The sequence below is a fragment of the Sciurus carolinensis genome, chromosome 1 (assembly GCF_902686445.1).
Source record: "Sciurus carolinensis chromosome 1, mSciCar1.2, whole genome shotgun sequence".
Taxonomy (NCBI): Eukaryota; Metazoa; Chordata; class Mammalia; order Rodentia; family Sciuridae; genus Sciurus; species Sciurus carolinensis.
In genome coordinates, this window is record NC_062213.1 from 103,644,672 (window position 1) to 104,217,397 (window position 572,726).

Sequence of the window (572,726 nt, forward strand, 5' to 3'; positions counted from 1 at the left end):
TGTGAAAGAAAATTCTCCAGATAGTATAATTTTGTTTTAGTCACTGACATATGGGAAAATTTATGTAGTAAAGTATATGCTTATAAAGTTTCAACTTATATTTAGTGGGGGAAACAATTTATTATACCAAAAAAGAATGAATGTATGACAGATGGTAATGCTTTTTTTTCTACTTTTGGCAAGGTCTCTTTTAGGTTGAGTGGCTTTTGCTTCTTAAAACTATGAACATTGTCATTCACACCTATTTTCTGAAATTAAACAGACCAATTCTATGATGAAATCCCCTATAAATTTGGTTACTATATAATGTCTTCCCACTTTTAAATCATAAATTATCTAGAGTACCATTTTCCCTAGAATAATGAAAAGACCAAAACTGGGCAAAATGGTATTCTGTAATAAAACCTTTATTTTATATTCCTTAAATCAATTTTGAAAAACCTTCTAAATTTAAACTTATTCTGGTAGGACTTTATAAAGGAAACCATAAAAGATTATACTAGAAGTACATTCTTCCATCCTGAAATCTTTATTTTGGATTTTTGAAATGTTCAATTCATTTAAGTCACTGGCAAAATTATATTATATATATATATATATATATATATATGTCACATATATATATACACTGCATATTTGTATATGCAATGGACTTTGTCAGTTCACCTACTGAGAAATTGGCAAAAATTTTCCTAAGTGTATGTGACATAAGAAGACTAGTTGTATTGCTTTAATATGCAAACCAGTTGTTTAAAGTGAGAAATCTATTTACTGGATAAAGAAGTGAAGGTATGTATTTTTTATATAAACAGGTAGAAGACAAGGCAAAGGGTGGGATTGAGATTGGATAGGTAATACTAGATGTAATTTCCCAAGGTGCAGGGATGGGGGACAGGGTGGAGATGACTTCTGTGCCAAGCAATCATTTAGAAATCCAAGGCTTTCAATTGTCACCCCAATATATGGGCAGGTAGAAGAAGAGCATGAAATATGTGAGGGAGATGTTTTTAAGGCCACACCTGCATACTGTGATACATAATATTATTTATTTCCCATTGGTCAGAACTCAGTCACATGTTCAGATGTAACAATAAAGAAGACAGAAAAATGCTTTCTAATTCTTTCAGTTAGGGGGTGTTTTTAATTAAAAAAAAAAAAAAACAGGACAGATTTGCCCACAATAAATATCACAAACATTTTATTGCTACCAAAGTCAGGGTTAGATAGCTATCACTTGTAAGAAATAGCCGGTGACATTTTCTCTGCAATTTTAAAACAACATTTAATTTCACTTTTGTGTCCTTATTCCATTTTTTTCTCCTTTGTTTCTCTTTCTTATCTGCAACGTATTTTATTAATCATCTGCAAGTGATTTGGCTTGACTGATTGCATAGAGTGAGTTTTATTTTGAAGTGTGCATTCATATTCAAGAAGAAAGAAAATTAGTAATGTAGCATGACATACATAAACATCTAGTTACATTTTTTATAAAACACACTTTAAATGCCAACAATTTTTTTTTACTGCCTTTCTAATAAAAACACAGGTCTTTTTTCCCCAAGCAGTTTAAAACCATGGGAAGAATTATCAAAGTTTATAATGACAAAATCAATAATTTGAAGTGCTTTGGAACAAGATTCACCTTTATTTTAATCCATAATTCAAAAGCAATCACCTTATAACACTAAGAAAATGTCTGTGCAGAACAAAATACTGGTGAAAACACTATGAATATGAATGAGTGGCGGCCTCAGTATTTGGTACTGACACCCCCAAGGAGATCCTTTTCTAGAAGGTGACTCTGGCATCACCATGCTCAGTCACTTTATTCTCATGGTGAGAAGAGAGGGTTTCCGGTGTGAGCTGTGGCTAGGCTGCATGGATTCATTTCCTCCCAAAAGATAAATTATATATCTTGCACAAGAAAGGAAAACTTGTATTTTTTGGTAGAATTTTTTATTGCAAAAGACTATTTCTGGAAACTGTGCTTTTCTTCAGAATCTATATGAAAAAAATTTTAGGAGAAGGGAAAAAACCTCCCTCCATTGGTTCAAATTATGAACAATAACTTAAAAGATGAACATCATTAAGAGTGCCCATCAAATGAAGTATGATAGTAGTGATTGGATATCAATAATGTGTTATCCAGCTTTCCATCACTATGATAAAATACCTCAGATAATCAGCTTATAAGGAGGAGAGATATTTTTTGGCTCATGATGTCAAAAGTTTCAGTCCACTGCCACTTGGCCCCATTTTATTTGGGACTGTGGTGAGGCAGTACATGACAGTGAGGAGAACATAGCACAGCAAATCTGCTTACTTCATGGCAGCCAGGAAGCAAAAAAAGAAATTGTAAGGGGCCAGACCCTAATTGCCCAGTGATACTTTGTCCCCAGTAACCTAACTGCCTTTCATTAGGCCCCACCTCTTAAAATGTTCCATCATGTCCCAAAAGAACTGTTAACTGGAGGGCAGGGGTGGGGGCTTTGCAGGCATTCAAGACCAAACTATATCAACTATCCATCCTCCCCACCCCAGTCCTCACAATTCCTTCCTCAAAGAAAGCAATTTGGGTCAGAACATCTTTCCCCTGTAGAAGGTCACTCACCTGGCAGGTTGTATTAAATAAAATGAAGCAGCAGGTAACCAGCATCATACCTGGCCCACTGCAATAGTAGAGGCATCTTACCTCTAGGCATAGGGTGGGACCTGAGTGGACAGTTAAGTGCTGGTCAGTACTGCATTTTATATGGACTAAAGAGATAGTAAAACAATTTTGGTTGAGCTCTTTCTGTGGGTGTTCTCAAGTTTGTCCCATTGAAAAAAGAAGTACATTCAGTCTCAAAAATGGGGCATCACTCATTTCACCTGGCCTAACACAGTGGTAGTAGAGAGGTTAAGCACCCTGGATTTGGGACTCAGAAAATCCTGGATTCTAATCCTGGCACCATCACCCATCCTCTCAGGGACTTGGGATAGGGTTGTTGTGAAGAGGGGAAAAAAATTGCAAATGTGAAAGTCGTCAAAATCAAAATAAAATCCTTTATGCCAACTCTAAGAAAAAAAAAAGTGAATAAAGCCAGAGAAAGTAATGAAAAAAGAATTCTTTCTCATGATCACCTGATAGTCACTATCACAAAAGAGAGTCAGAGCCACCAGCTCACAGAAAGGCCTCTATAACCCTATACAGAAAGTATTTCCATAAGGATATCTACTGAGCAATTGTCTGTTCAAATGCAGTTTCATGCCACTCTTATTAATCATTGTGGCCAAAGATTATTGTTTCAAAATATCTGATGTAATTCTCCTCATTTTTGCCTATATAAACTTCCCTTGCCTCTCTTTTGAAATGACCAAGGTTCACTATGGTATATATATTCTCATTATGATGTTGTGCTAATTTCCATTGCAATGTTCCACATTCCCAAATAAATAAAATTTCATAATTCTTTGGAGAATTTCTCTCACAGTTTTATTTAGGATGACACACATAACCAGCGAGAATCATTAGTTGTTAATACTATCATTATCACTTGGGGGACTCTGCCTATCCAGGATACTTCAAGTATCCATGAATGTTGGATGCAAGAAAAAGAAAAGCTTCTATTGTTAATGGAAGTTTCAAGGAACTAGAGCTGTTTAGGGAGAGAAACTGATATAGGAAAGCATTAATCCATCTACAACTAGATGAACAAACGAAGAGCGACTGGATATATTTAGTGAGGCCCCGGGAGGCAGAACTAAGATCTGAGCGGAGGGTGGCAATCAGGGGAAAATAAATTTGGCTTCATACAAAGAAGCAGTTGGGGCAGATTAGAGTGGTTGAAGAAAGGCACAGGCTGCCTCCTGAGAGGGTCATTACCTCCTTTTGGGTACCACAGGCATAGGAAAAATATTGGTGGAGGAGTCTCGTGGGAATTTTAGGAATTATGAATTTCCAGACAATGTCTCGGACCAGAGAGGGCTCCCAGAAGGAGCAGAAGGTCGAAGCCAGGAAAGATTAAATAGCCTGACCAGCCCGAGTCCAGCCTCCTCCAGTCCTCCACTGCGCAAAATCCTCAGTCTCACCCTGGCCCCCGCGGGAGTCCCGCGCTCAAACTGAAGCGCGCGTTAACTATGTTGCCATGGCGACGGAAGCGGTTGACCCGAGGATCAGGACAGGTTTGGGGGAGGGAAGACAAATTTGTTCAGGAAAGGGGCGTGGCCTCGGTTACTAGGGCAACGGGACGCTTAGGCAGGGCCTGAGCCCAGTTTCGAGTCCAATGCTCCTCCAGGCCTTTGCATGGCACCCAAGAAAGAAAAAGGCGGGACTGCGAACACTGGTTCTAAGCTATGGGAACCCTCGCTCATAGCTGCACAATTCAACCAGGTGAGTCTTGAGCCCTAATTTAAGTTCTCTCTGTCCGCAGCAAAGCCGGAAGCCGGGTCAGATCCCTCGCAGGCACCAGGTTCGCCCTCCCTTCCAGATCCACCGCTACCCTCCCAGAGAAAACTCGGTGGTACTTGGAACCGCTCCCCCGGGGCGTTTTCGCTCACTAAATGATAAACAAGTAAATATCAGGAGAAGGAAGTGAATTCCTGCCAGGCCAGTCAGTGCGATTTCAAAGGGTGGTGACAGGTGCCTGCCAGGGAGGAGAGGAGGACACCTCAGGACCCTTTTCAATGTCATAGTCCAGAAGGCACTCCACAATTGTGCTGGAGTTGCTTTCAGGAACTATTTGCTTCCTCTTGATAGGAATCTTGTCAAATCATCTCTAGTCTAGCCCATAGTAGGACCTAAATAAATGTTGAGTGAAAACAGACATGGAAAGCAGAGGACAGCAATATATGTAAAGTAAACCACCTTCAAATAGAAAAGGATGACTTTCTTATGCAATGCCCTGATATCACTATATCAAAGTTTCCATATATTTTGAAAGGGGAGGAGACCAGAACAACAAGGTTCTTTATCCACAGGTTGCCACAAAGGCACTGGGCAATATTCAACCCATCTGCCACATGACTTTGAATTGCATGGGATCCCAGAACTGAATGGATCCCCACCACTTTCACCCCTACCCACATTCAGCCCCTGGGGAACACAAGCTCTTGTCACTTGCAGCTGGAAATACACTTAAATAGCTCTGTTGTTTCTAAGTCCCAGTAAACATCTGGGAAGAGAAACTTTTCTGGAAATTTCAGCCTACCATTGTGAACTACTTTTTAAAATGGAAAAAAAAAGTCTTTTTTCCATTTTACATGTGTTTATATGGTGCACTGGAGAGTTTGTTGTTTAAGGGGAAAAAATGGGTCAAAAGTCTTGTGTTACCCTCATGAGAAAGTTTTACCTGTTTATCCTTCCAATTGTTTTTCTCTATGAACAGTAATTCTGTCTGCTATGGGAATTAGTCCTGATGAATTTCATGAATATAGTCATGATGCTATGATGCAGATATGACATCATGGAATTTGGGGTCATTTCTATGACTTTAGGAATAAAAGATGTCAACTCAGTAATCCCCAGTTACATTCTCAAATTCTCAAAGATGTTTTTGAAAGCACTTTGTAAAAGCACCCTCTCTTTTGCTTTTATAAGTCAGAACTAGCCAAAATAATTTTTCTCCATTTTCTTTGAGATTATGTAGGCCAAGTTGGGCTTGGAGTGAACATTTCTGCTTGAATTATAAACTGCTGAACAACGGACTTTGATGGAGGTGCTGACACTGCATTAGCTTTAGTGTTGCAAATATGAAGCTATAATTTTCCTAGTTGAATGGAAAACCTAAAGGCACTATTTTTTCTTATGACTTGAAAACCTGAAATAATATTCAGTTTTCTTGATCCTATTCAAACAATATAATTTCAATAAATCTTGTGTACTAATAGAAACAATTTGAACTCAAAGTAATACATGGTTTTAACTACAAAGAGTGAATTCACTTTTCTTCATTGGTTGGAATACATGTTTTCTAATTCCAAGAGGAAAGAAATTGCTCTTTACCTCCTCCCATAATTTTTTGTCTGCTTGGTTTTGTATCTGATTCAGAAAGAAAATACCCAAATAAACCAACAGTCCAGTGTTCAGTGTAGACTCTGAATTGGGGTTAAAGATGACTGTGGGTGCATGAATTCTTTATTCATAATGTTTAGCAAAGTGCTCTGCACATAGTGTGTGCTCAAAATGTTACTGTTTTAGAAAGAAAAGAAATTATGTCCAGGAGGTATTACTCTTGAACAGGTATGTGTGGCTGTGTTTGCTAGGGTGTGTGTTGTGAATTTGTGTGTGTACCTCCAGCCTTCCATAAGCCAGGGCTTTTTATTAGAATTAGCTCATTGGTGAATTCAACATGCTCTGCTACACTAGATTTATAGAAAATAAACAAGTTCACAATGTCATTATAGTGAATTCACCTTGCATCACTATTTGGACTTCCCTTTAAGACCAGAATAATTGTCAAATTTTTAGTATGTTTTAGTTGTTTCTTTTAAAAAAAATAAATAAATGTTTTTTAGTTGTAGATAGACACAATACCTTTATTTATTTACTTTTATGTGGTGCCAAGGATTAAACCCAGTGCTTCACACATGCTAGGTGAGTGCTCTACTACTGAGCCATGATCCCAGTCCATGTTTTTAGTTGTTTCTAAAGTATAAAATGATAGCAAATAATACAAGGCAATCTACTAGTGAACATTCAATGATTAGATAGAGACTAGAAGTTAGGAAGATGAATATGAACTTGAATAAAATCTTCAGTTGGGCTCTAAAATGCAGGTAGACTTTTAACAGATTTTAACAGGTAGAATAAAGGGGGACAGTTATTTTAGGTAAAGAAATAAATGTGTGCCTTAAATAAATTTTGCTGCTATCACTCTGGCCTATACATTTTTCAATCAATTCTGATTTATTTCTTTCAAACTTATCATGCGGTAGGTGATACTGGGCAAAGAAGCTTTGTTCATGAGCAATTTAAAAAAAAATTTCTGGAATTTTTTGACAATATAGTCATTCCTTTTAGGAGCTTACAAATGGTACAGATGCTGTCTTTGAATAATGTCACATGGCTTCAAAGTGACTGGGGCTGTGTGTTTCAATTGGAATTTTGTGCTATAATCAAAACTTCTGTGTCAGCACAAAGAAAATAAGAAACCTCAATATCAGTATAGAGAATATCCACAAATGAGATACCAATCATTCTTCTTTTTCTTTCAGAGACAAGTATTTTTGTCACCAAATGTATTTTTCAGAATACCAAGATTCCCTAGAAGTTTTCTTGAATTGGTTTAGGTATCTCGCCAGTAGAGTTTGTTTGGGGCTTCCGTTAATTGTAATCATTTAATTCTTTCATATTTTCAGATTATCTGAGGGTAGTATTTCTATTCATTTGTTCCTAATTTAAGATATGTATAGCAAAACTACAGTCTTGCTTGTGAGACTATTGATGTGACCATTAGTCCATTCCCTTACTCTGACCCAACAGGATAACATTAAAAGCACAGAAAAAAATTTTTCGTGGCAACCCATACATGATACACACCTGAATCCAGCCAGACTCACTGCCCAATATTCATTGATTTCACTTTGTAATGATGATTTCAGGTCCCTGGTATCCAGCTTATGTCACTAGACACCTTTATTGTCATCTGCCCAATGTTTATCAATATTTTATTCTTGATGAAGCCTTCAATAGAAATAACTCTACTTTTTTTTTTTCTTTTTTGGTACCAGGGGTTGAACTCAGGGGCACTCAACTACTGAGCCACATCCCCACCCCTATTTTGTATTTTATTTAGAGACAGGGTCTCACTGAGTTGCTTAGCCCCTTGCTGTTGCTGAGGCTGACTTTGAACTTGTGATCCTCCTGCCTCAGCCTCCCAAGCTGCTGGGATTAAAGGCATGCACCCCCACACCTGGCTACTACATATTTTTAAGTATTTAAAATATCTACTGCAACATATTGAAATCTTTACTGTTAGATAGTTCTTACACCCATTTTTAGTTTCATTTTCAATGTATGTTTTCCCCTTTCTAAATAAGGAGTAATAATTGCATATGTAAACTTCTAGAGACTGAAAAACACAAAGTGCTATGATTCATAATAGCACTGTGATCACTAGTATTCATTAAGAGATGGAGACTCTCAGGATGTCTAGACTTACCTGACCCTTTTAGGAAACAAGATTTAAGAGTTTCAAGATCTGGTGCAAAGACATATAATGATTTGGCACATCAGGATTCAGAACATAGATATTCTCACTAGTTCATACTTTCTCCTTAATAGAACTATAAACTGTGGTAATCATAGCATCTTATGTAGACCCTTCCATTTAAAATGAAATTTTACATATTTAATCTCTTATGTCAACTCCACAACAATGCTATGAAGTAGTATTATTAGAGTAGAATGAGTTAAGAAATGTCTATTGAAAGTTATTTGATTAAATATTTAAAACTGAGATCACAATATTGCTTAATACCAATAAATAAATATAAAAAGAATACTCAGTTTATCTGAAACATCAAACATTAGTCTTAATAAATCCCTTATCCTCTGACTTTCACATTCAGAGGGAAGAAAGGCTGTTACACTTGTAATCCAACTCAGACTTCTGATATCATCTAAGCATGACAAACAGAAATATTTGATTTTATAACTGATATCCTGTGAGATAGAAAATTCTTCATTGGGAAAAGTTATTTTCCTCTTTGCAAAAAGAAAACTGTAGAAAAACTGCTCCTTCTGCAGCCTTGAAGTATGCCACAGTCTCTAGTTGCACCAGCAAAAGCTTGACTCATCAACGTCTCAGGCTACCTTCCTCTCAGCATTCGCACTTCCATACATCATTCTGTCTCTAAGTCCTCTTGATTTTTCCTCAACATTTTCTCACACTGTCTCTTGCTCTCTGATCTCATGCCCCTTACTTCTACTCACCTTAAAATTACCTATTTCTGTTTGTCAAACCACTTTCATCTTTATTTTTTTATAATACCCAATGCTTGGATATCTCTTTATTCAAAGTCAATTCTTTATGAATTTGTTTAGAGTTTCTGTTTCTCTGTCATGAGTATTGAAGAGGCATGTGCTTGGCAATGAAATAAAAAATAACCAATGAGATCACATCGAACTATAAATTTTCTGCATAGTAAAGAAAACAACTAACAGAGTGAAGAAACAACCCACAGAGAGGGAAAAATATTTGCAAATCATACAATGAATAAGTGAATAATATCCCAAATAAATGAACTACTTAGACTACTCAATAACAAGAAGACAAATAACTCTATTAAAAATTGGACAAAGACCTGAAAGACATTCCTCAAAATAATACCTGAAAATGCTCAGTACCTATATAAAAAAGCACAGAATTTCTAATTATCAGAAAAATACATATTCAAACCACAATGAGAAGTCACCTTATCCCTGTTAGATAGACCATTATCAAAAAGGCCAAAAATAACTCATGTTAGGGAGAACGTGTAGATGAGAATATCCGCATGGTGTTAATGGCATTATAAATTAATACAAGCATCATGGAAAAGAGTATGAAGATTATGAAGATCCCTAAAAAGAAAAAAAAAAGCCCAAAATAGAATTTACCATATGATTCAACTATTCCATTCTGAATATATGTTCAAAGGATTTGAAATCAGTATGTCAAAGAGATGTCTGTGCTTCAGTGTTTACTGTATAGGAATATGCCACAGTGAATCCCCCCATCTTGTACATACACAAGAAATCAATGAAGAAAAAATTTAAAAAAAACTATGGGTAAATGGTAGAAAGATCCATAGAGGGAACAGGGGAGGAAAGGAGGAAGGGGAAGGAGAGGTACTAGGGTCTGAATCAGAACAAGATATACTCCATGCTTTTATAACTATGTCAAAATGGATTCTACTGTCACATATAACTAAAAAGAACCAACAAATAGTAAATTTCCACTTCCATTTTTTAAACTTTTCTTCCCTAAACATTCCTCATACCATGTTAATTCCCAGCTCAAAAACTACCAGTGACCATCTATAACCACTTTCAACAAAGTCTAATCAACCTGTACTCTTTATCCCTCCCTAATCCATCTCCAGCTCCATCTAGTCATCAAACTGAATTGCTACAAACAAGGCAGCCCCCTCGCTGCTGTACAGACCCATAAAGAAGGCAGTGAACTGCTGGAGAAAGCCCATCTCGGAGTCAAACAAATACAAGCATTTCCTCCTGATTCTCAGCTGCAGAATATGTGACCTAGAGCAATGTCTTGCCCTCTCTGATCCAGGCTCTCCTTTTGTCAGATGGAAATAATAATATTTACCTCAAAGGCTTGCTGTGAATATAAAATAATACTTAATTCATTTCCTAAATACCTTGATAGTAAATGGCATTTATCATGCCTTCAGTAAATAAGTTCCCTGCCTCCCTCTTGCTTTCACTCATTGGTCCACTTCCTGGACATGAACTTGACCTTTGTGCACCTTGTCTTGTCTATTTGTCGTGACCTTTATAAACCATGTCTTAGAGTAAGCTTTCCTAACAACTCTAACCCAAATTTAACCCTTACCTTGGCTTTAGGTTCTATTACATAATTTAATACTTAGTTACAGATGCCTTGAATTATTTGCTATCATTTCATGTTTTATAGAACACAGACAGAACACAGATGCCCATCTTAGACTCCTTATATGTGCCCCACGATATCTAACATGATTTCAGGTACAGGGTTTGCATGTATTACATTAATTCACTGATTTATTTTGAAATATGGAGAACCCTGTATAATGGAAACTAGAACCATTATTAAGATGAAAACGTAGTTTCTAAGATAAGAGGAGCAGACAGAAAGTATTTATATGAAAGGCATCACAGCAGATATGTAATATTGTGAGTGTGCCCTGAAAAGAACTATGCAGTGATTCCATTTCACTTCCCAGAAGCATTTTAACTGCCAATCAGGAGGCATTCAAGTTAAAGTTCTTCAACATTAAGTTTGCAGTTTCTCCTTTAGTTGAGGAATAATATTTTTCTCTTATTAAAGGTAGCTTAGTGACAATAGCTGAGTTGTGCACACTTGGAAAATAGTAATAAAGGCTCCTAAAGTCTTGAGCAAAGCTTATAATTCTTGCAAAGATTTGGAAAGTGGATATGGGTTCAAGATAGGTATTGCTGAAATATTAATATCCCAGACCTCTTAAATAAAGTTATAAAATATATAGATACCAGGATGATAATAAACCGAGTCTAACTAGGTTTTGAGGGGAAAATGTTCATTCGAATTGAAGTGCTTGAATCCATTTTAAGTGTAGTTTATCAAAGAGGGAAATGCATTTTATTGGATAGAACCCTTGAGCAATTTTTGAGAGGCAGTGAAGGGTTTCTCAGCTTTTTTGATCTTAAACAGTAAGCTATTTCTCATGTAAATGTGTATTTAAGACTTACTGGAAATACTCATAATATGAGCTGAAGACTGATGTCTGGCAGCAAGCATATTTCTGAAATTGGGTTGGTTTTTATTACTATATTTTCTGAAATATGCTTTCATTGATATTTACAAAACAAATTGCCAGTTCACACAAAGGTTGTTTTAATAAAAGCCAATGCAAACAACTGAGTTGCTAGGAAGAATGTTAAGAGGGAAATGGACTTTTCATAACCTCACATTATAATTTCTCTTTTTGGACAAAAATGTATTATTTGAATGAGTTTGGAACTGAAGGGAATTAGTATGTCAAAATATCCACCTAGATGTTATATGTGATCATTTTTATTGCAAGTGAAAAATATTAAATATAAGTAAAATGTAAGTGTTGCCAATATGAGTTTGGCAACATCCTAGGAAAATGTTAGTTAAGAAATGGTGAATGTTGACCATGGTTCAGCTCTGGCCATAGAAACCATCGTTGGCTCCCAGTTCCCACAGGATAAAATCCAAGGTGTTCTACCCAGCTTTCACAGCCCTGCTTCATGTGGCCCAGGCATCTTTTATCTCCCTCTACTCGAGGTGAATGGTCTCTTTGGTATCCCCAGGTACATATAGACTATACTCATATAATTTTTTGGCCTGATGAGCTCTCCCTGAGTTCATTCAACCCTTCTCATTAAAAATCTCTCCTATATGTTTCAGAAAGCAGCTCAAACCACACAACCACTCTGGTCCTCACTGATTTTCCTCGTCTCACTAAACTACCTCAGTGATTGTTACCATCATTGTTACCTACTTTTAGATGTTGTCCAACAATTTCAGCATCCTCTCCTGTATCTGCATCACTACGGCACTACAAATGCCTGGAGGTTGACAAAGTTAATCATTTCAAGTTTCCTCCTTCCTGACTACAGTGAGCCTGTAGTGGGCCTCACCAATACCTACTGGATTAAATCCACTGGTTATGTTACTGTCTAAGCTTCCTGGCCTGTTCTCATTTTTGATCTCTGGTATCAGTCTCAACCCATTGGTCATGGTAACAAGTTGAAGATTGAACTCCAAACCTTAGTTACTGTATCTATAAAACAGGGATGGTAGTCATCTCTCCCTTGGATATTAAAAATATTGTTGAGAGGTCCAGCACATAGTATCTGAAACTTCATACTGTCAAATCTAGACTGGATGTCCTCTATGATCTTGCTTTTCATCAAGTCTTCACCTTATTGAACTGTATTACCATTCACCAAGACAGTTAGTGGGGCCCAAAATCTTGCATGCATTGTCTTTTCCGTCCTATCCATGGCCCATAATCATTTCAGTAAGTCCTGTTGATTCTATCTCTGAAATGTATCTAAAATCTACCCTCTTGGTACCACGCCTACTGCTACACCCTAATCCAGATCACAATCATTTCTTGCCTGAGCTACAAAATAGCTCAGGAGATGCAAAAGTTCATTTCTTACTCTCATTCCTGCTGTCTTGGAGTCTAGTATCCACACAGCAGTGACAGTGGTTCTTTTAATATTAAGACCGAATGAAATTCAAATGCTCCACCATGGCCTAAAAGATTCCATGTTCCAGGCCTCTGCCAACTACTCTGACCTCACCCAGTACCACCTATGAATCACCCTCTCAGCTATACTGGTCTTTTGTTGCTGATGCTCAAATCCATCAGAAATCATGTTGTCACATTAGAGTTCTTGCTCTTGCAGAGCCTCTGCATGGAAAAAACCCTTCCTAAGACAGTCATGTGATTCACTTCCATCGTCCTTTCATTGTCCTGTTCAAATGTCAGTTCACTCTTTGAACTGTGGTACACACTCTATCCACATTCCCTGACTTGGTTCCTCACTTCTATTTTATAGTTATCTCATTATACTCTGTCTCCCATGTAAATACAAGCTCCATGAGAGCCAGGATTTATCTTGCTCACTAACATACTGCAAGCACCTAAAAGTGTCTCTGGCACGTGGAAGAACTCAGATACATTAGTCAAATAAAGGAACAATAGATGTTCAATAGGAGGAGCTCATAGTAGTTGTAGTTGTAGCAGTATATTTACAAAAGTGTTCTGAAAATCAAAATGTATGAAAGGATGTGGAACCACTATTTCATCCAATATATATATTTATAATTATTACAATTCATGTGTGTGTGCTACACATACCCTTTAAACTCAACATACTCAAAACTGAGTTAGTCTCCCTCACAAACCTCCTCCTTTATGCTCTTGAATGAGGGTACTGTCCTGTTCAATGAAGTTAGAAATCATCCTTGAAGCTCCCCTTCTAATATAAAATTATCAGCAATTCCTATTGCTTCTTCTGTTTCTGTACCTTCCTTTCCACCTTTCATAATTTCTAACTAGTACCATAACAATAGCTTTCTAGCCCAGCACGATGGTGCACTCCTGCAATGCCAGTGATTTAGGAGGTTGAGGTAGGAGAATGGCTCAGCAACTTGGCAAAGCCCCAAGTAACTTAACAAGAGTGTGTCTCAAAATAAAAAATAAAAAAGGTTGGGGATGTGACTCTGTGGTTAAGCATAGCTGGGTTCAAGTCTCAGTACCCAAAAAGGAAAAAAAAACAAACAAACTTTCAAACCTCTCCCCTTGCCTGCCTTCATCCAGCAATAAATATTTAAAATATTTTAATAACTGTCAGAATTGTGTCAATTAATATATGAATTAAAAATTTTAATTGCCTTGTATTCTCTGTGTATCTTCTTAAAATGCTTGCCATCTAAGTTCTAATATAGAACATTTATTGAATTTTTCTAATGATTTCAAAATCATCTGTTGATTTTTCATAAACATTGGTACAGTCTTTTGGTTAGAATGACTTCTCTTCCTAAACAATGCCTTTATCTGAGTATGATATGACATGATATCATCTCTAGGCTCTTCCCATCATTTTTGTTTTAAATGGATAGTCATTGTTTAAGGTAATTTGTTGTACTGTGAACATAGAGATTTCTCCTGGTACCACCAGTATTGCTCACCATACTGAAAATTCTTCCAGTTTTGACAAACATTTAGTAATTATGTTAAAAATTGTCTAACCCTCATAATACTGACATTTTATAAATGTTATTTCTTTTATTATCTTTATTATCAGTTAAATCACAAAACTGCCATATTTAATTAACTGAAGTTTTATAAGTTAATTTTATAATTCTTTATCAAATATAATTTTGTAATTTATAAATTTATAATATACAACTTACACTTAATTTTATGAGTTTGTGACCACCCTACATTCACTTTGTTACAAAACATAATGTGATTAAAATTGGGGACTGAATAAATTGAAAGAGGTTAATTCACCATATATTTTAATTTTTGTCATCAAATAATAAGTCCATTTATTAGACAATCAAATAGTGTTTCTCTTAGAATTAATACTTTGTCTCGTTTTGAATAGAACCTATTATTTGTTTTTATATATCCTCTGCTTCTCTTTCACAGTTTGCTTGATTAATTTTATATGGGCAACAAATTTACTTTTCTTTCTTGTAAAACTAAGCAAACTATTGACATTTCTGTTAGAAGATTTTATTAAGACTAAATCCCTGAAAGGATTTCAATTTCTGAATGCTTAGCAACACTCACTTTACAATTTGTTAAAAGGAGTACCCCGGGCTCACCATGATTTCTACTCAGTGTTTATAGTCACAGTTCTACAGAATGCCCATCAGGGTCCTAAAAATTTTCTAATGTTCAATGTCCATCTCTCTTCAGATATATTATAATTATCTCTGGTGTTTATTTGACATATGGTATTAAACAGAAAAATATTATCGAAAAATATTTATATAGGGTTTCTGTATTTACATCTTTCATTTTGCCACCCAGATATGTGGACTACAGTGAGTTAAAACAAAAACAAAATCTGGAACTTTTTCTAAAATTAAGAGCTTTCTCCTTGTGTCCACATTGGCACTGTTGTCATGTAAATATTTCTCATGGATATAATTTTTCTTGGCCATCAATGATATAGGTTGAAATATCATATAAATGCTAGTCTGTCTAAACTCTACCAGATCAAAAAAAATCATTTTGTTATCTTCAGCATCTTGAATTTTGTATATTAGGCATAATTAAAATACATTTATGGGAAATATTTAAGTTTCATCAGTGGTGATTAAAATTTCACTGCTTTGATTCCGTTTTTCAAAAAAGTTGCTTTCTTATTTCAGAAGATAAATGTTTGCCAAAATCAAGGTTATATAAATCTACATTGCCCTGATACAGCCATTTGGATATTACTTCTTGAAGTTTTCCTAAATGTTTCATGTCTGCTAATGCTTACTTATGTTTAATTGCATGACTGATCATGTTGAAAGCTGTGGTAATATGCTTAAAATGTTTTTCACTTTATTGACACACTTTGATGAGTAATTTCAAATACTTTAATAAATAAAACTGATTTTTTATATTCTTTAAACTTTCCTTTGTTGATGATTGCAAAATTTATTTATTAGAAACATGCCACTTGGATTTTTTTAAAAATTGTTTTGCCTATTCAACTTTAAAAACACAAATTTTGAGCTTCCATTTCCATTCAACATTTACATCACTAGCAATAATAAATTAATTAAATTTTGTTAAGTTAATCTTATTGAGTTTTATGTCATTTTTATTAGAAATACAAATTATTTATGTTGTAATGACTTTTGCACAATATCAGAACATGCCTTGGATTATGATTTTTTATTTTTGATGATCCCTTGAAGGTTCAGAATACTTACATGTTTTTGACACTTAAGAAATAATATATTGAGATTTGGAATTTCTTTACTGTTGATTTTTCATTTTTAATATTTTAATTTATATTTGTGTATACTAAGAAGCTCACACACAAGAATTGGATTGCCCTATAATTAAAATAAAAATAAAAAATAAACATGGCAGAAGCAATACATTGACAATGAGGATTAACTGGAGACACTTCAGAAGCTAAGAGTTCACAGAAAAGGATGTGGCATAGTCAAGACTCAGATTTTATACCAGGAGGACAGTTGTTGATCATAGCAACATCCTATAATTTTAATCAGTTTGTCCTAATGAGAATGTGTTAGATTTTACATTCTTTATTTTACCACTTACCACAATTACTTCTATGCCGTGACCAGCTTGGTACAATCTGAGTGTACTCAGACACTATCTGTATGACATTCTCTCCTCTCCATGTGCCCTCTACATGGCCACCTGGGTTGTCTTTCTGTAAAACTAATATGATCATGTCACTACCTGTTCAGTCTCAAGTCTTACTGTTATTTAGTTTACACTTCACAATTCTCCTAGTGCCATCCCTGCCTCCTCACCCCGGCCCTATCTAGACAGTCAATCTCACTGCACAACAGCACAATTCAAGTCTGCTAGCAATGCTGTGCTTTCAGACACAGAGGATATCAAGCTTGGCATACCCTTAATTCCCTGACACCATTTGTTGGTCTTATTATCATTCTTAAAGTTACAGATCAAATGTACCATGAGACTGTCTTTGACTGTCCTTTTCCCATCCTCAATTTGTCACACTGCCATGGTATTTACAGAGACCCCAGTGATGGTAATTACCATGATTATTAGAGTTATTGATAGGTCTGCCCTCTCACTTGAATATAAACTTTTCATGGACAAGAGGAGAATAGTATGCTCTTTGGGTACACTGTCTGGAACGTAGAGCCTGGAATATGTTCAGTCAACCTTAATTGGAGGAATGACAAAACAAATGTAGTACTGCTCCAAGTTATTTGTACCCAAATAACTCCCTTTAAACAATGTTCTTTCTACTATCCATCATTTCTTATTTTTCATTGAGGTAAAACAATCAATAATAATATTAAATGTCCATTTGAAAATATATATTGGTATATGTATGCATACCTATAATACACCACCCAGATGAATATATAGGACACGTCACACAGAACTTAAATAAGATATAGAACCTACCATAGGTTTCCTGTATCTTTTCCATTCAACACCTGCCCTCCTGAGAATTAGCACTATTCTGACTTCTAGCACTATCAATTATTTTATTTGTTCTTAAACTTCATGTAAACAAACTAGTACAAAATGTACTCATTTTGCTCAACACAATTCCTATGAAATTTGTACATGTTGTTGCATGTATAAGTAGTGTGTTCTTTTTGTGGCCCTATAGCATTCCATTGTATGAATATAACATAATTTTTATGCATGTTCCTAAAGATCGATACTTGGATCATCCTCAGTTTAAGATATTACACACAATGCTATAAAATTCTTATAAAAGTGTTTTGGATATATGCTTGGGCATATAATAAAGACTAGAAATGGTAGGCCACAGAACAACCATAGGATATAGTATAACTTTAGTAGCTACTGCCTTAGAATTTTCCAAAAGAGTTGCATCAACTTGTTCTTATTAGTAATGTATGTGCATATGAGTCATTTGTCAGTTTTTTTAATTCCACTTCTTTTTATTGCACTATTTCCCCTCTTTATCCTAAATTTGTTTTAGTTGATCTCCAATTAAAGTTCCTCCTTCCCCATGGCAAAATTTAATTGCTATTCCGTGAATCTTTCTGGCCATTTAATCCCATCTTAGACTTATGCCTAAAACTGAGCACAACTTCCCCAGTGCAAATACACTCTATTTTTTATAGGTGGGTAATGTTTTCTATTTTGTTCCCACTGTTTCCTAGCTGTAATGAGCAAAGGCCTTTCCATAGAATTGCGTCACATTGAACTCACAGTCATGGGGAAGCATTACATACAGATACATTTCCTATAATTGATAATAAAAGCCCCTAAACTTAGGACTAGGGTTTGGAATATGTTTTTCTCAATGTGTTCACCTGTCCTCCACACTGATCCTTATCTGACAGATCTACTTTCTGAAAAGCTTTAGGACAGCCCCTGGCCTTGCTAACCTGTCCCCTTGGACTTGGGGCATCATCAACACTTTGCTAACCCAGGCAGGTCAAGGTGCAGAAGAAGAAAGCACTTTGGCTTGTGAATCAGGGTTGTCTTTTGCTATCTGTCACTTTCACCAACTCTTCTTGTCATATATTTATTTTCCATCTGCGAAATGAAATAACTAGACAAAATGACAGCAAAAAATCTCCCATCCCTGTCCCCTGTACTTTTAAATTTTACTACATAGTTCATTTTCATATCTTGTTTAGAAGTAGCTAAGAAGTCCCATCCAAGGATGGTCCCAGAGTTTCTCATTCTTATCACTTCTCCATACAGAAAAGGGCATTTTTACTCTTCCCTTTGTCTTTATGTTAGATCTCTACCTGTGATAAACCTTTCCTTACATCTCTGGTGACTCAATATTTTTGGCACATAAACTTGTGAAATGCTTTCTAAATGTTTAAATAAATTCTATTTCCTGACTTTCCCTTATCTTCAACTCTCACGATAATTTTTCTTTGTGTTTTTCTTATTCATTTTCTGTTAAATGTAATTATAATGTGTACCCGTGGGAGGCACAGACAATATAACAATTTCTCAGGCAGCGTATATTGAACAGAAATGGGAAGGAAATCTCCCAAATTCTTGTCTAAATTAGTTGAAGTTAGTAATATTGACTTCAACCTCCTCTGTCTTCACAATTAAATATTTAGGATGCTGAGCAAGGATAAAGACAATTGCATTATTTATATGTGTTACTGTCATTGTAAAGACAAAGCATAAAAATGTCCTTTGCTTAACTTGTCATGCATATCTTATGAATTTGCCACCAGCTTGATAAAATGTTTATGGGATAAAATGGTTTACTCAGCCATTTTTCAGACCTTTCAAAGGCAACAACTATGAATGTGTTACGTTATTCGTTGTGATGATGACACTTTTGCCCAGAAGGGTATATTCTTTAAATTTAAATACATGTTTTGAGGAAACTTTTGGCTTAGTCCCTTTTATGCTCAATAATTAAGAACAATCATATCTAGAGACCAAATATTTTGGCCTTGTGAAGCAAGGTGCCATGAAGTCCAAATGGGAACTGAACTGCTTGTTGATCCCTCATGAGTACCATCTGCAGAGCAGTTGAGGAAACCAGCTCATCTTCCATGGCACATACCATGCAGAGTTGCTTTCACCTCATAGGGATGGTTCCACTGAACATTTGTGTTTCACTTCTTTGGGAACATCTTTTCCTTTGCTTGATCTATGTTTTGGCAACATCACCAGTCCTTCTCTTATTTTTTTAGAAGGCTGTGTCTCAGTCAAAACAAGGATGTTGAAAGTTTCCTCTATATTTTGAATTTTTAGCTACCAGGAAAGGTCTTTAAAATCTCCTGAATTAATGTACTTAAGTGAAAGTTTTCACCCAAATGAACAAGCAACTAGAAACCAATTGTGTTTGACATAGTGAGCAATTGTATTTGACATAATGTTTTAAATTAATCCGGTAGGAAAGATTGTTTGTTCATTTGACTTGGACTGGAAAAAATGGGAGTTTGACATGGTTTCATCAAGTAATTAAATTCAATTGAAAAACATTATTTCCTTCCATGTTAAACTAATGTCCTATGTACTTCTTGGAGTATACAGGGAAAAAAAGGACTGGGTCAGTGGGAAGAAAAAAAAAAAATTCCTGCCATCCAGGACCTTACAATACAAGAATACAGACACCAGTGGTTCTAAAAGTGTGATCCTTGGACCAGAAGCATCCAGCATCACTTGGAAACTTTTAAGAAATGCAAATTCTCAGGCCTTATCCTAGAAACTGAGGGTGAAATGCAGTGATTTTTGCTTTAACAAGCATGCACTCTAAAATTGCAGGCATATGTTAACATAGAGACCACAGTGTAAATGCCTTATTACTGACCATGAATTCCACTGGCAGCCAATGGACACTATTGGGTTGGGATAGTCTGGGAAATAGTTATAGATAAAGCAGGAAGTCCACCTGAAGGAGGAAATGAAAGGACCATCTAAGCAAAGCAAGAGGGTGAGAAAATACATTACATGTTTGCGATACCACAATCCACAATTAACTAGACATTCATTAGATGTTTTATACACAGTCATGGTTAATTATCGTAAGCACTTTCAAAATAGGATTCATGTTTATATGAGGAAAATAGAGGCTTAAGAATTTAAAGAAAGCCATTTTCCTGATAGCTGTGAGAGTTTAGAAAACTAATGGAAATATGGTGTTAAAATGTTAGGAGGAGAACATATAAAGTTTTAAATTTCAGTCTCTGGAGTTTGGAATCTATCTTATCCTATTAGAATCTAAGAGGCAGAAAATTTAAATGCTTTCTAAAAAAAAAAAGAATGAAGGGATAAATGTTTTAGAAAAATTAGTAGGTGGGAGGTAAAGAAGTCAGAAGCTTGTATAGTACCTGAAGAAACTATTTTCGATAGTCCTAAGTGAGGAGATTTATAAGGTAAAGTGGGAGAATAGTCATGAGATTAAAAAGGAAGGGACATTGAATCTGTATAGAACTTTAGGTAGTATAGCCATTTTGACGATATTAATTCTGCCTATCCAGGAACATGGGAGATCTTTCCATCTTCCAAGGTTTTCTTGAATTTCTTTCTTTAGTGTTCTGTAGTTCTCATTGTAGAGGTCTTTCACCTCTTTTGTGAGATTGATTCCCAAGTATTTTATTTTTTTCGATGCTATTGTGAATGGGGTAGTTTTCCTAATTTCTCTTTCTGAAGATTCATCACTTATGTATAAAAATGCATTGGATTTATGAGCATTGATCTTGTAACCTGCTACTTTACTGAATTCACTTATGAGTTCTAAAAGTTTTCTGGTGGAATTTCCAGGTTCCTCTAAATATATAATCATGTCATCAGCGAACAGGGATAGTTTGAGTTCTTCTTTTCCTATTCGTATCCCTTTATGTACCTCGCAGAAATAGAGCAAGTAATTATGAAATTCATCTGGAAGAATAAAAAACCTAGAATAGCTAAAGCAATCCTCAGTAGCAAGAGCGAAGCAGGGGGTATTGCAATACCAGATCTTCAACTCTACTACAAAGCAATAGTAACAAAAACGGCATGGTATTGGTACCAAAATAGACAGGTAGATCAATGGTACAGAATAGAGGACATGGACACAAACCCAAATAAATACAATTTTCTCATACTAGACAAAGGTTCCAAAAATATGCAATGGAGAAAAGATAGCCTCTTCAACAAATGGTGCTGGGAAAACTGGAAAACTATATGCAATAGAATGAAACTAAACCCCTATCTCTCACCCTACACAAAACTCAACTCAAAATGGATCAAGGACCTCGGAATCAGACCAGAGACCCTGCATCTTATAGAAGAAAAAGTAGGTCCAAATCTTCAACTTGTTGGCTCAGGATCAGATTTCCTTAACAGGACTCCCATAGCACAAGAAATAAAAGCAAGAATAAACAACTGGGATAGATTCAAACTAAAAAGCTTTCTCTCAGCAAAGGAAACTATCAGAAATGTGAAGAGAGAGCCTACAGAGTGGGAGAATATCTTTGCCAACCATACCTCAGATAGAGCGCTAATTTCCAGAATCTATAAAGAACTCAAAAAACTCTACACGAAGAATACAAATAATCCAATCAACAAATGGGCTAAGGAAATGAACAGACACTTCACAGAAGAAGATGTACAAGTAATCACCAGATATATGAAAAAATGTTCAACATCCCTAGTAATAAGGGAAATGCAAATCAAAACTACCCTAAGATTTCATCTCACCCCAATTAGAATGGCGATTATCAAGAATACAAGCAACAATAGGTTTTGGCGAGGATGTGGTGAAAAAGGAACACTCATACATTGCTGGTGGGGTTGCAAATTAGTGCAACCACTCTGGAAAGCAGTGTGGAGATTCCTCAGAAAGCTTGGAATGGAAACACCATTTGACCCAGCTATCCCACTCCTTGGCCTATACCCAAAGGACTTAAAATCAGCATACTACAGAGATACAGCCACATCAATGTTCATTGCTGCTCAATTCACCATAGCCAGATTGTGGAACCAACCTAGATGCCCTTCAGTTGATGAATGGATAAAGAAACTGTGGCATATTTATACAATGGAATATTACTCCGCAATGAAGAATGATAAAATTATGGCATTTGTAGGCAAATGGTCGAAATTGGAGAATATCATGCTAAGTGAGATAAGCCAATCTCAAAAAACTAAAGGACGAATGATCTCGCTGATAAGCGGATGAGGACATATAATGGGGGGTGGGACGGGCTAGCATTAGGTTTAGGGTTAGGTTTAGAGTTAGGCTAAGGAGAGCAGTAAGAATGAAGGAAAGAAGGACTGTGTAGAGGGAAAAGAGGGGTGGGAGGGGTGGGAGGGGTGGGGGGGAGGGGAAAAATATAATAAACATCATTACCCTATGTAAACGTAAAAAAAATAAATAAATAAATAAATAAATAAATAAAAAAAGGAAGGGACAGTTTCAAAAAACTCTGAGAAAACAACTGTGATTTTATACCCAAGAGGAGAATGGGAGAGGATTTGAAGTTGTGATAACTAAGAGAAATGGAACATTTCAGAAACTGATGAAGTTAATAGCCATTATTTTTACTGTTAATGATAAGGGAGGTTTTGTTTGTTTCATTATGTTTTTAAAGTGTGGAGAGAAATGAAGTTTCTAAACTAAATGAGTTTAGTTTTGGAAATGCTGAGTTTGAGATGATGGTAGAACATCAAAGTAGAAATGTTAAACAGAAGGTCAAAAATGTGTATTTCATCTCAGAGACTGAGGCTGAAAACACAGATGTGAGAACTGTCAGAGGAGAGAGCTGGTGGACCTCATGGGAATAGCTAAAGTATCCCATAAGGAGTGTGTGCCAAGAGAAGAAGGTTGAGAAGAGAATTTATTGAGATACCTAAAAGGTCCTTGTTGGTGGAACAGAAGAAAAGAAAGTGCCTAATGGTCAGCAAAGGAGCAGTCAGAGGAGTAAAAGACAGAATGAGAACAGGATGGTGTCGTGGAAGTCAGGTCAGGGAGAAGTTAATGAAGCAGGCTTTTCGGTCTCCTACCTGTGGAACACCTAGAAAGAACAGGGAAGATGACTGTATCTGGTAATGAGAGTATCATCAGATCTCAAAGGACATAACTTCATAGGGTGTTTGGGGGTTGCTGGTGGTGAGAGAAAGAGTGGAAGTAAGACTATGGGCTTTAAGGACCTTGTGATTTATCTAGATTGAGAGCTTCAGGTACAGGTCCCCTATTTGGTGGGGTTTGACTATGAAGAGAAGATCCAAAGGAAAATGGTTAGTAGGGAGACGAGGATTAGGTGAAAATGGCTCAGTAGATATGTGTAAAATAGGATAGCTAGGAAAGAGGAAGGGAAATATGGAGAGGGAGAAATGGAAGAACAGAAGGAATAAAGTCACAGAGGAAAGATTATATGCCCTAGTACAATACAGGAGGGTTCAGCATATCTTCCTCCTCTTAAGAAAAAGAAGCAAGTTCTTAAGACTGATGAAGAGTGCATTGAGACGAGAATGTGAAAAGGGTAGGCAACCTTGGCACCAAAGCCTTGCTCTGCTCTGGAGGCAGGTGAAATCATGGCCACTGTGTAGACAGAAGGTGGACAAGCAGGGACATGGTCAAAGAGCTTCCTCCACTAACTCCTCAGGTAGTGACTGCCCATGAGGCTTCTCCTGACATGCAAAGAGAGAGGGGGTCTAGGAAGTTGCTTAACACCCTGCATTAAAGCTGTTTGCACATCTGTCTCCCCTACAAGATTGTGGGTCTTGCAAGAGCACAGACTTTTTTCCAGTACTTTTTTTAAATGCAAAAAAGCCACAAAGAATAATATAACAAGAAAGTGTGTACCCTCACAAAAAAAAAAAAACTTTCCTAGTTTTTGAAATGAACACTAAGAATAAAAAAGAGGAACACTTGGTTCTCATCTCCCTTCTCTGTTCTATTGCTTACTCTTCCTTCCCAGAAGCAAGAACTAACAGGAATTTAATACATATCCTTTCGGCCTATGTATTTATCTATGTGCATGAATACTGTATGATTTCACTAATAATTAATATTTTCTATGAGGGTCTCTGTCACACATGTTGCCCTGGAAATGGAGGCTATGAAGATGACTGAAAGCATAAATAGCTCCATATCATACCTCTGAAATTTTTATTTAACATAATGTTTTGAGGTCTATTCAAGTTGAGATATACACATTTAGTTTGTTTTGCTTCATTGCTGTTTGGTTATTCATCCTTCATTTCAAGGACCACAGATGCAACATAGCTGCCCACACAGTATTAATTATTAGTGAAAACATCAGAGTTAACAATATAATAAAAATGAACACTATGTACATTGCTTTCTAGATATAAAGTGCTTTTACATACAACATAGTTTCAGCCTTCTTTGTCTATTCCCCCCTGCCTCAGGCTGATGCTATGTAAAGGTAGTGATCATGCCTTTTCATTGTCTGTAACTCCTCAGTATTAGTTGAATGAATGAATGACTCTCTGCCTTAAGTATCATTATTTTACCAAGGTCCAGGTTGTGAGTACTTAAAAGTTTTTCCAAGACCATGTGGTTGGAATCAGAACTAGCAATCAAGTTTTCTGATACTAAATCCAGTGCTCTTTTCATTTCACCATTGAAAGAGCTATTGTAAGAACCCTATTAGGAAATCTATAGGAGAGGAATAATTATCATGAGTTACTACCCCTATGTATACAATAAATAGACTCCGTGTACCTGTGTAATTGGAGAAAATTAAGAACCATAACCAGATCTGGGGCTTGAAATTTATCATAATCATGAACTGGTTCTATTTTGTCACATGGCCCTTAAATGAGGCTTGCGTTGTACAGGCAATATGAGTTACGAGGGTTGCAGGGTTACATGAGGGGGGAATGAGCAGGAAGTAGTTTCACTCCATAGAACTGCTCTTGCCAAGGTCACAGGAGTGCTTCTAACCACCTCTGACTACCTGCACCTCTCCTCCTCTGGTTTCAGCCACACCTTTCCTCCCTACTCTCCTTCACCTCTCCTTTTCTGCCTCCTAGGAAGTCTTCTTTGAATAGGTGACAGTTGAGTGGCACTCTGAATAAAGTCACAGAATTCTAGCCAGAAAGTTCCCTGCTTCAGATGCCCACCCCATCATCCCACACCAAACTCCTTTCCAACAGTCCAGTTCACCAAGGCTGTCTCATCTTAATGAGTACCATTGACCCTCCACCGGTCTATTTGGGGTCTCACCTCACTTTTCTCATTCAGAGACAGGTCTGCCTCTTATTTTCTTTGAACAATTCCTGGGTTCTGAGCAGTTGGTGAAGTAAGGGTCACTGCACAGCATGGCCCCTGGAGAGCAGCACATGCTTACTCCGTTGATAAAAGTCAACCAGGACAGTGGATGAGGAGAAGCAAAGCAAGATTTGCCTACTTTCAAACTCCTGTTATGTTTAGGTTGTTATTTTAAATGCATTTAAGCAGACTAATAAATAACCTGTTGAGCTGAACCACTACTATTTTTGTTGAATTAAGACAGGTGACAGGTTCCCTGACACTCTTCCTGTCCAAGATACATTCTCATGGTTTTCCGGCACACCCCTAGGGAATTGTTGGAGAGATCCCATCATTCCCAACTACCATAAGACAAACTCATCTTTCTAGAAGACCTGGCACTGCCCCTGGATCATCTTTGTATGGCCCTTTTTTTCCCCACACCATAATTTGGAGACCATATTTTTAAATCTAAAAATCAGAACATGCAGTAGGGTGCAGTGGTGCACGCCTGTAATCCCAACAGTTCGGGAGGCTGAGACAGGAGAATCTCCAGTTCAAAGTCAGCCTCAGCAACAGCAAGGCACTAAGCAACTCAGTGAGATCCTGACTCTAAATAAAATACAAAACAGGGCTGGGGATGTAGCTCCGTGGTCATGTGCGTCTGAGTTCAATTCCCTCCAAAAAAAAAAAAAATAAAATAAATCAAAACATGTAGTCAGGCAAAGGATCTTTGTTCTATTTCCAGGTTTTAGAGAAACCTGGTTGTTTTATTTCCTTTGGGTAGACCTAGTGTCAAGGCAAAACAAATTCACAGAATATACCATAATGTTCAGAGGATAAATCACATTTACATTAGACGAAGAAAGGTGGGAAAACAAAAGGATATGGTAGGGTAAGTAATAAGCTAATACTGAATCTTGGAAATCCATCTTAATTTTTAATGTGAAAGATAGTGACTCACATTAAAGGAACTTGAGGAAAGTCAAAGAAGGTTTCAAATCTGAAAAAGAAGTTGATGAAAGGTTATAGCTTTTAATATACGATGATGAAAAGAGATCTCCTTTCTTTGGGGAGAGTCCCTGATTCCAATTTTACATTTGTGGAGCAATTAGCAGGACTCCTCTTGGCTTTCCTTGGTCTCCTCTCTTAGAAGAATGTCTCTGATATGTAATATTTGTTTGAAAACCCAAAGAAGCTTGTTTCCTTTTGAGGTCTGCCTTACTTTTTATGTTCTGAAGTTCATTTTGGACCTCAGATTTTGCTCCAAGCAATAAAACTGGTTGGATCATACTAACATAATGGAGCTGTAATTTTAGCCAACTGTTGGGGGTGGAGAGATAGTTAAGGTGTGTAGTGGTTTCTGTGGTTTCTCTGTGGAGTAGAATTCCCTGCAAAGCTTTTCCATGTGGTGTTTTAATAGCTGTCTTAAAACTCTCTGATGCATGGAGCAAAACTGAATTAGGCTCATGTGCTAGATTGGTGGGATGGGCCAAGGACTCTCTGAAAAATGAAAGAAAAATAACCAAACAGCCTAAGCCAGAGGCTATACTGTCCAAAGAAGATCCGAGGGACTTATCCAAATTCAAAATTACAGAAGCAATCACCTCCTTTAACCTACTTTTGCAGAACTTTATATGGGAAATTAGAATACTTCCCTTGCATATATCAACATTTTACTTTTGTGTGGTACTTTGCAATTGACAAAATGATCCTAGGTATATTTGTTCATTAAGGTCCACAAAAATCTTCTGAAAATTGTATTATTAGATCTTTTTTTTAATGAGAAAACAGAGTCACAAAGATAAGTACAAGTCATTTGGCTAAGACATTACAAGGCAGAATTTGACACCACTTCAGAGATCTACATCTTTACACCATATCATCAATAATTTTAATTAGTAATCACTTTAATATTTATGAAGACAAATAAAACCAGCCAGAGAGTGTATGCATACGTAGTAAAGCTGTTTCTAGACTACTGGGTTCTCATGTTGGAATATCAGACACAGTGTTGTCTAAACATCAAAGGAGTGAGATCTTTCTCTAATGCAAATGCTCCATGATTCAGAGGCATGATTCCTTCCAAAGTATCAAGAGTGGATGATAAAATGCCACATACTCAGTTGACCTTCCCATATTAAGCATGTGTAAAAATTCTCTTTAGTGTGTGGTTTTGGCTGCTAAATTCAAGAAACATTTATTGAATACTACTATATTCCAGGCAGATGGATGAAGTAGGAAGTTGTCTAGATGGTCTGATTCTAGGAGAACCTTTTCCACCAACCCAGTCCATGGCCAGAAATGCCACCATTAGCCCAACATACCTTGACTGGTCCCGGAGTTGCTAGGATTCTTTTTTGAAAATGCAGATAGCCTGAAGAGAAAGAATATTTTAAAATGGCTCTACACACTAAAGCCTGGGGATTATATTTACTTATATAATTAGCAAATCAACTATTAAGACCTTGAGCTGAATAGATGGTACTGCAGGTAAATTTTATTCTACCCAGAAGAAGGTGATGGTGGATTCTGGAAAGTTTTGTAAGGAGCTCTGGAGAACCAGACTGGAGGCACAGGCGAGGGAGCCTGTCTTATTTGTAGACAGGGGTGTACCAAGACTCTCTATCAAAAATACACTTCATATCCTTTTCCTGAGTTCTTATTTTAAGAACTAGCCCTGTGTGACATCTGTGCTTTCAGTCTAGATCCACAGAATTAACCAGATTAATATTTATAATTCAAATAGTAAACAATAGATCCATTTTTGCACGTTATGCCCATAAGCAGATCCACATCTTCACTGAAAATTAGTCTGTGGTGGTTCTCCTCCCCTAGTACTTTGTATGGTTGCCCCAGAGCTTACATCTCCTTAACCAGTGTAGAAATATGCACCTTAGTGCCTTCTCATCTGACTCAGATTGCTATTTTGTTTTGTTATTACAGCTGGTGTTGTGGTTGTTATGAACAGTTTTCATGGATAGGTTAATGTCTCTGATAGACTTGCATGGGATACAAAATAACTGAAAGTTGTCTCCTGCCACACACTCACATTCTTCCCCATAGCTAAAAAAAAAAAAAAAAAATGCATACCTTGGGAATTTAAATATTGTGTTCATGATTTTGTCCTCTCTTCCAAGGACATAAAATATTTTAGGAACATGTCAGCTAACAACTTTATTATCATCAAATAAAATTATCTTACAAATTGAGAGTCATTCAAATTAGTATTTGCTTTTTTTCATGGCACAATTGTTGATATTCTGTTTGATTTTTTTTCTTGCTAAGTTCTTCACACTTGAAGCAGCATGTATGGAATAACCGTGTTTGTTCTAATGACCAATAAGAGCAGAACCCGACCCCTGACACTGCTGCCAAATAATACCCATAATGTCAGCTCCGATTACTGCTAGATGCTGTGCGCAGAAGGACTTCCTGTAAACTTTTTCATCCAATCTTCAAAACAATCCCAAGAGGTATAAATTGTCATTATCTTCAATTATGCATGAGGCACAGAGGACTCTCAATTGGTCCACTGAGATTCGAATCCAGGCAATCTGCTCTCCGGGTCCAGGCTCCTAATCACCATGCCACAAGGTCCTCTCCTCCTTTAAAGGGCCACAGAAGTGTGCAAGAACCTTGTCACCCACAGGTAGGGGCTGCCTGGAGACCTTCCGTAGCACATGGCCTCTGTGTGCAGATACCTGAACGGGAATGTAGAGGAATGGTTTAGAGGAAAGGAGAGCTCTGGAGTGGATCACCCCTGTTCCTCTCAGAGTAGCCCTTCCATACTCATCTCGTCACCTGCTTTTCATAGAGCCCATCTGGAAGGATAATGCTTAAGCCTGAGTTATCACTGAAGCAACATCAGCAGACCTTAACCAACAATTCACACAGCACCCTGATGCAGTGTGTATTGGGTGGGTTGTGTGTGCAGTAGGGGGAGAGATCCTCTTCTGCCCTCCTCAGTAGCTCCTCGCAGACAGCCCTGCTTTTTTTCAATCAAAAGCATCTCCAAGTCGATCTTAAACCGGCAGCTCTCCCTGGGCTGGTGCTGGTAAAGGTTTAAGAACCTATTTTCCAGGTAAATGCTCTGATTTGTAGTTTTTGCCATCCCTTTAATTTAACTACCCACCTATGTATGGCAGGCCACAGAACAGAGTTAGGAGGAGCTGTGGGCATTTGGCGCCAGCACAGCTTGGATGGAGTCAGAAGACCGGGGAGGCCTGGGCGGTTGGCGGTAGCAGAACTACAGCCCTTTCCCAGATTCTGCACCTAGACAACTCATATTATATGCTGCTTCCTTCTTTGTCGCTTCTCTCACCCACCACACCCTGATATTCTTTCACTGTGAATTAAGCTCTTAAGAATTCCCAAGGCACCTTGAAAGAGAAAGGAATCACAGAGCTTGCCGCCTGTTGGTAGTAGGGAAGGGAAGAGGAGCAGTCAGTCATCAAGGATCATTTTGCTGGGAGATGGGAGAAAGCAGGAAAAGGGAAAGAGAAGGGAGGAGTGGTTCTGTAGTGTGTAGTGGTTGGTAATGAGTCTTGGACTTTCCCCCTCCTATCTGGAGGAGCTGCTCCCTCCCCTCTCATCTGGTTGCTTGTCTGAGTCACTCCTGGGGAAATTTGTCTTCCAGGGGAATGGCTCCAGTGCCCAGTCCCCCAAATCCTTGTTATTAACCCTGGTGTGAATCATGTTAGATCAGATACAATGTGTTCTCCTCCTAAGGAACTTCAGGGCTCTGAACTGTATACCCTCACAGCTTCCTGACAGGCTCCATTCCAGTGCTTTATGATTCTGAAGGTCAACATCCTCAGTGTCCAAGTGTACTCTGTGGCCTTAAAATACCAATCAGCAGAACTTTATGTATAGAGTCCTACTCTACTTCCTGTTCACTACTGTGCACCACAAGGTGCAAAAGTACATAAAACATAATTTTTGACCTAAAGAGTTTGCAATCTAGTTGAAAAACATAACAGTCACGTGGACCAATTCCTAAATAAGGATTACTTACTTAAACAGTAAGATAATGATACATCAAACTAATTTTTATGATCAATTCTGAGGAGTACATCATTAGAGAAGAGCCTATAGTAAGTATTTATTTAGTGGAGAGTTAGGTAAGCGAGATCCTGATTGTTTATACCAGTCTTGTCTAGTACATGACAACAAGTGCCCATTATTTAGCCTACATATTCAACTCAGCTTACAGTTAGAATCCCTTTTTAACAAATACAATTGTAGCAGTCAGTTCTATGTAATAAAAATATTTCTTCTGCTGGCCAAAAGCCCACACTAACACTCCTTTGCTGATGGAGATCCAAGACTCCTTTTGAAGGAAAAATCCAGTATGAGAAAGACATTCACAAATCCCTATCCATTTGGCAATAAATCTACTTAACAAAAAGGTTATCCTTGCAGTTGAGTATTATTGATATGAAGGACAGGTTTGCATATCTGTACAGTGTCAAATAGCTTTTAATAAACCTAACTTTTAAAATGTTACCCTGATTTTACTCAAGGATTTTATACACCCTCTCCTAATACAGGTGCTCATCAGACTCTAATCAGCCCTGGGTGGAGGCCTGTGGAAATCTCTCTCTGTCACCAAGTTCTCCTGAGCTAGCAAAGGCAGCAGAAGGGAGCTTGCTCTTCCTGGCATTGTCTTTCTCTATATCAGATTATTTGTACTAACAGAAGGAAGCAATCACATTCCCATTGTCCAAAAGCTACATTTTTACTTGTTTTTGAAAGGGTTTCTATAATTATATTAGAATCTGGAATGTCTAATTAAAATTTGGAGAATTTGCATTATATGAAAGAAAAATAGTTCAAAATCTCCCCAGTGTCTCTGGGACGGGAGACTTGTGTGAGCTGGTCAGGTTCTCTGCATTTACAGAATACTTTCTTGCCTTAGGAGACTACTATGTAAGTGTTTGGGTTAAGACGCCCTCCTGCCAGGCTTCAAATTAGGTGAGACTGGTAAAGTAAATAAAAGGTAATGGATTGTGTCCATACATGACTTCATTTCATCCTTTGAATGACTTTATCAATAACTACTAGGGGCAAGACTCAGCAATAATCATGTGGAATATATGCCTCCAGGTAATAGAGAACTGATTTTATTTCCTAAGGTGTTTGAAGTGTGCCAGACTAAAACCCTCTTCCTTCACCATGGAATAAACTCAGTGCAATTTTTCTCAAGTGATTAATGTGTTCTTTCTGTCAGTGCATGCACATTGCACACAAACTTCTTCAACTTGTCTTACACAAATTCACCTATAGGTAGGAGCACTGCTGTACTCACACATGTGTTTAATGGGATTGCACACATGATACGTTCATTTCTCTTCCCAATAGTCAGCACTTATTTTCTCTATACTAAATTATCTTCCTTCCCTGTGAACTTAAATTTAAGGACTCTGTTCAACTGCATATGGGGATGCTGTTGGTGGAGGGGTATTTTTAATAGTATTTTACTGAATCTAATTTGTATCTGTTTTTTTTTTCCCCCCAACCAATTTCCTATTTCTACAACTGCTGCCAGTTGGTAGGAACTTGTAACCTACCATCACCTAGGATAACAAGAGAAAGATTCAAAAATCATATTTGTAGAGCATAATTATTCAGCTATTCTTCCCAATTTGACACAGGAAATGACTTGTTCTTCATTCTTCCACCATGATGCATTTCCTTGCATCTGGCTGCCCCCTGCTGTGGCATGCAGCGTGTGCATCTTTCTCTCCAGGCATTCTTGATTTGATTATTACTGTCTGAGTGGTCCAGCTCATGCTTACCTGGGTTCTGATGATGTGATTAGAATTAAATCACAACTCTGACAAACTCTTACATGAGTCCTATTTTGCCTATTAGATTCAATTTCTGAAGCAGGTGCTTTGTGGGCAAGAGGGTATAGATGGGAAATTGAGCCCCAACTGGACTCTCTTAGAGAGATGTGGCCTGGATCCCTAGGGGCATCTCATAGAGAGCTGTGAATAATTCTGGACATATTCTAGTGGAGGTACACAGTTTTAAGGTGACCTTGGGGATCCTACAAGTTTCATTATAGCACCATGAACTGGAGGAACAATCTCATATTAAGATGCACTTTGGGGCAAAGAAGCAAAATCACTAGGCTTTAAGAGAGAGAACCTTAGGAAATTTCTTTAACTTCTGAACTTTTATAAAACTATCATTTTTTAATCATTTTAAAGGCTCTCTATACACTAACATGTAATATAAATCTTCATCTATCAGTAACATGGGATAGATAGTAATATGGTGAAGTAGTCTGTCAGTTCCGAGTTAAGGATTATAGAAGGCCATTCTGAGCCCAAGGGCTTGCTCCCAAAACTTCACTGAAATGATCACAAAACTGCAAGCCACGTATCCTCCACGAGGTTCTGCCAAAATGACTTTGAACAAGTTGTTTTACTTTGTCAGACCTCTGTTTTTCTGTCTATAAAGTATCAGTGTCCCTATTCCATGCGTTACTTAGAGATTCAGTGAAATAATCTATGCCCGGCACATGGCAGATTCACAATAATCGTTTGTTCCTTCCTCCTCCTCTCTGCTTTTTTTTTTTTTTTTTAATGGTCAACACCTGCCTTTGCTGCCAGATATTTGCAGATAGGTAGTGATGGACTGCAATGTCCTCTTTCTGAATTGTCTCCAAAAGAGCTGACAGGCGGCCTCTTCTTGTCACCATTCACTTTCAAATATTGGCAAGGAAACTTGCAGTGGGGACTGGGATGGGGGCATAGAGGTAGTCATTAAAATCTTCAGTGTTGGAAAGTAAAACTGCCAAGAACATTATAAGGCATTGCCTTCCCAGGACGCATGTGTATTTTACTGTGAGAAACCCAGAGGTTTTTCTCCATCAGTGATAACTAGAGAAGCAGATTTGGGGAGGGAGCAGACAAGAGGCAAGAAAATCATGCAATGCGGGAAAGGGCATTTGTGATGATAGATTTTTTTTTTCCTAAATAATGTGTTATAAATAGCATACTTACTTTCTAGAACCAGAAAATTTTAAAAACAGCTACTCAGTCATCCTATGGCAAATTAACAGACAAAAAGAATGTTCTGAACTCAATAAACTCAGAGTCAAAACACCTCCTTGCACGCACACATGCATACATAGCCATGCTTTGTAAGAGAAATAAACATTTTATGCTTCTACATGTGGTTATGTTTTGGTGATAGCATTGAAAACTAGGTGGGTCTTGTTAGGTAGTAAGTTTCCATGGAAAAAATAAGAAGCATTTAAGGACAATGCTATTTGGTGTTAAGAAAGAATTTGCATTAGATCTTTCCTCCCACCTATACCCTAGTTCTGTCATCAACCTGATTATGAACTGGACAGAAACCAGAGGGAACCACACAAAATTAGGCATTTTACTAAATTTGTGTGACCTCTTCAGATCTTCTTAAACATTGTTTTGGCGTCTACCAAGAGTAGGTTTTACTCTGTTTAAGTCAGATCTCTAGAGGGGAGCTAGAGGAAAACTTAGACACTGCCCTCATCCAAACCTTTCATTTTTTTAATGGGGAAGCTAAGGCCCCAAGCGACCACATGGCTAGAGCGCCCTGCCTATTGTTATCTCTTTTTGGAAGTCTGTGTCATGTACACATGTTCCATCTCCCCTTAAGATCGCAGGTGTTCAAAAGCATGACAGGCCTCCCTTTTCCTGCACCACACAGTGGTTAATTCATTGAATTCTGCTCTTAATCTCCCAGGCAATTGCTTCCCAGCAGAAATTAAAATTATAACAAGCAGAAAGAAAGAGATCACTGAATGAGATCATTGTCTTTCGTACCTTTTTTTTCTTTAAATTATTTGACACAAAATTTCACATCCAAGTATAATATTTTAGCCTTTTTCCTAGAGTTGGAAAGAACCCTTTTGTGAATTAGCAATAATATTCTTGGGTTACATTAGGAGGAAAAGATGTGCTCCACTTCTCATCTGGCAACTCATTAACTATTACCCAAAATTTAACCATTGTTTTTTGAGCTCCTTCTATATTCCTAACACTCTTTAGAATCCTAAGATGTGCCAGGTTACATCTTAATATTTATCTGTGACAAAGGGATGAACTATTGCTTTCCAATACCACATTAATCTAGGCAGTATGATAGCAAAAACATCATTTTTTGAAAAAATGTTCTTTAAATGATACAAAAAATACAAATAAAAAGTTTCTCCAGAAAACGGGTTTCAAATCAAGTTATTTGAAATTTGGCCCAATACTGCCCCCTTGTGACTTCTTCAGTCGAAGACCCACATATACCTCAATGTCAACCCTTGTCTTTTAAGGTAAGATTTATAGAAAAAAATACCCTGTTTTACAGCAAAAGCCTTTAACACAAAATCACTCAGTCAGGAACATTTAGCATCTAATTCCATCTGATTTTGTAACAGAACGACTGGAAGGCGTCCATCGCCTTTGTGGTTGGGAACCAGATCGAGGATGATCTTCTCCTTGGCGCCCTCAACCTGGCTGTGCAAGTCCCTCAGCGTAGACTCTTCAGCATAGCTTCCTGGCATGACATCCTCCAGCAGGTACTCTATCTTCCCTTCCTAGTGCAACACCCCTCAAAGGCTTTTTACTTGAAATAATGGACTAAAATCATAAAATTAATGAAGTGATCACATGCTTGCACTGTTTTTTAAATTTTTGTGGATCACTTTAAATAAACATATAGTTAGAATAAATTCGAAATGTTTGATCAGGAAATAGCAATTTTCATTCATTAAGGTCAGTCACACAACATTCATTCATTTGGCAAAGATTTCTGAGGCCATTTCAGGCAACATGTCTGTGAAGAATTATTTAATAAATGTTAAATAACAACAAAAGACTAGACTAAATAAGGTTCCTAGAAAGTACATAACTCACTGGCAAATGAAGTTGGCAGAGAATGTAGCTGTCAGAGGTCAGAGGGGGATGACAACAGAGATCTGTCAGGTGGCACTTGCCCAAACAATTACTAACAGCTTACCTGGGTAGCTGCAAATGTCCCAGGTAATCAAGAGACCCTCCTTCTTAGTAGGTTCCCCAACTGCTTAAGTCACCCTGAGGTTTGAAAGTTGTTGCGTGTATCTAAGTATTCTTTAAGTCTTTCTTTTTCTTTTAAAATAAATTTAACTCTCTTGCAGATCCATGAAATAAATGAACTTGTTGGAACCATACCATCTAAAAAGGGAAAAAAGCCAGCTGTATCCAGTAATCTTCCATTATTTTATGAGGTAGGTGAAAGTGTTTTTCAAAGAGATTTTTCAAAATTTTTAGAAAATGAGAACTGAAGTAATGATATGATAGCAACCCTTTTTTTTTCATTTATTTTGTTTTTTGAAAGTCAACTCGTGTTCCTAATTGAAGATGTCCATTCCTGATAGTCACACAGACAAAACAATCTGCCTCCTTTTAAGCAAAATCCTTTTTTAGGAACAAAATTGCCCTAGAGTGTTTATGCCATCACTGCATCAAACTAAAAACTATAAATTAGAAACTGTTATATACAAAAGTGTTGGGTCACAGTTTTTCAGGATGATTGCTGAGTAGGTGATGGTATCAAAGGGAGTCATTATTAGTACAATTCTAAGTATTGGCTTCACAAAAAAAGCAAGTTTCCTGAATAAGACAGAGCCACCGCTGGAGCACTTCCCATCAGTGTGTGCACATTTTACATCCAATTTTAATCAATGTGAACATTTTCAGACTGAAATCCCATCCATTTCTAGCAGCTACTCAATACAAAAGTCTGGCTTGTGCACAGGGCTCAGAATTCATGTTCAGTACGAGATTTTTCTCTCACCCTGCCTTGTTGACATGCATCTTGCAGTTTACAAGAAACTATAAAAATACAGTGATTAATTGGAATATCACAATTCGTCAGGCACTGTTTTATGGTTCTGTGGACCTAAAACAAAGACTTTTTGGATCTTTCTGAGACCAATTTGTTTGCACTTCATTTTGTTGATGACTAATAAAGTTTTTATGTACCTCAGCTCTGGGATGATCCTATAATAAGCTCTTTGGTATTGCTTGAGCACTATTTGAGTTTATCCAAGTGTCACTGTATTTATTCACAATTGACAGTACTGTGAATTTCATGGCATTAACTCTTGCTAAAGTTCTCTCATTCCCATAGGAAACGCTCTCTGCAGTAGGGATCAAATAGCATGCCTTCTATCTTTTGTTATGATGTTCTGAATACATGTGCTTCAGTTGAAACCTTGTGTGATACCTGGGTTTAAAATATCAGGATTTTTCTTCTGAAGTGGCCATAGACATTCATATCCAATTCTCGGGCCTGGGACCAATTAGCCTCCCAAAGAATTCTTTCTTCTTCAAAGATGCTCAGTGAAAAGTCAGAGATGATAACAGGCCAGTTTTGATGTTTAATGTGGATGGGCATTTTGACTTGGATGTGGGATAACACAATGCTACAAATCCAGAGTTAACTTAGGGAGCCATTCCTCCCCAATATGTGCGGGGACTCTTGGTTGCATATTCTGCACTCAGGGGAGGTCCCTCTCACATCTGGCTCTCCCACACTCTTCCAGTGGAACATTTGGGCAATAAGCTTCCCACACCGACTCACATGCCCTTCTCTGAATGGTTCCAGAAGGAAAGGGAAGGGAGGGTGAAGCACCACAGAGATTGGACCTTGGGTGTACCAGACATTTATGAACATCAATTGCCATAGAAAAAGTGATAAAGAACATAAAATAAATGCAGGCTTCTGCTCAGCACCGTCCAAGGACAGGCTACGCAGATAGGGAAGAGGGTACATTCCCAGTCTCAGTCCCTCCACACTGAGGATCTTTCCAGGAACTCTGTCACCTGGTACCTCACCCCAGGTGAACTGAAAAGTCACTGGTGATGCTCATAAAGCACCAGAGTTGTAATGAGGGGTGGCCATGCAAGAGCCCCAGAAGCCAAAATCTTTTGGAACTTCTGGGCTTTCAAGCCATAGACAGCCTGCTCATGAGCCTAGTTCTGCCTAAAGCCTTGCATGCCTGTGTCCAGCTGGGATACCTGCCACAGGTAGACTCCTCAGAAACCTATTTAGGATGCCTTGCTCCTAAAGGAGACTCTTCAATGGGGGGAGAATACACTAATACAATGGCTTGATACGTGGGAAATTCATGGAGTCCTGTTTCCTTTTAGACCTCCATTTTTGTGGGGAGGAATTCAAAACATCATAAAGGTAATGCACTTCAATGCTTATATTTACTTCTGCTTGTAAGACACTCTCATTGGCCTTAAATCAGAGCCTAGTTGTTCTTACTTTAAACACAATTAACCAGTTTGGCTTCCAGGCTTCCTAGCCTGTGGTTGATTAGGACCTGCCAATTAAAGTGAGATTTCACTACAGTTTGGTTTGTCCATGAGTAGTAAAATACTGTCAGAACCATATTACACATTTCCAATGAGGACTCGAAATGTCTGGACTAGCAAAGACCACATTCCTGAGTGATTTGCTCAAGGTTTCATTTGGATGGTTTGGTGTTGTGTACACACAGCCTCATTTGAAATTGTGTAATTTCCCCTGAAACTTTAGAATTTCATCTAGCCATGATATTGTATATATGAGAGAGTCTTTATTTATAAACCGTCATTCTTTGAAAACCTGCTCAGATTTGTGCTAATGGAATTCCACAGAGACATCCCTACAGCTCATTTATTCATTCACCTTCTCATTTTGAAGACCATGTTTTTCTCTAGCAGGAACTATTCCAAGGACTCAGGTAGGAATGGGAAGAGAATATTCCAGCTATTACTTTATTGTTATTATTCAGTAACATGGACAAGGATGATCCCACATGCTGGCATTTAAGCACTCTTTCCAACAAGCCGTTCCCACCAAGGATGTGAATACATGTAAAAATGGATGTACAGATACTGCCTGAATTATATATTGGCCAATTTTACCAACTAGCAAGCACATTCTTTCCCAAGCACTGTCTATCCAATGGAGAGAGAGGAAAGAACATGAATATCACAAAGAATATAAACTTGAGAAGCTATATGTACATAATCAAGGCACTTAGTAGGTATCCAATAAATATTTGTTGAATGAGTGAATAATGTAATGCTGAAAATAGTGAAGTCTGTGAGGGACAGGTGAAGTGTTATGGGAAATTAAAGAAAGAGTGGGAGGCATAAAGAGGAAAGTAGAATCCAGAGAAGTTTTTTGGAGAAGATGGCACTGGGGGAAAAAGACTGACCCAACAGTCCAACATGTTGGCTCAGGAACTGACTTCCTTAACAAGACTCCTGACGTGCAAGAAGTAAAATTAAAAAGCAATAAATGAGATGGCCTCAGACTAAAAAACTTCTTCACAGCAAAGGAAACAGGTCCATAAAGAAAGAGCCTACAGAATGAGAGAAAATCTTTGCTGCCTGGACTTCAGATAGGGTATTAATATTCAGGATACACAAAGAATTCAAAAAACAACACCAAAAAAAAAAAAAAAGAACTTAATCAATAAGTGGGCAAAGAAACAGAACAGGCACTTCACAGAACATGAAATATGAAGAGTCAACAAATGTATGAAAAAAATGTTCAACATCTCTAGTAATTAGAGAAATGCAAATTAAAACTACACTGGGATTTCATCTTACTCCAGTCAGAATGGCAATTATTAAGAATACAAATAACAATAAATGTGGTCAAGGATGTGGGGGAAAGGTACACTCATACATTGATGATCAGGGACTGCAAATTGGTGCAACCATTCTGGAAAGCAGTATGGAGATTCCTCAAAAAACTAGGGAGCTGGGGATATAGCTCAATTGATAGAGGTGCTTGCCTTGCATGCTCAAGGCCCTGGGTTCAACCCCTAGCACATTAAGAAAAAAAAAAAAAAGCAAGGAATGGAACCACCATTTGACCCAGCTATCTCACTCTTCAGTTTATACCCAAAGGACTTAAAAGCAGCATACTACAGGGATGCAGCCACATCAATATTTATAGCAGCTCAATTCATAATAGCTAAACTGTGGAACCAACCTAGGTGCCCTTCAACAGATGAATAGATAAAGAAAATGTGGTATACATACACAATGGAATATTACTCAGTCATAAAGAAGAATGAAATTATGGCATTTACCCATAAACGGTTGAAACTGGAGAATATTATGCATATACGATTGCATGGCCCATGTAATTCTACATCACGTACAACCAGAAGAATGAGAAGTTATACTCCATATATATGTATGTCAAAATACATTTCACTATCATGTATAACTAATAAGAACAAATAAAAAATAAAATTGGGATAAAAGAATGACTTTTATAACATTTTCTGGTAAATTGACAGATCTGGAGACTCTCATGCTATGAGAAATAAACCAATCCCCCAAAACCAAAGGTCAAATGTTTTCTCTGATATACAGAAGCATACCCACATAAGAGGGAAGGGTGGATAATAGAATCTCAGTGGATTAGATAAAGGGGAATGAAGGGAAGTGGAGAGATAGGAATATGAAAGGTAGTAGAAAGAATCTGACATAGATTTCCCATGCACGTATATGAATATACCACAGAGAATGTCACCATTGTATACATTCACAAGACAGGGGTTGTAATTAGAATAAGATATAGTCCATGCTTGTATGATTACATCAAAATGGACTCTACTGTCATATATAACTAAAAAGAACCAATTAATAAAAAGATAGAGGCCTGATAATTCTGATCTTTTATCCCAATTAATCTGCATCACAATTCTGAAAGGAAAAATGAATGTCCCCATTTTACACATAGGAGAATGAAGGTATGGAGAAGGTGGGAAGTCTGCTGAATAGAAAATTTAAATTAGAAATTGAAAATATTTGGATTTAACCATGGTTAGACACATAGTCTCAAGTTTTTCCACTTTACCATAAACTGGGTTCTCTTTCATCTGTCTTGAAACTCTTTGCCTTGACAGCCACATGTAGGAAGGGGATGCTAAAAAAAGGGAGCAGACCAAGTAAAGCCAAAGGAATGGTAGAAGGAAGACAGGATGAGTATATACAGAACTTGTAGTTCCATGGTACAATATGCACTAAATAGGTAAGATAAGTCCAGCACATGTTTTAATTATAACTTTAAAACCCTAAAGTGGCAAATCTATAAGAAAATGTTTCAAACACTGGAAAAACTGCATACTTTAAATTTATGACTGATCTTATCTTTACTTGCTAAATATGCACAAATATTTTTCTGTGTATATACTTTATGACCCACATGGAGAAACTGACCTGCTCATCTATAGATACACTGAGTCTAGATCATAATTAAAAAGGACAATTTTAACTGTCATTCAAAACCAATTGAACTGTCATGATGAGAGAGGTCTATGTGCACCATAAATCCAAAGTTTCTCCCCCATGAGACTAAATCTGATACACGGTACATGAACACTATAAGATAGGTGTGCAAATTTCAGACTTGATGTTGTGACTTTGATAAATTAGAAAGAAAAGGTTACCAGTGGGGCAGTTGTTTGTTTCTCCAACAAATCTGAAATAAAAGCCACCAGTCCTAAGTGTTTGGAGTCCCACTTCATGTCCCTTCTCATGGCGGTGATCACCATTCCTCCCTAACTGGATATGAGCTTCCATCCACACGAAGGCTGAGGTTTATGTGCCTGTCACTGACTTACTTAGAAAAGACAAATTAAGTCCCTGAATAAACAAAAAGTTAAAAAAAATATTGAAAACAAAATTGTCCATAAAGAATATAGAGTTTTATGCCCTAGTTCATGGCTAACTTTTTTCAAAACAACCAATTTTCAAGTTTCTATTGTATTAAAGGACTTGGACAATCATAAAGATTATGTGACTTGGGACATTTTTGCAATTGCAAATGATTATTAATTTTCCTATTTATTTATATCAGTATAAAATAGGAATTTATATCTCAACAAATATGTCCACTGGGAGATCATTAAATATGGAAAGATTTTTCCGTTATTACATTTAAAAATGATAGACCAAATGCTGCTTAAAAAGATGCAGAATATAAATGTGATCTCTTCCAATCTAATTCATTTCATCACATTTTTAAGACGCTTTGCTAGTGCACTGGATTAGTATGCCCAGATGTTTCAGTTCCATTTTTTGCTTCCTGTTTCCTGGATGTGTAGATATATTTTTCAAGTCTTTCCCAGCATGTATTTATAATAATTCATAAGTAAGAACACAGATTTAATTGTAATCTAGTTTGATGCTCTTTTCCAGATTCCTGATGTGAAACTCATTTCTTATATAGTGCCTCAAATTAACAGTCTATTCAATAAAATCATAAGCCTTTATTTTGGGGGGTGGCCCTTGTCAAAATGAAAAATGGAAAACTCATGCTTCAGAGATAGGAACAAATAATATGTGAAAACATTTAAGAGGTTTGAAGTTATTAAAATGGCAGATCTACTGGGAATAGAAAGAGCAGTATGTCATGGAAGAAACGAAGGAGCAGGGAGGCAGGAAGCATTCCCTGGCCTTTTCAATCCTGCGTTTTAAAACAAAACAAAAAAATTCTGGAAGAATTGGAAAGGAGCCAACCTAATGCCGTTATTTCATAGAGCTTAGGGACACACCAGGAAATTACAGGCCAGTTAGTTTAACTTCACTTGTAGGGAAAGTATTAAAAACTGCTGCAGGAGATCAAGTAAAAGGATGCTTAGAAAAGCACAGCTTGATTAAGGCAAGCCTGGCCAACGTGGTTTTCGGAAAGGGAAGGTCATGTCTTAGGAACTTGTTGAAATTCTTTGAAGCTATTATGGCCAGTATGGTCTTCAAAGCACACAGCCAAGTCCAGAACCTGTGTATCTTTTCCGTTGCACATCAGTCCTTCAGGGATGCCTGCAGAATGTGGCCCGCATCAGGGCTTCAGCACTCCAGGTTTGGAAACCACTATCAAAATAGCAGAAAATAACCTCTGATGGAACATTTTTAAAGCTGGAACCAATTAATACAACCTGATATTTATAAATGTAAAATAATGAGACTTGGAACAAAATTTAGGAATATTGGGCTGTAACAAAGAAGTACTACTTTGGGACTATAAAAACAATCTAGGAGTTATTTTGCCAGAATCTGGACTGTGGAGGTCTTTCTCACCCAAAGAAGGGAAGACGAGGAGAAATAGCAGAGCTAGAAACTGTTACAGAGTAAAAGGTTATGAAGAGTTGCAACTTAATTAATTCTGTCAAGTAGGGGAAAGAGCAGTCGAGTGTGTTAACAACCTGAGCCTCCATATTCTGGAGGAGGCCAGAGCAGCCCAGCAGAGAAAGCCAAGTCCAGGCTAGTCAGAGAGGGCAGAAGATCAGGACTCCATTGCTTTAGGAATGGGTTCCCAGGGTGCAAATATGTGTGCTTCTCGGATGGGTAATCTGAAGTTCTATTTTCAAAGAAAAGCACAACAGAAGCAAAGGCTTTGGGGAGAGGGCAGTCTCAACCATGCCCTAGGGTATAAACTGCTGATGGAGCTCACTGTGGCAAATAGCCTGCTGCCCAGGGGCAGGGAGGTATGGAATCCTATGCTAGGAGCCTGGGATTAAGCAGTGACCCTTAAAGACTGGGTCATTGACTGGAAGGTTTGGGCAGTGGGTAAGGCGGGAATCTAGGAAAGAATTCCAGACATGGGTTCAATGGTGAACCAGCCACAAGAATAAAGCAAGATTCATTCCATGAGGCCCAACCACCATACCACAGCTTCTCCTCCAGGTCTTTGCCTAATGTTCTACCCTCTGCACCCACCAGATCAGAGGGACTCTGGGGAAGGAGTTAGGAGTTCTTCATTTTATTCTTGTAGTCAAGATTGTCAATAATCCTTATTTATATATAGTGATGATAATAGTTACCATCTATTGAACAAAATCTTATGTGCTGGATGCTTTATGTACATCAGCTCCCCTAACCTTGTCTCAGCCAGATAGGAGATAACTTATAAATGATGGAACTAGAACTCAGGCAGGGTAAGTAACTTGTGGACTCAGAGTCTCTATTCCTTCTACTTGCATCACACACAAGTTTGAAAATAAATAGTTTAAATTCCGGAAGTGTTTGTCATGGTTTAGCATGTCTTAAATACAAGTTACTGCTAATTAAGTAGAATTAAGCTTTAAATCTCTTTTTAATTCTAGGATATGTTTATTACTTTCCTCTTTGTAAAGTCAAGATAAATTGCAATTCTACCTTATAAAGCGGTAGCAATGATTAAATGAGATAGTAAATATAAAATTCTTAGTACCTGGCATAGAGTCAGTGCCCATTAAAGTTAGCTATTATTTGCACTTTTTAAAAAATTTCTCTTCTCAGTCACAGTGACTACTGGAGTTTTGTACTTTAGAGAGAATGAAAACACTAGAAACAAATTTTTAAAACTTTTATTATGGTGAAAAATGCATGACATAAAATTTCCCATCTTAACCATGTCCAAGTGTACAATTCACTCATGTTAAATACATTCATTTTGTTGCAAAACCAATCTCCACAACATTTTCATCTTGCAAAACAGAAATTCTATATTCAGTAAATCGTAACCACCCCCCCATATCCTCCAGTCCCAGTCCCTGATGACCCCCATTTAATTCCACTTTCTTTTCCTATGAGTCCATAACTCTAGATACTCCATGTAAGTGGAATCACACAGAATCGTCTTCTTATTACTGATTATTTCACTTAGCATTGCGTCATCAAGGCTCATCTACGTTGCAGCCTGTGACAGAATTCCCTTCCTTTTTTGAAGAACTTTCCATCGTATCTACATTTTGTTTATCCATTCGTCCACTGATGAAAATTCAGATTTCTACCTCTTTGCTGTGAATAGGATGTGCAGATTATGAGCAGGTTTTCACTAAGTAGAGTACAATGAGTGAAAGATAAATTAGCATTAATTAACTTGGTAAGGGGAAAAGAAGTGTGAAGGCGTGGTCAGAGGGTATTTGCACTGTCCTGTTACACTAGTCTTCATGGACCTGATGGAGAATAATACACACTCTTCTGTGTTATGTCACAGAGGTGTAAATATGATTGAACGCCTTAAGGAATAAGCAGCAATTTTAACCCTTGAGAATTGCATAATTGCTTTCTTCTTAAATTTTTTTCATTGCTGGGGAGCAAACCCAGGGCCTAGAACATGCTGGACAGGTTCTCTACCAATAAGCTGCATCCTCAGCCCTCCCATTAAATCTTCACATGAATATCATCTCCATTGTGTAAACAGAGAAATGGAAACCCAGGAAATGTAATTGATTTGTTCACTGTCACCAGTGAAATCTGCATCAGTTCCCCTAATAGCCCAGGGCTTGCTCTATACCTAGTAGAGGCAGGTCTCGTTCATTAAAAAGTTCTTGCCCATTCAATTTATTCCCCACAGGTAATTTTAGGTGCTTTTGAATAAAAATTTTATTTCATTAAATATATATTTATTGCAACATGCATCAAAAATAAAATTAGACTGACTTGTAACTTCCCTAATTCTGTAGCGTGGAGTAGAGATACGTTATTTTTTAAGATTTGTTTTAAAGTCAACTGAGACAAAAATAATAGGTTCAGAGTATAGGTGGTATAGAGCTCTAGCTAAATGATCAAATGACAAAGACAAAGGTTTTAAAAATGTTTCATTTTCATGCATCCACAAATATCTGAAGATCTCGTAAATACCAAAGACATGGTTGGATTTATTCCTATTTTATATGAATAAAACGTATAATTCTAAGTCCTTCCAGAGTTTCCATTTGAATGGAGGAGGCAGGCATCAATAGAAATTGAACAAACAAAATAATGTGCCCAGTTATAAATTGTGGTAATTGCTTTAAATCAAAGAGAATCACAGAGGAAAATATTGTAGACTGATGAGTATTTACAAATTGTCTTAGTCCATTTAGTGTTTTTCTAACAAAATACCTGAGGCTGGATATATTTTAAAAAGTAAAGAGGTTTGTTTGACCCTTGATTCTGGTGACTGAAACGTCCAAACAGCATGACTCTGGCATTTTCCGGTGAGGACCTCCTGGCTGCACAGCAGCATAGGAAAGAAGCAGAAAGGGAACCAGCCATGTGCAGAAGGAGCATGTGTGACCAAGGAAGCAAGAAAGAGTCAGAGGTACTAGGTTCTCTCCTAACAACCTACTTTTGAAGGACTTCCCTCAAGAACAAAGAAGTCGCTCCTCTGGGAAAAAACTTAATCCCTCTTAAGGACCTAACCAGCTCCCATTAGGACCTACCTCTTGAAGGTTCCACTGCCTCTTGTCATTGCCACACTGGGAGCCAGCTTTCAGTACATGAACCTCTGGGGGACAAGCCAAATCCAAGCCATAACTGAGATGAGCTGAAAGAAAAAAAGATCCAACGGGAAAGAATGTGGGGGAACTATCCAGGCCCGGGGAGCATGCTGTGCACATCTCTGAAGCAGGAGTGGAAAGATGGCAGTTGGTCAGAGGAACGAAAAGTCTGCTGTGCCTGTGACATTAAGAGAAGAGACTGTGTGTGGGGGTGCCCAGAGAGGGGGCAGAGGCCAGATCCACAGGGAGGTCCTCCTTAGGAAGGAGTTTGCAGTTGTACTTCATAGGAAATAGGATGCCATCAAGGGTTTCAGAAGGGAGAGCGGCACGACCTGTTTCTCTTTCACTCTGGTGGCTGCGTGAAGATAAATTGGGAAGGAGGCAGGCGGATACGTGGGGATACCAGTGAGGAGGCCTCTGGGGTACAGATTCAGGAACCGTTCTGGAGGAAGAATAGGCAGAATGGTGGGTGCTAATGGAGATGCCAGGGGTGCGGGAGAAGGAACTAGGGGTGACTCCCGTGGCTCTGCCTTGAGGAACGGAATGAAACTATCTCCTGATCCAGAGGAAACCAAAGCAAGACTAAAAGTGGAGGGACTTTGGAAGTGCAGTTTGGAATAGGTTAAATCTGGTATGTCTGAGAGATATTGAAGAGAAGATGTCACAAGTCATATTTTTAGTATCTTTGTAAGCCTAACACTGTGCCAGGATACACAGTAAGTATTGTAAAACGTTTTGTTGTCAAAAAGAATTAACATACTAATAAAATAATGAAAATTACTGTTAATGACTGCAGAGTAAATGATGGACCATTTCCACAATGCTAATTCAGTAGTACATTCCTAGGTACTGGTGGTTGTGGTCCTTTTATTATTTTCCTTTTATTGGTTACATATTTTAGACAATAGCTCTTAACTCTCGGTGATAACCCAGTGGTTTGCAGACATTTACTTGATTTCCACTGTGTGTGCACATTTGTGGCTTCTGATGTAATTTTTCTTTTTTGGCTTTAAATATACGGTTTTTGTTTGTTTGTTTGTTTTTTGCAATGCTGGGGGTTGAACCCAGGGCCTTGTGCTTATGAGGCAAACACTCTACAAAGTGAGCTATATTCCCAGTCCCTAAATATATGTTTAAAAAAAAAAAAAAAAAAAAGTCTGAACAAAACTGTCCTAGAATCCTGTAACTATTTTGTATTATCTTCCTTTTGCATTTCCCTCTCCCAGTCTCTCAGCTAACCCTGGATATAGCAGATATCCTCCAGCTCATTTATTGAATTTCTATTCTATGGCAGAAGTGGGCACAAGATTGAATTAGAAGAGGTCTCTGTCCTCAAGAACTCATAATCCCTACTTTTGTAAACAATGTATTTGTTTTCCATTATTTCATGACATTTTAACTCCTTAGAGGAAGTCTGAGGTAAGAGCTCCATATTTAAGCCCTGGTCGTAACTGAGTCTGTTCTCTATTGAGCTTTGTGGCTGACCTCATTATTGTTCACAACTTTCAGCCAAAGGGGTAATGGCCCCCAGACAGGGTATATTGGGAAGAGGAAGGAGGGGCAGAACACTTACCAAAACAGTCAAAGATGCAGCAAAGATACAGAAGGCCTTGCCTTCCGAGAGAGAGAAAGCTTAGCTAGAATTAAAGTATGGTAACAATTTTCAAGCTTCTACTTGTTTCTGGTGTGGCCTCTCTTCCTGAAATTCTGACTCTGTCCTCAATCTTTGGTTGCAAGGAAATTAAGAATGTGAATATAAGCTGGGAGAACCAGATAGAGATTCACTTGTATTCATTGGGTGAAAAGCTATGGTGACTATTAGAGGCACTTATTACTAACTCGAAGCAGTGACTTTCACATAGATATTAATAGATGCACATACATTCATTCTTCTATTTCACCAATATGATTGACCTTAAAAACATCCTCAAACTTTGTTAAGTAGCATGATAATGTAAGTGACCTAAAATATGATTTCTATATTGCTTCGAGAAATACACAAAAAATGTGATCACGGATTAAGTAGTGTGAAATCTAGGAAACCAGTCCTAGAAAAATTCTTACCCAGAAAAACTGAAGTTTCTCCACAACCTCCTCCTTTAAAGTTCATAATTCAACTTCATGCTTATTTGGATTACAGTGCTCACACTGTTTGAATCTATAGAGCTCTGAGGGTGAGCTAGGCCAATAAGGTGCACTGCAGAGCACACTGCTGCTCCAGACTCCCGGGTATCAGGCTTGCTTTCATCCTGATTTAGCCTTTATCCGGAATTCATACGAAAGAGTCAACATCTACATGGACATACACTTTCACATCAGGAAATATTTAAATAGATCATCTGATCTATCAGAAATTCCTAATCATTTTGGCTGTTCCCAAGTCTTATTATTATCCTTTGATTTCTCCCCGGAAATGCAGTGAAGCAGAGCGAGTGCAATAACACATGACAGCCATAGGCCACCCTTTGTGAGGAATTAGTCTTATGTGCCTGCTCAGAGATTCATTTTAGGATACCACTGAGAGGCAAAGAAAGAAAAGGATAGGTTCTATCTGGATTTAATGCAAGGGGCTAATATATTACTTTTTGTAACTAATAAAATTTCAAGGACTGACAGCAAATTTCTGATTTGCTTTTCTTCTAGTAAAATGTCTGCTTTGAATTATGTAGAAAGAATTCTTCTTCCTGCCAACTTGTTTCAATTTCCCATGCAAAATCATCCACAGAACATCATCAGGGGTTTCCTATAGAGGTTCATTTCAGGATTCTCCAATCACTGGAGGATTACACACACACACACACACACACACACACACACACACACACTTTTCCCCTTTTTTGGAGCAAGCAAAGGAAAATGTGTTGGTGAGGTTTGTATGTGGTGCTTTCCCCTTCTGGAGAAAGAGACAAGTATTAGTCATCAAAAGGGGAGAGTCTTTCAGTCTCACCCTGGGCCAGCGTCCTGTTTTATGAATGCAGGCCCGCCCTGTGTGTAGGTGGAGCAGGGAATTGCCGTGTGATGTGATTTAAGAGGTGCTGGAAGTTCTGCCTGTCCAAAAATAGCCCCCACACCCGCCTGTTGAATTCAGGCACAATGTCCATAAAACCCTGGTTTAAATGAAATAAAACTGCATTTTCAGAGTGTTAGCCTATTATATCCGTTGTCCTTTCAGCATGCATTTATTTATCAGAGATAAAAGCTGAATCCTGTACATGTGTAGAGGGACAGTGGGGTGGAGGGGTAGAGAGGCTTAGGGCAAGGATGCAAGTCACCAGAAGCAATCTCTGCACAACTGTGAGCAAGTTTGTTAAAACCAAATTTGTTCCATTCAGTCAGTGTGTCAGTCTTTTCTGAATCAATATTTTTTGAAACATGGTATTTTCTTCATTTTTTTTTTTTTAGACTACAAAATAGTTTCACATACAAGGTGAGATCTTGATCCCAACAGCAACCTTGTGAAGCAGACCTAAATGTTGCTGTTCTCATGAAGCAACATCCAAGAGATTTTACTGTGCCAAAGCTAAGTGGGCGGGTGGGGGGATGTCAAGAGTAGGAGGCTGAGCTGGAGTTACCAGAAAACTGTGGCTCATCCGCTTGAGGAACTGAGGCAGATGTGTTCAGCTGTGGAGTGAAGCAGATCTGCCTTGACACAGAAATCCCAGAGTCACTTCATAATGCTCTAATAAGGCCCCACCCCTACTTTTGTCTTTTCTCAAAATACACCTAGGTCCTGCAGGCTTCTAGAGAATATCCTAAATTAATTTCTGGCAGTTCACATTTTTCTTTTTGCTTTAGTGTTGCATTTTATAAGTTTATGCAAAGTGGTCAGTATTCTAAATAAGGGATTCTTTGTGCATATCTTGCATAGTTTTTTTTTTTTTTTTCCCACAATCTACTGCCTGTAGCTAACAATGGCAGAGATTGGTCACTTTGACTCTAAATCCATAGCTCTCTATCACTTCAAACTCTTCAAGACACAATTCCTGCAAAAGAAGTTTGAAAAAGAACTTCAACCTCCTTAAAATTGTTCATCTAAACAAAATAGCAAACTTCAGGGAGTTTTCTCTTGCAGTATTATTGATCAAGAAATGTCTTAAAATTCCTAAAGGCAAAATGCTAAATGCAGACTTCTTTATGCACATATTTGTCCCCAGGAATGTAGGTGAGATTTTACTAGTCATTCACATGATTCTCCACAGAAAAAAAAAAAAAAAAAGAAAGAAAAGAAAAGAGAAGAAAAAAGAAGAAAGAAAGAAAGAAAAAACTTAAAAACTTACTTTTTGAATATTCACTACTTTGCAAAAACTTTCAAAATACAACAATAAACCAAATTGGATAGAGAAAAGAAAAATATGAAGTGGCAGAAATTACTTTCAGATATTCTCCAGAAGCACATGGGACCTAGGGGTATCTAAGAAATGATGATGAAAAGCAGGGGTGGAGCCTGGTCAGGGCATCATGAAGTGACTGCGAACCCTGGGATTTCTGTGTCAAGGCAGATCTGCTTCGCTCCACAGCTGAACACATGGTCCTCCATTCCTCAAGCCAATGAGCCACAGTTTTCTTGTAATTCCAGCTCAGTCCCACTTCAGCTTCAGCATAGTAAACACTTCCCATGACACCAGTCATTTGCTAAAATTAGTGAACTGGCAGCGCTTGCTTTCTCAGATGTTCAGCAAGCCTGGTTTGGGATGGGAGGGTTGGCTGGATGTCAGCTCCCACCTGCCCATCACAGGGTGCCCTTTTACAAGGCACGGCATTGCTGAAGATCTGATTTGTGTGCTAATTATTTTATTCAGCACATATTTTATTGGCCGTTTACCATGTGTCAATCACAAAGTTAATTCCAGCCTTCAACCTGCTTTCAGTCTAATGAAAAACAGAGAGATGGAAAGGAGCAGTTATATTACCAGAGGATAACAAAGAAGTTTTGAAAGGTGTAACGGTTGCACAGAGCAATGCCTAGATCTTTCTAAAGTTTCGAGGGAAAGATTTTTTGGTTTTTATTTTGTTTTTGTTTTTAAAAAAGAAAGCTTGAAAGCTGAGTGGGAAATTTATGAAGTAAGGAAGGAGGAGAGGAATTATAGGCAAAGGATTGAACCCAGGCAAAGTCAAGCAAACATAACAAGGCATGGAAAGACCAAGAAATTCCCTAGGCACATATCCCTGGTGAATAAGGAGGGAAAGTGGAGAGAGTAGCCAGGAAAAAGACTTGGCGGGTAGGTCAAGTCAAGGTCATAAAGGGTCCTGCTGTGCCCTACTAAGAATGTTCATTTTATCCTTTAGGCCTGGGGAGCACTGAGGGAGCCTGAGAGGGGAGGAGTGTGATAAGTGGAATTAGAGTGCAGGAAGAATTACATGGAGGTGGAAGGGGTGGTGTTGATCAAAGCAGCTAAATGCTGCATAGCATATAAGTTGTAAATAGAATCCATTAACTGTTGTATTATAATAACAATGTATGTTAACTTGGAAAATTTAGAGAAAGCCCAGCCTGGGTAGTAAGCAGGTACTTAAGAAGCATCTGGGATATCCCACCACTCAGAGTTATGTACCGCTTTTGACAAAATAGAAATTCTGTACGTTTTACATCATCTCCTTTCCACACATCATGATGCCAGCATTTTTCTAAATACATATTCAGTGTATATATAATGGAAAGCACGTTTCTATTCAATAATATATTTAACCACTCCCCCTTTTGCTAAATTTAGCTGTTTACCAATAGTTATGACCCTAATTGTTTCCTTATGAAAAATTTCATGAAACGGAATTACTGCTTCAAAGTATATAAATCTTTTTAAAACTCTTGACATACATTGTCAAAATTCGTTGGAGGCATTCTGTGCCAATCCACATTCTTTCTAACAGTTCCAATTTACCCACACCCTCTTTGACTTTGTATCTTTAATCATAGTCAACCTGATAAGCAAAAATTGTAAGGTTGGACATTTAATCATATTTTTATTGGCCATGTTCTGTGAGTATGGGATTGATTAAAACGAAATGATTACATAATTTTGTTTTCAGACCCTGCAATATGGGAGGGACTCTCTACTGTCAGAATTCAGGATGGGAAATGCTTGCCTCAAGTAATTTCAAAACATCCTTCAGGTGCCGTGAGGGATAACGGCAGCAGGACCAGCCATCGTCCAGGGCTGCAGGGTACAGGTGCAGAACTGCTAAGTGAAGCTCCACAGCAGGAGGGGCTTCAGGGACATGTAAACAGGCTCCGTGACAGGGAGATCAGGGACAGCAGTCTGGGACCTGGGAGTCAGGGAAAGGTGCTACTTGCAGGAGGATCTTCTGCGTGAGCCCCTCCCTTTTCTCACTTCCTCCGGCCTATGGTCCCACAGCAGCAGGACTCAAAATCACCTGGGGGCGCTGTTTAAAAGTGCTGAATCCAGACTCCCCAGTACCATTGATAGAGATCAGGGGAGTCTTTAGTAGAGTCCAAGAACACATCTTCCATCTTCCAAACAAGCACGCAGGTTTTGCTGTCCTTGTTTGCTTTGTTTTGCTTTTTACAAATGCTGTGTAAATGTTCTTTTTTGATATACATGACAGTAGTGTGTATTTTGACATATTATACATACATAGAGAATAACTTATTCTAGGATCCCATTCTTGTGGTTGTACATGACGTGGAGTTACGCTGGTTCTGTATTCACTTATGAGCATAGGACAGTTATCCCTGACTCATTCTGCTGTCTTTCCTATTCCCATTCTCCCTTCCTTCCCTTCATTCCTCAGTGAACTTCTATTCTTCCCTGCCCCCACCCCTTTATTGTGTGTTAGCATCCACATATCAGAGAGAACATTAGGCCTTTGATTTTTTGGGGATGGACTTGTTTCACTTAAGTCTGCAGTTCCATCCATTTACTGGCAAATGCCATAATTTAATTCTTCTTTATGGCTGAACCAGGTTCTTTTCAGCCTGACCTCAGAGAGACACAGTCTTGCAGTGTCCATATACTGCTCACCAGGCCAGTAAAAGGATCACTCCTTCCAGTAGTTCTCCTATACTCTGTGTCCCCTCGCTCCCCACCTGGAAGTGGTCCAACAGTTTTCCTGCTGGTCAAGGTTGATGGCACGGCGTGCCTGCTTACCCATCTCTGTTTTATAAACTCTGGACCAAAATGCTGAAAATGCATCCCTCTAGTGCTAGGAACGAACTACAGCCAAAGCTGGAGAGCAGGGTCCAGACTGTAAGCTCTGAAGTACACACTTCAGGGTTTTGAGATTTGTCATGGGCTACAGGTACATCTATTAGAGCCTGGGTTTTGTTTGTTTGTTGTTGTTTTATGTCTTGACTGTGTATGAGTGGTCACTAAAGATAAGTAAGATGCTGAAGCTCACAAAAAGATCTTCATATATCCAATCTATCACTCACCTGAGTCTCTAAATGACTTTCAAGATAAAACCTAAACTCTTTTAACTTGTTGTTCAAGCCCCAAGTGGTCTCACCGATGGTTGTTCCCCTTCAGCATCAACTTCACCCCACCCCACACCCATACCTGCACCCCAACCACTTTCTAGTTTCCAAAATATATACTCTGGCCTCAGCCCTTCTGCCCAGGACTCTGCTCTCTTCTCTTTCCTCTTCTCCCCTCACCTCACACCACCTAGCTTCAGTCAGAGACAATTCCACTGGCCCTTGGACCTCACCTGAAGAGTGACTTCCACAGGTAAACATTACTGACACACCTGGTGTGAATGAGGCGCCTCCCATGGCCCCAGCACCCTCACTGGGCACACAGTCTGCTGTCATGCCTGTCCTGGGAATCTTGTAGTCCTCCCTCACTCAATGGAGAGCTCACTGTGCACAGGGCCTACTTGTTTGCCTCTGAATCTCCAGTATTGGGGATGCAATGGGTGCTCTGTAAAGGTCTCATTAATGAATGAAAAAGCAGATCCTTAAAATATGAGCCAAGTTAATCCATAACCAACAAAGTTTCCATCTTAATAGTTAGATGGTAAAAGGGAACCAGACCAGGATCGTAACATCACCAGGCTTTCACAACAGGATAGTTCACCTACAGAACAAGTCTCTGTGTAAGGGAGGGCACCTCAGGAGTGCACCCTCTAGAGGGCCCTAGTTAACTCAGACTTGATCCAGACCAGCTAGAAAATCCAAATGTAGCCAAATCACAACAGGAGGGGATCCAAGGACTGGAAGCATGGCACAGTAGTGGAATGCTTGCCTGGCATGTATGAGGCCCTGGGTTCAATTCCCAGTTCTGCAAACACAAAAGAAAAAGTTCACGAGGAGTTCCAAGTAGTAAAATTCCCAATTAAGCAGTATGAAACATGGCACATAATGGTCATCTTACTTAATTTATTCCATGATTATTTACTAAGCACCTACTATGTTTTTTAATTATTTATTTTTTAATTTCTTACAGACTGCATTTTGATTCATTGTACACAGATGGGGTTCATTATTTCATTTCTATGGTTGTACATGATGTAGATTCATACCATTTGTGTAATCGTACATGTACATAGGGTAATGATGTCTGTCTCATTCCACCATCTTTCATACCCCTCTCCCTTTCATTTCCTTCTTCATAATCTAAAGTTCCTCCATTCTTCTCTCACTCCCCACACCCCCGCCCCCATTATGTATCATTTTCCACTTATCAGGGAAAACATCCAGTCTTTGGTTTTTTGGGATTGGCTTGTTTCACTTAGCATGATATTCTCCAATTCCATCCATTTATTTGCAAATGCCATAATATTATTATTCTTTATGGCTGAATAATATTCCTCTGTGTATATATACCACAGTTTCTTTATCCATTCATCTGTTGAAGGGCATCTAGGTTGGTTCCAAAATCTAGCTATTGTGAACTGAGCTGTTATAAACATTGATGTGGTTATGTTACTGTAGTATGCTGATTCTAAGTCCTTTGGTTATAAACCGAGGAGTGGGAAAACTGAGTCAAAAGTAGTTGCAAATTTTGCAACCTACTATGTTTTAAGTTTTGAATTCAGATCAATGAAAAGTGATAGATAAAAGCTAAAGTCCTAGAGGGAATTATTTTTTAATTATGGAAAGGAAATAATAAAAATTATAATATATTATGTTAGATGGTAACAAGGTTATGGAGAAAAGGAGAACAAGGGTGGGAAGCAAGAAGAGGGTCACTGATTTAAGTAGAGTCACCTACAAAGGCAAAACTGAGATATTTGTATCACACTCTGAAGGAGGAAAAGAGGAAATAACATATGCAAAGGTCCTGAGGCCTACTCATGAACCAGAAGGAAGTGTATCTGGAAAGCAGTGATAGGAAAGGAAAGCAACTGGAGATGTAGTCAGACCGGGTAGGAACTGATCTGACTCCACAGAAAGGACTTGGACAGAAACCTCAACCAGGCAGCAGGAATGGAGGGTTCAAAATTTGAACCTAAGGAACTGAAAGCCTAAGGAATTGTCTAAACTGATGTCCTGTCTCATAGCTCATTGGGGTTCCAGTCTAGGAAAGGAGCTCACTGAGGAAAATATTAGTCAATTTTAGAAGTTAAAAAAAGAGAGGCAGACATCAATCATAGTGGTTAGATGAGCAGACTTTAGAATCATGGTGCTGCATTTAAAGATCATTTAACACGTGTCTCTGGGCACATGCCTTAATCCCTGACCCCAATGAAATAATGTATTTAGCAGAGTGCCTAGCAAAGAGCATGCACCAAATAATGCACATCACACTAGAATGTTTATTACCAACCTAGATCCTGACCCGCTAGAGGGGACATTGACACCTTTGTTGCTTTTAATAGGATTGGCTCAGAAACTGGGGTGAACATGAGGCTCTGGGGAGGCCACCAGTAGACAGTTGGAAGAACTGGGGAGAGCAGAGCAAGGTAACGGAGTCAGACTAATGACATCCCATCACTGTAGATCTGATGGCCTGGAGATGGCTTACCTTGAACTTACTGCCCTAGAGTGACCCTCATCCTCAGTGCCAGGGACTTCCCAGTTTTAGCACTGAAAGTACCAAGTCCTGGGAAACCTCTCAGTTGACCACACCCCCAGTGTTGATATGTAAATGACCTTTGCCAAGGTGAACTCCAGGGTAATTAGGAATTCCTAGAATGCTTATTAAAATGTCACATTCCTAGGCCCTCACCTCCAAGGATTGAACTGGGGGTTTGGGGGATAGATCCCAGGTAATCCATATCTTTCAGAAGGCCCCAGAGATTCTGGGGTGGGTGGTCCACAGGGCACACTGCAGAATCACCGTCCTATGAGAAATCACCGCTTCCATGTGTTCATACAGGGCTTCCCCACTAGGCAGCCAGGAGACATATCCTGCATGTACCCTGTAGCTAATGAATGAGTCAAAGAGATTAAGGGAGGACAAGGAAACTCAAAGAACAAGCCCTCCTTATAGACAAGCCCTCCTCCTAGGCAGTGACCACGGCCTAGAAGGCTGCCATGTGCAATCAAGTGGAGAACACTGAGACTCTGGTAATTGTGGAGGAACTGAGTACCTAGGAATATGTCAAATAAGACTGACACACTGCATATCTGCTTTACCTAGCAGGATTAGCAGAAATCCCACCCCCAGGGTGTCCTCTGCAAAGGACAGTTTGGTGACTCTAAAAATAATCATTATGACAAGGCGAAATAGATGCCAGTAATCGAGAGTAAGCAAAAGGACTCAGGTAAAACTGACAACATAGATTATCTAATCTATTATTATTATGAGAGACCACAGAAGAAACCAGGAATAAAGCAGTGCTTCTCAAACCTACAGTCACCTGAGGGCTTGTTTAAGTCAGCTGGGCCCACCCTCAGCGTTTGGGATTCAGCAGTTCTAGGCTGGAGCCCAAGAATTTGTATTTCTAACAAGTTCCCAGGTGATGCTGACATTGCTGGTCTGGGAATCACTGTTCAATATTTTTAAATGTCTATTAATTTGAAGGCAATAAATTTCTCCACATCCATATCCACTTGCTCACCTTGCTTCCAAGTTGACAACAACAACAGAAATCAAAACTGGCTTATATAATAAGAGAATGTACTGGCTTATCCAACTGGAAGTCCAGCAGGCCTCTGAGGCAGGGGCTCCAACCCCACTTGCCTGCAGTGCCCTTGACCCTCTCTTTATCTGCAAGTTGACTTCAACCCTCTGATGGAGGAAAGGTGGCTGCAGCAACGCCATTCTTCAGGACTCTTCCCCAAGCTCTGCCAGGATCAAGGAAGCCAGATCTAGCAGCCCTGAAAGCCAGTCTTCACACCCCACTGGCTGAACAAGGTCACATGCACAAACCGTTCTACCCATTCAGTTGTTTCTGCAGAATCATGTGTCTCTGGGTGGCAGGAGGACAAAAGGCTGGAGAAAAGTGAGATTCTTCTAGGCAGAAAGAGGGCAAGATGGATGAGCAGCCAGCAACCTCCAATGTGGAGTGGGGCATAGTCTCCAAACCAAATGGCGAATGACTCCTGTAGCTTGCCAGTGTTGGAGACAGGAAGTTCAGAAACCAACCATACACAGACGTCTCAGTAGCAGCATCGGTCAGTCAGTGACTAGCAGGGTCTCAGTCACCGGTCCCAAACTGAAGGCAGGGTTTTAACAAAATGATTTGGGTTTAAGGAGAAGAAGGCTAGAAAGTGGAGGTGGCTGTCAGCCTGGGTAGTTTCCAAGATAAAGGATGAAAGTCAGAAGGAGCTATCAGAACTGAGGGTCCTAAAGAAAGGTCTCAAGAAAAAAGAAGCCATTCAGCTATTTGAAGTTTAAGCACTGGCTGGGTGCAGCGAAGGCAGCACACCTGTAATCCCAGCAGCTCTGGAGACTGAAGCAGGAGGAGCTCAAGCCTCAGCAACTTAGTGAGGCCCTAAGCAAGTTACCAAGACCCAGCCTCAAAAAAATTTAAGAGGGGCTGAAACTGAAGCACTAGATATGGGCAAACAAGTCAAAGTGGTAAGAGTATGTAAATACAAAAACGTGAGCTAAAAAGCCCGAATCCTTGCAACTAAATCAGAGATTGGGTGTGGAGACTGGGGAGGGAATGGGCCACAAGACAGGAGTGCAGTAGTTTCCAGCCACAGGGTAAAGAAGCCTATTGTGAGGCTACAGAATATGGTGATTAGGAACAGAACTCTGGGAAAAAAAAAAAAAATCACACCTCCACTAATTATTATCTGTGTGCTCACCAGGCCTTGGTTTTCTTACCTAATGAAATGGAGTGACCAGATCGCCCACCTCAGAGGGCAGGGGAGGGTTCAATGAGTTAGAATTAGTCAAGTGCGTTCAACAGTGTCTGTCCTACGCATGGTGTGTGCTGTGTAATCATTTGGGTTAGTCCGAGAATCCACGAGTACTTGCCATCTACCCTGAGAGCTTTGTAACTGTAGCTGTGAACATTTGAAAACACTTGCCTCGAGCCTGGCAATAAATAACACACAAATAATTCCGTTAGGAGAGAAATCTAAATTCCTCAGGGAACAGGAAAAAGTGATAGGTTGTTCAGAAAGGGGATGGTCACTACAACGGAAAGACGAAAATGACTTCAGAGGGGTGGAAACATTTGGGGATTAAAGAAAAGATGACAATCTTAAAAAAAAAAAAAAAAGCCAAAATAATGTAATAGATTCATGCATTGATAATTCACACCAAAAGAAAGTTCTTAACTTTGTACAGCATTCTCCCACATTTCATCACATCAGTTTTGTGTGCCTCTAAACATTTTGCAGGTATACAAAACCTAACACACTCCTTAATAAGCAGCCAGTTTTGCTTTCTTAGAGTGAGCCTAACAAACGCCTCTGAAGCAGGCTTGTGCTTTTTGACATGCACTACACATACTAGATGTTCAAAACACATCCCCCTTGGGAGAGTCATTACACTTCAAATTATACATGTCTGTTAAAGCAGAGATCTGTTCTACCTTCCCTGTATTTGTTATTGCTGCTTCTGAAACTTCCTTACAGCCCCAAAGAGGTCTTAATCCCTGTCAAATGTTATTATGTTACCAACTTTTATGTAGTCTTGAAAGGGGTTGTTTATTTAGTTTCAGTGACTCCTTGTTACTGCCAAATATTATTTCATTTCAGCACAGATGTAAGGGGTCCAATGACTGGAATTATTTTACAGCCCTGACATTGTGGAGAGATGGATACCAGTTTAATTATGGACAGCTGAAAATGATCTAGAAGTCACCTGCTATGGATATTTATCATCATTACGAACTTCTCACCAAGCTGTGGTTCGAACACTTTCATAATGTTCCATTCACGTTAGACAGACATGATCTATAGGAACCTGTATCTTCTGTCATCTTTAAATTTATGTATAGACAGTTTAATATTGCTTGATTATTTTCTTTTCCTCTTCTTAGAGTGAGAAAATATGTTTCAGTCATTCATGTTCTTTTTTTTCTGTTTTTCCCCATTGCCTTCTCTCTGCTGCCTTTATCCTCCCAGCTGTTTTTCCAATTATGCCTCATTGGAAATTATTCATTACTTAAAGAATGTGAATTGGATAGACTAGACACATAAAGGATCAAGTAATTCAATGACTAAAATATAGATGGCACTTAATAAATGCAGAAGGAATGAAGGAGGGAAGAGAGCAGAGGGACCCAGAAAGGAGGTGATGGAATTGCAGAACAGTCTTCATAGAATTCCTGTTTCACTTTGTAGAAGAAATTAAGAATCGCATGATTTCTATTCTTCACATCCTCTGCATAATACACTGGTCTGTAACAAAATATATTCTTGCACCCTCTCTTTTTATCTCTACCCTTCTCCAAATGGATCTTGATTTGTCTGTGGTTAGACAAAGCATGAATGAATGTATCAGCCCGGCTCCTATCAGCTGATAATAAAGTAAGGTTGCTGGCTCATCTGCAAAACTGATCCAGGCTTCAGTGCTATAAGTTTTAGGTTAGAGAGAAGAGCTACCTAAGAGCTACCTCCTACTGTAAGTTCTAAACTACCATATCTAATACTTATTGCTCAAAATAATTTCATCAGCACTGGTCCCTCTTATTCTATAATAAGTATAAAATCTCAAAACACAGCTTACCCCCTGGTAGAAACTTCAGGGGAATGACATTTTCTCCTCTCCAGACCTGGACTATAAGGTCTTCAAGAACTCCAATTCTGTCCCCCATGTCTGCAGTGTTAAGAGCTAATTTGAGTTAGGGGTCACTGTGCATATCATTCACCATGCTTAGTCTTCATATACTCTCATTTAATTCTCAATATATGCTAGTGAAATTATCAATGTTCACATTCTCTTCCTGTAGATCTTTCTGCTTTCAATAGGGGACAGTTTCACCCCACAGGAAACCTTTGGCAATGTCTGGAGATGCTTTTAGTTGTTCCTGCCGAGTAGAAGCCACGAATGCACTAACAATGCTCCTAGAATTACAAACAAAAAAAGCACCTGACTCAAAATGTCAATAGTGGCCCTATTGAGAAGATTTACTGTAGATTTAAAAAAAAAAGCTGAAGTTTAAAGTATTAAATATTTTGTCCAAGGCTGCCCTGCAATGTTCAGGAAGATAGGAAAGCACATGCAGCCTATACTCTTGCATCAAGTTGCACACAAACATCTAATGGCCTTAGCAACTAGCCCATCATCCCTTGTACCAAAGGAACTAAAATCCCCAATGGGAATCTTTTTCTGTAAGGACATCTCCCATGAAGTATTCCCTTTTCAACAATTTGCAGATCACCTTTTTCATCAAATGTGTAGATTCAGACCCACAGAAAGTAAACTTTCACTCTGAACACTGACAAATTTATACACACACATACACCCACACACGCGCGCGCACACACACGGGAGGGCAATATTTAATCTGATTTTTAATTGTCATTAGCAGATATAACAAATATAAGACAAAAGCAAAATGCATAAGCAAATCATCATGCTACCTAAACAATGAACTTTGAAGATAGGACAAAGACACAGTTGACAATGATGAATAAACTATGCATATTTAATCTAATGAATGATAAACATTGTACCTTATGTTCTACAGATAGATAGAAGCGGCACTTTATTTTAAAGTACTAATGGAAAAAAATCTTAGTTTTCTTCTCTTTTTATTAATTCTTTGACAAACACAAATATCAGGTTTTGACAGTATTTTTAGAGTTAGAGTATCTTTTAATAATTTTAATTATACCCAAAGGCAACTTTGCACACAAACACATATACTTTATGCACACATAAAGACCTGGCATATAATGGCAACTCCAGGCAGTGAAACCAAGGCACCCAAGCACCACAAAAACCAAAACTATGTTCACTTCACAGTCAGACTCTGGTACTGTTGAGTTATGTACTAGAGAGAAGAGCTACCTCCTACTCTAAGTTCTAAACTACCAGAATTATTACAATAATTATTGTTTAAAAAAATTTCATCAGTCAGTGGTTCCTCTTTTCCATAATAAGGATAAAATCTCAAAATATAGCTAACCCACTGGTAGGAACTTCATTCAAAGTGTGTTACCAAATTAAGTTTTTACTACTTTACTGGCAAGAGGGATTTAGAAAACAAATGACATCAGGTAGCTAGAAGAGGGCAGGGTGTGCAGAGATTAAATAAATAAATAAAAGAGAAGAAAAATTTCATTCTTCTATTTTTGTCCCATACTTCCTTTAATTATCTTTATTCAAGGTTAGATTTCTTGAGTGACCAGAAGCAATGATCCTAGCCTGGAAGCCATTGATTTTCACTGCCTCTCACTTTGAGCACTGTGTGAATCTGAGCGCACTGTGTTATTAAACGTGTGCAAGCATCTCCTGCAGTGATAAAATTTGCCAAGAATGGTGCTGATGAGCTGGCTTTACTTTCAGTTTGAGGGTAAAATAAAAGGACAAATTAATGGGATGATTACATAAACCTTATTTTAAATAAAATAATATTTTTTAACTTTTCACTGTCATATAGACTCTGCCCTAACCAAAACAGCAACTACTAGCTTTAGGTAACTATTTACATTTAAATTTTATCAATTAAAAAATGAAAACATATTCAGCTCCTCAGTCTAACTAGCAATATTTAACTACTCAATGGACACCTGTGGTCAGTGGCTACCATATTGTACAGTACAAATAAAGAACATTTCCGTCCTCATTGAAAAATCTATCAGCACCAGTACAGACAAAGATGTGAAGCTAGAGAGTGCCCAATGTTTTAAGGGACTGGGGAAACAGATCCTTTCATATAATGTTGATGGGTACAAAACAGCTACCAACAAAAATATGTGTGCACCTAATAGGAAAGAAAATAGCCTATATATCAACAAGGAACTAGTTAAATAAATGACCAAACACCCACACAAGAGAAGACTCTGCTGTCTACTAAAGAATAACTACTTAAGCAAAACATGCCAGCAGAAAGCTGTGCTGATTATGTTTTTATGTAAAATCACAAGCCACAAATCATTTTACAATATAAATATCATCATCCCATTTGTATAAAACATAAAAAGGATACACATATACATGCTTATGAATGTGTGGGGAATTGTGGAAGGGTGCACAAGAACTGGTTAATAGTGATGAATGATCTCTAGGAAGAGGGATGGTGGAAAGGGTTGGGGGAACACTTTCTTTTCACTGTACACCTTTCTGTACTGCTAAGGCATCTTACTGTGATGAAAAGCGATAGCACTCTTCTTGTACTAAATCGATCATATATTAAGGAGATGAACTACCTAAAAGAATGTGATTAAAAAAAGAAAACAGAGGTCAGATTTTCTCTGTGTCAAAACTGTTTTGTTGGGCCCTGTGCTAGTCTGGACTGAATCAGCTCCAGATTATGGATTCTGCTCCTGTTTGCTGAGGTCTTTATGTATCCAAGCCAATCCAAAGTCATGTATAACCCAAAGAAAATGGGTTAAATATGGAGTCAGACTTCTGGAATTATTAGTTACTTCAACTAAGAGAAAAAGAATACTTACAAAACAAATATCTTCACACAATAAGCATGTCTTTCTTCCCCAGCTACACTCCTTGAGACTTAATTTTTTCCTATAGCCATCTTTCCCAGAACAGAACACCTTTGGTTGTTAGGCTCAGAACCTCCCCAGTCCTGGCAGGCCCTTCCGCCTGGTGACCTGACCTGAGGAGGTCCAGGGACTCTCAGGCTTTACCTGGCAAGTTTTCACCATTTTAATGAGTCCCATATGCCCATAAGACTAGTGGGGGTTTTGTTTTTGTTTTTGTTTTTTGGTTTCTTACTCATGCCAGGAACACTTACTGGATATTTAAGCCCAATGAGTATCCAGGCTTTAACCCACCTACGATAGTTTTTCTGCCTAATTTGGGAAACAGATTTTTGTCCAGTTACTCCCCACCCACTGCCAGCACACTGGTGCCATTTTCTCTCATGTTCTTCTTCCCCAAATACCTATAGCCTTTGTAAGCTTGCTGCACGAATATGCATGCTTGTGCACTCACACAGGCCCTTTGACTAAAAACACTTGACAAACAAACTTTACAAAGCTGGCAGATTTAAGGTTTCATTTTATTTTTTTCTTTTTGTTAATACAAGTAGGTTCAGGGAGGAAGGTTCTTCTGGAATGTTTTGTGAGAAGGTACATTTCTTCTTAAATTTTGTGCCTTCTTTGATTTTTAATTCCCTTAAAGACATCCTTTGTGAAGGTCCCCTGAGAATTTGTTTTTCACCTGAGACCAAACTACTGACTATTGACCAGGTGGAATTATGAATTATGGGGTGTGAGATGAAAACATTTTCAATGGAAATTAATTTGAAAACCTCTTTCTTTGTCTGCCTCTCCTGAATATGATCCATACACCATGAACATTTTCAGTCTCAGATTTTTGTTCAGTCCAGAATTTCATTTTTGTTAGTTATCTCAAGGACTCATTGTAGCATCAAAAGTGGTATTTGTGGGAGTCGAGTCTCACTGGAGCAGCCCTGGGGAGGACAAGTCTGCCCCAGCCTCCGCCACTGCTAATGGTATGGCATGCAGGTTGTACCTTTCTGGACCAGTTGGCCTCCATGCGGCACCCTGGCTGTCTGGGAGGAAGAGTCTTCCCAGGGCCCCCCTCTGTGCTGCCTAACCCTGCCACTATACTCCCTCTGTGTCCACATGACAGGACAACACAGGTACCCACAGTGCCAGTGACATTCTCCATAGCCTATCTCCCCAGATCATGGCAGGACATCACTGTTACTTGAGACCCAGCGCTGAACAGACATATTTTTTTGTCCAGTTTTAGACAAGCAAGAAATACTTTCTCTGGCCTGCAAAATACCTTCTGTGGGAGGTTTTTGGTGTTGTACTTTGAATACATTTTAACTCAGTGAGATGATGTGCATAGACTCCTGGACACAAGGGAATGGAAAGCATCTCCAAAGACATCCCATCCATCACCATGACTCCAGGCAACCTTCACCCAAGTTCCTATTCCCCAAGCACAGGTGAATATCCTGTTTTCACAGATCATCAGGAGAAAAGACTCCACAACTGCTCTTGGATACCCCACTCCAGTGTTGACTTCCCTTCAACACTGTCATTAATTTTGTGGTACAGGGAATCACTCCATGCTAGGCTGCCATGAGCTTTCAAAACTCAAACTTGAATATTTGGGAACAGATGTCACAAAGCAGCCTGATTGTCAGCATATTGTTTAGCTGGTATTGAAAAATTCTATTTCAAACCAAATACTGACATCTTCTCTTGGGGTGGACCTAGCCACAGAGCCTTTATTTTACAGTAAGTGCTTGACATGTGGTCCCCTTAGGATTCCCTTCCATCTTGGATCTGGTCGTCATTAAATGGGGGGGGGGGGGGTTTCTGCAGGTGTCCTGTTAGTTCTCCTCCTCCCAGAAATCACAGATATCACGTCCCTTTTCCTAAATCCTGTTAGCAGGCACAGGAGTGCCATGAAAGCAAAGCACTGTGCTTCCTGGAGGGTGCTTGCTTAAACACACACAAAGCTTTCAGATGCTTGGTTTGTTCCTTTGGTTTTTAGCAAAGGCAGTTTTAAAGGAATCCGTTCCCTTGCTTTCCTATTCTTCAGCGCAATTTGGGAAACCCCTTCATGGTCTCTAAGAGGTCCAGTTACATTTTGGCACATGATAATCCACAGGGCCTTCTGCAGTTAGAAACGAAATACGCACCTCCCTCTTTCCGCTGTTTCCCTTGGCAAAGGGGAAAGTCAGAGGAACTGGACCAGTCATGAAAGCCCTGACCAAGAACCAGAGGAAACCTCAGACAAGACACCATCCGAAAGATGCAGTGCACGCGGTCATTGTCTGAGACTGCGGGCCTGAAATTGACACCATATGCGCCCTGAGGAGTGATTGCTGGGGGGTGGGCGGACCATGTCAGAACATTTTAGTAACACCTAATTCATCCCAAAGTTATAAATAAATATGATGCTCGCTTAAAAACAAAAGCTGGAAAATGCTCTAACTAGATTACTCCTGTGACAGTCCTTCAGGCAGAGGTGAACTTTATTAGGGAGACAACATGAATAAAGAGAAACACGTAACAACTTTTATGGTATATTTTACGTGATTTTATTTTTTTTGCAGTAAATAAAGTGGTTATAGGGCTCCAAGGAAAAGGGCCCAGATGTTAGAGAGTTGTGTGAAATTTAGGGGAAACAAGCTGTAAAAAACACAGTCATAAAACAGGCTGTCAGTGGCACACATCTGGACAATACAGCTGTATGTTCCTAGTGGCTGTCGTCACCCACGGAAAACTCAATAACCTTGTTTCACCCCAATTAGGCTGCATACCAACAGGATCAACATTAAGTTTCAAGCGGGGAGCAGCATTCGCCCGGCGCCTCTGTGTCAAGCAGCTTTTATCTTACATTTGAATTTGGTCACCAAGAAATAAAAGGCTGCTAACATAGTCATTTCCACTTTTATAAAACCCTGTTTAATTTATAATGTCCTAATAAGTCAAAGTCTGACAGTGTGGACTACTGGCTATGCCAAACAACAAAAGACTTTCTGTACCATGAAAGTGACCTGTCAGTCATCCCCAAATGGAACCTACCTGTCTTTTTCTGACCTCCTTTGAAAGTCTGAGTCTAACACCATTGTGGGAAGCATTCTACGTTATTGGAAAAAAGAAGCTGATATTCAGACAGTCCAATCTATTTAAAGTAAAGGATAAAGGCCCCTCTCGAATGGCATTTTTCTTTTTCTTTCTCTCTCTCTCTCTGTTGGGGCGGGGGGAGTTAGCAATGAGGCGTCTTTGCAGCAAGGCAAATATTACAAAACAGAAAATAACCTTTTATCTTTTAGTTAACAGACTGAGACAAGGGTTATAAAATGTCACTTTTCCTAAAAATTGTATTTCTTCGTAGGTGTTAGTGGCAGCGAAAACAATTATGGATAGTGGAGAGAAATTAACCCTACCACTGATCGGAAAACTCTTGAAATTCCAACTTCTCCAGATTAAATTAAAGGACCAACAGAGACGGGAAAATGACAAGAAGGTACTGTGTGGCATGGGGGGCAGGCAGTGAATGAAACTGAGCCAGGTTTTTCCAGGAGCACTTCCTCTCTTCTTAAGCCACCATTAAGTGTTACCAGGCAAATTCAGCTGTCACCTCTACTTCTTAGGGGAAAGGCTATCCACAGATCTATTAGAGGAATTATGCTGAATCCATTAAAAATAAATCCCCCTACATACGAAAATAACAGTATTAAGGACAAATGCTAAAGATTGTTTTTGTGGTAGTATATATAATTGCAGCAAGGAAGGAATCCAGGAAAGTGGGAGTTAGGAGAAGAAATGTATAAAAGGGAAAATAAGCTGTCAAGTCACAATCTAACCATTTACATTATTTTATATGACATCTATTGAATATCCTATTGAGTATCATAAAATAATTTGAATAGTTAATTCTGACTTGAGGAATGCGTATTAAAATAATAGGCACATCTGCACTTTTATAGTAAAGTGACAGTTTCAGTAGCAATCTGTCAATCCTATTTTCATATCAAACATCTGATAATTTATTCATATGTGGTTTTTTTATTTAATTTGCCTATAGAAGTCAGTGCATTTTTAAAAATTCACATTTGCATCTGAAAAAATTTGTTAAGATACTCTTAGCAAAGTGATGCCAGGTTCAAATCCATTTGCAATGATTATTTCTCAAAATAAAAATGCTTTTCTTAATTTTCCAAATGGTGCTGAAATATTTTTGGAAAGTCAAATTTTCTGTATATACATGTGTTTCTGTGTGTGTGTGTTTGTGTGTGTGTGTGTGCACATATGTATAGAAAATGAATTTTCATGTCATTTCTTTGTGATCTTGTGTGGAAGATGTAAAATCAAGTAATGGAAAAAGAAAAAGTGAATACACCCCAATAATATCTTCTTCGCCTTTGCAAGACTCCCTCTCATTTAGGTTTCCTATTTGAATTGGGCTCTTGACAGGATAATTATGGACAGCAATAATAGTAATAATACCACTTTGTGCTTACAATGTAGGGATTTTAAGTTTTTCAAAGATATTCCCCATATAGCATCCATTAAGTAGCACATACTGTCCCCAGGAAAGTTTTGCTCATATGAATACAGTGAGTGTTATAGTTTTCCATCTATTGAAGCTCTTTCCATCATGGACAGAAGATATGTACCTTAAGAAATAGGAAAGTTAAGTCTTGGCAGTAGAAAAATTGGAAAATTTGAAACTAGTACAGTAACATCTCGTCTTGCCTATTTAAATTCCAAAGTCATATGGAAATCTGAATTATAAAAAAAAAAAAAGTAGGTTGCAAGTCTTGTGAAAATTCCTGCATTTTCTAAGTGTTTTGTACTTTCCCACAGTACCTATAAATAGCATGCCAAAAAGTGTCAATTTACTTGTTTGCCACCAATTTTAAGTCAATAATTGTTTTTTATAGAGTAGTTTACTGATTTCAGCTAACAAAATTTAAGTAAAAATAAACAATATCCTGGTAGCTCAGGAAATTTTTTAAACTATGAAATGATATAATAATATTCTTGTACTATTATTTTGCTCAGCAAGTCTTTGAATTGAGAGCTATAATAATACTGTTATGAGATTCTAATATAGGGAAATAATCTTAATTCATTCATTGAAAATATGAAAGTCACAAGGAACTGGGATTTGAACTTCAAATACTGAAGGAAAAATATTTGACACAGTAAGAGAACTCTGAGCAATTAAGAGCCAGCAATAATATAATCTAATTTAATATCTTCGTTAACTTGGGTTCCCAAAGCACCAGCCCCCAAATCTTTGAGTTAAAACCATATGAGTAGGTGCTAAATAAATTGATGAAAACTGATTGGAATAGAATACTCTCCAGAAAGTACTCTTGGTAAAGGCGAGATGAAAGGACTTGTTTGCAAAATGATGTAATCTATGTTCATTTCAACAACTCTGCCCAAGAGGTCAGTTGGAACAATTGAGGTTAATGCTTGTCAGCCCAGAGTTTGGCAGAAAGAAAAATAAAGTATGTAAAACTGATACCATGCTATGCATTAGAAAGTGAATAAAGAAAGGAAAAAGAAAAGATTTTACTCAACCTCTTCCTCTTTCTTGAGCCTAGGACAAGATTCTATGATTCCTCCAAGGGGAGTGACTGAAGCTTCAGCTTTTGAACTGCAACATGAAGGCCATGTAGATGTTTTCTTTCAAATGCTAATCACACTATATTGCTTACTACTTTTGCACAAGCAGAGACTGTTTTCTATCTTCTGGGTTTAATTTTTGGAATTGAGTTTTTAAGAATGAATGCTTTAAAAATACCAATAATAGCAATTATAGAAACTATTAGGGTGAAGGCAAGGACAAAAATATCTAATATAGTTAGGTTCCTATTCTTTTTCCCCAGAAGAACAAATATAATACCTTCCATATATTTGGTCCTGTTTTAATTGATAAAAACTTTACTTAAAAATAAATGGCAAATAACAGTTTCAATTGCCAAATACAGTGAAGTTATTTTAGACTCCAGTAAGTTTAATAACTTAGAACACTTTAGTCTGGTGTGGGCTTAGCATTGCTTCTGCTTTCTGCTTTGTGAGAAAGCTTGCTGGCTAATTAATATTATAAAAAATACAAGGAAAGAGACATTTTAGAACAGTTTTAAAGCCATTAGCTTGGGAATTTGGGGGACACAAATACCAGCCTCTAATAGGAAATAAGTTGAATCTATTTGAAAACATTTACCTATTTGAAAACACCTGATCACTTACTTCCAAATATGCTTACCATGTTCTATAATTTTATTTTAGCATTTCAGAATTTCTGAATCTGCCTCTTACAAAATAATCCTAAATTAGAGTTTTTTTGTTTCTTAAAATTTTAATGAGTGTTTTGCTTAGAAATGAAAAACTCAAATTAGTTAGATTTCATTATTTCTTTAAATTTTAATAAGAGACGGTTTGCTTAGGAATTAATTTTCCTTACATCATTATCTCGACATTCTCAATTCATTAATTCAGCATTTTTTGAAACATTTAGAGTAACAATGTGTAGTGGGCACATGTACTCTCAGAATGTTCATTATGATCTTGAAGTAAATTGCTTAGTTTCTGTTCTGAACCACATTTAATTTAGTTATTGAATTTTTATTTTCATTCATATTTTTGTTTCTTTTTAACTCCAACTTTCACGTTACATTTCAATTATGAACATTTATTTAAAACCAAAAGACATTGAGAATTCAATTAAAGAAAATGATCATTAAAAATAGAAGAAAAATGAATGTAACACCAAAAAATTAATCATTTAAATAATTGACCAAACTAGTTTTATGTGCCTCTGAGTTGAGTTCAAAATGTTTGCATAGGTTTTACAAAAAAATCCAAATAGACTGTGTTTTAATTTATAAATTCAAATAGCCCATATTTTCTTGAAAATTTTTAGAAAGCACATCTTTTATATGAAAGAATAGCTCTTTCTCTTTATAGCTTGTATGCTTTGTACAAGTTTTCTCATGTCCTTATTCACAAAAATTGAAGAGGAAGAGGATATAAAGAGTTATGGACAGAGTATTTGGTAAATTTCTCTTAAAACAATTCAAAATTAAAAGTACCTAAGTTTGATAATACAACATAACAAAGCCACAAACAACCCAGAGCCTCCTCCAACAGAGGAAGGCAGAGAAATGAGAGTAGCTCTCACAGAGGTTTTCCAGCTTACTCCAGTCAAACCCGAAATACTGGATATCGGCCAACGCAATGCCATATTTTGCGTGTGTTTTGTTTGAAAAGAAAGGCCATAGGGACATACCAGGAAATTACAGGCTGGTTAGTTTTGATTCAGTTGTGGTTAAAATTTTCAGAAACTATTTTAAGAAATCAAACAGAGGAAGAACAGGAACTCAGTTTAGAGGAACCCGCGTGGTTTCAGGAAAGGAATAACTTGCCTCACTAACTGGATGGAATTCTTGGGGGCTGGACTACCAAAATGCAGATACTACCAACATGAATGTTGTATCTAAGGAGTTTTAAAACCCAATTGCTCAGGGGGAAATAATAAATGACTCCCTGGCTAGCCTATCTATAAAACAGAGTAGTACTCTCCTGATTTTGATTTTCATTAATGAAAACATTTCATGGACTTTTAGGAAAATTTAAAGAAACACATATTTTAAATAGAGTAGTATTTTTAAGTAGTCACAGTAGCTAATAACAATAGTTAGCTACTGTTATTGATTGGCACTGTATTAAGCTTTTGACACATGTTATATCATTTAATCCTTTAATTAATTTTATGAGAATTACTCCCAACCTGCAGATGGTGAAACCAAGGGTGTGAAAAGTGTAGTAATTTCCCAAGACCAAACTACTACTCCCAGTGATAGAATTGGGGTTCAAATCCAAAATTGTCAGGCTCCAAACTTAACTAACGTGCATACCTCTCCCAAGTGTGTCTCAATAATGATGAAATGGATCTCTGCGCTCACAAACAGTTGAGTGAAACCCAAGAGATGTTTCCCCATAGGACAGATGGCTTTGCCCAGTGACTTACCAACAAACATCTGGTCCCACTAATTACATTATACACAATATCCTGAGGTAAAACATGGAGATAGCAGTCAAGGAAAAGGAACAAACTCACCAAAGATGAAGGTCACTGAGCTAACCAACCACCAATTCCCAAGGCAATCCTGTCTTAATTTCCCATTCACCCTTCTTGCCCAGAAATGATCCAGCCTCTGGAGGAACCATTTAGAAGGAAACTTCCCAAGATTATTTCAGATGCCCTCATGTTTTCTCCCTGCCCTTCTGGATTGTGAGATGGACAGCACTGGGTGGCTGACCTCTCAGAGTCACATAGGATCCCGTGGGAGGTAGATATCAGATAGATATCAGACACCCTCACCACCACCACCCACAGACAGGGCTGTTTTGATTCTTTAAATTAGAAACTGCACCCTGAAGATGGCAGTGAAGAGCCTCAGAACATTCTGTAGGGTTCTAAAGATTGTATTATTTCGTCACAGAAAGTCAATACCTTTCTAAGTTTATATGTACAATACCATAACATCTCTCTGGAGAAACAAATTCTTAAACTTCATGCATTATGTTTCCTATTCAGTGGAGGTATGGGACAGAAAATGAGGGGATAAGGGGATGGGGCAAAATAACAGAATAAAAAGAAAACATGGAAAAGAAGAAACATAACATTCACAATGTCATAACCCTCTTATAATTAGTGTTGACATTTTGGTATGCTTCTTTCTATGGACCTGTTTCTTTACATAGTTGTAATAATTATAAAAATATTTTTAATCCAGTTTTTTACAGTTGAAACGTGTCACAATTTTTACTCATTCACATAGTATCTACACCTATCACCATTTGTTGTGTGGTGTTCCATTGATTGCCATACTTTTCTCAATCATTCCTCTGTTGTTGAACATTTAAGTTATTTACATATTTTTAGAATAAACAATCACCTCTGTAGTATATAATTCTCCATATTGTCAATAATTTCCTTAGTATAGACTTTTAGAAGTGGATTAATTAGACCCCCACAATGTTCCCATTACCTTGTATTTCCCAAGTAGGTTCTATGACCATTTAAATCCAGTCCTCTATTATATTAAAAAAAAAAAGAATGACACCCTGAGTAAATGAACTTGGAAATTGTTGTATTTTATATATAATCTTGGAGATTTAACTGCACAGTAGCTGATTAAAATTGGAAAATTTTGTGAAAATAAATCTGTTTAATATTGCTTAAACTGTCTTTCAAACTTATTTAATCCCATCCATATTCTCTCAGACCATCTTTTGGAATCCCATCATCTGGAACCTGAATAATAGGTTGTTTATGAGAGACAATGCTATCTTGAAAGAGAACTGTAGGAGCACTCAGGACCCAGTCTATCGTGGAATTAGTTGCAACTTTCATGAATATGTCTTCTTATCCATATTCTTAATAATATTTTTGTAAGGATCTTATTATAGATCACATATAAAACAGTTATGCATAATACTTAAATTCATTAATAACTATAAGAATAAAATGAAGTATAGCTCTTTATCATCAGTTCCACTGACTTTTATCTTTATCTACCTATTCATAGTGAGGAATGGGAGACTTAATCTCTATTAGTTATATTTGAATTTTGACATCAAGAAGTCATTTAGAAATAAAATGTGATCTGAAATATTTTTAAGTACCAAGTAGCTGGATTGCTTTATTATAGAAGAGAATTATTTTTCTACTTTGGTTTGGGATTATAACTTGGGATTAAAGATTCTAGGAAGATGTCATTTGAGGCTCAACTAAGTATATGAAATGCTAACCCTATTTTTAGTTATTGCTAATACCAGACGACCGCAATTGCTTTGTAGCTTGACTGGTGTGCCTACCCAAAGCCTGCTCACAGTAGGAGGCATCCAGATGCTTTCTGAACATGTTGCATTTAAAAGAAAATGTATTCTGTAATGAACCTGACCTTCCTTTCATATGCTGGGGAACATGTGTTCCCCAAACATGGTGGAGAGAAAGACATTTGGGGATACTCCCTTCCCACACTTTTGTCTTGAATTGCCAAGAGTTTCTTCTGAGATTTTTAAGTTGTGAGCAGATGACCATAGGATGGGAGAATGTATCCCATGTTCTTCAGAAGCAAGAAAGACCAGAGAAAGAGTTTGTATAAACAAATTTTAGTCTATGATTTAGGGATCAGCTTTGCTGAACACTTGCCTAATCTGGTTCTGATCCTCCGTACCCTCCAATCCCAAGACATGAACACAGACTTGGGAGGGGTTTACCCAGGATGAGAGAGAAAGGGAAGGAAAACAGGTGATGTTCCTGTGACTGGGGCTTGGTAGAAAAGGATGTCTCACCTTTGAACCAAAGTAGAATTATAGGGGTCAGTCTATCACTGCCCAGAGCCAGAGGGGCCAAGACTGGGTTAGTTCAAGTGTGGAGGGTAAGAGAAATGAGGAACAGAATGAATATAGAAGAGCAAATAGAACACCACTGAGGTTATCCCAGAGAGGACAGAAAGGACCAGGTGGGGCAAGGAACACATTCAGAAATCTACTACCACATCTCTGCCTGAACCTGAAGTCAGGAAAACCCAGGTGCTTCTGTCTGCTTCTGTACAACTTCTGTGCACCAGAGAATTCTTTCTTTTTACCTGGGAAATTCTTTACATAGAAAGACTTCTTGAAATGTCACCAATTGAAAACTCATCATTGTAAATAGGAAATGCAGGATAGTAAGTTGGGTAGAAAGGGCAAGCAGTTATGTAAAAATTATGCATAAAATGAATTTGAAAGAATGCATCAAATATCTTCTTCACTCATCTTTCTAGGTGGAAGAATTTTGATTTGTGTAAATTATATTTTTTCTAATTTTAATAAGGTTATTTTTATAACAAAAAAAGACATTTAAAGAAGCAAATTAAGATTTATAAGGGCTCACTTTAAAAATACTTTTGTGGGCTCAGGGAAATTGATTGTGATCATTTCAGTGTTAATGGAAATTAGTTTAAAGATACTTTTCTTCAATCTTCCAAGTTTGACCTGTTAAGGATTACAAAGTTTGAAAAAAAGGAAGAAGAAGAGGGCAGTGAACAAGAAAAGTAGCTGAGGTACGGAATGTACGCAGAGCAGAGGGAGGGCAGACTAGCAGGAAAGAGAAATTGGGAGAGTATATCAGAGGCTGAGAGAGACCAAGAAAGTCATAGAACAAGATGAGTTAAGGGTCTGGAGTCAAATGAGCTAGTATCTCTACCAGAGCCGTGATGTTAGGACAGACTGTGTGTTTTAATTTATATAATGGAAATAAAATCAAACATCTTATAGACAATGTCTGAAAGCCCCTCTCATAGAGCATCACTAGACTTTGCTGCTTCAATTTACCAATTCCTTTGAAGTCTTGATTATGGTCAGTTTTCTTCTTCCTAGAATCCCAAGAAAGTTCAGGAGACAAAGGACCCAGGGAGCTCCTTAACTAACAGAACTCCATCAACAAACCCAAACACCTTTTTAAAAACTCCCACCATATTTAGCAAATATCTGTGAAGTGATGAAATACAAGAATTATTGCATAAAATGAATTCATCTTTATTCTTCTGGGTAAACTTTAGAATAATTTAACCTAAAGTAGTTTTTCTCAGAGCAAAAGATGACCCTGAGTTTTGACTTAAAACTGAAGTTGTAAAAATTTCTGGTGAATTTTGATGGCAATATCAGGACTTCTCTGTGGCAAGACCAGCGAACTCCCAGGGAGCTGCACAAGACATCTTAGTGTATGTGCTCTGATCCCAAGCCTCACCACTAGAGTACCCGGCAGGAATCTCACCAGCGCCCACAGGCTAATCCAACTCAGAGGCTCTGGTTCATGCTCTATGGACCTATTCAAAAGAGTAGGAATGACACAGTCAGACTGGCTTAGTTTTGCCACTTCTGAACTTTTAGATTCAACTATTACTTGCCTGCACTAAGCCTGAGTTTCCTCCCCTATAAAATAAGGATAATGCTCTACTCATTTTGACTGTTGTGAAGACTTAAGATGCAATATCTGTAATATAGGAAGAACTCAGTAAACAGCAATGCAATGATACTGCTGATAATGATGACCATGACAGCCATGAATAGCTCTTTGCTAATATACTGCTGTAAATACTTTGGCCAGTTTTAGAGGACATAACTTAGTCTTAATTGTCAGTTTTTTTCCCTCTAGACAAGTTGTACATAGGAAGTCAAGCTCAGAGACTTATGTCAAAAACCTTGATTTAAACTAGAGGCTATAACTTAATCCTTTATAGCACTAACATCCCAATGCAGCCAAACACAGGGTACCACCCAGGTTTCCCAAACCCTCCCATCAGTCTATCAGGACAACCTCTGCCTTGGACAATTTTGAATGATCACTGCCATTCTCTTCCTCTCTGACTCTTCTTTTCTAGTGTTTTTTGTTTTTGTTTTTGTTTTTAATTGCGGTCAGAGCTCTTCTTACTGGCCTCTTAGTTCTCCAAGAGTCATTGCCTTCACTCCACCCAGGCCATTTACTCTCATGGGCATACTATGAGACTTGTCATCACCAAAGTCTTGAAATCTCTCATTCTCCAACCTCGGAAATTTCCTCTCCTCTCCTGTTACTTGTGACCCAATATCTGCCCCACAAAATTTCTTCAACCACATCATAACTTCTCATCCATGGATCCCACCAGATCTGTCCGTCATCACCCCTGCTATTTGTTCAGCTTAGGCTCCTTGGTTCAGATTAGTATAACAATTCCTTACAAATTTCTAGTTCCCTTGCGCTTCTCAATTTCTATCATGATCATTTTACAAAACTTCTCCCAGGATGAACTCAACGATCCATGATTTTCATGTCTGTACTCAAGAAGCTAGAGGTAACTGCAGGTATTCACGTCACTCAACAAACTGGTTTCACCATAAATTAGCAAACTCAAAATTTCTAGGAGGGTCTCAACACTGGCAGAGTTCTGCTACATTTCTTTAATACACTTGCAACCTACTCTCTGAGATGACTCTTACACTACCTTCTTTTTCAAACCTCCTACCTTTTATTCTGCCTCATCCCCAGTTGCTGACTTCACCTTGTGGTTTCATTTGAAAAATCGAAACATTCTCTCAACACCATCAAAACCTCTCCCTTTCTGGCATCCACACCCAGCCAGCCACCCTCTCCTTGCTGCTCTTTTTAAACTAGAAAAGTGTCTCTTCTTCTATCAATGTCTAGTTATTTACACATTCTCTTGGTTTCCAGTTCATCTGCCCACCTCAAGAATTTTCATTTTCCCCAGACCTTCAATGTCTCTCTACTGGATCATTCCATCACCTTGCAAACATAATATGCTCTGTTTACACACACACATGATATACACACCTTGACCTCAAAACCTCTTTCGTTCACTCCTGTACTGGGTGACACAGAGCCTGCTTCCCTCCATGAGATAACTTCTCAAAACTGTTGTGCCCTGTGGTCTCCCTATTGTTCCTACCTCCATTTTTACTACCTTCACACTCCACCATGACTACACACTCCACAATGTTATCCACAATTACTACCACTTATCTTTTTGCCCTTCTTGGTCCCGTGATTCTCTGGCTTCACACTATATATTCCTTTCCTACCTTTTAGCTACTGCTCTATTTCTTCTGCTGGCATTTCCTCCTATACCAAATTTGTAAGTGTTGAAGCTCCCAGTAAGATGCCAGGTTCAGTTCTCATATTTCTTAAGAACACTGGTGATTCATCTCTTCCCATGCAGTTAACTTCTATCTATATGCTGCCCACTCCTGAATTTGCAACTCCAGTCAAATATCTCTTCTGCGAAGAGAAGGTGTATACTCCGTTTCCTCCTTCACATCAAAGGGGTACCTCCTATGTAACTGGATCACTCTTAATAGTCTTCCCACTTTAAGTTAAAACCATTCCTTGCCTAATCTTCTCTATCTCTGTAAGTAGCACTATCAACCACCCAGTTGCTCAAACTAAAATCCAGGGCATTATCTCTAATGTGCCATCTTACTCATCTAATCTTTCAACCCCTACATTTTCAACATGCAAAATGTTTCTCAAATTATCCTCCACCATGTTAGTGCCTTTCTGTCACTATAAGATCCACAGTGAACTTCTATTCATTTTCCAGAAATGATGGAACCCTTTCCTAGCCTGTACCTGCTCCTAGCCTGTACCTGCTCCTAGCCAAAGCTGTGAATGATCTCCACAGCCTCCTGAGATGCCTCTTCCTGGTACTGAGGATCAGGTACTGGGAACAGTGGAGTTGTGCCACCAGAGGATCCAAGGTATTAGGCACACACAAGAGACTCCATGGTACCATCAACATCACTTCTGGGGCCAAAGATGAACCAGGTGCTCTGGAACCCTCACTGCCAGAAACAACCTTGATAGGAGATCTTCTCCTCTCTCTTCCATGTCACATTCTATTAGCTGGTTGTCAAAGCATCACGTGTTCTGCTCTCCTCATCTCATGTCTTAGAGTTTTTCAAACTTAGTTTTCATGACCTTAGAGAAAATAGATATCAGAGTCCAAGATATTGGTACAATAATTTTAATTATTTTTATTTTCAGTTTAGTTGAATGTGGAAAAATAATAATACAAACATATTCTGAATAGCCATCTTATTATCTGGTGTTGCCTCATTATGTTAATGAACATAAATGATTTATATTCATAAACTTGTACATTGGAAGCATAATTATATTGTTAAATACTGCACAAAGATTTTGGCAATTGTTTGAAAAGGGGAAAAAATGGTGGGAATATTGGGTCTTCACATGGTACATGATCTAAGCACCTGAGCACACCCCAGAAAACCAACTGATGTTTTGTGCAGATCTCATCCTTGAACGTATCAAAAAGCAACCATTAGGGCTGGGGTTGTGGCTCAGTGGTAGAATGCTTGCCTGGGATGTGTGAGGCGCTGGGTTGAATCCTCAGCACCACATAAAAATAAAAATTAACAAAATAAAGGTATTGTATACATCTACAACTAAAAAAAATTTTTTAAAAAGCATGTTTGAATAGGATTATAATAAAAACAATGTTAATGCTAGATTCCCAGAAGAACCTTTCAGTCTTTTAAAATGGTCAATACATTACTTAAACTCTAAAAAGCATTATCAAGGAGGTTTCAGAAAAGAAATAACTACTCTTCTACTCTTTCTGTTTTCTGTTTTATTTTAAGTTTTTATTTTGTTTGTATTTTATAACCAACCTCAATTCTCTCTGAAACTCAGGCAGAAAGTCCCCAGGTTTGGGCTAAAAGATGAGCCTAAATTCCTCACACCACAATGGTACTCTGAACCATTCTCCTGCTCTGCCTCCAAACATCTGAAATGACTTCTTAGTCCACAGTCTCCTCTCCAGTAGGATGAATTCTCTCACTCCAGGCTCTTTATGTGAGCAAATTCCTGGAACCCACCCCTCCAGTCCTCATGCATAGACGTGCCTTATCACAACCTTGATTCTTATCAAGCTGGAATCCCTACTATCCTGGCTTGAAGAATGAATAAAAGGAAAAAAAAAAAAAAAAAAAAAAAAAGAACAAGTAAATAAATGATGAAATGAAATAAAGGATTAATTTACCTGTCCGTAGAAAAGTCATTGCCTGCTCACTGTATGATTTGGAGTTAAAAAAAAAAAAAAAAGTATTCTCTCTTTTCAGGTAGTAGAAGACAAAGTTAAGATAGAAAAAGATAAAGGGAAAGCAAAATCTCCCAAGGAGAAGAAAGTCCAAAATGCCAAGGTTCCTAAAGGAAAGGGCAAGGATCAGCCGGAGGTCAACATGACAGTGAAAAAGACCACGGAGCTGAAGCGGAGGGGAGAAGAAGATGAAACCAGCCGCTTCATCGGTCAGTAAGGCACTGCTTCTGTTGGTTGCCTCTTGACTCTTGTTTCACCACGTATGACGCTGAGGAATCAGTAGGATAATTATGCTCAGTCTTTCCCAGCTTTTTCATTCTTGATAAAACCATAAATCACTTATCTTCCATGACACTCTCAGAGGGAAATATTTCTATTTGCGATTCATTTGTGTTTTTAGCAATTATTTATTTAGCATGAGTCTCACTAGGCACATTTGCGTAGTGCAGATGAAAGATGAAATAGTGAGCTGATTGTGCCACCAAGGAGCTGATGATGCTCTTGTTGGGAACATAAAGGAAAGTAAAACAAAGAGAAAAGTGAATGTTGTCAAGAGTGAAACACAGTGGAAATGAAATCAGGCCACTTAATTTGAACTTGCTGACTCCAGTTTCTCCCATTATAATTTGTCCTAATTAGAGCATCTAGAATTTTCTTTCATCTTAAATTATTAGCATAAAAATGATTTACCCTAGGCAGTTAGTAATTCTTTGCTGCCTCCCCTTGAACCCAAATGGAGCTACTTGTTATTATCTGCATTTTATTTATTTATTTACTTATTTGAATTAATAGACTTTATTTTTGAACAGTTTTAAGTCTGCATCCTACTTAAATGAGGTAGCAGTGAACTTTCATATCCATTATCGATAGATTTATCTCACATGGCTCTGTTCTACATACACTAGACCAAGAAGCAATGATATGGATTCCATGGGAGAAATCAGTACTGATTTGTTGAGTGACAGAAGACAAATCATTTACATAAAAATGGGAAATTGTGCATCTGTTATACTATTCATAAACTGATCTTAATGGGCACTTGTAAAAAGTGATGTTTTTATGTGCCAGGCATTATCAGTATTAAAGTACGATGATTATAATCATCCCCCAGAATATCACATTCTCAGACAAGCTCACTTGTTAATGTGAATAAAATATTATAGCCAGGACAAAATAGAGAAAATATGCATTTTTTTAAACTTAATGTGATAAATATATAGTTGCTAGTCAACCAATCCTCAGGATTCACAATCACTGACATAAGTGCGTATAGTACTTTGGTAAAAAGCAAGTCCATATTCAATATTTCCCTCTCCTGTAAACACCTCTACCTATAAAATACCACAAAACTGCAGCTACTTGTAATTCAGGAGTAAAGCCAGATGTTGCTCAAAAGAGATTAGAACCAAAAAAAAAAAAAGTTACAGGCTAAACTCTGACAAAATCCAAGCACACGTTTTCCATGACCACAGGCCTCACGTATGTTTGTCCTCCTATTACACCTATGTCTCATTTGCAAAAGTGATTTAATATTTTGTAAAATGGCCACAATCTTCTTACTGGAAAGGCAGTAATGAAAAACAGTCAACACTACTGCATTCCAGCCAACGGGACCGTTTTTTGGCAAGTGGGAAGGATTATGAATGCATGCATAATGTATATAGCCATTGAACTGGCTGAGCACAACCTGTTCTCTTTTACAATGATGGCTGCTCTTCTTTATGGTATTTTGAACAGATGATGAGCCAGATGATGGTGCCCAACATTACATTATTGTTGTTGGCTTCAACAATCCTCAGCTATTAGCCATTATGACTGAGCTTGGCATTCCCATAACCAGCGTGATTAAAATATCTTCAGAGAATTATGAACCTCTGCAGACACACCTGGCAGCAGTTAGCCAGCATCAGGAAGTTTTTCTTCAGCCAGAAGGTATGCAGTCTGCTACACAACTTACTGAGTCCTTCAGCATTACCCGCTGTCCTTAAAGTACAAATGCAATCTGCTGTCCAAAACATAGTCCTATAATACATACATTATTAAATCTTTTCAAGACTTTGATTTGCTATTGATTCTGCCTGTATCAGCCAAGAGTCGTAAATTTTGCAAATTAAAATCATACCCTGTGTTTATAACCCTTTGTAGCCAAAAAAAAAAAAAAAAAATAGACTGCAAGTCTGCAAGTCGGAAGACTTGGTTATGCAACTACAGTTCTCAGGAACTTTTGATCTGTAACTTTCACCCAAAGCTTTGGCTGGGTGGATCACTGTTGATAATCAGTTCTTGCAAAAACCACAAGTCACCAAATGGCCCAAGTGAGGTCACATCTTTAGATTCTTGCCCTACTCTGCTACTGGCTTACTGCAATAAGTCAGAGGGGGCACTTTACCATTCTGACCTTAGAATACAAACTTATGGAATAAGTCCCAACCACATTGCCATTCAGTCATTTTGACCCTTTGGGTCTTCTACTCAGGGAATTGTGCTAAACCACCTCTGTGGGAAAGAAACAGAAAGATACTGTGTACTTTAGAATGGAGATTCAGTATTAAATCTGTGTTTCCAGAAGTCTCAATTCTTTATGCCGTATGTGTTGCTTTCATTGCTGTTTATTAATAATATTTCCACAAAGCTTTGTAACTTACATAGCCACATCCCAATTTCTGTAACACTACATTTTTTTCAATTGCTTTTCAAAGTTAGAAATCACTACTCCCTATTATAATAATAACAACTACCATTTACTGGGCCCAGGTCTTAGGACTAAACTCAGAACTAAGGACTTTATTAAGTACATTGATTTGTGTACTTCCTCAACAACCTGAGGAAGTATATTTTATTATTTCCATGTTACCAAAAAGGACTCTCAGACTATAGGCAGTTATTAAGTAAAATAATTGAGATTCAAACCCAGGTTACTCCTGACTGTCTCAAAGGCTAGTTAGATTAAATAATTTCTGAGTGAAGCTGGTGAAAAAATGCTGCATAAGTGCCATATTCTTTCTATAAAGATATTTAATGTACAAAAATAAATTAATATAAAAATAGACTTTATAATAGAATAATGGGATCTTAGTGGTAGAAACTAATATTCACTAACAGATGTAATAAGTATAAATGTTTCAGACAAATTTTCATGTGTAACTTTATGGAAATCTGTCATTATGTTCCAGAATACAAATGCCCAAAGAAGAGGCTGCAGCTGTTTTAATGTGACCAAAAGTTAAATGAAGCATAAATCACTCATCCAGTTTGTTTAGCCATGTGAGAAAGAGTAGTGAATCAACTATGTTTTTAAACAGTTACATAGCAGACACAAATATGGTCAAAAACTGATTTGGCAGAAAAACATGTCTATATAGATGCAATCTAAGAGTAATAAGAATATTAAGCATATTTAGCTTCTAAAATGTGTGTCCTTTTCATAATCTTTCTGGGCCTCAATTGTAAAATTGAGGTGAATAAGCTCATATTTCATATCCATCTCAAAAGTAAAATCTTCTGATTTCATAATTATATTATCTGGTTTCCAAAACTTCCCCAAATTACATTTTAATTCTTTTTCCTGATATAGTACATATATCTTGCAATGCCCATGACTCACTTTTCCAGTTAAAGTGGGAATAAATTCAATAGTCTTGTTTTATAGTAAATCACGTTGCTGTCATTAGATATAGAAGCTGAAAAATTGAAGAAAGAGAACACCATAAAAGAACTCGAAATTTTTTGGAAGTACTTGGAACCAATCCTGAATAACGAGAAACCGGAAACAAATCTCTTTGATGTTGCCCGACTCGAATACACAGTCAAAGAAGCCAATTTTCCTTCTGACTGGTCAGACAACAAGATGATGGTTAGTACATGTGTTAGTGAGTGTGCGTGGTTTTAGGATGTGACACTGGTCCATTTACCCATTCATGTGTTCTGCTGATATTTACTGAGTACCTATGAGACACTCTGTGATAGGCTCTTTTATGTTCAGGACAAGGATAACACTGAATGCCCAGTGACAGTTATAATCTGAATCTGTAGCTTTCAGTGTATAAATTAATGATAAAAAGAATAAGGTGTAGCATGTGAAAATAAATATTGGTGGTTTTTTTATTTATAGGTGTGTGGCTTTGTTTCATATCTCAATAATATTCTATGTAGTAATTAAAATGTTAATATATATTGATTGTGAAAATAGTAAATTGTATAGTTTATTGTATTACATCTCTCATGTATCAGAGATATATCAGTTTAAATGTTGTATTTTCTAAATCCTTGCTTTTATTGCCAAAATTGTATTTTTAGCATATTGACCAATACACTCTTTCGTAATAGGATGACTTGACCCTGGCCCAAAATTAACAGGCCAAATTTTCTGAGAGCATTTATTGTCCCCTGCTCTTGAGGAGCTTGCAGAGAGGCAAGACTAAAACCATAAAACAGAGAACAGTGATCCAGGAGTTGTACATCTAGGTGCTAAGTTATATGAAACACACTCTAGTTTCCTGTTAACTCAGAAAAGGAAGAAATGAGTTGCTTGGAAATGTATTGAATGCCAAAAACATGGGAGGGTTTTTTTTTTTTTTTCCTTTCCTTAGAAAGGTCAAGTAACTATTTTTCAAGGATGTTATGGAAGGTATTCAGGCATCCCTCCATTATTAAAACAAAGACAGAAGCAAAAATCTTTTCCTGTCTCTTTCTACTTGACACCCTGTCCCAACAAACAGGCTGTATATTTTAGCATCAAAGGTGCTAAACTGAATCAGAGTCTTAGGGAGGGACTACATGCAGCCAGTGCTCTGAAAGGAACTGGGCAAAGTGGGTGGAGATAGTAGATGCGTGTCTACTACAGTGACTGACAAAAGGGAAAAAAAAGCTAACTATCTAGGAGAGGAGTGAGATCAAAGCCTGTCACAGATAATAGGCTGGGGGATAGGTGCTTCTGACTCTTAACAGTCATCCTTCATCATCCTTCAGTCTTGAGTAAGTAGCCCTGGTTAACCATGTTTGACTCATAAAGACTCTCGACACACAGCAGTATATGTCACCATGCAGAAACAGAACACTTGAGTCATTTGTCAACAGCCAGAGTAAATGTTAACCTTGGGCTATAGGTGGAAAATGAAACTGAATGTAGAAAGCTGTAGCTGGCAACACAGAGAGTTTTAGCAAAACCGTTTACTCTTGACTTTGCCTTTGCCTCTTTCTACCCCTTCATCTATGAGAGTCTTCCTGCCTTCCCTATGATTCTCTGTTACCTAAGGTTGAGCTCAGAAAAGGACCTACTGTCATTTGCCCTGCCAAGGACTGAGTAGTCAATGCTAAGTCAGCCTCCAGTCAAGCACCTTTTGTTCCTGCACTAGGGAGAACTCTCTTCTGGTTATCTGCTTTACTACCCAGGCACAGACTGGGAAAAGCTGAAATGTACTGGACTCAAATTAGAGTGCATTCCACTGGGACATAGATATGAACACTGTGGCATGTAAACGCAACTTCGAAAGGTCCAGCACCATTCCTGACATCCTGCTTCCTACTCCTGGTGTCCAACAATTTCCTGTTCATTAAGAAGTTTAATCATTTAATTTTAAAGAACGTGTATTTTACTTTTTACCAAATATAGGGAAGAGTTTAAAAGACAATTAAAATTTAGAAAAACATATTTTTACATTGGAAAGATATTATCAGCTTAGTTGAAATACTAATTATGACAAAACATTCCTGACTTCAGATCTAGCAGTTTATATCCAATGTGTACATTTGGGACACATCAGTGACATTGACATCGCTAGAGAGCCAGTTAGGGCTATGCTGTCCAGCTGGTCACACTCATCTCCTATAAGTCAATTTGCAAGTAAATATTGAGCATTATATTCATGCCAGTGCTTTGGTGTGAGTTCAACTGCACTAATGTTTTACAGCCAAGGAGTGCTTCAACCAGGTATGGTTTGTAAGTAAAGAACCACTATCTAGGATGATGGGAAAGGAAGAGTCTTGAAAAAGACTCAGAAATAAAGTTGAACTTTAGAAGGCCATTGGATTTAGTATTGAAGATAAAAGTTCATTTTAAACTTTGGATCACATGATAAACATAAAAATAATAAATCGACTTCTAGTAGAAGCAGACCAAATACATGGCATTGCACCCTCAGATCTACCTGTAAGTTGATAACGGCCTCATAGTCAATGTAGGAGCCAGCCAAGGAGTCCTCCTTCCTCTCTGGATGGAGGAAAGTATTTGCAACCTTGGCTGCAAACAAGCAAGCTGTATTTCTGCTCAGCCAAGGTAACGAAAGTTTTACATCAAATAAATGCCCATCAAGATGTGCTAACTGCTCATGTACAACATCTGCAACATCTCAAGTTAAACCCCAGTTGCTGAAATAATTTGCTGGCCTTTAGCATATCATTTGATGCTTGATTTTAAAATGAACTAACTAGGTTAAGCTAAGGGATCACTGGGCAGATGCTTTACAATATTTCCTGGAAATACAAATGAAATTTGTATAGGTAAGGAACACCAGGTTGAAGCTTAACCAGGAAACATCTCAATCTTAGCATGAACACATGAATCCAGATGAATGGGTGTGCTATGATGGGCAGAGCCGTGCACTTCACTGGGCTTCTGCCAGACTATGATTCACTGTCTCCACAGGAAGCTCTCACTCGGCCTTACCTCTTCAATTTAGAATAGGTCGAGCCTATTGATTCCTTCTTCACTTCCCAGCAGACAGACACAACAATCACGGTGTTTCCCTACTCCTGGAAACGAAAGTTCAAGTAATAAAGACACCTGACCTATAACTTGCTTGTGGACTCATAAAACTTGTGGGCATTGTAGAAGCAATATTCTACTGGAAATTTTAGTGTTTTTCCCTAAAGGTAGCACAGGTTAAAGGAAAGGAGAGAAGCAGGGAGGAAAGGAAAAATATTGTTTGCACACACACTGTAGCATCCTGGATAGATGATACACAAAGCTGAGCAAGCGATTCCATTGTGCTCCCTGCACAGCCAGGCAAGAAATCATCTATCACTTGTCTTTGGCTAAGGATATCAAAATTACCTAACACGTTCAAGGAACTGAGATACAAAAATATATCAGTCACACTGTAGAAACTACTGACTGGATTTTTTTTTTTTTAATTTAGTAGAAGCATTAATTAGCCTCTTCCCATTTTAAGCATCATAAGGCCCTCTAAAGGGACAGCCTACATTGTGGTGAACAACATACGAAAGAAGAGTTCAGGGATGCAGATTTGGTCACCAGAGCTGGAATCCAGTGTGGCTCAAGGATTCAAGGATTTTCTTTTCCATAAAAAGTTGATAGGCTTAGTTGGTAAGGGAGACACAATCATGCACCTGTTTATAATAGTATGAAACTAACAACCAATTGTCATTAATTGTCTCACCTGTAGCTGGAATTGGGCACCGAAATTTTTGAAAATATTGCCTGCCTGATGTATGACAGCCTGGATTGGAAGAGGCAGCACCAGCACTACTTGGAAAGCATGAAGCTTATTAATGTCCCACAAGCAGTTAGTGAGAAAACTTTGCTAGAAACCATGCCGATTTCTGAGGTAGGCATGGCTGGAAAATCTTTTGTAAAGCACCTGAAGGAAAAATGACATAAATACTTGTATCGAGGTAATACTGCTGGCTAGAATTTAACATGTGAGGGTGGGAACAAGGAAAAGACCGCTAGGCACAGCGTTGAAGGACTGAGTGGTGGGGGGTCTTTGACACTGGCAAAGATAAGGATGGAACCCACTTGTCAACACATGGAGTAATGAACAACATGTAGAGCAAGAGGGGATATTGAAAAAGTAATCACAACACTTATTTAGTGCCTACTGTGTGCTATCACTGAAAGGGTGCTGCATCTGTTTCCTACCACTCTTGACACTTGACATGGTTCTGTTGGAATAGAGGACTCAACACTTGACATGATCCTGTTGAAAGATCATCCTCCCTCTTGGGGGACATAGGCATGGCATGTCTCCACATGTAGTTGCTTTTCAATATTAATAATCAATATATCATTAGAAACATTGGAAAAACATTGGGAAGGTTTTACTGTATTGTGACACAAAATAGTACACAATAAAAATTTAGTAGCATTACATAGATAAAATATATGAAAATAAACAATTGTAGCTAAGCTCAAGTTAAAAGGAGCCTGTGATTACTTTAATATAATCATTTCTAAATACAGATGGATAAAGAAGCATTCCTCTGAGCTTGGATGTGGTGTTTAGCCTTTGTTGCTTTCCTAGTTTTAATCATTGATTCTGGAGAAACTTTACATAATAAAAATATTTGGGTTAGTCAGAAATATAATTTGTGTTTTTCCTACATTTAGTCTAATTCTTTGAGAATCAAAATAAGATTGTAGTCTGCCATTAAATGAAATAGATTAGACTGAATATTAACTATAAGTTGATTTCTTTGCCCTTTGTTAATAATAGTAAAAGCTTTTCACTGTTAAACACTAGATTTCATGGTGGGGGTGGTTTCTCAGAAAATCTAGTGACGTGTTTGTTCTGGAGGTTGAAGGTTGGCAGATCATGGTGCCTTCGGTTTGGCTGGGGGATGGGGTTGTTTTGGTCTGGCTGGGAAATAAGGTTGTTTTGGTCTGGGCTGTCACACAGAGGGAATGTGTACTTTGAGAAGAAGCATAGATTGTACTTTTGAAGGTTTTTCTTCTTTTAAACTAATCATAAAATGATATAATCACTACTAAAGAAAAAATGTATAAAACAGGCTGGCAGAAAAATAAAGATAGAGATTCAGCCTCAGAACACTTGGTGTCTCTGTGTGCTGTTTCTCCACTGTGCAGCCGCCTCCCATCCATCTAGGACCCCCGACCGCTGCTAGGGCTGGACCCCAGCAAAAGGGGTTGGCAATACAACAGACTCACTCCCTGTTCTGACTGACGTCAGCTTTCATAGAGTCAAGGCCACATCAGTTTCAACGTGGCATGATGAACACCACGAGCTGTCAACTCCAACCACAGCAGAAGCAATGAGAAATGGCATCTCACCTGGTGTGAGGAGGAGAAGCGGGCAGAGGAGGGTTGGTAATGTGGTAAAGGCTGAGCAAAGTGTTGGGTAATGGAAAGGGACACATGATATTCTCAAGAAAGAGACAAAGATATGAAGTCAGAGGAATGAAGTAAAATATCAGGAGCCCAGACCATCAGAAGTTCAGTATTTCCAGGGAGACCTGTGCAACTGGGAGACCATCAATATGGACTGAAGCTGGAAAAGTGTGAGGGAGATGAGGGAAGTTCGTTAGTGCTGAGTTAACAAGTTTGGTTGGGTTTTATCCTGAAGGAAGTGGAGAAGCTCTGAAGGACTGGAAGGGAGAGGATGGCGTGACTCCAAGCATCCAGGGAAGAAAATAGTTTGGACTCTCAGTTCATCATCAGATATCACCTTCCCTGACACTGCCCAGGAGGCTGTTAGGAATACTGACTAGGATCCACATCCACTCACTAGCCTCTTTCCTTCTTTGGACAAGTCGTTTTCTTTCCATCCTAATGTTAGCAGATGATTTTTTGTTGTGGATGTAATTATAAGATCTCAGAATCCTCTTGATATCATAGCAGCATCTGATGAAAGCTCCTCTCAGCTGGATATCTCAGTTGTTTCCTTTTAAATTATTCTTCATGTAGACTCCACAGCCTGTTGCTTCTACCCCTGGAAAGAAGAAAGCACCAAGTGAAGAACCACCAGCTCCACCCCCAGGCATGTATGAAATCCGTGGCTGGAGGATTAGCATCACAAGGGGGCACTTTAAAGAGTAATGACTATCCCTGATACTGTCTCCAGCTCCCCTTTCACCTACTGTTCCTATGTTATTAGTATATGGTCATTGTTTGAATTTATGCATGAAATTTTCATGGAAGAAACGGAAAGCACATTTTAATTGGGCAATGTTTTGTATATTTTACAGTGACTTTCATCACTACAACTGAAGTAGACATGAGATATTACAATGATTTGCTGAATTCGATTCCTGAGGAATTCATTTCTGTACCCCTCATACTACACTGTATCCTAGAACAGGTGAGTGGACTCCGAGGCTTTTCCCAGAGGGTAACCTTGAGTAAGTCACTTCATCTCTCTTTATTTCCATTTTAAACACTGTTTTAAAATTATATTCATAACACCTGAGTGTATTCTCAGTTACAAAGATCAGAATAGTTCAGATAAAACCAAAGTTGGCTTTCAACAGCAGCTTTAATCTTTATTTCTTTTGCTATGCTCTGGAAAGTTCATTTAATATTCCCTAAAGTTTTGACAGAGCATATCCTTAAAACTCTCTTTGGCTAGTATTGTTTCAGTGGAAGAGGAAGAGGACAAGGACAGGTGGTGTGGATAGTGGTCTTCAACTACCTTTAAATTTTATTTTGTATCTATAGCTTTGATTAGATTTTCTACTCTTGATGTCAATATGTTAATTTACTTTGGGTTTTTGATATGGTACAAAGTTCTATATATCATTTGCTAACATGTGTTTTTAGCTCCCTGTGTATACCAATGTGATGTTAGTGGTGTGACTGAGTGAATTGCCTGATGGAAAGCCTGATGGGGAAAGGGACACAATGATGTCATCAAGAAAGGGGCAAAGATGCGGAAGTCAAAGAGACCTATTATGGCATTAGCCAGGACCACGAGGAAATTCAGTGTTCCCAGGCTGCCTGTGCAAAGTGAAGACCAGCCACACCAACAGCATAACATCTGATGATGTTCCCTTCTCGTAACTGATGTTGTCATTTATTTGCACCTTCTATTTCCTTGACCTTGGTTGCTCTATGGTTTGGATGTGAGGTGTCCCACAAAACCTCCTGTGTTAATGCAGAAACATTCAGCGGTGAAATGATTAGATCACAAGAGCTGTGAGTCAATCAGTCCATCCAGTTTGAAGGGACAGATGGGTGGTAGCTTTCCCCAGGGGGTGTACCCTGGAGGGGTTCCTTTTCCCTGTGGCCCCTCACCATGCCCTCTCTCTACTACCTGGTCACCATCAGCCGTCCTCCATGACGCCCTTCCGTCATGATGTTCTGCCTCAGCTTGGGCCCAGGGAAGTGGAGTTGGCCCATCGTGAACTAAAACTCCAAAACTGTGAGCTGAAATAAACTTTTCCTCCTCTAAGTTGTTTTTGTAGGATATTTTGGTCACCATAACAAAAAGCTGACTAATATAGTTGCTAATCATTGTTATCTATTGTATTGGTCTTTTCAAAGAAAGAGTACTTTGTTTCATTGATAACTATTTTTTACTTTTTATTAATTCTTTCCTTTATATTCATTATTTTCTTCTCCTTTTCTGGACTTATTTTGTATTTTGTTTTAATTAAAATCTTCATTCATTTTCAGTCTCTTTTGCTTTACTTAAGGCTTATGTTTCCTCTTAAGCAGTTCTTTGCATCCTGATGTTTTCAATGTAGTCAGTTCTTAATCTTTTATGTACTTATTTTTACCAATGAATAATTTTATATTTATACTTTATTGCTTTTTTATTTTATTGCTTTACGATCTGTGAATATGATCTACAAGTTAACAAAGTTAAAATTTTTCTCTGTGACTTGATGTACATGGTCAAGTCTCATGACTGTTGTATGTATATTTGAAAACAATTGTTATTCATAGTAAGCACATAGGCATAGCACTTATAGCCACCAAGCACTGCTCTGCATGCTTTCAATATATGAAGTCATTTAATTTTAAAAACAATACTATGATGCAAGAACTATTTTTACCACCCATTTTACAGGTCAGAAAATAGAAGCATAAGAAGGTTAAGTGGCTTGTTCGAGTAGTAAGTGGCTGAAATGACTTTTGAAGCTAGTCAACGTACATGGAAAAGTATTTTGATGTCATTGCTCCATTTTCTTCTTCTTTTGAATTTGCTGATGAGAAGCCTGTTGCATGTTCAAAAATCAATCTTTCTTTCTTTTCTTTCTTTTGTCTTTATTTCTCTTGCAGCTATTAAGTTTTTCTCTTTATATTTGATAACAAAAGATTTATGTCTGGATGTATTAGTTCATTTTCTGTGTCCACAACAAAATCCTTGAGGTTGGATAACTTTTTTAAAAAAAGAGATTTATTTAGCTCACAGTTTTTGGAGGCTGAAAGTCCAAGACCAGCCAGCCATCCCCAAGGACTTGATCACTGTTGAGGGCTTCTCATCACGGCAGATGGTATCATGCTACACATGTGTGAGAGGGAGAGATCACATGGTAAGAGGGGAAGTCAAGAAAGAGAGAGGGGACTCAGGTTCCCAGGAGAACTACCTCTTAATCCCTTCCAAGGTCCATTATGCCCAGGGACCTCCCAATAGGCTCCACCACCTGGAGAACCAAGCTTGTAACACATACACCTTTGGATAAACCACATTCAAACTAACAAAAACTATGGTTTTGTTTGTTTTATCATCATTTGACACGATCTAAAGGAATCATAAATTGTTTTCTAATCACATTCTAAGAGAAACTGAATTCCTTACAGTATCCCATAAATGTCTTAAAAATAAGTTTCTGCATTGTGGCTGCTTCTCATCTCCTGTCTCTCTCTCTCTCTTTCTCTCTCTCTCTCTCTCTCTCTCTCTCTCTCTCTCTCTCCTTCTCTGACACAGAAACACATGTAAGCCACATGCCCACACATGCACACATACACATACATTCAGGTGCACACACACACAATTTTTCATCAACATAGGGCCTTTTGGGTTTTCCTCAGATATGTTACTCAATTTTACTTTAACCTTTTACCCCAACTTCTCTGCCTGGTGGAAATGGCCCTGGAGCCCCTGATTTAAAGAATGTCCACAACACACAGAGAGCACTCTCTATCACATTATTTTGTTTTATTTAAACTATTCTTTTAAAAATCTATTTATTAGCCCTGTTTCTTGCCTTTTTCCTCCTAGCAGAAGGCAAGCTCCTTGCACGCAGGAGCCTAATGTGCTCTCACTCATTGCTGTGTGCCCTGCACACATTAACCATGCCTAATCTCTAGCAGGCACTGAATACACATTGCTGAATTAATGAGTGGTCACTAAAAATGAACCTTCTCTTGTATCTTCAAATGTTATTTCTTCTATTTACCCTAATTATTATTGGATGGATGTTGGAATATCAGAATTATTCTCATTGAATTTTCTTTCAATTTATCCTTTTGGGAATTCTACCTTAACTTCCTACTTATTTCCTATCTTAATTTCCAAACTGCTATTGAAGTTTTGTTTAGTAATAAGGTTTCTAACTTATAAATTTTCTAACTTTTTTTTTCAGTCTTTCATTTTTGTTCTTATTTCATGAATGTAGCACATTTTTTCCTCTCTCAATACAAAGAATGTTTATTTTAGTCTTTTCAGGCTTTGTCACTGTTGTTACCTGTACTATACAGATTTCTATTTATTGACTACTTCAGTTTTCTAATCAATCACACTAATATTTGCCTTTATCACCCCATAAGGTTTTTGTAAGACTATAGTTTTATTATGTCAATAAGTTTATAAAAGCTCAAAAGTCTGAAGAGCTTATAGTATCATTGTTTCATTTATCATAGTCATTCTTGTTTTATTCAACATCTACTATGTTCCAGATAAAGAGGACAGTAAATGAGCCCAGTGACTGACACATGGAAGGCTCCCAGTAGATATTTGTAGGGATCCCAGTAGATCCCTTAGTAAGAGGATGAAAAAGTTGAAGTATAGGAGTGAGGAGATTGGCATTTTACAGGATGGGACATTAAGAATTTAACATTTTGGAAGCAGAACAATTTTGATTAGTCTTTTGAGACTGCAAAAGGTCCACAAGATAGGTGAAAGACAGAAATTGGAAATAGTGACTCTTGAAAGTAAGATGTTTATAATTAGTAAAAAATACGGAGCCTGGCGCAATGGCACATGCCGGTAATCTCAGGGATTAGGGAGGCTAAGGCAGAAGGATCATAAGTTCAAGGTCAGCTTCAGCTACTAAGCAAGGCCCTAAGCAATTTAGTGATACCCTGTCTAAAAACAAAACAAAACAAAACAAAAACAAAAACAAAAAAATCTGGGGATGTGGCTCAGTGGCCCCTGGGTTCAATCCCTGGTACTTAAATAAATAAACAAATAAATAAAATAGAATATTGAGACTATTTTGTTATCCTAGAATAAGCTAACAAAACTCAATAGGGAGTTACCTTGACTCCTACAATACATTTGGAAATGTCTGGAGATTTGCTGTCACAATGGAGTGCTACTTGCATCAGAGAGGTAGAGGCCAGCCATGCAGCTGCACATTGTATAGGGCACAGGACAGCCACCATAATGATTATCTAGTTCAAGGCTAAGTGAGAAACCCTGTAGAGGGGTGTAAAATCATGAGAATTATTTTAAGATAAAAGTGGTGGGGCTATACATTAGGTGCCCATCTTGGGTATCTTTCAACCTCTTACCTGTTTGCCATGTAAAATTGAACAAGGCATCTAATCTGCCTAGACCTCACTCTCCCCACATAAAGGAGACTATTATCTCATTTTCTTATAGTTTTCTATTGAAGAAAGAATGAAGACTTGGCCTGAACCCCAGTTCCTCTATTCAATACCCCTGGACTTGGACCAGTCATCTAACTTCACGCTCCCTAATTTTCTTCTCTATAAAATAGAAAATAATATCTAATCGAGATTGCTGTGAGGGTCAAGTGAGTTAATGGATATGAAGATGCCCTGCACAGTATGTGGTAGGCACTCAATAATTACTAAATCCAAAGTTGCTTGAGTACTCTTTTCATGTGCTTTAACAAAAAAATAATATTTTTGTTATTTTTGATTCCTACTGAAGTTAGTGTTTACCATTTGTTTTGTGTTACCTATTTTAATGCAAGCATTAAAATTCTATCAACTTTAATTCATGGACCGTAAACATTTTTCCTTTTACCGTGTTAATCTCTGACACTTTCCTAATACTTCAGTGCGAGGAACAGCCCTCTTCTTATTCAGAGCAATGGAAATTCACCAGCATCAGTGAAGAGCTGACCATTCAGCCATTTCCTCCCCACTGTTCTTTTCTACAGGTTGAGGCAACAGAAAAGGATCTTGTCCCTCCCAGTCTGGTGAGTCCGCCCCCCAGAGCGGATGGGTTAGACAACCGGATCGCAGCTCACATCGTGTCCATGCTACCCTCTCTGTGCCTCTCGGAGAGAGAGAAAAAGGTCAGGTGGCATGAGATAGCCCACGAGTTTTCATGTGTTGAGAAAGTATAAAGTTTCTCCTTAAATCAGTATTATTTCAATTTAAATAGAACCTCCATGAAATATTCTTATCTGAAGAAGAAACAGAAAACAAAGAAGTGCCCAAAGGCCCTCTCCTATTGAACTATCACGACGCGTACGCCCATCGGAAGTATGCACTGAAGGTAAGAATCCGGTGGCCCACAGGGTGATTGATGGGACAAAGTGCATCTGAAATTCACCAGCTGAGGGGATCCAAATTAGATAACTTCACCAAAGCTACCTAAAGTGTGAGGTGAATCTCGGAAAAGAGAGTTGGCTAAGGGAGAAATCATCAAAGAAAGCTTAATACAATTAGCAGTTTAACTAATCATGACTACCACCAAATTCACATTAAAACCTTTTAGTTATTTTATTTAAATATCTGCTAGTATGAAAAATGAGTGGAAACCAGAAAAGGCTCTCAGAAGGGAGAGATGAATACATGTGAGGCTTGGGCAGTTTGTCACTGCAAATGAAGATCAGTCATTTCTGTGCACCAGGAACTCCTGGCAAAGTGAGAACTAGTTTTTGTGACCTTCAGCAAAATACCAAGTTTGTCTTCCTCAATTACCACTGATTTCCCTTGCTCCCAAATAACAAGAGTGGAGGTATCATGTTTAGCCTTCTCCATATGCATAAGGCACTTGATGGCTCATATTAATGCCTTCTGTCATGTTTTTTTTTTTTGTCAGGACCAAAAGGGTTTTGACCCAGTTCAAATTGAGCAGGAGATGCAATCCAAGTTGCCACTGTGGGAATTCCTTCAGTTCCCTCTGCCTCCACCCTGGAACAGCACTAAACGTCTAGCTACCATCCATGAACTTATGCACTTCTGTACAAGTGGTGAGTACATTGCTTTGTCTTAACTTAAATTCATCTTAATTAATGGTCCTATGTGCCTCTACAAATTACAACCTTATTTGCAAAATGCATTTTGATCATTTAAAGACCTTTCAGAGGCTAAGATGAATTTGTTGATGAACTACGATATTTTTACTTTGAATATCATCAATAGCAATGGTAAGGCAGCCCATGATGAAAAACATTCTACAATTTGATGCACGAGGTTTTCTTCCCACTCTGTTCCCTTAACCAGAATAATTCACTTCTTTCCTTCCTCTTCGCCCACTCCTGTCCCACATCTCTCTTTGACATCAATGGAGATGATGTGGTAATCCCATCCTACTTAAGTAACCATTCATATGTTTTTGAAGTTTTTAAAATAAACAAAAACCTCCCATCACAATATGTCACATTCCTTTCCTAGTACAATACCATCCTTCCCTTCACTGTCTTACCTCGGCTGCCCTTTATCATCATTGCTAAGCACACAAAGATTACAGTGCACTGTAGTTATTGGGAAGTGGGCAGGGCAAGCCTGACCATGCAACTTTGCCCCAGTACAGAGATCCCCATCTTTGAATTTTCATTTTATATTCTCTGGTTGCAGCCACCCACAATTAACGAAAAATTTCCAGATGAGTTTTGGTATTCAATGGAAACTTGAAGTTTATAAGTTAATTTCATCAGGAAACTCCTTGTATCTAGTCTGATCAATAGATCAGAAATAGATCATACATAACATTAGACTATATATGTGTGTGTATAGCATTAGATTATATATAAATTATATAAATTTAGATTATATATATACTAAGATAAATAGCAAGAGCAGTGTATTCCAGTGCCAAAGGTAACCACTGAATGATCCCATATAGTAGATTAGAAAATTTACAGTAAAATGATAACCTTGTCCTAACATGAAGACATGAAGAGCAAAGAGGAAGACACAGCAATTAGGTCGCCATCTCTTAAGTGGAAACTATGCCCCCCCTTTTGACTGATAATGTTAAAATCTGCTTCATCATTTATCTATTCACTTAATCACATGACTAGCTGGCCACATGTTAGGAGCATAGTATTCCATCAGAAACTGGCTGCTTCTTCACTAGTTGAAAGGTTAGATGGTGATTGGTGTCAGATGGGGAGAACAGAGAAAGTAGGAGAGGGTCTTCCGACTGGAAATCTCTCTCTCCTCAGTGTGATGCATACAATTTTCTTGTGCATCTCCCCCCACCTAAGATTTTTTTTTTTTTGCCTCCATATCCTCAAAATAAAATCTGAACTGTCTACCACTTACTTTTTCTATTGGTTCTTTTTAGGGATATGTAACACTGGGATTCACTTTGACATAATTATAAAAGCATGAAATATAATTTTCTCTAATCCAGTCCCCAGTACGTCCCCCTCTCCCTCACCTTCTCCCTCCCCTGCTCCCTTCCCTCTACTTTACCAATCTTTCTATTTACTTATAGTATTTTATTTTTAATTAGTGCCTGTGGATATACATAATGGTGAGTTTCACTGTGGTATTTGACTTCATCACCTGTCAAGTTTTTGTTGGGCTACTCCACTCCACGTACATCCACCTGACTGAGCTTCCTTGAACCTGTCATTCACACTCCTGCCTCACCATCTCTGCACTTTTCAATTTCCCCACCTCAATCCCAGGTGCCCATTTGGCTCTTCCACTTCTTTCACATTTTTGCTTAATTGTTCAGAGAATGTATGTCTGACTATCTTATGTAAAATAGAAGACCCACCCTATTTTTCATCTCTGATATATTGTATGTTTATCTATTTCCAATCACTATAATGGATATTCCATAAAAACAGGAACCTCATTGCTTTACTCATCAGCTTTTATTCATTACTGACACCTAGTAGGTGCTCAAAGAATATTTATGAAATAATGAATGAGAAAATTCTCCTTTATTCAGTAACTCTTTTGACTCTTCCTTGTCTCTCTTTGAACTGCCCATCCACCCCGAGTATACTGTATTTTTCAAAAGGACCCCTGATACTGTCTTCATCTCTGTTGGGGAGAAAATGAAAGCAACCTTTGAAACACTTATCTACCACAATAATGAATTTTTTCTTACTGAATTCTGTCCATTGTTAATTCCTTTCTCTCACCCCTCTGTCTTGAACTTGTAAAGTATGAGAACCAAATCTTATTCTTCTTTGAATCTTAGGTATCTGTGGCAAAGCTCCCTGGTATACAATAACCAGTTGAGTAAATGGATGAACACATGCCATAAAGGAATAAATGAAAGCTGATAATCTTTGAAGTGCAATTATGGAAAGTAGCTGTTCATGTGGGTGGGAGGAGGCCCTCCCTGAATCTAAAAGAAAAAGAAACCCGATTTGACTATAGTAGCCTATATTAGACACGAGTGAATAATTTCTCTGGCTTAAATTACAACAGCATCAAAGGGTACTTTTGCCCCCAAAATGAGTTGTAAACCCATTTGACCAATATGGTACCCTGAAGAGTCCACCTAAAAAAGCAGTTTGGTAGTATTACCTTGATCAATTATACCTTGACTGTTCAGTTTTCTTATCACTAGGCACTTTTGATATTTGCTGCAGAGTTGTGGAGCCCATTTTTAAGGTAGGTCAGTGCCCCTCAGGGCATGACTCCCTTGTCAGACCAGTATATATTTTTGTCTCTCTGCCAGTACTGTACCATGTGCTACAAAGGGCACTTCTAGAAGCATGGGCCCTTGCTTTCTTACAGAAACCTTGAGCTGGAGTGAAGTAGAACGAGCCTTCAAGGTGTTTACTTTTGAGAGCCTGATGCTCTCTGAGGTTGACGAAGCAGGGAAACTGAAGTCTTCTGGGATGGTGTGTGGGACAGATGTTGAGAAGTTCAACATACCATGGGACAACCCTGCCAGATTTGCTAAGCAGATAAGGCAGCAATATATCCTAAAAATGAATGCCCAGGAAACCCAACAGAAAACAGGTACGTTGCCTGGGAGGAATGAAAAGCATTCTTGCGATCTATGAGTGACAGTTTTTTTCTAGTGTTGTATCTAACAAATGCTCTTCACACTGGCTAGTTACTGATATCAAAGATGAAACGATACATGTGGATCAGAATTGGTCAACATCTGTGCAAGGTGATGAGAGCAGTGGAGATCTTTCATACCGTAATAAGCATTCTAACTCCAATATGATGAAGTCCTCAGACCCTGATAATAGAGAGCTGTCAGAGCAGCCCCAACCAGAGCCTTTGGGTAAGTAAAAACGTGTGTGCAGACACTCTCATAAAATACAAAAATAAAAAAAGAAGTTTCATTATATATTGTTTAAATTTAAATGCCTGTTCATTTCAATTGGCAAACTACTTAAGGTCTAAGTTACTAGGTTACTTACTACTGACTGTTATTATTCAGTAAGTCCTTCTTGTTCAACCTTTGCTTTTTGAAATATTTTAATGCCTCTTGGCCTTCTCTTCCTTTGGTAAATTCAGTGCAATGGACATAACAGAAATTTTCATAATTGCATAATTGAAATTTTCATCATTGGTGTTTCACCGGAATACTGATTGCATGCTAATTGTTTTAATTATCAGTAATAATATCTGAAATGATTAGTAGACAATTTAGTATAGAATTTAATGCTCCATGCGTATCATCTCCATTCCTCTTCCCCTTTTTGCTCAGGTCATTACTTTTATTCTGGAGCACAGCATTATGAATAGTGCATACTGAGAGGTCTAGAAGGATAGAAGGATATCAGGCTAAATTTGTACTGAGTTACCTTACATTCAGCTGTCAGATTAACCTACCTAAAATGAAGCTCTTATTTCCCTGCTTATAACCTTCAATGTCTCTTTACTACCTGCAAAATAAAACTCAAATCTTTGGCCTGATCTACATGTATCTCCAACAATACTAAATTGCTTTCCCCCAAACCCCTTTCCACCATTTCCCTTTCGTTCACTCATTCATTCTGTGCTCTTGCCAGACCTAACTAGGCTCTACTTTCCCTACAAAGTCTGCTCTTTCCAGTCTCTGGGCCTCTTCACCTACCAAGAGTTTTATTTTTTTCATTATGATTAGGTTTCGAAGTGTCGTTACTGGGTATGCCCATGTGGAAATGCTTCTCTTGACTATTCCCATGCTCATACTTCATATGCACGTCCTTTACAGCTTTGCTTGTCAGTTCTTACTTCTTGTTACAGTTACTCATATACCTCCACTAAGACCTCCATAATACCACAGCTTCTTAGAGGTCATAAGTATGTTTTTTTAATTAACCGTATACTGGATCATAAAGAAAATCTCAATTCAATTTCACAGGACACAAACCACATAGCATATGTTCTCATATTATAGTGAAATTATGGAGGACATCGATTACAAAAAGACACCAAATTCACCAAATGTCTCAAAACTAAGAAACACACTTATATGTAACACCTAGGTCAAGAAAAAGTTACAGTAGAAATTAGGAAATATTTCAAACTAAATGATAATGAAAATGCTGAGTAGCACTTTAGCTGCTTATAAAATGCAGCTAAAGTGAGAAAACTCCAAAAGACATTTACAACATTAAACAAATAAATTTTTAAAAGAAGTCTAAAGACCAGCTATCTAAACGTCAAACTCAAATTAGATAAGGATAAATGAAATAAACCCAAATAAAGCAGAAGGAATAAAACAATAAAAATAAGAGTAAATCAATGAAATAGAAAACATAGATAAAATAAGGAAGAACAAAAAGCACAAAGTCTGGTGTTTTGAAAAGACAAATAAAATTGATAATTATTTTATACAAAGCTAATCACAAAAAAGGCACAAATAACCATAGCAGTAATAAAGTCATATTAGAAATAAAAATCATATCAGAAATAAAGAAATGGACTTCCCTCAGATCCTATAGAAATTTAAAAGATATAAAGAGGATATAAACAACTTTATTCCACTAAATTTGAAAATAAAATAGGAAAATTACTGGAAATGTACAACTTACCAACACTGACTCAAGAAGAAATAGAAAACCTGAGTGGTCTTAGAATCAATTAAATGAATGACTTAATTGTTTGAAAGTCATCCCAAATAGGACACACCAAAACCCAAATGATCTCATTGGCAAGTGATTCCAAATGCTCAAAAAGAAACAATTCTAATCTTAATGAAAATTATTCCAGAAAACAAAAAAATTACTATCTTTCCCTAGTCATTTTATAAAGTTAGCATAAACTCTGTAATAAAATTCACAAGGATAGTGCAACAAATGAAATTATAGAACAAACTCATTCATGAACACAGATGCAAAAATCCAAAATAAAATATAGGAAAATTGACCCAGCAATATGCTCAATAATAATAATATCTCACAAACAAGTTATATTTATGACAGGAATAAAAAGAAAATATGTGCATTGAAAAATCTATGTAATTTATCAGGTAACACATTAGCACAAAAAAATGACATAATTAGTTCCATAGATGCAGAAAATGTCCATAGCAATTTATGGGTGGGGGGAAACTTAGGAAACTAGCAATAAAAATAAAATTCCTCAGTATTACAAGGGTTATTTTTCAAATGATGACAATAAACATTATATATCCAGATGAAAAGTTGAATGACTACCCTTTGCGATCAGGAGGATTCCAACATAAACACTTGGAAACTGCATTAGAACTCCTCACCCACTCAGTGAGGCGAGAAAAGGAAATACGAGTGTCAGGTTTGAAGAAGAAAAAACAAAACAGTCATTATTTATAAATACCGTGCATGAACTCCTTCATGCTCAAAACGCTAGAAAAAATAGGGATAATGGGAACATTCCTTAACATTGTAAAGGCCATCTATGCTAAGCCCATGGCTAATATCATTCTAAATGGTGAAAAACTGAAAGCATTCCCACTAAAAACTGGAACAAGGCAGGGATGCTCTCCTTCACCACTTCTATTCAATATCATCCTTGAAACTCTAGCCAGAGCAATTAGACAGACCAAAGAAATTAAAGGGATACGAATAGGAAAAGAAGAACTCAAACAATCCCTATTTGCTGATGATATGATTATATACTTAGAGGAACCAGGAAATTCCATCAGAAAACTTTTAGAACTCATAAGTGAATTTAGGATAGTAGCGGGATATAAGATAAATGCACATAAATCTAATGCATTTTTATACATAAGTGATGAATCTTTGGAAAGAATAATTAGGAAAACTATCCCATTCACAATAGCCTCGAAAAAAATAAAATACTTGGGAATCAATCTCACAAAAGAGGTGAAAGCCTCTACAATGAGAACTACAAAACACTAAAGAAAGAAATTAAAGAAAACCTTAGAAGATGGAAAGATCTCCCATGTTCTTGGATAGGCAGAATTAATATTGTCAAAATGGCCATACTACCTAAAGTGCTATACAAATTCAAAAGCAATTCCAATTAAAATCCCAATGATGTACCTTACAGAAATAGAGCAAGCAATCATGAAATTCATCTGGAAGAATAAGAAACCCAGAATAACTAAAGCAATCCTTAGCAGAAAGAGTGAAGCAGGGGGTATCGCAATACCAGATCTTCAACTCTACTACAAAGCAATAGTAACAAAAACGGCATGGTATTGGTACCAAAATAGAAAGGTAGATCAATGGTACAGAATAGAGGACACAGACACAGACCCAAATAAATACAATTTTCTCATACTAGACAAAGGGGCCAAAAATATGCAATGGAGAAAAGATAGCCTCTTCAACAAATAGTGCTGGGAGAATTGGAAATCCATATGCAACAGAATGAAACTAAACCCATATCTCTCACCATGCACGAAACTAAACTCAAAATGGATTAAGGACCTCAGAATCAGACCAGAGACCCTGCAGATTATAGAAGAAAAAGTAGGTCCAGATCTTCAACATGTCGGCTTAGGACCAGACTTCCTCAACAGGACTCCCATAGCACAAGAAATAAAAGCAAGAATCAATAACTGGGATAGATTCAAACTAAAAAGCTTTCTCTCAGCAAAGGAAACTATCAGCAATGTGAAGAAAGAGCCTACAGAGTGGGAGAAAATCTTTGCCAATCATACTTCAGATAGAACACTAATCTCCAGAATCCATAAAGAACTCAAAAAACTCTACACCAAGAATGCAAATAATCCAATCGACAAATGGGTTAAGGAAATGAACAGACACTTCACAGAAGATCTACAAGCAATCAACAAACATATGAAAAAATGTTCAACATCTCTAGTAATAAGAGAAATGAAAATCAAAACCACCCTAAGATTCCATCTCACCCCAATTAGAATGGCAATTATCAAGAATACAAGCAACAATAGGTGTTGGCGAGGATGTGGGGAGAAAGGTACACTCGTACATTGCTGGTGGGACTGCAAATTAGTGCAGCCACTCTGGAAAGCAGTGTGGAGACTCCTTAGAAAACTTGGAATGGACCCACCATTTGACCCAGCTATCCCACTCCTTGGCCTATACTCAAAGAACCTAAAATCAGCATACTACAGAGATACAGCCACATCAATGTTCATAGCTGCTCAATTCACAATAGCCAGATTGTGGAACCAACCTAGATGCCCTTCAGTTGATGAATGGATAAAGAAACTGTGGTATATATACACAATGGAATATTACTCAGCCATAAAGAATGATAAAATTATGGCATTTTTAGGCAAATGGATGAAATTGGAGAATATCATGCTAAGTGAGATAAGCCAATCTCAAAAAACCAAAGGACGAATGATCTCGCTGATAAGTGGATGATGACACATAATGGGGGGTGGGAGGGGTTAGTGTTAGTGTTAGGCAGGGAGGCAAGAATGGAGGAAGGAAGGACTGTATAGAGGGAAAAGAGGGGTGGGAGGGGTGAGGGGAAGGGAAAAATAACAGAATGAATCAAACAACATTAACCTATGTAAATTTATGATTACACAAATGGTATGCCTTTATTCCATGTACAAACAGAGAAACAACATGTATCCCATTTGTTTACAATAAAAATTAAAAAAAAAATACTGTGCATGAGGAAGACACAAAACAATCTGCAAAAAAAAAAAAAATAGAATCATTGTGGAAACTTATTAAGGAGGTGTTGGCTGTTAAAAAAATACACATCACATGTCTGAGGTGCTGTGACTTTTCTTTGTTAAGTACCCATTATATCAAATGTTTATATCTCATCCAATTTACATTTTATAATTTTAAAGAACATTTAAAAAAATAAGCGTTAAGTGCCACAAGAGAATGGGCATTAACTCAGTATTGACTAATGATCATCTTCCCGTTCTCATTTATCTCAATGAAAATACAAGAGGAAGTAATCAGTGGGCTAGAATTAGGGAAAAGTTGCCTGCCTATTGGTAGAGCAGACAAGCAAGGGAGACAGAAGGGGAAGATAACACTGATGTAATGATTATCCTCTGTATTCACCCACTATACTCTTTTACATTCATTATTTAATATTCTATATAAACATCAAACCTGTGAGCAAGATTCTGTTATCTCAGTTCTGTAGATGAGAAAATCAAGACTGAGAAGAGGTCAAGTAACTTGTTCAGCCCTGTACAAGTAGGACGTGAGGACAGGCAGGTTGCTTAACAGTGCTTCCACCATGCCGTCTTACAGTTTCCTTGGTTCCAGAAACTTCCTGTGATACACCTAATAGTTTGGCTACGTTTGTAGTCAATTCTTCATGCTGGTTTCTTATCAGGATTTCATTGCTTTTTTTTTCTTGTTCCTCTTCCATTTCAATAAATTCCCTATTTGTCTGTTATAATTTTGCTTACCTTACCTATTAACCTACTTCACACAAAAAATGTAAAAATAAAAATAAAAAGTTAAGCCCAAATAAATGAACCCGAGTCGTTATGGCATTAATACATCCTGTGGGAATACAAACATGACAGAGAAGAAGTCAGTCACTTGAGTTAATATGGAATCAGAATAAACCAGGAGAGTAGTAAAGCCTGAGGGTTTTTGTTGTTGTTGTTGTTTCTTCCTTTGTTTTGTTTTTCTTGAAAGTAGCTGGTATAGAGTTTTCCTCAGGCAACTTTTGCCACCTGGTGGTCAAACCACATAAGCTGGTGTTCTGGATCCTGGTGAAAAGTAGATGATTATAGTAACTTCCTAAATTCTCAGGGTTGAAGATACCTTGGTGGACAATGTATTCTAGAGTCTGAGAAAATTTGAGGGCAGACCCCACAACTGTAAGGCCTTCTACATGGTGAATGTTGCCCTGCTCCCAGGAGCCATGAGAAGAGGATGGCTGGGCCTTGGTGCACTGTGGCTGTCCTGTGTGGGGGATATTGTTGCTGATCTTACATTGTCCCCGAGCTCTGAATCACACTTCAAAAGCAAGCACTTTAATTCTCTTTAAACAATGCAGAAACCATTCATGTATTTCCTGCACGACCATCTTAGCATCAAATACACTTATGCGTCTGTTCCTGGCCATAAAGAGCTGAATATTTGTGCTTTTCTTAACCAAACCCTGGATTTCCATCTGAGACTGTTTTTTGAACTTGACAGGGTCTATTGGATATTTATGAAAAACCTGAGAGTTGATAACCGTGAGGCTATAGGTTTAGATGTGCCCTTTATGCTTGTTGGGTGTTTTTTTAATAAAGTAACTGCTTTGCAGAGGGATCTTGTTATCTCTAAAGTAAAACAGATTAGGAAAGCTGTTTTTCAAAGGGATGAGAAAGCATCCACTTCCAGATGTGTCAAAAACTACTGAATCACACTGTCAAAGGATTATGCGGTTGAAGGCAGAAATCAGGCAGAAAGAAAAAAATGATTTTTACTCTACTATTAAATAAAGAGTTCAGATTAGTTTTAGAATGTTCTTTTCTTTGACAAAATAAATGATGCATAATTTTTAGAACATATTTTCTAAACTGGAGATTTTTTTTCTACTGGATCCTTAGACACAAGAGGGAATATCAAATCTCCTGGAAATTTGGCAGACCACATAATAGAAATAATTTTTATTCAACAGATTTCATATCAATTGCTTCAAGGACACAAGGGACATCATGGTCTATTTAGAGTTTTGGTTGGCCTGAATTTTGTCTTGAATGGATATATTTATGTAAATACTCAGGTAAATTGGCTTTATAGTTTTCCTCTAAATCAAAATGCGACATTCATGCTGTCACCTTCACCAGTCCAAAGCAAGATGAAACTAGTAGCAAAAAATGCAAATAACCAGGCTCCTGAAAGAAGGAAAAGCATTGACCTGTCCTTGGTGGACATGATTAATTACTCCCTCTGGGAGCCCAAATATACAACAAAAAGATATATATGATTATGCCAAAGTAAACCTTCATTATAGGTTTTCTTCTCTTTGTATGGCTCAACATTCATTTCTAGTTTTAATACATGATGTAGATTGCCCTCATTCAATCAAAAGAAAAAATTACTGAGTCCCTACCAGGCTCTGAGTACACACGGTGCAATGAGGAACTCAAGATAAAGTTCCTATTCTCCAGGAAACTACATTCAAAGCAGAGAGAAAGACCAAAAACAAATAAATAATATCAAGTACTGATAAATGGTACAGTCAATGATAAAGCGGAGTAAAAGTTAGAAGGCTCTTGAGAAGGTGACAAGAGTTTGAAACAGGTGGATATCAAAGAACTAAAGATGGTAGACAGAGGGAGACAAGGGCAAAATCCTCAAGACACAGCAAGCTGGCCAGTCTGCAGTGCAAGGAGCAAGAGAGAGTGAAGAAGATGCATTTGGAGAGTTAGACTACAGCATTTATGTACAACTTTGTAGGACTTCGTTTCAGAAGGGTGACAAGAAGTCAGGTTGACTCAGTTGTTCAGCAGCATCGAAGTGTGTTCCTACAAGATCCACTTTGCCACACATACTCTATATCTTTGGTTAAATTTGGAAAAAGCAACAGTATAGACTTTTTCCATTTCTCTATTGGAGACTCACAATCACAATGGCAATTACAAGTTCTGAGACATTCACAGTAAAGATGTCTGTTTATCTATGTTAAACTTATTTTTCATGGAACACGTCTGTTCTGGTGATGTAGAAATCAACAGCATGAATCTATTCCCTTCCAGTTCATTCAGATGGCTGTTTCACAGCCAAGGATGATATTACAATTCCAATCATGTAAGTACACTCTTTAGTCACAAGAAGAGCTAATGTCTATGACTCATATTAGTCCATGGGGTGGGTGCTATGGAGTCCATCTACCCATTCATGTAACTAAACTCCATCTATAAATCTGAAGATGCTCATTAAATAGTTTTCAAATTAATAAATGGTGAATGGAAGACCAGTTCTGTAAAATAGAACTTTCCAATAGGAAGTGCATTTATCCACCTACCAAGTTCTCCTGTCCATACATCCCTTGCCTTTGCCCCAGTCTGTCCAGCCCACAGAAATTTCATAAAGCTTTGTGATGATCACCAGCACAAGACACATGATGTGTACTGCGCAGTCAATTTAGTTTAATCAATAAATATTCGCAGTTTATATAGGTGAAGGTTTGTTGTTTGAAATGATTGATAGATAGCCTCAAATCAGAGTATCCAAAATGATTTAGTATACATCAGATAAAAAAAAAAAAAAAAAAAAAAACAGGGTTCCTTTCCAAGAGTTCAGTATAAGTCTTCCAGGTAGGCATGGATTTAGAATTATTGACACAAACACTTTTTAGAGGCACGAAACATGCCTTTCAGGAATTACCTTTTCAGCACAGAAACATAGATCATATGGGCAACAAAAAAGCACATCACTGACCAAAGGCAAGAACAAAGTCGGAACACAACTGGATGATGGTGTCTTTGATTTACAGAGCAGACCACGAACAATGAGATCAAAGATGAAGCGGTCACAAAGGCTGATTCTCTTGAAAAGGTAAGGAATTATTTTTCCTAACAGTGTAGATGACAAGTTAGATGATCTGAGAAAACTGTGACCCAGATTGAGAAACATTTGAAAAAGAAAAGGGGAGAGAGAGAGAGAGAGAGAGGAGAGAGACTTAAAAGGAAAATACTGATGCTAGAGAAGGGTTGTTCAGACATCCTCAGACCAGCTGCAACTGGAGAGAAAGGAGTTAATTTTGCTAGCCCGCTTAAGCGAAGCTTCCCAGCTCCTTGCTCCTCTCCAGACAGTGTGGCTTGGCAACCTCACAAACACCTGCTGACCATACAGCCATGTAGCACTAACGTTGTCTTGAAGTGAGTTCAGAAAACCTGCCTGTAATTGCTAACAGGACTCAGAAGAGTATAACCTAACAATAAAAATATTTAGATTATGTTGCCCATAAAAAAAAAAAAAGCCAAAGGCATACTCTTTCTGGCAGCAACTCTTCTAAAATGTTGCCATATGGATTTATACATATGCAGATTTCCCCAATTAGATGGAGTGCATGCTGGTTAGTTGACAGAGTCCAAGGAGGCTCCGCTTGGACTTAAACAAATTATAGCTGAAATTGTGTTCCTATAATTTTTTAGAAACCCAAGAAGATGATGGTGGAAGCAGATTTAGAGGACATAAAGAAAACGCAGCAGCGCAGTCTAATGGACTGGAGTTTTACTGAACATTTTAAACCGAAAGTACTGCTTCAGGTATTTATGGGCTGTGATTCTCCAGGAGATGGTCAGATAGGTCTGGAGATCTGTGCTGTGATTTAGAACAGTTCACTTCTGGGTCACTCAGATCTAGTTCAGATCAATATTCTCATTAACTTTAGCTATAAAATGAGTTTATTCCCAGATTGAGCTATGCATTCCCAGGAAGTCTCCAAACTAGCTTAAAATACACTTTTCCAAAGGGATGTTTAATAACATCTTTTAAGAAAAAAAGAAAACATGCAAGACTGCTGCAGTTGTTTTCTAGAAAAAAGAATAAGGTTTTACTGGGAAACAGCCCCATTTTCCCCATGTTACTGTGCATTCTGTTTACTTTTCATTACATTTCACAGTATTTTCTGCTTTGATTAATAGATCAGTAGAACCTATGATAGCTAACATTTACTGAACACTTATCATGTGCTGGATAATGACTAGTACACATTATTTAGCTCATTTATTCTTTTCACAATAGCCATATGACATAGACACTACTTAAATACTAGAAACCGAGGCACTTTGACCAGTAGCAACTTTTGCCTAAAGTCACAGGGCTGAATAATGAGAAATAGGATATAAACCCAGGAAATCTGGCCCCAAAACTTGTGCTTTTAACCACGATGCAAAATAAGAAGTAATCTTAAAACCAACTCTTTTTATTGTTTTTATATTTTAGACAAAACCTTGTACTTTTGGGTTCATCTGTTTAATTTGTATTTTATTTTTTATCAAAGCTTTACATCCACACATCAAATCCAGAAAGTTCTACAGATTCTTATGAAAAAGAGCAACTTCCTACCCTCCCCAGCAAACTTCAAATCCCACAGTTAAAAATCTTTGGTGCATTTACCCATTTCTTTTGATACTTTGTTAGTGCTAAAAAATGGTTTTACTAATTTTAGTTTTAATTTTGGGCCATCATTAAGTGACTCCCATTTGAGAGCAAGTTCTGTCTACCCCATTCAGCACACACACATACACACACACACACACACATACAGACACCTACACTCATTCTAGCACTTCTTCATTTGCTGACTGTTATCTGTATCATAATTTTTGGTTAAATGAATATTTTATATTTCTGCTACTTCAGTTATGTGAATACTGTTCACAATGAAACTGCATTAATCTATGTTAGTATTTCCCTTTATTTTCCTGGAGTTAATAATTACCTTTTTTCCCAAATGTTTAATTTACTGTGCATTTATCATTAATTCAACCTTAAATTCTCTACTGTGGAGTAAATATCTTAATATATTCAAGCATAACAGATGTTCTATCAATTTTATTGTCTTGGCAATATCTCACCTATACACTCTAAACTTGCTAGAGAGTGATGACCCCATGATCACCCTGATCACACCCATTGCCTCTTTTTCCAGTTAGATACTCTTGTGTCCTTCCTCTCATCTTGTCTTCTCTCTTGCATTACTCTCGTTTTTGGTAGAGAATTATCTTTTCCATTAGCTTCCTTAGTTAAGATACATAGCAGACAAAATTTTGAGGCATTGAATATTTGAAAACATCTTAATTCTACCCTTACAGTGACTGACAGTTTGGCTTTATATAAAATGCAGAGTTGAAAAGAATTTCCCCTTCATGCCCATCCAGGAATGCAAAAAGAAAAAAAAAAAATGCACCAGAAGCAGAAGACTTTTCTTTTAAAATTTTAAAGGCATTCCTCAATAGTCTTGCAGCTTCCCAGATTGGTCAAAAGAGAAACAGAATGAAGTTCTCCATCTTCCCAATCAGTTGTTGGACTGAATTTTTTCTTCTCTCTGGAGGGTTATAAGGTCTTGTCTTTGTTCCAGTGTTCTGGGTTTCCTGCTGATTTGTCGTGGTGTGGTTCTATGAATTATTCTAGAGAACCAAGTGAAACCTAGAAACTCCTGGGTGATCATTCTAGGGACATTCTTTGACAATCCCCTACTTGCATTTTCTCTATTCTCTCTTCCCAGAACTCCTATTATTCTGGTATTGAACCTCCTGGACTGAGCTCCCAATTCCTTTATCTTTTCTTTCCTTGTTTCCAACATTTCTTTTTTGTCTTTTGGTTCTAGAGATATTGGTAAGCTTCCATCCATTCCTTACATTGAGCCTTCCATTTCTGACATCATAATATTAAGTGCCCAAAGATCTCTACATAATTCAAAATTACCTTCTAATAGGATAATTTTCACATTCCTGATTCGGTATCTTCTCTTATCTCTATATAATAGTCCTTGAAGTTGCTCTCTTCCTGAATTATGTCTTTTTTATTCCACGTTCCTTTTCTTCTTCCTTCCTTCCTCCTCTTGTTGTTGGAGTGGGCCAGGTTTTCATTTTCTTTGTCTCCATTTGTCATGTTAGGGGTAATATTTAATGTTTTCCTCAGTGCTCATATCAATAATTAAACATTAAAAATATAACAAAAGTACATATAAGTACTCTATGAGGGATGTCAATGACTGGGCTTCTTTGTTGGGTTATTTGGCTATGGTTTCCTTGGAAAATCCATCAGTGTTGTTATATCAGGTCTATTCTCTTGGGATGTCTAGATTCTCTATGAAAAATAAGCTAATTTACCCAAAAGATGTAAAAACTGCCTGTCAGGGTTTTGAGAGATGAGTGGTAAGAGAAGAAAATTAGGCTTCCTACCTTCAGTATTCTAGACCTGCATTAACTCATTAGTAGTTTTTGTATTGATTATATGTTGAGATGATAATTTTTTATATATTGAGATAAATAAAGCATACCATTAACATTAATTCTACCAGTTTCTCTCCCTTTTTTAAAATGTAACAAATATAAAATTTAGAATTACACATGTAGCTCATATTTGTGGCTTACCCTGTGTTGCTATTAGACAAAACTGATTTAGACTTTTCCACAATTCCCTTCTTTTCTGGAATGTGCTTCCCCTTCATTAGTGTCTAGGGTCCCCTGATCTTAGAACCCACAGGTTTACCTTCTCTTGATAAGCATCCTCCCTTCTGCTGGAGGTGGAGATGGACAGCAGCATGGCTCTCTAAATTGTCAAGGGGACCTGTGGGGCCTTGTCACTTCTTAAAAAGCTTTTAGATTAGTCTTTCCGTTTTCACTACTTTCATCTGATTGACATCTTCTCCTTCTACTGAACTACCCTCCTGGCTGTCAATCAGCTTCCACCCTTGCCCTCCTCCAACCTGTTCCCTATACATCGAATATTTCATCATTTTCATCTGAACTCCAGAATGATCCACAAAAATCTTAATCAAATTTAAGAGGAAATTTTTATCTGTTTTGTTCATCTTTGCTTTGCCAAAACACAGTGCCTGGCACAAAATACTGATTAATGAGACCAACAATATTAGTGCAGAACAGAGGGCAAAAGTCAATTAGTGAAAAGGAGAAGATATGAACTCTTTTCAAACATTGACGATTGTAGCTCTGAGAAACTCAGTGCTGTATTTCCTAACCACCAAAGCAAATATGAAAACACCAAGTTTGCAGGGCTTTTATTTAACAGACCTAAGGATATATGTTCATTATAAACAAACACATTTATTTTCTGGTTTTTATAGTCTTAAAGGAATTTGCCTTTCGTAAAAAGTTGGTAAGTAATGGATAGTACTCTACAGAGCAGATTGTTTTTAGTTGCAAATATATTCACCACATGTATGTTTCTCATACTGACTCTCAGGGAACAGATGTTTAAGTGCCACTCCATGAAGGCACTAAATATAGGGGACTAAATTGGGGATGGAAATGTATTATTCTGGTTATGCTACCACTATAGAAATGAAAGCAAAAGCAAAACAGCTAGCTCGTAACATACAATTCCATGCCTTCAGATCATCCAAATGGTAGAGAACCAAAAGCTGCCTACATTAGATTGATATTGAAAACAAAAACAAAAGCCTATAGCTGTTCAATTCATCTCTCTGTGAACAATTTCCTTATTGTTGATTGGCAGGACAAGCAGCTACCCACTGTGTCCCTCTGATGGTAGCTGCCATTGCATTTCATGCTGAATGTGATATATTTTAGGAAAGGCCAGAGTTGGAGGGCAAGTGGAAACAACATGTGTCAGAAAGTCCACTCACCTCACTTCACCTATAATACAGCACCATACAATGTAGAGTACTCTTTGGAGTGTGAAATGAGGAAGGAACTGAAAGACCGGTGTGAACCTTGGCACAAAAATTTACAAATTATGTGTTCTTGGACAAGTCCTCTGTTCTCTCTCAGCTTCCAATTTATGCTGAAAAATGAGAGCTCTAATATTTCAAGAAGGGGAAAAAAAAATAACCTTAGCTACTGTCTTAGTCTGCCATGGCAACATATCATAGATTGAATGACTAGAGACCCTTGGGTCTCATACAGATGCCAGCATGGTTGGGTTCTGGTGGGGACTCACTTCCTGGCTTGCAGATGGCCCCTTCTCACTGAGTTTTCATATGGCAAGGTCCAGGGGGTTCTCTAGTTCCTCTTTTATAAGGGCTCTTATCCCATCATGAGATCCCCACCCTCATGATACCATTGAAACCTAATCACTTCCCAAAAGCCCCCACCTCCAAATGCCATCATACTAAGGCTTAGAGTTTCAACATATAAATTTGGAGCAGGGTGCTCACAACTTAGCTCATAGCACTTATTTATCTGGAGTTTCTTATGATGATAAAATAAGATGATCCAAATGAAGACAAAGAAAATAATTATCATCTACCAATCTTAATGAAAAACACTTTTAGCAAATGTCTCTACCCGGAGCCTACTATTTATTTTGTTTTGTTTTGTTTTGTTTTACAAGAGTTGTTGAAATCCTTCACAAAATATATATCTTTTATGTTCTCACTTTCTAGAAGGTAGGAAAGAATCCTCTGGGCATCCCAATTTGACTGAAAATATGGCAATTAGGGGAGGAAGAAAGTGAGGAAAGACCTGCTTTTGTGGGCGAAACTCCTCTTGAGAAAAAGATTGGACAATGCAATTATTTTGCTTTGCAGGTTCTTCAAGAAGCCCATCAGCAGTATCGGTGTATTGATTCCTATTACCACACCCAGGACAACTCTTTACTTTTAGTTTTTCATAATCCAATGAACGCTCAGCGTCTGCACTATGAAGAGTGGCACATCGCTCTGCACTCTAATGTTGGATTCAGGTAACCAATTGAGACCATTCAGTTAATTATATAGTTAGTCCAGTTGAGTTAGCTTGTTAGCTATTTAGTTACTCAGATCATAGTTCCTTTATAGGTGGTTCAACTCAGTGAAAACATTAATGTAGTGCCACAGTCTCAATTTAGCCCCCTAAACTGAATATCTCCCTCGCATCACTGCTGTGATAGGTGTACAGTCTGTACCACTCAAGAAGACAAGCACCATTCTTTACATCATAGTCTGGTGGGGATGCTACCAAATTACACTGGGTTCCCTTAGGCTCCAATAAGACTGCCTGTGACAGATTTCATGCAGTGACTACAAACATGACTTTCTGCTTGCTGTTCTGGGTAACTCCTATTCTTCTGAGAAAGATTCAAAAACCAAGCAACTGAGAATCCACCAAAGCAGGCAATTGGTTTTCCAGCAAATGGCAGTCAAGGATTCAGTGAATCATTTTTAAATTCCCAGTTCTTATTTATTTCTTTGTTTTCTTAAAACCCTGCTTTCTCTCCTCATTAATAACAAAGGCATTTTATTATTTTTTCAATACTGGTTAATGTATACTCATATTCACTATTTGAACAGCCCTATTTTTATACCTAAGAGATACAAAAAATATATAAAATATATAAAAGAGGCCTACAAAACAAGTGACCAAACAGGTTGTGTACACATATTTTAAAGTCATAAAATGATTTATTAAATTAAGAAATGCAGTAACTCTGTCAGTATAATAACTGGAACTACTAATTTGTTTTACTTTTTTTTGGTTTTTATTGCTGATCATTATGCTTTTCATTTCTTTTTCTGGTCTGACTTAATAACTATAACCTCCAATGTAATTACCAGAGAGCATTCTTGTTCCAGATATTAAAGTGAGTGTTTTGACTATTCAAAAATTAAAGATATATGTAATATTTCTTATCAGGTTAAAAACTCTTCCTAATTTTCTGAGTTCTTAATTATACTTGATAGTTAATTAATATCAAATAAATGATATTTCTGCACCAACATAGGTATTCATATTTTTTAATCTGTAAAATGGCTAAATTTCATTAAGAAATATTCTAATGTTGAATAAACTTGCCTTCCTGTGTTAAACCAAATCTGCCTATTATTTTATCTTTTTTATAAATTATTCAATTTGTTTTGCTAATACATGATTCCAGATATTTGCATCTATGTTCATGGACAAGATTCAGCTGTGTTTTTCTTCTCTAAATGTTCTTATGTAGTTTTAGTACTGAGATTATAGAATACTAATAAATTAACTGTGGCATGGTATCCCTTTTTTTCTACTTTTTTTATTTTCTGAAAGAGTTTGTGGAAGATTAAGACATATTTTCCTTTGGTGTTTGGTACAACTTGCAGATAAAATCACCTCAGCCTAGGGAGATGTTTAATTACTAATCCAAAGCTGAAGGCACCAAGATAGGAGTTACTAAGGTTTGCAGAAACATCACAATCAACAGATGGTTAACCTTGGTAATTACCTGTCAATAAGTGCTTTAATTGTAAATGGATTGAATTTTTCAATTAAAAGATGTAAAGTATAAAGTGGATGAATGGATGGATAATAAAATAAGATCCAACCATATTCTGCCTGCAAGAGACTCACTTTGACCTACCACACACATAGGCTGATAGTAAAATGATGGAAATAAATATTCTATTAAAGTGACAGCTAAAAGAGAGAAGAGGTGTCTGTACTTTTATCAGACAAAATACAGTTTAAGTCAAGAACTTTCACAAGAGACAAAGAAGGATACTGTGTAATTATAAAGATATCAATTCATCAAGAGAATATAGCATGAGAAAACTGTATTTATGTGGGTTTGTCTCTGTGCCCTCTATTCTGTACCATTGATCTACCTGTCTATTTTGGTGCCAATACCATGCCATTTTTGTTACTATTGTTCTGTGGTATAGTTGAAGGTCTGGTATTGTGATACCCCCATGCTTCACTCTTTCTTCTCAGGATTGCTTTAGCTATTCTGGGTCTCTTATTCTTTTCTCATACTAGACAAAGTTACCAAAAACATAAAATGGAGAAAAGAAAACCTCTTCAACAAATGGTGCTGGGAAAACTGGAAATCCATATGCAACAAAATGAAACTAAACCCCTATCTCTCTCCCTGCACAAAACTCAACTCGAAATGAATCAAGGACATCAGAATCAGACAAGAGATCCTGCACCTTATAAAAGAAAAAGTAGGTCCAACTCTTCATCATGTCAACTTAGGACCAGACTTCCTTAACATGACTCCCAAAGCACAAGAAATAAAAGCAGGAATCAATAGTTGGGATGGATTCAAACTAAAAAGCTTTTTCTCAGCAAAGGAAACCATCAACAATCTGAAGAGAGAGCCTACAGAGTGGGAGAAAATCTTTGCCACTCATACTTCAGATAGAGTACTAATCTCCAAAATCTATAAAGAACTCAAAAAACTGTATACCAAGAATACAAATAACCCAATCAATAAATGGGATAAGGAAATGAGCAAACACTTCACAGAAGATCTACAAGCAATCAACAGATATATGAAAAAATGTTCAACATCTCTAGTAATAAGAGAAATGCAAATCAAAACTACCCTAAGATTCCATCTCACCCCAATCAGAATGACAATTATGAAGAATACAAGCAACACTAGGTGTTGGCAAGGATGTGGGGGAAAAGATACACTCATACATTGCTGGTGGAGTTGCAAACTAATGCAGCCACTCTGGAAAGCAGTGTGAAGATTCCTTAGAAAACTTGGAATGCAACCACCATTTGACCCAGCTACCCCACTCCTTGGACTATACCCATGAGACTTAAAATCAGGACACTACAGCAATGCAGCCACATCAATGTTCACAGCTGCTCAATTCGCAATAGCTAGATTGTGGAACCAACCTAGATACCCTTCAATTGATGAATGGATAAAGAAACTGTGGTATATATACATAATGGAATATTGCTCAGTCATAAAGAAGAATAAAAGTATGGCATTTGCAGGTAAATGGATGCAGTTGGAGAATGTCATGCTCAGTGAGATAAGCCAATCCCAGAAAACCAAAGGCCTAATGATCTCGCTGATAAGCGGATGATGATACATAACGGGGTCTGGGAGGGAGGCAAGAATGGAGGAAGGATGGATTGTATAAAGGAAAAAGAGGGTTGGGAAGTGGGTAGGGAGAAGGAAAAATAACAGAATGAGACAAACATTATTACCGTATATACAGGTATGGTTACACAAATGGTGCAACTCTACTTTGTGTACAACCAGAGAAACAACAGTTGTACACCATTTGTGTATAATTAATCTAAATAAATAAATAAATAGAATATAGCAATTTTAAGTTGTTAATTGTTATATTAGGGCTCACAGATATTAATAGAACTGAAAAAGAACATTTTCTAGTAATAGGAGACTTCACCTTCAACAATGAATAGATCATCTAGCAGAAAATTAATAGAGAAACAACAATATTGAACAACACTATAGACCAAATGAACCCAATAGATATACAAAGAACATTCCATCTTATGGCGACAGAATACATGCTTTTTCTCAGGTATACATGGAACATTTTCCAGCATAGATCATATGTTAGACCACAAAAGAAGTCTTAACAAATTCAAGATTAAAATCATATTGAACATCTTTTTCAATCACCATGATATGAAACTAAAACTCAATAATTAAGAGGGAATTTACACTATATGTAAATTAAGACACTTCTGAACAACCAAAGAGTCAAAGAAGAAATTTAATAGCATAACACAAACAAAAATGGGAACACAACCTACCAAAGAAGAAAAAGAAAACTCTCCAATAAGATCCTAGCTTTATGCCTTAAGAAACAAGAAAGAACAAAAGTCCAAAAGTAGAAAAGGAAGGGAATGATAAAAATTAAAGTATAAAGAAATGAAATAGAAACTAGAAAACAGTAGAAAAAGTCAATGAAATTGATTTTTTTAAATGACGAAATTGGTAAACTTTTTGTTAGATAAGAAAAAACAATATTCAAATACATTATAAATGAAAGAGAAGACATTAAAACTGACACAACGGAAATACAAAAGGTTATAAGAGAATACTGTTAAAAGTTATGTGCTAGCTAGGCACTGTGGCACTTGCTTATAATGCCATCAGCATGGAAGGCTGAGGCAGGAGGATCGAGAGTTCAAAGCCAACCTCAGGAAAAGCAAGGTACTAACAACTCAGTGGGACGTTGTCTCTAAATAAAATATAACATAGGGCTGGGGATGTGGCTCAGTGGTCATAAGTGGCCCTGAGTTCAATCCCTGGTACCCGCCCCCCACAAAATTATGTGCCAACAAATTAAATAACCTAAAAGTAATGAATAAATTCCTATAAATCTAAAACCCATCAAGATTGAGTCATGAAGGAATAGAAAATCTGAACAGATTAGTAACAAATAAGGAGATCAAATCAATAATCAGAAACCTTCCAACAAATAAAGACCAGGACCCATGGCTTCTTTGGTGAATTCTACCAAACATGTCATGAATTAACACCAATCCTTCTCAAACTCTCAAAAAAAAAAAAAAAAAAAAAAAAAAGGAGGGAATAAGGAATATTTTCAAACTCATTTTACAAAGCCAACCTTACCTGATCCTCAAACCAGACAATGACACTACAAGAAAAAAAAAATGATAAGCCATTATTCATGGTGAATATAGATGCAAAAATCCTCAATAAAATTCTAGCCATCCAAAATAAGGCAACAATGCATTAAAAGGATCACTCACCATGATCAAGTGAGATTCATCCTAGGGTAGCAAGAATGGTTCAAAAGACACAAATCAATAAATATGATAAACTATATGACACAATGAAGGATAAAAACCATATGATCATTTTAATAAATGTAGAAAAGCCATATGACAAAATTTAGTATCCTTTCATGATAAGCACTGTCAAAAAATTAGATATATAAGAAACCTACATCTGTATAATAAAGGCCATACATAACAAACCCACGGCTGACATCATATTCAATGGTGAAGAATCAAAAACTTTTCCTTTAAGATCAGGAATAAGACAAGGATGCCCACTCTCAGTACATCTATTCAACATAGTACTGGAAGTCTTAGCCAGAGCAAGTAGGCAAAAGAAAGAAACAAAAGGCACCCAATCAGAGAAAAGGGAGTCAATTTTTTCTGTTTACAAATGACATAATCTTATATGTAGAAAGCCCTAAAGACTCCACCAAAAAACTGTCAGAACACATAATGAATTCAATACATTGCATGATACAAAATCAACATGCAAATACTAAAATCAGTTGTTTTTATACACTGGCGAAAAGCATCCAAAAATGAATATAAGAAAACAAACCTATTTCCAACGGCATCAACAAGAATAAAATAAATAAATTTAATCAAGATCTATCCAATGAAAGCTATAAAACATTGATAGAAGAAATTAAAGAAGATGTGTACAAATGGAAAAGTATTCTATGATCACGAACTAAAATAATAATATTGCTAAAATGCCCATACTACCCAAAAAGATCTACAGATGCATTTCAATTCCTATCCAAATTACAATGTCATTTTTCACAAAAATAGAAAAGCAATCCTGAAATTTGTGTGGAATCAAAATAAATCCCAAATAGTTAAAGAAATTTTGAGAAAGAAGAACAAAGTTAGAGGTATCACATCTCACAATTTCAAAATATCCTACAAATCTATAGCAATTAGTACAGTATGATTCTAGAGTATAGAAAGACATATAGACCAGTAGAACAGAATAAAGAGCACCCAAGATCCATATATATATATATATATATGGATCCATATATATATATATAGTCAACCGAACTTTGATAAGGGTGTCAAGAACATAAAATGGTGAAAAGACAATCTCTTCCAAAAACTGATGTTGAGAATCTGAATATTCATCTACAAAAGAACAAAATTGAACTCCTCATTTTAAGGGACTCACCACAATAACATGTTAAGTATGTAAGACAATGCATTTACTAAAATAGCTGAATTTAGTCATTCCATAAGGTACACAATTTCAAAACAATGTCATATGTGATAAATATACATAATTTTGTCAGTTAAAAAAAATAAATTTAAAAAAGTAAATAAGCCTATAATCCCAGCTGGTCAGGAGGCTGAGGAAGAAAGATCACAAGTTTGAAGCCAGCCTCGGCAACTTAGTAAGGCTCTAAGCAACTTAGCAAGATCCTGTTTCAAAACAAACAAACAAACAAAAAAAAACATAAAATGGGTTGAGGATGTGCCTCAGTGGTTGAGCACCCTTGGGTTCAATCCTTGGTACCAAAACAATTAAAATTAAAAAGTAAATGAGATTTCCATCTTACACCATATATAAGAATCAACTCAAATGGATTAAAGACTTAAACAACTCCTTGACATTGGTACATTGGATTTGAGACCAGAAACACAGACAACAAAATCAAAAAGTAGACAAGTGTGCACTTTTTTTTTTTTTTTTTTGGCACGGTGCTGGGGATTGAACCCAGGGCCTTGTGCTTGCAAGGCAAGCACTCTACCAACTGAGCTATATCCCCAGCCCCAAGTGTGCATTTTTAAATTAACAAAATCTAAATGTCTTCACCTTCCATCTGAATAGTATAAGCACTATAGAATGCTTTAATTTCATATACAGTATCTTCATTCCAAATTTTATATTATTGTAGTCTAGGACCTCAGAGGTTTTTTTGTTTTGTTTTTACAATCAATGTTTGTGTAAATTAACACATTTAACATTTTATTTCCCCTTCTTCCTTAAGTAAGGACTTTTAAAATTCCTACAGTAAAGATTTTTGATGATGAGGGACTTTAGAACATCAGCCATGGCCCCCTTCTCCCTCCAGGTAGAAGGCTGTATTATTACCTTTAAATAAAACCTGTTTAATATGCTTGCCGTGGCGTGCTTCTCTATGTTCAAATTTCAACATTAGAGGGAGCAGAACTCGTCACCGGTAAACGGCAGTATCACCACCAGGACCCACATCCAGTGCCTGAGCCCAATGTGGCATTTCCATAACGTGGTTTCAAGATGGCAAACTAGGGGGCAGCTGCATTTCACATTGCTCCAGGACGCAAGATTCAAAAGAGGAGATAGTGAGAGACTTGGGACCAACTCAAAGCCACTGGGTGAGTCTCTCCCATTGGGGAGGTGTCCCGGATGGGGCGGTAGCCCCGGAACACAGGGAACTTTGTGAAGTAGAGTTGCTCGGCGAGACACCCCTCCCCCCACAGAAGCAGTAAACGCTGACAACTGGGATCATCGTAGAGGAGGCGGCTCAGCACAACGCTTGGACTCGGAGCAACCACTGTGGCTCCAGGCGGCTGCCTGAGGAGGAGCTGCGTGGCGAGCTGTTTGGACTCAGAACGACCGCTTCTGAACACCGGGGGGTTGCCAGGAGGAAGAGGAGAAGCGCGGCGGGTCGCTTGGTCTAGGAGTGACTGCATCAGAGCCACAGGCGGTTGCCAGAGGAGGAGCTGCGTGGCAAGCTGTTTGAACTCAGAACGACCGCTCCAGAACACCAGTGGCCTGCCTGCAGGAGGAGCGCGGTGGGTCGCTTGGTCTAGGAGTGACTGCATCAGAGCTATGGGCGGTTGCCAGAGGAGGAGGCAAGTGGTGAGTTGATTGGACTAAAAGCGACCGCTCCTGAACACCGGTGGCCTGCCTGGAAGAGGAGCACGGTGGGTCACTTGGTCTCGGAGTCACCGCTCCTGAACACCCAGGGGGCTACCCCGAGGAGGAGGAGGAGGAACAGGGCGGGTCACTTGGACTTGGAGTGACTGCCTAGGGCTACGGGCGGTTGGCGGGAGGAGGAGACACGAAGTGAATTGCTTGGGCTCCTAGTGACTGCATCGGAAACCCGGCCGCTGTCCAGAGGAAGAGGTGTGTGGCGGGTCTCTGGGTATCGGAACTATTGTACGGGGCTCCAGGTGGCGGCTGAGAGGAGGGGCCGCATAGCCAGGCGATTAGGTGCAGAGCAGGGTCCCAGGAGCTAGGTGGCTTCTTGCTGGAAGAGCCGCACAGAGACACGCCTAGGGGCGGAGTGAAGTTTCCAGGACTGCGGGCAGATTCTCTGGGAGAGGCAGCCTAAGGAGACTCGCCTGCGAAGGGTGAGGCTCCCAGGCCCAGGAAGTAGGTCCAGGTCCCTGGGAACGTTGCAGAGGAAGACAGCCCAGCCCAGGCGGTAGTTGTAGATTGAGGGGATCCTCTAGGAGGGGAACTGATCAGCAAGACATCCCCACCGAGTGAGTCTTCCCTGCCGGGTGAGGTTTTCCCACAGGGACGGTAAAACCAGAGACACAGGCACAAACAGTACTTGCCTCAGCCCGCAGCCTAGTTCCCCGTTGGATGACCATTGGTCAACAAGTGGAGGCACCTCTGCCCACTAGCAGGGAATATACGCCACCTGAGGGTCACCACCCCTAGAGAGGTAGCTTCTTCGTGGAGCTCCGCATTATCAACTTCCTCCAAGACTTCAGGCTACTGAAGGATAAGAGGGGATATACTAGCAATCTTCAGGGACATTATAAGTCGATAGAGGAAATCTGCAATATCTTAATGACCCACTGATTCCTGAACAATATGAGAAAACAAGGGAAGAAAATGCCCCAAACAAATCTAGATGTTACATCAATAAAATCCAACAACAGCATGGCAAAAGAAATAACAGAAAGGGAGTTCAGAATGTACATAATAAAAATGATTAGGGAAGCAAACGACGAGATGAAAGAGCAAATGCAGGCATTGAATGATGAGATGAAAGAGCAAATGCAAGCATTGAATGATGAGATGAAAGAGCAAATGCAGGCATTGAATGATAGCACCAATCGACAGTTAAAAGAGTAAATACAGGAAGCAAAAGATCATTTCAATAAAGAGTTAGAGATATTGAAAAAAAACCAAACAGAAATCCTTGAAATGAAGGAAACAATAAACCAAATTAAGAACTCCATAGAAAGCATAACCAATAGGATAGAACACCTGGAAGACAGAACTTCAGATATTGAAGACAAAATATTTAACCTCGAAAGCCAAGTTGAACAAACAGAGAAGATGGTAAGAAATCATGAACAGAATCTGCAAGAACTATGGGATATCATGAAAAGGCCAAATTTGAGAATTATTGGGATTGAGGAAGGCTTAGAGAAACAAACCAAAGGAATGAACAATCTATTCAATGAAATAATTTCAGAAAATTTCCCAAATCTGAAGAATGAAATGGAAAATCAAGTCCAAGAGGCTTATAGGACTCCAAATACACAAAATTACAACAGACCCACACCAAGGCACATTATAATGAAAATACCTAACATACAAAATAAAGACAGAATTTTAAAGGTTGTGAGAGAAAAGAACCAAATTACATTCAGGGGGAAACCAATAAGAATATCAGCAGATTTTTCAATCCAGACCCGAAAAGCTAGAAGGGCCTGGAACAACATTTTTCAAGCTCTAAAAGAAAATGGATGCCAACCAAGAATCTTATACCCAGCAAAACTTACCTTCAAATTTGACGATGAAATAAAATCCTTCCATGATAAACAAAAGCTAAAAGAATTTACAAAAAGAAAGCCAGCATTACAGAACATTCTCAGCAAAATATTTCATGAGGAAGAGATAAAAAACAAAGAAGCATATCAGCAAAGGGAGGAATTACCCTAAAGGAACTGTCAAATAAAGGAGGAACCAAGATGTGTCAAAAAATAAATAAATAAATAAATAAAATTTTAAATATGAACCAAATGACCGGGAATACAAATCATATCTCAATAATAACCCTGAATGTTAATGGCCTGAATTCATCAATCAAAAGACATAGACTGGCAGATTGGATTAAAAAGAAAGATCCAACAATATGTTGCCTGCAAGAGACTCACCTCATAGAAAGAGATACCCATAGACTAAAGGTGAAAGGATGGGGAAAAACATACCATGCACATGGACTCAGCAAAAAAGCTGGAGTATCCATCCTCATTTCAGATAATGTGGACTTCAAGCCAATGTTAGTCAGAAGGGATAAAGAAGGACATTTCATACTGCTTTAGGGAAGCATAAATCAGCAAGATATAACAATCATAAACATCTACGCCCCAAACAGTGGCTCATCCATGTATGTGAAACAAATCCTTCTCAATTTTAGAAACCAAATAGACCATAACACAATAATACTAGGTGATTTTAACACGCCTCTCTCACCCCTGGACAGATCTTCCAAACAAAAATTGAACAAAGAAACCATAGATCTCAATAACACAATCAATAATTTAGACTTAACAGACATTTATAGAATATACCATCCAACCAAGAGCGAATACACTTTCTTCTCAGCAGCACATGGATCCTTCTCTAAAATAGACCATATACTATGCCACAAAGCTAATGTCAGCAAATACAAGAAGATAGAGACACTACCTTGTATTCTATCAGATAATAATGGATTGAAGTTAGAAATAAATGAAAGAGCAAAAAACAGAAACTACTCCAACACCTGGAGATTAAACAATATGCTATTATATGATAAATGGATAACAGAAGATATTAGGAAGGAAATTAAAAAATTCTTAGAGGTAAACGAGAACAAAGAAACATCATATCAAAATCTCTGGGACACTATGAAAGCAGTACTTAGAGGAAGATTTATTTCATGGAACGCATTTAATAAAAGAAGTAAAACTCAAAAAATAAATGACCTAACACTACAGCTCAAAGCCCTAGAAAAAGAAGAACAGACCAACACCAAAAGTAGTAGAAGACAGGAAATAGTTAAACTCAGAGCTGAAATCAACAAAATTGAAACAAAAGAAACAATACAAAAAATTGACAAAATAAATAGTTGGTTCTTCGAAAAAATAAACAAAATTGATAAACCTTTAGCCACACTAACAAAGAGAAGACGAGAGAAAACCCAAATCACTAAAATTCGGAATGAACAAGGAAATATCACAACAGACACCAGTGAAATACAAAACATAATTAGAAGCTATTTTGAAAATCTATACTCCAACAAAATAGAAAATTTCGAAGACAACAGGTTTCTAGAGACATATGAATTGCCTAAACTGAACAAGGAGGACATACACAATTTAAATAGACCAATTTCAAGTAATGAAATAGAAGAAGTCATCAATAGCCTACCAACAAAGAAAAGTCCAGGACCAGATGGGTTCTCAGCCGAGTTCTACAAAACCTTTAAAGAAGAGCTCATTCCAATACTTCTCAAAGTATTCCATAAAATAGAAGAGGAGGGAACCCTCCCAAACTCATTCTATGAAGCCAATATTACCCTGATATCTAAACCAGACAGAGACATATCGAGGAAAGAAAATTTCAGACCAATATCCTTAATGAACATTGATGCAAAAATTCTCAACAAAATTTTAGCAAATCGCATACAAAAACATATTAAAAAGATAGTGCACCATGATCAAGTGGGTTTCATCCCAGGGATGCAAGGTTGGTTCAACATCAGGAAATCAATAAATGTCATTCACCATATCAATAGACTTAAAGTCAAGAATCACATGATTATTTCGATAGATGCAGAAAAAGCATTTGATAAAACACAGCACCCCTTCATGCTCAAAACACTAGAAAAAATAGGGATAGTGGGAACATTCCTTAACATTGTAAAGGCCATCTACACTAAGCCCATGGCTAACATCATTCTAAATGGTGAAAAACTGAAAGCATTCCCTCTAAAACTGGAACAAGGCAGGGATGCCTTCTTTCACCACTTCTATTCAATATCGTCCTTGAAACTCTAGCCAGAGCAATTAGACAGACCAAAGAAATTAAAGGGATACGAATAGGAAAAGAAGAACTCAAACTATCCCTATTTGCTGATGATATGATTGTATACTTAGAGGAACCAGGAAATTCCACCAGAAAACTTTTAGATCTCATAAGTGAATTGAGTAAAGTAGTGGGATATAAGATCAATGCACATAAATCTAAGGCATTTTTATACATAAGCGATGAATCTTCAGAAAGAGAAATTAGGAAAACTACCCCATTCACAATAGCTTCGAAAAAAATAAAATACTTGGGAATCAATCTCACAAAAGAGGTGAAAGACCTCTACAATGAGAACTACAGAACACTAAAGAAAGAAATTAAAGAAAGCCTTAGAAAATGGAAAGATCTCCCATGTTCTTGGATAGGCAGAACTAATATTGTCAAAATGGTCATACTACCAAAAGTGCTATACAGATTCAATGCAATTCCAATTAAAATCCCAATGATGTACCTTACGGAAATAGAGCAAGCAATCATGAAATTCATCTGGAAGAATAAAAAACCCAGAATAGCTAAAGCAATCCTTGGCAGAAAGAGTGAAGCAGGGGGTATCGCAATACCAGATCTTCAACTCTACTACAAAGCAATAGTAACAAAAACAGCATGGTATTGGTACCAAAATAGAAAGGTGGATCAATGGTACAGAATAGAGGACACGGACACAAACCCAAATAAATACAATTTTCTCATACTAGACAAAGGGGCCAAAAATATGCAATGGAGAAAAGATAGCCTCTTCAACAAATAGTGCTGGGAGAATTGGAAATCCATATGCAACAGAATGAAACTAAACCCATTTCTCTCACCATGCATGAAACTAAACTCAGAATGGATTAAGGATCTCGGAATCAGACCAGAGACCTTGCATCTTATAGTAGAAAAAGTAGGTCCAGAGCTTCAACATGTCGGCTTAGGACCAGACTTCCTCAACAGGACTCCCATAGCACAAGAAATAAAAGCAAGAATTAATAACTGGGATAGATTCAAACTAAAAAGCTTTCTCTCAGCAAAGGAAACTATCAGCAATGTGAAGAAAGAGCCTACAGAGTGGAGAAAATCTTTGCCAATCATACTTCAGATAGAGTGCTAATCTCCAGAATCTATAAAGAACTCAAAAAACTCTACACCAAGAATGCAAATAATCCAATTGACAAATGGGCTAAGGAAATGAATAGACACTTCACAGAAGAAGATCTACAAGCAATCAACAAACATATGGAAAAATGTTCAACATCTGTAGTAATAAGAGAAATGCAAATCAAAACCACCCTAAGATTCCATCTCACCCCAATTTGAATGGCGATTATCAAGAATACAAGCAACAACAGGTGTTGGAGAGGATGTGGGGAGAAAGGTACACTCTTACATTGCTGGTGGGGCTGCAAATTAGTGCAGCCACTCTGGAAAGCAGTGTGGAGACTCCTTAGAAAACTTGGAATGGAACCACCATTTGACCCAGCTATCCCACTCCTTGGCCTATACCCAAAGGACTTAAAATCAGCATATTACAGAGATACAGCCACATCAATGTTCATAGCTGCTCAGTTCACAATAGCCAGATTGTGGAACCAATACTAGATGTCCTTCAATTGATGAATGGATAAAGAAACTGTGGTATATATACACAATGGAATATTACTCAGCCATAAAGAATGATAAAATTATGGCATTTGCAGGCAAATGGATGAAACTGGAGAATATCATGCTAAGTGAGATAAGCCAATCTCAGAAAACCAATGGACAAATGATATCGCTAATAAGTGGATGATGACACATAATGGGGGGTGGGAGGGGTTAGTGTTAGGGTTAGAGTTAGTGTTAGGCAGCGCGGCAAGAACGGAGGAAGGAAGGACTGTATAGAGGGAAAAGAGGGGTGGGAGGGGTGGGGGGGGAAGGGGAAAAAAATAACAGAATGAATCAAACAACATTACCCTATGTAAATTTATGATTACACAAATGGTATGCCTTTACGCCATGTACAAACAGAGAAACAACATGTATCCCATTTGTTTACAATAATAAAAAAAAATTTTAAAAAAAAAGATTTTTGATGATAAAATTAAGAGTTTTCCTTAACAAAAATGTCTGCATTTTAATCTGTTTATGAAAGATAATTTTGTTCAGTATATGGTTCTTGTTTAACAAGTGAAATTCTTCTCCTAGCATGTTGAAGAAAACTATCCCAAAGCTTTCTGAATGCCTTTGAGGCTGTTAAGAGATAAATTTCTCATCATTCTATATAAGAAATGTTAAAAGAATGTTTTGTAAAATCAGAAACAAGGCAGGGATGACCACTGTCTACTATTCTAAACAATTCATGAAAGTCTCAATCAGTACAACAAACTAATGAAAGTAATTCCAAAGCATAAGAATTGAAAAGGAAGAGATGATTTAAAGTCAGTTTTGACAGTTGAAATGATTATTTAACCAGGAAAACCCCAGAGACACACAGAAAAATTATGAAACAGTGAGAGAAATTATCTTGAAAACACAAGAACTTGTTAGAAAATGTTATGTTTGTAAAAGGAAAAGATACAATTGACAACAGAAACAAAAATTAGAGTACCCAGAAAAGTCAAACCCCTAGAGTTTAAATTTTTTTCCATATTTTTATTGGTACATTATTGGTTCATAATGGTGGCATTTGTTGTTATGTGTTCCCACATGCACACAATATAACAATACAATTTGGCCAATATTACTTCCCATCACCTCTTGGTTCCCTGTCCTCCTCCCACCCCCTGGTCCCTTTCCTCTACTAACCTCCCTTTGATTTTCCTGAGATTTCCCCTGCCCCCCGGGCCCACACCATCACCTTTCTTTTCCTTTTTGCTCTCTAGCTTCCCCATATGACAGAAAATATAGGACACTTAGTTTATTTCACTTAACATAATGTTCTCAAGTTTCACATTTTCCTGCAAATGACATAATTTCATTTTTTATAGCTAAATGAAACTCCATCATGTGTGTGTGTGTGTGTGTGTGTGTGTGTGTGTGTGTGTGTGTAGCTCATTTTTTTATTCATTTGTTGATGGATATCTAGGCTGGCTCCATAGTTTGGCTATTGTGAATTGTGCTGCTATAGATATGGTTATGCATGTATCACTGTAGTATGTCTATAATTCTTTAGGATAAATACTGAGGAGTGGTATAATTGGGTCATATGGTGTTTCCATGCCTAGTATTTTGAGAAACCTTCCCTACTGGATTCCATAGTGGTTGTACTAATTTACACTTCCACCAACAGTGTAAAAGGGTTCCCTTTTCTCCACATACTCTCCAGCATTTATTATTGTTTGAATTCTTGATGCCTGCCATTCTGACTAGTGTTAGATGAAATCTCAGTACAGTTTTGATTTGCATTTCCTTGGGATTCAAATTTGCATGTATATACTTTCCCACTCCTTTTCCCACTCCTCACATCACAAATACAAATTTTAACTACATCCTGCTTGTATTATCACAAATTAAGTAAGAAAATTACCTGTGTTTTATAGTTTATTAAAGTAAATTACTTACATCTATAACATGTTCATTTTTCAGTAATCTATTTTATAGGATCTATGTCATAATTTATCTCTCAGTGTTTTTCATATATTCTCAAATATAACTTAGAGTTATATCAGTGTTGTGGTGGCCTCATAGCATAAATTGGTAATAATTTATGGTTTTTCACAAACTTTATGTGTGTGTGTGTGTGTGTGTGTGTAAGAATGGGTACAGATTCACAAGCAGACTCTCACAACACAATAGTCCTTAATCTAATCCTGTGTTTACTTAGCTTTATAAAAGAATATGGAGCAGGAGGTAGAGCAGAACCAGCATCTCATCTCCCCAGCAGGTTAGCAGCACCCTGCACTGGTGGTGTATAGATGAGTGACAAGGTACTGTCTGGTCCCATCCATGGAGACAAGCTGCAGCCTCAGTTTCCCATCAAGACTTGCATGCTAGCCATCTCTCAGTTGCCTTACTGAGGTGCCAGTCCACAGATCTGGAGTTTCACAGAACAAAAGGCAGTCAAGACATTCCAAATTTGTCCTTCACTCCATAGTTTTTTAAAAAAAGAAAAACAATATTGTCAGAAGTTGGACTACAAGATCATTTTCCAAGACACGGTTGCCAACTCTTCACAAGATAAACCTAGATATGTTGCTAATCTTTTATTCGCACACATAATAGTTTATATAGTATAGCATATTATCTGTTCTGAAAAGGACGGTAACATTTCACGTGGAAAACCACTTAGAGCTAGTGACTGGCTCCTTAGGCCCAACAACCCAGTCAAAGGAGAGAGGTGGTGGTGTAAAGGGATTTCCTAAAACCTTTCAGTTCTTCTAAAGATAATCTTCAGGTTTTCTAATTCTTCAATTGATTGGGTAATTTCTGTTTTTCTTGGGAATTATGCATAGCATCTATTGTTTCCAGTCTATTAGAATAAAGTTAAACATTATTCTTATGATAAATACCCATTTCTAAAGGGATGTACTAGTATCTTTCTTTAAAATTATGGATTTATCTATTGTCCTTTGTTTTGGTTCTACATGCCATACAGAGAGAGAGAGAGAGAGAGAGAGAGAGAGAGAGAGAGAACTTATTTTTGAATCTGTGTTTTTAGAGTATCTTTCTTAACTGATTGTGACTCTTAGCAACATGATAAAATGTCCCTCTGTTTTCTCCTTAATGTTTCTCACTTTGCATTTAACCATGTTTGATGTTAATTTTGTTGGGCAGTCTCTCATTATGTAAGAATTTGCTGGTATAAGTTTCCGAGTCCTTTTCCATGTCAGTTAGGACTTGCATTTCATGATATGAAGGGAAAATTGACTCTAGTACTTAAAATAATAAAGGGATTATTTTTCTCCTGTAGGAAGAAATCTGTGCTTAGGCAGTGCCTCAGAGATGGTAGATAGCTGCTCACAAAAGTCACCAGAGACCCAGGCTTCTGTTTTCCTAGTCAGTCATCTGCCCCCTTGCATTTTTCTGCATCATTTTTTTTCTGTGTGTACATCTCTTTCAAAGAGCACCTTGGATTGTTAATCACCCTGAAAGCCTGTGTTTTGAAGGATTTCAATAATAATTAATATGAATGTTTAAAGAATTTCATCCATTCACTTTCACAGTTATTGATAATGTTTGCTTTTTCTTATCATTTAATCTTAAAAAGTTTTTATCTTAGAAACATTAGAATTTTTTTTTTCCATAATGGGGATTGAACCCAGTGGCATTCAACCACTGAACCATATCCCCAGTCCTTTTTTGTATTTTATTTAGAGAGAGTCTCTCTGAGTTGCTTAGGGCCTCACTAAGTTGCCAAGACTGTTTTGAGCTCTCAATCCTCCTGCCTCAGCCTCCCAAACCACTGGGATTATAGAAGTGGGCCCAGCTAGATTGAATTTTCTTTGGTCATTAGTGTTGCTTTTAAAAGTCATGCATTCTATTTATATTATATTGTTCTAGTAGTCATATCTACTTTTTCAAAATACATATTTAAAAGCTTTATAACATATCTGGAGTTAATGAGTGTATCATTTCATAAAAGTATTAAAATTTTTAACATACAGTACTGTTCACCTCCAACAAACTCCCTTTCTCCCATTTTGAAATTGTCTAGAAACTTTGTTTCCAATTGCAAAAGTTCTGAATTACAAATAAATAACATAGTTATTTACATTTCATTGTAAATTGCACTGCTTTATTTTTTGGCTCTTTTACTTACATCCAGTATTTTCTTTCTCTTGTTTCTTTCAATGCAACTATAATATATTTGTGAGGAATTCACTCAGAAAGTATCTTTAGGTAGTAAACTTCCTGAAGCACAGCATGCTTATTCTTCATTTTGTTCTCTTCTTTCAATACTAGTTTTGCTATATTTATAAGCCTATGTTTCCTCTTTATAGATCACTTGCAAGAATTCTGATTTTTATTTATAATATTTAAGATTCTGAGCAGAAAAAAGACATGATCTGACTTAAGAATTAAAAGTGTCCCTCCATTTGCTAGCTTGAGAATAAATTTCAAGGGCCCAGTTCAGGAACTGGGAGACTAGCTGGAGGCTGTTGGAGCAATCCTAAATACAGGCAATAGTAGACTAGACCAGGACAATTGCAAAGAAGGTGGAATGTGATCAGATTTTAAATATATTAAAAATAAATATTTCCAAAGATTATTTTAAAAATAATTTTAATTTCCTAAACAGATTGGAAAAGGAATATAAGAAAATAAAAAGCTTTAGGGATAACTATAGGGTATTTGACCTACTCACCTAGAAGTATAGACTTTCCATCAGACAAAATACCAAAGAACTTTGATGCAGTGATTTGGAGTTCAATATCAGGAGTTCATTTGGGGACATGTTGAGTTTCAGAAATGTATTAACTTCCAAGTGAAGACGTCAAGTACCCACAATTGGTAGTCTACAATGTTTAATTTACTCCTTTCAAAAGGAGCAAGATTTAAAGAAAATTGTGAAGTGACCTGAATGTATGATCCGTCTAGCTTTGTATTTTCAGAACTTTAGATGTCACTAAAGTTAATAGTTAATCTTTATTGTCAAACCTAACACTTTCAACTTATTTCCTCAGAAACAACTCTCTTTGGACATTTATATGTTATAAGTTTATGTAATATTTAATTTAAAAATGAGCATACTAATCAATACAAATAGTATGAATGGATTTGGGAACAAAAATGACTGACACTTGGTATGCAATAACTTGCTGATGGGAACATAAACAAATGGCTTAGGGTTACTTCCAAGGTCAGGACTTGAGCATTTTAGTTAACCCAGTGAGCTGATCAACTGGTGGTCAATTAAAAATTTCCAATGTGCTATTGAATTTTTCTAAAAAAGAATTATACTATATTACTCTCCAATCAATAGTTTTGAGAGTGTCTGTTTCTCCAAACTGTCATCAACTCTTGGTGTTATCGAGCTCTTCAATCCTTGAGTGAAAACACTTCATTTTTCAATTTAAATGTCTTTGTGAATGAAGTTGGGCATTTTTCATCTGCTCCCTGGCTATTTGTATTTGACCACTGTGAAGAAAATATATCTAGAGTATGTCCCATGTGTTTGTTACTTGGTCAGTTAAGCATCAGTTCATTTTTGAAAAGTTCATTTAAATTGTCAGTATCAGAGGGGTGGGTGGGGTGGGGGGAAGGGGAAAAATAACAGAATGAATCAAACAACATTACCCTATGTAAATTTATGATTACACAAATGGTATGCCTTTATGCCATGTACAAACAGAGAAACAACATGTATCCCATTTGTTTACAATAAAAATAAATAAATAAAATAAAAAATAAATTGTCAACATCTCAAATATTTATTGACTTTCATAATAACTCACTTGCAATCTGCTCTTCTTTGCCTTGTTTAGGAATTACTTGGAACTTGTTGCAAAATCCATTCAAGATTGGATCACAAAAGAAGAAGTTATATATCAGGAACTTAAAATGGCTGAGGAAATCAATAAGAGCAAGGCTGAAGTAGAATTGGTACCTTCTACTTCAAAGCTGTCTTCTAGCAAAGTTTTTACCTTCAAAAAATCTAAAAGTAAGGAACTAGTTCATTTTATACCTAGAATAAACTCCAAAGTCTTTCTTCTATGTCTTAATTTAATCAAAACTAAATATTTCAAGATTAAAAAGAGTTGCCCTCAAAATTCCTATGACTCTTCACTATCTTTAACAAATAGAATAGCTGCATTCCAGGCATGATTAGATACTGGAATATCTGTCTCTGAATGAGATGATAGAATATTTATATTCATTCCATTTCCTGTCAAATGTGGAAGATTATACTTTTTTAATCAAATCCTTTGTGCAGATCAAATGTTATATGTTAGGAAAATGCCAAATGTCTTTATTGGTAAGAACTGTGGGTTAAACTATCTGAGATCTGTTGACAATATATGAAGCAAATTCACAATCAGGGGGTCTCTATTAGAATAATCATGGATTCCAACAGTGAGATTACATCACGACACTCCTTCTAACATAAGAATCTCAAGACTACCCAGAGTAGAAATCCAGCAATAGAAGGAAAGGGGATTCTTAGAGACCTGTGGCAAGGACTTGACAGGATCTTGGATCGATATTGTTTTCGTTAGTGTTAATTTCCATGGTGAGTTGAGATGAGGGTGACAGGGGAGTGCAGTACAATTTCAGAAAGACAATAAATGAAAGAAGTGAAACCATAGGGCAGTGCATCTGAAAAATGAAGATATTTTGTTGAGTTTGTGCAAAAATGGACTTCCTACATTATGTATGATAGCCAAAGTCAAGAAATGATTTCTCACAAAGAAGCAAAACTACATAATTTTCAAAAAAGTTGTAACCTCTTTTTAAAACTTTTTATTTGTTCTTTTTAGATATACATGAGAGTAAAGTTATTTTAACATATTATATATACATGGAGTAAAATTATGCTAGTTAGGATCCCATTCTTGTGGTTGTACATGATGTGAAGTTACACTGGTCATGTATTCATATATGAACATAGGACAGTTATGCCTAATTCATTCTACTGTCTTTCCTATTCCCATTCTTCCTCCCTTCCCTTCATTCCCCTTTCTTTGATCCAGTGGACTTCTCTTCTTCCCTCCTCCTCCTTTACTGTGCATTAGCACCCACATATCAGAGAGAACCTTCAACTTTTGGGTTTTGGGGATTGGTTTATTTCACTCAGCATGATAGTCTCCAGTTTCAACCATTTACCAGCAAATGCCATAATTTCATTCTTCTTTATGGTTCAGTAATATTCCATTGTGTATACATACCACATTTTCTTTATCCATTCATCTGTTGAAGGGCACCTTGGTTGGTTCCATAGTTCAGCTATTGTGAATTGAGCTGCTATAAACATTGATGTGGTTGTGTCACTGTAATATGAGGATTTTAAGCCCTTTGGGTATAAACCGAGAAGTGGAATAACTGGGTCAAATGGTGGTTCCATTCCAAGTTTTCTAAGGAATTTTCGTACTGATTTCCTGAGTGGTTGCACTAATTTATATTACCACCAGCAAAGTAAGAGTGTACCTTTCCCCCACATCCTTGTCAACATTTCCTGTTACTTGTATTCTTGACAATTGCCATTCTGACTGGAGTGAGATGGAATCTCAGTGTAGTTTTAATTTGTATTTTTCTAATTGCTAGAGATATTGAACATTTTTCCAAACATTTTTTGACCATTCATATTTCTTCTTCCGTCAGGTGCCTGTTCACTTCCTTTGTCCATTTATTGATGAGGTTATTTGATTTTTTGGTGTTAAGTCTTTTGAGTTCTTTGTATATCCTGGAGATTAGTGCTCTATCTGAGGTGCAGGTGGCAAAGATTTTCTCCCATTCTGGAGGCTCTCTCTTCAAGTTCTTGATTATTTCCTTTTCTGAGAAGAAGCTTTTAGTTTGATACCATCCCATTTATTGATTCTTGATTTTACTGCTTATGCTTTAGGAGTCTTGTTGAGGAAGTCAGTTCCTAAGCAGACATGATGGAGAGTTGATCTATATTTCTTCTAGTAGACACAGGGTCTCTGGTCTAATGCCTACATCTTGATCCACTTTGAGTTCAGGATGAGAGATAGGAGTTCAATTTCATTCTATTATATATGAATTTCCAGTTTTCCCAGCACCATTTGTTGAAGAGAATAACTTTTCTCCAATGTATGTTTATGGCACCTTTGTCTAGTATGATATAATTGTATTTATACAGGTATGTCTCTGTGTCTTCTATTCTGTACATTGGTCTTCATGTCTGTTTCCATGTAATACCATGCAATTTTTATTACTATAGTTCTGAATTATAATTTAATATCTGGTATTGTGGTGCCTCCTGTATCACTTTTCTTACTAAAGATTCCTTTAGCTGTCCTGAGTCTCTTATTTTTCCAATTGAATTTCATGACTGTTTTTTCTATTTCTATGAAGAACATCATTGAAATGTTAATAGGAATTGCATTACCTCTGCATAGTGCTTTTGGAAGTATGACCATTTTGGCAATATTACTTCTGCCTATCCAAGAACATGGAAAATATTTCCATCTTCTAAACTCTTTTCCAGTTTCTTTCTTTAGTGTTCTGTAGTTTTCATTGTAGAGGTCTTTCATCTGTTTTGTTAGATTGATTTCCAAGTATTTTATTTTTTTGAAGCTATTGTGAATGGGATAGTTTTCCTGGTTTCTCTTTCAGCTTATTCATTGGTGTATAGGAATGCAATTGATTTATGGGTGTTAATTTTATATCCAGCTACTTTGCCAAATTCATTTATGAGTTCTAGAAGATTTCTGGTGGAGTTTTTTGGGTCTTCTAAATATAAAATCATGTTGTTGGCAAATAGGGATAATTTGAGCTCTCCTTTTCCTATTTGTATCCCTTTGAGTTCTTTCTTTTTTCTAATTGCTCTGGCTATGGTTTCAACTACTATGTTGAATAGAAGTGGTGAAAAAGAAAATCCCTGTCTTGTTCTAATTTTTAGAGGAAAAGCTTTCAATTTTTCTCCATTTAGAATGATGTTGGTCTTGGATTTAACATATGTAACTTTTACAATATTGAGGTATGTTCCTACTCTCTCTAGTTTTTCTAGTGTTTTGAGCATGAACGAATGCTAAATTTTGTCAAATGCTTTTTCTGCATTTGTTGAGTTAGTCATGTGATTCTTGTCTTTAAGTCTATTGATGTGATGAATTACGTTTATTGATTTCCAAATGCTAAACTAACCTATTGCAACCTCTTTTAACCCCAACACCCAAGTGTTTCTGTACCACTTCAGATGGCCTCCCTAAAGATGTCAAGAAAAAATATAGAGATGAATGAATGGGATATTGAACTTAACAAAAAGCATTTGAGATCCCCTCCAACCCAGAGACTTGTCTTCTATGATTATTTAAGGGATTTGTTAATAAATTTACTTTTTCTCTTAATACAGGCAAAGTACTCAGCAAAGCAGAGACACCAGATCAAGAAAAGGAAAAAGAGAAAGAAAAGGAAAAAGAAAAAGAAAAAGAAAAAGAAAAAGAAAAAGAAAAAGAAAAAGAGAAGGAAAAGATTCCTTTCATTTTAGAAGGTTCCCTCAAGGTAATCCAAAGGAAAGATAAGCAACACTAATTAATCACCAATCCAAAATGATCTGTGTTGGAGAGTTAGTGTGGAGTCATACAAAATCATCTCTGTAGCTAAACCCTCAAGAATAACTGAAACTGGAGAGAAAGGATTGTCTCTCCACCGCTGTCTCCTCCAACAGATGATGAGCATTTAAGAGAATCTGTGTCACATTTATTTTTATGTAACCACAATCCAGGGCAGTGCCTTGATCGTAGTTGGTAGACTCTTTATTTTTGTTGAAGGTGTTTGTTTTGGTTTTTGTATTTTGAATTTTGAATTTTTGATTATATAACTAATCTATGCTATGCTTTTGCAATAATTCAAAATTACCTCCACTTTTATCATAAGCCCCTGAGATAAGAAAGTTTTTCTGTGTTCTATGCTCTGCAAGCACATTTGCACAAATATACAGAGGATTTTTGTTTGTTAGGTTTGGTTTGGTTTGGGCTCTGTCCTTCTGGAGCTGTGGTGTGTTACCCTCCTGAAATGGGAATGTCATTCACTGACCCAGAAGATCCCCAAGACCTGTGGTTTAGGGCTTTTTATGGAAGTTTTTGCAGAGACATGTTTGGGTAGCCCTAGGATGGCTACCAACGTGGCTTCACTGAATGCTAAGTTCAATGCAGTAACACACCATGTACAGTAGAGTGTTTCCATGATACAAACACCACTGACATAAGTAACCTCTAAAGCATAGATAATAGTGAAATAAAATACATATATATGAAGAGATGAGTTTTGAGTATTTATGGCCTTTGCTTTTAAGTTAATTGTGCATTTCTATAATTTACTTTTTTATGGTGACTATGGTGAACAACTGGCTCACGAAATTCCTAAAAATGTAAGAGCAAAGACTTTCAAGTCAATATGAGCCAGGTTTAGCACAACATTGTTATTTCCTGCTTTTGATTCAATGACCTTTCTGAATGTTGGGCTGAATGTCGTTCATCTATTCTGAAGCACCTCAGTCACTATCAGACTGCCCCCTGCAAAGCTCTACTCCATTTCCAGAGGACTGGCAGACTCAGCTTGCCATCTTTTATACTTCCTTTCTTCCTTTCTTCCTTTTGATTCTTCCTGTTATTAATTTAAGCATATTAAAAATGTATTTTATAGTCTCTTATAATTCCACTGTGTCATCCTTGTGGACACACTTTCACAGTCTGTTTCTTCAGAGTCGTCATACTCAGAGTGGCTTATTTCCTTATGTTTTGTGATTTTATTTGTGAGCTCATATCAACATTTTAAACATAAAGTGTTATAGCAGCCTGCCCTTTGGCCACAAATCTGTGAGGACAGGCTTGAGGTTAGGAGTTCTCTGAGAAGACTCCCACCTCACCCCTGCTTAACTCAGGGGCCAAGGAAGCAGGCCAAAATTCTCACAGTCTTCTTCTATGAAGAGAGATAATTTTTCTAGTTCACCCAATGAAGGTGATGTTTCTTTAAAATACCAGCTTTATCCTGAGATCTCTGATCTGATCTTCCTTGTGTTGTCTCTAGTCTCCAAGATCCATTAAAACCCAAATTTTAGTTGGTTCAGGATAGAAAACTGGTCTTCAGTGATCCCCTCCCTCACTGGATTACTGCTTTCTCATGTCATTCACTTCTCTGCCAGGCTCGTTATGCCTTACAATGCTTTTCTAAATTGTTGTATTAGTTGTTTTTAAAATATTATGTGCCAGGAGAACATCTAGACTGCCCTGTTGCTGATGAACCCTCTTTAGGATCTAAATGGATGATTTGGTCTAGTGGAAAAGAACAGGAGCAAGGAAGACCAGCTAAGAGGCTACTGCAACAGTCCAGGCTAAAGATAATAGAAACCCGAACTAAGGAAATTATGACAAAGGATGAGAGAACAAGTTGAAGTGAAAAGAGATCTCTGAGGAGAATTGACAGGATTTAGTATGCAGAAGTTGAGTGAAAATGGAAAATAGAGTCAAGGATAACTTCAAGGTTTCTAGCTCGATGGTTTGATTTGTCAGAGCCATGACTTACAAAGTTCATGTTAACTTCTCCAAACTGAACCTTAATGTAACCCATATTTAATTTGTCTCAAAAATCCTGTTACATTTTTACAATTTTATTTTCAGGCATGGAAAGAAGAACAAGATCGATTAGCAGAAGAGGAACGCTTAAGGGAAGAAAAGAAAGCCGAAAAGAAGACTAAAGAAGTTGGTAAAAAGAAAGGCAAGGGAAAAGTAGAGAAAGAAGAAAGTACTAAGTCTCTGAAGAAAAAATTATCTGTTCTTCTCAAGGACAAAATTAAAGAAGAACAAACAAATGGCACAGAAGAACCAGAGGAGCCACTCCAGCAGCCAGAACCTGAGAGAGTTTACCCGGTAAAAACAATTTTCTCTATCTCCTTCTTTTTTTTTTTCTTGCAGTCCTGGGGATTGAACCCAGGCACTCTATAACTGAACTACGTACACCCCCAGATCTTTATTTATTTATTTATTTATTTTTATTTATTTTTTTTTTTTCAATTTTGAGACAAGATCTCACTAAGTTGCCTAGGATGGCCTTGAACTTGGAATCCTCCTGCCTTAGCCTCTGGAGTAGCTGGGATTATAGGCAGGCACCACTAGTAAAATCAATTCTCTACAAAGCCTGTTTGGACTAATTCCAATTGTTTTAGGGAAACAAGGTTTCTTTTAGATCTATGAGCTTAAGCTTGTATTTCACCTACATCTAGAACCTTCTTAGCAGCAGTCATCAAGTCACCCTAAGGCCAGTTTTTCTTGAGTATCATGAAACTAGATTAAGAAGGGCAGTAAAGACGGAGGTCTGACACAAAGTGTTCCTCTAGGTACAAACAAGTAAGCAACTAGGATGGGGCGACATAAAGGCTGGCTTTGTCTCAGATAATAGGACCTGCTGAGTACCTTTGGTCACCTCTCAGCAGGCACCCATATTTCTGGTTTATACACATTTAAAAAAAATTTTTTTTCAGTTGTCAATGGACCTTTATTTTATTTACTTATATGTGGTGCTGAGAATTGAACTCAGTGCCTTACACATGCTAGGCAAGCGCTCTACCAGTGAGCTACAACACCAGCCCCATTATATGCTTTTATAAAACCTTCTCTTTGTTCCTTTGAGTGGCTATTTATTCAGAAAACCTGGTGAGAAAGAAATGTAAAGAAATTTAACAGCCTCTGTCCTTTGTAGCTGTTACTCTAAACCAATTATTCTCAGATTTCAGCTTGTATCAGAATCACCTGGAGCTTTAGTAGCAACATTTAGTAAAAAGAGGTCTTATACATCCGACCTCCTAGAGTGTTAAATGTTAATAATTCTCAGCATATCAATCCACTTTAAACAGAAAATTAACCAGGGATGGAGGATTAGATATCTTCTCTTACTGCATTGGCAACAATAAAGTGTTGACTAGAACTAGGCTATGATGATGCTCCAGTGGACACAGTTTAAAACCATGGGCCTCTTTCAATTCGTCTGTCATTATGACACCATGCAAGTTTCTAAAGATAATATGGACCCTGGCCTCTGAGTCAGCAAAGCGACAAACATGTCATTTTGCAGATATTAAGCTTATGGCAAGTGTAGCTGTCTAACACGGATAAAGATGTGTCATCAGTCAATTGCAGTTCTACACTGAAACCATGATGTTTTTCTTTTCTAGTTTCAAGGATACAATATGGGAGATATACCTGTCCAGATATCAGGGACAAATTACTATCTATATCCTTCTGATGGAGGGCAGATTGAAGTAGAAAAGACAACATTTGAAAAAGGTACATTTTGAAGGCAGATGGTTAATGACTTTGAGAGATGTTAATTCATTTCATACAATCATAGGACCTTGCACCCCTGAGTGCGATGGGAGGAAGTGTCGACGTGTCTGCTGTAGTTCATAAGTGTACCACATTCCACATTGTCAGATGTTACATTCTTCTATCATCATTGATTCTGCAGGGCATAGGCCAGCCAAGAATTCGGCTCAGATACATTGATATGGTCATTCCTGGTTGTTAGAATATTAAAATACTTCCACATGAATAATATATTAAGGTAATAAACAAATATATAATTAATAATATTAATTATAGCACACTTTTGTCTCAAGTACATATTGTGAATTCACAGCATTTTTCTGGTCTGGGTTCTGGATCACAGAGCTTGGGAGTCTGGGGCTGATGCATTAGCTCCTATTAAAATTTGCATATTCATACTATGTATATAAATACCAGGTGGTTCATAGTAAATACAATATGTTCATCCTAATCCTACAAATTTTGAGAGATGGCTCAATCAAAGTTGAAAAGAAAGGCTGGATTACAAAAGAAAAAAACAGAGAGGTGAAGAGAAATTAATCAGAACACCAAAAGAGAGAAGGGGTGTTTGGGAGGATTCTTATAACTACTGTAACAACAACAACCACAACTCTAACTATCATAACTTTTGTAAATTATAATACAATTTCATGTGAATTACCTCATTTGATGAATCATAAAGTCAATTTTAGGCATGCATGGCTTCAGCCGATTTAGTGTTTCTTCTGTAATTTGGCTTGAGGAGTGACTAGAAAGCCTGCAGATATCCCTTTGAGCCCTCTCTCTCCTTTAGGCATCTACTTACAGTGATGTTCCGGGTGTTTCCACTCCCTGGCTTAACTCTGCTGCATTACATGAACCTCTTGTCGAGAAGTTCCGTGTAGCATCCTAAACCAGCCCAGCTTCTGTCCCTTTTGTCTTCCTTAGGCCCAACTTTTATCAAAGTGAAAGTGAAAAAGGACAAGCACAGTTTTATAATTCATTTAAAAGACCCTAAGGAAATTGTGAAAAAGCTAAAGCAAGAAGAGGATTATTCTTTAGAAGAAGAGAAAGAAGAAAAAGAGGAGGAACGAAATTTTGAAACAAGTAAGCAGTGGTATCTTTGTAACCATGCAGGTTCACACTTAAGACTGTCTGACCAAAACACACGGCATTTCCAGATAATATCTAAAGCATTTTGCCATTCTGTTTATATATGTTTTCCCCTGATGTAATGTGTATATACGTTATATACACAGCCTGTCTACACTGGGCTTCTTACTAGGTTCCCTTGCCTTAGGGAAGCCAGCCCCTGATCCTGGTCTCCTGCAGCATCTACCCAGGCTGGCTACCTTATCCACTCCGTCCTTAATTTTTGTTTGTGCACTTGCATCAAATGCAATCTGTTAGACTCAGGTCCTCATTAATTGACCTCTATTGAAGTTACCTTCTCTCCCAAGATTCACTGCAAACAATGGGGTTTCTTCCTATACTATATCAGTCAGTTCTCTCTGTACTACCAAATTTCCTAAAAGTCAAGGACAAGGGAAAAAGCAAATTTAGTCATGAGAGTCATTGTGTACTTGGAATGAGAGGTATGGGTGGATGTCCACTTATTAAACACCACGGAACTCCCTGGTTGCTCCTTTTAACTTCTCCAGGCTGTCCCACCTGGGGAAATCAATCACTTCTTGTCCAAAGCAGTGTGGGTCTTACCTGAACAAGGAGATGTATTAATTATTTAAATGTTTTCAAGTCCAGTTAGTGATGGAATCAATAACTAAGTCTTGCTTTTAAGTTTTGTTAAAGTGTCATTTTCCAAACCCAAGATAAAAACACAATGTTTGGTAAGTATGAACGTGCCCAAGAATTTAGCACAGAATTTTTAAAATTATTTTCCTTTCTTTTAACTGATATAAAATATATTGATTACTATTAAATTTTTTTAGGTCTAGAGATATTTAAAGAAGATGAGAGTTATGTATAATTCTGCCACCCCAGTGATAGCCACTGTTCTAAATGCATTTCTCTTATTTTATCATCATGAGCATTTTCCAATTCACTGAATATCCTTTGAAAACAAGATTTTTCAATGATTTAAAGAATCATTGGTACACAAATATAACTTATTTAATCATTTTCATATTTTTACATATTCAGGTGATTTCTTCTAAAATAAATAAATATATTTGTATATGCATTCATATAAGTTTAATCATTTTTGCATAGTTAAATCATATCCAACTTTTAGTTCTAATACTAAACATTCCATTCTGAGATTATCTTTCTTCATTTCAGTTTTAATTTTTTCTGGAGTCTTTGGCCCATATCTGACTCACAATCTGTTTTTGTGTGGTCAATGAACTAAGAATAGTTTCTACGTTTTTATGTGTTATTACAAAAATGAACTTATAGAATCAGGCGTGGTGGCACATGCCTATAATCCCAGCATTTTAGGAGGCTGAGGCAGGAGGCTCTTAAGCTCAAAACCAACCTCAGCAATTTAGAGAGACCCTAAGAAATTCAGTGACACCCTGTCTCAAAATAAGATATAAAAAGGGTTGGGGATGTGACTCAGTGGTTGAGAGTTCCTGGGTTCAATCTCCAGTACCCACCCCCGCCAAAAAAGAACATACCAAAAAAGCAAAGAATATGTGATAAAGACTCTGTGTGGCCCACAAAACCTAAAATATTTCCTGCCTGACCACTTTCATGAAAAGTGTGTTGTCCTCTGATCTAAATGAAACTGCCCAACAGGGAGGAAGATGAGGGAATGAAGAATAGTGGCAATTGTCCACCACTGCTTGCTTGTTTCTTTTCCATTTTATAAAAGTTCCCGTTCTGGTTTAGCTATTGTTTGGTTTTATTAAGTCTCTTCCTCAGAAGGGACACATGAGTAGCCCTTCTCGCTGCTTCTCTCTCCCGAGGCATCCCCAGTGATGTCTTGGATGCTGCAGGTCCCTTGCATCGTCATCCTTTTCCCCTTATGATTCTGGGTTGCTCCTGTACTGTCTTGTAACTTCTGGATTAGAACTTGATGAGCCCTTGTAATCTGAGAATCAAGCTCCTGCTTCAGGCCAGGGCACAGTTCTCTGGTTTTTAATTTAATTGCTCTCTCCTTCCTTTGCTCCTGTTTTCCTTTTGTAATGCATGATTTGCAAAAATTTATCCTCCACAATGTTTATGTCTTCTTCATGACTTCCCTCTGTTTAAATGCTTGTTCTGGGCTCTGAGATACTCTTTTTTTCTTAATTTTTCAAGAAACTCAGTTGAATCTCAAAAATGACCATCCTTCCCTTCCACTCATCTACCAAACACTGAATGGTTTGATTGGGGCAGTATGTTTTAAATTCCAGAACGTGCTTTTAAAAATTCAAATGTTTACTTCTTCCATAATTTATGTTTTACTGAGTTTGTGTCTGTTTCTTTATTCTTTCTTTCTTTCTTTTTTTTTTTTTTTTTTTTTTTTTGGATGACAAATATTCCTCTCTCCCTCAGTTCTCTTAAATGGTTTGTTTTAAAGCACATGACCTCAGGTTTCTATCAATACATCTTTTTAATACTACATGAAGATGCCTATTTCCCTGTACCCTGATTGACACTAAGCATAATCTTTTAAAAATATACTTTATTTTTAAAGAACAGTTTTTGATCCATAGCAATATTGAGTAGAAATTGCAGAAATTTCCCTGGATAATCTATCAGAGCCATAAAATTCTTATGGCTATGCCATTAACCAGTTTACATTCTCTTTTCATTTCAACCTGAAGTCCTTACAATGAGCGTCTCCTGTTCTTGTCCTCATAACCCTCTTTCCTCTGACATCCTCAGTACATGGTAGGGGCTAACCCAACTATTTTCAAGTTGACTGTGGTAGAATAGTTAAGACCTCTATCCCCAGTCTTCCCACTGTGTTCTGCATACATTTCTTTGAATAAAATGAAAATGTCCTTTACTTTATTTTGCCTTTTAGACGTATCATGGAAAGAGAATAAAGCTGTCAGCAAGTTTGGATCTTTTACTGCCACCTTAGAAAATGGAATCTGCCTCTCCATAAGTTACTATGGATCAAGCGGAATGGCACCAGGTGAAATAAACACAAGAGAAGGGATGTGTGTCCCATGGCCAGGGATCCCTTCCCAGCCTCCGTCTACACATTTGTCAATAAACCTGCTCTGATTTAATGCCCCCTCATAGTTTTTCCTGCAAGGTAGAGATATAGGTGTATGTGTTTGTGTGCATTACATATGTATGTATATGGGTGTGTGTAAGTATATGTGTACACATATAATCTTTTATCTACAGCAAATAATAATGTTTGGGCTTTTAAATACCATTTATCAGTTGTATAATCTTTTATATAGTCGTGAATAATCATGTAAGATCATTTGTATACACACATACGCACACACACACACACACATACACATATTCCAATTATCTTTGTTAACTAGCCAATGCAAATACTTCTATTAGTTGGTGCCAGAGAAAGCATGATTTCCCAAGGAATCCTCTTGGTTTCTACAGAATAATATTTTTATGAAACCTGTGCTGTGGAACTGTTCAGTGTGTTTCAGGACATCAGTCTTAAAGGAGTCATTCATTGGACATCTTGAAGAATTTCTCTACCCCATTTTTAATAAACAAATTCTCCAACTGGAAACTATTTCCTTTCAAACCACAAAATGGCATGTCATTTTACAAGAACCAATTAGGAAATCTGTGGGTTTTCATGCATTTTAAAGGGATCTAACCACAACATATTTTTTAAAAAGCATTACAGAATTAGAAGTTAATCCCTATTCTATGTAGCCTTAAAACTATGTGTTAGGACAGACAGTCATCCACCTGACTGTGTAGTTCCTTTTCTGCAGGATCAACATTCACAGGGATCATTATAATCTTGTTTCTTGATAGAGTTTGAAATGTCTCTAGTACCATGGTCAAGAGATGTCTAAAAGCAGCTAGGAAAATGGATCTGGAACTGAGCATGAAGGTCATGCCTTAAGATATAAATCCTGGAGTCAATAGCATGTAGATGGCACTTGGAACCCCAGGAGTGAATAAAATCATAAATATCTAATATATACAATGAAAGCTCTCATCCCTGGCTGTGTAGCACAATCACATGTAGTGTTTCACAAATAGAACTGCTTGGGCCTAATTTTCTGATTGTGGTTAGTAGGTCAAGGTGGGTTCTTAGCATCTTTTTAAAAAATTTCATAAGTAATTAATTATTATGAGCCTCCAGAGTTGAAAACATAAACATCCTAGGACCTGAAAACATTTAAGGGAGTAACAAAAAAGAAGAGTTAGTAAAGAAGAGTGAGAAAAAATTGAGAAGAGAAGTGCAAGATCCAGGGAATGGTGTCCTGGAACCTAGATGAAAATGGAATTCAAGATGAAAGGGATGCTCTGGAGCTCCCCACATGATTCTTCCTCTCATCGGTTTTCAATTCAGAATTTCAACAATCTCTAAAAACACAGAAGAAATAGATCTTCTGTAAGAAAACTTCATTTATCATCTCAGTCAGAAATAATCTATTCCTTTTCTGGATTCCCTTGTTTGTACCTTTTATTCTATTCCTATTTAATATGTCCTTATATTCTGCAATTTGAGTTCAGATCTGTTACGGTTTGGATCTAGTAATGTCCCCCAGACATCCTTATGTTAGGCAACGCAACAATGTTCAGAGGTGAAATGATTAGATTATGAGAGCTGCAACCTCATTGTTGTACTTGATGGATTGATAATTTAAATGAACTACTTGGTGGTAACCATAGGCAGGTGGGGCAATGATGTCAGCCAACCATGGACTCAGACCTCTGAAATCATGAGCCCCAAATGAACTTTTCCTCTTTATAGTTTTTATTCTCAGGTATTTGGTCACAGTGATGAAAATCTGACTAACAAGAACTTAGATTTGACTCCATACTTTTAAATATTTTTTCTATATATTGCATTTCTCAAATAAGCAAAGGGAAGTAAAGTGCTGTATCATTAAAGAGCTTACAATGTCTATTTGGAAGCAAGAGTATATGAAATAATGACTCAAGCATACTAAAGCATTAAATCTAATTTTCTAACTACAATCCTGATTTTTAAATCAATATTACCCCCATGAAATATATACAACTGAGGAAGCTTACTAAGGTAAAAAATCATTGCCAACTTGTGTAAATATTTTAGATGTGTTATTTAACAAGTATATCAAATGTTTAATTTCCTTGTTTTTTTTTGTTTGTTTGTTTTTTTGTTTTTTTCCGCCTTTCCTGTTTACAGAAGAAAAGGATCCCAATTTGAGTACAATGTTGAATATCCCTTCAGCACTCACTACAACAGTGATTCCTGTTATAGTAACTGTTCCTCAGGGCAAAACAAAAGGGAAACCGAAAAACAAAGAAAAAGTCAGAGACTCCATTAAGGAGGAAGAGCACCCAAAAGAAGAAGAGAAAAAGGTAAATGAATCTTGGCACAGATTCCCAAATTGTTTCAGCCTCAATGTTAACTTTTTTTAGACCCTTACTTATGTCTGTCGTGTTAGCATAGTGCGTTATGGTTTACATATGAGGTGTCCCCCAAAAACTCATGTGTGAGACAATGCAAGAATTTCCAGAAATGAACTGATAAATCCACCTAATCAGTGGATTAACTGGGTAGTAACTGTTGGTAGGTTACATGTGGTTGAAGGAGATGGGCATGCCTTTGGGGTTTATATTTTTCTCTGGTGAGCAGAGTGCTCTCTCTCACTCTCTCTCTGCTTCCTCATTGTCGTGTCCTGAGCTGCTTTCCTCTGCCATGTCCTTAAGCCATGATGTTCTATCTCACCTTGGGCCCCAAACTGCAGGGTAAGCCATCTATGGACCAAGACCTTTGAAACCATGAGCCAAAATAAACTCTTTTTGCTTTACATTGTTCTTGTCGTGTCTTTTGGTCTCAGCGATGAAATAGATGACGGAAACATAGCATATACACTTTCTACTGCACACACGCATTATCATTCCTTGTAGTTTCAACTAGAAGAATTTGCCACAAAAGTTGGATTCCCACTTCAGGAGACATTCTCAGACAAAAACTGTCTCAGATTCTTAATTCTGAGCTCTGAACAACTAACTCAGTCTTTTCCTCACTGTGGTCTTCGCTTTTGTTGCATAAATTCCCACTGTTTCCTACGTTTATTACTTTATTTAGTTCTTTTGAGATAAATAACAATCGGAAGACAAAGGTCTGTAAGTAGGCAACAGAAACAATTCCATTTGTTAGACTTGGACTTAGACACTGGTGTGCTAAGAATTCAGCCAGACTAAGGGATAGCCGGTTGCTGTTAAAGAGTAGTCCACCCTCTACGGCAACCCTTCTTCATAGGACACACACACACACACACACACACACACACACACATACACACAGGCTTTAATTTTAAACATTTCCCTAATAGAACGCAGATCAAAATTCTCTCAAAAGAAAGTTTTAAAAGAGGGACAAGAAAATCACCACTAAATTTTGCTTCTTAATATTTACTACTAAAAATACAAAGTACAAATACTCAACTTATTAGAAGGAAAAAAGTGTGAAAAAATGCTCAAGAACCTAGATGTCACAGTCTGACCCTTTAAAAATTGTAAGGTTTAAATTAAATGTTCATTTGTCTGTGCATCATATTTATACAGCTATACCAAATGAGTTTTCTCATGCCAGAAGAGTTGATCCTTGTTAAATAAAGATCTCAAATTTTGAACAGAATAATCCTAGATAATTCATGTAAAATGAATTAAGTCCAAAGAAACTTGATAGCAAACATATCAGTTCACCCATTATTTTTAAAAATTGATGATAATGGAAGGGTAAGGGAAGATTATTACTGATTTTGTGTACATTGATAAATTTGACATAGGAGGTCTGAGTATTTCCATTCATTCCATAGAATTTCATAAACCTTTTCCTCTTAATTTTGCTTTGAGTTTTTAATTCATTTTTAGCTAATTATGTATATTTTTTCCTTTATTAGAAACAAAGAAAAGACAGAAAAACCTAAATGATCTACAATGGAAAACTCTTAAGAATAAATGAGCCCAGCAATTGAAGAGTATTTAGAGAACTAACCAAAAAGCTGAAATGATTATCATTAGGAGTTGTACATTTAACCAAGCAAGCATTCTGACATAACTTCCCAAGAATTAAATGAAATTTTGAAGTACACACACCCAAACTCTCATTAACTTATAAATCACTCTTTATTTTTATTTTTTTTCCTTTTCGTGCTTTTACTTGCTACAGAAGCAGTGCATGCTAATTATAGAAAAATAAGGTCAAATACTATATTAGCATAATAAATCTAGCACCCTAATTATAAAAATTATACTAAAAAATGAAGAAGGGATGATGGTTTCCTGCATACTCCACCTGTCTTAGTCTTTTTGAGCTGCTATTATAAAATATCTTATACTGAATGATTTACAAATAATAGAAATTTATTGCTTGAGGTCTAGAGGCCAGCAAGTCCAAGATCAAAGTGGGACAGGCTTGGCATCCTGTAGATGGCACCTCCTATGTGTCCTCACTTGACTGAAAGGGTAAGGAGCGCTCTGCTGGGACTCTATAAGGACACTAATCCCAGTCATGAAGGCAGAGCCCTGACGACTTCATTTCCCAAAAGACCTGTCTCCATAGTGGGCCTGCACTTTGGGTATTATATTCCAACATAAGAATTTGGGGGGGCACCAGCATTCAGACGATAGCATTGCCCTCACCTTGCACATCCAAATGAAGGCATTATTCAAGGCCTATTTCAAGCCCCAGTTCCTCCATGAATCCTGTGTTAGCTTTTCATCACTTTCACAAAATACCTGGGAAAAACTGACTTAAAGGAGGAAAGATTTACTTTGGCTCACAGTTCCAGAGTTTTCAGTCCATAGTTGACCACTGTTTTGGGTCTGATATGAGGCAGAACATCAGGGGAAAAGGTCCTGGAATGAGAAAGCTTCGCAGCTCATGGCAGCCCTGATGCAGAGGAGAGGAGGTCAGAGACAAGATACATCCTTCCAGGGTATGCCCGCAGTGACCTACTTCCTTCAACTGGGCCTCACCTCCTCCAGATTTCACTCCCTCCCAATAGTTCATGCAATTATGAACCCATCAATAGATCAATCAATTGATGAGATCAGAGTCCTGTGATCCAATCACTCCTCAAAAACCCCATATCTGAACATTGCTGTATGGGGGTATCAAGCCTTCAACATATGAACTTTTCAGAGACTTTTCAGACTCAAATCATAATAGATCTTTTCCCAATTATTTCTATTAACTTTAATATCTCCCTTTCCTGAGGAAAGATATGCCAGCTATTTGGCACTACCATGCTATTGTCTCAGTTGTCTATGTGCCATTCTATGAGAAGAATAGAAACTTCCCCACAGCAACGATTCAGTATCCTTTCAGGACCTATTGCAAGGTCTACTCAGCTGTTCACAAGTTATATCATAAGCACTCACCAAGACCTTTCTTAATCAAAATAAATAATAGCTCGTTCAGAGAATGACAAGCAATGATTCACATGCAAAATTAATTGCAGGAAGAAGTAGAACCAGAACCTGCAGTACAAGAGACTCCTTATGTTCCCATCTTCCAAAACCTAAATGTGTCTTGTCCCAGTGGCCTTCTGTTGACCTTCATTGGGCAAGAGACAAAAGGTGAGTGCCAGCTGGGGTGGGGCAGGCAGGCAGGGAGCAAGCATCTCTATAGAAAACAGATCTGCATTGAAAACTATGTATTTTCCTACTACTTTCTGTTGTTAGTGAACAATAGGCTATTTTCAAATAATGAAAATAGTAATGATGACCATTTTCAAGCACTAACAGTAGCTGAGTTCTGTCTGAGTATTTAATATATATGGAAAAATACAAATATTATGATCTAGGTACTGATAACTCTATTTTACAAAATAAAGACATTGAGGATTTAGGAGGATCAGTAACTTGCCCAGGGTTGCCCAATTTCTAGGTGGCAAATCCAGTGCTCCTAACAACTCCTATGTGGCCTTGGCTTTCAGTCTCTCCAGAGGGCCATAGGTACAGCACTTTATGGTTGACCAAAACAAAGGACAGTGAGCACTAAGTAAATTGAGATGAGTGCACATTAAATGAATGAAGAAAACCAGGCTTGATTCCTAAGTATCAGCATAAAATTAATATATTTTGTTATTTCTATACATGGTTTCTAATCTATTCAGATGAGCAACTAAGTACAAATAGGATTTCTTGAATTAACCTGCTGGAATGACACACTGGCAGTTGACTTTCAGTATAATTTAAATGGAGAACCACTGTTATAGAAGTAGGAGACTCATTAAAGTCCACCAAACTAGGACTTGAGTTCCAAAGCTGACCCTGGCACGAACTCACTATATGACTATTTAAAACACTTACTGTCTCTGGACCATGTTTCCTCATCTGATAAATGTTAGATTATATTAATGCATATTTATTTTATTCACAACCACACATTCTCTTTAAATTTAATTTCCTTTGGTATGACACATTTGCAAAGTGTTTCTGTCAAAGAAAAACATCATACTTATTTTTAAATAATGTTTTATTGTTTCACCAGCCAAAAGAAAATTTAGTTAAATGTTGTAGTTAATTTAGTTCGTCTTAGTTTTGCTTTTCGTTAGGCCTTCTGAATAACAGACCATGGACCCCTGATCTATTTCTAAGAATCCCTAGTGGTGCAGATTTTCCAAGATGGGACCCATTGGGCTCAATGGTTACCAAGTTCTTCCACAATCTGTGATGCAGCAAGTGTACTGGAAGGGATGTTGTTTTCAAGTTCAAGAGTGGGTTTCTTTGCTGGATCCTGTTATCAAACCCAGCTTTATACTTGCCACATCTGTCTCATTTTACTTTTATTATTTACCCTGTTGTACTCAGCCTCATGTCAAGACAAAAAATGTGGATAGTAACTCTGCCTGGAACATGCCATCCTTTAAAAACCTTCTGTGTATCATAAATGTCCTATTGCAAGTCTGAACATATCTGTAACATAAATACCAAAGTAGTAATACCTTCAAGGTCAGTCTTGGACATCAGAAGAAGAGCCTAGGTTTGAGTTCTTTCCTGGGTGATTTTGGAATTCAATGAGAAACCATTTCCAAAGTAAGACAGGGTGTTCAATGTTATTAAGGTTTTTGTGGGTTTGTTGTTGTTGTTGTTGGTCTTGTTCTTGTTGTGTTGTGGTAGTGATGGTTGTTTCTACAGTATAAGAAAATGATTCAGCCAAGCACCTTGGTGCATGTCTGTGATCCCAGCAGCTCTGGAGGCTGAGGGAGGAGGATCCCAAGTTGAAAGCCAGCCTCAGCAACTCAGCAAGGCCCTAAGCAAATTAGTGAGACCCTCTCTCAAAATAAAAAATAAAAAAGGCTTGGAATGTGACTCAGTGGTTCAATGCCCCTGGGTTCAATCCCTCATGAAAAAAAAAAAAAAAAAAGATTCAAATCCCAGTTCTGCCACTTACCAGCTATGTGATCTTAGAGAATTTACAACCTCTCCAAGATTCTATTTCTGTATTCAAAAACTCTGAGAAATGAAAGTGTCTAAGGGGTTGCTGATGTGGACTGAATAAGACACAAATATAGGGCATCTGGCATATGTAAATATCAATATTTTTATTTTATCACTATTACTACTTCTGTGATTTGAGGGGTGTCATGAAGGGCCCTCTTTGTGAAATATTCCCCCACTGATAGAGTCTTTAAAATGTCATCACTACATATTATTTCCTTTGGTTAAGACTTTTAGGCAGCAATAAACCATACTATAAACTAAGAGGAAATAATTAAATTAGCAAAAACTGAGTAGGTACACCCTGCCAGAATTTCTCCATGATAGTACCAGGGATTAAACCCAGGGGTGGTTAACCACTAATTCACATCCCCAGCCCTTTTTATATTTTATGTTGAGATAGGGTCTCACTAAACTGCTTAGCTCCTTGCTAAGTTGCTGAGGCTGGCTTTGAACTCACAATCCTCCTGCCTCAGCCTCCCAAGTCATTGGGATTACAGGTATGTGCCACTGTGACCCACTAGTACTTTTTTTTTTTTGGTGCTGGGGATTGAACCCAGGGCCTTGTGCATGCTAGGCAATACTCTACCAACTGAGCTGTATCCCCAGTCCAGTACTTTCTTTTTGAAGAAGCAAATTAGGCACTTTCCTCCTTGTTAGCCAACAGCAAAACACTGAGAGAAATCTGGGTCTGGTTAGCGATGAGGGAACATTGAAAGATGATGGGTGACTTGGGAAGTACATGAGTGAGGGACTTCCCTGGGCTTCTGGGCAACCAGGCAACACCATGGTAGCATTGTGTACCCAAGTATTTACTTGAAGTAGAAAGAAAGGCACCAACAGAGGGAAGTAAAACTCTACTTCCTTCAAAATTTTGCCCTGAGATGTTTCAGGCTTCCTTATGGAGAATGACTTATTCACAGAGAAGGTACCTGTCACATATTTACAGATGACTTTATTCACTACATTTAAGTTCAACAAGGTCATTGAGCATTGAGGAACCAGTTCTCCGGGCCATCTGACATGGAATGGAAACTGCCCTATTATTCAGATGCACACAAAAGAATGAAAACAGTTAAGCAAAAAAATAACTCTTAGCTTCCCAGTATTGCCCAGTTCACAGAATAGCTTTAATCTTTTTTCTTTTTCTTAAGGTCAACATGTTGTAACTGATGAGCCCACCTGGAACATCATGATCCGTCAGAGTTACCCAGAGAGATTGAAGCACTATGAGTTCTACAGGACAGTGATGCCACCTGTGGAGCAGGAAGCATCAAGAGTTATCACCAGTCAAGGCACCATTGTTAAGTATATGTTGGATGGATCCACACAGGTAAAAGAATATATTGTATAAACTATTCTCCCCTGCTGCAAAATCAAAGACAGATGGACTATGAGTAAGGAAAAGTACTGCAGCAGGGAAGAGAACAAATAGAATAGAAAGACACCTTAAAACAACAAATAAAGAGCACAATAGTTCAAGGAAAAAAACACCATCTATACAAACAACATACAAATAAACTTGCCATTTCTATGCATGATCTAAGATTGGAGACTGAACACAGTGTGTACCTCCTCTCCCTCTCAAGTCACCTGAAAGTAATAGAAAAACACTTCTAGATAACAAATTCATGGAAGTATTGAAGAACAACAAAATGTATCACCAATAGATTAGAATATTTGGAAAAATCCCTAGAAAATACAAGTCAGGTCAGATCAGACTGATGGAGAAATGAGAACCAACATGCCCAAGAGAAAACTGTAAAAAATCAAAATGAGAGTTCTAATACATTTTTCACCTCTGGATTCAGAAAATCAGGGCAGTTCTAAATGTTACTTACTACTGTCTGGAAGTTGGGAACCAGAAACCATGAAACCAATAGGGATTTCCAACAAGAATGGAGACCATACACCTAGGAATCATCAACCTGCATGGAAACCAACCTCATGAAAATAAAGCATAAATTTTAATACATTTTAAAAAATCACCCCAAAATGAGAATAAATACTTAACAACAAAAAATTAAGTAATATAGGCAAAGACTTGAGAGGTTAATAATTTCTCAACAAAATAGTGATTTTAAAAAACTTATGGGAAAAAGCAAGAGTGCTTATAAATGTAAAATAATTGTGGAAGATAAAGGAGTAAGGGGTAGATTATCAGGGAGATTAAATAAAGTTGTAGAAAAGGGATATACGTAGTAGAATTTCTAGAAGAAGAAAATAGAATGAAGGGGGGATATAATTAAAAAATAACCTAAGAAATTTTCCAACTCTTAAAAAAATATTTCAGATTACATAGATCAATCAAGTGCCAATCAGGACTAACACTAGTTTATTTCTATAAGATCATGTAAATATGTCATCATACAATTTTAAGACTGCTCAGAAAGAAAATCTTCAAAACCTCCCAAAGGGAACCAGTTACCTATAAAAAATAAGAACTGGGTACACATTTGATTTCCTTGTCATATTCACTGGGAGACTGTACATACTGATACTGACAGATGTATCTGCAGTACCCTAAAGATACCATACATAGTAAGTAGATAATAGTAGAAACTATACATGTAAGTATATGTAATCTTTAAATGTACTCATTTGAAAATTTAAGATGCATAGGAAAAGAGTGAACAATGGAAAAAAAAACTAAATCAACAAAAGATGGAAAGTGAAAAAAAAGCAGAAAGTCAATGGAAAATAGAAAATTATATTATCGTGCTGGTTATTAAGTTATTCTGTTTGAGCTCCAAATCTTCCCTTCTGTAACATACTTTGTGATGCCGAGTCTGGAGGCCTGCCATCAACCTTTCTTCTTTGGATTATTTTGAACCTATTTCAGTTGGATACAGAATGTTTATTGCTAACTAACTTTTTCCTTGCTTCTGAGAATGCTAAGCACTCTTGTTCTCCTTTCAGATCCTCTTTGCTGATGGCACCGTGAGCAGTAGTCCTGATTCAGGTCGCGTCTATCCTTCTCCTGAAATGCTCACCAGCCTTCATAGTGGAGATTTGAGGGAATCAGTTTCTCAACAAAAGTCAGAAATGACTCCATTTGAGACTGCCATCCCAAAGAAAGGTGACAATAGAAGCCTGTCAATTGATACTGATTTTAATATAATCTTTAGGTGTTTAATCAATGTTCAACATCATTATCATAATAATTCTTACCTTTGCTATGAATATATTCAGATACATGCAAACACAGATAATTTTTTATTGCAATAGTGGAATTATGTATAGTTTCCTGAACTGCTCTTTTCCCTTAGTAATAAAAAATGAACTTTTCCTATGCTATTATATATTCCTACACAACATTAGCTGTACCACCTGGGTTGCTACTTTAGGGTTTACTGAGCAGTTCAAGGGTGTCAAGATTCTGAATTGGGCTAGGGAGATAGTTCAGTTGGTAAAGTGCTTGCCTTGCAAGCACAAGCCCTGGGTTCGATCCCCAGCATAGCAAAAAAAAAAAAAAAAAAAAAAAAATTCTTTCTGAATAGGCGTATCTGGAGTGCCGTAGGCCTTTTCCTCATCGTTGCAAGATGGCACAGCAGTCCTAGGCATAAAGTCCTCATGGGACAACTTCCAGGGAGAAGGAAAAGAGAGTGAGTACATGCACTCTCCTCGAGTATCTCTTTTCATTACAGAGGAAATACTTACAGAGGAAAATATTTCCAGATCCCCTGATGCCCAGTTGACCTCCTCTTGCATTTCATTGACTAGATCTGGCTGCAGAAGGAGGCTGAGAAAACAAGTGTCTTAAAATTTTTGGCCCTGTTCTCAGGAGAAGAGCATGACTAATAAGGGAAAAGAAGGTTGATAACTGTTGAGTAAGCAACCAAGTCTGCCATAATTGAAATGACAAGATAGCTGTCCTGACAAGTATTTCTCATGCCTGCCCCTACCACGGGCACAGTATGGAAATATCTACTTCCTCAAACTCTTGCAGTGCTAGATGGTATCACCATTTTAACCTTACTCAACTTGACTAGTAATTAATGCGTTTAATTATCATGCTCATCTGCATTTATTTGATTACTGGTAAGATTAAACATTTAGAGATGTGTGGTGGTTTCAGCCATGTCCAGAGTGGATGAGGGAAGGGTTAACTGCCGGAGGACAGTGGTGCCAGCAATAAATCAATTAATTACTAATAATTTTTTCTAATCAATAAACTCACAAGAGCTGATACTCTTTTCAATTGGAAGGGTGTGTGGTGGATTGGGCCATATCAGATCTGGCCTCCAACAAGATGGAGAACCCCACCTTCACCTTTATTTATAGTCATACAGGTAAAGGGGCCCAGACAGGAGGGGCTTCTTCTGTGAGGAAAAGGATGGGGTGGAGTTAGGGAAGTCATTTGCTCAGGGAACTAGCATATCCCATACAGGGCCACTTACTCCCCGATGGTCTGGAACAGTTTCCCGTGACTGCCAATTCCTGGGAATCAGACCTCTGTATCCCATGGCTCATGCAAGCCAGATTTTGCTAGGCATGGATGGTTCCCCAAAGAGATGCTTGCTGGCTTTTCAATTTTTTTGTGAACTTTCACAAAATAAAATTTATTTTAATTATTTTAATTAAATATTTTAATTATTTTTTATTTTATTTAAAGTATTTTAATTATTTTTTAGTTCTAATTATTACCTAATTTCTGTTCCAGCTTTTCCTTTGACTCTCAAATTATTTAAACTTCTTCCTACATTTCCAAATCTATGATGTGTTTCTAGTTTGCTTTTATAATTGATTTTAAACTAATTGTTTGAAAGGTGTTGAAATGTGATTTGTAACCTCATATAGTCAAGGTTTTAAAAAATTCTGTGCTTGAAAATAACAAGTATCTTACAGTTATTTTGTATAGTGTTCTCTTTATATTTATTAGATAAAACTTGTTAGTTGTGTTGTGAAGATCTGTATCTGAGTTCAGTTAACTTTTCTATAAAGAACAAGCTACTAAATATTTTAGACTTTGTGAGCTATATGGTCTCTGTCACAATTACTTAACTTTACTATTGGAGCATAAACGTAGCCATGGATAATAATAATTAAATAAGCCATGGCTCAGTTGTGTCCCAATAAAAGTATGAACACTAAAACTTGAAGTTCATATAATTTTCATGTGTCATAAAATGTTATTCTTTCAATTTTCTTTCAGCTATTTAGAAATTTATTTAAAAATAATTACCTCACAAACACAAAACAGTCATCGGGCCAAATTTTCCTAAAACTTCACATATTTTAAAATTTACTATATCAATTTATTCAGCAAAAGTATGTTTAAATTTCCTGAAAGGGTAGAATAATCTCTTCTATGCTGTGCTCCTTATAATTTAATCTTTATTTCTTTACTTGAAAAATAAAATTGTCTTTCTTAATGACTGTCAGGTTTTCTTTCATGTATTTTGAAGATATGATTTTGGATACTTACAACTTTAGAATTGCTATAAATTCTTGATAAATTTAATCTTTCATCATTTTACAGTGTTTTTTATCCTAGGACTTTTTCTTCCTCCTAAAGTCTACTGTGCTTAGATTATCATAGTGTTGTGGGATTCTCAAACAGAGAGACAGGGCACGTTCAGCAGGAACAGCATTTTATTGGTGCTGACATTGGCCTAAAAGATTCAGCATCCAAAGACTTACTGTGGAGCACAGCAGGGACTTATCATGTATATCTCTTCTTAATTCCTCTTAGTTCCTCTTGCTAGCTCTTTGTCTCCCATATAAGGTAATACACATTCTGATTGGGCTTTCTAATTCTATAGTATAGAGTTGTTGACTTATGTTACTGATGGCCTTGTTATCTCTCCTTTGTTCTGAGAGACAAAGGAATAGTTATTGCAAGATAGCACAGCAACTCCAGGCCCCACCAGCTATTATTTAATACTTTACCAACATAACTTTTTCCACACTTACATTTTACTTTCTGTGGCTTATGTTTAAATTATGTTTCTGTGGCTTATGTTTAAATGTGTCTCTTATGAGCAACATGTAGATAGCTATTTTAAAAAAATTAAATTGGAACTTCTTTGTTTTTAGAGATTTTAACCCATTTATCATATAACTCATATTTTCTGAAACATCTTTATATTGTTCTCATTCTTGAAAGAAAATCCACTGTGCGTAAAATTCTAAATAATAGGTGTTTTCCCCCATTATACACAATCTTCCACATTCCTTGCTTCTGATGTTGCTGTCAAAGAACTATCAGTCTAATTGCTGTTGCTTTTAAAAATAATCTGCCTTTGAAATATTGTGCTTTTATTACAATTTCAGTATGATCTGGCTATGTGTGGATTTCTATTCATTTTTGGGGGGCAGTGCATTGGGCTTCTTGAATCTGTAGATTAGTGTCTTTCATTAATTTCTGCAAATTTCTCAATAATTATCTCTTCAAATATTGTTTCGATCAATTCTTTCTCCTCTGTTTCTGTAATTTCCATGAAATATATGTTAAAAGCCTTTTAACATCTTTCATGATTCCTATTGCTTTGGCTCCCTCAGCTTCGTTCTGAATAATTGTTCTGGATCTCTTTCAGCTCTCTTCGAAACCATGTTTTATCTCCTATTAAACATGCATGTTAATTTTTTAAAACTTCAGTTATCACATTTTTTGACATGACTTCTCTTTGTTTTGCTTTCTAATCTACCTTCTCTTTACTCATTCCTTCTGGCCCCTTTTACTCCTGGAACTATATTGTGAACACAGTTTGTTTTATGTCTGTTAATGCTGTGGGTCTGATTTTACTTCCTATTGTTTATTCTGGCTCTCATTTGAGCGTTTCATTGTGTCTTTAGTACTTTTTGACCATGAAGTGGCCATTTCTTCTCATTCATTGCTTTGATTCTTAACTCTTGGGGCTGTCATACAGGTGCATTTCTTTAGAAAGGATTTTAGTTTTGTAAAGGATTTTTAGCAGGTGGTAAGGGTCCCAATAGTCTTGGATCACATTAAGTTTAATTTAAGGGATTTCTGACCATGTCATCCAAGCAGTGTGAATTTTTACTCAAAACCTGTGTAAGGATCTGCTTATAGTTACACACCTCAAACTTGTTTGCCTCCTTTGCTGGGTTTTGAAGAACGAGGCAACACCAACTGTCCATCCACCAGAGAAGTTCCGCTTTATTCAGAAAATACACGCACTTTTATAGAGTGGAGAGAAGTCTCATAGGCCACGGTATGGACCGGGCGGTAGGTGATTGGGCAAGCTTTGTTGCTACGGGATTGAGGCAGGGCAGAGGAGAGTGATTGGGTGCAGGCCGTGCTGGCGAGAAACTGACACTCCAGAAGAGAAGAAGGATATGCACCATATTGCCGAGGTGTGGTCTCAAGGGGGGTGGGGGGGGCTTTTGCAGCTGCTTGTGGGAGGTTAGGCCTTATATTCCTCCTTTTTTCCTCTATATATCGGAATGGGGTTGTTGTTCTTCCTCTGGCTACTTCCTGCTGGAGTGGGTCATCATGGGGAAGGTAGAGGCAAGAAGGGAGGGTTGAGGAGTAGGCCACTTATTAGTCCCCATAACAGAAGGCCAAATGCAGTCACTTCACTGGGAGGGAAGTCCATGAAAGTCCCTTGGAACCACAAAATTTGCAGCTGGTCATCCTATTGGGAGAGGGAGTTGCTGGGGGTGACCATCCAGGCATCCGCGGCAAGGGTTTCCAGGAATAGCTGCCACTAGTGACAGAAGGGGTTGGTCATCTTAACAGTTGGTGAGATGTTCTTGCGAGGAGTTGGTTGGGTCCTTGGTGGCTAGAAGCTGGTGATTCCTAAGAGCTGGTTCAAGGTTTGATTAGAGATTTTTCCCACCTGGGTTTGAATGACTTTCACGATACAAGGTAGGAAGAGACAGGCCACTAAGATGACAGCTAAGGGGCCTAGAATGGGCCACATCCAAGTGAGGAGGGGTTTTTGGATAAAGGCAGAGGGAGGATTAGAACTTGTGTGTGTCTATAGGCTAGAAGCGGGCGTGCAAGAGAAGCACAGAGAAAACAGTTCCCAGGGGAGAAGGAAGGAAGGGAACGATTGAGAACAGCGAGAGTAGAACCTGCACCCAAGTGTAAATGGGTGACCCAGGGGAGTTGGCGGAGGAGTGGGAGGGTGGTTCTAGGGCAGAGGAGAGCTGTTCCTCTTTGTGTTGGATATTGACAGAAACCAGGAAAAGAGTTCCGTGTACGGGGACGTATTCCCGAGAAATGGAGAAGAAGCCCCAGGGTTTGGGGGACCATCCATAGTAGAAAGCGTACCTACGAGGGGAAGCCCACTTGGGATTCCAGGGATCATGGATGTGAAGAAAGAGGTTATCTGAATTTCAGGTGTGCCCCCTTAGGAGGCTACTGGTGGAGTTTTGGTCATGGGTAGCGCATAAGTAGGAGAGAAATAGCTTTTCTGCACACCAACAGGTTAATTGGGAGGAGGTAAGGGAAAGGGGAATGTCAATGGCTGAGGAACACCCTGTCAGGGGGCAGTCCTTTGTGGCGGCAAGATGAGTGATACTGATTTGCCTGTCCATGTAGGTTTCACGCACTTTAAATCTCCAGACAAAGGATGGTTTTTGAGAACCCTCTGGGTAGAGAGGGAGTTGAAGTAGAAGGAGGCTTAAGAGGGGAGTCATTCTTCCTGAATGGGGGAGACAGGGTTGGGGAGCAGGAGAGATGGAGCTTAAGAGGGTTGGAGGGGTGAGGGGTGCACTGAAAAGAGTGGTGTATTGGTTCTGCTTTACGGTTGTCTTTTTGATGGACTTTGCAGTGATTGACCCCTAATGAATGGGGCAGTTGAGATGCTTCTAGGAGTTTGGTGATTAGTGCTGAATTTGTGATTTTATTCCCTTTGGTGTTAAGTAAGCCTCTTTCTTTCCATATGGCTGCATGGGACAGGAGAATGTGAAAGACATACTTAGAGTCTGTGTACAGGTTGAGTTTCTTCCTTCGGCGAAGGTGCAAGCTCGGATGGCAGCAATGAGCTCTGCCTGATGATTAGTAGTACCTGCTGGTAATGATTGGGCCTCTATGACTGAGTCGAGGGAGACTACCGCATAACCGGCATAATGGGTGTGGTCTTCCCTGAATGAAGACCCATCTGTAAACCATGTGAAGTCAGCGTGTAGGAGGGGGCCCTCGGAAATGGAGGAGTGACAGTGTATAAAGTTCTGGAGGATCTCCAAGCAATTATGGAGAGGTATGTTGGGAGGGTACGGTATTGGGAGTAGAGTGGCAGGGTTTAGGGGCAGGCATGGGAGAAAGGAGATGGTGGGATTCTCCAGGAAGGAAGATAGGAGGGCTAGGAGTCTGGATGGCAGAAGGGACTAGTGAGCTTTATAGGAGAGCAGATCCTCGAGGTGATGGGGTGAAAGGATGGTGAGAGGTGCCCCAAAAGTTAATTTGTAGGCTTCCTTTTGTAATAGGTGCCCAGCTGCTAGGGCTCATAGGCAAGGGGCCCATCCTCGTACAGTGGGATCTATTTGTTTGGAAAGGTAGGCCACAGGGGCAAAGGAAGGGCCATAGATCTGTCCTAGGACCCCCAAGGCTTGATCACTATTCTCGTGGATGTAGAGGGAAAAAGGTCTGGTAAGGTCCGGAAGATGAAGTGCGGGGGCTTCAACTAGAGCTTGTCTAAGTTTGAGGAAGGGCGGCAAGGTGTGTAGGATAGAGGTTCTTCAGGGTCCCCTTTCGCTAGGTCATAGAGGGGTCGAGCCAACAGGGAGAAGTTTGGAATCCAGGCCCTGAAGTACATACCCGGCCAGTCCCAGGAATGAGAGGATCTTGGCTTTGGTTTTGGGATGGGGAGGGTGGTGAGGAGCTGTTTCCTGTCAAGAGTAATTTCCTTTCTCTGTGGGGAGAGCTGGAAACCTAGGTAAGTCACGATTGAGAGGGAGATTTGGGCCTTGGAAGGGGAAAGGCAGTAACCCCTCTCAGCTAAAAAGTTGAGGAGTGAAGCAGTGTCGTGTTGCCACCCGCAGCAACAATCCCGAGGGAATTTATCAGAGGTGGACTGGGAATGAACTACTTCTATTTCTGAGCTGCTTCCTTGCTTACTTGCTTGTTCACTAGTATATAGAGGAAGAGAAGCTTTACTTAGAGGAAGAGAGGCTTTGAGAGGAAGAGAGACTTTGCTAAGAGGAAGAGAGGCTTTGCTTAATTTTAGAGGTGCTACGCTTTCAGAGAGGCTACGCTTATCAAAGGTCTACTGCTTCTTAAAGTTGGGTCGCTTCTTGGAGGTGCAGGGTGTGGCGTACGGCGTAGGGCCTGCGTCCTGCAGCCTGCGTCCTGCAACCTGCCACCCCCGCCCAGGTGAAGAGAATGTCTTATATACCTAAGGCAGCCAATCAGCTTAGGATTAGCACAATTGAAGCATGCCCCACGGTACCAATCAAGAAAGAATGAGGAACATCTGTTGACCACTAGCACAAAGGAGACATTAACTAATTAGGCAAAAGGTCATAAGAGATCACGCCGTATTAACACTAATTATGTGCCACCTCTTGGCTCAACGCCAGCCGCCATCTTAGAGCTGCTTAAACATGTCTCTGCAGTGTCAATTTGGGATTGTTCCCAGGATGGACTACAGAGTAGGAGGTCATCCACCTACTGCAGGAGGACAGATTGTGGATGGGATGCATGGAAGGTTTTGAGATAAAGTGTACAGGTTAGGGACTAGGGGATGTATGGGAACAACAGCAGCGTTGATTAGGCGGAGGTATGATCCATTGCCCTTTTTTAATAGGGGGACATTGGGCATTGGAGGGGCTACTAGTGTCCCATACTGTAGTATTTATGGGGTAGGTCAAAGTGGGGAGGGAATTTTCTGGGATGGGACCCCTGGTTTCAGAAAGGAGGGCTAAAAGGAAGGGGGTTATGGGGAAGGATGAAAATGGTATGGTGACCTTTAATAGGGAGAGGATATCCCTTCCCATGAGAGGGACAGGGCATTGAGGCATAACTAAGAAAGAGTGGGAGAAAGAAAAATTACTACCTTGAATGGAGCAAGTTAGGAGGAGGGTTTTGCGGGGGAGAATTTGTTTCCCTCCTACCCTGACTATAGGAGAGGTGCTAAGTGTGGTAAGGCCCCGGAATTCCCTCAAGACCAAGAAAGTGGCCCCAGTATCTAGGAGGAAGGAGGTGGGGGCGCCATCCACAATAATAATGACCCTGGGTTCTCTTCTCGTTATGGACATGGTGGGGGAGAACCCAAGGCCTCGTCGATCCTCATTGGCTAACCCTACCATAGATGGTTGCCGTGTTCTGGGTGCTTGGGGGCCACTTGACCATCCGCCCCTTCGGGCGAAAGGGCAATCGGAACCCCAATGCCCCCTCTTTCGGCATTCTGGGCAAGGTGTGGTGGGTTGCCTGGGAGAGGGACAGGCTTTTGACCAATGTCCTTCTTTGCCACACTTAAAGCATGCCCCAGGTGCAGGCTTGGGGTTGGGTGTGGCAGGAGAATGCCTGGGGGTAGGTTTTATGATCTGAGCCAGCATTTGGAAATTGGCTTGATCAGCTCTTTGCTTCCAGCGCTCCTTTTCCTCTTCCCAGTTATGAAAAACCTTGAAGACCACTGATAAGATCTCGGTCTGAGGGGTAACTGGGCCCTGATCCAATTTTTTAAATTTAATGTCAGGGTAGGATTGGGCCAAAAATACATCATAAGGACATGTCGACCATCATCCAAGGTGGGGTCTAGGTTGGTGTATTGTTGGAGGGCCTGGATAAGCCTGTTTAGGAATTCCGATAGGGTTTCATCCTTCTTCTGGATAATTTCCTGAACTTTTTGGAAATTGACGACCTTACGGGCAGCCTTTTTAAGACCCATAACCAGGCAAGAGGTCCCTGGCTTGGATTCCTTGGGTGGTGTTATAATCCCAATGTGGGACTGCATGTGGGCCAGGTGGGTGGTTGGGGTCGGTGCAGTGTGTGTCATTGGCATGGGTTTGAGCGGCATCCCAGACTCAGCGACGTTCTTCAGGTAGGAGGTGTTGGCCAGGAGCATGAAAATGTCATGGTGTGTTAGGCTATAAGCCTGGTGGACCCATTGAAACTCCCTGATGTAGGTGGTGGGATCTGTACTGAAGGAACCCAGTTTCCTCTCTAATTGTGTCAGGTCTGCCAGGGAAAATGGCACAAGGACCCAGACCACACCCTCGGCACCAGCCACTTCACAGAGAGGGGCATTAGTGAGGGGGGTAGGGGGAGGCCCTCAGGAGTGTGTGAAGGGAGGGCTAAAAGGGTCAGAGGTGGGAGGAAGTGGGGGTGTAAAGGAAGTTGGGGAAGATACTGGGATAGTGGGAGGGAGCAGCAGGAGGAAGCGCGGGGGCAGAAGGTGGAGGCCTATAAGGGCGGGGGGTGTCATCAGCAGGGTAGGGTCGAAGGCTGTCTCTGAGACCTGGGGGAGGTGAGGGAGGTTTGCAGGCTAAAAGGACCTGAGACGGAGTGCAGGTGGAGCAGAGCGAGGGATGTTGGGCTAGAAGACGGAAAGCTTGGGTGTAGGGAATCTCCTTCCATTTTTCCTGGCGCTGGCATTAATTGGAGAGGTCTCAAAGAATGTTGGGATCTAGTGTACCCTTGGGGGGGCCATACACTCTGATTGTCTAGAGGATAGTGAAGCCAATCCTGGGTGCAAAATTCAATGAGAAGTTTTGGTTTGATATCTGGCTTGAGGGACAGGGTGCTAAGGTTTTTTAGGAGACATTGAAGGAGGGGGTCCTCCAGGGGGGAGGAAGAAGACGTCCCCATTGCCGAAAAGGAGAGGAGGAGAGACAGGAGAGACAGGGAAGGGAGCGAAAGGGGAAAGAGAGAGAGAAGGAAAAAGAAAGGTGATAGAGGAATATCCTTCGGCCGGTAAGGAGAGAAGACATCCTAAAGGGCGTCCCGATACGTCTCAATCAATCCCGGATGGGTTAGAAAACGAACCGGGAGAAGAGGAGGGTGTGGATCGTCACCCAGGCCCTCACTCTTCGGGGTGGGGCAAAGGCCCGGAGCCTGAAGGAACCTGGCACCAGGGTTTCTGGAGATCCTGCAGTCTGGAAAGAACAGCAAAGAGGAATGGTGGAAAGAAGGGGTGGCACAAGGGAAGGTCAATTTCCGAGAGTATTTAAGAGTGAAACTGGGTGACGGGAGTATGAGTCCTGATTGAGTCGTGTGTTAAGATTGGCAGTGTCTAAGTGAAATGCCGATTTTGGAGTGTTGTGGCCGAGGAGGAGCCTGGGAGTCCACTGTGGCCCTGAAGGCCTAGGCAGGATGTGACCTCCCTTCCCGTTGGGACATTGCAGGACGATCACGGTCAAGAGTCCCACGATAGCCCAAATGAGAGTGGCTCCTCCGCCCCGGGGGGACTTACTGAAAGGATGAGCCGGTGGTGAGTGAAGAGAGCCAGCACTGGGAAAGATGGACGAGGGCGGAGCAACAGTAGTGTCGCAAAGAAGAGAGACAGAGCCAGAGAGGCACCCATCTCTCCCGGGTTTCGGCACCACTGAAAGAATGAGGCGACACCAACTGTCCGTCCACTGGAGAAGTTCCGCTTTATTCAGAGAATATGCACACTTTTATAGAGCGGAGAGAAGTCTCATAGGCCAGGGTATGGGACAGGGCTGTAGGTGATTGGGCAAACTTTGTCGCTAGGGGATTGAGGCAGGACGGTGGAGAGTGATTGGGTGTGGGGCCGTGCCCCGGGGAAACGGACACTCCGGAAGAGAAGCAGGATATGTACCGTATTGCCGAGGTGTGGTTCCAAGGGGGGTGCGGTAGGGCTTTTGCAGCTGCTTGTGGGGGGTTAGGCCTTATAGGTTTGAACACAGGCAACTTTTCTGGCAGCCCTCTGGAGGAGGAGCAGGCCTGGAGGAGGAGCAGGCTTGAGTTTATTTCTGGTGATAACTAACACAATCAAAGTGTAGGCATTTAGGTCTTAGAGTTTTGGAGGCATCTCATATTGAACTCACCCCACTCTACATTGAGTAGGCTCCCTTCCAATCCTCCCCAAGTCCTATAACACTAAGAAAGCAAATACTCAAGGTCAACCAGTTTAACAGACTCACAGGACGAAAGGCCACTTCAGTGCTGTTTTCACCTTTCTGAGGTCTCACTTTCGTTAGGTCGGAATTTTGGCGACTATGTGAGGGAGAGCAGAGCAACTGAGGCAAAGGGCAGCACACCACACAGCAACCAAAGGGGCAGGAAAACTCCACTGACCCCTTACCTTCACCTATCATTCAGTAGGACCCCTGCCCATTCCGGCCTATAAAGACCCTGGGCAGCCAGAGGTAGGGGGGCCATGTGCGGATTTTCTCCAGCTCCCTACCCTGACCTGTACCCTGGGGGACTAGGAATTTCCCCTGAGAGCCAAATTCCAATAAAGTTTGCTTTGGCCGCTTTCTGTCCGATTTTATTTGGCCACTAGCTGTTCCCCTGACCTTACAACTTTTACTCAGACCTTGGCATGTGTTGACCTTACTGTAGTTACCAGCTCATGAACACTTTGGATTAAAAGATGTTTTCTGGTGTTTATTCATTTTCAGCGGGATTCTTGTTTTCAAGTCTCCAATGGTGCTGAAAATGGAATCCCAGCCATGCCTGTTTCTTTCCTCTTGCTTTTGGTCTGATCTTTTGTTGTGGGAAACAGACTGGTCAGAAGCAGCAGGCCCAGAGGAAAACAAAACTCCGAATTCTGAGTACCCATCCAGTGTCTCACATCATTTGTAGGCTATCAAGTGTCGTACATTTTCTAGTCTATCTGATATATGGTTGTGCACGGGTTTTCTAGTGGGAAGCATGTTTACAGAAGCAGTGTGATAAGGGATGAGCTGGCTCTTTTTAGAAGGCCTTCAGTAAATCTCTAGTCTGGGGGCCCCTAGCCTCCACAGGTGCGTTTACACTTCAAAGGGAAGTAGTCAGACTCTCTGGGGAAGCTATTTACAATCCAAAGGTAAAGACGGTGGTCAATCAGTCTTCCTGGAGGAAGGCTGAGAGAGGGGAGGGGAACTGATCCCTTCCCCAGGCATTGGTTTCTTACCATAACATTTCTATTATTTCATTTCACAACCAGATCTGGTTTTGCCATCACTCTTTGACCACACTTTATTGATTTCTAGTCTTAGTAATGGAAGATTGGTTGATGAAGATTCCAGAATCTGCATGCAGTGCTCAACTCTTTCTCTCACCACTCACATCCATCCTGTCCCTTTGATACCACCATTTACCGGTGATGAGTTCTGCTCCTTCTAATGTTGAAGATTGAACACTAGAGAAGCACGCCAAGGCAAGCATAAGCATATTAAGCAGGTTTAATTTAAAGGTAATAATAGAGATGTCTCCCGGCAGGAAGAAGGGGGCCATGACTGATGTTCTAAAGTCCCAAGAAGTGAGCGCGCACCCTACATCTTTTATAGGCTAAAGTCTCTTTTGTTCTCCAGTTCTCTCTCCCCTTATCTCTCCTTCCTGTCGTGACTAGGCCTGGTTTTGCATTAAGTGAGAAGTCATGGGCAGGGAGAGCCAAGGTGATTCAGGCAGACAAGGGCCCAGGGGGCATTAATTAGCAGTTCCTTGCTTGCAGTCCTTGATAAAGAAAGGTAAATTTGGTAATCAACGAGCTCTGGAGATCCTTGACATTCCATTCTCCCAGGGGCAGTCTCCAACTTCCAGAGGCAGATGGCTTCATGGCTTCATTTCCTGGATTTAACCCGATCCCCTATATCTACACTAACTACCTGTCCTTAATTCTGGCTTCACCTTCATATCCAAATTTATCCCCCAATCAATATTAGTATCAAAATCGTACTTGTTTATCTCTATAACTGTCTTTTATTCTCTACTTGTTTAAAAGCTCTTAACTGTTCTTCCTGCTTTCATTAACTAATTCTCCAAATTCCTTCCAAAAGTATCTAACTAACCTTTTAACCACATCACTATCCCTCTTGAAATTTTTTAATTACTAAATATCACCTAAAGGAAAAATTCTGAGATCTTTAGCATGGTGCAAAGGTGCACTTCACCAAGTCAGTACCCTCCTCTCCAATCCCTCTCCTCAACCACAATCTGCTTGAAGTTTATCCTCTCCTAGTAGCTGGTCTGTTAGTAGTTGTCTGAGCATACCATGCTACTCCCTAACCCATTCCCTTGTCTTATCCCTTATGCTGGAATCACTTTTCTGTAGCTCACCTCTTTTGATAAAAATATAAATAAATAAATAATAGAACCAGGCAGAAGACGAAGAAATGGGAGGCAATAGAAGAAAAGCTAATACCTAAAGTATCTGCTACTGTTTCGGAAGGATCTTCCATACCCATTCTGAAAATGACAACATTTTTAATTGACAATAATGTTCTAAAAGTATAAATAGGTCAGTTAAATCTAAGAGCAACGGAAGAGAATGTGTCTGTTTTCTTTGGTTTCCCCCATTTATTCAATCCTAATTAGATTGAGATTCATGCTCTGATACACATTTCCTGGTCTGAACCTGGAGAATCTTTTGGAACTACCAATCCTTTACTGTCTTTTTTTTTTTTTTTTAATTTATTTTTATTGTAAACAAATGGGATACATGTTGTTTGTGTTTGTACACAGAGAAACAGCACACCATTTGCATATTCATACATTTACATAGAGTAATGATGTTTGATTCATTCTGTTATTTTTTCCTTCCCCCACCCCTCCCACCCCTCTTTTCCCTCTATACAGTCCCTCCTTCCTACATTCTTGCCCCTCTCCCACCCCCCATTATGTGTCATAATCTGCTTATCAGTGAGATCATTCGTCTTTTGGATTTTTGAGATTGGCTTATCTCACTTAGCATGATATTCTCCAATGTCATCCATTTGCCTGCAAATGCCATAATTTTATTATTCTTTATAGCTGAGTAATATTCCATTGTATATATATATATATATACAACATTTTCTTTATCCATTCATCAATTGAAGGACATCTAGGTTGGTTCCACAGTCTGGCTATTGTGAATTGAGCAGCTATGAACATTGATGAGGCTGTATCTCTGTAGTATGCTGATTTTTAGTCCTTTGGGTATAGGCCAAGGAGTGGGATAGCTGGGTCAAATGGTAGGTCCATTCCAAGTTTTCTAAGGAATCTCCACACTGATTTCCACAGTGGCTGCACTAATTTGCAGCCCCACCAGCAATGTATGAGTGTACCTTTCTCCCCACATCCTCTCCAACACCTATTGTTGCTTGTATTCTTGATAATCGCCATTCTAATTGGGATAAGATGGAATCTTAGTGTAGTTTGGATTTGCATTTCTCTTATTACTAAAGATGGTGAACATTTTTCATATGTTTGTTGATTGCTTGTAGATTTTCTTCTGTGAAGTGTCTGTTCATATCCTTAGCCCATTTCTTGATTGGATTATTTGTATTTTTGGTGTAGAGTTTTTTGAGTTCTTTATATATTCTGGAAATTAGTGCTCTATCTGAAGTATGAGTGGCAAAGATATTCTCCCACTCTGTAGGCTCTCTCTTCGCATTACTGATAGTTTCCTTTGCTGAGAGAAAGCTATTTAGTTTGAATCTATCCCAGTTATTGATTCTTGCTCTTATTTCTTGTGCTATGGGAGTCATGTTAAGGAAGTCTGATCCTAAGTCAACAAGGTGAAGATTTGGACCTACTTTTTCATCTATAAGATGCAGGGTCTCTGGTCTGATTTCAAGGTCCTTGATCCATTGTAAGCTGATTTTTGTGCAGAGTGAGCGATAGGGGTATAGTTTCATTCTGTTACATATGGATTTCCAGTTTTCCCAGCACCATTTGTTGAAGAGGCTATCTTTTCTCCATTGCATATTTTTGGTCCCTTTGTCTAGTATGAGAAAATTGTATTTATTTGGGTTTGTGTCCATGTCCTCTATTCTGTACCTTTGATCTACCTGTCTATTTTGGTGCCAATACCACGCCGTTTTTGTTACTATTGCTTTGTAGTATAACTGAAGTTCTGGTATTGCGATATCCCCATTTCATTCTTCCTGCTAAGGATTGCTTTAGCTATTGTGGGTTTCTTATTCTTCCAGATGAATTTCATGATTGCTTGCTCTATTTCTGTAAGGTACATCATTGGGATTTTAATTGGAATTGCATTGAATCTGTATAGCACTTTAGGTAGTATGGCCATTTTGACAATATTAATTCTGCCTATCCAAGAACATGGGAGATCTTTCCATCTTCTAAGGTCTTCCTTAATTTCTTTCTTCAATGTTTTGTAGTTTTCATTGTAGAGATCTTTTACCTCTTTGGTTAGATTGATTCCCAAGTTTTTTTTTTTTTTTTTTGAGGCTATTGCAAATGGGGTTGTTTTCCTCATTTCCCTTTCAGCTGTTTCATCACTTGCGTATAAAAATGCTTTAGATTTATGCGTGTTGATTTTATAGCCTACTATTTTGCTGAATTCATTGATGAGGTCTAGAAGTTTTCTGGAGGAGGTTTTTGCATCCTCTAAATATAGAATCATGTCATCCGCAAATAGTTACAGCTTAAGTTCCTCTTTTCCTATTAGTATCCCTTTAATTTCTTTGGTCTGCCTAATTGCTCTGGCTAGAGTTTCGAGGACGATGTTGAATAGAAGTGGTGAAAGAGGACATCCCTGTCTTGTTCCTGTTTTTAAAGGGAATGGTTTCAGTTTTTCTCCATTAAGAATGATGTTGACCCATGGGCTTAGCATAAATAGCCTTTACAATGTTCAGGTATGTTCCTACTACCCCTATTTTTTCTAGTGTTTTGAGCATGAAGGGGCATTGTATTTTGTCGAACGCTTTTTCTGCATCACTTGAAATAACCATATGATTCTTATTCTTAAGTCTATTGACATGATGGATTACATTTATTGATTTACGAATGTTGAACCATCCTTGCAAATCCAGGGATGAACCCCATTTGATCGTGGTGCACGATTTTCTTAATATGTTTTTGGATATGGTTTGCCAATATTTTGTTAAGGATCTTTGCATCTATATTCATCAAGGATATTAGTCTAAAATTTTCTTTCCTTGATATGTCTTTTCCTGGTTTGGGTATGAGGGTGATATTAACTTCATAGAATGAGTTCGGTAGGGTACCCTCCTTTTCTATTTCCTGGAATACTTTGAGAAGTATTGGAATGAGTTCTTCTTTGAAGGTCTTGTAGAACTCGGCTGAGAATCCGTCTGGTCCTGGGCTTTTCTTGGATGGTATATTTTGAATGGCTTCTTCTATTTCATTGCTTGATATTGATCTGTTTAAATTGTGTATGTCCTCCTGGTTCAGTTTGGGAGGAGCATATGTCTCTAGAAATTTGTCAATGTCTTCGGTAGTTTCTATTTTGTTGGAATACAGATTTTCAAAATAGCTTCTCATTATGTTCTGTATCTCAGTGAAGTCTGTTGTGATATTTCCTTTTGCATCATGTATTTTAGTAATTTGAGTCTTCTCTCTCCTCTTTGTTAGTGTGGCTAAGAGTTTGTCTATTTTGTTTACTTTCTCAAAGAACCAACTTTTTGTTTTGTCAATTTTTTGAATAGTTTCTTTTGTTTCAATTTCATTGATTTCAGCTCTGATTTTAATTATTTCCTGTCTTCTACTACTTTTGCTGTTATTCTGTTCTTCTTTTTCTAGGGCTTTGAGCTGTAATGTTAGGTCATTTAGTTGTTGACTTTTCATTCTTTCCTGGAATGCGCTCCATGCAATGAATTTTCCTCTTAGTACTGCTTTCATAGTGTCCCAGAGATTTTGATATGTTGTATCATCGTCCTCATTGAACTCTAGGAATTTTTTAATGTCCTCCCTGATGTTTTTTGTTATCCATGTTTCATTCAATAGCATATTATTTAGTCTCCAGGTGTTGGAGTAATTTCTCTTTTTTATTTTGTCATTGATTTCTACTCTCAGTCCATTATGATCTGATAGAACACAAGGCAGTATCTCTATTTTTTTGCATTTCCTAAGGGTTGCTTTGTGGCATAACATATGGTCTATTTTCAAGAAGGTTCCATGTGCTGCTGAGAAGAAAGTGAATCTGCTCATTGATGGATGGAATATTCTATATATGTCCATTAAGTCTAGGTTATTGATTGTGTTATTGAGTTCTACGGTTTCTTTGGTTGGATTTTTTTTGGAAGATCTATCTTGTGGTGACAGCAGTGCATTGAAGTCACCCATAATTATTGTGTTGTGGTCTATGTGATTCCTGAAATTGAGAAGGATTTGTTTGATGTACAGGGATGCACCATTGTTTGGGGCATAAGTATTTACTATCATTATGTCTTCCTGATTTATGGTTCCCTTAAGCAGTATGAAATGTCCTTCTTTATCCCTTCTGACTAACTTTGGCTTGAAGTCCACTTTATCTGATATAAGGATGGAAACCCCCACTTTTTTACTGTGTCCATGCGCGTGGTAAGTTTTTTCCCATCCTTTCACCTTTAGTCTGTGGATGTCTTCTTCTATGAGATGAGTCTCTTGTAGACAGTATATTGTTGGGTCTTTCTTTTTAATCCATTCTGCCAGTCTATGTCTCTTGATTGATGAGTTTAGGCCATTAATGTTCAGGATTATTATTGAGATATGATTTGTATTCCCAGTCATTTGACTTAATTTTGGTTTTTAAGTTGGCTTGGTTTCTCCTTTGAGTGTTTTTTCTTTAAGGTAGTTCCTCCCTTTGCTGACCTCCATTGTTGTTTTTCATTTCCTCCTCATGGAATATTTTGTTGAGAACATTCTGTCGTGCAGGCTTTCTATTTGTAGATTCTTTTAACTTTTGTTTATCATGGAAGGATTTTATTTCATCTTCAAATCTCAAGGTTAGTTTTGCTGGGTATAGGATTCTTGGTTGGCAACCATGTTCTTTCAGAGCTTGAAATATGTTGTTCCAGGCCCTTCTAGCTTTTAGAGTCTGGGTTGAAAAGTCGGCTGCTATCCATATTGGTCTCCCCCTATATGTAATCTGATGCTTTTCTCTCGCGGCCTTCAAAATCCTAACTTTATTTTGAATGTTAGGCATTTTCATTATACTGTGCCTTGGTGTGGATCTGTTGTGATTCTGTGTATTTGGTGTTCTGTAAACCTCTTGTATTTGATTTTACATTTCATTCTTCAGGTTTGGGAAATTTTCTGATATTTCATTGAATAGGTTGTTCATTCCTTTAGTTTGTATCTCTGTGCCTTCCTCAATCCCAATAATTCTTAAATTTGGTCTTTTCATGATGTCCCATAGTTCTTGGAGATTCTGTTCATGATTTCTTACCATCATCTCTGTTTGGGCACCTTTATTTTCAAGATTAAATATTTTGTCTTCATTGTCTGAGGTTCTTTCTTCCAAGTGGTCTAGTCTTTTGGTGATGCTTTCCATTGAGTTTTTTATTTGGTTTATTGTCTCCTTCATTTCAAGGATTTTCATTTGGTTTTTTTTGAGAATCTCTATCTCTTTGTTGAAATGATCTTTTGCTTCCTGCAGGTGCTCTTTCAGCTTATTGGTATTATCATTCATTGCCTGCATTTGCTCTCTTATCTCATCCTTTGCTTCGCGAATCATCTTAATCATGTATAATCTGAAGCCCTTTTCTGACATTTCTTCTAACATACTGTCATTGGATTCTATTAATATAGAATCTAGATTTGTTTGGATCATTTTCTTCCCTTGTTTTTTCATGTTGTTCATGCATCTTCCCCTCTAGCAGTGTATATCTGGAGTATTGCAGATTCCCCCCTATAGGCTTATAGTGGCCCTATAGGTTTCCAAAACTCTTTCTTTAATGGGAGATCAATATTAGCAGTGCCCAAATCAGACACTATGCAATCCTAGACCAAATAGCCCCTATGAGGACAATAACAAAATTGTCATAGTAAACAAAATGAGTTCAAATATTATCTTCAGTAAAACAAACAGGTTTGCAATAAGGTCTGCAGTTTCTAATGGAGGACAAAGAGGATGCAGAGGGATGTAGAATGTGGCTGTTAATGGGATAAGAAAAGAATATACAGAAGTTCTAGAAAATAGAAAGGGTGAGAGTGTAATCAAAAGAAATCGGATGTTAGCATGCAAAAAAGGGAGAAAGAGACTCTGATGGAACAGGTAAACAAAAGGAAAAGGAAGCAAGAAAAGTAAAGAAATAAAAACTTAAATTTTTTAAAAAGGAGAAAAAAGAAAATCTACAGTATAACAGTCATATACTAATGAAACCTCCCAGTGTTCAGTAGCCTGATGCATGAGAGGTACCTGACAATGAGCTTCAAGCCTCCAGCAGGTGTCGCAGGATGGGATTTGCCCCATCCAAAGATGGGAGCTATGGCTTCCAGGATTATCCATGGTGGCTGCTCTGGCTTCGAAATGTGTTGGCAAATGGGGAGCTGCAGCTCAGGGGTGGACGTGGTCAGCTGGAGGTCCTGGAGACGGGATGCGGTTGGTCCGGCAGGGGTCCTGGAGGTCCGGTGTGTTCGGTGAGGTTGTGGGATCCTGGAGGCTGGGTGCAATTAGTCGGTCTGGGGTCCCGGTGATAGAGCGCAATCAGTTGGTCTGGGGGTCCTGGCGGCAGGGAGCAGTCAGTCGATGTGAGGACCCCAGAGGCAGGTCGGGCTGAGGAATCCTGGAGATGGGGCTCAGTCAGTCAGGCCAGGGGTCCTATGGGGCCTGGCTGTTGTCTCAAAATGGCGGCAGCCATGTGTAATCAAACCTGCAGGTACTATAACAGTGAACTTCCAGGCAACAGCAGGCAGCTGGTGCTCCACTGGTGGTCGGCGATCAGTTTGCTGACTGTTGTCGGAGGATCTGGAGTTGAACCTCGTGCGTTGGGTGATGGATAGGTGTAAGGCAGGCGATGGACAGGCGAGAGGCAGGCAAATGGTGGATGATAGATGCCTGACAGTGAGCAATCTGCACTCAAAAAAGGCATCGATATGGTGGCAGACTGCAGGTCATCACAGCAGACAAATGGGGTAAACAGCAGGGGATCGATAAGCAGCAAAAACTGCCTCACCGAGAAACAGATATCCTCTGCTTGAAACCAGAGTTCTGTAGCGACAAGGAATGCAGCCTTCCTCTAGTCCACCATCTTGGATCTCCCCCGTTTACTCTCTTTGTATGCAATTTATTTCTAGTTGTGAGTTTACATCGTCTTTGAGGCTTGATAACATACTTTAAAATCTCACCTGTAAATTACTCATTGTTATTCACAGAAATGAAGAAAATCTGCCCTGAGAGAGAGATTGAGATATGGATCTCGTGAACATTCTTATCTATGTCTTTGTGAATATATGTGCGTGTTTCTGTTGGGCATATATCTAGGAATTGAGCTGTCACATCATGGGAGTTCACTTGGTACTGGGCATCTTTTCATTCTGGTGTGTTTAGTGGTGTGTTTGAATTGGCTCACAAGAGCCAGTTTGTGTTTTAGGAATTTATTAACCATTATTAATTAAGTTACATAAAGTTAAGTAAATTACATTAAAACAAAGGTAATAAGCATTTGAAGTGCATTGCCTTCCTATTATATTTGACTATCATCTTATACCAACTGTATCTGAATAGTAGAAACATCATGTAATGATGTTCCACTGTGTACTTCTTCAGCAGCAACACACAGGTAACATGAAATGGCCACAGAGGAGGATTCACACATAGAAAATGGAAAATTTTTCTAGTCAGGGCTCAACTTTACTGCTTTGTTGATTTAAGGCTATAGCCTTAAGAAAGTGATGGAGAAAATATTAATAAAGGTGTCATGTTCATAGTTACGTTGGCACAGAAAATTGTCAAAGCATGGTTGAATTGCACCCTTAGATATGGATATACGATATGGATCAACAAAAGCATTCTGTAAGAATCAATGCTCTATGTGGAATTTTCAATATAGAGTATGTGTGTGTGTGTATATACATATATATATATATATATATTTTTTTTTTTTTTTAAAGAGATATTGATCTCAGAGTTCCATGAGGATGCCTTCCATTCTGTCTTTCTGTTCCCAGTGGATGTCAGCTGGGAGGATGGAAATGGGGGAATGAGTCAGATGTTCGTCAGTGTAGTATTTAAACTGTACCATCTTCCCTAATGAGAGGCCTAGGGTCCACCTGGCTGTTTGTTCCCCAGAACCAGGTTTAAAGAAAGATGTTTGCTGCATGTGATTAATAAAATGACAAAGTGAGGGGAATCAGAAGTCAACAACTGGTACAGACTATAGTTCGATGTCAAAAGAAGAAATCTTAACATTTGACCCACATGCAAGAGAAAAAGTCAACTTTAAAATCCAGAGTACAGAACCCCAAATCTGGGACCCAGGAAGGTATATGCAAAATATAAAAGTGTACAGAAATTAACCAAATAGCTTTTATGTAGCAGACAGCAAGCTGTGGATATTTCAGGGAAGGTGATAGGGATCCAGCCAAGGCTCATTTGCCAAAATTAAGATATTCATAACCTGATATTTTTCCCTATTGAGAAATAACATAACTGGTGAAGACCACTTAGCATTGTGTATGCCTTGGTATCTGAGGTAGTTTATATGGTTTCAAAACTTATAATGTAAATAAATGATGTTATTCTTTATTTTACTTTAATTTCCACAGGAAAAGGTCACAAATATCAATCATCAATGGCACATAAGAGTGAAACCCATGAACCTCAACCAGAAGTAGTTCATACAGTAACTCCTGTGGAGGTTCACATAGGCACCTGGTTTACAACCACACCTGAAGGAAATCGGATTGGCACCAAAGGCTTAGAAAGAATAGCAGACTTGGCCCCATTTTTATCCTTTCAGGCCACAGATCCTATCAATGGAACGGTATGGCAAACTACTGGTTATTGCAAAATTTCTAAACCATTAGAGCCCTGAAACAATATGCCGAAGAGTGTCTGGCAAATAATAAATTTTAAATAAATAGTTTTTAGTAGTACATAGGTGGATGGATGAATGGATGAATGAATCTATCTTCTCAACTCTAAACACATTATATGGTATATTAGACAAACATTGTATCACGGAATGCTAACTTTGTATGTGTGATTGGTACAACCAGATCAGAACAAAATGCCAATTTTTGAAGTGAAAGGTAAGTCATGGATTTTCTATACCACTTTAAGATCTATACAATTAATGATGTCATGTGTTTCCTAAAGTTAAACATGCTTGTATGTATATCTTATCTTCTTGAAACGAGAAGCTATATGCCCTATTCTTACTTTGTGTCTATCACAGTGAGTGATAGAAATTTGTTCATGATCCTTCACTTCAAAGATATATTTAAGGATGTGACACACTCACATTGAATAACTCAAGAATTCAACACCAAAGAGCAATCATACAAAAGATTTTATTTGTATCATAAGAATAAGTGACTAATGAGTTGTATGAAAATCACAACTCTTGAATTAAACAGCACCTTCCATGTGCCAGGCTTTTCTTTCAGGGGTTCTATGTACATTGTCCCATTCAGTCCTCACACCCAAGTACATTAGCACACAGATGAAGAAACTGAACCTCAGCAAGTTATGTAATGTGGTGAAGAGTGTACATCCAGCAAGAGCTGGGGCCAGATTAGGGCTAGTTGTTGGTGATTAAGAACTGGGTTCCTTCCATTCTTTAGCTATTTCCCTAATACTTCAGGTGGAGCACAGCAGCATCTTCTGAATCTAAGCAAAATGAAGAATTTCCTAGATGCCTTATCTCTAGTAACCACATTCTGCTGGTGAAAGCAAAACAACTGCTTGCTATTGAGATGAATTAAATTATCTAACCTAGCACTTTTCCCATTCTTCTTCAGTTTGCTTCTGAAATAATTGCATATTCTCTTCCATTGCTATTTTTTTTTGTTGTTGTTGTTTGTTTGTTTTTTGGTAAGACTCAAAGCACTTTCTCAGGAAAGTGGTTTTCAATGGTTTTATTTATTCAGGCTGCTGTAACAAAGCAACCTAGCCTGGGTGGCTTCTAACAACAGAATTTTGTTTCTGGCAGTTCCAGAAGGATAGAAGTTTGAGGTAGGGTGTGTGCCAGTATAGCCTGGCTTGGTAAACACCCTCTTCTAGGTTGCAGACAGCAGAGTTCTCTAGTTGTGGAAAGAAAATGCATATGCTCTCTGGGATCCATTTTATAAGGGTATTAATCTCATTTATGAGGGCTAGGCCCTCATGACCTCATCATCTTCCAAAGGTCCTGCCTTCTAATACGGTCAATGTGGGGCTTTGGATTTCAGCATATAAATTGGGGTCAGGGGACCCAAACATTCAGTTCATAACAGCTCATCAGTGATTTAGCTGCCATAGGCAAGAATCCAATTGTTCTTTCAAACTGAAGGATTTCTAGGACTAGCTGAATTTTTTCTAAGATTCCTATTCTAGTCTATATATTAAAAACTCTGCAGTCATGTTTTGCCCTCCTACAGATGAGGGCCAAAACCCTCCCAACTTGATCCCTAGCCTCCCAGTCTCTTCCCACTCCTTGGCGGGATACTTTGTCAAGCATACAACTCTGCACCAACACACCAAGACTGAGCTCAGCATTGTTTCCTTAGAAGAAGCTGGACCAGGTCAGAACCCTCACTACAGAAAACGGTGGCCCTTTGACCTTCTAATGCGTTCCCTTTAGTCACTTCCTCAATGACTATCCTACTGGGCTGTAACTCCTAGAGAATAGAGAATTAAACTTTAGTCTTGTCCTTATAGTACCCAGCACCATCATAGTACAGGACACATGATCAGCAATCAGTAAATTTGTGTTCGTTTGGACTGCACAGGAATAGATCTGGAAGATAATGGACTGACTCCTTTTCTTCCTGTCAGAGATGATTCTGCTGTTTTCCTTCTCAGACCTTCTCTCCATTTTCCAAAGTAATCCTGTCTACCTGAACACAAGGAACACAGCACAGGTTAAGACTGACAAACTAACAGAACAGAATAGACTTTAATCTCTGATTGCTTTAGGGAAGGATATAAGACAGGAAATAAAGCATGATCAGTGCAGCATCCTCATCCAGCTGGGAAGCCCAACAACTACTTGATTGAACCCCTCAAATCCACACAGGGCATGCACAACAGCCTCAGATAGGAGTGCATGGATGTGTACATCAACTTGACACAGAAAAGCTGCAGCCTCTATCTCCTAACCAATCTCCATGTACTGCTCTGATGACATTAGGCCCAGCATCTGCAAGCCAACTTGTAATTCACCCATCCAGTATAGTCTTGCAGTGCAGGAATTCCCAGGATAAAAAGCAGTCACAATACACCAGATTTAACTTTGTAGTTTCCTAGGAAAGAAGACTGGTGGGCATTTTCCCAGACAGACCTGGGTCAACACAGTCCTGATGCTAACGTGTTATTTATAAATATGCTTTGGCATTGGGAAGTTTCTTAAGCCTAAATTTGTTCATCTGCAAACTGGGAGTAACTGCCTGCCTCAGGAATTGTTGCAAATTGTAGATCAGATAGATAAGCTAGAACCTTCACTTGAAAATAAATAAGCAGGATTTTGATGGTACTATCTTTGTATTCAGTGGAGCATAACAATATCTGCACTGGGAATTAACCACTTGACCCAGTGATTTTGCCCTGCCTTTACATGTTCAGGTTATGACAACTCGAGAAGACAAAGTGGTCATTGTACAAAGGAAAGATGGTACTCGAATCGTCGACCATGCTGATGGTACCAGAATCACAACCTTTTATCAAGTTTATGAAGATCACATTATTTCTCCAGAAGATCAAGAAACAAGTAAGTTTTATTTTTCAAGTTCTATTTTTATAACTCAGCATTAGATAGACACAATCCTTAAAGATTATTGAACATACTTCTAAGAAAAAAAAATTTTTTTATAAATTAGACCAATCAAAGAACACTCATGCAATCCATATAAGGACCTATTAAAACCTTGTGTTGTATTGCCATTATTATTATTATTACTATTTTGCTGTTTGTCTTGGTTTCCTAATTTAATTTTTAACTGACAAAAATCACATCTCTTTGCCACGTGCAACATGATGTGTTGAAAATGTATATACTGTAAAATGGCTCATTCTCATTACCATATGCCTTACCTCAACACATACTTTTTTGTAGTGAGAACTTAGTCGATTGTCTTAGCAATTTACTAGACATAGTATATTATTATTTACTACACTCACCATATGGTACAATAAATCTTGTGAATTTAGTCCTCCTATCTAACTGAAATTTTGTGTCCTTTGACCAACATCTCCCCAAACTGTGACCACCCCCATAACCCTTAAGAGCCACCATTCTACTCTCCACTTGTGTGAGTTTAACTTTTTTTGAGTCTATATATAAGTAAGATCATGCAGTAATTTTCTTTGTGTTCCTGGCTTATTTACTTAACATAATATACTCCATTTTCACTCATGTTGCTGCACATGACAGGATTTCTTTCCTTTTTAAGGCTGAATGACATCCTATTGTGTATCTTTACCATATTTTCTTCACCTGTTCATCCATGATGGACACTTAGATTGTTTCCAGATCTTGGCTGCTGTGATAATGGCTGCAACGAAGATGGGAATGCATGACTACCTTTTATTACGCTCTTCATACTCAACAGAGACAGGAGTGATAACAGCTCTAGTTAGCGTATGGATAGTCTTTCTCATTATACCACTGAAGGTCCACATTGGTGTCAACTGAAAGCAAATAATCATGACTCACTCATCCTGGATATTAGCCCTCGGATCTGTTTCCTTTGATCCTGAAGTCATCTATTTTGCATAAACAGGTGACCTCGGGTTGGTCTTCCTTCAAGTCTGAGCATATCTTATTGTCAGCAAGGTAGTGTAAGAAGAAAGGAAGCTGCAGTTGCTAATTAACTGGAACCTGCTCAAAGAATCAAAGAGCCTATCACTCTTCTATCCTGAATTTAAAGAGTATTTTTAAATGAAAGTTTTTCCCTGATTCCCTTTTACTAAATGCCAGAGCTGCTTTTTTTTAAATTGTATATATTTAAGGTGTATAACATGATGCTTTGATATCTTTATATATAGTGAAATGATTACTATAGTCAAGCAAATTAGCATGTCCATTACCTCACATAATTATTGTGTGTGTATTAAGAACACTTAAAATCTACTTTCTTAGAATATTTCATACAATACAAAAAGTACCAATTATAGTTCTCATGCTATATGTTAGATCTCTAGACATTCATCCTGTATATGTGTAAGTTAGCAGCTTTGACCCACATCTCCCCACTCCTGCTCTGTAAAATCATTTATTTAATATGATGTATTAATTTTGTTTGTATGTATATGTAGAAAGAGGTACTCTTCTATATTCTACAAAGAAACAAGTGCAGGAGTGCTACTTTCAACACTGATTATCACATTGAAATACTGTAAAAACATAAATGTCCTTCAATGACAGAAAAATAAAATATGGTGTGTTCATACAAAAAGAACACCGTATAATGGTTATAAGAAATCTCCCGCTCTCTCCCTCTTCCCACCCCGCCCCCCACACACACACTTATCAAGAATGCTCAAGGCTCCAACACACTGTTAAAAGAAAAAAGCAGATATGGAATGGTAGGTAGAATTATGTAATCATATAATTATTTGAAGTAATGTACATAATCATATAACTCCATAGAGTAACATTTAATTTTTTTAAATTTAAAGGAAAAAATATTAATTATTGGTTTTTATATTTATATTATAAAAATTGATTGTAAGAAGTAGTTAAATCCAGGCACAAGAGAAACTTCAACTTTATAATTTTTCTCATATACATATTATAAATATTGAAACAAATATGGCAAAATAGTAGTAAGAAGTGTAAATTTTGAGTGGTAAATACCAGAGGGGTTAATTTAAATGTTACGCTTTTCAGTTTTTCAAATTGAAAAACTTTCAAAATAAAAAGAATGAGAATAACTGGCGTGAAAATTTGTTCTGGAAGAATTATTCTGAATCGACAGAATAGGCCACACTCCAACCCTGTGGAATCTGCTTTCCACGGGAATCCAGACAGCCAGGAGACAGCAGCGAGATTCACAGGACAGGGTCTGTTTTCCAGTGTCTGCCTCATCTCAGATCTGCTTACCACGCCTTTGCTCATAGGTGAGGATCCCCAGACCATCACCAGACAGGTGAAGTGTATGCGGATAGAAAACACACACTATGCCACTGTTATCACCAACTGCGAGGACAGCAGCTGCTGCGCCACCTTTGGGGATGGAACATCTGTTATTGCAAAGCCACAGGGAACGTACCAGGTAGGTCTAGTTGGAAATGAGGATTGCCCAAGGTAAGTGTCCATTCTGCTAAGAAAACCCACTCCCCCAGGGCAGTGAACATTTCTGCAGTGCAAACTGTTCTTGTTTTTTCTTTTCTTTTTTTCTCCTGAACTTAGAATATGCTTCTCGGACTTTAATTTATTCATGTTCCTTTTGCAATCTATTCCAGAAAAATATTGCCCTGCTTGTTTTATAAAGGTTCAGTAACTTCAGATTAGGTTATAAACCAAAATACATTTGCTAAGTATCCCTTATGTGCTAGTTCTGTGGATGTTAGAAGCATTAGGATGATCTGGCCCCTACCTATCTGCTGAGCTTCCCCTCCAGTCATCTCCAACTTCTTTTTTCTTTTTCTTTTGAACCCAAGCACCCTTAACCACTGATCCACATCCCCAGGCCTTTAAAAAAAACTTTTTCATTTTGAGACAATGTCTCACTAGGTCAGCCTCACTAAATTGCTGAGGCTGGCTTTGAACCTGCAAAGTTCCTGCCTCAGACTCCCAAGCCACTGGAATTAGAGGCATATGCTACTGCACTCAGCTTCAAGTCTCATTCTTAGCTCTTTGTCCCCACCTCCAGTCCATCCCTACTCTGAGGGCATATTGTCTGTGCTGTCCTGGGCAAACTCTTTGCCTTACTGAAGCAAAGCTTTGTTCTTGGAAGGTCAAGGAGGAGCATCTCCCATCTCCTCCATTTTCCTCTTAAACACAACTACCTGGTGTCAGCCTACAGTCTCTTTAGTCTTGAAAGGATTTGCCTTCCCCATTTTACTAGCTAGAGATGGACTGTGGAGCTGAGACATCACATACCACCTCACAAGGTACTGAGAACTCAAAGTCAGAACATGATAGACAAAGATCTCATTGGCAAACATTTGTTACTGAAGCCAGTTTACCCCTTTTGACAATAATGTCATCCTCCATTCAGCATAGAATATCACAGGATAAGGGAAGTGCTGAAAGTGAGAGATGAGAGAAAACAGGTATTTACATTAAATGTTCATGTCCTTGGATTAGGCAATGGTTTCTTTGGTGCCATTTGTAAGGGATCCCATGGAAACCACGCCTGACACGGAAAATCACATAAGGGAGTTTATTAAGCAAACAGAGTGTCTCCCTGCAGGATAAGAGAGAAAATGAGAGGAAAAGAAAGGGAACGAGAAAGGGCATGCGTAAGAAAGTGAGGAGGATAGAGAAAGTGAGTAGGAAACAGAGAAAGATGAGGAAAGATGGCGGGATAACTACAGTAAAGCAATTGAATCCCGCGGGGCTAACAGGGGACCAGTATCGGAGAAGGATACTTACAAGCTGACTGATGAACCAATAGCTAGCTAGGATGTTCACAGATTGACAAGTGGTTGGGAGGTGGGGAAAATGGCTGCACCGGAAAGGTCAGGGGGAGCAGCTTTGTACATCACACCATTCCAAAAGTTTAAAATGAAAACAATTTTTAAATATTGTGAATAAAAATAAAAATTAATTTGCCTCAAAGGACACCAAGAAAGCAGAAGCTAAACTACAGAAGGCACTATTTGCATATCATATATATGAAAATGGTTACCTAATGCACAGGATAAATAAAGAACCACAACTCAACAATAAAATGACCAACAATCCAATTGTAAAGTGAGCAAAGGATTTTAATTCCTCCAAGAAAAAGACAACTGGCAAATAAACCACAAAAACATGCTTAACATCATTAGTCACTTAGGGAAGTGCAAACCAAACCACAATCAGATGCTACTTTATACTCACTGGAATAACTAATCAAAATAAGAGAGAATCACAAGTGTGAGCGAGGACATGGGAAAACTGGAATCCTCACACATTCCTGGTGGGGATTATCCTAATGCAGTTGCTTTGGGAAACAGCTTGACAATTCCTCAAAAAGTAAACGTAGATGTCACATGACTCAGCAGTTGCATCCCTAGATATATATCCAAGAGAAATTGAAACACACATCCACACAAAAACATATACACGGATGATTATAGCAGAACTTCAAAATGATTTTTTTAAAAATTGAGAGTGTAGCAATTCATGAGTGGTAGATTAAATGTGAGATAGTCATAAAATGAAATATTATTCACCTATAAAATGGAATGGATTATTGATATATACTGCAACATGGATGAATCCTGAAAATATGATGCTAAGTGATAGAAGTCCGACTGGAAAGGCCACATAGTGCATGCTTCCATTTATATGAAAAGTCTAGAACAGGTAAATCCTGAGGATTAGTGGTTGCCAGAGCTTAGAGCCATGAATGATGCAGAGCGACTGCTAAGGGGATCAGGACCCTTCGAAGGTGATAAAAATGTTCTGGAATTAGGGATGATTGTACAATATTGGAATATACTAAAAATTACTGAATTATATTCTTTTAAAGTGTATAATTCTTTATTTGACAATTTTTATTATTAATACATTAATTTACAAATTATTGGGTTTCACTATGACATTCCCGCACATACACATATCATACATTGGTCATGTCTATCCTCCCTTCTCCTCTCCCTTCCCCCTCCCCCATCTCTTTCCCATTCCCTAAAGTCCTAAATGGTAAATCTATAATATGTGAATTATGTTTCAGAAAAAAATATATCTGAACAAGAAGTCATTACATAAAATCTATTACTTAAGGACTCTGTCAGTCACCAGAGGTATGAGGACCAATAAGAGCTTCTAACATTTATCCCATGGCTTTTGGCCCTTTTGGAGATGCCTTTTATTCCAAAACCCAATAGATCCCACAGGTTTTGTTTACCCCAGGTAAAATGCATTAAATATAGAAAAAAAAAGGGGGGGCGCAGAGCAATTACTTAGAAGAGATATTAAAATGGATAAGTAAAATGTGAGAACACAGAATAACTATATTTTAATTATTCATTTTGTCTCCTTATCAAGTTCTTCCTAAGCCGTAAGTCCTCTCTTGGGTTATGTTTTCTTCCTGGTAATGTAATTTGTGACTAGGACCTACTGGCATTTTTTTTTTCCTAACATGATTTTATAAGACCTCAAATTGACAAGAAATTGAGAGTCCTCTCTGCCTTGCCTTTTTCCTTCCAGGTGCTACCTGCAAACACAGGCTGCCTTTACATTGATAGGGATTGTTCAGCTACGTACTGCCACGAATCAAGTGGTAACATCTACCATTTCCCAAAGCGTGAGCACCTGAGAGCCAGTAGGTACATCATGAAGCACACATCGGAGATTATCTGTGAGGTCCTGGATCCTGAGGGAAACAACTTTCAGGTGAAGTACATCTTCAGTATGGAGACAGTTGCCTGTGGCTGTGCTTTGAAGACATTTCACCATAGTCAGTGGCTATGTAGATTTTACTTCCATCATCTTGGGCTTAGTTAGCCACTTTCTGCCAATGCTTTGGGCAAGCAGTCATGAATGTCATTATTTTTTCCTTGATTTTTCAAGTGTACTTTGATGGGGATGGCAAACCCAACAACTGGAGCAATAGAAATATTAAAGCCCAATAGATAAGTAGAACAGAAAGAAAGGAATATCGGTAGACATTTAAAAATAATTCCACCACATGAAATTATGTCATTTACAGGTAAATGAATAGAACTGGAAAGCATGATACTAAGTAAAATGAGCCAGACTCAGAAAGGAGGCGAGAGTGGAATGTTTTCTCTCATAGGCAGAAGCTAGAGAGGGAGAAGGAGAAAAAAGCAATATCAAAGGGAGGGATCTCATGAAAATAGAAGACCAATAGAATAGAGAGGAAGGGGATCAAAAGGGAAGAATGAGGGGAGGGCATGGGGGAAGTACTGGGGAAGGAAATCTGCCAAATTATGCTCTGTATATGTACAAATATACCACAGTGAATTCTCTGTGTGTGTGTGTGTGTGTGTGTGTGTGTGTGTGTGTGTAATATGCTAGTTATATATAATAATAGAAGGAAGATCAGTAGGGTAGAGCAAGCAGATCAGATGAGGGTGGAGGGGAAGGAAAGGGCAGGTAGCAGGGAATGAGATTGATCAAATTATATTATGTGTATGTATGAAAATGGAATAATGAATCCCACTGTCATTGTAATGCACCACTAATAAGCAAACAAACAGAAACATAACGCCACCACAAAGAACAACACAAGAATGGTCTGTACCCAGGTGAAAGTGAGAGTAAACACAAGGCTGCAGGCAAACGCATGTGATGAGGCAGAATCCATGGAGAACTGTCTGGAAAGACCAAGAATGGGGAGGCAGAGAGTCTGGATAGATGCTCAGCTATTCTGTGGCAACACTCTGTCTCCCATTTCTGTCTGTGGACACAGAGACTGTCCCCTCACCTCTGGTCCAGTCACTGAAAGTCATGGCCACTGATCTGTAGGTCCTATCACCTAATTATGTGCAGAGACATGTTTAAGCAGCCCTAAGATGGCGGCTGGCATTGGGCCAAGAGGTGGCACATAATTAGTGTTAACACGGCGTGATCTCTTATGACCTTTTGCCTGATTAATGTCTCCTCTGCGCTAGTGGTCAACAGATGTTCCTCATTCTTTCTTGATTGGTACCGTGGCGCATGCTCCAACCGTGCTACTTAATCCTAAATTGATTGGCTGCCTTAGGGTATATAAGACATTCTCTTCACCTGGGAGGAGATCGCAGAATACGGAACTAAGAACACACCTCTAGGTCGCAGGTTACAGATCGCAGAACGCAGGACTAAGACCGCACCTGTAGGAAGCACCTCTGATAAGCAGCACCTCTGATAGGACGTAAGACACACCTCTAAGAAGAAGCAGCAGACCTCTAAGAAGAAGAAGCAGAACTCTAAGAAATAGCTTCTCTGAAAGCGTAGCACCTCTAAAACTAAGCAAAGTCTCTCTTCCTCTAAGCAAAGCCTCTCTTCCTCTAAGCAAAGCCTCTCTTCCTCTAAGCAAAACCTCTTTTCCTCTATAAACTAGTGAACAAGCAAGTAAGAAAGAAAGCAGCCCAGAAAAAGATAATAGAAGTAGTTCATTCCCAGTCCACCTCCAATAAATTCCCGTGGGATTGTTGCTGCGGGTGGCAACAATTATGGTTTGTTGGGGTTTTGTTTTTCACATTTTAGATTGTTTAAAAAAAAAAAAAAAAAGGATATTGTATCCATGTAAAAATGACAGATTCAAGTTCAGTGTTACTGCACGAAGAACCACTGGAGCACAGCCACACTTTTGTTTACTAATTTGTGTTTGGCTGTTTGCTCAGTAATGGAAGAGTTGATCAAGGACTTAGGCATTAGGCAGAGTCCCTGCACCTACCAGAAGAAAAAGTAGGCCCAACTCTTCATTATGTCAACTTAGGAAATGACTTTCTTAACAAGACTCCTAGAGTGCAAGAAGTAAAATCAAGGGTCAATACATGGGATGTATCAAATTAAAAAGCTTCTGTACAGCCTAGGAAACAAGAGTGTGAAGAAGAGAGAAAACGGGAGAAAATCTTTGCCACCTGCTCCTCAGGGCATTAATATCCGGGATGTACAAAGAACTCAAAAAACTTAACACCAAAATAAATAAATAAATAAATAAATAAATAAATAAATAAATGACTCAAACAATAAATGGACGAAGGAACTGAACAGACACTTCAAAGAAGAAATACAATTGGTCAACAAATATATGAAAAAATGTTCCACATCTCTAGGAATTAGAGAAATGCAAATTAAAACTATATTGAGATTTCATCTCACTCCCATCAGAATGGCAATTATCAAGAATACAAGCAACAATAAATGCTGGTGAGGATGTGGGGAAAAAGGCACACTCATACATTGCTGGTGGGACTGTGAATTGGTGCAACCACTATGGAAAGCAGTATGGAGATTCCTCAGAAAACTTAGAATGGATCCACCATTTTACCCAGTTATCCCACTTCTTGGTTTATACCCAAGGAAATTACAATCAGCATAGTACAGTGATGCAGCCACATCAATGTTTATAGCAGCTCAATTCACAATAGCTAAACTGTGGGACCAATCTAGGTGCCCTTCAACAGATGAATGAATAAAGAAAATGTGGTATATATACATGATGGAATATTACTCAGTCTTAAAGAAGAATGAAATTATGGCACTTGCTGGTAAATGGATGGAGCTAGAGAATATCATGCTAAGCCAGTCCCAAAAAAATCAAAGACCAAATGTTTTCTCTGATATGCAGAGGCTAACTTCACAATAATGAGGTAGGGGATTAGGGAAGAATAGATGTACTTTAGATTAGAAAAAGGGGAATGAAGGGAAAGGAAGAGGAATGGGAATAGGAAAGATAGTAGAATGAATCATACATTACTATCCTATGTCCTTATATGATTACACAACCATGGCTACATCATGTATAGCCAGAAGAAAGAGAAGTTATATTCTATACTCTGTATTTTGACTCTATATGTCAAAATACATTCCATTATCTTGTATAACAATTAGAACAAATAAAAAATAATGGAATATTTGAGTAGTTGCAACAAAGAACATAAGGCTTATAAATCCTGAAGTATTTACTTCTGGTCCTCAACCAAAAAGTTCACCAACCCCTATTCTAAGCATTTCTTCACTTTTCTTTTCTTCCTTTCTTCCTTTCTTCCTTTCTTCCTTCCTTCCTTCCTTTCTTTCTTTCTTTCTATCTTTTCTTTCTTTCTTCTTTCTTTTCTTTTTTCTTTTCTCTCCCTCCCTCCCTCCCTCCCCCTCTCTCCCTTTCTCCCTCTCCCCAACCCCCTCTCTATCTCTTTCTTTCCTTCAACTTCTTACCCTGCTGTGAAGTTTCCTCCATGGGCTAGTGGGTATGAAATTATTTTTTTAATTTGGACTCATACCACAGAATCGCTAACTTTGTTTTTGTATGCAGACAAGCTCTGATTCAGCTTATTTTTTCTTTCCTAGATAACAGCCTGAGTTCACATTGACAAATTCCCATTGGCGGGAAAAAAATTGAGGTGGAAGCATTACGCCCCAGCCCTTTCTGATTCAAGTCTCTGGCTTGCCCAGGCCAAGCATGTCTCTTAGCATTGACTCTCCTCCTGGACCTCCCCTTCAGTGATCTGTGAGCCTGAACCACGCTCCTAACGGGCAGTCATGGCTCCAAGGCTGTTTCTCACGTGGACAGTGAACCTGCAGCCTGTGCCTCTTCCCTTGTGCCCTCATTCCTCAGGCAGTGGCCTCTTCACTATTTCAACACAACCCTCACACAACCTTTCGTGTTTTTAAAATTCTCTATTCTTTAAACAAAGCCTCGTTGGATGAGATTTTCCAGCCCTCCCAAACCTATTAACTTTCGTCTAAATACATTCCAATTTGTTTTCACATTCTAAGTGTGGTTTTTAAGAACTGTACTGTTTGCATTTTCATTTTTATTAATACAATCAATACTTAAATGAACATTTTCCAAATGAATATACCTGATTTTCTGAGTATACCAAAAGATCACCTTCTGTCTCAGATTGGATCAGCGGAAATATGAGCATTAGGGCTTGTTATTTTTTATGTTGGTTGCTTATATGCTTTGTGTCTTAGGTCATGGCTGACGGTAGCGTGTCAACTTTGTTACCTGGAAAAAAATCAGAAGATGATTTCAATGTAGAAACCGAGGGCTATGATAGTTTATCATCCATTCACCTTGAAAAGAATTATCTGCAAATCTACGGTGAACATGTTCCGAGGTAGAAAGCTAATCCTAACAGTTAAACGACTTTTATTCTCAATTTCAAGCTGAAGAAGTCTTTAACTGAATATTTCATGATTACATTTTTATCTCTTTAAACAGATTTTTTGTTATCTACGCTGATGGATCAGGAATGGAACTTCTCCGTGACAGTGACATCGAAGAATACTTGTCCTCGGCCTACGGAGAAGCAACTACTGTAGTTCTGCAGGAGCCAGTGCAGGAGCAGCCAGGTAGAGAAGCTGCACATCTGGAGTACCCTTCTGCTCTCACCCTCTCACTCTCCCTCCATCCCAGGCCAACCTCTCCCCGGTTTCCCCTTTGCTCCCTTTCTACTGCACTTTCCACCTGGCCAGGTGAACTATTTATATAGCTTTTTGAAATAAAAGAAAATGTGTTTTATGTGTGAGTTAGAATGCCAGTGTGACATATATGAGTCATATAAGCCATCCTCATTAGGAATTTATATCATTTTCATCAAGTTCAACAAATTGATATAAGACTGGAGATTAGAGACACATATCACTTTGCTGTCTGGATTTACATGTTTCTTTTTACTTTTAGTCCAATCCACCAATGGGATGTATTTTGCATGCAATTGTGGGTGTGCCTTTGTCTCTGCATACTTAGAGCCTTTAGTGTATTGATACACGTGAATAATGTAATATGCTTTGCTTATTGTGACTACGGATAGTTAGGGGTCTCTAACTGGTTATGCAGTACATGTGTGGAACTAATGAGAATAAGAATTTGTCTCAGATGTCTCTGTTAGTCATTCGTTTAACTAGCATCACTTGGCAACCAGTCAGGTGCCAAATACCACATGTGTGCTAGGAATACAATGGTGAGCTACAGATCCTGTTTCCACAGAGCTTATAGTTTAATGGGAGAGATGGGCATTAGTCACACAGTAATACAAATAATGTAAGTATACATTGGGCTGAGGTTTAGGAAGGAAAGGAATATTGGTGTATGTCAGGATCTAGTGGAGAAAACTGATGCAGTGTAGAAATCTTCCCTGAAGACCCTTGAGCCAAGAGCTAGTGGATAAGAAGGGTTACTTCAGGCAGGAAGGAGAAGATTTTTAGAAAAAAGAACACAAAGAAAGAATCATGACACATCGTAGAACAGGGGGAGTGAAAAGGCCAATGTGGCTGGAGGACAGAGAAGGAGAGTGGTGCAAGTTGAGACAGGACAAAAAAATACAACCCTATTATTTCAGGAGCAGTGGAAAGTCAAAGAAGAGTTTTAATCATGGATGAACATAGCCAGTCATGCTGACTGCAGGGGAGGGTCACTTACGGTGCACATGGGTAGAAAGGCTAGTTTTTCCTATAGTGCAGAACAGAATGGTTGTGAGGCACATGACCAGGGTCTGTGGAGAGGGCAGAAGTGGATGGACTCAAGGAAGCTTGTTGGTAGAACTGGCAGGAATTGGTTATGTTGATCAAGAGACAGTGAGGTGTCAGCGAATACTTCTGGTGCTCTAAACCAGTTTCTAGGTGTTATAGTGCCTAGCAGCCTCCTCCTCATCTTACTAGATTGTCAGGTCCTTAAGCATAATCACTGTGCCTCACTAAAATTTTTGTGTAGCAGGCAGTTCAAAATGTGTTGAGCCAGGTGCAGTTGACATGCCTGCAATCTCAGCGGCTTGGGAAGCTGAAGCAGGAGGATTGCAAGTTCAAGGTCAGCCTCAGCAACTTAGTGAGGTCCTAAACAAATTAGTGAGAACTTGTCTCAAAAGTAAAAACAAAAAGGACTGGGGATGTGGTTCAGTGGTTAAGCACCCCTGAGTTAAATCCCTAGTACCAAAAAAAAGAAGTGTTTGTTGGATTCAGTTAATGCCTGTTGAATTGTTGAATTTATCAGAACAATTTTGATGGAGAAATAATCTTCCAATGACTTTCTTTGAACCAGGTGCGCTAAGTATCACAGTCATTCGTCCTTTCCACGAAGCTTCACTGTGGCTAATAAAAAAGGAATTAAATACAATCGTTCCTCCGAATCTCCAGTCAAGGTCGTGGGAGACATTCCCCTCAGTCGAGGTATTCATGTTCGGCACAAGTCACTTTATTTGCATATCCATCTATCAATGGACCAGAATCTCAGGTCTTCTTCCACTTTCACACACATTTTCATCCTTCAGTAAATTTTAATATCTTCAAGCGTTTTATATTTGAAGATTTTTTTACATGTGTGGATGTGGCAATCGAATTTTAAAGAAATATATCTGCCTAGCTAATTTCAGTTTTATTTCTTTTATCCTACATTGCGGTCTTGAGCATCTTCCTACAATATCAAGATAGCCTTTCTGAATAACCCATGTTACACCTCGCCTATCTTGCAATTACTGGTATTGTGCCATTCCCTCCTGTCACTCTGTCACTTCTTGTTAGTTTTAACACAGAATTCCAGATCTTCCACACTTCCCATTTCCACCTTCATATTTGGTGGAATTTGAGACAAATCACACCAGACCTCAGTTTCCTTTTCTGAAAATGAAAATTTCACACCAAAACAGCCCACAAAGGCTATATCCAAGTTGAAAGCACTATATAATGATAAAGAATACACCTTATCTGGATTTAAAGAAGTTTATTCTCTTCCTCTGAAACTTTTTACCCTAAGAACCTCTAGTTCCTGAGTGGTCTCCATGGGACAGGCCCTTTAAAATGAAACACAACAGGCTCACTTGAGGACTTAGGACAGTAAAGCGCACCACTCCTGGAGAGCAGTTACAGGGATGACATAGAGATGAGTTTAAGGTAGACATTTCTTCTCAAACAGTCCTGAGCAGATTCAAGGCATGCCTAATCTGGAGCAAGCTCAAAAATGGTCTGTATCCCTGGCCCAATTTCACTCTCAATCCTTCTAGTACAAAATGAACACAGAACCAGAAAGTCAAAGATTCCAAATGTCTTAGGTTACCTGAGCATATTAAGGAAATCACATGCATCCGTTATGAACTAGGCCACTGTTGTATTCCCATGTACAGCATTGCTCAGGACTCTCTGAATGCTACCCAGTGGGACCCCATGCAACAGGATGTTTAAATAGCCAGATTTGGGGAAATACACATAAAGAGGAAGGCTTGCCCTGTTCTATTATCAGTTTCTTTTTTATTTGTAGGACTATTTGAAGACAAAGAATTTTTTTTTTCACTTTTATATTTCTAACCAATGGTTCCTGGTGTAATATCTAGATAATTACTCAGTTTAAAAAAAAAAAAAACTATTGTTGGGCTGGGGTTTTAGCTCAGTGGTACGGCGCTTGCCTAGCACATGGGAGGCACTGGGTTTGATCCTTGCCACCACATAAAAATAAATAAATAAAATAAAGATATTGTGTCCATCTACAACTAATATATATATATATATATATATATATATTTTTTTTACGAACTATTGTTAAAATATTCTGATCGCTTTGGTATATCTTTTGTTTTGCTTTGTTAACAGAAAAAAACTCCAGGACCTCCCTTTGGCACTCGTATTTGGAAGGGCCTTTGCATTGGGTCTAAACAATTAAGGAGTGCCCCAGCCCCTATACTCAAGGTCCCGAAGGTGCTACAGACCCGCCAGTTCATCCAGCACGAGGTTATAAAGGATGAGGTGAAACGGCGGCTGCAGATTTCCCTTAAGGTAATATAATCCAGGTAATTCAACCCAAGAAGAATCAGTAACAAGGTAATCATCCCCCTTGGCTTCCTGAGGAACCTGAAATTACCTAATTCTACCAATATTTATTTAGTGCAACAGAATGTCAATCTTCCAAGTAGAAGTTTAAGAGGCAGAAAATAATGATTCCCATAAGGTTGAGGAATCATTAAGAGGCCCCAAAGACATTGAGAAGATAAGGAACTTTATATGTGATTGTTTATATATAGAGTCCTCCTTTCTTTCTATACAGAAAACTAGTCTAGGAACATCTGGAAAAAAAGAACCACATGTTAATCTGGTACATGTCCATGGACAAAAAGGATTGCCGCTTTAAAAGTGGTCTAAGAATTTGTAAATATATAATTAATAGTATGATCATATCCATAACATCTCACTTTATAGCTTACCTCCCTCAGAACAGAGATCATATGTGTTTTGTTTATGGCTATATGCCCAGCACCAGCAATGGAGGAGAGGATCATTATTTGCAGAAATGGATGAAATATTCATGGAAAAAGTAAATGATACTTCTCTTGGAAGCAAAGGCATAAACAAAGCAACTTACATTTATAGATAGAATCATAAAGACTATACCTGAAAATTCACCCATTTGCTTGAGGACACTGAATCACAGATAGAAACAGGACATTTCTGAGCTCGCCATGCAGTTCTATCCTATCCTTAAAGTTTTTCTCATGGTCTTTGTAGGTCTTTGCTTATTAAACTAAGAAAAAAGCCTTTCAGATTGCTTGACTAGGAACTGCTTGTTAAGAACTGCTAACTTACCTACTCTTAATCTTTTTATAATATTTCAAGTTGGTGTTGACTATGTTGGTATCTCTTTCTACTTTATTCCTTTTGTTTATCTATTTATTTTATTCTACTGATTTAGGATTATATAAACCATATTCTAAAGAAAGAAGATGAGCTTCATGAAATGACGGTCAAGGATTCCAGAACTGAGGAGGAAAGGGGCAATGCTGCAGATCTCCTCAAACTAGTTATGGTGAGAAAATGTTTTATAAACCAATGTTTGCATTATTATTTCAGTATTGTATGCTTCCAGACAAACATCATAAGGAATTGCTGTATACTGTCTCTACCACTTCTGTGAAGCATTTGCTTCCTTCTTGTAATTCCTTATTTCTGTGGAAATCTGATTCTTTATCTATTGAGTTTTCCAAATACATTTTAGGCTCTTCCTTTGATCAGCATTTCTGAAGACCCTTAAGTAAAAGATGTATAGACTTTTGAAGAAGTTAGTATTAATTGAAAGATTGAGTGAAGTAATAAATGAAATGTGAAGAATTAAGAAAAAATAATTTAATTTAAAATGATTTCCATTTTCATAAATTTGTTTAAGTAAAAGGAATGAACAAAAAGTCAAATTTTATATTGGCCTTAAAAACCGAACTTATTTTGTAACTATTAAGTCGATCTGAGCATAAAAATAATGCTTATAAACAGATTTTGTATTTAATACAATCATCATCAAGTAATTCTGTCTTCATTTCAGTCTTTCCCTAAAATGGAGGAAACTACAAAAAGTCATGCTGATGAAGGTAAATTGGTATTTAATATTTTTCTGTGATATGCTTATACATTTCAAATGAATAACCTTAAATAGAGTTATTAGTTATTCTTTCATCTGACAGCACAGTCTCACGTACATACACCTCTGTTCCCATGATTGGCCATGTTGTGTTATAATGTTTTGGTGTGTTATGTTCTATTCTGCTTGAATTAAGAGCTCTTTGAAAATTATGATTGCTTCTAGCTCATCTGTGATTTTCACCCACTGAATGAAACACATTGATATTTGACTTTTATGTTAACCACAACTATTTAGAACATAACTAAGATATTACAGGAAGGAAACAATCAACAACCACCACTCATTCTCATACTCATGCACAGAAGTTTTGAACAATTACCAAAACCTTGTACTACTCTATACATGAACAGTTTACTCTTAGAAGATCTTCTCATTCAAAGTGTATTACACAAACTCCAACAAATTTGGTTAGTTTGTGTGTGGAGCAAGGTGTTCTACACTTCACTTGGTTGAGCTTAGCATCAGAGTCTCTATTCTTTGAACTTGTAGCGTCCCACTAGAATATCAGCACCTCACTCACTGAGACACAATATTCTCACTGCTTGAATCCCAAGCCTTGGAGCAACTGAAAATGCAGTTTTCCCCTAATCCTCCAACAAATTTGGTTGTATGGTTTCAGAGTTCACAGCAAACAAGCAGTAGAGAAGTACGTGGACTTTGTTCTCTTTTGGTTTGGCTTGGTTGTTTTTAGTCACGTAAACTGGCAGACATGGACTCATTCAACCCACAGACATGTTTTATGTATCTTCCACAGTGTTGGCTTATATGCTTGTTTTTTTAAATATTCTTTGTTGTTGATGGACTTTTGTTTCATTCATTTATTTAAACGTGGTGCTGAGAAATGAACCTAGTGCTTCACATCTGCTAGGTAAGCACTCTACCACTGAGCTATAACCCCAGCTATACATATATTTTTAAAGGTATTCTTGTTAATCTAGATTTTTCTCTTTGAAGCATCATATTATCACAGTTACATTTGGTTGAAGGTGATTATCAGCTGTCCCTTCAGAATGACCATCACAAAAGAACCCATCATTCCCTAATACTCCATATCCTTACATTTTATCATCATTCTTTGACTGGATGGTCCTGTAGTGGAGTTGCCAGATTTAGTGAATACAAATACAACAGATGTAATTAAAACTAAATTTTAGAAATGCAACAGTTAATTTTTAGTATAAGAATGTCCCTAATATAGCATGGGACAAACTTACACTAAATTTTTTTTTTCATTTATCTGAAATTCAAATTTAATGAGGTGCCCTATACTTTATCTGATAGACTTACCCTCTGGAATTCAAACTTGTGACCTTTGGCTCAATTGAACAGGCAAAATAGAAAGAAAAACACAAATCACCCAATAGTGAGGGACAAACTAAACATATTTCTTGAACTGATCCAGCAGGCAAACAGTCTCCTGGGTACTTGGGGTATTTCCTAAAAGCTAGTATATGCGGTGGCTCCACTAAAAATGAGTTTTATGATAAAATAAATTTGGATAATGTTGCGTATTATCTTAGTTTCTTGGAATGTCACAGTGTACATTACCTAATTACCTATAAAACATATTATACTTGCATAAATCAGTGTTTCCTAAGCTTATAGAATTATGGAGCTGGCAATTTTTTTTTTATTCTCCTGTTGACATCCCCCCAAGACCATCTTCTGTGAATAAACTCGAACAATCACTACCCAAATTACCAGACAACCATTGTATTATATTGGGATCTATATTTAGATGCAGGGAGTAGTTCCATGTTTAGAAAAATGGTTCAGTATGATGGTTAATTTGTTTTAAGATTTGCCATTTTAGACATGAGCAAGTTCAGTTGAGTGGAAAATGGATTCCCTAATAATGTCAGATAAATGAGGTATCATTGCATTTAACATTTTGACAAGACGAATGAGTGTTCGCTTCACCAAAGTAGTCTGGTTTACTGTTGTATCACAGTTTGGTCATGGAAATTTTGTAAACACTTGATAGATTAAATGTAGTCTCTTAAAAACATCTCAAATTAGTAATTGGTTGTTGATCATGTGTTGTGCTATGGAGAAGTAGGATAAACATTAAACGCATGTATTTTTAAAGTTGCAGCCCATCTAACCGATTTATTCACGCAATCTTTGGCTTCTACTATAAAAAGTCCACCAGAAACATTTGGTAAAGACTTATATGGAAAGAAATGGAGGTAAGCTAATCCAATGATATTTTCTAATTAGTATTAGGCATATAATGATTGAAGAAATGGAAAGACAAAGGTCACATCTATGGGTGACCATGTCGCCACCCACGGTGTTAACGACTCTTCACGTAGTGCTGATTCTTCTTTTACTGTTTGTAAGCTATGTAAGGCCCTTTCATCATACTTTTTATCTTTTCCATTTCACATAGGAACACAGAATCAGAAAAACGCTGGAAAGAAAAAATAACGCAAAAGAGGTAATTTCTACTCCGTGGTGTAGACAAACACATGAAAAGGCCAGAGTCATAGACTCCTAGAGTTGGAGAGGTGACAAGGTCTTCCTGGCCAGGTCTCCAGCTGTTACTTGACTCTCTTTCTACAATTTCCAATTTCTGCCAAGGTGGCATTCAGCTTCTATGTGGTCTCTGTTTTGAGGAAGCCCACTTGGCCATTTGGAATAACCTTTCCCTCTCCTGAGCTAGAAAGCTCTCAAGGCACTCTGCATTCAGCAATTCTAATACCCTTGTAAATATTCTGGGATTCCATGCCAAACATGGTCATCAGCATTCAAGGGTCCCTGTCATTTACCCAAGGAATGTGCTGTAAGCATTATAGGGTCTGACTTCCTTTCAATTCCAACTTAAGATTTCAACTCCAAATCTCTTGCCATAAGGGATAGAGACCAGATATATTTGTTCCATGTATGGTAGGATATGTGGTAGTATTGTACACACTTGCAAGGTTTCTCTTCAGAATGACTCCTAAGATGAATGTGCTTCTTCATTAAGATGTCAGTGTGTTAGGGAAGTGACAAGATTTTAGATCTGGTTCACACCCATTGATGAGGTTAAGCCAGAAAGAATACATGTGTATCGTAGAGAGAAACTATCTTTTGCTTTACCTGTCCTAGGTCCATGGCTGAGGTCTGTATAATAAAAGACAGATTTATCAGATAAAAACATGCAAAATTTCAGTTTTATATGACATGGGAAGTTCATAAACAAATGAAGATCCCAAAGAAAATGTTAACCTAAGTATTTGCATGCTAGGTTTGATTAAGAAGAATGGAGAACCCTGGGGAAATATGGTAGGATCAACAGCATTGACTAATGGGAACAAATTGGGAGAAACTCAGGCCTGTTCACCACCTGTGTCCCTGTCTTCAGAGATAGGATGTTCCTTGCCTGTGGGTACAGGGAGTCTGATGGTCTGCTTTAGAGAAAGGTCAGAAAATCCTTCCCAGGTTTTATGACCTGGGAACCATATTGAAGAGATTAGGAAAGAGATTGGAGATCAGGGGACAGTGTGAGATGGAAACTTCCTTTTTATTATGTACTATTTGTACACCGTTTGAATTACATACATAATCGTGTATTTTCTAATATCTTTAAATTCTGAAACATTTTAACAATTTCAAATAATTTGCCTGTAGTGGCAAGCCAGTGAAAGCAAATACACAATTAAAGATGTGTCACAGAAAGAAAAAGTGTTGGCAACATGGAAATAATTGGGTGTGGTAAGGAGAAAGTTTCAAGGAAATGGAAGGTGGTCAACAAATATCAGATGCTGTAGAAGAACAAAAAATGCAAACTCAAAAGGAACTTAGGTTTGTCAATGTGGAGGTTTACTCCTTCTTTTGTGAGCCTAGCTGGCCTATAGATTAATGAATGGATCTTGTGAGGCCAGAGAGCTATGCCATTTTTAATGGTAAAATAAAGTTCTTCAAATAAGATGATATGTCAATCATACCTGCCTGGTATTTCTGGGCATGCCATCTTGTATAAGAGCATAGGCTTTAGTGTCAGCATATCTGGAGTCAGTTACAGTTTGATTACATACAGACTGTATGATGTTGGATGGTCTGTGTCACTTCAGTAAAATTTACTCAGGAATTCAGTTTGCTTATCTGTAAAATATGAGCATGGATAGACTGCCAAATATCTAAAGTTACTTTCAGCTCTCACACTGGGTGACTGACAGCCAGCTAGTACATGCAGTTGTCAGGATCATGGGCTTAGAGACAAGCAACCCAGTTTTAATTCAGATGCCACCCTTTCTTTTTTATATGGTTTGGAATAGGTAACTTTTCCTTGATTTTCTGAACTATAAAATGGGGATAATAAGTTTGCTCAGTGATCTTTACATCTCATCAGCCTTCCCAAAGTATTGCCTCTCCTCTAGAGGGGTTCTGGGATTGAGAAGTCAACAAGTAGAATTATCCTGATTGCTTTTATTTAACTTTGTAACTGCTGACCACATTATTCCAAAACTATCCCTCAGGTTTTGTTTCGTTTTTTTTTTTATTATCACTGCTAAAATTATGAGAACCAGCAAACTCTAGCTATCATTTAAATTTCAGAGAATCCCAAAAAAGTTCAACCATCACTGGACTAAATGGTTTTTAGTCATTTGAGATCAACTGTAAAATCAAACTAACATCTGGTATCATTATTCCCTATCTTATATGAGAGTTTGAATTCCAAAACAGGAAGTGTGACTAACTGCAAAAGTAGAAAATGAACCAAAACAAGCTGACCAAAAAAATGTCCAATGAGCTAATTCTTATCAGTTTTCCTGTCAGTGATTGCACTGATTTTCTGTAGAATTTAGAGCTAAAAGTGCAAGTAAATAAAATGTTAAGATTTTTTTTTTTTTCCTTCATTACGGAAACATCAACCAGGAAAGAAGCTGAGCAAACACAAAAATATTTAATGGAAATGAGGAACAAAATAATTCCACCTTATTTCAAATCGGAATTAAGCCAGTCCTATCAGTCTCAGGTAACTGAATGTAATTAATAACAACTGCATTAGAGTCTTTATAAAAGTTGATATATTGCCTATGCTAATATGTAAACTACCTTTCCTTTTGTCTCATTACATACCACATCAACCTAATTAACCTGTGCCCTTCAAATCCACATTCTCACAAGAACATGATAGGAACGATTAATTTCAGGTCTTCTTCCAATGTTGACATGCTCTACCAACATATTACCGTTACTCCCTGCCCTGTATTCTGACCATAAATTACTTTTTCCCATCATAATTTAAGCTCTTTTAGAGGTTGAGTCTCCCTACCAATGATCATCCTATGATCTATCCATTTTGAAATGTCTTTTGTTTTCATTAAAATTTTCTTACACATCAACTGCTAAGATGGCACTAAAATACTGTGAAATCTTGGAAGCCCCAAAGGCAGAATGCCCTCCTCTTCTATATGCGCTCGCACCTGAGTCTCAGACCCAACCTTCCTCTCCCTGCCCAGGAGTTCACTGAAACCTAACGCAGAGTGAATATTTTCACATATTCAGGACACCCAGCATTTCCCAAAAATTCCAGGTGCTGTTGGTAACAAGAGACTGTCTGAGAAGAAATTATAGAAAATTATGACCAATTAACCAAAGCTAGAATTCAGTTAATCAGTCTCTTGAAGAACTTTTAGTCTGTAAATTTTATTTTCAGGGCCTTAAAAATATGCTTTCAACATTATTCACTGGATTAACATATTTGTGTCAGTTGCTTTCAGCATATTTGAGTTTATTAATAAGTCTTTTGGTTTTTCCTTGAAGTATAATTATCTGGACAGCCTTTCTAAAAAACTGCCCAATTGTACAAAGAAAGATGAAGATACAAGCAAAACAGCTGTTCAAGATACATCTGATCATCATTTAGGTAATATGTTAGTATAGTTCTTATTCATATTAAACTACACTTAATAATACCTCTTGGAATGTAATTAGCTTATACCACTTTTTGTCTTAGTCATAATGATACAACCTACTAGAACTTGCATATTACAGATTTGGCTGAGTTACATGAGGAAACCAAAATGTAAATAAAAATTGAGTCATATGAGGAAACCAAGATGTAAAAAAAATTTAGTTTTCATTCTCTGTATTTCAAATCTCTCAGAAAGTATTTAGAAGACTTAGCTAATTTTTAAAAAAAGGGAATAATGAAAATTGTTGAGGATCAGGGCATTCACATGGTCTCAAAACAGCCACCTGCATATACTAATTACAGGGAGCAAAATATGCTAATTACAATGAAGCTGTGGCATTTTTCACTTTAACTAAGTAAGCTAATTTCTACCAATAGGAAGACAACTTAGCATTAGGTGCTTTCTCATGTAATGTGATATAAAGTGCATATAGAATTCATGTCGAAAATCCTTAATCTGAATTTAATCAAAAGGAAAAAAATCAGATAAATGTCTACCAGAATGTAGATATTCTATAAGACAACTGACCTACTCTCTTTTAAAAAAGTCATCATCATTAATATAAATAAATAAGTAAATAAATAAAAATAGAGCAATTATTCTAGCTTAATAAAAGCAACATGAAACACATGAACTTTGATAACAATGGAATATTACTCAGCCATAAAGAATGATAAAATTATGGCATTTGCAGGCAAATGGATGAAACTGGAGAATATCATGCTAAGTGAGATAAGCCAATCTCAAAAAACCAAAGGAAGAATGATATCGCTAATAAGTGAATGAGGACACATAACGGGGGGGTGGGAAGAGTTAGTGTTAGGGTTAGAGTTAGGTTTAGGGAGGGGGGCAAGAATGGAGGAAGGAAGGACTGTATAGAGGGAAAAGAGGGGTGGAAGGGGTGGGGGGAAGGGAAAAAATAACAGAATGAATCAAACATTGCCCTATGTAAATTTATGATTACACAAATGGTATGCCTTTACGCCATGTACAAATAGAGAAACAACATGTATCCCATTTGTGTACAATAATAAAAATAAATAAATAAATAAATAAATAAATAAATAAAAACTACAACAATTAAAATAAATAAATAAATAAATAAAAGCAACATGAAACACATGAACTTTGATTGGATCTTGGATTGTAAAAAAAAATAGCTGTCAAAGGTGTTTTAGAGAAACTGCACAAGTTTGACTAGGAGATTTTAGATTAGAGGCCATCATGAAATTACGGTTGACTTCTTAGGTATAATGGTGGTGTGGATATGTAGGAGAATGTCCATTTTTTTAGTCAGCTTTTTCACTGCTGTGATTAAATGATCTGACCAGCACAATTATAGAAGAGGAAAGATTTATTTGAGAGCTCATGGTTTCAGAGATCTTAGTCCATAGAAGACTGCCTCCATTCCTCGGAGTTCCAGGTGAGGCAGAATAGCATGGTGGAAGAGGGTAGTGGAGGGAAGCAACTTAAATCATTAGGAAGTGGCAAGAGAGACTCCACTCTCCAGATACCAAATATATATCCCATAACCATTCCCCAGTTCCCACCTCCTCCAGCCATACCCTACCACTTCAATTAATCCCATCAGGGATTAATTCACTGATTGGGTTAAGACTTACAACCCCATCATTTCTCCTCTGAACTTTCCTGCATTGTCTCACATGTGAGCTTTTGGGGGATACCTCATATCCAAACCATACACCCATCTTCTCAGGAGATGAAATGAAATTTAATGCTTCTCTTTGATAAACTCAAGTATTTAAAATACCCAGATAATAGAGGAATTTATACTATATAATACAAAACCAAATGTTTTGCACAAAGGAAACACCTAGTTGCAGAGTTTTCAAATCCAAGATTAAGACAGAAACAATGACCTTTAAATGTGACAGGGAGAAATTAGGGGTGGCAAGTTGGTGGTCCTTGTGTTACCAGTCAGACCAGCTGCACTCCAGGCAGACAACAGTGATGATCACAGCCCGCCGCCCTTCAAAGGAGGAGAGGCTGCAGAAGGCGGCTCAGCCCAGTGGGCCAGGCAGCCATGACCCTGCAGCCAGGGTCGACACACACACAAGTTAAAGAGCAAACGTTTGCCTCTCCTGTCCTAGGTATATTTCTTTAAAATTTATTTCATATGACACATACTTCTTAGAGATGTATATTTTAATACAGAACTATATTTTCAGAGTAATGAGTGGATTTAAGATCAGAAGTCTATTTTTGAAAAGTACATCTCAGTTACTTAATGGTGATTACCAGGTAAAAGTGGAGACAGATTACTTGGCCTCTTCATAATACAACGAGGTGACAACCCTATTTGGTTATAATGCCCACAAAGATCTAGCCAGCGCCTAGAGAGTGTGAACTCAGTAGATACCATCCTGTTTGATAGTGGCAAATATTGAATCACATTGCAAAGAATCTTTGCCTCTTAATGGCTTTCATATTTAGTCTTTCTCAAAAGAGTAGGGCATAGAGCCTGTTCATTGTAAAACAGGTTGTTTGATGTTTGTTCATATAAGCATCAATAACCATCATATCATTGCCCAAAATAACACTTCATAACATTCGTTTGTGTTTTTTTAGATTCCAAGCCGCCTACAGCCTCAGAAAAGGAATCCCCAAATATGCAAAAATCAAAGACTTTTGAGGATACTGGGAAGTCAATAAGCCAGAACCAAACTGAAAATTTAACAAAATCTACTGAAGGTCATTTGTATTATCTCATTGTTTCTCAAAACTGAACATTATAATCTTTTGGAGTATTGCAGATGGCACTAGGGGATGGGGGTATGATTGTCAGTTACAGGAAAAATTCCAGAGGGTCATAGATCCTGGAGCTATGAAGATTTGTTAGGCTTCTTAGCACATCAGAATATCTCAAAAATATTTTGAGAATGATTACAAGTCCCAGATCAAAAGGGAAGAAATTTACAAATGCTTTTTTTTTTAATTTGTTATTTTATTTCCTCATTTTATTTTATCTCTCATGGTTCTGGCAGCTTGTTTGATTCATTAAGGACCAAACACCTGATAGTGTTATGGGAATGTTATGGGGTGCAACTTCAGAACAAGACCGATCACCACTGAGAAGTCCAAATTTGAGAGTCTTTATTAAGCTGGCCAACTGGCTGTCTTACACAATGCCCCAAAAAATGGCTATTGGGAGAACAGCCCCGACCACAGGGTTGTGGGGTTCTTATACCAAAAATCACATTAATCATAAGTATCTGTTGCTAAGATTCGAAATTATACATTAACATCATGAGATCATCGATAGAGGGGGAAGTGTGTCAAAATGACCCTTACCTAGGTACAAACTAAAGAATGGTTGTTAACATCCACACAATTACTGTTCACATGGTACATTGTTTAGGAGCAATAGGAATCAAAAGAGAGCAATTCTTTTACTACATAGGAGTTACCATTGTATATTATTAAACATGTCACACCACATAACTGATGATGGGCATAGAGGCGGGGTGTTCCCATGGGAGAAGCTTATTTCCTACATAACATGGAGTCTCAGAGCAAAACGGAGTCTGTTTAGTCATTTCCCTTAGAGTCTGGCCTATAACATTCTCATGGAGTCAGATCTGTCAGCCCATCACAATAGTTTTTCTTGAGTAGTCAATTATCTAATGGTTGGACATAAGTTTACTTATTATTTCAATTTTTGGCGGGGAGGGAGATGCTTTTCAGGTGCTAGAAGAGAAACATAAGATGTGGTCTCTTAAACAGCATGTAATCTTATTGTAGAGCACAAATTGAAATACAGAACAGTAGAAAATATTGTCTAGTTACAATGGAGTCACACTACACTGATTTCACTGGGGTTAATTTTACTAAATATCACTGCTCAAAAGAGGGCAAGAGAAAGAGAGAGTAGTTTAAGTTTTGTAGATAGTTTTGCCAACACTTGATTTCTGTGGATGTTCTTTCTGAATGTGAGAATCTGCAGATGGGTCTCAGTTATCTTTTATAAATAAAGTGTTTTTGCCAAACTTAGGAGTGAATTAAGATAGTGACCTTATATAAGACTTTTGCTTTTCTGGCTTTGGACTTCTGTAAGTTTTACTTTTTCAGTGGATAATTGTCAATGCCTTCTGTGCATTGTTCTAGGCATAAAAATATAACATTCAGATGTCAAAGTTTTATGGAGCTTATGCACTGTCAGATAAGTTCATATTATAATATGAAGTTCATATTATGATATCATTGCAGAATATAACAGTATACTGTTCGGAGGTTGACTTGGGGAGAGGAGCAAAATTCCACTAGGGGATTGGAAGGCCTCTATGTGAAGAGTCATTTGACCACAAGCAAGAACATGCAAAAGCGAGGGGAGAGGAATATTGTAGGGAACAGCAAGTATGAAGACCACAAGGGGAAGGAGAATAAATGAGCAAAGGAGGAAGTTGAAGAATGTGAAGTCAGAGAAATGAGATCATGTAATGCTGTATAGGGGCTTTTCAGTTGTATTCTAAGCATGGTTTTATCCAAATGCCACTAGAAAATTTTGAGCAAGGGAGTAATGTGACTAATATTAAAGACCATTCTGATATTTGTGAGGATAAGTCTATGGCAAGGAAAGGAAAGAGTGGGAAAAATAGAAGCGGAAGGAAAGCAACAGAAGTCTTACACGTGAGAGTTGCTGAAGATCTGGACTAAGTGGGTTCAGGTGCAGACAGTAGGTATCGAATTAATTGGAAACATATCATGAGGGTGGACCCAATAGGATTTCTGGTCAATTGATGTGGGTATAAGAAAAAGGAACTCAGAAATCAATGCTGATTCCTAAGTTAAATTGTGTAACCAATAAAGAGGCTGTGTTAGTCAAAATATCTGACAGAAACAAATTAAAAGGAAAGATTTATTTTGGCTCATGGTCTCAGAGATTTCAATCCTTGATCAGCTGGCTCTATTTTGGGGGTCCTGAGTTAAGGCAGAACATCATGGTAGAGAGACATGGTGGAGAAAAGGTGCTCATGTCATGAAACCTGGGAAGCAGAGAGAGAGGAAGAGAAAGGGGCTGGGAATAAGAAATACTTTTCCAGGGCACACCCCCAGTGACCTACTTCCTTCAACCAGGTTTCCACTGCCTCCCAGTAGTTCACTCTGCTGTCAATGGATTAATCCACTGATGAGATATTCATGATCCTATCACTTCCTAAAAACCCAACTCGTGAACTTTGCTGTTTTGAGGACCAAGAATTCATCACACGGATCAATTTGGAGAACAATTCATATCCAAGTCATAAAAGAAACCAAGAGATAATTTTTAAATATTATGCATACTAGGGCACAATGATAACTTGATAGCAAAAGAGAAGCTAATGATGCAGGAAAAGGGTATACCTAATTATGTGGGACAGCAAAATCCTAAGGAAGGTGAGAGAACATGGATGAAACCCTGAGGGGCAGAGATCACCTTGGATATAAATAGGGTCACTTCATCCTTAGTGACAGGAGATAAGAGAGAGACAATAGAGATGTTTTCAGGTGGATTAGTAGGTTTGGTATTGAGAAAATGAAAGAGTTCCTGTTTGATTGTAAAGGAGTGGATGTAATGATAGTATGAAAACAAAATAAGAAAGACCGAGTAAGGTGACTCTTCATTCATTCTATATTATTACATTACCTTTCATGTGCAAGGAAGAGAAAAAAGTACCAAAGAATGTCATATCATCACTAAAAAAATGTGCAGATTTTGTAGAATTTTGAATTTCAGATTTTTGGATTACAGATATCAAATCTGTATTATATTAAAAGAAAAAGATATGAGTGCATTCAAAAGCTTGAAGGCAGCAGTGAACAGGAAATCAACCTAAATAGATGGGAGACTTGTTTTATGTTTGGTAATAGTATAAGATAACATTTGGAAAAAATAATAAAATCAGTTAGAGGAGGTTTGAATTTGCAAAATAAAATGCGTTCATCAGTATTGGCTATGATAATACTTCACCAAAAGTTCCCCAAATCCTCAAGTGACTAAAAACAGCCAGACTGTGGGCCTGTGGGCCACTGAGGCAGCTCTGCTCCAGGCTGCAGGCAGGATGTGCTGAGGGCAGCTCCCTGGCTCCTAGACTCCATTGTGCTATCTCTTCCCAACATGTTCTGTGTTATGACGTTGAAAACTTGAGCCAATCATGGTAGGAAGTCAGCAAATGCTATAAGGAAGCAAGTTGTACAAACCAAGGCAGATGTTTCCCCTGAGAAATGGTTGTTAAACACTTAGCACATCACTGGCTGCAGGTGAAGTTCAGCTACATTCCAAGGGTGCCCCACTGAAGGAGCCGCCAACATCTGGAAAAGCTGTCCTCACAGCAGAGGGTCAAAGTTTAGAGCGGTGAGGGGAAATGTGTGCTGCCCCTCACAGCTTCTGTTCAGAACTGGCACACTGCCATTCACTCACTCATTTGTTGGTCAAAGCAAAAAGTCCTGCGGCCAAGTTCAAAGTTAATGGGGCAGAGAAATATACTCCACCTATGGGGAAGCCTTGCTCAAAGAGAAGTGAATTATTGTGCATGAGTAATACAATATGCCTTAGCATGGTAACAGAAACCCTACAGCTTCATCATTTGGGTCATGCCCTGCATGAGTATTCAGATGATATGCACAACTCTCAAGACCATGCCAGTTGTTCAAATATTAACAACTGTATTGGCTGATGACCAGCCACCACTGCTCCAGTCCCTCAAATGTCCACTCCCACATCTTTCCAGTCACTGGTGAAACCCTGAGTAGGCTCAGTGGATAAAAATCAATCCATTTTATGGGAGGCAGCATGATATAGAGCAGGGCTACAATAGGGGCCCTACCTGAATTCAAATCCTGCCTCTTAAATAACGGCTATGCAATGCTGGGCATACTATTTAACTCTCTCTCTCTCTCTCCCTCTCTCTCTCTCTCTCTCTCACACACACACACACACACACATTCCCTTTTCTGCATTGGGGAAATAATGATATACACATGGGTATATTCATGAAAGGGTTGCAAGGATTACATTGGTTCATATATGTAAATGCTTAGAACAGTGTTTGACACTTAATGAACTCCAGATCCACATCTACTATTAATAACAATAGTGTGAGTAAACAATTGGATTGTTAAAATGCATTCACACAAAAAAATATGAAACATATTTGGTACTGAGCAAATATGCTAAGGATACATCAAACCATTCGAATGGTTGCCTGTGTAGAGAATGGTGACCAAAGGGTATGAAGACATTAAAATATTGACCACTGAGTTCTATCCCCAGCAATTCTGCTTCTGTTTTGGTTGGGAACAGGGCCTGTCTAGCCTGAGGCCCAGGAATCTATTTTTCCAGAAGCAACTCAGGAGATGATGGTGCACAGATGAATTTGGGGCCAGCTGAGATTCACAATCCAGCCCTGACGTATATTTATCATGTCTTGGACAAGTAATTTAATCCTCTGACCTTCAGTTGCCCTCATCTTTAAAAAAGAGATACTGCTATTATATTAATAAGAACTTTTCCATTTTTAAAAATTTGTATTTTTATTTTAGTTGTTGATGGACCTTTATTTTATTCATTTATTTATATGCAGTGCTCAGAATCAAATCCATTGCCTCACACATGCTAGGCCAGCGCTCTACCACTGAGCCACAACCCCAGCCGGAGCATTTCCATTTTTAAGTGAATTTAAATTTACTTAATCAAAGGGTGCTGGTAGTGGATTTATCGGTGCTCAAATTCAAACAACAGAAAAATAGCTCTGTTGCCAGGACCAGGTATGTTTGGACCTGGGCTCTTGACATTCCATGAATATATGTCGTAGTGCCTGTTTCTCTCCACTTCTTCCCTGCTTCCTTCTAGCCCCATCCTTATGCGTCTCCATTTGGTTTTATTCTCCCCAGCAGAGGACAGGCCATTCCTATGTGGCAGGGATCTAGAGGCTCTAGGTTCCAATACTTCTGATCCATGACCCAGTAGGGAAGATGGGGTTAGTGATGATCTAAAACACAATCTTTATCTCAACTTCCTGAATAGCTGAAGCAAATCTAAACAGCTGCAGCTGTGTGCATTATCTACTTTAACTCACTCCTTGTAACTGAGGAAAAGAACAAGTTACCAAATGTAGAGATCTGAGGATTTAATTCCGGGCCTTAATTTATCTGTAATTATTACACCGCTTTCTAGAACTGTAAGCACTGTAGTAGTATCTAAGAAATTCTCAAGACTTCGCACTCACTGGTTTTAAGAAATCTTTTTTATGTTCTTATTTATGTCAAATGTCTTAGAAATGCCCATGTGGCATGACTTAAACTTCTTCTCTAACAGAATTAGAATCTTGTGCACCTGTGAAAATCCCAACCCAATCATTGCTGCAGGATGCTGCAGGACAAGCAAGAAAAGAAAAAGTGAAGTTACCTCATTATTTGCTGAGTTCCAAGCCCAAATCTCAACCTCTTGCGAAGGTAAAACAGACAAGAGAACAAATTTCTCAGAACCAATCAGCTTTTTATGTAATTCGGATTGATTAAAGTTATTAGTTTCAGCTACTGTGTCCTGCTATTTACCACATCCACCACCTCACGGTGAGAATCATTAGTTATAGACATAACCTAAGGCAGTGTTTTGCTGGATCTGGCTCATGCATTCTAATAAGACAAGTTATAAAAACCAGTTGTTAAACTACTGGTAGCTGAAATCAGTTGTACTGGGAATACTCTCCTTGGGTCACCCAGTTCAGTGCACCCTACTGGTTAAAGAGATTATTAGCTACCCTTCTTGTGACTCAGGATAAAATTCGAATGACCTAGATGAGTACAAGGCATGGCCCATTTGCTTCTTTACTTCACGGTCCCTCAAATTTACTTTAGCCACATGGGTTTCTCTTGGTTTCTTAGAAGCACCAACCTCCTTCCCTATTTAGAGCTTGTAAGATTAATTTTCCACCCAGCTCTGATAGTTGTCCTTAAACTTACTAATCAAGTTTTTTTTTTTTTAATTTGTTTTAGTTGTAGATGGACACAATTCCTCCTTTTTTTAAAATTTATTTTTATGTGGTGCTGAGGACGAACCCAGCGCCTCACACATCCTAGGCAAGTGCTCTACCACTGAGCTACAACTCCAGCTCATTAATCAAGTTTTAACAATTTTCATTTCTTTATTTTCATGGCACACCATGGTCATTGCCACCACAGAATATATTGTAATGTATATAACTGATACATGATAGGAGTCTCTCAAAATTTAATGTGCATACGAATTACCCAGGACTCTTATTCAAGATACAGATCCCGACTCACTAGATCTTAATGTGGAGCCTGAGATTCTGCAATTATGAGAAACTTTCAGGAGATGTCATGCTGTTGATTAGGGAACTAAAAAGGCCATGGACCAGTGGTTCTCTGCGTGATTACCTGAACAGCACATTAGCAACACCTGAGAATGTATACAAATGCAAACTCTTTATCTCACTCCAGACACACAGAATGAGAAGAAACTCTGGGAGTGGGGTCAACAATTTTTCTTAATGAGTCTACCAGGAGATTGAGAGGAGTTGACATTTGTTAGTCATGGCACAGAGGAAAGAGCACAGACTTTAGAATCATACAAACCCAGGTTTAAAGTGTCACCACTTAACACTTGAGCAAATTATCTTTCAGTTCTATGACCTTAACCTTAAAACAAAACCTAAAATAACTATTCTTACAAGGATGTTATAAAGATTGGAGGAGACTCCATAAATCTTTATTTCTTCCCCCAGCCAAGCAGTAATTTTCCTCTGGTGGCAAGGATAAGAAAAATCTTGGAAACACCAGAGAGAGTCATTTTATTAATTTTTTCCTTACTACAAAGGTTCAAGAGCCTGTTGGAGGAAAAGTGAATACATCTTCTATTGCATCTGCTGCCATTAATAATGTAAAGTCATCCCCCTTTGGGTTCCATCTTCTCCCATCATCAGTGAAGTTTGGAGTGCTTAAAGAAGGACACACTTATGCAACCACTGTAAAGCTCAAGAACATTGGTGTGGACTTATGCAGGTGAGGCCAAGGTACCAAGTGCCTGCTCAGGTTCCCGGACCCTGAACCATGACTTGTCTGTCTTCCTACATAAGTGAACATTGATTGAACTGTAACTGTGCCTTGAATCTTGAATCTTCATGTATTCATTCAATCATTTACTAATTTATACATCCATCCATCCATCCATCCATCCATCCATCCATCCATTCATTCTTCAACAAATCAGTGTTCACCAAGCCCCAACTACATGGTAGGAACTTTCTTGCCCACTATTAATCTTTATTCATACTTAGAAGAAACTAATCCTGATTTACCCTAGCAAAAAATATGAGACGTTATATAATAAGTGTTTTAATAACTACTATGCAAAGCTTGAAATCATGTTTCTCAAATTAATATGCTAGTTAACGTTTGTTTGCACTTGATATGAAAAAAAGTATATATTTAAGTAATAAAATATTATGGGACACAAATAAATAGTGAAAAACACAGTTACTACAATGAAGCAAATTAACATATCCATTATCTCACATAGTTACCTTTTTTGTTGTGGGAAGAGTAACTAAAATCTATTCACTTAGTATGAATCCTATACACAGTATGATTTATGATTTTATTACCCATAACCCTCCTGCTGTACATTAGATCTCTAGATTTATTAATCCCACATATCTGCCCCTTTGTATCCCCTGCCTACATCCCCCCAATCCCTTACTTCGGTACTTGTGAACCTGTTTTAGTTTCTATCATTGTACATTTGTATCTTTTCTTTTCCAGATTCTACATATAAGTGAGATGACGTACTGTCTTTCTTTCTGTCTGACTTATTTCACTTGGCATAATGTCCTCTGGTTCATCTTTGTTGTGGCAAATAGCAAGATCTCATTCTTTCCCTAGGGCTGAATAATATTCCATTGTATGTATATACCACAGTTTCTTTAATCATTTATCTGTCAGTGGACACTTGGATTGTTTTTATATCTTGGCTACTGTAAATAATGCTACAGTGAATGTGGAAGTATTCATTCCCATGTTTATGAGGTGGTGATTTCATTTGCTTTGGGTGTATGTCCAGAAGAGGGATTATTGGGTCATACAGTAGCTTTAGTTTTAATTTCCTTAGTAGCATCCATACTGTTCACAATGGTTATATTAATCTGCATTCCCACCAGTGGTATAAGATTTTCCTTTTCTCCACATACTCACCAACATTTGTTATCTTTCAACTTTTTGATAATAGCCATCCTAACAGGAGTGAGGTAGTATCTCATAATGGCTTTGATTTGCATTTCTTGGATGATTAATGATAATGAACATTTTTCAATGTAATGGTTGGCCACTATTGAGTTGTATGAGCTATTAATTTGGGGCAATCTATTGGAATCCATTTCCAACACCACTTTATTTTCTTGATCGTTTCATTTGCTGTGCAGAAGCTTTTTAGTGTGATGTAGCTCCATTTATTTTCCATCTTGTACCCTGAGCTTTTGATGTGATATCTTAAAAAATTAAATAAATAATTGTGAAGGTCAATGTTCAGTGCTTTTTCCTTATGTTCTCTTCTAGGAGTTTCATAGTTTCAGATCATATATTTGTCTTTCATTCATTCAGAATTGACTTCTGTATATAGTGCCATATAAGAGTCCAATTTCATTCTCTTACATGTATAAATCCAGTTTTCCCATCTCTGTTTATTGAAGAGATCATTCCCCATTGTGTCTTCTTGGTACTTATGTCAAAAATTTGTTACAGTATTTATTTGTATTTGTTTATGGGATCTCTATTCTGTTCTACTGGTCTATGTGTCTGCTTTTATGCCAGTACCATACTTAAATTTTGATTACTATAGCTCTGTAATTTAATTTAAAATCAGAACATGTGGTGCCTCTAATTTTATTTTTCTTTCTTAGAATTGTGTTGGTTGTTCAGGGTCTTTTGTGATACCACACAAATTTTTGTAGTTTTTTTTTTTTTTTTTTTTCCTATTTCTATAAAAATGCCTTTGGAACTTTGATAGAGATTGTGCTGAATCTCTACATTGGTTTGGGTGGTATAACAATTCATTAATGTGAGTTCTTCCAAACTATAAGCACAGGACTTCTTTCCATATATTTTTGTTTCTTTAGTTTCTTTCATCATGTTTACAGTTTTCAGTTTTCCAATATGTCCTTGGTTAAATTTATTCCTAGTTTTGTTTTTTGATGTTATCATAAGTGGGACCGTTTTCATAATTTATTTTTTAGTTAGGTTGTTATTTATGTATAAAAATATTGATTTTTGTATCCCAAAATTTTACTGAATTCATTTATTAGTTGTAGCTTTTTATGGAATCTTTGGTGATTTTTTTACATATAGGATGATGTCATTTGTAATCAGAGAAAATTTTACTTCTTTCTGATTTGGATGCCTTTTATTTCTTCTTGTCTGATTGCTATTGCTAGTATCCTTTGTACTATGTTGAATAAAAATGATTAGTGGGCATTCTTGCCTTGTACTATATCTCCGTGGTAGTTTTCCCCTGGTGATTATAATATTAACTATGGATTTTGCATAAGCATCCTTTATTAGGTTCAGAACTTTTCATCTATACCTAATTATTCAGTTTTTAATTAAGAGAGCACTTTAGACTCTGTCATATGCTTTATCTGTGTCAACTGAGATGATAAATTTGTATCTTCCATTATTTTAATATGAATGTATTTTATTGATTTGTGTAATTGAACTTGCATGCCAGGGATAAATCACACTTGGTCATGATGTGCAATATTTTTAAAATACTATTGGATTAAATTTATTAACATTAGTAAAAGATTAGTAATTTTTGCATCAATGTTCATCAGAGAAACTGGCCTTTAGTTTTCTTTTCTTGTGATATCTTTTTCTGGCTTAAGATCAAAGAATGCTTACTTCACAAAATATGTTTGGAGACAATCTTTCTAGCTGTATTTTTCAAGAGTTTAAAAAGTATTGCTGTTAATTCTTTGAATGTTTGGTAGGATTCAGCTGAGAAGTCAGCTACCTCCTGGGCTCTTCCTTTGTGGGAAGTTTTGTGTATTTATTCAATTGCTTTATTTGTTATTGGTCTGCTCAGGATATCTAGTTCTTGCTAACTCCATTTTAATGATTATATTTTCTAGGAATTTATCCAATTCCTATAAGTTGTCCAACTATTGGCACATAATTGTTTTTAATGGTCCCTCATGAACCTCTCTATTGATACCACCATTTACCAGTGACCGAGTTCTGCTCCTTCTAATGTTGAAGATTGAACACTAGAGAAGCACGCCAAGGCAAGCATATTAAGCAGGTTTTATTTAAAGGTAATAATACAGACTTCTCCTGGCAGGAAGAAGGGGGCCATGGCTGATGTTCTAAAGTCCCAAGAAGTGAGCGCACCCTACATCTTTTATAGGTTAAAGTCTCTTTTGTTCTCCAGTTCTCTCCCCCTTATCTCTCCTTCCTGCCTACATGACTAGTCCTGGTTTTGCATTAAGTGAGAAGCCATGGGCAGGGGGAGGGCCAAGGTGATTCAGGCAGGCAAGGGCCCAGGGGGCATTAATTAGCAGCTCCTTGCTTGCAGTCCTTGATAGAGGCAGGTAAATTTGGTAATCAATGGGCTCTGGAGATCCTTGACATTCCATTCTCCCAGGGGCAGTCTCCAACTTCCAGAGGCAGATGGTTTCATGGCTTCATTTCCTCGATTTGACCTGATCCCCTATTTCTATACTAACTACCTGTCCTTAATTCTGGCTTCACTATTTCTGAGGTGTCTGTTATAATTGCTTTGCTTTTTTAAAAATTGGACTTTTTTCCTTTTTATTCTTTGACTAGCTGAAAGTGTTTCAATTTTGCTAATTGTTTTTAAAAAAAACCTCAGTTTTATTCCATTTTTTTAATTCTCTAGTTGATTTATTTCTGTTCTGATGTTTATCTATTTCCTTCTTTTTGCTAATTTGGGGTCTAGTTGTTTTTTTTCTAGTTCCTTGAATTGTAATCTTGGGCCATTTATTTGGAATCCTTCTTTTTTAATGTAAGCATTTATTGTGATAAAGATCCTTCTTAGAACTTTTTTCACTGTACTTCATAGGTTGTGCTTACATTCTCATTTGTCTCAAGATGTTTTCTAATCTCTTTTATGATCTTTTTTCTTTGGCTTGTTTGTTCAGGAGCAAATTGTTTAATTTCAACATACTTGTGAATTTTTAAAGATTCCTCCTGTTATTGATTTATAGTTTTATACCATTATGATCTGAAGTGATACTGATGTTATTTCAAACTTAGATTTGTTAAGATTTGTTTTGTGGCCTAATGTATGGTCTAGCCTGGAGAGCGTTCCTTGTGTGCAGGAGAAAAATTTGTATTTAGATGTTGTTGATAGAAGGTTCAGTAAACATCTGTTTAGGTCTCTTTGGTGAAAAGTTGAATTCAAGTCCAGTATTTCCTTATTAATTTTCTTTCTGCTTGATCTATTCATTGTAGAAAGTAGAGTATTGAATTACCCTCATATTGTATGGCATTTATTTCTCCCTTCATGTTTACTATTATTTTCTTTATGTATTCAGGTGTTCCAATGTTAGGTACATATGTATTTATAATGGTTATGTCTTGTTGATGAATTAAGCCTTTTATTATTAAATAATGACCTTCTTTTGTCTCTTGTGACAATTTTTGACCTGAAGTCTCTTTTACCAAATATAAATGTAGCATCTTCTGCTTTTTTTTTTTTTTTTTTTGTGGTACTAGGGATTAAGCTCAGAGCACTTTGCCACTGAACTACATTCCCAGCCCTTTTTATTTCTGAGACAGGTTCTCCCTGAACCTGTCTTGCTGAACTTGAACTTGTTTTCTTTCTGTCTAGCTGCTTCCTGGGCTGCTGGGATTACAGGCAAGTACCACTGCATCCAGCTTTTGTTTACCATTTGCAAGGAATGCCTTTTTCCATTCTTCCACTTTTAGCCTATGTGTGTCAGTAAAGCTTAAGTGGGTCTCTTGTTTGTGTAGGGCAGCATTTAGCTATTTTTTTTCTCCTTTTAATCCAGTCATTCTGTATCTTTTGATTGAAAATTTAATCCATTTACATTCAAGGTTATTACTGTTGGCTAACAATTTACAGCTATCTTATTATTATTTGTTTTCTAGTAGTTTTGTAGCTTTGTTCCTTCTTGCTCTCTTGCAAGATGACTAAATTTCTGAAATGTTAAGCTTTTATTTCTTTCCTTCCATCATTTGTGTACCTGCTGTAGTTTTTTGTTATTGTTGTTTTGTTTTGTGGTTATCACGAGGCTTGCATGAAACATCTTACAGTTATAATCTATTTTAAGTTGATAACAACTTCATTTCTGTCATATACAAAAACTCTGGACTTTTACCTTCTTTCCACGTGTTTTTGAAATTACATTTCGCATTTTTATCTTGTATATTTATTAACAAAACATTGTAGTTTTATTTTTTACTACTTTAACTTTTAACCTTCATATCAAAGATATGTACAGTTTACATATCACCATTATAATATCAGAGTATTCTAGATTTAACTATATATTTGCCTTTCAGTAATTTTTATAGTCATAAATGTATTCATGATAGTAATTTTCATTCTTCTGTGTCTGCTTGAAGAACTTCCTTAAGCATTCTTGTAAGGCAGGTCTAGTGGTAATGAATTCCCTCAAATTTTGCTTGCATATGAAATACCTTATTTCTCTATTACTTCTAAAGGACATCTTTGCTGGGAACAGTATTCTTGGCTGGTAGATTTTTCCTTTCAGCACTTTGAATATATCACTCTATTCTTTCTTGGCATACAGGATTTCTTCTGAGAAACCTGCCAATACTCTAATGGGGATTCCCTTATATTTAACTCGATGATTTTATCTTCCTGCCTTTAAAATTCTCTGTCTTCAACTTTGAAAAAATGTTGTTAATTATGTTATTTCTGCATAATTGAAGCAAAAAGAAAAAAAAAAAGCCCAAATCATTAGGGGCATTTTAGTTATGAAGATCTGACTTAGAATTAATAACAATAACCTAACTCACAGCTTGTACACACAGCTGAAAACATACTCTACCTGGCACTTGATAACAAGAAAAAGCCAGTTTTTCATATTTCCAGGTCAAAATCAGTGGAATCTGAGAACTTGAAGAAATCTTAGAGATAATTATTCAGGAAGAAACTGAGTAACTTGTTTTAAGTTCTTGGAGCTAGAGAAAGCTGGACCTCAGATCTCCTGAGCACCAGGTCATTGCTGTCTCTACCTCCACCAACATGGAGGTACTCCACTTTATCAACACAAGTGTGGTCACCAGTTTCATGAGGGATTTCACTTCTTTTCACTGCACCAGTATACCATGTATTTTTGCCAAGATCACTCCTAGTTGCAAAATGTCCTCTATTTTGAGTTAAGCATAAAGTGTACCGGGGAGTGTTCTTTTAAATAAAAGTTGAATAAACATTTCAATTGCAGAGTTGTTATAATGGAAAACTCTTTAAGAATGTTTGTGATTCTAGATTCAGGATTGGAGATCAAATGGAGGAGCACAAAGGAACTATCCAATTTGAAAGATCGCTGTCACCTTTTAGTTGAAGCAAATCCCCAATTTTAGGAATAATGTTTGCTTTCTAGGAAACAACCTGATGAGGGACTCAGGTCACCAGTTCAGACATTATTGCGTTCTGTTGTTTATTAGGTTGTTGCCAACAAAGTGGAGTTGGGGGGTAAAATGAAGTTAACTTCAAACGAATAAAATTCATCTCTCCCCAATACAGAATTCTAGTTAGTTTTAGAGATTTAATTCCACAGCTAGTTAAATTCAGCCATGGTGCAGTAGACAGCAAGGTGGATGGCAGAAGTGGGGCTGGGGTCAGTGTGGAGGTAGGATCTCCTTGGCATTTTAATTTACTCCAGGTCTTTAACCCTCATGCAGAACCCACAAACCACAGGAAGGGAAAGAGATCAATAAGCACCATGTGTGAGCACAGAGCTTTCCAAGTTCTTCAACATTTTCTGAGCCCTTTCTCTTTCTCCTCTCCCTGAACATGCAAACCCTATTCCAAGACAGAGTAAGACTGGCTCCCATGCTCCACTGCTTTCCAAAAGAGCCTTTATTCTTCAGCTTAATGATCTGGCTGCCAGCATTTGCACTCATGCTGGCGGCTACGCTGAAATGCACACACCAGCCAAACACTCACAACACTCTGCCCAGGCCCATGCTGCTCATCAGCTACAATAACAAAAGGTGGAAACTCAGGTTGGAGTCCATTGAATGTTGATGAAAACTGCTGGAAAGGCAGTTGTGAAATGGACCTCAAATTCTCCCAACTGAATATTATGGTTGTTTTTCTAATGCTATGGACCCCTGGCTCCTGTGTAACGAATATTAACACCTCCCTGATTTTATAACATCCGAGTTAATTGCTCACGTTTTTCATTATGGCATAAACTTATTTCCATCTTTCTTCCTGGTAGGTTTAGAGTGAAGCAGCCTCCACCCAGTACTGGACTGAAAGTGACTTACAAACCTGGGCCTGTAAGTCTTATTACGTGTTATCTGTTGTATGCGCGTGCACGCACATGTGGATGTCTATATTTCCAGTGAAGTGAGTTTTTAAATCATTCTGCCCATTCAGTTTAAACCAGGTATAAGTTTAATTTTTCTAGTATTATCAGCAAAGATTCCCAGTATTGGTAAAATATGTGGCATGATATCATTTGTTTCCTCTAAGCACCATGGGAAAGATCCTATGTGTAAACAGAGTTAAACTTCTAGTTATGGAAACATTTCTGAAGCTCCCCTCACTTGCTCAAGGAGTATGGTTATGTACAGTTATGTATGAAGACTAATTTCAAAGTTAAAATTAAATTCTTCTGCAAAGTGAAAAATCATTCAGAAAAACCAATACTTATTCTATTCTTTATATTTTATTAAATCTGGTTTGCTCTCTTGATATTTGCCAGAGAATATTATTAAACGCCATACTAAGAAATATCATATGTATTCATCAGCAGATTCATTTCTCCAAAGTTCTCTGAGAATACAAATTTATTAATAGTCTGTTCTGACTTTTGATACATTTCCCAAAATGGGATGTTTAGTGACAAAAAGTATATTAATTATATATCCTCACTTATTTAAATTATAATTTCAGAAATCTGGTACATTGTAAACAAAAGTTTATCTCAAAATATAATAAAATCACACCTGTAAGTCTTGGCCAGTGTATCATCTAGCTACTTTAACATCCCTCTCTCCTCACTGAGCAAACAGTTCCACCCATATGACACTAATAGTGTTTGGGTGCAGAGGATGTTAAAAATGAGGCACATACAAAAAAAAAAAAAAAAAAAAAAATGGCACACATCTGTAATCCCAGTGGCTTGAGAAGCTGAGGCAGGAGGATTGCAAGTTCAAAGCCAGCCTCAGCAATTTAGCAAGGTCCTAAACAACTCAGTAAGACCCTGTTTCTAACATAACATAACATAACATAACATAACATAACATAAATAAAATAAAATAAAATAAAATAAAATAAAATAAATAAAAAGGAGCTGGGGAATGTGGCTCAGTGGTTAAGCACTCCTGAATTCAATCCCTGGTACCAAGTAGATAGATAGATAGATAGATAGATAGATAGATAGATAGATAGATAGATAGATAAATAGATTACAGAGTCAGGCACATGGCAGGTACTCAAGATGTGTATGAATTAAGTGATAAAATGAAGTAGGAAATCTGGCAGAGAAAGGATCCATTCGTTACAGATGGAACTATATACATAGCCTCAGAAGAGCAGTTAGCAGGGTACCTGGGACTTTAACAAGTATGCAGTGCTCCCTGGATCTGCATCTCTTAAAGCAGCAGAATTGTTATTCCCTCACATAGATGGGTCAGTGTGGAACAGTGCAAAGTCCATTGGCTTCTAACTTGACAATAACAAGAAGCAGATAGATACTAGTAGTTAATGCTCTAAGCCTTTTCCTCATCTGTCAACGAGGGAGTTTAAACCAGTCTTAGCCTACTTCTAGCTCTGTTATCTCATGATCTACAGAAAAACAGCAGTACCTAGGATGAAACTCCAAACAACAATACATACTGAGACTAAATCCATAATTCATGAGTACCTCTATAAAATAATTAATCACTGTATTATGCTAAGATTTCAGAATCTTCACAACATAAAGCAAAACAAAAATCAAAGCAAACCCTTCTTTCACTGTTCTGGGAAGTTAGTAAATCTCATTTTAATCTAAAGTAGGGATTATGCCAAAAGTTGAAATGACTGTTGGATCAACCTTTATAAAATATAAAACCCAGGGTGTATTCTTTGAAGCTCACTTTATACTGTTAAGATTTTTTTTCTTTTCTAGTTTTTTTTTTTTTTTTTTTTTCATTTCTTTTTGACAGTAGGTTTTGGCTCTGGCAAAAAATATAATCTACAGACTTCACCATATGTAAATCTAACCACTGTTCAGCTTGGTTAGTCGCCAACATTAAATGAATATGCTCGAAGCCTGGGTAAACCTATGTGATGGCAATATTCCAGCTCTCCTCATGCTGAATTTCGTCATTACCCAGCCCTGTTTTGATTGTTGGGCTTGGAGAACTGAGGGTCTGATTCTCAGAAACAGAGCTGTTGGATTCCCTCCAGTATGCATACATGCACACTGTTGAAAAAACTGAAACATTTTTCAATTTTATTATTTATAAAACTGTATTGAAAAAAATCCATTTGTATCTAATTGCTTTCCATGTGGTAGTTTCTGATTTATTTACTTTTTTCCAGATAACTGTTCCCAAGTCTGCTTTTTAACTCACCTCCTGGAGAGGCAGCTTAGAAACATAAACAGCTCTTTCTTTCCTGGCTAGTATTCTTTTCAACGACTAAGGCAAGAAGCCCATGCCTTGCTGTGTTTCTTCTTCATTATATATTGGGTTTCTTTTCTGTTAGTACAAGCCTCTTTCATGTAGTTTTCAAACCTAACTACTTTGGCATTTAAACTAATTCTGTCTCCCTCTACTGGCTTTGTCACTTTACACATTTTGCATTAGGAACACTACAACCAAGGTGCTGGGTAGGAATGTTAGGGAATTCACCCAGTTTCGTAGATTCATTTTAACATTATATTTACATTTATCTTAAATTAATCTCTACCCACAAGGATGACAATAGAAATTCTCAACTAATATTCAAGAAATAGTACAATTAGGGTATTGCAGAATTTTGCCTTTAGGGTCACTCTAATACCCTGCCATAGTTTCCTTATGATTTTTCCCAAAATTTGCCCCCTTCAAAGATTTATGCTGAGTTCCATTTACTCAAATCTACCAAATTAATCTATAAAATAATTTTGCTAAATGCTTATAATACTATAATTTATTAATGCCAAATTTAGAAATAAGAAAACTAAAAATTAGACAGTTTAAGTAACTCGCCTAAATTAAGTAAAAAGCAGGATTTGAACTCATACTGTGTCTAAAGAGCTACATTTGTCTTATAGGTGGCAGCTGGTTTGCAGACAGAGCTGAAGGTAGAGCTATTTGCCATGGCTGTTGGAGAGGATGGTACCAAGGGATCAGCAAAGATCTCTCACAATATTGAGATTATGACTGAGCATGATGTTCTGTTCTTACCTGTGGAAGCAAATATCCTTTAAAGATCAATCTGGGTAATCACATATAGTGTAGAAATTACACAGCAGTGAGGAAAATGTGGAAGTGAAAATACACCTCCATATTTTCATCAGTTCTACATATAAAATTATAAGTGTTAAATTTCTTAGGACAAAGACTGTGTCTTCATTCACTTTTTGAAGTGTGCAGCCAAATCTAAAAGACACCTGATATATGGTATATTAGCAGTAACTACAAGTTGAATAGGTATCAATGTTATTGACTATAAATGGAATATCAGACAATCAAAATGAATCTTTTACCTAAAACAACATAATCTCACGGGGCAGGGGTAGAAGATATAAAAGTGGGATTTTTGCTGAATCATACAGGCATTCCTTCATATTGGTGTCTCTAGCCATATAAATATTACACAGGTATCTAATACTCATTATTTGCAGAGCACCATATATTTTATCTTAGTCATAAGTGGAAAATTGAACCCTATCTTTAAAACAATTATATAATACAGTAGCAGGAATAAAGTCTTTTTACTTTTTTAAACTATTTTTTTACTTCTCCAGTGACATGAATCATATACTACAAAATCAATCATAGGCAAGCTCCAGGTGTTTGGGAGGGTTAGCAGAAATTAAATTTGTAAGCACTTTAGAAGTATTAGAAATATAGTGGGAAGGTGGGTTTGAGTCAAGTTATGGAGATCTTGAACCCTTGGCCTAGACTTCATTATTTAAGCAACAGTGAACCACTGAAGATGTCTGGCCAGGAGGTAATACCATCAGTATATCTCTACAAAAACGAAACTAGTATCGTGCAGGATATGCTGGAGAACTGGCCATGTAAAAGAACCACTGCAGGTCTACTTCACCAGGGCAACTCTAAGGACAAGAAGAACTAAAGAGTGGCGACAGTAGGTGTGAACAGATGTAAAGGTGGGAAAGAAATTGCAAAATCTAAAGTGCAAATGAATCATTTATGGAAGAAAATGATGAGTTCAGCAGCAAGGTTTGGGGCTTAGGAAGTGAATCACTGATATTCAGGACTAAATTTTAGTTGAGAAGCCAGAGACAGAATGATTTTGAGCATCCTCTCCAGAGGTAATGGTTGAATGTATGAAAAGGAGCAGAAATTTGGGGTCTGTTTAGGGAGCACAAGGAGAAAGGAGCAAGTAGAAATAGAACAAGTAATCAGAAAGCCAAGAATATTTTAGAAGTCATAGAATTTCAAGGAAAAGATGGACACAGATGACAAATGCGACAGAGATGCCATAGAGAATTCAGATTAAAATAAAATTTAGTTGGAAACAAAACTAAATCACAGAAGATAGAAAATGAGTCTTAAGAAACATCAGGCATGGATAACTTTACAAGAAAATGTATCAAAGGAAAGAACAAGAGAATATGGTGCCTCAAGGACACCATAAAATAAAATAAATAAAAAATAAATAAAATAAATAAAACTAAATAAAAAAGGAGGTGTTTTCAGTTCAGTGTAGACCTAAGTACGTTTGTAGGCTGAAGAGAATGGATCAGAAGAGAATCATTAAAAATATGAGTGAGCAGAATTACTTGAAACTGCAATATCCCTAACAGGGCAGGATAATCAAGAATGGACCCAAAGGGTTAGTTTTGGCAAAAGAGAGGATCAAGATGGCTAAGGATCCAGACATTCTGAGGTGAACAAAGAAAGTTAAGGGAACTTGTGTCAGATGAGTTTGATTTCAATAGCAATTGAGATGAGTTCATTTGCTCCTTATTCTTTCAAAAATAAATGGTTTTAATGTGCCAGTCACTTTTTTAAGTATTAGGGATACAGCAACAAAGAGGGGCAGAAATCCTTGCCTTTACGTAACTTACACCTCACTCTGAGGACAGATAATATACAAAATAAGTAAAATATGGACTATGATACCAATAAAGACAGTGAAGAAAAATATAAAGTAGGATGTAGAAAAATGTTTAGAGAGTATTAAGAGGTTTACAATTAAAACAGGGTGGTTTTCCTTTTCTTTTTAGCAGTGATGGTAAGGCTCTTCCATTGTATAGAAAGAAAATAATCAAAGAACTGGTCTTTCATTCTGGGAATTAAATCAAGGGCTCATACCCTCTCCCCATAGGTTATTAAATACCTGAACTGCTGTTGCTGATGATAGCAAGAAAATCATTTTGCATTTATACTAGTATTCCTTGCTTAGAGAGTAGAAACCACTTGTCAATTAGGCACAGACAGATGGAAAACAAGGGGGTTTTCTTAGATCTTTTGTCTACTTCCAAAAGTCAATGATAGTTCATAGCCCATTTCCCAAGACCTAGCCCTCTTTCCACCAAATGAAGCATGAAATCTGGATGCTGATGTTGTATGGAGCATGGTTATACTGATAGCATCTTACAGAAAGGTCAGTCACAGTTCAGAGAGAAGTGTACATAGGGGAGAACAGAAGTTACTCTAAGATATTGGTATTTGTCCTTTAACCTCTAACTACATTATACAGAAGAGTACCTAAAATTGAGCTGATATTGCTAGAAATGAGACTCTTATGATTAACAAATGTTATTTATGTTTGTAGATACAAAAAAATTTAGTCATGAAAATTATAGTCCTTAATGAGTATTTTACCAGTTTTAACAAGTAACTATTATGATAATCGACCAGAAGATTTTCCCCAGGGAAAAGAAAATCCCATGGTCCAGAGGACTTCTACAATTCCTTCCTCTACACTTGGTGTCTTCATGTCTCGAAAAGTTTCTCCATATTAGGTCCAGTAAGTAGTAAGTAGGAATTTGATTGTCAAACATTCAAATTCAAGGCCTTAAACCTCAAGTTGTTCCCCTCTTCTTATAGTTACAAACCAAGAAACCACTTAACCTGATTGAATGAAAATATTTGCTTTTCATAACTATAATTGTTACCCTTTTATATATTATCGAATCCAATCTTCAACAAGATAGATTTTCTTTTTCTATTTTATGAGGAAACAGGCCAGATAATATTAAGTGGAAGTAAAAATCTAACATTTTATGTGACTCTAAAGTTCATTCTTTTAAGTACCATCTTCATTGTACAGATAAATTGGTCATACCCTCCAAAAAGCAGTAGCACAAACACCAAAGCACCCTTTTTTGGAACTGAGAATTCACAATTAAGCCAATAATTTTCAAACTTTTTAGGCTTAGGATTCCTTTTATATTCTTAAAAACTGTTGAGGATCCCAAAGAGTTCTTTTTGTACGTGGGTATAATCTATCAATATTTACTAAACTAAAATTAAAATTGGAAAAATTTATAATTAGAAAAAATAATAAACCAATATCTTAAATTATATACTTTTAATGAAAAATGACTGCTCCAAAACAAAGATTAAATGAGTGGAATTGTTTTACAATTTTGCAAATCTCTTTAATATCCGGCTTAAGAGAACATAGTATATTCTCACATCTGCATTGTATTCAGACTCTTACCATATCGCATATTATACAGCCTCTGGAAAACTCTACCTCATGTCTTTGAATGAGAGAACAAAGCAATAACATCTTATACTAGCTTCCTAGGGCTGCCACAATGAAGTATCATGAATGAGGTAACTTAGAAGAATGGGTACTTGTTCTCTTAACATGGACGTGTCCAGAGGTTCAAAATCAAAGTGTTAGCATGGTTGGTTCCTTCTGTAGGCTCTGAGAGAGAATCTGTTCTATGCCTCTCTCATAGTTCTTGGTGTTTGCCAGCCAACCTAGGCTTGTGGTTTCGTCACTCCATTCTCTTCCTATCTTTGCATGGTGATCTTTTGTATTTCTCTGTCGCTCTCTCTCTCCTTACAAAGATGCACTCATTGGGTTTAGGGGCTCCCTTAACCCAGAATGACTGCACATTTACTTGATTACATTTGTTAAGATTTTTATTTACAAATAGAGTCACATATGCAGGTTCTATTAGACATGAATTTTGGAAGGGCAAACCCAGTAGTCTGTCCTTTGTTTCCTCAAAATTCATTCAAAATATATTCTCCTGTCCCAAAAGTCTTAACCCATTTCTAAAGATCTCATTTAAATATCAACTCAAAAGGTTTCAGACATAATAATCTAAAAGCATTTAAATCAACTATGGGTGAGAATTTGGGTATGACCCATCCTAGCTGCTCCATCTATGGTCCAGTAACACTAGAAAACAAAAGTTTCCAGCTTCCAAAATACAATGGTGCAGGACAAGTGTAAGAGACATCCCCATCCCATGAGAAAATGGAAAGAATTTAAGGGTCAATGGTACAAAGCAAGCTTACAATCCAGTAGGGAAAATTCCACTGGGTTTCAAGGACAGAAATCTATGGCACCATCTGCCCTCTGTGCCAATGGAAGCTCCACCAACCCCATTCTTCAGGACTCTCCTCTAAGACACTGCATTAGATCTGCCTTCTTGGCCCTTGGCAGCAGTCCTACACTATGGGCAGTCTGCTTCCTGCTTATAGAATTCAAGAAGCCTTTCTTCACTTTGTTCCATCTGTCTCTTTAAGTACTGTTATATCAGTTTCTGCTGATATAACATACTCCAAGCCCAGCAGTCTTCAGTGGTTATCAAGGGGATCTGCACATTAAGATATCACAGTTCTCCACAGACTCTTCCTGAATGATCTCTATTCCTAGTTTCTATTCCTGGATTCCGCTGAGATGATTGATTGGATTCATGGTCAAATGCCTATTCTCTACAGCAGGTCTGTGATTTCTCCAGAACATACCTTTGCATTTTTTGCAATATGGATAGGGACAGGCTATGAATTTTCCAAATAATCATATTCTGACTTTTCTGCTGAACAGTTGCTCTCTTTCTTCTTACACAAGAGGCAAGAAATCAGGTCACACCTTCCATATTTTGCTTGTGAATTTCAGCTAAATACCCAAATTCATTTGTAAGTTCTACTTTCTATCCAACAGCAGAATACCGAATTCGGCTAAGTTTTCTGTCACTTTCTATTAAGGATCACCTTTCCTCCAGTGTTTTTGGTCGAGGTCTCATCAGAAGCACCTATGATGTTCATAGTTCTACCAACATTGTTCATAACAACATGAATTCAAGATGATTGCTTTCCCTACGTCCTCACCACTTCCTTTAGAGATCACACCAGAATTGCCCTTGGTGTCTATATCTCTACCAAAGGCTCTTTATAGCAATCCAGACTTTTTGTACCATGTGGCTCAAAATTCTTCTATCCCCTACTCATGAACAAACTCATCACTTCTCCATTTTTAGGTATTTGTTACAGCTGCACTCCACCCTCCTGACAGCAAAATCTGCATTTTCCTGGGGCTACAGTAACAAGCTACCATAAACTGGGTTGTTAAAAACAACAAATACTTATTCTCTTGTAGGTCAGGCCAGAGGTCAGAAACAAGGCTTTGGCAGGGTTGGTTCCTTCTAGAGGTTCTGAGGGAGAATTTATTCCAAGCCTCTCCTAGCTTCTGATAGTAGTCAGCAATCCTTAATGCTCCTTGGCTTCTGACCTCATCATTCCAACCCCAAACTCTTCCATATCACATGGTCTCCTACCTCTATACCTTCACATGGCATTCTTACAAGGAAAGTCACTGACTTAAAGGGCCCATTTTCTCTAATCCATTATGACCTTCCTCTTAACCAATTACATTTGTAAGGACTCTATATCCCAAAAGGTCACATTCATAGGACTGAGGTGGACACAAATTTCCAGAGGACATTAATCAACCCAGTACACAGTTTAATATTGTTGTCTTGGCCTACCCTGTGGGAACCAAAGTATTAAGGCATGGTTGATTTCAATTCTGGTCCAGACTTTCAGAAGTTAGCGGAAAAGATAAGCAATAAAGTTAGCATCTCTAGTTGGACAATTCTCACTACTGTTGAAAAACTTTCAAATAAAAAAGATTCAAAAGTTCTACTGGTAGTAACTTCTAAGTAATTTCATGAATCCATCTAAAGGAAGAAATGTCTTATTATTGCCTTGACACCACTTCAAGTATATTATCACAGTTAATGTGATTAAAAAGATGTAATGACTACAGTGACATATTTTGTTTCCTTTAAGTAGCTCTCAATAACTCTGAGAGTAGGTACAATCTTCCCCCACTTCATAAAATAACAATCTCAAACCTAACAAGGTTAGGTTGTTTACTCTACAGAAGCTATGTTAGTTATCTGTTACTATGTAACAAATTATCCAAAACTTAATGGCTTAAAACAAGAACCACTTATATCACACAGCTTCTGTGGGTGAGGGATTCAGATCCTCCTCATCATGTCCTTTGGCTCCACTGGGGTCAATCTGCCATCAAGCTTACTCAAGTAGTTACAGCCTTGCAGGCTCTTAAAACTGAGGGCTTCATTTCCTCACTGGATATTGTTTGGTGACACCCCTCAGTTCCTTGCATGTAGCTCTCTTCCTAAAGCGTTTCAACTCATAACACATAAACAAGCAAGAAGACCCTAAGAGTGTGGGTAATGCAGAATTCAGTGTTTTGTAATCTAATCTTGGGTGAGATATCCCTCATATTTGTTGTATTTGGTTCATTAGAAACCCATCACTAGGCCTAACGCATACCCAAGGGCAAGGGATTACATAAGGGCAACTACTGCCAGGCTCTATACAAGGGTTGGGAACAGTGACTATTAGATCATATGCACTATGTTCTAAAAACACATCAGGGCTACTTAGATCCCTAAAACCTCAAAAATAAAGGACTTAGAATATATAGTGATATATTCTTAAGAAACTTAGTTCCATTTCAAATTTATATCTTAAATTGTGAAGAAAGGGTGTGGGTTGTGGACAATGCATGTATGTAGCCTAGGTGGCTTCTTCTTAGCCTCTGCCCACAACCTCCCTTCTCTTCTTTCCTCTGGGTGGTCTAGCCTGGAAAGGCTGTGATGAGCAGGCTCATCAATTATAGCTGATGGATAGAGAGACTGGAGTCCAGGGATAGACACCATTGCCTTACCAGGCATAATCCTAGATTCTCTATTAGAGATTTCTTTGGGATGAGACGTGACTGATGAGACTTGACACCAAGAAACAATTTAATACCAAATACACAAAGCACCTCACTTCTACCCAAGGAACCTTAAAATTGTTAAGCATATCCTCTCTAAATAAATGGAGAAAGAGATGTAATAGGTATTTTCTTTTTAAAATAAGCTTGATTATTATATTTCTAATAAACTATTGTAAGGATCCTATACTATAGGTTTTTCTTTAGGGCATTTTGAGTTTCTTATGTTATTTACTACATCATTTTCAAAAGATATTACTGATTAAATAGTCTTGGGAATTAAGGATTACATATAGTCAATGGGTGGCTGAGCCAATAAGTGCTGCTTAATGACTAGGAAATCTGTTTGGCCTAAAAGTAACTTTTTAAGGCATCTGCTGACCTCAAGTCTTAAGGGTTTTTATGGGTTTTGAGTACCCTGACCAAAGTTATAACTTAGCTACTTATTGTACTCATCATTCTATTTCAGGTTCCATTTCTTTTTGATTAGGATAACAATTATCAGATAGAGGTACCTTTAAAAATCTGAATATAGCTATAACAAGGAATCTGAATTAGTAATATAAAAACTTCCCCCAAAGAAAAGCCCAGGTAGAGGTATTTCTGTCAATCTCTACCTAGAATATTCCCACCTCCCCAAATCTCTACCGTGTATGTCCATGCACATAAACACAGAGTATCAATCACTCAGGAGCCTAGCAAGGCATCTTAGCTTGACTACTCTTTAATTAGAAATGACTATTTTATTCAGAAAAGTATAAAGAGCAATTAAGATCTTAAATATAGATATAACAACCTGTAAGAAGTTACATTTAAGGAGACTTTCTAAATAATTTTCATGGTCCTTTTCAGCTCCACAAGTCCATGACACTGCATAAAGGGCAAATGAAAATCAATTATGCACCTGATAGTCTTAAAAGGAGGTAAAACCTAGTATGAAGGTAGCAAAACATACAACAAATTATCTGCCATAAAAAAGTATTTTAAAAAAACCTTTTGAAATGTTAATTCTAACACCAGTGAAGTAAATATTTAATTTAAAAAAATTCTTTGCTCCCTGCTAGAATATATAAAGGGGACAATTCCTATGGGGCTTAATCTTCTGAGAGCACAACAAAGATTTTTAAATTAATCATGCTTTCAAGTTCAACAAGTGAAGCCAGACCATAGACTCATGTTGGAATTCCCTTAGGCAAAGCTGGGAACAGCATCCCAAGACCTTCTGTAACATAATCTTCTCTTATTTGGTATTTTTAAGATGATGGCAATGCTACTACTGCTTGGTTTAGAAGTTCTTTTAAAGAAACAGTAGAAAATACATCAAATTTCAGTTTTAAGTCAATGTTAAAATTAGCTTCTCCCTCTTTTTCCTCTTCCTTTTCTTCTCTTCCAAGTGGCTGGTAGCCTCAGCAAAAAACATAACTTCACTTTTTGCCTCACATTCCCTCTTGAGATAATCAAGACCTGCCATATTGAAGCCGATAAGATCCTGGGGAGGAACACAAGAAAGATTAAACAAACTTTCTGACACTTCAGTTCAATCTAGCAGCATATGTGAGCCAGGGGTTTAGGTGTTGTTTACACAGCCTTTAGGTGTTGTTATATGTCCTTCCTTTGCTGAGGAGATTTTGGGAATTTTCATTTGTTTCCTTTTAAAAGTCTACTCCTACCAGTACCAACAAAAACTTTACCTCAAATAAAGATTTATATCTGCTTGGTACTGCTAAAGACAAGGCACAACATACTCTACTACCTCTAAGTCACTTATATGATGGGATTTGTCTGGTTCCTATAATTCTACACAAAAACACTTACCTGTACTTGTCTGACTTTTGAAATAGTTGTTTCCTTTAATTTTTCTATCACTGGCACAAGCATTTGGTTGCTAGTGATCTGTCCAAAGTGAATTCTAATAGGAAAACCAAAAAGAGTCATGTTGTAAAGTTCTGGTTCTAGCTTTAAGAAATAGTAAACTAATACAATATCAAAGCAACAACAAAATACAGATTCATTTCACCAAATGGGAGTACAGAAATGCTTCTAGCAAAAAAAGCTAAAAAAGTTTCTTGCCCAGACAATTCACTTCAATTTGATAATAATTTTAAAAATACTGTACTAAACTTTACCACATGTATTTGCAAGCTATTTCTTTTCCCAGCATTCTACCAAATGGCCACAGATTTTGATGGTAGTATGATATGGAAAGTTCAGAGAATGTGCCTTCTGAGAAATGTTAACATTACTAATAAAGCCAGAGCAAAAAGGAAAGTCATTCATCAGACAGTCAAACTCTGATACAGAGAACCAAGATACCCTTGATAGTCCTGCTCCAACTACCTGTCAGGCAGTGCTCTGAGAAGCTTTAAGTATTTAGTGTTTCTCATTAAACCAGTTAACTCTGATTCAATAGTATATAGGCCATAGCAATAAAAGATTATTAAATATGAATTTGTCTTCACAACTTGCCCCAAATTACAATAATATGAACATTAACACTGTTTTCTCTTGCTCCTAACTTGAATATGAGGAATAGAAGGTTAAATATCAAGAAAACAAGCCAATTCACCAAATACCAGACTAGTCAATTCACTAGCTATATCTGTTTAACTACCTGATATTGCCTGACCAGTTTTTGTCTTCATAATGGTTATTTTTTTGAGGTGGAGATGGGGGTTCCAGGGATTACTCAGGGGCACTTGACAACTGAAGCACATACCTAGCCCTATTTTGTATTTTATTTAGAGAAGACAGAGTCTCACTGAGTTTCTTATGCTTAGTGCCTCACTTTTGCTGAGGATGAACTTGCCATCCACCTGTCTCAGCCTCCTGAAACACTGGGATTACAGGCATGTGCCACCGTGCCCCACCCATAACACTTATTTTAAGGAATATTCAATTCCTATTTCCTATTCTCATTCTCTGCTATAACTGCCTGAGAGTGAGGGTTGGATAATGGAAAAGTAGAATAAATAACATAATATATAAAATATATTCTTCTCAATTATATATTAGCAGATAATTCTTCCTATTTAAGAATATAGTCTAATGAACAAATGAACATATATTTTGTAGGTTCAAAGTTTCCCTCCAAATATGCTCCTACATTTTTTTCATATGTATAGAATGGATATATAAATTGACTATTCCTTAAAATGTTGTTATGAGAAAAAAACAAAACCAGTTAGCTTAAACTAAATGGTTTAAAAGAAACAACAAATAAAACATGTTGGCTATTCAGTAACTGACACTAAAGCCACTAGTATCTTAAGACTGAACTCTGAAGACCTATCACTGATTAAGCTTTCCTGAGCAATGTCTTAACACTATATATTATCTGACAAAGTGGGTCACCACTATCCCTTTAAAGGCAAGAATGATTTCAAGGGTCAGAAATATGCTATGTTAGATGACACTGAATTTTTGTAAGTCTCTGAAACAGAAACATAAGATTTTAATTGCAAAGTGTCGACAGTGTCAATTAATGGAATTGTTTGGCTGAGGAGACTTGGTACTCTCTGGAAAAAGATATTACCTGAGGAGAAAGAAGAGGCACCTACATAAAAGTTCAACATCAGAGCCCATCTGGATGAATTCACTGAAGAGCTTAAGAATGTCTGGAACATAAGAGAAAGGCAGTACAAGCAAGGACTCTTCCAATTCACTGAAGGAGAAAAAATAAATATTAAAGATGTCACAATTCTTAACATGGTCAATTTTAAAATCTTTTCCTTAACTATTTTTCTACTGCTTTTATACTTGAATTGACCTTACCCATCCTAAACTTAATTAAATGTTAATCTATATTCTGGATTATTCTCTCTTCACTGTTTTGATTTTCATATTTAATATTTTAATCTAGTTGGAATGCATATTGGAAAATGGCATGGTAGGAAAATCTGATGGTTTCCTTCTTCTAGATAAATGTCCCCAAAGACTTCTGTTGAATATTCTATCTTTGATACTTCTTTTTACCATATATTGAGTTCTTCTATGTGTGTGTTCTAGGGCTTTTCAGTCTACAATGATGATTGATTAATTCTGACACCAATCCCGCATTATTTTAATTTTGCTAGTTTTATAGCTTTTTAATCTCAGAGACAGATTTGCTCCCTCTAGAACTAGCTCTAGTATCACATCATCAATTTTAATTATAAATCTCAAGAATATTTCAATTGGGATAAAAAAATCTACTAATTAAAGAAAACCAAAGTCTTCAAAACACAGAATCTTCTCATCTTGGACTATTTTGCCTCCATTAATCAATAATCTTTTATGTTTCTCTAGTAAAGTTTAATCATTATCTTTAGATGGTCCTATTAATGTTTTATAAGGCTTACATGTAGATATTATGATTTGTTATGAAAATAACCTTCAGTGGGTCAAACTTAAAAGAGAAATCCCAGAAAACATTATTCTAAAAATTTTTTTTGTTACGACAAAAACTAATAACAACAACAAAAAAGCAATAAAAAATTCACAGGAAAAAAATAAATAATGGTCAATAAACATGATGAAATATTACTTTGTTAATAATAAAAATAAATGAATATATTACAATACCAGTTTTTCTTCTCAAACTGGTAAAACTTTTAAAAGCTTGGTAAAAACCAGCTCAAGGACTCTGGAAAGTAATTTGGCAACATAAACCTGTAAAAAGTTCATGCCCATTTATCAGTTATTAGGCTGCTAGAACTCTTAGGAAAAATATTCCATAAGGATGACAAAGATTTATGTAGAAAGACCTAAATTATATAGAAAGTATTACTGAAAACAACGAAGTATGAAAAACAAACAAAACAACAAACGAAAACAAACATAGCAATTATTTGTACAAAGAAATATTTTGATCTAATGTGTTTTGGAAAAATATTAAAAACATGAACAAATGTTCAGGGAATATGTGAAAAAGATCATGATATGAAACCGAATACAGTATTGATTCTAATTGTGTTTGCAGACAGAAAATAAACCCAAGAAAACATACAACAAAAAATGTCCATAGTTGGTACTTCGGGTTGAATTATTTATTATTTCACTACCTATAACATAAACTACTACCACTCATTTGTTCTTAAAAGCATCTCCCTTCATACTTTAGGAGAAGCCTCCTAGCTCTCACATTTCAAAAAGATTATAATGAATTATTTAATCTTATAAGGAAAATAATCATCAAGTATAATTACTATTTCATGTTCAGATAAGCATTCAATAAATGGTGTTACCTGACAATCATTAATAACTGTGCCCTAGGACTCACCTTGACTTGATCCCTTTAAAAATCTCTAATACATAAAACGAAGGCTATAAAGGAAGGGATAACACACCATTAGTGATATACTTTGTTGGGTTTCTACTAAAGTACAATAATTTCTATTTCCTGAAAACAACAACAATAACAAAATACAGAACCCTCTCTCTCACTTCTATAATGGCAAGACTCGCATGGACTTACACTAAGTTGGATTTGGGTTCACAATTAAGCTGTATTCCTTACCAACCACATTATCATAAGTATGTCAGGTCAGTTTCTTTATCTATAAAACAAGGTACTCTGACTCACAAGATTACTGTGATGAATGAAACATGCAGGTGAAATACAAAGTAATTGTGATTGCTGGATAAGCATATATTTTCACATTACCCTCCCCCTCTCTCTTCCTTTATCTAATTTATATCAACTTTTCCTCCAAAGATTTATTTCAAAGTTCATTTAAATGAACATAATCTTTTGAGGGTTTTGGATGTGGAGATCCATAGCACAAGAAAATAGAAGAGTGTCAGTCCAGTACAACTGAAAAGGTTGTCTTCAGAAGTCACGCTAAAGTGGTACTTTTGAAATACAAAATACCCAAGAGGATGCCAACATTCAAAAAAGATTTTTAAAGACTAACGATTTCCTATCTCATCCATTCTCAAATTATAATGCCTTCACAATTCCACTCCTGTCTCTGAAAGCAATGTTTGAATAATCAAGGGGAAAATGTTAAACATTCTACTCACTGAAATATTGCCATAAGCCATCAGGATGGGGTTGATGGGAAGAGGAACCTATGAAGATATTATTAAATCAAGTCATTAGTTAAGATGAGACTTTGATGGTACTTGTCATATACAGAGTAATAATAATAGTATTTCACAATTTCAAACAAAAAAACTGAAAGAGTATAAAAGAATTATTAGGTGTTTTGGTTTCTGAAGTACTTTTAATTGAGTTTAGGAAATACATTTCATCTAAAAGTCTGAAATGGTTACCATGCTTCCCAAACAAACATAGGAACTCAATGTTTCTGCTCAATATGCTAATCACATCAGTCTATAATTTCCTATTCTCTCCTTTTGATTAAGACTAAGTTTCCTTCCTCCAATAGTTCCTCCATTTCTTCTAATATTGAATTCAAAAAGATCTTATTCCATTTATCTTATATCTTAATCTGAGTTAATAAATCCTGAAATGATGATGGTTTCCTTTTCAGTAATACTATTTATAATATTTCCCAGTGCATAACTTAATGGACTATCTTACCTCTTTCCCTGCAGCTTTACAAATGGCTTGGTGTTCTTTCATTTTTGCAGTTTCTTCTCGGTATAGCTCAATGGCCTCCATGATCCTTTCAGCCTACACAGATGATGACAAAGGAAAGAAACCATCACAATACACTCCATCATCCCAGGACAGTGAAACTAGAAAGCCTGACTAATAAAGATGTGCCAACAGAGTGCCAAATAGCACTTGAAAGATGTCTTTAGTTTTCTTTTTTCTTTAATGTATAAAAAAGAGACAAAGTGTCAGGGATGCAAGTGAGATCATATCTGGACACCTTGCATAGGGCAGTTCCCAGGAACACTACATTCAGAAGATTTCCTTGCTAGAACTCAGGTACCGCTGCAGGACTACCCTTATCCTTGGTTATTAGGAAGAAAACAGATATACTCTCCATCTTAAATTTCACCAACTTTCTGTCACAAAAGGGCTATAATGTGGTTGATACAAAATAAGACTTGTGCTAAAAAGTTGAGATACTATTAAAAAACAAGATACTACATTCTAGATCAACTTACTGCTTTGACTGTTTCAATAGTTTTCTTTCCAGTAAAATAACTGTCACCTTGAGTCTCTCCTGGAACCTGCCAGAAAAAGATATATCACTGACAGAAGTTAAAGAAAGGGTCAATACCCAGCTATCCCACTCCTTGGCCTATACCCAAAGGACTTAAAATCAGCATACTACAGAGATACAGCCACATCAATGTTCATTGCTGCTCAATTCACAATAGCCAGATTGTGGAACCAACCTACATGTCCTTCAATTGATGAATGGATAAAGAAACTGTGGCATATATATACAATGGAATATTACTCTGCCATAAAGAATGATCAAATTATGGCATTTGCAGGCAAATGGATGAAATTGGAGAGTATCATGCTAAGTGAGATAAGCCAATCTCAAAAAACCAAAGGACGAATGATCTCGCTGATAAGCGGATGATGACACATAATGGGGGGTGGGAGGGGTTAGTGTTAGGGTTAGGTTTAGGGTTAGGGTTAGGGATAAGGAGGGTGGCAAGAATGAAGGAAGGAAGGACTGTATAGAGGGAAAAGGGGTTGGGGAGGGAAAAAATAACAGAATGAATCAAACAACATTACCCTATGTAAATTTATGATTACACAAATGGTATGCCTTTACTCCATGTACAAACAGAGAAACAACATGTATCCCATTTGTTTACAATTAAAAAAATTTTTAAAAAAGGGTCAATAAAAACAATATAGACATTATTTTATGAAAATGAGAGCACAGTTATCAGCTATCACAATTATTTAGTGTCAATCCCTATGCTCAGTATTATATATGCATCATTATTTAATATCCTGAAAATGGTCTTTTCTTTTTCTTTCTCTTTTTGTTCTAAAGAATTCTCTAAAGCTTCACTTAATGACTTGTCTCATGAAATTGGGACATACAATTGAATAAAAAGCACTACACACATACTTTTTCAAATCGGCTGGTGATGACTGTGGCATCTATCCCCAATTCTAATTCCATTAGAAATTCTTAAAATTATCAAAAATTTCAGGGTCTTGAAAGATTTACTCACTGCTGGTTGATCTTCCTTGGCCACACTCTCCTCATATTCTGCTTCCCTTTGCTGCCATGAGATAGATACAAGTTAATTTGACAGGAAAAAAATATGGTGTCTACATAAAGAGAAATGAAGCAGGCAGAAGTTGCTTCTTTTGAAATGTAATTCCCCTATGACATCTTTGTGCCTGGTTTCTCAAATGGATGGCAATGATCTTAGAAACAAGGTTCTTGAATGACATGTGACTGCACTAGAGAGAAAACTTTAACTGGGACAGCCTGTTACCCACCAGCATATCTGAACCAAGTCTAAAGTTCTTACCATCTCCCTTTCTTCTTCAAGAATAAGAGGTTCCCTTGTTCTCTCCCAAAGTCTCAGAGATTTGTCATGGGATGATGATACAATATAGTCTCCACTGGGGCTGACTGTTAAGCACCATATTTCCTGGTGGTGTCCCTGGAGAAAGAAAACCAGAAGAACTCAAGTAAGAATAACTCATCATAGACCACTACGTGCTTATACTAGTGGGTGATGTAAACATATGAAAAGTAGTTCTTAAGTACTGAGCAAACAGTACTGGTAAGAGTTACCTCCAGAGTTTGTATGTGTTCAAATTTGTCTGCGTCCCACTGCTTAATCTTATGATCTTTCCCAGCAGTAAAAAAGAGGTGGGACTTAGGTACAAACTGCAGGTACATCACACTGAAAAGGGAGAAAAGTATTTAAGTGTCTTAAGAAGGCATTATGTATGAGTCCTACATACATAAATGGCATTTGATCAGCTAGTTTTAAAATGTCTGACAACATTAAACTTCTAATTTATCATTGTCAAGAACACTAAATAACAGACACAGATGATCTAGGGAAATGATACAGCTGACTCAAAGGGAGGCCTTTGAGAAGACTATGCCTACCTGTCATCGTGTGCAAAGAGAGACTTGTGGCAGTCCCCAAAGTCCAAACCCCAGATTTTCACATTTCTATCAGCAGACCCAGTTGCTATTAGTGCTCCATCCTATAAGAAAGAGAAATGAAACATTACTTAGTATTTGAATTTTGTAAATTAGATAATAAAAGCTAACCAGAACATTTAACTCATTTCTTCCAAAAACATTAAAATAAAGCCAAAAAACTAATTTCTTCTCTACCAAAAGTACCTAATTATTTTCACCTACAGAGATACTTAAAAAGCTTGTAGGTGAAAGCATGAAGTCTGTAGCTTCAATATTTTTGTACTGCCCCAAAGCAGTGTTGTGTTTTGATATAGGATTACCAATTTACTTTGTTAAACAGGAAAAAGAATCTCTAATTTCTGCAATGGGATTTGGGAGAAGAATAAAGGGGACAGAGGAGAAAAGAGATTGGAAAATAATCCACTAAAATGTTTATGACCTAGCCTTGAATCCCATAATCCTCTGTCATTATTTGCTCTCATCTTTCCTTTCTCAGGGCTCAGTACAAGTGGCTCTGTACTGAATACAAATCAGACACATAGAATTCTTTTCTTTCACATAGAATAGACCCTTTTTAAAAATAAATATTCCTACTCCTAATCATAACCAGGTACTAGAAAAATGGGATTGTGGCCACAACACTAATGTACACAGAAAGCAAAATACTATAATATCCAAGTAGAAAGCCAAGTTCCTTCCGCTTCACAAAAATTACCCTACAAAACAAAGGAGGATGGCTTTTTGATGTTTCATTTTCAGGGTACTCTACCAACTACAGAAATTTAGATAACCAGCTAACTTGTTACTGAGACACAACTTAAGCTTTACTTACATAAGAAATGTCCATGCATATAACAGGTAGTTTGTGTCCATACAACGAAAGAAAAAACTAAACACGGAAGAAAAAGAACATAAATAATTTATATCTGTCTATAAAACATAGGTATATTTTATTACATGTGGGTCTAAAATATAAATTTCAAATAATATATTAAATGAATTTCTGGACTGCTTTACATAAATCCTCAGAGACAAGCCACTAAAGACAGTTTGTTACGATTACTTGAGTCCATCAGAGACCCTATATGCACTTGCCAAGAGTATAACAACTCAGTGAAGGCAAGGAGACACCCAGAAATGTACTGTCTCAGATTTTAGCACAGAGATTTTCTCTGAATCACTTAGCTGAAAAGACACTGGGATACTTGTTTCACAAAACTATGTCCCAATTCTGGTCTAACAATGCTCTGGGCATAGGGTCCAATAATAAATAAATGATCCTAATGTATAGCCAAGTGTGCAAGTATTGGCTATGACACCCAGAAATACACTTATGGTAGAATTTTCTATCTGCAAGATTTCCTGAATATACGCACCATATATAACTTGATTTACATGAAATTTATGAATCACAGAACTCTTTTGAAACTCTCCCCCAGTTCACTTACAATATTTTGATTCACAAGTTTTTAGAAATATACTATTGCTCAGTGTGGTCAAAATTACCTTTTTAGAGTCTCAAGACAAATTTTCAATGTCAGAATAAGAAAGAAAATATGCCCAGGTATAACCACTGTACCTTTAATGTGTCAACATAGAAAATTTTCACAGTGCAGTCCAGCAAAGACACAGCCAACAACTTTTGGTTGGGAGAGTAACGGACACACAGAACATCTTCATCTAGTTGTAATGTTCGGGTCTGCTTCACAGAAAGTCTAGCACCACAAAAAAGCATCAAGAAAAAAAATATATGAGTATGTCACAAAAAATTCCCATTTTTAAAGTGCAGCACAGATATATGTCAAAAGGTCATTCAATGGTTCCCCATTTTTCACACCAAAAAAATGAACACAAAAAATGTCCACTTACCTCTTTTGGGTGCTATTTTCATCTTTCACCAACTCAAAATCCCAGAACTTGACAGATTTATCTGCACCACCTGTTGCAAAGCCTCTCTGGAAATCAAATGACATTTCAATTGCAAACTATTTTAGCATAGAAACTGCAAAGAAGTCACATCAAAATAATTTAAAAGACTTTTTATTTAAGAACATAGGATAAGAATTTATAAAAATGTGATTCTCCCAAACCCTTTCCACTGCCTTTTTGGGGCTGCTGCTTATTTGAGAATTCCTAGCATAGACCAACACAGACAAAGGTGATAACTAATAAAAAGTCCTAATTACATTTTTGTTTGCATTGGGAAGAAAAATCCTTAATGAACATTGTAGGAATTTTTGCCTACATAAGAGGACAAGAATCAAAAGAATTTGCTATAAAGTAGTAAAACTAGTTTGACAAATATATATAGAATGGCTAATCTAACATACTTCACTAAAAGTATTCACCCAAGAAAGGTATAAATTTATCCCTGCAATGCATCTGTTTAAAACATGTTTGAAATGGTTTTCCAAGATCAAGAAAATCAGACCCATTAAAGCATAAAGTTGGTGTAAAGTATATAGAACAAGGGATCAGATCACTGAAGCTCAGTTGTGTATTGTGCTGGCTCATAGATTTATAACCCGAGAAGCAATATTTTCATGATCCTTCACTTAGTTGTATCAAAAAAGTCCATCATTTATGGAAAAGAGAACATTATAATTGCAAGGTTTTGTTAATACTTTAAATTCACAGCTGTTTTGTTTTTATCTCAAATGATATCTGTCACCACTCTAAACTCTAGATTTAGTTTTTTACAAAAAAGATATGTACTTTCAATGGATGAAGGTTTGCACCATTGAGAATACTTTGGCTGAATAGGCCAAAATCTCTTAAGGTGTTGTCAAAAAAACCATCTCAAAATCTTTAGGGCAACCAGCACCATTACTAGAATAAATATACAGGTCTCCAGGGTAATTCCAACTTTTATTGACTCATAAAGGTTTAGGCTTATAAATTTTCTGAAAACACTAAACTTAAATAGCCAAAGTATTTCTACTAAGAGGGGAAGAGAAAAGGCTACTCTACCCTCTGCATTGTGTTACTCAAGAAAACATTTCCTCTCAAGCATTAAAAACCAATGGTGTGAAGAATTATAAGGATAAACACTTGATGCCACATTGCTGATGATCAATTCTGAACCAGAATTCATTTCATAATGACAACTATTAACAGTACCAGATATATGAGATGGCATCATATAAGAAGTCTGAAAATCAGGCACATGAAACGAGTTTTCTTTGAAGAAAACCCAAGAGAACAGCAGTTAAACTTAATATAAAAATTGGGAAATGCAGCCATAGAGCAGAAATCCACAGCTTTAAAATCTAGTTTAATTACCTGATCTGGGGAGAGAGACATGGACCACAAAGCTCCATCATGGGCATCTATTGTCTCCAATAGATTTCCTGAGGCCAAGTCATAAAGCTGCAGTTTCCCTGTCTGGAAAGACAAAACGAACATAGTTCTAATGAGCACATCTACAACCCATGATCCATGCCTTTATAATTTAGAAAAGATTTCACAACCAAGCAGCAACAATGTGATCACATGCCTAAGAAAATGGATCCCATGCTCCATATTTCCTATCTGAATAAATGCTTTCAAATACCCTACTGACATGTCCAATTAACCTTGGCAGGGATTACCATGCTGCACAATGATGCACAGTACAACCCTGTAGTAATGAATTCCTGTCATTGTCATTGGTGCCACAGTCTCCAAAGGGAAATATCATGGCCACAGGCAAATCAGAATAAACATAATAACAAATGAAAATCTAAAAACCTTTAAAGTTTAATCAATCCTTTAAGTGGACTTCTTTATACAGTAACTAGCTTTAACCAATTTTTCTCCACCTAGTTTTAATTTCCTTTTCCACAATAAATTGACAATGACAAATAGAGATCTACCTATAATGCTAGGAAGGGCATTATATGTGAGAATGAAAGAAAAAGTTATAAGGGCATCCCATGATTCCTGCTTAGAGGTCTGTATATGCCACCATCACAGAGCCAACATGTAACACAGTCACAAAGGCGAAACCCAGCTATGTGATAAGCTTCTGCACAACGTGGTGGTAAAGGTAAACAAAAGACTTAATTCCCTCGTCTGCCTCTTCCTAATTCTATGGCCACTGGAGAATTCATCTCCATGAACCTGTTTCTATCATCTGTAAAATGGAGATTATATCTGCAGTGTCTCCAAAATGTTTTGAGGATGAGAACCACAGGGACTAGTTCTGGGACTGCACATTACTCATATAGGCATTCCTCAAATCAATTCACAAAATGATTTTTCAATGGCAAATATTAGGTCAACATTTGTTGAAAGAATGAATGAAAAATAAGAGGAATTTTTTTTTTTTTTTTTGCGGTGCTGGGGATTGAACCCAGGGCCTTGTGCACGCAAGGCAAGCACTCTACCAACTGAGCTATCTCCCCAGCCCAGAGGAAATTTTTAATTCATATGTTAATGCTGTTTTTCTGAGATTGAGTCTAAAATCTTTCCAACATGTCACTTTTTGCAAGAATGTCCATTATAATATACATAATTTTTCTAATAAAATTCATGAAAATGAGGCACAGGTTTTAAGAGACTAATGATGACAAATACTTAGAAAGACCTTCAAAACATCCCACTTACATTATTCCACTTTATTCTCACCACTACTACTACCAACACTACTGCTACTTCTGCTACCAGCTCTATCATTTACTAGTTATTTGCTGTGGGTCAGTCTCTGTGCTAAGTAATACTTCATTCCTGTGAAGTGTGTTGTTGATATTGCTGTACCTGAGAAAAGCAAGCTAACAGAGTTAAAGTATCTTGCTCCAAGGTTACATAGCTAATAAATGACAAAGCCAGGATTTAAATGCCAATGTCATCCTCCTGTTATATAGATAAAGGACTAGTCTAAGTTGTGAGACTTGCTTCAAATTACCCATTTTGTATACAAAGACTCTGAATCCGAATCCATGTCTACTTATGCTCAAGCTGATTGGCATCTAAGAATGAGGACTTTAGGGCAGTTCGGTTTTATTTTATTGCCTTTATCTGTCAAAAATGATAGTAGATATTTAATAAATTTTATCATTAATCTTAATACATCTTATCAATTAAAATTATTATTATTATTGTATGTTCATGAAAAGAGACATGAAAGAATGATCACCAAATGTTAATGACAGCCATCTCAGGATCATGATTTCAATTTTTTTGTCCACAATTTGCCATATGGTTTGATTTTTTTTGATAAATTAGGAAAATAAAGAGATTTTTAAAAAGCCAAAAAAGAGAAAAATCCTTCCATATTACATAGCTCTATTATATTTCCCATTTACTAAAAAAAGTCAGATTTCTCAAACAACTTTAAGATATTGTATAGAAAAGTCCCTAGAAATTCAAAGAAAAGTCCCAGGTTACCTTTGTTCCTATGACCACCTGCCTATCACCAGGTACAAAGAATGAGCAAAGTGCATATTCACAGGTCATGGTGCGAATACACTGCAGTGTAGACCTATGAAAGAAGGAATAAAGAACTCTTTGTAAGGTAACCTACCCCCATAGCTCAAATGTCATGTCAGTGTGTACATTCTGACATACTTAGCTGCACAGAAATCAACATGAGAGAAGACAAGTCTTAATAAATCTTGGCTCAAATCCAGTTATACTCAAGGAAGAATATGTTACACAGCACCAAATTTTTGCTTTCTTTGCAGGGCCCTCTTAATCCTAAGGAACAGAGATCACAGAAAAGCAGGGTAGGGAAAAGTATCTGTTGGGCTCCCAGGGCCTGTTCTATCATCAACAGGAAACAGGTAAGCACGAGTAATACAAGTTCAATTAGCATCATGACAATTTACTACAAGTAAAGTTCATTTTATAGAACCATGTCCATCTATCCAGTCATATGCCACATTATGATCAACAACAGACTGCACATGAGACAATCCTGTAGGATTAACAGAAAAAAATTCCTATTGCCTAGTGATACTGTAACTGTTGCAACATTGTAGTGTAATGCATTAGTCATGTTTGTGTTGATGCTGAGATATGAAAACCTACTGTGTTGCCAGTCATATGAAAGTATAGCACATACAATTATATCCAGTATGTGATACTTGATAACAATTAATGGCTATGGTGATTTTTTATTTACTACACCACACTTTGTTATTACTTTAGACCATACTTCTGTTACCAAAAATAAAAAAAAAAAAATGTTTACTGAAAACATTAGGCCATGTTACATTGGAACCACATAGACTTGTATAAGTAACTCGAGAATGTTTACACAATGAAAAAAATCACCTAATAATGCTTTTTCAGAATGCGTCCTTTTGGTTAAGTGATGCATAGCTGTATAAATCAAATGCTTCACCACATTCAATAGGCATTTACTAAATGCCCAAAATGAACCAAACATAAAAAGGCAACTTTTTATAGTCTAAGCTCCACAAGTCTACAGTCAAAATATACTGAACATACATTTTGAGAGAAATGTATACAGTGCCTTAAGAAACTAATAATCAACTATCAAGAGCACAAAAAAATAATTCAAAGGAAAAGGAATTCTACTGAATAAAGATATAGGAAAGATATTTCACAAACCTGTTCCATATCTTAATAGAATCAGCTGCTGCAGAAAGTACAGCAATATTGTCTGAGCTAAATGACAAAGTCCGCACGTCACTGCGATGACCCCCAATGGTGATTCTGCTTGTCCTGATGGGCTGAGGAGTAGGCAAAGATGCATTCAGTGAATATAATTCCACTAGATTGTTTTGTAGCAGGAAGACAGCCTTCAACTCCCCTTGGGGTGAATGAATCAAGTCAAAGGATCTGCATGGGAAAACAATCATAAAAGTTTTAGCTCCTATTTTAGTTCCCTAAGTTAACTTTGTCTTGAGGGAAACCTTGGCAATGTATTCAATCCATATGAACAAATATAAAGAATTTTACAAATAAGAGTGCTCTGAGTCTTGAATAGTAGTCAAGTATAGTCTTTTAAATAAAAAAACCTGGGCTCAGATCTTGATTCTGACATATATCTTATTTTTGTGGATATGTTTTTCATAAGTCATTTAAAATCCTTTCTGAACATGAGACCTAATACTTTTTTAAAACTGGAAGCAGCAAAAGACAGTTAACAAACAGTTATAAAGTTATTATAATGCAAATATGACATGAACAGGTGGACCCCAAGGTACAGGCAACAGGAATAGTCTGACAGTGTGATCACTGTCCCCCAAAATATAATTCATATAGAGAGCATGCAAACACATGGAAGAGTCAATAATACTTGTGGCTTACTATTCTATAATAATTTCAGATACTATATTTTTCCTCACTTGATTTTGGCAGAAGTTTTGATATTAGTCACCCGCTGGATTTCATCTTGCAGAGTCATTTCAACATTAATTTCAAGGTCCTCCTCCTCCCCCTTGCAAGAATTTAATCTAGAGGGGAAAAAGAAAGAATATCAACCTATCACATTTCTAGAAGCAGCTCTGCTCTTCTAGTCCAAAATCCTGCCCCATGGCAAACAAGTTATATAGATTCTGGGGAAGTTACTTAACTACACAGGATTACCATGAGAATTAATTAATGTACTATGATTCCACTTTAAATGGAATACCCTTAAAAAAGTATTCCACTTGTATTCTGGATCCAAGAGTTCATAAAAATTTCCTGGAATGATAAAAATTTCCACTGAAGTGTTACTAATATATTTTTCTAACTAGGACTTTGAAAAAAAATTCACTGTCCTGCACTTAACAATCTAACCATGTCATATAAACCAAAATAGGTCTCAGAAGATAGTCAGATGACATTTTGTCTCTTTGAGATTTGATAAATTATGGCAATCAGAGAATGTATTTCTATGATTGTCATGACCTATTTCAAGGTCCTATTGTCCCTAAAATTCAATTGTATAAAAAAGTCAAGTCTTTTCTTCTCAGTCTATTACACAATCCACCTTCCTTCCTTATAGGCTATTGCCATTAAAGGCACACTGCAGTTTAGAAACTGTTTTAGAAAATCTGCATAGTCTCTTTCTAGTTCTCTATGTCTCAGTCCAAGACTCAGAAATGTATTAATTATAAAGATGTACCCTAAAGTAAAAATTCAGCATGGACACAGACCCACAAATTCTTCTCTAGCTTTTAACAGTAATTGGTAATAAAGTAAATACTTCCTTAAATAAGCCACGGTTTTTCTCAGTAATATGTGGCCTACTCAGGATACTTAAAGGAAAGTGCAGGGGAATGAGACTGATGAAATAATACTATTTGCATATACAAATAAGGTATAACAAATCCTACTACTATGTATAATTATAATGTACCAATAAAAAATTTTAAAACTAGAAAAGTGAGTGAATTCTGTGGCATATAAATGGTTTCTCACAAAGCTGTTGCAAAAAATTAAGAAAACACACTTTGATTTCTTTCTAGCTTTCTTTATCTTCTTTGCCTTCTTCTTCTGAACTTCCTCTTTAGACAGGATACAAAACACTTCTAGCACAGAGTCAGTTCCCTAGAGAGACAAAAGGTGGTTATGAGTCCAGGAGAGCCAGTCTGCAATTTAGCTTATTCTTGGTAAGACATAAACTGTAATATTTGGTTTTCTCCCCTTACTAATTGTATTGGACAAAAAACTCTTGTTTTCTCATCTATAAAATGAGAATACCATTTCCTACTTATAGCATTGCTCTGAAGACTAGAAAAAAGGTATGTGCTTTTATATTGTTTGGAAAAGTCAACATTTAATAAATAGTTGCTAATAAAAGTAATTATATTATTGTTATGCAAATACAAAATAAGGATTATAGATTCACATAGTACCACATAATGAATTAACATGATCAAAGAAAAAAATCCATCTCTACAAGGAATGTGTAAGAACAGAAGTACCTGAAATCAACAGTGTAGCTAGCTAGCCCTTGTTATTTTCTCCTAAGCCTGGTACTCACATGGCAAGCAAGAATCCTGCCTGTCTTGTCCACTGCAAGGTTCACAACTCTGTCCCTTCCTTCCCGCATTATGGAACCAGCTTTTGTACATGAAAGGATGCGCTACAGAAGCAAGAGAAGAAGGTGAAATATAAGTTCTGCTGAACCTCTGAAAAGATATGATTACGATAAATACAGGTGAAAAAAATATTTCTTAAAAGATGACAAAATTTACAGATTTAAAACTCTGCAGTTCTCACTTGTCTCACTACTCAACTCAACAAAAGAAACAAAAATGAATTACATCCTCAGGAGTTTCATCCATTTCAAGGGCATCATCCTCTGCAACAAGTGAGTCCTGTATTCTAGGAGAAGACTCTTTGACTTTCTTGGGCTCTGGTTCTTCCAGGTCTTCAACCTGTTTTATAAAAATGGGAAAATAAAAACTGAAATGTGTTTCAGGAGGTGACTCTTAACCCTAATGATGTAGAAGCCTTTCCTATGGCTACTAATAGCTTGATTAATGAACTCTGGTTAAACTTCAACAGCAGGACAAGTATCTGAAATTACTAAAGAATGATTACATCATATATAGCAAAACATTATTCATTTTACTATAGCCAATAATTTCCCTACAGTGTAAGGACTACTATTTAGTAAATAGTGCAAAAACCATGATGCATTCTTCATTAACTTCAAAACATTTTCTGTTCTTAGAAGATAAACCCTAGTATACTAATATATGTAGAACCCAAAATGGGTTCTATGGTGGTTATAACACTATATTTTTAACTTTATCTAAACCTAAGGTCTATAATCTTTTCCCCTTAACACAAATTCTTTCAGTATTTAAGAAATAGTTATAAACTAGAATATAAATATTTGGAAACACATAAAGATTACAGATTTTTGTTTGAGGGGAAAGGTTCACAGATACTCTGAAATGCATCCATGAACAACCAAAGGTCCAGGAATATCAGGCTAAGAATGCCATAAACTAAAACATTAGCATTATCAGAAGTTGTAGGTATAAAGCTATTTTTCTTTAGAGCTCAAATAAACATGGGCAAGAACATATATATAATGAAGAAGTATCTTTGTTTAGAAGTTGTAGGTTATGAATGTATTAGAATTCCTTCTAGTACTATGTAATGTATTTGATAATTATACCTGATTCAATAAGCCTATGAAATTGCTAAAACATGACATTGCCCATGATAAAAAAAAAAAAGTAATTACCTCTTGCAGATAGGCAATGTCCCAAGCTCTCAATTCACTGTCTGAAGCCCCAGTGATAAGTCGTTTTTCTTCTGATACCAGAACCAACCCCCATACCTGTAGGGTGTAAGAAGATTTACATGATTTTTAAGAGATTCTAGGCAGTAAAATGTGACATTCCAAAAGTCTAAGAATACTACAGTAAAATCCCTTTGGCCTGGCCTTTAGAAGTCTCAGAAAAGGCATATTAAGGCAACTTTTACAGGAAAAAAAAAAAAAAAGGCTCATTGTAGAATTGTTGCTTACACAATACTAGGAATTTCTCTCCAACTTCTTATTCCCAAATTTAAATAATGGCTGTTCAACATAAATCCATTCAAATGATGATTCTAGATCTTAAATGTCTTTGCTTTCAGCAGTATCTAGCAAATAAAAGGTGCCCTACTAATGCCTATTGCAAAAATTTTTGACCTTTAGGTCCAAGAATCAAACAAGGAAAATAATAATACTGTTTGTCGCAAAATCTGCTTTTCCTCCTTATTAATTTAAACTATTATGTTTTTGAAAGCCTGATATGAACACAGCACTGAAAAGGGTATAAAAATATTTCAAATACTGCCTGAACTTGATTGAACAGATCAAGCCACAACAGTTACAATTTGCTATTTGTGTCGCCACACCAGGCACCATACACAGAATATCATCAAACCTCCCTAGAATCAAAAGTGGACTCTTACTCAGAAATAATGAAACTCAAGATTAAAAACTACTCAATTTTTAGTAAATGCCAGAGTTGCTAAATCTGCTCCAAAGACTGGCACTGCTTCCACCAATTTATCTCATTGTCTCTCAAGACAGCATATGATCACCATCACCACCATCACCAAAAAAAGAGATACCATTCGGCATATGATGATTATAATGAGCAGTAAAAAGAAATAATAGTAATAAAAAAGAGTTAGAGAGAGGGGCCAGAGACAAAACACCTTCTTGTCATTCTTTCTCTGGGTTCATGACCCAACATGTACCTCAGTTCGGTGGCCAACCAATGTTTTGAAACAGTGCTGGGTATCAAGGTTCCACCATTTCACCATGGTATCTTTCCCACTAAAAGAAGAAAAAGGAAAAAAAAAAAATTAGAAAAAATCATTAAACTAAGGTGGAAATAAAGGACTCACTTGTTGCTTTAAAAAAACATATAAAAAGCAACCTTGTCTAAAGTTTCTATTCTATCTGACCCTCCTTCTGAAAAGCAAAGAATCCTAACTCTCTGTGTAGTTATTCTTATGTAAAAGACAAAGATGTTTCACCTATTGTAAGCACAAAAATGAACTGAATTCAGAATATTTAGTATTCTTCTGTGTTCTTTAGGAACATGGAAATCAAATCCATTGCGCCTTCTTCCCACCATTTCCATCACCACAGCATACACATTCTCAGACTAACATGGAAACATCTTAGCCCATCCCTGTGCTCGTCTCCTGTGTCCAGTTAGCTGCCAAGTCCCGAAAACATCTCCTCTGTGAAGTCTCTAAATCTTGACACCTTCCCATCTATTTTTGTATTAAAAAAACCTGAATTTCAGTCCTATCTGAATTATTTTTAACAGCTACTCATCTGATCTCTATATCCATTGCTGGTCTCTCATCCCATCCAATACACCACTGTCAGACAATCTCAATTTTTAACATTTGTACCTGCTCAATAATCTCTGTAGAATCAAAATCAGGCTCATCAGCATCATTTTCAAAACCTCCTATAACTGGCTCTTAACCCCCAAAACAATTCTTTCCTACCAAACAAGTAATACCCAAAGGTTCTACTCTTCTTGTTCAGATGCCTCTTTCCTACTTCTTCTCAACAATATAAATCAAATAAAGTCCTCCTTCATGAGGAGGCGAAGCACTCCACAAATAGTGCATTGCATATAATCTACCTGCTAGTGTCATTCTCTCACGGAATCTGTCTTATTTGAACAAGACACCCAAATACACCTGTATCCTGTCACACAGGAACTACTTTGCCACTGGGGCAGCATTTAGTGCTTTTTCACTTTTCCTGAGTCATTACTAAAGTTCTTATAGTTATTGCCTGGCAAACATTAAGATCTCAGTCTTTCCTGAGTGGTCATGTCTGAGGAGTAATAATTATTAGACTAGCATTATTAAAGGAGGTTGAACCACTTATAAAATTGCTGTTTGATCATTTTGGCTTAAAAAACTGGACATTTCAAATGGTTCAACATTACAGATGTTCAGGAGGCCAATGAAACACCTCTCTCCTCAAAACATAGACTAAATTAAATACCTGGTATTCACATCTGCCCACTACTTCACATTTTGCTTTCCTGACTTTCTAGGGTTCTAGAAAGTAAACAAAACTCACTCCATAAAAGCTGCATTGAAACATAAAGGAACATAGAGAAGCTGATATCAAAAGAAATCAATGACAAATCAGAAAAGAGAATTTTACTTTAGAGAGCTCCATGATACTATTTGGGAAGGATGAGGAGAGAAAGAAAAGCAGAAAGCAGAAAAGCCTAGCACATAAACATGACCATGGTGCTGAGAAAGTAAGGAAACAAATTAGAAATAAAATTCATTATTTCTTACCTAGTAACTAGCAGATTCTTTTCTCGCAGGAACAACACTTGTGTGATGGCGTCCTTGTGTCCCTTTAGACGGTAGAGGCCGCTTTCATTGATCACATCCCACACAATAACATCTGTATCCTAAAGGGATGAAATAATACAGAAGAAAAATAACTTCCTTTAGTACAAAATGTTATTTAAGTATTACAAAACAATACAGTTTCTTAGAAAACCTGAAAAGCATATAGAAAGTACAGAGGAATAAACATCATCCTTAATTCCATCACTCAAGGATAATCATCGGATACTTTATTTTCTATTGTTCTATTCATTCATTCCTACATGTATATAAATATACATTTACATATGTTTAAATTTGTATTTCTGCTATATTCCTATTATAAAACAGATTAGTTTATAACCTTTTTTCATGAAATAATATTTCCATTTTTCCACATCATTCCAAAGTGTTCTCATTATTCATGCTCATATAATAATTAATTCTAAGGATATAGCATAATTTAATAAATTTTTCTATTTTAGACACTTAGGTAGTTTTCAATTTTCTGGCACTATACATGTGCAGAAATGAATACTGCATATGTACGTTAAGTCTTTGTTAAGTCTTTGTATATAGACCTATTAGGATCAACACTAAAATGGGAAATTCTTGGATTAAAACTTATGCTTATTTCTAAAGTTTTTGATTCACACCACTGAAAACATCCCCAGGCTGCACTAATCTATAGAACCAATAGTGATATAAATGACAAGGCCAGTGCTCATCTGCTTAACTCTTGAGCAGTATTACTTTTCTCAAAAACCACTGTCATTTCATAAATAAAAATGCTCAGTCATAATATTTATTTTAATCTGCATTTCTGAATACTGAGAATTTCTTTACATGTACCCTGGTAACAAGTGGTGCTCTGCATCTCTTTAGAATTGCCAATTCATGTCTTGGGTATCATCTTTTACTTGATAATTTGTGAATTATTAATAAACATTAATCCTTTCTTTTAATATTAAATTATTTCCCTTCTTCCTTGTCTTTAACTTGTCTTTTAATATATCAAACCTATCACTCTTCTTTAATTTTTTCTTTGCTGATACATTTGAAGTCCTTTGCCACCTTGATATCAGATAAACATTTACTTACATATTTTATGGTTTACTTAAAATATTATTTTTTCATGTTTAAGTCTTTAATGTGCAACTTATTTTCATATGTGTCATGAGGTAAAGACTTAATTGAAAATTCTCAAACAGCTAATTGTCCAAGTATAATTTTATAAGTAATCCACTGTTTTAATACTTATCTGAAATATCATCTTGAAAATATACTACTAATTAGGACTATAAAAGTAGATTTGTTCCTAGGATTTCCATTTGATGGCAATAATGTACTATTCTGCATTCGTACCAATCAATATAACATTTTTGAAATTATGGTTTTTATAATGTATCTTAAAACGACACTTTTATTATTCTCCTTTCCACAAATTTTGATGTTAACAATTCATTCATTTTTCCATACAAGCTTTTAAACTCTGGTCAAGTTCTAAATGAAAACCTTTGGGATATTTATTTAAATTACTTAAACTATGCAAATTAATAAAAAAAACACTAGTATCTTCTCAATATATTCTCTGCCCATTTAAGAGCATGAATTGTTTTCATAAATGTATTCTATCATATTCTTTACTAAAGTTTCATGGTATTTTTGTGTTACTTAACATTTTATTGGGAATGAAATCTTTACATTCTGTTTGTAACTAATGACTCTTGGGATACAAGAGTATCCCAAGTATCCCATTGGTAAGCTACCAATTTTGCAGAACTTACTGGCAAATAATTATCATAGTCTCAGTCTTTGTTTTCTTTTTCTTGTTTTACAGTTTTGGGTGGTACTCTACAATGGTGTTCTATTATAGTTGCCATGGCTATCTGTCTTACTCATGAATTTCAGTCTTTCACCAGAAAGTATAACAGAAAAAAAAAAAAAAAAAGAATCTCCCAATTCACACTCATTCTTCTCATTCTATTTCTACCACCAGTATATGATTTTGAACATTGAAAGCCCATAATTTTGACCAACAATTTTTATGAACAACCTGCTTTAGCATAAACCATAAGCTTTTTAATGTATCAATCTGAGCATCTGCCTCAAAGTCTCACCTTGGACCCAGAAGCCAGTCTGCCACCTAGCTGATCATACTTCAAGATGGTGATGGCTGCTTTGTGTCCATTAAAGGTCACATTTCCTTCCCCACTCAGGAGGCTGAAGATTCGGACAGACCCATCCTCATAGCCAACAGCTAAGTGCAGTCCATCTGGGGAAGGGCACAAGCAAGTGACTTCTTGCTTAAGCCCCTGAAGGATGAGGATCTAAAATCACAAAAATCAAAACCAATGTAGAGAAGCTAAAGCATATTATCAAGGGAAAAGTGTGAAAATAATCAGAAACAGTAAAATTGAATATTCATAATTCCAAATTGCTCTTACAAATTATAAAACTTTATAATTCATTTCAAGTTATTTAATGTAGGAATTATTATCTGTACTAGGCAATAAAATATTTAAGAAAAAGGAAAATTGTTTTCTCCAAAGTTCTGCATTGGCACAACACATGGAAAAATTACCCAGGCAATGTAACAAATTCGTAAGTCTTCATCAGATCATTTTCAATAAAGGGCTACAAACTCCTCTTTGCTTTAACTGAGCCCCATTTTATCAGAAATAAATTTGCACAGCTATAGAGTATACTAACTGTGTATCATGTGGTTTTACCCCAAGGAACTCTGGGTGGCAACAGTACCAAAGTAATAACCTCTTGGGAATCACACAGTGAATGGATGAGATTAAAATACCTATACTTGAATTGAAAGAAGTGGTAAGCTTAAGAAATTCAGTGTTACAAAATCAAAGCCTAGTTTGAAATCCCTTGGTCCTCATCTGTATAATGAAGAAAAAGACAGTATCAACATAGAAGAGTAAAATGCCATTTAAATGACTGTAAGAGCAAATAGAACTTGAAAAATATAGACACTGACAGAAAAGAGCAAACGATGTCAGGAACAAATAATGCCCTACTACTAGACATCTAAGAAGTAAGATCCTATTTAGTTATGATTTTCAGAATTTGGTGGAGAACAACACAACAAAATTTGATGGCCGGCTATCTAGACCCAAAGGTAAAAAATATCTCTTCTAAAGACACATACACACAAAAAAATCAATGCGTGATAAATAAATCAGAGCTTCCCCCACTTCTGCCTCTCCATCTTTAAATACCCACAAATCAGTATTAACCTCGCTGATTTTTTACTCACCTTCTCTCCTTTCCTTAAGTCCCAGATGAAAACATGTTCACAGGCTGGTACTGCCACATAGCGTCCTTTCTCACCACGAAGTGTCACAAAGACAATATTACCTTTCTGGCTTCCAATCAGGCCAAAGACTGCACTAGCAACATAACGTAGGTACTGCTTGGTAAGCCCCATGTTATGATGTCTGATTCTACAAGTGAGGTAATCTGTGCATATAAGCAAAGAAAACTCAGTTCTTTAGGTTGCTTGGTTCTGTTTGTCATGTACTTAAAAATATGTAAGTTGTGGTTTCTTACCTTTCTTTAGACTGAATAAATTAGTGATCTAAAATATCTGGACATCATTATTTCTAAATCCATTAGGGATATATGATCTCTCATTCTTTAAGCTTTGAATTGTTCACATGATCAGATCAACCTCATACAGAATATCTAACACCAAAGTCTCAATGCATCTAAATAATTTACTTCTGCCCATTAAATTACCAAAGTTTTGACACGAAGATGGGTAGCCTGATTGTACACATTTATCAATGAGTATTCATTGTAAACCTATTAATTAGATTGGCACTATTCTAGTAACAAGAAATATGGTGTTAAACAAGACAAAAGCCCTGACCCTATGGTATTTACCTTCCAGTATGGTAGTTCTCAAACTAGTATTCATCCAAGTCATCTGGAGGGCTTCTAGAAACTGCTGGGAACTACCTCATTACAACTCCTGAAACCTGTTTCTTATTCACTATTCATAAGATTTCATTTCTAAGAATCTCCCAAGTACTTCTGCTTCTGTGGTTCCTGGATCACAGTAATTTGGGAATTACTGTTCTAGTATATGCAGATGTGTCCTTAATTTCAAAATCAGAATAGTCACCTCCCTTGACACAAAAATGGTGGAGCAACTTGGCACACTATGTTTGAAAGATTCCTGCACTACATCAAATTCAATGAAAATGTTTGTTGTGAATAAAAGGAACAAAAAGAAAAGTAGGTAGGTAAATCATGTCTACTCTCCCAAGGAAGATTTAAAAGTATCCCACAAATACACAATTTAAAAAACACAAGAATACAGAGGTACAGTCTTTGGGGGAGCTGTTTTTTGTTTTGTTTGGTTTAACTCTCTTTCTGATTAGAATCTGCCCTATTAGTCTGTTTTAACAGAAAAATATCCGATTCCAACTCTCTACTAATATTGTATTAGTAGTCATCTACTGGCCTCAAGGCTCTACTCACAGGCACCAACACAACACAAAGCCAATTAAAAGTCAAGAAAAGCTGGGCATGGTGGTGCTGCCTATAATCTCAGGGGCCTGGGAAGTTGAGGCAGGAGGATCATGAGTTCAAAGCCAGCCTCAACAACTTAGTGAGATTCTAAGCAACTTAGTGAGACCCTAACTCAAAATTTAAAAATTAATAAAAAAGACCGGAAATGTGGCTCAGTGGTTAAGCAATCTTGGGTCCAATCTCTGGTACCCACCCCCAAAAACTATCAAGAAAAGATAATATTGATACAGTGATAATGCTTCCATTTGATTAATTCTTTCCCAATTCTCTTACTCCCAAAGCCTCTTAACTGTAGTTGCTCCTCAGGTTAATCCATCTACCACTTCCTCTTATAGTATTTTCTATGGAGAATTCATATAGCATGCTTAGGCCAAGGGACTATCTCTATTTTCAGTCCTGTCTATCTACATGAATACTAATTATAGAGTTCCAAATACCTGTTGGAGATCTTTACCTTACAGTAAGTGTCACATTTTACACATCTACGGCCAAGGCTGTCTTAGTTCCTAAACCCCTGTCCTTTCTCCTGACTTGAAGATATAAAATCACTTTGTAGTAACCTTTGATTCATTAATAAAAAATGATAGTAGCCAAGATTTAATGATTGATCAAGATACAGTAACTGGTATATTTAGTGTATACAACAAACAGTGTTTACTTACAAAGAGTAATTTGTTAAAATGTTAACATATGCAAAGGATTAGGAAAGGATGTACACACTTTGTAAAATATATTAAAAATTCTCCAAATAATAAAGGAGGCTACATGATTTTATCTCCATTTTACAAAGATCCTAGAAAAAGATGTTGAACAACTAGCACAGTCATTCAGCTAGTAAATGCCAAAGCCAGATTCCAATCCAGCTAGTCTTTACTCCAAAACTTTTGCCTTAAACCACTACACTAAACTGTATTTCTCCTCTAGTATTTGTCAACTCCATCTGATTGTTTTTCTGAAGTAAAAAAAAATTTTTCTTTCTTTCTAGCATTCTCAGTTCCAGTTCTTTATCAATGGGTCACTGCACAGTTTTTCAACTAGCATCTCCACTTCCACGTTTTTCAATGTTTCCTTTCAAAAGTAATACTACCCAGCTAATCTTTTTCAAAGCACTGTCCCTACTCCAAAGTCCTTGAAAGGGCTAAGTCCTTTGCCCGTTTCCAATAACTAATCCTATTCATTCTCCTTTCTTTTTCAGCCTTCTCTCTTGTCCAGCTGGTTTCCTTTCTGTGACCTTGCTTCTTTTCGTATTATCCTCTCACCTAAACAATATGCATTCTCTCGGCTACCTATTTTAGTTAGGATTATCCTCTGAAACCCACTTTTTTTCCCGGCAAGCCCTATTCTTGCAGCCTCTTCTATGGACTCAATATTTAAAACAACCTCCATACAACTTGACCCTGGTCCCTTGTTTCACGTACTCAGATGCCGCCTCTTTTTGGAGAGACTTTAGGACCCTATCTTCTTCCAAGACTACACCATCACCACTTCCCATCTTACTGCTCTCCCAAACAGGCTGTTTCTGTAATGCACTTAAGGCCTGGATAGTGGTAACGGGATTGTCACGTCCCTAAAACGAGGCTTAAAGTGAGGGAGTTCCGCACACCGTACCAAGACAGCTCAGTATCCTCAGGCAAGCCCGTGCACACGCACGTCAGGCAGCTCTATCCTGCTCTCGACAGCCGCGAAAGTAGCATAGAGGCCTCCAGGTACTGTTGTGCGGACCCGGGCAGACACCAGGTTCCCCCCATCCTTGACCGACCGCGAACCCTCCCGCACAGATGCCACTGACACCACGAAGGCCTCCGCCAAGTTCCGCCCAATACCAACAGCCTAACAGGTACTCGAGGATCGCTGTGCTTCTCCCAGACTCACCTTAGCCTCCACGAGGCTCGGGCCACCAGCACCCGCCCATGGGATCCGCCCCTTCCGGGCCGGGCTGGAGCCTCTTCCGCCCGACCTTCCCTTCGCCTTCTAAGCGGAAGTGACGGGAGAGTCGCGCTCTGATTGGGCAGCGGTAGCTGGGAGCGGAAGCCGGTGTTTAGCAGCTCAGAGCATTTACAGCTGGTCATTCCAGCTTCGGGGGACTTTGGTCTTAACCACCGCGCTCTTGCTGGGGGTTGTCAGGAGATGTCATTCGGCAGCTTTCTACGAGGAGTTTAACCCGCCCCACCGCCGCCCGGATGGGACCGCCGGAGTGCTGTGAGAGGCGGGACGGAGGCCAGGAGTGAAGGCGGGGCCGGGCGGGCGGGCGGGGGTGCCGCGGGCGGCTGGCGGCTCATGGGACCTAGTCCCTGAGGGGAGTGCAGTCCGGAGGAGTTACCTCCGCCCTGCTTTTGCAAGAATGAGCCTGGCGCTCCTTTCCCGACTATTGGTTAGGTTCTCAGCCGAGGCACTGTCAGGGTCGCGGGCGTGATTAGAAGGGAGTAAACAGACCCGGACTGTGTATGGTAGCCAAGGAGGCGTGCGTCCCAGGATGCAGACCAAACTGGGCGTCCAGGAGCTCTGCGGGTTGTAGGTCCAAAGTCTATTCCATGTTACCGCTCCTGTGGGCTGGGCGTTCCACCACCCGAGAGCTGCTCAGGTTAAAAGTGGGTAGACGCTGAACCCAGGATGCTGAGTTGTCTAGGTCCGCGCAATCCCTGAAGTGACATTGGCCTGGCTTTGTGTTTCCGCTTTCAGGCTTTTTGAGAGGGAAGTGACCAGGGCTGGCTCCTCCTTGTTGGCTGACTGAGGCTCAGGTGCTCTGTTGCCAGATGAAAATTAGCTTTTCTCTTTTTCATTTCTACCCGCTTTTATTCTTGGGCTGCATAGAAGTTTTAAAAATTAACTCTGATGTCTGTAGCTGTGCAAAATGAAGTCCGACATGTAATACTTAAGTAAGCCCCTGCCATCGCTTATTGAACAAAACATTTACAATCAGCCTGGAAATTAGACTCCTATCTGATTGTTTTCATGTTTTTAAGACAGATAATCTTCCTTATTCAAGAAAATTACAATAGTAAGAATACATGAGACGACACTGGATACTGAATAGCTGTAGTACCTAGGTGTTTTGAAACAAGATTGATGTGAATTAGATGAATGAGAAGGCAGGAAATTGTGGCAGTAGACTTATTCCAAGAAGACTGTAGGGAGCGTTTGGATGGGTGTATATGGTTAATATCTCCTGTAGGTGCTATACATTATCTTACAGAGGCAAAACATGTGCTTCAGTAACAAACTGGACACCCCTTGGATTATCTGATTCTCAGAAAGCTGTTTTACAACTGTGTGAACTGTAGATGACCGACATTAATAATAAATGATTTTTTTCTGTAGACATGTAGGTTCATTGGAAATTTTTTCTCTTAGAGGTTCATTGGAAATTTTGCTTCCTTTTGCATGTTCATTTCAGTATTTCCTAACTTGTTAATGTGTCTGATTCTGAGATTCACTTTATCTGCCATCAGTCTGACTGCCTTTTGAAGCAAATAAAATCTTCAACATGTGTTCATTTTTATGTTTAAATGAGTCATGATTTTACCTTTTTAAAAGAAAAGTTTTCTTAACATATTAAAAATTAAGAGAAGGGATAACCACAGAGGGGAAAAGAGAGTTTTAGTAAGGATGGTATCAGAACAACTGTGAGTGCTAAGATAATGTAGCTTACAAAATTCCTTACACACTATATCAGGGTTATAACCCTACATTTATATTCAAGTTTTGAATTGTTCTATGTATTTATACTTATAAATGAAATATGGTATGATTTGTTTGATATATAAGTGGTTCTGCTAATTCACTATTAGGTCATGTGCTTTTTGCATTTTTTAATGATGGTGTTTTGAAGTGGGCCTATTGGATGGGACTTAGAAATGTTTTATTATATTGTATTTATATTGATACATTGGACTATTCAGTTAGTTTTTATATTCACAACTTAAAAATAAGTCTTTTCAAGTATAATAGATTTAGTGTTGGGATAGAGATGGTCTGTACAAATATCCTAATATGCCTTGAATTTGTAAATATTGAAATACAAAGACATAGAAAACGGTAGCCTTGTAATTTACACAAAAACAGTGAAATAAGCTGGTAATTATTGAAGGTCAGATGTATGGACCAATTCTCTTTGTTCTTTTATCTAGACCTGGCTAATCAATGTAAGCATTTTGAAGGACAGGTAAATAAAAGTTCTCATTTTTCTCTTCAGTATCATTTTCTTTTTGTCTAGAAAAATAGTTTTTTTCGAGACAGTGATCCAGGGTATTCCGCATTATTCTGCCCCATCTTTTTTTTTTTTTCCTACTCATTCTTGAACAATAAAATCTAATTTTTCTAGTCAATCCAGTTATTCATATAAAACAATATTTAGAGGACTTCTTAAACTAAAAGATGACAGGATGGGGGGGGAAGAAGCTGCAGTGTAATGAGAACTGTTTACAGTAGATCATTTTAAGTATAAAGGATAGGTAGTATATATAATGTTCTTTATCTTTAGATTCTTTCTGTTCTACTAAGATACAAAGAAAGTATGGCTAGGGAATAGATCTGATCCATTCTGGAATCTTCTGATTGTCTCATGTAGACTTTTTGATCTGAGGACATTAATATGCTTCAGGAGCTTGTTTTACTAATGCTTAGTGTTTGCTTATGATCTTGTTTAAAGTGCAGAATTGATCATTTGATTTTCACCAGAAAATCTTACTCCCCATTAATGTTATCTAAAATTCTGTCTGTGGCTGGAGATTATTGTGGCCTTTGCCTCCTCCCACCCTCACTTGGCTGTTGTTTGCATCCTTTTCTATCACTAGAATATTTAATCAAAGTCTGAGAACCCTCTCAGATTTATTTGAAGATCTGTGATGGTATGAGTTCTTGCACACATATTTTGGGGGTAAAAGGATCTTCATGTTTCATGTGGTTCAGGGGCCTGTAGCCTTAAGAATGTTAAGAACCGCTATTACTAAATCAGTTAGATTTTACTGCCTGTTTCGCGTTTGCTGCTCTTTTTGCTTTATTTCCATGGTGTGTATGTCTCTGTGTGTTGGGGGAGAGGGAAATTTATGAGAAAGATCATTTTTTGCCTAGAGATGGAGCCTTAAAAGAATCCAACCTTTGTTAGATACTATGACATAAATGTAATGGCCTTTCCATAAATTCCATTAAATGTTGCCCTACAGTGAGAACTATGAGTGTTACTTATTACTCATTTAACACTCATTGTCTTATGGGTCACAAGAACTTTTAAGAACTCAGAGGAAAATCCAACAAATTGTACTGATAGACTGTGATTGGAGATATCAGATAACTATCAGTGTACATCAAAGAAGATAATAGAATTTCAAGAAGGGAAATGATCAGTTGTAAATGTGACTAAAATTTGATTAACTTTTGGCTTTGACTTTTGGGAAGTTATTGCTGATTTTGAAAGAGCAATTTTAGCATTTCTGGAGAGAGGAAACAAAACTGCAACATAGATTGAATAAATGGTAGGAGAGAAAACAGCACTGTAATACAAATTATTCTTAAAAAGTTAATTGGTGGGCCAGATGGTGGTGCATGTCTGTAATGCCAGTGACTGGGGAGGCTGAGACAGGAGGATAGTAAGTTCAAGGCCAGTCTGGTCAACTTTGTGAGAACTTGCCTCAAAAAATAAAAAGGGTAGAGGAAGTAGCTCAGTGATACAGCACCCCTCAGTTCTGGGAACTACACACACACACGTTATATATACGCATATATTTTCAAAAGTGGTGAAAACACTTTTCTCTGAAAAATAAAATGAAATCTTTTAAAAATTTATTTAGATGTTGATGGATCTTTATTTTATTCATTTATTTATATGTGGTGCTGAGAGTCAAACCCAGTGCCTCATATATGCTAGACAAGCTCTATACCACTGAGCCACAACCCCAGCCCCATGAAATAGTTTTTGAGAATAGAAGGAATGAGGGGAAGGAGAGATTAAGATGTTATGAAGGGAAGCCAGGTGTGGTGGCACACACCTATAATCCCAGGGACTCAGGAGGCTGAGGCAAGATGATTGCAAGTTCAAAGCCCGCCTCAGCAACTGAATGAGACCCTGTCTCTAAATAAAATGTAAAAAGGGCTGAGAATGTGTAATTTGTACTACCGTGCTGTTTTTTTCTCCTCCCATTTATTCAATCCCCAGTACAAAAAACAATAACAACAACAAAAAGAGATATTATGAAGGGAGCTTTGATGTTATTAAATTCTCTTAAAGAAGAGCTAGTCAAGTAAATGGAGTAAATGCTTAAATTAAGGCCGTCAGGCTGACTTAAACATGCAGAATATACATTAAAATCACTTGGAAGTTGGAAAGAGTGAATGAAAATAGATTTTAAAGGTAATTTGAACTATGAACAGCAGAAAAAAAAAGAGCATTGGGAATAGCATGGGTTTTAATCTTAATCTCTCTTTCCCCTCAGTCCTCTTAGTCTAAAAAATATTTGGATCTCAGGGTCCTGGTTATGTTTATGTTTACTAGTTATGTTTCCTGTTTATGTTTCTCGGGATGTGTTATTGAACCTCTGAGTCTTTACGCCCTCACTGTGAAATGAGTTCTAATTCCAACTTCATGGATGTTCTGCAAAGATTAAAGATCATATTTGTAACATGTCTAACACCCTATGATTCACTGTATCTGTCACAGTGATCTTTTTGTGTTTCTTAGGTGTCTGTGTCACATCTGAAGGTGCCTAGATTTACTTTTATGTCTGTGTGCAAAACTTCTGTTTCTTTTGATATTGTCACTTTCAGGAACACACATTCTCTGATTCTGTAATCTAAATTAGCTGACTTTTGGGAAGTTATTGTTGCATTTCTAGGGAACAGAAACAAAATGGCAACAGGTTGAATAAATGGTAGAAGAAAAAACAGAAGACAGAATGTGCTATTGTTCTTAATAGCACATTTTCACATACTTTAATTGTGTATTTATTTCTCTGATTATGTTTTTGTGATTTTTTTTGGTGTGTGTGTGTGTGTGTGTGTGTTTGTGTGTCTGTCTGTCTGTCTCTAGACAGAGACCCAGCACCTAACTAACATTGCCTAAATGATGAATGCTGGGACATAGTATGGGACATAATAAGCAAATAAGCATTTATTTTCTCAAAGTTTCCATGTCAGGAATTCAGAAATTCATGGTTGCATGGTTCTGATTCAGGGTTTCCCTGGAAGTCATAGTGAAAATGACAGCAGGGGCTAAAGTCATTTTAAGGCCCCTGAGGCTGGAGGGTCTGCTTCCACCATGGTTCATTCATATATCTCTCAGTTGATGCTGGTTATTGGCAGGAACTCTCAATTTCTTCCCAGGTGGGCATTCCCATGGGCTGCATTAATGTCCTGATGTCAAGGGGCTTAGCTTTTTCAGAGTAATAGTTTGAGAGAGCAAGGTAGAAGCTGCAAAATCTTCTGTAACTTATACTTGGAAGTCACATACTGTTGTTTCTGCAATGTCCTTGTGGTTATGTAGGCTTGCCCTTTTGTGGAAGGCAGTGGCACAGGAGCACGAATACCAGAAGTTAGATTCATCGAAGGACATCTCATAGACTGTCTACCACAGATGCTATGTGGAATTACAGAGTAGATCACAAACAAGTAAGACAATTGCTGAATAGTGTTGATGGAGGGTCTGGCTTATGTAGGAAAACATTCATTTGCTTTGGTAGCAGTCAGTACTGCTAACTACATGATTTTTTTTCTAGTGGCCCAGGAACAGAATCAGAGAAAACAGATGTTGGATTTATCTAGGAATTAACAAGTCATTACTATGGAAAGTCATGGCATTGAAATATGGAAGAATATGTTTAAATTCAGCAATTTGTGTTTGTTTTGTTTGGTGCCTGGTAGAGTCTTTGTCAAAAGTATATGCTTTGAGAGACATGACTTCATCTTAACTCTGGTTCAGGAAACATATTCGCTTTGAGAAAGTTATAACAAGTAACTTTTAGTGTGCCTTGCTTTGTTCCTGGTGCTCTGCTATATGATTTTGACACAGATTATCTCATTTAATCATCACAACCCAAGGAGTTAATTAACCTTATTTTAGAAATAAATTCTGACTTACAATCAAGAATAACACAAGTATAAGATCCTTCATGCAAACTCAGGCCATCTGATATCAGAACCAGAGCTTTTACATCATACTTTCCTACCTCTGCCTCACAGTGTAATTGAACGTGGAGATACTCTGCTTAAAATACTAAAGAAGCTGGATTCAAATGGTACATACTATATTATTTTACCTGTCACAGAAACAGGAACGACATCAGAATTTGAGAGATTTCTTCTATCTCTGACGTTTTAGTACTTTTCAAATGTTCTATAAGCAGATTCTACTTTGAGTCAGAAAGAAAGGTTATTTTAAAGAAGCAATTTTATCCTGAAGGTTCACATTCAAATTTGCAAACTGAAAACTTATTCTTAATGGGATTTTTTAATATTATAATTACGAACTTTCAGCACTTGTCATCAAAAGTTTGCATATTTTTTGAAATTATGTATTTCGAAAAGGACTCATTCCGTTGAGATTCGGGCAATTCAGCTATGATAAGTGAGTGTAGTCTCCTTTTGTCCAACTTCAGTTCAGTTCAGTTCAGTTCAGTTTGTACTTATCAAGTCTGAATACTGATAGCTATATCGGCAAAATTTGGTTGCCTCTGGTTTTAAAGGTTGAGTAAATGAACTGAACACCAACTTTAAAGGATGTATTTAGTATCAAATAAAAATAGTCTCATACAAATTTACCATGGTATTCATTACAAAATATTGCAATTGTGTAAATGATCACATTTCCTATACCATAATGTTGACATGGAATTATCATACTGCACTAACTTTCCAATTAGTATCCATGTCTCAGCAACAAAAACTAGGGGATTAGTTGTGAAAGGGCATGTTTGTTTTCCCAGATTCAGAAAACAAACATTAGGATCATATTGAAAAGCTTTTTTTAAAAGCCTTTTTTCCTTAGCATCTGTCTGCCCGCATGTATGTTCATGTTATCAGCAACCTCCAACTTGCCAGACCCACTAATCAGTTCTTGGTACTATTGCTCAACCTTTTGGTAATATTTAACTCTAGCTGTTCTTCCTACAGTAATATTTCTTGGAACGCTTTCTTCACTTAGCCTTAGGCTACCATACTTTTTCTGATTTTCCTTTCTTTCTAACTCATCCTTCTCTCACTTTCTGACTTACTTTCCTTTTAATCTTTAAATTTTGCTGTAGGTATCAGTCTTAAGAGCTCTTTTTCCCTATTTGAATTTACTCTGTAGACAATCTTGTTTAGTTCCTATAGCTTTATATACCATGCATGTGATTAGACTTCCAGATTTATACCTTTAGCTCAACCTCTTCTCTGAGCTCTAGCCTTATACAGTTAATTGGATGTTTGACATAAACACTGGACTACATAATGAGAATTTAACAAACTTAACATGTCCAAAAAAAAAAAAAAAAACTTAAAAGGTCTAGGCACAGCAGTGCATCCCTGTAATCCCAGCAATTCTGAGGCAGGAGTATTGCAATTTTGAGACAAGACTTGACTTCTTAGCAAGACAAGGTCTTAAAACAAAAAAGGCTAGGGATGTGACTTAGTGGTAGAATTCTCCAGGTTCAATTTCCCGTATCACCAAAAAGTGGGGGTAGGGGACAGGGAGGGAGAGTCACTTGATTATCACCTTACTCTGTAACTTTCTCCAGTCTTCTTCTCTGAAAATGGTATTATCCTCCACTCAGTTGATCTAACAGATAATCTAGGCATTGTCTTTATGTCTGCTCTTTCCACCCACCTTCTACACTTCATTTAGCAAGTCTTTTTGGCTTTACTTTCAAATGACATTCCAAATCTAGTATTTCTCATCTCCGCCATTTCACCTAGATTTCTGCAGGTGTTTTCTCCTTGGTCTCTGCTTCTACTCTTGCCCCCTCTTATTTCAGTGTAACTAGAGTAATCTTTTCAAATACTATTTATACTTAGTAATTATCTTGATCAAGATCTTCTAATGGCTCCCCCTCATATTTGGGTTAATACTTAAACTTCTTACCACAGTTTACAAATTATCATCTGATCTTTCCCTCTCCCAACAGCCTCTTCACCTACAACTCATTACCTCACTTTTCTACTCTAGCCAGACTGACCTGGCTCTTCCTGGAATATAGCATTCGCCTTCCTGCCCTGTCAGCTTTTGCACTTGCTATTTTCTCTACCTGAGACACTGTACAGAGCTTCACATGGCTTATTCTCTTATTTTAATTCTCTTTTCAGATGTCTCCTTTTCTTTCACAATGCTTATTTCGCCCAGTCATTCTGTTGGATACCTACTGTTTCTTTATCATCTTTCCTCTCTTCTCCACTGAAACAAGCTCCCTAAGGGCAGGGACTTTATTCACCAGTGTATCCCCAGTGGCTGAAATAGTACCTAACACATAACAGATATATGCAGAGATTTATTGCATGAATCCATCTACCATTTTACTGAAGTAGCTGTCAGATTTAATAGCAAGTTGAATATCTTTTTCTCTGGTAAAATTTCCTATGACATCTCTCCAGTACTTGATACAAGTACTGGATACTTCCTGTCACTCCCTACCCTTCTAATACTGTGTCTGTACAGCCAACCCCTGCCACATCACTGTTTCATACAGCATATCCTATAAAATTGTCCAGTACTGCTCATTCTTCCTTTGTATATTGCCTCTTAAATCCATGTCTTCTCTATATTCTTTGCTGCCTAGTTGAAACCTTTGTTATCTTACTACTGTATTATACAACTTCCCTGCATCTCATTTTTTCTTAATGTGTCTTCCCATTATCAGTCTGAACTCTTTAAAGTTATACATATTATTTGTCTTTGTATTTCTTACAGCATCTAGCACTTTTTTTTAATTAGCAGGCACTCAGTGACTGTTGAATGAATAGTTCTGTTTCTGGAAAGTACAACTGGAGGCCATCTGATTATTTTAATGGCTATAATTCTTTCATTCCTGTTTTTAGAAAAGCTGTAGCAATTCTTTGTTGTCCATTATTTTCAAAAGACCATTAAGTGACTGTAATTACATTATATATTATTACAGCAGTTCATAGTAGAGTTTTGTGTTTGGACTTAGTAGAATTAAAGGAGTATCTTTACTATTAAAATGATTCTTTCTTTTCTCTTAAGCTGAAGTCTCCAGGGAATATTGAATTGCTGAGGAATTTGGGAAAAGACAAGCTGAAGTTCCCATTCCATGGATCCTTTGGGAGCACCTTCCCAGTTTGTGGACGTGGATACACTACTAAATTGGGGCGACTCATGTGAAAATGAATTAAATTCTTCTGATATTACAGCTGAAACATTTCAGGAAGATACTATTAGATCACCTTTTCTTTATAATAAGGATATCAATGGAAAAGTGGTTCTTTGGTAATTCTTTGATTATATCATATCATACTATGATTAACCCTTCTCATAATTTCTTCTCAGTTCCTTTTATGTAAGCCCTGGCATTAAAGTATTTCCTTGATTATACATATACAGCTTTATTGAGATAAAATTGACATACAATAAAATGTTTGATAAGTTTTGGCATATACATCCATGAAACTCTCACCACAATTAAAAGAGCAGATATACCCATCAACTTCAAAAGTTGTTTTTTGTTCTTTTGTAATCATGCCTATCCTTACCTGTACATCCCCACAGTCAGTGATATTCCTATCGTTATAGATTGGTTTGCATTTTCTAGAGTTTTGTATAAACATAATCACGTGTTTTTTGAATGAATTTCTTTCATTTAGCATAATTATTTGTAAGTTCAGTTATGTCATTGCATATATCAGTATTAATTACTTTAAAAAATATTTATTGAAATACAATTTATATGCCATATAATTCACCAATTTAATTATGTAATTCAGTGGTTTTTAGTATATTTATGGAGTTGTATAGCTATCATCTAGTCAATTTTAGAAGGTTTGGGTTTATTAGCCCAAAGCCTTCTCCCAACCCCTCAATTTTAATCAACCACTGATTTACTCTGTATTTATTTTGGACATTTTATGAAGGTGGAATCAATATAATAAGATATGTGAGAGTTTTTGTGACCTAGCATACTGTTTTCAATGTAGTACAAATCAGTACCTCATTTTTTTTTGTGACTGAATAATATTCCATTGTATTGGTATACATTTTTTGATTAATTTTGGTCAGATGTTAATGTTCTTGTGTCACCAGTTTCTTTTTCATTATTGCTTAGCTTATGGGCTAGCAAAACCATTTTTGTAAAATGAGCAAAGATAGAATGTTTTGAAAGAATTTGAAACTAGGTCTTTTATGCTCCCTTCTTCCCCTTTTTGCTCTTTTTGTTTCCTCAGGAAAGGAGATGTAGCATTACTGAACTGTACAGCCATTGTAAATACCAGCAATGAAAGTCTCACAGATAAAAATCCTGTGTCAGAAAGTATCTTCATGCTTGCAGGGCCTGATTTGAAAGAGGACCTACAGAAACTTAAAGGTAAGTGGTAAATGAATTGTCTTAGACATATTATTGCTTAAAGGAAGCATTTATTTTTATTTCCCTCTGTCTTGAAGCATGTTTTGTGTGAGAAAATTATGCAGATGTACTGTTTTTCTTTTATTGGCACTCAATAAAAACCTTTTGAAAGTCTTACAGTGTATTAAGCGAAGACCCGAGATTTTACTACCAAATTCCTCTGTCTTGTTGGTGAATTTTAAAATGAAAATCACTATAGCTAGTTAGATCTTTCATAGCATTTTCGTGGTTGTATATTTTCTTGTATTGATGGGCCTTATAAAACAACTATCCTGAACTGAAATTTTTATCCTTATTTGATAAGGATACTTTTTTTGTTTGTTTGTTTGTTCTGGGGATTGAACCCAAGGGCTCTTAACCACTGAGCCACATACCCAGCCCTTTTTAATATTTCATTGTGAGTTAGACTCTCATTGAGTTGCTTAGGGCCTTTCTAAGTTGCTGAGGCTGACTTTGATCTTGTGATTCTCCTTCCTCAGCCTCCTGAGCCACTGGGATTACAGGCATTCGCCACGGCACCCAGCTGAGCATTTCTTACATACATCTTGGACGTAGAGCATTACATTTTCAAAATGAAAATTTACATACTGATAAAATCAAAGTGTATAGCAAGAGCACATGTATTCTCAATTAATTTGTACTTGGTGCTTTTTGTTTTTACCAGAACATGCTTCTGGAAATATTTCTTTGGAAAGGGGAATAGGAAGAGCCCTATTGGTTCAGGATTTTATTTACCCTTGTTTGCATTAATTTTTTAAATTGCCAACCTAAAAGCCCTTCTTTATTGTTATTTGAGTCCAACTTGAATACTATGAAATTCTGTCTTCCCATTTTTAAAAAGTATGTATGAAATGTATAATATTTCTTAAAATGTAAACAACAAATCCCACCTATATAAAAATCTGGCTTTCCTTGATTTCTACCCTTTAACAGTGACCACGGTTTTTTTATCCAGTAACAATATTAGAATTTGAACAGGATTTCTTATAGTGTTGGCTCCTTAAAAGAACTGATTAAAAAAAAAAGAATTTCATTATCTAATCAAGAAACTGAATTTGACTATGAAAGAAGAGGATGAAAAAATTAAATGATGAAACATGATGTCTTGAAGAACATGTAGAAATTAGAAATGATACCAAAGATAATAATGATATGTTCTTCATTAAAAGTAACAGAAGCTGGTCTGGAATAATTACCAGCAATGTGTGAGTGTGTGTGTGTGTTTGTGTGTGTGCATGGGTACACATACACCTTGGAATTAGACTTACAGATAATAAAGAAAATAAGAAAAGCTAACATAGTTACAATATTAAATTTAATGTTCAATTATACAAATAAAGCCTCAATATTTGGGAGTCTTTAAGCTGGCATTCATATTATAACTGTCCTTTACTGCATGACTTAAGACCACTTATGTCACTGCTGAGTCTGAGTTTTCTCATCTCTAAAATGGGGATAGTAATAATTGTTCCTGCCTCAGTTCCTGACACATAGCAAGAGCTTAATTTGGGAGTATAAAAATTAACATTATGAAGACTAACATAATGAATGTTAGAAGCTAGGCATGTACATCCTAAATGTTCAACAAGACTGTTGCTCTTGTTAGCTATTAGGTCTCAATTGTTTTGTTTAATAAATCAGTACCAGTCTGAGGAGAGGTTATTAGTAATGCACTGAAGTGTTGAATACTTAATCCTGTCCCCTTTTTACATTTTTATTAACAACTAAATGATGATAGAGTATGACTCAACCAAATTTGTAGATGAGAGAAAGCTGGGAGGGAACTACCGAATGATAGACCAAAGATTTTTAGATAACTGACTGGAAGTATAAGTGCCCCCCCAAAAAAGAATTAATTATTTTGCAAAATTGAAGGTTTGCAAGAAGTTCAAAACACTACCCAAGTTCAGGGTGGAGAAGCCTGGTTTGACAATTTTTCTTACAGATATAAAGAAGTATTACTTTCTCAATAGAATAGCATTAGCATTCATACCATTTTTCAGGCAAGACACCTTAGGATTAACCCTCCCCCTTTTCTTTATCCCTTCCATAAAATCTGTCTTCAAGTCTTAAATTTACTGTGATGTTTCTCTTCTTTACTGCTTTACCTAGTGTTTGCTACCATCGTTGTATGGTTGTGTATGGACTACACCCATGACCTCCCTCCCAATGACTTCCCTACATCCATTCTTCTCTTAAACCCATTTTCTAAACACTAACCAGTGTTTGTCTGTTAAAATTGTAAATCCCTTCTTATTCTCCTGCTTTGAACCATTTAGTGACCTCCTGGTAAATTTAAAATCCAAACTCCTTAAACTGGTCTCAAGCCTGGCAAGACCACACTCACTCGTCTCTAGTCTCATCCCACATCCCCTTTTGCTTTTATCATGTACTTAAGCCAGACTTATCTTTACCTCTTCACACTAGCTGGTCACCCAGAGGCTTTCCACATGCTCGAACCTTTCCTCTCTGTCATGTCTTATTCAAAGCACTGTTACGTTTTCTTTCAGAACAGATCAGTCTCATGATATATGATCTCAACCTGCTGTATAGTCCTTTTCCTTTGTGCCCTTGCTACGATTGTAATTTCATAAATTGTTCTTGTAATGAGTATCCTCATTAAACTGTAAACTTGGCACAGATAGGAATTTCCCAGGACCAAGAACAGAGAAAGGCATCCTTTAAGTAGTGATGATTGAATGCATAAAAGTTCCTGAGGCTTTTAACTGAATCAACTCAGAGTTGATAATGGATTGTTTCTGTTGAAAAAGCTAACGATAGCAGACTACTTCATCAGATGCTGAGGCATCAAAGTCAAAAGAGGCTGTGGTTTTTCTGTCCTGGTAGGACCCTATGGTGTACTGTGTTCATTTTATTTTTATCACGGTTTTTTAAGAGTAATCACTGGGGAACACCTAAAAGTTATTAGCCTGGTAGACATTGTAGAAACCATATTATTTAAAGGAATAATTTAAAGAGCTGGAATAAGCATAGAGTAGAAAAAATTGAGGGGAACACGATACTTATTCTCACAATACTGGAGAAATAATTATGTTGAAGAGGGAAATCAATAATTCTGTGTTTCTAAAATTCTTAATACATAACATTTTCAGTTTCATTAGAGAAATTTTTCTAAGAAATAAAGCTTTCTAAACATGGGACAGGCAGGATTAGCTTATTGTATCCAAATTATCCCCCATTAAAATCAGTCTTAGATTCACTCTCTGAATTTTGGAATTTTATGAAACTGAAGATATGTAGGGTTGTTGCTCTTTGGACTAGATCAACCAGTGATATTCAACTTTAAAGAATTAGAATAGAGTCTGAAAATTCATGTTTGTTCAGCCAAAAGTACATATAATTCAAACAGAAAAATATAGATTAAAGTATATACATGTGCAAAAAGAATAGAATATACCAGGATCACTACAGTTTTGCTGCTTATGTGTTCTGTTACTCAGTACTTAAACATGAAGGTTTGACAGAGTAGGGATTCATCCACTACCCCTTTTGCTTGCTCTGTCCTTTTATGGTTAGCACTCTTTTTGTTATAAGTATTCAGTAGCTTTCATTGTCTATGTTAGCCTTTCATCACTGTGACAAAATACCTGAGAAAAACAAAGGAGGAAAGATTTTGCAGGGGGCTCACAGTTTCATAGATTTCTGTCCATGATGGCTTTACAGTGTTGCTTTAGGCCTTACAGAGAACATCATGGCAGAATGGTGTAGCAGAGAGAAGCTACTCACCTCATGGCAATCTGGAAGCCGAAAGAGAGGGAGGGAAGAAGGGTCTGGGGACAAGAGACAGTCCCCATGGACATGCTTCCAAGGACCCACTCTCTTCAAGTAGGCCCCACCTCCTACAGTTTCTGCCACCTCCCAATGGTCCATTCAATTATGACACTATCAATGGATTAATCCATTGATGAAATCAGAGCCCTCATGTTCCAATCACTTCTTAAAAGCCCTTACTACACTTGGCACCAAGCCTTCAATACATGAACCTTGTGGGACATTCTAGATCCAAACTATAACAGATTCCTTCCTACATGTGCTAGAATTTGGAGAGAAACAAGTGAAGTTGAAAAGTCACAGCTAATCTTTAATACTCAGATACTCAGCTTCTCATTGCAGCATGCTCCTCAGCACAGCATAGCCAAGGGCAGCATGCTGGGCAAAGTTATGGGTACAAGTAAAGTTATTTAATGGATTTACATTTATTGTACGAGAATTAAGAATACTTTCAGGACTGTGTTTTAAATGTTTATAGTGATGTTTAAAATTCAAGCTGTAAGATTAGAAGAAATTTGGACTTGAAAGAAAAAGTGAAAACTGGGGAAGCAGTGTAGCAGTACTTACCATAACTCAGGGTCTAGAGTTTTTGCTAACGATTATTAAAGATTTCAAGAGGAAAATTGTTATTCCAAACCCAGAACATTCACAACACATAAAACTTCTCTTCTTTCTGAAGCCTGATCTGAAATTGTCAGGATTAATTGACCAAACTGTCTCAGTGTTTCCATACTTGCTTGCTATTTTTTTAAACAAAATAATACATTCATATTATTTATTTTAAGTAATCATTTTCTGGTTATTTTAAAGAATAATTTTCTAGTTATTATTTATTTTAAATAATCACTTTCTAGTCATGGAAGCAGTATATGTAAATTGTAGAAAATTGTATGCACACAAGCTAAAAATAACTCAAAGCTTCATATTGACACCCACCAGAGATCACCTCCTTAACACATTAGTGCATATTATTCTAGATTATCCTATATGTGGCTGTGCGTGTATACACACATTCTTGTCTTTAGTAACCAAAGTAAAATAATTTTATGTATACTGTTTTCCAAATAAGAATTATGTACTATTGTGTGGCAGTTCATCATCTTCAGCAAATGAATTCCACCTTCTAATTTCAGAAATTATATCTAATACCCAAACGCTAGTTATAATTTCCAGTAGATCAAAAAATGTCCTTTGCAGTTATTTTTAATTCAGAGCCAAACTAGTATGCAGTGCAGGACCACATATTGCATCTTATTGTTATGCCCATTAATTTGTATATGTGTGTTTAATCCAACAGTCCCCTTTTTATGTCACTGACTTGTTGAGTGAATGGGGCCAATTGTTTTCCAAAATATTCTGCCTTTTAGATTTGTCAGATTTACTTGAGGTACCATGTAGTTTGTATGCCCTGTGAACTGAAATTTAAATCTAATGGAATCAAGCATTTCATAGGTGATGTTGTGTTGTGCACTTAATGTTGTATGGTATTAGAAAATATGTAAATCCTGGTTGACCTGTTAGTGATGCTTCACTGATACAAAGATTGCTGTCTGAATTGGGGTGACAGCAGTTTGATCCTTCCATTTGTGCAGTTACCCTTGGTGACTGAAAACTATAGGATAGAAGATCATTTAATCTTTCACTCCAACAATAAGAAATCAACTGATAATGAAAAAAACCCAACACTATAATTTTAACATACTACTTGGAAAATATCATAAGGCACTTAAAGGGTTGAAAGTATTTATCCCTGGAGAATAGGAATTGAGGTAGGCAAGGACAGGGCAAATGTGGCATATTTAGACTCTACAATTGTTCATTTCCCTCACATATTCACCTGATGGTTTTAATACCAAATTGATAATTCTTGTCTGAATCAGTATTTTTTATTAAGCCTGTGAAGTTGTGTTTTCAACCATTTCATCCGTCTTTACTAACTGGTATTCTATGAAGTAGAGCTTTCCTCACTAACCAGTATTATTTGATTACTCTGTGTTACAGTTGTGTTGGAGAAATGGGATAAATGCTGAGTTCTTTTAATAACCAATTTGAAAAATGAAGAATTGGTTTAATAGCTGCTTCAATTGATGACAAATGAGTTTTTCCTGGCTTTCTTTTGAGTGTCATTTTGTGCTTACAGCTTTTCATTGATTAATGTGTATGGTTTTAAAAGTCAGTGAAGTTTGTGTTCTTTATGAACAAAAGTCAATCATGTGCCCTGCCCTTGTCTACAATTTCTATTCTCCAAGGATAAATACTTTCAACCCTTTAAGTGCCTTATGTTATTTACCTTCTCTTTCCAAGTGATACGTTAAAACTACAGTGCTGATTTTATTTCATTATCAGTGGACATCTTATTGTGGGAGTAAAAGATTAAGCTGCCCTTCTTCCATACCCTCTTTTACATATACATATATTACAGATTATTTTCCCCCTTCACCACCATCTTACAAAGTTGTTCACAACTGATTAGAAAACAGATTAGTGTCTTTTTGGACAACTTTTTTTCCTATAGGTTATTAATGGATTTGATTTTTTTATGTAATTGTCAATGTACCCATCACTGACTCAACCCAAAACTTTGAATACAAGCAGAAATCTCCTCTCAGTAAAGTCAAACACTTGAGTTTTTCTTTTAGTCCATTTTTGTCTTGACAAGGCCCCTATTGGAAACCTCTATTTGCCCCTCTCTCTTTAGACTGCCCTCTATCCCTGCTCCATGCTTACTGTCCAGGAACTGTGTTTAAATCATCCTAGGAAATCCTTTCTTCTGTTTAATGGATTGAATCCTTCATTTCCTAGATCTCATGCCCTTTCCCACTTTAATGTGCTCCTTCATTTTTGTCAGTAAATCTACCAGATTTCTGAAAAGTTTACAATAGGGCAGAATTACTGAGATCTACCTTCAGACTTAATTGGTAATTTGGTTGGAAATAGAGTCCTGGTTTAGAAATCATTTTCCAGAATTTTGAAGGCTTTTGCTCTCTTGTTTTCTGTTTTGACGATTTCTGTTCAGAAATCGTATAATATTCTTATGCCTGTTTCTTTGTATGTTAGTTTCTTTTAGAAAGCTGTGTGATCTCTATTTTTGATGTTCTGAAATATCATAGTGATGTACCTTCATGTGGTTTGGGTATTCTGTATGTTCTTTGATTGCAGAAATTCATGTCTGGGAAATTCTGAGAAATATCTTGTCTTATTTCTTTAATCATTTCTTCTGTACTCTATTCTCTGAAGAAATACTGTTAGATGTTTTTCTTTCTTATTTAAAATCTTCTAGTGTTCTTCTCTGTCATGCCACATTTTATTTTTATTTTTGTTAATTCCTGGATAATTTCCTGAACTTCAGTTTTAGCTCTTTTTGCTATCATAGCTTTCACTTTGCTATAAAAGTTATATCAATGCTACTTCCTAGTTACTGAATATTCTTTTTTTATAGGATTGTTTTTGATTCAGAGATACTATATCTTCCCTTACCTCTCTGAGAGTAGTATTCATGGTGTCAAGATTTGGAGGTTGTTTTTTTAAGTTGCCTTCCCTGCATTATGAATTTCTTGGGCATTACTTTGTTTCATCCCCCTTTTGTTTTAGTTAGAGACTGTCCTCCCTTCTTCATGATCTTGATGTATCAACAAGGAGGAACTAAAAGGCTAATGGGAAATTTTGTGAGCAGGAGTGTCTTAACCTGTTCAAGCTGGTTTAGCAGAGTATCACAGATGGATGACTTATAAATAGCAGACATTTATTTCTCGTATTTCTAGAGGCTGAAGATCTGAGTTCAGGGTGCCTGCAAGTCAGGTTCTGGTGGAGACCTCTTCTGGCTTGAGATTGCAGACTTATTTTGCATCTTCATGTGATGGAAAGAGGAAGCAAGATCTCTGGATACTTTGGAAGGATACAAATTCTGTTCATGAGGGCTGCATCCTCATGATAACATCTAATTACCTCCCAAAGACTTCATCTCCTAATACCATCCCATTAGGGGATAGGTTTCAACATATGAATTTTGAGGGTATAAAGGCATTCAGTATATCACAGTGGACAATAGTTATTTTTTTAGAGAGTATTGAAGCAAATGATAGAGAAGAAGCCATATGGTTTTATTGGGGTACATCCTTCAGTTACCACTATCTGTAAGTCTTTTAGATTAGGCCTCATAAGTTCTCAGAAAAGAATGTTCCAGGGATTATAAGCCTGAGTGTCAACTTTAGAAAACAGGGGCAGGGGACTTGACCGATAAGTAGTACACTTTACATCCCCTCTTTTCAGCTGTGCCTGAGGTTCTAGAATCCAGAAACTCTCTAGTTCAGCATCTCCTGAGAATAAACTATCTCCCTGCTGTGATGGTGGTAAAAAAAATCATCACCTTGCTTTGCTGGCTGAGGGGAGAGGTTGTTGGAGATTTGGCTGATTTTATACAAACTTTTAACCTTAATGTCTTTTTGGTCCCACTTCACAATATAACTATAGAAGTATGTAGGACCTCCAGTTTCTGAATCTTTCTAGTGTTCTCCAGTAATAATAATAATAGTAATAACTACTGCATGCATGCATGCATTTGAAATATATTAATCCTGCAAAGTACTACTAATATCTCCCCTATATAAGAAATCATGGCATAATGAGCCAAGCACCTGCTCAGTGATAATAGAGACATCGTGGACTCAGAATTTAAATCATGACAGTCTATCTTGAATCCAACAGTGCCTTTCTATATAGATCTGCTTTGCTTCATATTGGTTACCCCATTATTAGTTTTCTCTGTGTAAGTCAGTCATTCCTAGTCCATTGACTTTCTGCCCTTTAAAATTTTGATGGTGCTTCTCTGCTTTATGTTTTCTCCATTTTCTTTGTGCTTATACCTGTTATATTGCTTCACTGTCAGAAGGAACAGAGATAAATGCTTATTTTTGATTCATATTTTTGACTGAAACTTGTCAAAGTTCTTGATACTTTCTCTGTTTTATGCTTTGGTTTATTGTTTTCCCTAATACCTCCAAATTTATGTATATTTCCATTGTTCCCAGGTTGCCGAACAGGTGAAGCAAAATTGACAAAAGGATTTAATCTAGCTGCCCGGTTCATCATTCACACAGTGGGACCTAAGTACAAGAGCCGCTATCGCACAGCAGCTGAGAGTTCCTTGTACAGCTGCTACAGAAATGTACTTCAACTGGCAAAGTATAGTCTACTCATTTCCTGGACATAGCATGCCATGCAGTTTTAAAGACTGTGGATTTGAAGATGAACCTAACTATGGAAATCAAACTTTTGAAGGATGTTGATAATTTAGGAGGACATGAAGATAGATCTTTTCAAACAGCAAGATAAATAGGGCAGATTTGAGTAACTACAGAATTTAACCTATTCCCATTTTATTTAGTCTATACTTAAAATGTGTAACCCCCCAAAGAGAGTGATTAAATTATATATTATTGAATAGTATGATTGGGTTGATTATTACAGTAAATTTGTTGAGAAGATAGGGAAGGAGAAATTGATTTGCATTTGTTATGTATATATTATAAATGCTTGTAATGCAACTTTTATGTTTTCTGTTTGATTGTAGAGAGCAGTCAATGTCTTCTGTTGGATTCTGTGTCATCAATTCTGCAAAACGAGGTTATCCTTTAGAGGATGCAACACACATAGCACTTCGTGAGTAATATTGGATACACTGTACCTAAATCAAGTCTTAAAACATTTTTATCACTACTTAACTAGTCTCAGTCAAAGAAGGTTAATTGATTAAATGACCATGGCACCCTTGAAGGAAGTTTTTACTGACAGGTTGTGGAGTTTACTTTCTCAGTTAACATTTTTATCCATTTGAATAAAAGCTCAAAATACTTACTAAATTCTAGTGATACCAAATTAGGAAATATGACCAATGCACTGGGTTTGAATCAGATTCAGAATAATCTTAACAGGCTGCAACAATGAATTCAAAATACTTCATAATTCATATTCATTTAGCACTTTACAATTTAAACAGCTTGAGTGTGCTGTTTGAATATGAAACCCTGCATTTAGGTTTAAAAGAGAATGGGCCACAATCAATATAAGCCAAAACGTCATACATGTGCTATAAAAATACCATTTTGGCCTGGGGTTTTAGTTCAGTGGTAAAACCAGAGTTTGAGATGAAAATCAATTCTCTGCTTCTGCTGGTGGGTGGGGTCTGCTTATGCTACAGACCTCTGCAGCCAAGAAAGCCTGTTCTAGTGTTAGCGGCTAATCAAGGTAGAGGACACCACTCGTGTCAGCTCTAGGCATCATAGCTGACAAAGCCAAATTCTTCTCCACTACTATTGAGTGTTATGTAGTAAGTAGCTCTTTAATGGTAGGCTGTGCCTTCAAGTGTTGCAGCAAGATGCCAGCAGCTCACCACCAATTTCTTCTTTCTAGGTTCTTGTCTCGTGAATTCTAAAAATGAAATACAGAGATAAGGAAGAGTGGGTGTAAAAGAGTTGGTCTTATTCAAGTGGGAAGAAAGGAGACAGAGTTCTCACAGATCAAAAGGGAACCCAGTAGGGATTGCAACTCCAGTGTGTTAGTCTAGGGATTTATATAGCTCTTGGGTCAACACTATTAATCCAAATTTATGCTAATCAGTTTTGAAAAAGTACCAATGCTATTGGTCAAAATTTGTGCTGATCAGGTCTTGGAGAGTATCAGCCTTATCTATTAGTACTTGAGTAACTTTCCTGCAATCTTCACTGGGTCTGCCCCCAGTTCCTTGAGTAACTTTCCTGCAATCTTCACCGGGTCTGCCCCCACTTTCAATTTCTTGGCACTCATCAGACAGGGTTCATCTGACCCATGCTGGCTTGGCAGGCTCCACGTGGTCACAACCTGTGTAGCTTTTTGAAGGGGATTGGTGGGGAGCTGCACACGTTGGCAACTGGGGAATCATATTGACCAGGGCAAAGATTGAGGGAGTGCTTACTTAGGGTTTCCAGGACCTGGGTTCAATCCCAACACACATTCACAAAATACACTGTTTGACTCCAGAGTGTCCATGGTGTTACTGTATTATATGCAGGTTCAGATTACATCTCAAGTTCATTCCTAAATGTCGTAGCTCAAGAGACACTGACAAACTAGAGGGCAAATAGCTTGAAACCTTAGTGGTATTCTCCTAAAGAACATACTTTCAGGAAATATGATGTCTGTCTTCAAATACCTGAAAAGGTCTCAATATGGCCATATTCTGTGCTGTATTTTTTGAGCAACAGTTCTTGGGATTAAGGGGTATCATAAACTACAATGGGCATCTAGTGAAAAACTGTGGACACTTTATCTAGAAGAATGTGCATAAACACATAATTTACATGCTATTTCAGAAGTTAACAGATCCTTGTAAGGATCGTAGACAAGAATACCTACTGTAGAAAGCAAGTTCTAACACCAGGTTGCAAGGACAGGGATTTTGGTCCCTTTTGAGATAGAAATATCTATTACTGAAGAATATTTTAGTGAATTTCTTGTAACTGAGAACACAATGCAGAGGCTTTATGATATTTTAGAAAACAGTCCTCATTTGGGAGAGAAGCTATACTAGATGATCTTTAAGACCCTTTTATTTCTAGGATTTTAAAAATGAGGAACTGGAAAAAATTACACAAATATTTATACATTCAGTATCAAACTATTATTATATAGCCTAAAACTTGGGGTAAGACTTCTTCAGTCTTAAATAGTTTTATTTAATTCCAAGCTGTTTTAAAATCAAAAATCAATACTGCTGAAGGATTTTGTGGTAAATCATATTTTATAGTTTTATTTTATATATGTTATATTGGAGTAAACTCCTTGAGTAGTAGGGATATTATCTTTTCATATTTCTATTTCTAGAGTTTATAAATCTTTGTAGTTACAATGCATCTTTCCTGGGATATTTGTCAAGAATGCTTGACATGGTACTTGCTCAAGAAATACATTATTTTTAAAAAGCACAAATAAATTCCATTTAATTTCCTTAACAACCGTATGTTTTAGGTAGGTGGTGTCCATTGTATTAACAAAAGGAACTCAAATTTATCGTATTCTCAGAAATATGCAGACTTGGAACTTATGTCCAGGCCTTCTGACTCCCTAGTCTAGTAACCTGCCTGTTCGACTAGATAATTCATTCTGTTTGAGTTAGAATTGCTTTAGTGGAAGACCATGTGTTACAACCTCTAAGTGGTGCCTTACAAAGGCCCTTTGATATCATTGCATTTGGCAAGGCTTTTGGCAGGCTTGATGTTCTTTGATTTGACTTAGCAATTTCCTTGTTATTGCATAGTTGTTTTTTATCTCCATTTTTAATCATAAAATCAGAGTTTAAAGAGGCAGTATCTTTTAGAAAATGCTCCAAATAGGGAGTTGAGAAGATTGATTTTTTTTTTCTTTTTCTTTTTGGTACTGGTGATTGAATCCAGGGGCACTTAACTACTCAGCCACATCCCTAGCCCCCTTTTATTTTTATTTTGGAACAGAACTTGCTAAGTTGCTTAGGACTTACTAAGTTGCTGAGGCTGACTTTGAACTTGGGATCCTCCTGCCTCAGCCTCCTGAGCTACTGCAATTATAGGCATGTGCTATACTAGTCTAGCTCTAGCTCTGTGGTCCCAGATAAATCACCGTACCAAGTTGACTATAAGAGAGGTCACCGTTGAGAGTGATTGTTAATGGCAGATAAAGATTAATAGTAGATAATAAAGGACTTTTGTTGAAGCAGTTTCTAGAAATTTAACAAAAAAATGTATAGCTTTTAAAGTGAGCAAGCTAATTTGTATTGCACAAGATCCATTTGGTTTATTACATCTTTAAACCAGTAGCATAACTACAGCATCTCATTTTTTAATATATGCACATATGGAGATAATGGTGCCCTTTGTTTGCTTGAATACTTTCTTAAGCATTTGAAAAGCAAATGATTTGTATACTTTTGTAGCATATATAGGCCAAGAACAAACTTAATGATGTAACTCTTATGAAAACCTTTCTTATTTTTTAACTTGTTGGCAAAATTTATTTCATCTTAGGTTTTATCAAACCTAAGTACCTAAGTAATATCTTCCTAATAGATATGTCAAGACTTCTATCTTTCCTTTCATAGTCCATGTGCAGTTCTTTAAAAAAAAAAAAAAGCCTAAAGAAACATTCACATTGAAATAAATTCATCAGACTGGTGTTTGATAAAATTTTGAATGACTACTGCATGTGAGGCTCTGTACTGTACATAAGAGGTTATAGGGGTAAGAAAAAAGATGATGTTGTTCTTATTGTTTCCATGCTGGAAATTTTAATTTCCCAGATGTCATTCTCATCAATTAAAGGATCTTCACTAAATGTTAAGCACATGGCATTTTGATTGGTTGCAGAAAATAGTGCACAGATGAAATTTTGAAAGAAACAATAGACTGGCAGTTAGTATTAAAAACTGAGATTCATGAGATTGTTCTTTTCCCCCCTTTTGAAGGATTACTTTTCTAAATGAACTCTATGGGAATTCAGTTGGCTTACTCTTTGGTATTATGCTTTGTCGTCTAAAGGAAATACCAGTTATGTACTGAGGAACTGTTATATGTGAATATTAAAACTTGGTGTTAATGTACACAGGAGAAAAGAAAATCCCTTTTTGCAAGTTCATTTTTTAAGAAAATGTATTTCAGCAGAATAGAGAAAGAAATGAAAAATAAATTTGTTACTTAAAAGAGAGCTGTAAATATTTGTTCAGTCTTCAACAAATTGATCTGCTCTACTAGATTCTTAAAATATAACATTGGCCAGCATAGGCAATATTTATCTAACTAGAGACAAACATTGTTAATTCAGTTATTAGTTACTCTTTTGAATGATTGCACATCATAGCCCAAGGTATGGTAGGCCTTAATTGATACAATGTTAATGTAAAATACACCTGGCCTCCAAAAAATCCACACTATAGCTATAAAGTGCATGAGAAATTCACAAGTAGCAGGATGTTCAAATGTCCTCCTCAACTTAAGTTGGGGTTACTTCCCAGTAAACCCATTGCAAAGTTGAAAAATCATAATTCAAACTCAAACCATTTTAAGTCAGGGACCATCCTGAATAGGAACAGCAGAGTTGGGGGAGATATTTGGGGGTCAGAGTAAGGAGTATCATGCTAGGGACTTTACATCTTAACCCATAAGCAGCATAGAGCCATCATAAGTGTTTAATAAGGAGTTAGCATAACTCAGGCAACCATGAGTATATATAATCTTAGATGAAAAACAAAAGTGAACATTTAAGAGCTTATTTGCCAAAATGTCTGCTGAGCTTTGAGAACCTGAAAGCAGCTAAAACAGAAGGGGTAGGTATTAGGAATATGAGAAGTAAATAGAATTTAATGATCATGTGAACCATTTGAAAATGCAGTTTGAGGAAAGAGGCAAAGGAAATGTCAAAGCAAATTCAGGATTCTAGTTGGTTAATGATGTGTAACTCAGATAAGGAACACATGGGAGAAGGCAGAGGTCAGGATTTAGACACATTGAGTTTGAGTTTTCTGTGTGTTATTGGGGCATATGTGTCCAGTAGGCCATAGGTAATTCAGATTCTTTTGTTCAGATAACAGAATCTAAAGATTTGAAAGCCGTCAGCATTTGATGTAAACCCTGAGCAATTAATAGTGAGTTGAAGAGAATGTGTATATCAAGAAAATAAAAATGTTGTAGAAAGCATCTTGTAGGGCATGAGAATTAAAGACAAAATCTAGTTCTCCAGTAAATGAAGAACTGAAAAAAGGCCAAGATATCTCTTGTTATTAGGAAGTTGATAAAGAAAAATCAGGGGCTGGGGAGATAGCTCAGTCGGTAGAGTGCTTACCTTGCAAGCACAAGGCCCTGGGTTCGATCCCCAGTACCGCAAAAAAAAAAAAAAAAAAATCAGGATAACACAAAAATTAAGAAAAAAAAGTTCAGCTTTGGTTGTGTGAAGGGACATTGATGCCAAACTTAATGAATAGAAAGACACTTATGCTTTCCACTTGTGCTAAATCGTTCTGGTCAAAAAGAGAGGCTCTAGGGAAAAAGAGGAATATGCTGCATAAGGCAGAATTGTCTGGAGTCAGCATCTTTCCTAGCCAGGCACTGTTACAGACACTACAAATAGAGCAGTAAGTCCACTATTGTGGAGCTTCCATCCTGGTGGATAATAATTGAGGGCAGAGAGGATATACAGTAAGCAGGGACTTCCATAAAATGCCTATGACAAATTCCTCTGGAAGAAAGCAAATCAGAAGAGTTTTTATGAAGGGCACTCTGGGTTGGCTTCTCTGATAAGGATTGAATTAAGTGATGAATAGTCCTTTACAAAATAAAACTTTGAAGAGTTTACTTTTTCTTTATACACAAGTAATTTCTTATTGATTAATCTTTCTTTTTCTCTTCATCAGGTACTGTAAGACGGTTTCTGGAGATTCATGGGGAAACCATTGAAAAAGTAGTATTTGCTGTCTCTGAACTCGAAGAGGTAGTTTGCTAGTTATTTTGCGTTGTTTAAATCTTATTTGTACTTGTGTTTGCCTTTGTCTTGTCATTTTCTATTTACTGAATTTTCAGCAGATAAACCCTAATTGTGTGTAGATACTTGTCAGTGGGACTTACCATCATTTATTGAAGATTATGTTGAGAACTAAAAATAAGTCAAAAGGAACATTTTGTTTGTATTTTTTACCACTTTACTATTGTCACTGTGAGGGCAAGCTTATCCTCTGGGGCTGTTCTGTTTGCTGCCTTTGTTAGCTCTTAGGGGACTGCCTCATCACCTGAGCATTGGGTGTCTGTGCAGCATAGCTGGAAAACTGCTGCTGTGCTGATGAGGCTCTGGTGTGTCCTGGCCTGGAAATAAGTTATAACCTGGTGTAGTGGCTAGCACAAAGTTGTGAGGTTTTTATGTTTTATTGAATGTAGTTTTAGTGTGTTTCAGTTTAATTCAGAACCATTTTAGAAAATCAAATCTTTATCGTATTAAGCTTTATTTGGCTAATTCAACTTCTAATATTTCTCAGTTTGTTTCTTTGGTCAAGTTACTACACCTCTCAGTGCTTTGGTAAAACAGGAAAGGAAAAAATAGGAATACTATTGATTGGTTTGCACATACAAGATGTGTTCCCAAAAAGTTGTTTACTGTTTTAGGAATTAGCTAGCCCTGGGATGGGCAGTCTTACCCAGCCAACAAGCTTTTCAAGATGTGAAAACATAAAATACAGAAAATAAGAAAAAATAAACAAACCTGGCTAGTATTCATTTTTTCAAAAAAGATATACAAATTACCAGTAAGCAGTGTAAAAATTCTCCATGACATTAACCATTAGGGAAAAGCAAATAAAAACCAGAGTGAAATGTAACTTCATACTCACTAGTATGGTTGTAATTATGAAAACAGATGATAACAAGTGCTGGCAAAGATGTGGGAATTCTCAAAGATAGCTACCAGAAATGTAAAAATGGTATAACTGCTTTGGAAAATAGTCCGATAGTTCCTTTAAAAGTTAAACATAGATTTACCATATAAGGCTGCCGATCCACTCTTAAGTATATACAGAAGAGAATTAGAAACACAGATCCAATTGGACATGAATGTCACAACTATAATTCCAGTTACTTAGGAGGCTGAGACAGGAGAGTCACAAGTTTAAGGCCAACCTCAGTAACTTGGTGAGATCATGCTTCAAAATAAAAAAGAAAAAGGGCTAGGAGTACGACTCAGTGGTAGAGCATCACTGCATTCAATCTCCAGTACTACAAATAGATCCAAGCAAAGTTTTATGCACAAATATTCATAGTAGTATTATTCATAATAGCCAAAAAGTAAAAATAACTTACATTTTGAGTTAATAAACAAAATGTAGTAAACACGTTGAATTTTATTCTGTCATAAAGAAGGAATAAGCCTTGAACATATTGTGAAAGAAACCAGACAAAAACAGCCATGTATTGTATTCCATTTGCATGAAATGTCCAAAATAGGCAAATCCATAGAGACAAAAAGATTAGTAGTTGCTAGGGATTTGGAAAGGGAGGAATGGGAAGTGATTGCTAATGGATTTTGGGGGTGATGATATTGTAATAAAATTAAATAAAATTAAGTATGGTAGTAGTAATTATACAACTTTGTGAATATATTAGTGCTGAATTACATATTTCCCAAGGCTAACTTTTATGATATGTAAATTACATGTTTTTTTTTCAAAAATGAAAAGACTATAAAACTGGAATCCTTAGTCCTCTTACATACCTATTTAAAAAATGATGCAGTCCAACATGCAGCTCAAAAAGAAAACCAAAGGATGATTTCATTGTTCTTCTAGGCTATGCCACCATTTATTTTCTTACTATTTGAATTTATTCCTTTTTAGTATAGTTAGGAATAATGGATGAATAATACTGAGCAATGATAATTCCTAAGGTGTTAAAAAAAGCAAAATGCTTCATGATAAGAAAAATAAGAACACCAAATGCCTATAAAGTACTGTGGGTTTAAAGTGATTGCAGTGTACCAACCCATATGGAAATCATAAAGTTGTATGAATTTTATTCCATTTCTTTTTTTAAAAAGAAGTTTGAAAACTTCTAAAAAAGAATAGAACTCATGAAATAACAGACTTTCACAAATAGTTAGAAATGTTAAACACACACACACACACCCCCCTTAAGAACTAAACCTGGGTCCAGTGGAGCATGAGGCACATTGAACTTAAGGAAGTAGCATCTGAACTGAGTCTTGAAAAATACATATCTCTAGAAGTGAAGGTGAGGGTGAGGACAGGAGTGCTGGGACTTACACATTTCAGGTTTGGTGACCTAGAATTGTCTACTAGCTAACAGTGATCTAACACAAAAAATGATTGAGGTTCTTGACAGCATGCAGTATGAGCTCAGAAGTTGTAAGGTCTTTATTCTTGATGGAGGCTGTCTTCACAGCATTTGGGCAGCACTAAGCACTGCTCAGATTGCTTCATTACTTCATTATTTTTCACAGAATGCCTTGCTTTTCTGATGCAGGCTACTTACCAAAAGCTGCTACCTCTGTACTTCCCAAGGTCGCTAAAGGAAGAGAGTAGATCATTGCCATACCTACCTGCAGATATTGGAAATGCAGAAGGAGAGCCTGTGGTACCTGAACGGCAGATTAGAATAAGTGAAAAACCTGGTGCTCCAGAGGGTGAGTTCTAGAATTCTGTCTTTCTTACTTTCCTTCTTAAGGAAGTTGGTGTACTAATGAAACACCAACCACCAAGGAGGTAGGAAGTCGTGCTTGACCTTTGGGAAGCTCTCTATTAGCATGACTCTAAGATTAAGACCAGTGTAGAATTTTTCAGAGTCTTATTTTTGTTGAAATTCATTCTTTAAATTTACCCCCAAAATTATAGATAGGTAGGTGGACATATTATATCAAGTCTGTGGTAGGCAGTAGGGAATCAGAGATAGATATAACAACATTCTCAGACTAACAAAGTTTATACTCTCATGCAGGACACTGGTAAAGTACATTAACATCTAAAAATTCTCAACAGCTTTAACAGTGTCCCTAAATAATAATATGGGACTAATTTGTTTTGTTATGTTTTTATGCTCAAGTAGTAGTAGACAGAGCATGTTGGAATGGGAGCCCTTCTGAGTCTTTTCTGTACTGACAGCTCATACTGATCTTCACACGTACATACAAAAGGTCTTGAGTGCTTTCTATGAAGATATGCTTCACACATTTCAATTCTGGAACCCAATCTTGAGAAACAGCAGCTCAGGGGATTACCGTAAGATTCCTACCATGAATTTTTTTTTAAAATTGAACACCAAGTTAAAATTTGTAGAAAACTACTCAGCTTCTTTTTATTACATTACTATATCAAGTGGAGGGAATTATAAATGGCCTCAAATCACCAGCTTTGCTGGGCAGGTAGTCATAACACTGTGGGGGAACCCACTAATAAGAGTAGATCTTTGAAATAATGCCAGAGTCATTTAGAAATCTTCATGCTTGTAACCACCACTATAGCAGATAATTTTTCCTTCATAAAATGCATTTAGTGAGATAAGTAGTACGTAACAGCAAAACCAATTTGAAATGACATGTCTGAACAGTAGATGAGAGTAATTCATTAGCCAAAAGGTTCCCATCTCAAAGAGGTTTGATTTGCATTTATATCTCAAAAATATTGTTTCTTTATAGATACCAATTTTAGTGTTCATATTTAATTAGAATGTTAAGTTTGTTTCACACATATATGTATTTGATTTTACTTGAGTTGAAGAAAGATTCATCTTGGGCAAGTTTTAATAAAAGTAGACCCTTTCTTCTAAGTTGTTGAGCAGTCACAGTTTAAGTAGAGGTGAAGGAAAAGTGGAGAAGTCCCAGCTGACATTCTACCAAGCTGAGATTCATGTGGTAGCATTACCTTGGCAAGTTCCCCCTGGTCCAAGGTGTGTTGGTCTGTTTCTGTTTTTGTTAAACAGATCTAATCAGACAGTGGACACCACACCAAGAGCTGATCTGTTAAGGAGTAGCTCCTTCTAGCCAAACTCGCAAGGATCATATAGATAGATCAGAAAGTTTTCTTCTTAACTCGTAGTAAGAACTATAACTCTTAGGAACCAGAATCATTATGTTGGTATGACCAGCATAGAAATTACAACCAATGCTAAAGTACAATTGAAATATCCTGTGATCCTGTTCATTTATCTTCCTTAGAGTGTTAACCTACAAAAGGGTGGGGTTTATTGTGCCAGTCAAATACTCTACCTTACCATGCTTTGTCATGAACTATCTTTAAAGCCAAAGAGTTTAATTACTTCTTTTGCTTATGATCACTTTCTACACCTTTCTTCCAAGTCACACATGGGCAGAGAATTATTTTCATTATTTCCGTTCCACAAATGCCTAAATCTTACTTCAGTTTCATTCTGAAAAACTAACATCAAGCCATTTTTTTTTGCGTTACCTCACAGTTATTCTTACAGCAGCATTCATTCTGTTTCATTTACTGTCTAGTTTTGTCCCTGGCTCTCTGTTGATAGTAGAATTTTTGTTACAGACAACCAAGAAGAGGAGGATGAAGGCTTGGGAGTCGATCTGTCTTTCATTGGCTCTCATGCTTTCGCTCGAATGGAAGGAGATATTGATAAGCAAAGAAAACTAATCCTTCAGGGACAATTATCCGAAGCAGCCCTACAGAAGCAGCATCAAAGAAAGTAAGGCAAATCTCTCTGGACTGTTAGACACATGAGGAGATGAGAAATAAGAAAGGGACCTGCATCTGCCTAAAACATGATGTGTTCTCTTTATTCTTCCTGACAATTCAGTGAGGAAGGTACTTTCCCCATTTTGCAGATGCAGACCTGAGCATTAAGTAATTTATCAGTGATCACAGTTAACATGTGGTGAAGCCAGTGTTCAGTTGCATTTCTGATTTCAGAGCTCCTACTCCACCTACACTAATTGTAATGCCTGCATGTAAGGTTATATTCTAAAAATAGAAATTAAGAAGAGAAAGGCAGTTACAAAGTTTTTACTCTACTTTGTTTTAAAGTTCTGTTGAACTTAAAAGAGTTTTATTTCCCCCAACTTATCCCAAGGACTTAAGAACATTTGACCCATTCCATTTTTTCCAAGTGTTTCTTAAACAATCCTGAATAAATCCTTTTAAATATATAGATGCAACTTTTCTACTTTTAAGGTTTTTAAAAGATTAATAGTAAAGCTAGGTGCTTTTTGAAAAATTTTAAAGAAAAAATAATAATAAACTATAAATAACTACAACTTATAGGGTTTGTAGAAAGGTAACATAAACTTATAGAGCATTAAATAAGACAATATGATGAGTTTAATAAAGCATAGCACCTAGTACTTGTCAGGCTCTTAAAATTGGTCACTGCTATTGTCTTCAATACTGAACAAGTCATGGTCTGTTTTTCCTTTGAGCTTTGGTACTGGACTACATTCATCCTTCAATCCTGTCCTTTTGCCAGGTTTCAGTTCAGAAGCAGCTGTCTCTGGAAACTTTAAAGTCTGGAATAGATATCTCCTCCTGTATGCTTTTTTGTAGCTTATACTTATCCAAAGCGTAGCATAGTCTTTATTATATACTATTTTGTAATGATGTCTGGATGTTGTTATCCTCCATGTATAAAATGGTAGTTGAACTCAGTGATCTGTGGAGACCCTTACCTAATTAAAATTTTATGTCTAAGTCCCAGTTATTTATTCCAATTTTACTTTTAAAAAAATAAAAGCAAATTTGCCACTAGGGAGCAGCAGTGAATAGCTTTTCCAAAGGACTCTGTCAGGATCAAATAATAAGATGGTTTCTAAACTTGGCCTTCTGTAAGAATCATCTGGCAGATAGTTTTCTTTAAATGAAGGAACTGTATTTCCCCTCACATGACTGCAACCTATGTATATTTTAAAACATGTTTACATTATTGTTTATGCCTTGCTAATGGATCTCAAACTTTTTGATCTCAGATTCCCTTTGCACTCTTAAAAATTTTTGAGGACTCCACAGAGCTTTTGTCTACCTAGTTGTATCTGTCAATATTTATTGTGTCAGAAACAATTTATTGATTCATTAAAAAATAACCTATTACCTATAGTTTTTGAAAAATAACTTTTTTATCTAGTGAACATACCGCTGTTTTGGATTTTTTTTAAATTTTACAAATATTTTAGTGTTTGACATAATAAAAGACAGCTGATTCTCATATCAGTATTTAAACTTTTGCAATAAGTTGTTCTGCATAAAGTATATGAATAAACAATCTGACTTCACCTAAATATTTGATTGGAAAAGGGCAGAATATTTTAATAATCTTTTCACACAAATGGGAATATATTTCTTTGATACTGCACTAAAATTTGATAAATGGTAGTTTCTTAAAGTTTAGTTTTAATGTGAGATCTCAGACCATATCCATGAATTTTTATACTCTGATTAAAATGTGTTCTATACTGTACTTTGGACAGATTTTAAAATAGGAATTTTTAGCATGACTTTATGATCTAATACATAGGTCATTTAGAAAATATTGATCCACCAAAATATTCAGATCTTCCAAATACTGACACATTTCATTATATAATATCAAAATATTTGCTAGTATCATCACCAACCTCATTAGAAAAGTCTTTATTAAGAACTATCAAGCTTTTGTGACAATACAGATTTTCCAAAGTTTTGTGTGTGTGTGTGTGTGTGTGTGTGTGTACATTTTGCAAAGCCTGAGTCTTATCATTGGCAACAAAAACTCTTGGTTATTTTTCTTGAAATGACAGGATTGTTTTATTCATTTTAAGAAAACAATTCATATTGAATGACCAGTTTGTCTGCCAGTGTTTGAATTCAATGGTATTTCATGAAAAAAGCAACTTGTTCAACTTGCAGCTCAAATAATCACATAGTGCTTTACTTCAAGACATCCTCATAGTTCAGTGTCCAAAAGTGCTTTATGTGTTCTGTCCATTTTGTCACACATTAATATTAAAAAGATGTTGATTTAATAAAATTAATAACCTTTACTTCTTCATCGGAGACCTTATTTGGCATTGAAGAATCCAGTAACTGCTACTACAGTTTGGTACCACTGCCTTGATCTGTTAAAGGTTGTTACCAGCCATTTTTTACCCAGCAGTTGCTTTTGTACCAATAGTGCAAATATCAGCACAGTGAAAAAGGAAATAATGTGTTATGAAAATAGTTTTGACTTTGCAAATTGCTTATAATGTCTACTTCTTCAGAGGCCTGTAACCACACTTTACTTATTTGTGTGGTCTCACCAGTACTTTGTAGTTGGAAGGAATTTGGGGGAACATCTGGTATAGTGAGTTCATACTCTGTCAGCATAAGAATCACCAGAGGTGCTTGTTAAAAGTCCATGGGCCCCATACCAAACCTCCTGAATCAGAACCTTCACGGGAAGGACTCAAAAAGTCTTTCTTTTGCAATTTCTTATTACTGTGTGCCCTAAATCATTGATCTTGTGTGACACCTTTACATGGGGTAAATTGATCCAACAGAATGTCTGGCCAGAGGTACAACTGATTGAGGAAGAGCCTTCAAAGTGGCCATTGCACCATACCTCCCTTATCAACCCATTTACACAAACCAAGTTCAAGGTTTTTTTCTGGGTTTCTGGGTTCTAAGGATTTGGGGGGGTGTTTTTTGTTTTGTTTTTATATTCAGAAAGAAAGGACTGCATGGTTATCTTAATTCAGTCAACATTTTCTTTCTTACACACACACACACACACACACACACATAATTACATATCATATACCTTTTTCATTTCTTCATAAAGTGGTACAAATAATCTGGAATTTTTAAAATTTATCTTTGACTTGGTTTCTTATCTTTTTTTTTTTTTGGATGTCCACATACGGATCTTTTTTTTTTTAATTTATTTTTATTGTAAACAAATGGGATACATGTTGTTTCTGTTTGTACATGGGGTAACAGCATACCATTTGCATATTCATACATTTACATAGAGTAATGATGTTTGATTCATTCCGTTATTTTTTTCCTTCCCCCACACCCCTCCCACCTCTCTTTTCCCTCTATACAGTCCCTCCTTCCTCCATTCTTACCCCCCCACCTCCCATTATGTGTCATCATCCACTTATCAGTGAGATCATTTGTCTTTTGGATTTTTGAGATTGGCTTATCTCACTTAGCATGATATTCTCCAATTTCATCCATTTGCCTGCAAATGCCATAATTTTATTATTCTTTATAGCTGAGTAATATTCCATTGTATATATATACCACAGTTTCTTTATCCATTCATCAATTGAAGGGCATCTAGGTTGGTTCCACAATCTGGCTATTGTGAATTGAGCAGCTATGAACATTGATGTGGCTGTATCTCTGTAGTATGCTGATTTTAAGTCCTTTGGGTATAGGCCGAGGAGTGGGATAGCTGGGTCAAATGGTAGGTCCATTCCAAGTTTTCTAAGGAATCTCCACACTGCTTTCCAGAGTGACTGCACTAATTTGCAGCCCCACCAGCAATGTATGAGTGTACCTTTTTCCCTACATCCTCTCCAACACCTATTGTTGCTTGTATTCTTGATAATCGCCATTTTAATTGGGGTGAGATGGAATCTTAGTGTAGTTTTGATTTGCATTTCTCTTATTACTAAAGATGGTGAACATTTTTTCATATGTTTGTTGATTGCTTGTATATCTTCTTCTGTGAAGTGTCTGTTCATTTCCTTAGCCCATTTGTTGATTGAGTTATTTGTATTCTTGGTGTAGAGTTTTTTGAGTTCTTTATAGATTCTGGAAATTAGTGCTCTATCTGAAGTATGAGTGGCAAAGATATTCTCCCACTCTGTAGGCTCTCTCTTTGCATTACTGATAGTTTCCTTTGCTGAGAGAAAGCTACTTAGTTTGAATCTATCCCAATTATTGATTCTTGCTTTTATTTCTTGTGCTGTGGGAGTCCTGTTAAGGAAGTCTGATCCTAAGCCAACAAGGTGAAGATTTGGACCTACTTTTTCATGTATAAGATGCAGGGTCTCTGGTCTGATTTCAAGGTCCTTGATCCATTGTGAGTTGATTTTTGTGCAGGGTGAGCGATAGGGGTTTAGTTTCATTCTAAACTATCCAAATCCATATCCAGTTGCATATGGATTTCCGGTTTTCCCAGCACCATTTGTTGAAGAGGTTATCTTGTCTCCATTGCATATTTTTGGCCCCTTTGTCTAGTATGAGAAAATTTTATTTATTTGGGTTTGTGTCCATGTCCTCTATTGTGTACCATTGATCTACCTGTCTATTTTGGTGCCAATACCATGCTGTTTTTGTTACTGTTGCTTTGTAGTATAGTTGAAGTTCTGGTATTGCGATACTCCCTGTTTCATTCTTCCTGCTAAGGATTACTTTAGCTCTTCTGGGTTTCTTATTCTTCCAGATGAATTTCATGATTGCTTGCTCTATTTCTGTAACGTACGTCATTGGGATTTTAATTGGAATTGCATTGAATCTGTATAGCACTTTAGGTAGTATGGCCATTTTGACAATATTAATTCTGCCTATCCAAGAACATGGGAGATCTTTCCATCTTCTAAGGTCTTCCTCAATTTCTTTCTTCAATGTTTTGTAGTTTTCATTGTAGAGATCTTTTACCTCTTTGGTTAGATTGATTCCCAAGTATTTTTTGTGTGTGTGTGTGGCTATTGCAAATGGGATTGTTTTCCTCATTTCCCTTTAGCTGTTTCATCACTTGCGTACAAAAATGCTTTAGATTTATGTGTGTTGATTTTATAGCCTGCTATTTTGCTGAATTCATTGATGAGGTCTAGAAGTTTTCTGGAAGAGGTTTTTGGATCTTCTAAATATAGAATCATGTCATCCGCAAATAGTGACAGCTTAAGTTCCTCTTTTCCTATTCGTATCCCTTTAATTTCTTTGGTCTGCCTAATTGCTCTGTCTAGAGTTTCGAGGACGATGTTGAATAGAAGTGGTGAAAGAGGATATCCCTGTCTTGTTCCTGTTTTTAAAGGGAATGGTTTCAGTTTTTCTCCATTAAGAATGATGTTGACCATGGGCTTAGCATAAATAGCCTTTACAATGTTCAGGTATGTTCCTACTACCCCTATTTTTTCTAGTGTTTTGAGCATGAAGGGGCATTGTATTTTGTCGAACGCTTTTTCTGCGTCAATTGAAATAACCATATGATTCTTATTCTTAAGTCTATTGACATGATGGGTTACATTTATTGATTTACGAATGTTGAACCATCCTTGCAATCCAGGGATGAACCCCATTTGATCGTGGTGCACAATTTTCTTAATATGTTTTTGGATACGGTTTGCCAATATTTTGTTAAGGATCTTTGCATCTATATTCATCAAGGATATTAGTCTAAAATTTTCTTTCCTTGATATGTCTTTTCCTTGTTTGGGTATGAGGGTGATATTAACTTCATAGAATGAGTTCGGTAGGGTACCCTCCTTTTCTATTTCCTGGAATACTTTGAGAAGTATTGGAATGAGTTCTTCTTTGAAGGTCTTGTAGAACTCGGCTGAGAATCCGTCTGGTCCTGGGCTTTTCTTGGATGGTATATTTTGAATGGCTTCTTCTATTTCATTGCTTGATATTGATCTGTTTAAATTGTGTTTGTCCTCCTGGTTCAGTTTGGGAGGAGCATATGTCTCTAGAAATTTGTCAATGTCTTCAGTAGTTTCTATTTTGTTGGAATACAGATTTTCAAAGTAGCTTCTCATTATGTTCTGTATCTCAGTGGAGTCTGTTGTGATATTTCCTTTTGCATCATGTATTTTAGTAATTTGAGTTTTCTCTCTCCTTCTGTTTGTTAGTGTGGCTAAGGGTTTGTCTATTTTGTTTACTTTCTCAAAGAACCAACTTTTTGTTTTGTCAATTTTTTGAATAGTCTTTTTGTTTCAGTTTCATTGATTTCAGCTCTGATTTTAATTATTTCCTGTCTTCTACTACTTTTGCTGTTATTCTGTTCTTCTTTTTCTAGGGCTTTGAGCTGTAATGTTAGGTCATTTAGTTGTTGACTTTTCATTCTTTTCTGGAATGCGCTCCATGCAATGAATTTTCCTCTTAATACTGCCTTCATAGTGTCCCAGAGATTTTGATATGTTGTATCGTCGTTCTCATTGAACTCTAAGAATTTTTTAATCTCCTCCCTGATGTTTTTTGTTATCCATGTTTCATTCAATAGCATATTATTTAGTCTCCAAGTGTTGGAGTAATTTCTGTTTTTTATTTTGTCATTGATTTCTACTCTCAGTCCATTATGGTCTGATAGAACACAAGGCAGTATCTCTATTTTTTTGCATTTCTTAAGGGCTGCTTTGTGGCATAACATATGGTCTGTTTTCGAGAAGGTCTATGTGCTGCTGAGAAGAAAGTGAATCTGCTCATTGATGGATGGAATATTCTATATATGTCCATTAAGTCTAGGTTATTGATTGTGTTATTGAGTTCTATGGTTTCTTTGGTTGGATTTTGTTTGGAGATCTATCTAGTGGTGACAGCGGTGCATTAAAGTCACCCATAATTATTGTATTGTGGTCTATGTGATTCCTGAAATTGAGAAGAATTTGTTTGATGTACAGGGATGCACCATTGTTTGGGGCATAAATATTTACTATCGTTATGTCTTCCTGATTTATGGTTCCCTTAAGCAGTATGAAATGTCCTTCTTTATCCCTTCTGACTAACTTTGGCTTGAAGTCCACTTTATCTGATGTAAGGATGGAAACCCCCGCTTTTTTACTGAGTCCAGGTGCGTGGTAGATTTTTTCCCATCCTTTCACCTTTAGTCTGTGGATGTCTTTTTCTATGAGATGAGTCTCTTGCAGGCAGCATATTGTTGGGTCTTTCTCTTTAATCCATTCTGCCAGTCTATGTCTTTTGATTGATGAGTTTAGGCCATTAATGTTCAGGATTATTATTGAGATATGATTTGTATTCCCAGTCATTTGGCTTATTTTTGGTTTTTAAGTTGGCTTGGTTTTTCCTTTGAGTGGTTTTTCTCTAAGGTAGTTCCTCCCTTTGCTGACCTCCATTGTTGTTTTTCATTCCCTCCTCATGGAATATTTTGTTGAGAACATTCTGTCGTGCAGGCTTTCTATTTGTAAATCCTTTTAACTTTTTGTTTATCATGGAAGGATTTTATTTCATCTTCAAATCTCAAGGTTAGTTTTGCTGGGTATAGGATTCTTGGTTGGCAACCATGTTCTTTCAGAGCTTGAAATATGTTGTTCCAGGCCCTTCTAGCTTTTAGAGTCTGGGTTGAGAAGTAGACTGCTATCCGTATTGGTCTCCCCCTACATGTAATCTGATGCTTTTCTCTCGCGGCCTTCAAAATCCTATCTTTATTTTGAACATTAGGCATTTTCATTATAATGTGCCTTGGTGTAAATCTGTTGTGATTCTGTGCATTTGGTGTTCTGTAAGCCTCTTGTATTTGATTTTCCATTTCATTCTTCAGGTTTGAGAAATTTTCTGATATTATTTCATTGAATAGGTTGTTCATTCCTTTGGTTTGTATCTCTGTGCCTTCCTCAATCCCAATAATTCTTAAATTTGGTCTTTTCATGATGTCCCATTGTTCTTGGAGATTCTGTTCATGATTTCTTACCATCTTCTCTGTTTGGGCACCTTTATTTTCAAGATTAAATATTTTGTCTTCATTGTCTGAGGTTCTTTCTTCCAAGTGGTCTAGTCTTTTGGTGATGCTTTCCATTGAGTTTTTTATTTGGTTTATTGTCTCCTTCATTTCAAGGGTTTTCATTTGTTTTTTTTTTGAGAATCTCTATCTCTTTGTTGAAATGATTTTCCTTCCTGTGGGTGCTCTTTCAGCTTATTGGTATTATCATTCATTGCCTGCATTTGCTCTCTTATCTCATCCTTTGCTTCACGAATCATCTTAATCATGTATAATCTGAAGCCCTTTTCTGACATTTCTTCTAACATACTGTCATTGGATTCTATTAATATAGAATCTAGATTTGTTTGGATCATTTTCTTCCCTTGTTTTTTCATGTTGTTCATGCATCTTCCCCTCTAGCAGTGTATATCTGGAGTATTGCAGATTCCCCCCTATAGGCTTATAGTGGCCCTATAGGTTTCCAAAACTCTTTCTTTAATGGGAGATCAATATTAGCAGTGCCCAAATCAGACACTATGCAATCCTAGACCAAATAGCCCCTATGAGGACAATAACAAAATTGTCATAGTAAACAAAATGAGTTCAAATATTATCTTCGGTAAAACAAACAGGTTTGCAATAAGGTCCGCAGTTTCTAATGGAGGACAAAGAGGATGTAGAGGGATGTAGAATGTGGCTGTTAATGGGATAAGAAAAGAATATACAGAAGTTCTAGAAAATAGAAAGGGTGAGAGTGTAATCAAAAGAAATCGGATGTTAGCATGCCAAAAAGGGAGAGAGAGACTCTGAGGGAACAGGTAAACAAAAGGAAAAGGAAGCAAGAAAAGTAAAGAAATAAAAACTTAAATTTTTTAAAAAGGAGAAAAAAGAAAATCTATAGTATAACAGTCATATACTAATGAAACCTCCCAGTGTTCAGTAGCCTGATGCATGAGAGGTACCTGACAATGAGCTTCAAGCCTCCAGCAGGTGTCGCAGGATGGGATTTGCCCCACCCAAAGATCAGAGCTACGGCTTCCAGGACTATCCAAGATGGCCGCTCTGGCTTCGAAATGTGTTGGCAAATGGGGAGCTGCAGCTCAGGGGTGGACATGGTCAGCTGGAGGTCCTGGAGACGGGATGTGGTTGGTCCGGCAGGGTCCTGGAGGTCCGGTGTATTTGGTGTGGTTGTGGGATCCTGGAGGCCGGATGCAATCAGTCTGTCTGGGGTCCCGGTCATAGGGCGCAGTCAGTTGGTCTGGGGGTCCTGGCGGCAGGGAGCAGTCAGTCGATGTGAGGACCCCAGAGGCAGGTCGGGCTGAGGAATCCTGGAGATGGGGCTCAGTCAGTCAGGCCAGGGGTCCTATGGGGCCTGGCTGTTGTCTCAAAATGGCGGCAGCCAGGTGTAATCAAGCCTGCAGGTACTGTAACAGTGAACTTCCAGGCAACAGCAGGCAGCTGGTGCTCCCCTGGCAGTCGGAGATCAGTTTGCTGACTGTTGTCGGACAATCTGGAGGTGAACCTCGTGCGTTGGGTGATGGATAGGTGTAAGTCAGGCGATGGACAGGCGAGAGGCAGGCAAATGGTGGATGATAGATGCCTGAAAGTGAGCAATCTACACTCAAAAAAGGCATCGATATGCTGGCAGACTGCAGGTCATCACAGCAGACAAATTGGGTAAACACCAGGGGATCGATAAGCAACAAAAACTGCCTCACCGAGAAAGAGATATCCTCTGCTTGAAACCGGAGTTATGGAGTGACCTTTTTTTTTTTTTTTTTAAATAAGTTGATTTGTTTCACTTAACAACTACTAATTTAAGCCACTATTAAAATGAATATGTATTTACTGAGTTCACACTTCTTGGAAAGGAGTCCCTGGAAAAGAGATAGGCTCTGGGAACAAGTACAAGTTCAGCATATAAAACCTTGTCCTTTGTGCTGGTAGATGGCCTTGATCTAGAGAGGCAAATGTGTTACACAGTGATTTTTTTCCATTTGGTTCTGGGAGACATTGGCCAGTTACTCTATAAGATAATTTTCAAGGTATAGAAATAAATAAGGTAGTCCCTGATTTCTGAAAATTTGAGTCATCCACATTACCTTCAGATGCCAGCAGCATTAAGAAGCTTTGAAGCAAAAGTTCTGAACAGCCATCAGAATATTATGCACGTAAGTTAGCACATAGTTGTAGCACAGCCTGTGAATCTGAAAGCCTGGAGCAGAAAACAAAGACTCAGCACCTCTGCCATTCAGTCCCTTGAGGGATATGCTATACCTGAATCAAATGATTTTCTGATTTCTCATTTATGTGCCCTGTGTCTGTGATGATTGAAGATGAGGTCTTGTCTTATATCTGTAATTCAGAATATTTATGATTGATGTTAAAATAAAAACTTGAGACAAAATAAATTTGTTCATTCTAGCAAAGAAAGATTCATGATTCAGGCAGCACTCAAAACCAGAAGAGTTTCAAAGAGCTTTGCTCTAGCCGTATGAGCAATAGGCTTTTAGAGGCCCAGTGCAGAAGAAGCAAAGTCAGTTACTTGACTGGTTTGCAGCTGACTTTTGCCTTATTTGGATATAATCCAACTAGTTGGCAGGTTGTGATTGCCTGAAGCTCAGTTTGGTGGAGGTGGTGGTCATTATTGTTGTTGTTGTTGTTGTTTTCTCTCCAATTTAATCATTTAAGAGAAGACCTCTTAATTAAGTGTGGTTGTGCCTGTGTAAGGGTTCGTGTATAGAAACAGTCCCAAGCCAATGACCTATTCATTTTGCTTTAACAGTGCAATAAATAGTGCTTCCGAAAAGTATGAGGTCTGTGAGGTCAAACTATTTTCATGTTACTAAACTTACTTTCCCTTTTCATTCTCATTCAGTCTTCAATGAAATTTTCTGGAGGCTACTTAACATGTAATATTGCAGTAGATTAAATGCAGAAGTAGAAAAGAGAATCTAGCAGAAATTAAAGAGATTTACAAAAATTAAGAATATAACTCTTCTCCTTAAACACAGCTTTTTTAAAACATGATAAAGTTATTGTTACATAATAGGTCCTTTTATTGTTTTTGAATAATAAATAAATGTTTTTAATTTGTTTTTATCTCAACATGGTTAACATTCGTAGATATAACTGACAAACAGAGATCTTTAGAATCCTTAATGACTTTTTTTAAAAAAGGGTCCTGAGACCAAAAAGTTTTAGAATTGATCATTAATAGTTTAGGAGTTTGTGATGGAAGTGAGTTGTAAGTCATCTGTTACATCTACTGCCATGTTTGGGATTATAGGGTGGCAGGTTTGTTTGTTGTTTTTTTCTTGCTCTTTCTAAACTTTTTTTTTTTATTTTCACACATTGAATCTGGTTTCCATTAATTAAATCAGGTTGGATAACTTTAGATTTTTGTTCTTTTTTTAATCTCCAAGAAGCAAGTAGGTTTTTAGTTTTTAATATCTTTTTGAAAGCCTTCTATCAATCAGTAGGCTTCCTCCATTAGTAACAAAAGTAATGATCACATGGATTGGCAATAACTTTCTATGATTCCTTTGGTAACATTTCCATGCCACATCACTATCTCTTCACAAAAATTCTTTTGTAAAATCTCAAAAAATTGGACATTTTGTCTAATTCTTATGTTAATATTTCCTACTCTTTTGTCCAACTATCACTGATTTTGGTGTATCATAATATAGAAGTTGGTTTACTTATAAACATGAGGACGCAAACTAGCTGCTATTTTTCAAAAATAACGTTTTTGAAACTCAAAATTATTTAACATTTTCTTTTCTTTTTACTAGTGTTTCCAATTGCCTGTGACTCTTATGTCTTTTCTCACAGCAAAAATGTTATCTCCTTCATTACTTATTAGCCCTTACTCATATACCAAGTGTTGTGATAGAATACTACTAGTGGTAAAGTGACAAGCAAGAAAAATCCAGCCTCTGCCCTCATAGAGCTTAGGGTCTTACAGAGGAGAAAGCAGTTAAATTATAGGTACAGAGTGCAATAAGAGGATATAACAAGGATCTTAACCAAGTCTAGGGTGGGGATGAACGAAGTCTGGAAAAACTTCTCTTAATTCCAAAGGCAATTCCCTGGGCTATTGACTTTACACAAACAGATTAGATATTGGTCTTTTCAGAGTAATACAGTTTAAATTTTCTTCATTGTTTCACCTTTGGCAGTGCAGGTGTATGGCAATTGAATAACTGGAAGAAATCAGCTCATGTTAGCTTTGTGAGGACAGCATCCAACCTCACTTGATTCAACCCATTGAAAAGCTATCTAACTCACTATTTCTGCCTTTAGAGCACACTAATGGTAATTTCACTACCATTTTGACCTATTTTATATGATTGTTTATCCATGATATTATATTATGCCCAGCATGAAATAGAAAATTCATTTATTTGGAATAAGCTATAGGAAAACTAGAAACTATTTCAACTTGGTATTTTCCTTTTTTAGCTTCATTTTTTGGATTGGAACAAAGGATTGCATGTCTTGATTGAAATAAAACACAGACCACAGCACTAAATAAGGAACAGTTTTTAAGAGATGTAATGGAAAATGTAAAATATTCTTTGAGTAGTGAAGTTTAGAGGAAAAAAAGGAAACCATTCTCTCTCTATTGAATGAGGAGATAAGAATAATATCTTTTGCTTTTCTCCCTCCTCCCAACTACTGGTTTAAAAGAAAAAAATATATATGACTAGATAATTGCACTTAAATAATCTGTATTGGGAATGGAGGAGACTAAACTAGAATGAAGAAGCCTGTTGATGATCGCAGTTGTGAGTGGTGGCATTGAAATTCACCACAAGGTCCTTAGAAACCACAACAGTACCAGCATCTCAGCAGTGACTTAAGCCTTTTTTTTTTTTTTTTTTTTTTTTAAGTCACAAACCCTCTAAGAATCAGACATAAGCTCTAAACTTTCTTTTCATAAACATTTTCATGTAGATTTGGCCAAAGTCTATTCTTGGATCTCAAGTTATTAATCACCAATCAAGGTTAAAAACCTCTTAAAACTTATACTATTTCAGGGTTCACACCATGTGTTAAAAGCAATTTTAGATGGATTAAGGACTTAGTTTCTTTTTAAATTAAAACTCATGGAAGAAGTAAAAGATTAGCATCTTTCATAACTTAGAGAAAGTTTTCTTAAATGAACTTAAGGAGCATTGGGTATACAAGAAAAAATAGTTTTGACTATGCTAAAATTAAGAACTTAATAGAGCCAAGAAGCTTAAATAAAGTACAAAACCAAGTTACAGGATAAAAGCAGATAAAAGATATCCACAATGCACAAAAACTGGCAAATGATTGGTATCAATAATATGTAAAGAACTACAAATCAATGAGAAGAGGACAAACAACCCAATAGAAAATGGACCAGACTTCTCAGAGAAGAGGAAGACATCTTTAGTAAACATGAACAGGATCTCAGTTTCATTAGTAACCAGAGGGAAAAGATACCATTTCAGACATAACTGATTGGCAAAACTTAAGACATTTGTTGCTACCAAATGTTGAAGAGGACATGGATTCATAGGATTTCATTCCCTGATTACAGAAGTATAAATTGGTATAATACTTCGGAAAAAGTGAACATTCCCTATAACCTAGAACTTCTACTCCTAGGTAATCTTAAGGGAAATCATGCACATGTTTACCAGAAGACACATAAGATAAGTTGATTATGGCACTGTTCACAGCAGCATAAACTTGGGAATATCCCAGGTGCCCATCAGTGGAGGAGTAGATGCGAAACTACAGTTTTCATACAGAGTAGTAATATAATCCTAGCCAAAGTGAATAACTGACATTGAAACTCAGTGGTGTAAATAAATCTTAGCAATATAAAATGTCAAAAAAGTCAGGACCAAAGGATCCCATACAGCATAATAAGTATATTTTAATCATAGGAACAACTTTAATAAATTATTGCATTGAATAAATATAGATTCATTAAAACAGTATGAGAAGGAAAACAAGGAAATGATAAACCTGAGCCTCCAGATGTTGATGGGAGAAGCAGGGTTAGAGTTGGAGGAGAGTAGCCTCGTGATTACATGAAGATTATTGTGAAGGTGCTGATTTTTGTTCATGATGGTAGGTTTGAGGAGTTTATTATTTAATTAAAAGAAACTAATTATAGCTGGGTGCAGTGGCACATGCTTGTAATCCCAGTAGCTTGGAGGCTGAGTAAAGAGACTCATGAGTGCAGAGCCAGCCTCAGCAACAGTGAGGCACTAAGCAACTCAGTGAGAACCTGTCTCTAAATAAAATACAAAATAGGGCTCAGTGGATGAGTACCTGAGTTCAATCCCTGTTCCCCCCCACCCCCCAAAAAAATAGTAACTGTAACCAGCCTTTTAAAGTGGGCACTGTATATACCAGTGATAAGAGTGTTTTGAGCCAAGGATGGTTAATTCTATTTTGTGCAGCTGAGTTGCAATTTAAAAAATTTTTTTCAGAGTTTATTGAACACTTAGTCATTGAGAAACTGGCTGGAAATAGAGACAAGTAAGATATATTCCCTATCTCGTGAGAATATATGAGAATGAGTATATTAGGAAGAAAACAGACATTGTATAAAATAAATGACTCTTATATTGACAGAAGTTTTGGGAATACAAAGAAGGAAGAAGAAAGTGGTTATTTCTACAAAGCTACCTGGGACTGGCCTATACTCCTTTACCCCACCTTCCACCAACCCCAGTCCCCTTCTCAGCATAAGTATTTGATTGATAAAGTATCTAGACTTTTATTGGGTGGCTTGCCTCATTCTGTCCTACTACACAATTAATTATCTTTGTAATATATGTCTCATATATTCATCTTTAAATTCTTTGAAGCTTAAAGTCTTTTTTATCTCAAGCTTCAAAAATAGTTGCATAGTAGTCATGTCTGTTATTTTATTCAGCAAAGATTGAGTCCCTACTTGTATCCATGAGTTCCACATTTTCAGGTTCAACCAACCACAGATAGAAAATGTTCAAGGAAAAAATTTAAAATAACAATACAACAACAAAAAGTAATACAAATAAAAACTTAGGTAGCATTTACATGGTATTATAAGTAATCTAGAGATAATTTAAAGTATTTGAGAGAATATTTATAGGGTATATGCACATTCTACACTATTTTATTTGAAGGACTTCAGCATCCACTGAGTTTGGTTGTTGTAGTAGGCCCCTTTGATACCCAGGGATGATTATATGGTTTGGACTACGACCTGTAGTGAACAGAAGATATTTAATATGTGTAGGTATATTTCTCTCTTTAGGCTTATAGAGATGACTTAATCATAAAGCAATTAGAAAATGGTAGAACTATTTAAAAAAAAAAACTATGCTTTTACTCTCCCCCCTCTTATTTATTTTGATGTCATAATTTACATGTTTTACATTGTGTATCCCTTAACAGATTACTGTAGCTAGTGGTAGTTTTGTCTTTTAACCTTTATACTAAAGGTATTAGACATCCTATGAAGCAAAATAAGCCAGGCAAACAAAGACACATACCACATGATCTCACTTACATGTGAATCTAAAAGAGTTGAACCTGAAGAAGCAGAGAGTAAAACGGTAGTTACCAGGGACTGGGGGTGGGGAGTGGAACTGGGAAGAAATGTTAATCAAAGGACACAAAATTTCTTAGAGGCAAGAAGAATGAGTTCAAGAGATCTGTTGTACTACATAGTAACTATTACTAATACCCATGCATTATATACTTGAAAATTGCTGAGAGTATAATTTTAAATGTTCCCATGATGCACAAAAAATAACAAGTATGCGAGGCAGTAGATATGCTACTTAGCTTGCTTTGGTCATTCTGCAGTGATACATATATCAAAACATTGTTTTGTAAACCATAAATATGTATAATATTTGTCAATTAAAGAATATGAAATTTTTGAAAAGGAAAAAGAATAGTAGAATTGTAGATTTAACGTATGTAACCTAGGAAATTACTCTGTGAAAATATGGAATAGTTCATATGAATTAGGGAGAATTACAATAAAGGTAGGTCTTTTCTTGACTTTCAAATTATATATTTTTTCAAATTATATTTCAAACCAAAATTTAAAAGCACTGTTTTTGACTTAATTTCTATAGATTGGCAAGTTACCAAATTAAGAAGGCAGTTTGTAGAACTAATGCAATATTAAGTGTGTTCTTCAAAAACAATAAGTAGTTTTATAAAAGGCATATTTACGTGTTGACTGTAATCTATATGTAATAGTCTTCCTGTTAACTATCCATAATTGTGTGGGTGTACTTTATAGCTAAAAGGTATGCCACATAAACACCGTTTTTCAGATGAGGAAACTGAGTTCTGTAGATTAAAAGGACTTTTGTAAGGCTGCACTAAAGCATTAGGATTAAAACTCAGGTCTCCTCTCTCCCCGTTTAGCTCTTTTTGTTTGTTATTGGATATTGCCATCTGTGACCTAGATACTTCAAAAATTGTTTTTGATACATTTAGGTACCTTGAAAGCTATAGTTTAAGAAAGAAAAAAAAAAAAGAGGACTAAGCTTCCTAGAAATTTGGAGACCAAATGCAACTTCAAATTTAACTGTACCATGAATTGGCCACAACTCTAAGACTGACTTGACCATTAGTCTTTTCCAAGTCTTCTCCCCTCTGAGATCTTTACTATTTCTTCTAGCTGTAAAATCCTCTGGGCCAAAGCCAAACTGGTCCGTATGATCTGGTATCAGTACAATCAGTTTGTTTAACCAATCATTAAATAAGCCTTGACTTCCCTAGATAAAATTACCTGGCTCTCTTGTGGTCCCACATTGCATGTGTAGCACTTGCCTGTTTTTCTCAAAAGTGAACTCCCCAGGGCAGGGACCCTATTATCTCTTCACTGTAGTTTTCTTAGTACCTATTATAGAGTAGACACTCAACTCTGTTGAATGAGTGAACATTGGTTTTAGAGATCTGACTTTGTTTTAGAATTTCTCTATTTGAATTTTTGTAGTAAAGGAAAATACTAGTATTTTTAAACAGTGTTAGTTTAGTACTTGATAGCTTAGCCATTTATCCATATAGTCTTCATTTGATCATAAGGATTCTTTCATTTGTGTAGTGTGAACCCCTTGTTTTGTCTTTAACTCTTGTGTGTTTATTTTATCATTAACACACAATTCTGTATGATACAATGGCCTCTTTAACTCTTTCCTCATTTTAATAAAATGTTAGTTTTGGGGGTCAGGGAAAGATAAAACTTGGAAAAGTTTATTTTAATCATCTCTTTTGTGTAGTTATAATCGCTGGTTATGTCAAGCAAGATCTGAGGATCTGTCTGATATTGCTTCTTTGAAAGCCTTATACCAAACAGGTGAGTGTAATTACTTATACAATAACATATTCTTTTCTCTAATTAAGGACCTTACCCAGCATGCTGTTTGATATTTGATTTTTCTCTGTTTCTTCCATTCTATCTGTGAATAAAATGTTTTTGTGCTAATATAGTCTGTGACCTTTATCAGAATTTTAGAAATAATGTACCAAGCTATAAAATTTTCAGCTTATGGTACATTGCCAAATTCATTTCTTCCTATTATTCTTTTTCTTTTTAAAAAAATTATGATTTTATAAGTAACTTATACTTGCTATTACAAAATTCAGACCTTACATAAATATATAATGACAACAGCAAAAGCTCCCAGATTTCCCTTCTTTCTCCATTGTATTTCTTTTTCTGACAGAACTAATTAATTTTCAGATTTGATTGCTGTTTAGTTTTTCCTGGATCACTGATGTTGCTAAATGTTGTGGTAAACTTGAACAAAATGTTATTTATAAAAGGATCATAGACTGTCCTTGATTTAAAATCTTTAAGAGGTCTTATCTTACAAGACAGAGCAGTGATCAAAACCACATACAGCTAAAAAAGAAAAGAAAAAAAAGTGTTTTCTGTATAGTAAAATAAATCTATAGATGAAATTTGAGAAACTCAGATTTCTTCGTTGACAATCTTTTAAATATGTGTAGAATATTTTTATATTCTAAAAATAGTGAAGTTTCTGGGTGCGGATTACATTTTCTCTTTGTAGGTGTGGATAACTGTGGTCGTACAGTTATGGTGGTAGTTGGAAGAAACATTCCTGTAACATTGATAGATATGGACAAGGTAAGCCATAAAAAGAGGTTCTCATTCATAAATAATGTTGACTTTTAAAAAAAGTAGGCTATGACTTGGGAATCAGGGCTTAAAACATATGGTGAGGCTGTACTGTTTATCTGATAGGAAAGCAGCCCTGGTTCTGTGAGTCAGCTGTATCATTTCAGTTAAGTGAGGGGCCTAATTTTTTTCTGTAAAAGAAACAAAAGTACTGGAAAACTGTAATGTGATCTCCAAAAGCATGGCTGTTCTGTTTTGGATATAACTGGCAAGTGTTTGGTTAGAACCATTCTGTATTATAATGGTATGATCAAATTTAGACTTTTTTGAAACAGAAAATTACCACTTGAGTATCTAAAAGAGAACAAAGCAGAAATGTAGTTTACCCAAGATAGCATAGTTTCGCAATCCCTTCATTAGAGGTCAAGGAACAAAAGTAAATGATTCCTAAAAGAAAACATAGTTACAACTGATAAATAAAAATAAGATGCTCAAACTGATTAGTAGTCCAGTGAAGTGAGTCAAAATATTTTTGTCGTCTTCAAGCTTAGCCAGAACTTGTAAATAATAATGTCATCAAAAATTAATCAAAACTGTAAAAGTTATCACACCTATTGACCCAGTAATTCCATTTCTGAGAAACTGTAATAAGAAAATAGTCAAAGTATGGAAGTAGGTGTAAGTGAAACTGCTGAAAGTGGAATGTTCAGATAAGATATAGTGGAATGCATGAGGTAAATGTATAGATTTTCCTAGAACATCAGTTTTATTAGAAAATGCAAAGGAGAAGAATAACTTTAACTGATCAATAAGTATTAACCACATAAATGTTATATACCTAAAAATGCAAAATTATACACAATTTTTAGGTAAAACACACTCTTGCAAAAACTAATAAGCATTTGCAGCTGAACCCTCAGATTCTTCATCACTGGTAATAGAGGGAAGAAAAAAAAATGTGAAGCTTTGAGCCTGGAATGTTACTCAAAGGTCCATTTGTAGTAAAAAGTTATAAATTTGGATTTAAATTTTAACTAATTACCTAATTTATAATTATGACATTCAAGAATGGAATGTTCTATGATCTTTAAAATGTATGATTATAATAGAGAAATGTTTACAACATAATATCAGTAGAAGCAAACGTACAGTAAATTGTATCTGCACTGATGTTAACTGACTTTTTGTTTTTGTTTCTTTGTTTTTTTAAGTTTTAAGGTAAAAACTGGAAATAAATAACTCAAAATGGATTTTACTGTTTTGGGGAGAATTCATCTTCTACATTTTTTTATCATATCTTTTTATAATGACAAAAATGCTAAAGATGGGGAATTTGAAACCAAAGAGGGATATCTTAGTAGTGTTGGTTTAGGAGTAAAAAGTGTACAGAAAGAATACAAAGTCTAGTAAGAGGTGAAATAAGAACTTTACAAGTATACACACACACACAGAGGAAAGACCTAACCGATAAAAACTATATCATTTAATTTCTATTTACAACCGTTTGTTTTGTGTACTTAATAATCAGTATGACATTATTCTTGCCAATAATGTGACTGATACCAATAAAAATTTAAATTCCTGCATTTGATTTTGGTGTGTGCTTGCATGGTAGTCTGGATATTATATAATTTCATATAAATAATGAGATACACTGTGAGGTCCAAACCAGGCAACAACTAGAAAGATACTGTATTTTCTTAATGCCCACCTCTGTCCACTCTAGTAGCAGTTGGATCCTATTCCATGTTAATGCCATGGATTCATGTGAGGAGGAATTGGAAAACAGCCTGTTTTATAGTAATTCTTTTGGTTGTTACCTCTTAACTTCCTCCTTGTAATTGTTTACACCTAAATCACTGGGTCATACCAGCCCTGCTCTTGTTGGTTCTTTGTTTTGTTTTTAAGTGTTTCTCTTAAATTTCTTGCAATGAAATACTTTTCTCAACTTGAGTCATACTAAATTTTAGTCTTTATGAGCAATAGAAATGCTACCCAGTCTCTTGCTATCTACCATTGAAACTTGTTCCAGTTTCCTCATTCAGATCAGCATTAAAAATGCTAAGAAAATTAGCTCTTAAAGTAAGTCATGTAAGGCACTATTTATTATATTCTTTCATATTAATCCATTGGTTACTTTAGAGCCATGAGTCTGTATCTGAGTAGAGACTACAAAGACTTTGATTGAATTCAGGCAGAAAGTTCAAGAATTATTAAAAGCCTAGAAATTCTACTTCTAAAGATTTTAATATCTTTATTCCAGAAAGAGAAAACTTGGTAGTTGACTCAAGAATTCTTTCCAATATATGAAGAGTTATTTCAAAGGCTAGAGACTATTTGTTCTCTTCCATCATTTAGAATAAGAAAGAAAGGGATTGTACCATAGCATTTGTAAGAATTACTAAACTTTGGGATGATTCACTTTTCCTGAAGATATTTTTAAAGAGAATTGATGCTCATCACCCTGACATGTCCATTTGCAATGACTAGGATTAGATTAGATTAGTTTAGTCTTGGAGGTTTTCCCTCTATCTTGGCCTTTGTGAAATAGATTACTGTGCAAAATGATCATTATTCCTCCTTTTTTTCTAGGCTCTCTTATATTTTATCCATGTAATGGATCACATTGCTGTGAAGGAATATGTACTAGTATATTTTCACACGCTGACCAGCGAATACAATCACCTGGACTCTGACTTCCTGAAGAAACTCTACGATGTTGTTGATGTCAAGTTAGTTATTTTTGTAAATCATAAAGGAGGACATAGCTTCTTTATTTTCTAATTTTAAGCAATAGCAAATATTCTAATGTATTCTATGAAAGGGTATTTCATATAAAATATTTTTATCATCTAGATTAGTTACTTTAGTCATAGGCCCTCTCACTCAGATTTATTTTGCTTTAATAAATTGATTAAATGAATTAAATTAATTGATTCATATATGATATTTTCTTACTTTTAAATACCTTAAAGAGGTTCAGGGTCATTACCAATCTTTGTGTATAAGCAATAAAATACTACTTTTTATTTCTGTGGTATATTATAATAACCAGTATACACTTATAAACATTACTTATTTGATCTAATGATCCATGTGTTGTTAGGAGAAATGCTGTCTACATTTGAAAGATAGGAGGATATTGACATTCTGAAAGGTGAAATGTGTTGTTCAGAAAGGTCTCACAAAAGTAAATGCAGAGTTTGGACTTAACTCCCTGCTGACTCAGAGCTGGAAAATTATTTGTGTTAAACCATATTGCCCATGAAGTGATAATGGAAATTTTAATGGAGAATATATATCACCTCGATACAGCAAGATCAAATGTAATATTTTAAACCTTTCTCATTAATGTATTTCCTAAATAAAAATGACAACCTACCCTCCCAATAGCTACTTAGTTATTTGTAGCATTACACTGTCTTCATGGACCACATTTTACAGTTAGGGTACAAAACAGGCAAATTACCATAAATTTTCAACCGTTTTGCTCCTCACATTAAATCTCACATTAATTAACAATGTTAATGTTTTCATTATCTAGTAGATGCCTTCTTAACTTGCTCTAAATGTGGGAGGGGTGCACATATGTATATAAATGGAAGCTTCATGCTGCTTTGTTTGTCCTTCTGCCACTAACCAGCTCTTTAACTTGCAATAGGCCTCAGCTATGAAAGGAGCAGTTTATACTATTTCTCTGAAGTTCTTACCAATTAACTTTATGTGACTCAATAATGATTGTTGAACTGTTGAAAAAAATCTCATGCACCTTTAGGAAAGCTAGATGAAGTAAGTAGTAGATGAGTATGATTCTGGAGTGGTATGGCCTGTGCTCATTTCCTGGTTTTACCACTGGGTGGCTGCATGACTTTGAGAAGGTTAAAACAGACAATAATGGTACTCATCTCACAGAATTATTGCAAGTATTGAATAGAAAGCCTTCATGCATTATGTGGGATATCGTAAACTCTGTTGTAATATGACCATGGAAACTTTTAATTTCTAATTTTTGCTATAATTTTAAGTGGTTTTAATATTATTTAATTCATACATTTGATCCCAAGTGATTCTGTCACCATATAAAAAACAACACATGATAAATTTGTTAAATATGCGTTTACTTAATTTTGTGTTGACTTTAGGTGGCATCTCTCTCACAGCCCACAGAAACAGTCTTTTCTGTAAATCAGTCATTTTAAGTAATAAAATATTCTCAGACTTACTATTAACATTTCACCTAAAATTCAATACACAGAGTTGCTTCTAAATTATTTTTATCCTCCCTGAATATATTTATATTCTCATGCAAAGAGTTAATTTTCTATAATGGTGACTAGTTTTAGGAATCACTTATATTGACCCTTTTGTTTGTTTTTTTTTTTGATTAGGTACAAGAGGAATTTGAAGGCTGTTTATTTTGTTCATCCAACATTTCGTTCAAAGGTATTGTATTTTCCTTTTTTGTCTCTTAAGTGCACTGCATGCTCTGAATATTAAGGTATATTTCAGCATTTTAATTGCTGTTGTCACCATTGTAACTGCTCATTTGTTCATTTGCCCTTCCTGTTTAATTGATCCCAAGTTGTAGTCCTAATGTTTTGGTTGTGTGTGACATTAGTATCTTTTAGGGCAACCTTTTAAGCCATTAACTTCTCAGCCTGTGCCTCTTGTTGCTCTTTGTTCATCTGAGGTTTGCTCATGCTGTCATTGTGGAATACACTTATCCCCTCTGCTTGTGGCTGACTCCTGTTTTCCTTAAGATCTTGGTTTAACAAGTTATTTTCTACACAAAGCCTTCCCTGATTAATCCTATATTTAATATAAATACTCCTGCATCGTATCCCTTAAAGTCCCATAATCTTCTATCTTTGTTACAGTCTTGTTCTGATTATTTAATTCTTTACCTAATGTTTGCTTATAAGATCCATGTGTTCTAGAATATAGCTACCTTGCTCACAATTTTATTCCTACTATCTGATCTGACACCTTGACTTCATCAAGATATCTAGTCCCTTGGTCCTTTTACTTTTTCTGAAAATGTCATCCTTCTTGCTTTTTTTTTCTTCCCTATCTATCTTAAAACACATTGCGTCACTTCAACTTCTTTTGTCAATGCCTAAAATACACCTGTGACCGCTTACTCTTTTGTCACACCTGCTTTTTCAACCTTAGCTTGACATAATCCATTGTTCTGCTTTCTTCACTTCTCTGCCTGAGTTGCAGAATACTGGTGGAGAAATCATACAGCATGAGGAGTTGGAGTCTCAACAGACTCATGGTGCTTTCACTGCTAGAGGTACTTTGATGTTTCATTGGACAGGGACCCAGAATGGTCTGCTAGTCTCCTCGAGCCCTATCCTACCAACTTTTCTTTACTCCCAGCTTTCCCTCATTCTTAATCAAGAAATAGAAACCATCCGTAGATAACTCTCTCCATATGAAAGGATAGTGCCTCTAACCTGTGCTCTGTTTCTCATAGTAATAATGACAGCTAATGTTTTTTGAGTACTTACTATCTGCCATTTCTTCCCATGCATTATCTTATTTAAGCCATACAGTGTATCTGTGAAGTAGAGAGTAGTAGTATTCCCATGTTACACAAAAGAGGATTAATACTTAGATTAAGGAGATATCCCCAAGGTGACCACAATGAGTAGCAAAGGCCAGCTGAATTGGAATCTACACATTTTAATCTAAGAGCCTACACTCTTAACTACAGAGTATATTTCCATTTCCTTGGGAATCTCTCTCCAGTGGTTAGCATCTTTCTCCTCTTTCACTTTGCCAGATCTAAATCACCAACTCTTAAACATGCTATGGCATCTGTTTCTCTCTGTTACCTTGACAACCAGAACTTGTTAGTGTAATCTGTGGTCTGTAGTCACCATCTCCATTTTTCATACACTTGAAATTACTCTGATCTGGTTCTAATCCCACTGTGCCAGCTGAAGCTGTTCACACAAAAATCACTAATAATCACTGTTACTACAGCCACTAACGCTTTTCTGTCTTCATGTTACCTGCTTTCCCTACAGCCTTAGATGGTTGATCACTTTTGGGAAACATTTTGTCTTGGTTTCTTTGAAACTTACCTCTCCTGATTATCTCTGCTTTTAGCTGCTCCTTCTCAGTCACCTTTGTGGGCCTTCTTTCTCTACTCATCCTTTGAAAGTTGGTGTTCTCAAGTTCTCTGCCCTCATCTTTCAATCTGTATCTTTTTATCATCTCTCTGTTTTCATCAACCCCTCAAAATATATGCAATCCCCAAATACATTTTGAGGAATCTCAATGTTTAGGAGCATGGTTTGAAGTGACCTGGGTTCTAATCCCTGCTCTATCAATCACCAGTTTATCAACTCAGGCACATAGTGTAATCTTTCTGTGCTTTACGTTTATCCTCTTGATATAGTAGTAGTGATAGTACCTACCTCATAGGGTCATTGAGAATATGAAGTGAGTTATTACATGTAAAATGCTTCAAACATTACTTAGCACATAATGATCCCTCAATAAAAGTTAGCTGTTATCATCATTCCTAGCTCTAGACCTGTGCATTGAACAGCTCATTAGGTGTCTTCTTGCAGGTATCACATAGGCCCCTGAAGTTCCACATTTTTAACTCATGTCCTCTTCCCTTACCTACTCCCAAACTGTATTTTGTAGTCCCCATCTTAGTAAATGAGACCACTAACCAGCAGAGGTGCCTAGCCCAGGACCAGTTCTGTCCCTTACAACTCTCCACAATACAGTAGTTCTGTGTGTTTACCATTGCTCCAGTCTGTGTCTGTGTCTTTATTTCCCCCATCTCTACTTTATTTCATGCTGCCATAATCATTTACCTGAAACAGTACACCCTCCTAATCAGTTTTCATGTTGTCCTGCCTCCAGTGTTGCACTGCTCCAGGAGCCTTCAGGTGTGCCTCATCAAGTTTTCTTATGATGTTATAAGAAGCCTACATATTTACTCTAATGGTCCTTTAAAAAAGTAAAAGATTTGTATTCTGTGTAGTTTTATATGCTGTAGAACACCAGCAGAGAAACAACAGATCTAAATAAGTGAAGACTTATACTGTATTTGTGAATTGTAAAACTTAATATTATTATTTCTTGATAAATCTATAGATCCAACTTCAGTCTCAACCAAAATTTCAGAAAGTGTATTTGTAGAAATTGACAGATCAACTCTAAAAGTCATGGGAAAACGCAAGGAATTTAGAGTAGTCAACAATTTGGAAAAGAAACACAAAGTTAGAGAACTAACACTACCTGCTTTGAAAGCTTATTCTATAGCTACAGTACATAAGGCAGTGATATAGTAGAATAAAAATAGACAAATCAGGGGCTGGGGTTGTAGCTCAGTGGTAGAGCCCTTGCCTACCATGTGTGAGGGACTGGGTTCAATTCTCAACACCTCATATAAATAAATAAATAAAAATAAAGGTCTTGAGCATGAAGGGGTGCTGTATTTTATCAAATGCTTTTTCTGCATCTATTGAAATAATCATATGATTCTTAACTTTAAGTCTGTTGATATGATGAATTTACATATATTGATTTCTGGATGTTGAACCAGAATCTTGCATCCTTGGGAAGAAACCCACTTGATCATGGTGCACTATCTTTTTAATATGTTTTTGTATGCAATGTGCTAAAATTTTGTTAAGAATTTTTGCATCTATGTTCATTAGGGATATTGGTCTGAAGTTTTATTTCCTTGATATGTCTTTGTCTATGCTCAGAACACTAGAAAAAATAGGGATAGTAGGAACCACATACCTCAATATGGTAAAGGCTATTTATGCTAAGCATCATTCTAAATGGAGAAAAACTGAAAGCATTCCCCCTAAAAACTGGAACAAGGCAAGGATGCCCTCTTTTACTACTTTTTTCAACATCATTCTTGAAACTTTAGCCAGAGCAATCAGACAGACCAAAGAAACTAAAGGGATATAAATAGGAAAAGGAGGACTCAAACTATCACTCTTTGCCAATGGCATGATTCTATATTTAGAGAAACCAAAAAATTCTACCAGAAGACTTCTAAAACTTATACATGAATTCAGCAAAGTAGCAGGATATAAAATCAACACTCATAAATCTATTGCATTTCTATTCATAAATGATGAATCCTCTGCAAGAGAAATTAGGAAAACTACCCCATTCACAATAGCCTTAAAAAAAAAAAATAAAATACTTGGGAATCAATCTAACCAAAGAGGTGAAAGACCTCTACAATGAGAACTACAGAACACTAAAGAGAAAACCTTAGAAGATGGAAAGATCTCCCATGTTCTTGCATAGGCAGAATTAATATTGTCAAAATGGCCATACTACCAAAATTGCTATTCAAATTCAATGCAATTCCAACTAAAATCCCAATGACATACCTCTTAGAAATAGAGAAAGCAATCATGAAATTCATTTGGAAAAAAAAGAGACCCAGAATGACCAAAGCAATTCTTAGCAGGAAGAACGAAGCAGGAGGTATCACAATACCAGACCTTCAACTATACTACAGAGCAATAGTAACAAAAATGGCATGGAATTGGCACCAAAATAGACAGATAGACCAATGGTACAAATAGAGGACACAGAGACAAACTCACACAAATAAAGTTGTCTCATACTAGCAAAGGTGCCAAAAATATACATTGGAGAAAAGATAGCCTCTTCAACAAATAGTCCTGGGAAAACTGGAAATCCATATGCAGCAAAATGAACTGAACCCCTAACTCTCACCTTGCACAAAACTCAACTCAAAATGGATCAAGGACCTAGGAATTAGACCAGAGACCCTGCACCTAATAGAAGAAAAAGTAGGTCCAAGTCTTCATCATGTTGGCTTGGGACCAGACTTCCTTAACATGACTCCCAAAGCACAGAAATAAAAGCAAGAATCAATAACTGGGATAGATTCAAACTAAAAAGCTTTTAATCAACAAAGAAAACAATCAACAATGTGAAGAGAGAGCCTACAGAGTGGGAGAAAATCTTTGACCCTCGCACCTCAGAGCACTGATGTCCAAAATTTATAAAGAACTCAAAAAACTTTATACCAAGATTACAAATAACCCAGTCAATAAACGGACTGAGGAAATGAGCAGATATTTCACAGAAGATCAGCAAGCAATCAACAGATATATGAAAAAATGTTCAACATCTCTAGTAATAACAGAAATGCAAATTAAAACTATCCTAAAATTTCATCTCACCCTAATTAGAATGGCTATTATCAAGAATACAAGCAACAATAGGTGTTGGTGAGGATGTGCGGGAAAGGTACACTCATACATTGCTGGTGGGGTTGCATATTGGTGCAGCCCCTCTGGAAAACAGTATGGAGATTCCTTAAAAAACTTGACCCAGCTATCCCACTCCTAGACCTATACCAAAGGACTTAAAATCAGTATACAACAGTGATGCAACCACATCAATGTTTAAAGCAGCTCAATTCACAATAGCTAAATTGTGGAACCAACCTAGATGCCCTTCAGTAGATGAATGGATAAAGAAACTGTGGTATATATGTACAATGGAATATTATTCAGCCATAAAGAAGAATAAAATTATGGCATTTGCAGGTAAATGGATAGAGTTAGAGAATATCATGCTAAATGAAATAAGCCAATCCCAAAAAACCAAAGACCTAATGATCTCTCTGATAAGTGGATGATGATACATAACAGGCTGGAAGGAGGAAGAAAAAGAATGGAGGAAGGGTGAATTGTATAGAGGAAAATGAGGGGGATGGGGTGGGGGGAAGGAAAGATAATAGAATGGGACAAACATTACCCTAGGTACATGTACGATTATACAAACGGTGTGACTCTACTTCATGTACAACCGTAGTAATGAAATTTGTACCCCATTTGTGTACAATGAATCTAAATTTAAAAAATTAAAATAAAAAAACAAAAAATAAATACATAAATAAAGGTCCATCAACAACTAAATACACACACACACACACACACACACACACACAAAATCAATGGAACAGAATAAAAACCTAACTGTAAAATTTCAAACATTAAATTGAAGATATAGAAGGAAAATCTTTGTGACCTTGAGTTAGGCAAATATTTCTTAAATAACAATTTCCAAAAGCATAATCTATTTAAAAAAAAAAACTGGACCTGATCAAAATTTGTTTGCCCTTTAATAGATACTGTTAGGACAATGAAAAGACAAGCTGCAGCCCAAGAAAAAAATCATTGTAAAAGATTGTACCTAAGAACACAAAGAAATCTCAAAACCAGTAATTAGAAAGAGAATGTGGAGAAAAAGGAACATGTACACTGTTGATGAGACTATAAATTGGTGCAGTCAATATGGAGGTTCCTCAAAAGTCTAGGAATAGAACCACTCTGTGACCTAACTATGCCATTCCTTGGTATTTATCCTAAAGAATTAAAGCCATTATACTATACCAATACATGCATACCCATGTTTATAACATCATAATTTATAATAGCCAAACTATGGAATCAGCCTGGGTGTCTATCAACAGATGAACTAGTAAAGAAAGTGTGGTATATATGCACAGTGAAGTTTTATTCAGCCATAAAGAAAGATGAAATGATGTCATTTGCAGGAAAATGGATGGAACTTGAAAATATTGTGATTAGGAAGAACTCAGGGGTCAAGGGTTATATGTTTTCTCTCATTTGTGGAAACTAGAGCAGAAAAAAAAAAGGTAGGGTGTGGTCTTGTGAAAATCAAAGGGAGATCAGTAGGGTAGAGGAAAGAGAGAAGGGGAGATAAAGGGAAAATACTGGGGAATGATTGACCAAATTGTTATATTGTGTGCATGTACAAATAAATAACAGCAAATCCCACCATTATGTACAACTGTAATGTGCCAATAAAAATATGGAAAAAATAAAACAATTTTAAAAAATAATAAGGAAATAACTCAGTTTAGAAGTAAGCAAAAGATTGTACAGATACTTCACCAAACATGATATTCAGATAAACAGGTAAACACATGTTCAATCTAATTACTCTCAAAGTGCTGATCAAAATTTAAAATGTTATAGGAAATTTGGAAAACAACTTGGCAGTCTATTTAAAGAACTAAAACATCACCTATGTGATATGCCCATCCCACTTATAGGTATTTACCCAAGCCAAGTGAAAACGTTCGTATAAGAACTGACTATTCACAAATACTTATAGCATCATTTGTGATAGTGAAAAACTAGAAACAACCCAAATGCCCTTCACTGGGAGAATTTACATCCAAACTCTGATATATCCATACAATAATAGTACTTGGCAAGGAAAACCACAAGCTTGATATGTACAACAACATAGATGAATCTCAGAATTGTACTTAGTAAAAGAAGCCAGACCAAAAAAGAGTACATACTATATGGTTCCATATACTTTGGGAATGATGGATAGGTTCATTTTCTTAATCATGATAATGGTTTCACAGGGTAGGGTTGTATGTGTTTGTCAAAACTTAAATTGTTCATTTTAAATATGTGCAGTTGTATGGCAATTGTGTATCAGTAAAACTGCAATAAAATGCCACTACACTACCACCAGAATGGCTAAAAATTAAAGATTGACAATGCCAAACATTGCCAGTGTCTTGGAGCAACTGGAATTCCCAGTGTCACAAGTAGTAGTGAGAAATTTGTGCAATCACTTTGCAAAAAATTATGTCCGTTTCTTATGAACAAATCATATACCTAGACTGTCACCCAGGAATTCCAGTGCTAGGTATATGCCCAGGTGAAGTGCAAACCTATACACACAAAAAATTTCTACAGCAATGTTTATAAGCAACTTTTTCATAATACCCAAAGTCTGGAAACAGCCTTAGTGCCTATCAATAGGATTATGAATAATTAAACTCTGGTATATTCTTGTAATAGAAAATTACTTAGTACTAAAAAGACATTTACTAGTGAAAACACAACAGTATGGATGAATCTTATGCCTTATGTAAAGTTAAAGAAACATTACATAAAACAGTCATGCTGTATGATTCCATTCATGCTTGAAGTTCTAAAGCATACAAAACTAATCCGTGGTAGAAAAAAATCACGGATTTGCTTTTGGGGTGTGGAAGATGAAGGAAAGGGACATGATGGAACTTACTGGGGTGAGGACAATGGTTTTGACCTTAAAGGAGTTCTGTTTATAGAGTTTTGTACATCTGTCCAAAAGCAAAAGTATACTTTTCATTTCATTGACTGAAAAGAAACTAAACAATATTGAACGGTAATTAAAGACATAAGTACTGTATTTGGGGAAAGTTTACTGATATCTGCAGTTTATACTGGGAAATACAGCATAAAAATCAGATGAATTGATAAATGGATATAGGGGTAGATAAATAATTTTTTGGAATGGGGAAAATGAGAGAATAAGACCCATGTGTATTTAAGACATATTTTATAGTAAATCAAAACTACAAATGGAGTGTTTATAATTAGGAGATGAAATTAATAGATAATAAAACCATCAAATCACACTGTTATAATTTCCATACAGTTCAGATCTTTTCCAGGCCACTCCACCCTAAGAGGTATTAAATTGACTGCTTGTATAAATCACTGCGCTTTTTCTTCTTTGTAGTTTACTAATAGAATTTAAACCCACTGATGATTCTGGCCCTAGCAGATTATTTGAGGACACACGTGAACTGTCTTTTCATAGCTTATATTGATCGTTTTGTGATCTTGCAATTTTGGCTTTGCATTTTTGAATAATTAGGTGAAAGAATCTGTGGCATTCACAAAATGTCTCAATAGTTCTTTCCCAAATTTTAAATTTTCTTGATTTTTAAAATAGTACATACTAAGTAATGAACGTTTACTTAAATTAATGTCTATTTTAGCTTATATTATAAACATATTGAAAATTTAAAGTTAAGCTATATAAAACTCAAATTAAAAAAATATAGAAAAGATAGTGATGTTGGGTCTCCCTAAACAGAACACTTTTAACTGACTTTCTACTTCTATTTTGAATAATTTTCTTCTGCCAACACCTGGAGGGTGTAAAAATGAAAGAAAATGTGGGGAAGAATTTTTCTCTGAAAGATTGTATGCCTAAGAACAGTGCTTATTCTTCTCCAACCCTACCTCCCTCTCTCTTCTACCACCACCCCACCATTTCAGTATGGTGTTATATATTTAAGAACCCTGTCATAGAATTGTATTACTTGAGGGGGAACCTTAAAAATCACTATGTGGAACTTTTTCATTTTACTGTTGGAGAAACTGACCCCAGATTAAAGTGTAATTTGCTTTTATTGTAAAACGAAGGCACATTATACCATTCCTAAATAGTTTAAAGTAAGACCCCAGACTCCTATAGACCTATTTGTTAATTCTTTCAACGAACACTAAATTCCTTATTTGATGTTGGGTGTTAGTTAGGATTGATATACAGAAATGACATTGAATAAGATAATCCCCACATTGGGAAGCTTACAGTCTATTTAGAGAATTAGCTAATACAATACTGAATGTTCATTATCATGCAGTAATATGAGTTAAAATAGTGTTGTCAGGACACTCAGAATAAAGATTCCTTGTTAACTTTGGATAGAGGGTGGTCAAAGAAAGTTTCCTCATGGAGGCAAATTTTGTTATGGATCTGGAGGACAATTAGCCAGGTAAAGAATTGAGGAAAAAGGCATCAAGGGCTAAATGAATGAACAGCATGTAAAAATGTCCTGAGATAAGAAACCATGACACAAAATTCCCTACATAGCCTCTTCGCTCCATAATGTTATACTTTTTTCAAGTAGCACAGCTACTTGTATATAATAGGTATTCACAAGTTTCCTTTGGACCATTCATCACATGTAACAAGTTTTGCCTTAAGTGGTTATTATGATTAGTTTATTAGTTGTTTATGTTCCATCTGCTCTACTAGAATCTTAACTCTCTTTATAGGAAAGGACAAATAAGTTATCCTGTCACCTACAACCCCAGGTCAGTGCTTGCACACCCCTGTGGATGTTTATTTACTCGCACAATCATACCTCCTAACACATCCTTGAAGTTCTTCCCTGTTCTGCCCCTATGATCTCTGATTTTTCTAGCTCAAAACTCTCCATGTTCTCTTCTGTGATTAGTTATGGAGCTCCTAGAGTTTTCACTAATCTAGTTTGCAAAAAAAAAAAAAAATCAGTTTACAACAAACTGATTTTGATATGTAGTTCAGTGACTGTTAAACTCACTTGGTTCTAGTAAAGCCAGATGCTTCCCTTAGCATGTGTTCATCTCCTCCCTCCAAATAAACTTGGTATAATGGGAGGAAGAGAGTACAGAGGACACTGCTAATATTTGACGCTCTTTATCAATCATTGGTGGTATAACTGATGTAGCAGAGTGACCCAGGCCATAGAAACCACTGTAAAACAGGCCTTATCTTCATTCATTTATTCTTTAACAAATACTTGAGAACTCATTGTTCTTTCTGTACCTTACAAAACTTTAGACTATCATTCAGGGATAGTCTGCTAGGTGCCAGGGAGATTATAGAAATGAATATAAGCAACTAAAGTATTTGGAGTAGAAATAAGTGGTATAAATGAGGTTTAAACATAAGATTATAAGAATTCAGCAGAGGAGATAATCTCTTTGGATCAGTAAGGGAGAAATAATGGTAGAATGAGACTTGTACTGAATAAGGAAGTTCAAGTAGGATTCTGATAGCAATAACTAGTGTTTAGTGTTTTCTGTATTATTCTATGCCTCTTACAAGTAGAAGGTATGTCGTGTCAGGGGCCTGGGATATGTAAAAGGTTTGGAATGACCACTGAAAAAAGAATATGATAGGATGCCAAAAAGAAATTAACAAAATGATTGGCATCAGTGATAAGCACCCACAGTGACATGTATTTATAATGTACCCAGTTTGTACCTATTTGGAGTATGTTTTGCCAGTGCACTGAAAGTTCATATGCATGTTACCATCTTAAATAAAATGGGGATAGCAACTATATAATACTTACCTCATAGTACTGTTGTGTAACCTGTTAGTAAATGTGGGCTCATTTATGATTGCTGATTTAAATAGGTCACCAAGAATGTGTAAGTTTTGTGTACAATAAAAATAAATAAATAAAAAAGAATGTGTAAATTTTAGCTATTCAGTACCTTAAATCAATATCACTTGCTAGCAGAAGTTTTCTTTCCCTTTTTTTTGTTCCTTTTTTGGGAAAATTTGTAGACTTATATATTGTACAGTGAAATGAACAAAGTGACTGATTCTATAGGTGATTCACTTGATTGACTTCAAAGAAAGAGACCACATGTCTAGTATCAACAAAAAATATCTTTGTCCCAAAACATTGGCAAAAGCTTACTTTTCAATCTCATTTGAAAATTTCAAAAGGGTTTGTGAGATTTGAAGATATTAACCATTTTCGGAGTATAAAAGCACCAGTGATTGAACCACCCACAGTAAGAAGCAGTAGTTTTGACAACCACCCACAGTAAGAAGCACACTAACACATAGGAGTGTATATACATATAATGAAACAAAAAGTTATGGAAATAAAATTTATCCTTATTATAGTCTCTAGTAATTGTTCCACTATCTTCTTTTTCTAACATTGTTCATAATCTTTTAAACTGATTGCATATCACGCTGATGAACTACAAACTACACTTTGCAAAACACTGGTCATTAGAAGATTTTGAAATACAGTTTTTATATAGTATACATTTTCAAAATCATTTGTTATGGTCACTAGCTTAAAATATTTTTCTCTTCTGTTTATCAGGTATCGACATGGTTTTTCACCACCTTTTCTGTCTCAGGACTGAAGGACAAAATCCACCATGTGGACAGCCTGCACCAGCTATTTTCTGCCATATCACCAGAACAGATTGACTTTCCTCCCTTTGTCCTTGAATATGATGCCAGGGTACGTACCCGTAGCTCCCACTCCTTGTATAATACATTAAATATCTGCACAGCTTTTTCCTATCATTAGAAGATACTGATGTAGTGTAGTGTGTTTTAATAAGCTTGATAATATCACTTAACTTTCCTTTCCTGCAGTAATTTGAGGAAAAGTCTTTATCCCAAGAGGATTTTTTTCTAGATAAACATTTCAATGGGAAATTTTTCTGCTCTGAATTTGAAACCACCCCTTGGTTCTTTTATTAGTTTTCTGCCACATTTGAGACAAGTACCTCTGTGTAATTTTCTTTATTGAATGACCTTTCAGCTATATAACCAGTCAGAATTGTTGTCCACTTTCAGCAATAATATAAATCAACTAGCTTATCTTAATAGACTTTACCCAGTTAAAACTTTTATTTTTCTAAAAGTGGGTGTAACATTTTTAAGAGCAACAGCCAGTTATACTGTTGTTAATTAAAGGTACATTTATAGATCTGTTACTTAAGCACTAAAGGTCTACTCTTGAATTTCACCAAAATTCTATTCCATTGTGTTAGTTCACAACATCACCTCAGTAATTAAAAAAAAGTAACATGCTTGGCCAGAAGCAGCTCATCAAGCTCATTGTTAGCTGATTACATATCTTTATGTATGAACCAGAGAATGTATTTGATAGTTATATTAAGTTTGAAATGCATTATTCTCTCCTAATTATTATGCAACATGCATATAGTCAAATAAAAATCCTGTAACACATTTTCTCTCCAACATTTCTCTAACTTTAGCTATGATTTCAGCTTCCCTTATAAGAAGAGCAGAGTGTTTAATATGTTCCAATAGCTAATAAAATTTTAAATTTAGCTGCTGCAGAGAGAGGATTTGTAATTGGAACAGCTGGATCATAAATACAAAGATTGTTGAATATATGGTAGGAGAAAAAAACTACCACTTTATATTTACTGCAGATAGTTGGAGTAAAATGTGGCCTTATTGTTAATGCTTTGTACTAAGTCTTCTTCATAACAGTAAATATGAAAGGCATTAAGAAACATTTTAATATAAAATAGGGCTGGAGATGTGGTTCAGGGGTTGAGTGCCCCTGAGTTAGTTCAATCCCCAGACGCACCCCACTTTCCCCAAAAAAGAAAAGAAATATGCAGGTCGAGTATTTGGTTAGAAATCCTTAAGAACTATTTATTTAAGCCTAAGCATTTTCTTTGTTCTTAAGGGTCTGTAAAGAAAACTTTCATTAAATATCACTTATAACTCCACTGTACTCAAATTTGGTGTTTTTCTGGTTTGGTTTGATTGACTTTGGTTTGGTTTGATTTGGGTGTTTGTTTAGCTTTCTGTTATTTTTTGGCATATCAAATACAGGTATAGTTTGATTAATTAAAATGAAATATAATAATCTCCAAATTATCAATTGACTTATTAGGTCATTTGTATATAAAGACCAAAGAGATGCATAAAATGAGGAAGAAACCAAACAGGGTAACGGGAGATGATGAGGAAAGGGCAGGTAGAGTGTGGATCACTAGGTACTGGAATTTTACTCATCACATTACAGGACTTGTCTTAGTGGAGAGTGTTCTGCAAGGAAAACTGCTGTTGTGTTCCTGTTTAGAAAGATGAGTATAGAAACAGCAGAGAGAATGAGAGGGAGGTAGTCAAGGAGATTTGAGTCTATTAGTGAAGCCAGAGGAAAAACACCTAGAGTGAGGGCAGTGGTAGTGATTGTGGTAAGGTGCATTTGATCCTGAAGCCACTTCAGAAAAGGATTAGGTGTAATTTTATAAACAGAGAATGTTTCTAAAATATTTAAATACTTATATATTTTTAAAATATATTTAGAAATAGACACTTAAGGAAATAAAATCTGCAGCATTTGCTAAGTAGTCACTGCAGATGAAGCAGAAAGTAAATGCTTTAGGAGACTTGATGTGTGGTGCTGCCATTACCCCAGAGAAGCAATATAAAGGAAAAGCATTGATGGACTGGGTGGAAGGGACAGGCAGTATGTTATTTTCTAACACATTAGGTTTGAGACGCTGCATGGGACATCCAGATGAGATACCAGTAGGTGACTGGATGTTGACTTGTAAGGAAACATGTTCCTTTAGTGAATGGGAAGAATTAAAGATAGAACTGAAGAAAAGAAATGAGTATGGAGTTGATTTATTTTATTACTGTTTAGTTGGCCTTGCACACAGTAGGTTCTTTATTAGGTAAGGCAGTGAAGTAGTGATGATTTGTAGGCTTAGAAAAAAAAAATTTCTGGGATTTTTACAACTTTGAAGAGTGACATAAATTCTATAGGATTGAAAGAAACCATTGAAGGTAGTTAAAAGATAATATTTATCTAGATAAAACTGAAACTGAAGCCACTTCAGAAAAGGAGCTAGTCAGTAATTTTATAAATATAGTCAGAGAATATACAGTTTTACCTAGCAACAATTTTAAAAATTTCTATGATTATTTCCAGAATTAGAGGAAATATTTGATTGTTCCACAGTACTTTGCACAATGTGAGATTAACATGAGATCTAATTTGTGACCTTACATATTAGACTTGCTCTTCTTAATTTACCATAGTTCAACAAGAATATGAGAAACCTAAGGAAAGTATGGTGGTAGAATAGAATGGAGAACAGTTAAGGTCAGTCGGTGAACTATTTCTTTTCAGATGAACTTCAGAAAAGATTTGTCTCTTCCGTGCATGTTTTTCTATGCAGGGAAAGAAGCAGGATTGGCTAGTGACAGATCTTGATAGGGAGTGCTAAAATGAAAAAGGTTTTATTCCAAGTTTCCAGATATGTAGATAGTCCTAAGTCATTGTCTTTTTTTTTTTTTAATATCTGGTCATATTTATAATCAGAAATAAGCTTTCCTACTTGTTTTCCTGGTTATGGCACCAGTGTAATTCCTATTCCATAACTATACTGTAAATATACCGTGAAGCAATCTGTTTTCATCCTGCTTCTCATTGTTTATTTCTACTGTTATACATTAATGCCAAACATTTTCTGTTTATATTTTATTGAAAAATAAGTTCTTTGTCAAAGAAATACTTTTGTTAAAAATGAGAAACCAAACTGAAGTCTCATAAATCTCATCTAGGATCCTTCTACCATAAAGTTAACTTGTCTTGGTTTTCATTAAGATAAAATTAGCCAAAGTAGGGGTCAAACATTTTCTCCTTACTCTGGTTTGTTGCTTGCTATATTTGACATTAAAGTTCTGGCATTCAATTCTCCATTTTGGGCTGGAAATAAATTCCCTGAGAACTGTAATTGTTACAAGCTTTGCCACTTGAGTATGTCATGAAGAAGACTCACTTTACCCAGAGTTATAGTTATTAAATTCCTCAGAGATAATTTTGTTGTTTCATAAATGTATTAAGATGTGGCACACAGTGAGAACACAGCCTAACAGAAAGGAATCTGCATGTTACATTAAAGTAGATTTGGGTTTAGATCCAGGCTTTGCTGGTTACTGACAGGTGACTAGGTGAATTATGTGATCTGAGTGATCATTTTCCTCTTGTGTGAAATGAGGATGTTGCCCGCATGGCATTACTTGAGGATTTTAAATGACAGTGAAAACCTTGTCTGGCATACAGAATATTCAATAAGTGGTATTGTTAAAGCATATAATTTTATTGTTTCTGTTTATTTTACATGAACTCTGAATCACTCCCCTAGAACTACTCTAATGGCTGAGGGCCTGCTCAGTGCCAGACACGTGGTAGACATTTTACATACCCTGTCTCATTGACTGTACATTCCTTTCTTTCACATTTCCAGTGAAATTGGTCTTGTTACTTATTGTTCTTGTCTGTTTTTCTTTTCACAGGAAAATGGGCCTTACTACACGTCTTATCCCCCATCACCAGATTTGTGACCTGCCATCTTCTAGTGCTTCTTGATTCCAAGGATGCCACTTCCACCACAAATCGCTACCTATTCAAGTGATGTTCATTTTTGCTGTACAGATCCAGAGAGCCTTTTGTCCCCACCTCTCTGGTATTTTTTTATTGACTATATATTTTCTGGCACATAAGCAATCTAAAAATGGTAGGCCATTCTGAACTGCACACATTTTAAATTTGTATATTTGTATCAAATGGAAATGTTCATTTTTAGAGTGTTGTTAATAGAAATTGGGGAGCAACCTTTGAGTATCTTCAGTTTCCTGAAGGACACTGGATTCTCCATTACATAAGCCACCAACAATGTTCATGTCTTCTCTTAAACATTGCACGCTTCCTTTGTGTATTTAAATATTTCTTGAAATATATATAACCAATGTATGCTGACTGGATGCATTGTTTGCTTCAGATCCTGCTGATAATACCATTTATATTTTATACAGATTACCTAGTTATAAGAAAATCATCTGGGACCACGAATGTGGAAATGTGTCTGCTGAAAAACAAACATCACTAGCAAAATGTAGAACTTGCAGATTTACAGCATAAGTTAAGACTAGGATTTGGGTACTGTGGTTCCTTGGATTATACAGTTTGGTTAAGATTGCCACAATAGATATCAACGGTGTAAGGAAATGAGAAGACTGTATCTTTAGTCTTTTTCCAGTGATCATGGATGATTTGATCTTATTCAAAAGGAGTGCACCTACAGCAGTCTTAAGTGAAAAGCATATCCCAGGACTTTATCCCTCAGCCCTTGAAGAGTATGCTTTCTTCCCAGGGTCACGAAGAATTTTGTTTGGTTCAATGTTTCTTGAGTTGCCTGCATGGACAATGGAGGAAGTGTGTTACAAGTTCAGGAACCTAGTCATTGGCTTTCTTCCAGGCCACTTTTGCAACTCAGGCTTTATTTGTGCCTTAATTTACTTATTAGTAAAAGAATTATGCTACCTGCCTCACAGAGGTGTGAAGAAGTAGCATTTAGAAAGAACTTGGAGTCTTTAGATGAGAAATGTTGAGGGAGTTTGTGTGGTGGGGTGCCTTCAGCTAGTTTTTAAATGGGAATGCTACTTGAGGGAATGCTACAAAGCACTCCTCTTTGGCACCTTTGGAGTGGTATACTTTTCATGGGGGACAAGAACAGTTTAGTGCAGCCCTGATGACCACTTTCCTGCTTTATCCAGAATTTCCTCTGGCCTTTTCCTCTCCCAGTGCTGCACTTTAACAGGAGACATCTGTTAGCCATTGTAAGGATTTCTTCTCAAATTAGGGTCAAACCATCTTCATTTCCATCTGGGTGTCTTCATACTCCTTTTGATTCCTACACCCACCCATCCCCATCTTCCTCACCCCATCATGTACATTTGCAGTTCAGAGAAGACAGAGTAGAACCCATCTGTTGTAATGTGTTCAGGATCAGTGCTTCTAAGCATTCCATTTGCCTTTGCCCAAACTTATTTCAATGGAGATAAAAGAAACACACTTTATGATAGGAAAATCCCCTATATTTATGTTCCTGCCATCCTGTGTGTTTCCATGTAAACAACGAGGGGCTTCACATTTCTTGGATAAACATTCTTTTGCATGTACTGAAACCATTTGCTTTGTGTCAGACATCAAATTCACTTGTTCCTCAAATATGCTTATATGTTAAGGACTTCCTAGAATGTTCCCTAGGTCATCAGCTCCAGGAAGCCAGTCAGAATCCTGATGTTAAGCCTTTTCTCAAACTACTCTTTTAACCCCTTGAGCCTTAAAAATCTGGAATTTTTACTTCATCTTCTATAGTTAACTGTTTGATAATATCTGAGGTATCCTTTTCACTAGGAGCAGCTATAAAAATGTACCAGCTTTTCTTTTTAAAGTTGTACATGGCTACCTCAACTGGCCTAGACCATTGTTGCTATAAATAATGCAGATTGCAGCTAATTTGCCATTTGAAAGGAAGCAAATTTATATATACTATTTCTTGTGGGCAGTAATTCTGAAAGAACATTCCTTTGCTTTATTCATACCAGTGTATTAGCGTTTAGCAATCCAAGATTCTCTGCTGAGATTCTAGTGCAGCTGAAATATTATGCTATAAAGGGACTACATGCGTCAACAGTATTTTATAATTTAATTATGACTAAAGAAACAGAAGGGCCACCTCTCAGTGGAACTAATTTTTGCATGGGAACCAAATTCATTCTTTTATAGTTGTCAAAAATGTTATATAATAAGTTGTTTCCCCTAGGGGAAACAACCTCAGTATCAGTGACCTTGATACTGAAATAATTAACATTTTATGTGCATGTGTATATATATATATATATATATATATATATATATGTGTGTGTGTGTGTGTGTGTATATATATATATATGTATATATATACTTTTGTCAAAAAGTTGGATAAGCTGGACAACGCATGCCATGTTCAAGGACATCTTAGAAGATAAAGGAGTGACTGGTTGGAAATGACCACTAGCATCTGAGGTTAATCCAAACCACTACAAAGTGCTTAGTTCAATTATGCTTTGGTCAGGCCAAATGCTAGTTGAATTGCTGAAGACACAACTTACAAAATACTGATTTATTAATTCATGTAAGGCATAATACAATTTTTAAAAGAAGTACATTTCTTACTTCAGTGTATATTTGAGTTCTTAATTCACCCACATCCAAGTTTCTGGAGAGCAAAAATGATCTCTTGAGAAGAGCATAGTTCTTATTAGACTCTTATGAGCAAGTGGTTCTGATTTGAAAGATTTTCTTTTCTTTAATATGTATCTGATTTCATTGATGTTTTATTATATTTACTTTTTCAAAAGAATCTATTAATATTTTGAGAGTAATCAACAGGGATTTGTAGAGTATTTTTGGTGGAAAAAATGAATGTGGATTTTTTTTTTTTATGATACTGAGGTTCAAACCCAGGGCCTCAAGTATGCCAGACAAGTGTTCTACCACTGAGTTACATCCCCACTTCTGGATACAGATTTTTTTAATCAAATTTCTGAAGTCTTCAAGGAATAAGATGGATACTTACAAACACTCTAGTATAAAAACACAGTATGTTTTTTCCTGTTTTTTTTTTTTTTATTTGTTTAGGTATTGTTTAATGAATTCAAACTATAGGTAACAGTTTAGTCCTTCCCTTGCAACAGTTAATAGAAGAGTGATAAAATGTAGTATTCAGCATAAGGTAAAAATCACTTAGTGTTCCCCAGATACATTGTCTGTGTTTATCTGTGTGCAGAATGTAAATTGCTTAATATATGAGTAGAAATTAGAATTTGAAGTACAGGATACAGAAGAACTATATAGTTCTAGGAATAGTGGGCTAATTGTATTAAGGACCCAAACACTGTAAGATAATCTCTAAATGCCTCTAAAATTGGAGTTGGTCAGGTAAGTTTCCTATTGGAATTCTCTTAATTGATCATCATCATAATCAATAAGTAGTAGAGTGTTGTTGCTACATGCACTATTGCGCCCTCACAGCTTATGACTAACTCTTGATTGATGATTACCTGAGATCCTGAAGGAGAGAAAAGGATCCTACCTTGTCTTTGTCAGTTTGAGTGAATACCATAAACTGGGTGGCTTGAACAACAGACATGTATTTGGAGGTTAGGAAGCTTCAGAGTCAAAATACCATGCAAGTTGGTTCTCAAAGAGTGCCCTCTTCCTGGTTTGCACATGGTCTCCTTGCTTTACCTTTATGTGGCAGAGAAAGAGATTATCATTTGCTTATACTTTGTATTTAAAAACCATTTTTTTTTCTAAATTTGAAGTTAGCTCCCTTTTAAAGAGGGCTCCACTGTATGCAAATAAAGCCTATGAAGAGTTAATAGTGAAAATAATGTTTATACTGAAGCCAGGGAAGGGCCTTCTGTTTTGGCTATTTACACTAGGCCTTTTTCTAATCACCAAAGTTAACCTAAAGATTGGTACAGAACACACTAAATTTTATTGTCAATATTCACCATAGAAATCTACACTAGTGCTCCTCAAACTTCAGTGTGCAGATATTTGTCAGCGGGGGTATTGTTAAATTGCAGATATTCAGTTTCTAACAAGCTCTCAGGTGAAATTGATACTCCTGATCTCCATTCGTCACTTATAGTAAAAACCTATACTATACTTAACTTCCATATTATCTCCCCCATTTCAGAGAAAGGAGACAGAACTATCATTTTGAAACCTTCTGTAGGACAGGCACTTTCACAGTCCTTATTTTTTTGAGTACTCCTGCAAGTCCTGAGAGGTAGGTAGTAAGGGAAGTTAAAGTGACCTGCTGAAGACCACACATGCAAGCAATACAAAGTAGAGCAGTTTTTCTCAAACTTGAATAATGCACATCCCCTTTTAATAAAAGGGAGAATTTCGTAGCTCCTCAGTTTTCACTCGTATTTATTATCTAAATTATGTGCATTAACATACCTACATATAAATTAAGCATAATGCACAAGTATGAACCCAAAACAAGTTGCAGATTAGAAATAGGCAAGACTATAAAAGCTAATTTAAAAGAATGTTAATTAAATATGATGGGTGATTTTGTTTTGCCACATCACTCCTGATATAGTTATCATACTGAGTACTATAGTACAGGTTCACTTGAACATGCATGTCCTACCATGTGTTGTGTGTAACTTGGTTCTCTCCCTTTTCTCTCTTCAGACTATTCTGTGTGTTCAGCATATAGTAATGTTATTTGGTCTTCATCTAATATGAATGCACCATTTCTGTATTAAGTCAGGCAACATTCTCCATACGCTTCCACAACTAATGCGGAACTGGGCTTTCTTTAATGTGGAAGTAAATACAAATGCAAACCTAGGCACTGAAATATCCTAGCAGTGTTTGGTTTTAAGACAATTATCCAGATAATTCAGTACATGAATATTGATTATCTTTTAAATGTTTTATCAATATGAAAAATATATAATTCTCATAGTCAAACCATGGGTACACCTCCACCCACAACATGTACACAAACACACTCCACAAGGATTTTTAATAGCTCTCACTTTAAGAAGCAACAATTTAGTGGTTAATAGCATTGCTGCTTTGACTTCTCACATGCCCAAGTTCTCAACCTCTCTGAACCTCAGCATTTTCATGTATTAAACAGGGATGGTAATACTCATTGAGTGATTAGGAGGAATAAATGCAATAGCAGTTATCACTGCTTGTATTAGAAATAATAGCTTAACATTGAGGATTTACTGTTTGCCTCAAATTTTGCTAAGCATGTTCATGTGCTCTCTCTCTCTCTCCTCTATATATGTGTGTGTGTGCGTGTGTGTGTGTGTATATATATACACATTTCTCACATATTGAGTTGTAGCATCAAGATTCAAATCCAAATCTTATACCAAATCTCATGGTCTTATAAAAATAAATATAGAATATCAACATAAGTTACTTATTTAAAAAGTTTTTATCTTAAATTGTTTTCTTAAAAATATTTATCATAAAATCAATGTTTCTGTAGAGAGAAAAATGGCTTCTTCCTTTTAATGATTGTGTAACATACTTGTAATGACAAAAAATAAATTTCTTTTAAAGGCTATCATGCTAGGCCATGGTATACTAAAATGCTATTATGACCATCAGGTTCAATTTGTGCATTATTGTGCTCTTGTACTTTTACGGTTACATGAGACTCTTTTATAAGATAACATGAGATTCTCCCTGACTTGTAAAATAACTTTTCCATGGAATTTCCCTCACAAGTATTATTTTGATATCCCATGCCAGTTCTATGAAATAGTATTAATACTTCTTAATTTTTGTCTGTGAAGGAAACATCTAAAAAAATTGTTCTAACTGTCCTTTACAGTAGTTTCTAGTAGTGTTCTATCTTTTCCTAGTTTTCTAAAATAAATTCTGGAGTTCTGAAAAATGAACAAACATACCTACCTGTAGGCTAGGTTGGTTGGTTTTGCTTTTTTCTGATATTTGGTGATGGGAGGAAATACCAAGGAGAGAGTTGTAAGAGAAGATAAATTATTTATTAACAAAGATGACATGTATCAAATTCAGATTCTTCCCCCACTTACTAAAACATCTGTACAAATTGTTAATGTAGTGGAGACACATGAAATACAATGCTGTCTTTGAATTTTGTTAATTCAGGAAGCTTTAAAATATTTCCTTTTTGTTTCCCTATATCCTCAGTAGTGACATTGTAGTAATATTTGTGGTATAGGTAATTAATTTCTTTTCCAATCCAGCCTCTTTTCCCTCTCTGCCAAGTCTTTAAGTTCAATGAATTCATGCCTCTCCAAATGTGTGGTGATCAAGATAGAAGAGAGGTTTTCTATCACAGCCTCATCCCCTATCACAGCGTAAAAAGATTGACTGACATCACATTTATAGATAAGGCTTACTTCTTGGTTTTCTTCATTGCATCAGTCTATTATTCAACCTGAGTTGGGAACCCTACTTCAGTTATTTTCTTCTTTCTCTTACTGAATATAAATGAGACTTTTAAAAGTAACTTTTCCCTTACTGCTTGGATGGAATGATCTCTGATCTTTTGCCTCTTTAAAATCCAAAATTATTCTTTATTAATAGATAGAGAAAGCACTTGACAACTTCATTATGTCTTCTAATTCAGAAACAATGGTGTTTATATTTTGAAACTCATAAATTATTATGTTGATTTTTAATTGATGTGTACATGGGTTATGCTATTCATGAATTTTACTTATTATAGTTTAGTAGGTATTAAGAAATTTTATGAAAGGAAGGGACATTTGTTCTCAAAACTACATAACCACTGAACCCTCCTATTTTATAAAGAAATGGAAGCCTAACAGGTAGTTTGAACTAATACGCATATCATGTAGATTCTAACTAGATTCAGAATGACCGCACCTATAAAGTTCATTGTAACTATGTTTGCACATCTGTTTTTTAAATGTTTTATTTATTTTTTATATACCTTGTGCTTGCTCCTCCAGGTTCCAAGGAAAAAGTAGACTTTAGGAACTAGCAGCAGAGTTGTTCAAGGACTATGAAAGTGTTTTAAGGCAGTGTCTAATGTTAATTTACATTTAAGCATTTGGGATTTTAATTTTAACCCAAATGTTACTGAATCTTGTAATATCTTACTATTTAAGGTCTCTGAATCAGGAGCTTTGGCTTAGTAGTGCAGACTCTTGGGCCCCACCCAAGAGCTGAAGAATCATACATTTTTTCCAAAGGTCCTCTAGGTGATTTGCATCCTCATCGAAATTTGAGAGTCATTGGTGGCATCCTGACTAGTACTTACTAGCAATGTCAGGGTAGATTGCTTAATCTCTTGTTTCCACTTCATCTGTAAAATGGGTGTGGCCAAATCATTGAGTATTTGGGTATCTTCTAGAGCTAATGTTTATACAAATGTTGACTAACATCTAACAATTAAGCATTGGATTTTTTCACAAGGTGAGTAATTTTTAAAATAACTAAATGTAAGGAGATCAACTTTTTTTTTCTTCTTTGGTTTTTTGAAGATTTTTTTAAGGTAATATGTACCTGTGGATGCCTATAATTTCAGTGACTCAGGAGTCTGAGGTAGAAGGATCAAAAGTTCAAAGCCAGCCTCAGCAACTTAGTGAGGTTCTAAGCAACTTAGGGAGACCCTGTGTCAAAATAAAAAAATAAGAAGACCTGGGGATGTGGCTCAGTGGTTATGTACGTGTCCTGTGTTCAATTCTCAGTATAAAAAAAAAAAGTTAATATGTGCATTACAGGAAAGAGAAAAACACAAGAAGCAAAGAACACAGTGGTCCCAGTCATGAGCAGCTTAGTTGCGAGTGTTCTAGGTCCTGCATATACATACATAACATCCCATTTTGTGTGACTGAGCTCATAGTGTATGTCGTGCTTTTCCACACATCAGGAACAGTTACCAACTCAGAGTTTCACAGCTACGTGAGTATTTCTGATGACCAAGAATGCACTACCCTAACTCAAATCTGTTAGGAAATAGATTGTGTATTGTAATCCTGCCTTTCTTGGGGACAGAAATTTCACTAAGACAGCAATGAAATGATGCCATCAAAAGCCTACCAACCAAGAAAAGCCTGGGGCCAGACAGATTCTCAGCCAAGTTCTACAAGACCTTCAAAGAAGAAATAACATCAGTGCCCCTCAAAGTATTCCATGAAATATAAAAGGAGGGAACCCTTCCGAACTCATTCTATGAGGCTAGTATCACCCTAACACCAAAACTAGACAAAAACACATCAAGGAAAGAAAACCTCAAACCAAAATCCCTGATGAACAGAGAAGCAAAAATGTGACAAATCACATACAAAAACATTTAAAAAATAGTGCAATACGGTCAAATGGAGTTCATCTCAAGGATGCAAGCTTGGTTCAACATATGGAAATCAATAAGTGTAATTCACCATATCAACAGACTTAAAGACAAGAATCATATGATCATTTCAACAGATGCAGAAAAAGTATTTGACAAAATCCAGCACCCCTTCATGTTCAAAACACTAGAATAACTAGGGATAGTAGGAACATACCTCAATGTTATAAAAGCTATCTATGTTAAACCTAAGACCAATGTCATTCTAAGTGGAGAAAAATTGAAAGCATTCCCTCTAAAAACAAACAAGATAAGGATGCCCTCTATCACCACTTCTATTTAACGTAATCCTAGAATCTCTAGCCAGAGCAATTAGACAAGCAAAAGAAATTAAAGGGATACCAACAGGATTCAAACCATCACAATTTGCCAACAACATGATTCTATATTTAGAGATCAAAAAAATTCCACCAGAAAACTTCTAGAGCTAATAAATGAATTCAGCAAAGTGGCAGTATATAAAATCAACACCCATAAGTCAAGCACATTCCTATACATTAGTGATGAATCCACTGAAAGAGAAATTGGGAAAACTACCCCATTCACGATAGCCTCAAAAAAATAAAATACTTGGGAATCAAATCTAATGAAAGAGGTGAAAGACCTCTACAGTAAAAACTATGGAACACTAAAGAAAGAAACTGAAGAAGAGCTTAGAAGATAGAAAGATCTTCCATGCTCCTGGATAGGCAGAATTAATATTGTCAAAATGGCCACATTACCAAAAGTATTATACAAATTCAATGCAATCCCTATTAAACTCCCAAGGACATTCTTCATAAAAAATAGAAAAAGCAATCATGAAATTCATTTGGAAAAATAAAAGACCAACCCAGAATAGCCAAAGCAATCCTTAGCAAGAAAAATGAAACAGGAAGCATCACAATACCAGACCTTAAATTATACTATAGAGCTATAGTAACAAAACCAGCATGGTATTATTCCAAAACAGATACATAGACCAATGGTAGAGAATAGAAGACACAGAAACAAATCCACATAAATACAGTTATCTCATACTGGACAAAGATGCCAAAAACTTTCATTGGAGAAAAGATAGCCTTTTTAACAAATGGTGCTAGGGAACCTGGAAATACGTATATAACAAAATAAAATTAAACCCCTATCTCTCACCCCACACAAAACTCAAAGTGGATCAGAGACTTAGGCACTAGACCAGAGACCCTGCACCTAATAGAAGAAAAAGTGAACCCAAATCTTCACCATGTCAGCTTAGTAACTGACTTTCTTAACAAGACTCCTAAAGTGCAAGAAGTAAAATCAAGAATCAACAAATGGGATGGATTCAAACTAAAAACCTTCATAGAAAATGAAACGTGAATAACAATGAATAAATCAACATGAATAGAAAGTGTACAGAATGGGAAAAATCTTTACCACATGCATCTCAGAGCATGAATCTCCAGGATATATAAAGAACCAAACAAGCAAACAAAAAAACCCCAAATAACCCAATCAATAACTAGGCAAAGGAACTGAAAAGACACTTCACAGAAGAAACATGATTAGTCAACAAATAATGAAAAAATGTTCAACATCTCTAGCAATTAGAGAAATCCAAATCAATCTCACTTCAGTCAGAATGGCAATTATCAAGAATATAAGCAACAATAGGTGTTGGCGAGGATGTGGGGGCAAAGGCATACTCATATATTGCTTGTGGGACTGAAAATCAGTGCAAACACTATGGAAAGCAGTAAGGAGATTCCTCAGAAAACTTGGAATGAATCCACCATTTGACCCAGCTATCCCACTCCTAGATCTAAACCCAAAGGACTTAAAATTAACATACTACAGTGACAGCCACGTCATTGTTTATAGCAGCTCTATTCACAATAGCTAGATTGTGGAACCAACCTAGATGTCCTTCAACAGATGAATAGATAAACAAACTATGATGTATATACACAATGGAATATTACTCAGCCTTAAAGAAAAATGAAACTATGGCATTTGCCAGTAAATGGATGGAGCTGGAGAATATCATGCTAAGAAAAATAATCCAAGCCCACAAAACCAAAGACTGAGTGTTTTCTCTGATATGTGGATGCCAATTCATAATAAGGGGGTAGAGCCAGGGGAAAATAGAGGTACTTTGGATTAGGCAACGGGGAGTGAAAGGAGGGGAGGGGGCAAGGTGGTAGAAAAATAGTAAAATGGACATTATTACCCTATGTGCATATATGATTACACAACCAGTGTGATTCTACATACAACCAGAAGAATGAGAAATTATACTCCATTTATATATGATGTGTCAAAATGCATTCTACTGTCACGTATAACTAATTAAAACAAATAAAAAATAGCATACTGGGAAAGTCACTTAAGAAAAAGATTAATGTTTGTTTTATATAATGCTTTAGAAAGCACATCCAGATCTTTCAGTGCCTCAGGCTCATCGTTTTTATACTTTTTCTCTTCATTCTATGTGGTCAGTGTAGGAGGGTCTCAGAGAGTGGTCTGAGTGTTTACTGCTCTGGGGCTCTGGAGAACCTTTAAAATAACATCCCAGCATCAACTTACTAGACTTACAACTCTTTATCTTAAAATAAATTATAATTTTTAAGTTCCAGTTTAATTAAGGTACGTTTACAGGTATGTGAGTTGGTTTACTTTAGGCTCATCAGATTCTTTAAACCCGGGAAAGAAGGGGGAAGGCATTCTAATGACTTCCACTCAAGGAAAGGAACAAGGCAAGCACCATTCATGTTTGAGTTCACACACCCACTAGGCACTTAATTTAGCAGGATCGTTGAGTTGTACCATGTTCGAATCAATGGCAGCCTTACAAATGAAGAGGGAATTCTTTTCTGTACCCAAGTCAAAATGTGTATATATACTCCTATGCATTCAGACTTCTCTCCTCCATGCATAGGGAAATCAACTTAAAGCGTGAAATGTGAAGTGTGGGCATCTCCATGGCAGTTTTCTTCGTATCGCACTTAGCACAAGACTAGCACTAGGAGGTACTCAGTGTTTCCTTGTTGAAACCATCTTACTCTTGTAGGAAACCCAATTTTCAGCCTCACATGAACCCCAGGAGAGTTACACAGAAAGTGAGAAAGAAGAGTTCTTTCTTAGTTTTCAGGCTGGGATGGTACAGTATAAGAACACTGTACAACTGGTTTTCTTTGTTGCTCTGTTGCATTTCTGTGATTAGAATTTCTTATGACCCATACCAAAAATCAAATAATAATACCATACTCCATAGTACATTTTCTTTGAATATAAAGACTGCTATGACTTATGCCTATTTCTCTTCTAATCATATATAGCATATCCTTTTTGGATATATTCACTTTGACTTTTCTCTTTCGCTTTTTTACTAGCTTTGTTGAGACATAATTTATGTATCATAAAATTCATCCATTTAGAATATATAGTTCAGTGACCTTTAGTATACTCAAAGAGTTGTGCAACCATGACCACAATCTACTTTGAGAACATTCTCAATATCCTAAAAGAGGGTGTAGGGTTGTGGTCAGTGATACAGCACTTACCTAGCATGTATGAGACACTGGATTCGACCCTCAGCACCATATATAAATAAGATTCAACAACAACTAAAAAGTAATAATTATAATAAATCCTAAAACACAACCTACATCCATTAGCAGTCATTCCCCTTTCCCACTGTCTTCTACCCTCCCTCCCATATTTGGGTTATAAAACTGATATACTTCTCCCTGTTGCACTCCTAGTAGAACATATCTCAGTAAGTTCTTGAATCTATTAATATCCTCCTCATAGTTTGCTAACCATGGGTAGCAGCTAAGCTATAACTAAAAGAGCAGTGGAATAGAAGTTGAAAGACTCAATTCCATCTTGACTGATGCATGCTAGCAGCATTATTCTGGGTTAAGGGTCACATAATCCTCAGTCTATTTACGCATCTGTAAAAATGCAGAGAGCAATACTTCCTTCACAGGGCAGTTGAGACGATGAAAAATTATCATCACCACAGTGGGCACAGTGAGTAGCCCATTCTAGAAAGATAACTAATATTTGTTCATCAGTGGAAGAGAACCCCCTCGGCTGATGACCACAAGAAATATCTGCTACAACATATCTCCAACGTGTAGCAGAGGTTTCCTCTTCTCATCAATGAAAGGGTTCAAAGTAAAACACATTCCTGTGTCTCAATCTCTCCAGTTTTCATCTTTAAAAAGGATGCTAGAGTACAACTGACAACTACTAACCAATATGAAAAAACAAGGGAAGAAAATGTCCCAAAAAAACCTAGATACCATATCAATAAAACCCAATGACAGCACAGCAGAAGAAATGTCAGAAAGGGAGTTCAGAATGTACATAATTAAAACAATCAGGGAAGCAAAAGAGGAGATGAAAGAGCAAATGCAGGCATTGAAGGAGGAGATGAAAGAGCAAATGCAGGCAATAAATGATCGCACCAAACAATAGTTAAAAGAGCAAATACGGGAAGCAAGAGATCATTTCAATAAAGAGTTAGAGATACTAAAAAAAAAAAAAAAAAAACCAGAAATCCTTGAAATGAAGAAAACAATAAACCAAGTTTAAAACTCCATAGAAAGCATAACCAATAGGACACCTGGAAGACAGAACCTCAGACATTGAAGACAAAATAGTTAATCTTGAAAACAAAGTTGAACAAACAGAGAAGATGGTAAGAAATCAAGAACAGAATCTACAAGAATTATGGGATATCATGAAAGGCCAAATTTAAGAATTATTGGGATTAAGGAAGGCTTAGAGAAACAAACCAAAGGAATGAACAAACTATTCAATGAAATAATATCAGAAAATTTCCCAAATCTGAAGAATGAAATGGAAAATCAAGTTCAAGAGGCTTATAGGACTCCAAATACACAAAATTACAACAGACCCACACCAAGGCACATTATTATGAAAATACCTAACATACAAAATAAAGACAGAATTTTAAAGCTGTGAGAGAAAAGAATCAAATTACATTCAGGGGGAAAAAAATAAGAATATCAGCAGATTTTTCAATCCAGACCCTAAAAGCTAGAAGGGCCTGGAACAACATTTACCAAGCCCTGAAAGAAAACGGATGCCAACCAAGAATCTTATACCCAGCAAAACTTACTTTCAGATTTGACAACGAAATAAGATCCTTCCATGATAAACAAAAGCTAAAGGAATTTACAAAAAGAAAGTTGACATTACAGAACATTCTTAGCAAAATATTCCATGAGGAAGAGATGAAAAACAACGATGCAAATCAGCAACGGGAGGAACTAGCCTAAAGGAATAGCCAAATAAAGGAGAAACCATATCATGTCAAAAAACAAAAATGAGTCAAATGACTGGAAATACAAATCATATCACAATAATAACCCTGAATGTTAATGGCCTGAACTCATCAATCAAAAGACATAGACTGGCAGATTGGATTAAAAAGAAAAATCCAACAATATGCTGCCTGCAAGAGACTCATCTTATAGAAAGAGATACTCATAGACTAAAGGTGAAAGGATGGGGAAAAACATACCATGCACATGACTCAGCAAAAAAGCTGGAGTATCCATCCTCATTTCAGATAATGTGGACTTCAAGCCAAAACTAGTCAGAAGGGATAAAGAAAGACATTTCATACTGCTTAAGGGAAGCATAAATCAGCAAGACATAACAATCATAAATATCTATGCCCCGAACATTGACTCATCCACGTACGTCAAACAAATCCTTCTTAATTCCAGAAATCAAATAGACCACAACACAATAATACTAGGCGATTTTAACACACCTCTCTCACCACTGGATACATCTTCCAAACAAAAATTGAATAAAGAAACCATAGATCTCAATAACACAATCAACAATTTAGACTTACCGGACATATATAGAATATACCATCCAACAAAAAATGAATACACTTTCTTCTCAGCAGCACATGGATCCTTCTCTAAAATAGACCATATTTTATGCCACAAAGCTACTGTTAGCAAATACAAGAAGATAGAGATACTACCCTGTACTCTATCAGATCATAATGGATTGAAATTAGAAATAAATGACAGAATAAAAAACAGAAACTTCGGCAATACCTGGAGATTAAATAATACACTATTATATGATGAATGGATAACAGAAGACATCAGGGGGAAATAAAAAAATTCTTAGAAGTAAACGAGAACAAAGACACATCATATCAAAATCTCTGGGACACTATGAAAGCGGTACTTAGAGGAAGATTTATTTCATGGGGCACATTCAAAAAAAGAAGTAGAAATCAACAAATAAACGACTTAACACTACAGCTCAAAGCCCTAGTAAAAGAAGAGCAGACCAACACCAAAAGTAGTAGAAGACAGGAAATAGTTAAAATCAGAGCCAAAATCAATGAAATTGAAACAAAAGAAACAATCGGAAAAATTAACAAAATAAATAGTTGGTTCTTTGAAAAAATAAACAAAATTGATAAACCCTTAGCCACACTAACAAAGAGAAAGAGGGACAAAACTCAAATTACTAAAATTCGTAATGAACAAGGAAATATCACAACAGACACGAGTGAAATACAAAACATAATTAGAAGCTATTTTGAAAATCTATACTACAACAAAACAGAAAACCTGAAAGACATCAACAAGTTTCTAGAGACATATGAATTGCCTAAACTGAACGAGGAGGACATACACAACTTAAATAAATCAATTTCAAGCAATGAAATAGAAGACGTCATCAAAAGCCTACCAACACAGAAAAGTCCAGGACCAGATGGGTTCTCAGCCGAGTTCTACAAAACCTTTAAAGAAGAGCTCATTCCAATACTCCTCAAAGTATTCCATGAAATAGAAGAGGAGGGAACCCTCCAAAACTCATTCTTTGAAGCCAATATCACCCTGATACCTAAACCAGACAGAGACACATGGAGGAAAGCAAATTTCAGACCAATATCCTTAATGAACATCGACGCAAAAATTCTCAACAAAATTTTAGCAAATCACATACAAAAATATATTAAAAAGATAGTGCACCACGATCAAGTGGGTTTTATCCCAGGGATGCAAGGTTGGTTCAACATCTGGAAATCAATAAATGTCATTCACCATATCAACAGACTTAAAGTTAAGAATCACATGATTATTTCCATAGATGCAGAAAAAGCATTCGATAAAATACAGCATCCCTTCGTGCTCAAAACACTAGACAAAATAGGGATAGTGGGAATATTCCTTAACATTGTAAAGTCCATCTACGCTAAGCTCATGGCCAATATCATTCTAAATGGTGAAAAACTGAAAGCATTTCCCCTAAAAACTGGAACAAGGCAGGGATGCCCTCTTTCACCACTTCTATTCAACATCGTCCTTGAGACTCTAGCCAGAGCAATTAGACAAACCAAAGAAATTAAAGGGATACAAATTGGAAAAGAAGAACTCAAACTATCCCTGTTCGCTGATGACATGATTATATACTTAGAGGAACCAGGAAATTCCACCAGGAAACTTTTAGAACTCATAAGTGAATTCAGTAAAGTAGCAGGTTACAAGATCAATGCTCATAAATCCAATGCATTTTTATACATAAGTGATGAATCTTCAGAAAGAGAAATTAGGAAAACTACCCCATTCACAATAGCATCGAAAAAAATAAAATACTTGGGAATCAATCTCACAAAAGAGGTGGAAGACTTCTACAATGAGAACTACAGAACACTAAAGAAAGAAATTAAAGGAAACCTTAGAAGATGGAAAGATCTCCCATGTTCTTGGATAGGCAGAATTAATATTGTCAAAATGGCCATACTACCTAAAGTGCTATACAGATTCAATGCAATTCCAATTAAAATCCCAATGATGTACCTTACAGAAATAGAGCAAGAAATTATGAAATTCATCTGGAAGAATAAAAAACCCAGAATAGCTAAAGCAATCCTCAGTAGCAAGAGCGAAGCAGGGGGTATTGCAATACCAGATCTTCAACTCTATTACAAAGCAATAGTAACAAAATGGCATGGTATTGGTACCAAAATAGACAGGTAGATCAATGGTACAGAATAGAGGACATGGACACAAACCCAAATAAATACAATTTTCTCATACTAGACAAAGGGGCCAAAAATATTCAATGGAGAAAAGATAGCCTCTTCAACAAATGGTGCTGGGAAAACTGGAAATCCATATGCAACAGAATGAAATTAAACCCCTATCTCTCACCCTACACAAAACTCAACTCAAAATGGATCAAGGACCTCGGAATCAGACCAGAGACCCTGCATCTTATAGATGAAAAAGTAGGCCCAAATCTTCAACCTGTTGGCTTAGGATCAGACTTCCTTAACAGGACTCCCATAGCACAAGAAATTAAAGCAAGATTCAACCACTGGCATAGATTCAAACTAAAAAGCTTTCTCTCAGCAAAGGAAACTATCAGTAATGTGAAGAAAGAGCCTACAGAGTGGGAGAATATCTTTGCCACTCATACTTCAGATAGAGCGCTAATTTCCAGAATCTATAAAGAACTCAAAAAACTCTACACCAAAAATACAAATAATCCAATCAACAAATGGGCTAAGGAAATGAACAGACACTTCACAGAAGAAGATGTACAAGCAATCAACAGATATATGAAAAAATGTTCAACATCTCTAGTAATAAGGGAAATGCAAATCAAAACTACCTTAAGATTTCATCTCACCCCAATTAGAATGGCGATTATCAAGAACACAAGCAACAATAGGTGTTGGCGATGATGTGGGGAAAAAGTACACTCATACATTGCTGGTGGGGTTGCAAATTAGTGCAGCCACTCTGGAAAGCAGTATGGAGATTCCTCAGAAAGCTTGGAATGGAACCACCATTTGACTCAGCTATCCCACTCATTGGCCTATACCCAAAGGACTTAAAATCAGCATACTACAGAGATACAGCCACATCAATGTTCATTGCTGCTCAATTCACCATAGCCAGATTGTGGAACCAATCTAGATGCCCTTCAGTTGATGAATGGATAAAGAAACTGTGGCATATATATACAATGGAATATTACTGCGCCATGCGAATGATAAAATTATGGCATTTGCAGGCAAATGGATGAAACTGGAGAATATCATGCTAAGTGAGATAAGCCAGTCTCAAAAACCTAAAGGACAAATGATCTCACTGATAAGCGGATGAGGACATATAATGGGGGGTGGGAAGGGTTTGTGTTAGGGTTAGGTTTAGGGTTTGGATAAGGAAGGTGGTAAGAATGGAGGAAGGAAGGACTGTATAGAGGGAAAAGAGGGGTGGGAGGGGTGGGGTGGAAGGGAAAATAATAACAGAATGAATCAAACAACATTGCCCTATGTAAATTTATGATTACACAAATGGTATGCCTTGACTCCATGTACAAATAGAGAAACAACATGTATCCCATTTGTATACAATAATAAAAAAAAAAAGAAAATCCCCCCCAAAAAAAAAGATTTGGATATGAAGTATCCCCAAAAGCTCCTGTGTTTATGTGGGAGGTGAAATAATTAGATTATGAGAGTTATTACCTAATCAGTGTATTAATCCATTTGCTGGGATAATAATTTGAAAGGATTACTGTACTGTGTGGTAACTGTAGGCAAGTGTGGTATGGCTAGAGGAGGTTGTCACTGGTGGTATGTATGCCTTTGGGGATTATGTCTTCCCCCCCTCCCCCCACTTGCCCTCTCTCTCTGCTTCCTGGCCACCATTAGGAGAAGCTTTCCTCCACCATGTCCTTTTGCCACGATGCTCCACTTTGCCTTGGGCCCAGAGAGATGGAATCAGCCAACCATGGACTGAACCTCTGAAACCATGAGCCCATAATAAACTTTTCCTACTCTAAATTGTTTTTGTCAGGTATTTTGGTCACAGTAACAAAAAGTTGACTAATACACATAATGTTTTAGTTAAATATTCTGATAGTTCTATCCCAAGCACCTTGCTTTTGTTTTTTTGTTTTTTGGATGCTGGGGATCCAACCCAGGGCCTTGTGCTTACAAGGCAAGCACTCTACGGACTGAGCTACCTCCCCAGCCCCAGCACCTTGCTTTTTACTTAACAGATATAGTTGATTCTTTAATATTAAAATGTATCACATTACCTATTCAGAAGATGTATGATACATTTTGTATGTCTTTTCTTCAAAAGAAAATGACATTTTAAATCAGGGATTTGGCACACTTTTTTGGTAAAGAGCCAGAGAATAATTATTTTAGGCTTTACAAGCCTTATGGCGTCTTGTCACAGCTACTTAACTGTGCTGTAGACTGAAGGCATCCATACCCAATACATAAACAAATGGGTGTGCCTGTGTTCCAATAAAACTTTATTTATGGAGACCAGAATTTAAATTTCAAATAATTTTTACTATAAAAATACTATTTTTCTTTGTTTTCAATTGTTTAAAAGTGTAAACACCACACTTAGCTCCAGGGCCAAATGAAAACAAGGATGGGTTTCACCGTTTTGAGTAATTCAGTGATTCCTTAGAGCTGATGAATCCAGAAGGGTACTAACTAAAGAAAGGTACTGTGAAGGAAAGAAATCAAGAGCCAGCCATCTATCTGCCAGCTAGACCAGCTATCGTTGCATCAATCACTGACTAACACAATTCATGCAACCTATTGAGCTCACCCTTATTTATAAAAATTAGTAGTGATATTTCTCTGACTTCTACCTACTTATTCCTGGTGAAGGAAGTTTAATAAATTATAATTATTATACTTATTAATTATAAATAATTATCATTTATTAAACTCCAACCCCTAAACTAGATATCTGAATCATTTTACTTCTGATCTTATTTTTATTCCCAATTTGGGGAGGAAGAAATGGAGGCTTAGAGTAAGAAAAAAACTGCTCAAGGTTGGAATATCAAAACATAAACCCAGGTGTGTTTGACCCAAAATTTAATATTCCCTCTCCACCTTCTCAATAGAATGCAAGCCACATGAAAGTAAAGATCTTACTGGACTCTTTCTGTGCCTTATCCTCAGTGCCCAAACTAATACTGGCATAGAGCAGGCAATCAATAAAGACTTTTGAATAGAAGAATTGTTTTTTTCCCTGGTGCCAGTGCTTATTAATCTTTCTTAGATGAGGGATGCCTTTAAAAAACACTTTAACGTTATGGAGTATCTTCCAGATAACTCTCAAACCCAGAAAGCTTACATTAAGGATTTGGTAGACTATTGGAAGGTGTTATTCACCACCCTCTAAATAGTATCAATTAGAATTCTCTTCACAAGCATGGACACAGGATTTGTAGATATCTTGCTTCTTTCCTTTTTTTGTAATCATGATATTGAGGACATTAAACGAGTCCTAATTTTTTCCCTTACAGTCTGCTTTATAGCTCCTAAGCATACTTTTAAAATTCTTGATTTCCTTAAAAGTAATTTCCTCAAAAATTATTTCATAAAAATGACTTTTATTGAATCAAGATGCTTCAGAATGAAAAGTGAGAGGCCACAACCTATCAAGATTAACATGCAATTTTTTGTCTATAAAAATAGAGTTGTGAGGGAAGTAACCTATCTTCATTGCCTGAAGACCAAATAATTGTGAATCTAGTATGCTTTGCAAAGAGACCTACTGCTGCTTCTGCTTCTTGCCAATCACTTAAAGATTTATTTTCTACCCATGACCTCATGGTAAGTCAATGAGAAGTGTTATTAAAAACCAGGCATTACTAAGTTCCAATATCACTGAATTTTATTTTCTCCTATTAGGCATCTGTTATTTTATGCTTTTATCATTTACATCAGGACCTTGAGATCATGACTCATTCCAAGTAAATAGTAGGATTAAGGGTGTTTTGTGTTCACAGATGGTGTAAAAACAAAATCTGTTGCTTGAAAACATGAAGGCACTACATATACCATCTTGTCCTTGCCCACTCTTTCATTGCATCTCTTCAAAGAAGTACTATTTTAGAATCTGAGTATTTTCTTTCATTGTTCCCTCAGAAAAGTCACTGTATTCACAATGATGTCATGTTATGCCATTTAATTTTTTTCCACGACATCTATTACCAACTCATATTCAGCCACATCAATTGTTTAAAACATTGAAATACTACTATGTCAGTTGACAAATAGCATCTATCTGTCCTAAGCCCTCCGGTGCCTTCACTACCCCACCCCTCCATCAGATACCATGGATCTCCACTCTCCAGCACCTGAAGGGTTAGCACCTCAGGTCCTTCTAGGATCCCACTCCAAGACAACCACCAGAATCTTTTCTGATTGTTCCGTGCCGGTGCCATACCAGCTTAAATGTCACATTTATCACCAAACACATAAGTGATGAGGGGCATAGCCTTCTTTGTTTTGTTCATTGTATCATCCCCAATGTCTCCTTGAACAGTCTTTAATACACAGTAGACACTCAAATAATTACTGAAAAAAGAAATGAAGTGTATCTATGCATGTGGTACCAAAAAAGTGAGATCTGAATCAGGAGAACAACTCACTTAGGAGAACAGGGAAGATATATGAATTAAGTTATAATGTTTTTTATAGAAGACAAATAATTTTTTTTTTCTTTGGTTAGCAGCCTTGCTTCACACATTAACCCTTAATACTTTAGTTTTGTAGGCAAGATGCTGGAAGCCAATATTGGATTCCAGGTCCCAAATTGCCTCAGTGGTAACAAAATACTAGACTTGGAACTGGACTGTAGTCCACTTTACAGGTAGGTTTTGATGAAAGACAACTTCCCACCCAGATCATGCATTCCAATGAGGCAAAGTATGCAGTATCTAATTTGAACACACATATCTACAGCACTGAGCACAATGTTGGCACTTAATATATATTTTGTTCATTAATTGATTAAGCTAAGTACTACCTCGGATTCTCACATTAATTGGAAGTAACTTTATAGTTACTTCTGATAAGACATTATAAATACATACTCCTTGACTCCACTACATTTTGTAAAGTGGACTATTTGTTGCTCAGTGTATGGGTGAGTGATATTTAACTGTTTCCCACATAATTTCATCTTTGCTTTATAATGTAAATTATGAATTTATATTGAAAAATTTTAAGCCATTACAAAGCCATACATTACAACTGGGTGGGGTGTGTGGAAAAAGTAGGAAGAAAAGAAGGCAAAAAAAAATTCAATGTCTTCCATTTGTATAAATACCAAGGAGAGGTGTTACTATAACTTTGGATATTGAATGAGTTCTTTTAAAGAAGAGACAGGGTGGACATTTTCCCTAAAATGCATTATTTGTTAAGTGAGAGTATATCTGTCCAAGCTTATTTTTTAAATGCCATAATATTGGGCTATGTTTTAAAGGTTAAATATTCTTTTTTTCTTCTCCTGCTTCTCCTTGGTTGTTTGTTTACAGTAATTACCTTGGTAGAGTCTCTTTCCATTGCGGCAGTAGTAAAAGGAGTTTTACCAACCTTGCAGGGGGGTTTTGAGAATGGGAGAGAGAACACAGGTTCTCAGTCAGAAGATGTCATCTGCTCAGTGTTTTTTGTTTTTTGCTTATGTGCCCTTTATCTCCAGGTCTCACTCTTTCCTGTAATTACAATTTATCCCCTCAAAACGTAGCCAAAGGTAAATATAAACTACAAAGCACGATTTCCAAGGAGTAAAATATCATCACATCCTTTGTAAATTAAGAACAACACCTTCACCCTGGATATTTTAAGGATTAACCACAATTATATCATTTAGGAATGGCCTCTGTTAACCCAAATCTAATATAATAAATGCAAGGACATTGCCAAGGCAAATTCCTTAAAAGAACACAGTGCTGCAGAAGCAGTTCACAAAGTCCTGAGAATCTTAGTCAATGATTACATCCTGTTGCAGTGTTAACAAGGATTGGCAACCAACCTTAGTGGTGGGAGATGGAGAAAAGAAGTGACAATAAAGTCAAGATTCCTCAAGCAGATATGGGATGGAATGAGACAGAGTAGTCTAGGACAATGTGTTCAGTGATAAAAGCCAGGAGATCTGACTGTCTCTGTACCAGATTGTTGCTTTCTTATTTAAAGAACCTCTTTTTACAGTGAAGTGTTGAAAGCAAACACATTCCAGCACAGAATTGCTAGTCCTGACCTTTGTCCCATGTGTAATATTCTGGGTGATCTATGGACAGGAATATACTTTCTTGTCTTATAACACTATCCAAGTAAAAATGATGTGCATGTGGCATGATAGTTGCAAGACTAGAACTTTCTTTGAATTTGAGGCAATGCCAGGGAGATTGCCCATAATCATTCTACATAGGATGTCCTTTTTTGGGTGTGGTTCTAATGAGGTGTGGCTTTGCAACAATTTTCCAGAAAGAACTCAGATTTGGAAGTATGCTGAACTTAAGTTTTAACATGTCTAAGGGCATTCCTATAAGCACGCCTAAGTTGCATTTTTAACTTTCTTAGCTTCAGATGTGAGGAAGGCACACAGGAACCAGAAAAGAATATTCCCCATATTTTCTATGGAAAATGACAAAAATCTTCAGAGGCCAGGGGACTGCATAGTTCCAGAAAGAAGTTTCTCTAACTGAGCAAACCAAGAGGCTCTGCACTTTTTTTCTCAACTTCTAATAAGAGAGAGAGAGAGATTCTGAACAACTTCTCTTACTTTGACCTTTGGCACATATGACCTATTGATCTTATAGGCATAAGCACATTTGAAAATGGACTACAAAGGAAAAAAACGAACCAATGTCAATGAACCAACCAAAGAAGAACAAAGGGGAAAGAACTAATAAGAAATTCAAGAAGGTAGAGGAAATGAGTGACATAGTGGCTGGGGAGAAGTCATCCTGAAGACTGAAGTGTCATCAGAGGATGATACTACTACTTCAAACAAGAAATCGTGACAGAATTTCTCTTCTTCTCAGGGGTCTCTGATCACAGGATAAACACCAGTGAGTCTGCGAGAAGTGAAGGTGTAAGTTATTTCTGAGCATCCTAAATTTTGTGGGGCAGTCCTGTGCATTTTCTGAAAATATGTCCCTGTCTTTTGTGTATCAGATCATTAGAAAGCAGGAAGAACCTCAGTCTCCAGTTCTTGTGTGTCATAGGGATGGATGGTTATTTACTTCCCTAAGAAGACCCTATGAATTGGCAGTATGAACATTGGGAGTTCAGGCCTTCATGCTCCCAAACAGCTTTGTAGAATTCACCACTGGCACCAATCCTAAAAAGACCCATTGGTTGCTAGGCTTTGAAGAATTTAACATTAAGCTTTATTCCAAGCAACCAGGAATGTGCTAGCAATTATATGGGAATGTATATTGGATCTTAGAACTGAGTATTTCTTTCTATCATTTAACGTTTGCCCTTTTTATGACAAAGCTTGCTGTGGCCATCATCCAAACAACTGCGTGGCCCTGGGTGAAGTAGCCATTCTCTTGTGGTAACTTGGAAAGGAATGTTCTTGATAAGGAAAGACTAGGATTCAGAATTCAATGTGTAGTCATAGTCAGAAAAACAATATATTTTACAATAATACTTGGGGTTTATCTATTTATTCTCTTCTGATAATTTCCAGATGCATTCTGACCAAATAAAACAGAAAGATGACTTTTGTTTGCTTCAACCCCACTCACTCCTTGAGAGAACATGAACACTCAGTTACACAATTTTCTGTGGAAGGTTAAAAAAAAAAAAAAAAAAAAAAACCTGCAGGGCTCAAGCTGCATTACAACACCTATTTGTTTCTATCAGCCTGACATTGCCCATGGCTGATTTTCACATTTCAGGTGAAGAATACAAGCTTTTCATTCTGACCTTCAAGATTGCAGCAACATGCCTTCTATCACCTTTTACAGGCTTATCTCCTTCCCATACTTTCTTTTCCTTTACCTCTAAATTGGGGTGAATCTTTCCCACAGTCTCTCTATCCCTTTTAATTTGCACTGTTCCTTTGAGTATCCCTTGAGATCTATCATAAATATTAACCTGCATGAAACCTTCTCCAATTCTCCTGATCTCATTGATCTCTCCATGTCTGCACCGGATTCCTGTTTTAGACCCTTATCTTTAACCTTCCTTATAGAAGAGTCATTTGTGCTTCTGTCTTGGGCTCCTACCATCCATAGGTGGGAAACTGTGTGTTTTATTCATTTCTTGCCTAGCCTGACATCTTTCCTATACAACCTGCCTTTGTCTCTATGTCTTGCCAGATGGGTACATTATGAAGAATATGTCTAGATAGCAAGTGTTAACCATGGAAGGGACCTTAGAGATTAACAAGTGTCACCTTTTCATTGTGTACATCAGAAAACTAAGATGAGCAGAGGCCAGCTGCCAAGGTCATTGGTGAGAGGGGGCCAGAGTCTGGTCACCTGATTCCTTGCAAATTACCACTTTCTAAAATGTGGAGATAAATAGGATATCAAGGGAGAACATTTTTAGGTTATGAAATAGTGCATATATCCTGATGGGAATAATAGAGCAGAGGGAGAAACTGAGGGTGCAGCATTACAGTATAGAAGTTGTTGAGTGGGTGAGAGGGGAGGATCCAGCTACAAACAGAAGATGGAAAATAGTTTGAGCAGTTTACCCAGAGTGACAGTGGAGACACTGAGGACGTGGGTATAGAGGGAGGTAGGTTGGTAGAGATCAAGAGCACCTGGAAGTTTTCTTCTGAACTTCACTTTTTCTCTTAAATAAGAAGTATAGTTTTCAACTGAAAAGCAGCAGGAGGGAAAGTGCCTTGGAAGTTTAGAGAAGAGAGAAAAGTTGTTTAGGAGAATGGGAAAGGGAATTACAGTATGATCTCGTAGAGCTCTGATCACTTGAGGTTTGTGGCCTAGTGTTTTTCAACAGAGATACTCCTGTTGTTTGGGGCAGGTATGTTGCTTGGCATTTAGCATCCCTGGCTCTTAGTGGTGCCCCTCTCCCCTTGGGATCATCCAAATAACCCTGAGGGAACTGAACCATTCCTGATTGAAAACCAAAGGGAGACCAGTTAAAATTTTGCATAATTTTCTTTAGTCACATTCAGTAGCTCAGAGTTTGGCAAGGAATAGGCAAAATTCTGGGAATTCAGGAGTTTGAAGGGCAAGGACAATGAAAGGAGAAAGAGGCAAGGGAATTGAGAGTTTATGTAATGGAATGATCATAACAGATTTCCTGGGTAACAAAATACCTCCAATTGCCTGAGATAATTCCAGAAACACATGGCAGAGGATTCCTGGCTACCATTGATGACCATTTGCATGTATAACCAATTTGGGGCTATTATAAATGAAGCTGCTATGAACACTAATGTACAAGTCTTTCTATGGATGTATGCATTCATTTCTGTTGGTAATATGCCCAGGGATGGAGATTGCTGAATCACAGAGAATAAGTATGTTCAGTTTTGTTAAAATTGCTGCAAGTTCTTTAAAAATTACACATACAAATACTTCTGACTCAGCCATTCCATTCCAGATATTAATCCAAGAGAAAATAAATCATATGACCCCACAAGGATTTGTACACTAATATTTGCAGAAATTTTATTTGTAATAAATGCCAAAAACCCAGTAACAACTGAAATGTTGTCATCAACAAATGAATAGATAAATTAAGTCGTAGTCACACAATGGAATACTATTCAGCAAAAAACAAAAAACAACAACAACAAAAATACCCAAAAACTAACAAACAAAAAACAGCAACTACTAATAAACACAGCATGAATGAAGGAAGCTAGATCCAAAAGAGTGCATAGTCTATTACTCTGTGACTCCAGGTATATAAAATTCTAGAAAATGCAAACTAACCCAGAGAGCTAGAAAGTAGTTGCCCAGGGATGGGGGTGGGGAGATGGAGAGTGGAAAGGAAGAGATGGATTCCAAAAAGTATGAGCAAACTTCTGGTGAAATGAACACTGAATTTCTTGATAGGCTAATGTTTCCGAGGGCATATACATATATCAAAGCTTATCAAATTGTGCACATTAAAATGTACAATTTATTCTAACTGAATTATACCTCAAGGCTATTAAAAATAAGAGAACTACTGAACTGTTTCTCAAAGCGCTGAACCAATTTACACTCCTTTCAGCAAAGAATAAGAAGTCTAGTTACCTACCATACCTTCGCCAACGTTTGGTTTCAGTCGGTCCTTTTAGTTTTAACCACTGGGTGGTAGTGTAGTGATGTCACATTATGATTTTTATTTGCATTTTCCTAATGTCTGATGATGTCAACAACCTTTTCATATTCTTGTCAACTGTTTTAATATTAATATTCTCCTTTGAAAATGCCTGTTTCAAGTGTTTTCCCTTTTTTGCTGAATTCTTTTGATTTGTAGTTTATATCGTGAAGAAGAGTCCCTTGTTTGTACATAAAACAGATCTTCTAGAAATCTCCAATTCTATGCCTTGCCTTTTCAGTTCACTGCCTTTCGTTGACTAGTTCTTCATTTTTATTAATTAATTAATTGATGGATTTAGCACTGAGTATGGAACCCAAGGGTGTTCTACCACTGAGCCACATCCCTGGCCCTTTTTGTTTGTTTGTTTGTTTGTTTGTTTGTTTGACACAGGGTCTTGCTAACTTGCTGAGGATGGCCTTGAACTTGCAATCCTCCTGCTTCAGCCTCCCAAGTAGCTGGGACTACAGGTGTACAAAACTGCACCCAAGAATAGTTCTTAATTTTAAAGAGGTCAAATTTAATAAGCACTTCTCTTATTCAGTTCTTTTAATATCTCATTTAAAAATGTATAATCTACCTCACCTAAAACAAGTTAAGGCAATAGAAGATAGTACACTATGTTCTCTTTTCCTAGAAGCTTTATTACCTTTGTTTTCACATATGAGCCATCAAATTTTTTTATACAGTGTAAAGCAGAGGATCAATGCTTCATTTTAATGAACTCTAATTGACTCAACATCATTTATTGAAAAGACCAGTTTTTTCTTGCAGTAGATTGCAATGGCACCTTTGTCACAAATCTGTTGACCAATGAAAATCATTTTTTATGCTTTCTTTGTAGTTATTTGTTTTGCCATTCATTACAGGTTTTGTATCCATATTGTGCAAATATCATAAAATAGGAGTCCTGGAATTCTCTTTTCTATGCTCTGAAACATACATACTTCAGAAAGTATATGTTCTTTTAAAGTTTGAAATATTGAACCTGAAAAGCCACCTGTATCAGTCAGTGTCCAATCAAGAAAACAGAAACAACCTTATATATTTAAAATGAGGACACTTAACCCAGGGAATTAATTATGCAGATGAAGAAAGGAGCAGAAAAGCCAACCAAATGAAAGTAGCACTAATAGGACACAACTCCCACTCCTAACCAGGAGGGAGCAGTGGGAGGAGGTGGTGTTACTGAAATCTAAAGGCCAGAGCCATGGTATGGAACTAAAATCGGGTTGGTGTGCCTAGAAGATGCCGAAACTGCAGAAAAGAGGGAACCAGTGTGGGCGACTCCACCAGGCAGAGCAGACTAGAGCAAAAGCTCCCAGCAACTCTCTTCTTCCACCTCCAGCCTCCTCCAGGTACCTCCACCTGCCCGAATCTACGGGAGCCCCCTGACCCAGGAGCCAGGGAAGCAGGGCCTGCAGAGGACAGCCTCCCCAGAGTCCTGCAGCAGGGGAAGCCTGGGGAGGAAACGGGGCAGCAGGCCAAGTGCTGGCACCCCACCTGAACCTTGACCCTTTCTTCAGAATTAATTATCAATAGTTCTTGTAATTCTTGGATTAATTTTGGTTATCTGTATTTTCCAAGAAAAACATCTACTGAGATTTTCAAACTTTTGGCATAAAATCATGTGCTATATTTTTTATTTAAAATCTCTTCTGTATTAACAGTTACTTCCCTTTTCTTACTCTAATTTTGTGCATTATGGAAATTAAATATTTTTCTGCATTTCTGGCAGTTGCCTAGGGACAAGCAATGTCATTAAACAGTTCCCTCTGATTCCTGTACATTCTTTAATGGATAAATAGGTCTAGAAGCTGCTCCAATTCAGGATCAGTTATTCTGGCATGAAAACTCCACAGGCAGTTATGTGTACTTCCATCAGAGATTATGTAAATATAAATGAATTTTTTTGGTGTTAATAGCTATAGGTGACTATGTCCAGATCCATGGATCCAGACATTAGGAATTAAAAATGCAGAAAAATGAATTCTGTTGTTATTTCTTTATCAGCTTGGATATTTTTGCACAAAGAAACTATCCCTCATCACCATTTATCCACTCTTTGCTACATTTGACTTTCATTTTTACCCTTTTACCCTTTCTTCTCTGGAATTGTAATATTTTCTCTAAAGATCCAGACCTCAGAGTTTTTACAGAGATATTCATATAATTTTTAATTTTTTGTAAATAACGTAATATTCAAATGGTTTAATAGGGCACGGAGTAAAATGTCTTCTTCCCCTGTCCCTGCTCAGTATTCTGAGGTAGCCATTGTTACAAGTTTCTTATCATATTTCCAGAGAGAGTGAAACTATATATATATTCAAGTGATAAAGCAAATAGGATTAAATGATAACAATGGATAAATCCGGGTAAGCAGCATTTTTTTGTTGTTTGTTTTTGTTTTGGGGTGCCAGGGATTGAACTCAGGGGCACTCCACCCCTGAGCCACATTCCCAGTCCTATTTTGTATTTTATTTAGAACAGGGTCTTACTGAGTTGCGTAGTATCTTGCTTTTGCTGAGGATGACTTTGAACTTTCAATCCTCCTGCCTTAGCCTCCTGACCTGCTGGGATTACAGGTGTGCACTACCGTGCCTGGCTGTAAGGGGAGTTTTTTATTCAATTTTATAACTTTCATACTATCCTAAAACTCTTTAAAGTTATAATTTATTAATCATGTCATTAATATGCAAAAATGACATTAAATAGCATGAATTGCTTTTGTTCAGTAACTCAACTAGTACCAACTACACACACTGTCTTGTTTCTTGATTTTTTTATATATATCTTGAAGCTCTGTCCATGTAAGAACATGAAGAGATGCCTCATTCTTTTATTTTTATTTCTATATTTTTATTGGTGCATTTCATACACATAGCATATTTTGATCAATCTCATTCCCCAGTACATTCGCTGTCCCTCTCCTCATCCCTCCCTAATTAACTTGCTCTACCCCACTGATCTCCTTTTTATAATTGTTACCATTATTATTATTTTAATTAGTGCATTATAACTGTATATATGGGTATGGTTCATTGTGGCATATTCAGACATAGACAGTATCATTCGGTAGATTTCATTTCTCAATATTTCCCCATGCCCTCCTCTTCTTTCCTGGCTCAATCTTTTTAGAGGTTGTTATCACTGCATTGTACAGTAACAGAGTACATTCACAGTTTATTTAAATAATAATATATCAATGGACATTTAGGTAATTTTAAATGTTGCTACAACAAATAATGCTGTAGCAAATGCCCTTGTGCCCAGGTCACTTCTCATGTGTGTGCCTTTACCTGTGGGATCAATGCATAGAAGTGGAACTGCTGCATCAAAGGGAGTGGGAACTTCTTAGTGGTAATCACTGAATTGTTCTCCCTAAAGGATATGCCAATATACGTTTCCACAAATTTTTGAGAGTATTGCCTTCTTCAATCTCTTAGCTGTACAATGTATTGTGGAACTCTTTTATCACTTTCAATTTGACTGTTGAAAATGTCAAATTTCTTTATAGTTTTAATTTGAATTGCTCTTTTTGTTTAAAAATACATTCACATTTTTTGTGTAAACATTTTTTTATATACATAATTGTATTTTTTTTCACCCTTCTGGCTTTTTAAAAGTTGATTTGTAGGCCTTTATGTGTTAAGAAAGTTAGCCTTTTGTCTGTGGTGTCATCACATTTTTGAGCTGGAAATAATAACCTAACAATAATCTAGTTCAGTGCTATCATGTTCCAAACTTAAAAACTGATTTAAGGATGTCAAATGACTTGCAAATGTTAAAGTGCAGTCCAGGATTTTTGACTCTTCCTTCAGCAATTTTTACACTGCACCATGCCAGCCCTGAAACAGAATTAACCAATCCCTGTCCTCTCAAAATGTGTTAAGCATTGGGTTTTCAGAATTTCACCCCTCTCAACATTCCCAAGACTCCTTGCTAATTCACTTAGGAATGTGTCTGCCTTCCCAGCTCAATTTGTATTCTCTGAATTCGCCATCCTTGTCTTCATCAAATGGCTTACACCCCAGGAGCAGAATGACTTCTTGTCGTCTCCCACAATTTCTCATTCTTGAGTCAGTCCTTCAACCTGAACCTATTGAGATCCTGTTAAATGAAGATCCCTGCATTGGGCATGATAAGAGAATACAAAAGAAATAGAAAATTCAATCCCTGCCTGGTTGAACAATCCATTTGAGGAGACAAAGCAAATACCGAATTTATTTTAAAAAGGATTCATAATTACTTTAATGCTCAAGGCAAACAAATCAAATGAGTAATTAAGTAGGTTTGTATTAATCAGAAAAGAATTTCTGCAAGTTTTTACTTCAGATTTAGAAAAAAGTGATGTGTTTTGAGTATAACAATATCAGCTAACACATATGCTACTTTCAGGTCCTTAGAGACATCAGAGACAGCATCTCTTTTCATCTGAATGATGATCCTTTTCCCTTTTCTTCATTTTATACATAAATAAACTGTAGAATAATAGAACAAATGACTTCTCAGACATCCCAGAAGGGGTCCAGGGCTTCTCTCTCCAGGACCTATACTCTACCACTACACCATACTGCTTCAGTTTGGCAGAGAAATAGGAAGGAATGGGGAGGGGGTCACGTGGAACAAATAAATAGTACAGTCATAAATTTGGCTTTTGTTAAGAGGCCCTGGAGTAAAAGAAAAGACTATGATTTTGGAGACAGACTGGATTTGAATATACTGTGCTGCTTACAAATTGTGACCTTGGTCAGTTTTGCTCTGAACCTCCACTTTCTCAACTACAGAATGGAGATAATAGTATCTGCTCATTAGAACCACTTGACACATAGTAGGTGTCAGATAAATGGTACCTATTTTAGTAAAGGGTGGACTAGAGTGAGAATGTGGGTTTATTTTTTTCTTGCATGTATTGTTGATTTACTTGGTTGAAGAAAACAGGAAAAAAAGATACAAAAATACGAAAAGTTTAGAGTCCTAGGGAAGAACCCTGTGACTGGTCATTCAGACTTGATTCTTCTTGCCCAGTGTCCTAGAAGGTTTTTGTAGGCATAAGGAAGAAGTTCTAGAGGAAAAGAGTTGAAACTCTTCTTGTTGATAAGCAGATGATGATACATAATGTGGGGTGGGAGGGAGGCAAGAATGGAGGAAGGATGATTTTTTTTTTTTTTTTTTTTTGTGGTGCTAGGGATTGAACCCAGGTTCTTGTACTTGCGAGGCAAGCACTCTACCAACTGAGCCATATCCCCAGCCTGAAAGGATGAATTATACAGAGGAAAAAGAGTGGTGGGAGGGGTGGGAGGGATGGGAGGAAGGAAAAATAACAGAATGAGTCAAACATCGTTGCCCTATGTAAATGTATGATCACACAAATGGTATGCCTCTACTTCACGTATAACCAGAGAAACAAGTTGTACTCCATTTGTTTACAATGAATCAAAATAAATAAATTTTAAAAAATGAGATGACAGGTCTGCAAAGTATAGTACCAACTACTGAAGCAAGCTCTGGACTTAGTGGTGAGAGTGTGTTCTTTACTTTGCCTTTACCAGTCTCCAGTTGTTTAGTCTTAAAGGAATCAGCTAACCTCCTTTCCCTAGAGACACCTGTGAAGTGGGACCAACAATCCCTACCTCATGGGATGTCCAAAGGTCAAATTACTTAATTCAGCTAACACACTTAGAGAATACCTACTGTCATGGCTAATTTTGTGTCAGCATGGAGGATGTTTTTGGATATTAACATTTAAATCTGTGAGTCTGAATAAGTTTTTGGCCCTCTATAATGTATGTCAGCTGAAGGCCTGAATAGAACAAAAAGACTAGACTTGTGGTAGTCTGCCTTCAGGCTTCATGTGACCATCAACTCTCCTGGGCTCTGCTGACTGGCCGACACTGCAGATTTTGGACTTTCCATCCATGAACCAACTCTTTATAACGAATCTCTTGCAATATATATGCATGCTATTGGTTCTATTTCTCTGGAGAACCCTGACTAAGCACCTCCTATATGAGTAAGACACTTCTAAGCCCTGGAGATATGGTCCTGAAAGAGAAACAAGGTCTCTCAGAGAACAAATATTCTTATGGGGAGGGAGTCAGATAATAAATGCAAATATAGCAATATCAGGTAGTGATATGAGTAAAATAAAATGGGATGTTGATAATGACTGGGTGGAAACATCTCTGCATCCGGGATCTGGGTGAAGTGTATTGCAGACAGAGTTCTCTAGTTAGGAGTGAGTTCAGTGTGCTTGGGCAGAGAGAAAATCAGTGTGCCTGGGAACAGAGCAAGTGAAAGAGAGTGTTAGGAGATGAGGTAGGAAATGTTGCAAGGGCTACATCAGATAAGTCTAATATTCATATAGTAGAGGATTCTGATTTTATTCTAAGTACAGTGGAAAACTACTGAGGTTTTTGCCAGGACATGATATCATCTCTCTTCTCTCTCTAGATATATGAATGAGAGAAAGATAGATGTGTACATATATGTAGATATTTTAAATCAAGGCCAAATTCCCATACCACAAATGGCCACTTTCAACTTTATAGTGACACTTAGTATACTCACAATATTGTGTAGCACCCACCAATTTATATATATATATATATATATTTTTTTTTTTAAATGATCATTCTGACTACCATGTGGAAAATGATGGTGGGGGCTATGGTCTGAATGTTTGTGTGGCCTCCTCCAAATTCATGTGACCCCTAATGTGATAGTATTAGGAGGTGGACCTTTGAACCCTAAAGAGGGTTCTTCAGGCCAAGAACACTCTTGAACAGTATTAGTGTCTTTATAAAAGGGGTGCCAGAGAGCTGCCTTGCTCTTCCACCATGTAAGGTCCCAGAGAAGTCCCCACCTTGAACCAGGAAACAGAACACTGTTTCTGCTGGCACCTTGGTCTTGGACTTGCCAGCTTCCAAGACTGTGGGAAATGAATTTCTCCTGTTGCCACCCAGTTCATGGAATTTTGTTAGGGCCCAAATGAACTAAAACAGTGGGGGAGCAAGAGTACAAAAGAAGAAACACATTTGGAGGCTGATACTATGTCCAGGTAAGAGAGATTTTATAGCTAGGGCAGAAGCAGAAAAGATGAGATGTGGACAGATCAATGGGGCACACATGTTGGGAAGAGTCAATAGCACTTTCGAACAGATTTAGAGAGAATGTGAGGGAAAATGTAATATATATGAAAGCACTTTGCAAACTTCTCTAACTATAAAATATTAGCATCATTATTATGTCTAGGACTTTAATGATTATAAAAGAGAAAGAGTTGGATTGGATAGCCTCTTAAGGTCCCTCTGAGTCCTGACATCCTTCAATGCTCGAAAGATGGGTAAACTGTCTTTGAGACAAAGGGAAAGATTTCTTTGAAGATTGTCCTGCTCCACACAATGCCTGAGTGCTTCCAGAGGGTAGTCCAGGGTATTATCCAACCAAATGTTTGGTGAGAACAGGCAAAGCCTGCCTTTCTCCAGCCAGCGGGGCTACGTCATGGCCTGGAGGCGAGCATGGGAACTGGCAGGCCTGGATTCAGCATCCCAGACACTACACTCTTTGGGGGAAGTGCCCTGACGCCTGGGCTCGCAGACCTCAGTGATGTCCAGTAAAAACACACTGGGTGGCGAGGCCTTGGGCCAGAGAAGGGAGAGTGCTTCCAGTAGTGCAGCCCTGTGGAAAGGACTTTGGCTATCACTGAGCGTGCCTCGAAGGTGATAGCTCTTGCCTGGAATCCTTGTGGGCTGAGCTCTAGTGCACAGTGAGGCCTCAGACCCTGTCAGTTTCTCACATCATGTTCAGGTGGCGAAGGTCTTCAAAAAGATCTTCTCCAATAGACAGTTTCTTTCCTCTCTTCCTCCCTCCCTCCCTTTCTGCTTTGAGGATCATGCCATGAATCAAAATCTATTTAGCTTATAATCTTTGCAGCATCCTCTGGAAAAAGTGACTTTGTTTTCACATAAGATTTAGTTTTAGATAGATAGGTCTCAAATTGGCTGGGAACCCTCTTCCTTAACGGAGAGTTTCTCACTAAGCAAATAAAGTAGCTGAATTAACTCTTTAAAACCAACAGAGTAATAATATCAATGCTGTTATAATTTCTAAAATGGTCCTTCTTTCATAACCCTTACCCCTTTGATAGCATTAGAACTGTGGTTCTCATAGTGTGAACCCCAGACCAACAATATTACCATCATCAACTGGAAATTGTTAGCTGCAAATTCTAGGAGCCTACCACTGACCAACTGAGTGAGAAACTCTAAGAGTGTGGCCCAGGAATATGTGTGTGGGGGTAGGGGAGGTATTGGGGATTTAACCAGGGTTGCCTTACCACTGAGCCACATCCCCAGCCCCAGCCTTTTTTATTTTTAATTTTGAGACAGAATCTCACTAAGTTGATTAGAACCTCACTAAATTGCTGAGACTGGCCTCAAACTTCCAATTCTCCTGCCTCAGTCCCCTGAGTTGCTGGAATTACAGGCAAGAACCACTGTGTCCAGCCTAGGAATATGTGTTTCTAAAACACCTTTGAAGATGTTCTAATGCAGGCTCATGGTTGGGAACCACTGCCTTAGAGAAATATCCCAGCAAGTAGAACATAGAAAAGCTCAGTAGGATGATTAAGTGTTCATTGGCTCTACAACAAAGAAAGTAGGGCCCAGAGAGTCAAGGAGACGTGTCTTAGAAGACAGAGAACAGGTAACTTTCCATATCTCTGGGTCCTCCCTCCCTTCCCGCAAGAAAGCTCATATTCTTTTGAATTATTTTCTTTCCCCATTCTGACTGCTCACTAGCTTGTTAAGTTTAAACAGTTTATGTGTTTATATAAATCTGATCACTTTATGAAGAGAAAAGTGTATGACTCTGAGTGCACAAAATGCTAAAGAAATCTCAAAGAGAGTGTGCTTTATATTGTGTTTTTGGGGACAGAAAATTGCATTCAAAAAGTTTACTTTGTGTGTTTCCAGAGATACATCCATGAAGGTTGGTAAGAAGGAGAGAATGATCATCGATATTGTTATAATTGAGGCTTTAGCCAATTCTACAGGGAGCTCTGGAGCTGAGATGAGCCTTTGGAATTATTACAGCTGTGCAAGGGGACCTGACCTTTGCATCCTTGCATTAGTCAGTCCTTGGCCATAAGCCAACCTCTAGAGGGCCATAGTCTGGGAGCAAAGAGTTCTCTGCCAAGGTCAATGCCTAGGACAGGGACAGCTGTAAACCAGCAGCAGCTGGGGGCTGGATGCATCATCCCCACAATGGGGATCTGAACAGAATATGGAAGTATCCTTTATGGAAGGCATAGGGGAGGAGGGCAGAAAAATCCACCTGTTGAAATTAAAGCAAAAAACAAAACAAACAAACAAACAAAAAACCCCAAGGCACAACATCAGAAGAATCAGATCCTAAAAGATCTGTTGCTAGCAAGACAAGAGTTCACCAACTTTACTAAATACTCTCAAGTGCAGTGATGAGGGCCACATCTAGTGATGTGCCAGAGCCTTCCAACAGCGGTACTAAGACCCACAGATGTGAGTCACAAATATGTGGGAATTTTTGCTTCCTTCAGACTTCAGGGTTGCAGAATAACCTGGAAAGCCTGGAGTCCCTCTGTCAGTTCTGACAAATCTTATTTCATGGGTGCATGAGGTACAATAATCTGGGAAGCACTGACTTCCAAAGAAAGTTGCCATTTACTCAATTGTACCCAATTATGTCTGAGGCAATGCAGGCATCACCAAGGGAGCTGGTCTACGTGAATTTACACAGAACTGGTTGGTGCTGCTCAAGCACTGTGCCAGACCCTAATCTGAGAATCAATAATTTTTATCCAGAACTATCTCCAGAATGCAGAAGGATAGTTCATCCCAGTATTCTAGCAGGATGAAATTGTCTAACAAACAAGAATGTTTTGAAGCTGTATCGTGCTTCTATCTGAAAATATCTCATTTATGTCTAAACATCCCAGGTGGGATTATTCTGAGGACTGTTCTGAGGAAAGGCTGAGCATTAATGATCCTACCTGATGCTACTCATTGATGAGTCTGAATCACGTTTGTTAATAAGGGTATTATTTAGGGAATCAGCTCCAGATGGCCTCCATATTTCTGAGGAACTGAGAGAATTAAGTTCCAGTTCAACAAAACTGAGGGCCAACCCATGGATCATGGTGATCCAATATGGAGGCCCCAGAAAAGTCTATTTTGTCACAGGGCACAAAATAACTCTCTGTCTAGACCTGGTCAGGAAGGAAAGGAGTGCGATGACAGACATCTGACCAACGAGCCTTGAGCTGACTCCCTGTAGGAACTAACTATCTGAGTTCCTGGGGCAGAAATATTTAGGTAGTATGCTCTGTAATCTCAGATCTCAGAAGCAGATTAAGGAAGACACTAAAACCATTCTCAGAGAGTCAACTGAACTGGGGAGAATAACCATTCTAATTTAAGATTTTGGGGACACATTTATGCCACAGAATCTGTCTCTCAGAGGTTGGCAATCTGCCAGCCAACAGGTCAGGATACTTTAATCCTACTTGTAAGACCACCTAGGAGACTGGATGGAGTTGGGATTTTGTTCCTTTAATTCATTTCCAATATTCTCTTTCTCACTCTTTATTTATTTATTTTTGGTACAGAAGATTAAACCCAGGGGCACTTTACCACTGAGCTACATCCCCATTCCTTTTTATTATTTTTTTATTTTTAGATAGGGTCTCCCTAAGTTGCTTAGGGCCTCGGTAAGTTGCTGAGGCTGACTTTGAACTTGTGATCCTCCTGCCTCAGCCTCCCAAGTTACTGAGATTACAGGTGTGTACCACCACACCTGGTTTTCTCTTCTCTTTATGAAAGGAAATAAGACTAGATGATTCCCTGTATGATTTTGAGCTTTGACTCAAACCCTTAGGTGGCCTGGCCCAAGAGCTGCCCCAGGATTAGATCTCAGAAGGAATTTGGGCTGGTTCTGCCTTCCCACTGGGTTAGGGGAAAACATTATCCTCTTCACTCCCCTTCTCAAGAGAAAGGGAAAAGGTATAGTGACCAGCACCTGTGTCAGAGGATTCCTAAGTGGCAGGTGACCTCCCTCCATACCCACCACACAGGAGGATTCTCTAATACTGGAGACAGGTGCATGGACCTCCTCTTGGGTGACACTATGGAGGTTTCTCTGACACAGCAGGTCTGTACAAGTCTGATCAGTGTTTCACCTACACTGCTGGACCAAGGGCACTGAGCTAAGTGCAAAAGAAGCAGAACAGAGTGAGAACCAAACCTGACCCCTGAAGTTCAGCCTGAGTATCTGTCTCCAAGGAAGTTTTTCTGCTCTTTTCTAGGACTGTTCTGGTCAACTTCAGAGGAAGAGGTGTTGTCTCTGTTTAGAGTCAGCCAGAGCCCACTCCCTAGTGCTTTGGAGCAGCCAACTGAACTCTGGCATCTCCTTCTCATTATGCTTTAACACTCTGCCAATCAGCTCCACCCTAGCCCTTGAAGACAGAGAAGCTACTGCCAAAGGCTTCATCTTTCCTAACCACGGTTCCCATAGCATCCCAGGGCTGCCAGCCCGTACATCCCACCAAATCCACAGGTCTCTTTGGAACACTGAGAGACCTGAGTCTCTCATTTCCTTGTGCCAAAGACAGCTAGCTGCCACTGAGTTTGGCACTGAATTCATCATAAGCTGTTGCTTTCCCCTCTCTGTTTCTGTGCTCTCCTCTCTAAGGACAGGAATCAGGACCTCATCACTCCTCCATGCCTTGTGACACCCAGTGCAGTTCTGATTACAAAGTAAGGTCTTAGAAAATGTCTGGCAAATAGGCAAGCACATGCCTAAACAAACGAATGTGTTTATCACCACCAACCATGAAGCCAGGGTGCCAAACTAGAGTGTTTAATCCCCATGGTAGAAAGTGGAGGGTGCCTAGCAATACCCTCCATGCTGGGTACACCCTCGGTCTGCTCACACAACACCCAGCACTACAGTGATAAAAGGATACAGAAGATTGAAGGGCAACTTCAGGAGAAGAAAAGAGGTCCTCAAAGGGCTCCTTGAGGGGATGGAGAGCACAAGGAAGATGGGCCGTGCCCCCTCTCCATCCTGCTGCTATGACTGTAGGGAATAAAGACTTGAGTAAGGGTTTTTCATGGATGGGTTTGGACTCTTTGACCTTTCCAAGATCCACCTGCCAGGGGCCACATTTCTCCCCTACCCACACTCTGTCTTTCTGAGTCACTTCACAAGTTACCATCCAACTCTCAGTGTGAGGCTTTTCTAAGCTTGAGGCAGAGACAATTGTTCTAGGGCAACAGACGAGGCCGTCAACAGCCTTGGCTACTTCTGAGTCAGCGTGAAGGCCTCTCTACCTGGAGGCAGCTCCTGGCTCCTCTCTTCTCCACATGAGGTCCTAGGTCTTCTCCTTTGAGTGTACATGCCAGTCAGTCACTTTTGACTTCCAGATTCATGAGTCCTATGGATAATCGATAGAGGGATCTCATCAGCTGCCCCAGGAGCACTTTTCCTACTTGAGGAACAACTCAATATCTTTTCCAACAAAGACATCTTAACATTACTCCTGCAAGTCTTGCTCTAAATGGAATGGGGATATGTAACAAATAAATCCTACAGTTCAGTAGCATATACAAAATAGTTTTATTTCTTGCTCATGTCAATTCCAATCCAGTATGGATTGGTGACTTCCTGTGTGATGATTCATGGATCAAGGGCATCCAAGGTCTCAGAGTGCTTTGTTTTTAGCTAGTAGACAAGAAGTAAGAACATATAGAAGTCATTAACATCACTTCTTAATTACTTTGGTCTGGAAATTACACACATCATTTCTGCTCACTGACCAGTAATGGAGACTAGTCTATCTAGCCCATGTGGTTATACCCAGGTGCAAGGGGACTTGAGAAATGCAGCTGCTGGTTAGACAGCTCCCTGTAAGAGCTTCTTATGAAAACATAGCACAGATCTCAGAAAAGCAGCTAGCTGTCTTTGGCACAAGGAAATGATGAGTGTCAGGGGCCAACCCAAGCTGAGGGAATGGGCTACATTATTCTGCCTGAGAGAAGACATAGAGCTAAGGGGGTGTCCAGATTACAAAGTCCCTGAGAGAAGGTGAAGAGGATGAGGAGGAGAACCACCTTAGGGGAGTAGATTGGAGCAGCCATGGTCCAGTGTGGGACTTTGGAAAGAACCATCAAAAAATGTTGCTAAGAGTTGTGCACTGTGATTTCTCCCTTATCAAGCATCATTGAAGGTTTTAGGGTGTGGGAGGCCAAAAACTAACCACAAAGCTATGAGCTAAATGGATAGTGGTAATGGCTGCAGAACTTTGTGAATACACTAAAAATTACTGAAGTTTTCATGTTAAAAAGAATGAATCTTATATGTGAATTATGTCAAAACTTTACCAGGAGTTGGGGTTGTGGCTCAGTGGTAGAGTCCTTGCCTAGCATGTGTGAAGTACTAGGTTTGATCCTCAGGACCATATAAATATAAATAAAGAAAATAAAGGTATTGTGTCCATCTACAACTAAAAATATTTTTTTAAAACTATATGAGAAAAAAGCAATAACTACCACTTCTTGAGTACTTCTTTTGCATTTAACCATATTTCAGCAATCTCCAATCCTTACTTTAACCTGAAAGGCATGTATTAATTAATGTCTCTGTTTTACAGAGGAAGAAATTGAGAATCACTGAGGTTAAATGGCCCACTGTCACACAAGTAGTAGAGGCAAAGTTTTCACCCAAGTGTGGTTGGTGTTGAAATTGACTGCATTCTTTCAACTGTCCCTCACTGCTATCTAACAATCCTAGCCAACTTTGTTGAGGAATTTTTAAAAGTGGCAAGTGTTATGCCAAGGTGCCTTGTCATTGCTTCTTCACCAGTCGAGTTCCATCATCTCTTTCAAAGTTGGATTCAAAGGTTCTTTCTCTATGAAGTTGATGCCAATTGTGTCCACTACATAAATTCAGTCAACAACTGATTGGTCACCTTCATCCCTTAGACAGGAGACTGGCTGCTTTAATTATACCAGTACTACCCAAAGTGTACTCCTTGGACAGGTCTAGGCTGAGGTGATTATTATCAGTTCATGTAAAAGAAGAAAAAGAAATGGACTCTAAGTATTTAGAAACGTTTATAGCAATTTGATATTGCTGTGACATTCACTTACATAATCAGTGGGCCCATAGCTTATCTTTTTTCTCTTTTCTCATAATTCATTTTTATTATCTTTTACAAAAGAATAAGTCTGCCACAGATTGGAATTAAAAAAAAAATGATTCTGTATCACAGATAGTTTGAAAACCACTGACTAGACCAGAAGTCAGTATATTATGACTTATGGGCCAAGCCTAGTGCACCATGTAAATTTTGTAAGCAAAATTGTATTGAAACATAGCCATCCCCATTCATTTATGTATTGTCTATGGCTGCTTTCATGCTACAATGGCAGCACGGAGTATCAGAGACCATGTAATCCATAAAGCCTGAAATATTTATTATCTCAACCTTCAAAAAATTGGCTGATCCCAAATCTAAACCACTGGTTTTCAACAATAATTACCCATTAGGATCCTCTGGAGATATTTCAGAATTACTGATGGCCGACTTCCATCCCCAGAGATTCTGACTTCACTGGACAGGGGTGCAGTATGTGCAGGTACTTTTAATTTGCAGCAGAGTTTTAAAACTGATAATTAGGTCAGTAACTTTCAACTCTGGGTAGGAATCAGAATCACTGTGGATGTCAGCAATCCACCTTACCCCTTCTGAATCAGAATTCTGAGGAACGGGGCCCAGGCATGATTGAGTATTTTTTGATTGAATTCCCCACAGATAATTGAAATGTTTGCCAGGGTTGAGAACCACTGGTCTAGACTCAAGAGCAATGATTTTCAAAGCTGTAACGTGTTGGAATTACATGAAGAAGGTGATAAGAATACAGACTCCCAGCTCCACCTTGGGTGAGTCCAACTCAGAAGGTCTGAGGTAGATGTGACCAACAGATGTGTATTTTGAGCAAGCCCCCCAAATGTTTCTGGAGTAACACTCCACTCTCTAAAAAAACACTTTACTTCCCTTCAGTGCAACAAGCACTTGGTTTGTGTCCAGGTTCCCACAAAATGACTTAGACTACGTGACTCACTTTTTCCTTTTGAAAATCAAGGAGAACAATCCTTCCTGAGTTTGCTTTTCTAGAACTGCCCAAGTTCTGAGTATGCTAAAGTATGTGAATGTGCTTGTTAAAGTGAAGAATAATGCATGTAAAGGACCACATTTACTCTCCTTAAGAGCTAAATGACTGATAATATATCCTGTTCTATCTCCTGGCAGATTGACATTTATTCCAAGGGAATCTCCAGGGGTAGAATTCATGCTGCTAAAACAGGCTCAGAGGAGGAGGTCTGAGTTTTTATAGGACTTTACCTGCATCTCCTTGTGATAATAATAAGAAGGAGAGGGAAAAAATTTATTATGTTAAGCAATTCACAGATTATTCCAATTAATTCTCACATAATCCTTTGAGTTAGATATTATTAATATATTCATTTTAAAGATGAGGCAGCTACAGCTCACATGGAGTTAAATAATTTGTCCAAAGTCACTGACAGCAAGTATGTGTTAGCCCAGGGACTCAGAACCCAAGTCGTCAGATACTAGAGCCAATCTCCTTAAACCCCTGCCATTCTCCACTTTGTCTATATAAAAACCACTTTGGTCAGTGTCTTAGTCCATTTGGTCTGCTATACCAAAATACCTTAGACTAGGTAACTTATAATCAATAGAAATTTATTTCTCATAATTCAGGAGGTTGGGCAGTCCAAGATCAAAGCACCAGCAGAATTAGTGCCCTGGTGAGAGCCCGTTTTCTAGTTCATAGATGTCCCCTTCTCACTGATCCTCACATAGTGGAAGGGGCAAGACCATTATGTGAGATCTTTTTATATGTACACTAATTCCCTTATGACTTAATCACCTCCCAAAGGAATCACCTAATATCACAGTGAGGGTTAGAATTTCAACATATGCATTTTGAGGGAAAACCACCGCAATTAGGAAAGGGAAGAGAAGGATCCCAAGACATCAATCACCTATATGCTTCCTTTTCTGCAGTGCTTAGAATTCTTAACTGTAGAGACACATGCACCATGTGTCCTTTCACCCCAAGTCCCCATGCAGGCAAGGTGTAGTATTTGCATGATACAAATATCCTCAGAAGGACTTTCTTTGTCATTGAGCTGATTGCCATATCTGAAGCTGGTTGCCATGCATGTGACCTAACCTTTCATTATTTGGAATCTGTCAGCAGCATATAGAGTAGAATCCTCAGTGCAGAGAAAGAAGTAGAAGTACAAGAAAGAGAAAAAATTGTTGCGTATTCCCTCCCACCCAGAAGGGAGAATATTACAAGCCTAGGAACTCAATACTCCTAAAGATTGTATCTACAACAGTGGAGATCAGGCCTGGGGCAAGAGGATCTGCCCTATAATTCCTCTGAGCATGCCTACTCCTTGATTGAGTCCAGGTGAAAGTAATTCTGCAGTTTTAGGGAGAAGGAATTTTAGGAACTGAGATGGCATTGAGAATGGACCAGGTCTTTAGTTCATAAGAATATGGGTCAGTTTAGGGTTGACCCAGTGTAGCTACTAGAGGATTTTTCAGGAGCTGCTGTGAGAGGCAACTTTGTCCCAGAGTAGTATATTTTTGTTCCAGTTCAAGTCCCAGGAAAAGGGGGTTGCTAGAGCAGAGATCACCACTCACTCATGGTCATAACCCTCCTTATTCAACTTCTCCCCAGTTCCCTTCTTTGTCCCATTCTCTCAGATCCAAGGGGGATACAGAGACACCTTCCTCACCGTGCATTCTAATATTCCCTCTTCCTGCTCTTCTCATTCTTCTGACCAGTCCCTGCTTCCTTTGCTCCCTTTGGCAGAGTGGCCTGCAGAGCCTCAGCCAGGCCAGGCTGTCGACCTGCTGTTGATCTATGGCCCTCCTGCTCAGCCAACCTCATAACTGTTCCCCAGAGGAGCCCAGAACCCTCTGCTAACCCATCAAAATGTAGAAGTACCATTTCAGTAAAGAGAGCCTTTTGATGATCTAACTCAGGAGTCAGCAAGCTATGGCCCAATAAAATTTTATTGAAATACAACCACATTCACTTACAGACTGCCCATGGTCGTTTTTATGCTACAAAGGCAGAGTTGAGTAGCTGTGAGAAAGACCTCATGGCCTGCAAAAAGCCTAAAATATTTACTCTCTGCTATTTATAGAAAAAAATATTCCAACCTCTGACCTAGAATATCCCCTGCCTTGGCTGCCATGGATCTACTATGTGAAAGTGGTTCCTGGATGTTTTCTTTAGAAGGTGCTGAGTCTAGGGCATGGTGGCAATGCATGTGTAGTCCCAGCTACTGGAGAGGCTACTGAGTTCAGGGGTTCTGGGCTGTAGAGAGCTATGTAGATTGGGTGTCCACACTAAGTTCAGCATCAATATGGTGACCTCCCAGGAGCAGGGAACCACCACATTGCCTAAGGAGGGGTAAACTGGCCCAGGTCAGAAACCAAGCAGGTCAAGTCCCTGGGCTGATCAGAAGTTGCTGAATCTTTGAAAGACATTAGTGAGGGCCCTATGGTATAGAGGCCAGTAACAAAAGGAGACATCGTTCTTTTCTTATTTTTTTCTCATAATTTTATTGGTACATTAAAGTTGTACGTAATTGTGGGGTTTTTTTTGTTACATATTTATACACGTGCACCTTAAAACAACATAATTTGGCCAATATCACCCCTCAGCAGCCCCCTCTTCTTCCCCACCCCCCACCTCCTGATTTCTTTCCTCTACTGATTTTCCTTTATTTTCTTGAGTTCCCTAAGCCCCATCTTTCTTTTCTTTTTTCCTCTCTAACTTCCACATGTGAGAGAAAACATGTGACCCTTGGCTTTCTGAGTTTGGCTCATTTCACTTAACAAAATGTTCTCAAGTTCCATCCATTTTCTTGTAAATCACATAGTTTTATTCTTCTTTATGGTTGAATAAAACTCCATTGTGAATATATACCATGTTTTCTTTATCCATTCACCCATTGGTAGACACCTAGACTACTTCCATAGTTGGCTATTATGAATTATGCTGCTATAAACATGGGTATGCATGTAACACTAGAGTCTGATGACTTTAATTCTTTAGGATAAATACCAAGGAGTTGTATAGCTGGGTCATATGGTGGTTCCACACCTAGTCTTTTGAGGAGCCACCATACTGATTTCCATAGTAGTTGTACTTATTTACAATCCCACCAACACAGTTGCTTTCTTGCACCTACAAAATAGTAGTCACCCCCATAGTGACAAGAGCTTTGCTGCTCTAGGAGAGACAAAGAGGAGAGAGAGCAGAGGCTGGAACTCTTATCTGCTGGTTGGAGCAGGTCAACAATTCCCTATGACAAAGTCCTTTTCTCACCATTCTGCTCAGTGAGAGCCTCTTGGTGCCCCACAATGGAAGCAAAAATACAATGGAAGCTGATCAGTAATCTATTTATACAAATCTCTGTAACTTCTGTCTGAAGTAGGTCATACTAACTGGTAGAATGCAAGATTCCCACAGTCCTTTGCATATCAAGTTCAGAATGGTGTTTATGGCTTCCACTTGTCCCTGTCCTTTTTGTCTAACAATAAAACTACTTGGGTCATGAATAGTCAATACTTCCACCACCACATAATTGGCTGCATTGTGTTAGGGTCATTATAATTTTGGGTTTAATGATTGCACTAATAATGATGTAATATATGTATTACTAGTAACTTTCTCTGACATATTGAAACACAACATAGTCCTTGTTCTGTCAGGAATTATGTGGATTACCTCAGTATGAAAATCTGGTTGATTCAAAGTAGGGCCAGATTCCATCATTGCTCTTTCACTTCGGGTCCTCCCGCACCACAGTGAATATCCCCATGTTTGGTTGGATGCTCCCATACATCTAACAACAGAAAATGGGTAAGCCGGGGCTCCTATTGGTCCTGCTCTGCAAGCATCTCTGAGACACTGCAGTATTCAGATATCTCAGGGGTCCCTTTCAATGTTGTATGGAGGTTACATCATGAATTAAAACAGGTCTTGGCCATCATTGCTCTAGAAGTTGCCTCTGAGCAACTACACAACTCTGCATATTCAATTCTAATACTGTGATGGCCTCTGAGCCCCAGGATGGTTCTCTTCCTCATCCTTGACCTCCATGGAACTGTTGATCCAAGGTTTCTGAGAGGAGCCCCACTGCTGATGACATACTACCTTTGGAACATCTTGTCTCTTGATGCTGCTCCTCAGAATCCCAGCATCACTCATTTATTTGTCAAAGAACATGTTGATCAGCTCCTATATGGACAGAGTAGACAAGCACAGTTCTGACTCCCACAGTGGGCTAGGTGGGAGAGAGACAAAAACACACATCAGGCATAGGGCACAGGGTGCCATGGGCACTTAGACTTGGATGGTATGGTTCAGGGACACTTCCCAGAGGAGGAACATCAAGATGCATATTAAAAGATGAACAGGATTATATTGTTATATTGTGTGCAGGTATGAATATGTAATAATGAATTCCATCATGATGTACAACTATTATGCACCAATGAAAGATATTAAAAAAAATTGAACAGGAGCCAGGCAAAGGGATCTTGGACAGGGGTGGAGTTTTAGCTAAGGAGTAGTGTATACATTGGCCTAGAGGATTAAGAGAGAGTTGTGGGATTAAAAAGTAGTATATCTCTGTCTTCCCTAACTGATGGGGTGTGCAGCTGTACCTGTAGTGCTCAGAACTTCAGGCTCTACCAAGAGCCTAGCATCACAGGTGACAGTTGTCCTCTTGGCTGGGTGGGCCTTCCCATTAGCTGAGAGATAGTTATCTGTACCATGCTGATGAGTTTTGTTATTATAAGTTAGGGAAATAGATCTTGAAATGCCTTTCTGGCACCTTTCAAGGTGCTGGGGGTACTACTGGCTCATGGGAGTTCAGTACAGTGAGGGGGTGGGTGTTCTACTTTAGCTGGAGGCCACAGACATTGGTAATGTTCACTATGCTCTCTTGGGCCTGATGCCATTCTTACACAATCATGATTAACGGCTGGTTGGGAATTGTGACTTTTACTTGTCCCTACATAACTTTAACTGGGAGAAGCATGAAGTAGATTGAGACCCCTGTCCTACTTCTCAGGAAGAGAAAACATCTAAAATAGTTAATCTGGGGTTTGTACTTGGCTTTATGGTTTTCATGAGGTTTGTTCAACTGATGCCAGCAACATCTGGAACTGGGAGTGCGTCTGAACATATTGCAATAAAAGGAGGCTCGCTTGGCTGGGTTTCCCCACAGGAAGAGATCCAGGAGGCAGAGTGGTGGAGAGGGTGCAAGGACATCAGAGGCAGGGGGCATGTGGTTTCTTCCTAAGGAGGGAGTAACCATGCTATCTAGTTAAGGCAGCATCGAGCAAGTCGGGAACCACCACCCAAGAGCAGGTACTTTGCCCTGTTGTCTGTGTCACACAGCCAATTCCCTTTCCTGCAGCCTCCCTACCCTTTCACTTCTGATACTCTTAGGACTTTTCTACCCTGAAAGTCCTCAGCAATAGTCCATCCATACTGAGCCAATGTGCTGACCCTAAACCTATTCCTCACGCCTTCTCCATCAAAATATTTCTGGCTCCCATTATATCCAAAAGAAAAACCCCAGCATGCAGAGGGACAAATGCAGGAGGGAGTCATGTTAAAGTGGGATCAGTTTTAAAACAATAGGATAAGGGTGACTTTTCCTGCCATAAAAATTCCTTTACAGTTATTATGATCATGTTTTGTTAATAAAAATAATGTTGTTTTTATTTCTCTCTGTTTCCTTCCAGATTTTTTAGTCTACAATATTGCCAATCTTTGATAAATTAGGTCAGGGTTATGAGCTAATTGCTTAAAGCTCACTGCCCAGAAGCAACTCTCCTTTTAAGATGGATTCCTGGAGTCAGACTACTGATATCCAAATAAGGTGTTTCAAATGTGTGTCTCGGTAGCAGGGCTGAGCATTCTTGTGAGGGGTAGGTGTGGAATTCCTGAACCTAACAGCTGGTAAAGATCTCTGTGGCCTTCTGCTAAAATCTTCCGCCCAGTGCTGGAATTCTCCCTGCAACACCCAGAACTGCTCAATCGCTTCCAGTTATGGGAACTCACTGCTGAGAGAGGCAGACTATTCAGTCGTTGGATATTTTTAATGGTTAGAAAGTTTCACTGAAAGAAACTCTGCCTCCCTGAAGATTTCTTTTACCAAACCAAGTTAGGCCCCGTAGAGCTACCCTTTCCTAAGTGACTGGAGGTTGCTGGCTGTTCCCTCTTAGAAATGGTGTGGTCAAGGAAAAGAACATTCCTTGACTCCCAGCACAGGAAAGCAAGAGTTCCCATACCTTGGAGTGGAATTGTCAGACCACAGGATAAATGAGTTCAGACTAGTGAGAGGAGTCAGATGGTTCTTCAGAGCGCTCCTATCATTCTCCACTCCCACTCCCACAGCCTTGTGTTTTTCCTTGCTTTTTAATGTCTTTTGAAGAAGAGAAGTTTTTAACTTTAATCTTTACTTTTATGGTGACTGTGTTTTGTCTTAGGACATTTTTTCCTATCCCAAGATTAGAAAGACATTCTCCATATTTTTACTTTTGATTTTTAAAGTCTCATTTTTCACATTTCATTTCATAATACACCTAGAATTGATTTATATATGGAGTAGCATGGAGATCCAATTTAACATATTTCTACGTAAATAATCAGTTTTTCCAGATTATTTGTTAAATGGTCCTTTCTTGCCTGAAATGATTTGTGAAGCTACCTATATCATGTACCAAATTTCCATGTACATATAAACTTATTTCAGAGTTCCCCCCTTTTTTTTTTTTTTTTTTTTTTTTTTTGCGGTGCTGGGGATCGAACCCAGGGCCTTGTGCTTGCAAAGCAAGCACTCTACCGACTGAGCTATCTCCCCAGCCCGGAGTTCCCCATTTTTAATCTAGTAATCTATTTGTCTATTTCTAAAGCTTTATAAAGCTGGGGATTGAACCCAGGAGTGCTCTGTCACTGAGCCACATTCTCAGTCCTTCTTATTTTTTATTTTGAGACAGGATCTTGCTGAGTTGCTGAGGCTGGCCTTGAACTTGCAATCTCCTGCCTCAACCTCCCAAATCACTGGAATTATAGGCATGCGCCACTATGCCTGGAAGTTTTTTGAGTCTTAATAACTGGTAGGATAAGGATTCAGATACATTTTTCTTAGGTCTTATTCCTTTGATGTTACACATAGGTGCTAGAATTAGTCTAATGAGTTCCAAACAAGTTGAAAGTGTGATTAAAACTGCCTGGAATCAATTAACTTGACATATTCATGATGTTGAATGTCTCTTTTCAAGAACTAAGAGAATCTCTCTATTTCCTTTCTTCCAATACAATCTTTAAAGAGTTCTACATATGTCTTATACATCATTTGAAGTCTTAAGTATCTCATTTTTTATTGTTATTGCAAATTATTTCCTATCTTCAATCTGTTTTGCTTCTTTAATGGCACATAGACATATAACTAGATCTATCATCTTGCTTTTATAGCCAGTCAACTCGCTAAATTCTAGTATTGTTCCAATTCTTTTGTTTGGATTTTTTGGTATATTCAAATCTGTTATCTGGAATTATCCATTCTTATGGTTTTGATTGCTTTTTGCTGATTTACTAAGTGGCTAGGAGCTTCAACACAAGGTTGAATGGAAGCCTTCTCATCCACATTAAGAATGATGCCTGATATAAATTTTGGGGAGATTAGGATAAGAATATTTCCTTTTATTCATGTAATTTATTAAGAATTTGTATCATGAAAAAGGATAATTCTATGAAATGTATTATTTTAAGAAGTTGATTTATTGAAGTATAATTTACATACAATAAATTCAAATTTTAGACTATACAGGGAATTTTGGTAAACTTATACAGTTGATGTACCTACATTATAAATATACATAGGTTGTTGTCATCACCCTAAAAATTCCCTAAAGCCCCTATGCAGTCCTTTGTGTTTCTTTTTTTATGCAATAAAAGATTTTGTTTGCTAATGTTTTAATTAAGATTTTTGTGTGTGCACTTGTAAGTGGTTTTGTACTGTAGTTATACTTCTTGTATTGTCCTTGTCTAGTTTTGGTATTGAGATGATTCTGCTTCATAGGATACATTTGGGAATATCGCTTTTTCTTCTACTTTTTCTTCTTCTCCAAAATCTGAGCAATTCATTTCTTAAAAATTTGGTATAATCCACTTGTACAAATCTAGACAATACTGCTTTGGAGGGGGGAAGAATTTTAAATATGCTTCAATTTATTTTGCAAGATTAGGATTGTTAAGGCTTTTTATTTCTTCTAGAGTCAGTTTTATTTTTTTTTTTAATTTATTTTTTTACGTTTACATAGGGTAATGATGTTTCTTTTTTTTCCCTTCCCCCCCACCCCTCCCACCCTTTTCCCTTTATACAGTCCTTCTTTCCTTCATTCTTACCGCTCTCCTTAGCCTAACTCTAAACCTAACCCTAAACCTAATGCTAACCCCTCCCACCCCCATTATATGTCCTCATCCGCTTATCAGCGAGATCATTCGTCCTTTAGTTTTTTGAGATTGGCTTATCTCACTTAGCATGATATTCTCCAATTTCGACCATTTGCCTACAAAAGCCATAATTTTATCATTCTTCATTGCGGAGCAATATTCCATTGTATAAATATGCCACAGTTTCTTTATCCATTCATCAACTGAAGGGCATCTAGGTTGGTTCCACAATCTGGCTATGGTGAATTGAGCAGCAATGAACATTGATGTGGCTGTATCTCTGTAGTATGCTGATTTTAAGTCCTTTGGGTATAGACCAAGGAGTGGGATAGCTGGGTCAAATGGTGTTTCCATTCCAAGCTTTCTGAGGAATCTCCACACTGCTTTCCAGAGTGGCTGCACTAATTTGCAACCCCACCAGCAATGTATGAGTATTCCTTTTTCACCACATCCTCGCCAACACCTATTGTTGCTTGTATTCTTGATAATCGCCATTCTAATTGGGGTGAGATGAAATCTTAGGGTAGTTTTGATTTGCATTTCCCTTATTACTAGGGATGTTGAAATTTTTTCATATATCTGTTGATTACTTGTACATCTTCTTCTGTGAAGTGTCTGTTCATTTCCTTAGCCCATTTGTTGATTGGATTATTTGTATTCTTCGTGTAGAGTTTTTGAGTTCTTTATAGATTCTGGAAATTAGCGCTCTATCTGAGGTATGGTTGGCAAAGATATTCTCCCACTCTGTAGGCTCTCTCTTCACATTTCTGATAGTTTCCATGCTGAGAGAAAGCTTTTTAATTTGAATCTATCCCAGTTGTTGATTCTTGCTTTTATTTCTTGTGCTATGGGAGTCCTGTTAAGGAAGTCTGATCCTAAGCCAACATGTTGAAGATTTGTACCTACTTTTTCTTCTATAAGATGCAGGGTCTCTGGTCTGATTCCGAGGTCCTTGATCCATTTTGAGTTGAGTTTTGTGTAGGGTGAGAGATAGGGGTTTAATTTCATTCTATTGCATATGGTTTTCCAGTTTTCCCAGCACCATTTGTTGAAGAGGCTATCTTTTCTCCATTGCATATTTTTGGAACCTTTGTCTAGTATGAGAAAATTGTATTTATTTGGGTTTGTGTCCGTGTCCTCTATTCTGTACCATTGATCTACCTGTCTATTTTGGTACCAATACCATGCCGTTTTTGTTGCTATTGCTTTGTAGTAGAGTTGAAGATTTGGTATTGCAATACCCCCTGCTTCACTCTTGCTACTGAGGATTGCTTTAGCTATTCTAGGTTTTTTATTCTTCCAGATGAATTTCATAATTGCTTGCTCTATTTCTGCAAGGTACATCATTGGGATTTTAATTGGAATTGCATTGAATCTGTATAGCACTTTAGGTAGTATAGCCATTTTGACGATATTAATTCTGCCTATCCAGGAACATGGGAGATCTTTCCATCTTCTAAGGTTTTCTTGAATTTCTTTCTTTAGTGTTCTGTAGTTCTCATTGTAGAGGTCTTTCACCTCTTTTGTGAGATTGATTCCCAAGTATTTTATTTTTTTCGATGCTATTGTGAATGGGGTAGTTTTCCTAATTTCTCTTTCTGAAGATTCATCACTTATGTATAAAAATGCATTGGATTTATGAGCATTGATCTTGTAACCTGCTACTTTACTGAATTCACTTATGAGTTCTAAAAGTTTTCTGGTGGAATTTCCAGGTTCCTCTAAATATATAATCATGTCATCAGCGAACAGGGATAGTTTGAGTTCTTCTTTTCCTATTCTTATCCCTTTAATTTCTTTGGTTTGTCTGATTGCTCTGGCTAGAGTCTCAAGGACGATGTTGAATAGAAGTGGTGAAAGAGGGCATCCCTGCCTTGTTCCAGTTTTTAGGGGGAACGCTTTCAGTTTTTCACCATTTAGAATGATATTAGCCATGGGCTTAGCGTAGATGGCCTTCATAATGTTTAGGAATGTTCCCACTACCCCAATTTTTTCTAGTGTCTTGAGCATGAAGGGATGCTGTATTTTATCGAATGCTTTTTCTGCATCTATTGAAATAATCATGTGATTCTTAACTTTAAGTCTGTTGATATGGTGAATGACATTTATTGATTTCCGAATGTTGAACCAACCTTGCATCCCTGGGATAAAACCCACTTGATTGTGGTGCACTATCTTTTTAATATATATTTGTATGCGATTTGCTAAAATTTTGTTGAGGAGAATTTTTGCGTCGATGTTCATTAAGGATATTGGTCTGAAATTTTCTTTCCTCGATGTGTCTCTGTCTGGTTTAGGTATCAGGGTGATATTGGCTTCATAGAACGAGTTTGGGAGGGTTCCCTCCTCTTCTATTTCATGGTAGAGTCAGTTTTAAATTCTAAGAATTTGTCCATTTTGTTTCTATTTTCAAATTTAATGACATAACTTTGTTCATAATATTTTTTCTTTTTAATCATTGCCATATGTAATATTGTTTATTTGTGCATTTTATTTTTTATTTTTCATCAATATTGCCAGAAATTTAGTTATTTTATTACCTTTTTCAAAGATTTAACTTTTTGATTTCTTTATCCTTCCTATTGTATACTTGTTTTCTATTTTATTGATTTATATTTTTATCTTCATCATCTCTTCCCTTTCTTTGAATGCATTCTCTTGTCCTGTTTCTAATTTCTTAAATTCATTACATTTCAGACTTCTTTTTTTCCGAAGTAAACATTTAAGGCTATAAACTACCTTCCAAGTTCTACTTTAACTGTGTGCTAAAAGTTTTAATATGTATTATTTTTATTATTATTCAGATCTAAGTAATTTATATCCAATATAATTTTCTCTTTGACCTATGATTTATTTACAAAGATGTTTTAAATCTTTTCAGTGCATACAGATTTTTCATCTTTTTGTTATTGACATATAATTGCACTCTTGTCAAAAAAGTGGTCTTTATATACCAGGTTTTTAATTGCTGCAACTTACTTTACAAGAGTATGATCAATTTTGAAGAATGTTGGGAAGACATAATTCTCTAGTTTGAGAGAGCAAAGTTCTGCGTATGATTTCTCTTTTAGATCAAACTCATTGTGTTCAGATCATCTGTATTACTATGTTGATTTAATATGTGACTTATAATATTTGAGAGATGTGTTAACCTTTACTTAGATGAAAGATTTATTAATTTCATCTTTAAATTTTGTCTTTTACAATATATAGCTTATATGCCTCCTTTGTTTTACCATCACTACAATACCAATATCTTAATATTGTTGCGGCTATTGTCATTTGTCTTGGGCAACCCCACCCCACCTGACTGTCAAAGCTACAGTTGACATTATTTAATAGATAGAAGGTACTTGGAAGACCTCCCTTCTTTCCTGAGAGCTCAGCAGTATCTCTAAGAATGCATCTACCCCATAACTGATTATTCCATGTGAATGGTACGTTAGAATATTAGTAGTCATAATTCCAGAAATAAAAGTTTTTTAAATGATATTTTAACCATTTCAACCTTATTTTTTTTTATTTATTTTTTTACATTTACATAGGGTAACGATGTTTCTTTTTTTTCCCTTCCCCCCCACCCCTCCCACCCTTTTCCCTTTATACAGTCCTTCTTTCCTTCATTCTTACCGCTCTCCTTAGCCTAACTCTAAACCTAACCCTAAACCTAATGCTAACCCCTCCCACCCCCATTATATGTCCTCATCCGCTTATCAGCGAGATCATTCGTCCTTTAGTTTTTTGAGATTGGCTTATCTCACTTAGCATGATATTCTCCAATTTCGACCATTTGCCTACAAATGCCATAATTTTATCATTCTTCATTGCGGAGCAATATTCCATTGTATAAATATGCCACAGTTTCTTTATCCATTCATCAACTGAAGGGCATCTAGGTTGGTTCCACAATCTGGCTATGGTGAATTGAGCAGCAATGAACATTGATGTGGCTGTATCTCTGTAGTATGCTGATTTTAAGTCCTTTGGGTATAGACCAAGGAGTGGGATAGCTGGGTCAAATGGTGTTTCCATTCCAAGCTTTCTGAGGAATCTCCACACTGCTTTCCAGAGTGGCTGCACTAATTTGCAACCCCACCAGCAATGTATGAGTATTCCTTTTTCACCACATCCTCGCCAACACCTATTGTTGCTTGTATTCTTGATAATCGCCATTCTAATTGGGGTGAGATGAAATCTTAGGGTAGTTTTGATTTGCATTTCCCTTATTACTAGGGATGTTGAAATTTTTTCATATATCTGTTGATTACTTGTACATCTTCTTCTGTGAAGTGTCTGTTCATTTCCTTAGCCCATTTGTTGATTGGATTATTTGTATTCTTCGTGTAGAGTTTTTGAGTTCTTTATAGATTCTGGAAATTAGCGCTCTATCTGAGGTATGGTTGGCAAAGATATTCTCCCACTCTGTAGGCTCTCTCTTCACATTTCTGATAGTTTCCATGCTGAGAGAAAGCTTTTTAATTTGAATCTATCCCAGTTGTTGATTCTTGCTTTTATTTCTTGTGCTATGGGAGTCCTGTTAAGGAAGTCTGATCCTAAGCCAACAAGTTGAAGATTTGGACCTACTTTTTCTTCTATAAGATGCAGGGTCTCTGGTCTGATTCCGAGGTCCTTGATCCATTTTGAGTTGAGTTTTGTGTAGGGTGAGAGATAGGGGTTTAATTTCATTCTATTGCATATGGTTTTCCAGTTTTCCCAGCACCATTTGTTGAAGAGGCTATCTTTTCTCCATTGCATATTTTTGGAACCTTTGTCTAGTATGAGAAAATTGTATTTATTTGGGTTTGTGTCCGTGTCCTCTATTCTGTACCATTGATCTACCTGTCTATTTTGGTACCAATACCATGCCGTTTTTGTTGCTATTGCTTTGTAGTAGAGTTGAAGATCTGGTATTGCAATACCCTCTGCTTCGCTCTTGCTACTGAGGATTGCTTTAGCTATTCTAGGTTTTTTATTCTTCCAGATGAATTTCATAATTGCTTGCTCTATTTCTGCAAGGTACATCATTGGGATTTTAATTGGAATTGCATTGAATCTGTATAGCACTTTAGGTAGTATAGCCATTTTGACGATATTAATTCTGCCTATCCAGGAACATGGGAGATCTTTCCATCTTCTAAGGTTTTCTTGAATTTCTTTCTTTAGTGTTCTGTAGTTCTCATTGTAGAGGTCTTTCACCTCTTTTGTGAGATTGATTCCCAAGTATTTTATTTTTTTCGATGCTATTGTGAATGGGGTAGTTTTCCTAATTTCTCTTTCTGAAGATTCATCACTTATGTATAAAAATGCATTGGATTTATGAGCATTGATCTTGTAACCTGCTACTTTACTGAATTCACTTATGAGTTCTAAAAGTTTTCTGGTGGAATTTCCAGGTTCCTCTAAATATATAATCATGTCATCAGCGAACAGGGATAGTTTGAGTTCTTCTTTTCCTATTCTTATCTCTTTAATTTCTTTGGTTTGTCTGATTGCTCTGGCTAGAGTCTCAAGGACGATGTTGAATAGAAGTGGTGAAAGAGGGCATCCCTGCCTTGTTCCAGTTTTTAGGGGGAACGCTTTCAGTTTTTCACCATTTAGAATGATATTAGCCATGGGCTTAGTGTAGATGGCCTTTATAATGTTAAGGAATGTTCCCACTACCCCAATTTTTTCTAGTGTCTTGAGCATGAAGGGATGCTGTATTTTATCGAATGCTTTTTCTGCATCTATTGAAATAATCATGTGATTCTTAACTTTAAGTCTGTTGATATGGTGAATGACATTTATTGATTTCCGAATGTTGAACCAACCTTGCATCCCTGGGATAAAACCCACTTGATTGTGGTGCACTATCTTTTTAATTTATATTTGTATGCGATTTGCTAAAATTTTGTTGAGAATTTTTGCGTCGATGTTCATTAAGGATATTGGTCTGAAATTTGCTTTCCTCCATGTGTCTCTGTCTGGTTTAGGTATCAGGGTGATATTGGCTTCATAGAACGAGTTTTGGAGGGTTCCCTCCTCTTCTATTTCATGGAATAGTTTGAGGAGTATTGGAATGAGCTCTTCTTTAAAGGTTTTGTAGAACTCGGCTGAGAACCCATCTGGTCCTGGACTTTTCTTTGTTGGTAGGCTTTTGATGACCTCTTCTATTTCATTGCTTGAAATTGGTTTATTTAGGTTGTGTATGTCCTCCTCGTTCAGTTTAGGTAATTCATATGTCTCTAGAAATTTGTTGATGTCTTCGAGGTTTTCTGTTTTGTTGGAGTATAGATTTTCGAAATAGCTTCTAATTATGTTTTGTATTTCACTCGTGTCTGTTGTGATGTTTCCTTGTTCATTCCGAATTTTAGTAATTTGAGTTTTGTCCCTCTTTCTCTTTGTTAGTGTGGCTAAGGGTTTATCAATTTTATTTATTTTTTCAAAGAACCAACTATTTATTTTGTTAATTTTTCCAATTGTTTCTTTTGTTTCGATTTCGTTGATTTCGGCTCTGATTTTAACTATTTCCTGTCTTCTACTACTTTTGGTATTGGTCTGCTCTTCTTTTTCTAGTGCTTTGAGCTGTAGTGTTAAGTCGTTTATTTGTTGATTTCTACTTCTTTTTTTGAATGTGCCCCATGAAATAAATCTTCCTCTAAGTACTGCTTTCATAGTGTCCCAGAGATTTTGATATGATGTGTCTTTGTTCTCGTTTACTTCTAAGAATTTTTTTTCAACCTTATTATTTACAGCATTTTCTTAAGGAAAGAATGCAAACAATAACAATTGATCTGTCTGTTTGCTGGTAACATTGCTAACTGAATATGTGGCAAACTTGGGTCGCACAGGCATCTGTGTGACCCACAGTACTAAGTCGTTAAGTCAGTTCTCTGGTTCCTGTGCCAGTTCAAGCTCTCCTCTCCTGAATGATAATCTCAGAATCTACTCTACAAACCACAGCTTTCCTTCACTCGCCTCTTAATGCTGTATGGTTTCACAGGGAGGAGTATTCTTTCTTCCCCATGCTAACTCCTCCACTTATGTTCTTACCCATTCCTACTTTCTCCAGTCTATGCCCTCTTAGTTATACCCCTTCTTTAAGCTGTCTTTTTCTAATTCCTCTTCCCCTATGTTCACAAGCATTCTCATGTGACATGTTTTTTTTTTTTTTTTTTTTTGAAGTATTTTGTAGGGGAGAGTGAAATCTTTATTTTCTATTTATTTATTTTTTATGTGGTGCTGAGGATCAACTCTAGTGCCTCACACATGTGAGGCAAGTTCTCTACTACTGAGCTACAGCCCCAGTCTTCTCATGTGATCTTAATCCTATAAATAGACAACTTTGACTTTCCTTTACTCCTTCACATATCAGGATAGCAATGGCTTCTCAATTGTATCAGACTCTGGGAGCCTTGACATTTGTTCTGGTATCTTTAACCTTGCCCACACCTCTGGAAAAAGCCCACTCATCAAACTTTCTTTCATATCAACATCTGAGTGAAATTCTACCTTTGCTAAGACTCTATCTCACACAACAGCTGGGGACCTTGGTTGAGTTACTTAACTATTCTGAACACCAGACTGCTAATCTATAAAATGTAAATAATTTTGCAGGATTCTTGCCAAGGTTAAGTGAAAAGAGACAAGTAAAACTCTAACTCCATAAATTCTAATGATGATTCTTCAGTCTTAAACTATGTCCTACCACCTCTACTGAAACTGTTTTTACAAAGGTCACTATTCATCAGGTTCATTGACATGTACTTAGGGAAGCAGTCTAGGAAACTATTAAAAAATATACGTAAGACAAAATGAGGAGTTGAACTCAGGAAATAATATTAGTATTAAGTCTGTCATGGTCAGCTTCATTAGTCCATTTGTTCCCAGATAGCTGAGGTCCCTCATGTGGACAGCCTGCTCTGACCCTGCAGACAAAATGAGCTCATTCTTGCTGATCCCATCTAGGCCATCTGGAGTTGGTTTTTGTTTTGTTTTGTTTTTTAAAAGACAGTTTTATTGAAGTACAACTGATATCTAGTAAACTGCACATATATATAGTGTACAATTTTACGTTTTTTTTTTAAATTTAAGTGTGATAAAATACACGTAGTATAAAATTTATCAACCTAACAATTTTTAAGTACCTCTCATATTGCTGTGCAACCAAACTCTAGAACTCTTTCCATCTTGTTAAACTAAAACTCTTTACCTATCAAACAACAACTTTACTTTTCTTCTTCTCCAGACCTTGGCAATGAGCATTCTCCATTCTATTTCTGTGATCGACTATTCTAGATATCTCACATACACGTAATCATACCACATTTGACTTTTTGTGGCTGGATTATTTGACTTAGTATAATGTCCTCAAGGTTCATTCACATGACTGCATGTGTCAAAATTTCCTTATTTAGGCTGAATAATATGAGGATGTATTCCATTGTATATATACATTGTGTTTTCTGTATCCATTAACCTGTCGGGTTACTCCTGGAAAGGGTTTGAGTTAGCACATTTGTCCCATTTCTTCTAACTTGAACTTTTTGGTAAGACAGCATTGTACCATGGAATAAATCCTTCCTAAAAATTGACTGACATGTTGAGTTTTTCTCTACTGCTATTACTATGTCATTGCACAGTCTTTTGGGTAAGCCAGTCCTCAACAATCTTGACTTTTCATTAGGATGAATTTCAGTCTATAGTGCTAGCTTCAGGAAGCTTCTCTGAGATTATTTTCACCTTAACTCTTACTCTTCCACACTGCTTTCTTTGAAGTCTGATTAAAGTTCAGGATACCTCTCTGATTAAGCCTTTCTAAGTCAAATTAGTCCCCCTCTCCAGTGGGACTTGTCAGGCCCTGTAGTATATTAGAATAGGAATGCTATTTCCTTTTAGCCAAAGTGATAAATGTCTTAGTATATTTCTTTTTAATTAATATTGACTGAGGATATTTTCATGTCTCTCAACTAATCTTTCCCTTCCAGTTATTACAATTCACTTGGGAAAACAATCTGAAATTTTAAGCTGCTCATAAATGTTTGAAAAGATGCCATACTCCAGGACAGGAAACCACAGGCTTGCCATGAGATGGTCTATTTGAGGCCTGCTGGCTTTGAAATGAATACAAATCCAGTTTAGCATCATGTGAGCAGCATTTGCATGATACTCGGTGAGATCTCTTATGAGCTCATCCCTGAGGGCCCTGCTGGCCACTCCTTGCTGGTCTGATGGACCCATTAGTGTCACTTGATGACCTCAAACAAGCCAAGCTGGTTTTGATTTTCAAGTCCTCTGCTTCTTTGTGGCTATGCCATTCTACAAGAATCTAAATTCTATGATAATACAAACTTATATAATGCCAAACACGAGAGCATGTTTTGTATTTCATCGGTCTAATTTTAATTTGAGTACCTAGTAATTTTGGATTACATAACCAATCAGGCAGTTGTCCTGCCATGAACCTGTCCCTTGCATCCATCCCCAAGTGTGGGTGGAGGACAAGGGTTTTCTCCTTGGGTAGAGAAGGGACACAGATGTCTTGTAGGAGCAAGGAATTTTCATAGAGAGAAACAGAAAGAATTGTGTAAATCCCCTCAAGAAGACTCAACTGAACAGGAAGGTCTGGGAATGCCTAAAGCTACTACCATCACTGAGAGGTAAGAGCAGGAAGCAGAAAATCTCACTGCAAGATTTCTGAAGAACTTGATTTAGAAATCTTTGAAAAGCTCAAAATTGATTTAATTAAGACCAAGAGCTCAACCCAGGTAGGGTCTAACATACACGGATGTAGTGAGGCTGCTTTGCCCACTGCTGCAGCTGGCTTAGATGCCCCTGGTAAAGCAGTCTCCTTCTGAGAGACAAGTGTTCCCTACACATATACCATTTTGATTTATTTGCTTTCTTTTTTATTGATATTATTTATTTTATTAATAATATTAATTGTACATACAAGGGGATTCAGTGTGACATTTCCATGCATGCATACAATATGCATTGATCATGTCCAACTACCCTTCTTGCACCCTCTCCCCTGCTTCCTGCCCCATCCCACCTACACCCTTCCCAACCCCTAGAAATCTACTTTCAGATGGACTTGTTTCTTGTGCTTCCACATAGAGATGACATGAAGTTCTTGTCTTTCTGTATCTTGCTTATTTCACTTGACATGATGTCCTCCAGTTCCATCCCTTTTGCTGCAAGTTTCAGGATTTCTGTTTTCTTTATGGCCGAATCATATTACATGGTATATATATGCCATATTTCCTTTATACATTCATCTGTTGATGCTGACTGTGTTAGTCAGATTTCCACTGTTGTGACAAATGCCTGAGACAATCTAAGAGTAGGAAAGGGTTTATTTTGGCTCATGGTCCCAGAGGTTTCTTTCAGTCTGTAGTTGCTTGGCCCTGTTGCTTTTGGGCCTATGGCAAGGCATTGTGATGGAAGCCAATGACACAGAAATCTGCTTACCTTCTGGTAGCCAGAAAGCAAAAGCAGGAAGTGGGGGGACAAGGTTCCAACACCCACTTCAAGGGCATTCCCCATGACCCGACCTCCTAAAGCTTCCATCGCCTCCAAAGAGCACTCCAGGCTGGTGTTCAAACCTTTAGTACATGGTCCTTGGAGGACATTTAAGCTTCAAAGCATAATGAGCACCTAGGCTGATTCCATATCTCAGCTATTGTGAACAGTGCCTAAACAAGCATGACACGCAGGAGTCTTTTCTATGCTGAATTCATTTCTTTGGATATATCCTGAGGAGGGGGATCACTGGATCATATGAGAATTCTATTTTTGGTTTCTTAAGGACTTTCCATACTGCTGTCCAAAGTGACTATACTAGTTTACATTCCTACCAACAGTGAAGAAGAGTTCCTTCTTCTCTCATCCTTGACAGCATTTGTTATTTTTTATCTTTTTGATAATAGTCATTCTAATGGGGGTAAGATGCTATCTCACTGTAGTTTTGATTGTATTTCCCTGATGACTAATGATATTGGGCATTTTTCATGTATTTATTGGCCATTCGTATATCTTCTTTTGAGAAATGCCTGTTCAGATCATTTGCCCTTTTTAAAATTGTATTGTATTATTATTATTATTATTTAGTACTTGGAGTTAAGCCCAGGGGTGCTTTATCACTGAGCTACATTCCCAGTCCATTTTTACTTATTTTAAATCTTAAGCCATGCTGTGCTGAGATTGCTGAGAGTGACCTCAAACTTGCCATCCTCCTGCCTCAGCCTCTCCAGTTGCTGGATTACAGGCATGCATCACTGCACCCAATCTACTGTTAATTTTTTTGAGTTCTTTATATATTACGAATATTAACTCCCTGTCAGATAGATAGCTGACAAATATTTTCTCCCATTCTATAGATTGTCTCTTTATTGATTGGTTCCTTTGCTGTACAGTAGCTTTTGAATTAATTCTACTTGTCAACTTTTGCTCATATTTCTTGTTCTTTTGAGGTCCTGCACAGAAAAATCACTTTCTGTACCAATATTTTGAACTGCTTCCTTTATGTTTTCTTCTAAGTTTTAGAGTTTCTGGTCTTACATTAAGGTCTTTGACCCACTTTGAGTTGATTTTTGTACAGGGTGAGATATAGGGTCAAACTTAAATCCTCCGTATCCAGTTTTCCCAGCTTCATTTGTTAAAGAGGATGTTATTTATCTAATATATGCTTTTGATACCTTTATGGAGAATCAGTTGGTTGTAGAGGTGCAGGTTTTATTTCTGCATTCTCTATTCTGTTCCACTTTCAATTTTTGCAGAATGTATCATGGCTTTATTTCCTGTTCAATTGTTTGATTTTCACTTTCTCTCTTCAGAACTCTTTCTCTTTTTCTCTTGCAAAGGATCTATTGATAAACTGGGTCCATCCTTCTCTTTTTCATTCTTGGGTAAGTGTGTCTTAATCTCCCAGTTCCTGATTTGACAAGAAAACTAGGAAACCCAAGGAAAAACAAACAAAAACTCTGCCTAGGTGAGTTAATTGGTAAAAGAGAGCTCCCTAATATAAATATTTCTATATAGATTAATTTTTTTGCTTCTGCATATATTTATTACACCTAGGTATTCATTATTAGGTATTTATTATACCTAGGTATAATGTGTGCAGAAGGTTGCAGGCTTGGTTTTGTAGAACACATGCTCAAGGTGTTATTCAGTTGAGAGAGGACATGGAACTATAGCTGTAAGTCTCTTCCAGAGAAGCTTGTTTTTCTTAGCTAAAGTTCTAGAGCCACTGTCTGGACCCATTATAGCTCTTCCTTACATAGATCGCTTGATTAAATAAACTAAAAAGAACATATTTTGAGACTAGTGCTACTAACACCTATGAACTTGTGGGTTCTGACTCTTACCATTTAGTTTGATTAACTCCATGGGTTTGAATCCAACTCTGTGAAACAAAGGTGTTCTCTATTGTTCTTTGAAAAAATTGACATCTTCTGCTCTAGATCATTAGCTTGTTTGAGATTTCAACTGATTTTCATACAAGTTTACTCTAACAAATTATAGGACTTGGTGTAAAGAATCTGTTTAGGATAATAATAAAAACAGATTTTGCAGGCCTTCATCAACTATTGCCTTGAATACTACAATGATTATAATCTCCACACAGCAACCAGAGCTGATTTTTCTAAAACTTGAGTCTGGTTATGTCATTCCTCTTCTTAAAACCACTCAGTGTTTCCCACTGCCCTTGGGATGAAGCCCAAACTCCTTAACATGAGGCTGTGGTCGACAATTGGATCAGCTAAATATCCCTTGGCTTGGGCATAAGTTTCAAGTGAATTAAACGCTCTTTAGGCCACACACTTTAGGAAGGGAGGAGGGAACTCACTTGCTGGGTGGTGTGAATCTGAGAGAAGGAAGTGGCACTTGCTGTCACTCTCCTGGTTCTCTCAGGACCAGGGCAGAATGCTTTCTAGGTCTGGGCATTCATTCCCTCCAGATGAATTTGACTGACCGTGGATCCAGTGATAATGGCTCCTCTTAGACAAAGGACCAAAGGACCACAGCAGGTCTATAAATGTCCATTTTAGGGTGATTAGAGGAGCGACACTGAGTCAGGGCAATCCAAAACTGATGGCTGTTATACCAACCAGCGAGGACCTGGTCCACAACCAGGCCTCGGGCTTGTATTATATTTCCCCCTCCCTATTCCTTCTGCCTCCAGCCAGGCTGGAACTTTCCTGAACCCTTTCCACTAAGGCTGCAGCCTCATACGTGAGTTTTTCCCTTTCTTTGGTTTATCTCTAGCAGGTTGGATGCTGCTAATCTGGGGAACCACACTTCACTGTGGCGGACAACCCACACTACAGTAGACACAATGTCTTCTCCTTAGCTCTTCATAAAAGAGGTGTGGGAGAGATGTGCTCTACAAATAGCACAATCAGTTATTCAGCATATCCATGCTGCTAGATTAGGGGTTCCAAGCTCAAATGCACACAGATGCCGGGAGATCACCCACAGGAGGTCAGGGTGGGAAGTGGGGAGATAGAAGAGGAAATATGTACATTTATATGCATATAATATGTAAATGGTAAGAGCTGTGGCCAACTGGAGAGTATGCATCACACCTGCAGGAATGCTGTTCTGTAGCTTGGGGGCTGAGATCACAGACCCCAGAGCAGGTTCCATCACATACTAGCTGTGTAACAAGGCTAAACACGTTTCCTAATGGCTCCATGCCTTGTTTACTTCACCCATAAAATCTGGATAACAGAACCTACAGTGCAGGGTTGGCATAAACAAATTTAAAAGAAAAGGTAAAAAGTACTACATTACTATAAGAGTAAAAAGGTATCAATACTATGTATAGTCACTAGTCAGCACTAGTGAAAATATAGTACACTTATTAATTTGTTTAATCTTTACAATGATCTATGAAATAAGCATAATTATTAGCTGAATTTTACCAATGAATAAACTGAGGCAGAGACGGTTAGCTATGGGGTCCAAGTTCACACAGGGAGCAAGAGGTGGAGTAGGAGGACAGACCCAGGCAGGCTGTTCCAGAGTCCTGCTGTCACCCCCTCACACTACAGCGTGGAAGCACCGCCTTTGCTCTGTAAAGGAGTGTCAGCCACCATTCTGCAGTTGGTGGTGTGTGGAATATGAATTTGGTTTTAGATGCTCATTTTTTAACTTTTAAGAGAAACTAGAAATCTGAATTTGTGTCTGTTTGTGGGGGTATGAAATCTGTAGTTTTGGAAAGGCTCAATTTTTAAAGACACTGAGTGGGTCAAAAGAGCTCATTTGGGCCCCTTTTGACCTACAAGTCACAAGTGCGCTGACACCTGTGGGCTCTGCATCCACCTTGGAAGAGTGCAGAAGATACTGTGGTGGCTAGCTATCCTGCTGGACATGGCTGGGGCAGAATCAGGTCCTTAATCCGCTGGGTACCTTGCCCAGTTTACAGCAAGGCAGTGTATTTCCTGATACTTCGTATCGCAGTTGTCTTTCAGGCTTCCACTAGCCTGATAGCCTCTCTCTCTTTCCTGTCATGTTTTCTCAGATCAAGATACAGAAATGTCTCACTTGCCTATATTGTACTGGATTCTTCTCTGTTGAAATGAGGAGCCTCCCACCTTAGGATAAATACTTAGTACTGTTTCAAAAAGCACAAGAGAACCATATCATTTGGCATTCAACTTATCCTTTGTCACATCTTAACGATTCTTTTGGTTCTGATTTCTTTTTATGTGAAATAAGCAGCCTCCCTAAATTTCTGGGTACTTGAAATTTGAAGTTGTGGATAACATGGTTACTTAACGCAAGGCACACAGGAAGTGGGACCATAAAACCAGCTAAATCCATTCTCCAGCAGAAGAGCCATCCACGACTTGAATCACAGCTCACAGATCTAGTCCATCCAATCAGAAGGGCTAAGGTTTGTTACATGATGACATATCATTGATTGCCTAAAATAGAGGCTACTTGTTCCAACTGGATCTTATTAGTAGTGGTTTCTCTATTATGTGCTTGGTCAGCCCTCAGGACAGCTTCCCTAACTGAGCTTCTTACAGGGCCAAGAAAGGCTTTTCCATGCAGCAATTCTGAGCATAGAGCTGTGGTTAGCCACATGGTGGAAGGTGAGAGATCTTCTCAAAACAGAGACACCAACAAGCTGTGGCCCCCAACCTGAAATCAGATCCTGAAGTAAATTTCTCAGCTCATGCTGAATTAACTCTTCCTCCTCCTCCTCTTCCCCCTTCAAGTTTTTGTGGTTAGAAATGTTCAGTTTCATTTATAAATTTCAACCTTATGCTTACATGCAGAATTATGGCCACATTTAGACATTACATTTCAGTCTATGAAATATTTGCACTGAGTTTTTGAATGTGGTATGTTTATAGACACCAGCTAAACACTCTGTGTGGAAGAGCATTTAGGAAGTTCATGGTTTGCACTTCAGTTTAATTCCTTAGGGCCAAATTTAATCTCTTCTATTGAAGAGATTAAAGGCATTTCATCCTAAGATAGGATCATTGCAGCTGAGAGAGAGACTGAAAGGAAGCAAGGAGACTAGGAAAAGGAAAAAGGAAGCTCCTTTTGGGATCTTAGAAAGGCCTAGGAATATAGAAGTACTGGTTTTGAAAATTCTAGCTGCTGCTGGCTTTCATTTCATTTGTCGATAGTCGCCCTACCATAGAAAATAGAACTATGGTCATTATTTTTCACAATTTACTATGACATCATCAAATTTAATACAAAGGCTTGGCACAAACCCATCAATTATTGAATCTCTTCCCGGACTAGGATACACATGGATGTCCAAGTGAAAAAACAAAATATTCTGGAGAAGACCTGCAATCTTTTATGTGGTAACTGCAACCCAGATCTGTTCCTTAGCTATGTGAGGTCCAGAACTCAAACACTCAAACTTTTTGGTTCTTCCCAGAGGTGATTGTGTTCCAGAGGATTTTATATATTTTATATATATTCATATATATAAACATTATATATATACATTGATATTTTATATATAGGTATGTATGTATATCATTACAGCAAGCAACTGACAATAGCCAGATGCCAGTATCTCTGTGAGAAAATATGAATATCCATGTTAGCTGGTCAGCATAATCTCTACTTGATTGGAAAGTTCCACGCACAGCCAGATTATCATCAGAGAGCTACTTGACAAGCACAGAATCTGAGCCAGGGAGTGAGTGGAGAATCCTAATGCATGCTGCATCCATCCCCATCACCCTGGAGACTGGGTGCTGGAGATGCAAGAACACAAAGCTTTTGTCTCCTCTTTGTCTAGATTCTGTGCTTTATCTAGACTCCTGGTGACCCTTCTTACCTCAGATTGCTAAATACCATAAATAGAGTAGCACTCTTCCTCTGTACTGTTATGCCTTTATTAGATTTCCCGGTTCTACTTTGCCTGTTTAAATTGGGAGACGATTAGTCCCTGAACAAACTTTAATGTCATGATTCCATTATAATGCATTTATTTTACTGATTTACCCTTGTTTGGGGAAAACACTACCTCCCGACTTCTCCACTTTAATGCAGAAGAATTTCCATTAGGGTAATTCTTCTGACCTCCCCATAAGGAGGAAAATTGACTTATTTTGAAGATGAATTTGAGAAATGGTTCTAAGGGTGACTTTGTCTATTCTAAGACTCCTCTCCACATCTGCAGGCTGGTATAATGATAACATTCAGATATTCTCTTCTGAAGTACAGCAAGGGCCCTATCCCCAAGAAGGAAGACCCTGTGTCAGTGACTAGGTGCATAAATTTGTCCAATTCAGAGGAAGAAAGAGGTGTAGTTATTAGGCCTATCTGTGGACACCTGACCACAGCTTCTTATCCTGACTGCAGGAACCTGCCAGCGAGCACACAGTGACAGACTTTTGATAGCTCCACATACCCCCTCAATTCCTGAAGCACCAGCACTGCTCATTAGCACTCAAACGACTCTGAGAAGTCTATTGCTGTTTCATTAACTTTGATTTTGTTGACCAATGACAGAGCATCTTGATTCCAGCAAGGATGAACAATTATTTCATTATTATTTAATTTTTTCTGAACCTGTCCTGTCACCTTTATGTCATCAAGATATAAGAAATGCTAAAGTCCCCAACAGAATCCTAAAGAGGGTTAATTCTATTTTGATATTCTTGGCTTCCTTCCTCTGCTCTTTTTTCCTCATTCCAGTTGCTGTCCACATGCATCTCCCAGGGGCCATCTCTTCTCTATTCACATTCAGCCAAGCTCTTCATTCCTTTCTTCTGGGCCTCCTGCCACTATAGAACTTAATTCCAGTTCTTCCCATTCCACTATTTTACACTTTCTTTCATCACTTGAAACCTCTTCTTGATGCTCCTCTAACATCTCTCCATTTTACCCCAACCCCTCAAACCACCTCCAGGGCTCCCATAATTGGGAGTCAGAACCGGACCTTCCCACCTCCAGACTGCCCCTTTAAATCAGTGTTCTTCCAAACCTGATTCAAAATCTACTTGAAGCTTATGACATCCTGTCTTTATGTTTGGACTGCACCGCTAAGTCAAGCAGACCACATTTCGCTACCAGGTCTTCTGAATTCTTATGTCGCTCTTCAGCTTTATCAGAAGTAATCTCATAGAAAAGATGAAATTGACTCTTCCCAGCACTGAGCAGTTCTTAGATTTGGTTACCAAATGTATACACAAAGGACACAGATTGTAATGTAAACACACTGCATCCATAATGAGGTATTGTATGCTCCTAATGAGGCGAAAAATGCAACCCAAGATTTTAATAGCTCAACAAATGGTGTTGAGAAAACTGAATTTCTCTATGCCAAAGGATGAAGTTGGGCACTTTCTTATACCATGTATAAAAGTTAACTCTAAATGCATCAAACACTTAAAACATAATATATAAAACTAGAAAACTCTTAGGAAAAAACAGGACAAAATTGTTTGGTAATGATTTCTTGCATATGACACTAGTTTGGCAATTCTTGGATTGACATCAAAAGCATAGGCAACGAAAGGAAAAATAAATTGAATTTTATCAAAAGTTAAAACTTTTGAACATTGAAGGATACTATCAACAGAATGGGAAGACTATTTTTAAATCATATATCTGATAAGGACTAAATATTCAAATATATAAAGAATACCTATAACTCAACATCAAATAACCCAGTTGAAAAATGGACAATGGACTTTTGTATTAGCCAGGGTTCTACACAGAAATATAACCAACAGGATATGTAGAGAAGTATATAAAGAGGTTTATTGTGAGTGACTGATTCATGCTGTATGTTAGCTGGAATCCCAAGAAAGCTAATGGTATAATTCTAGACCAGTAGGGCTGATGCACAGGGAAGTCAATGATGTAAACCCCAGTCCAAAGATTCAAAAACTAGGAGCACCATTCTCACAGGACAAGAGAACATGGATATCCCAGATTAAGCAGAGAGAACAACATTCATTCTTCTGCCACTTCTTTGTTCCCTTAGGCGCCCACAAGATCGGATGATGCCTACCCATATTGGTGAGTATGATTTTTATTTGGACTACCAATTCAAATGTTAATATCTTCTGGAAACATCTTCACAGACACATCCAGAAATAATGTTTTATTAGATATCATTACATCCCTAAGCTAAGTCAACATAAAATTAATCATCACAGATTTGAATAAACATTGCCCCAAAGAAGATACATACAGATGATCAATAGGCACATGAAAATATTTTCAAAATCTCTTAATATTAGAGAAACCACTAGATACCACTTAAGAAATCATCAGATGCCACTTAAGGTTATTATTTTTAAAAAACTGAAAATAACAACTGGTTGACAAAAATGTGGAAAAATTAGAATCTTTGTTCATTGCAGGTATGTTTGGAGTGTAAAGCAATGTAGATTCTGTGGAAAACATGTATGGTGGTTCCTTAAAAATATTAAAGATACTATTACCACATAACCCAGTAATGCCACTTCTGGGCATATGCCCCAAATAATTGAAAGCAGGGACTCAAACAGATATTTCTACACCCACAACCTAAAGGTGGAAGCAACCCAAGTGTCTATCAAAGGATGAATGAATAAATAAAATGTATATATACAATGGAATATTATTCAGGCTTAAATAAAGATGGAAATTCGGAAACACGCTTCATCACGGATAAGCCCTGAAGACAATTATGCTAAATGAAGTAAGTCAGATGCAAAAGAACAAATATGATAAAACTCCCCTTATGAGTACTTAGAGTCATCAAATTCATGGAGACAGAAAGTAGAATGAAGGTTTCCAGAGGCTGGTACGAGGGGAGAATAGAGACTTATTGCTTAATGTGTACAGACTTTCATCCTTGCAGATGAAGACAAGTGGGGGTTGTAGTTGCACAATATGGAAATATTTAATGCTACTGAACTGTGCACTTAAACATGATTGAAATGGTAAAAATGGTAAACTTTATATTTTACATGTGGTACCACAATAGAAAATAGTCTACAGGGAATCAATTCATTTCTTTGAGCACTGACTGAAATGATTGTGTGATATCTACCATTCAGTCACTCAAACATGATCTGTCCTCAAGAAGCTTATATCCTATGAGAGGAAATAATGGACATTTATAATATATTGGAGAGTGAATGAAAGCAAAATAGGGATGTACAATGGAGACTCTTGTATGTGCTTGTAAGTGTATGTGTATGTGTGTGCTAAGTTTTAGAAAGGATGGCCTAAAAAAGCCTCACTTCAAGGAGAAAATTATGCAAAAGCTTAAAGAAAGCGACAAGGTGAGTCATGTGCTTAGGTGATGAAGGGAAGGATTCTGACCAAAGGGAAGAATAAGTACAAAAGCCAAGACAGAAGCATACCTGGTATATTTGAGGAAAGCAATGAAACCAGTGTGATGGAAGCAGAGCAAATAAATAAAATATTATTGGGAAATAAGTCAGCTGAAAGAAGAATAAGAGAGGAGTCAACTAAATAAAATCAAATATGAAAATGTACACATTACAATAAATACCACAGAAATACAGAAGATCATTAGAAACTATTGTGAACAACTATACACTAACAAATTGGAAAATCTAGAAAAAAAATGGATAAGTTACTCCACACACACGAATTACCAAAATCAAAAACCTGAATGGACCAATAATGAACAATGAGATTAAATCAGAAATTAAAAGTCTTTAATCAAAGAAAAGCCCAGAACCTGATAGCTTCATTGCAGAATTCTATCGAATGGTAACAAAAACTAGTAACAATGCTTCTCAAATTACTCAACAAAATTGAAGAGTGATGAATCCTAAATTCATTCTATAAGGGTAGTAATACTCCAATACTAAAACTAGATAAGTACACACGAACAACAAAACTAGAGCCAATATCCCTCAACAAATTATTATCAAAACAAATCCAATTTCAACAGTACATTAAAAAGATTACTCATCATGATCAAATGAAATTCATCCTTGGATGCAAGGATTATTCAACAAATGCAAATCATTAAAAATGACACACCAATAGAATCAAGCATTAAAACCACCTGATCACGTCAGTATCCCTTTATGATAAAAACTTTCAACAAATTAGACGTAGGAAGAATGTACCTCAACAAAATAAAAGGACATATATGACAAAACCTATCATGCTGAATGTTGAAAAATTGAGAACTTTTCCTCTAAGATCCTAAACAAGACAAGATGCCAGCTTTCACCACTCTATTCAACACAGTACTGGGAGTCCTAGCCAGAGCAATTAGGCAAGAGAAAGAAATAAAGGCCATTCAAATTGGAATCAAACTATCCTTGTTTGTGATGACATGATCCTTTATTTAGAAAGTCTTAAAGACTCTACAAAACAAAACAAAACAAAACTATTGTAACTTGGAACTAATGGACAAATTTAGCAAAGTTGTAGATACAATGTCAATACACAAAAATCAGTAGCAGTCCCATATGTTAATTGTGAGCTATCTGGAAAAAAATCAAGAAATCCACTCATTTTACAATAGCTACAAAAAGTAAAATATCTAGAAATAAATATAACCAAAGAGGTAAAGCTCTGCAGTGAAAACTGTAGAACATTGATAAAAAGAAATAAAAAAGAGGATGCAAATAAGCACAGAAAAGATATCCTGTGTTCATGGGTTAGAAGAATTAATATTGTTAAAGTGTCCACAATACTCAAAGTGATCTTCAGATTCAATGCCATTCCGTCAAAATACCCATTCCAAAATATCAGTGGCACAGAATTAGAAAAAAACAATCTTAAAATTCATATGGATCCACAAAACTGTGAACCATCTTGAGTCAAAAGAAGTAAAGATAGCAGAATGAATCAGACACAACTTTCCTATGTTCATATATGAATACACTACCAGTGAAACTCCACATCATGTACAACCACAGAATGGGATCCTAATTAGAATAAATTATACTCCAAGGATGTATAATATATCAAAATATACTCTACTGTCATGTATATCTAAAAATAACAAATAAAAAGAAGAAGTAATCTGGAAGAATCACGTTAACAGATCTCAAAATACACTAAAAGGTTATAGTAATTAAAACAGCCCAGTTTGAGCATAAAAACAAATACACAGACTAGTAGAACTGAATAGAAAGCACCAAAGTAACCCCATACATTTATAGCCAACTGATTTTTGACAAGATATAAGGACAGAAAAGGAGATTAGAGAAAGGACAATCTCTTCAGTAAATGATACAATGATACTGGAAAAAAATGAATATCCAAATATAGAAGAGTAGATTTAGACTCCTCTCACCAGTTATAAAAATCAATTCAAATTGGATTGAAGATTTAAATTTTAAAACCCTAAAATATGAGATTACTAGAAGAAAATATAGGGAAAATGTCTGAGAATATAGGCGATAATTTTTTATTGCATAAACAAGTGCCCAGACAACAAAACCAAAAATGGAGAAATGGGACTACACACAACTAAACACTTCTGTACAGCAAAGGAACAACAGAGCAAAGAGGGATGCCTACAGAATGGAAGAAAATAGTTGCAAACTATACATCTGACAATGGGTTAGTATCCAGAATGTATATGGAACACAAACAACTCAATAGCAAAAAACCAAATAACTTAATTAAAAGATGGGTTGGAAATCTGAATAGACATTTCACAAAAGAATACATACAAATGGACAATGGATATTTTTAAAAATTCAATATCATTGATCATTAAGAAAATGCAAATATAAACCACAATGAGATTACTACCTCACCCTGGTGAAAATGGTTGTTATCAAAATAACAAAATAAATAAATAAATAAATAAATAACGAATGCTTCTGAGCATGTGCAGAAAGAGAAACTGTTACACACTGATGGTGGGAATGTTAATTAGTACAGTCATTATGGGGAACAGTAAGGAGGTTTCTCAAAAAAACTAAACACAATATTATCATATGATGTAGCAATTTCACTGTAGTATACCCCAAAGGAAATGAAATCAGTGTGTCAAAGAGATATCTGCACTCACTTTTAATGCAGCACTATTCACAATAGCCAGGATAAGGAATCAACCTAAATGTCCATCAGCAGTTGAGTGGATAAAGAAAATGCTGTATATGTGTAAAATGAAGCCATAAACAAGCATAAAATCCTAATCCTATAATTTGTGACAATATAGGTGGACCTTGGAAACATTATGCTAAGTAAAATAAGTCAGGCACAGAAAGACATTGCATGATCTCAGATGTAAAATTTTAAAAAGTCAATCTCACAAAAGTAGAGAGTAGAGTAATAGTTATCAGAGACAGTGGAAAAGAGAGAGAAATGGGGATGGGGAAAGATAGGGCAATGTGTACAATGTTATTGTTTAATAGGAGGAATAAGCTCTAGTATTCTGTAGCACAACATGATGAGTATAGTTGATAATAATGCATAAAATATTTCAAAATAGAAGAGATGGATTTGTACTCATTTTAAATAAATGATAAAAACTTAAAGTGATGAAAATGCTAATTCTCCTGAATTAATCACTATACAATGTATGCATAAATCAAAAGATTACATTGTATCTTCTAAATATGTAAAAATTTTGTGTTGATCAAAAATATTTTAATTAATTTTTAAAAATAGGAAAAAGACCAAATGGGTGAGGGGGCTTAAGGAGAGGGGCCTGAGGATCATATACAGCTGATAAGGCCAATTTAAGGATTTTGAAGAAGAATCTCTAGCCAGATAAGAAGCAGGGAGAACTTTATTCACTTTATGCAAAGGATCAGGAGGGTAAATCAGCATGATCTAGTCCTGGGTTGCCTAATGATGAAAATATGTTCTGGGAAATGCATCATTAAGCAACTGTGTCTTTGAACATCATAGAGTATACTTAAACCTTGATGGTATAACCTACTGCATGCTTAGGCTATGTGGTATAGCCTTTGGCTCCTAGGCTATGAACCTGTACTGCACTGAATACTGTAGGAAATTATAACAGTACAGTATTTGTGTATCTAAGCATGGAAAAAGTACAGTAAAAAATTTCAGCAATTGGAATTGTTCGACGCCATTATAATCTTACAGGACCATTATCATATATGCCGTCCACTGTTGACTGAAATGCCATTATGGAGCACATGGCTATGACAATTTGAATCTTTCCGACCTTCTTTGGATCTTATTTTTCTCACCTCTTTCTCATCATTAATTCAGCAAAGTGAAACTTTATTAGACATTTTCTCTAGTCTTCTCTTGTCTGTAGTTCATTTTTGACAATGTTCATTTATTTATTTTTTTGTGTTGGATGTTTCCTTATGGTTATATTTCAATAGGAAGTTGGCAGTAGAGCTCATCAGACCATAAATTCCATCACCACATCCACCTTATATCATGGTCAGCACCTTGAATACATTCACTTTCCCAGACCCCACCCTATCTTCAACCCAAATCTGGCGTACAACAGGGTAGTTAGTACGGAGAGATGACCAATGACTAAATGGTCACCTGGCAAACTTACTAACTAAAAAAATAGACTGTGAACTGAACTGCACATTCTGTAAAGTTTTTCCAAAAGCAAACTGTGTTTGACCCTCCAGTTAGCACAAAGCTAAGATGGTGGAACCTGGAGAAGGTTGTTCAGTCCAGCAGACCTCATTAGATGAATGACTGGTAAGCAGAACAAACTGAGCAGGACATCATGAGCATCAACCTCTCTTTCTGGTTTAAATTTGAAAGAGAAAAACTACCAGCTACCAAGCAGACAGGTGGAAGACAAATATGTGACCTTATTTAACGTTACTGTATCATAAGGAAAAATAGAATATTGTCCTGAAATATCAGAGGAAGGTCATTTTACCCAGAGGGGGAAAATGAAAGTTTTAGAATTCCTGCAGCAGACACAGGACAATATGGCTCCTATGAAATAGAAGCCAGAAAAACAAAGGAAAAAAATAAACTAAAATGAAGGTAGAGATTAGGAGAGAAATGGTCAAAATAAACAATAGACATAAAAATAAAATATTCAAGAGGAGGGTTCCACTTGTTGGGATGAAGATGGTTGTGTTACTCCAACTGTAACTAGGGAACATATCAGTTTGGGGGGAAAAACATACTTCAAAGTCATTGAAGAACTGTGTGTGCAGAGAAGCCCAAGTGAACTGAATTCCAGAGATAAGTGAGCATTTCCTGATGAACAGAGGTGGCAATTGCTTTCATTCAGGATGGAGGAGGGGGTTCCTGGCGAGCATTCCCTCTCTCTCAGACCTTGGTGGGCCCAGGGGTGAGCTACTTGACTGGGTCAAGGATAAGCTAGCTGAGCTCTTGACAGTGCGCGGGGGCTGACCCAAACATAGACCTAGGTCTTGCCACTCACCAGTGACTCTACACCAAACTTCTGTCAAGTGAGCAGTGGGCCAGATTTGAAAAAAACGAGAAAGATTTCATAGTTTTGTAGGATTTAGATCTCAAAGCCCTGACATTTCAAACAAGAGAAACTCAAATGAACTACAGTGACAATCCAACGTCAACCCAACTCTTTTCCTGATTAGATAGAAGAGATAAGCTCTTCATACTACCTGACTGAAAAAAGAAAGGGCAAGTCTTCTCTGGGGGTGATACGATCTACTTGTCTCTACTGTTGCTCTACATGTAGCTTCTGGCATAAAGTTTAACAGACAAAGAAGCAGAATGATATGCTAGATAATCAAGAGAGTAAAGTTAAATAAAGCAGACTCAATGAACCAGATCTTGGAATTATCAGGCATGGACACTAATATAACTTTTATAAATATATACAAAATGAAGAGGAAGAGATATACAAAGTCAATGAGAAAAATGGTAGGTTATAAGATAAACAGAAACCCCAAAGAGAAACAATGGAAATTGTAGAACTGAAAAATATAGCATCTTAAATGATGAATTCATTTGCTGAACTTAACAGTGAACTGGGCAAATCAGATAAAAGAGTTATTGAAATGAAAGGTCCATGTAAATCAACAAAACTGAAAAAACTGAGAAAAAAGTATATAAAGAACAGAACTTTGCATTGGTTTAACATCAAATGGTATAAAAAATGTAATTACAGTCATAGAAAAAGAGTGTGAGATTCAGAGACAGAGTCATAAGGAAGCAGAAGAAATACTTAAAGAGAAAGTAGTTGAGAATTCCCCCAAATTGATGAAATTCATTAACACCCTGATATGAAAGGCTCATTAAAACTTTTAGTAGCATAAATACAAATTAATCCACATCAACATTTAATAATCAATCTTCTTCAAACCAAAAGCTAAAAACAAAATATTAAAAGCAGCTGGAACACACACACACACACAGAAACACACACACACACACACACACACACACACAAGCAGAGACAGAGAGAGAGAGAGAGAGAGAGAGAGTGAGTTCAGATGACTTTATTAATGAATTTTTTCAAATAATTAAGGGAGAAATAATACCAACTTTATACCAACTCTTTCAGAAAATAGGAGAGGAAAGAATATTTACTACCTCAGGTTACAAGACTGGCATTATTCTTATAGAAAACCAGTAAGACTTTCCAAGAAAATTACATACCAATATCCCTTGTGAAAACAGATGGAAAATGCTTTAAAAGTTTTTAACAACAACATATGAAAATGATAACATAAAGTGACAATGTGGGATTTATCCCAGTATTTCAAAGTTGGTGTAGCATTTGAAAATCGCTCAATGCAATTCACTAAATTAATAGAGTAAAACAAACCAATATGTTTATGTCAATAGATGGAGATGATACAATTGAAAAAATTTAACCTCCATCTATAATGAAAACTCTAGCAAACTAGAAACATCAGGGAACTTTCTCATCTTGATAAGGGCCATCTACAAGAACCTACAACAAAACACTATACTTTCAATATACAATGATTCTCTTGTTAAACCAGAAAAAAGGTAAGAATGTCCACTCTCACTTGTTCTCTTCAACACAGTAGTGTAGGTGCTAGCCAGTTTTATAAGAGAAGAAAAAGAATTAAAATGCATAATGTTGGAAAGAAAGAAAGATATAAACTGTCTTTATTTCTAAATTACACTATCATTCATGTATGAAAGCCTTAGTAATCTAAATAAAGCTACTGGAACTAATGAGGCTAAGCAATTGTACAGTGTACAAATATTAATTTATTAATGTATAATAACAGCTTTATTTCTATATACTATTAGTAAGAATAAAAATTTAGATAAAATATCATTTAAAATAGCATCAAAAATATGAAATACTCAAATTTGACAAAAAGCACAGACTTGTACACTTAAAACTATAAAACATTGCTGACCAAAATTAAAAGTATATATAAATGAAGAGATATTTTATGCTCATGGATTGGAGAACTTGACCTCATGAAAATGTCAGTTCTCCTGAACTGATCTATAAGATTCAACATCATCACAAACATAATCCCAGCAGGACTTGCAGAAGTTGACAAACTTATTCAAAAATATTCAGTGCTATTTTCTTTCACCAACCCCGAAACTGGACCACAAGTTTTATCGTTGTTTTGGGGTTTTTCCTTTCATTTTCATTTTTGCTTCTGTGTAATAGAGAATTCTACTGTATCAAATTATCCTCCTCCCCGAGGTAGCATTTGACCTCCTCCTTTCCATGGAACCATGAGGGTGGTTTTAGGGAAACAGGACTATGTGTGATTATAAATCAAAGAGGCCAGTCAATCAGTTTCAAAATACATTTACCATGAAGAATTTTTAAAATATAGAATTTTAAAACTCAGTCCCTGGAAGCATTGGAGAAAGACTGGATTGTCTTCATTCAGCACCTATCCACAGAACACCTACCACAAACCAGACCTGGGAATACAATGATAAATAAGTCATAAGGTCTCTGTCCTCACACGTCTTATGGTAGCATGTTCAAGATACTGGGAATTGCTGCACAGAGTAGAGATTTGAACTGGAGAACTCAGAGTTCCAGTCTGATAGTCTACAACTTTATGATTCCAGGACAACAAAAATCAAACAAAACCCCCTTTGTCTTCTAATGAGGAAAATGCTTCTTTGATGCCCTCTCTGTCTGGGGCTTGGCAACGGTAGACTGAATACAAAAGAATAAAGAACCCCGCCACCTATAAAAGCACCCCTCCAGTCTAAAACAAATAATTTGCCTGTCTCCTTCATTAATCAAATCCATCTTGAACATGAGAGCTCTTGTAGGTTTCTGCCAGGGGGAAATATCAAACACATGCTCTCAGGTCATTCTTACTCCCAGGAAAGCTTGGAAGGGGCTGTGTTAGAAAATGCAAACCCACTTCCAGGAAAGTTCACCTTTTGGCATTGTCCTCTTGCCCTGGCTCTGGATGCTGCCTCAGGAATTCTCTGCTTCAGGAAAGTGAGGCAGCTGGGAGGCATCCCAAGCTCCAGTAAGCAGATAGCTTGGCTTTCCGGGAGCATTCTAGGCATATTCCTCCAGTGACTACCACAGGAACAGGGGCCATTCCAAGAAAACAAGGAGTTCTTCCTAGACTCATAGTTTAGGCACACTAGGCCAGCAGAGAGGCATTTGTCCCCAAGAGAAGACTTGCTGCAGTCAAGATGGGGGTGACAGCTGGCTTTCCTTTCGAGCTAATTAATTCAATTTCCCCTGCCATACTGGACATGATTTCCACTGAACCTTCCCAAAGACACCCTTTGGGTCTGGGGGCTGAGTTCTGGTCTCAGTTCTAACAGACTCTGGATGCAGTCTTGGAATAAACAGTTAATGGGAAGTAATCATTCCCATTAACTACCTTGCCCAGAGTGCTTTTGTATGGCCTCCATGTCTTTGCTCATGCCTTCTCTTCTTCCTGGGACAGTCTCTGCTTTCTCTCCTATAGAATTTCTACTTTTCACTCAGGATATGTCAAGAGCTGTTTCTTTCACAAAGTCTCTCTGTATTCCAAGTAATCCCTCTTCTGATAGTGTTCTAAGTTCTCTTGTAGTAAATAGTTTGTCTTTTATCATAGCAGTGTGTGCATCCAAACTCAGTAAAAATTAAATGCCAAGTACAGGGATCATATCTTCTCTGAATTTCATCTTGCCCTGAAAGTCCTACATAACCCCACAACCACCCTGTATGTGCACATGTGTATGTGGTAAGATTTTAAAAGCATGAGGAAATGGAGTTGGGTCCTTGTAACAATAAGGGTAACAGTCAGAACCTCTCCCAATCCAGGGGAAGATGATATCTCCCCTAGTCTCCCTAAGGTCTGCAATGGCCTTTCTGTTTCAATAATCTAAAAAAAAAAATTAAAAATAAGAAATTAAATTCATGCTAAGTGATGCCTAATTGTTCCCAAATTGTTGGGAAACAGTCGCTCCATCTAAAGTGAATTTTCCAAGCCACTGGAGCTTACTCTTTAGAATGTAAAAAAAATTACATGATTTACAAAACATATTTTTCTAAAGGCATTTAGAATACCTCTAGAAAAGTCCAAAAGAGATTAGAATAGGAGGTTGAAAGAAACAAACTTCTTACTATGTGCCCTTTTATACTTGAGAATTTTTGAACCATGTATATGTGTTATGTATTGATTTAAAATTGATGACACACTTTCTTCTTCCTTTAATATTGTTGTTGAACCTAGTGTAGCTTTTCTTTCTGAATCAAGGTTATCATTATGAGTATTACTATCTTCTCCTAAATAGCATGATGCTAACAGATATTAAATTTGTACATAGTTATTTGCTCCTACACTAAGTGGCTCAAAAATTGCTAAGCCTCCAGAGATTGGGGGTTTTGCTTACTTTTTAGATTTTCTATCTGTTCCCTCACTGCTATCACTTTTCACAGTTATCAGTGAGTGCTCATAGCAACCACCCCCACCCTGACAAAGGGAAGAACACCCACAAAAACCAAACCCCAGGGACTGAACCCAGGGCTGCTTAACCACTAAGCCACATCCCCAACACTTTTTTATTTTTAATTTTGAGACAGGGTCTCACTAAGCTGCTTAGGACCTAGCTAAGCTGCTGAGACTGGCTTTGAACTTGTGATCCTCCTGCCTCAGCCTCCTGAACTGCTGGGATTACAGGCATGCACCACTGTGCCGTGCCCTATTACTTCTGATTCTTTCTTCTGTCCTGATGTGACTTGAATCAAATGAACTCAGATGATAAATAGGATTCATTAAGTAGAAGCAGAAAGAGAATTCCAGGAGTTTATTTTTTAAAGTTACCAACTGTGTGAGCAATGCTTTTACTAGAGTGGGTTAGAATGAATGTTTAATATTCCACCCGACTGACCTCTCCCTCTCTCCGAATCCTGTGGTGCTAAGTCTCTGATCACAAGTCTTTGTGCTACATTGGCTTGATAGACACCAAAGTAATCACCTGCTCACCAGTGTGCTGCAGGAGGCAATGCCTCTGCAAACAAGAGAACCCTCCTCTTGCTCTCCATAGAGGACACAGGAAAACTACTAGGATAACAGCCAGGAACTCAAACGGTGTAGAAAAGATCTGGGCCATTCAAGGTTGGTATCTTTTTTGGTCTCTCTATGACTTTTTTGCTTATTTCTACTTTTGGGGTTTGGTTTTTGTGGTTTTTCTTCCCTTTGTTTTTTGCTAGATATCTGACTATATTAGTGTCTTCTAGACAAGTAGAGTCACTACTAATATCATGACTACAATGATGCTTTCTCTTGTTATCTGACTGAGGTTAAAAAAGTATTTTAAAAATCCTGGAAAATTAACTGGCAAAATGGATTGATAGCCAATTCAGATATGCAGTACCTCTGTTGATGCTTAAATCTGACACAAAGAAGGTGGAGATGTGAGCAGCACCATCTTGAGGTAAGGTATGAACAATTTTGAAAAAATATTGGAGAATTAATAAGGGAGTTGAAAAGCAAGAGCAGAATGTGAGAAGATGCCATTAATATGTTGTTAACGGTGTTAATGTTCAAAAAGGAAAGCAAAAGAAAGCTAATTGTGGAAATTACTGGCCAGTAAATTGGCTAGTTGTAGTAGTAGAACAGATGCTAGCAGTGAAAAATCCATCCACATCTGGAAAGGATAAAGACACAAAGGATTTATGGAAAGAAGTGAGTTCAAGAGACTCTGTAGACAAGAAAAACAGCAAAGCCAAGTCTTTAGCCAAGGATTTGGAACTTGGGTAAAGGGTGATGTTCAGCCTGCCACGCCATTTCTACTCTAAAGCCAGCTCAGATTGCTTGGAAGAGAATGTGGTCACATGGACTCAACAACAGGCTGGGAGGTCATAAATAAAGGATAATGATGCAAGAATCCAGAAACGGTTCCAGTGAGAGGAGCAGGGTCTGAGGGCACTTCCCCAGAGAGCAGGGTCCAGTCTGGTTTTATTTAAAATCTTTGCTAATGATTTGAAAGCAGGAACAAACAAATGTCAAGAAAATGTGCAAAGCAAGGAGAGACAAGCACACACATCAACCAGCAAGGTTACCCAACAAGACTGAGGGGCTGTGAATGGGAGCTGGGAAGAGCCTAGGTCGGAGTGGCCCAGGAAAATGATCTTAAACTAAAACATAATACCTCTTCAAGGTTGAGTGAGTTTGTTGGAGGAACAGAATAGGAAATAAAGGTGGCCAAAAGCAGCCCCAAGAGGTAAATAATATTTAATAGCAGCATGATAACAAGGAAGCCCAGCAGAACAGAAGTTCCGAACTGAGGTTTGTAAACATGTGGCTCTGGTTCAACAAATGTGAAATGATAACTGACCCATTTATGCAGTTTTCGAGGGGGAAGAAAGCTGTAGGAGAGTGCTACTTGGACTTTTGATGTTTATGAGGAACACTCAAGTCCTAATGGTGCACATCTGTGCACTCTGGGATCAGACTTCTAGAATGTTTGAAGTCCCATCACCTGCACAGTGCCTGATACATTGGGGGTGCTCTGTGACTGGGGGACCAATGCAAGAAGTCCTGCAGCATTCTTAGCAAATCTGTAATCGTGGAGAGAAAATGGGATGATTTCAGTTAAGGGTCCTACCAGCTTTGAGATTTGTGGCACCTGTGATTGGAGGAAAAAGTCAGAGCCAGGAGCTTCAACAAAATGACAACTACCATGCTTCTGCTCTGGGGCCCAGGTCTGCTCGTGAAAATGGACTTGTGGAGCATCCACCTCCCCTCCGGGAGCTGCCACGCATGCTCCCACCCTTGGCTAAGTGACAGTTTGCCTGTGATCAAACCTGAATTTCTTGTGTCCCACACCTGACCCTCAGTGTTCTAGCCCTATCCAGTACTCTGCCTGAATTCATAAGCATTCTTTGGGTTTTACCCATCCCCAAGGTGGCAGTTTAGAGGACAGGCCTATGTCCCTTGTTCCAAAATCACTGAAACAAACAAAAGTCAAGAAAATGTGCAACACGGAATCCTTCTGCACTTAAAATCCATTGTTTCTAGATTAGGGCTTCTTACACTTTTGTGTATGTAATCCCCCATTTAGGTGGGGAAACTGCATTTCTACCAAGTTTCCAGGAAATACCATTGTTAGTCCATGGACCACACATTTGTAAAGCAAAACTCCAAAGTAGCAGTATCTAATAGTACTTTCTGCAAAGATGGAAATTGTCTTTATTTTGCACTGCCCAATAGAGGAGCCACTCCCCTCCGTGTGACTATTGAATACCAGTTGTGACTTGAGAACTAACCTTTTGTGGACTGGAGATTCAGCTCAGTAGTAGAGTGCTTACCTAGCATGTGCAAAGCCCTGGGTTTGATCGCCAGCATCGAGAGAATTGTCTTTTTATTTTATTTAAGTTTAATTAACTTAAATTTAAATAGTGGAGCTCTAGTTAAATTTATGTGTGCACTAAATGTTGAGAACTACTGATCTGGAGAACAGCAGATCACATAGGTGATTCCCCCAACAAATGATCGATCATGTAGTCATTCAGGTTATTCAATGTTGCATGTCCAACTGGACCAACAGTCTGACTTTCCAGTCAGATTGATTTTAATTAATATTTTAACTTATATAGTGGTTGCTGTTTATTAAAAAATTGTAGTCCACTTATAGATTTTTGAAAAGGGGGCTAAGACACTTTAAAGGAGAAATTTAGAGATTTGCTACTTTGAGTTTGGCTAAATGTTTTAAAGAATTACAAGCAACATACAATCAGCTGCATAGACTTAGAGTATAAAATTTGACTATTTTTGATATACCTCATTGCTTCAATCAAGCTGACAAACACATCTTTACCCCCAGAAGGATCCTTGTGTCCCTTAGTAATCCCTCCATCCCACCTTTCCCCACCCCTCACCTATCAATGGGCAACCACTGTTCTGCTTTCTGTTAGTTTACATTTCCTGTAATTTTACACAAAGGGAAGCATATAACATGCACTATTTTATTTGCCTGGCATCTTAAATTCAGCATTTTTAGGAATCATCTGTATTTTTGCATGCCTCGATTGTTGAAGCTTTTTTATTGCTGAGTGGTATTTCTCAATTTGCTCATCTATGCACCGTTAATGGACATGTTAGTCCTTTCCAGGTTTTTGCTATTAAAAATAATGCTGATATGAACATTCGTGTGCAAGTTTTTGCATGGACATGTGCTTTTATTTCTCTTGGGTAAATACTGAGGCATGGATTGGATAAATGCTCTGTAGACATATATCTTTAAGAAACTACCAAAATGTTTTCCAAAGTTGTTGTACCATTTTACATTCCAGCTAGCCTACGTGAGAGCTCCTGTTCCTCCACACCCTCACTAACCCTTGGTATGATGGGACTGTTAAATTTTGACCATTTTGATAAGAGTATATCATTGTGGTTTTAATGTGTATTTTAAAAATGATTAACTATATTAAGCATATTTTCATGTGCTTACTTGGCATCTTTATACGTTAGTGAAGTCTCTGCTCAAATATTTTGCCCATTTTTTCTTGTCATTGAGTTCTGAGGGTCCTTCATATATTCTGAATCAAGAACTTTTTCAGATATGAGGTATTGTAGATCTATCCACCTCCCTGCCACGCCCTGTGGTTTGTCTTTTGAATCTCTTAAGTGGCTTTTGAAGAGCAAATTCTTAATTTCAATGAAACTCCATGAATCAATTATTTCTTTTCTTTTAGCATTTTACTTAAGAAATCTTGGTCTAACCCAGATCACAAAACCTCTCCTATGTCTCCTTAATTTTTGTATACAGTGTTAGGCATGAATAAATGTTCATTTTTTGGCATATAGATATCCAACTGTTCCAAAATTTGTTGAAAAGATTATTCTCTTTCTATTGAATTCCTCCCCATCTTTGAGGAAACTCAATTAACCATATGCATGTGAGTGTATTTCTGGACTCTATTCTTTCCCTTGATCATTTATTTTGACGCCAACACCATACTGTCTTGATTACCATAAACTTTATAAGACTAGAAGCCAGGTAGTGCTGGTCTTCCAACTTTGTTCTTTTACAAAGTTTAAAAAAAAAAAAGTCTATTCCTGTGCATTTGCATTTCCAAATGAATTTTAAAATCAACATATCAATTTCTACTAAAAAATAAAAAACCCATCGGATTTTGATTGGGCTTGCTTTAAATTTGCAGATTTACTTGGGGGGAAACTAACATCTTTTTTTTTGTCTTTTTTTCTTTTTCTTTTTTTTATTGTAAACAAATGGGATACATGTTGTTTCTCTGTACATGGAGTCAAGGCATACCATTTGTGTAATCATAAATTTACATAGGGTAATGTTGTCTGATTCATTCTGTTATTATTTTCCCTTCCCCCCACCCCTCCCACCCCTCTTGCCCTCTATACAGTCCTTCCTCCATTCTTGCCACCCTCCTTAACCCTAACCCTAAACCTAACCCTAACCCTAACACTAACCCCTCCCACCCCCCATTATGTGTCATCATCCGCTTATCAGCGAGATCATTCTTCCTTTGGTTTTTTGAGATTGGCTTATCTCACTTAGCATGATATTCTCCAGTTTCATCCATTTACCTGCAAATGCCATAGTTTTATCATTCTTTACGGTGGAGTAATATTCCCTTGTGTGTGTATGTATATATATATATATATATATATATATACACACACACACACACACACACATATATATATATATATATATATATACACACATGTGTATATATATATATATATGCCACAGTTTCTTTATCCATTCATCAGTTGAAGGGCATCTAGGTTGGTTCCACAATCTGGCTATTGTGAATTGAGCAGCTATGATCATTGATGTGGCTGTATCTCTGTAGTATGCTGATTTTAGGTCCTTTGGGTATAGGCCGAGGAGTGGGATAGCTGGATCAAGTGGTGGTCCCATTCCAAGTTTTCTGAGGAATCTCTATACTGCTTTCCAGAGTGGCTGCACTAATTTCCAACCCCACCAGAAATGTATGAGTGTACCTTTTCCCCACATCCTCGCCAACACCTATTGTTGCTTGTGTTCTTGATAATCGCCATTCTAATTGGGGTGAGATGGAATCTTAGGGTAGTTTTGATTTGCATTTCTCTAATTACTAGAGATGTTGAACATTTTTTCATATATCTGTTGAATGTACATCTTCTTCTGTGAAGTGTCTGTTCATTTCCTTAGCCCATTTGTTGATTGGATGATTTGTATTCTTCATGTAGAGTTTTTTGAGTTCTTTATAGATTCTGGAAATTAGTGCTCTATCTGAAGTATGAGTGGCAAAGATTTTCTCCTCTCCCACTCTGTAGGCTCTCTCTTCACATTGCTGATAGTTTCCTTTGCTGAGAGAAAGCATCTTAGTTTGAATCTATCTCAGTTGTTGATTCTTGCTTTTGTTTCTTGTGCTATGGGATTCCTGTTAAGGAAGTCTGATCCTAAGCCAACATGTTGAAGATTTGGACCTACTTTTTCTTCTATCAGATGAAGGATCTCTGATCTGATTCCGAGGTCCTTGGTCCATTTTGAGTTGAGTTTTGTGCAGGGTGAGAGATAGGGGTTTAATTTCATTCTGTTGCATATGGATTTCCAGTTTTCCCAGCACCATTTGTTGAAGAGGCTATCTTTTCTCCATTGTATATTTTTGGCCCGTTTGTCTAAAAGGAGAAAATTGTATTTTTTGGGGTTTGTGTCCATGTCCTCTATTCTGTACCATTGATCTACCTGTCTATTTTGGTACCAATACCATGCCATTTTTGTTACTATTGCTTTGTAATAGAGTTGAAGATCTGGTATTGCGATACCCCCTGCTTCGCTCTTCTGCTAAGGATTGCTTTACCTATTCTGGGTTTCTTATTCTTCCAGATGAATTTTATAATTGCTTGTTCTATTTCTGTAAGGTACGTAATTGGGATGTTAATTGGAATTGCACTGAACCTGTATAGCACTTTTGTATACCACTTTTGGTAGGATGACCATTTTGACAATATTAGTTCTGCCTATCCAAGAACATGGGAGATCTTTCCATTTTCTAAGGCTTTCTTTAATTTCTTTCTTTAGTGTTCTGTAGTTCTCATTGTAGAGGTCTTTCACCTCTTTTGTGAGATTGATTTCTAAGTATTTTATTTTTTTCGAGGATGTTGTGAATGGGGTAGTTTTCCTAACTTCTCTTTCTGAAGATTCATCACTTATGTATAAAAATGCATTGGATTTATGAGCATTGATCTTATAACCTTCTACTTTACTGAATTCACTTATGAGTTCTAAAAGTTTTCTGGTGGAATTCCGGGTTCTTCTAAATATATAATCATGTCATCAGTGAACAGGGACAGTTTGAGTTCTTCTTTTCCTATTCGTATCCATTTAATTTCTTTGATTTGTCTAATTGCTCTGGCTAGAATCTCAAGGACGATGTTGAATAGAAGTGGTGAAACAGGGCATCCCTGCCTTGTTCCAGTTTTTAGGGGAAATGCTTTCAGTTTTTCACCATTTAGAATGATATTGGCCATGGGCTTAACATAGATAGCCTTTATAATGTTAAGGAATGTTCCCACTACCCCAATTTTTTCTAGTGTTTTGAGCATGAAGGGATGCTGTATTTTATCAAATGCTCTTTCTGCATCTATGGAAATAATCATGTGATTCTTAACTTTAAGTCTGTTGATATGGTGAATGACATTTATTGATTTCCAGATGTTGAACCAACCTTGCATCCCTGGGATAAAACCCACTTGATCGTGGTGCACTCTCTTTTTAATATATTTTTGTATGTGATTTGCTAAAATTTTGTTGAGAATTTTTGCTTCGATGTTCATTAAGGATATTGGTCTGAAATTTTCTTTCCTCGATGTGTCTCTGTCTGGTTTAGGTATCAGGGTGATATTGGCTTCATAGAATGAGTTTGGGAGGGTTCCCTCCTCTTCTATTTCATGGAATACTTTGAGGAGTATTGGAATGAGCTCTTCTTTAAAGGTTTTGTAGAACTCGGCTGAGAACCCATCTGGTCCTGGACTTTTCTTTGTTGGTAGACTTTTGATGACTTCTTCTATTTCATTGCTTGAAATTGATTTATTTAAGTTGTGTATGTCCTCCTCGTTCAGTTTAGGTAATTCATATGTCTCTAGAAACTTGTTGATCTCTTCGAGGTTTTCTGTTTTGTTGGAGTATAGATTTTCAAAATAGCTTCTAATTATGTTTTGTATTTCAGTCGTGTCTGTTGTGATATTTCCTTGTTCATTCCAAATTTTAGTAATTTGAGTTTTGTCCCTCTTTCTCTTTGTTAGTGTGGCTAAGGGTTTATCAATTTTGTTTATTTTTTCAAAGAACCAACTATTTATTTTGTTAATTTTTCCGATTATTTCTTTTGTTTCAATTTCATTGATTTCAGCTCTGATTTTAATTATTTCCTGTCTTCTATACTTTTGGTGTTGGTCTGCTCTTCTTTTTCTAGGGCTTTGAACTGTAGTGTTAAGTCATTTATTTGTTGATTTTTACTTCTTTTGTTGAATGTGCCCCATGAAATAAATCTTCCTCTAAGTACTGCTTTCATAGTGTCCCAGAGATTTTGATATGATGTGTCTTTGTTCTCGTTTACTTCTAAGAATTTTTTATTTCCCTCCTGATGTCTTCTGTTATCTATTCATCATATAATAGTGTATTATTTAATCTCCAGGTATTGGAGAAGTTTCTGTTTTTTATTCTGTCATTTATTTCTAATTTCAATCCATTATGATCTGATAGAGTACAAGGTAGTATCTCTATCTTCTTGTATTTGCTAACAGTAGCTTTGTGGCATAAAATATGGTCTATTTTAGAGAAGGATCCATGTGCTGCTGAGAAGAAAGTGTATTCGTTCTTTGTTGGATGGTATATTCTATATATGTCCGTTAAGTCTAAATTGTTGATTGTGTTATTGAGATCTATGGTTTCTTTATTCAATTTTTGTTTGGAAGATCTATCCAGTGGTGAGAGAGGTGTGTTAAAATCGCCTAGTATTATTGTGTTGTGGTCTATTTGATTTCCGGAATTGAGAAGGATTTGTTTGACGTACATGGATGAGCCAATGTTCGGGGCATAGATATTTATGATTGTTATGTCTTGCTGATTTATGCTTCCCTTAAGCAGCATGTAATGTCCTTCTTTATCCCTTCTGACTAGTTTTGGCTTGAAGTTCACATTATCTGAAATGAGGATGGATACTCCAGCTTTTTTGCTGAGTCCATGTGCATGGTAAGTTTTTTCCCATCCTTTCACCTTTGTTCTATGGGTATCTCTTTCTATGAGATGAGTCTCTTGCAGGCAGCGTATTGTTGGATTTTTCTGTTTAATCCAATCTGCCAGTCTATGTCTTTTGATTGATGAGTTCAGGCCATTAACATTCAGGGTTATTCTTGTGATATGATTTGTATTCCCAGTTATTTGACTCATTTTTGTTTTTTGACATGATTTTTGTTTCTCCTGTTGCTGATTTGCATCATTGTTTTTCATCTCTTCCTCATGGAATATTTTGCTGAGAATGTTCTCTACTGCCAGCTTTCTTTTTGTAAATTCTTTTAGCTTTTGTTTACCATGGAAGGATTTTATTTTGTCGTCAAATCTGAAAGTAATTTTTTTGGGTATAAGATTCTTGGTCGGCATCCATTTTCTTTCAGGGCTTGGTAAATGTTGTTCCAGGCCCTTCTAGCTTTTAGGGTCTGGATTGAAAAATCTGCTGATATTCTTATTGGTTTCCCCCTGAAAGTAATTTGGTTCTTTTCTCTCACAGCCTTTAAAATTCTGTCTTTATTTTGTATGTTAGGTATTTTCATAATAATGTGCCTTGGTGTGGGTCTGTTGTAATTTTGTATATTCGGAGTCCTATAAGCCTCTTGTACCTGGTTTTCCATTTCATTCTTCAGATTTGGGAAATTTTCTGAAATTATTTCATTGAATACATTGTTCATTCCTTTGGTTTGTTTCTCTGTGCCTTCCTCTATCCCAATAATTCTTAAATTTGGCCTTTTCATGATATCCCATAATTCTTGTCAATTCTGTTCATGATTTCTTACCATCTTCTCTACTTGTTCAACTTTGTTTCCAGATTAAATATTTTGTCTTCAATATCTGAAGTTCTGTCTTCCAGGTGTTCTATCCTATTGGTTATGCTTTCTATGGAGTTTTTAACTTTGTTTATTGTTTCCTTCATTTCAAGGATTTCTGTTTTTTTTTTTTTTTTACTTTTTTTTATTATTATTGTATACAAATGGGATACATGTTGTTTCTCTATTTGTACATGGAGTCAAGGCATACCATTTGTGTAATCATAAGTTTACATAGGGCAATGATGTTTGATTCATTATTTTTTCCCTTCCCCCCCACCCCTCCCACCCCTCTTTTCCCTCTATACAGTCCTTCCTTCCTTCATTCTTACCACACTCCTTATTCCTAACCCTAAACCTAAACCTGACCCTAATGCTAACCCCTCCCACCCCCCATTATATGTCCTCATCCGCTTATCAGCGAGATCATTCGTCCTTTAGTTTTTTGAGATTGGCTTATCTCACTTAGCATGATATTCTCCAATTTCATCCATTTGCCTGCAAATGCCATAATTTTATCATTCTTCATTGTGGAGTAATATTCCATTGTATATATATGCCACAGTTTCTTTATCCATTCATCAACTGAAGGGCATCTATGTTGATTCCACACTCTGGCTATGGTGAATTGAGCAGCAATGAACATTGATGTGACTGCATCTCTGTAGTATGCTGATTTTAAGTCCTTTGGGTATAGGCCAAGGAGTGGGATAGCTGGGTCAAATGGTGGTTCCATTCCAAGCTTTCTGAGGAATCTCTATACTGCTTTCCAGAGTGGCTGCACTAATTTCCAACCCCACCAGCAATGTATGAGTGTTCCTTTTTCACCACATCCTCGCCAACACCTATTGTTGCTTGTGTTCCTGATAATTGCCATTCTAATTGGGGTGAGATGAAATCTTAGGGTAGTTTTGATTTGCATTTCCCTTATTACTAGAGATGTTGAACATTTTTTCATATATCTGTTGATTGCTTGTACATATTCTTCTGTGAAGTGTCTGTTCATTTCCTTAGCCCATTTGTCGATTGCATTATTTGTATTCTTGGTGTAGAGTTTTTTGAGTTCTTTATAGATTCTGGAAATTAGCGCTCTATCTGAAGTATGCATGGCAAAGATTTTCTCCACTCTGTAGGCTCTCTCTTCACATTGCTGATAGTTTCCTTTGCTGAGAGAAAGCTTTTTTAGTTTGAATCTATCCCAGTTGTTGATTCTTGCTTTTATTTCTTGTGCTATGGGAGTCCTGTTAAGGAAGTCTGATCCTAAGCCAACAAGTTGAAGATTTGGACCTACTTTTTCTTCTATAAGATGCAGGGTCTCTGGTCTGATTCCGAGGTCCTTGATCCATTTTGAGTTGAGTTTTGTGTAGGGTGAGAGATAGGGGTTTAATTTCATTCTGTTGCATATGGTTTTCCAGTTTTCCCAGCACCTTTTGTTGAAGAGGCTATCTTTTCTCCATTGAATATTTTTGGCCCCTTTGTCTAGTATGAGAAAATTGTATTTATTTGGGTTTGTGTCCATGTCCTCTATTCTGTACCATTGATCTACCTGTCTATTTTGGTACCAATACCATGCCATTTTTGTTACTATTGCTTTGTAGTAGAGTTGAAGATCTGGTATTGCAATACCCTCTGCTTCGCTCTTGCTACTGAGGATTGCTTTAGCTATTCTAGGTTTTTTATTCTTCCAGATGAATTTCATAATTGCTTGCTCTATTTCTGCAAGGTACATCATTGGGATTTTAATTGGAATTGCATTGAATCTGTATAGCACTTTAGGTAGTATGGCCATTTTGACAATATTAATTCTGCCTATCCAGGAACATGGGAGATCTTTCCATCTTCTAGGTTTTCTTGAATTTCTTTCCTTAGTGTTTTGTAGTTCTCATTGTAGAGGTCTTTCACCTCTTTTGTGAGATTGATTCCCAAGTATTTTATTTTTTTCGATGCTATTGTGAATGGGGTAGTTTTCCTAATTTCTCTTTCTGAAGATTCATCACTTATGTATAAAAATGCATTGGATTTATGAGCATTGATCTTATAACCTGCTACTTTACTGAATTCACTTATGAGTTCTAAAAGTTTTCTGGTGGAATTTCCTGGTTCCTCTAAATATATAATCATGTCATCAGCGAACAGGGATAGTTTGAGTTCTTCTTTTCCAATTTGTATCACTTTAATTTCTTTGGTTTGTCTAATTGCTCTGGCTAGAGTCTCAAGGACGATGTTGAATAGAAGTGGTGAAAGAGGGCATCCCTGCCTTGTTCCAGTTTTTAGGGGGAATGCTTTCAGTTTTTCACCATTTAGAATGATATTGGCCATGGGCTTAACATAGATAGCCTTTATAATGTTAAGGAATGTTCCCACTACCCCAAATTTTTCTAGTGTTTTGAGCATGAAGGGATGCTGTATTTTATCAAATGCTTTTTCTGCATCTATGGAAATAATCATGTGATTCTTAACTTTAAGTCTCTTGAAATAGTGAATGACATTTATTGATTTCTGAATGTTGAACCAACCTTGCATCCCTGGGATGAAACACACTTGATCGTGGTGCACTATCTTTTTAATATATATTTGTATGTGATTTGCTAAAATTTTGTTGAGAATTTTTGCGTCGATGTTCATTAAGGATATTGGTCTGAAATTTTCTTTCCTGGATGTGTCTCTGTCTGGTTTAGTTGTTTTCTTTCTTAGACTTGAGTACTATGAACACTATCAACATTTTCATTAAAAAAAAAAAAAAAAAAAAGCTTTGAATGTGTTTGAGACCCAGTCAAACTAAACTGGTACTCTTTCATGGCCACACTTTCTCGCCCTTTCCCTGCAAGCCCAGACACATTCTCTCACTCTCTCCCCAAAGGCAGCTGCAGCAATTGAGACAGGCTTTGACCTTCTCTTAGCAAAACCTTCTGCAGACTCTTTTAGTGATAACTCTCTATCAAACCAAGTAGATAACACTGCTCCCAGCATAGTGGTGGCCAAAAAGAATCTATTACAGTCATTATCACCTCCCACTCCTACACTGGAGGTGAATAGGTTATGGGGTGAAAAAGTAACACGTCCCAGAGAAGCTACACCATAGAGAAGCATGAGTACCAGACCCAGAAGTGACTATATTGAGGAAGAGTCAACATTGTCCTAGGATTATAATTTGTTATCCATTGTGTTAGTTGGCTTTGTGTGGCTGTGAGTAAAATAACTGGCAAGAACAACTTAGAGGTGAGAGAGTTAATTCTGGTTCACAGTTTCAGAGATTTAGTCCACGGTCAGTCAACTTCATTGCTCTGGGTTCAAGGTGAAGCAGAACAACACTATGGAAAGGTGTGGCAGAGAGAAGCTGCTCCACTCATGGTAACCAGGAAGCAGAGAGAATGAGGGAAGTGGCTGCCCGGAAGATGCACCCTTCCAGGGCATGTCCCTGATGGCCCATCTGCCTACAAATACCATCCAGTTAATCCATTCAAACTAGGATGGACTGTTTAGGTTATATCTCTCATAATCCAATCACTTCATCTCTGAATTTTCTGCATTAACATAGGAGCTTTTGGAGCACACCTTATATCCAAACTATAACAACTGTTGGCGGAACCAGAAGATGGCGGACTAGAAGGCGACTGCATTTCACGTTGCTCCAGGACGCAAGATTCAAAAGAGGAGATAGTGAGAGACTTGGGACCAACTCAAAGCCGCCGGGTGAGTCTCTCCCATTGGGGAGGCGTCCCGGATGGGGCGGTAGCCCCAGAACGCAGGGAACTTTGTGAAGTAGAGTTGCCCGGCGAGACACCCCTCCCCCCACTGGAGCGGTAAACACAGACAGCGGGGATCATCGTAGAGGTGGCGGCTCAGCACAGCGCTTGGACTCGGAGCAACCACTGGGGCTCCGGGCGGCTGCCTGAGGAGGAGCTGCGTGGAGAGCTGTTTGAGCTCAGAACAACCACTTCTGAACACCGGGGGGTTGCCCGGAGGAAGAGGAGAAGCGCGGCAGGTCGCTTGGTCTAGGAGTGACTGCATCAGAGCTACGGGTGGTTGCCAGAGGAGGAGCTGCGTGGCGAGCTGTTTGAACTCAGAACGACCGCTTCTGAGTACCGGGGGGTTGCCCGAAGGAAGAGGAGAAGTGCAGCGGGTGACTTGTTCTGGGAGTGACTGCATCAGAGCTAGAGGCGGTTGCCAGAGGAGGAGGCGAGTGGTGAGTTGTTTGGACTAAAAGCGACAGCTCCTGAACACCCGGGGGGCTACCCCGAGGAGGAGGAGGAGGAACAGGGCGGGTCACTTGGACTTGGAGTGACTGCCTAGGGCTACGGGCGGTTGGCAGGAGGAGGAGACGCGAAGTGAGTTGCTTGGACTCCTAGTGACTGCATCGGAAACCGGGCGGCTGCCCGGAGGAGGAGGTGTGTGGCGGGTCTCTGGGTATTGGAGCTATTGTACGGGGCTCCAGGTGGTGGCTCAGAGGAGGGGCTGCATAGCCAGGGGATTAGGTGCAGAGCAGGGTCCCAGGAGCTAGGTGGCTTCTTGCTGGAAGAGCCGCACAGAGACACGCCTAGGGGCGGAGTGAAGTTTTCAGGACTGCGGGCAGATTATCTGGGAGAGGCAGCCTAAGGAGATTCGCCTGTGGAGGGTGAGGCTCCCAGGCCCAGGAGGTAGGTCCGGACCCCTGGGAACATTGCAGAGGAAGACAGCCCAGCCCAGGCGGTAGTTGTAGATTGAGGGGAACCTCTAGGAGGGGAACTGACCAGCAAGACGTCCCCACCAAGTGAGTCTTCCCTGCTGGGTGAGGTTTTCCCACAGGGACGGTAAAACCAGAGGCACAGGCACAAACAGGCCTTGCCTTAGCCCGCAGCCTAGTTCCCTGTTGGATGACCATTGGTCAACAAGTGGAGGCACCTCTGCCCACTAGCAGGGAATATACGCCACCTGAGGGTCACCACCCCTTGAGAGGCAGCTTCTTCGTGGAGCTCCACATTATCAACTTCCTCCAAGACTTCAGGCTACTGAAGGATAAGAGGGGATATACTAGCAATCTTCAGGGACATTATAAGTCAATAGAGGAAATATGCAATATCTTAATGACCCACTGATTCCTGAACAATATGAGAAAACAAGGGAAGAAAATGCCCCAAACAAATCTAGATGTTACATCAATAAAATCCAACGACAGCATGGCAGAAGAAATGACAGAAAGGGAGTTCAGAATGTACATAATTAAAATGATTAGGGAAGCAAACGATGAGATGAAAGAGCAAATGCAGGCATTGAATGATCGCACCAATCGACAGTTAACAGAGCAAATTCAGGAAGCAAAAGATCATTTCAATAAAGAGTTAGAGATATTGAAAAAAAAACAAACAGAAATCCTTGAAATGAAGGAAACAATAAACCAAATTAAGAACTCCATAGAAAGCATAACCAATAGGATAGAACACCTGGAAGACAGAACTTCAGATATTGAAGACAAAATATTTAACCTCAAAAACAAAGTTGAACAAACAAAGAAGATGGTAAGAAATCATGAACAGAATCTGCAAGAACTATGGGATATCATGAAAAGGCCAAATTTGAGAATTATTGGGATTGAGGAAGGCTTAGAGAAACAAACCAAAGGAATGAACAATCTATTCAATGAAATAATATCAGAAAATTTCCCAAATCTGAAGAATGAAATGGAAAATCAAGTTCAAGAGGCTTATAGGACTCCAAATACACAAAATTACAACAGACCCACACCAAGGCACATTATAATGAAAATACCTAACATACAAAATAAAGACAGAATTTTAAAGGCTGTGAGAGAAAAGAACCAAATTGCATTCAGGGGGAAACCAATACGGATATCAGCAGATTTTTCAATCCAGACCCTAAAAGCTAGAAGGGCCTGGAACAACATTTTTCAAGCTCTGAAAGAAAATGGATGTCAACCAAGAATCTTATACCCAGCAAAACTTACCTTTAAATTTGACGATGAAATAAAATCATTCCATGATAAACAAAAGCTAAAAGAATTTACAAAAAGAAAGCCAGCATTACAGAACATTCTCAGCAAAATATTTCATGAGGAGGAAATAAAAAACAAAGAAGCAAATCAGCAAAGGGAGGAATTATCCTAAAGGAACTATCAAATAAAGGAGGAACCAAGATGTGTCAAAAAATAAATAAATAAATAAATAAATAAAATTTTAAATATGAACCAAATGACCGGGAATACAAATCATATCTCAATAATAACCCTGAATGTTAATGGCCTGAATTCATCAATCAAAAGACATAGACTGGCAGATTGGATTAAAAAGAAAGATCCAACAATATGTTGCCTGCAAGAGACTCACTTCATAGAAAGAGATACCCATAGACTAAAGGTGAAAGGATGGGGAAAAACATACCATGCACATGGACTCAGCAAAAAAGCTGGAGTATCCATCCTCATTTCAGATAATGTGGACTTCAAGCCAATGTTAGTCAGAAGGGATAAAGAAGGACATTTCATACTGCTTAAGGGAAGCATAAATCAGCAAGATATAACAATCATAAACATCTATGCCCCAAACATTGGCTCATCCATGTACGTCAAAAAAATCCTTCTCAATTTTAGAAACCTAATAGACCATAACACAATATTACTAGGTGATTTTAACACACCTCTCTCACCACTGGACAGCTCTTCCAAACAAAAATTGAACAAAGAAACCATAGATCTCAATAACACAATCAATAATTTAGACTTAACAGACATTTATAGAATATACCATCCAACCAAGAGCGAATACACTTTCTTCTCAGCAGCACATGGATCCTTCCCTAAAATAGACCATATACTATGCCACAAAGCTAATGTCAGCAAATACAAGAAGATAGAGACACTACCTTGTATTCTATCAGATCATAATGGATTGAAGTTAGAAATAAATGAAAGAGTAAAAAACAGAAACTACTCCAACACCTGGAGATTAAACAATATGCTATTATATGATGAATGGATAACAGAAGATATTAGGAAGGAAATTAAAAAATTCTTAGAGGTAAACGAGAACAAAGAAACATCATATCAAAATCTCTGGGACACTATGAAAGCAGTACTTAGAGGAAGATTTATTTCATGGAGCACATTTAATAAAAGAAGTAAAACTCAAAAAATAAACGACCTAACACTACAGCTCAAAGCCCTAGAAAAAGAACAGACCAACACCAAAAGTAGTAGAAGACAGGAAATAGTTAAACTCAGAGCTGAAATCAACGAAATTGAAACGAAAGAAACAATACAAAAAATTGACAAAATAAATAGTTGGTTCTTCGAAAAAATAAACAAAATTGATAAACGTTTAGCCACACTAACAAAGAGAAGATGAGAGAAAACACAAATCACTAAAATGAATGAACAAGGAAATATCACAACAGACACGACTGAAATACAAAACATAATTAGAAGCTATTTTGAAAATCTATACTCCAACAAAATAGAAAATTTCGAAGACATCAACAGGTTTCTAGAGACATATGAATTGCCTAAACTGAATGAGGAGTACATACACAATTTAAATAGACCAATTTCAAGTAATGAAATAGAAGAAGTCATCAAAAGTCTACCAACAAAGAAAAGTCCAGGACCAGATGGGTTCTCAGCCGAGTTCTACAAAACCTTTAAAGAAGAGCTCATTCCAATACTTCTCAAAGTATTCCATAAAATAGAAGAGGAGGGAACCCTCCCAAACTCATTCTATGAAGCCAATATCACCCTGATACCTAAACCAGATAGAGACACATGGAGGAAAAATATCCTTGATGAACATCGACGCAAAAATTCTCAACAAAATTTTAGCAAATCGCATACAAAAACATATTAAAAAGATAGTGCACCATGATCAAGTGGGTTTCATCCCAGGGATGCAAGGTTGGTTCAACACCAAGAAATCAATAAATGTAATTCACCATATCAATAGACTTAAAGTCAAGAATCACATGATTATTTCCATAGATGCAGAAAAAGCGTTTGATAAAATACAGCACCCCTTCATGCTCAAAACACTAGAAAAAATAGGGATAGTGGGAACATTCCTTCACATTTAAAGGCCATCTACACTAAGCCCATGGCTAATATCATTCTAAATGGTAAAAAACTGAAAGCATTCCCTCTAAAACTGGAACAAGGCATGGATGCCCTCTTTCACCACTTCTTTTCAATATCGTCCTTGAAGCTCTAGCCAGAGCAATTAGACAAACCAAAGAAATTAAAGGGATAAGAATAGGAAAAGAAGAACTCAAACTATCCCTATTTGCTGATGATATGATTGTATACTTAGAGGAACCAGGAAATTCCACCAGAAAACTTTTAGAACTCATAAGTGAATTCAGTAAAGTAGCAGGATATAAGATCAATGCACATAAATCTAAGGCCTTTTTATACATAAGCGATGAATCTTCAGAAAGAGAAATTAGGAAAACTACCCCATTCACAATAGCTTCGAAAAAAATAAAATACTTGGGAATCAATCTCACAAAAGAGGTGAAAGACCTCTACGATGAGAACTACAGAACACTAAAGAAAGAAATTAAAGAACACCTTAGAAGATGGAAAGATCTCCCATGTTCTTGGATAGGAAGAATTAATATTGTCAAAATGGCCATACTACCTAAAGTGCTATACAGATTCAATGCAATTCCAATTAAAATCCCAATGATGTACCTTGCAGAAATAGAGCAAGCAATTATGAAATTCATCTGGAAGAATAAAAAACCCAGAATAGCTAAAGCAATCCTAGGCAGAAAGAGTGAAGCAGGGGGTATCACAATACCAGATCTTCAACTCTACTACAAAGCAATAGTAACAAAAACGGCATGATATTGGTACCAAAATAGAGAGGTGGATCCATGGTACAGAATAGAGGACACGGACTCAAACCCAAATAAATACAATTTTCTCATAATAGACAAAGGGGCCAAAAATATGCAATGGAGAAAAGATAGCCTCTTCAACAAATGGTGCTGGGAGAATTGGAAATCCATATGCAACAGAATGAAACTAAACCCCTATCTCTCACCATGCACGAAACTAAACTCAAAATGGATTAAGGATCTCGGAATCAGACCAGAGACCTTGCATCTTATAGAAAAAAAAGTAGGTCCAGAGCTTCAACATGTCAGCTTAGGACCAGACTTCCTCAACAGGACTCCCATTGCACAAGAAATAAAAGCAAGAACTAATAACTGGGATAGATTCAAACTAAAAAGCTTTCTCTCAGCAAAGGAAACTATCAGCAATGCGAAGAAAGAGCCTACAGAGTGGGAGAAAATCTTTGCCAATCATATTTCAGATAGAGCACTAATCTCCAGAATCTATAAACTCTACATCAAGAATGCAAATAATCCAATCGACAAATGGGTAAGGAAATGAATAGACACTTCACAGAAGAAGATCTACAAGCAATCAACAAACATATGGAAAAATGTTCAACATCTCTAGTAATAAGAGAAATGCAAATCAAAACCACCCTAAATTCCATCTCAGCCCAGTTAGAATGGCGATTATCAAGAATACAAGCAACAACAGGTGTTGGCGAGGATGTGGGGAAAAAGGTACACTCATACATTGCTGGTGGGGCTGCAAATTAGTGCAGCCACTCTGGAAAGCAGTATTGAGACTCTTTGGAAAACTTGGAATGGAACCACCATTTGACCCAGCTATCCCACTCCTTGGCCTATACCCAAAGGACTTAACATCAGCATATTACAGAGATACAGCCACATCAATGTTCATAGCTGCTCAGTTCACAATAGCCAGATTGTGGAACCAACCTAGATGTCCTTCAATTGATGAATGGATAAAGAAACTGTGGTATATATATACAATGGAATATTACTCAGCCATAAAGAATGATAAAATTATGGCATTTGCAGGCAAATGGATGAAATTGGAGAATATCATGCTAAGTGAGATAAACCAATCTCAAAAAACCAAAGGAAGAATGATATCGCTAGTAAGTGGATAATGACACATAATGGGGGTTGGGAGGGGTTAGTGTTAGGGTTAGAGTTAGGTTTAGGGAGGGGGGCAGGAATGGAGGAAGGAAGGACTGTATAGAGGGAAAAGAGGGGTGGGAGGGGTGGGGGGAAGGGAAAAAAATAACAGAATGAATCAAACAACATTACCCTATGTAAATTTATGATTACACAAATGGTATGCCTTTACGCCATGTACAAACAGAGAAACAACATGTATCCATTTGTTTACAATAAAAAAAAAAACTGTTATGTTGTGAAACCACATGTTATTTAGTTGAAAATATTGGGTAATTAACACTGGAGGCCAAAAGGACATAGAAAAGCAGTGAAAAATAGGTCACAGAAGTTGAACTTTACCCTGTGAGCCTTGAACAGTTGTCACTAAGGTTTTTTTAATTGGAGCAGTGATGGTATCCAATCAATTTTTTCAGAAATCTTCTCTGGGGGCCATGTGGAGGATAGTTTGAAATGGGCCAAAGCTGGGAAAGGAAGACTAGTTAGGAGGATGTTAGAAAGACTCAGACATGACCACAGAGGTGGCAGAGGAAATACAGTAAGCATAAAGGAAAATAAAGACCAGAAAGAAGATGGTTTAGAGACTCTCTCATTGCTTATACTCTTGCTGGCAGAACTTCAGAAAACTACACACTGAATATTTTCTCAATTCAACCTTCATTTAGCCAGACTCTGAAATCTTCATTGTCATTTGTCATGAGAGAAAGTGTGATGGAGAGTGAATTAGAGTAGAAAGAGACTTCAGTTTTATCTTTCACAAATTCTGCAAAGCCTTGAGCATAAGAATACATTGTTGGGTTCCCTTCTATACCCATATGAAGGATTTGTGCTAGGAAAGGGTTCTTTCTAAGCATCATGGTAAGTTTATTTTGCCTAGATTATTGCAACAAACTGGCCTTCCCACTTCCACTCTTTTCTCACTCCTCCATTTTTTGCACAGTATTCAGAGTAATCTTAAAAGGTAAACTGGATGACATAAGCAAGATGGCACAATAGGAGAACCTCAAACTACAAGCCTCCTACACAGAATTAAATATTTTGCAGCTATCTAAAGACCAAAGTGCCTTTTGGGACCTTAAGAATCCACGTAGGAAGTTGCAAAACCCTGGCAAATCCCAAGATCAAGGAGGGAAATCCTACTAATCATGCATAGTCCCAGTTATGGGATGAAGCACCCCTCTTCCCCCATGAAACTTAGCTTCAGTTTCACTTGTGCTCAGTATTGCCACCCACCCCTTCTATCAAGGGTCCCAGAGGAGACATGCCTATTCATGTCCCCCAAAACATGACTGCCAACCTCTGATCCAGTTGCGTTCCCTAAAGCAGTACCATGACCAGACTTCAGCCAAAGTCTACCATGGTACAAGGCAGCCTTGCTTATCCAGGAAACTGCCTAGGGACATGATGGAAGCACTCCAGGCAACAGAATCTCAGATCCAAATATAATCACTGAATCATCTCTTTGACCCTGCTTCAATCCTGCTCTACTGCAGTTTGGAGATACTCTAGCTCACCCAAAGACCACCCCATCCATCAAACAAGAGCATGCAAGATCTTGCAGGAGCAACACCTCATTGTGTCCCTGGTAGCAGGCTTTCCAATCGTAGACTGTAGACTTGGTCAATCATGATCCCCAAGGAAGTCCCATGAGTCCAGGGACCCAGCAGGAAAAGGTCTTTAACATACCAACACCAGACAGTGTATGCTCCTTCAAATTCATAGACACCAATGCAAAGTTACACAGATCATGAAGAATTAGGCAAACATGACAACCAAATGGAAATTCTATAACTGAAAAATACAATGACTGAACTGGAAAATTCAGTAGAGATCTTCAACATCAGACTGTCATATAGAAGAAATCAGTGACTAAAGACTGGTCATTTGAGATTTTCCAATTAGAGGAACAAAAAGAAAAAAAAGTGAAGAAAGTTTATGTAATGTATGTGACATCATCAAGAGAACCAACATATACATTATGAGAGTTCCAGAAGGAACAGATAATGAGAAAATGGCAGAAAGCTTAAATGCATAATGACAGAAAACTTCTGATATATAGGGAAGGAAATAAACACCCAGAACCATGATGCCTTAGAACCCTAAATAAACTGAACATCAGGAAATCTTCACACACGTATACATTATAATCAAGCTGTCAAATGCCAAAGACATGAGTGGGGGAAGAAGTGTGGGGGTGGGAAGGACTGTGGAATGAGATGGATGTTATTACCCTACATACATGTATGATTACATTATCAGTGTGACACTGCACCATGCTTAGCCAGAAAAATGAGAAGCTGTGCTCCATTTGTGTACAATGTGTCCAAATGCATTCTACTGTCATGTATAACCAATTAGAACAAATTTAAAAATGAAATAAAATAAATTATAAAAACCAAAGACTAAAAGAATTTTGAAAGCAACATGAAAAAGATGACTTGTATAATACAAGGGAAACACCGTGAAATTTATCAGAATACTTTTCATCAGAAAACTTGCATGACAAGAGAGATAGGGATGATATATTCAAAGTGTTAAAAGAAAAAAAATCTGACAATCAAGAATAAATAAATAAATATATTCAGAAAAGTTGTCCTTCAAAAGTGAAGGAGGAATAGGAGCATCCCCAGATTCTACGGTTTGGATTGGGTTTTAGTGTGCCCTAAAAGATTCATCTGTTGATATTTAGTCCTTTGTGAGGTATTAAAAGTGTGGACTTTGTCTCTTTGGAGGCAATTAGGAAAAGATAAAGTCAACAATGTGGAACCCCTTGGTTGAATATTAACAACTTTATTAGAGAGAAAGAGACCAGAGAAGACAGAAATACACAAATGCAAAGTGATGCCCTGAACCACTTCAGGACTCTATCAGCAAAAAGGCCATCATTAGATGTTTCCCCCTGATCTTGGAAGAAACTGTGAGCTAAAATATACTGTTTTGGTTTAGAGAGTTATCTAGCCTCAAGAATTTTGTTATAGTAACAAAAAACTGACTAATATAAAAGAAACAAAAACTAAGAATGTTCATCACCACTAGATCTACCTTATAAGAAATGCTAAAGGCAGGTCTTCAAGTTAAAATGAAAGGTCACTAATTAACATGAAAGCACGCAATTCATTGGTAAAGTATATAGTCAAATTCAAAATACTTTAACACTCTAATGATGGTACATAAATTGCTTTAAACTCTAGTATGAAAGTGAAATGACAAATTATTAAAATAACTATATCTTCAATAATTTTTTAATGGATACATAATATAGAAAGATATAAATTGTGGTATCAATAGCAAAAAATGTTGGGAGGAGTAAAAGTAATGTTGTATACACTTGAAGTTAAACAGTTTAAAGTAGACTATTATAACTATACAATATTCTATGTCTCAGGGTAATCTTAAAGAAAAAGTCTGTAGTGCATAGAGTATCAAAAGAAAGAAATCAAAAAATACTTTTTATAAGAGACTCATTTTAGATTTAGAGATATGCCTAGTCTGAAAGTGAAGAACTGGAAAAAGTCCATGCACATAAAAGAGAGCAAAAGTAATCATACTTACATCAGACAAAATAGACTGTAAGTCAAAAACTATCACATGAGACAAACAAGGTCATTATACAATGAGAAAGCTCATTTCATCAAGAAGATACAACAACTATGAGTATATATGCACCCAACTTCAAGCACCTAAATATATAAAGCAAACATTAACATAACCACAAGAGAAAATAGATGAGACTACAATGAGGGGAAGTTTAATGATACATTTTCAACAATGGATAGATCATACAGACAGAAAATTAATACAGAAACAGCAGATTTGAACAACACTAAAGACCAAGTGGACATGAAAGATATATGCAGGACATTTCATCCAACAGCAGCAAAATACTTATTCATCTCAAGGCACACAGAACACTCTCCAGGATAGATCAGATCTTAGACCACAAAACAAGTACTAACAAATTTTAAAAGATTGAAATTATTAGAAATATCTTTTCAACCACAATATAATGGAACTAGAAAGCAGAAACAAGAGGAAAATTGGAAAATTCACAAATAGAAATCAAAAAATGTACTCTTGAAAAAACAAGTGGTCAAAGAAATCAAAAGGGAAATCAAAAATATCTTAGACAAACATAAATGGAAACACAACATATCCAAACTTATGGAATTCAGTAAAAGCCATTCTAAAAAAGTAGTTTAAAGCAATTCTAAATGAGAAGTTTACAGCAATTAAGTGCCCACAATAAGAATAAAGAAAGATCTCAAATGAACAATCTTATTTTGTACATCAAAAAACCTGAAAAAAGAAGCAAATTAAATCCTTGGGAGAAGGAAAGAAATAATAAGAGTGCAACAGAAATAAATCAAATAGGAAAAAACACAATAGAAAAAAATCAATGACAGAGTTGATTTTTTTAAGATAAAATTAACAAACATTTAGCTAAACCAAAAAAAAAAAAAAAGAGGAAGAAGAAACAAGTAAAATCAGGAATGAAGAGAAGACATTACAATGAAAATAACAAATACAAAGTACCAGAAAACACTACTATAAATGATTAGACATCAAAAAATTAGATAACCTATAATAAATGCTTAAATTCCTAAAAGTATACAACCTACCAAGACTGAATCATGAAGGAAAAAAGATTCTGAACAAACCAAAAATGATGAAGGGGATTGAATCAGTAATCAAAAACCTCCCAACAAAGAGATCCCCCAAGACCAATGGTTTCAAACAATTAAAGAATTAATGCTAATCCTTCTCAAACTCTTCCAAACAACTGGAGAGGAAGGAGTACTTCCAAACTCATTTTATGAGGTCAGCGTTATCCTGATACCAAAGCCAGACAAGGACACCACAAAAAAAAAAATTATAGGCCAATATCTCTGTTGAACATACGTACAGAAATTTCCCCCAAATACCCACAAACCATATTCTACACTACATACTAGAATCAAATCAAAATGGATTAAAGATTTAAATGTAGGACTTAAACTATAAAACTAGTAGAAGACAATGGGGGAAACTCTTTTCAACACTGGTCTAAGAAATGAATTTTCAATATGACCCCAAAGCACAAGCAACAAAACCAAAATTAGACTAGTATTTTTGTATCACACTAGAATGTTCCTGTACAGCAAAGGAAACAATCAAAAGAATGAAGAGAAAACTTGCAGAACAGGAGAAAATATTTGTAAACAAAACATCTGATACAGGGTTAATATTCAAAATACAGAAAAAATTCCAAGAACTTAGTAACAAATAATAAAAAGTCTGATTAAAAGGAAAGCAAAGGATCTTAATATATATTTCCCAAAAAAGACATACAAATGGCTAACAAAAAATGAAAAGGTGTTCAGCATAATTTATCAGGGAAATACAAGCTATAGTAAAATGTTACTTTACCTCACACCTCTTAGAATGGCTATTATTAGAAAGGCAGTAATAAGATAACAAGTACTGGGAAGATGTGAAGAAAAGAAAAACCTGGGCTGGGGTTGTAGCTCGGTGGTAGAGCACTTACCTATCATGTGTGAGGCACTGGGTTCAATTCTCAGCACCACATATAAATAAATGAATAAAATAAAGGTCCGTCAATGGCTTAAAAAATATTTTTTTAAAATGAGGCATTTAAAAAAAAAAAGAAAAACCTTTACGCTGTTGATGGGAGTGAAAAGTGGTACAACCATTATGGAAAACAGTATGGAAATTCATCAAAAAATAAAAATAGGATATCATATGATCCTGCAATCCCATTGCTAGTTATATACTTAAAGGAAATGAAATCAGTAATTTGAAGAAATACACGTACCACCATGTTCATGGCAACATTAGTCACAATAGCCAAGATATGGAAATAAAAGTGTTTATTGATGGATGAATGGATACAATTGTCAGAGAGAGAGAGAGAGAGAGAGATAGTATTCTGTCTTAAGTTAGAAAAACATCCTGTCATTTGGAACAACATGGATGAACCAGGACTTTATGCTAAATCAAATAAGCCAGATACAGAAAGACAAATACTGAATTGATCCAAGTTACATGTGGAATCTAAAAAAGTCCAACTCATAAGTAGAGAGGGGAATAGTGGTTGCCAGGGGCTGGGTCAGGGAAATGGGGCCAAAAGCTACAAGCTTTCAGTGATGCAGGGTGAATTTGTTCTGGAGATTGAATGTATAACATGGTGACTACACTTGATAATACTGAATTGGGAGTAGAAATTTGGGAGTAGATCTTCAGTGTTCTTAAGGGCCCCCACCCCAAATGGTAAGTATACTTAGGTGATAAAAGCATTAATTAGCTTGATTGTGTTAATCATTTCAAAATGTGTATTTTGTTGAAGTATCCTCTATGGGCCAGGACTATAATATCTTCCTCCCTTTCCTACTTACAAGAGTTGTTCTGAAGACTAAATGAGATTATTCAGAAGAAAGCACTGTGTAAAACAAATGCATATACCTAACTATAAAAGCATATCTCTTGTGCTTCTTTCTTCCCTATAAGAAAGAAAAATCCTCTGCACCCTTCAAGACCTGGCTTAGAGGTCTTTCTCACACTTCCCTCTGTGTCCTCCTAGCACCCTCCATAACAGGTCCCACTGCTTCCTGGCCAAGAGACCAGCAGGCCAGGGTTGGTGTCTGACTTGGTGCCTGGCACATGATACCTTAAGCAAGGGGAGTGTTTGCAAATCGATGGGCCTGCAGGATACAGGTGAGAAGATGAGGCCTGAGAAAACAAGACAAAGGAAGAAGTCATGCAGTCCTTCCCCGACTGACTTTTTTCCCCCTTAGCTTGGACTTGTCACCACCTGCCACTTCTGGTCTCCATCATATTTCAGTCCACTTAACAACAGTGAACCACAATAGCAAGACATGAGTTTTCTCTGCAGGCTACGGCTGAGCCAGTCTTTCTCTTCTCCAAGATCTTCTCGCCTGTAAGTGACCAGGGAAATTGATATTCCTTTAATTTGGGGGGTTACTGGTCCCTGCCCAAGGTCCAGCACAGTGACCACAGTGGATCCCTGACTCTTTTCAGGACCACCAGAGGGTTGTGGCCCCAGCCTGGCTTGACCTGCTGAGAGATGGAGAATTGAAGGATTCAATGTGCAACAATATCCTGGGAAGGTGGAGAAACTAATAGACTTTCTGAACCTCGCTGCTGGCCCCTGAGTCGGAACTGGAATAGGGTGGAGAGAAGGAAGAGCAGCCACTACCCACTTTGCTGAGCCCAGATGGTGGGTCCGTGAGAAACATTTAATTATCCACAGAGAGAGGACATCTCACTTTGGCAGAGGATACCGGCTAATCAGAAGCAGCCCCCAGCCTCTCCTCCCTTCTTCTTCCTGCTGTGAATTCAGCTTGATGGGTACAAGGAGAGGTTCCAGGGCTCTGATCTGCAGCCACACTGCTCAGGCTCAAGTTGGGGACATTCAGAAACAACTCAGGGAATTTTTCTTTTGGAAGATGGGGAGGGAAGTTCCCATATGAACCCACCTTGGCCAGGGCCCTCCATGAACTATTGCCTAACCCAACTCTTCCTGCTCCCAGCCAGCAAATTTTCTTTGTGCCAGAAGCCTTCATGTTGGGAATGCCTGACAAAAAGAAAGTTGGATGGGGGGGTTAGAAGCAGTTCAACTTTGGGAATATAAACATATCAAGGTGCCAGTGAAATAATTTAAGACTCTGCCATTTTACAGATCGTCTCTATCATGTAATAGCTTTATGACCTCAGAAAAATCAAATAACTATTATGGCTCTCTGTTTTTTCTCCTCTACAAAATGAAAATGAAGAGACCTACCTGGTATAATGTTATGCAATAATGTATGAAATGTCTGCTCATTCAGGGCTAAACAAATGGCAGTTCTTTTCTCTCCCAAGCTAATGAGGACTAGGCTCCATCTTATGTTCCTCCTATGCCCAAAGTTATTGTTGTTTAATGCATAGATTGTCTACCACCCCTTAACCTATCTAGTTCAGTTTTCTTTTGACTGTAACAATTCTATCAGCCTTATTGTTCCTGAGATTTTTATTGTAAAATCCTTAAAATCCATTCTGCACTAACTGCTAGGCGTAAAACAATCATGTGTATTTGTGTATGATATATTTGCAAACCACACAATATGCAAGGTCCACGCAGTATGTCCACACATGCACTCAGTGACATGAGGTTTACCCAGGATGGTTGATTGCATGAACAGGTGGAAACCACAGTGGATTTTGTAATGCCAGATGGGCTTCTGAAACACATTGTATGTAAATTTTCAACTTGAACAGAGAGTCATATTAAAATTCATTTTTTTTTTTTTTTTACATTTAACAACTGACAGGTGTTTTTAGAAGCCTCCAGCCCTGTCCCTGGGACCCTGGAGTTATTTCCCTCTGCCTGGAGCCACAGGTAGAAAGGAGATGACTGTAAAATCCTCTTCCCTCCTCTCAGGCCATGGGGACTATCCATGGCCTCGAGTGTACAGTCTCTATCCACCTCCAGAACATCTCTAAACAGCTTTTCTCATTGTTGAGATACAGCTTTTAGGGCAGCACCCTAGAATGGAACTGGGGTGGGAAGAATTTGTCCTCTTTTCTCTCTGACTTAGCCACTTACTCCACATTTCTTTTCTCTGAAAGCGTCCCCACCCCTCCGAAGTCTGGGATGAGAATTTTAAACATGCTTCAGAGGCAGTCACCAAATTGAACCTCATTTGACTTTCTGTTTCAGCATGCCAGAGCCAGTTTGTGGACCATGCTGGACCTGGTGTGAAGCTACAGGAGCGAGCCTCTATTCCCACTCCAGCTTCACAAACCGAATGCCACTGGAGAAGTCACCTGTCCACTGCTTGGAGTCCACGTTTTTCTCAGTTCTAAAGTTAGTGTTGGGACAGATGACTCTGGGCTCTCCAGTAGTGTGGGACTTGAACGCGGCCACTAGGTGGCAGTATGCAGAAGGACACAGCCCTGTGGAGCCCAGCAGGACACAAGGGACTGTAAAGCTGCCCAGTTTCAGTCTAAGGAGAAAACTGCCCACTTTGCTCACTCTGCTTGTCTCCACAAATCCACAAGGCACTCAGCTCAAGCCTGCCGCAGTACATCCTTTCTCCCCCAGTTCTCAGACAATGCTGGTCCTCTTCACTTTTTAATCCTCACTCTCCTTCATCCACATCTTGACCATGATGCTTACCATCCCAGAGAGTGATCTTTCCTCTCTCTGTTCCCCTGTGAAGTCCTTAAGAGCAGAAACCAAGTTTTCTTTACCTGTTTCCCCAGTGCCCAACCAGGGACTGTACAATGCCTGCTGCCATCTGGTTTTTGTTGGTTGGCTTTTTGTTTTTGTTTTGTTTTGTTTTGTGTCTCTGTGATTTTGAATTGATTCATGAAAAGATTCTTGGAAGAGAAAATTAATTCTTTTCATCTTGCTTTTTAGTAACTCAGTACTAATATTTATTCCTTTATTGATTTTGATCAGCAGAAGCATCTGTTGGCAGTGGGACTCTTGGTCCAAACACAAACCCCATGACTACCCAAACACATAAAACAGATGAAAGTAGAGCTACCTGAGCTTCAGCTGGATGGGAGGCCTGGACCCTGTCTTTCTCCTATCTCTGTCCCCTTCCTAGGTCAGGGAACTCCATCTTGGAACCAATGGTTCTTTAAACATAGTTTTAAAAACACTAATGTAAAATGTTATATCAGCTCCTCTTCTCTTTATATTCAGCAAAGGTGAATGGCTGGGGAAAGACAGTTTCTTAGGGGCAGGAACTGTGTTCCTTTCATCAGGCAGCCCTGGAGAAGAGAATGCACTCTGTGGACATTTGATCCCTTTGAAGGGCATTAAATTAAATTAAAATGACAGATCAGAGACATATATTGCTTTAGAAGTTGAAGAGAAGTGGCCTTTCCTGTCTTTGTCCCACAGGAGACATGGGAAGGTGACTAAGGAGATGACTAGCCTGACCATCCCCTGTATCTATGGTGAAGGTCTCTAGAGTTCAGTCACTGAATTTCTGGATCAGAGGGGACTGAGGTTGCCAAGTAGTCAATGGCCCCTTCTTCAGAACTGGAAGATTCAATCCTTATGTAGCACCAATTCTTCTGAATGTTCCCTGGGTAGCATACAATAACACAAGTGCTGAAAGATCAATGAATCAATGTCACACTGTTGAATCTTAGAGTTAGAAGGTGCCATCGTCTTCAGCTAGGATGATCAAAGGAAGAGTCCTTCCTTTAGCATCTCTGACGTGGAGCTCATTCCCTTGAGAGGCAGGGTGGCCATTGCCAGAGACAGTTCCCTCACATTCAGCCTCTATCTTCAACCTCTCCCTCTCTGCTGGCTCCTCCCCTCATCACGTAAGTGTGCACAGGTCTCTCCATGTCCTTAAAAAGTTTCTTCCTCAAGCAGCATCTCTTTACCTCTGTCCTTTCCGTCACAGTCAAGTCCCTTGAGAGAGCACATTATGTTCTGCCTTTATTTCCTCACCTCCCTCACACCCCTCAGCCCACTGTCCTCCCATTTATGCCCCACTACTCAACTGACACTGCTCTTGACTAGATCAAAACTACTTCTGTATTGTTAAGTCTAAAACTTAGCCCCTGTCGGCTTCTTATTGGAAGCTTCTCTTGATTTTTCATGACAACTCTATGGTTCACTTCTTCCTTCTTTGGCTACTTCTTCTCAACTGCCTGCCTTCTTGGTTGGATCTTGGGATAGTCCTCCATCTTCTTTCCATTTATCCCACCTGATCTTCCTGAGCCATCCCACCTAATCTTTTCTAGTAGCACTATCTACTAGTAGTAGATAAACAGTACTTTCTACTGGTACCATCCTTTATGCTATCATTAGAAATAGCACTAGGCTTTTTCACTTACCTCCTGTATCAAATCCATAGCAAAAATCATCTTCGTCCTACCTCCTCAAACCACCCAGATCCACTCCTTCTTCTCCATCCTCTTGCCACTCCCTGATTTACGTCTCATTTCTTTTCTATTTCTGATACACCTTCACCACTCAATTCTATCAAAGTCATCCCATACAAAACCACAGATCTAAAAGATAAATTGGTCTGTGCTGTTCCCCCAATTTTCACTTCTCTGTGGTGTCCAGTGCCTATAGAATAACCTGCCACTCATTAGCAAGGTTCTTACATAAAGCTCTCCTTATGAAAGGGGAAGGAAAAGAAAGGGGAAAGGGAAAAAAAAAAACTCAACTCAGCTCTCACTCTACTGGAAATCTTTCTCTAACCCTTCCCAATCTGGCTAGGTACCTGTCAGAAGTTTTCCATCACAATCTGCACATGTTTCTATCTTAGCAAAATTGAAACTATATTGAAATTGCACCCTTGATGGTCATCCTCATAAATGATCTTCTGTGAGCTGGTAGGCGCCTGTAGGATAAAAGACTTTTGAAAACTTTTCTTCTGTGTCCCCATACATACCATAAAAGGTAGTAAGTTAGTAAGTGTTTAATAATGCTTGGAGTAAATTTATATCACCAACACCTCTCCTGCTATTTTCTTAATGAGTACAATTGACAGTTGAAGAATTTTATTTTGAGACTCATCACTATTGGAGTACTCCCTGATAGATCCCCTGAATACCTGTCTTTTGTGATTATATCTTGGGAAATTGACATAGTCATTTTCTCCCAAAATTTCTCCCATTTTTTACAGCACCAAACCTCTTTCTCTTTGATGGTGAAAATGAATACCAACAAATTACCAACTCTGCTAATACATTCATATTCAATGTTATGGGGTGCAACTTAAGAACAGACCAAGTTCTTAAGAAGAAGAAGTCCAAATTTGAGAGTCTTTATTAAGCCCTCTGGCTGACTGTCTCACACAATGCCCCAAAAAATGGCTATTGGGAGAACAGCCCCGACCACAGAGTTGTAGGGGTTCTTATACCAAAAATCACATCAATCATAAGTGTCTGTTGCTATGATTCAAAATTACAAACTAACATCATGAGATCATCAACAGAGGGGGAAGTCAAAATGACCCTTACCTAGGTACGAACTAAAGAATGGTTACTAACATCCACACAATCACTGTTCACGTGGTACATTGTTTAGGAGCAATAGGAATCAAAAGAGAGCAATTTTTCTTTACATAGGAATTGTCATTTTGTATTGCTAAACATGTCACGCTAAGTAACTGATGGTGGGTACAGAGGTGGGGTGTTCCCATGGGAGAAGCTTATTTTCTATATAACATGGAGTCTCAGAGCAAAATGGAGTCTGTTTAGTCATTTCCCTTAGAGTCTGGCCTATAACATTCTCATGGAACCAGATCTGTCAGCCCATCACATTCAACATGATAAAAATGCCAGTGAAGTAGGATGTACATTTATCAGACTATCTCCTAGCAGAATGAGAGGTTCACAAACAGTCGGGAGCACATGCCACAGGATTGTCTACTGCCTCAGCTTCTGAGCTGGCCTCTGTGTAGAACTAGAAAATGGTCATGTAGATTCATCCTCCCTCTAGGATACATGCAACATATCTCCCACCATATTTCTCCTGTTTCTCCCTCCTTCGTTATCAAGTTAATGTACCATCCCCATGTCTCCTAAGCCACTGCTGCTTTTTGGCAGCTGTCCTGAAGTATGACATCTAGGTATCCACATAGCCCTGCCCTTACTTCTTGTTTTTCCTGTATGAGATGGAGAATTGGTAACTATCAGAAGAACTCTACAAGTCAACTCCTTCATTTCACTAGTTAAAAAAAAATAGGCCTATAGAGATAAAGTAACTCATCTAACATGAGTAATATTGACCGTTAACATTGTGCAACTACTATGCTATGCACTCTACATATACTTTATATAGTCCTTATAACAGCCCTATAAGAGAAGTATTATCAGCATAGATGAAGAAAATGAGACTTAGGGGGATGAATTCATGTGTCCACAGTCACACATCCAGTGGGAAGCACAGTGAGGATTCCAACAGTGGCAGTTTGACTCGAGAGCCATTTCATCTGACCACCAAGTTCAGCTGCCCAACCCAAAAGGCTGCTTATTCCTCCATTACATTAAAATGTATTTTATCTTCATTTCTGATTGTTCCACATTTGGCAATAAGTAGAGATGGTGGCCAAGTGACTAATGGTTTAATAGTTCATAAACTCTGCCACTGTACAAAGGAGAACCTACTTTAAGGATTAAGAATTTTTATCAATTCACATTATCTGTATTGTGAGTATGGGTTTTCATATATTAACATTCTTAGCATAAGACCCACCTGTTTTGGAAATAAGCAGTCCAGTAGATAGGAAACACTATTTGTAATTAGGTGGAAAATTCCCCCATGACTGCAAAGTTAAATTAAAAAGAGACTGATTAAGGAAAGCAAGGAAAGTACTCTTAGTCCTTTTAGTGCAAACTCTTTGTTTGCCTGAGCCAAACAGTTGCCATTTCTGAACAGAAGTCAAACACCTGTTGCTTCAGAAAGGAAAATTTCAGACCTGGCTTTGCAGAGCTATTGTTGATAAGGGCTGACCATGAAAAGTTTCCAAAAATTGACATCTGGACCCAAAAGTTTTCCTTTCCTTCTGCTCATTTTCTATATGTGTGCCTTAGCTGGAAACATAGCTTGGGGCTCCATTCCAGGCCTGCACCCCTCTTCATTTTTGAATGGGACACTGATTTCTCTAGATGAACAGTGAGCAGAAGGAAACAGGGAAGCTCCTCTGCCCCTTCTTCTCCTGTGGTCTGGACAAAGGCCCCACGGTGGTACTCTGTGAACCCTCTATCTCTAGTGGGTAGTCATTGCTTAGTGGACAACTTTTTGCATAAACCAGTTAATGTTCAACCTCATCTCAGACGCTGCTGCCCAGTTGACTCCGTCCTCTTCAAGGGCCACCTTGACTATGCTCTGGTTCCATCTAGGGTGGAGGTATTTGGGTGTATATTCCTGCCTGACCTTATCACTCTCTCGTCCATAGATGGCGCCCCATCACCTGTAGCTCTCCCAGCATCAGATTTTGATTCATGAAGTCAGAAGCCAGGACAGGAGGATGTATTCTTTAACAAACTTTCTAGGTAAGATGATCAACCACCCAGGTTACCTAGGGCTGAGGGGCTTTCCAGGGTTTGGGACTTTGGGTGTTAAAAATTGGAGAGGTCTTGGGCAAATCAGTATGAGTCCGGGTCAGTTTATTTCTGGGCAGTTGTGATTTACAGCAGGGGCCTGCAGACTACATCCCACGGCCAATCCCCCTCATTGCCTGCTTTTGTAAACATAGCTTTATTGAAACATATGCATGCTCGCTGAGTTATATTTTTGCTCTGGCTACTTTTGTGCTGCCATATCACAGTTGTGATAGAAACCACAGGGCTCAAGAAACCTAAAATACATATCATTTGCCCCTTTGCAGAAAATGATCCAAACTCTTCATCATGAGCCAGTTGCTTTTCCTGTCTCACTCTGATGGTTCAAGGTATACTTGTCTATTTATATAGCTCCAAAAAGAATGCCAAATTCTCTTTTACTCTTGTTTTTTCATAAGCCTCTTTTTCTTTTTACATGCTATTTCCTCTATCCATAAAACCCTTCTCTCCCCTCTGTTTGGCTAAATTTTTTTTTTTCTGGACAAATAAGACACAACTCAGACAGACCTTTCTCTAGGAAGTCTTCCTTGACTCTGCCCCCACCCCACAGCTAGGTCCATATGCAGGTGGAGCCCCCTGTACACATCTCTCTTATTGTGCTCACCATTTGGTACCAAAACCAATGATCTATTTGTTAGTTTCTCCCATCAGGCTATGAGATCTTTCTGGAAAAACACTAGCATATTTACCTTTACACCTCCATTCCCTCTTCAACTCCTAGCATGAAAGAAATTCAGGAAATAGTTGTTGGATTATGAATATATAAGGCAGGGATAAAAGCTGGGAGATTTATCTGTTCATGTGTCATAGCTGGAAACTTAGATTGTGAGTCCTGTCCAGGACTCACACCCTCCTGGCTTCTGGAAGAGGCATTGGTTGGGGCATGGCCGTTCTAGATAAGCAGTGAGGCTCCCTTGGCCTGGTCAGCCTTCATGGGGGGCAGGGGAGGAAAAGATGGTTAATGTTCTATTCCCTCTGGCATGGAAATAGATGGTGGATATTGACAAGGAGAGATGGCTTTTGGGGCATATATTTTCTGGGTCACAGCAAAAGTTGGAAAAATATGCAGGTTGGGGGATTTCTTCTTCTGAGAATAATTTTTGTTTTCTTGGAAAAGTCAGTGGGAAATATGGGAATCCCTTTTCTCTCCTGTATTTTTTTTTTTCCATTACTCTCCCCTGCCCCCAGAACTTCTTTTCTTCAGAGATACCAGATGTGACAAATTTTGGAGTAAGCTGAGTTTCACTGTGCTTTATGGCTCTAACCTAACATTTTGGCTTTAAATCAGCAATGGCATCTGAAAAGTACTTGAAGTCATGCACATTTTTCCAAAACTTTGTTTTTGCTTTTAAGAGTGTTTTCTTATGTGTCTTAAAATTTAAAATTTCCAGAAAATTTACCTCTCCTGATGAATGATTCTATTCTCAGAGTTAAGAAAAGAATCCAAAGTGAAGTTCAGCTCAGAATCCTGGATCTCAGTTTCCAAGATATTCCTGGGGAAAATAAGAAAGAAGCCTAGAAACCTATAGGGAAGACAGGTCTGGTCAGGGAACCCTCCCTGAGACAAGGACCTCTAGGTATTATCACACAGATCTCGCAAGTGGTCCCAAAAAGAAAGATTCCAGAGGGATGTGGATTTGGGCTTTGACCTCACTCTCCTCCAAGAAGTAGGTTTGTTAAGAGTTGGCAACCAGCTAAAGTTCAGGCTGCTGACTATGCCCTTTGGGATCTTTTGTTCCCATAGCTTCCATTATGGCACAAAGCTGAGGTGAGGAGAAAGCCTGCATCAGAAACCTCATGGTATTGGAGTCCTGGCCTAACACTTGCCAGATGTCAGATCCAGAGCAGGCTTTACTATTATTATTATTATTTATTTGTTCTAATTAGTTATACATGACAGTAGAATGTATTTATGCATTTTGATAAATCATACATAAATGGAGTATAATTTCTCATTTTTCTGATTGTATATATTGTAGGATCACATCTGTCATGCAGTCATATATGTACATGAGGTAACAATGTCTGTTTCACTCTACTATCCTTTCTACCCCATATCCCTTCCCCTCCCTTCACTCCCCTCTACCTAATTTAAAGTAAATCTATTCTTCACTTCACACTCCCCCTTATTGTGAATTAGCTTCCACATATCAGATAAAACATTCAGCCTTCAGGTTTTTGGGTCTGGCTTATTTCACTTAGCATGATATTCTCCAACTCCATCCATTTACCAGCAAATGCCATAATTTCATTCTTCTTTAAAGCTTAGTAATATTCCATTGTATAGGTGTACCACATTTTCTTTGTCCCTTCATCTGTTGTAGGACACCTAGGTTGGTTCTAGAGTTTAGTTATTGTGAATTGAGCTGCTTAAACATTGATGTGGCTGCATCACTGTAGTATGCTGATTTTAAGTCCTTTGAGTATAAACCGAAGAGTGGGATAGCTGGGTCAAATGTTGGTTCTATTCCAAGTTTTCTGAGGAATCTCCTTACTGTTTTCCATAACAGTTGCACTAATTTGCATTCCCACCATCAATGTACGAGCGTACATTTTTCCCCACATCTTTGCCAACATTTATTGTTGTTTGTATTCCTGATAATTGCCATTCTCATTGGAGGGAGATGAAATCTTAGAGTAGTTTTGATTTGCATATATTTGTTGATAACTGCCATTCTGATTGGAGGAAGATGAAATCTTAGAGTAGTTTTGATTTGCGTATATTTGTTGATTGATTACATTTCTTCTTCTGTGAAGTGTTTGTTCAGTTCCTTAGCAAGGTAAGTTTTTACCATCTCAAGTCTCTGATCTGTTCTATAAAATGGGCATAATAGTAGTTTCTATCTCAGAAGGTAAAAGATTAAAGTAGATCACATATGGAAGAGTGTGCAGAGTCCCCGGCATATGTGTCAGATGCCCTAAGACAGACCTTCAGTGGACAATGTCCACTTTTGAGCACACTGCCAGAGGCTCTATCTAGGAGAAGCTCTGTCCTACTCCAGAGGGTATCTTGTTAGCCAGAAGGTCAAGGATGCTGGACGTGGCTTCACACCACTTTCTTCTCTGAGACTCCCCCAACCTAGGACTATACTTCTTGGCCCAGCTGGAAGACAGGCATTAAGGAGAGTCTCAGGACCACTGGACAGGGCTGGATCTAGACCAATCTGAGTGATTTTTCCTCTGGGCCTCTCCTCAGTCCTCATTTCTGTCCCATGACTTATGCTCTGGGAGGATCTTTTCTGTTCCTGAGGTTTCTGATGCCCCCTCTTACTTACTGTTCCCTTCTTAATCAGATCTCCAGCCCATTCTTCTTTTCTGTACTGGATGTGGACAGACCCTCTATGTGCCAGGAAACCTCACTGAATGTACCAAGAGTACCCCAAACTCATGCCCAAAACTTAGCTCACGTTCTTCCTCCCCCACATTGGCTCCCCTTCATATGTTCCTGATACAAGTCAATGATATCATCCCCCACCCTCTTGGCAAAGCCAGGAAGTCGAGTCATCTGGCACCTCCTCCCTTTCTGGCCCCCCTTCATGTCTAATCAACCACAAGTCATTTATTAATTCATTAATTTGACAAATATTTACTGAGTCCTTGGTATATGTAAAGCACCACGCTATGTGTTGGATAAAAAATAGAGAACGAAATAAAGATGGTCTCTAGAATCTAAGAGGAGACCACCAATAAACAACTAAACTTACAATGTGTTCATACTTACACATACTGATTAATGTTATGAAGGAAAAGTGTTATGAAGGAAAAATTTAGGGTATCTTAAGCAGTCTATAAGGAGGACCTAATTTAGATTGGGAGGTCAAAGAATATAGTTTATTAGTTAGAAATCTTTTGATTACAAATAAAAGAAAACACATTTGGAAAAAGGAGGAATTTATTGGGGGGAAAAAAAAAACCACTGGGGCAGCTCATAGAAGCAAGGAAGAGTTGATGACCCAGGCTTTGAGAAGGCTTCAAGGGTGGGTGATGAGATCCAGAGACTGGCGCTCCATCAGAGCTCTGCCTGCCTTTGTTCTTCATCTCTCTGAGTTGGCTTCCTTCTCTCCTACTTCAGAGACATTTTCTCCACATATCAGAGAACATGACTCACATGTTCAGTGAAGCATCCTGGCCCAAGGACAAGCGGGTTGGTCTTCCTTTCCACTTCCTGATACGGCAGTCTGAGGAGAGGACTTAAGTTTGATCAGAGGAAGGGGATACAGTGAAGCTGGCCAGCCTGGGTTAGCACCTGCCCCTGTAGCCAGTCAGGGTGGTTGCCTCAAGAAGGAAGGGTAGGTGAGGGGTGGTATAAGATTTCTTTAAGGAAGTGGCATTTAAGTGACGTGAGCAAAAAACAAATAGTATTAAGCCAGGTAGTAAGTGGGGACAGTGTTTTCTAATTAGAGGAAACACCATTCATTTATTCATTTATTTCATTCATTTAGCAAACATTTCATTCATCCATTTGGTGAAATATAGCAAAGCTGATGACTACTTGTTCATGACTGGACCAGGGTAGATCACTGGGTACAAGAAAGTCACAGTCCCTGACCTCTTGGAGTTTATAAACACAAAGATCACAGGTCAGAAAAACTGGACTGCTGAGAGGACCACAGGAAGTCTATGCATCTAGAGGACAGTGAGTGCAGAGATGAGCAATGTAAAAGAAAGCTGGAGAGGAAGGCAGAGGCATCCGGTGCTTGTACGCCATGCTGTGGATATGGATTTTACTTAGTGCAGTGGCGCTGAAGGGTTTTACTCTAAGAAGTAACATGATCCAGTTATATTTCTTAAATACCATTTACCTGCTTTGTCAAAGAGATTGTAAGGAAGCAAAAGTCAAAGGATACTGGTTAGAAGACTGTAGCCCAGGCAAGAAAGGACGGTGGTTTAAATCAGGAACACCTGAGGAGCAAAGTGAGCAGGAGATACATCTTGGAGTCTGAATGAACAATACTTGGTAATAGGTTGGATGTGGGAGATGAGAGAGGAAGGAGACAATTCCCAAATTCATGGTTTGAGAAACTGAGTGGTTGAAATTTGCACTTGCTGAGATGGGAAAACTACAGAGTGTTACATTTGAGGAGGGAAGATGTAGAGGTTACTTTTGAACATGTTAATTATGAGATGTCCATGAGCCATCTGGGCAACCTGTCAAGATGGCAAGTTTATGTGTGTGTCCTCACACAGATGTCATATGGAGGCCTGGAAGGGGTAACCTCAATGAAGAAGAGTGCCAAGTGAAAGGAAGACCCAGGATGGAGCCCTGGGAAGTCCCAGCATTTAGAGGAAAGGTGGAAGGTAAGAAAATAATACCTAAAAGAAACACTGAGACCCCAGAAGGAGAGTCTGACATAATGGAACCAAAAGAAGAAAATATTTCAATAGTAGAAGAGACAGATAATGTCAAATGCAACAAGAGTCTAACAAAACTTTCACTTCCGATATCTGTTGAATTTTGCAACACAGAGGTCATTGGTAGCTTTCGTAAGAATGGTTTCAGAGAAGTGATTTACAGTGTTGGAGGGAATGAGTGGAGACTTTTAAAATCAGGAATAAGACATAAATGCCTACTAATACTGCATCAATTTTCTATCCTATTGCAGGTCCTAACCAGGGAAACAATGCAAGAAAAATAAATAAAAGGTGTAAGAATTTTAAAGGAAGGAAACATTGGTCATTACTTGAAGATGACATAGTTGTCTACTTATAAACTTGACAGTAATTTTCTAATTACTGGAATGTTTAACAGGGTAGTCAGATATAAAGTATATATATTAGATCTGGTGAAGGCAATAGATATTCCTTAGAACTCATAAGATCACAAGCAGTTTTATTATTACACTGTTACCACTGTCTAGCATTTTCTTCTACCTTATTTATTTTACAAACTTCTATTCATTCTTTAGAAACCTAGACAGACCTAATTTCCCCTGCATTATCCAATCAACACAAACAGAATCACTCATTCTTTCTAATGGGCTGCTTCTAAATCTTATGTTTATCTTATTGCTTGGGACACAGTGCTTTCTAAATATGTGTTTCTATGTTTCCCTAAAGCTATACATTCACCAGCAGAGTTGATGTCTTTGGAAATAAAAAGAAGAAAAGGTTGGCTATGAAGTTTCCTAAAAGCCTGAGTTAGTCCTCAATAAATACCTTTTGAATAGGGGTCTCAGAGCTAACCCAGGACAATGGAGAGAATCCTGAGCAGATAGATCACTTACTCTCTTTGGTCTTGTCCACCATCCTGATTTGGCCCCCATAAATTTCTGGAAATAGCTCAGGAATCTGAGTGTCTGGGTGTTGAAACCCTGGATGCAGAAGCACTCCTAGGGGGAAATGTTACGGGACGTTCTCCTCCAAAGCCTCTGACCAGGTGCTTCAGTGCCCCTTTCATACCAGACAGAGTGTGTAGAAAATGAACATTTGTTTCCCACAGACTCTCTGACCTCCATTCCCTTCCTGAAAGGAGTGACCTGGGCATTCTTCACAGATTGAAGGAGAGGTTGGGCTGGCAGGAAAATTAGAACCAGAGTCCCAAGAACCGACATCAAATCCTCATAAATCAGAAATGCAAGAAACAAATCTCTGAGATGGCAATATTAAGCAATGAGGGAATATGATGTATTTGACCAAAAAAAATATTTCTGGCTTAGTTTTCCGTGAGTTTTATGACCCTGTATTCACTAGAGGTTTTGTAGTATTAATACTGTTTTCACACAATATGATGGTTAATTTTGGTTTTCAACTTGACTAGATTGGGTGATGCCTAGAAAATCAGTAAAGCGTACATTTAGGTGTTTCTGTAAGGGTATTTCTAGAAAAGATTGGCATGTGGGTCGTCAGTTTGAAAGGGGAAGACCCACCCCTGATTGTGCAACACCATCCAGTAGGCTGTGGGATTGGATGGAGCAATAAAATGGAAGAAGGGGGACACTCCTCTGCACGCTAATCCTTCTTGGACAGGTATGTTTTTATTGTGCTGCTATAGCACATGGACATAGGATTCTAGATTCTTCAGCCTTTGAATGAAAACTTGAACCAGTGGCTCTCCAGGGGACTTTCAGGACTCCAGCCTTGGACTGGAGCTGTGTCATTGACCTCTCTCTCTCTTATTCTGAGGCTTCCAGCTCCTTGAACTGAGGAGCTACCAGATTCCCTGACTCTCCAGCCTGCAGATGGCCATTGTGAGACTATTCGGCCTCTGACTATATAAGCCAATCTAATAAATCCCCTCTTATAATTATATGGATATGTATTTTTTAAATATTGGTTCTATTTCTCTGGAGAACCCTGACTAATATATGTAACAATCTTGACGTTCACATTTGAGGTCAATTTACAATATCCTGAGGACAGGGACATAATTTATAAAATTATGCATTTATATAGAGCTTTACACATAATAGGGCCCATTAAGCACAAATTGATGAATCAATGAGTGAAACAGAAAATACATATAAATTTTAAAACCTCATGCTTAAGAAAGGGGGCAAGGGTTCTCCCAGGCATTCCCAATAGCATTTGCTGGAATCATATTCTTGAATGCACAAGGAAGATTTAAGTGTTTTGCCTTAAATGATCCTAATGAGTTTCTGCATTAGTTCCCAGGCCTGGAACAAAACTGATGCCAAAATGCTGAGCAGGATTCCTCTCCAGAGGGCTAACAAGATCATTATTTTTAATGCAAATATTCTCTGAGCATCTACATGTGCCAAGTTATTGTTCAGGTCATTGGAGGGAAACCACAGGTGAGTCTTCAAAGAACCATACGATCTGCTTTGGGAATAAAAATGCACAAAAATAAAGCCAGAAAGGAATAGAGCATGTTCATCTGGTTTGTGCTGTTATCACAGAATAACAGAAATGGGGTAACTTATGAAGAACAGAGATTTATTTATTACCGTCTAGAAGCTGAGGTGGCAAGCATCAAGATTTTCTTGCTGTGTAATCACAAAGGATGAGAGAGTGAGGAGAGGGCCAGTGAGAGAGTAGAAAGCAAAAGCCTATCTCAGCCTCTTTTTATAATTGGCATTAGTCCTGCCCGGACTAAACGCCTTCCCTTAGGCCTCACCTCCCAATGCTGGTGCTTTGGGATTAAATTTCAAAAACATGCTTTTTGCAGAGGAGGAGAGGACAAGTTCCTTTGGAAAGAGAAAACTGAAAATGCTTAATGGAGAGTTCAGCTTACAACTTCCAGTCCTGAGTTTCAAAAGTGGCCCCCTGTATGAAGAAGAGTTTAACAGAGGGGAAAAGAACAGAGCAGATGGCTCTGTAAAAGTGTTGCTGTTGTTTTTTTTCCCCCTAAATTTTAAGAAAAAACTTGGGCATGGCTAAAATATTAAGGGGAGACTCATAATGAAAAGCAATGTACTGCCCACTTCTTTTGGCACTTTTAAGGAATAATCACATTTAATTCTTTTAGCTGTTTTATTCTGAATATATAAACTGCTTCCATCACAATTTCTCAACTTGCCAATTCAGAATAATACCCATCCACTCCTTGCTTTCTCAGGTGAGATTTAAGTCTCTAGCTCCACATTTGCCTGTCTAGATCCTCGAATGGAGTGAAATCAGTATTTCCAGTTCCTTGATTAGGTTCCTTAAATAAATATTCATGACTTTATTTCTTTTTTTTTCAAAATGGAAGCTATAGACTTCCGTTCCATTGCCCACTGTTATGAACTGAACCGTATCCCCACCAAATGATATGTTGAAGTCCATCTCCCAAGGTGACCATTTTTGGATATGACCTTTAAAGAGGCAACTATCATAAAGACTGGAAACTAATCCATTAGGACAGCTGTCATAAAAAGAAGAGGAAGTGACTCCAGGATGTTCACGCTCAGAAGAAAGGTCATGTGCAGACACAGTGAAAAGATGGCCATCAGCAAGTCAAAGAGAGAGACCTCAGGAGAAATCAAACCTGCAACACCTTCATCTTAGACTGCCAGTCTCAAGAACCTGCTGGGGAGGGTTCAAGATGGCGGACTAGAGGGCGGCTGCATTTCATGTTGCTCCAGGACTCAAGATTCAAAAGAGGAGATAGTGACTTGGGACCAACTCAAAGCCGCCGGGTGAGTTTCTCCCATAGGGGAGGCGTCCGGGATGGGGCAGTAGCCCCAGAATGCAGAGAACTTTGTGAAGTAGAGTGACTCGGCGAGACGCCCCTCCCCCGCCGGAGCAGTAAAAACGGACAGCGAAGCGGAGCGAAAAAACGGAGCGAAAAAGCGGAGCGAGAAAACAGCGGATTGAAGTTTCCAGGACTGCGGGCAGCTTCTCTAACCTAAGGAGACTCGTCTGTGAAGGGTGAGGCTCCCAAGCCCAGGAGGGAGGTCCGGGCCTCTGGGAACGTTGCCTGAGAAGGCTGCCCTGCCCAGGCGGCAAGACACACCTCCCCTCGCTGGAGCAGTGAACTCGGAAAGCGGGGAACTTTGCAAAGGAGGTTGCGCGACACACCGCTTGGTTTTGGAGCGATCTGCCAGGGCTCCAGCGGCTGCCAGAGAAAGAGTGGGGTGGCGAGTTGTTTGGATCCAGCAACCGCCTGAGCAACGGGGAGGGGGCTGTCCAGAGGAGGTGGAGGTACACAGTGAGTGGCTTGGTCTCCAAGCGCCCACACAGAGCACCGGGTGGCTGCCTGGAGGAAGAGACGAGTGACGGGTCACTGGGGCTTGGAGCATATGTACGAGGCTCCAAGTGACTGGTCAGAGGGCAGGTCACATAACCAGGCGATTAGGTGCATAGCACGGTCTGGTCCAGGGACCTAGGCACCTTTTCTTGAATGAACTACACAGAGACAAGCTGAGGGGCGAAGTGAAGGTTCCAGGACTGCGGGCAGCTTCTCTAAGAAGGGACAACCTAAGGAGACTCGTCTACGAAGGGTGAGGCTCCCAGGCCCAAGGAGGTAGGTCTGGGCCCCTGGGAAGGCTGCCCTGCCCAGGCAGCAAGACACACCTCCCCCCGCTGGAACAGTGAACTCGGAAAGTGGGGAACCTTGCAGAGGAGGCCGAGCAGCACACTGCTTGGTTTTTTGGTTTTTTGGAGCAATCTGCCAGGGCTCCGGGGGCTGCCAGAGAAAGAGTTGGGCGGCAAGCTATTTGGATTCAGCAACCGCCTGAACAACGGGGAGGGGGCTGTCCTGAGGAGGTGGAGGTGCGCAGTGAGTGGCTTGGTCTCCAAGCGCCCACACAGAACACCGGGTGGCTGCCTGGAGGAAGAGACAAGTGACGGGTCACTGGGGCTTGGAGCATATGTACGAGGCTCCAAGTGACTGGTCAGAGGGCGGGTCGCATAGCCAGGTGATTAGGTGCAAAGCACGGTCCGAGCCGGGGAATCTAAGCACCTTTACTTGAAAGAGCTACACAGAGACCAGCTGAGGGGTGGAGCAAAGGTTCCAGGACTGCGGGCAGCTTCTCTGAGGAGGGACCACCTAAGGAGACTCATCTGCGAAGGGCAGGGCTCCCAAGCCCAGGAGGTAGGTCCAGGCCCCTGGAAACGTTGCCTGGGAAGGCTGCCCTGCCCAGGCGGTAGTTGTGGACTGAGGGGAACCTCTAGGAGGGGAACGGACTAGCGAGACGTCCCCACCGGGTGGGTCTTCCCCGCCGAGTGAGGTTTTCCCACAAAGATGGTAAAACCAGAGACACAGGCCCAAACAGGCATTGCCTCAGCCCGCAGTCTAGTTCCCCTTTGGATGACCATTGGTCAACAAGTAGAGGCACCTCTGCCCTCTAGCAGGGAATATACCCCACCTGAAGACCACCACCCCTAGAGAGGCAGTTACCTAGGGGAACACCGAAGTATCAACTTCCTCTAAGACTTCAGGCTACTGAAGGATAAGAGGGGATACACTAGCAATCTTCAGGGACATTATAAGTCAATAGAGGAAATCTGCAACATCTCTGCAGTCCACTGACACCTGAACGACATGAGAAAACAAGGGAAGAAAATGCCTCAAAAAAATCTGGATGTTATATCAATAAAATCCAATGACAGCATGGCAGAAGAAATGTCAGAAAGGGAGTTCAGAATGTACATAATCAACATGATAAGGGAAGCAAACGATGAAATGAAAGAGCAAATGCAGGTATTGAATGAATGCACCAATAGACAGTTAAAAGAGCAAATACAGGAAGCAAAAGACCATTTCAATAAAGAGTTAGAGATATTGAAAAAAACCAAACAGAAATCCTCGAAATGAAGGAAACAATAAACCAAATTAAGAACTCCATAGAAAGCACAACCAATAGGATAGAACACCTAGAAGACAGAACCTCAGATATTGAAGACAAAATATTTAACCTCGAAAACAAAGTCGAACAAACAGAGAAGATGGTAAGAAATCATGAGCAGAATCTGCAAGAACTATGGGATATCATGAAAAGGCCAAATTTGAGAATTATTGGGATTGAGGAAGGCTTAGAGAAACAAACCAAAGGAATGAACAACCTATTCAATGAGATAATTTCAGAAAATTTCCCAAATCTGAAGAACGAAATGGAAAATCAAGTTCAAGAGGCTTATAGGACTCCAAATACACAAAATTACAACAGACCCACACCAAGGCACATTATAATGAAAATACCTAACATACAAAATAAAGACAGAATCTTAAAGGCTGTGAGAGAAAAGAACCAAATTGCATTCAGGGGGAAACCAATACGGATATCAGCAGATTTTTCAATCCAGACCTTAAAAGCTAGAAGGGCCTGGAATAACATTTTTCAAGCCCTAAAAGAAAATGGTTGCCAACCAAGAATCTTATACCCAGCAAAACTTACCTTCAGATTTGACGACGAAATAAAATCCTTCCATGATAAACAAAAGCTAAAAGAATATACAAAAAGAAAGCCAGCATTACAGAACATTCTCAGCAAAATATTCCATGAAGAAGATATGAAAAACAAAGAAGCAAATCAGCAAAGGGAGGAGATATCCTAAAGGAACTCTCAAATAAAGAGGAACCAAGTCGTGTCAAAAATAAACAAATAAATGAATAAAATGAGTCAAATGACCGGGAATACAAATCATATCTCAATAATAACCCTGAATATTAACGGCCTGAATTCATCAATCAAAAGACATAGACTGACAGATTGGATTAAAAAGAAAGATCCAACAATATGTTGCCTGCAAGAGACTCATCTCTTAGAAAGAGATACCCAAAGACTAAAGGTGAAAGGATGGGAAAAAACTTACCATGCACACGGACCCAGCAAAAAAGCTGGGGTATCCATCCTCATTTCAGATAAAGTGGACTTCAAGCCAAAGTTAATCAGAAGGGATAAAGAAGGACATTTCATACTGCTTAAGGGAACCATAAATCAGGAAGACATAACAATCATAAATATCTATGCCCCAAACAGTGGCTCACCCATATATGTCAAACAAATCCTTCTCAATCTCAGAAACCAAATAGACCACAATACAATAATACTAGGTGATTTTAACACGCCTCTCTCACCACTGGACAGATCTTCCAAACAAAAATTGAACAAAGAAACCATAGATCTCAATAACACAATCAATAATTTAGACTTAACAAACATTTATAGAATATACCATCCAACCAAGAGCGAATACACTTTCTTCTCAGCAGCACATGGATCCTTCCCTAAAATAGACCATATATTATGCCACAAAGCTAATGTTAGCAAATACAAGAAGATAGAGACACTTCCTTGTATTTTATCAGACCATAATGGATTGAAACTAGAAATAAATGAGAGTAAAAAACAGAAATTACTCCAACACCTGGAGATTAAACAATATGCTATTATATGAGGAATGGATAACAGAAGATATTAGGAAGGAAATTAAAAAATTCTTAGAGGTAAACGAGAACAAAGAAACATCGTATCAAAATCTCTGGGACACTATGAAAGCGGTACTTAGAGGAAGATTTATTTCATGGAGCGCATTTAATAAAAGAAGTAAAACTCAAAAAATAAACGACCTAACACTACAGCTCAAAGCCCTAGAAAAAGAAGAACAGACCAACACCAAAAGTAGTAGAAGACAGGAAATAGTTAAACTCAGAGCTGAAATCAACGAAATTGAAACGAAAGAAACAATACAAAAAATTGACAAAATAAATAGTTGGTTCTTCGAAAAAATAAACAAAATTGATAAACGTTTAGCCACACTAACAAAGAGAAGACGAGAGAAAACACAAATTACCAAAATTCGGAATGAACAAGGAAATGTCACAACAGACACAACTGAAATACAAAACATAATTAGAAGCTATTTTGAAAATCTATATTCCAACAAAACAGAAAACCTCGAAGAGATCAACAAGTTTCTAGAGACCTATGAATTACCTAAACTAAACGAGGAGGACATACACAATTTAAATAGACCAATTTCAAGTAATGAAATAGAAGAAGTCATCAAAAGCCTACCAACAAAGAAAAGTCCAGGACCTGATGGTTTCTCAGCCGAGTTCTACAAAACCTTTAAAGAAGAGCTCATTCCAATACTTTTCAAAGTATTCCATGAAATAGAAGAGGTGGGAACCCTCCCAAACTCATTCTATGAAGCCAATATTACCCTGATACCTAAACCAGACAGAGACACATCAAGGAAAGAAAATTTCAGACCAATATCCTTAATGAACATCGACGCAAAAATTCTCAACAAAATTTTAGCAAATCGCATACAAAAACATATTAAAAAGATAGTGCACCATGATCAAGTGGGTTTCATCCCAGGGATGCAAGGTTGGTTCAACATCAGGAAATCAATAAATGTAATTCACCATATCAACAGACTTAAAGTCAAGAATCACATGATTATTTCGATAGATGCAGAAAAAGCGTTTGATAAAATACAGCACCCCTTCATGCTCAAAACACTAGAAAAAATAGGGATAGTGGGAACGTTCCTTAACATTGTAAAGGCCATCTATGCTAAGCCCATGGCTAATATTATTCTTAATGGTGAAAAACTGAAAGCATTCCCCCTAAAATCTGGAACAAGGCAGGGACGCCCTCTTTCACCACTCCTATTCAATATCGTCCTTGAAACTCTAGCCAGAGCAATTAGACAGACCAAAGAAATTAAAGGGATACGAATTGGAAAAGAAGAACTCAAACTATCCCTATTTGCTGATGATATGATTATATACTTAAAGGAACAACGACATTTCACCAGAAAACTTTTAGAACTCATAAGTGAATTCAGTAAAGTAGCAGGTTACAAGATCAATGCACATAAATCTAATGCATTTTTATACATAAGTGATTAATCTTCAGAAAGAGAAATTAGAAAAACTACCCCATTCACAATAGCATCGAAAAAAATAAAATACTTGGGAATCAATCTCACAAAAAGGTGAAAGACCTCTACAATGAGAACTACAGAACACTAAAGAAAAAAATTAACGAAAACCTTAGAAGATGGAAAGATCTCCCATGTTCTTGGATAGGAAGAATTAATATTGTCAAAATGGCTATACTACCAAAAGTGCTATACAGATTCAATGCAATTCCAATGAAAATCCCAACGATGTACCTTACAGAAGTAGAACAAGCAATCATGAAATTCATCTGGAAGAATAAGAAACCCAGAATTGCTAAAGCAATCCTTCACAGGAAAAATGAAGCAGGGGGTATTGCAATACCTGAACTTCAACTGTACTACAAAGCAATAGTAACAAAAACGGCATGGTATTGGTACCAAAATAGACAGGTAGATCAATGGTACAGAATAGAGGACACGGACACAAACCCAAATAAATATAATTTCCTCATACTAGACAAAGGGTCCAAAAATATGCAATGGAGAAAAGATAGCCTCTTCAATAAATGGTGCTAGGAAAATTGGAAATCCATATGCAACAAAATGAAAATAAACCCATATCTCTCACCGTGCACAAAACTAAACTCAAAATGGATTAAGGACCTCGGAATCAGACCAGAGACCCTGCATCTTATAGAAGAAAAAGTAGGTCCAGAGCTTCAACATGTCGGCTTAGGACCAGACTTTCTCAACAGGACTCCCATAGCACAAGAAATAAAAGCAAGAATCAATAACTGGGATAGATTCAAACTAAAAAGCTTTCTCTCAGCAAAGGAAACTATCAGCAATGTGAAGAGAGAGCCTACAGAGTGGGAGAAAATCTTTGCCAATCATACTTCAGATAGAGCACTAATCTCCAGAATCTATAAAGAACTCAAAAAACTCAACACCAAGACTACAAATAACCCAATCGACAAATGGTCTAAGGAAATGAACAGACACTTCACAGAAGAAGACCTACAAACAATCAACAAACATATGGAAAAATGTTCAACATCTCTAGTAATAAAAGAAATGCAAATCAAAACCACCCTAAGATTCCATCTCACCCCAATCAGAATGGCGATTATCAAGAACACAAGCAACAACAGGTGTTGGCGAGGATGTGGGGAAAAAGGTACACTCATACATTGCTGGTGGGGTTGCAAATTAGTGCAACCACTCTGGAAGGCAGTATGGAGATTCCTTAGAAAACTTGGAATGGAACTATCATTTGACCCAGCTATCCCACTCCTTGGCCTATACCCAAAGGACTTAAAATCAGCATACTACAGAGATACAGCCACATCAATGTTCATTGCTGCTCAATTCACCATAGCCAGATTGTGGAACCAACCTAGATGCCCTTCAGTTGATGAATGGATAAAGAAACTGTGGCATATATATACAATGGAATATTACTCAGCCATAAAGAATGATAAAATTATGGCATTTGCAAGCAAATGGACGAAATTGGAGAATATCATGCAGAGTGAGATAAGCCAATCTCAAAAAACAAAGGAAGAATGATCTCGCTGATAAGTGGATGATGATACATAATGGGGAGTGGGAGGGGTTAGTTTTAGGGTTAGAGTGAGGGTTAGGGAGGGGGCCTAGAATGGGAGAAGGAAAGACTGTATAGAGAGAAAGGAGGGATGGGAGGGGTGGGGGGAAGGGGAAAAAATAACAGAATGAATCAACCAACATCACCCTATGTAAACGTATGATTACACAAATGGTATGCCTTTACTCTATGTACAAACAGAGAAAGAACATGTATCCCATTTGTTCACAATAAAAAAAAAAAAAAAAAAAAGAACCTGCTGGGAAAACTGGAAATCCATATGCAGTAAGATGAAATTAAACCTCTATCTCACCCTGCACAAAATCAACTCAAAATGGATCAAGGACTTAGGAATTAGACCAGAGATCCTGCACCTAATAGAAGACAATGTAGGCCCGAATCTTCATCATGTTGACTTAGGATCAGACTTCCTCAACAAGACTCCCAAAGCACAAGAAATCAAAGCAAGAATTAATAACTGGGATGGATTCAAACTAAAAAGCTTTTTCTCAGCAAAGGATAAAATCAATAATGTGAAAAGGGAGCCTACAGAGTCGGAAAAAATCTTTTCCACACACACTTCAGATAGAGCACTTATCTCCAAAATTTATAAAGAACTTACAAAATTTTATGCCAAAAGTACAAAGAACCATCAATAAATGGGCCAAGGAACTGGACAGACACTTTACAGAAGAAGACACACAGGAGATTAATAAATATATGAAAAAGTGTTCAACATCTCTAGTAATTAGATAAATGCAAATTAAAACAACTCTAAGATTTCATCTTACTCCAATTAGAATGTTGATTATCAAGAACACAAATAATAATAGATGTTGGTGTGGATGTGGGGAAAAAGGCACAATTTTACATTGCTGGTGGAGTTGCAAATTGGTGCAGGCAATCTGGAAAGCAGTGTGGAGAATCCTCAGAAAACTTGGAATGGACCCACCTTTTGACCCAGTTATCCCACTCCTTGGTTTATACCCAAAGGACTTAAAATCAGCATACTACAGTAAAACAGCCACATCAATGTTTATAGCAGCTCAGTTCACAATAGCTAGATTGTGGAACCAACTGAGATGCCCTTTAATTGATGAATGTGCATTGTATATATGCACAGTGGAATATTATTCAGCCATAAAGAAGAATAATATGATATCATTTGCAGGTAAATGGATGAAGTTGGGTAATATCATGCTAAGTGAAATAAGCCAATCCCAAAAACCAAAGGCTGAATGTTTTCCATGATAAGTGGATGATGATATATAATGGGGTTTGGGGGATGAATGGTGAGAGAAGAATGGAGGAACTTTAGATCACATAGAGGAAAATGAGAGGGAAGTAGGTATGAAAAATGGTGGAATGAGACAGACATCATTACCATATGTACATGTATGATTACACAAATGGTATGAATCTACATCATGTACAACCATAGAAAGGAAATGATGTACCCCATTTGTGTACAATGAATCAAAATGCAGTCTGTAAAAAATAAAAAAATAAAAAACATTAAAAAAAAGGAACATGTGTCCTAAAGCTCCCCCACCCACCAAAAAGAAATAAATATCCCTTCTTCAAGCAATGCATTCTGTGGCAGTGTATTATGTGAGTCCTGGAGGACTTATATGCCTCCTTTACAAGATTAGGATAATTTATTTTGCATTATGATTTTTCCGTGACTTCTTTTATGTTCCATGATTGCCCATTTTTTATTTCTTTGCTCTTTTGAACTGGTTGGAATATATTCTCAGATAATTATGAGAGTATTAATTAGAACTTCTTAAAAGTTTATTTTCTCCAGCTTATTTACTCTAGAACCCCATTTTTTATGTTATTCATATCTTTCCTATTCGAAGACTTTCTCAAGTGTCTGAGAACCATTAATTTTATCCAGTAGAAATTACTATTAAAATTTGATAAATTTCCTCCCTATTTTTATTTATCTATGTGATTTTTAGATATAAAATGACATAAAATATTGAGATAAACATCTCAGAATTTAAACTTTATGGGTGTCAGTGACACTCTCAAAAACATTACTTGTAACAAACCTGCCTAAAAATAAGTGAATATAGCAAGAAAAGAAAGCCACACAAAAATATCCATTGTAAAATCTCTAAAGGAAATTAAAGAAAATTAATTCAATAATACAGATAGGACTTGCAATGTTTAAATTTCATGAAAATGGAAACATAATATGCACTCGGTAAAACCTGTACTTTTAATTTTGATATTTTCCTGGGTTAGCAGTATGCATTGTGATATACTCTTGACATGCTGGGCAGTGGTAGGGAGCTGCAGTTCCTCATCAGCCACATAGTCATGAGGGTAAACAACTGATTCTTTGCAGTGCACTGTGCTGCTAAATTATGATCTTGGATGTGTTAAATGCATTATCTGTTAGATGCATTTTCTTTGTACAATTTTTTCAACTCATGATGGATTTATCAGAATGTAACCCCATCATAAGTCATGGTTTACTGAATATGTTAAGTCTACTCCTGAGACCTATCACTCAAAAAATGATTCCTTTCAAAATACTACTGCTCACTGACACCACATCTGGCCACCCAAGAGCTCTGATGGAGATGTACAATAAGATTAATGATGTTTTAATGCCTAACACAATATCCATCCTGCAGCCCATGGATCAAAGAGGAATTTTGACTTTCAAGTCTTATTATTTTACAAACACATTTCATAAGGGTATAGCTGCTATATAGTGATACCTCTGACAGATCTAGGCAAAGTAAATTGAAAAACTTTTGGAAAGGATTCACTTTTTTTTTTTTTAATCAGAAATTGAACCACTGAGCCACATCCCCAGACCTTTTTGATATTTTATCATTGAGTTGCTTAGGGCCTCACTAAGATGTTGAGGCTGGCTTTGAATTCATGATCCTCCTGCCTTGGCCTCCCAAACTGCTGGGATTACAAGCATGCACCACTATGCCCAGCAGGATTTACATTCTTGATGTAATTAAGGACATTTGTGACTCATGGGAGGAGATAAGTATCAACACAAAGAGGAATTTGTAAAAAGTCAATTCCAGTCTTTGTGGATATCTTTGAGGGGTTCAAGACTTTAGTGGGCGAAGTACTTGCAAGTGTGGTTGGAATAACATAGGAACTTAGACTGAGGAGTGGAGTCCGAAGATGGAACTGAATTGCTGCAATCTCATGATAAAGACAGTCATCGATGAGGAGTTACTTCATGGATGAGCAAAGAAAGTGATTTCCTGAGATGGAGTACTCCTGGTGAAGATGCTGTGAGCACTGTTGAAATGACAACAAAGAATTTAGACTAGCACACACTCTTAGTTAGTAAAGCAACAGCAGGGTTGGAGAGGACTGACTTCAATTTTGAAAGAAATTCTACTGTGGGTAAAATGCTATCAAATGGCATCACATGCTACAGAGAAATCTTTCATAAAAGGAAAAGTCAGATGAAACAAATTTCATTGAATTTAAGAATTTGGCAGAACTCTCCACTAGAAAAAGTTGTGACTTGCTGAAGGCTCAATGATCATTAACATTTTTTAGCAATAAAGTATTTTAAAATTAAGGTACCTACATTGGTTTTTAGACATAAAATTTATCCTCAAGTTTATCTATAAATTTAACATCATCCAAATCAAAATCCTGTTAGACTTTGGGCTTTATTTTGTAAAAATTAACAAGCATAAAATTTTATATAAAAGTACAAAGGACCTAGGATAACCAAAACAAAGTTGGAAGGTTTACATTCCTAAATCGAAGATTTTTTTTAAAGCTATAATTATCAATAAAGTGTGGTACTGACATGAAGATATAGGTCAGAGGAACGGAATAAAAAGTCCAGAAATAGATCCATATACCATTTGGATCTATTTGTATACAGTTAGCCCTCCATATTCATAGGTTCTCTGTTCACAGGCTTGGTTGGATAAGGGACTTGGGCATTCAAGGATTTTAGTATCCAGAGGAGGGTCCTGGAACCAATCCCCTGAAGATATTAAGGGACAACTTATATGTATGGTTAATTGACTTTCAACAAATATGCAAAGACAATTCAGTAGAGAAAGGATAACCTCTCAACAAATGGTGCTGAAACAATCCATTATTTATTTAACAACCACAAAAAAGAACTTCAATCCATACCTCACACCCTATTCAAAATTAACTCAAAAATTAAAGGTACAAATTATCTAAAATACCAAAAGCTAAACTTAAAACTATTAAACTCCAGGGGAAAAAAAGATAATCTTTGTGATAATGGATTAGACAAACAAAGGTTTCTTAGATCCAACATTGAAGCAAGTCCAGTTGGTAAACTGACTCCATCTGATCTGGCCATGCCATTCCTAGGTATTTACCCTGGAGAATGTCTACACAAAGATTCATGGACAAATGTTTGTATCAGCTTTATTTGTACTAACCTTTAAAAACCCCAGGTGGAAACAAAGATGGTATATTCCTAAAATTGAATACTCTTCAACCATAAAAAGAAATGAACCATGATACATTTAACAACATGGATGAACCTGAAAATAATTATTTCGAGTGAAAGACGGCATACAAAAGAGTGTATATTGTATGGTTCCATTCACATTTAATTCTACAAAATGCAAAGTCACCTATAGTCAGAAAGCAGATGAACAACCATTTGGATTGTGAGAGGTGGGTGGGAGAGGGGGATTACCTGGGGAACAAGAAAAATGGGGGGATCATTGTCTTGATTGTGAATCGTTTCCTGGGTGTATACATATGTTAAAACCCATCAAATACGAGCATGATTGATCATTATATCTTAACAAACTAAAAAATATAGACAGAATTTGTAAAGTTTTCAAATATAGAAAACAACAGGAAATTGAAACTATCACTGATGACACTTATTTAAAGGAGAGTAGTAAAACAGTAAGGTCAGCTCCTACGAACAGTACCAAATGAAAAGTGAGCGTGGAATGTGCTCCCCTCTCTTCCCTCTTTGAACCCCTCTCCTCAAGGGCAGTTGCTGTGAACTAACTCCAGTGCAGGGCTAGGTATAATGCTGAATGTCTCTATTTACTGCCAGGAAATGTTATCAAATGAAAACAAATCAAACGTCCTTGGATAACTTTTTAAAGAGGTGTGAGTCATCCAAATCTCATCCAAACATCTTTTAATATTTTTAAAAGTCCAACAAAAATAACTATTAAGCATTGGAATAAAGATTATTCTAGCTGGCCTATGCTGCATCCTTAGATACCATATATATATATAATTTCATTTGTCATTAGCCATCCCACCCTCTGATACCCTCTGCTATCAGTGAGTACAGAATATTTGCCTTTATTTTATGGGTCTCAAAGTAGAGTTGCATTATCTCATATGAACAAAGAAATATGGAATTCTGGGCCTCAAAGATACTGTGACTCAGATGGGTTTAGGCTGAAAGCAGGAAGGAAAAGGGAAGGAAGCTTGAGCCAGGGTGAGGTCTGAGCCTTGCCTAGGTACTGTGGCCCTCCTCTGAGAGGGAGGCAGGGACATCCAGGGACTATCCAGGGAAGGCACCATCCCCAGTGCTTGCCACAGTGCTGCCGTGTGTTCCTTCAGAGGAAGGACCTGTCACTTGGGCCCCCTGACGGCAGTGGAAACGCAAGCGGAAGGAACAGAGGCGCTCTCCATTGATTTTCCTCTGGATGCCAGGCATCTAGCAGCACTTGAGGGCAAGTCTTGGAGCAGCTATGATGCCCCTGCTTCTATTGATCAGGAAGCTGAGGCTCAGAGGCAAGGAGTTCACTTTGGGCAACTCAGGTCCACCCGATTTCCATCACATAGGCCTTGCTCTGGGGCTATCAGTATGGGGGCAGACAGAGGGATAAAAAGGCCCAGTGCTCACATCAGAGCCCCTGGGTACTAGGTCTGGACCTGTGGGAGACATAATGGTATCAATGAAGAAACCATGACTTTAACCCCGGCTGTCAGGTCTGACCAGTGGGCTTACTTGGAAGAAGCTGGATAAAGAAGCAGGGCCAGCAGGGTAAGGATGACAGAAATGGCCTTCAGGCCCCTCACTTGGTAAATGAGGAATATAGATCAGCAGAGATGAAGAGTCTTTCCTTGTCCAACATATGACAGAGCTGAGACCCTGAACTTGGCCTCCTCACTCCCATCTGGCACACAACCCAAAGTGGCATGCTGAATAAACAGAAGGTGTTGCTACCAAGAGCATCATGTAGGAAGGCTTGTAATTGGAGACCTACTGACAGAATGAATGACTAATCTCATCAATGATTTTTTCCCCCTTATCAGTGGTCCATGTGTTGATCTGTCCTTGGCAAGAACACAAAGCTCTTTTTACTCTTGTGGAAAACTTGAGCAACTTCGCCATAGGTTAGTGGTTTCCAAGAACACTTTGAGCCCAAGAGCAAGGTCTATCTTTACTCAACCCCCAGGCCTTCTGCTGGGGACTTGGTTTTTGCAACCTCCCCACCTCTCAGTATTAATCCAAGTCTTTTCTGCACTCAGAGAATGGACTATTCTCCACACTCCAAGCTGAGAAGACATCAAGGCCATGGAGAAGTAGTGAATCTTCCTTTTCTGGTCGGACCACAGCAGATTTTGCAGATGACCCTTAACTGCCTGCTGCTTCTCTGCTCTCTCTCCTTGCCTCCACTTATCTCACTTTGCTCAGCACCTGAACAAAGATAGGATTACCTTCCTAGCCTTGGCCTTGTATTCAAGATCTGTCAGAAATGGATGGTACCCTCAAAGGAGACTGGTAAGAGTTGCAAATGGACTGTTTACAGGGCACAGTCACAGGAAATACCCAGGGACTAGCAGTAGGAAGGGCTATCAACTTCCTCAGGCCTGAAGGGGCAAAAAGAGGGAAGAATAATATACAATCCCATGAGAAATAGTGCAAGGGACAAGGGGCTGTCTGATAGAAAATGTGAGCGGGGAGGAAAATGGTAGGGTTGGAACTGCCTCCAGGCTGGGACAGAAAAGGGAACTCACATGCACTGTCCTCTTCTTCTGTTCTCCTGTCTGCTACTGGTACCTCCAGCTAAGCCCAAAGGGAAGAGGGCAAAGGAACGTGGGAATGGCAGTCCATTGAGATCATCTTCCTCTGGGAGGGAGGCTGAAGAGAGTGAGAAAGGATCTGGAAGGGGGATCCTAGGCAGCTTTGCCCACTGCATCCCTCCCACAGCCCCAGGCAACACAACACAGACTTTTTGCTTGGGAAAGAAGAAGGAGGTAGACACCAATTATTGCATAGGAACCTGAAGTCCAGCCCTCCACAGTGAAGCCAGTGCTGGGCAGAATCCCGTGGTGCCTGACCACAAGCTGGTGACTATGGCGGCCTTATCCAGGCCTGCCCCAGCTGTGGGCTGAGGCTTATAGACGCAGACTGCACTCACTTTTTAAGCATTCTGCCAGTCCTTCCTGAAAACTCCAACTGCAGATTTGTGACAAATTTGGGCTTGGGGTACCCTCTAGTGCTCAAAAAGTGCTAACACACCAACCTCAGACGGGCAGCAAATGGGACTGAGAGCACCATCTACTGCTGAAAGAGTGGCAGTGACCACAGTTCAGAGAAAACAAGCCATCAGCTTAAAATTTCGGGAAAGACAGGTAGAAAGCCAGATCACAGAGGCTGGAATCAATACTGAATCTTTTGGTACATAGATGTTGTCGTCTGCCAACAAGCATCAGGAATCACAACCTCACCTAAGGAAAAAACAAGGTGCCAGAAACTGACCATAAAGCCATCCATATGTACAAACTCTCAGAGAATTTAGAATAGCTGTTTTAAGGAGACTATACGAACTTCAAGGAAACACAGAGAAACAAGTCAGCTTAATCAGAGAAACCTAACAGAGAGATTGAAGTATTTTAAAAACAAAAAATGAAATGCTTTTATTATTTCTGATTTTCTTTCATATGCTAGAGAAGATAACCTGAATGATATTGATTCCTTTGACTTATTAAGGTTTCCTTAATGACTTAGTACATGGGTAGTTGTTTTTTTTTTATTGTAAACAAATGGGATACATGTTGTTTCTCTGTCTGTACATGGCGTAAAGGCATACCATTTGTGTAATCATAAATTTTCATAGGGTAATGTTGTTTGATTCATTCTGCCATTTTTTCCCTTCCCCCCCACCCCTCCCACCCCTCCCCTCCATCTATACAGTCCTTCCTTCCTCCATTCCTGCCCCCCTCCCTAAACCCAACTCCAACCCCAACACTAACCCTTCCCACCCCCCATTATGTGTCATCATCCACTTATTAGCGATATCATTCTTCCTTTGGTTTTTTGAGATTGGCTTATCTCACTTAGCATGATATTCTCCAGTTTCATCCATTTGCCTGCAAATGCCATAATTTTATCATTCTTTATGGCTGAGTAATATTCCATTGTATATATATACCACAGTTTCTTTATCCATTCATCAATTGAAGGACATCTAGGTTGGTTCCACAATCTGGCTATTGTGAATTGAGCAGCTATGAACATTGATGTGCCTGCACCACTGTAGTATGCTGATTTTAAGTCCTTTGGGTATAGGCCAAGGAGTGGGATAGCTGGGTCAAATGGTGGTTCCATTCCAAGTTTTCTAAGGAATCTCCATACTGCTTTCCAGAGTGGCTGCACTAATTTGCAGCCCCATCAGCAATGTACGAGTGTACCTTTCTCCCCACATCCTCGCCAACACCTGTTGTTGCTTGTATTCTTGATAATTGCCATTCTAATTGGGGTGAGATGGAATCTTAGGGTGGTTTTGATTTGCATTTCTCTTATTACTAGAGATATTGAACATTTTTCCATATGTTTGTTGATTGCTTGTAGATCTTCTTCTGTGAAGTGTCTATTCATTTCTTTAGCCCATTTGTCAATTGGATTATTTACATTCTTGGTGTAGAGTTTTTTGAGTTCTTTATAGATTCTGGAGATTAGCGCTCTATCTGAAGTATGATTGGCAAAGATTTTCTCCCACTCTGTAGGCTCTTTCTTCGCATTGCTGATAGTTTCCTTTGCTGAGAGAAAGCTTTTTAGTTTGAATCTATCCCAGTTATTGATTCTTGCTTTTATTTCTTGTGCAATGGGAGTCCTGTTGAGGAAGTCTGGTCCTAAGCCGACATGTTGAAGCTCTGGACCTACTTTTTCTTCTATAAGATGCAAGGTCTCTGGTCTGATTCCGAGGTCCTTGATCCATTTTGAGTTTAGTTTCGTGCATGGTGAGAGATATGGGTTTAGTTTCATTCTGTTGCATATGGATTTCCAATTCTCCCAGCACCATTTGTTGAAGAGGCTATCTTTTCTCCATTGCATATTTTTGGAACCTTTGTCTAGTATGAGAAAATTGTATTTATTTGGGTTTGTGTCCATGTCCTCTATTCTGGACCATTGATCTACCTTTCTATTTTGGTACCAATACCATGCCGTTTTTGTTACTATTGCTTTGTAGTAGAGTTGAAGATCTGGTATTGCGATACCCCCTGCTTCACTCTTTCTGCCAAGGATTGCTTTAGCTATTTTGGGTTTTTTATTCTTCCAGATGAATTTCATGATTGCTTGCTCTATTTCTGTAAGGTACATCATTGGGATTTTCATTGGAATTGCATTGAATCTGTATAGCACTTTTGGTAGTATGACCATTTTGACAATATTAATTCTGCCTATCCAAGAACATGGGAGATCTTTCCATCTTCTAAGGTTTTCTTGAATTTCTTTCTTTAGTGTTCTGTAGTTCTCATTGTAGAGGTCTTTCACCTCTTTTGTGAGATTGATTCCCAAGTATTTTATTTTTTTCGAAGCTATTGTGAATGGGGTAGTTTTCCTAATTTCTCTTTCTGAAGATTCATCGCTTATGTATAATAATGCCTTAGATTTATGTGCATTGATCTTATATCCCGCTACTTTACTGAATTCACTTATGAGATCTAAAAGTTTTCTGGTGGAATTTCCTGGTTCCTCTAAGTATACCATCATATCATCAGCAAATAGGGATAGTTTGAGTTCTTCTTTTCCTATTCGTATCCCTTTAATTTCTTTGGTCTGTCTAATTGCTCTGGCTAGAGTTTCAAGGACGATATTGAATAGAAGTGGTGAAAGAGGGCATCCCTGCCTTGTTCCAGTTTTTAGAGGGAATGCTTTCAGTTTTTCACCATTTAGAATGATATTAGCCATGGGTTTAGCATAGATGGCCTTTACAATGTTAAGGAATGTTCCCACTATCCCTATTTTTTCTAGTGTTTTGAGCATGAAGGGGTGCTGTATTTTATCAAACGCTTTTTCTGCATCTATGGAAATAATCATGTGATTCTTGACTTTAAGTCTATTGATATGGTGAATTACATTTATTGATTTCCTGATGTTGAACCAACCTTGCATCCCTGGGATGAAACCCACTTGATCATGATGCACTATCTTTTTAATACATTTTTGTATGCGATTTGCTAAAATTTTGTTGAGAATTTTTGTGTCAATGTTCATTAAGGATATTGGTCTGAAATTTTCTTTCCTTGATGTGTCTCTGTCTGGTTTAGGAATCAGGGTAATATTGGCTTCATAGAATGAGTTTGGGAGAGTTCCCTCCTCTTCTATTTTATGGAATACTTTGAGAAGTATTGGAATGAGCTCTTCTTTAAAAGTTTTGTAGAACTCGGCTGAGAACCCATCAGGTCCTGGACTTTTCTTTGTTGGAAGGCTTTTGATGACTTCTTGTATTTCATTACTTGAAATTGGTCTATTTAAATTGTGTATGTACTCCTCGTTCAGTTTAGGCAGTTCATATATCTCTAGAAACCTGTTGATGTCTTCGAAATTTTCTATTTTGTTGGAGTATAGATTTTCAAAATAGCTTCTAATTATGTTTTGTATTTCAGTCGTGTCTGTTGTGATATTTCCTTGTTCATTCCGAATTTTAGTAATTTGGGTTTTCTCTCGTCTTCTCTTTGTTAGTGTGGCTAAAGGTTTATCAATTTTGTTTATTTTTTCGAAGAACCAACTATTTATTTTGTCAATTTTTTGTATTGTTTCTTTCGTTTCAATTTCGTTGATTTCAGCTCTGAGTTTAACTATTTCCTGTCTTCTACTACTTTTGGTGTTGGTCTGTTCTTCTTTTTCTAGGGCTTTGAGCTGTAGTGTTAGGTCGTTTATTTTTTGAGTTTTACTTCTTTTATTAAATGCGCTCCATGAAATAAATCTTCCTCTAAGTACTGCTTTCATAGTGTCCCAGAGATTTTGATATGATGTTTCTTTGTTCTCGTTTACCTCTAAGAATTTTTTAATTTCCTTCCTAATATCTTCTGTTATCCATTCATCATATAGTAGCATATTGTTTAATCTCCAGGTGTTGGAGTAGTTTCTGTTTTTTACTCTTTCATTAATTTGTAACTTCAATCCATTATGATCTGATAGAATAGAAGGTAGTGTCTCTATCTTCTTGTATTTGCTAACATTAGCTTTGTGGCATAATATATGGTCTATTTTAGGGAAGGATCCATGTGCTGCTGAGAAGAAAGTGTATTCGCTCTTGGTTGGATGGTATATTCTATAAATGTCTGTTAAGTCTAAATTATTGATTGTGTTTTTGAGATCTATGGTTTCTTTGTTCAATTTTTGTTTGGAAGATCTGTCCAGTGGTGAAAGAGGCGTGTTAAAATCACCTAGTATTATTGTGTTATGGCCTATTTGGTTTCTAAAATTGAGAAGGATTTGTTTAACATACATGGATGAGCCACTGTTTGGGGCATAGATGTTTATGATTGTTATATCTTGCTGATTTATGCTTCCCTTAAGCAGTATGAAATGTCCTTCTTTATCCCTTCTAACTAACATTGGCTTGAAGTCCACATTATCTGAAATGAGGATGGATACTCCAGCTTTTTTGCTGAGTCCATGTGCATGGTATGTTTTTCCCCATCCTTTCACCTTTAGTCTATGGGTATCACTTTCTATGAGGTGAGTCTCTTGCAGGCAACATATTGTTGGATCTTTCTTTTTAATCCAATCTGCCAGTCTATGTCTTTTGATTGATGAATTCAGGCCATTAACATTCAGGGTTATTATTGAGATATGATTTGTATTCCCAGTCATTTGGTTCATATTTAAAATTTTTGACACATCTTGGTTCCTCCTTTATTTGACAGTTCCTTTAGGATAATTCCTCCCTTTGCTGATTTGCTTCTTTGTTTTTTATCTCTTCCTCATGAAATATTTTGCTGAGAATGTTCTGTAATGCTGGCTTTCTTTTTGTAAATTCTTTTAGTTTTTGTTTATCATGGAATGATTTTATTTCATCGTCAAATTTGAAGGTAAGTTTTGCTGGGTATAAGATTCTTGGTTGGCATCCATTTTCTTTCAGAGCTTGAAAAATGTTGTTCCAGGCCCTTCTAGCTTTTAGGGTCTGGATTGAAAAATCTGCTGATATCCGTATTGGCTTCCCCCTGAATGTAATTTGGTTCTTTTCTCTCACAGCCTTTAAGATTCTGTCTTTATTTTGTATGTTAGGTATTTTCATTATAATGTGCCTTGGTGTGGGTCTGTTGTAATTTTGTGTATTTGGAGTCCTATAAGCCTCTTGGACTTGATTTTCCATTTCATTCTTCAGATTTGGGAAATTTTCTGATAATATTTCTTCAAATAGATTGTTCATTCCTTTGGTTTGTTTCTCTAAGCCTTCCTCAATCCCAATAATTCTCAAATTTGGCCTTTTCATGATATCCCATAGTTCTTGGAGATTCTGTTCATGATTTCTCACCATCTTCTCTGTTTGTTCAACTTTGTTTTCGAGGTTAAATATTTTGTCTTCAATATCTGAAGTCCTGTCTTCCAGCTGTTCTATCCTATTGGTTATGCTTTCTATGGAGTTCTTAATTTGGTTTATTGTTTCCTTCATTTCAAGGATTTCTGTTTGGTTTTTTTTCAATATCTCTAACTCTTTATTGAAATGATCTTTTGCTTCCTGAATTTGCTCTGTTAACTGTCGATTGGTGCGATCGTTCAATGCCTGCATTTGCTCTTTCATCTCATCGTTTGCTTCCCTAATCATTTTAATTATGTACATTCTGAACTCCCTTTCTGTCATTTCTTCTGCCATGCTGTCGTTGGATTTTATTGATGTAAACTCTAGATTTGTTTGGGGCATTTTCTTCCCTTGTTTTCTCATATTGTTCAAGAGTCAGTGGGTCATTAAGATATTGCAGATTTCCTCTATCAACTTATAATGTCCCTGAAGATTGCTAGTATATCCCCTCTTATCCTTCAGTAGCCTGAAATCTTGGAGGAGGTCAATAATGCAGAGCTCCACGAAGAAGCTGCCTCTCTAGGGGTGGTGACCCTCAGGTGGCATATATTCCCTGCTAGTGGGCAGAGGTGCCTCCACTTGTTGACCAATGGTCATCCAATGGGGAACTAGACTGCGGGCTGAGGCAAGGCCTGTTTGTGCCTGTGTCTCTGGTTTTACCGTCCCTGTGGGAAAACCTTCCCTGGCCGGGAAGACTCACTCGGTGGGGACGTCTCGCTGGTCAGTTGCCCTCCTAGAGGTTCCCCTCAATCTACAACTACCACCTGGGCTGGGCTGTCTTCCTCTGCAACGATCCCAGGGGCCCGGACCTACGTCCTGGGCCTGGGAGCCTCACCCTTCGCAGGCGAGTCTCCTTAGGCTGCCTCTCCCAGAGAATCTGCCCGCCGCCCTGGAAACTTCACTCCACCCCTAGGCATGTCTCTGTGCGGCTCTTCCAGCAAGAATCCACCTAGCTCCTGGGACCCTGCTCCGCACCAATCGCCTGGCTATGCAGCCCCTCCCCCGAGCCACCACCTGGAGCCCACAGTCACTAGGAGTCCAAACAACTCACTTCGGGTCTCCTCCTCCCGCCAACCACCCATAGCCCTAGGCAGTCACTCCAAGTCCAAGTGACCCGCCCTGTTCCTCCTCCTCCTCCTTGGGGTAGCCCCCCGGGTGTTCAGGAGCGGTGGCTCCGAGACCAAGTGACTCACCACGCTCCTCCTCCAGGCAGGCCACCGGTGTTCAGGAGCGGTCGCTTTTAGTCCAATCAACTCACCACTCGCCTCCTCCTCTGGCAACCACCTGTGGCTCTGATGCAGTCACTCCTAGACCAAGCATCCCACCGCTCTCCTCCTCCAGGCAGGCCACCAGTGTTCTGGAGCAGTTGTTCTGAGATCAAACAACTCGCCACGCAGCTCCTCCTCTGGCAACTGCCTGTGGCTCTGATGCAGTCACTCCTAGGTCAAGTGACCCGCCGAGCTTCTCCTCTTCCTCCGGGCAACCCCCCGGTGTTCAGAAGTGGTCGTTCCGGGTCTAAACAGCTCGCCACGCAGCTCCTCCCCAGGCAGCTGCCCGGAGTCCCAGTGGCTGCTCGAGTCCAAGCGCTGTGCTGAGCCGCCTCCTCTACGATGCTCCCAGTTGTCCGTGTTTACCGCTCCTGTGGGGGGAGGGGCATCTCGCCGAGCAACTCCACTTCACAAATTCCCTGCGTTCCGGGGCCACTGCCCCATCCGGGACGCCTCCCCAACGGGAGAGACTCACCCGGCGGCTTTGAGTTGGTCCCAAGTCTCTCACTATCTCCTCTTTTGAATCCTGCGTCCTGGAGCAACGTGAAATGCAGCCGCCCTCTAGTCCGCCATCTTGGCCCGCCCATGGGTAGTTTTATAAATGTTTTACATGCACTCAAAACCGATGTATCTACCAAAAAAGAATACATGTATACATACATGCTGTTATGGTTTGGATGTGAGGTGTCCCCCGAAATCTCACATGTGAGACAATGCAAGAAGGTTCAAAGGAGAAATGATTGGGTTGTGAGAGTCTTAACCTAATTAGTAAATTAATCCCCTGATAGGGATTAAGTGAAGTGGTAGGGTGCGGCTGGAGGAGGGGATTTGGGATGTGGCTTCAGGGTATACCTAGTTTGTGTCTGCTTTCTGATCATCCATGTGAGCTGCTTCCCTCCACCACACTCCCCCGCCATGATGTTCAGCCTCACCTCAAGCCCCCAGAAATGGAACTGGCCTTCTATGGACTAAGACCTCTGAACCTGTGAGCCCCCCAAAAAACCTTTCCTCCTCCACAGTTGTGCTGTCACAGCAGCAAAAATGCTGACTAAAACACGTTCATATGTATGTTTATGTATACATATTTATAATTTTCAGATTTATGTCTGGAATGGCTTACAATTTTTATGTTTTTTTCTATCAGTTTCTGAGAGTAATATGTTAAAATCTCCAACTATGTTTTTTGGCGTATCCATTTCTTCCCGCAGTTCAGATAGCTGCTGCTTTTTATTTTTTCATTTTTCTTTTCTATTTTCTTGAGGGTATATCCTCTGAGGCTTGCAGGATTTGGCTTCTGCTTTTGTCCCTAACCCCCCTCTCCTGACACTCACATCCTGACTTGCCCACTCCTGCCACCCTAAACACCCACAGCTCCAGAGTCTAAGGTCCTTCTCACCCCAGGCCCAGTGCCTGCAGATTCTGAGCCTGGAGAGATCCTCTTCAGGTTCATTGCATAGCTGTCTCCTCTCACTGTCCAGAGTGTAGTTAAAATGCCGCCTCTTCAAAGAGGTCTTCCAGCAATCAACCATTGTCTATCATACCACCTAATTTTTCTTCACTGTATTTATTACACACTAAAGTTACTTATTTTATTTAGCTTCATAAATTATCTACATCTGCCCCAAATGTAAGCTCCTTAAGGGCTTGGATTTTCATCTGTTTTGTTCACTACCAGATCCCCACAACAAGAACAATGTTTGGCACGTAACAGATGTTCAACAAAAAGTGCCAAATTGATGGATGACTGAATAAATTAGTAAAAGGGGCAAGATCACACAAAATTAACATGGTAGGAAGAGTTTGAGGTGCTATTTTTACCTTGTATCCCTTGTTTGCTCCTCATGTTAGCCCTGGAAAAGCTAGGGAAGTTTCCACAAAGGTGATCAGCAGGAGGCAGAACCTCATGGGGCATTCAGGACCTCTCGGGAGCAGGCTTCTGGGTCCCCCACAGCTGCAGATGGGAGTGGGACCTCCAAGATGCAACAATGCCAAGGCAGAAGAGGAGGAAAGAGCTGGAAGACATGGCCTGGGACAGCTCACAAGTGGGAGCTTGGAGTGGAGCACCATACAGGAGATTGAAAAGGCTCCACATGGCAGTGTTACCACCTTCCTTTTCCTCACCATCGGGGAAAGCAGGGCCACTGGGAGATGTGGAGCAGGACTCAGTTCGTATTCAGCATCCCTTTTGCCTTCATAGGACTTCTGGTGGTGAAGTACAGCCTGGAGGGCCTGCCACCAGGGAGGTCAGAGGTCAGAAGGTAGAGTGTGAGAGCCCAGGAAACCCAGGTTTGAGGACTGGATCCTTTTGTTCCCAAGAGGGTCACTTGTAAGGTCTGCAATTCCATTATCTCTCTAAGCCTGTGTTCTTAAGCATAAAATAGGGAAAACTATACCTGGCAACCTAACTCCCGGGTTGTTGTGGTTCCCAAAGGAGAGAATGGGTATGCAAGAACCAAAAGTGCTGCCAGATTGTGGCAGACTGGCCATGCGGGTTAGCTTCAGGCATTCAGTTTAAGGGGTTCTACTTCAATCTTAGATACTATTTGGTGAAAATACAAGCCTGATTATGGAACTTGGGGGACTTTTACGGATTTGAGGCCGTCTGCTTCCTTCCTGCTGGGCTTCAGTTTGGTTCTACTCAACTGTGCTGAGTAAGGTTCTCTTTGAACGATTATCATGTTTGAAGGATTTTTTATTTAATGAAGTGTAAGCTGAACTGGGATTTGGCTGCTAATGTTTCCAATTTCTTTCCAATTACCATAAGAATTTTATAAGTGGTTTTATACTTATAATAATAGTCCCTCTTTACATCAGTAAGAGCAGCCTAATATCTGATTTCAAGCCTTGTGTTCATCTAAGTCTTGGAGAGAGGGAGAGAGAAAGAGAGAGAATGAAAGTAAGAGAGACGGATTGAGTCTTTGTGGAACTCCCATGAGTAAGTGAGAAATTCCTTTTAGATTGGGTTGGTTCCAAGAAAATTCTCAGGTTCTGCAGGAGAAAAGGGTGACATCCAATAACCACTGTGCTGCTCCTCAGCGTGAGAACATTTACAAGTTAGTCTGCCTTGATATTTGGGAGTGTGATAATGTTACTGTTCTTGTGGGTGATCCCTGAGGCAAGAGCCCATCATTTATAAACAACCCCCGCATAAGAATGGGTGTCAGAGCATCAAACTGCTTTTCCACTACTCTGCAAACTCCTGGCCTCCTGTTCAAAGAGTGGCTAGAAACAATTGCTTTTTCTCTGAGCTCCACAAATAGTCAGACCTCTCCCCAGATTCTTGAACTTTATGCCTTATAAACACGGGGAATTTTAAAAATGCTTAATTTTCAAAATCAAGGGATTTTGATCTCCCTCTTCCTGATGATTACAAAAAGTTCAGTGCTAACCATGCCCCCTGCTTATCTCTGCTAACTAGGGCTTCATGGCTCACATTTTTCCAGTTTCCCTTGCAGCTCCGCATCGCTCTCCTCTTATTTTCCCCCTGTCTTGCTTGAATTTCCTTACAAATTTCTTCTTTCTTATTTTTGGTTTCCACTTTTCCCATTTGCCCTGCTCTGGTCCAGTAAATCTTTCTATTTCTAGCAGGACAATTGGATAGGAGAATAAACTCGGGTCCCTCACTACTGTGATACCTTGGCAGGTTGCTTTGCTTCTTGTCTGTAATGAGCTGTAGAAGGATCAAGTGGAACATCTTCAAAGCACTTAGACTGGTGCCTGGTCTACAATGAGTAGTTACTAATTCCCTTACTATAACAATGCCAATGGTATCCGTACTCTAGAACATTCTCCTTAAGAATGTAAGGTTGTGCTGGTGCACACATCTGAGGAGGCAGCAGGGACTGAAATCCAGCCTGCACACTCCACTTTCCCAAACTAGTTAGAGTCACACCCACTCACAGTAAGGAGTGACTGAAAAACAGCTCCTGACCCCGTTCCCTTCCTACCTCTCCATGAACTGAGCATTCACACAAGATAAGAACTGACAAAATTGAGCAAGTTCTTCCATTTGGGAGAAGTTTAATGTAGTGTTGAAAGAAATCTAATCAAAAGAAGTTCAATCTGATGTCAACTTGTATCCAAATGGAGAGTTCCTGAAACATATGTATCTCCCTAAAGTCTTGATCTCACCAACCCTTTGTCTACAAAATAAAGTCCCACCAAACTAATAACTCTGAGCCTCCAACTGCCAAATTGGAGAAGCTCAGTCATATGCCCAGATTGTCCTCCCCAAATGGTCCTAAAAAATACACACACACACACACACACACACACACACACATACATATTCACAAACACACAAATTCTCTCTCTCTCTCTCTCTCTCACACACACACACACACACATACATGCACATGCGTACAGAGGTGAGCATACCACTTGTGCCCTTAACCCCCACCCGAGTCCTTCTCTTTGCTCTCCTGCTGCCATCTACTGGGAGAGAAGGAACTCAATCATAAGGGAATTGACTGAAGTCAGGACCCCTGAGTTCCAAACAACCCTGTCTCTGCCTTCGCAGCTTCCAACCACAGGTATGATTGAGAGCGTGCCAATGTCTTGGCCAATCTCCAGAAACAAGGTCAGGTGTATACGTCACAATTCCAGCTTATCCCTGGACCCAGCTCACTGCACCACACCTGCCTGTATAGGTTATGACAATTTGTCCACCTGGTCTTGCTGTTCCTCAAGGAATGAGAGAAGATGGCCTGCAATGAGGAAGCCTAATGAAGAGTTGCTTGGGCCCTAATCGCAACTCATAAGGAGCAGCTCTTTGTTGACACATGTAGTTTTCTCCCCTCCCCTCTCCAAGGCTCCCAATTGAGCCGTGGTCAGAATGGTTCTCACACTGTCTAGGAGTGACTCTGTCTGTCATTAGCCCTGTTTCTTCCCAGTTCCTTCTATGTGTAGTGTTTCCCAGTGGGATCTGCATTGCCTTTTCTACTCTCTGTCCTCAGCCAAGCCCACCTAATTTACTACACAATCTTTAATTATTTTCAGTCAAGGAAAAGAGGTGGCAACCCCAACAATTTTGCACCCTGTATACAAATAGATACATAAGGCTGCACATGGTAATAGCAAGATCCCAGTGCCAAAAGAAAAGTTGTAGAAGGAGTGGTGTCAAACCCCCAACCAGCATCACAGAGGCAGGGCACCACCCAGTCAAGGGCCCTTTGGCACAAACTTCCTTGGAAATCACTTAACCCAACCACAACCACATTTTCCGTGTCTACAGGGTTCTCTTGAAGACCTCACAGGATTCACCATCTAGACTGCATTCAATCTCACATTCAGCTCTCACCTGCTCATAAAGTATAGGCCTAATGAGTTACAGACCCAGAGCAGGTTACTTCTGGAGCTCACCTAATAATGTTTGGAAATCAATTGACTTATGCATCAGGAGACAAGAACAAAAGACTGGACCCAGAAATCTCCACAGGAAATGAAAGACACAGACTTATTCTACCCAGGAAGTGAGAAAATATAAAAGAGATTCAGAAATAGGATCTCAAGTAAGGGCTACCAGATTTAGCAAATAAAAATGCAAGATGTCCAGCTAAATTTGAATTTCAGATAGACAATAAATACTGTTTTCACATAAGTGTGTTCCATGCAATATTTGGGCATCCTGTGTTTTATCTGGCAATGCTGTCCCAAGACCCTACCAGCTACCACATGCCCACTTAGTACTCACTGAAGCCACAGAGCCACGAAATGACCCCCAACCTGCTCAGGATTTTATTTCACAGCCTGGGTGCCTAAGAGGTGGTCACAGGTCAACATGGCTTTTGTGTTGGCTACGTGGATGTGAACCACCCCGCTGGGAGGTAAACCAGAGTAAACAGCCTGGGGCTGGAAAAGAAAAGGCTGGTTTCCAGGAAGAGATTTAGAAGAGGAGATGCAGGCTCCTGCTTTTATGAGGAGGGTCCCGCCCAATGTGCTTGCCTCTGGCTTTAACAGCTCACATGTGTTTTTCTTGGAGAAACACACTGGAAGCCCTCCTCTGTGGTGTGCATGCTCTCTAAAGGAATGGGAAACTTGCTTCCTCACACAAGCATTTTATAGAGTGGTTTCATTCCTCTAAACTCCAAATGTGTTTGTTCCCCCACTGAAAGGAAAAGGAGGTGCAAGCTGGAGAGGAGACAACCAGACCAGGAGTCCAAGAGGCTGCTGTCCAAATGGGCCTTGGCTACTGCTGCCTGGCAGGCAGACCACTCACAGCAGAGGCCAGAAGCAGTGACCTGGAGCAGCCTCCCAGGAACAGCCTTCCTGTATCCTTCCAGACCTGAGTGGTCCAGAAAAAAAGGATAATAAAAATAACTTATACTTTAAAGTTTATAAAGTATTTTTATAGACGTTATCTCATTAGGCTCTGCAACAACCATATGAAGCAGGGAGGCCCAAGAAGAAAAAGGAGTGTGTTCAACTGGACCTGGGATTTGTTTCAATGAGAAATGTCACGAAGGAAGAAGTTTAGATACAGATCCCTAGAAACAGGAGTCATGGCACACTATGTAGGCCACACTGGAAGTACAAGTGTTGGTCAAGAGGCAGAGCAGAGGAGAGGAGAGCATGACCCAGAACCTTCCCTTGGAGTTTGCTGAGGAGGGAATGAGCAAGGTACACTAATTAAGTCTGGGATCGAGAAGTCTGAATAATTTCAGAGGGCCCTGGGCTGTAGGGGTGGTCCCTGTTGTTCAGTACCTAGACCTGGGGTGCTTTTCAGCAGGGAGAATCCTGGCTCAGTGTGTGAGTTTGATAAAAGAGATAGTTGGAGGTGTGGGGTTTGGATTGGTTGGTTTGCACGTTGAAGGCATGCTGCCAGGAGGAGAATCTTCTCCTATCTCTAGGAATTAGCTATCTCTAGGAGGTAAAGTCTCTCCAGGCCCAAGGACCCAAATGCCTTGAGCAATACAGAAAATAAGAAAATAAGGTCACTACAGAGATTAAAAACACAACTTCCACAGAATACAAGGCCAGTGAGGAACAGAGCTGGGATTCAAACTGAGGTGTCCTGGCTCTAATCCAGGGATCATTCAAAAATAGTCAGATGCCCTGTTGCACCTTTCAAGAGATTAGGATGACCAAGAACAAACCTACTAAGTAGAATGACCAACTTTCCCATTCTACCAGGGACTGACAGGTTTCCCAGGTCATGGAACTTTCAGGGCTAAAGCCAGGTGAGTCCCAGGCAAAGTGGAATGGTTGGTTATCCTGCGAAGGAGTCAGAGGGGCTCTCTCCCAAACTCTACTCCCTCTTCCTTCTTATAGGGACCACCTAAGCAAGGCCATAGCCTGGGACAAGGCCATAGCCTAGAAAGAAGGCAAGAGAGTTGGAGAAGGAATGAGAACCATATGAATGATGTAATTTCAGTCTTCTTTAGGCTTAAGTAAAACTTCCCTATGTAGATACATCACATTTTCTTTTTCCATTCATCTGTTGATGAGATTACAAAATATATCAATTGCAGGAAAATGGGCGGAACTAGAGAAAATCATGTGGAGTGACATAAGCCATTTCTTTAGGAGTTAGCTATCTCTAGGAAAGTCAAGGACCACATGTTTTCTCTCATATGTGGAAGCTAGAGAGGAACAAAAAAGAAAACATAAGGGGATGAATTTCATGAAAATAGAAGGGAGACCAGTGAAGGAGTAGAGAATGGGGATCAGGGGGATGGAGGAGGAAAGGAGAGGTCTTAGAGAATTAAATGAACCAAATTCTGTTATGTGTATAACACATACCTCCCAGTAATATGTATAGTTATGATATACCAATAAAAATTAATTCTAAGTCATTGCTCAAGCTGATTCTCTTACCTGTAGCTCTTTGTTCTCCCTGGTTTTCTCTTCTATTCTATTCCTTATTCACTAATTCTCAAATACTTTTCAGATCCTCCAACAGGAACTGGGAAGTCATCTCCTCCAGGAGCACCCCTGATTACCCCAAGACTGTGTGAGGTAGTCTGTGTGCCCCCAATGTACAATTACTGGATCACAGAATTTGGTGTTGAATGTGCTTGTTTACTTACTGATTTTCTCCCCTACAACATGAGGGCAGTGGCTATATCTTCACGGATTCATTGGTTCAACAAATACCAGTTGATTGCGTCTGTGTTTCAGGTACTAGGCTATATACATTATATCCTGGGGATACAATGACCCTGAAAAAAAATCCAGTCCCTACACTCACCAGGCTTACTGTCTGTTAAATGAGTCAGATGTTATTCAAATAATCATACAGATAAAAACAAAATTACAACTCTGCTGTTAACCATTTGTTTTGATTACCATGTAGTAAGTACTACATAGGAGGAGTATCTGGTATTAAGAGAACTTATAACAATAAGATGTACTCCATACTTGTATAAGTCAGTCAAATTGTACTTTACTGTCCTGTATAACTAAAAAGAGCAAAAATTAAAAATAAAAAAAGAGAGAGAGCTTATAATAGGGAAACCAGGGAAGCAGGAGTGTTGAAGAGAAGCTTCCCCTGGGGAAGTGATGATGGAGTGGAGATTCTGAGACCAAGAAGGCATTAAGTAGGGACAGGATAAGACTGGAGAAGCTCTGGACCTTGATTTTAGGAGGGAAGACAACATTTTGCAGAAAACATTCTCAATAGTGGTGAGGTTGCCTCAGAGGACACTTGGCAATGTCTGGAGATAGATAGATAGATAGATAGATAGATAGATAGATAGATAGATAGATAGATAGAAAGAATAAGATAAGATAGATATGTGTATGTCTATGTATATCTCACAATTTGGGGGGGAGGAGTTTGGTTGCTACTGGTATTTAGAAGCTGATGATGCTAATAATGATCTATCATTCATAGAACAATCCCCCAGTACAAAGAATGATCTGGCTCAAAATGGCAGTAGTACCCCTGCTGGTAGGATAGAGAGCAAAGGGGAATGAAAAGGAATGGTGTGAGCAGTGTAAGGAGACCCTGAAGGTCTTAAAGGCAGAGTGACATAATCAGATCCCTGTTTTTGGTAAGACCAATTAAACTGTAGTGTGGAAAACAGAATAGATAAGAGCAAAAGTGGAGACATCAAATAGAGGACAATTGCAGTAGTCCAGTTGACACATCATGGTGCCTTGGACCAGAATTTTAGTTATGAAGACAAGGAGCATTGAGTGGATCCCTCGATCAAATAGAAGGTAATATCATAGGGCTCAAGCATGAAGATTGTAAAAGAAGGAAGCGCCTGGTTTCCTGGCTTGTGTTCCTGGAGAGGAGGTGATTACAGCTACATATGCAGAGACATGTTTAAGCAGCTCTAAGACGGTGGCTGGCATTGGGCCAAGAGGTGGTGCATAATTAGTGTTAATGTGGCATGATCTACCTTTGCCTGATTGGTTGATGTCTCTTCTGCGCTAGTGGTCAACAGATGTTCCTCATTCTTAATTGGTACCGTGGCGCATGCTCCAACCGTGCTACTTAATCCTAAACTGGTTGGCTGCCTTAGTGTACATAAGACATTCTCTTCACCTGGGAGGAGATCACAGAACGAGGGACTAAGCACACACTTCTAGGTCGCAGGTTGCAGGTCGCAGGCTGTATGCCACACCCCGCACCTCCAAGAAGCGACCCACCTTTAAGAAGCAGTAGACCTCTCTGAAAGCGTAGCACCTCTAAAATTAAGCAAAGTCTCTCTTCCTCTAAGCAAGCCTCTCTTCCTCTCAAAGCCTCTCTTCCTCTATAAACTAGTGAACAAGCAAGTAAGCAAGGAAGCAGCTCAGAAATAGAAGTAGTTCATTCCCAGTCCACCTCCGATAAATTCCCGTGGGATTGTTGCTGCGGGTGGCAACATACATACTTGTAATATCTACAGTAGTTCATTTAATCGTCACGACTCTGTGAGGAAACTGAGGCACAGAGATAGAGCAGCACACTCAAATAAGGGGCCTGGCTAGTACCCACTCAGGCATTCTGTCTCTAGTACTTTACGGCTCTCTGTGACCTCTCTGAATAATGGTGCTGTCTACTCAGCTGGAGAAGATTGGTTGGGAACTAAGCTTGGGCAAGGCACCTGTTACACTGTGCATGTTGAGTTTGAAGTCAGATAAGAGAGATGGAGGTGCCATCTTCAATCCAGAGCAGAAGAACCCTCTGAAACTGTATCCTCACAGACCAGAGGAACGCTCAGGCAGTAGATGTTGAATGGGCCAGTGCATCAGTTCATTGGTTAAAAAGTCATGTTTACTGAGTCATAGTGTTTTGAAGGCATTGTGCTTGGAGTTAGGTATGCTGAGACAACTGAAAGATGAACCTTGTCTATGGCGGCTTCATAGTCCTGGGAAGAACACAAGAACTTTTAGGTACTAGAACTCCACTCAGCCCCTGTTAAACTTACCTTTTCCTCTCCCTCTTCTACCTTACCCAAGGGTCTGGGGAAGCAGAATCCATGGCCTGCCAAGAAACTTCTCAGGCATCCAGATTCTGGGAATGCAGCTGTCAGAATGTTTGTATTCAATCAGCAACAAACCAACAAATTAAAAGAAGTAGATGAAGAAGGAAGAGGAGGAGGAGAAGTAAGAAAATAAAACAATAAAACCAAAAAAGAAATCCTGAGCCCTGGGTGTGTATGTACACAACCCATTTCTACCCCCATGGAGTTCTGCCCACCAAGCCTCAGGAGGGCACTCTTTATGCTAGAGAATCATGAATCCTCCTACTGCTTCCTTTCTGCTGGGGAGAATAAACGGAGGAGCCCAGCCTGAGATTAAAACACAAAACAAAGCAAAACAAAAATCAACTCTTTAAAAATTCTGCCTAATTTTGTTATGGTCACCAGAGGGTCTCAAGTTAGATAATGGGCCTTGCTTTGCTACACAGGCAGGCCCCAGGGCTCAACTATTTCCTATGATAATGAGAAATCCTAGTCTGTTCGTAGACCAGAGTTTCACTTGGGAAGGCTGGTTTTGTTTGTTTGTTTTATGGAATGGTACAAACAAGTCCAGCTATGTCATGAGTAAGACCCAGAACAAAAAAAAAAAAAAAAGGTGGGACCCTTATTCAAAAATCATTAAGAATTTCAAGATGGCAACAGCAGAGTATTAACAAAATGCAGTGCCCTACTGAGTGCATGAAACAGCTGTAGTGGTGGTCTGGGGAACAGAGAGAAAGCAGGGTGCCCCACATTTTCCCTCTGTTGCCAGCCACCCTCATAGAAGGAGCAGAACATTATGGAGTGCAGACCTGGGAGGAGCAGGCCAGCCCCAACAGCAGTTAGCAGCAGCCACGTGAGCCAGAGGGGGGTTCCCATTGGAAGATGCAAGAGCAGATCCCTTTCCTGAGGTATGTAAGAGGATGTGACCCCTAAAGAGGGGGAGACTGAATTCTCCACTTCTCACTCCATCTCTAGCTTCCAATATCAAATTACAATAGCCAGCACCACCTCTCTAGCTCTCACCTCAGGACTTCCTTACCCCACCCAAAATGTTGCTCTTGTTGTTCACTTTTCCTTCTTTACTGAACTCATTAAATGAATATTTCTTGAGTATTATTATCTGCCTGGCAGAGCACTAGGCCCTAGTGGTATTTACCCATGAAGCCCTACCATCAAAAATACTAAAAGTCCTCTCTACCAGATGGGAAATAACTGCCACCTTAATTTGTCCTCCATTGCCTCCTCCACCCCAGATCTTGGCTATACCAGACACTTTTCCATGTCTCTAGGACCTCTCAAATATTCAGCAACAAAAAGATCTGCTCTAGAGCCATAGGCAGGATTAGCTCTGATTAGTTAGAAAGTCTCCACATTTAAGACCCAAGACACCCACTTGACTTGAAGACACTGACTAAAGTTAGGTAGAGAACAGAGAAAGAAAGATAGAAGCCCAGAATGGGAGTGTTTCAAGGAGTGTTCACACACAAACGTGCTTTTGGAAGTATTGTTTGCAGAAACTGGAAACAACCCAACTGTCCATCCTGTGAAAATGAACTAATAAGCTCTGGTTTATGCATCCAATGAAACAATTCGGCAGTGAAAAGGAAGGAACCAAACATAGATACATCTCAGAAGCAAAGTTAGGGGAATGAGAAGCCAAGCTGCAGATGAATATACATAGTGCAATGCTGTGATAAAAAGCTGAAGCCATATAAACTGATCTATACACTGTTTATGGAACCATATCTACATATATTACTATATCATACATATAAAGAGATATAAAGTAAAACATGGTCAGGAAGGAGACTCACCCTTGTCAGAGAATAGGCAGCTCTGAGGATGAATGGAAGGGGTGGGGAGGGAAGATGGTAGTTTCAACATTAGTCATATCATTTTATTCAAATGACAAAACATCTTCACCTGTTAAAGGGACAGTTTCTATTTCATAAGTAACTAATATCCACTGAGAACTGATTGTGTGCCAGAGGGTTGTAGGAGCTTTACAGGTATTAACCCATTTGATCCTTTAAAACAATCCTGCAGAGTTGTTCCAATGTAACCCATATCCTCGTACATAAAGAAATAGAAGCATGGAAATGTTAAATAACTAGTTCATGATTATACCATGAGGTAGTGTGGAGCTGAATGGGGCTCACATGCAAGAACAATGCTATCATGCATGCTGCAAAGTGTAAGATCTAACACACATGTGGCTGTGTGCCAGGCACAGGCCTAAAGGCCCAAAGAACATTGACTCAATTATCGTCACAGCAATCTCACAAGATGCATGTTCAACATCTGTCCAGCATCATGCATTGGTAGGAGGCTGTGTTGGGACTTGAACCCAGGCAGTTCAGTTCTAGAGTGAGCTCTTAACTGTCAGGCAAAACCAACCCTTGAGCTATCATACATTATAATATACTCAGTGTTCTGTCTCATACTTGAAATGCTTCAAAATTTGAATGTTTTAATTAAAATTAAAAACTAAATTGAAAATAGAAGGGGCTTCATCACTAGTGTTGAGTACTGTGCAGAGAATGAAAATCTTGGAAACACCATTGGGTGTGACATGGAGGAAGATGTGAGCACTCTTTCCATTGACCATCAGGGGCCATTGCCCTTGTTCTCTCCCATCATTCCATGGGCTCACCTTCCCTGCTACCTGTTATGGTTTGGGAGTGTCCCTCAAATTTGTGTTGGAAGCTTGATTGCAAGTAGTGTTGGGAGGCGGGTCCTAATGGAAGATCATGGGTCCTGAGAGTGGCGCCCAGGTGAATGGATTCAGGTGGTCATCACGAGAGCACATTGTTATAGAGCAAGTTCACTCCACTCAGTCCCTTGTCCTTTGTCTCTTCTGTACATGCTTACTTGTCTGCTTTTCCACCATGAGAAAATGCAGCATGAAAGCCTTGCCAGCTGCTGTCACCATGCCCTTGAACTTCCCAGCCTCCAGGATCATGAGCCAAATAAATTTCTTTATAAATTATCCAATCTCTGATATTCTGATATAGCAATGGAAAACTGACTAAAACACTACTCTTCACCACTGGGCTCATTTGTTTCTGTTGGTTTCCTCCATAGATGTTGAGATCTTTGAAAGTAAGACTCTTTTGAATTTGTCTTTATACCCCAAAACAATGCCTATTAAACAGCTGATATAAAATAACTGTTGTTGGATGATTAATGAGGCTCGAGAGAGCAGCAAATTATCTTTAATTTCCACCACCCACCACACCTCAACCCAAAAAGATGCTGATGCCTCTGCTAGTCCTCACTAAGGGAAAAACAAGGCCAGCTCCAGAATGACCAGGGCTCAGATACAGGGCTCAGGATGCAGGACAGTGGAGAAAGAAGAAGGGCCAAAAATCAACCCAAGTCAGCTCAGTGCCAAATTGACCTGATAAAGCTTTAGGAGAATGGCCAGTGAGGTGCAGGGGATGGAAGGATCTTGGGTTAGACTGGCAGTATGTGGCTATAAGACAAGCTACCTCCTGAGGACGTTGCTGCACCAGTGAATGAGTTCTCTAAATGAAGCAAGAACGTACTGGCGCCACAGAAGCTGTTAAAGAACAAGGAGTGAAGTGGAAGAACTTGGCCTTGAGGTACCTCCATGAGAAGGCCCCTCTGCTCCAAAACTGACAGCTGACTTTTTTTTTAAATAGATGAATGCCTTAAAAATACATAGACACAACACATTTTGTTTCTGTTTCCTAATTTAAATCTTTTAGTAATAAATCAACACAAAAAAAAATTATATCCACTTGGCTTGTCACAGAAAAGGGCAAAGTGAAAATATTCTCCAGAATGAGAGACTGACTAGGATTTCTCAGGAATGCAGAGCATTTGGCTCTTTGAGCCTAAAATTCTTCATTCACTAGCTTATGTTTGAATGTGATTAGTTAAGCATTTGTCTTTAACTCTGATTTTGCTTTACTGTCGTAGTTCAACACTTCTCAAAGACTTAGCTGTGTCCTGTGATACAGGGTGATTGGAGGTGTGGGAGGGAAAGAACAAGAAAGATGAAATCAGATGTGAGAATTCTTTACTCATCTTAGCATATCGGAGAAGCATTTTGAACAGACGCATATGAAGTCTGTAGATGTCATGAATGTACAGAGGTTTTTTTTCACTGATTCTCAAGGTATTTGCAAACTTTGGATAAATATTCAAATTAAAAAGTTATCTGACAGCTAAAACCTCTGCCAACCAGCAGCACACACCAGGGTTCTGATTACATTGCTCATAGTCTTCTGAGCCATGACAACTCCCAGACACAGTATGACTTCTGATCTTCAAAAGTATAGTGTTGGAGGGTCATTAATCCTAATTCTCCACCAGTGCCTTCATCCTCAGAGAAACAGAATGTACTGTGACTGTGTCTCCTGGTTATCTAATTGTTGAGCTATTCCCTAGACAAGGGAGGTCTTTATAGCTTACTGGAGAACTTCTAGTTCACTGTGTTAATTAAGAAAAGAGCTGGTCGGAATATCTTTAAGTAATTTCCCTCCCTTCAAGCTAGACAAAAACAAACCTCCAGGTTGTCTTGGGCTCCTCTCTCTCCCTTACCTCCCACACCCAGCGGGCTGCCAAGTGCTGTCAGTCCTGCCCTTACAACCTCTCTTACATCCGTCTCCGCCCCTTCTCTCCTGCTGCTGCTTCCCTACTTAGCCTTCTAGCTGGTTTTCTGGTTTCCGGTCTGTCCTCCTCCACTCTGTCTCCACTTTCATCTCTGCCCAGTACCTGGGACACAGGCATGGCTTAATAAATGCCCACCAACTCTGAATCTCCAACTCTCCACCAGAACTCCCTGATTCAGGCTTGAAGCCTGAGTTCTCTACCTTCCTCTCCAGGCCCTCTCTCATCGGGTGCCAGCCTGCTGCCATTGCCACCCATCTGCCTCCATGGGGAAGCTCACATTTCAGCTGGCTGGCCTGAGGGGCAGCTTCTGGAGCTCTCCTGCTCTTTGTCCTGTGCTCACGCTGTTCCTTCTGCTTGCAGTGCCTTCCCTCCACATACCACCTCTTCTGCGAGGCACTTGTGTTACTAAACTGCAGAGCTGGGGAAATTCTGTTACCAAAAGAAGGCTAAGAATGGAGCCAGAGGGACAAGTACTGGTTTTTGCCACACCTATCTCACAAATTTGTTGTAAAAATTAAAGGCAGAGTCTGGGAAAGCGCACAGCATTGTGGGCAGCAAAATAAATATTCAGTTCCTCCTAATTTCTGACAACTTTCCACATAGCATGCTCTCACTTTATTTTTGATGAATAGATGCTCAAATGAATGAGCTCATCTTGAAGGCCCACCATTGTTAACTAGAGAAAGTCATTTGTAATTTATTTATAATTGTAGGAAAGCTTACTGCTAAAGTAGTTCACTATTTAAATGGATAAAGAGCTCTCTTTCTACATCATTAGTTTTCTAGATTAGTGGAATTATGCTAAGCACCCCTAAGCCTCAAATACTCCCAGAGGAGAGGAGAGACATTGTTAGGGTTCCCCTGGCTTAGTGTAGGACTGCTGAGCTATGTTTTATGTGGATTCCTACTATTTCTCCAGAAAGTCGATAGCACATGGAGTGATCCACACCCATCCTACACACTCACCCTTCGACTGTCTCCAGGAACATTAGGATGGAGAAGTGGGCAGGAAGTGGGGATTCTGCTCTCCTGGAAGCCATGATACCCGTGACTCCTCGGAGAAAGTTGCAGAAAAGTCGCTCACCTAGTTGGAATAACTAAGATTCTCTGCCCACAATAAGCACTGAACAGCCTCAGAACCAACTTTTGTTTAGTTTGAGACAGTTGCTAGGGCTGGAATGATGCAGACTGCTGCCTTAGTCATGGAGTCTCAGGGTCCTTTGCAGGAAAGTTCTTAAACAGTGATTCACCAAAACTCTTAAAATGTCCAGGAATTGTCATTTAAAGTAATCCTGAGAGGTCTGGGAAACTAAGCAAACTGACCTACATAGAAAAGCATCCGTTGGATGACCAGAGGGAAGCAAGTACTGCTTCTCTAGATGCAGGGTCCTGCTGAAGCCCTGGAAATGACTGGCAAAGTGTGCAGAAGCCCCTGGAGCACACCCCGTGATGACCCACACCACCAATAAACCAATCGGCACTGAGTTCTAATGGTCCAGATTCCCAGGTTCTCACCAGGGGAAGGGCTCCTCCCCTTCTTCATTATCTCTTCCCAGGGAATTCTTCCACTCTTCCCATGCCATTCTCTTTGATTGCTCCAGGACACCAGTTGTAATCTCTTCCCTACTTTTCTTAAAACCTGAGGATTTAGATACAAAAATATTTCCTGAAAATAGGTTGTGCTAACCAAATTTCTCACAATCTGCTATTGCTAGTTAATTGTACTCTAATCTAGTATCAAGATTCCTGGAAAGCAAAGACTTTTTTATTTCTAATGGTGTGTGTGTGTGTGTTTGTAATCACACAGGTATGTATTTTGCTTTATGTGTGTGTGTGTGTGTATTTATAGAGAGAGTCCAAGAGAGAGAATATGGATGTGAGTGCATGTATGTTACTCAGCTTTCTGTTACTATGACAAAAATACCTGAGAGAATTAACGTAAAAGGAAGAAAGATTTATTTTTGGCTTATAGTTTCAGAGATTTCAGTCCACAGTCAGTTGACTCCTTTGCTTTGGGCCTGTGGTGAGTCCACATATCATGGTGGGGAGACCTGACAAATAAAAAGCTGCTCACCTCATGGTGGCTGGGAAGTGAAAGAAACAGGAAGGGACTGGGTCCCAATATTCCCTTAAATGACCTCAATAACCTAACTTCCTCCTGCTAGGTCCCACCTTCTATAGCACCACAGGTGAGGGACCAAGTCTTCCACACATGGGCATTCGTGGGGACATTCAGGATTCAAACTATTGTGTCATGCATATATATATAAATATGTATATTTTTAGGGATTTTCCTGTATATTGATTTACTCGAATAATGTTTTAGAGTGCCTACTATGTTCCAGGCATTGTTCAAAGTACAAGAACACAGCAATGAATAAAATAAAACAATTAACTCTATTCTTCCCTGTCCCCCACCCCTTATTGTGAATTAGCTTCTGCATATCAGAGAAAACATTTGGCCTTTGGTTTTTTGGGTTTGGCTTATTTCACTTAGCATGCTATTCTCTAACTCCATCCATTTGCCATAATTTCATTGTTCGTTAAAGCTGAGTAATATTCCATCATATGTGTATATACCACATTTTCTTTATCCATTCATCTGTTGAAGGGCATCTAGGTTGGTTCCATGGTTTAGCTATTGTGAATTGAGCTGCTATAAACTTTGATGTGGTTGCATCATTGTAGTATGTTGATTTTAAGTTCTTAGGGCATGAACTGAGGAGTGGGATAACTGAGTCAAATGGTAGCTCCATTCCAAGTTTTCTGAGGAATCTCCATAATGGTTGCACCAATTTGCGGTCCCACCAGCAATATATGAGTGTACCTTTTTCTCCACAGCCTTGCCAACATTTATTGTTGCTTATATTCTTGATAATTGCCATTCTGATTGGAGTGAGATGAAATCTTAGAATAGTTTTGATTTGCATTTCTCTAATTACTAGAGATGTTGAACATTTTTTTCATTTATTTGTTGATTTATTGTTCATCTTCTGTGAAGTGCCTGTTCAGTTCCTTTGCCCATCTACTGATTAGGTTAGGTGGTTTGTTTGTTTGTTTGTTTGTTTGTTTTGTGTGTGTGTGTGTGTGTGTGTGTGTGTTTGGTGTTTTCCTAGAGATTAATGCTTTATCTGAGGTACATGTGGTAAAGATTTTCTCCCAATCTGTAGGCTCTCTCTTCACATTATTGATTGCTTCTTTTGCTGAAAAGAAGCATTTTAGTTTGAGTATACCCATTTATTGATTCTTGATTTAACTTCTTGCACTTTAAAGGGTCTTGCTAAGGAAGTCAGATCCTAGGCCGACATGGTGAAGATTTGGGCCTACTTTTTCTTCTAGTAGTCACAGGGTCTCTGTTCTAGTGCCTAAGTCTTTGATCCATAGTGAGTCGAGTTTTGTGCAGGGTGAGAGATAGGAGTTTAATTTCATTTTGTTACATGTGGCTTTTCATTTTTCCTAGCACCATTTGTTGAATAGGCTATCTTTTCTCCAGTGAATGTTTTTGGCACCTTTGTCTAGTATGAGATATCTGTATTTACGCAGGTTTGTCTCTGGAGTTTTCTATTCTGTAACCTTGGTCTACATGTCTGTTTTAGTGCCAATTCCATGCTGTTTTTATTACTATAGCTCTATAGAATAGTTTGAGTTCTGGTATTGTGATGCTTCCTACATCACTCTTCCTGCTAAGGATTGCTTTGGCTATTCTGGGTCTCTTATTTTTCCAAATGAATTTTATGGTTGCTTTTTCTAGTTCTATGAAAAATGTCATTGGAACCTTAATAGGAATTGCATTAAATTTGTATAATGCTTTTGGTAGTATGGTCATTTTGACAATATTAATTCTGCCTATCCAGGAGCATGGTAGGTCTTTCCATCTGTGAAACAGACATTATTACCTCATGTATATGCATGACTGTATGAATGGTGTGATCCTGCAATATGTATAATTGGAAAAATGAGAGATTGAGTACATCCCATTTATTGATTCTTGATTTAACTTCTTCACTTTAGGGGTCTTGTTAAGGAAGTCAGGTCCACTCTATTTATGTAAGATCTATCAAAATGTATAAATGCATTCTACTGTCATGTACAACTAATTAGAACAAATAAAATTTTAAAAATTAAAAAAAAAATAAACCAATTATCTTTTCCTTGATGAAGATTGGGGCAGACTCACAATAAATGAATACATATTACATAGTGTGCGGATGTCTACATATACTACATATATACACACACACTCACAGTGGCTGGCATACAGCAAATACCCAATAAGTAGGCACCCATTAAAAATAGCAAGAGTTAACATTTACTGAAGATTCAGGTACTTCTTAAATTTCTTGATAATCCTATAAGGTAGGAGCTATTTTTATCTCCATTTACCAACAGTAAACGGAGGCACAGAGAGATCATAGAACAAGGAAGCAATAACGTGGAATTTGGTTCCAGACATGGTCCTAATTCCTTATTCTTCCTCTTGAAAATTGACCACCTTAATAAAAAGGCAGGCTGTCAGTTGCTCTAAATCTGCCAGTGCTATTCTAAGAAGACCAGGTTTCAAGGGAAAAGTCCAAGGGAAAGAGAAACTCGGAACTGAGCTGGCAACCCTACACTATTTTTTCCATGTGGCCCTGCAATGTGATTTCCTACCCAGTTCTTTTATCTGACAGCAAGAAGAGGCAAAACAAGACAGCTTATTCTCAGGTAAAACATTAACCTATAGTTTTAAGTGCTTCTTGCTTAGAAATAGAAAAGAGGAAAAGAAAGAAAAGGCACGGTTAAGTGATCCCAATATATTTTTACACCATGGAGCCCTTGAGACTATAACCTGTTGATTCTCAGAGGGGTGAAAGGCAGAGGTGAGGAGAGGGATCAGAAAATTCTTCCAGAGCAGGATTCTGATCACTGGCCTCTACCTCAGTCCCTTGACACTACCAGGCTAAACAGAAGCCTCTTAAGAGGGTTTGGGGAATCAAGATGTTCAAAAGCTCCCAAAGGCCTTAGATCAAAATAGAACCTAAGAAATAATTCAAGGTGATTTAGTCAGTTTTTTCATGGCCGTGACTAGAAGACCTGAAATAGAACAATTGTACAGGAGGAAAGGTTTATTTGAGGGCTCACAGTTTCAGAGGTTTCAGTCCATGGACAGCAGGCTGCATTCCTCAGGGCTCCAGTGAGGCAGAACATCATGGCGGTAGAGTGTGGCGGAGGGAAGCGGCTCATATGATGATCAAGAAACAGAGAAAGACTCCTCTCACCTGATACAAAATATATACCCCCAAACCATGCCCCCAATTACCCACCTTCTCCAGCCACACCCCACCCACCTTCAGTTTCCATTCATTTAATCCCATTGCAGGATTAATTCACTAATTGAATTAAGACTCTCATAACCCAATCATTTCTTCTCTAAACCTTCTTGCATTGTCTCACACATGAGCTTTTGGGGGATATCTCACAACCAAACTATAACACAAGGTGAGTTACTTTTATAACTACCATATTTCAGTTGCTGTTTATTGAGTGTCTGCTATATGCAAAACAACTTACTCTATTTCATTTTTTCTTTTTTCTTTTTCTTTTTTGCTATGTTTCTTATAGATATTATCTGATTTAGAGTTGGAAATACGTAATCTGCTTAAGTCTGAAATAAAGCTGCAATTGATGAATCATTTATTAATGGTGAGTGAAAATCAAACTTGACTGATGTAATTGAGACTTAAATGTCTTATTCTAAACAGAACATAGTCATTGTCATGTTAATTCAAGATTTTTTTTTAATAAAAAGACAGAAATAGGTAAGTTTAATTCTTTTTCACATTCATGTGTCTACACTATCTATCATAAGTATCATCATGGAAATATACCTATCACAGGTTTAGTGTATGATGAACAACAGACTTGACAATAGGAATACCAAATAATTGAAGAACATGACAATGAGATGAAGTGAGTTTAAAAATTATCTGTGAAAGTAAGCAAGTACAATTGGAGAATCAAGAGGTGGGGAGTACAAACCCTGCCTCGATGTTAAAATACTCTGGATATCTCAAAAATACTAAAATATAAGCATGGATTCTCTCCGTGGGTGTCTGGAAGTGTGGTTTGGGAGATAGGATTTAGATGCAGGCATATACAGAATAAAGCAGATAATTGTGCTCAGAGCTAACACGGGTGACACAGGCTGTAGATCAGAGGACAGAGGGGTCTTTGGGAGCCAAGGATGCCAGTGAAAGCCTCCACGTAAGTAATGTTTTTCTTTTAACTTTCCTCTAGATCCTAGAATCATCTCCTCATTTGCTTTTCTCCTTTACCAAATGACCATTATATTCCTTTCCGGATACCCACTTTTTTTTGTATTTATTCTAGAATCTTCTTTCAGCCAATGACACTTCTAGTCAGTTAACATTACTTCATCAGGTCCCGTAGCAGGACAAGGGGTAAGGAAGGAAACAGAGGCTACGACTGCCATCTCCAAAACTGAGGCAGACACACCAGTGAGGCCGCCAAGCTCACAGGGACAGTCCCTCTCCAGACTCAGCTCCTGGCACACGGTGCACCCGGCCTGCACCCCGGCAGCCCTCCTCTACTCTGCATTATCCTGCCCCAGGCCATGGTCAGACACCAGATCTAAAGTGGGTCAATTTAAAAGTCTCTCCTGAGAAACACCCAGCCTGGTTTTCATTGTAACTGATTCTCACAATAACAACAGGCTTCTAGAGAGAGGGTCATACTCCTGGTGCTGAGGCCCCCAGCAGGGCCCTGGTTTCTGCCACTTCCCTTGTTTACCTGCTTATTCAACAATCTGCACTCCATAGATACCCCAGCATTCTCCTAACAAATGTTCCTCACCCTTTACTTTTTGCAAAATCAACTACACTTAGTATCTGATGTTTTCAAATGAAAAGGATATTAAATAGGTCATGAACTGGTTCTAGAAAATATGCTAAAAATTCTAAGCCTTCAAGAAAAAGGTATTAGGTCATTGCATTGAGGTGGGTGTGAAGACAGGAAGGTTGTACCCTATATTTGTAGATCAGAAATGAACAATCTTTGTTTTTGTTTTTTTTTTAAAAAGTGGCAAAACATTAATCAATATATGTCTTTTGGTCACCTGGGACCATGTACACACTGGGGACAAGGTTCAGGGAGCTAGTAGCTGTGAACAAAACGTGGATTAAAAGATATAAGAAAAGCCGAGACCATCAGATCAGGTGGTTGCTTCTGAGTGCATTGGGATGATCTAATTAAGAGAATAGAAACTAGATCTCAAAAGTCTCCCCTGTGTATGTAAAATCAAAGTCAAGGTCTTAATATGATCTTAATATGATCACACTAGTTATTGGCCTGAGATCACTAAAAATCAAGTTCAGAAATTGCTATTTCGATTTACCCAATTATACCTCCACTTGCATTTATAGACTCACCAGGCTTTATATGTGGGTCCAGCAAGATCAGAAGGAAATCGAGATATATGGGAGGAGCCAGAGGAATTAAGGAACCCAAGCTTTCTGCCCCTCTGAAATGTTCTCCACTGTACCCCTATCCCTAACAACTAAAGGAAACTACCCATCTAACCTACAGGACTCCCCTGCTTAGCAATGCACAGCCTATCCCCAGCATTTGAACTTAATGAGGTCTGGAGGGGTTTATGCAGAATGGATGTAGAGAAGAAAGAGGTTATACACAGGGACTAGCTGAGGAATATTAGTAATAATGGAGAAATTGTGTTGGCATGGACTTTGAGGATAGGGTGTGTTAGTGGTTTCATTTGCTAAGTAATCCATAGTCTGATGGATATCAGATGGGATCTCAATTCAAGTATAGAAGAATTGACGATCAACATATTATCCAAGTCTGAGAACAATGGCTCCCTGACCTCATCTTGGAAATCACAGTAGCTGATGTGATTTTGAATTATAGCCCATCATCACTTTTGTGGTTGTATGAGAGCTTGTCATATCATGCTGGGCAGGAGCATCTTGCGACATATGGGTGAAGTTTATGGATATGTGTGTGTATGTGTGTGCGTGTCCTATGCTAAGCAGCTAAGAAGGAGAATGTAATAGCCACCACGTGGAGCTGCTGCCTGAGTCCCAACAGTGTTCCCTTCTTTGAGCACAGACCCCGAAGTTCAGGACGGGTCTATGAAGTTTTTGTCTATATTTCATGAACTCCTGCCCACTCCCCACTACCTCAACCACTATAATACTGAATGCAGTGAGGTACCAAAAGCTGAGCCAGGAGCTCAGCCTGCCTTGGGTGCAGGCAACAAGAAGGACTATAGAGAATTTAAAACAACACTAAAGCCAACTAGAATTCAGTCTGCGTTTTATTATCACCATGTGCTGGCAATCCCCAACAATGTCAGTAATAAAGTTGTCCTTCCTGAGCACTTCCTCAGTTCTACACAATTGCTGTGCTACTGTTGAGTTTCAGTGATATGCACACAAAGCTTCAAATTAGCACGTTTTTATCACTTTATGCATGTATTCTACATGGAGGTTAATTTGAACTTCCAATTATACAGCAACTCTTCCATACACTCAGCATCAGCCTCACAAGTTTGCTTCGAGTAAGTTCCTAACAGTTTGGATTTGTTCAGTCTTACTCCGTGTGTCCACTCCACACCCCTGCATTCAAATGGAAGATTCAAAGCAAGGTAGAATGGCATAGTGGTCACAGAAACAAAGGCCCAGAACTTGAGTTACTTTAGTTCTGTCACTTTGTGAATGCCAGGGGAAAAATGGCAAAAGATTCCAGAAGAAATTGAAAGGGTGATGTTTGAATACCTTGACCATTGTCACCAAGAATTGGACATGATCTAAAGCAATAGGTCAAATAATATTAATGACATAACTTTGATTTTTGTAGAACAAAAACTTTAGAAGTTTTATCTAAAAATAGTAAAAATATGTGATGAATTTTCTACTTTACCAGAAACATCTCAACCACACCAACATTTGAAAGCTTCTAGAGTCAATCCCTAAGACACAAACACATGGATGATAATGTGATTTCCTAGGATTCATTGTGAAATAGGGTTTTTGTAAATCTCTGCTAAATTTATTCTTGTGTTTAAGATTTTGTTCCTATTTACTAATAGATTATATTATAAGAAAGAAAGCTTTAAATTAAAATTAATAAAAGTATCATTTGGCCAACTATGAACAAAGATACATGGACATACCTTAATACATTGCCTACTAAACACAAATATGTAGGATTAATTCTGGTGAGATTATTTAGAAGTTGGCAAAAGTTACAACCTAAAAACTTACACTGTCATGTTATTATTCTACTGTGACAGATCAATATGCAAGGCATAATTTATTTTCTGTTTTACAAAAAAAATACATTAATGCTATAAAAAGTAGTACCCTTCATTACTTAATACTGTACCATAGAGTATGCTATGGTTTGGATATGAGGTGTCCCCAAAAGTTCCTGTTAACATAGGAATATTGGGAGGTGAAATGATTAGATTTTAAGAGCTGTCACCTAATCAGTGCATCCTAGTTTAATGGACTGACTGGGTGGTAACTGCAGGCAGGTGGGTGTGGCTGGAGGAGGTGGGTCACCAGCAGCAGGCCTTAGAAGGGTGCATGTTCCCGGTAGTCCCGTCCTCCTCTCCTTCTCTCTGCTTCCCAGCCACCAGATTCTGAGGAGCTTCTCATCTCTGCTTCCTTCATGATGTGTTGCTTCATGCAGAGCAATGAAGTTGGCCCACCGTGGACTAAACCTCTAAAACCATGAGCCAAAATAAACTTTCCCTCCTCTAAGTTGTTCTTGTCAGGTGGTTCGGTCACAATGACACAAAGCTGACTAACCCACTGTAATATTTATTTTATTTCATGTCTTACTTTTTATTTATTATTAGTATACCTATGCATATACAGTTAAATAAATGGTATATAAAGCATAATTTTTTTAACTATATTTCTTTTCTGACATCCTCACCATCATTATTAACTGCATCTCATGATTATTATTGAAAATAACTTTTGGGGGGTATTATTAAATGATCCACTGAATTATCTAATATCTGTGGTCTCACTAACTGACTGATACAGGGCACATAACTAACCCAAACTGGAGTCCATGGATCTTCCTGGGAGAGTGAGATGTGGCCTTCACCACATAGGAACTTAGAGAAGTCACAGCTGCCTCTCATTACTGACAGTGTCATAAAAAACCCAAGGATCTTGGGGCCCTAGAAGTTGTCCTTAGCCACCTCAGATTGTATGAGATACACCAGAATAATTCCAATAAGCTAGCCTCCACCCTTAGAACCCAAATCAGTTGTACTTCTTGGAGAAGTAAAGCTTTTGCACAGGGAGGACCTAATGACAGAGGAGCAGGAAGGGATTGGAAAGGCAGAACCCAGAGGGAAGTGTCAGTCAAAGCCTATGGAGCGTGTACTTCCTGGGTGCTCCCCTGCTCACTCTGCAATGACAGCGTTCCAGGACAGCGACCAGGGTGTGCAAGTGGGACAAAGTAAAAAGGCATGTGGCACCTAAGGACCATCTAAGGATGGGTCGTATACCTGAGTGAAGGCTAACAGTAACAGCCCTAGAGCAGCCACTAATACTTGAAAAGCATCTAATGTCTCCAGGAAGACACGTGAGACGCGAGTTGTGAGCTCCATAAAACGGTCTGCCTGGCTCACTCTCCACACCCCAAGTAAAGCAAGAACTTCCTGATTCTTGTATGTCCCCACCCCTAAAGGCCACAACTTACTGACCCGAGGATGACTTCTGACACTCTGAGCCAAAGAACTTCCCCAGGAATTTTAACTGGGCATTGAGAAAGTCAAGGTCAGATTCTCTCCTGCAGGGAAGCTCTGGTGCCTGTCATATCTCCAGAACGCTGGACTACAGTCACAAAGAGACAGTCACAGAGGAACAGGGAAGGAAATAATAGGTGGCATGTGAGTCTCTTGCTCATTTGAGTCACCTCTGCAACCTCCTTCTGGTTTGTTGTTCTACACATTCTCAGATACATTCCCTTTTGCAAATAAAAGAGAGGTTCTGATATGTGTAATACAAATGACACAGTATGTGTGAATCTTGTTTGTGCTGGATTTTTTTCTTTTTTTAAAAAAAAACAAAATGGAGAAGTCAGAAGACATAAACGACCCTCACACGAAACTCACCTGCCAGCTGTGACTTGTGGTTTCCATTCCTAGCACTGCGCTTGCGCTTGAGACTGTGCTGTTTAGTTTCTCTGGGCTGCCCACACCCAGGGGGCCAATGTGCAGAAGGTTGGGAGCACCCTAAGGACAGGTTGGGTGCTGTAGCACTCAGTTCAAGGTCTCATTCTTAGGGTGCTCCAGCTAACTGGCTCTTCCCGAGGATCCCACACACTCACTGTTGTTCCATCATCGCTGGATTTCTTCTCTCCATCCTCTAACTCCTGGGGCTTACCTCTTCTCTATCCTGATCTAGTGGGAGGGACATTGATCTCCAGGGAGCAGTCTTCTGAGGCCCAGAGGAGAGAAAGCAGGGAATGGTATTTACCTACACCTACCATGTGCCAGGCACTTTACACGGGGCATTCCGGCAATCCCAGCAATAACCCTGTGAGTGGTCATCCTCATAACTCACAGCCTGAGCAGAGCCTTATCCCTCCGACCTCTCCCTGTGTCTGCAGTTAGCACACATCCTTGCCAGATACTGTTCTTTCCCCATCCCACACCCCTTTTTTTGGCCTTGTTTTCCATGAGAGAAGCAGCATAAAGAGAAAGCTACTGTTGACTCCTGAATGCAAGTTGCCAGGGAAGTCTCTATTTTCATACCAAACCTGGTTTCCTGGTGGGCACACAAATTGTTGCCTGCTAAAATAGCAACTCTGGCAAAAATGTCTCTAATCTGCTTAGATGTGCATCAAATCAGGAGCCAGCCTCGCAGTAAAAACCAACTGACCGTTTCTAATGAGCTGGAAACAAAACTCCCTTTAAAATGACCAGCGGTTGACTTAGAATCATCAGCACAACTAGAATTGGGGTTCCCTAGAGCAAAGCCTCCTCCTGTCTTGGGTTCTTTTCCACCCGACCTCTCTCCATCACTTTTCCCTACTCTCTTGCGGCCCCTGCAGTCTGGGACAGGCCTCTCCTCATGCCCGCACACCTGTGTCTATTAACAGTTACAGGTGGGATGGGCCATGCCCTGCCTTGAGCCACGGTCTCCCCCTCAAGGGTCCCACCCTCCAGAAGAAGAGATGGCATAATGTTAGACAGTGTCCCTTACCCCGCCCACACTTTCTCCCAGTCTAGACCAGAGTCACAGAACCTGTTTCTATAGCCACTAGTGTCACAAACTGGAATACCTCTGGGGACCTGGAAGGTAATAGTAAATATGGCTGGTATTTTGTCATACATGAAGAGCCTCCAGTGGCTGCTGACTTCTCAGCCTTAACACTCTTCTCCCTGGGGCACCATGTGGCTCACATTTCACCTTTCTCAGGTTTTCCCATCCGCTCAGTGAGGCCTCCCTCACCGCCCTTTTTGAACTGCACCATGTACTCTTTGCCTCTACCCTGCTCTCCTCTCTGCATAGCATTTCCCCCAGTGCTACCTACATCATCATCCCTGCCACGCCCCACTAGGCTAGAGGAGCCCTAAGGCAGAGATGTGTCTGTTGTGTTCCCTATATCCCCAGCCCCTAGCACACATCCTGGGCCAGGGTTGGCACCCAGTAAACATCCCTTATATACTCTAAGCCCTGGATGTACTGACATCCTCATTTCCTCTTCACAACCAACTTATGAGATAGGTATTATGGATATGATCATGAAGATGTCCATTTTATAGATGAAGAAAGTGAGGAACAGAGAGGTCAAACTGCATGGCTAGTGAGATAGATCCAGAACATAGACCCAGGCAGTCTGGCCTCGCTCGGCACTCATAATCACTAGACCGTTTCTAACATGCCCTGTGCCAGGTGACAGGGGCTGGGAGGAGCTGTGGCAACTGGAAACTTCTTACCCTGCCTAAGAACATTCTGTCTTTAAAAAAATATTTCTCTGAACAGGAAGGAGGAAGAGGAGGAGGAGGAGGAGGAGGAGGAAGAGAAGGCTGGTGGTCTTATTTAGTTCTCAGACCAAAAGTTAGATGAGGATTGACCTAAAGAAAGCATTGTAGATAAAAATAGGCTTTTATTGGGTTGGGAGGGAATAGAGATTTTAAAAAAGACTACCCAACCAAGCCTCAAGTATTGAGGAACCCACTGGTTGTTTTTTGACTTTTTGCTTGGCTTGTGGCCCATTGGCAATGGCCCGTACCAAGGAAGGGTCCCAGGAGAGCAGTTTGAACAGTGATTTTGTGGGACTTTCTGAATCCTTTAGCAGTAGAAACAGTTAAAATAACATGGAAGTGCCTTCCTGGAAAACTGATGCAGGGACCATCCAAATGACAGGCTGCAAATGCCACTGTTTGAACTCCTGGGACAGCAGCAGCAGCTTCACAGAGAAATTGTGTGGCAAATGGAAAATGTTTAGCCTGCCTAAAAACATTTTTTTTTTGCATTGTTCTATTCCATGGAATGATGTGACTTCACAGGTACAAGGACTTAACTTTTATGTTCTATATTTTTTGCATTGCTTCGACATCTTCCATGGCATTAAGGGACTTCATTCTGTGTCCTTCTAGGTCTCTTGGAAACCATCTGTTTCCTCAGTGTTCAGGCAGTGTGTGGTTAAGATACCAAAACATCCCAGCTGGCTTCAGAGACCAGTCATCTCACACCAGCACGTCCAGTTCAGGTGGATCAGGAATTAAAACACCAGCCACAGCCTTCAGAAATGCCTTCAACAATAATACCCAGAAGCCACAAATATTAGTTGAATACCACAGGCCACATTAATATCATGACCCTGATTTAGGAAAGAGGAAAGAGGACGTTTTCTCTTTTGGGAGGCAGGTGTGGTCAAATAATGACTGGCCTGATCTATTTCTAGTCCACTGAAAATGACTGGAAGTGATAAATTTCTTTAACACTCACTCAACCATTGGCTGAGCACCTACAGGGTGCCGTGCTGTGCTGGAGTGGCCCAGACAGCCCTGTAGCAAGGATATTCCCAAATAGTGAGATAAGCAGTGTGCTAGATGTGAGGCTGAAAGCTGGAAGAACACAGAGGAGGCAGCCGCACCCTGTCTGGACTGTTTATCAGAGGAAGAAATAAGCAAATTGGAGCCATGTTGTATAGGGTGATGCTGGAGGAAGGGACTCCCCAAGAAGACTGCCAGGTGGACTATGAAACCTTCCATGTCCAGCCCTGAGGGTTGCCCCATGGGGTGGGAAGTGCCCTAGAGCCCAAAAGCACTTGAGCAGAATCCAATTCTCCATCCTCTTGGACTGAGTTAGGAGTCCTGCATTGGACTCAAAGTACCTATGAAGTTTCTTTGTACCTATGAAGTCACATCAGTCCATGAAATAGTACTTGATGTCACCAGACTTTGCCCCTCATTGGGCCTTTAAATCTGTAATTTGGATGCCTCCAGCTTCCCTATACACAGAATATTAGCACAGACTATTCAGTAGGATTATCTATTAAGAAAAGGCATGGAAAAGTGCTTTGCAAACTCTAAAGTCCAATGCAAATTAGTTATTATGATTTTTGTTAACTGTAAGCTCCATGAAAGCAGGGATTTTTGTCTATCTTGGCTACAGTTGTACACCCAGAGCCTAGGACAATGTCTGGCATGCGTTAGGCATTAGGGAATTTTTGTGGAATTGAATGGATGCCAACCCAAAAAACAGGTGTGCAATTGAGAACTCAGCAGTCAGAAAGTGAGCTCCTTTTTTATTTGGCCACGTCTGTCAGCTATTGCTCTGCCAAACACCTGCCACCTGTGTGGCTACCTCTTTCCAGCTCAGTCTCAATCCACGAGTCTAACTCTTCTCAAACTCTCTGTAGCCTAGCTGCAGGCTGGACGGCACGTGCACATCTCTGCTCTATCTAAACTGATTCCAGTTACCGCCTCCGGATCAGGGTTATTTTGGCTCTGAGGGCGTCAGAAGTATGAAAGGACTAGTCTTGGAAGTTGTGGCTGAGACATGGGCAGAGAGGGTTGCAGCCTGAAATAGCTGTGAAGCTACAGAACATCTCAGAATAGCTTTTGGCTTCACCACAATCCCAGGCTGGAAGCTTACACACACCCAAGAGGGGCCAAATACACAGCCTGCACAGGCAGCCTGGACATGGGAAAGGTCTTTGTGTGGAAAAATGAAAGTCACCCAACAAAACTCAGGACTGTGTTGAGGAAGTGTGGCAGCATCTTCAGGGGCTCTGAAGGTAAAACCAGTGGATTGTGACCAGTGTGGGGCAAGGTCTGCAGCCACCAGTGTGGCCAGCTCAGTGTAGCTAGTCCAGGAGAACCCTGGAGAGGAAGCTACTAAACACCCAGGAAAGTTTCAATTCAATTCAACCAGGATGTGACCTGGAGGGCACAGGGCCTTGTAATGTGGGCACTGGGCCCTGCATCTTAACGACCCTGTCCTACCTAATTTTCACTAAGAGAAAGAGCAAAAGGCACTATCGCTCCTACTTTACAGGTGAGAGAACTGAAGTTCATGGGCATGAAGAAATTTGGTTCAATGAGTAAGTGATGAAACTAGGATTTGGATGCTGATCTGTGTGATTCCAAACTGCATTTTAGCTGAGCCTTCGTGAATGGTAGGACTCTGATCTCTTGGGAGAGGACACTGCCCTCAGGAATTTGAGAATGATTTCTTGAAGCCCTTTGAGAATGCTGGTGATGTCACCAGGGCTTAGGCCAATGTTTTAATGAAGAGAGAGACATGGTCTGGGGAAGCCTGGGCTCTCCAGACATCCTTCGAGTCCAAACCTTGCTCCTGCTGCTGACACCCTGTCCCCTACTTCACAGAGAAGTAGGAGGTCCCAGGAGCAAGGATCCCAAAGGAAGCCATGGCAGCCCCCTCCCTCTGGGGCCTAGAACACTCACAACTTCTGTCTTTATAGCCCTAATTAACAACTCCAGGAGGTACAACACTCCCCCCCGCCAGGGTTCAAGATTCTTTCTCAGGGATAGATATTGTGCCATTTTTCGCCAATAACCACGCTACCCATAGGAATAGCTTTGTAAGGAGGATCATTCAAAAGGACTCAGACTAACCATGACATAGGTTATCGCAGTGCCCATTCCCATTCTATTTCCCAAGACCAATATACTGACAACCTGTCACTATCCTCTCTCTCTCCTTCCCCTATCAGGTCAAGTCATGCCTTTGCGCAGCAGGTGCACTGGGGAAGGTGTAGTGAAGGCAGCCACCACGAGGGGGAAGTATGGAGCAAGATCCCCATGGGCCATCTCACCAAGAACTTTCATTTTTGCCCCTGAAGCCTCAGGACAGTACAGCTGCCAGTGGACAAAGATTCTAAAGAATCTATGACTTTTGCTTGGGGAATCTTTATACTTGTTTTCAGCCGTGATAAGTTAAAGTACAAGCATATTCTGAATCATTGGGGTAACACCTTAGAACAGAAGGCTATACTTCAAAACTCTCCTTAGCATTTGGCACTAAGTAGCAGCACTTTAATTGGCATAAACAAATGAGTCAAAAAAGAGCAAACGCAATATGGAAATAATATGTTTGTTCTGTGTGAAGTCCACGTGGTGTTATTGCATCAAAGCTTTGCAGTTATTCCAATGCGACCGACTGGGGTGTGGTGCCTGGCAAGCCAGATGCAGAAGAACCTGAACCCACAGGCAATCAACTATCAGCAAAACTACCTCTTTGATTACACAGAAGACATTTGAACTGTATGTGTTGTCATCTTTCGATGATATTTAATCAGTATGTTTATTTAGTTCTATGGTATTATGATTTAGGAGTTTATACCTAGTGTTATATATGTACATATTTAAATAACATCATAAAAATAATTTAAATCAATACTGGTGATCTCTGAGCATTTTTTTCCTAGTAATATTAAAGATGTGCTCAAATAAGTCTGGGTAAACTTAAGGAAGAGGTGTAAGGGAGAAGCATGTGTCCTCATTTGAGAAGGTGGAGGCCCATGTTGTCCCAGGAAGAATTCTGGACTTGGGTCTGGTCTGGTCTGGACTTAGCCACTTTGGGACTACTGCTTCACATCTCTGGATCTGTCAACTGTTCTGTAGCTTCCTAGGCTCTGGGATGGCATCCAGCTGACATACTCTCCCAAACTGGAGGGGTCAGAAGTTTGTGGGGGACAAATCAGTCTTGGCCCTCACAGTCTCACCTGATGTGAATGGCCACTGCGGACCACAGCACCCTCCTCCACTTATTGTATTTGTCACTCTCCAGCGAGTCCACTCATGAGTATCGGAGGCAGCTGAGCACCAACCCATGGCGGGCCCTTACTGGAAAGAGGCCAAGCTGGTCCATGCTTGGCTGGGACTTCCCTTCCTCCTCAGTGTGCCCGATACACATACATCATCAACCCAGCGATTCCGAGGACCCAGGGTTATAAATAGCAGAACTTACTTCTTTTCGGGAGTGAGGAATAAGGCCGAAGTTACTTGAAATCCCTGAGGCTTCATCTGTCCTGGAAAAGATGCCCTCTGCTCTGGTTTCCTCTCCCCAATCCCCACTCTGTCTTCAGGTTCAGGTTTATCATCATCAAGCATTGCCATTTTTTTGCCATTTTTAGCTTTTTTTTTTTTTGTTCTTTTTAGTTATACATCAGAGGAGAATTCATTTTGATATACTTTTACAAGCATGGACTATATCTTATTCTAGTTAGGACACCATTCTTATGGATGTACATGTGGTGGGATTCACTATGCTGCATTCATACAAGCACATAGAAAAATTATGTCAGATTCATCCCACTGTCTTTCCTTTTGTCATCCCCCTCACTTCCCTTTATTCCCCTTTGTCTAATCTACTGAACATCTATTCTTCCCCTCTCCCTCATTATTGTGGTTTAGCTTCCACATATTAGCAAAAGCATCCAACCTTTGGTTTTTTGGAACTGGGCTTATTTCATTCACTTAGCATGATAGTCTCCAGGTCTGTCCGTTTACTTGCCAATGTTATAATTATTCTTCTATATTGTTGAGTAATACTCCATTAAGCATCACCATTTTTAAATATACTTTTTAAATATGATTTTTATACTTTGTAAAAAAATGTTGACATATCTTATTTAGTAATCAGAATCAAAAACTGTACGGGAAGAAACCCAAGGTCAGAAGTTAATCATGCATGTGAGAATGCACAGTTATGAAGTGGTATTGATCCTTCTCCAATCCTTTTCCCTATGTGGGGGAAGGACTGGGAACAGGGAGTGTTCAGTGAGGGATGGGTTGAGAGAAGAAAGAAGAAAGAAGGAAGAAGACCGATGCTCAGATATTAGAGTTTAGCTCCTTCATAGTTCACGAGAATGTATGAAATACAGGTAACCTAAGGAACCAGGCCTGATTAGAGATTCCTGGACCTTATATTTTTTGTGATGATGATTACTACTACTGTTATTATTATTTTTATTTTGGTAAAGGGGATTGAACCCAGGTTTTGCCATTGAGCTATATCTCAACCCTTTTTATTTTTTTTTTTTTTTTGAGACAGGACCTTACTAAATACCTAAGGTGGGCCTCTTAACTTGCCATCTCCTGCCTGTCTCCAGAGTCACTGAGGGTAGAGGCAGACGCCATGCATCTGACTTGAACCTTTTGTTTTAGAGCAGAGAAACTTCTTTTAAAAGTGAAACGTCACACGGAAACCCAATACGTAAGCAGGAAAAGGTGGAAGAGCTCTGGTTAAATTGCGGCATGAGGGGCCGGAGTCCCTGCTGCAGTGCCCCCAAACCACCTGCTCCTTCCTGGGGTCCTATGGTCCCTCTGTGGAACCACAGGAGCTCTGCCGGATGCAGTTTGAGAATCAGCTGACCAGGTAATTTGCCAGCTGGGCTCCAGGGAGACAGATGAATAACGTGCAGTCCCTGCCAGCCGCGAGCTCTCAGATCTTTTCAATTCAGTGTGATAAGGTCCGTGACAGAGGTATGCCATGGGAGCAGAGAGAGAGGCCGGGGGCTGGGGCCGAGGGGCCTGGGACAGGGAAGCGCCTCAGCAAGACGTGGTGCCCAGTCAGTCTCAAAACACTCATGTAAAACAAAAGTGGAAAAGTTCAAGTTGGAGAATCTATGGATGTCGAAAGATAACATCGCATTCTACAAGGTCACTGCCAAAATGGTACTCATCCCTGGAGGGCAATCAGGATGCTGGACGGTCAAGAGGCCAAGTCACGTGCAATGAGTCAGTGGGTGTTGGGCCTGTGTCCGACTTTCTTGCCAACCTGCCATAAATGTATGCCACTCCCCAGGAAGTCACATCACCCCTGGGGCTTACCAGAGACTGAGCAAGTAGCCCTTTACAATGGTCCTCAGGAAACCCACCAAGCATGGTCATTGTCAATGTATGGAAGGGGCAGTAAAATGTCCATGCTGCCCCATGACCAAAGCCTGACTCCTGCCCTGAGCTTTGATTCACCTGTCCTATTTATGATTCAACTTCTGTCAGACTTCAGATGCTTTGCTCTTCCCTGCTCACTTTCTTCACCTCTCTCTCCCTCTCTCTCTTTTCTGGCATTCTCTCTCTCTCTCTCTCTCTCTCTCTCTCTCTCTCTCTCTCTCTCTCTCTCTCTCTTTCTCTCTCTCTCTCTCTCTTTCTCTCTCCCTCTCTCCCTCTCCCCCTCTCTCCCTCTCTCCCTCTCTCCCTCTCTCCCTCTCTCCCTCTCTCCCCTTTCTCTCTGTCATTCAGGGGACTCATGTAGCCGAGACTCAGGAGTGAAAAAAAAGAGGGGAGTGGAGGTGCTGGCTCCCAAGGAAACAGGCAGAGAACAGCCAGGCAAACCCCAGTTTATTCTGTCCAAATTCAGTGAGCTGATTCCTCCCCTGGGAAAGCTCAGTGCTGGAATGAGAGGCCAGGGTTGTTGCCCTCACTAATGCCAATCCTTGGGGAGCAAACACCAAAACAGCTCTGCCTTTCCTCTACTGTACCAATGACTTCACCACTTTCCAGATCTCAGCAAAGGCCAGTGCCTGGGTCATCAAACAGGTGCATTGCCTAGAGACCAAGTCCCTCTCTATGACTGGGGATGGGGGCTTTAAGCTCCATTCTACTCCTACCATCTGGCTTTGATTTTGGTAAAGGGGTCCTGCCTAGGGTCCATGGCTCCTAAAGATACGTGAATGGGCTCGGAAAGGGGAGGTACCTGCCCACAGGGACTATGCATATTTGCGTGAGTGTATTTTTCTGGGGAAATGATCCAGAGTTTTCATGAGAATTTGGAGTGGGGTCTAAAGCCCCCAAATTTTAAGAAACATGTTCCCAAGTTGAAGGAACTTGCTTGCACTGACCAGAGACTGTTCCCATAGGTCTGAAGGGCAGTCATTGGGGGAGAAGGCAAACACTGTATCCTGCATGGCTTCCTAGGAACTGGAGTTAGGGGTGAAGTTTCAGGCAACTTCGTATGAGGACCAACTATTTGAGTGATGTGAAAATAAAACAGACTGGAGCCCCAAACACTGAGGTCCTTGTTACTGAGGTATTTAATCAGCAGCTGTCCTTGGTGTTAGGATACAAGATAGACGCATGGCCCCTTGGGTCTGGTCCAGCTCTGAACTGGAATGATTGAACTTAGGCTGTGGCTTCTGAGGCTCTCTCAGGTGAAAGAGCAAAGAAAGGGAAAACGTCAAGCCTTCCCCTGGGTTTGACATGTAGGAAGAGGCTCCAGGCATGGGGAGCTGATGGAACTCGTTGTTGGCCTCTGTAACATACCTTCAGCAGGGCTCTCAAACCTCTAAGCTCAAGATATCAAGAGCTTGGCAGAAGTTGGATGCAGTGGCACATGCCTGTAATCCCAGTGGCTGGGGAGGCTGAGACAAGAGGATGGAGAGGTTCAAAGCCAGCCTCCACAAAAGTGAGACAATAAGCAACTCAGTGAGACCCTGTCTCTAAATAAAATACAAAATAGGTCTGGGGATGTGGCTCAGTGGTTGAGTGCCCCTGAGTCCCCTGGTACCCACCCTCCCTTCTCAAAAAAAGAGCTTGGCAAAACAAGATGTTACCAAATTGACCCAATTGGGCTGGGCCTGGTAACTGGAAACTTCAGAATGTGTCTTTGTGTTTATGCTTCTGTGTGATCGTATATAAAAAGTTTACAGATTTTCTCCCAGTATATGTAAGAAAAAAACACTGTTTATGCAGTTTTTTTGTTTTTTGGCAGTACTAGGGATTGAACCCAGGGGCACTTTACCACTGAGCCACATTTCAGTCTTTTGCATTTATTAATTAATTAATTTAGAGACAGGGTCTTATAATTGCTGAGGGTCTCTACATTGCTGAGGCTGGCCTCAAACTTGCAATCCTCCTGCCTCAGCTTCCTGAGTTGCTGGGATTACAGGCCTGTGCCACCATGCCTATATAGTTATTCGCGTAGGTTAACTATTTTTTTTTTTAAAGTTGTAACACATGGAAAATATCACTTCCTACAAGTCCCAGCGATGGAATTCCTAGATACAAGTTGGGTATTAATGAAGCCTTTACCACCTCAGGTCACGGTGACACTGGCTTACAGTCAGTGTTCACTGATTGCCTTCAATTTGAACACAGGTTTTCTACTCTGTCAGTATTCTTTTTGTAGTATACCTTCATTTTATTCCACAGACATATGCTCCTTATGGATCTGTGGATTAAAGAAGGGAATGTTCATATGGAAAGCAGAGTCACATGGTTCTCTGCCTATCTCGGTCAAATAAGCAAATAGACATAGTATTTCAAAGGGGAGGTGAATAGTCATGGCCTTTGATTTCTTCAAGAATAATGGAGGAGAGCTGCTGTTGAAGAAACAATGGTTTTGGAGCAGTTTAATCAGGATTATCACAAAACTATCACAAACTTGTTTCACAGGGACAAACACTGCCTCTTATCCTGGTGTTCCTTATTTGTGAAGTTGCCACACCCTCGCTGGCCACCTGGAGGGAGAGGCAGATTTCCAGTGGACAGGATTGGTCCTCATGGGCTGCAGAGCCCAATGGGCAGAAGGGCGTGTACCCAGCGGCACTCCAAGGGCTGCCCTCCAGGGGCCACCCCAGTGGGTCCCCATATTCAGCTTGGTAACAGGACTATTTCCTCCTGCCTCTAATTGGCCGAGACCCCACACTGGAGTCCCAAGCCTAGGGACCCAGAACCCAGCCAGAGCTGCCTCACGGGAAGGAAAAGCGGGCTTCTCCGGTGGGTGCCACAGACACCCCATGGTTCCTGCATTTCCTGGTAAAGGAAGGTAAAGCAGGAAGCCCAGGCCACACCAGATGGAGCTGCTCCAGCAGGAAGGGGGACAAGCCCCTCTGTAAAGTGCTTTGGGCATAGAAAAGTCCAGTCAGGGTGACATGGGTCCCGTGGAGAAAGCCCAGGAGATGGGGAAAGCAGGGGAAATTTCCAGCTTTCTTTTCTTGTCTGGGCAGATCTTATGGCCTGAAGCTTATAGACCTCTCTCCTGTTGGAGAACTGTGGCTACAGAAGGGGAACCCAGCATCCATCCCTGTCACCTCTAGATGACAAAGACAGTTCATCGTCTTTGATTCTCATAGCAATTCTGGGGGCAGGGGCAGGGCAGGGGGCATCATTATCCTGAGTTGGCCGCAGAGTCTTTGGGCTGTTGGAAACTTGTTCAAGATCACACAGTTCATACAAGGCACGTTCAGAGTTTGGAACAGGGTCTTCTAACTTCAGAGTAAAATCTCCTTCCTGTACGCAAGCTGTACGGCCCTGCACACTCTAGAGAAACCTGGTACACTCTCCCTCTGCATGAAAGGCCCCTGTTCAGAAATAGCTTCATAAAGCCCAGCATCCTTTGGTGAGAGGTGCTGGTTGACTATTGCCACAGTATCTGTTGGGCAGATGGGCTTATGGAAGCTCAGAGAAGTTAAACAACTGGGTCAGAGTTACCTGGCAAAGTCAGGGCTCAGTGCAAATATGTTCATCTGCTCTCGAGGATCATGAAGAACATTCTCACAGGGTAAAGGGTTTCACCTGCTTCTGCCTCTGCTTGGTTTATGACCCCGCTCTGTGTTTTGGTAAGAGCAGCTTAGTTCTGGGAGGCAAAAACAGAAGCAAGGAAGCAAAGTGAGGCAGACACATGTGGGTGACTGAGAAGGGGCCTCGTGGTGGTCATCATGACCCCCAAAGCTGGCAGCTGTGGGCAGGTTTCTATGCCAAGATGCCCTCAAGACCACAGCTTTCTGTGAAGGGAAGGGATGGAAATGACTACCCAGCCCAAAGTTAGGCTAAAGGTGAAAATCTTCAAATATTTTCATTCTCTTAAAGAACAATACAAGACCATTAGACCACTCGGCTTTGCTTGTTTTAAATAAAGTAAGCAAGCAGCTGCCTTTAGTATTATTTTTTTAAACTGGAACAAAAGTGACTTGATAAAGCAAAAGTCACTATAGGAACCCCAAAGGGAAGTGAGTCATTACATTATATCCATGGCTGTGGGGTAACACACAAGGTAATCCCTTGAGCACTGGAAGAAGATATGGACTGCGTGATCTTGGACAAGTCACTTAAACTCTCTGGGCCTCAGTGTCGCCACTGTAGACATTGTGCCTTCTTCATGGAATGATGGTGACAAGCATATAACAAACTGATTCCCCCAGAGGAAAATGTGAGTGCCATCACCAACCACCCAAAACACTTTGTTCATGTGTGTAATGTTCTGTTCACCCACAGGTTTTCCTCCTGCTGGGGACCCTACCACCTGCCACACTGTGGTGCTCAATGAATGTTTTATGAATGAACAGAGAAACAAACATCCTGACAAATCTGAAAAGCACAATGCAGGCTCGTTATTAAAAATGCCTTTTTTTTTTAACATAGAATTTGCAAGTGGGTCACAGAAGCTCATTCTCCAAACTTCTGGAATAACCAAAAAGCCTGAAAGCATGGAAGTCTCGGGACTGGGGTGGCCTGTAGCATTTCACACTCTTGCTACTTTGGCACAATAAGCTTTGGCCCCTGTGAGGTTTTGAGTCCCACAAAAGCTTCCCAGTGCTCAGTTCACCAAGTTCCCCAGACGCCTTGGATGGGCACTAGGGTGCCAGCTGCTGAGACCCCAGGCTAGCCCAGGTGGCATGGTCCTTGCCTCTCTATCTCACAGCAGGAAACCGAGGCCTTGGGGGAGCAGCAGCTTGATGCAGTGATAGCTCAGTGTGCCCAACAATGCACGCAGAGCTCTTTCGACCCCAAACCTGCTTCTCGAAGTATTCAAGGGGCTACCAGAAGGCCCAAACTGCTCCAAAATCAGGGACTTTAAGGGTGATCCATTAGAATGCAGAATTCACATGAATTCAATAAGTATTTACTGAGCAGCTCTCAAGTTCCAAGCAGGCACTTTATTTTTAAGATAAAATATGAGGATTCACCAATTTTCTGTTTGGTTCAGGCTACTTCAGAGTAGCCCCCCTGACCCGTGCCCTGGGGCTTGCGCCCCCCAGCACTTGGGGGATGGGCCTGACAGCTTGGTCCACACCGCTATCCTGTGGCTCCCTGCTCTGGTTTCCAGGCTGCACCCTGGGAGAGCCACTCTTCCTCTTCCTGGGATTGTCCCTGCTGCTCCACCTCCTCTTCTCCACTGTGGCAGTAAGTGTATACTTCCCCTGTACCCTGAGGCACGCAGAGGAGCATGGTGGGGAGGGAGAAGGTCACACCCTGTGACGCTGAGGACAAGACCAGGCTGCACTTCCCTCCTGCCTGGCAGCAATCTAATACTTGAACCCAAAGGCTCCCCCTTCACCTTTATGGTTCTGGAGCCCTCCAGAGACCATGGCCCAGAGCCAGGCCGCCATGGTCACCCCTCTGCATCATGGTGCTCCAAGCAAGGCAGTTGCCTAGGGAAGACTAGGAAACAAACAGAGCCAACCAAGCCCTTCTGTCCAGACAGAGGAGCACATAGAAAATGCCAGAAGAGGAAGCAGATGCAGGGACCCAGTGGAGCAAGAGGAAGTGTCTGGAGGCGGCTCTTCTTGGCTAATTTATTTGCATCTATGTAGGATCCAAGGCGGCTAGGCATGTGGCCAAGCTGAGAGGACACCAGTGATCACTCAGTTCACCTTTCATATGGGTGACCACAGCCTAGAGAGGGGAGGGGACCCATTCAAAGCTGTACAGTAGGTTGGACAGGGCAGGACTGGGATGCAGTAGCCCATGCTCTGTGTATGCATTTAGGGCTGGATGTTCAGGTGCCTGGGGACCACCATCTTCTTCTCTCTCTCTCTTGACCCCACTGCTCACCCTGCTCTGTGTCACTGATGGAAAAGCAGCATTTCAGAGGACATTCTCAAATTCAAAACCCCTTTGAAAAAAAAAATCCTGTTCCAATAATGTGCCAGAACTCAGTGTTGGAATCTGCTAAATCTTGACTTGAAATTCTGTTGAAGGAACATCCAACTCCCCTAACCGTGGGCCCAGGGTTGTGTGGCTAAGGACGGGTTCAGCCTCTGCCTGTTCCAAGAGTGTTGGCCAGTTCTCCATCACTGTAGCAGAATACCTGAGAGAGTCAACTTAGAAGGAGGAAAGGTTTATTTTGGCTCATGCTTTCACAGATTTCAGTCCCTGGTCATTTGGCTTTACTTTGGGCCTGCGGTGAAGCTAAACATTGTATTGGAGGGCACCTGACTGGGCAAAGCTGCTCACTTCATAGCAGCCAAGAAACAAAAAGAGGAAGAGACTGGCTTCGCTCTTCAGGGACACGCCCACAATGACCTAACATCCTTACATTAGGCCCCGCCTCTTAAAGGTTCCATGACCTCCAATAGCATCATCTGCTGGAACCAAGCCTTTGTGCTCTCCAGTCAGGAGGACCAAGATACAGCTAGAGCACACAGAGGTAGTCCATGATCAGGCAGCCTGGAGCAGTACTGTGCTGATACAGAATTGAGGAGCCTGCCCTCACCAGGGGGGTTTGGTCTGCACAGTAACTTAAAGCCCTTTCTCCTGGCCCAGTATTGTAACAAACATCCATCCCTGCTCCTGGGGTTTGATGGCAATGAAAGAAAGGACAAAGGAAGAGAAGAAAAATCCCTGGGTTTTTCCAGCTGTGCTCTTCAAGAGTTTTGTGACCTTGGGCCAATCTCTTCACCTCTCTAGGCCTCCTTTTTCTTGTTTGTTAAATGAAAGTGTGGTCTAGATGACACCTCAGATCCTTATTGTCCCCAAACTCTCTGCCTCACATGAACTTGAGAAAGTCCAAGCTAACCAAATTTAGATTAATTTTTTTCTGAGGAGCAAAAAAATTAGCTTTTACTGCATCTCAAGAGTTTTGGAAATAAACCACATAGTTTTTTGATGATAAGAAAATTTTGTATCTAATTCTCAATGTTATTTACCTCCCCATTCTTATCACAGAAACTCTTTTTTGGTACCCAAGGTATATGTATGCCTGCACTTGGATTTTGCAGATTTATTCTTGAATTTTGGGGAAGGGGACAGGGAGGTCTTTACTTTCTCTGTCTATATGCATCTCTATAAATTCATCTTACACTGCCCCTGCTCAGATGCCTTCCTGCAGTGCACATCCTGTGTAACTGAACATAGCAGCCCTGGTTCTTAGAGAAGATGAACTTGTTCTTTCCTTAAACAAAAGTCTGATTTCTGTTTTTTATGAATCTTTGGCTCTGGTAGCAGAGACAGAAACCCTTAAGAGTTTAATCATTTATGTAAATCAAGTGATTCCCTTAAAATGTGTGATCTTCTGCCCTTCCAGGCAAGAGAGAAACGTTCAGGCCAAGCACACCACCATGTACAAACAGGAAAGCAGCTCTTCAGTCATGCCTGGACCTACCTCAGTCTGAAGTCTTTCCCTTCTCTCCCTCTCCTTCCGCCTCCTTCTACAGGTCAAAGTAAGCCCAATGTCATGGGGAAATGTACTACTTTCATGGGAGGAACTCCAAAGTTTCAAGGCAAAGGGACACTGGGAAGGGTAAAGAATGGAGGTCAAAATGCAATCAGCCTACCATACCTCTGACCCATCCCATTTCCTGTCTGGTCATCAGCCTCACCCCTCCCCATACCTTCAACTGCTCCCTCTCTCCTTGGTCAGATCCCAGCCAAAATATGTTTAAATCTTCCTTTAAAAAAGGCACTATGTATCCCTAAAGCATTTGGTGCCTTTCATTCTTTAGAAATTTATCTTAAGGAAAAAGAGCACAAAATATAGAAGAGACTATAAAAGAAGAATGTAAAACAGAACAGTGCTGTTCCAAACAGGGAAATTGGAGGTGAGGTAAACGTCAAAAGAGGGGAAAAGAATTTGGCCAACTCTCATGGTGGGAGGTTGTTTGTTATACAGTCATTATAAATGATAGTTAGAAACATTATGTAATATTTAAAGATTCATACAAAATAAAATTTTAAAAATATAACTTCACATGTATAAACCCATTAGAACTATGTTAACAAAAAGTCACAGTATATAAAACATAAAATATAAATAAAATCTGAGTATTGTAATAATGTCATTTTCCAGTTTTAAAAGCATACAATATTTATGTAAGAGGTCACTATTGGGGGGAACTGGGTGAAGGGTACATGGGATTTCTCATTTCTGTTTCTGCCGTTTCCTGTTAATTTATAATTATTTCAAAATAAAAAGCATTTTTAAAGTCCCAAAACTTACACAGAGAGAAAAAGTCCCCCCACAAACTTAAATGGCAATATTATATATTAGAAATATGAGTCACTGACATCTCAGGCATTCAAAGGTGATACAGAAAAACCATATAGTAATTTTCCCTTTTCCCTAAAGGATGCTTTCCAAGATCCCAGTGAGTGCCTGAAACAATGGATAGTACCAAACCCATATATACTTTGTCTTTTCCTATACATATATACCTATGATAAAGTTTATTTTATAAATTAGGCATAGTAAAATATTAATAACAACAACTAGCAATAAAATAGAACAATTATAATAATGTGCTATAATAAAAGCTATTTAAAACTTACAAATTTTTTTCTATTTACTATTTTCAAACCATGATTGACTGCAGGTAATTAACACTGTAAAGTAAAACCACAGATAAGGGGGGAAACACCATATTATAGGAGGAGGAAACATGCTCTAGGATCAGAAGCATGCTCTGGGACTAATTTCAAAACAAAAACAGACTTGTCTGAACAAAGAATAAAACCAAGGCTGATAGCATCAAAAAGGATGTGCTAGTAATTTAACTGATTCCCATAACCTTTAAAGGAAGATAAGAAAATCCAGGCTCCCCACAAAGTATCATGGACAAAGTCTAGCACACAATCAAAAATTACTAGACATGTAAAGAAATAGATGTCCTCATAGTCGAGAGGACAAGTGGTGAGTCCCATAGGAAGATGTTAAAGAGTGAAAAAGGCACTTGTTGTATATTTTAGAAGGGCTAATCAGGTTTTCAGTGCTCTAACGACCACTCAGGAAGGGTGCGCCCAACAATAGACGTTGAATCTCCTAATGACTCTACAGAATATGATAGATAGCTCAACTACAGTTAGTTCTTCAGTTGAGTTACCCTAAAGTTACAAAATACCAGAACTGAAAACACCCTGGATAGCTTTCTACCTACATTTCTCATTACATATGAGAGAAGTATAACTCAGAAAAGGTAAGTGATTTTTTAAGATCCCACAGCCTTGGAAGGCTCACTGGAATTAGAAGCCTCATAACTTTCCTATATCACATGGCCTCACTGTGACTACCTTGTGCTAAAACAGAGTCTCTGAGATGACTAGTAATATGCATTACTGTGGGGAAATCCCTAGCCATAGTTTCTGAGATGACATCAAGGTATCACTTCTTTCTTCTCCCACAAACAATGAAGAGATTTCCAGTAAGTCATCAGATAGGAACAGAGGAGTGACAACGTCACCATAAACCAGACGCTTGATGCCCACTCAAGTGAGTGATTCAAATTTAAGTCTCTGACATTGGATTTCTAGAAATGCATTGCTTTAAATTCACATCGCAATTTGTTCATTTGTTGCCCAGAAGCGACATGATAAAGTCATGACTGTGGCTTTGATTCAGGGTAGTGTCCAGTTAGTATCGACAGAGGAAAAAGAAAATATGTTCAATGGCCTCATTTGTACTTGCAAATGAGGTTCTCAGCAACACACAGCAGCAGGTGGTTGGAGCATGCACTCTTCCTGATCCTGGGAATAATCATACGGTCTCATCAGCAGTTCTGCAGGTCATTCCCCTCCCAGAATACAGCCACCAGCACCCTTCACCAGCACCCCACCCCCTGGACAGCACTTGTCCAGTCTTCTCAGGCAGAGTTTTCCAAGCACTAGACATGTCTGACAATGAATGTGGTCTCTCCTGAAGAAGGAAGCTCCTTCCTAGTCCCCTGAGCTGGTGTAAACCTGGGCTGTACATCCAGAGTGTTCAATCCAATTGGGTTTTGCAGCCCTTCTTTGGGCGTCTGTGCTCACTGGGACTTGGCGATGGTTCTCAGCATTGACTGACAAGAGGACTGAAGAAGCCCAGGTGGGGAATTGGCTATGACCTTTAAAGCTCCTAAGTACTCTACAGAGGATGAAATCCTCCTATTGGTCACAGAGGGAGAGAGGCTACTCTTTACTAGGCACCTTCCGCATGCCAGGTAGATAGCACTAGTTTTATAAACATCATCTCATTTAATCCTAACCACACCCCATAGAGGGCATCATCATAGCCACCATTTTTACTAACAAGGAAACTGACTGACACTCCAGTGATTAAGTCCCAAGGTCCAGTGACATGAATCATTTTGATTTCAAAAACTGCTGCAACACACTTCCTCCAGAAGTATGAAGGAGACACATGCACCTGGGGAAGCTTTTGGATCCAGGAACTCATAGCTGAATGCCTTCTTGACAAATATCTCGGTAATGGGGGGAAGGCTAGGAAAACAAAAACAAGCTAATGAGACGTAGAAGCTAACACTCATGAATTTTTAAGTCACATGTTGTGGTAATATGCAAATATTTACGGTAACTTTAGAAGGTGATAAGAAACAAGAACAAAAGGCTGGGGTGCGTGTGGGTGGTTGTACATGCACACATGGACAGCTGTATAAGCATGTGTGGTGGTGGTTCCTTACACACAGGTACAAACGTGCACGAACAAACTATGCCAGTTGGTCTCCACAGGTAAAGTAAGAATTTTGTTTACATTATTGTTCAATGCACAGAAAAATAAAAGCCAAAAATTTCCTGTTTTTATTTACCAGATAGTCTCTGAAGGTCTTTACGTATTTTGTGACTTGCAATCTTAACTTCTGTGTTTTCAAAACATTTAGTTAACCAGTTGAGGTGAGCCCCTAAGAACCAATCAAAAGGACACACACATCGTGACTCACCCAAATGAGCAGTAACTAAGTTCTTCCTAGTCGGGTTCTCTGAACATTCTTATCTAAGTGCTGCATGTGTTGGGGCTGGGAGACCAGACCTGTCCACTGGGCACTGGGAGGAGTGACTGAGGCCTGCAGAGATGACCTGGTAGATTTGGAGCGAGAGAACCTTCTACATTCTTGGTCTGCTTCTTCTGGAACTTCCAGAACAAAGCAGGACCCAGGGTCAGTCAACTTATTTTTAGCAAGGGCATCACATCCTCCTCCAGTGCGCACAGGTCTTCCAGAGGTTACTAGTCCAATCGAAGCTGTAAACAGCCCTAGAGTTAACCCAGGAAACCTGCAGCACAGTCATGAGAAGGGCCCCCTGTCACTGAAGTCATGAGTTCTGTGAAGAACTGAGCAAGATTTACTCAACCACCTGCAAAGCACATTCTGGTCTGTAGCAGAATTTCTCTGACTCCTCAGATCAGGGGCGTCTTCATTGCCCTCTACCTCAGCAGAGAAAGGGCTTCATGTGGGTCCCCAGATCCATCACACACTGTGCATCCTCAGCACCCACCACCCAGCCCACACTCAGCCCTTGGGAGACACTTCACAGAGAACTGTTGAATGAATAAAGGCAGCTACCTTCCTTCTTGTTCTGCCCAACAATAAGATTTCCTGGGATAACTCCAAAAGCAATTTCTCTTTTTCACCAGTAAAGTCATCCAAGGAAGTATGGGATCTACTGAACACTCATGGGGAGGGACATTCTAGGTGGATTAAACTTTCTTCCGCAGACTTTTTCTGGGTACCCACAACATTGCACAGGGGGTCTGGGGACCAGCTGAGTTGTAGAGAGTGCCCTGGCAGGCACTAGCAATTGACCACAGCCTCTTTCCTACAGGATCAGAGGTGGCCTAAGAACTCTGTCCCAGCAGAGTCCTTCAGGCAGTCCCTTCATGCCAGAATTGGCACTCAGAATGAAACCTATTTGCCATCCTGGTAGAGGGTACATGCACAGGCGGGGCTTCTGTACCAAGTTCAACAAACAAGGTATGAACAAAAAGCTCCCAAGAGCTCTGAAAAACCATACCTGGGGACAAAACAAACACCTGCAAAGGCCATGGAGCCCTTCCTCCCTCCCTCATTGGTGCAGGCCGCTTGTCCTCCTGAGGTTGTGAGCAGGATGTTTTTCAGCCCAGGAAACTGGGAAACCACACTCATCCCCACAGAACCACAAAAACAGGAGCTCCTTGCAGCTCTGCCTCCCTGCTCTGCTCAGCAAGCCCCTGAGGTCTGCCATTCTGGAGTGGAGGCCAGTGCCCCTCCCCTTCACAATATCACACTTAGCAGGACCCCTCGGAGCCCACCCTCCGGCTCATCCTCGCTCCAGAAATGAGCTTGTTTCAATGACCTCATCAGGTGGCCTCTTGCCCTTCCTGAAAGCTGCTGGATAGATACTGTCTGGAAACCATTTCATGTTGCTCCAGGAACTTCTTTGAGCCTTCCTTCTCCTCAGCGGAGCTCAGCTTCCCCCAGAGAATGTGTCTGTGCTGGGAACACAGAGCCACTGGCAGTGTCTTCAATCTCTGGAGTGTGTATTTCAAGGCTCAAGGGCAACGTGAATAGCCAACAGCTCTGGGGACCTTTGCCAAGAGCATCTTTCCAGGAGATCTTGTGTTACCAGCAGAGAGCCTGAAGTGCAGTGTGAGGAGGACACTGGGCACTTAGGCAGCACTGCCACTACAGCCCCCTATCACTATTATCTTTGTTATCATCTGGAGGCAAGTAGGAAGCCCCTGGTCAGTGCAGGCCGGGGGCCAGGCCTGGTGCATGGCTTCTGTTCAGGCAGACATGGCAGTCCTGCTGGGGAAAGGGACTGTCCACACCAAGTGACAAACCCAACACAACACCTGTGCTCTGAGTCTAAGTAGCAGCACCCACACTCCCAGGATGATTCAAGTTCTGGGAAGCATATTAAGAAATAAAATTAATATTAGTGGAGCTGGGTTTGTAACTCAGTGGTAGAGCACTTGTCTGGCATGTGTGAGGCACTGGGTTCAATTCTCAGCACCACATAGAAACAATAAAATAAAGGTCCATCAATATTTTTAAAAATATTTTTTAAAAAAAGAAATGAACATTAGTGTTTGAAACTAGTTTACTCATGTAGTTGGTGTTCTTCATGTTGCTTTAAAACACTCATATTGAATGTGTTAGGCCCAGGCAGCAAAGACTTAACTAGGCAAGATTTTTCAATTTTTTTTAGAGGAAAAAAAAAAACAAGTAAATAATTTTATATTTTAAATAAAGATTACATTGTAAGTGTTGAGCTTCAAGCATCACCTTAAAAATAACATTCTGTTCCCCATAGTCTGTGACCTGCATTTTTTTTTAATGATCTGAGTGACCCAACTCAGAAATCACCCTGAAGAAACAAATGGGGATTTTTTTCATGATTTTGTCCACACCTATGTCAATTCACCAACTTATACAAAATGTCAACTGTACCCTCTCAGGATGGATATGGGCCATCTGGATCATGGAATGGGATCAACAGTCAGATCCCTCTACTAATGGGAAAATCAGACATTTGTATTGTCTACAAGAATCATACCCCCCAACCCCCCTAAAAAAAAAAAAAAAAAAACAGAGTCAATTCAGCAGTATCCATATTACCCACAAGTGGCATTTAAAAACCTGTCACTTGAGGCTTCTTTCCCAGCGTGATCGCTTGCTGCCTTGCCCCTGCCCTCGCTTCCACCTGGAGGTGTCCTGTTTTACATTCCTAGCTGTCACTCATCCCACTGGCAACCCCAGTGCCACTAAGCTACAAGCTTTGCACAGATGGGGACTTGTCTGCCTGTCTCACCAACACTCAGTACGGTGCCTATCACATGGAAGGTGTTCAAAAATATTCCATGAATGCATGCATGAACAATCAGGTCATCCTAGAGGACTGTGCTCTCCCCTCTGGTTTTCTAGGCATGAGGTTCAATGTCCAGGCACATTAGGGCTCTTCTCCGACACATGCTGTCCTATGCAGGCACATATTCTCTCCCATAAAGAGCAGGAGCAAACGAAACTGCTCAAATAGGCAGTTCCCAGTATGCTTCTAGAATTGGACTGGGCAAACCTCAGTCCGTTAAGGTTTTTCCTTGCCATGTTCAAGCATTTACATATTGTCTGTGGCTGACACTACAACACATGACAAGGGAACAGGTGACTATTCACAACAGAGATCATCTGGCCTGCAAAGCCTGAAAGATGAACTACCTGAACCTTTTCAAAAAATGTGCCAAGGCTGCCTTTAGAATCTCCATGCAATTGAAGGCAGAAGAGGACTCAGGGACAAACAGATGTGGAGACAGAGCAGCAGTTGGTGGGAGAGGCATCTGTGATACTGAGCATCAGGGGAGGGGTGGCACTCCAGCTGGGACAGTGTGGGTGGTACTGTTAGGAGGGAGTCTGTGATAGACACTTACACCTTGTGCTGAGGACTGTGGGGGTTTGGCAGAAGATAGACAGACCTGGGATGAATTTCATATTTCTGGTTTGCTGACTGCATGCCTAAGAGCTGATTTTCCTTGTAGCCCTGAACTTCAGCTTCAGCTTTAAAAGAGACACTGCCTATATCACAAGGTTTCCAATGAAATAAGTCATGTTAAGTGAGTCTCTAAGAGATTTCCTGTGTGGTATGTGAGAGTCTGAGCTCCCAAGACTCCAACAAAGTTCTCACATATCCAAGTTTGAGTCCTGACTTCCACTTCTTGCATATTCTGGGGACCTGGGAAGCACTCAGCACCTGGGGCCCATTTTCCCACCTCTGGCAGAAGGGTACCAGTTCCCAGCCAAGGATTAAGTGATATATGCAGGGAAAGTTCCCAGCATAGCTCCTGACACCAGGGGTTTCCCTTTGCTCTTACTACTAAATTGTCAAGCACAGACCCCAATCCATGGCAGGTGCTCAGTAACTGTGATTTCCTCCCATCCATCCTCTACATGGTCAGGACAATGAGTGAGATGTGAATCCACATGTTTGCCCTGCTACCAACTTGTTGCGATTTTTGAGTAGTGCTTACGACTTCTCTTAGATTGCTGAAATGTTACTTATTAAAATGAAGTGGTTGTTCTAGATTCGGTGATTCCAAACTTGGCAGGTGATAAAAATCTCTCCAGAACCTAAGACACCAGCCTCCCCAACCCCTCCCTCAAGGATTCTGGTTCTGGGGACTGGAATGGGGCCCAGGTTGGAATTTATCATTTAAATGAGTACCTTGGGTGATTTTTACCCTCAAGGCAGTTTGGAACAAACCAGGCTCGGCAAACTCTGACATCCCTTAGAACTGCCCAAATCCTGCAGGCTCCAGCCCCAGAACCCATGATGTGTGTGTGTGTGTGTGTGTGTGTGTGTGTGTGTGTGTGTGTGTGTGTTTTGAGAAAGAGACAGAGAGGAGGCCTGTCTCTGAGCTGATGTAACTGTCAAACAATTAACCATCCCATTTCAGAAAGATGTGAAACTGTGAGCTGGCCACTGCAAGATCATTTTGAAGCCCAGACAGCCAATGTGCAAGTGGCTTGCTTGTTTTTCTCTTATGACCCACATTTTCTTTTCTCCAGAAAGCCCCGCACCTCCTGAAGAGCACAGAACCAGGCCTGCAATATCCACTTGGCCATTCTCCAAGTCTGCACTTTGCTGAATCTCTAGACAACTTTCCATTTTTCCAGGCTTTGCTATTAAAAAGGCAAACACAAACGTTCACAGAGGTACACAAGCACACAGTCAATGCCCCTGGAGTGTCCATTCCCATTTTCCTAGGCCCAGGAGGCTCTGAGGGTAGAGCTCACAGGGATGGGGGCTACCCACCAGAGGCAAAGGCAGAGCCAGTGTGGGTGGAGAGACAAAGAGCCTTTGGAATCAGAAGACCTCTGGGAAGCCTGAGTCTGACCCCAGGTCTTCCATTACAGACCACATGCCATGGGGCAAGTCACTTCACAAGTCCAACTCTCCGATTTGTCATCTACACATACCTACGCAGAGGTTCCATAGAGTCCTTCCGAGAATTCAATGAGATCACAGTTAGCCTGTTTTGTAAATAGCGAAACTGCCTCAGTGTCACCTACGTCACCAGTTTCCGGTTCTCTTGAAAGCTGCACCTGCGTACCACCAAGTTTCTAGTGACTAAACTCAGGTTTTCTCAGACTGTGAGGATGCAAATACTGCAACATCTGGAGAGTCTTGAAAGTTATTCTCCCTTCCTGCCTGTTTTCAACCTTGTCAGCAAAGACATTAAAATCCCCAGGGCCCAAGTGCACAGCCTGGGGGTTCATTGGGACCAGGAAGGCCCAGAGTGTCAGAGTGAAGAATGCCCTAGAGAGTCAGGGGTAACAGAGATGGGATGGACGCTCCAGGGGCGTTGACTGTGTGCTCATGTACCTCTGTGTTCCTTTTGTGTTTGCCTTTGTCATTGCAAACTTGCATTCTGCATACAAACACGTTGTCTGGGTTTACGTGACCATCCACAGTACTTATGCTCTGGGAGTCAACACTCATGATAAACTTGCTGGTCCCTTGAATTGAAGCTCAAGCACTAAAAATGCAAAGCTGTGGTTTCCATTCTCCTGTTCCCAGCTCCTGATCTTAGGCCACAAGCAAGGGCTGCAGGTCCTGTGGGCATCTGGGGAAGAGCCTGCAAGTGGGTCTCGTGGTGGTAGACACTCCAAACTTCTGCATGCTCCCCAGCCTCCTCTCCCTCGCCCTCTGCTTCCCCAAGTTTTCCTGCATTCATTGTTCAGTAAGTACTTAGAGTAAACTTGGACAGACACTAGAGGTAAAGGGCCAAAAGATTTTTCAGAACTAAACCAATCATAGAGATGCACAGTCTTTCCTCCCTTATGGAGGAGGAAACTCCAAATCCCAGAGAGGTAGAGTGACTAGAGTCAGGTCACACAGCTAGCTGTGGATGTTCATTTCTCATTTATTCACAGACGGACGTTTGTAGAGCCCCTGTTATGTGCCTGCGACTGTGCCAAGCGCTGGGGAGGATACCAGGGAGCCTAACAAAGGACACTTCTTTAGGGAGTGACATTCGAGCCATCGCGTCCCTGAATGGTGGCTGAGGAGGAGATAGCAAGAAAATGGATAGTTGGAAGAACAGCCCAAGAAGGGGAAACTCCATACAAATAGGCCCTGAACTTGAAAGAACTTCTCAAGTTCAAGGGTGGTAGGACGGGGGAGTGAGAAGATGGGAAGGTAAGCAGAAGTCAGCTGAGGCAGGGATTGTGAGTGTTATCCTGCATGAGAGGGAACATTTGAGCTGGGGAGTTAGATGCATGGAAGGATCATTTTGGAGGAGAGACTGGGATGAGCAGGAACAGGGAAGAGCTGGGCTCTGAGACACACCTCTGGTGCTGTCACAGGCACCCCCTCCATAGACTTCACAGCGTCCCTGGGAGAGGGACCACTTTCCCTGGTCCTGTGAGAGGTCAAGATGTGCCTAGAGGCTGTGGGCTGCGGAGCCAACGCCTCAAGCCCATGATAACCACAGGAACTGCAGCCCCTTCTTGTGCCCACTAAGCTGACTGCCCTTACTTGAAAAAAGTCAAGCTGGGGTGGAGCTCGGTGGCGGAGCACTTGCCTAGCATGTGCAAGGCCCTAGGTTCTACCCCAGCACCGCGAAACAACAACAGCATAAGGCATCTACTCATTACCTCCCAGTAACTCCTGAACCTCTTGCAACAGGGCTTTGTCCCCTTCCACTCCTGACACCTGACTTCACAAAGTCACAGACATGGGCTGTGTCCATTCTGCAATCTGCACCAACCTTTGACACTGCCAACCACTTCCTCTATCCCCTGGGACTTTCCTGGTTCTTCCCCTGCCTTTCTGGTGTCTCCTACTCAACCTTCCCTGGCTTTTTCCATTTTACCAGATCTCCCTGAGTGAATGCTCCTCAAGGAATCCATCCTAGGCTGTTCTTGTTTTCCTGGGTGCCTGCAATACACAGAGGAGGCTTCAGCTACCACTTCCTCACAGAATTCCTGACTGTCGATCCCCAGCCCTCACCCTGGTTGAGCATTAAAACTATTCTGGTGATTATCAGCATCCTCTTCTCAAAATCAGCATGACCAAGGCACCCGAACCTCCTACCTAGATTTTCTTCTGTTGATTAATGACATAACTAGATACCCAATTTCCCACTGTAGAAACTCATTTCCACACCTCCTCCCTGAACTGGCCACCTTTACCCCCACATTCAATGAATTAAAAGTCCTACAATATTGCTTCTAAATCTTCTTCCAGTCTTTCTTTCCCAACCCTATGGTCACCTAATTTATGTCCTCATCAATCTCATCGGGAAAGTGTACAGGACCTCAAGGTGGACAGTAGGGCAGAAGGGTCCACGCCCCATCATCACAGTGCTTCAGAACAGCAGGCCTCAGCCCAGCCCAGAGGCATCAGGCCTCCTCCCACAGATAGCGGGACATCCCAGGGGCAGAGTGGGTAAGAGCCAGGCGTACCTAACCTGCATGAGCCACAAAAAGCCAGTATGTGCAAGTCTCCTGCAGGGAGGTTCCCTGCTCCTCTTATGCACTCAATATAGCACTTCACTCTCCAGAGGGACCCATCACACCTACCCAACCAAATATACACACAACTTACCATTGCCAAATGAACAATTCTAAGCTGTGATGGACAGATTCTAAGCTGGCTCCCAGTGTTCTCCTACCCGCCTCCGGGTACTCATGCTCTTATTCAATCTCCTCTCTTGAGTGCAGACAAGACCTATGTCTTGCTTTTAACCAGCAGAACACTGCAAAATTGACGTGATGTCATGTTCATCAGGTTACATAAACTTATAACTATAGTCTTGCTAGAAGACTCTCCATTGCCTTCTTGGCTTGCATACTTCCATGGAGCAAGTGCCACTTTGGAGGGCTTCATATGCAAGGAACTGATGGCAATCTCTGGTTGATAGTGTCAGCTCTCAGTCCAAGAAAGGTACTAAATTCTACAAGCAACTAGGAAAGTGAACTTGGAAGTAGATTCTTCTGAAGTAGAGCCTCAAATTAGACCCCAGCCTTGGAAGGCACTTTGCAACTCTGTAAAGGACCCTGAAGCAGAGAACCCAGTTAAGCCAAGCTCTGATTCCCAATTGCAGAACTGGTGAGATAATAAACACAAATTGTTTTAAGGTGCTAAGTTTGGGCTCAGGGTGTGGCTCAGTGGTGGAGCACTGGTTTTGTATGCAAAAGACCCTGAGTACAAATTCCCAATAGTGCAAAAATAATAATAATAATAATTAATAAATTAATTAAGGTGCTAAATTTGATAGTACATGGCCACAGAAAATGAATACACCCACTACCATTGGACCAGACAGGTGAGCTCTTTCATGGGTCTCTCCTGCACATCTTCCACATGTTGGCTTTTCTATCATTCCCCATACCCATATTATCTCTGCTTAGAATATCTGCTGCTTTTCTTGAGCTGTGAAGCCTAGCTGGATGCACCAGAGATTGACCCCTCCACTGGGATTTCATGGCTCACTGTGATTCCCTCCAACCTGCACCAGCTGGTGTCCCACCTCATCGTGAGCATCATCTCATACCCAGGACCTATTAAGTCATAAGGATGAATAAATGTATGCTGAATGTATGCATCATTCAGGTTAACACACTTCTTCCACCAGGAACACCACAGCCAGTCAGGGAGTTGTGTTGAAGACAAGTCTTGCAATGGCCATGGTGGCCCACTTTAAGAGTGGTATAATATCTTTGTGAGCAGAGAGAACTATCTTCAAAAACTGATCTGGGTGAATAAAAAGCCCTTTTGTTGTGCTCAGAGCCAGAATGAATTTAGATATGCAAGCTAACCCGCCCCAGGACAAAGGAGGGAGGGAGAGGAAGCAGAACAGAGTAGAGACTGAGTTGGTGGGAGCTGGGGACCACAGAGGGGACACAGGCAACAAGAAATCCCCAGCAGAGGGGAGGTCAAGGACCAAGAGGTTCTAATGTTCGATTTGAAGTCGTTGGCATTGCTGCTAGGGCTACCAGATTGAAGAGAGAGAAAGAGAGTCAGACAGACAATGAAAATAATTATTCATTGTTTATCTGAAACTCAAATTTAGTTGCGTATCCTGGATATGATCTGAAAACCCTAATTGCTGTGACATAAATCTACCCTCCTATAAATTTCCAGTCAAGTCTATAATGAGTGTCATGCTGTATACAAGTGAGGGTGTTTTGTGGTATTATGGAAAGGGCTGAACTGGGGCTGGGGCATCATAGGGCACAGAACAGGTACTGCACAAGGGGTTTAGGGTTATCCCTAAGCTGCACAAATTCCACAAAATCAGCAGTTCAGATACAGGGATAATCACAAATGGGAAAATGTTAGAAAGGGCTTGGAACTTTTCAAAAGCAGAGAGGGAGGGCTTGGAGCAAGCTTATCTGGACAATCTTATCAAGAACTCCTGGGAGAGGGAGGCCAGCAGGCACCTGGGCTATATTTAGAACACCTGTAGAACTCTGAATAGACTCAAGAGGAAAGACTGAAGGTGTTCTCTTCCCACCCTTCCCCCACCTCGACTAGCAGTTTGGGATGAAGGTCCCCAGCAGGCTGGGGGAGGTGCAGAGGGGTGGTGGGGGCAGAAGTACATTGATAATTTGAGAGGGTGTGAAAGCCCTAGCTGGGCTCACAAATGCACATAGACATGCACACGCATCTTCCTGGGAGAGAGGCTGGGTTTCCCACCAGGTCCATCAAAAACCCTGAAAGAGTACTGAGGGAGGCTACTCAGCACTCGGATATAAGCCAAGTCTCCATGGGGCAGCTCTGGCTGTGCTGTCCTAGCAGGGCACAGCTGGGTCTGGCTAGCTGCCATTGGAACAGGGATTGTTGGCTCACAGAGCAGCTCCCTTCACCCGCCAACACCTGCTGGCTTTAAGACCTCACAGCTCCTCTGGGGCCAAGTCCTTTTGGCAACCAGCCTGTGTGGCCCCATTAGGGTCCCACTGCCTATGGGTTGTAGGTCTAACCACATTGCTACTGGGCTTCCAGCAAAGTACCAAGTATACCTACTGAGTGTGCACTGGGTGAGAGACGGTGACCCAAACTCTTAGCCCCATGTGAGGCTGCCCAGAGGGCCAGTCTGAGTTCAGGCCTCATCTGCACACAGCCACACTCACCCACTGTACCCACTATGGGCATCTCGCCCCTCTCCACATTTCCAGAAATACCCCTTGCCTCTGTACACTGTGATTGTTTTAAGATATGACCACAAATTCTTTAATATTTCTCCCTTCAACAGGTGGAGCCTGAATCCCTTTTTTGAAAGTCATAAGAGGCACTGCAACTTCTTGCTTCTCCTCTCCTGCCAACCCTGTGGAAAGCCAGAGGACACTTCATGAAGACACTGGAGAAGACTACAGAGAGGCCCAGGTGGTAAGGAGCCAACAACAGTCATCAGGGAACAAAGGCTTTTACCATCTGCACAGTGAGAATGCTGGGAAGCAGATCTTCCAATTTCAGCTTTCAGATGCCTGCAGACCCAGAGGACCTCCCAACAGCAAGCTCAGGAAAGGTACAGGAGCAGCTCCACCCAGCTAAGCCACTTCTGAATTCCTGGCCAACAGAAGTATGAGATAACATTTGTTGTTTAGGGGCAATTTTTTATGCAGCAATATAGGACCAATATGCATGTGCTTTTTCCTGGACTTTAATACCTCCTTCTTACCTGGCAAACTTTTCCTCATTCTTTAAAACACCATGCAAATACCACCCTCCTACATCACCTTCTGTAGTGCTCCAAGCCTGGTTAGCAGTTTTTGCCCCTCTGAGTTAGGTAGTTTATATAAACCTCCATTACAGCCCTTCCTGTACTGAATTATAAGATTTGCTTATTCATTCTCTCTCTCTCTCTCTCTCTCTCTCTCTCTCTCTCTCTCTCTCTCTCTCTCTCTCTCTCTGTCTCTCTCTCGGGAATTGGAACCCCTTGAGGGACCATATTTTATTCATTTTTACATCATTAATGCCTAGCACAATGTCTGGTATTATATAAATAGAAACACTCACTTCATAGTTGTTTATTTATTTAATTAGTGGATGTAGAGAAAGTCTGCCTAGCATGGCGCCCACTCTCCTCTTACTCCCAGAAATACATTATCATTTCTCTGTGTTAGACCAATGAAAAGAACTTTAGGGTTCATAGGAAATTATTTCCTTCTCTCTTCTCCCATCCCTATGAGTGATTTGTGACCCTGTGTTACATTTATCTTATCTCCTCTCCAAAAAGACAGAAATTGGGAGCAGGCAGTAGAACCATTTCTGAACCAGTTTCTGATGAGGCAACTGAGGTATCAAAAATGTTATGCCTTTGATGATATATAATGGGGGTGTGGGATGGGGAGTGAGAGAAGAATGGAGGAACTTTAGATTATGTAGAAGGAAATGAGAGAGAAAGGGGGTATGAAAATGGTAGAATGAGACAGACATCATTACCCTATGTACATGTATGATTACACAAATGGTATGAATCTCCATCATGCACAACCATAGAAACAAAATGATGTACCCCATTTGGGTACAACAAATCAAATTGCAATCTGTAAAAAATAAATAATTAATTAATTTTAAAAAATGTTACATGACACATGCAAAATCCTCGGCAGAAGAAAGACTTCATCCAGTCACACAGGTGAATCTTACAAACATCCTGGTAAAGAAGCAAGCTCTACAAGAATGAAATGATGATTTCACTTCTACAAAGTTCAAAAACAAACAAAACTAATTGACTATGCTCAGAGACACATACACAGGCAATTCAACTACAAAAAGGAGAGAAGAGAAAAGAAAGAAAGGAAAAGAAGAAAAGAAGCCCAAAGGTCCCAGGAGGAGAGAGCACGATGACTGGGGCCTGGAGGGACTTTGGTGGCCCAGCAGTATGGTATTTGTTAAACTGGGTGGTAGTTATACAAAGAAAGGAAAAGTGAAGTATGAATCTTCTCATCTCATTCATTGAAAAGCAAGTTTTTAAAAAATCCATTGGGACCTACCAGTCCAGAATGAGTGGGAAATTCAGAGATGGAGCATGAATTGTGGGATGGGAGACAGTTCTGCTCACAAGGCACAGGGGGATGTGGGCTACTCTGGGCACTGCTTCCTTTGGCAGTTTACCTTCAGTTTATCTTTCTCTCATTTTACGGGGCTTTCAAAGCCTGGGCCTTGGTTCTGTGGAGGCGGACCAGGGCTTCCTGCAGTGGTGGCACACAGCTGGGCAGGACTGCAGGCCCCACGCCAGCCCCAGCACAGCTACTCTGCTTCCACCTGCTTTACAAATCATCCACCAGAGATTTCATGCAATGAATGGGTTTCGATATGAAAAGAAAAACATAGAAAATCCCTGGTGTATTGAGTCCTCCTTAAGTAATAGGTACAGCATTTTAAAATACTAAAATTACTTTTCTTCTAAAATGAATTCTTCATTTCATACAATTCACTGTGACAACTTCTTCCAGACTTTCCTCTGCATCCAGGATCCTGAAGTCCTACCTTCTGCTCCCCCTCCCCAACTTCTGTGCCAAAGAAAATGGTGCTTTCTTGGGCATGTGGACCAATTTCAGTGACACTGGTTCATCCAATGGTCTTCTTTAGGGAGGGTGTGGTTTCTAACAGGTGGAGTCCCCCTCCACCTTTGTGCTAGGCAGCATCCACAGCTAGGCCAGAGAATAAAGCAGTCTGGGACTAGTTGCCACCATGGATAGTCTGGATTCCCCTGGACGGCCAGGTTTGATGTGCCTGTTCTAGACTCTGGGAGTCTCCGGTTTCAGACCTCTAGCCTCTCCTCAGCCCTGTGTGCTTCTAGAACTGCTCACATAAGAGTCTTTCAATGTGCAGACTGCTTGTTCCCTGCCAGAGTGAGCTGGGTACAGTGAGGACCTCTCATATGACTGCCCAGAGCCATGCTCAGCAAGCCAAGGCCTGGGGAACAGAACAGACAAGGTTGTGCTTAGTTAGGCTACCCTTCGGTCTAGGAGCATGAGTTGGGGCTGGACAGCCAGCCTCAGCCCTGCCACTCACCGCTCAGAGAGCAAAGCTCCCTCCAGGGAAACTTTCCCACTGTGTGCCTCTGAGACTAAATTCAAAGTCCTGAACAAAATGGATTATGTAACCAAAGGCAACTGTTCCTCTGGGCCTCACACTGGCACTTCATTTCTGGGAACAGCTAAGACCATTTACTGAGTTATTACTACATCCCAGACATTCTGCTAAATACTTTACATACATATCTGAGTCAACTCCAGTCAAGCATATCTAGATTTTACATAGCATTTTGCCTTTTCCCCCATTCTATTGGTGTGTCAGTTAACACACAGCGAGGTCAGATAACTGTCAGATCACTCAGTCAATACAGATGAACCAAGTCTGAATGCCCTCTTCAATCCATTAAAGGAACAATAGCAATCACACTGCTTCATGCTCAGTAGAAGCCCCCTCACGGCTGTAGTTCATGTACCCCAATGTCCTCCCACCCCACCCACCTTCCCTGCTAGCCTTTCCAGTTCCCTGCTCTTACCTGTCCTTATCAATCTCCCCACCCTCCTTTTCCAAGGAGCACCTCCACAGCCTTTTTCTCTGGTGTTCCCACATAGAACAAGTGCTACAGACACAAAACCCTCCATGATCACAGAAGGAACCTGGCTTGGAGAAACCTCAAAGCAGTTCTCAAACTCTCTCTGTGCGTGTGGCATTCCTGGCTACAGTCCAGTATTTGGTGATCTCAGTGATACCTCTGCATTGCCAAAAATAGTGATCTGTATGCCTTGCACAAATTCTTAATCTCCTCTATGTTTTCTCATCTATAATATAGTGATAATACTTGTTCCTGCCTCACAGGGTTATTGTGAGGATTCAGTTGATTGACACAAGTAAAGCACTTAAAACAATGCCACACCCATGTGTGTGCATTTTCAGTAGTGGTAGTACCAAGATTTTATTACTCTCCCAAAGGCAGGAAAGTATGTAATGGATTTTAGAAAGAATTCCATCATGAAGGTAAATGTTTTGAAGGACTGGGGTGCAAAGGGCTGGTTTTTGGTTACTTGAGAGACAAGCTGGGCCCAGCAACGCCAGCCTGAGCTGCAGCACAGCACCAGAAGGTAATGGAGATAAGAGGCAAAGGACCGGGAGTCCTCTCATGAGCTGCTCTTTACTGCCAAAATAGATCCACTATTTAGCAATACTTCTGCTTCCAGGGCTTCAGAAAGATTGAATAACAAACAGATAAAGAATTTTAATAAGAAAAACAGCATTGAGATTATGGCCAATTTTCCAATGATTACATTCCTCCTTACTCTGTACCCTCTTGTGCCACTTCCCAAAGACAGACACTGACCTCTGGCAGTCTAGGAAATCAAACCCATCTTCCACTGAAGATTCACTGACTCCCACCATGGAAGGCCCCAATCTAGGGGAGAGTAGTCAGATGACAGAGCAATTTCCAAGAGATGATGGCCCCGGGTCCTAGTTGGAGAGTTTTCAGGCTTCCTTCCTAGAAGGAAGGAGGGAGAGGAGCTGCGTTTCAGAGAGCTGGGTATCTGAGGAGGCCAGAGCTTCTGGAGAGTGCAGGGTGGAGCACCAGGGAGAAGAGACCTCCAACGAGGGGGCCCCAGAACTTTGCAGAGGGCCTTCTGCAGGGTACTAAGACAAGCCAATATGTAGGGTGGAGGAAAAACAAAAAAACAAAAGCAAAAGTACCTTGAAAGTTTTTAAAAACAAACCCATGTGCTGCACAGAAACAGGAGTTATTTCTATTCACACTGGCCAGAACTACAACCCTACAATTTAAGGGGCATCAACTAGAGATCTCAAAAAAATCTTGCCTCCATAGTGGGGAGATGAAACACTATTCTGGTCACATCCAATAAAGTTTAAAGTCCCAAAGTCTCACACTGTTTGCATGTAACTATATTCTGAACCAAGCTCAAGAATATGTATAGAAATATAAAGTGTCTAGCAGACTGTGATATCAGATTCACATGATATGGAATTGAATTAAAAAATCCTCAGGAGAGCACCAGCCTGTCCGCATGCTCCAGCACAGCACCATGGCTCCCCATTTACCAATGCATTGGGATGCTTCTGCCGCCATCTTGGATTATCCCTGCCACAGCTGCCATATTTAACTGGGGCAGCTTTCATCTTGGGACATGTCAGAAACTAGAAGTTCATTATCAAGGTACCTACAGGTTAGCCGCTGCTGCTGCCACCAACTTGAGATGTGGCCACTTACATCCAGGGATAACAGCCAGGACCTGAAAGACCATCACCAAGGGCCCTGTAGGCTTGGTTGCATCTGAGCTATCCCTTCTAGGTATGCTAATATCCACAATCTTGCTTCAGAGAGAGGAGAGAGCCTTGCAAGGGGTCAGTAGGTGGGAAAAAAGTGTGAGGACATCTTGATCCTGGCTCACCCAGCCAACCAGCCTGGCATCTACCTGGATCCCAGAGACAACTCGGGAATACTTGTTAGGACCTGACATCAGTCTGGTCCATGACTCCATTGATCACCTGGTCCCACCAGTTTGGCAATCAACAAGGCCCTCCAGGACTCCTCAATTCTCAGTTTCCTAACCATCCCCTGGCCAAACCAGCCCAGTGCCTGCAGTGACATGGTTGTCCCACAACTTTCAATGCTGAGTCCTGATTTTCCCAATACAGAACAACTTTCCAAGACAGGTACACAGGTCTTAGTGATCAACCCTCAGTATCTCTGGGGAGAGAGTTTCCTGATTGGGAAGTTGAAAGGGCAGGGGTAGGATAGATACAATTTAGAGACTAATTTATAGAGCAGGAATTGTGGGATCCACAAGTGAGAGAAGGGGCTAAAACCAGGCTCCTGTGTCACATGAGTGGACCCCAAAGGAGAGTCCTGGGGTGTAGTCTTCCAGAGGGACTAGAAATTGCTATACCTGCCTCCAGGAGTCCCACCTCCAAGTCTAATCTTCCCACTTAGTAACTGTCATCGTCCTGAGGGTGGAGGTACCAGCAAACTCCAGACAACCCTGCCTATCAGAAGAGAAGGGAGGCAGGGAAGATATTGAACTCCAACAGAAACAATTGTTCAGTTTTACTTCAGATTCCTTTATTTTCTTTTCCTCATTTTTTTTTTCTTTTTTCTTTTTTGTTTCCTGCTCTCACAACCCCATCATTTTTTAAATCAAGTACCTTTCATGCATCAGGCTACTGCAGAATAGGAGGTTTGAATAGTATATTACAGTTTTGTGGTAGATTCTTTTTTTTTTTTAACTCACTCTATTTTCCTCTTATTTATCTGTTTCCTCAGAGTCTCTTTCTCCCTTTTCTCATGCTAACAACCAACTTCTTTTGATTCTGCTTTCACACTTCCTATGATCTAGTACCTCTATATTCTCACTTCTTACCTCATTAACTTTACATCCTACACCCCTCCCCTGTCTTCTTTGCCCACCATTAGAAATTGTAGATCTTATTGCAAACCTACTGTTTATGCTGTAGGTAATAATTGAACTCATCAACTCTGTTTATTATGACAATACTGTCAACATCTTAATGGGGGTATTTGGTTTGAGGCTGTATATAGTTTGAATTGGGTGCTGTTAATATTCATCTCCCCCTTAAAGGCGAGGTATTGAAAGCCTGCAGGGACACTATAGATCTATAGGGTGTAAACTGTAATACCTCGGATCTGCACTGTTAGAGGGGAAGATACATGAACAACATGAAAAAACAAGGGAAAGAAGCACCTCAAACAAACCAAGGTGCTATATTAATAAAATCCATTGACAGCACAGTAGAAGAAATGTCAAAAAAGGAATTCAGAATGTACATAATTAAAATGATCCATAAAGTAAAGGAAGATATAAGAGAGCAAATGCAGGCAACCAAAGATCACTTCAATAGAGTTTAAAGAACAAATGCAGGAAGAAAAAGATTATTTCAATAAAGAGATTGAGATGTTGAAAAAAAAAAAACCAGAAATCCTTGAAATGAAAGAAACAATAATCCAAATTAAAAACTCAATAGACATCATCATCAACAGACTACATCACTTGGAAGACAGAACCTCAGACAATGAAGACATAATATTTAATCTTGAGAATAAAGTTGACCACACAGAAAAGATGGTAAGAAATCATGAACAGAACTTCCAAGAATTACGGGATAACATGAAAAGACCAAGTTTAAGAATTATTGGGATTGAGGAAGGCAAAGAGATACAAACCAAAGGAATGATTAATCTATTGAATGAAATAATATCAGAAAATGTCCCAAATCTGAAGAATGAAGTGGAAAATCAAATACAAGAAGCTTACAAGACACTAAATGTACAAAATTACAACAGATTCACATCAAGGCACATTAAAATGAAAATGCTCAACATACAAAATAAAGATAGAATTTTAAAGACCATGAGAGGAAAGTATCACATTGCATATAGAAGGAAACCAATACAGATATCAGCAGAATTCTCAGCCCAGACCCTAAAAGCTAGGGGTGCCTGGAACAACACATACAAAACTCTGAAAGAAAATGGATGCCACCAAGAATCTTATAGCCAGCAAAACTAACCTTCAGATTTGATGATGAAATAAAAACCTTCCATGATAAACAAAAGTTGAAAGAATTTACAAATAGCCTGTACCACAGAACATTCTCAGCAAAATATTCCATGAGGAAGAAATGAAAAACAACAATGAAAGTCAGCAAAGGGAGGAACTACACTAAAGGAAAATCCATTTAAAAGAGAAACCAAGTCAAGTTAAAAACCAAAAATAAGCCAAAATGTCTAGGAACACAAATCATATCTCAATAATAACCCTAAATGTTAATGACCTAACCTCATTAATCAAAAGTCATAGACTGGCAGATTGAATTAAAAGAAAGGGTCAACAATATGCTGCCTCCAAGAGACTCATGGAAAAGGCATCCACAGAATAAAGGTAAAAGGATGGGGAAAAACGTACCAGGCACAAAGACGCAGTAAAAAAGCAGGGCTTTCTATCCTCATATCAGATAAAGTGGACTTCAAACCAAAGTAAGTCAGAATGGATAAGGAAGGACATTTCATACTGCTTAAGGGAAATATAAATCAGCAAGCCATAACTGTAGTAAATATTTATTCCCCAAATGACAACACATCCACATACATCAAACAAATCCTTCTCACTTTCAGGAAACAAACAGACCACAACACAATAATACTGGGAGACTTTAACACACCTCTCTCACCAATGGATAGATCTTCCAAACAAAAACTGAACAAGGAAACCATAGAACTCAGTAATACAATTAACAATTTAGACTTAACAGATATATATAGAATATTCCATCCATCAGAGAGCAAATACACTTTTTTCTCAGCAGCACATAGATCCTTCTCTAAAACAGACCATATGTTATGCCATAAAGCAACTCTTAGCAAATAGAGAAAAATAGAGATACTACCTTGCATTCTATCAGATCACAATTGAATGAAATTAGAAATCAATGATAAATTTAAACATAGAAACTACTCCAACACTAAAGACTAAATAACATGCTATTGAATAATGCATGGATAGGAGAAGACATCAGGGAGGAGATAAAAAACTTCTTAGCAATAAACGAGAAAACCCATACAACATATCAAAATCTCTGGGACACTATGAAAGCAGTCCTAAGATACTAAGAGGAACTTTAATTGCATTGAATTCATTCAATAAAAGAACAAAAAGTCAACAAATAAATGATCTAACATTATATCTCAAAGCCCTCAAAAAAGAAGAAAAAAATCAACACCAAAAGTAGCAGAAGACAGGAAATAATTAAAATCAGAGCTGAAATGAATGAAATTGAAACAAAAGAAATAATTGAAAAAATTGAAGAAACAAAAAGTTGGTTTTTCGAATAAGTAAACAAAATTGATAAACCCTTAGCTACACTAACAAAGAGAAGGGGAGAGAAAACTCAAATTACTAAAATTCATGATGAAAAAGGAAATATCACAATAGACACCAGTGAAATACAAAACATAAGTAGAAGCTATTTTGAAAATCTATACTCCAACAAAATAGAAAATCTCAGACATTGAAAAATTTCTAGAGACGTATCCACCCAAACTGAATCAGGAGGACATACACAATTTAAGCAGATCAATTTCAAGTAACGAAAAAGAAGATGCCATCAAAAACCTACCAACGAAGAAAAGCCCAGGATCAGACAGATTCTCAGCCAAGTTCTACAAGACCTTCAAAGAAGAACTAATACCAATACTCCTCAAAGTATTCCATGAAATAGAAAAGGAGGAAACCCTTCCAAACTCATTCTATGAAGCTAGTATCACCCTAATAGCAAAAGCAAAGATACATCAAGGAAAGAAAACTTCAGAAAAATAACCCTGATGAACATAGATGCAAAAATTCTTAACAAAATTCTGGCAAATCACATAAAAATATTAAAATGGTAGTGCACCATGATCAAGTGGGGTTCATCCCAGGGATGCAAATTTGGTTCAACATCTGGAAATCGATAAATGTAATTCATCACATCAATAGGCTTAAAGTTAAGAATCACATGATCATTTAAATAGAGTCAGAAAAAGTATTTGATTAAATCCAGCACCCCTTCATGCTCAAAACACTAGAAAAAATAGGAATAGTAGGAATATACCTCAACCTTGTAAAGGCTATCCATGTAAGCCCATGGTCAACATCATTCTAAATGGAGAAAAATTGAAAGCATTCCCCCTAAAAACTGGAACAACACAGGGATGCCCTCTTTCACCACTTCTATTCAACATAGTCCTTGAAACTCTAGCCAGATCAATCAGACAGACTAAAGAAATTAAAAGGATACAAATAGGAAAAGAAGAACTCAAACTATCATTATTTGCTGATGACATGATTCTATATTTAGAGGATTCAAAAAATTCCACCAGAAAACTTCTAAAACTAATTCATGAATTCAGCAAAGTAGCAGGATATAAAATCAATACACATAAATCTAATGTATTTCTATTCATAAGTGATGAATCCTCTGAAACAGAAGTTAGGAAAACTACCCCATTCACAGTAGCCTCAAAAAAAATAAAATACTTGGGAATCAATCTAACAAAAGAGGTGAAAGACCTCTACAATGAGAACTACAGAACACTAAAGAAAGAGATCAAAGAAAACCTTAGAAGATGGAAAGATCTCCCATGTTCTTGGATAGGCAGAATTAATATTGTCAAAATGACCATACTACCAAAAGTGCTAAACAAATTCAATGCAATTCCAATTAAAATCCCAATGATGTACCTTACAGAAATAGAGCAAGCAATTATGAAATTCATCTGGAAGAATAAGAGACTCAGAATAGCCAAAGCAATCCTTAGCAGGAACAGCGAAGCAGGAGGTATCACAATACCAGAAATTCAGAGCAATAGTAACAAAAACAACATGGTATTGGCACCAAAATAGACAGGTAGACCAATGGTATGGAATAGAAGACACAGAGACAAACTCACATAAATACAGTCGTCTCATACTAGACAAAGGTGCCAAGAACATACAATGGAGGAAAGATAGCCTTTTCATCAAATGGTGCTGGGAAAACTGGAAATCCATATGCAGCAAAATGAAATTAAACTCCTTTCTCTCACCCTGCACAGAACTCAACTCAAAATGGATCAAGGACCTAGGAATTAGACCAGAGATTCTGCACCTAATAAAAGAAAAAGTAGGCCCGAATCTTCATCATGTTGACTTAGGACCAGACTTCCTTAACAAGACTCCCAAAGCACAAGAAATAAAAACAAGAATCAATAAATGGGATGGATTCAAACTAAAAAGCTTTTTCTCTAAGAAGAGAGAACCTACAGAGTGGGAGAGAATCTTTACCACACACACGTCAGATAGAACACCTATCTCCAGAATTTATAAAGAACTCAAAAAACTTAACACTAAAAGTACAAATAACACAATTAATAAATGGGCTAAGGAACTGAGCAGATACTTCACAGAAAAAGATACACAATCAATCAACCAATATATGGAAAAAATGTTCAACATCTCTAGTAATTAGAGAAATGCAAATCAAAACTACCCTAAGATTTCATCTCACCCCAATTAGAATGGTGATTATCAAGAATACAAGCAGCAACAGGTGCTGGCAAGGATGTGGGAAAAAAAGGTTCACTCATATATTGTTGGTGGGAATGCAAATTGGTGCTGCCACTCTGGAAAGCAGTGTGGAGATTCCTCAGAAAACTTGGAATGGAACCACCATTTGACCCAGTTATCCTACTCCTCAGCCTATACCCAAAGGACTTAAAATCAGCATACTACAGAGATGCAGCCACATCAGTGTTCATAGCAGCTCAATTCACAATAGCTAGATTATGTACCAAAATATCTAGATGCCCATCAATAGATGAATGGATAAAGAAACTGTGGTATATATGATTTAAAAAATCAAAGGCCAAATATTTTCTCTGATAAGTGAGTGCTAATACACAATGAGGGGTGGCAGGGTAAGGGAGAATGGAGGAACTTTGGATTGTGTAGAGGGAAATGAGTGAGGAGGGAGCTGTGAAGGAAAGATAGTGGAATGAGACAAACACGTATGTTTACATGAATGGTATAACTCTACATTATGTACAACCAGAGAAATGAAAAGTGGTACTTCTTTTGTGTATAATGAATCAAAATGCATTCTGCTGTCATGTGTAAATAAATAAAACAAACAACAAAAAATGGTTATTTTTTTTTTAAAAATCATCAGGTATGTAGAAAAATGGCAGGAAGACACATTTCATAATGAAGAGAAAACAGATTAACTGCAGCAGACCCAGAACTGATCAGATGATGGAACAAGTAGACAAGGATATTAAAAATGTGGTTATACTGTTAGAATGGCTAAAATCCAAAACACTGACAAGAACTAATGGCAGTGAGATATATAGCAGGTGCTCCCATTCATGGCAGGTAGGAATGCAAGATGGTGCAGCCACATTGGGAGACAGTTTGCAGTTTCTTATGCTTCTAAACCAAGTCTTACCACACGATCCACCAATCTCCCCCCTTGGTTTACCCAAATGTATAGAAAGCTTTTGACCACACACAGAATTGCATATGGATGTTTCTGACAGTTTATTCATAATTGTCAAAACTTGGAAGCAATAAAGTGCCCTTCAATGGGTGAGTAGACCAACTGTGGTAATCCAGGCAATGGATTACCAGCACTAAAAAGAAATGAGCTGTCAAGTCACAGAAAGACATGGAGGAATCTTAAACACACATTCCTAAGTGGAAGAAGCCAGTCTGAAAAGGCAATAGACTGCATTTACCTTAATCTCAAGAAAATGACAGAAAAAGAATAATAAAGAGAAATATCCATAATCACAATAAGAATGGAAAAGAAAGGGGCAGCTGGTGAGAGTGAGCCACACTTTGGGAAGTACAGAAGCAGTGAGATAAGTGGTAACTAACTTAGCAGAACTGAGAAGACTGAAATCAAAGCCAGGAAGGGGAGAAAGGAACTAGAAGCAAGCAGGGGATCCTGGAAGCCTCAGACAAGCTTAGGTCAGAAGCACCAGGCATCCTTGAAAGTCAGGATGTGGGCTGAAGGGGAAACCAGAGGATCTGGAGAAAGTCTTCCTACAGACCAGCTACCCATCAGCCCCCTCCCCAGCCTGCACTGTCTGCCTACTGCTTCTGCCCCACCCAAGTGGCAGACGGGAGGTTTGTTCTCTGCAGAGAATGAGCTGGAAATGCTCTGGATCGGAGGATACCAACAACAGCAAAGGGGAAGGTTTGCATTTTTCGTTTTAAAAGTAAGATTAAATTAAAGTCCATAAACTTCACTGTGAGGCAAGCATGTGCTTCCAGCTCTGCATGTGACTGAACACTTGGAAGCACTGACCAGTCGAGAGTGGATGTACCTACCTACATCCACATCTGGGGATCTCCCCACGAAGCACAGCTGAGTACAGAGAAGGCTGGACAACTGTAAGATTCGTGTACTAAGGAGAGCACATAGTTAATGTCTCAGTGACTTCTTTCAAAATAAAAACAGACAAGGGTCGCCTGCCTTCTGAAGAAAGTGATAAAATGAAGAAAGTCATGAAATACAGAAACTGAGAAAAGACATTTGAAAAAGAGAGAGTACAGGAGCGTATGAAAATGCCAGCAAGAGTTATAAATGATAATTCTTAGAGCGATGATGGGTGGCATTGCCATTTGTGAAAAAGAAATAGGCAGCTGAAACAAAGAGCATTAAAAAGGACTTTTGAAAATTAAAAAATTGGTACCAAAAGTGAGAAATTCACCTGAAAGCTTAGAAGATTTTGCAGAAAATCATTCATGAATAAGAGAAAAAGATAGAAATGAAAGAGAAAAAGAGAGATTGATTTTCAAGGAATGAGTCAAAGTCCAACATCTGAACAATCAAAATTCAGAAAGAAAAAAACAAAAGGAGGAAAACATTTTTAAATAAATAAGAAAAGAAAAATTTCCCATAACTGAAGGTTCTGATTTTCAGATTAAAACCATCATGAAATGCCTGGCCCAGTGAATACAGACAGACATGTGTACAGGCAAATGAGCACACACAGACTCATCACACACACATGCACACTCACACACACTGGCAGAGCAGGGCACATTATAATGGAATTAAGAACATTGAAAGTAAAGAGAAGACCTCTAAGTCTTTTTTAAGTGTAGAAGATAGAAAGAGAGGTCACAGAGAAAGGGCAGAGTCAGTGTGGCATTCCAGTAATTCTGGAAGCTAAAAGCAATGAAGAAATGCCTGGACAATCTAAAGGAAATAACTTCTGAAAGAAGCGCACGGAGCCACAATCCAAAGCTAATTACCAGAGAAGTCCCATTTTATTTTAAAAATGAGCACACTTATATAGGGCCGGGAAGAGGCTGATTGGTTGGACCATGAAACGGGGTGAGGGTTGATTGGGAGAGCCTTGTTGCTAGGGGTCTGGGTGGGGTGTCAAGCACCGATTGGTTTTTGTTGTTTTTTTTTTTTTGTTTTGTTTTGTTTTGTTTTGTTTTTTTGGTGCTGGGAATCGTCAAGCACCGATTGGGTGCGAGTTCGCGCCGGCAAGAAGAAGATATGAGGAGTAAAATCAGGAAGAGAAGCTCAGCCAACGCCATGTTGACACCTAAAGGCGGGGAGGGGTGAGCTTATAACTTCTAGCCTAGAAGTCTTTGCCCAGTCAGATTCAAGCCAGTGGGAGGGTGGAAGCGAGATAGTTGAGGCATGCGTGCACGCTGACAGGGTACTCAATCCTCCCCATCCCTGGTGATGGAGGGGTGGGAAGGTAGATGATACACCACTGGGAGCTGGACCGTCTGCCTACAGTTGCTACCTGGGAGACATGACCCACGTGTGGGGGCACGAACAGTAACCAACCAAGCACTGCCCCCTCAGGGGAGTTTGGTTGCCATAATTACTTGGAGATGCTACATCCATGTAATCTCTAAGGGCAGTGGTGCTAAATGTTCTGTAATTCTTGGGACAGTCTCTCAACAAGAAGTCATCCTCCCCATAATCCCAAAGGCACATCCTTGAGAAATACTAAGTTAGAGGCTACTGTGGCTTTCACCCTGGGCTGATGAAGCTTGAAGCAGGGCTGAGAGGGTGCAGGATGGTTTAGGAGTAGGGGCCGGTGAGGAGCAGAAGAAACGAAAGAATATTCCAGGTAATAAAGCACAGTGAGTGATAAGTAAATGTGTCTTCCATGTTCCCATGAATCTGAAGAACAAATCATTTTCAGCGATGCCCACATTTTTCAAGGGCTCTATAATGGTTCTGTGCCCAAGTTCAGGTCCACTTGCTCTCGCTCCCAGAACATTGCCTGGACCACTGCTGCAGCCTCCATCCCTCAGGTCTCCCTGCTTCCAGATTCACCTCTGTCCCTTTTTCCACCACACAGCCCAGCAAACGTTCCAAAACTTAAACCTGAGTGTGTCACTTCTCTGCTCAAAAGCTTTCAATGTATCCCATCACCTCCCCATTCTCTGGAGTGCACAGACTCATCCTGACAGGTGCAGCTCCGAGGCCCTAATTTGGAGGATTTTCCAGTCACCTGCTTCCAGTGAGACCCTAGGAGCATACTCCTCCACTACTGTTCTTGTCTACAGCACGACACTGGTGTGTTTTTATATAGTACTTCCCAGCACTCCATGAGCTCTTTACAGGCAGCGACTTCTTCTCATCTCCCTCTGATTCTCCAGCACCCACCACAAGGTAAGCACCCCTCAAGTGATTCTGAATGACTTTGGCCTGTCTCTCCCTCACAAGAAGGCTGACCTCAGAGAAGGGCCCCAGATTCACTTCTGTCACTGACATGAGTCAAGGTCCCACAGTCTTTCAAGCGTTCTCTGGACAATTGAGTCCTTATAGTTTTTCTAAATCACAAAGATCACTGTGGTATTGGACTGTGCAGAGTGGTGCGGGAAATGTCCCTACAAATGAGTTCATCCAACATCTACAATTTCAGATAAGGAAACTGAGGCCTAACAAAGGTCAGCACCTTGTCTGAAACTATAAAACCACACATGCCAGAACAGGACATGGTCTCAATTCACTGTTTGTTATTCTAAGATAATACCTGAGACTGGTAATTTATAAGCATTATAAGTTTATTTGGTTGATAGTTCTGGAGGCTGGGAAGTCCAAGAGTATGGCGTTAGCATCTGGTGAGAGCTTCGTGCTGCATCATCCTGTGGTAGAAGGCAGAAGAGCGAGAGGGTGTGAGGGCAAGAACACAAGAGGAGGCTGGACTCACTTTCATAACAAATCCACTCTCACAATAACAAACCCACCCTGAGATGATGATATCAGTCCGATCAAAAGGGGAGCCCTTACGACCTAATGTCCTCTTATCACCCCACCTCCCCATACTGTGGCACTGGGGGTTACATTTCCAGCACGTGAACCTCAGGGGATGCATTCAAGTCATAGCAGACGTGATCTGGAGTCTAGGTCAGGGCCCACCAGCTCTCACATAACGCCAGGTGAGACCCATCATAAAGTGAGGGCTTCACCACCTGCTGTGTCTTGCATCTGGTTTGAATGTGTCTCCCAAAGATGTGTGTGTTGGAAGCTTGGCGCCCCGAGCAGCAGTGTTAAGAGATAGTGCGATCTTGTTCTGGGATGTAGGTCAGTGGCAGAGCACTAGCCTGGCATGCATGAGGCCCTGGGTTCAGTCTCAGCACTGCAAATGGGGTTGGGGGTGGAGAGCAGGATCTCTAAGGGTTGCAGCCTACTGGGTGTGCACTAGGTCACTGGGGCCCTGCTCTTGGCAGGGATTAAAGCAGCTCTCTTGGCACCCAGTTGTGCTCTCACTTTCTGTCTTGCAGTATTGCTCTCTCCTCTCATGCACTCTCCTGCCATTGGGATGCTGTCATCCATGAGGTTGGCACCAGAGCTGAACTAAGGCTGCCAGCATCCTCCCCTTGAACCTCTACAACTGTGAGCTAAATAAATCTCTGTTTTATCTTTACCCAGTCTCAGGTATTTCATTACACACAAGAAACATGCAAGGACACCACCCAACCTTCTCACCACCCTGCAAGCTGAGGTGGGGTGCGGGGATGTAAGGAGTGGGAGAGAGGCTTGGAAGGTGGTTTGAGGATGCTGGTAGAGGATCCTGAGCCCTGTCCCACAGGCAGTGAGGAGCTCTCGAAGGTTTCTGAGAGCCGGGTGACTTGACTGAAGCAGGGCTTCAGACTGAGAAGAAATATGAAATATAGGTCATTAGGGACACATGAGGAAAGGCCACCCCTGGCACCGTAGGTGATCTGTCCTTGGCTTATGAATGTCATGGCTAGTGGTGTTCAGGGAAGAGGCAGAGTGTTTCTTACCAGAATAGCGAGGTGTTTACAGGAAATCTCTCAGCAAATGGAAAAACTGAAAGGGAAGATCCTGGAAAAAGAGCAACAGGGAATCTGCCCCTGGATTCTGAACCCAGGAAGGTTGAGAGGTTAAAGAGGTGGCTTTGGAGCAGTGGAGTAACTGTGGGTCCCACCAGTGCAGGCTGGCCTGAGAGCCACCCCTAGGAGTCAGAGAACACAGCAGACACCCCAGGGATGGAACCCCAACGACCCGATTACATCAGGGAGCCTCAGGAGTCAGTACTCCTCTGATTCTTGTTCTCTCTCCACCTATTTAGCTCTTATTCTTTAATCATAGTAACATACCTTGTTAGAGCATCTAGTTTGGCTCAGCTGGCTCTGGAAAGCCAAGGCTGCTTGGAAGTGCTCACGCTGGGGCAGTCTACAAGGAAGACCAGTTTCCTGGGGTCACTGAAGTAACAGGGCCACTCAAAGGAAGGCTCTGGAGGGTTCTAGAAGGAAGAGCTGCTTGGTCATATCCCCTCCCTGCTGAAAATTCACCTTCCAGAGTGAAAGCTTCCAGATTGGGGATTTCATTCAGGGAAGTAAAAAATTTCTTGCCACTACCTCCACCCCCACCCCACCAGACATAAGTGGTTGGACTCAGTTTTGTTCTGTAAACTGTGAATTCTATTTAATGCTATTACCATTCAGGCACAGTAATTTTTTTTCAAAATCTGAAATAAAAATGTAATCTGATAATGATAGTAAAATAAAAATACAAAACCAAACTGTCTTTCCATACCCTTATCCAATAGTCTAAAAATATTCTGACAAATTTGTCATTTGTCTCTCTCATTGAATTCACATGGGTTATCTTTTAATAATTCAAAATAATCCAAAGTGTAGATATCTGGCTTATTTGGGTGATGTTTCTGGTTGCCTTTTTTCCTTGTTAAGATCTATGAAGAGCCAGGTGCAGAGGCACCTGTAATCCCAGCAACTCAGGAGGCCAAGGCAGGAGGATCACAAGCTTGAGGCCAGCTTCAACAACCTCAGCAACTAAGTATTAGTCTGTCTCAAAATTTTAAAAAATAAATAAAAGGGCCGGAGATGTGGCTCGGTGTTAAAGTGCCCCTGGGTTCAATCTGCAGTGTCAAAAAAAAAAAAAAAAAAACGGAAAGAAAGAAAATCTGTGACATGTTCAAGTGTTTTTGGTAACCTGAATGTCATTTTCTAAGACTGGCCCCTTGTTTTCTAGCTCTCAGTGTGCTGACTGCCCCTGCTTCTGTTACCCCACTCCTTAGTCCTTATGACTGTGGGGTCCAACTTCCAGGGCTTCTGAGGATCATCAGGCATGATACCCTGGTGCTAGATCAGACCTACTGAATCAGAACCTGGAGGTGGGATCCTGAGAATGTGAGCTTCTACCTAGCACCCCCGGCAGTTTTAATCATTTTCTGAGTATTGAAAGGAAGACCACAATGCTACTGAGGAATCACCTTGTTTAAACACACACAATCACATCTCTAGGTATCATTAACTAAATACCTACTTAGACTAAGGTTTTTACTAACTTTATCTCCCTTAATCCTCATACTAAGCACAGTAGTGAAGCATCCCTGTTTTCATAAGCACGGGAACAGAGAAGCCTCTTGCCGAAGGTCACGGAGTTAGAAAATGGTGGTGCAAAGTCCACCTGACTCACCTGCGCTCTCACTTCTCACTCTCACTGCCTGTTCCTTCTCAAACAGAAAGAAGAATCCCAGGAGGAACCGGGCACTTAGGCTGTCTTCATAGAGTCATCTGCTTCAGGGTCTCCTTCCCCAGACAGTGACGCCCTCCCTGTGACGCCTGGCATTTTCTAGACACCTGTCTTCATGGCTTGTGCCTGTTTCACTTTTTCTCGGCAGAGGGGAGGCACCGTCCTATGGTCTTCCTTCATCGTGTCCACTGTGAGCCTGGAGGACCGATAGAGTCACACTGATTTTGTTAGAGCCCATCCTATTCCTTTTAGACTCATCAGAGATGAGGCTGCATCGATAGCCCTCATGTTGGGAACCTCCAACCCTCTTCCATCATGTTTCCCATCCTCTGACAACTCGAGTGGTTGGTGCAGAAGCCCAGGCTGAGCTCCTGGGGCAGGGAGGCCTGAGCAGGGCAGGGCAGACAGTGCACAAGGTGCAGCCTAAGGGCCGGTTGGCTGCAGCTTTCACACAGTCCCAGGGCCCTCCGAGACAGGTGTAAAGGTGTCTGCAGTCTGAGGACCAGTGTCCAGATGCCAGAACCAAGGGTTTGCCTCAGCCTTGGGGGAGCACCATGGGCCCCTGGAGGCCTATGGGTAGGAAGGATATATTTGACTCAACAATGAGAGGGGCAAATTGTAAGTTCCAAGTAATTATCTGGGTTTGTTTGTTTGTTTGATTGATTTTTATTTTTTGAGAGCATCCCTAAAGAGCAGAGCCAGCCTGCCTAAAAATTATAATATTTGGGAATTCTATAAGGAACTCCTGCCCCAGGAGCTCAGCCTGGGCTTCTGCACCAACCACTCGAGTTGTCAGAGGATGGGAAACATGATGGAAGAGGGTTGGAGGTTCCCAACATGAGGGCTATCGATGCAGCCTCATCTCTGATGAGTCTAAAAGGAATAGGATGGGCTCTAACAAAATCAGTGTGACTCTATCGGTCCTCCAGGCTCACAGTGGACACGATGAAGGAAGACCATAGGACGGTGCCTCCCCTCTGCCGAGAAAAAGTGAAATAGGCACAAGCCATGAAGACAGGTGTCTAGAAAATGCCAGGCGTCACAGGGAGGGCGTCACTGTCTGGGGAAGGAGACAATTCATACTTGATGAGGACACAGAAGAGATTTTGACTCTGATGGGGGAGAGACTTCCCCAGCAGGTTGAGAAGTAAGGGAGAAGGTGGACCAAGAGGACTACCTGGGCCAAAGGACAGTGATGTCCACATAACTGGAACCTCTATAAGGAACCTCAGATTCACAGTGACAGCAAAACATGACAGCAAGTGCAACCAGCAGCCACAGCAGACCCTGAGGAGGTTACAAGGGGGTAATGGGACTGGCAGTCTGTGTTCCTCCTTGTTGAGGGCATGTTGCAGGAGATGCAAAATGCAGGAGTGTTTTGCTATGAGGCAGCTTGTCATCCAAGCTGGCAAACTACAGTCAGTGGGCCAAGTCTGTTCTTGACCCATTTGCAAATAGCCCATGAGAATGGATTTTAAATGGTTGGGGAAAATTTATAAAATAATATTTCATGTACATAAAAATTACTGAAATGTGAATTTCAGCATCCAGAAATAAAGTTTTATGGGAACATAGGTGTGTCCACTTATTTGCATATTATCCCTGACTGCTTTCATGATACAACAAGTGGAGTGGCTGTGATAGAAACCATATGGCCCACAAAGCCTAAAATGTCTGCTATTTGGACTTCTATATATATAAAAAAAATATTGCTGACCCTTGATCTAGAAGAATCCTCACATGTCCCCAGTAGGTTACTTTTCTAATTGGTTTCCATGGTGGTGGGGTCAGAGACTCACTGGTGCCATGTGACTGTGCAGCATCTCTCCACTGCCCTTTGCCACAGCCCCTGGACTGCTGACTCCACTGAAGTCACTACATGTCCCCGGGGTGGGGGAGGCCCTTGTCCCACAGGAAAACACAATCATGTGGGGGAATATGAGTCTGTCCCCACCTGGGGGAACAGGTCCCCGGGGGGGGGAACATCAGGGACCGGCTCCGGGGATCTGATGGTGGAGGAATATCTGAAACAGCAGCTTTGGAGAGAGGACACGCCCCTGCCATGCAAAGTCCTCTTTGTTTATCATCACCATTATTAGAAATGTGCACATCCCAGCAAAACCAGCAGGTCACACATTTACAAAAGCGCCTGCCACACTGGAGCAGGAGGGTTCTGGGCCTTTTCAACGTGTAGATTCTAATTCCTGGTACAGGGAAGTGGTTCAGTGAAAGCACAAAATGACTTCATTGTGTCGTGAGTTCACCGCAGTCCTTCAGAACAGTATCTTTCATTCTCTGCTTACAACCAGCACAGGGTGGGGAAAGTAGGCCCAAGTTCTCAGGAACTGTGTGAGTTGGAAATACCTTGGGAGAGAGGTTAATTGGTTGTGTGGTGGGAATTATGATGATAGTGCAACCCATGGGCCAATGGGCAATGGGGCAAACTGCCAAGACAGCACTGGCCAGAACCCCAGCTCCCAAGCCAGCAGCTGGGCCTGGTCCATGCGGTCTTGGCTCTGGGTATGGAATAGGCTAGGCACCTGTGCGAACTATAGCGTGTTGCTCAACCTCTCTGAACTGTGGTTCCTCGTCTGTTAAGTGTGAGGCATAGGGGAGTAAGCAGAATCTATCACCCTTCCATGGCAGGACTGTCCTGACCATCACAGATGATGCCCTTAAGTGATCTTCATAAGTCTCAATAAAGCTTAGCTAGTGTTTTTACTTCTTAATTGATCCAAAGAATTCGTGACACATGTATCTTAGTGCTTTGAACACCACTTAGGAATTTAACTCCTCAAGAACAAGGTAAACTCATGGAAGGCACAGAATATCAAGTCATAATAGATATGTCTATGACACTGGGCCTGGTGCTTTATATAAAACACTTTGTTTCTCTAGTTCTTTGTAACTCCAAAGTTGGTATTAGCATTGTCTGCATAGGACCCAAGAGGACAGATGAACTTGGAGCAGTGTATGTGATCACAGGTGAGGAGGGACCTGCTGCGTTTGAACCTCAGTTTCCAAAGGCCCTGCTGGTCTCACTCTCATTGTCCTTATGGCCTCCCTCAGAAGGGATCCTCCCCTCGGATCCCTTGCATCTTCCCGGGTACCCAGCTGTCACTCAGAGAAGAGGCTGCAAGCATGCCCCAGGGCAGCCCCAAGTCTCTAGTAGAACATGACCTGGAAAGGGGGCTGTGGCCAATTCAGTGCATCCAAAACTCAAAAGGCAAAGTTAAAGAATCATTTTCCTTTCAGGAATGTCTACAGTAGGGTGGGAAATTAGGCTGCTGAAAGTGTGCTGTCAGAGTTGGAGAGAGAAGGGCCTCTCTTCCTGTCCACACTCAGATCATGTGAAGTTCAAAGAAACTGGCCTGCGTGTTGGGGGCAGGGGAAGAAAGGTACAGGGACAATAGGTACGCAAAGTTGACCTAAGAACAGGGAAGAACCGCCATGCAACGCCTGGCATGGGAATCTGAAATCACAGGGTGGCTGCTGGGCAGCCATTCATAGCCCCATGGTTGTTTTGCCCAGCCTGGGCTTACGTGGGCCAATGTAAAGATACTTTTCATGAAAGTCTTTACCTCACTGTAGTGTTTGTTTAAGGATAAGATAACCCAACTTTCACTATATTTAGTGCATGAAAATCCACAGGTGCTTGACCTGAGCAACTGCTTTGGGTTTTGCTATTAGTTTTCTAGTCCCTCCCTTCTCAGTTTCAATGTTCCAGAGCCTCGCAGGTGAGCTGGTTTCCTGACTTTTGCAAAAGCACTCCCCCACCTCCTCTTCAACCCACGGATAGTTTAAATACCCCTATATTCTACAGCATATACCTGGTTCAAGGAGGTGAGGGCGGGCAGGGGGGATTGTTTCAATTTCAATTCTAATTTAAAACTTCATGTCAAACACAACAGGGAGCCTATCTTAACTTCGTTGGCTTAAGTTTTTGATTTTAATGAATCAATTTAATCATTTGCTTTGGCTTCCTCTTTATTACTCTTCAAAGGCTTCTGTTGGAAGATAGAATATTTCTCCCTTGTGCCTCTTCTGCATGTGCAGGTTATAAAATACAGGATGGAGACAGAGCAAGCTGTAGAGGGACTCAGAGCCTGAGCCCAGAGCAGGGGGCTGGCCTCTGACGTTTTAGTTTCCTCATCCATAAACAACTGTCCCATCTCAGAATTGTTGGGAAATTTAAAACTAAGACTTTGCACAGGACTGTTCCCCGAACACATGAGCACCCGCAGCAGGTCCCTTTGATTCACAAAGGGAAGGTTGTCTGAGAAAAGCTGCTGTCCTGTCCAAGGAATTCCTTTCCTGCCTAAGTGGAAACGGATCTATTACCAGGCAACTCAACACCTCTCAGGCCTCTAAGAGGGGGCTGGCATAACAATAAACATTTGCATGTGATGTAGGGTTTACAGACTGCCTTCAGGGTTGTAAGAGTGCCCAGGCTTTGTGTACCATCTGGGCTCTGACAAGATGTGCAATCTTGGACAACTCAGAAGCACTCTGAGCTTCTGGTTCCTGGTCCATCCAGTGGGAATGTGGCTCTCTATCTGTTTCTGAGGTCTGCTAGCCAACATGTATGTAACGTGTGCTCAGTGAACCCTAAAGTCCTAGTTACATACAAGAAATTCCTTTTTCCCACAACTTTAGTTTCCAACAGACCTTACCCAGGTTAAAGAGATGAATTAGAATTGTCTAGGAACAATCTTGCCAAAGTCGATATGGTGCTGCTGGTCTCCATCTCTTTCTGCAACAAAGTTTGGATACCTCCTCCCCAGGTGAGCATCTGAAAGAATTTAGTTGACCCTTGTTTCTCATGCCTTTCCCCTAAGGTCCCTTTTGAGAAAGGCAGCATGGGGGCTGACCTGCTTTGGGGAAAATGCCCCTAAGCTGAGATACCTGTGATCCAGTCAAGGCTAGAATAGGTGGGCTGGGTTGCACTGAGCTGGTTCCGGAATGGCATGAAACCAAACCTCCAACATAGTCCAGCTTCCCTGGATTTTTGGCAGCACTTACAGAATATCTGTTTAAGAGAAGGATTCCAGTCAACAGGCTGAGAGATGTGTGGTTCATCTGCCAGGGCGGCACATTTTTCTAGACAGCATTTATCCCAGAAGAGCAACACAGCCTTGTGGTATAGGAGAAAACATGGAGCCAGGAGGCAAGGTACTAGCACTGTGGGCCCAGCTCTGCTATTATCACTTGGGGCAAGAAGTCACTTGATTTCACCAATCCCTGCTCAGCTTGGAAGGTGGTAGACACCATTGTGGGGCAATCAGGCTCCCTTTTTACATCTCATTCTGGGCACAACCCTCGACTTGCCTCTAGTTCTGTTATAGGTGCCTTCAGAGCTGAAGTCGCTCATCAGGTAAAGTTAGTAGAGTGGTGTCATGGCACTGGAGCCATGGCCTTTGCTTCTCTCTGAGGCTGTCTGGGAAACTCTCTCAGATCCTATTAATACTCTTGGCATATTCCAGCAGATAGCAATCCCAAATTACAAACAAGCACGTTACCAGCCCACCCAGGTGACGCCTGGGGCAGTGAAAGAGGGAAAAACATTCTTGCCCATTCAGAAATGCACTTCAGACATCCTCGCTATTTAGTGGCAATGGGCAGTGCTAAGGAATTCACACTTGCAGATGACAAATGAAAAGATCCACTAGGTCCAGAAGGGCAAGTGTGTTGTGGTGATCAAGTGATGGAGAGTCAGGAAATATACCCGAGGGTGAAACCTGTAGCCATTAAGTAATGACCTTGCTCAGGAGGCCAAAATCTTATGATCAACAGGAATATGATGTCCTGGACACAACTACTCATTCCAGGGAACTATGCACCACCGCTTCCCACGCAAGTTGTTCTGTGTAAATATTGGTCTGGACAATGCCTGGGATGGAAACGTTTTCTGGCACCAGAATAAGGCATTACAACACATCCAGGTAAATATCCAGGATTCAACCTTCTAGTTGCTAGTGGCCCAAGACTAAGTGCTCTAGGGACAAAAACACTAAGTTCAGCTGGTGAACTGAAGCACCAAGTCTCAGCCAGTTGTGTGGGAGGCAGGCAGAGAATGAGATGGGCAGGTATTCACAGCGTAGGTGAGGAACTGAGGCAACCGGGTAAAGGACACTAACAGAAACTGTAAGAAGGGGGCGGGAGAAGGGCCAGGGCCAAGCTGAGAAGGTGAAATAAGTGGTGACACTTGGCTGAGGTTTTAGAAACCTGCTGGGTGGTGGGATGCACAGGAAGAACTGTGGGCTCTGACAGCAGTAGAAGGCCAGCTTAGTGGAGCAAGTAAAAAGATAGGACGGTAGACGGCCAACTGAGGACTCCAAACATTATGACTTCGAGTCTGATCTCAGCTCTTGCAGTGAGAGGTCTTAAGCAAGTTTTAATATATGGGGGATTTGGGGACATCTGTTTTAGAAAGATCCCTTGGAGGATTCAAGAAAAATAGAGACAAGTGACAAGATCCCAGTTCCTGGGATCATGGAGGGAGGAAAGAGAAAGTCATGAGCAGTTCTAGATCCAGACAGTCTAGACAATGCAAGTAGCTGGCTGAAATAGAGGTAGTCAACTGCAGGCCTACCGGGGAGGGGCAAGCCAGAGGTCGAGACTTCCCAGGAGAAAGAGTTACTGAGAAAACACACAAAAGAAGTGATCTGGGAGGACCCCATCCCTCCTGGACTTCAGAGGATGCTCATCCTTGAACTGAAAGGCTTAAGGAGGATGGTGACAGTCAGAAGGCAAAAGGGTGAAGGACATTACAGCGAAAGACATTTTCCTTGGTGAAGACCGTAGGAGTTAGGGAATTCGGCACAGGAGGCCACAGAAGGTGCAGGGCAGGTGGGACTTAGAGATAGGTGCTGGAGATGGGATCAAAGGCACCCAGAAGGTGGGTCACCACACAAGGTCTGCAGAATCGCCTCATCCACTTCAAACATCTACCAGCTGCTCAAATATCACTTGTTCCCATCTATGTGAAGAAGCTTATGATAGGAGCTGCCTAGAATATGGCTGGGGTTATTCAGTTCACTTACTGAAATGGGCTTGGAGCCAAGAACACAGGATCAAACCAGATGCCAGGGAAGGCATATTTCAAGACCACAAATATGGTAGGGATCAGCTAATAGGACTGAGGTCCACAACAAAGCTCAGTTTAAGTTAAATGGGCCCCTCGGAGAAGGGATTTATGGACTCCAGTGTAACCACACTTGCCTCCCATCAGAGAGCAGCATTCATAATGATAACTGCCCATCCTTGTGTGTGGCCTGAAACCTAAAATAAGTTTACCATTGAGGAGAAACAAAGCAATGAGCAACACTGACAAGTTTTTTTTTTTTAAATATACCTTTATTTCTCAAACTCAAAGCTTTATTTCATCAAGTTCTAACACATTTGCATTGACAAGTGATCTCAATCTGCATCAAGAAGATGAGTGATCATGACCAAAGAGGAAAACTACACAGCCTAGGCACAGCTAAGAAATACTTCAATGCTGTGCAAATAATATATAACAAAAGGGCTTCCAATTTAGCCAGCTGGGCATCTTACTTTTAATCCATTAATTTGGATATAAATAGCTGCTTTAGGAAAATAAAATTTTCATGCACACACACACACAAAGAAAACAACAGATCAGATAGCTAGAGTTGGAGTTTTTAAAAATGGTCACAGATTGTTATTTAACTACTTCCTCTTTAGTAAATGGTCATCTCACCTTCTTATGCACGCACACACACACAAACACACACACACAAGAAGTTGTACCAACTCTCAATAATAACCCAGGCAAAACTCCAAGCATTTTCTTTAGCTTACACTTAAACTATTTTTTTTTAAGTGATAGGTAAACAAGATGTAGGCACCTGAACTCACAAAAAGGGCCTTTTCTTTCCTTAGAGATCTCCACAGATAATCCCGAAAAGATGCCAGGTCTTTTAAAATTCCTCTCTTCTAGATCCCTCTTTTGGTCCTCTGAATTTAATTGGTTGAATAAGAATATGTTCCAAAGTCAGCTGTGAAAGTCTGTTCTTTGCCAGATTAAGGATGTGAATCTAACCTTGGAAAATGGAAATTCTTTCAACTCACAGAATCCATCCAAAGAGTTTTCCCTAGTGCAGAGCCCCAGTCAGAAGCCAGGAAGTAATGGCTGTGGTGAGCACCAGGGTCTCTTCTCAGATTAGATCACTATTCTTTAAGCCACACTCTGGAAGAGGATGTTTGATCTAAGAACAGAGCAGCATGCTAAAATCAGGCACCAATACCAGAAAGTTCACCAGAAAGAAGTTATTCCTAAAGTTAGGAAGTTGTTTGTGAGTGGTACCATTTCCTGAAGCTAACAGTGCTAGTTAAAACCCTAACCTGAAGGTAAGGAGCTAGGACCAGAGGTGAGGCTGGACAAGCAGAGGCAGGCCCTTAGCAATCTGATTATTAATGTGTCTCCACAAAAGTTTCACACAGAGCTTGCTGTGACTCAAATCCCCAGTGTAAATCAAACTGGGGGGCGGAGGGACAACTGAGTGCCAAACCAACGTGTACCATATGTCAGGAACCAAACGTCATCTTCCATCCCCAACTTGCCCACCTGCCAGGCCCCCAGATGCATTTCCCACGTGCAGTCATCAGGCACTCTGGTTGGAAGGCAGGAGTGATAAAGAGTTTCATTTCAGCATTGAAATTACTGAGTAGGAAACAGTATCTTATTGCTAAGGTAAGGTTGAAGGGTGAGACTGAAACTCCAGACCAGGAATCTAGTGAGTACCTTTCAGCCATCATCAGGGGAAAAGGTACATTTTCACCCTGTTCCACTTTACTCCAAGGAGGAGGCTAAGAGAATGGGCACCAGAAAGCAGTTCAGAGTTCCAAGGCAAATGAAAGACTGCTTAAATTTAGATTAGAGCTTGCTCTTGAACTTTAGTGCCCCCTGCCACTGCCAAGTTTCATGTTACTCAACACACACACACAAATAGGAACCACTGGACTCAGTACAAGTTCAGGGCATCTGGTGCTTGTGTGAGCAGTATGAAAGGCAGGGTTCAGATAGAATTTCCAGACATCTGAAAGTCAAGGTTACCTGGCTGGCAAAAGGCTGAGAGAGCAGATGGAGACACGGCTAGCCCAGGGGTTGTGTTTTAAAAATGCAGCTTGGATCCATGCAGCTTTTTACCCTGATGGTTCTAGAACACATAACCTATTCTCAAACTACAAAAATATAGCTGGACTGACTAAAAAAGTCAGGTGAAGAGACCAGCAAGACCCCACCATACAATGGCGGTGAAGAACTGGGGACAGGGAATTCTTCTTGACTTCTATGCCTGTCTTTATCCTCAAAGAAGGACTGTTACAGATTGGAAAATATGTTTACAAGCAGAAAGAACTCCAAGGACAAACTGGAAATTTAATTAATTGATGCAGATCCTATCTTCCTCTGGTGCCTCACTGGTTCCCAACCCTCATAAGCAGAAGCAATACTGATTTGTCTTAGCAAGTGCTTATGTTGGTTGCAGCTTCATCACACTCCAAAAGCTTTGGTTAAACAAGTCTGTCATGTTTTATGCAAATATGTTGTCATCTGACCATAACAGCAGCATTTTAAGGTCATGGATGACCAGATAGTTTTCAAAGTTGGGATGACTTTTCACTGCCCACCTTTTAACACTGAAGCACTCCAGGTCCCCCTCCTAGCACTGGACTTGACTCGAAACCAGTGAATTAAAATATAACTAAGGCTCACAGGAAAACAGAAGCTGGTTTTACTAAGAAGTGGCTTGTTTTCATCTAATGTAGCACAACATGGATCCCAGCTAAGCCTGGCGTTCAATCATGTCAATCATGTCTTAATTAAAAGGACCAAGACTTCATATTCCAGAAGAAACCTGAAGACACATCTTTAGAAAAAGGTCAACCACTCATTTCTACTAAGCATTCTGCATTAAGATAACTTCATTACTTAAAGCAAGGAGAAAGCAATCATTTAGGGAATTGGATTGTTATGGCCACAGGAAAAACTAAAAATCAGGAGCATGGAGTTGATTAAATCACTTGATAAATCAAGCTGGTAGGCAATACTGAGTTGTCTTTTGCTCTTGATACCATAAAGTGATGCTTTCTAAAAAAAAAAAAAAAAGAAAAAAAAAGAAAAAATTCCACAAAAATAATTTTTAAAGCATAAAATCTAAAGCTACTGTGGAAAGCAATATGTAGCCTAGATCTCTCCCATTGACTAAGCTTGCTTTAGACTAGAGTTTAACACTGTTTTCCTTCTAAAGTGCAGAATATAAACAAGTATGGTCAAATCTACCAGAATAAGGAAGATCATTCTTCACTCACTCAATGCTTTCTCAAATACACTGGAATGATTTCAAAGTGCCTTGAGAGCACCAAAGCACACAAGGCCAGACTTCATGCTAAACCCCTACCTTCATGTGGCACAGGGACAGGAGATTATAGAGTCTAAGCAATTCCACAGGTCACTCGATTCTACTACAATTCCTGAATGCATTTGCTGTCAAAGAATACCTGGAGAAGGAAATCACTTTTTGTTTTTCAAAAGTAAAGAAAACAAACAAAAAATAGCCAAAGTACTCCAGAAAAACAGCTTGTCATACTTGGAATGTGACCAAAAACGGGTTTCCAATTAAAACATGGGAAAACCCTGACATCAGTTACAACAATGAGTCTAGAAGCAGCACAAACCACACTTAGGAAGAGCAACACAATAGTCAGCCATGAGAGAGCTGAGGAGGGAAAGTGTCATTCAGTAAGAATTCCTTAAAGAAAGAAAGAAAAAGGACATTCACGTTTCCTATTTACAATCCACCACCCCCCTCACCACCACCACAATTCTACTTTAACATTATGTTCCACATTTTATTTTGTTTTCAAGTTACATTTCAAGAAAAGGTCATCTTTTTTTTTTCTCAGCAATATTTCATAATTCCTCAAGATAGCACAGCATCTAAACCATAAACCACTTCCAACCAGATCTCAAGTCTCCAGCTATTGGCTTTGGTTTATTGATGAAAGAAATTCTCAGCTCTGCTGACAGGAACTAGACATAGGCAATTTAGTCCTGTGAACAAAAATTAAGTCACAAGAGCACCCTCAGGTTTATCATTTTCTGCCTGACTAAAACTGACACAAGAAGAGAGACTATCAGCACAACATTGGTTCATGTAATTGCTGAGAATCCCGAGTGAGGGCCAACATAGCCTCCTCCAGGCTCAGGTGAGAAGAAAAGTAGCTTAACACTTCTCATATGCTGCCCAAGCACTCCCAATCCCAGTTATTGCACAGAGCTCAAAACCCCATGTGCTGATGTTTGGGATGTGACATGTTAGTGTCTATCTTGGAAAGATGTGGATAGGTCACACTTCCTATAGCATTTTCCAAAGTGGCACTGTTATATGGGTCTTTTTAGGGTTGGCTCATGATATACTGCAGACCCATTCCAATGGGTACACAAAGGAAAAAAAAAAAAAAAAAAAAAAAAAAGCAGAATCAGAGCTGAGTCCCCCTTGAAAAGCCAAACACCTACATCTAGGAGGAGGCTCCCCTACCTGAGAGCCCTTGCCCTACTGGGTTCCCACTGCAGGAACCCTCAGGTCTCAAGGTTAGTTACAGGGCAGCCAGGTAGGGTAAGGTTGGCTGTAGGTAACTGGAGGATGGGCAATGTAGTAGTTGTTGAAGTTGCCATCACTGACGTAAGGAGCTGGCTGGTAGTAACAGGTGACGTTGGTGGCGTTGGGGATGATGTTCTGTTCTGCCAGCACGCGCAAGGCCAGGAGGGAGATGAGGTTCAGGGTCTGCCTGCGTTCATGCCCCATGAGGCACACGGTGCTCTCGTTCACTACCCTGCGGAGGATCATGAGGTAGTCATACTTGCTTCTCTCTTCTTCAGCGAAGTGGTTTTGAAGGTAGGTCTCCAACTTCCTTTGCTGTTCCAGGATGTCTGGGAAGTCAATGAAAAACCTGGAGCACATGTAACGCTCAAGAGTTTTGATTTCCTCCTGGTCTGTGGGCCTGAAGTCCCGCACGAGAAGGTTGCTATACTTCAGAAGTCCCCCACCTCGGATTTCTTCGGGGTTCTTGGTGGCAATCAGTCTGTTCTGCAGATGGTCAAAGGCTTCCTCAAAGTCCCCATACACACTCTCCCCGATCACTGTGGGGTGGAAGTGCTCAGAGATGGGGTTACTGGAGCAGTCATAGAAAAAAAGCAAAGAATCCAGGATGATTTGGAAAGAGTCCACACTAAACTCAAACTGACGCCGGATGGAGTCGACAAACTTCAGCTCCACGTTCCTCCCATTCTTGTTGGAGAGGGAAATCAGGCTCCAGCGGTCTGTGTCCGTGCAAACCTTCACCAGCTTCTGCACATATGCCTCCTTCAGAGTGACCGGGCTGATCTTGAGCTTGTTCACGCCCTCTGGCAGGAAGTTCAGAAGGGAACACAGAACCACATCTCTGACCAGCTGAAATTCTGCCTCTGTGGGAAGAGCCACGTGGAAGATCAGGTCCAGGTCTTTGCAACCCAAGCCGTTGTCTTTGACCAAAACGTGGCCAGCTGCAGAGCCATTCAGCCGGACATCCTGCACTTTGATGCCCGCCTCCTCCAGCCGGCTGCGGACGGTCTGGACGATGTCCTTCAGGGTTATCTCCAAGGTTGGAAAGTTGCCTCGTCCGTGGATGGGTACGACCTCAGTCAGGACCTCGTGCAGCCGGCTGACCTGATCCCAGTTGAGCACGCTGAAGGACACGCACTCCCTGGTACTGCTGCTCTCCTCGGCCATCTTGGGGGATGTTCCGGCCGGGGAAACTGAAAGTGAGCATGAGAAACAGAGTTAGGATTCACATCGACATGGCAAAGCATCTCAAAGCGCTCACAGAGACCGATTTATCTCTGAACATTTCCCTGTGACGTTGCGATCAATTGCACCCGACTCTCTCGATGTGAACAGCAGTGACAAAATGAATTCAATATGTAAAGAACGGTGCCTACAGAGTGAGGACAAATGCATAGACTCCATCCTATGCCAATCTGGATAATGTAATGACCTTCTTTAGTGTGGCTTTCTGGTTTTGCTATTGCTGTTTTGCTAGTTTTGTCTGTGTGGGGGTGGGAGGTGCTGGGTTTGTGTGAAGAAAAGCAGACAAACTTAGTAAACCAAGTAAACAAAACATTCTTCAATAAAAAGCCCGTAAGAAAAAAAATAAAAAGAGTATATGGTTTGCTAATTTTTCTCTGGCTTCTGTGGAAGTCACCTCTCCTGCGTTGGGCTTCCTAACCACATCTGGAACTGGTTGATATATAAACTATACAGAACACCCACACAGAACACAGACACACACACACACACACACACACACACACATACACGCCCACACACATGTAGTCTTCACCCCATGAAAAGACAGTCTCAACTCTGAATTACAACCTCACCAAAAAGTGGGAGTCTGACCATTCCTGCCACAACAAAGCACACTCCCTTAGCAAGATCCCTGTGTCTTTCACTTAAAGGAGTAGCCTGTCGTATAACAATTACTTCCATCATCTAGGAAAGATCTGAGGAGTTGTTTGAAGGGCAAAATTTCTGGTCAACCACAGGTCAGCGTTGTACTGGAACCATCCTTTCCAGTAAGGATGCTCTGCCTGGGACATGGCAAACACCCTCTGGGCAGGGGGATCATTCAACTGTATTCTGAAAAAAAGCACCTTGAAACTATGCAGGAAGTTATCACTGAGTAATATGAGAAAAACATTGCTTCTACACTGCACATGCTAGAACCACAAAGTTTCCAAAATCATTTTCAACTGCGTTGCACTTTTCAAAGAAATTAAACACAGTGGGTCCCTGGAAATCCTCAATACAGAAACAAATGCTGATATGTTAAAAAGCTAAAGTGCCTGTGGACCCATGTGGGTAGAATGTTAGTTAGATGAATATAAAAGCTGAAACAGTGCTGTCCTCAGATTTCATAGTGAACCGTTTTCCCACCCTTGTGCTTTCTGACTTGCTACACACACACACACACACACACAAATTCATCCCAATGCAGTTTCATTGTTTGGAAGCTGCTGCTTTTGAATGCACATCAGTGTGCATTCTCCTGGGTTTCAACATGAATTTCTGGCCTTGCCCCAGTGCCAGGGATTCCCCTGTGGCTGCCACTCAGTGTCAGGGCACTGCTGGGCACACGGAAAAGAGACTTCTGGTAGCTCCTCATCATGAAATAAATGTAACATGAAGGCAGAAGAGAGAATGTCGCTTGATTGGGGTGAACAGGAAGGCCACAAAAGAGTTCATTTCCGGAGATGGGACACAAGCCAACAAGAAAGACAACGTGAGCTTTCAGCTGGGGCTGAGGGAAGGAAAGCAGCACACAGCTGGAAATGGCCAAGTGTCCAATGGCTCCATGAGCCACTCCTCAGGCCAGATCATGGCAGTCCTTTAGGATCTAAGTTAAGGAACTAGAAATCTACTCGACTGGTAATGGGAAACTTGATCATAAGAATAAAGCAGGCCCCAGGAAGACCCTAGATGGTCCTTGCTGGCTACAGAAGAATATACCAAAAAGATACAAGTTTACCTCAAGCTTCTCTGAACAGTTTTATAAAGCTCCAGGCTATTTAGATTCCTTCTACCAAGACACTGCTAAGTTAGAGATACCAAGTGAAGTCTGTGATGAAATACTTAACATTTAGTATGGCTGGCATTTGGTTTCAAGTCAGATTCAGGACAACCGAGTTCTCTTTTTTCTATATTCTCTGTATAGTCAGTAGTGGTCCCTTTTATGATAGCATACAACACACCTGTACCTCAAATGATTCAAATGCTTACAGGAAGGCAGGGTTCAGGCTTTGGTTTGAGCCACAGCTAGACTCTCCACGATTTGGTGACATGTGTTGGCGGACCTACAGAAATACCACCTCCTTTCCACTGTCATCTGTTGAGTGTTTGAGGCTCACATGTATCATACAGGTATGAGAAGAGTACTGCAGTCTAAACCAGATCCCAAGTCTGAATTTACTAAAACTTCACAGATTTTAAAATATTTGAAAATTACTCACACATGTACATTTTACTCCCAAAGAAAGAACTGTAGCTTCCAGATTCCCTTGGTCTCAGATGCTCTCCTTTGAGGTTGAGAACGTGTTCTAGCATAGAAGTCCTGACTTTAACCCTACATGGCCTCTTAATTTTTTAACAATATCTTTTTTAAAAAGCATAAGTCAAATGTCATTCCTATAGTTCTCTGCAAAATTACTGAGGTTCTTCCTGAAGATTTTCTTCAATTGTTAACTGATAGCATTGCAGCTTCTCAGCTTGGGATCTGGTTTAGACTGAGATTTCGTAAGGTTCAAATGGGAAGAGGAACAGAAATAGCCAACAAAAAGTTAGGAAAAATGTCAGGAAACATACACTAACCTGTAAGAGGTATCCTAAGACCAGAATGACTGAACAGCATGTTACCAGCACAAAAAGACAAATGGTTAGGACAGAATTTAAAAATCTAGACATAAAATCAAATACATGCGAGGGTTGAGTATACCATGAAGGAGGCATTTCAAAACAGGGAAGGAAAAACAAAGCCCCAGATATCTGAGTGGGTCATCTAGAGTTAAACAAGACAAAATAAAGGTGACTACCTATCTCAAGCCAAACTAGGATTTAGATGGTCAAATCAAAAACTTAAGTAGAAAAGGATGAAGTTCGAAGAGTACTGGGGGTGGGGGGAACCCACACAGATTTTATATATACATACAGAGAGTAGGGTGTCCTTTCTAAAGGACATAAAACAAAAAGCCACAAAAACTGATAGATTTGACCATACAAAAAAATAAGTATCCAGATGGTAAAAAACATCATAAAGAACCTAGGGACATGACTAGAAAAATATTTTAATGTTAGGCAAAATATTCATTTCCTTAGTAAGTAAGGAGTTCCTACAAGTGAGAAATACCAGAATCCAACAGACCGGAGAAAAGAACATGAACAGTGGCTCAAACAGGTAGTATCTCCAACCTGACTTAAGGGATGGGTAAATTAAAATCCCAATGTATCATTCTCATCTATCATATTGGCAAAGATCATTAAGTCTGTCATGTGGAAAAGCAGACACCACCTCCAGCACACTGCCCAGAGGTTCTCTCTAAAGAATGGGAGACTGCGCAACCAGTGGGCTTCTATGTCATGTGTAACCAGAAGAATGAGAACTTACACTCCATTATATATGATGTATCAAAGTACATTCTACTGTCATGGATAACTAATTAAAACAAATTAAGAAAAAATTTTTAAAAAAGAATGCAAGACTCAAGTAGACATACTCTTTGATGTAGCAATTCAATGTGTACTAAGACTACTTTGAATTCTATCCTCTGGGTGTACTTGCAAGTATGCACATAGATATTAACTGAAGAATTATTTTAAAAGTTGCAAGTTATTCGTCAATAAAAGATGGTTAAATGATTTGATGCACATACACAACAGTAAACAGACTTATGCAGTTGTTCAGAAGAATAGTAGCTACTCTATCTCCCTGAATGTGAAATGCCCAAGGCTCATGACTAGAAAAGCAAGTACAAAACTGTGTGTGTAAAAGTTTGTGTTTATATAAGTATATAAAATCTCTGGAAAGATACACAAGATGGAACTCAGTCTCTACTAAATGCTACCAATAGTTTGGCAGATGGGGGAAAAAAAACTTATTTTGTACTCTTTGAATTTGGAACCTATACATGTGTAAGTTGATGAAAAATAAAAATCTCATAATCTGAGTTCTAAAATTTTCCCTTACGAGCCTTCCAGGCATCTTCTACCTTATTTCATTTATTCAGTTCCCAGTCCACCCCCACCATTCCCATATCCATGGACCAAAAGTCACACTCGGAAGCTCTCCCGTCAGCCCATAAATGTTGATCTCCACAGGTGTGGCAGGGGGAGTGACTGTTTTTCCTCTAGAAGAGCTTTTAGTCAAGTTTCTACTTATGTACTTTAAAAAAATACCAATTGTTTATTTTTTAAAATACCCTAACTCAATGTAATGAGTAAGCCGTCTTGTCTAGCCTCCTACATTATCCAACAATGTTCTCCACTTTCATAAAACTTTTATTCTTACTTCAAGCATATTATAACTTGCCTTGTGATACTATTGTTGATTAATGGGTACATTTGCAAGAACTGGAATAAATACAATAAACACTTTTCCAGAATCCAAGATGCTAGTAGCTGGAATCTTCCATGACAACTTCTCCCAGATGATAATGGAGTTCACTTTTTGTAATAAAAAAAAAATGTAGCCCAAATAAAAACACAGTGTGGGACCATGGACAACGGCCAAGTCATGGTATAGTTTTCAATTCTCTCAATTTATTATTATTAAGGTATAGGGAAGCTGAACCAATTGAAGAAATGAGTTTATACCAGGTTCATTTAAAAATCTTAGTTCCTCAGGAAAGCTCAAAATAAGTAATTTGTATCTATTAAAGAAAATTCTTCATTTCCTCTCACTCAACCAAATGACTTCAAATACCACAAGTACATTTTCAAGTTACTTAGACAAACACTGGTATTATAAAAATAAATCCAAGTTATAGGCCCTTAGTGCTTATATAATAAACTAGAGCTTAGTTTAACAGTTTTAGTTTTAATTATCCACTTTAAATCAACCTTGATATAATCTCCACATAAAAGAATCACATGAAACACACATTCCCAACTCCTGAAAGGCCCTGGTTAAAGGCAAATTTCAGTTAGCAGAATTTAACAAAATAGTGGCTAGAAAACAAATTCACTGGAAGTCTAATAAATTCAGACTAGTATTTAAGAAGAAGATTCACTGAAGTTTTGCACAGAAGTTGGCAAAGATGGAAACCATACTTGTAAATCCAGGCACTTCACAGAAGCCAGACCAACTAACTGACTACTCAGTTCAAGCTAGTTAATCTTCTGCAAGGTTTGACTCCTGATGAAGAACTCTTAGGAACCCTTGGGTTCCCTGTTATCTGGCTGCAGCAGAAATGCAAAATACACACATCAAAAGAAAACAGTTTTGCAGAGATAGCAGCAAAAGTGGAGAGGAAGAGACAAACTAGGCCAGAAGGTTAAACCAAGCTCCCCAAGCACAAGGTGGATGCATGTTAAACTTAATATTTCCCACAGCTCAGGATAGAGCTGCGCAAGGCAGGTTGATCTAAAAACCTATGTTTTGAGCATTGGTGGGGGAAAAAATTATTTCTATTCTGCAACATAGCTTACACAGATTCCCTGAACAGTCAATTAACTCCAGAAACAAGGTGACAGAGACTACAAAGACACCAGGGGACTCAGGTAAGCATGAGGGACAGGCAGATGCACCAGGGGGAGATAAGAATACTAAGGACATTACTGAAACTGATTTCTCTTCTGTGCCTGGCATTAGACATGGAAATCATCCAAAGGGTTTGGGCACATGTGGAGACACGAACCTATGAAGTTAAGGATGATAATATTTAAGTCTGTCATATTTAACATGAAAGCTACAGAAATGATTGTTCAAAGGTTCAGGGAAACTCAGGCTTGAATGGAGGTTCTCAGATATTGGAGCCCTCTATCCAGCCCAGAGGCAACTGAGCAGCACCCTCTGCTTCTGTCTCTACTACAGGTTTAAAAAGAAACACACACACACACATTTCAACATTCCTTTGGTGACAAAATTCCTTCTCACTATTATAGATGTGATCTCAAATACATGGATCTTCCTAGTAAAATTTTCCAGTTCAGGGTAGGAGCCATCCATGGGCAGTGAACCAAGCCTGGACAGGCTCTGGTGCATCTAAGGAAGTCTATACATGGAAAAAAGACACCTGCTGGCCCTGACTCCTGGTCCAGAGGGACCCTGGTGCCTATGGGTCTTCCCACACATCTTGCACACAGATTCCTCTCCCCATGTACAAGAGAAGACACTCAAGGTAGCAAAAAACTATTTCATTGCATATAAAAACCTAGAGAATTTAAATAGAAGAGTGGATGGCAATGTACTTCATCATAACCTTGCTCGATGTTCCTTAGTGAGTCAGTAAATGGGTGGCACATCTCCAGGCCTATTTCCTCTTTTTTTTTTGGACCAGGGATTGAACTCAGGGGCACTCAACCACTGAGCCACATCCCCCGCCCTTTTTTGTACTTCATTTAGAAACAGGGTCTCACTGAGTTGCTTAGGGCCTCACTTTTGCTGAGGCTGGCTTTGAACTCGTGACCTCCTGCCTCAGCCTCCTGAGCCCTGGGATTACAGATGTGTCCAGGCCTATTTCTTATTCACTTATAAAACGAGGCATGTAGAGGTGTGTAGAAAAGCAAACTATTGAATGAGCCACTTCACAAGGATTCTCATTTAGTCATTTAACATGAGGAAGCTACAAATGTTTCTTTTGAACAAATTGATAAGGTTCAGAAAAGACTGAGTGTATTGACTCCAGGTCCTTGGTTCCAAACCACTCTTGAAACTGCTGACTCCCCCTGTCAAGCCCATGGTGCCGTGGTGGGTGGGGGGAGGCATTGGGAAGACCAGTTCTTGCCACTATTGAAGTGGTCTTTTCTAGAACAAAGATCGTACTGGTCCTAACCAAAACAAGAGAAAGCAAACTTCTGTTAATTATGACTGTGGCACCTCACCTTTCCACTGTTTCCTGTACCCACTATCCACATGGAAGACAGCAAAGCTTGAGTCAGCCACCCTCCACTCCTTGCTTTTGTGCAGATTCTAGTGAAGCAAAAAACACCATGGTCGCTTAGAGGTGGCCCTCAGAGAGACCCCAGGGAGAGAATTTGTTGGCCACCGTGTGTGGGAAATCCTACTTCTCAATAGGGCTGCATGTCAGTTGTTTCATAACATAAACATCTTCTAGTTCTACCCACATCCTTTCCCACAGGGTGAATTTTACCACTTCCCCAGAAGCTCCCTTCAGGTACTGACAAAGGCAGAGGCTTCAGAGGCACTTTGCATAGCCCTAGCCATGGTCAGGCAATACCAAGTGTGATTCAATGTTTGGCCAGGAAGCTGTATTTGACAGCATTCCAGGTACTCAGTGAGACAGAGCTGTCAGGGCTCTATCAGGATCAACCCATTTGGTTCCTACAAAAGCCCAATAAAGAAAATGTCATTATCCCCTCCTTTACAGATGAGGAAACTGGGAACAAAGAAGATATGCAAATTGTGAACTGCTGGGGCCACACTGCTGGTAAATGGCAGAAAAGGATTTGAAGCTGCCTAGAAAGTAGTTAGCTTTGGCAGGTATACATTCGGAGAGGGGGAAGGTTTTGCAAAAAAGCTAGTTGCTCAGGCAATCATAGGAGGAGATGGTAATAAGCAGAAGGAAAATATGAAGATTATTTAATAAGATTCAATTTATTTAGGGAAGAAGTTTGCTAGATAGGCTAAGTTCTCCTGAGTGGAGTGGGCCAGGAGCAGGTGCTACAGGCAGGGCAGCATTTGGAACTGAAGTATCTAACAGCCATCAGAACAGAAAGTGGCTCTCTCACAGATTTGGGGGTATATATAGCCTGGGTAGCGCAATCAGATTTGAAATCAAGGGTAGACATGCTAATAGTTAATGCTAATGTTTGTTTTAAAGGAACATGGCTGGTAGATCAAGGCCTAGAATACCAACTTCCAAGGGAGCACCAACATGCTGTTGTGGGGCAAGAGTGATTTTCGAGAAAGCAAGTCCCTGGGAAAGAAACCAGAAGTGGAAGCAGCCAGTTGGTCGGCTCGCCTGAGAAGCACTGAGAGGGAAAAAAACTAAAATACTGGCACAATAGGGAGGTTTTTTAGGAATGGAACAATTCTGATTCTGATACCTAAGGTACATGCTTTGTTCACAGAATAAAGGAACGACTCCTGGGATTCCTCTGGGGGCTGGAAGATCAGGAGTGTTGATCTGTTGATAAAGCAACAGAACAGGACACTCCCTACAGACCTGAGGGTAACTTTGTTAGATCAAAGAACCTGGTAACTCAAGAGGAGCAACAGAGAAGAGGGAGGTAAGTCTGCAGGGACTCACCAGGACTCCAAGGATAGCCCAAAAAGGAGAGCTGGGGCAAAACTGAAAACAGAAACAGCCTGGACAGCCAATCCTGGGAATTGAAAATTGTCACTTTCCCTACCTGCTTAGAGTTTGACTCTTGAGATTCTTCACAGGAGAGAAAAGTCATGCACTTGGATGACCACAGACATCAGACACACTATTTCATATATACAACAGCAGGTAAATTGGAGGAAAGGAGAAAAACCAGGATCAATGTGGATTTGGCATTCTGAAATCTTCCTTCAGTCCTTGAATTCCCTGGAGGTGAAGGCCAGAAATTATCAAGGATCAGGGCAGGCCGACAAAGCCTTTTGTCTGACTGCAGCCAGCCCCTCACCAAGCCTGACCCCACTACTGGGGATGGGGTCACATTCTGGAGATTTCTCCACAGCCCCCAAGTACTCTAAAAAGTTACAGATAGCTGGGTGTGGTGGCACACACCTATATCCCAACAATTCAGGAAGCTGAGACAGAAGGATCAAAAGTTCAAGGCCAGCCTAAGCAACTTAGTGAAACCCTGTCTCAAAATAAAAAGGGCTGGGGATGTATCCCAGGGGTAAAATGCCCCTGGGTTCAATCCCCAGTACAAAGAAAAAGAAAAAAAAAGGTACAGATAATAGAGGCACTCACACGTGTTTTATACACATGAAAGAGGAGTCAGATGATAGATGATCCGAAGCAATAGAGGCAGATAAAATTATGTTTTATTTTTAAAAAGACAAAAAAATATTCTGTTAACTTTTTCTTCAAAAAATTATTTTTACAATTGTCCCACTCAAATACCCAAAACCCACTCTACCTCGGCTCAAAGAAATAACTGCCCGTGCCACAAAGCTAAGACCCCCAAAAACATTTAGAAGCTGGTATCACACAGAACCTCACAGATGGTCTCTTCTCCCTCTCAGTTCCATTACATTCAGCTGCAGGCCTCAGTCTATTTTTCTCAGAGTTATCAGCAACCTCCCAGTCATTTCACCCTGATGTTTACTAGAGTCAAAAAGAATTGGTTAGATTCCCACGGCAGAGTCCTGGACTGAAACCAAGGCAGGGTGCAGAACCACGTGCTGCCTCGTTATGCAGTGGACCTTTGGAGTCTGAGGGACCTTCGCAAACTCTCACTTGCCACTGATGCCAACAGCTACTCTGCATGGTGATCGTGACAGGGCTGTCCCTAGACACCACCCAAAGACGACTCCAAACAGAAAGTGTCTTCGCCACTTTCAAAATAGGATGCCTAAGCAAGTGTGGGTGGAGAGATAACGCTGGAAAAACTAATGCTAGGGCTGCAAAATAGCACAAAGCAGAATCAAAACACTGGCCCAGATAGTCCAACGGGGATGTTTCAGAAGTGCAAATACTGAAAGGAACATCTTAAAGCTGTTGCAAATGTAAATAGCAACAAGGTCAGAATACAGACATCTTTAGATGGAAGCTAGACAGAAAATCCTTGATTTTTTTTTCCCCATATACAAATTGAACAGGAAATAATCCTTGTTGTTATCTGGTACTCCCCAACATTTCTCAGTCAGAGATATTACTGGTCTGAACTCATCTAAAGAGCTCCTCAGAACTGGCCTTTTTATTTCAGAAATGGACCAGACTGAGAAAAACAGGAGGTTCCTAGAGAGGAGACTATTTACTGTAAGGATGATCAAGTCACAATTCACAGGGTGTAAGAGCTGACAGTCTACAGGTTTTGTCAGAGGTTGCTTCCACAAGCTCTTTTACCATCTAACTCTACAGCTTAGAACTTCAAATGGTTGTCAGTTTTCCAACACAAAGACTTCAGTCAGCTAAAAGTTCGGTCCAGTCACTAGCAGCCTCCCTGGGCTTTATCAGGAAAAGGACAAGCAATGCTTAGATCCTCAAATGCAGCACTTATCATAGTTAGGCACATATACACACCCATTCACAAATGTCTAAGTGTAAGTTGACCTCAGTTTCATTATAGATGTTAATTACGCAAACAGTCCATCCAGTTTTGTTTTGTATGAGGGGTTTGGGGGTACAGGTATTTGATTTCTAGGTATTGAGCATGGCAGCAGGCTGAGTAAAATATTGTCCCTCTGACATTAAAGTGTGCTAAGTAACAGAAATTTGTGTATGATTACAGTGACTAAGCAAGAACATAAAGGTACTACCTATCTGCACCCATGCCACGTGAGGTGGTCAAATCATCTCATCTTTGGTATCCCTATCTGTGGGGGTCAAACAAGCCATGAATATAGCTCCCTGGGATGACTGTCATTAAATAAGCCTTATTCACGTAATTCATGTGTTGTCACTAAATAGCTCAAAAATACCTTTCCTCTTGCATATTCATTCAAATTTTAATTGTCAGTAAACTGTTGGTAAAATTGAACTGTTGATAAACTGAGCCCTGACCCTTTACCTTTCTCAGAAGATTTTGTGTGTTCTTTGAGATTCACTTTCCATATGGTCATTCTCTAAGAAAGTATAAGAAAACTAGAAGGGCACTGGACTAGAAATCAAATATCCTTTTTTGGTGTCAAGTATGACTCACAGGGTGAATGATAATTGGTAAATCAGGTACAATAACTGAATTTCCTCTCATTCTTTCAACCACCTGAGTGTCTACTGTGTTCTGAGCACTGTCCTAGGAGCTTATGCTACATCAGAAACCAAGAAACAAAGATCCCTGCCCTGACAGAACTAATATTCTGTTTCCTACTCTTCTTCCATAAGCTTGAGTTAACTATAGCTTCCCCAACATGTAAACCCAGAATGCAAGAAATGTAAGAGTGAAACTTTTCTTTTTTTGTATCACGGGATTGAATCCAGGGATACTTAACCACTGAACCACATCTCCAACGCACGCGCACGCACACACACACACACACACACACACACACACTTTTTTTTTTTAATTTTGCGACAGGTTTTTGCTAAGTTGCTGAGGCTGGCCTTGAATTTGCAATCCTCCTTCCTCAGCTTCCCAAACTGCTGGGATTACAGGTGTGTTCCACCATGCCCAGCAAGAGTGAGACCTTTTTGCGAATGGTCCAGACCAACACTGCCCAGCACAGTAGCCATGAGCCATGTGTGGCTCTTGAGCACAAGTGTGGCAGGTCCAAACAGAAGTCTGCTACAAGTACAGACACATTGGATTTCAAGAACTCAGTATGAAGAAAGGGATGTTAAATATCTCCTTCAAATTTTATATTAATTATGTATTAAAATAATTATATTTGACATGGTGGGTTAGATAGATGTATTATTTAAATGAATTTTACCTATATTTACTCTTCGATGTGACTACTAAAGAGTTAATTTTGCCTTCCATATTTCTCTCAGGCAGCACAGGTCTAGGCTATTGTCTTTATTATAATGAACAACAGAAGCCTGAAAAAGTAAAGACTCTGCCAGGACCAGAATCCAGGTCTCCCCACAAATAATGCAGCTTAAGAGGCAGAGAGAAGATGAACAGAAACACTATGAAGGACCCAAACATGGGACACATTTACAGAGCTGGTGCCTAGTGAACAACATTTGGTAAGCACCTAGACACACAGCAGGAACCTAATTAGTGTCTGCTTCACCTCTACTTCTGCTCAGTCCTCCTACTGCAGCCCCATATGGTTACTCCACATGAAAGACAGAACTACCAGAGACCACACAGGATTAGGCTGTGTGGCTGGTCAGCAGTCCTAGTGCCCATCTTAAACTATGACAAGCAGAGCAGAGCTCAAGAGAGCGTGCTTAGAATGCAAGGTGGGCAGCCAGGCAGGTAGGGATTACCTCTTCCATCTTGACAAGGCTAAGCAAGTTGAGAGAAGCTTATGGCAACATGAGGCAATCATGGCAAGGATGGTTCAAGATCCAGATCTTTTATTCATTCATTTTTTAAAGATCCAGATCTTGAAGGGTGGTTTTCTCCAGATCTTTGTTGCAGAGGGCTAAATATGGAGACAGATATGGGACTTTTGGTGCTCATTCAATTGAAGATTAAATTTTAAAAACTAGAAAGTATTGTGCAAGAAAGATCTGTGAAGTAGTGAAGAGGAGAGGTGTGGGACAGGAGGAACCTAAGATAGGATAACATCAGAAAACTGTGTAAGGAGCCCAAAGTTGGATTAAAATAAAGTGTGGTGAGGAAGCAGTTGTAGTCACTTGTTTAAGAATCTGAATACTTATTCCACAAAAAAAGACAGGTCAGCTAGGAAGACTTGTGCAAGAGAGGCCAAGAATAGTCAGAAAGGGACAGATCCTGGGGAGGGAGTCTGGGATGCTAGAGAGAATGGCAGGTCCTGGACGCCCTTATGCTGGCATTCTGGGTACATGGGAACACAGAATTGGCCAGAGGCGACATGCTGTTGCTCTCACTGAGCTGCTGTCTACAGGCCCCTAAACCAGGTCAGTGATGACAGTGGGAAACAAAAAATAAAAGAGAGAAAGAATCAGCAGAACCAGCAACTGAGTGAACATGGAGAGAGAAAGGCTGAGCGAGCCCTGTGGGGCTGGTGCTGGGAGGGTGGGAAGCGGGGAAAGTGCTTGAGGGCATCAAACTGGAGTGGCTTAGGAGTTTCAGGTTTGTTGAGTTAGCAGTCCCTGCCCCACAGCTCCAAACCTGCACCATGAGGCCCCCACTTAAAAGAAAACCCTGAGATTGCCCTGCATTTTAGGCCAGGAGCGTTTGATCCAGAAAGCTACATCTGGTGCCTTGACCACCAGGAGAGCACCCACTTTCAGTATCTCTCCATTTTTGCAAGGAATGGCAGTTGACCTTCATCAGAATGTGTAGCCACATAAAAGGAGCATTCTATGCGCAAGGCCATGCTCTCTATAGGCAAGGGGACTCTGCTACTCTGCATAGGGCCCATATGTCAAGGTCTAAAAAACTGAAAAACTGAGTTCTTCCAGTGTTTTATGAGGCCAACCCAGCTTCTCCTGAAACCAGAGCAATTCCTCAGGCTTTTTTACACATTGTTCCATTGGTCTCCTCAGTACCTGGCATGAGGCACTACCCAGGAAGCACTTAACTACTTACTGACTCAATCACTGTTATCCAAGAAATGAGCACTAGACGCAGTTTAGTGACCAAGACTCTTAAATGCTCTGGGACTAAAAAACATCCTACATGGAGAGTTGCTTAACATCAGCAATTATTTCTTCATATTGGTTTTTTCCTGTTGCTCCAAGAAGTTCTGCAAACAGTTCTAGAACAAGCCACAGGGGCCAGCTGTACAAAATCTATTAATTCGAAACAATTCATAAAGTTTACTAACATAGGTTATATAAAGATGCTTCTTATAAATGATTTACATTCCAAATATGAACTTCCTTTTAATGTAAGTAGTAAAAAGAGTTGGAGAAACCTTAAGTCCTGATAATGTCACAAGAGACCAGCTCTGCTGATGTGCCCAAGTAGCTTTAAACACACAATAACTTCTTTGGAATAACTTCACCATAATATGATTTATGCTAATTTAATGTACTATAGTTAAAACACCAAGATGTCAGAAGGCATTTTTCTATATTGACATTTACCTTAGTGACAATGAGAAAAAGCAGAATCTATTCAGAATATTGTCTTAGCCCAAGTAATACCTCAGATTCTGCTTTGCTCCCTTCTTAACCCCCAAACAGCCATACATGCACACAAAATAACAGATACTACCCAGAGGCAGGTGGGAGACCAAGAAACCCCAACAAAAGTTTAACTTAACTCAGGCACCTAGGTGGGCTTCCTGGTAATGCAAATAGTTAAACACATCCATTCAGAGCTCTCAGGTTGACCTTTAGTGGCTCACTCCACAAACACAACATATCAAAGAGGAAAGATGAAGACAAGGTACTACTAACTGGAGCAAGGGGAAAAAAAAGTTTTCCAATTTTGTATCAAATATGTCCGGTTAATGGTACTGTGAGAACAAGGGCACCACAGTTCACTTTTAAGTTATCTTTATTACTGAGCTGTTCCTTGGACTTTCAGAAGTAGGAGGAATTCTCTGTTCTCTGATGGGCAGTGCAAGATGTACATAATCTGCCCTGACCTTGAACAATGGGGGATGTAGGCTAAGTGTGTGCACTACTGGAAGATAGGGGTAGATGGGGGAGGCTGGAAGTCTGAAGACACTAAATAGAGAGAGTCACTGGTGCTGGACTAAGTCATGCTAATTCTGACAAACAGGCCCAGAGCCAAATCCTTTCCTTCAGAGTTACAGGAATTTAATCTCTGGATACAAGGCAGGTATTGTGGGAGAAATAACATGAAGAGTGTGGCTGTTAGTTCTATGTTCACAAACTAAAGTAACTTATGAAGTTATGAAGTTTTGTTTGGTAACAATTTGAGGGTATCCTAGCAGGAAAAAAAAAAACAAAAACTTTAAAAACTGTGATGTTATGGGACACTCCCTGTAGCTACCTTAACAATTATATACAATATATCAAATCTTCATTCTAAAAACTTATGGAGCATATATGTACTCTAAAACGATGGGTATACTTTAAGAGACAAGGTTTCATTTACCTGAAGTAAGCTGAGCTTGACTCCAGCTAAGTCTTCCCAAGATACTAAGTTTACCAACTTCACAAGCAAGAATGTCAAAGAATAGAACCACCGCTGGTCCAGCTCACACCGCTTCCCAGAAAGCGAAAAGTCAGCACTGTTTAAGCCCCACCCACTTCAACTGCAGGGTGTAATGGGACAGATCTCAATCCCTCAATAATACCTCTGGGGATTTAAGGCACAGTACAATTCTTGGTAAGCTGTCCTATCACCGTCTCCGCAGTTTAGCTTGCTTCCTGGCTGGCTGCCTTGCCAAGTTATTCACGTTTAAAGGTTGGTGTGGCCAACAATGGCCACCCTCATCCCCCTGCAGCGCAGCTGGGGCAGCCAGGGCTCTTCTTTAGGACGATTTAATAATCCTAACTTTATTTCATAGGATGGTTCGGTCTCCTAGCCCATCTACCAAATATTTGTCACAATACAAATGAAAGCTTACTGTAAGAAGACTTTAAGTACTTCATTGTATCCATGAAAAAACAATAAAAAGGAAGCAGGTTCCCCTCAAAACAAGGAATTGGTCAGGGTCCTGCAGAAGCCTTCCTCTGCACAAAAGATAAAAATTAAAAAATAAAAAAAGGCGCAGCGAGCGAGCTGAGAAGGTCCAACTCCAGCAGAGAGTTCCGACGTCTTGCATTCTCAAGGAAAATTCGCCAGGCATCTCCCCTGGAGCCCTCCCTTACTTGGAGGGGAGCCCTTTGGTTTCCTCGCCCGCCGGCGTGTTCCGTTTAGGTACACAGGCTACCAACCTGTGCTCTTCAATTCCTCACCCTCCTCCTACTCCCCTCCCACCCTGCTCCTCCTGCCTTGCGATTTGTGCGAAAGGAGTTCGCTGAATGCGACACCTCCCGGGGCAGCCGCGCCTCTATGCCACCATCTGCACCGCTATCCGAGTCAATTGACTCGTCACGGCCTTTAGTCTACGCGGTAAGCAAGTTTCATTCCCAAAAGGGGAGGAACCAGGTTTCACAGACACCGTATTCTCCAGAACTTTCTGAGAGGCGCAGTGCACAGGTCACTTGCTTGGATCACTTTGCTGCACCCGGTGTCCATACTCAAGTGTGATGAGTCCACGAACATTTAAGGAAGGATCTCTGACCCTTTCCTTAAAACTCAGGCCTTGGAAACAAGCCTAGGAAGCGCCCCTCCCCTCCCCCGCCAGATGCAAGTTCCAGACCGCTGCGTCTCCAACTGCGCCTGCTGAAACCGCCGGATTCGAATTCGCTGTCCGCGGATAGGTCAGAGAAGGGTGTGCGAGTCCGCGGGAACGCAGAGGCGAGCCCGAGAGAGCGCAAGCAAGGAAAGGGTGGTAGGGGGCGTTGTCTGATCCTGGAAAGGAAGGAGCTTAAGGCGCCCATCATTCGCTCCTTGGCCGCTCCGCCTGCGCCAGGCCAGCGCGCAGCCCGCAGGACTAACAGCAGGAACTTGCTAAAGTTTGCCAAGCCCCAGGCGCAGTCTCTGAAAAGTTGTAGCGCTCTCTCGGAGCGTCTTTTCTAGCTCTTGGGAACGCGATGTGTAAAGGACTGGGTATTTGCGGCAGGAGCAGAAGGATAAAGTGGCAGTGGGTCCTGGCACCTGTCCGCACCTCCCCTCCGGTCCTCGCGCTTCCCAGCAGGCTCCGCAAAGATTTGAGCACTGTTTGGTGGGAAAAGACCCTCCAGGACCGCCGCTGCATCCAAGCACCTTTAGAGGAGGAAACCGTGGACTCACCTGGGCGGTGGAAGAGAAGGCAACAGAGGCTGGTCCTTGGCGTAGGCAGCCCCAAATAGGAGCGGCGCGGTCACTACAGCCCCCAGGCAGTGGCACCAAGTGAGCCGTCCAGCCGCCGCCCCCTCCGTTCTTATTCGGCCTGACCACGCCCCCACCCGCCGCCCCCGCCCCTGCCCCCGCCCCAAGGCCGGCCCTCCCGAGGGAGCCAGTGGCGGGGCGAGGCGGAGCCAGCCCCTCGGGATCCTTCCGCTGAGGCGCTGACGGCGGGGCAGGGTGAACGGAGCTCTCTGATTGGCTGCTTGGCTGAATGGTTGCCGAGAGACGAGTAAATCTTCAGCGGCTGGAAGGGGCGGGGGGGATGTAAAAAGAGGTAGCATCGCGCAGGCGCAATAGAGAGGGGCAGTGTCGACACAGCTTAGCTTCGTAGTTACTCGGACACCTCTCTTTGTGCTTTCCTCTAATTCTTTTCTGCCATTCCTTTAGTGTAAACCCCCACATTCCCCCCCTGGCTTTTCCTGCTCCCTCGCAGGCCTTTTTTTTTTTTTTTTTTTTTTTCCGTTCTGGGGATTTTCGCACTGCTTCTCCTTTGCTGCAAAAGTAAGGAATGAGACGCTCACGCCTACCTCCGGCGTGTTTGTGAAGTCGGAAAAAACTTAGGGTTTCTGGGCGCCGGGAATCTTTCTGATTCCCCAAGCAAATTGACTGGAGGTGAAAAAGTGGTCTTGGGGAAAGCGTGCAGTTGGTTCCTTGGCAACAGGGAGCCACTCACCTGTGTGCAGTTAGTGGGACTTAGAGCCTGGGGAAATCCATCGCCAATCCTGGCAACCAACACAGCTTTTGCCCTGCTCAGAATGCCACAGGGCTTAGTCGTGTAAGTTATATAACATGCAGGCGGGGCCTGGACGCCGTCCATTCATTCTGTAGCAAGGGGTTGACCGCTCAGATTCTGAATTCAGATGAACTTGAGATCTTTATTCACCATTTTAATTCTCTGTAAGACCTGGAACATAGTTAACTCTATAAACCGTCATTTCTTATCTGTAGAATGGAACCAAGAGTCGGACAACTTTGTAGGGTTATGTGTTATGTAAGAAAATACTTGGAAAGGTATTAATTAGTCCAGTGCTTGATACGAAGTGTGTGGTAAGTGTTATTTATACCTAATAGTAGTCGTTGTTTATCAGTAAACTTTTATTGAGCTTTTGATCTTCTACGAGGTGCTGGGGAAAAGCATTATTTTCAGAATGCAGTATTTCCTTCTCCCTGCTTTCCATCTCTGTCTGAAATAAGTGTGGCTCTCAGTGTCTGCCAGGCTATAAAGAGTTCTCACATGTATGCCTTCCCCACAGAAGGGGAGAAGGGGAGTCTTCAGGAACTTTAGTGGATGGGACATCAGAACAGATTTTGAAAGGAAAATCACAATGACTCTATTGTTGAATGCAAAATCAAAATTCATGGTCTGTTTTTTTTACTTTTTGTTTTTGAGGTATAACATTCAGAAAAGTGCACAAATCTAAAGTGTGCATATTGATGGATTTTACATATGCTCACATCCAAGTAACTGCCTTCCAGCACAAGATACAGAACATTTCCAGCTTATTAATGCCCCTTTCCACTCAAAGTCCCACAATGGTAGGAACTATTCTGATCTATAAGGTTTACCAATGTTTGAACTTGATATGGAGGAAATGCTTTTTTGTCTTTTCTGGCTCAGCAGTGTATTTATGTGATTCATTCATGTTTGTAGGTCATTCTTTTTAACTACTGTGTATTACTTAAGTATGTAAATAGTCAACATTTTTTGCACTCATTCTACTATTGGTGAACATTTGAGTTGCTTCAGTTTTGCCTTTCATGAATAAAGCAGCTGGAAATGTTCATGTGCATGTCTTTTGGTGGACATAGCATGCATTAATGTCAGATATATACCCAGAATTGTACTTCTTGGTTCATCAAGTATATATATATATATATATATATATATATATATATATATATATATATATATAGCTTTAAAGATACTGCCAAACAGTTTAACTCTTTATAGCCTGGCATAACGTTAATAACAAAAGAAAAAAATTGAAATATTTAGAAAACAAAAATCATAAAAATACATTTGTGGAAAGGAGGAAAAAAAATAACAAAGTGATATAATAGTTTATGTTTCAACTAGTGATATGAGATTGCTGATTGTTCCAGTGATGGTGTTATCCATTTTTTAAACTAAAAAAAGGGATGTATACTTCATTATGATCTAAATCTGCATTTCTATGATTGTTGAACAACTTTTTAGATGCTTGTTGGCCATTTTGATGTGCTTTTAATGAAGTGTCTGTTCAAAGCTTTTGTCCACTTGTGGGGCATTGGCTATCCTAATGACCATAAGAGTTCTTTACATACCCTGGGTGGTTCTTTGTCTAATATGTATAT

At 38.7% G+C, this 572,726-nt stretch overlaps 4 protein-coding genes across 9 annotated transcripts; 2 read left to right on the forward strand and 2 right to left on the reverse strand.

The window, feature by feature from the left end:
• Positions 1-4,247: 4,247 nt before the first annotated feature.
• Spag17 (sperm associated antigen 17) lies at positions 4,248-234,490 on the forward strand. Of its 2 annotated transcripts, none has more exons than XM_047539956.1 (49): positions 4,248-4,372; positions 35,037-35,177; positions 35,775-35,864; positions 66,218-66,349; positions 78,529-78,715; positions 80,244-80,438; positions 82,178-82,359; positions 85,910-86,071; positions 88,168-88,240; positions 88,449-88,561; positions 93,558-93,695; positions 93,785-93,898; positions 94,448-94,598; positions 97,336-97,563; positions 97,661-97,837; positions 106,399-106,460; positions 107,060-107,173; positions 112,147-112,301; positions 131,498-131,673; positions 135,043-135,191; positions 137,309-137,557; positions 138,859-138,970; positions 139,937-140,095; positions 142,962-143,075; positions 145,272-145,447; positions 148,561-148,678; positions 151,699-151,877; positions 153,464-153,623; positions 175,062-175,279; positions 178,060-178,204; positions 180,556-180,710; positions 183,800-183,985; positions 188,237-188,382; positions 188,487-188,617; positions 190,302-190,429; positions 191,843-192,025; positions 192,936-193,049; positions 193,560-193,605; positions 195,748-195,847; positions 196,051-196,098; positions 198,522-198,621; positions 199,413-199,515; positions 202,154-202,276; positions 207,879-208,015; positions 209,403-209,587; positions 217,033-217,093; positions 220,063-220,207; positions 222,812-222,963; positions 233,778-234,490. In XM_047539956.1, exons 1-48 carry the CDS (start codon positions 4,286-4,288, stop codon positions 222,949-222,951), a joined length of 6,687 nt encoding a protein of 2,228 aa, XP_047395912.1. In that variant the 5' UTR covers positions 4,248-4,285; the 3' UTR covers positions 222,952-222,963; positions 233,778-234,490. The 2 variants fall into 2 exon arrangements, with proteins under 2 accessions (XP_047395912.1, XP_047395904.1); XM_047539948.1 differs by having other exon boundaries at positions 222,812-222,956.
• Wdr3 (WD repeat domain 3) lies at positions 223,076-255,575 on the reverse strand. Of its 2 annotated transcripts, none has more exons than XM_047539969.1 (27): positions 255,431-255,575; positions 252,279-252,481; positions 251,125-251,334; positions 248,969-249,087; positions 247,385-247,463; positions 246,378-246,473; positions 245,443-245,556; positions 245,160-245,261; positions 244,626-244,723; positions 243,535-243,642; positions 242,795-243,025; positions 241,607-241,700; positions 239,522-239,623; positions 238,109-238,194; positions 237,819-237,954; positions 237,072-237,128; positions 236,201-236,301; positions 235,877-235,988; positions 235,608-235,742; positions 235,302-235,352; positions 234,264-234,329; positions 233,728-233,820; positions 233,205-233,252; positions 232,462-232,505; positions 230,737-230,865; positions 229,020-229,113; positions 223,076-228,693 (listed from the first exon to the last, which is right to left on the reverse strand). In XM_047539969.1, the coding sequence occupies exons 2-27, from the start codon at positions 252,447-252,449 to the stop codon at positions 228,538-228,540; spliced, it is 2,832 nt and encodes a 943-aa protein (XP_047395925.1). In that variant the 5' UTR covers positions 252,450-252,481; positions 255,431-255,575; the 3' UTR covers positions 223,076-228,537. The 2 variants fall into 2 exon arrangements, with proteins under 2 accessions (XP_047395925.1, XP_047395934.1); XM_047539978.1 differs by lacking the exon at positions 255,431-255,575 and adding an exon at positions 255,167-255,267.
• Positions 255,565-324,367, forward strand: Gdap2 (ganglioside induced differentiation associated protein 2). Of its 2 annotated transcripts, XM_047539989.1 has the most exons (15): positions 255,565-255,757; positions 264,723-264,965; positions 265,916-266,055; positions 274,914-275,067; positions 275,456-275,544; positions 281,297-281,373; positions 283,908-284,067; positions 285,938-286,094; positions 303,305-303,381; positions 304,100-304,176; positions 306,760-306,899; positions 308,556-308,610; positions 318,087-318,125; positions 319,925-320,068; positions 323,905-324,367. In XM_047539989.1, exons 2-15 carry the CDS (start codon positions 264,790-264,792, stop codon positions 323,950-323,952), a joined length of 1,533 nt encoding a protein of 510 aa, XP_047395945.1. In that variant the 5' UTR covers positions 255,565-255,757; positions 264,723-264,789; the 3' UTR covers positions 323,953-324,367. The 2 variants fall into 2 exon arrangements, with proteins under 2 accessions (XP_047395945.1, XP_047395952.1); XM_047539996.1 differs by lacking the exon at positions 318,087-318,125 and having other exon boundaries at positions 255,568-255,757.
• A 227,466-nt stretch (positions 324,368-551,833) lies between these two features.
• On the reverse strand, positions 551,834-570,396 carry Tent5c (terminal nucleotidyltransferase 5C). Of its 3 annotated transcripts, none has more exons than XM_047523342.1 (2): positions 570,297-570,396; positions 551,834-553,810 (listed from the first exon to the last, which is right to left on the reverse strand). In XM_047523342.1, the coding sequence occupies exon 2, from the start codon at positions 553,782-553,784 to the stop codon at positions 552,609-552,611; it is 1,176 nt and encodes a 391-aa protein (XP_047379298.1). In that variant the 5' UTR covers positions 553,785-553,810; positions 570,297-570,396; the 3' UTR covers positions 551,834-552,608. The 3 variants fall into 3 exon arrangements, with proteins under 3 accessions (XP_047379298.1, XP_047379290.1, XP_047379307.1); XM_047523334.1 differs by lacking the exon at positions 570,297-570,396 and adding an exon at positions 569,026-569,232; XM_047523351.1 differs by lacking the exon at positions 570,297-570,396 and adding an exon at positions 568,551-568,672.
• Positions 570,397-572,726: the final 2,330 nt, after the last annotated feature.

Coding starts and splice junctions, on each gene's coding strand:
- Spag17 (XM_047539956.1), top strand. CDS start 4,286: ATGGCACCCAAGAAAGAAAAAGGCGGGACTGCGAACACTGGTTCTAAG. Junction 35,178..35,774: donor GGCATGACATCCTCCAGCAG/GTACTCTATCTT, acceptor ACTCTCTTGCAG/ATCCATGAAATAAATGAACT. Junction 188,383..188,486: donor TACGGTGAACATGTTCCGAG/GTAGAAAGCTAA, acceptor CTCTTTAAACAG/ATTTTTTGTTATCTACGCTG.
- Wdr3 (XM_047539969.1), bottom strand. CDS start 252,449: ATGGGGCTTACCAAGCAGTACCTACGTTATGTTGCTAGTGCAGTCTTT. Junction 237,129..237,818: donor TCTATGTTGACACATTAAAG/GTACAGTGGTTA, acceptor TTCCGTGTTTAG/TTTTTTCTTTCGTTGTATGG. Junction 236,302..237,071: donor TATGCATGGACATTTCTTAT/GTAAGTAAAGCT, acceptor TCTTTCTTATAG/GATGGAGCACTAATAGCAAC.
- Gdap2 (XM_047539989.1), top strand. CDS start 264,790: ATGGATCCTTTGGGAGCACCTTCCCAGTTTGTGGACGTGGATACACTA. Junction 264,966..265,915: donor AATGGAAAAGTGGTTCTTTG/GTAATTCTTTGA, acceptor TTGTTTCCTCAG/GAAAGGAGATGTAGCATTAC. Junction 318,126..319,924: donor CCTGTCACCTACAACCCCAG/GTCAGTGCTTGC, acceptor TCTGTTTATCAG/GTATCGACATGGTTTTTCAC.
- Tent5c (XM_047523334.1), bottom strand. CDS start 569,059: ATGGATACAATGAAGTACTTAAAGTCTTCTTACA. Junction 553,811..569,025: donor GTACTTAAAGTCTTCTTACA/GTAAGCTTTCAT, acceptor GCTCACTTTCAG/TTTCCCCGGCCGGAACATCC.